The sequence below is a fragment of the Rhinatrema bivittatum genome, chromosome 7 (genome assembly GCF_901001135.1).
Source record: "Rhinatrema bivittatum chromosome 7, aRhiBiv1.1, whole genome shotgun sequence".
Classification (NCBI taxonomy): domain Eukaryota; kingdom Metazoa; phylum Chordata; class Amphibia; order Gymnophiona; family Rhinatrematidae; genus Rhinatrema; species Rhinatrema bivittatum.
The window spans coordinates 36,249,550-36,752,735 of NC_042621.1; the positions used below are offsets into that span (position 1 = coordinate 36,249,550).

Genomic DNA, 503,186 nt, shown 5'->3' on the forward strand with positions numbered 1-503,186 from the left:
GATGGAAGAGGCTGAGGCTAAGGTGAAGAAGAGAGTTAGGTAAGGAGGAAGCTCAACTAAGGGTCGAGGGGGTATACAACTGGAGAGAGGGTAAGGGCTTTGAGGGGTTGAGGAGGCTTAGCTGCAGTTTGGAGGGGATCGGTTGTGGGAGAAAGAGAAGGCAAAAGCATGTGAGGGAGGAGAAGGGCGTGGCTCCGCCGCAGGTGGAACGGGAGGACTGAAGGAGGAGGAGGCTCGGCCGCCGGTAGATGAAGGGTTGGGGGGGGGGAGGAGGCTCAGCCGTGGCTAGGGGAGAAGAAGGAGTTGGGGGAAGAGAAGCTCATTGCAAGTAAGGGGAGGAGCGTGGAGGAGAAGCCTTTAGCCGGCCCGCGGGTGGAAGGAAAGAAGAGGAGTTAGGGGAGAGGAGGAGGCTCTGCCGCGTGTGGGAAGGAAGAAGAGGGTTTGGGGGAGGCTCAGCCGTGGATGGGTGAGGGGAAGGCTTAAGGCGGGGTACTTAGTTGCGGGGAGGGGCGTGGCTCAGCAGCCTTTGCTCTGGAGATGTGCGAGTTACCCCGCCCTCCAGAAAGGTGTGGTGTGGCCGGGAACGCGCACGCCCGCTGCCTAGGTGGATTCTGAGGTCCGGGGGCGCGCACGCTTAGGTAGGATTCGGAGTTTCTTTTCAGAGAAAGAGCGAGAAGAAAGAAGCGCAGGTAAAGGGGGAAGTAAAGGAAGAAGAGAAAAGGTATAGAGGACGAGGAGGTAAAGGAAGGAGAAAAAGAAAGGGCGTGGGGAGGGAGACAGCAAAATGAGAAGTGCGCCAGTGAAGGGGGAGGGAGTGAATAAGAAGTAAAGTGAGAGGCAGGGGGTAAAAGAAATTCCTGTGGTAATTCTGATATTTGCCTCCATATTTCCTCTGCTCCCACTCTACTATGCACTTCTCTCCTGCTCTTGGGCTTTTAATTCAGTCAGAGCCAGAGATTTTACCCCCCTCTTCTATCCCATTCCACTTTAGTGGTAATAGTCTGCTGGGAATCACACGCCATGAGGTTTTCCCCTCTAGCCTATATCCCATTTTAGTTTAGTGACTGTACACTACGGCGACCACGCACTATGGATCCTAGGATTTAGCCATTAGTTTAGTTTGTTGCCCTGAGTTCGGACTTAGCTTGAGAAATGGCAGGATTTGAAAATCTTGCTGCTCTGACCAGCGCTGAGGTAGCTGGATAATGTTTATCTGGCTAAAAAATTATCCTCCTAACTCTGGGGTGGGGTGGGCATTCCAGAGCAGAGTCAGCTATCCACTTACATTAGCTGGATAAACGCTAATTTTTAGTCTTATCTGGCTAACATAGCTGGATAATTTTAGGATAGATAGAGAGCAATCCTGAAGTTAGATAAACTTATCCAGTTAACTTTGACATAACCCAGTGTATTCAGTGGCAAGGTGTGTTACCCTGAATATTACAGCAGAGTTAGCAGGATAAATTAGTTAAATTTGCTAGCCAACCAGCCAGCATCCAAATATGGACCTCTAGTTATTTGCATAGGGCTTTGAAAATCTACTCTGCTGCTCAGTTGAGGCAAGTGTTGTTTTTTCCATTGGTGAAATTTTCTGCCCTGATTGAGGCCTTGGAGGAAGTGGTAGCACAGGCTTTTTTTTTTTTTTTTTTTTTGCATGCTTGGGTTTGGGAGGAGGAGGAAGAATCTTTAATTCCCTTGAAGGGGGGGTGGAGAAGGCCTGGGAGGACAGTGCAAGGGCTGCAGCAGAAGTAGGGAGAGTAGAGTGAGTGGGGTTAAAGGAGTGAGCAGGGTTCAATGACAGACTGAGTGAGGAAGAGAGGACTGAACAGTGTTAGGGGTAGAGAATGGAGATGTGTGTACTGTATGGGGAGAATTATAAATATGTAAGAACTACTATGCTGGGTCAGACCAAGGTCTATCATGTCCAGCATCCTGTCTTAAGACAGTGGCCAGTCCAGGTACATAGCAGATCTCAAAATAAATCTAATTCCTGTTAACCACTCTCAGTAGTTTCTTTCCTGAACATACCCAGATCAGTCCAGGCAAGCGGGTTTTATTCATCCCTACCAGCAGATGGAGGTAGAGAACAAAACTTTGGGCATTGCCACATATACGAGAGCGCCACCTGCAGTCCCTCAGTATTTCTCTACCTCCAGCAGATGGTAAAGGTACTAACCCTGCAGCCCTGACTGACTGGATATATTAAGGAAAATTGCTTCCCGAGGTGACAGGCTCCTGCAGAAGGGTCATCCCTCGGGTTGAGCTGGGCGAACGGGGGGGGGGGGGGGGGGGGTTGGATGCCCCTGGCCAGCTTCAGCTCGCGACTCTGAGACCACTGAAAGCCAGTAGTCTGGTTCCCTCGGTGGGTCCGAAGTCCCTCCACCGGCCCAGGGGCAGGGAAGTACCCTTTTGTGCTTTCCTGTGTATCTGGGCCTTTTAAGTTTTTGATGTGAAAAAAAAAAGTCACCAGCAACTGTGTGCTTTTGTGTGAGCAGTCTGAGTGGCCTAGCAGGTAGACACCTCGGCGGGATCATCGGGTGCAGGCTGAGCAGTCAGTGGGTGGATCGGGGATCATTCGAAGGAGGGTGGTCCCAGTAGGGACAGTTTCACTGTGGTGTGGGCTGGCTGCACTCCCAATCGCGCTGCGTGATTTTCAGTCACGGCAATGGCCTGTTCAGCGCGCTGGCGTGAAATTCTTGGGGCAGTGTGCCTTCTTCAGAGTTTGACAGCTGCCGCTTAGTGCGCCCCTCCCCCTTGCGATCCGGGCCGCATGGAAGCGCGGCAAGCATAGGATTTGCCTCTTGGTTTTTTCTTTCTGCCTTTATTTATTTTTTTGGTGCCTGCTATGGACAAGCAGCTCAGGGAGACCTGCAGGGCCTGTGGCAGCCTGTCAGACTGCCTGAATGACCACCTCCTCTGCATGGAGTGTGCTTGGGGGGGGGGGGGGGGGGGGGGGGAAGGGGATTTGAAAGGCAATCAAAGCCGCAGAGGCATCTACGGACCGCTGCGGTGGCGCTTGGGTCATAGGAGGGAGTGGCTATGGCCACAGAAGCGGAGCCGGATAGGGGGGCTTCTCCCCGAGGTTCTGAGGGGTCTCTGCCGCTCCTGCCTCTCAAGATTTGACCAAGGGAAAGGTCTGGATGTCTCGGGCCCTAGCAGCCCCAAGCGCCCTTCGGGGACCCCGGGGGGGGGGGGTTTCGCCAGAATTTGTACTTTTGCTGCACAGAGCCTTCCTGGCTAAGTAGGCAGGTAAGTGCAATGTCACAGAAGGCCTAGCGGGATCGGCAAAGTGGGGGAAGGTCCCCTCTAAAGGCTCCATGGGCCCACAAACTCTACCTCCCAAGGGACGGCTAGCGCGATTGGAATCGGACTTGGAAGACTCGGACGAGTCTAAGGAGGAGGATGAGGACTCCTCTGAGGTCGATCAGGAGGGGAACCTGATTGGGGAGTCTCCCTCTGGACCCAGGGGACTCTAAAACGGAACAGGGGATCTCGGAGGGTCCAGAGGCTAAAGGCGATGATCCGCAGGTGATCCATCTTTTCAAGTAAGAGGAGCTTCACCCGCTTATACCTCTGGTGTTAGAGGAGTTGGGGATTAAGCTCACCTTGGAGGATTCAGAAGCTGAAGGGGTTAATCCGGTTCTGGATGGCCTACGGAGACCCCCCAGCACTTTCCCTATTCCAAAGAAAATCCAGAAGTTGATCAACCGGGAGTGGGATTCCCCCGACTCGCGCCTGCGAGTTGGCAGGGCGATGTCCAAGCTTTATCTGCTTCTACAGGACCATTTGGATGTTCTCAAGGTCACGAAGGTGGATGTGGTAGTGTCGGCAGTCACGAAGAAGACCACTATCCTGGTTGATGGAGCTTCCGTCCTGAAGGATGTTCAGGATTGGAAGTTGGAAGTGCATCTCAAGTGAGCCTTTGAGGTCCTGGGACTCGGCTTGCGAGCGGTGATCTGTGCAAGCCTGATGCAGCGGGCCTGTTTGTGTTGGATCCAGAAGCGGCAGGAGCAGTCGGCCTTTGGGACTCTTTCCCCAGTCCAGGTGGCCTGCCTGGAGGCGGGGGATGCCTATGGTGCGGATGCCTTGTATGATCTGGTGAGAACCATGGCCCGTGCTATGGTGTCGGTGGTGGCGGCCAGACGACATTTGTGGCTACGTAACTGGTCAGTGGACCAGTCGTCAAAATCGCAGCTCTGTAATCCGCCCTTTCAGGGGAAACTACTGTTTGGTGAGGATCTCTATCGTCTGATGAAGTCGCTGGGAGAAATGAAGGGCAATAGGCTGCCAGAGGATCAAAAGTCTGGCCAGAAACCTCTTGGCCTCGCTTCCGGGAGTCGAGGCGTTTTCGTCAGACAAGGTCCTTGGGGGGCCTCAGTCCCATGACAGTCCTCGCACAGGCAACAGTCCTTTCGGGGGTCTGGAAGGACATCTAGAGGCGGATCCACCCAGGGAGCGGGTGGCATTAAATTCTCACAATGAGATCCAGCAGGTCCACTCCTCATCTCTGGTAATTGGGGGCAGGCTGGCCCGGTTCTACAGGGAGTGGGCCAAGATAACCACCGACTGGTGGGTCTTCAGCGTGGTGAGAGACGGCTATGCCTTAGAATTTTCTCGCCCTCTGCGGTCGATGTTTCTGGAGTTGCGTTGTCTTTCCCGAAGCAAGCAGACAGCAGTCCAGGAGATGCTTCAACGTCTGTGAAGTCTGGAGGCGGTTGTGCCGGTACCAATGTCCGAACAGAGGCAAGGCAGATATTCCATCTACTTCGTGGTGCCCAAGAAGGAAGGCACGTTCAGCCCTATCTTAGACCTGAAGAAAGTTAACCAGAGTTTGAAGGTACCATGTTTTCGGTTGGAGACGTTGCGCACTGTAATTGCAGTGGTACGGGGAGGAGAGTTTTTGGATAAGCCTCTGGATCTCACAGAGGCTTATCTGCATATCCCCATCTGTCAGGAGCACCAGAAATTTCTCAGATTTATGGTTCTGGGACAGCACTTTCAGTTTCAAGTGCTTCCTTTTGGACTGGCTACCGCCCCGCAGACCTTTACGAAGGTGATGGTAGTAGTGGCGGCGGCTCTGTGACAGGAGGGATTTCTGGTACGCCCGTACTTGGACGACTGGCTGATCCAGGCGAAGTCACTAGAGGAGTGTGTGCGGTCCGTGGACCGAGTTCGGTCACTTCTGGAATCTCTGGGCTGGGTCATAAATGTGCAGAAGAGTCATCTGGTCCCCTCCCATTCCCTCGAATATTTGGGAGCTCGTTTCAACACCCAGCGGAGCAGAGTGTTTCTCACAGACAACAGGGTGAACAAGATTCAGGGACAGATAGCGCGTCTGCTTCGTCTACAGGTGCCGAAGGTCTGGGATTACTTACAGGTCCTGGGCTCGATGGCTTCCACATTCGAATTGGTGCCCTGGGCATTTGCCCACTTGAGGCCCCTGCAGAGAGCGCTATTGACCCATTGGAATCCTCTGTCGCAACAATATTTTCTGCGACTGTCTCTGATGGAGCCGGCCAGGTCCAGTCTGGCCTGGTGGATGACGTGGAGCAATCTGGAGAAGGGGATGCCTCTTGAGGTCCCGGATTGGGTGATGGTCACCATGGATGCCAGTCTTCGGGGCCGGGGAGCAGTTTATCTGGGAAAGTCTGCTCAGGGCCTTTGGTCGACGTCGGAGCAGATGTGGTTCCATCAATCGCCTGGAGACTAGAGCGGTACGCAGAGCTCTGGAGCAGTTTCTACCCTTGGTCCATGATCGGATGGTGCTAGTTTTCTCAGACAACTCGACCATGGTAGCTTACATCAACCGTCAGTGGGGAACCAAGAGTCCAGCGGTGGCATAGGAGGCTCAGCTGCTATTCGAGTAGGCAGAGCTTCATCTCGAGGGAATTGCTGCGTCGCACGTCACAGGAGTCGACAACATCCAAGCGGATTGCCTCAGCCGACAACAGTTGGATCCGGGAGAGTGGAAACTCTCTGAGGGCCTGGGAGCTCCTCTGCGAGCGGTGGGGGACTCCGCAGTTCGATTTCATGGCAACGAGTCTCAATACCAAGACGCAAAGGTTCTTCAGCTGCCGGAGAGTCCAGGGCGATGGGACTCGATGCTTTGGTATGTCCATGGCCGACCAGGGTCCTCCTGTATGTCTTCCCTCTGTGGCTGCTGATAGCAAAGGTGTTCAGGTGAGTAGAGGGCCACGCGAAGTCAGTGATAATGGTGGCTTCAGAGTGGCCTCGCCGCCCATAGTTCGTGGATCTGGTGCGTCTGGCAGTGGACGGTCCGCTACACCTGACCCACCTACCGGATCTCCTTTGTCAGGGTCCTATATTTTCCGATTGGGAGGATCGCTTCTGTCTCGCGGCCTGGCTTTTGAGAGGAGGCAATAGCATGTGAGAGGGCATTCAGAACCTGTAATTGCCACACTTCTCCAAGCGTGACTCACTTCTGCCTCGTTGGCCTATTCCAGGGTATGGAAGGTATTTGAGGTCTGGTGTGGACAACAGGGATTGGACCCTCTTCAGGTTTCAGTTTCCCATATTTTGTCCTTTTTGCAGGAGGGTTTATCCAAAGGATTAGCCCATAGTTCCCTTCGAGTCCAGGTTTCCACTTTCGGCTTTCTCAGAGGGAGAGTACAAGGGAAGGCCTTGGCTTCTCATCTGGATGTGGTGCGTTTTCTATGGGGAGTCAAACATCTCCGTCCACCTCTGCGTCACATTTGTCCTGCATGGAACCTCCTTTGCGAGGAGCCTTTCGAGCCTCTGAGCCGGCCATCTTTGAAGATCCTTACTCTGAAGATGGTCTTTTTGGTAGCTATCTGTTTGGCTGGAAGGATTTCGGAATTGCAGGCGCTTTCGTGCCATGATCCGTTCCTCTGGATATCATCGGATAAGGTGTCCTTGCGAACGGTGCCTTCACTTCTTCCTAAGGTGGTGTCTGTTTTTCATTTGAACCAATCAGTGGAGTTGCCGGGTTTCCGGATTGGGCTTGGGATCCCTCGATTGGTCGGGAGCCTCATCTTTTGGATGTCAGATGAGTGGTATTGCGTTACTTGAAAGTCACTAACACTTTCCGTCGTTCGGATCATTTGTTCGTCCTGTTTGGGGGAGCAAAAAAGGGCGAAAAGGCGTCTAAGGCATCTTTGTCTCATTCGTTGAAAGAGATGATCTCTGCAGCTTATGTATCCAAAGGAAGAGCTGTTCCAGTGGGGCTCAGAGCACATTCGACTTGAGCTCAGGCAACGTCTTGGGCTGAGTGTCATCTGGTGTCTCCACAGGAGATCTGTAGATCTGCGGTGTGGTCCTCTTTATACATTTTTACCAAGCATTATCGTTTGGATGTGCGGGCCCCGGAGACGGCCCCTTTTGGGAAGAGTGTTCTTCGAGCCGGTCTTTTGGATTCCTGCCCGGTATAAGAGGGCTTTGGTACATCCCGCTTGTCTGGACTGATCTAGGTATGTTCAGGAAAGGAAAATTGGTTCTTACCTGCTAATTTTTGTTCCTGTAATACCACAGATCGGTCCATAGGCCCACCCTGAGGATCTCTGCCGAAAGACTGCTTTGTCTACTGCTGTATTTATTTGCAAAGCAGATTTGCCATTTTTTGGCTTCGATTTCTTGGTTTAATGTTTTCTGCATTGTTATCTAGTTGGTCAGGGGTATCCATGTTGGGAGCCTCGTTCGCTCTTTATTTTTACTTATCTTGGCTTGGGTATCGATTAAGGAAGGTCAGTGTTTAGCCCCCTCGCCCGAGCGGACTCAGCACCGAGAACGGGCCGGAGAGAAAAACAAAAGCAAAAATTACAGCAGCAGTTAGAACGGCAAAAAAAAAAATTTGAAAAAATCGCGCCAAACCCGCCGAGACATGCCCACGACGCCGCTCACACCAATCAGAGCAGGCCCTGCTGCCCTTTAAATCGAGCTGTTTCGGCGCCATTTCCTCCTCTTCTCTTCACTGCTCCATCGCCGGGGAAGGCCTGCGCTATCGGCGCCGAGCCCCGCCGGGGGAAGGTCAGTGTTTAGCCCCCTCGCCCGAGCGGACTCAGCACCGAGAACGGGCCGGAGAGAAAAACAAAAGCAAAAATTACAGCAGCAGCTAGAACAGCAAAAAAATTGAAAAAATCGCGCCGAACCCGCCGAGACACGCCCACGACGCCGCTCACGCCGCCCAGCGCAGACAGCGAGGCAAAAACTAAATCTATTTAAAGCTTTTAAAAACAACTCACATCCGCGCCAAAAATCGCCGCGATACGAAGCCCCGCCCGCCGAAGCCAGCCTCCAATAGGAGCCAGCCCAGAGGGGCTTTAAATTCGATTAAGCTCAGCGCCGCGCGACACAAGGCGCGCGCCTAAGGAGCGCAACAAAGGGGCCTGCCCCTTTGTCTCGCCCCTTCATCTCAGCCCCGAGGAAGCCACGATCACCATCCTCAGATGAAACTATAACTTATACAAATGCCAACGACCACGGACAAACGGATTTTTCGGACCGGATAAAGCCATCACTCACCAACCCCTTCCAAACATCTCAACCAATCCTTTCCAGCCAAAATACAGCACCCTTTACAATCTCGCCAACGACAATCAAGGCAAATCAGCATGCTATCCAGCCCTCACAGCATCCACTCCAGCAGTTCCAGCATCCACTCCAGCAGTTCCAGCATCCACTCCAGCATCCACTCCAGCATCCACTCCAGTAGTTCCAGCATCCACTCCAGCATCCACTCCAGTAGTTCCAGCATCCACTCCAGCATCCACTCCAGTAGTTCCAGCATCCACTCCAGCATCCACTCCAGCAGTCCAGCATCCACTCCAGCAGTCCAGCATCCACTCAAGTAGTTCCAGCATCCACTCCAGCATCCACTCCAGCATCCACTCCAGCAGTTCCAGCATCCACTCCAGTAGTTCCAGCATCCACTCCAGCAGTCCAGCATCCACTCCAGTAGTTCCAGCATCCACTCCAGCAGTTCCAGCATCCACTCCAGCAGTTCCAGCATCCACTCCAGCATCCACTCCAGCAGTCCAGCATCCACTCCAGCAGTCCAGCATCCACTCCAGCAGTTCCAGCATCCACTCCAGCAGTCCAGCATCCACTCCAGCATCCACTCCAGCAGTTCCAGCATCCAGTTCACAAGTTCCAGCATCCATCCTAGAAGATTCGGCCTGCGCTATCGGCCGAATGTAACCGGTTACAGACCTACCCCTATTCATAACCCCAGCAAATCAGCATACAATGATACACCGACACTCCATCCCCATACTCAAGAGAAAACCCAGAAATAACTCTCCACCAGACCCCATTCAGACACCCAGACAACAAAGACTCATCAACATCATGACATCTCCCATTACACAACTTCTAGGCCTCTCATTATTCACTTTAACCTTATTCAATGCACAGTCACTTTCCAAAAAAATGCACCTTCTCAATGATTACCTCATTGACAACAACCCTGACATATGTGCAATAACAGAAACCTGGTTAAAACCCACGGACATATCATTAACAAACCAATTACCTACACAATCCTTCGACATCTTCTCAATACCTAGACCAAAAAAGAAAGGAGGAGGAATTCATCTTGCTGCAAAAAAACAACTGGGCATAACCCTACAACTATCATACGCCACTTCAAAACTTGAATGCTCCATATTCAAATCTCAACATCTACAAATATTCCTCATCTACGCCACACCAGGAACTCTAGAGCAGGGGTGGGCAATTAATTTTCCCATGGGGCCACATGAGAAATTGGGATGGTTTTAGAGGGCCGGACTAATATAATTAACTCAGTTCTCAATAGCCCTACTTATGAAAAGACAGCAGTTTACCACCAATGCATGTCCTCTGAGAAAACACAACAAATAAGACCGATACAAATGCTTATATGCTAGCAAAATATCTCATCTCGGTAACAGACACAGAACCGACCTAACATACTCCCAGGATCTGTAGTAATGCACATAAACTAATCCACACACAGTTACACCTGTATTATGGAATACAAAACAGGAGCAACCCTATCTATGAAAAGGCAACACCACAAATATTAAATCAGGTCCTAAAAACCAATACACCTCTTATTAGGAAAACAGAATAGCAAGCAGCTATAGATCCCCACACAGAAATAATTGTAAAACTATACCAATAAGCAGAATAAATGTTTCAAAACAGCTATGAACAGAATAACATCCAACAATTAAAAACTCATAAAAACTATTAAACATTCTCCAAACACCAATAAAATATTTCAAAAAAGCAGACATCACACAATTAAAATGGCAGTCAAGAAAAATAAACTTTAAACCATCTTTACTTACCCCCTCCAGCAGCTCTCCTACTCCCCTTCCCTGCAGGCCGTGGCACACACCAGAAGCAGCAGTAGAAGCTAAGCTCTATACTTATGGTCCTCTTCCTTAGTGCCCATGTCTCTCACACACACACCATACCAGTCATGCCCCCATGACCAGTTTCTGTCTCTCACACACCAATCATCTCCCAAACAGTCTTTGGCACACACACCAGTCACCTTCCTGAACAGTTTCTCTCATGCCATACACACACACACACACACACACAGGCTTCCCACTCCCGTGTTCTTCTTACATATATGGGCTTCTCACTCTCATAATCACTTTCTCTGTCTCTCTTTCTCTCTCACACACACACACACCCACACACTCACTCACCAGTCTCTCACTCCCATGCTTGTTCTCTCCACATGCACAGGCTTCTCATTCCCATAATCACTTTCTCTCTCTCTCTCTCTCACACACACACACACACACACACACACTCACTCACCAGTCTCTCACTCCCATGTTCTCTTTCAGATATACAGGCTTCTCATTCCCATAATCACTTTATTTCTCTCTCTCTCTCACACACACACACACACACACCAGTCACCTGATCTCACTCATGCATACACACACACACAGGCTTCCCACTCCCAAGTTCTCTTTCAGATATACAGGCTTCTCCCTCCCATGATGTGTCTCACACACACCCAGGTTTCTCACTCCCATGCTCACTCTTCACATGCACAGGCTTCTCATTCCCATAATCACTTTCTCTCTGTTACTCACACACCAGTCTCTCTCTCATTTCCATGCTCACTCTCCATGTGCACAGGCTTCTCATTCCCTGAATCACATTCACACACACCAGTCTTTTTCTCTCACACACACAGTCACCTTACCAAGCAGTCTCTCTCTCTCATGCATGCACACTCACCCAGGTTTCTCACTCCCACAACTCCAGGCTTCTTACGCTCATGCTTTCCCACATACCCAGACTTCTCACTTCCATGCTTTTTCTCTCTCACGCACACACATCAGTCACCTCCCTGACTAATGTCTCACACTCTCACATACACATCAGTCATCTCCCTGAGCAATCACTTTCATTGTCTCTCACATACACACACACATCAGCTCTCTGACCAGTCAATCACACACAGGCTGGCTGGCTGCTTCTCACTCTCTCTCTTACTCACTTCCTTTCCCCCCCCCCCCCTGAGCACAAATGGGAGCTGCAGCAGCCCCTGCAGGCCAAGAAAGAAGAATCCCATCGGCCGCGGGAGGCTCATGCTGCTGACTCCTTTCTCGATTACCGGCTGCTTCAATTGCTCGGGGACCGCTGCAGCCGACGCGGCACGGCTCTTTCTCCTTCCCGCGCACCGCTCCGTGTATCACTTCCTGTTCCGGGTCACGGGAGGGGGGGTGCAGGCGCGGGAAGAAGAAAAGGCCAGCCGCGGGTACCACAGCTTCTAACACTGCTGCCGTTCCCACTGGGCTTGAACGTGCTGACAGCCCAGCGGCAGCGGGAGAGACCGGGAGCGCGCGCCGCGGACCTGCAAAAAACTCCCGCGGACCGGTGGTTGGGGACCCCTGAAAAAGACCACGAAAGGCGGAACTGGTAGGTAGGTAGGAAAGAAACTCGAGCGAAGACACGCTGCCCGATTGGCCGGTGCTGGGCAAGGCTTGCCCAGCACCGGCCAATCGGGCAGCGTGTCTTCGCTCGAGTCACTCCCCCCCCACCGAATGCTGTAAAAAAAACAGTTCATTCTCTCCTCCCTCCGTTCTTCCCTTGCAGAGGGAAGGCAGCGTGCCTCATTCTCCGTCTGCTCTCAGCAGTGGGCAGGCCGGTCACAGACCGTAGGCGGGCCGGATTCAGCCCACGGGCCGCCCCTTGCCCAGGTCTGCTCTAGAGGCTAACCCCTCCCCTCTAATAGAGATGATAGCCAAACACTTAAACTCAGACAAACCAACCATCATACTGGGAGACTTCAACATTCACGTGGACTCCATCCCACAATCCACTAACTGCGAAACCTTCCTTTCCTCCCTCAGTCACCTTGGATTCTCACAAATAATCAGCGGGCCCACCCACAAAGCAGGTCATACATTAGACCTCATATTTATCAACGATAGCTGGTCCATCCATACCAATCCCACCTGCACGCCAATCCCCTGGTCAGACCACCAGATCATAGAGACAACCCTCAAAATGAAAAACACACCACCTCCAAACATCTCCAAAACCACCATTCATTTCAGGAAACCATGCTCACTGGAGTTACTCACCGAACATTGCTCCAAAGATCTCAAACAAATAGACCTCTCAGACGCCAACACAGCCACCACTTCATGGATCAAACTCACGAACAAAATAGCGGATCAACTCTGCCCAACCTCCTCAAAAGTAATCCAACCGGCACGAGACAACAGAAAACCATGGTTCACCCCGGAACTCAAAGCCCTAAAACAAAAATTACGAAACAAAGAACAAAGCTGGAGAAACAACCCTACACCCACATCCAGACTGGACTACAAAGCCACCCTCAACACCTACAGAAACGCCATACACAAAACAAAAAAGGACTTCTATGCAAAAAGAATTCATAACTTCTTCTTCGACTCGAAAGCTTTATTCTCTTACGTATCATCTCTCACCAAACCAACACCACCATCCATTCCAGACCAACTAGCGCTCAGCAAGGCCAACGAATTAGCCACCTACTTCAAAACAAAAATCTCAAACCTCACTCGCTCCCTTACAACCCATCAAACTCTTCCAACACCTCATAGCACATACCAACCCAATCTGAATTCTAGACTAGAGTCATTTGAGCCCACATCCGCCATGGAGATTGAAAATTTACTTAAAAAAATTAAACCATCTGCACATCCCTCGGACCCACTCCCTACTAATCTGCTCACCGCCATCCCTAGCACCGTCGCAAAACCTATTGCAGAAATCATCAATACCTCTTTAGCCATGGGCACAGTTCCTAATCAACTAAAACTTGCAATCATCAAACCCCTACTGAAAAAACCAACTGCATCACTAACGGACCCAGCTAACTTCAGACCCATTGCAAACCTGCCCCTGATCTCCAAACTGATGGAAAAAGCCATAAATAAACAACTTTCCGAATATCTCGAGGAGCACAACATTCTTTCCCCTGCACAATATGGTTTTCGTAAATCACTAAGCACAGAGTCACTTTTACTTTCTCTCACTGATAATTTACTTTTGAACCTGGAGAAAAAACAGTCATTCTTACTGGTCCTATTAGACCTATCCTCAGCGTTCGACACGGTAAATCACTCACAACTCCTAGAACAACTATCAAACATAGGAATAAAAGGCACAGCCCTCAGTTGGTTCAAATCATTCCTATCAAACAGGTTTTACAAGGTCAGAATTAATAACAAGGAATCTGACCCCATCCTATCAGACCAAGGTGTACCTCAAGGTTCATCCCTCTCTCCCACCCTGTTCAACGTTTACCTCCTCCCCCTCTGCCATCTGCTATCACAACTCAAACTTACTCATTACCTCTATGCAGACGACATCCAGATCCTCATCCCCATCACAGAATCTATTCAAAAAACCTTCGCCTACTGGGAGAATTGTCTTCAACCAATTAAACAACTACTCTCCAGCCTGAACCTGATTCTAAACTCCAGCAAAACAGAGTTGCTACTGATTTCACACAACCCGAACACCCACCCACCTAGCCTGGCACAAACCACATCTTTAAACATGGAGCTCTCTGCTGACGTCAGGAATCTAGGAGCATGGCTTGACAACCAACTTAACCTAAAAAAATTCATAAACACAACCACCAGGGATTGCTTCTTTAAACTACAGGTCATAAAGAAACTAAAGCCACTCCTTCACTTCAATGACTTTCGCTTCGTTCTTCAATCCATTATTTTTTCGAAACTTGATTACTGCAACTCAATCTTACTTGGCCTCCCCTCCAACAGCATCAAACCCCTACAGATGGTACAAAATGCCGCAGCCAGAATCCTAACTAACACCAATAGAAGAGACCATATTACCCCCATCTTGAGCAACCTCCACTGGCTACCCATCAAACAGAGAATCCTATATAAAACCTTAACCATCATTCATAAAGCAATTCATAACGTCGCACCTATATCTCTACAAACTCAACTTCGTCCACACTTACCTTCCAGACCCATCAGAAGCGCCTACAAAGGCACATTAGTCGCAGCGCCTGCCAAATCAACACTAAGAAAAAGAGCACTCTCCACTGCGGGACCACACCAATGGAATGCGCTCCCACCAGACCTACGACTCGAACCCAATCTACCAGAGTTCAAAAAAAGGTTAAAAACTTGGCTCTTCAGGCAAGCGTTCCAATTCCCAGAGTGTAACTAGGCACCTCCTCCTGACTTTCAGATCCAACCATTGCAGGGTGTCACTAACACCTTGACACTTAATTTCATACCCGTACTTGCTTATTCGCATGTCTATTTAACAGTTATTATTCACCTTTATATAACCGCTTACTGCAGACCATATACGCTACTAAAGTTGCTTGAAAAAAGGTGAACACACACATACTATTCAATACACGAATAAGGTTATTTGTTATTTGGTTAAATATTATTGTTACTTTCAATGTTCCTTGTAATAATGTTCAATGGTTGATTGTTATTGTTCAATGTTCTATGTAAAAAAACCCCGGTCTAACCTCCCAGACCAGGGCAACCTTTTCGTTACTTGTAAACCGGATTGATTTGTATTGCATACAGGAATTCCGGTATATAAAAATTAAAAATAAATAAATAATACTGAGGGACTGCATGTGGCACTCTTGTATATGTGGTAGTGCTCAAAGTTTTGTTCTCTACCTCTCTCTGCTGGTAGGGATGAATAAAACCTGCTTGTCTGGACTGATCTGTGGTATTACAGGAACGAAAATTAGCAGGTCAGAACCAATTTTCCTTTACTTGGCTATTAATGTGTTACGGACTTTTCCTCCAAGAATTTATTCAAACTATTTTTAAACTCAGCTAGGCCAGGTTGCCCTGATCACATCCTCTGGCAACAGATTCTACAGCTTGATGGTGCACAGAGTGAAAAATTTGTTTCAAAGTCTGTTGTTTTTGGCCTACTGCGCATGCGAACAGCCATTCCCTGTACGTACCCGGATCAGCCCGGAATGCTGGGTTATGCCTCCTTCCCAGCAAATGGAGACAGAAAAAAATGTGAATGGCACTCCTTGTAAGTACGGTGCACCACCCTTCAGTATTTCTCTCTCTCCATCAGATCCTGGTTCCTTGGTTCTTTAAAAAAATATATATATATAGATATAGATATATAGATATATATAGATATATAACCCCAGAGGTTCAGGAATCCTTATTTTGTTGGCTAAAACAAAGTTACTGTAGCTTTAAAAAAACAAAAAAAAAAGACTGGCCTCCCGAGGGGATTTATTTATTCATTTATTTATTCAATCTTATATACCGGCTTTCAAGTTCATTTCAAGGCGGTTTACATTGATTGAAGTTGCAGTAGCAACCTTCAAACACATATATACTAAAAACAAAACATGGTACATGACTAAAATACATTAAAACCAAAAGCTAGCTCCCTCCTCGATGGTAGGCCTGCTGGGGGCTCCTCTTTGCTCCCGCGATCCCGGATCAGCTTACCGGTGAGTGTCTGAGGGGGATTTACCAGTGGGCCGGTCCTCCCCCCCCCCCCCCCCCCGACCCAGAGACAACCTCGCATCGGTTTGCTGATCTAAAAAAAAAAAAAGTAAACGAAGATAAAAGTGCTGCTCTCCTTTAGCCTCCCTGGCTCCGGTCTTCATTTTGGGTGGATTCCCCTCCTCTAGAGCATGGTGACGCCGTGCGCCTCTGTGGGTGGTGCCTGCCGGGAGCCGGCGACTCTGCTTTCCTGCGACAACCTTTGTTCCCGGTGTCTTCCTGGGGGCGACGGCCTGTCAGTGGAAGGGGGAAGCAGGCAGCTCAGTCCCGTGATGCAGGCAACCTGATGCTGCCTTGTGGCGCTCAGCCTGCCCCACTCCCGTGGGGCAGGCTGAACGTGGGAACGGCAGCCATTTTAAGAGTTGTGGATTCCGATGCAGCTAATTCGGCAAGGGGAGGGGATCTCCCTCCTCAGCTTTTTCCGCATGATCAATGTCCCGGGTCTTCCCGCGACTCCTTTACCACCTCTCCTGATCCTTTGGGAACCCCCCTGCGGGAGAATTTAAAGGGCCAGCCACCCTTTTCTGCAGGCTTTGTTTTACTGATGCATAAGGCATATTTAGCTAAGCTTATGCCCACAGGGGATCTGGAGCCTACTCTAGGTCAGCCAGGAGCTGGACCCTCCTCCCGCAAAGGTTCTTAGGCCAGATCCACCTAGATTCGGGTGGTCTGGGGAGGGTCTGGTTCTGGGGACCAGAGAAATACTGCACTGGCGGATCCGCTTTAGGCGGATGTGGATGAGGATTCAGAGCATGTGGCGCCGGTGGAAGGGGATGATCCTCAGGTACTTAGGCTCTTTCGTAGGGATGAATTGGAGCCGATGATTCCGCATGTCCTCGCGGAGTTGGGCATACTAGTCGGACAGGCGCCTCAGGTTCAGGGCACGGTAGATCCGGTACTGTCTGGTCTTCGCCCCCCCCCCCCCAGGACTTTTCCGTTTCATCCTATGTTGCTTCAGCTGATGTTTCGGGAGTGAGATACTCTGGAAGCTAGCCTTCACGTAGGCCGAGCTATGGACAAATTGTACCTGCTGCCGGACGACTCTCTCGATCTCCTTAAGGTTTCTAAGGCTGATGCGGCCATATCAATAGTCACAAAGCGTACGACTATTCAGGTGGTTGGGGCTGCTGGCCTTAAGGACCTCCAGGATCGTAAGAGAGAGGTTCTTCTCAAACGTATCTTCGAAGTGTCTGCTCTTGGGGTTAGAGTGGCTGTTTGCAGTAGTTTGATGCAGCGAATGAATCTCTGGGTACAGCAGCTCCTGAGTGCCAGGGATCTTTCCCCGGAAGAAGCAGAGCAGGCTGATCATTTGGAAGCGGCAGTGGTGTATGGGGAAGATGCCTTGTACGATTTCCTTCGTATGTCTTCACACACTATGGCTTCTGCGGTATCAGCCCGCAGGCTTTTGTGGCTCCATAATTGGTCAATAAAGAAAAAATCAGGGATTAACTAGTATATAATTGAAAACCCAGAAAAATCCACTAGTTAATATTTCTTGTATTGGCACCAAAATAAGTCCTTCAATTTCGAAGTTGTAACTTTTATAATTAAAATCTTTCTTTATTTAACTAATATTAAAATTACAGACTCCTATATATTTTTTTTATTTTTTCATCTTTTCAGTTATTTTCTTACTTTATTAAATCTTTATAAAACAGAAGATTAGACCTCAGCACCGGCATGTGATTCTGACAATGAGCAGAAACTTTTCGCCGAGTTGGTACAATCACCGGTCTATTATCTTCTCTTATATTTTTCTTTTTCTTAAAACAATTATTTTTATATTGAAACATGCAACCACACCATGTGTTAGTTGCACAACAACTCCAAGATATTGGACTTGAACTCAGAACCTGTACGGTCTCTGGTGGTGACAGTTGAAAATAAACTGCAGCAGTTTTATGCTGTGCCACCCGACTCCATAGTTAGAACAAACAAAAACTTGTTTCTTGTACTGGCAAGTAATGAAATTGTAATCCCAACAAACAATTACTTAGCTTAATCGACCACTTTTGTTTATAGCCCGAACATATACTTGGCTGAGGGAACTGCTTAAATTTCTTTGCAGAAGCCACCAAATTGCCGACGTTGTCAATGTTTTGAAACCTGCATCAGGGCGGGCTTTTCTATGGACTGTGCCGACCATTCCTGTGGCTGCACGTGGATTCCCGCACTGGAAAAAGCAGTCTGTTTTTCCCCCGCGCAGGAGCGCACGCAGAGCTTCAAATCTCCTCAGAAGTTTCGACAGATTTGAAGAATTCAGGTTAAAAAATAGAAAATGGAATCCAGTGTAGCGCATAAGAAGCCCAGGTCATCGGGGTTTAAACCCTGCACCTGTGGCAAGATTGTTGCTCACTGACGGTCATGAGGCCTGTTGTGTGTCTGGGACCAGACCACATACAAGAAACCTGCAAGTATTGTGGGAAAATGTCTCCTAGGGCCAGACGTCAAAGGGCCAAAAAAATAGACATATTGAGGTTGGCTAGGGGATCCTATGCCCCTCCGTCTGAGTCACACTCGTTGCTGGGACCGGCGACGCATCATCCAAAGAGGACTCAAAGAGCTGTGTCGATGGGGCCTACCTCCTCAGGCTCGAGTAGAAGTAAGGCAGACAATGCGTCGAGTACAACGCCTGTATTGAAGCCGACGCACCATGAGCCGCTAGTGCAGTCATCGGCGCCCATGAAGTCGGCGCGGACGCAAAACCGATGCCGACACAAACTCTGGCACCAATACCGCCATCGCCAGTGCATCCTTCCGTGCTGACGCTACCGATGCTGATACTTCCAATACGACCGCTCATTCACAAACGGTGTATATAAAATCGACACAAAAAAGCAAGAAACAACACTTACACGCCGCTTCAGACCAAGCATCAAGACCTGTGTCATCTCAGCACCACAAACACCAGGCACAGACTCCATTCTGCTGAAGATTTACGTGGCTTAAAACATTTGGAGCAGCTCATTAAGTCCTTGGGGGAGAATAAAGTGTACAAGCTCTTGGAGGATAGGCCAAAAGCCTCTAGGGGTTTCGGTCCTTCCTGTTCGCATTTTAGAGGACAGCACTGTTTCCGCCAGTCTAAACCAGCTCCTTTTGGCCAAAGGCAGACATCCGGGAGGTCTCAGCCTTGGTCTCATTCCTTTTGCAGCCATAGACCTGCCAGAGACGGCGGTACCCTGGATGTGGCAGGAGCCAAATCATCCCAATGAAATAGCACCGGTCCACTCCCCTGTTCCGGTCGTCGGGGAATGGCTGTTCCTATTTTACGAGCAGTGGGTCAAAATCATGTCTGACCACTGGGTTCACCTTAGATTTTGCTCACCACTTGCGCGATCTGTTTCTGGTGTCTCCCTGCGGGTTTCTGGAGAAAAGGCGCCATGTGTCTCTGACGCTTCGTCGGTTGATAGACCTAGGGGCGGTGGTCCCAGTTCCTTCGGACGAACTAAGGACCGGCAGATATTAGATTTATTTTCTAGTTCCAAAGAAGGAGGGGGTCCTTCTGTCCAATTTTGGATCTAAAGAAGGTCAACAGAGCTCTCTGAGTGCCCTGTTTTCGCATGGAGACGCTACATTCCATAATCGCCTCTGTCAGGGGGGGGGAGTTTTTAGCTTCCCTCGATTTGACGGAGGCATACCTGCACATTGCAATTCAGAAGGACCATCAGAGGTATCTCCGGTTCATGATCCTCGGCAAACATTACTAGTTTCAGGCCCTTCCCTTCAGACTGGCTACCGCTCCCTGCACCTTTACAAAGGTGATGGTGGTAGTGGCGGGGACTCTCTGCCACGAGGGGATCCTAGTCCATTCCTACTTGGACGATTGGCTCATTAGAGCGAAGTCGGAGGAACTATGCGAGGCAGCGGTTGCCAAGGTGGTGCAGACTCTTCACTCTCGGGGGTGGATCATCAATTCGGCCAAGAGCCAGTTGTCACCTGCCCAGGTACTGGATTTTTTGGGGGCGAGGTTCGATACTTGGATCGGGAAAGTCTTCCTTATGCAGGAACAAATTGACAAGCTCATGTCTCAAGTTTGGTGTCTATTGTCCCTACCAGTTCCCAAGCCATGGGACTACTTGCACATGCTTGGTTCTATGGCGTCTACTCTGGAGTTGGTCCTGTGGGCCTTCGCTCATATGAGGCCGTTGCAGAGAGCTTTGCTCTCACGTTGGGAATTCCAAATCGGAGGATTTTCAAGTTCCCTTACCGCTCCAGGAGCCAGCCAGGTCCAGTCTAGCTTGGTGGTTGAGCCCCAAACACTTGTCTTGGGGGGTGGATCTGGAAGTCCCTCAGTGGATCATTGTGACGACAGATGCTAGTCTTTCTGGTTGGGGGCAGTTTGCCAGTCTCAGGCGGCGCAAGGCCAATGGACGCAGCAGGAAGCGCAATGGTCCATCAATCGTCTGGAAACAAGGACCGTATGGTTGGCCTTGCATATGTTCCTGCCTCTAGTTCAAGGTCGGTGAGAGTGCTTTCTGACAATGCAACGACTGTGGCATACATCAACTGGCAAGGAGGAACAAAGAGCCATCCCATGGCTACGGAGCTGGATGAGCTCATGGCTTGGGCGGAGATACATCTGCTCAGGATAACGGCTTCTCATATTGCCGGGGTAGACAACGTTCAGGTGGATTTTCTGAGCCATCAGAGATTGGATCCTGGAGAATGGGAGCTGTCCGATGAGGTGTTCAAGTTGATAACTCATTGGTGAGGGACTCCCCATTTGGATTTAATGGTGACTCGGGGGAATGCCAAGGCGCCGCGCTTCTTCAGTCACAGAAGAGAGCATGGAGTGGAAAGAGTGGATGCCCTTGTCCTTCCATGGCCCCACGACATTCTGCTCTATGCATTCCCTCCTTGGCCTCTGGTAGGCAAGGTTTTTGGAAGAATAGAAGTCCATCCGGGGCAGTGGTGCTGGTGGCTCCGGAATGGCCACGGAGGCCGTGGTTTGCAGATCTCCTCAATCTTGCAGTGGATGGCCTGCTCCGTCTGGGTCATCTTCCGAATCATCTCCTGAGGCAAGGTCCAGTATTTTTCGACCAGGTGGATCACTTTCTAGGTCCCACCCCATGTAAGACAGCTTGGGTACGTGCCAGCAGTCTGGACTGATCCAGGTACGTACAGGTAAAGGAAAATTGGTTCTTACCTACTAATTTTCGTTCCTGTAGTACCATGGATCAGCCCAGACGCGTGCCCAGATTTGGATCTGCTCGAGATTTTTAATTTACTGTCATGCTATATAGCAGGATGAAGATTTCGCAAGTGCTCTTATTTTGTACATAGTTGATTCTCATAGGTTTGGTTTGACCATTTAAATTTGGATTTCTGTTCCCAGTTCGATTTCCTTTTTCTGCTTTGATACTGTTTATACTGAAGGGGGCTGCAGGTGGCGCACAGTACTTACAAGAGGTGCCCTTCAAGTTTTTTTCTGTCTCCATCTGGTGGAAGGCAGGCATAACCCAGCAGTCTGAGCTGATCTGTGGTTAGCAGGTAAGAACCAATTTTCCTTTCCAGAATTCTCCTTGGTCTGTTGCACAGATGCATGGATTTGTCTCTTCTTTCTAATTTAAATTTCTCCTCGCAACCTCACTTACAGCAAACCCACAAAAGCCCTTTCAGTGCTACCATGGCAGGATTCAGTGCTACCGACCAATTTTGAGATTCAAGAATTGGTCGTGTGAACACATTATGTCTGTAACAGATGGGCCTGACCATGATCAGGCAAATTGTCGTGACTGCGGCCACATGTCGCTGAGAGCACAATGTCAAGGGCCACTTTAAAGCAAAGGAAGTGCCAGCATGAAGGGTGAATTCGGATATGTGCATATGCATCCTTCAGGTTGAAAGAACACATCCAGTCATTGGGCTGATAAATAGTAGAATAATGCTGAGGGATGTCAGTTGGAACTTTTCTTGACACAAATGTTTGTTCAGGGATCTGAGATCCAAGATTGGATGGATTACTCCTGTCTTCCCGGGTATGAGAAAATAATGTGAGTAGTATACCTTGCTGCAATCTAGAGGGAGTATTTTTTGTATTGCGTTCTGGTGCAGTAATTTCTGTACCTCCTGATTTAGGAGGGGAAGATGTTCCAGGTTTGGTGTGGGGGAGCAGGGTCAGATGGGGAAGCTTCAGCTGGCTGGGGAAGTTAAGATGGTAAACTGCTTGGATTAACTTCAGTACCTGTTGATCTGTGTTCTCCAGGTGTTTAGAAATTGTTGGACCCTGCTCCTAATCTGTGACTGTGACCTTGGGCTCATCAAAACTCTGCTGTTTCACAGCAGGTTGAGGTTGTGACTTTTGTGTCTGCCGGTTAGGTTGTTGCCCCCTTTGCTATGGAGCCTGCTCTTGTTAGCGGGGTTCTTAGACAGTAGATACACAGAGAGAACATAACATGCCATACTGGGTCAGACCAAGGGTCCATCAAGCCCAGCATCCTGTTTCCAACAGTGGCCAATCCAGGCCATAAGAACCTGGCAAGTACCCAAAAACTAAGTCTATTCCATGTTACCGTTGCTAGTAATAGCAGTGGCTATTTTCTAAGTCAACTTAATCAATAGCAGGTAATAGACTTCTCTTTCAAGAACTTATCCAATCCAGTAGGGCTGGTATGACCTGTACTTCTTTCTTGGGTAGAAAGGATGTTTGTATTGAGGGTAATACTGCCTATTGTTGCCAGTCTGTTCACTCTGGGTTGATAGGGATTGTACTGCTACATTTTGTTCTTTTATCTGGGAGACTTTTTCTCTTAACTTTTCCTCAAATAAGTTGTCTCCCGGACATGGGAGTTCCGCCAGCTTTTCATGTATGTCTTCTCGTGTTCCGCTGGCATGTAGCAAGGCCATCTATTGGGCTCCTATTGATGCTGCTGATGTCCAGGCCATGCTGTCAAATACTTTGTATAAAGAGCATAGGAAGTGACATAAGCCCTCTTCCAAACATGGAGACTTTATGGTGTAATCTGTTCACTGGTTTCAAAACGTATGTGTGGCTTCAGGTTTTGTACTCATACATATTGGATCATATAGAATTGATGTTTGATCCTAGAGACCAGCATGGTTCCTTAAAATATTCTTACCCTAAGTCATTGAGGAGTTTGAGGTCCCTGGCCAGTGGTGTGTTTGAATGGAGCCTGATCTTTTTTGGCTTTCTTCATTGCTGATTTAATGACTACTGAAATGTGAGATAGTTGCACTAGTCCTTAACCTGGAGCTTTCTTTAATCTGAATTTTGTCTACCTTCCTTGTTACCATGGTGCCTGAGAAAGGGGTCTCCTATCTTTTCATGAGTACTTTGTTGAGCACATTATGAGACGGTAAAGCAGAAAGTTCCACTCGGGAATCTAGTATTTTTAGGATTCCCATCATCTCGGAGTATGGGTCTGGTTCCTTGCAGACTTCTACTTTAAGGATGCCCCATCCCATCTTTTCCATGAACCTAGAGTACAGTGAAGAGTGACCAAAATGGTAAAGGGCTTGGAACAGCTTCCTTAGGAAGAAAGGCTAAAGGTTAATGGCTATTCTGCTTGGAGAAGAACAGCTGAGAAAGGGATATGATAGAGTTCTTGAAAGGACTTGAATGGATAAATGTGAATCGGTTATTACTCTTTCAGATAATTCAAAGACTAAGAGGCACTCCATGAAATTAGCAGGTAGCACATTGAAAACAATTGGAGAAAATTATTTTTGACTCCATGCACAGTTAAGCTCTGGAATTCATTACCAGAGGATGTGGTTAAGGCAGTTAGTGTAGCTGAGTTTTTTTAAAAAGGTTTGGATAAGTTCCTGGAGGAGAAGTCCATAAACTGCTGTTAATCATGTTGATTTAGGGAATAGCCACTGCTTATTACCAGCCTCTGTAGCATGGGATTTATTTAATGTTTGGATACTTGCCAGGTACTTGTAACCTGGATTGGCAACTGTTGAAACAGGATGCTGGACTTGATGAATCCTTGGTCTGACTCAGTCAGGTAACTTCTTATGGTTTTATGAGTATGTTAGATCCTCTGGTGGGAAAGTATGTTCTGGTGGTTCCTCTGGAGGATCGGATGATAGCTCTGTGGAACTGTTCAGGGACTCACCTTGGGAGTGGTCAGAAGGTACGCTTTCAAACTGGATGACGACCTGTATTCAACACTGCTGTGCTAAGCACTCGCTACAACTTACGAATTCAGTAAAAGCACACCAGGTGCATGCAACAGCGGCTTCCATCATGCATCTTAAAGAAGTAGGCATAGAAGATACATGCAAAGGCTGCCAACTCGTTATCCATTCATACTTTCACATCACATTACTGCCTTATGAATCTGCAACATCTAACAACTCAGTGGGACAAGCAGTGCTGTGCCAGGCTCTTAAATTGGCTGTCCATGAAAGAGTGCAAGTTACAAAAAAAAAAGGAATCTATAATTACGTAAGACACAGATCTGCTAACTCTCTTCAGCCCTCAGCTTGGGATTCCCCATTGATGGAAAAAAGCTTATCGTAAACAGTGTTTTCCATAGAATGAATTAGTCATGTGAAACTTGCCCTTCCTCCCTGGATAGCAACTCCTACCATGTAGTTTACTAGCTTTGTAACAGACTGAAGAGAATTCTGGAAAGGCCGTTCACTTAGGAAACCCTGTGCATGCTCATTAAGTCAAAAAATTTACTGATTTTGCAAGACAGCTCTGCATCATGTGCTGCAGATGATATCGCCCATTGAGCATGGCTAACTCATCCTACCTGTGGAAAATACCATTTACTGAAGGCAAACTTGCTTTACCCATTCCGCCTTACTCATGATTTTATAAACTTCTATTATGTCTCCTCTTAGCCATCCCTTTTCCAAGTTGAAGAGCCCTAGCTTGCGTAGCCTCTCATCATAAGAAAGATGTTCTAATCCCTTTATTATTTTTGTTGCCTTCCTCTGCACCTTTTCTGGTTCCATTATGTTTTTCTTGAGGTGGGACAACCAGAACTGTATTCCTTTTTGGGTTATTCCTATTTGCTTTTTTGACTGCCACCATGTACTGAGCCAAGGATTTCAATGTATTTGTCTACAAGAACTCCAAGATCCTTTTCCTGGGTATTGACTTCTGATACAACATTATGTGGATATAGATGGGATTGTTTTTCCCTTATGTGCATCACTTTGCACTTTTTCAAATTACATTTCATCTACCATTCAGTTGCCTAGTCTTCTAGTCTCACAAGGTCCTTCTCCAGTTCTTTGTAATCTGCTTAGAGTGCTCAAAGTTGTAACTAGGAATACTAGAACATTACATTTGCAAGAAAATCCCCCACAAATTTCATAATTTGCAGTCTTCTCTGTAACTTTGAGTTTTCTGAAATTGTTTTGCAAATTTAAAATTCTTTGCAAGTTTACTTTGTGGACTTTGAACATCTGCAGGCTATTGAATCTATCAAGCCCAGCATCCTCTCTAACGGGCCGATACAGAAAATCCTGCGGGAGAGCCAGCGAGCGCCCACTCTCCCAACGCGCGCCCAGACCACTCTCCTGGGCGCGTGATTAAGTAAGGAAAAATATGTAAATGAGGGCCCGCGGTAAAAGGAGGCGCTAGGGACACTTTCACAGTGCCGGCCGAAATTAATGCCTGCCTTTTGGGCAGGCGTTAATTTCTGAAAGTAAAATGTGCGGCTTCACTGCACATCTTGCTTTCTGTATCGCGTGGGAATGACTAATAGGCCCAACAACATGCATTTGCATGTTGTGGGCGCTATTAGTTTCGGGGAGGTTGGCAGCGCGTTTTCGATGCGCTATTACCCCTTACTGTATAAGAGGTAAAAATAGCGAGTCGAAAACATGCGGCCAAACACGGGCTAACAGTGCGCTCCACTGGAGCGCACTTTACTGTATCGGCCCATAAGAGAATAGCTGATCTGAGTACTTGGAAGTACCTGGCAGCTCCTAATGGGGAGACTTATTCCCTGTTGTTCACTCCCAGAATTCACATTCTCCAAGCCTACTTGGCTATAGTTGTTACTGGACATGTTCTTCAGAAATGTATCAATACCTTTTTTAAAACTCAGCTAATCTATTCACTGACCATATCCTCCAGCAATAAATTCCCAAGCTTCATTGTTGACTGAAAGTACTTTTTCAATTTTTTAAATCTACTGCTAATTAATTCCATGGAGTGTTTCCTAGAGCTATTTGAAATGATAAATTGGTGGTAGGGTAGATGCAACCCCCTGTACAGAAGAGAATGTATGAGAAGAGCTAGGAAAACTGAAAGTGGACAAGGCCATGGGGCCAGATGAGATTTATTCCAGGATACTGAGGGAGTTCAGAGATGTGCTGGTGGGTCCACTGAAAGACTTGTTCAATAGATCCCTGGAAACGGATGTGGTGCTGCATGACTGGAGAAGAGCAGTGTTTGGTCCCGCTTCACAAGAGTGGTAGCAGAGAGGAGGCTGGAAACTACAGGCTGGTTAGCCTCACCTTGGTGGTGGGGAAATTACTGAAGATGCTGCTGAAGGAAAGGGATAGTGAACTATCTACAAACTTGTGGATTACTGGACCCGAGGCACCATGGATTCACCAGGGTAGAAATCTGATTGATTATTTTTGATTGGATGTCTAGAGCAGTGGTTCTCAAACTCTTTTTTTTCTGTCGGGACACACCTGATAGATGGTTCTCACATGTGTGACACAATGAACACATGACAGTCACAAACCTAAATATAAATGTACACTTTGCAACTACAGGAAACCCCCCTGCCTCCAATCCTCAGCAATTGGGTATAAAGCAGAACTAGAACATTCCCTGTACAACTCACCATACAAAAAAGATATTCAGGTGTTTTTCTCAATAATAGCAACACAGACTCCTCTACTACCAGGTGCAATAGCCCTACTTATAAAAAGACAGCAGTTCACCACCAATGCATGTCCTATTGAGAAAACACAAATAAGGTGAGGTATTTTACTAGCCATGCTAGTAAACTGGAATGGAAACCCAAAAAAGCCACTCTGCATGCAGTGCAAAACTGGGGGAATGGAAACAGAAATATAGCACCTAACATAGTGCCAGGGTCTGCAGTAATGCACACAAACTAACCCGCACAAAGTTACACCTGCATTATGGCATGCACTCAAACGGTAACAACCCTATCTATAAAAAGGTAACACTACAAATATTAAACTAGGCCCTAAACACCAATACACCTCCAATTAGGAAAACAAACATGCCAAACTGCTATAGATCCCCACAGAGAAATAATTGTAAAACTATACTAATGTTTCAAAACAGCTGATGAACAGAATAACATCCAGCAATTTAAACCTCTTAAAAATTAAAAATTCTCCAAACATCAATAATATTTCAAAATGTCAGTCAAACAAGAAAAATGAATTAAAAAGCCACTTTTACTTACCCTCTTCAACAACTCTCCTACTCCTTTCTCTTGCAGGCTAGTAGCACACACTAGAAGCAGCAATAGCTGCTGAAACTGTCCACACGGTCCCCTTCCTTACTGTATGTCTCACACACTAGTCACACCCTCAGGACCAGTTTCTGCCTCTCACCAGTCATCAACCTGACCTTGCACACACTTTTTTTTTTTTCTCTCTCTTTCACACCCACACACCAGTGACCTTCCTGAATAGTCTCATACACACATCACCTCTCTGACCAGTCTCTCTCAATCACACAATGCTCTCTCTCTCACACACAGGCTTTGTCATATACATGTTTTCTCTATCTCTTACAGGTTCTCAATCACACACATGCTGTCTCTCACTTATACAATGGCTGGCTGGCTGTCACTTCCTCTCCTTCCCTTCCCTGGAATGCAAATGGTAGCTGCAGCAACCTCCTCCAACTTCCCACGGCCCAAGAAAGCAGAAACCCATTGGCCATGGGGGCCTTGCTGATCCCTGGCTGCTTCTGATTTTGTTCCAGGCCTGCACTGCTGCTTGGGGCTGATGCTGCCGCTACTTTTCAATGCTGCATGGCCTTTTCTTCATGCATGCCCTGCTACACATCACTTCCTTTTCTTGGCCATGGGGGCGGGAAGAAGAAAAGGCCATGCTGCAGTTGCCGGCTTCAACGAACACTCCTTTCCCATCCGGGTTTGAATGTCCTGATAGCCTGGGCGGCAGTGGCAGCAGGGGAAGAATGTCTGCCTCTCGCTCAGTGGAGGAAAAGGAGAGGAGCATTGAGAGACTGGGTAGCATGTGACACACCTGCCAGTGCTTGGCGACACACCAGTTGAGAATTGCTGGACTAGAGAATAGAATTGAGGAAGAGCGCTCAATGTGATGTACTTGGATTTCAGCAATGCTTTTAATACGTTCCCACATAGGAGGCTTGAGAATAAAATGAGAGAAGCTTTGGAGTCGGCACCAAGGTGGTGGAGTGGATTACAAACTGGTTGACTGACAGGAAATAGTGTGTAAATGCAACCTGCTCAGAAAAGAGAATGGTGTCAAGTGGAGTGCCACAAGGATCAGTTTTGGGACCAGTTCTGTTTAGTATCTTTGTGAGCAACGTTGCGGAAGAGATAGAAGGTAAAGTTTGTCTATTTGTGGATGATAGATTTGCAACAGAGTGGACATGCCTGAAGTAGTAGAACGAAAAGTGATTTAAAAAAGGCTAACTTGAAGAGTGGTCTAAGGTTTGATAGCTGGGATTCAATGCCAAGAAGTGCAGTTATGCATCTGGGGTGTGGTAATCCAAAAGTGCTGTATCTGATGGGGCTTGAAAGATTAACATGCATGGCCTGGGAGAGAGATCATGGGGTGATAGTATCTGGTGATCTGAAGGCAGCGAAGCAATGTGACAAGGCAGCTATGGGCTGCATAGAGAGAGGAATAACCAGTAAGAAAAAGGTGATAATGCCCTTGTTCAGATCCTTGTTAAGGTCTCACATGTAGTAATATGTTCAGTTCTGGAGGCTATATCTCAAAAAGGATAAAGACTGGATGGAGGCGGTCCAGAGAAGGGCAACCAAAATTGTGTGGGGTCTGTATTGGAAGAATTGATGAGATGCTAAAGGATCTGAATAATGTATATCCTGGAAGAGAGGAGGGGAGATATGATACAGACCTTCAGATACCTGAAAAGTTTTAATGATGCATGATCCTCAAACCTTTTCCATCAGAAAGCAAGCAGTAGCTCACGAAATGAAACTCTAGGAGGGATGACTCAGAACAAACATCCGTAAATATTTCTTCATGGAGTGGGTGGTGGATTCCTGGAATGCCTTTCCAGAAGAGGTGATAAACACGAAAACAGTAAATGAATTAAAAAAAAAAAATGGCATGGGAGTGGAAGAATAGCCTACTGGTTAGAGCAGTGGGCATTGAACCAGGAGACCAGCATTTGAGTCCAGCTGCCGTTCCTTGTGACCTTGGGCAAGTCACTTTACCCTCCATTGCCTCAGGTACAAAACTTAGATTGTAAGCCCTCTGGGGATAGGGAAATACCTAGTACCTGAATGTAATCTGCTTTGAAGCACTGAAAAAGTGCATAAAGCAGAATATAAATAAATGAACATTGTTGATCCGTAAAGGCTAGAGGTGGAAATGAAAAAAAAGGGTGCATCATAGTAACCTGCATGGAGCGGCTGTTACTACCCCTAACAGAAGACATGGGGATTACTACCCATAACCAATTAGCTTTTATGATTTTGATGCAACTGCAGCATCGCTCTCTGCTTCGACAGGGGGGAAGAAGTCAGGGCCCTGGCTTTTATTGTCCAGCGTACTAATACACAGACATTAGGAAAAAGTGCAGGGTTTCTTCTATGGCCAAATTCAAAAGCATAGCATGTTCAAGCATCATTGTCTGAATTATTAAGAAGGCTGCTCACCCTGTAAAAATGTTGATAGTGATTTTGATATGGGTTTGACAGTACTTTGTTTTGTTATTACTACTCTTAACATAAGTCATGAGGGTAACCTGCATGGAGTGAGAGTTACTATACTTAAGAAATTTGCTGGGCAGACTGGATGGACCATTTGGTCTTTTTCTGCTGTCAGTACTATGTTATGTTATTATGTGTGTTACTATATTCCACACCACTCTTGGTTTTGTAAACCTTTTTTATTTACCCTTTCATATAAATACTAAAATCTGACAACTCCATGAAACTAACAGCTGATTCAAAATAAAATCATTAAAATAACTTTTTCACTCGGTCTGCTATCAAGCTGTGGAATCTGTTGCCAGAGGATGTGGTAAAGGCAACTATCACAGCAGGGATTTAAAAGAGATTTGAACAAGTTCCTGGAGGAAAAGTCCACAACACATTATTAGCCAAGTAGACTAAAAAAAAACAAACCCAATTGTTATCTCTGGGAGTGAGTAACAGGGATTTAGATCTACTTTATGGGATCTGCCAGGTACTTGTGACCTGGATTGACCACTGAGACTTGATGTTGGGCTCGATGGATCTTGGTCTGATCTAGCATGGCAATTCTTTTGTGCTTTAAGTTCTAACCTCTGAATTTTCAGAGGTTGTGACATACTGTTACTTTCTGACGTGAGCTTCACAAGTCTTTATCATTCTCTACTTTTCTATTTATCCAGGAAAAAAATATTTATAACCTAGCAAGAGGACATCAAATGGACCTGGCCTTGAGCAGTGTTACTAGGAATAAGGAGAACCAACATCCCAGAGACTATAGGCACAAAGAAGAAGGGGCAGACAAGCATAGGAGACGAGAGCAGCAGAAAAATGGACATGGAATCAGGACTGGACTGTCCCACGAAAGGGAGGCATATTGGTCTGAAGAGAACAGGCCCCGACACAACAGGAACCAGCAGTGGTCAGAAGGGAAAAGTGGCAGCTCCCGGGAGAGAGGGCCACAGGAGGGGCGCTCCCGGGAGAGAGGGCCGCAGGAGGGGCGCTCCCGGGAGAGAGGGCCGCAGGAGGGGCGCTCCCGGGAGAGAGGACCGCAGGAGGGGCGCTCCCGGGAGAGAGGGCCGCAGGAGGGGCGCTCCCGGGAGAGAGGGCCGCAGGAGGGGCGCTCCCGGGAAAGAGGAGATTGGAACATTGAGGATCATTACTGGAAGAAGGGAGAGTTATACCAAGATATAGACAGATCCCAAAGAATGAATCCAGATCGTTCATTCACTGACAACTTGAAGGAAGCTCATCAACAGAGGTCTGATTACTACTGGCATGAAACATTACAGGAGGAGGGGGTTTGTGAGGCTGTAGTACTGTGTCCTATAACAAATTCCAGCATCTGTCCACTGTAGGGCTGGGACCGGGGGTGGGGGGGTGTGGCAGCAGCAGCCCCGGGTATGAAGCCCAAAGATATTTCGTCACAGAGCTGCTTTTTCCCTATGGGCATAACAGGGGGCCCATTGCATGAATACCCAAGGCTCTACCCCAATGACTCTATTGGCTAGTGCCCTGAATTTCATGCAGTAGAGAACATCCCAATGTTTTCTGCTGCAGCCCCTCCTTTCCAGGTAACATGCAAGGAGCAGGAGCCTGGAGCAGACAGAGCCCAGTGCAAAGCAAAGAAGAATCTCCTGTTCCCTAATCCAGCCCCTCCCTTCCTGTCTGCAGAGAACAGGCTGGGAGGGGTACGAAACTGGATAGCAGAACAAACAAGAATTCAGTTTCCTAGCGAGTAGACAGATGGACCCAAGACCAGTGGGTTATGCTCTCCTACCAGCAGATGGAGACTGAGCAAGCTGATGTCACAGTATATATACTGCAGTGATCCCAGCCTGCTAGTATTTTCAGTCTCCAGCAAATGGTGGACGTGCATCTCCCTATGGGGATTGCTTCAAGTGTTCTGGAAGGAGAAATTTGTCGTAAGGAAAAGAGAGCCCCACTCCCCCACTTGAGAATTCCTGAGGTGATTTCTATGGTCCCTCAGAGGTGTTCCTTGGTCCGGTAGCTGGGTTTCCTGGTATGGACGTAGCTGCTTGTTAAGATGAAAGGCAGCGGGTGCAGGAGTCCGAGCATGGCAGTGAAGGCAGATGCCCTCTCCCCCCCACAGCCAGAGACCGTCTCTGTACTCAGCTGGTAATCGCTGAGCTCAGGTAAGGTTTAATAAAATGCTTGCTTTTTTTTTTTTTTTACCTTCAGAAACAGAGGGATTTTTAGGACTTCCTTCGGTCTCCGAGTTGGAGAATTGGGCAGCTTGGCGGGTTGAGCAGCCCCGATGGGCTAGGCCCTGCAGTTAGGCTTTTTGCTTGTGTGCCATATAGTAGGCCGCCTCGGTGTTTTTCCGCGCTCCGGTGCGTGCTTTGCTGCCCTCTACAGACTGTCAGTGTGCGCAATGCTTTCGATTTGTGCATGCCTTTTGCACACACAACTTTTGAACTGTTTTCAACTCTTTAGTTTGGCGCACAAGTTGTATGTGTACCTTGCCTTGCTTACTTCTCTGGTGCTTAATTTTTTGTGCACATAAATTTTATGAGTGCGAGCCATTCAGATGCACGTTTACCGCGATGGCACCGGTAAACAAGAAGCCTAAGCGTCTCTCTCTTTGTGTGGCCTGTCATATTAGGGCTTCTCAGCCTGACCTATCTTCTAATGTGTCAGTGCTGTTTGGATGCTTGGGGGAGAGTTGTCTTCCTCGGATTTTGCTAAGCCTGGCTCCTCCCATTCTGTTGTTGGGTTGGTTATGGCATTAGCTGGTGGATGCCAGACCTTGGTTTTCCCTTGACTGACTCTATTGCAGGAGAGGGCAGTTCTGTGGGCCCCGCTCCAGTTCCTTCTAGGCTTGGTCTGGATCTGGCTGCTTTTTCTTGGGTGGAATTTTATCAAGGCTTACAAACTTTCCTTCAGGCGCAATCCTCTGCTTCACCCAATCCTGTCAGGTAGGACTCTCAGCTGATGGCTCCTCCCTCTTCCAGTCCTATGCTAGAGCGCTGGAGCTTGCCTCAGCTCCCTGTGGGGTATTCCTGACAGGAACCCAGATGGCACTGATGATGAGGCAGATCCTGATTCCCTGGAAGATTGGGAAATTCCTTTGGGACTGGAACCATAATAAACCATGTTGTGGTTTTTTCAAAAAGATGAACTGCCAGCCCTGATTTCCCAGACTTTGAAACAGCTGGGTTTTCCTGGTTCACATGCCATGTCGGAGCCGAAGAAGAAACCCATTTTGGTTTCATTACTTAAAGCCTCTTTTCCCCCCCCCCCCTCCCTTTGTGATGGATGCCATTCCAGAATTGATTGATCTTGAATGGGGTGCCTCGGAGGCAAATTGTAAAGGGGGCGGGCATTGTAAGGCCTATACCCCCTGGATCCAGCTGTGAGAGAGCATTTGTGTTTTCCCAAAGTGGATGCATGGGTATATGCAGTCTCTAAGTGGACTATCCCTGTGGAAGGAGGAGTGGCCTTGAAGGATGTGAATGATAAGAGGATTGAGGCTATCCTTAAGCAAGCCTTTAAAGCAGTGGCGATGATGTTACAGATTACTTCCTGTTGTGCCCTAGTGGCATGATCTTGTCAGCTTCTCTCTCAGGAGGTTGATGATTCTAGAGGGAATTCCATAACGTTTATGGAGCCTGCTGCTGCCTTTTTAGCAGATGCAGGCTGTGATTTGGTCTGTACCTCGACCAGAGGAGTGACTTTGATAGCAGCCAGGCATCAATGCTGGTTGCAAAATTGGTCAGTTGACGCAGCCTCCAAAGCTAATCTTACAAAGATACCCTTTAAAGGCTTGCTCTTGTTTGGGAGCGAGTTGGAGAAACTGGCCAGTAAGTGGGGTGAATATACGGTTCCTCAGTTGCCGGAGGATAAGAAACAATTGCAGCACCCTTTTGGCATGAGGGGTTATCTCCGGGGTTCCAAACAATTTCGTCCCTACAGAGGGTTGATCTTTCAAAGGACTTGGCCTTTCGGTAGGTCTCAGTACTTTTGTCCCAGACAGCCCAAGAGAGGAGCAGGCTCGGGTGGTGGAGCTTCCCAATGATGGTTTTCTGACCCACCTTCGGGAATAAGAGAGAGGGGGATGCCTCTCTTTTATCAGAGGTGGGTCGAGATCACATCGGACTAGTGGGTCCTGGAGGTGATATGAGAAGGATATGTGCTGGAATTTTGCAGTATTCCTCGGGACGTGTTCATGGTGTCCCTTTGCCATTTCCCGCAAAAGAAGCAGGCAGTGGAGTTTATGCTTCAAACGCTATTCATGCTGAGGGCTGTGGTTCTGGTGCCCATGTTTCAGGAAAGTATGGGGCGATATTCCATTTATTTTGTTGTGCCTAAGAAGGAGGCTCCTTTCATTCCGTCCTGGATCTCAAAAGGGTAAAATATCATTTGAAGGTTTCACATGGAAACCTTACGCTCTGTGATAATGGCAGTGCAGTTGGGAATTTCTGACCTCCCTGGATCTGTCTGAGGTCTATCTTCATATTCCCATTCGTTTGGAACACCAACATTTTCTACATTTTGCAGTGTTGGGGCGCCATTATCAGTTTTGGGTGCTGCCCTTTGGTCTAGCCACTGCCCCAGAATGTTTTCCAAGGTTATGGTGGTAGTAGTGGTGGCCTTGAGAAGGGATCCTGGTGCATCCATACTTGGACGACTGGCTGATTTGAGCCAAGTTGCAGGAAGAGAGCTTCCTGATGACAAACAAGGTGGTGATCTTGTTGCATGAGCTTGGTTGGGTGGTGAACCTGGCCATCCCAGTCTTTGGAGTATCTGGGGGTTCGGTTTGACAAAGGGCAGGACAAAGTTTTCCTGCTGGAAGTTCGGATTTAGAAATTGATGTCTCGGGTGCGTCGGTTAGTGAACACTGTATGCCAGATGGTGTGGTCCTATCTACAGGTGTTCGGCTTGATGGCAGCCACTGTGGAAGTGGTGCCATGGGCGAGGGTGCATATGTATCCTCCTCAGTGTGCTCATTGGAACCCGCACTCTCTGGACTTTTTGGTTTGGCTCCACTTGCTGATGTAAATCTGCTCTTGCCTCCAGTGGTGGTTGTAGAAGGCGCATCTGAGAAAGGGAGTCTCCTTGTCCTCCCCAACCTGGTTGGTACTCATGACAGATGTGAGTCTCTGGGTTTGAGGGGCTCACTGTAAGGAGCTGATGGCCCAAGGGCGTTGGAATGCCGAAAAATCCCGCTGGACCATCAATCGCCTGGAAACCCAGGCAGTCCAGTTGGCATGCTTACAGTTCAGCCACAGGCTGCAGGGTCAAGCCAGCAGGTGAAATAGACCAGTCTATGGAATGGGCGGAAGGACGTCTACAGATGATCTCGGCCTCTCACATTGCAGGAAAAGACAACGTAAGAGCATACTTTCTCAGCAGGGAGAGTCTGGACCCAGGAGAATGGGTGTTGTCAGACGAGGCATTTCAGCTGATTGTGGATTGCTGGCGACTTGTTGCAATGCAAAAGTTCCTAAATTCTACAGTTGCAAGAGAGATCCGTGGTCCCTGGGCATAAATGCTCTCATACAGGTCTGGCCGGAAGACAGATTACTTTATGCTTTCCTCCATGGCCATTGCTGGGCATGATAATTCACAAAATCGAAGGCCACAGGGGACTAGTACTCCTGATGGCACCGGATTGGCCCGGCGTCCATGGTATGTACATTTGCGAAGACTCCTGGTGGAGACCCCTTTCGTCTTCCGCCGCATATGGATCTGTTACAGCAGGGTCCAGTGTTTCATGAGCATCTGACTCAGTTCTGTCTTAGGGTTTGGCCCTTGATAGGGCTTGCCTGTTGAAGCATAGTTATTCCTCCGTGGTGATTGCCACCTTACTCCACGCTCTCAAGTTCTCCACTTCCTTAGCTTATGTGTGGGTTTGGAGAGTTTTTGAGACCTGGTATGAGGAGCATGTTCTTCCTCGTTCAGTTCAGATCCCACTCATTCTTGATTTTTTTGCAGGATGGTTTGAATAAAGGATTGGCCCTTAATTCCTTGAAGGTACAAGTTGTGGCTTTTGCCTGTTTGAGAGGCCCGGTAAATGGTGATTCCTTGTTGTCTGATCATAAGAAATTGCCATGCTGGGTCAGACCAAGGGTCCATCAAGCCCAGCATCCTGTTTCTAACAGAGGCCAAACCAGGCCACAAGAACCTGCAATTACCCAAACTCTAAGAAGATCCCATGTTACTGATGCAATTGATAGCAGTGGCTATTCCCTAAGTAAACTTGATTAATAGCTGTTAAGGGACTTCTCCTCCAAGAACTTATCCAAACCTTTTTTGAACCCAGCTACGCTAACTGCACTAACCACATCCTCTGGCAACAAATTCCAGAGCTTTATTGTGTGTTGAGTGAAAAAGAATTTTCTCTGATTAGTCTTAAATGTGCTACTTGATAACTTCATGGAATACCCCCTAGTCCTTCCATTATTTGAAAGTGTAAATAACCGATTCACATCTACTTGTTCAAGACCTCTCATGATCTTAAAGACCTCTATCATATCCCCCCCTCAGCCGTCTCTTCTCCAAGCTGAAATGCCCTAACCTCTTCAGCCGTTCCTCATAAGGGAGCTGTTCCATCCCCTTTATCACATTGGTTGCCCTTCTCTGAACCTTCTCCATCGCAATTATATTTATTTATTTATTATTTTTATTATACCGAATTTCATGACTGGAATCACATCAACCCGGTTTACAATTAACAATGTGTGTAAGGCAGAGAGTAACATAATAAACAATATTCCCCATTCAAACTTCAAATACAGAAAACAATATTATGGATGTGAGAAAGTTACAGTAAAACAGGGAAAATTAACTAGGATCTGGAAAGGGGAGAAACTGAACAAAGAAATATTTACATTTCTTTGTTCAGTTATATTCTTTGTTCTTGTTATATCTTTTTTGAGATGCGGCGACCAGAATTGTACACAGTATTCAAGGTGCGGTCTCACCATGGAGCGATGTAGAGGCATTATGACATTTTCCGTTTTATTAACCATTCCCTTCCTAATAATTCCTAACATTCTGTTTGCTTTTTTGACTGCTGCAGCACACTGAGCCGACGATTTTAAAGTATTATTCACTATGATGCCTAGATCTTTTTCCTGGGTGGTAGTTCCTAATATGGAACCTAACATCATGTAACTACAGCAAGGGTTATTTTTCCCTATGTGCAACACCTTGCACTTGTCCACATTAAATTTCATCTGATGCCCATTCTTCCAGTCTTGCAAGGTCCTCCTGTAATGTATTACAATCCGCTTGTGATTTAACTACTCGGAATAATTTTGTATCCACAAATTTGATAACATCACTCGTCGTATTCCTTTCCAGATCATATATATATATATATATATTTATTGAAAAGCACCGGTCCAAGTACAGATCCCTGAGGCACTCCACTGTTTACATTTTTCCACTGAGAAAATTGACCATTTAATCCTACTCTCTGTTTCCTGTCTTTAACCAGTTTGTAATCCACAAAAGGACATCGCTTCCTATCCCATGACTTTTTCGTTTTCTTAGAAGCCTCTCATAGGGGGCGGTTCCAAGATGGCTGCTTAGTAGAGCTGTGCTTTTGGTGAGCTCCGGAGTTTGAAGTACTTTCTTGCTGTTATTATTATCTAAATGGGGAGAAAGCGTAAACCGCAAGGGGAACCCTTCCCTGCAATCTCCTCAGCATCAACGTCGATCTCTGGACCCATGGACGCTTACATCGTGCACAGGGACATTAACGCGGGGAGTTTTCAGCTGTTGGAGATACGGAGAGGGGAAGAGGAGCTCCCCTCTCTCCCAGGCTCGATGTCACCCTTGAGCCCCGCAACGAGGACACCGCCGAGGAATCCAGCGGATGAGCGAGATGCCCCAGAAGCGACGGAAACTCCAATCGACCGAAGCGTTGAAGGGAGTGACCCAGCAGGGATTGGGGGGGGCAATGGCTCTCACCAACCCCAAGCAACATCGAGGGAGGGACCGGAGTTGTAGCAGGAATATCTCTGTTGGAACCTACTGGAGAGGCCATAGGGAGTTCTTCATTGAACATTCCATTGGTGGTAAGACCTTCCACTTTTACTTTAGAGACTATATGGGAAACCATAATCGAAATGTGATCCTCTATCTTCCAGCTAGTTCACCCATTAAGTCAAAAAATGAGCCAATTTGAAGTAAAAGTACTGGCTCACGCTACAGGGGAACTGGCGAGCCAAATAGTAACGAACAGACAACAGATAAATGAAATAAAAATAACTCAAGCTTTATTGATTGAGGATAAAAACAGCACAGCTAGAAAATTAGAGAATCTGGAGAACCTGAGTAAAAATCGAAATGTAACATTTATAAACTTTCCACAGGTTCCTTTGAGTCCCCCAAGAGATCTATTTAAACGGTATCTATTGGATATACTAAAAATTGATGAGGCTGCAATACCACCGATTACAAAAATTTACTATGTATCCAAATTAAGAAGACCAGGGATGCAACTGCAAAGTGGAATACCAACAGAACCGGTCCCAAATCAACCATTGGATATTTCTAAACTTCTGGAGAGTTTTGACACTGAATTGGCATCACCAGCAACATTGATAGTGTCTTTAGCATTGGATCATGATAAAGTGGATTTTGCGGTTATGTTTGCGTAAGAGAAATTAAGTTTTTCTTAGCTGCAATATTAGAGCGTTTCCAGATGTGTCTCATGAGACACAGAAAAGACGGAAAGCCTTTCTACTATTAAAGACCAGTGTTGCACATGGGGGGGACATTTTTCTTAAAATTTCCGTGCAAATGCATTGTTAAATATAGTAATAGTACGTATGTATTTTTTTATTCCCCCCCCCCCCCAATTGACTCAATTCTTGGTTGGGAAAGTAGTGGCAACCCCAGTAGGCACTAATATTGAATCTTCAGGTCCTCTATAGCTATATGGTCTTTGTGTCTATTAAGCATATATTGGTTATTTATAAGGTTATCCTTATAATTCTTTGAGGTTGAGTAAATTCCTCCCCCCTAGTTTGAGGACTGTTTATTATACAGAAGTTGACATTTTTTTTCTTTCTTCTCACTATTATTTCTTAGGTTTTCTTAACTGTAAAAACTGTAATTGTAACCTCTCTATATTTCAATATCAAGATGTATTCTTGTTATAAATATGTAAAATGCACAAAGAGAAAATAATAATAAAAAGCCTCTCATGAGGGACTTTGTCAAACGCCTTCTGAAAATCCAAATACACTACATCTATCGGTTCACCTTTATCCACATGTTTATTAACCCCTTCAAAAAAATGAATCAGATTTGTTAGGCAAGACTTCCTTTGGGTAAATCCATGTTGACTGTGTTCCATTAAACCATGTCTTTCTATATGGTCTACAATTTTGATCTTGAGAATTGTTGCCACTATTTTTCCCGGCACTGAAGTCAGGCTCACTGGTCTATAGTTACCCGGATCGCCCCTGGAGCCTTATTTAAATATTGGGATTACATTGGCCTCCCTCCAGTCTTCAGGTACAATGGATGATTTTAATGATAGGTTACAAATTTTAACTAATAGATCACAAATTTCATTTTTGAGTTCCTTCAGTACCCTAGGATGCATACCATCTGGTCCAGGTGATTTGCTACTCTTTAGTTTGTCAATCTGGCCTACTACATCTTCCAGGTTCACAGTAATTTCGTTCAGTTCGTCTGACTCATCACCCCTGAAAACCATCTCTGGAACTGGTATCTCCCCAACATCCTCATTAGAAAACATGGAAGCAAAGAATTCATTTAGTCTTTCTGCAATGGCCTTATCTTCCCTAAGAGCCCCTTTAACCCCTCGGTCATCTAATGGTCCAACAGACACCCTCACAAGTTTCTTGCTTCAGATATATTTAAAAAAGATTTTATTATGAGTTTTTGCCTCTATGGCACACTTCATTTCAAATTCCCTCTTCACCTGTCTTATCAATGTTTTACACTTAACTTTACAATGCTTATGTTCTATCCTATTTTCTTCAGATGGATCCTTCTTCCAATTTTAGAAGGATTTTTTTTGGCTAAAATAGCCTCTTTCACCTCACCTTTTAACCATGACGGTAATAGTTTTGCCTTCCTTACACCTTAATGTGTGGAATACATATGGACTGCACCTCTAGGATTGTTTTTTTAATCAATGTCCATGCCTGTTGAACACTTTTAACCTTTGCAGCTGCACCTTTCAGTTTTTTCTAACTATTTTCCTCATTTTATCAAAGTTTCCCTTTTGAAAGTTTAGTGTTAGAGCTGCAGATTTACTTATTGTCCCCCTTCCAGTTATTAGTTTAAATTTAATCATGTTATGATCACTGTTGCCAAGTGGCCCCACCACAGTTACCTCTCTCACCAAATCCTGCGTTCCACTAAGAATTAAATCTAAAATAGCTCCCCCTCTTGTTGGTTCCTGAACCAATTGCTCCATGAAGCAGTCATTTATTACATCCAGGAACTTTGTCTCTAGCAAGTCCTGATGTTACATTTACCCAGTCAATATTGGGGTAATTGAAATTTAAATCCAAAAAGTGCAGAGTATAGACTTTTGTATGTCCTGATCAAAGGAGAATTCCAAACAATTGATGTGAATGCAATTTATAATTTTATTGCGGCAACTCCACTGCATAATACTATCACGGCAAAATAATTTTCAAGGTGCCCCAACACGGTCCCGTGTTTCGCTGGTGGCTGCATCGGGGGGACCAACAAGGAATTCATACAAGCTGTAATTTAAAAGAATTAAAAATCAGGACAATAAGCAATGGACTGACGCCGATGTACAATTTTCAAGACAGTAAACAATACACATACCTTGGTACAGAAGATTCAAAAAATGGCAGGGAGTGCGTTTTCCCTCAATACAACCAGGTATTTTAAAGCAGAATTTGGGCGCCAAACTACAGGTGAGTTGATCACCTTTCTCGAGGGAACCAATCGGCGGTTCCCAAGATGCTCAGCGCCCCGCAGGTACACAGACGGACAACAATGACAGTGTAATCAGTGAGCAAGGCTAAGAGAACAAGTGCCATTCAATCTCGCGATTTAAACCTGTAGGGGAGACTGTGTCCAAAGTGAAAATCCATTTTTGCTCTTGTCTGCCCAAATGTTCTAAATAGTTACCTCCCCGGAATGGCTTGGGAACTACCTCAATCACAGCAAACCATAAGTCAGCAATGTTATGAGACGAACTTATCCAGTGCGAGACCAGAGGTTCTTGGTCACGAGATGTGCGAATATTTGAACAATGCTCAAAAATTCTGGTTTTAATTTTCCGGGAGGTTTTACCAACATATAACATAGGGCAGGGACATTTGATGACATAAATGACCCCCTGTGACGTACAATCAGAATTAGATTTTAAATAAAAAGTTTTGTGAGAGATAGGATGTTGAAAGAATGAAAGGGACTCTGTATGGTGGCACGCAGTACAATGACCACAAGGCTGATGTAGGTATTCTCCAGTAGAGGTCGCATCAACCCGACCTTGGAATGCATGTACCAATCTATCTCTAAGGTTGCGCCCTCTGCGGAAAGTGAACCGCAGGGAACCCTGGAACAGCTGATGTAGGGATAAGGAGTTCCAGTGTGTACGGATAATTTTAGTAACTTCCCGACTCAAAGGCGAGAAGGGAAGAATACAATTGTTAGACGGCTCAGATGAGGATGACTGGGGTAAAAAGAGTAAGTCACGGTTAATATAAAATGCTCGTTTAAAGGCATTCCGGATGACTTTGTTGGGGTACCCTCTAGCCAAAAAACGAGCTGTCATCAATTGTGCCTGATTTAAAAATTCTTCACGAGTTGAACATAAACGGCGTAATCTTAGGAATTGACCGGTTGGAATATTTCTGCGAAGATTTCTCGGATGGCAGCTGTCAAAAGCTAATAGGGTATTACGGTCAGTGTCTTTTCGAAAAATTGTAGTGTGAAATGTATTATTTTGAACTGAAACCATAATATCCAGAAAAGGAAGTGACAACGAGTTTATAGAAAAATTAAACTGAAGGTGTGAATTGAGAGAGTTTAACCAGTCAAAAAACATCAAAAATTGGACATCGGTGCCCCGCCATATAATAAAGATGTCATCAATAAAACGTACCCATAATGCTATGTGATTTGACCAGTGTGAAGGATAAATATGAACCTCTTCAAATTGTGCCACATAAAGGCACGCGAGGCTGGGGGCCATAGTGGCCCCCATCGCCGTGCCCTTTATTTGACATTGGTAAAATTGGCCCTCAAAACAGAAGAAATTTCTTGTAAGTGCAATTTCGGCTAGTTTTAAGATAAAAGCTGTTGAGATACGGCAAGGGGCAGGTCGAGAGTCCAGGGCTGCTTCAATGACTGTTAGCGCTTCAGTCTGGGGGATGTTCGAGTAAAGAGATACTACATCCAATGTTGCAAGAAAAAACTGATCCGGGGGTAAAGATAAAGATTCCAAAATAGAGATGAAATGGGATGAGTCTCGAATGTATGATTTAATATGGGGTACCAGTGGTTTGAGAAAAAGGTCCACGAATTTTGAAAGTGGCTCAAGTATGGAGCCGATCCCGGCAACTATTGGGCGACCAGGAGGGCTCTCTGTATTTTTGTGGATTTTGGGAAGAGTATACAGGGTTGGAATGATAGGGTGAAGCGCTTCATGCAGCCACTTTAATTGAGTACTGCAGGGTTCGTCGGATCCCAAGAGGCTTACGTATCCAAAAGGAGCCGCGGTTACACACCGAGAACCCAGCTTTTCTTACCCGCTGGACTCAGATTTTAAACAAATGCTCATTTGACTTAATGGTATTGATCATTGAAACTACCAAGCAGACACAAGTAGTTTTGCAGGAGGAACTTACAAACCAGTTAGATATTATTAAGAGTTCTACTGTAGTAGAAGAATTTGATCAACAATATCGTGAATTTCAGGATAATCTGTCTAAGTTTAAAACCGATTTAAAAACTGGAAAATATAAGAAGTTTTTAAGAGACGAGACAGATTACCGGTCGGGCTTTGTTTACCAATGGATGTCAAAATCCCGTCAAACTTACCCAAAGAAAGTATCATTTGCTCACGACTCGTCTGGCGATTCATCAGGGGAAGAAGCAAATCAACAACGCTCCAGACATCAACCCTCCGTTCCTACTACGTCAGATTTACCACCGCCTGCCTCTACACGTTATGCTTCAGTCTCTGCCTCTTTTTTGGATTCAGGCCAAAAACCTCCAGACCCTATCCAACCGCCTCGAGCAGAGTATACCACCAGACCTCGCACGCGAGGTCAGACGCAATCACAGCGACCAGTCAAGACCGCACGGACCCCTGCGGACCTCTGGCAGTAGAACCTGCAGTGTTCAATTTATCGTCGCATATATTGTCAGATACTGAGTTAGAAATTTTGCGTAAAGGTTTGTCTTTTGTGCCTACAGTAAAATGTAATTCATTTGATTTGCAAGTTCACTTACAACGTTTTTACAGGTCACTTCGTTTGAAATCTTTTTTTTCTGAATACCCCCCCAGCCGTGATGAATCCTTGGTTTATGTAAAATCTCGTTGGACCCCTCCTGGCCCGATTGATCCCCTGATTCTGGCCTTTGAAAAGTTAGTGAACCAGGATGTGAAAACACTTGTTACAACTAATCGTTTCACATACTTTAACCTATCGAAGGATGAATCACGGGCTGTGAAAAGTTTAGAAGGTGATTCCAACATTGTTATAAAACCAGCGGATAAGGGTGGGGGCATTGTTATTCAGAATAAACATCAGTATGACTTTGAGGTATACCGTCAACTTAGTGACACTGAATTCTATCTACCTCTCGTTGGTGATCCAACTACTGATCTAAGGTCAGTGATTGAACCTGTCGTTCAACAAGCTTTGGACATGAAAATGTTAACACCACGAGAAGGCAAATTTTTGCTAGTGGAGTATCCTATCATTCCAACCCTGTATACTCTTCCCAAAATCCACAAAAATACAGAGAGCCCTCCTGGTCGCCCAATAGTTGCCGGGATCGGCTCCATACTTGAGCCTCTTTCAAAATTCGTGGACCTTTTTCTCAAACCACTGGTACCCCATATTAAATCATACATTCGAGACTCATCCCATTTCATCTCTATTTTGGAATCTTTATCTTTACCCCCGGATCAGTTTTTTCTTGCAACATTGGATGTAGTATCTCTTTACTCGAACATCCCCCAGACTGAAGCGCTAACAGCCATTGAAGCAGCCCTGGACTCTCGACCTGCCCCTTGCCGTATCTCAACAGCTTTTATCTTAAAACTAGCCGAAATTGCACTTACAAGAAATTTCTTCTGTTTTGAGGGCCAATTTTACCAACAAATAAAGGGCACGGCGATGGGGGCCACTATGGCCCCCAGCCTCGCGTGCCTTTATGTGGCACAATTTGAAGAGGTTCATATTTATCCTTCACACTGGTCAAATCACATAGCATTATGGGTACGTTTTATTGATGACATCTTTATTATATGGCGGGGCACCGATGTCCAATTTTTGATGTTTTTTGACTGGTTAAACTCTCTCAATTCACACCTTCAGTTTAATTTTTCTATAAACTCGTTGTCACTTCCTTTTCTGGATATTATGGTTTCAGTTCAAAATAATACATTTCACACTACAATTTTTCAAAAAGACACTGACCGTAATACCCTATTAGCTTTTGACAGCTGCCATCCGAGAAATCTTCGCAGAAATATTCCAACCGGTCAATTCCTAAGATTACGCCGTTTATGTTCAACTCGTGAAGAATTTTTAAATCAGGCACAATTGATGACAGCTCGTTTTTTGGCTAGAGGGTACCCCAACAAAGTCATCCGGAATGCCTTTAAACGAGCATTTTATATTAACCGTGACTTACTCTTTTTACCCCAGTCATCCTCATCTGAGCCGTCTAACAATTGTATTCTTCCCTTCTCGCCTTTGAGTCGGGAAGTTACTAAAATTATCCGTACACACTGGAACTCCTTATCCCTACATCAGCTGTTCCAGGGTTCCCTGCGGTTCACTTTCCGCAGAGGGCGCAACCTTAGAGATAGATTGGTACATGCATTCCAAGGTCGGGTTGATGCGACCTCTACTGGAGAATACCTACATCAGCCTTGTGGTCATTGTACTGCGTGCCACCATACAGAGTCCCTTTCATTCTTTCAACATCCTATCTCTCACAAAACTTTTTATTTAAAATCTAATTCTGATTGTACGTCACAGGGGGTCATTTATGTCATCAAATGTCCCTGCCCTATGTTATATGTTGGTAAAACCTCCCGGAAAATTAAAACCAGAATTTTTGAGCATTGTTCAAATATTCGCACATCTCGTGACCAAGAACCTCTGGTCTCGCACTGGATAAGTTCGTCTCATAACATTGCTGACTTATGGTTTGCTGTGATTGAGGTAGTTCCCAAGCCATTCCGGGGAGGTAACTATTTAGAACATTTGGGCAGACAAGAGCAAAAATGGATTTTCACTTTGGACACAGTCTCCCCTACAGGTTTAAATCGCGAGATTGAATGGCACTTGTTCTCTTAGCCTTGCTCACTGATTACACTGTCATTGTTGTCCGTCTGTGTACCTGCGGGGCGCTGAGCATCTTGGGAACCGCCGATTGGTTCCCTCGAGAAAGGTGATCAACTCACCTGTAGTTTGGCGCCCAAATTCTGCTTTAAAATACCTGGTTGTATTGAGGGAAAACGCACTCCCTGCCATTTTTTGAATCTTCTGTACCAAGGTATGTGTATTGTTTACTGTCTTGAAAATTGTACATCGGCGTCAGTCCATTGCTTATTGTCCTGATTTTTAATTCTTTTAAATTACAGCTTGTATGAATTCCTTGTTGGTCGCCCCGATGCAGCCACCAGCGAAACACGGGACCGTGTTGGGGCACCTTGAAAATTATTTTGCCGTGATAGTATTATGCAGTGGAGTTGCCGCAATAAAATTATAAATTGCATTCACATCAATTGTTTGGAATTCTCCTTTGATCAGGACATACAAAAGTCTATACTCTGCACTTTTTGGATTTGGATTTCTCTGTAGTGCAGAACCCTGCTTCTGGTTTTTTGGGTAATTGAAATTTCCCATTATTATTGCACTGCCAAATTGGTTAGCTTCCCTGATTTCTCTTAGCATTTCATCATCTGTCTGACCATTTTGTCCAGGTGGACGGTAGTATACTCCTATCACTGTACTCTTATCCAACACACATGGGATTTCTACCCATATAGATTCTACTGAGCATTTAGTCTCTTATATGATCTTTATTCTGTTGGACTCTATACCCTGCTGGACATAAAGTGCCACACCCCCACCAAGTTGATCCTCCCTATCATTGCGATATAATTTGTACCTTGATATAGCACTGTCCCATTGGTTATCCTCCTTACACCAAGTCTCTGTGATACCAATTATGTAAATCTCATCATTTGCTGCTATACACTCTAACTCTCCCATCTTACTTCTTAGACTTCTGGCATTGGCATACAGACATTTCAGTGTGTGTTTTGTTTGTATTAACCTGCTTTTCAGATGTTAGGGATAATTCGGAAATCATTAGCTTTGGTGATTTTTTACATATAGGCACATGGACTATGTTTGCTTTTAATGGAATCTCTCTGTTGGGATGCCCTAACTCTCCTGTTTCATTAGTATCCTTCAAGGATACATTTCTCCGAACCATGCCCTGCTGAGTGACTGTCTGCTTTCCCCCTTGTTCTAGTTTAAAAGCTGCTTTATCTCCTTTTTGAAAGTTAGTGCCAGCAGCTTGGTTCCACTCTGGTTAAGGTGGAGCCCATCCTTTCGGAAAAGTCTCCCCTTTCCCCAAATGTTTCCCCAGTTCCTTACAAAGCTGAATCCCTCTTCCCTGCACAATGGTCTCATCCAGGCATTGAAACACTGGAGCTCTGCCTGCCTCTGGGGACCTGCACGTGGAACAGGAAGCATTTCAGAGAATGCCACCCTGGAGGTTCTGGATTTCAGCTTCCTACCTAAAATCCTAAATTTGGCTTCCAGAACCTCTCTCCCACATTTTCCTATGTCGGTGCCCACATGTACCACGACAGCCGGCTCCTCCCCAGCACTGTCTATAATCCTATCTAGGCGACGTGTGAGGTCTGCCACCTTCGCACCAGGCAGACAAGTTACTAGGCGGTCCTTACTGTTATGATATTGAGGTGTTTGGATTCTCAGAGACTACAGCGATGGTATTCTCCCATGGGGAGGAGCCCCTTAGGGAACTGTAGTACCGGGCTAGACCCAGATGCACAAACACAGAGAATAGATCTTTTATTATACAGCTATTGAGATCCACCAGAGGTGGCAGTAGAGAGTAGCTTGGTTGGAAGCAGTCTGATCCTTGGCGTAGGAGACCCGTCTCATAATGGTGGTGTAAGGTCCCGAAGCAGACGTCCAGCAAGGCACTATAGGAGAGACAGACTGGCAGATGTTAGTACATTCCCTGATAGCTGAGTAGATAGAGTTCCCAGTGGGCAGCAGAGAGAGGATAAGTAATAACAGTCTGTGATCCTCAGCAGAGGAGACCCGTTCCACAATGGTGGTGTAGGGCCTGATGCAGATGAGCAGCAAGGAGCTGTAGATAGACAGACAGATTGGGAGAAGTTGTACTCACTCTCTATAGTTGATAGGTAGTGTTCCAGCAGGTTGAAAAAGTGGTAGCAGGCACCAGGATAGACACACAGGCCCTCGAGGAGCGAGTACCTGTAAATAGGAAAGGCACCTGGAAATAGGGCCCCCAAGGAGTGGGTACCCAGGTTAGTAGACCCCGAAGGGTGACAGTAGCTTCCAGCAGGCAGTAGAAGCAGCAGAGCGGCTTCAGACCGGAGTGAATCCAATCTGTTGCTAACTTGGCGAGAGTCAGCAAATGGGCAACCTTTTGAATACGGAAGCAGTGACATCACTCGAGGGGGACGCCCCGAGGTTCGCATCAACACTGCTACAAGACTAGAGGCATGCGCGCGCGCTCTAGGAGGCCTCAGGTCAACATGGCGGGACGCTGCGCCAGAGCTGCTCCGGGGAAGCCAGAGGGTGCGCCAAGGAGACACTACGGATGCCATTCTCCCGAGGCTGATGGAGAAGGCTGAAATAGAGGTGAGGCATGTCGGGCAAAGCAGTCTGACACCGGACACAATACTCACGTGCACCAGCCACCCTGCTATCTACATTTCTAATAATCGAATTACCAGCTATGATGGCCGGCCTAACCCTTCCCTCCTGGGCAGTAGCCCTGGGAGACTTGTCCTCAGTGCGAGAGGACAATACATCACCTGGAGAGCAGGTCCTTGCTACAGGATCACTTCCTGCTACACCAGGGTGATGTTCTCCTACTGGGAGACCTTTCTGATCCAAGGCAGCTCTGGGGCTGCCAGACTGGATTTGGGACTTGGCTACTATGTCCCTGAAGTTCTCATCAATGTACCTCTCTGTCTGCCTCAGCTCCTCCAAGTCTGCTACTCTAGCCTCCAGAGATCGGACTCGTTCCCTGAAAGCCAGGAGCTCTTTGCACCGAGTGTACACATACAGTCTCTCACCAGCGGGTAAAAAATCATACATGTGAAACTCAATGCAAAAGACTGGAAAGCCCTTCTCTTGCTGCTGGACTGCTGCCTTCATCTTAGTTTTATTGAGTTCCTAGTTAAGTTTAGGATACTAAGGGAGTTGGAATGAGAGTACTTTAAATTTACAGGTGAATTTACTAATTAATCAGCTAGTGACCTACAAGGGGATGATTAAACTTTCAATAAGGGCTGGTACAATAGTATGATTTAGATAAGACCCTGATTGATTTTTAATGAGAAAGTGTCTCATGCGTAAAAATTAAGGGTTGAGTGGGTGGGAAAGACAGATACTAGCATTAACTATCTCTGGCTTGCTTATTACCTCAGACACACACAAACTCTAAAGAATATATCCTTTAATTTCATCTTTCAACAAACTTTTATAAGCCCAAAAGTTTCTGAAAGCTATACTTACCAATCCTCTTTAACCACTGTTAAATTAATCTTCACTCAGTTATTATTTATTTATTTATTTATTTATTTAACAGTTTTATATACCGACCTTCATAGTAAATAACCATATCGGATCAGTTTACAATTAACAAGAATAAAAAACTGGGGTAACTATTCAAGTAAACGAAAGATAAACAGTAAGTAGGAATGAGTCAAAGTTACAATCAACAGGGAAGAGAACTTGGAAGCTTGCAACAAGCTGGAAAGAAGATAAGGCGGGAAATAAATATGAAGTGATGCCATAGGGCGTACGGGTTAAAGCATTAATGGTGCCTTAACCTGGGAGAGTCAGAGTCCATTCGTGAGTATAATCATCATAACGGGTAAGCGTGAAGGACAACTAGTGATTGTCTGGTGGGTCGGTGAAGGCTTGGTGAAAGAGCCAGGTCTTAAGTCTTTTTCTAAAAGTTAACAGGCAAGGCTCCACTCTGAGACTTGAAGGGATGCTATTCCAGATAGATGGGCCAGCTATCGAAAAAGCTCTGTCTTTGGTCATCGAGAGGCGTGAAGCTTTAGTAGGGGGAAATTTCAGGGTGCCTTTGAGAGTATCTCTAGTTGGTCTGTTAGAGGAGTGGAGTTTGAATGGGATTTCCAGGTCGAGTTGAAGATGATGATGGATAGTTTTATGAAATACGGTGATTGATTTGTATAGAATTCTGAAATTAACTGGTAACCAGTGTAGGTTAATGAAAGGCTTTGAGATTCGGCTCGTGCTTCCGGTCCTCCTCTACTGCAAAGAGTGCGGGGCCTCTGGAAGCTGGGGCTGTGGAAGTCAATCCCTGGATCGCTTGCGGTGACCTCTGGTCTCCTCTCCCGGGGGATGCTGGCAGCAGTATGCAGATGAGCCTTCTGGTCCTCCTCTACTGATGTGGTCCATTTTTTGAAGAGAGTGAAGCATCTTAGGCCTCCCTTGAGTTTACCGGTTCCATTGTGGAGTCTTAACATGGTGCTGGATTTTTTGGCGGGTCCTACATTTTGACCACTGCGTAGCCTTTTCTTGTAGTTGTTGACCTTGAAGACAGTGTACCTGGTGGTCATATGTTCAGCACACTGAATTTTCCCGTCAATAGCAGGGCTGAATTAGCCATGCTGTCTTTGAAGCGTCGTGACCCCTGCCGGCGGAGCTTTCAAAGTTAGTCACAAAGCTTTGACTCTGTGCACATGTGGTTCAGCCCAGAGACAGCAGTCTTACTCTGGACAGGGTAGTGTCCTGGAAATTCGAGCACCAATGGAACAGAGGCAGATAGGGGGTGCTCGAGCAAGAGCAGGCCGAAGCCTGAGTAAACCACGTCCAGGGAGTAAGTTGGAGAAGCATCAAAGAGCAGGCTTGAGTCTGGGCTGGTGGCAATCCGAAGGCAGTGGCAAGCAAGGCTAAGGTCTGATCACGGAGATAGTCAATGGCATAGTCAAGCAAAGCAGATGTCTGGGTCTGGAGATAGGCAATAGCGTAGTCGGGCGAAGCAGAGGGCTGGGTCTGGACATAGGCAATAGCGTAGTCGGGCGAAGCAAAGTCAAAGTCCGTGTAGTCAATCCGAGGAATAAAGCAAGGTAGGAACAAGGAGACAGGAACAATGAGGAACAGGAACGCAGAGATGAGACGAATGGCCCTTCACCAACAGCCCACCACTGCTTTTTTTTTTTTAATTTATCATTTTTATTGAAATTTTTCAACAATACATTTATATAACCACTCCTAGAACCATCTGGAGGTAATAGATAACAATAACAGAAATAAGGAATGGAATAATTCCCACTCAGTAAAATATCGGGGTTGAACCCCTCTATCTTTTCTTCCCTTCCCGTCCCTCCCCCTTCCTATAAATCATGCATTTTTGCTATTATTTTCTATGCAAGTTCTTAAAGTACGCCATGTTAGCATCAAATTAGTGGGTAGAGTATTTATGCGAAAACCTCATCATTGCCATCACACAAAGGAAGGGCCTAGAAATAGTGTGATTGATAGTAGTTCACTATTAATATCAATAGTAGTGCTTTGTAGGGAAAATGATTAAGAATAAGTATGTTAAAGATTGACTTTAAAGCTCTTAAATATCTTGTGTGTGTCCTACCATATTTTGGATCTGTGTGTCTAGGTGCCCCTAAGCTACCTTATCAGTACTCCAGGCTATGGGAAGGATAAGAATGATATGTTTTACATCGGACATGGTTCCCTAGCTGGTTACTAGTATGGTAGATCAGATGTTAGATTAGAGGGAGACTCTGCGTAGATTCTGAAGGAAGAGAGTTTAGGAAGGGATGCCAGAGTAGTCTCGTTTCCTCTCTGCGCTTAGCATTGGTTTTGTGCAGCTGACAGATATTCCATCGTTGCTAGTTTGAGCATTTTCCTTTCCCAAAGTGAGTATATAGGAGGGTGAGGACCAATCCAGCACGCCAGGATGGATTGTTTTGCTGTCAGTCTGGCCTTGTCTATTAACAGTTTGGTTTCTCTGGGCCATGTGTATGTGTCTGTTAAGGTCCTCCCAAATAGCCAGAAATGCAAATCCAAAGGGATTACCAATGATAAGATAATGGAAATTTTCTGGTTCACAGATTGCCAAAAAGCTTGCACATGGGGGCAGTCCCAGAAACTGTGCAAATAATAATCATTGATGGAGGTTTTGCATTTGTCGCGTATCGGGGATATGCAAACTTTCCTTTTGAACGCTAGCGCTTGTGGAATGTAGAGTTGCCATATAAATTTATATTGTAGTTCCCGCAGCATTGTATTCTCAGATGTAATCGGGATTTCGGAGAAGAACTCTTTAGTCTGCAAGAAAAGATCACACAGGATGGTTTTTGAGAAGGAAGAAGAAGAAGAGAGTATAGGGTCCCCTGGTTACCTTGAAATGGGTTCTCGAGACGTAAAGTAGTGACGTAGTGGCGAACTTGTAAATAAGCAAAAAAATCAGTGCGGGGGATATGGTACTGGGTTTGCAATGTTGTAAAGTTGGACACAAAGGCTGTATTGGGTTCAAAGAATTGGTGAAGAAATTCAAGACCAGAGTGTTGACAACACAGAAAGACCCCCTGTGTGTGTAGCCCAGGGCAAAGTCAGGGTTAGCGCAGATTTCCACATCATAGGATTATTAAGATGTTCTAATTGCTGTAGGGTGATGCGAGGAATAGTCAGTTTATGGAAGAAGGAATCCTCGTCCTCAGAGGTTCCTGTTCTGTCTTCCCTGTAGAGATTAGTGTAGAAATCTTTGAGTGTTACAGATATCTTTGGGCTGGGTAGCCCAGTTGTTCCTATTTGTTTTGAGTTTCTCTATGTAGGATTTCCCCTTAGCAATTCTGACTGCGTTTGCTAAAAATTTGCCGGCTTTGTTTCCAAATTAAAAAATTTATGCTCATAATTACGTAGATTAAGTTGGGCTCTTTGGTGAAGATAGGTGTTTAATGAAGTGAGAATAGTAAAGTAGGCCGATTGCGTGTCGGAGGTTAGGTCACTAATCATTTTAAGTTTAGCGTCCTTCAATTTAAGTTCCAGGTCTAGAATGGATTTGTTTAGTTTTGTGTTACAGGCTTTAACATATGCTATAATGATAACCCCTGAGGACCTCCTTGCTCGTTTCCCAGAATAAAGAGTGGTTAGAGACATGTTCGTTATTGTGATGAGCATACGCATCCCATTTGTCTAATAGAAACTGTTTAAGCAGCTTATCCGCATGTAGGGAGGCAGGAAATCGCCATTGTTTAAATAATTTGGTGCTATCTGTAAGGATAAGATCGACCCAAACAAGGGAGTGATCTGAGATGGCGGTGGGACCGATCTCCGCCTTAGTGACGTGCGGAAAGAAGCATCTGGAACCCAATATGTAATCTATTCGTGATAGCGAGTTGTGGGCCCTTGACAAATGAGTAAAATCCTGGGATGTGGGATACAGGCTCCTCCAGTAATCCAGAACCTGTAGCTGATCACAAATAAACATTATACCTTTGGATGGGCTCTGAGAATTTGGTGGGACCTGTGCCGGGAGTCTCTCTAGTGCTGGATCTGCAACACAGTCACCTAGCATAAGTAGCCATCCTTGTTGGTGGGTTAAAACCATTTGAGTTAGTGCCTGTAGTTGTTTGGCCCATATACATTGCACAGTGTAATCAGACGTCCCTTGATGGACCCAATTAGAATTATGAAGCTTCCCATTGGGTCTTTGATTTCTTTGATAACTCTGAACGCGATAGATTTATGCAGTAGGATAGCTACGCCCACTTTTTTACCTTGCGCGTTAGAATAATAACAAGACCCAATCCACTCTCTTTTTAATTTTTTATGCTCCAATTCGGAAAGGTGTGTTTCCTGTAGGCATGCAATTTGAACTTTTTGTCTGTTCAGAAACTGCAAAATGTTTGCCCTTTTGATGGGTGACCCCCAACCATTAACATTTAAGGATGCCACCCGAGTGAGATCACTCATTACCACCAATCAATCTTGATGGACCAAACAAATGATTTAAACATATCATGCCCTGTGTTCCCCAGCCTGAACTCAAGGGAGTATGTGAGATAAAGCTGAGAAAATGGGGTCTCTGAAATTTGCGTCCGACCAATATATGATACCATAGTGAGGGGAAACATTTTAAGCAAAACCGTAGTAGCAGAGCAGAGTGACATGAACTATACTGACCCCCCTCCCCTCCCCATCCAGCCCCCTCATCCTTTACGCATAACCACTCCATGGGCTGAAAGACCCATAGCTGTGGAGGTACGATCTCAATGTGTGAGCACCAGCACACCTTAAGGATTTGAAAGAGTTTGCCTTTTTTTTTTTTTCTTTGAAGTAGTTCGCTTGATTATATGTCCTCAGATAGCAAGGTATAGGCAGACTTCGGGATGACCTCAGACAAGCAAAGAGTGTGAGAAGCAAACACTCGGGGGGGGGGGGGATCAGCCCAAGTTGTGGAACCCACGCGGGCACGGGCGATCCGGCCACTGCTGTTGGACCCTCGCTACTCATCGAGAAGAAGGTGACTGTCCGTGAGGGGATAGTAAGTAAGCGGGTGTGCCTGGTAACGGGTGTAGCCTGTGGCAAAAAGTACTCCACTGTCTCTCTGGTTGCCAGGTGGTGTTTGGCTTCTAATGAGGCCTTACGTGTGCCATTCCTTGTGGAATGAGGAGATGAGTCACCACCGAATATGTAAAGTAGATGACGATATGGCATTGTTCCCCTTAATTCGTGTCTGTTCTATAAGATTTTAGAGAAGGACGTCTGCGACCCGACTGCTAGAAATAGTGACTGGACCATCCCTCGCCACTCTGTTTACATCCTCTGTAATGTCAGTCAGTGTGTGTAATGGAGATACGTAAGTGACGTCAGTCCTGGGCGAGCAAACTTTATTTCGAGCCTCTGAACAAACAAAATGACACATTGTAATCAGCCAAGACTTTAAAACAGGTTTCCAAACGATGACTGTCAAACTAACTATTACGATGAATATTATTGATGAATACTTGCATCCTAGTCTGCCAACCTGTCCTTTGTGCTGCCCATCATGCCAAGCCTTCCAGGAAAGATTGCGCTAGTGCAGGCTCTTCAAAGAGATGGGTAGTATTCGCGTGCATATTTTTAGTTTTGTGAGGAATTGAAGTGAGAATTTGATTTTTGCCGCCAGCGCCGAGCATATCGGGGAAAATAGCTTGCGACTTTGAGAAACGGATGCCGAATAGTCCTGAAAAAGTCGGACAGGGTTCCCCTGAAAGTTGAGCTGCTGGCGTTGTCGCTAGAACTTGAGGATATCTTGTTTATGGGCCCCATTTAGGAAACGAGCAATAGTAATCCTGGGTCTCGGATCTCCGGGTCGTTTTGTGCTTAGCCGATGAGCTCCCTCAAATCTGCAGGGACGGATGCAGTTCTGCCAGTTCTAAAGCTTCCAGAAGCCAATTTTCAAGCTCCACAGCAAGGTTTGTCTCAGCGATAGATTCTGGCAGGCCCGTGATTCTTAAATTGTTGCGCCTCAATCTGTTCTCCAGATCCTCCAACTTTTCACGGTGTGCTTTAAGTTGATTTTCCAGCACTATTATTTGTCTGGGTGCCGAGTTTGTCGTCTTCCAGGAGGGAGACCCTTCAAGTGCATCCATTCTTGGCTGTAATTCGTTCAGCGAACTTTGTAAAGTAGCAATCTGAGATGAGAGGTTGTCAAATTTTATATTTAGAGCCGCCACCACTGCTGCTGTGACTTTTTCCATGAGAGATTCGAGAACAGCTGCTGAGGGGCCTGCTTCCCCCGAGTCCCCATGGTCCAGCGTTTGTTTTTCCGGTGCAGGCCTCAATTTTTCTGTCCTTTTTCCATCCTTTAAGGGCCATGGTCGATGGCGATTTCTGCATGTATTTGTCTTTGGACATAGGCAGAGTAGGTTCTTGAAGAAATCAGTGTTTTAGAATCACAGATGGCTGTAATTAAAGCAGATTAAAGGTGGCTGGTGCTTGGAGCTGAGAGAGGTACGTCTGCTCAGCTCACCACATCACGTGACCTCCCCGCCGCTGCTTTTAACACCTCGCAGCACTTCTGAGGGTGATGGCATCGTTAATATTGTGGTGGGTGGAGTTACCCAGCTCCTATTCACTGCAAGGGTTGAGAGGTAAAAAGCAGCCTGTAAATCCAATAAAGTGCTTAGTGCAATTCATAAACTACTGTAGCTAGCAGCAATAGAGAAGGATCAGCCAGGTCTCAGCTGGACTGCTGCTTTTAGCACCCCACGACACTTCTGAGGGTGCCAAAATATCAGATCCTTCAGGAAAGCATCTGTGTTTGGTAGAGAAACTGTGTGTAAGAGCCCTCAAGAGGATGATCTGTCCTGGTCTGGCACAGTTCATAAACTGGGTCCTATCTTCCTGTGATGCAGCAATAATTGCCACAGAATTTGCCCCTCACCATGTAATCATGGCAATTGCATGTCTGCTTTTCCTTTCCACGTTGTCTTGTCCAGCATTGACTGGCTTCCAGGGCCTCCTGTTGCTGCCATCAGCTGACTTTCTCTTTTTTCTCCCATAGCTGGATTATTTCCTCCTCCCTGTAGCCACATTTATTTTATTTATTTATTTATTTGTTAACATTTCTATACGTGTATTTGGTGGGGATTGTCATATTGGTTTACATAATTTCATTAGGGATGGTCCAAGAAAACAAACCGGCAACCGATCCAAGATGGTTGATGGCAACAAACACAAGGAGTTGAATCGGTATAAAAATGGACTTTATTGAATCTTGCCCGACACAAAATGGTATACCTTATACCATTTTGTGTTGAGCAGCGAGTAGTACTGAACCGCCATTGCGCTTACAGCGGTGTTGTTAAAAGTGGCTGTTTTGAAAAAGAGATTCCATTGGTAAAAGCAGTTTGTATAGTTTTTGCTGATGTTTCTCTAAAGTATGATATGAGAGATCCATGCTAATCTGAGCCAACTCAAGTGGCTCTCAAGCCCCTGAGGCAGCTCGAATGAGTGAAACTCTGCCAGAGTCGGGCAAGATTCAATAATGTCCATTTTTATACCGATTCAACTCCTTGTGTGTGTTTATTTATTTATTTATTTATTTATTTAACAATTTTTATATACCGGCATTCGTAGGACACATCATGTCGGTTCACAATTAACTGAGAAAGGAAATTACAATGAACGAGGATAGAGAGAGTTAACGATATTACAATGAACTAGGAACAAGGATAGAGAGAGTCAACGAGCAGGGATACAACTTTGTAAAAGAACTGGATGAAGATTATCCATGTTAAGAGTAGATATGCATCAGAATGTTAAGGATGCATGTACACTTAAGAACTTAACATATGAACTTATTTACAATATTAATGTTAAATGCAGGGGCAGGGAGAGGGGAGAGGGGGAGCGAGGAGGGGAAAGGAGAGGAGGGGGTAGGGGTAGGGGTATAGGAGATCGTTAAGGCAATGGCACTTTCAAGGAAAGGCTGTTCGTAGGAAGGGAGGGGGGGTAGGGGAGAGGCAGAAGGGTGCTGGGGAAGGGAGCAGAAGGGTGCTGGGGAAGGGAGCAGAAGAGAGGCAGAAGGGTGCTGGGGAAGGGAGCAGGGAGGGAGCTGGGAGGGTGAGGGAGCTAAAATGGTAAGGGAGAAGGGGGAGCTGGGAAGGTAGGGGAGCAGGGGGAGTTGGGATGGCGAAGGGGAGGTTGAGGAGGGGGTGTGTAGGCTGAGCGGGAGCTGAGTAATTTCGAGACATGACAATGACTAGGATTGGGAGGAGTTGGGGTATGCCTGTTTAAAGAGCCATGTCTTGATTCCTTTTTTGAAGTGGCTCAGGGACGGTTCTAGGCGGAGTTTAGCAGGAAGGGAGTTCCAGAGGGTAGGACCCGCAATGGAGAAGGCTCTGTCCCGGGTAGTGGTAAGGTGCCCAATTTTGAGTGAAGGGGTTTGAAGGGTGCCAGCGAGGGTGTTTCTGGTGGGGCGATTAGTTTGACGGAAATGTGGCATATCCTCAAGCCAGGGGGAGTTGTTTTTGTATAATGTATTATGGAGGATAGTAAGTGTTTTGTATTGGGAACGGTAGGAAATGGGGAGCCAGTGGAGATCCTGTAGTATGGGAGTGATGTGGTCAGTTTTCCTGGTGTTTGTTAAGATTCTGGCCATAGCATTTTGGAGGATTTGGAGGGGTTTAATAGTGGAGGCAGGGAGACCTATGAGAAGGGAGTTGCAATAGTCGATTTTAGATAGTATGGTGGTTTGCATAACAGTGCGGAAGTCGTGGGCGTGGAGGAGGGGCTTCAGTTTTTTGAGGGTTTGAAGTTTAAAGAAGCCCCCTTTTAGTAGTGATTTAATGTGAGATTAAATCATTAGAACATTTATGACAAAATGTTCTAATGATTTAATCTCACAAAATCTCACAAAATCATGATTACAAATAATATAACGGCAATGCTAAAAAGTTAAAAGCTTCGTTACAATTTTTTCATAAAAATGGCCTAACAACAAGACTAATAGACAACAACATTTAACACATGGTTGATAGTGGATGAGTGCACCAGGCCAGAGCAGGAAAGAGATTGGAGGGGGATTGAAAGGTAGTGTGTGCTTTTAAAAGAAATTAAATCCAATGAGAGGGGAGGATGAATGAAGTATTGGAAGGGATAAGAGAAGAAATTGAAGGAAAGGGAGAAAAAAGCTGATGGGACAGGGGATTAGGAGAATGGAGGAGAACCAAGGGGGAGGAAAAGGACTGGATTAAATGGAAATGTGGTGACTGTACAGAAGAAAACCAGAACATTTTGAGAGGGGATGAAAGAGGAAAGAAAAGAAGAGGGAGTGGGAGAAAATAAGTAGGAAAGGAGACAGGCAATATTTAAAACCAGGTAGCTTAGGGGCCATTGGGCCAAAAAATCTGAAAACATTTTGTGAGAAAAAGATTCCTCTCAGGGAGAGAAAAAAACTCCGCATGCGGCCGGCTCGCGGGAGAAAAAAAAAAGACTGAGCTGAGGAGAGCTGGGCAGTGCGGGAAGAGGACTGCAGACAGTTTGAAAACTTTATTAAATCTAAAAAAATATTTATAATGTGTGCATTTAGTAAATGCGTGCAAGTTTATGCAAATGTGCTGCAGAATCTTTAAAACTGTCTCAAATAATTTTCTAACTTGCTGCAGAATCTACCCTTAGGCTGCCCAAGGAGACAACTGGCCTTGATTATAAGCTTTTTAAATTAACTTGACACTTTTACCAAAATCTAAGGCCAGCTATAGTAATCTATATCTTTTTTGTTTGACAGAGCACCCCCATCAGCGTACATAAACCACCAAACTGACTGGAGCATAGAGGAGACTGGATACCTTGAGGCAGAACGGGAGGGTGGGCTCTTAGAGTGTAACAAGTGCAGATATTTGTGCACGGGAAGAGGTAAGTGATGGTGGTAGATGTGGGGATTGTAAATTGCCTGCAGATGTGATGTGATCTCACTTCAGCACATCTGTGGAATACTTTAAGTATTTCAATACAGCCTATTCCCAGAACACTAGGATCTGACTACTTCTGTTCCTGCCTTATAAAATGCAGAAATTCTGGTTTATCAAGATGGGCAACAAGCTTCACTGGCAGCAGCAGCACAAGCTACACACACTCTACTCCACCACAGCTCAAATGCAACACTTGTAGCAGCAGTTGCACACACACTCTCATGCACTCTGCTCCACCACAGCCCAAGTACAACACTGGAAGCAGCAGTGCAAGCTTCCATTTTAATGCCTTGCTAATATGGTTCAAGTGTCCATGCCCATGCAGGACCTGGGCTCTGCAGTGATTGTCCTTTAGGGTATCACTTACCAGTTATGATGGTAATTAAGATGTGGGTATCTATTTTGGAAACTTGTTTTTCATTGCAGTTTTGATACCGAGAATTGTGTGGTGCAGTCATAAGTATTAGCTGCTGCTAACTCACAATGGGAAATTGTATTTGTTAAACATATCTAACTGGGGAACAATGAGGATTTTTACTCAAGGACTTCATGACCTTACACAGAGAACAGTCTTGTGGCTACATCAGTTTTGATCACAAACAGGCCCAAGGTTGGATTAAACATCCCTATGCGCAGGAATAGGGCAGGTACCACCTTCTCCAAGGATACAGGAGCAGTGGAGCATCTTCCTCCAACCATGCCCTGTGGTGAATGAGGCATTGCTGCCTCTGTCCGGCAGCACTCAGCCTGAGTGGCAGTGATCCATCAGGTCTGCCTTTTTAAAGGTATGAGGCGGGCTGATGGAGATTGTTTTACAGTGTTCTGAAGTCCTGCTGTGAGACCTGCATTTTTTAAGGGGATATGTTTGATGGGACTTTTGTGCCACCGGGACAGAGAAGGAAGTGAACCCTAGATAGTTGCTTACTAGAAATTCATGCCTGATAAGGCTCCAAGCTAGGCAGCTATTCCATTATATCCGTGCTTCCTAACTTCTGTGCCTTCTTCACAGAATGAATTCAACTAAGAATATTTTGTCTTTACTTTCCCTTTGTCTACAAAAGAAATATGAGGACAGATAGGAGCAGGGTAGAGACAGACTGACTGCTGAAAACCTTAATGTGTGAATGGGAACCCTGATGGTGAGGAAGGAAGTGTTTTCTGTCAATTCTACCTGACAGTTCAAACCATTATGATTTCATCCTTCAACTAGGAGATGGAGGCAGAACTTCAACTCATGCCCATGTCTTCCCTTTGTGTAGGAAACTGTGGCTGATTGTTTGCTGTGTTGGTAAATAGATGCCATTCTTCAGCAGCTCAACATCAGGAGTGGATCTGGGGGCACAAAGTCCATTTAGACCTGCTGTTATCCCACAGTATCTGGACCAGAGAATGCAGGCATAAGTATCAGTAAAGGTTTCACGGTAGTGGGATCTGAATATTTGACTCTTAGAAGAACCAGGATAGTCCTCAAATGTTCAGAGTATAGTGATCCACCAACAAACACAAGTCACCCAGTGGTATCTAAATTAGTCATACCTAAATTATTACACTTTTTGGTGTGTTTTTTTCTTTTCTTTTCTTTTTGTGGGACCTCCAAGTACCCAGAATGTATAATTAACATCCTGCTTTTACTCATAAGTCCAACTTTATTTTATTATGTTATTACTTTTCAATTAAAAAACTTTGCCCAAACCCCAGGAACTCAAACTTCTTTCAGTTTTTACTTTTTTACTTTTTTTTTTTATTTTTTTGTCAAAGATAAGTGTGGTTTTCATTTTTAGACTCTGTGAACATTGTTTTCTGGAAAGACTGCTCTAGTAGGGACCTTCGAGAAAAAGTAAAAACTGAAAAGTTGGAGTTCCTGAGGTTTGGGCAAAGTTTTTTTTTAATTGAAAAGTCATAACAAAATAAAGTTGGACTTATGAGTAAAAGTAGGATGTGAATTATACATTCTGGGTACTTGGAGGTCCCACAAAAAGAAAAGAAAAAAAAAGAACAAAAAGTGTAATAATTTAGGCATGACTAATTAATTTAGATACTACTGGGTGACCTGTGTTTGGTGGATTGCTCGTATTAGTCCCCACAATACATTACGTATTGGGCTTGGGGTTCTTGATTTATCAGAGTATAGTAATCCCAGGACCTGGTGTAGGTTGGCTGTATTGAGATCAAGGTAAATACCCAGGTAAGCCAACGAAGCTACTACAAATTGTCTGCAATCTCGTACATTAGTGTGGCAGTCCAGAAGAAACAGCAAAACTAGACACTGTGCTAGGAGCAAAGATTGAAGACTGCAAGGTGGACAATATTTCAATTTCTTAAGAGCTTCGGGAGTGATCTGGAAACTGTAAACTAGTGAGCCTGATGTTGATGCCAGGAAAAATAATAGAAGCTATTCTTAAAAACAAAATTACTGACCATATGGTTAGATATAGCTTAATGGTAAAGAGCCAACACAGATTCAGTAAATGGAAATCTCTCTTTATTAATCTATAAACATTTTTTGAAGGTGTAAATAAATATGTAGATAAGGGCATCCAGTCAATTTATAATATGTCTGGATTTTCAGAAGGCATTTGACTGTCCCTCTAGAAAGTTGTCAGGAAATTAAAGTGTCATGGAATAGGAGGTGATGTCATAGTGGGTTGGTAACGGTTAAAAGACCAGAAACCGAGAGATGAATTCATCCCAGTCATTGCCGCAGCAGTCCTAAATCGGGGGCCATACAATCACATAAGCTTTAAATCCAGTCACTAGGTATCTCTATTACATGATGAATGGGACTCCCTTTTCCTCTCCCCAAGGGCTGTGAGCATTACCTCCATAGCACTAGACACATTTTTAAGAGCAACCTGAAAATAATAGCAAGTGATTGGAAGAAAAGCATGATTGGCTTTTCATCACAAAATAATTATGGGTCTAATTTTTTCAGAATGGGAGAGACTAGAGAAAAGTATTGTCTATGCTATACTTAGTCAATCATGTAGTCATAGATGCAGCAATTTTGGGAATTAAGAACACAGTTTTCTTGGCTCTGCTTTCTTTTTGAGATACAATGGATAAGACAGAAAATATTTGAATTTTCAGAAGCTTGTATGTATTTAGTTTGCTTCCAGGGTGTTGATAAAAGTGTACAGTCAGTTCAAGGGGAGATGTTTCCAGCATTTATGTTGGCTGCTTATGATAAGAGGTGCTGTATATGATCTGTTATCTTTTTCTCAATAAAGATGCCAGAATACTACACCGCCTCTTTGTTTCCCTGCCCCCAACCCTTCCTGGGGCTGACTACCAGGGCATCTGGGAAATGTAGTTTCCTTTTACTTCCTGCCAAGTAACCTTCACCTCTTAAGGAAAAGACCCAAAGTTTTGAAGCACAGAGACTCACCTCTGGCTCAAATCACCACATTTATTAGTTTTTTGTAATTGTATCCATGTAATGGGCAGGTACACTGATAGTAAGTTATGTGGGGAAGGAGATAACATAGGAGAGATACAGATTAGTAGAAAAGTTTACTTTATAAAACCTTATCATACTACAATTGTGTTCTGGCAAAAATATATCAGTATGGAGGAAATTACAGTAATAAGTGACACAAGTAATATATGTAGCATATGTGCATATAAGACATGAGTAAAAATGAAACTATATATGCAGAACAGCAAAAATATATATTTATTTATTTATTTCAAATTTTTATATACCGGCATTCGAGACAGCAGTCACATCATGCTGGTTCACATAAAACAGGGGTGCATAGAAAACATAACTATAACAAAGGTGCTGAAAAGGCAGTTACATATAACAGGGTGATAAGAACTTGGATGAGAAGGAAGAGAAAGGATAGGTTATTAAATTACATATGTAAAACAATAGAATGGATAACCAAGGTGTAGTTGGAGATTAGTTGACTATGTTGGCGTCCGGGAAGGCTTGTAAGAATATCCAGGTCTTTAGTCTTTTTTTGAAGGTTGAGATGCAAGGTTCTGTTCTGAGATTTGAGGGGATGGAGTTCCATAACGGAGGGATGGCTGTAGAGAAAGCCCGGTCTCTTAGTGTGCAGTGTCTGGTAGATTTGGACGGTGGTACCTGTAGCGATCCCTTGTATGCATCTCTTGTCGGTCTTGATGAGTTGTGTAGTCGGAGGGGGATCTGTAGGTTGATGGGAGCCAGTTGGTGGGTGATTTTGTATGTGGTGAGAATGGCCTTGTATATTATTCTAAAGTGTATAGGTAGCCAATGGAGGCTCTTTAGTATGGGGGTTATGTGGTCCCTTCTCCTGGTATTTGTCAGAATTCGTGCAGCTGCATTTTGCACCATCTGGAGCGGTTTAGTGTATGAAGCGGGAAGGCCGAGTAGGATGGTGTTACAATAGTCTAATTTTGAAAAAATAATTGCTTGTAGAATGGTTCTAAAATCTTGGGCATGGAAAAGAGGTCTAATTCTTTTCAGCACTTGTAGTTTGTAGAAACAGTCTTTGGTGGTTTTGTTAATAGTGGCTTTGAAATTCAGGCGATTATCAATTAGGACTCCTAGGTCTCTCACTTGTGTGATTTTTGGCGTGGCTTGTTGTGCAGAGGTGATGGTGTTATTTTCTGAGGCGATGAGCAGGAGTTCAGTTTTGCCGGAGTTTAATACCAAATTTAAGCTGGTGAGGAGGAGTTTAATTTTTTGAAGGCATGTATCCCAGTAAGCCAGAGTTTTTGCGAAGGAATCCTTAATGGGTATCAGGACCTGGATATCGTCCGCGTAAAGGTAGTGTTTGAGGTTGAGGTCGGTGAGAAGTTGGCATAATGGTATAAGGTAAATGTTAAATAAAGTAGGAGACAGGGAGGACCCCTGTGGGACTCCTACTGACGACGGATGTTGAGAGGATTCTTTGTTCTGTATCTTGACCTTGTATCCTCTATTGCTGAGAAATGATATGAACCAAGATAGTGCTGTGCCTGAGATGCCTATGGAGGCTAACTGGTTAATGAGTAAGGCATGATTGACGGTGTCAAAGGCTGAAGAAAGGTCCAGTAGGATCAGTAAGAAGGCTTGCCCTTTATCGAGGCCCAGGATGAGGTGATCCGTTAAGGAAATGAGGAGGGACTCCGTGCTTAGTGTTTTGCGGAAACCGTATTGTGATGGGAATAGGAGGTTGTTTTCTTCAATGTAGTTTGAGAGTCGGGTGTTCACCAGTTTCTCCATAATCTTAGCTATGAAGGGGAGGTTGGCAATAGGTCTGTAGTTGTTTGGGTCATTAGGATCTAGATTAGGTTTCTTCAGTAATGGTTTGAGAGAGGCCAATTTTAGGTCATCTGGGTAAGAACCTTGTGTTATTGAGCAATTTATGATGTCTGACAGGGATTTGGAGATGGAGTCAGGAATTGATAGAAGCAATTTCGAGGGGATGTGGTCCGAAGGGTGAGAAGATGGTTTCATTTTCCGTAGAATACCTTGGATCTCGATGGAAGAAGTTAGTTCCAGTTCTTCTAAGCGGGAATTTTTGAAGGTAGTCTGAGGTGGTATAGAAGTAGATACGGTGTTAGAGGGCAGCTGAGTTAGAAGTTTGCTGATTTTGTTATTGAAAAATAGCGCTAGTTCTTCCGCTTTAGATTTGGCTTGGTTGAGAGCGATTTCTGATGAGTTTATTTGAGTGAGGTTGGAGACGTAGCTAAAGAGGGCTTTAGCGTCGAAGATTAGGTGGTGGATCTTGGATGCGTAGTGGTTCCTTTTGGATCTTAATGTATTGGATTTGTATTGGTGAAGAGTAGATTTAAAGGTAGATAGAGTGATGGTGCATGGGTTTTTACGCCATTTAGCCTCATTTTGTCTTAGCAATAATTTAAGCTTTCTTAGCTCTAGAGTAAACCATGGTTGTCTTTTGGACGAGTTGGGGTGAGGTTTTTTTGTTGTTAGGGGTATATATATAGAGATACTTACAATACAACATACTTGTAGGTCTCGTGTCCCTTATCTTGCTCCCAAAAGATAAGCAGCAAAACCTGATGTTGTTCCCGTAAGGAGTTAGCATACGGCTCAAGCAATTCCCTTCCAAGATATGAAAGCAGCTACCCAGGAGAATAGATCTGCATTCAGTGTCTTAATTGTTCTGAATAATTGGGGTTGGGAACAGGAATGTATAGTGTGCAGAGCACAGAGATGCACCGCTGGAGTTTTTGTTCAAGCAGTCCTAAGCTACAGTCATTTGGTTCAGATTTTTTCATGCCAAGCAATCCTAGGCATTTTCTTTCATTGGAGCTATTCTATCCCTGTACGTACCATCTAGATTTCTTCTGGTCCACTCTCCCTAATCACAACACAGCCCCCCCATCCTTCCCTTCACCAAATCTTCTGCTGTCAGTTGCAATTTCACAGATCTTAAAACAACCTTGTATATCTTGTTATTTAAACATACAAGATCAATGGAAGCTTACAACAACCAACTGGTGTAATCCTCTTATTCCCTATCCCCAAGCAGATCCTATAGCCACCTTGAACCCCTGGGTAGTCTATATAAAAAGAAGTCATAGATAGCCAGGTTCATCAACAGTTTAAAATCAGTTTCCTGGAATGCATGGGAAGGAAGTATATAATTCTTCCAAATGATAAAGAATAGTCTGCTTTGTACAAAATTAGTTTTAGACATATTCTTCATTTGCAACGTCATGCAATGAAGTGTTTCCTCACCTGGTCTTTAGATTTCTTATCCATAAGAAAGGCTTTCCTGGCCAAGAGCACCTCCCCCTCTCCTCTGAATAGAGTGGGAGGAGTTTTTAAAAAAAAAAAGTGCAAGTTTCAGGGTAAGAGGAATAGAATGTTTTCCACATCCTTTCCCAAAAAGATATGATTCATGGACAAGACCAGAAGGCATGTGTGTTAGATCCTATCCCCTCCTGATATTTCATGAATGTCGCTGTGTCTGAGATGCTAGCTCTAAATGCATTAACTTGGGATACATAAGCTCTTCTCAGAAACTTATATTTCAAATACACATTTAAGACCTTAAAACAACTCTTCATATCTCCTGTGATAGGGAAAGGTTTCTCTCTAAGCCATCTGTCCAGTGTTGAAGAGCTTTATGTAGCTTTGAAAGTGAAATCCTCTCTCATCTCCTCTATTTTGAAAAATGTGTACATACTACCAGATCTTCCTTCTTTATTGAGAAGACAAAATGGCTTAATTACAAATAAGAGAAAAAAAAATCACCATCTCAAGGTCTTTAAAAATTTGGTAAGGTAACATTTCCCCATTTCTATTGTCTAATTCCCTTAGTCGCCCAATACTGAAAATTAGAAGTTTGGGAGCCCAGCAAGAAGTCAAGGTAACGCCGAACAGGCAGTAATAGTGAACATGTCATGGAGCATCTAAATAATTTTGTCAACTGCTGCCATTCTCATCGTATAGGAGAGATGAGAATGTTCTTTGAGAGACTTTTGAGAAATTTGTTTGCGACATGTAAAACGTAAATCTAGTGGTTCTATCATAGCCTCCCCACCCCCTCAAATTGATATAATTAGACCCATCATAAGACTTGCCAAATTGTTGTCTTCTAAGACGAGAAACTGCAACATGAGGCTTCCCTCCCTTTCATCTAAAGATCAACATCAGCCTGTCCAATTGCTGTATATCGTTCTTCCGTATTCGACTTGAGTAAACTCTGAAGGATATATAACCATTAAGGGAAAAGCACCATTTTAAAAAGACTAATGCATCCCTTTAAAGATAATTGCAAATTTTGCCATGCTTGTAATTTACCTTTAGTATCTACAAATAGCTAAGAGATATTCAGAGTATAATTTCCACAAGTCAATCGACACATTCAACCCTATGTACCTAAATGCCCCCTCTACTCATCTTAAAGGGAATTGTCCTCTAGTGAGCTTTGGCAGAATCAGAAAAAACCAAAGCCTCAGACTTAGCAACATTGAATCTAAACCCAGAAAATTCTCCAAAGCATTCACTCAATATGTAAGAGCTCTGGTTTACTTAGAAAGAACAGTATATCGGCAAATGCAGCATATTTAAACATTTGAGGCCCTATTTGGTACCTACGATTTCATCTGCTAACTGAATCAACCTCAATATTGCCTTTAAGTCAAAAATAGCAGTGGTGACAGAGGCAATCCTTATGTATCTCTACCTATGGCAAAGGTATTAGATTGTACATTATTCACTGAAATAATTGCCAAAGGATTATTGCACAATAATTGTATCACCTTCTTGAAAAACCCTCTAGGCCCATGTCATGGCGCATGATCTGAAATCAATATTTCCCTGATCCCAGAATCTAAAGCTTTGGAGAAAAGACTCCTAGAAGTTAAAATATAAACAATTCTAGAGAAAGTGGAGTGTACTCTTAAATGGGTATAATTCTTTTCAAAAGGGTAAAGAGCTTGTGATGAGTCTACTAGCTCCCCTATGAGGAAAGACTAAAGAGGTTAGGACTGTTCAGCTTGGAGAAGAGAAGGCTGAGGGGGGATATGATAAGAGGTGTTTAAAATCATGGGTAAATGTGAATCTGTTATTTACTCTTTCGGATAATAGAAGGACTAGGGGGCACTCTATGAAGTTGGCATGTAGCACATTTAAAACTAATCGGAGAAAGTTCTTTTCACTCAATGCACAATTAAACTCTGAAATTTGTTGCCAGGTGATGTGGTTAGTGTAGTTAGTGTAGCTGGGTTTAAAAAAGGATTGGATAAGTTCTTGGAGGAGAAGTCCATTACCTGCTATTAATTGAGTTGACTTAGAAAATAGCCACTGCTATTACTAGCAATGGTAACATGGAATAGACTTAGTTTTTGGGTACTTGCCAGGTTCTTGTGGCCTGGATTGGATCCTGTTGGAAACAGGATGCTGGGCTTGATGGACCCTTGGTCTGACCCAGTATGGCATTTTCTTACCAAATCAACTTTGCATTCAAAAAGGAAATATCTTTCCCCTGAAACATCCTCTCCCTGGACATGTGGTTAGGTTTATTTAAGTCTGCATTGTATACCAAATTTAAAGCTTCACCCTCCCCTATTATTAAACAATCATCTACATATATTTAGTAATTTCCATAAAAAAGGAATGTTCGCAATTGTTGGGGGCATAGGTTACAAATTACCATCTGTTTCCTATATAGTTCCATTACCAGAATCTCCTAATGGCCCAGTGGATCTTAATCCAGTGGCGTAGCTAAAGTATTTGGCCCCTCCCCCCCAAATATCATTTTAAAATTTCCTAAACATAGATAAAATATTTCAAAACAGCAGTCACATAAAATAACACCCAATAATTAAAACTAATAATTTAAAAAATCTCCCACTCTCCATATTTGTTATCCTAAGATTTTCGTAGATTGGAGACACACATGCACACACACACTAATATGCTCCCTCTCTCTCACACACACATACATGCTTGGTGAGAGACAGAGGGAATGTGAGTGTAAGAGTGTTAGAGGAAGCATGTGTTTGAGCCCCACCCACACGACAAAAACTGAACTGGAAGCTACAACAAACCAGATTCTATATGCAGTGCAATAATGGAAAAGGAGAACATCACTATTCCTCAAAACAATATAATCAAGATATATAAATCAATCAGAATAGTAAAACCAAACTAAAAAAGTATGCATATCAAAACAGCTGATGAATAGAATTACCAAACACTAATAATGGCTGAATGCAAGTCCTCTTTTCCACATTTTCTCTTGCTGTTGAAGCATAGAGCAATGTTGGAGTCACACTAATCGTGTGAACATTTATTGAATAAAGGTATTAATCACTAGATTGTAGTCGTCATTCCCGCAAGCCACCCCCATGCCTCTTCTCTTCATTCCTATCCTCTAGGCTTTATGGATCCACAGTGTTATCCCACACCCCATTGAAATCCTTCAAAGTTTTGGCACCACTTCCTCCAGAAGAGGGTTCCAAGCATCCACCACCCTCTCCGTGAAGAAATACTTCCTGACATTGGTTCTGAGTCTTCCTCTCTGGAGTTTTAAATCGTGACCCCTGATTCTGCTGATTTTTTTTTCCAACAGAAAAGGTTTGTCATTGACTTTAGATCATTAAAACCTTTCAAGTATCTGAACGTCCGTATCATAATCACCCTTCTCCTCCTTTCCTCAGGGTATACATATTTAAATTCTTCAATCTCTCCTCATAAGTCATTCGTTGAAGACCATCCACCTTTTTGGTCGCCCTTCTCTGGACCGCCTCCATCCTATCTCTGTCCCTTTGAAGATACGGTCTCCAGAACTGAGCACAGTACTCCAGGTGAGACCTCACTAACGACCTGTACAAGGGGATAATCACTTTCCTTTTCTTACTCTATATTCCTCTCTCTATGCAGCCCAGCATTCTTCTGGCTTTAGTTATCGCCTTGTCATTGTTTCGCCGACTTCAAATCGTTAGACACTATCATCCCAAGGTCTCTCTCCTGCTCCGTGCACAACAGCCCTTCACCCCCATCAAATTACATTTCTTTCGGGTTTCCACACCCCATATGCATGACTCTGCACTTCTTGGCATTGAATCTCAGCTGCCATATCTTCGACCAGTCTTTCAGCTTCCTTAAATCCCGTCTCATTCTCTCCACTCCTTCCGGTGTGTCCACTCTGTTACAGTTCTTAGTATCATCCGCAAATAGACAAAACCTTACCTTCTAACCCGTCCGCGATGTCGTTCACAAAGATATTGAACAGGACCGATCCCAACACCGACACTTGCAGCACTCCGCTCATCACCGCTCTCTCTTTAGAGTAAGTTCCATTTACAATCACACATTGCTTCTGTCCTTCAACCAGTTTGCTATCCAGGCCACCACCTTGGCATTCACTCCCAAGCTTCTCATTTTATTCACAAGCCTCCTGTGCGGGACCGTATCAAAAGCTTTGTTAAAATCCAAGTAGATGACATCGAGCGCTCTTCCTCGATCCAATTCCTTAGTCACCCAATCAAAAAAGCAGATCAGATTCGTCTGACAGGACCTTCCCTTGGTGAAACCATGCTGCCTCTGATCCATCAATTCTACTGCTTGTAGATAGTTCACTATTCTTTCCTTCAGCAGCGACTCCAATACTTTTCCCACCACCAAGGTGAGGCTAACTGGCCTGTAATTTCCAGCCTTCTCTCTGCTCCCACTCTTGTGAAGCGGGTCCACCGTCTCTCTTCTCCAATCACTCGGCACCACTCCCGTTTCCAGGGATCTATTGAACAGGTCACCCAGAGGAGCCGCCAGCACATCTCTGAGCTCTCTCGGTATCCTGGGATGAATCTCATCAGGCCCCATGGCTTTGTCCACTTTCAGTTTTCCTAGCTCTTCCCATATATTCTCTACTGTAAATGGAGTTTCATCCATTCCACTCCCCTCCAGTTTCTTGTTAACTAGCGACGGTCCTTCTCCGGGGTCTTCTTTAGTGAACACCGAACTGAAGTATTTGTTTAATATTTCTGCCATTTCTTCATCTGTCTCCATCTATTGATCCTTTTCACCTTTCAATTTCAGTATACCACTTTGGATGTTTCTTCTTTCACTGATGTATCTGAAAAATGTTTTGCCACCTTGCTTTATCTCTTTGGCAATCCTTTCTTCTGCTTGACTTTTCACTTTCTTGATTACTTTCTTCATCTCCCTCAGTTCCACCAGATATTCTTCCTTGTGATCCTCCCTTTGGGATCCTTTATATTTCTTAAATGCTGTTCTTTTATCTTTTATTTTATCAGCCACCTCCTTTGTGAACCAGATAGGCTTCATTCTTTTCTTGCTTTTCTTTATTTTTCTAGCATATATATTAGTCGCTTTGGTAATTGCTCCTTTTAGTTTCGCCCACTGTTGTTCCACATCTCTCGTTTTCTCCCAGCCTTCTAGTTCTTCCTCCAGGTACTTTCCCATTTCAGCAAAGACCATGTCTTTGAAACACAAAACCCGGGTCTTCATGCGACTTCTCCATATCCTATTAGTGGTATGAAACCATACCGTTTGTTGATCGCTGGTGCTGAGGTAGGTGCTCACCCGGACATTAGAGTCATTATCTCCATTAGTGAGCACTAAATCGAGTATAGCTCCCTCCCTCGTAGGCTCCATTACCATTTGTTTGAACAGAGCCTCTTGCAGGGTATCCACTATTTACCTTCTGTGGAACCTAACAGCAATAGAGATTCTCCAGTCTACATCCAGCAGATTAAAATCTCCAACAATCACCACTTCTCCCTTCTTCCCCATCTTTTGGATATCTTCAACCAGATCTCTGTCTAGTATTTCTATTTGATTTGGAGGTCTGTAAACCACTCCACTAAAAACGGATGCCCCATTATCCTTTTTTAGGACGGCCCATAAAGCCGCTTCTTTGCCCTATCCTCCTTGCAGCTCGGATGCTTGGATATTGTTTTTGACATAAAGAACCATCCCCTTTTCTGTCCTCTCTGTCCTTCCTTACTAAGTTATATTCCAGTATGGCCGTATCCCAGTCATGTGAATCTGTGAACCACGTCTCCGAGACAGCAACATCATTAGGGCTTAAATTGCACCATTCATATTATACCCATATTCAATATCGATACTAATGTAGATATGAACTACTGTATACAAAAGTCACAAAAATACAGTCCAGTAGGTGTCTGGTTGTTATAGATTATGCACACCCAGTGACTATATATTTTCCAAATACCCCAGACCTCTGAGTTAAACCACTGATAGTAAAAGAGGTGTTATTTGGGAATGAAAAGGCTCCCATATCATGGGTACGTTAGGATATAAATCCCATATTTGAAAGGTGATGAATTCCTTTGTATATAGTTGTCAAAGCTGATCTCCAGTGACGAATAACGATTCACCTGGCTGCAACTATCAAATGATTAGACTAATACCCCCCTTCTTAATTGGAGGAAAATTCTCCTACAGTTCATCCAACATTATAACTAAAGGATCTAAGGGGAAACTAATACCTGTAAAATGATACATCCACAAGAGAATCTCAGACCAATAAACTCGTATTTTAAGGCATGTCCACCAAATATGGAAAAAGTTGTCAATTATCGTAACTCATAAGATCCATCTTTTTAAATTTATTTGGGGTGAAATAAAATTGTACAGAATTTTGTACTAATTTTGCTGTCTACTGACACACATGGAATTATCCTTCTTAATTCATAAGAACATAAGATTTGTCATACTGGGTCAGACCAAAGGTCCATCAAGCCCAGTATCCTCTTTCCAACAGTGGCCTATGCAGGATACCAAGGGGTAAACAGATTCCCTGCTGCTTATTCAAGGAGTATACTATAGGCCACCTAGCCAAAATAAGACGGCTGATGAACTGCTAAGAGAAATAAGGGAAACTAACCAATTTGGCAATGCAGTAATAATGGGAGATTTCAATTATCTCAATAAAGTTCCTGGATGGAATAAATGACTGCTTCATGGAGAGACTGTTTCAAGGACAGAGGAGAGCACTATTTTAGATCTAAGTCTTTGTGGAACGCAGGATTTGGTGAGAGAGGTATCGGTGGTGGGGCCACTTGGTAGTAGTGATCATAACTTAATCCAATCTGAATTGATGACTGGAAGGGGGACAATAAGCAAATCTACAGCTCTAGCACCAAACTTTCAAATGGGAGATTTTGATAAAATGAGAAAGACAGAAAAAAACTGAAAGATATAGCTACAAAGGTTAAGAAAGTATAACAGGTGTGGACATTGTTTAAAAATACAATGTTCGAAGCACAGTCCAGATGTATTCCACGCAATAAGAAAGGTGGAAGGCCGAATGCCTGCTGGCTTGGTGAAGTGAAGAAGGTGAAGTGAAGGAGGCTATTTTAATAAAAAAAAAAACTTCCTTCAAAAATTGGAAGGATCCATATGAAAAAAATAGGAAAAAGCATAAGCATTGGCAAGTTAAATGTAAAACACTGATAAGACAGGCTAAGAGAATTTGAAAAGAAGTTGGCCATAGAGGCAAAAATTCATATTAAAAACTTTTTAAAATATCTGAAGCAGGCAGCCTGCGAGGGAGTCAGCTGGACATTTGATGATCAAGGGATTAAAGGGGCACTTAGAGAAGATAAGTCCATTACAGAAAAACTAAATTAATATTTTGCTTTGGTGTTTACTAATGAAGATGTTGAGAAGATACCCGTTTCAAAGATGGCTTTCAAGGTTAATGATTCAGATGAACTGAACCAAATCATGGTGAACCTGGAAGATATAGTAGGGAAGCTAACCAAATTGGTAGTGCGATAATATTGGGAGATTTCAATTACCCCAATATTGACTTGGGTAAATGTATCATCGGGACATGCTAGAGAGATAAAGTTCCTGGATGGAATAAATGACAGCTTTATGGAGCAATTGGTGCAGGAACCGACAAGAGAGGGAGCAATTTTAGATCTAATTCTCAGTGGAGCACAGGATTTGGTGAGAGAGGTAACAGTGGTGGGGCCGCTTGGTGGAAGGGAGACAGTAAGCTCTCGTATTAAACTTTCAAAAGGGAAAACTTTAATAAAATGAGAAAAATAGTTTAAAAAAAAACTGAAAGGAGCAGCTACAAAGGTAAAAAGTGTGCAAGAGGCGTGGTCATTGTTAAAAATACCATCCTAGAAGCACAGTCCAGATGTATTCCATACATTAAGAAAGGTGGAAAGAAGGCAAAACTATCACCAGCATAGTTAAAAGGGGAGGTGAAAGAAGCTATTTTAGCCAAAAGATCTTCATTCAAAAATTGGAAGAAGGATCCAACAGAAGAAAATAGGATAAAGCATAAACATTGGCAAGTTAAATGTAAGACATTGACAAGACAGGCTAAGAGAGAATTTGAAAAGAAGTTGGCTGTAGAGGCAAAAACTCACAGTAAAAACTTTTTAAAAATATATCCGAAGCCGAAAGCCTGTGAGGGAGTCAGTTGGACCGTTAGATGATCGAGGGGTTAAAGGGGCACTTAGAGAAGATAAGGCCATCGCGGAAAGATTAAATGATTTCTTTGCTTCGGTGTTTACTGAAGAGGATGTTGGGGAGGTACCCGTAATGGAGAAGGTTTTCATGGGTAATGATTCAGATGGACTGAATCAAATCACGGTGAACCTAGAAGATGTGGTAGGCCTGATTGACAAACTGAAGAGTAGTAAATCACCTGGACCGGATCGTATACACCCCAGAGTTCTGAAGGAACTAAAAAATGAAATTTCAGACCTATTAGTAAAAATTTGTAACTTATCATTAAAATCATCCATTGTACCTGAAGACTGGAGGATAGCAAATGTAACCCCAATATTTAAAAAGGGCTCCAGGGGCGATCCGGGAAACTACAGACCGGTTAGCCTGACTTCAGTGCCAGGAAAAATAGTGGAAAGTGTTCTAAACATCAAAATCACAGAACATATAGAAAGACATGGTTTAATGGAACAAAGTCAGCATGGCTTTACCCAGGGCAAGTCTTGCCTCACAAATCTGCTTCACTTTTTTGAAGGAGTTAATAAACATGTGGATAAAGGTGAACCGGTAGATATAGTATACTTGGATTTTCAGAAGGCGTTTGACAAAGTTCCTCATGAGAGGCTTCTAGGAAAAGTAAAAAGTCATGGGATAGGTGGCGATGTCTTTTCGTGGATTGCAAACTGGCTAAAAGACAGGAAACAGAGAGTAGGATTAAATGGGCAATTTTCTCAGTGGAAGGGAGTGGACAGTGGAGTGCCTCAGGGATCTGTATTGGGACCCTTACTGTTCAATATATTTCTAAATGATCTGGAAAGAAATACGACGAGTGAGATAATCAAATTTGCAGATGACACAAAATTGTTCAGAGTAGTTAAATCACAAGCAGATTGTGATAAATTGCAGGAAGACCTTGTGAGACTGGAAAATTGGGCATCCAAATGGCAGATGAAATTTAATGTGGATAAGTGCAAGGTAATGCATATAGGGAAAAATAACCCATGCTATAATTACACAATGTTGGGTTCCATATTAGGTGCTACAACCCAAGAAAGAGATCTAGGTGTCATAGTGGATAACACATTGAAATCGTCGGTGCAGTGTGCTGCGGCAGTCAAAAAAGCAAACAGAATGTTGGGAATTATTAGAAAAGGAATGATGAATAAAACGGAAAATGTCATAATGCCTCTGTATCGCTCCATGGTGAGACCGCACCTTGAATACTGTGTACAATTCTGGTCGCCGCATTTCAAAAAAGATATAATTGCGATGGAGAAGGTACAGAGAAGGGCTACCAAAATGATAAAGGGAATGGAACAACTTCCCTATGAGGAAAGACTAAAGAGGTTAGGACTTTTCAGCTTGGAGAAGAGACGACTGAGGGGGGATATGATAGAGGTGTTTAAAATCATGAGAGGTCTAGAACGGGTAGATGTGAATCGGTTATTTACTCTTTCGGATAGTAGAAAGACTAGGGGGCACTCCATGAAGTTAGCATGGGGCACATTTAAAACTAATCGGAGAAAGTTCTTTTTTACTCAACGCACAATTAAACTCTGGAATTTGTTGCCAGAGAATGTGGTTCGTGCAGTTAGTATAGCTGTGTTTAAAAAAGGATTGGATAAGTTCTTGGAGGAGAAGTCCATTACCTGCTATTAAGTTCACTTAGAGAATAGCCACTGCCATTAGCAGTGGTTACATGGAATAGACTTAGTTTTTGGGTACTTGCCAGGTTCTTGTGGCCTGGATTGGCCACTGTTGGAGACGGGATGCTGGGCTTGATGGACCCTTGGTCTGACCCAGTATGGCATTTTCTTACGTTCTTATGTTCTTATCTCCTTTTTAAAGGTTAGTGCCAGCAGCTTGGTTCCATCCTGGTTTCGGAAAAGACTCCCCCCTTCCCCAAAAGGTTCCCCAGTTCCTTACAAAATTGAAACCCTCTTCCCTGCACCATTGTCTCATTCATGCATTAAGTCTCTGGAGCTCTGCCTGTACCTGGAACAGGGAACATTTTAGAGAATGCTATCTTGGAGGTTCTGGATTTCAGTTTTCTACCTAAAAGCCTAAATTTGGCTTCCAGAACTTACCTTAGACTTGGTTTTTATTGTAGGCATGAACACACACACTGAAAGAAATTACTTTTCCTGGCTTTTACTCAAGAGACATACTTGAAGATTATTTACCCCACAATTTAACCTCTCCCCAAACTTTTAAGTCCCAAAATTGCCCAGCTAGCAATACTTACCAATCCTCTTCCGCCATCAGTAAAATCTTCTTCTCCTATTTATTTATTTATTTATTTATTTATTTAACATTTTTATATACCGGCATTCGTAGGACACATCATGTCGGTTCACAATTAACTGAGAAAGGAAATTACATTGAACAAGGGGGGGTTTAACTGGGAGAATTGGATAATAATTGGATAAAAGGAACAAGGTAAAAGGGAAGAACGAGAGAAAAGAGAAAGCAAGCATGGATAACTTAATTGGAAAGATATGGGTTTAAAATTACATATTACATATGTGAACTTATTTACAACGTTGGGGGGAGGGGTGAGGGGAGAGGGAAAGGGGGGGAGAAAATATGCGAGAGGGGAGGTAAAGGAGAGATTGATATGGTAAAGAAGGCGGGGGGGGGGAGGCTGAAGAGGCTAAGAGGCGGGGGGGGGTGGGGAGTGGGGGGGGGGGGAGTTAGGGGGAGCATGGGGTGTGCTGGAAATGTCTTAAATGTATTACCTACGGTAGTAACTTAAGTGTGTCCCCCCTAGTCTTTGTACTTTTTGAAAGAGTAAACAGCCAATTCATGTTTACCCATTCCACTCCACTCATTATTTTATATGTCTGTATCATCTCTCCCCTCAGCCCTCTCTTCTCTAAACTGAAGAGTCTGTATCCTTTCCTCATAGGGGAATCATTCCATTCCCTTTATCATTTTGATTGCCCTTCTAATTCCACTATATCTTTTTTGAGATGTGGTGACCAGAAATGCACACAATAATCAAGGTGCAGTCTCATCATGGAGCAATACAGAAGCATTATAAGAACATAACATAAGAACATAAGATATGCCATACTGGGTCAGACCAGGGGTCCCATCAAGCCCAGTATCCAGTCCCAACAGTGGCCAATCCAAGTCTCAAGTACCTGACAAGTACCCAAATATTAAGTAGATCCCATGCAACAAGCAGTGGCTATTCCCTATTGATTAATAGCAGTTTATTGGCTGCTTCTTCAGGAAATTATTCAAATCTTTTTTTAAACCCAGCTACACTAGCTGCCTTAACCACATCCACTCACAATGAATTCCAGAGCTCAATTGTGCATTGAGTGAAATAATTTTCTCTGATTTGTTTTAAATGTACTACTTGCAAACTTCATGTATTATCCGAAAGGGTAAATAACCATTTCATATTTACCCGTTCAAGACTTTCATGATTTTGTAGACTTCTATTATATCCCCGATCAGCCATATCTTCTCCAAGCTAAACAGCCCTAACCTCTTTAACCTTTCCTCATAGGGGAGCCATTCCATGCCCTTTATCATTTTGGTTGTCGTCCTGTGTACTTTCTCCAGTGCAACTTTATCTTTTTTTTTATGGAGACCATTTTCAATGAAATAGTACCCTTGGCAGTACATTCATTGTAATACAGGCAACTCTACCCAGGGAAGAAATTGAATAAGGATACCACACTGCGAAGTCAGCTTCTTCAAGAGCGGTGCAAAGTACAGAGAAAACAAACTGTTCGAATTGCTAGATATTCCTGCTTGCACACTCAACCATTATTCCAAAATGTAGCTGCATGTGCACTATCTGGTACTGGTATGCAACAGTTCACTCCTATTTTGCAGTCACTACACTGGCTATCCTTTGCAATTGAGAGTTCAATTCAAGATTCATTCCATATCTGTTCTGAATGCCAGTTTAAAGATATACTGTATCATCTATCTAGAGCATTTAGCTAATTGTGGCTTGCTAGAAGTACCCTCATTGAAAGCAGCCCACCTAGGCAAGATTCAAGAGAGGGCCTTCTCGATCACCAGACCCATTTTGTCAAAAATAGATTAGAAAACAGCTGAAGGCATATTTGTTTAAACAGTCCTTCGAGTGTGCATAAGATACTACTAACCATAGTTTTTGAATGCTACACTGTTAATTGTTGGATTTGGTATCGTACCATGTTTGTATCTCATTTTTATCTATATTTGGTTGTAGTCCACCACGAACTATGGATGCATCGGATATAAATTAAAGAAAAAAAAATTTATTTTGGCTACGATACCCTTTTCCCCTCAGTTTTAACTTTGCCAGCAGTCATTTGGCCTTCCACCTTTTTTAATACATGGAATACATCTGATGGACTTCCAAGATGGTATTTTTAAACAATGTCCTTGCTTGATGTAACACTTCAGACGGTAACTTTCAAAGCGGTGCATGGGCACACACGGTGTGTGTGCATCGGCACGCACCCAGGGACGCAGCAGTTTTATATCTTGTTATAAAATAGCCTGAGCACATCCATGTGTGTGCCTAATTTTAAGTGGGCGTGTGTCTAGGTTCGCAAATCCCAATTCTGCTGCTTAAGACAGGGTATTTTATAAATGATGCGCATCCAGTTTCACCAGTTCATCCACAAATTCACCCAGTTAAGAGCTAAGTCCTCCACACTCCCCTGGTTTGATAGTCTGCACTCCCCTCTAGTTACCCCAGATCCTTTAAATCATCATAGCAGAAGTAAGCTTACATGGCAGTGGATTTAGGCTGGGGCGCATAAGTATTTACATGCACATCTCTTGGTCATGCCACTTTTTGAAATCAAGTGAGATGTGCGCACAGCAGGAGATACGTGCACATCTGGGCGTCTTTTAAAATTTGGTGGGCATGCGTGAGCCCGACTTGTGCACACATCTCCCGATTTTTGGCATGCGCTGTGCTTTTAAAATTCACCTTTTAATCTTTGCAATTCTTTCAATTTTTCCTTAACCATTTTTCTCATTTTCTCATAGTCTCTCTTTTGAAAGTTAAATGCTACTGCAATAGACGTCCTTCGTGTCTTCCCTCCAGTTATCAAGTCAAATTTGATCGTTATCTCTCTTGCTAAGTGGCTCCAACACCATTATCTCTTACATCAAATCATGCATTCTAAGGGTTTTTGTATCCAGCTCCTCCTTAGCATGTCATGATGTGACTGGAATAATTGAAATCACCCATTTATTACTGTGTTGCTAATTGTGTTAGCTTCCCTAATTTCTGATAGCATTTCATCCTCTCTTCATTCTTGTCTGGTGGCTGCTATTCTATTCTTCTTCTCACATGGAACTTCTATCCATATACAGTACATTTTGTTTCCTGCAGAAGTTTTATCTTGTTTGACTCTATGCCCTTTTTAACATATAGTGCCGTCCCTCTACCAATTTGATCCATCCTATATTGCGATATTTGTACCCTGGCATCACAGCGTCTTATTGGTTATCCTTCTTCAACCAGGTCTCTGAGATGCCAGTAATGTCCACCTCTTCATTCAGTGCTATACCTTCTATCTCTCCCATTTTAATATTTTAGACTTCTAGCATTTGTATACAGACTTTTCAAAGTATGTTTTTTGTTTATATTTACCCCTGTCAACTGATAAGCAGGTTGTTATTTGGAATCTTTCTGCTATGTCTGCTCTTTACTTAAAGGAAACTTGACTTCTTTAGCATTTATTGCAACCTCTCTTTTGGGATGCCCTAACATCCCTGTTTTGTTAGCACTGTATCCTTCAAAGATACATCATTCTGAACCATGAGCTTCTGAGCGACTGCTTTCCCCTGTTATATAGTTTAAAAGCTGTTTAGAAGATTATTTAAAAATATTTACCTGCTCTTCTTACGTTCAAAGTGGGGTACATCAGAAATACACAATAAAATGATAATATTCAATTAAATACAATTGGACAATAATAATAAGACAATAACATAGATGTGCTCTCAGATGGAGCTCGGGCATAGAGCTGGGAAACTGAAAAATTTGGGAAGTTTAAACAGAATAGGCTTTTTGGAATAGATTGGTTTTCAGGTCTTTCTTGAAAAATGTGGGCTCTTTAATTTGATTTCCTTTGGAAGAGCATTCCAGAGGAGGGGGCCGGCAGAGGAAAAAGGTATGTCCCCTTATCTCATTGAGGTGGACTACTTTTGGTGAAGGGACATCTAGAAATCACTGACTCAAAGATCGTAATATTCTGGCTGGAGTGTGAATTTTCAAAGATGCTGTGATGCATGAAGAGTGAATGTTATGAAGAAAAGTGTGAACAATGGCAGCCAATTTGTATTTGATCTGGTATGAAATTGGACGCCAATGAAGAGATTGTAAAACTGGAGTTATATGTCTACACATAGGTACTCCTATTAACAGGCTAGCTGCAGAATTTTGAATAATTTGAAGAGGAAGAGTTATGTAAGCTGGGAGACCAAGAAAAAGAAACTTGCAGTAGTCAATGCTGTTAAAGAGAAGGGATTGTAGAACTGTGCAAAAATCATTGGGATCTAATAAAGGCTTCAAATGGTGTAGTAACTATTTTGTGAAAAGATTAAGTTTTAATACGATCCTTCACTGAAAGAGGGATCTATATGGACACAAAGGTTGCAGATAGATCATGAGGTAGGGTGAGGCGGGGGCCTCAGTCAGCAGAATTTTGGAGTGGCAAAATGTGCCCCTCCAAAACACCTCTACCACAGCCGCTGCCTCCAAAGTCAAACATCAGATAGGGCAAGGGATAAAACAAACCTTTGCCTGATCCACTCAGTGTCAACACACATCCCTAACTCCGGGCAGCAGGAATCTCGTTTATCCCAACGTCATCTGAGCAGATCGGGCAGGGTTTGGTTTATCCCTGCCCAATCCGATGTTTGACATGTTTATCCTGATGTCATCTCCTGCTGCCATGAGACTGGCCCCGCGGCAGCAGGAGATGATATCGGGATAAACGCAACTCGTGCTGCCGCCCACCCCACAACTGGCGACCTAAAAGAGGAGGAGATCGCAGTGGCTGACAGCAGACTTCATTCTCCTGGCAGCTGAAAAAGCCTAGACCCTATGGGTGTGTGTGTGGGTGACTGCCTGTGAGTGTGTGTGTGTGCAGGTGAGTGACTGCCTGCCCTGGGTAGATGGGTGACTGCGTGTGTTGGAGGGGGTTGAAAGCCTGTGTGTAGGTGAGAGGCGGTGTGGGTGTGTCTGTGAGGGGTGAGAACCTGGGTGAAAGGTATGTATGTGGTAACTGCTTGGGTGTGGGTGGGTGAATGAATGGGTACCTTCCTGGGATCTGTCTGTGAGAATGGGTACTTGCCTGGGTGTGTGTCTATGTGAAAATGAATTGGTGCCTCTGTCTAGGGTCTTTGTGTGTGTGTTTGAGAATGAATGTGTGCATGCCTGGGGGGTGGGGGGGGGGAGTGGTATGAAAATGAATGGGAACTTGCCTGGGTGTATGTGTGTGTATGTGAGGGAGCCAGTGAGAGTGATAGCATGTGGGGGGAGAGAGGGTCTTAGAGACTGAGAGTGTCAGTGTCCTGAGAGAGGTTATGGATGTGTGTGTATGTGACAGTGTATGTGTGAGAGAATGGACATGCGAGTATGTGTGTGAGAGAGAGAGAGAGGCTAAAGTTTGTGTGCCCCCTAATCCACAACAATTTTAGGGTGACTGGAAATCAAAAGATCAGTTATGGAGAGTGGGGAATTATTTTATTCTTATATTTAACTGATGAATGTTATTTGATGTCTTGTTTTGAAATATTTTGGGCTTTTTTTTTTTTTTAGAACATTTCAAAACTTTTTTGAAGTCCTGTTCAGGCATTTTGAAACATTTATTCTTTCTATTAGCATAGTTTTACTATTATGATTGTTATATTTCTTGATTTTATTATTGTTTTATGAGGCATGATGGTGTTTCTGTTTTTCCATTGTTCAACTGCATACAGGTCTGGCTTCATACAGTTTCCAGTTCAGTTTTTGTTTGCACATTTCTGTTTATATTTTTATTCTGTATTTGGTGTCTATCAGTGTTCTACATGTGTGATCGAAGGGATGTATTCTGCTGGCATGTAGTTTGTGTAGAGATACAGCAGCTTGGCTTATTTTGCTTTCCTAATAGGAGGTGAATTGGTGTGTTACAATCTGGTATCATATTTGTAGTGTTGTATTTTCAAAGATAGGGTTGTTACTGCTTGAGTGCTGGCATTTAGTGCTGTTTTGGTATGGGAAGCTTATTTGTTTAAAATATTTCTAGGCCACTATAGCAAACATATTGTATTAAGCAGGTTACAGTATAAACATGAAATACATCATAATAGGTTTATGATATAATCATTGTTCTGTTTATATTCATGGCTTTCTGAGGGCCAAGCCCACATCAAATATATTTTACAATAAGCCTAAAAACTAATGTCTTTTATGCAGAGTTTTCTGGTTGACACCAATGTAATACATGTAAAAATATACATGCTGTTGTGATATTTTTACCTTGGAAAACTATGAATATCTATTTTATGTACAACCTGTTATAAATGTACAGTATTTAATTGTGTGTGGTGAGGGCTAGTGTGTAAAGTTTGCCTAGTGTGCCTGATATCCTTGCACCGATCTGAAGAGAGTGTGCCACACACTGACACCTCTCCCCCCCCCCCCCCCCCCCCCCCCACTATTCACCCATTTCGCATTTCTCCAGGGGACAAATGCTGTGGAAATTTGGGAGGCAGGTTCCTGGGAGCGTAGCAGGGTTGCTAGCTTCCAAGAAATATCAGTGATACACTGTCTGCCATTTCTTTGGGGATTCTGACCCTTCCTTTCCCCCTTCTGTAAGATTTCCAGTCGCTGGAAGGGCCAGACTCCAAGGGGACTCTCTGCCCCCAGTGATCCTCTCAGTGATTTGACCTGTGCTTTGCCTTTGGAGCGGGGGTCATCCCATCCCATCCCTCGTCTCAGGCAGCAGCAGATTGCCTTGAACCCCCCCCCCCCCCCCCCCCCCCCCCCGACAGCAGTCTGGTTTCCCTCTAGTTAAGGTGGAGACCATCCTGTAGGAATAGGCTTACCCTTTCCTAGAATGTTCCACAGTTTCTAACAAATCTGAAACCTTTTCCCATCGATAGCAGGGCTGAATTAGCCATGCTGTCAATGGGAACTGTCAATCAGGCTCGGGAGGCGGAGCTTCAAATTAGGTTTCAGAGCGTTGGTCTCTGAGGCTGCGTGTGAGTTCCTGCACAGGAAAACAGAATCTCCTCAGTCTTTTTTTCCACGCACGGGAACACACACGGAGCTTTAGTCTCCTCAAGACTTTGATTTTATGGTCAGAGTTTTCAGCGTTTTTCTTCTTCAAATTTTTTGGTAAGAGTTAGAAAATGCTAAGGCCTTCTGGATTTAAACCCTGCTTCTGCAGGAAAATAATGTCCATAACCGATTGAACACTAGCATTGCTACCGGTGTCTGGGCCCAGATCACCAGCAAGATTCCTGTCAGCACTGCGGGCGGATGTTCCTGAGGGCCAGCTGACAAAATTCAAGCTTTAAGAGCTGCAACAGGAGGCTCTTATGCCCCTCCCTCAGAGGCTCACTTTTCCCCAGGGCCTGTAAAATCAGTTCCGTACGTAGGGCAACATCGATGGAACCGGCCACCTCCAGGCCTGGAGGTGCAGAGCAATATAAAGTTAAAAAACACCACGCCAAGAAGCAGCAGGGGAAGGATGTGTCTGAGCCATGTCATTACACCGCTCATGCGTCGTCGAGTCACGCGGAACCATTGACGCACAAAAAGGCCCATATTAAAACTAAAAAACCGGCGCATGAAGCGCCGTACCAAAGCTGCTCCAGATCGACGCACGAAGAACTGTCGTCGACACATAGTGAGCCTGCGTTGAAGGCGCATACATCAACATCGAAGCCATCGATGCAATCGAAGCAGGGCCCAACTCCAATGCAAAAGGCGTTGACATTGACACATTTAGCATCCACTCTGACGCCCATCGGCACAATCCACGCTCGCCTTGAAGCAAAGATCAGCTTCTTTGATGCATCTGTCGACGCAGGCGACACAGTCCCTTAAGAGGTCGACACAACCAGAGACAAACGGGGCAAAACGAAAAAAGTCTGCCTCCCATCACAGTTCCTCGACACAGGGGTCCCTGCAATGAGGAAAGCACAAATCAACATAATCGACTCGTCCACAATGGAGCCCCCATAACTCTGAATTCTCAGCCTCTTCGTTAGAGCGTGACCGGTAATCGGATGTTGAGTGGGTTAGGGTGACTTCCTACTCGTCTGCTTCATCAGTTTCCTCTGGACAGGTCTTTTCAGATCTATCCTCCTCAACTAATATTATACAGGAACCGTTGGTAAGGAAAAAGAGAGTTACAGCAGACCTACATTCTCAAAAAGAGCAACATCCAGCACCGGATTCTGACATTTTGTTGGCAGCATTGCCACTACAAAGGAAGTCGGGCACTGTAAAGCAAGTTATGCCTCCTCAAACCCAAAAAGCTTTCTCACAGCTTTCGGAGGCTCTATCGGGGTTTTTCAAAAGTATGCAATCCACTTTCGTTCTACCACCATCGTCAACGAGCACGGGAGCTCAGTCACCAGAGCCCGCAGAGGTTCCATCTCCTGATAGGCCAATATCCCCGGTAACCAGACTGCTTTCCCCGCAACCAAGACAAGAGCGGGAATCACGAGAGGTCCATCATTGACCACTTACTCCAGCATCACCGCCAACATCTCACGATACTTCCACGGGTTATCCTTCGGACCCACAGGCACAGCCTCCAGAATCATACTCCCCACCGGAGGATTTGACATATCCAAAGTTTTTAGAAAAATTTGGATCCATTCTTCACCTTGAAGTGCAAAAACTTCTGGATCCTAGAGCAGAGAATTTAGATCTCTTAAAGATATTTGATCTTTCTTTGGAGCCCATGTCTTTTCCCGCTCATAGAGTGTTAGCGTGCTAGATAGAAAAGTCCTGGGAGACCCCATTTACAATCCCGGTGGTCTCCAGGAAGACAGATCTCAAGTTTAAGATGAAACAGTCTTCCTATTATTCCTTGCCTCAGTTACCGCACATGTCTATCGTTGTTGAGTCGGCGATGCACCAGGCAAAAAAGACGTGATTGCACTCTGCTACTCCTCCAGGGAAGGAACATCGCTACTTTTATTTATTTATTTTTAATTTTTATATACCGGAATTCCTGTATACAATACAAATCAATCCGGTTTACAATAAACAATAAGTTACCCTGGTTGGGGCGGTCCGACCTGGGCTTATTACAAGGAACATTGAAAGTAACAATAACATTTAACAATTTACATTTGACATTATTCGTGTTTTGAAACAGTATGTGTGTTCAACTTTTTACAAGGAACTTTAGTAGCATATACAGTATACAGTTATATAGTCTATGATTAATGACTGTTAAGTACAAATTGCGAATAAGAAAGTATATAAATTAAGTGTCTATGGTGTTAGTGACACGCTGCCATGATTGGATCTGAAAGTCAGAAAGTACTTGGATGAGTTCTCAAAAAGATTGTTTCAGGCGACTATGTTAACTGCAAGAATTAACCATCATCAGTTCTACATAGTCCAGTACCTACATGAGTGGTTACAGATGCTTAAACAACAACTTCCAGCAGCTGACCTGTCCACTTCGCTTCCTCAGCCTTTTCAGGATATGGAGGAGGGAATTTGCCACCTGTTGCGCACTGTATATGAGGCGTTTGAAACATCTTAGTGGGCTTCCGCCTCTGCAATTGCGACACGTCGGATGTCATGGCTAATAGCCAGTGCCATAAGGGAAGACGTGCATGATAAACTGGCAAATTTACCGGGTAAAGGAGATAACTTCTTTGGTAGCCACTTCCAGGAGACAGTGGCTCAGTTGAAGGAGCAATCAGTTGCGCTACAATCTCTTATGCACCCACAATCCTATTTGGCTTCCTCGAGACGTTATGCTCTGCCTCGTAGACAGCCATTCCACCGATGGCCTTACCGCCCGTATGCTTCCTACAGACCATCAGCATACCAACTGCCACAAAGATTGCTACAGCAACAGCCGCAGAACCGAAGAGGTCACTCTAGAGCTCAGATTTCTCAGGGCCAACAACCGGTTTCTGCCCCCAAAACTCCTTCCTCTTTTTAGTTGTAGAGCCATCACCTTTAACAGCGGGAAGAATCACATCACATATCCAAGAGTGGGAAAAGATAACCACTGATTGTTGGGTTCTGGATATAGTCCAATACAATTACCAACTTCATTTTACAACATTGCCCCGCTCCCGTCCATATTCACGAGCAGATTACGATCCAATCAAGACCAACTGGGAATGGAGATAAAATCCCTCTTATGACAGCGGGCGATACATCTAATATCCCCTTCCTCCCAGAATGTGGGATTCTACTCTCCGTATTTCCTAATTCCCAAGAAGTCAGGAATTCTCCGCCCCATCCTGGATCTCCGAGAACTGAACAAGTATATAGTCAAAAGTTCAAAATGATCTCCCTCAAATCCATTCATTCTTCCTCTGTTACAACACAACGATTGGATGTGTTCGATAGATCTGAAGGATGCGTAGGTGCATATTCCAATATACCACTCTTCCTGGTGTTACCTATCCTTCGAATTCAAAGAACAACACTACCAAATCAAGATTCTCCCATTCGGTCTCTCAGCAGTGCCCAGAGTTTTTACGAAGTACATGGTGGTGGTGGTGGTGTTTTTTCGACAGAAATATCTTGATACATTTCTGTACCTAGGCGACTGACTCATAATGGCCTCCAACCCAGAGATGCTATGTGTTCATCTACAGGACACGATATATTGTCTGAACAACTTGGAACTAGTTATCAACTACGAGAAGTCCAACCTCAACCCCACCAACTGATACAGTTCAAAGGGGCCTGTCTGGATGTGACCCGAAACAGAGCTTTTCTTCCGGAAGAAAGGAAACTCAATATAAGACAACTCTTTCAATCGCTCCAAGTCACTCCGTCCTCGTCAGCATGACAAGTACTGACAGACTTGGGCCACATGGCCGCGGCTATTCACACAGTACCAAATACCAGGCTGCACATGCACCGCCTACAGTGGGGGCTAAAATGGCAATGGTGACAACATTCTCAATCGTTAACATGGAAGTTATCTTTAACTCAAGAGATGTTAAAAGACATAAGATGGTGGTTGAGCAGGACCACGCTCAACAAAGGTGCTCCTTTCAACCTATTTCCACACAACATGGTACTCACCACGGACGCATCCCGCAAGGGGTGGGGCGCTCACCTCGACCACATAGAGACACAGGGCCTCTGGTCCGTGGACTAACAACATTTCCAGATCAATCTCCTGGAACTCAGAGCAATCTGATACGCATTGCAGACCTTTGTTTCCCACCTGGAAACAACCAGGTGGCCATGTTTTATATAAACAAGCAAGGAGGGTCCAGTTCCTGGACCTTGTGCAGGGAGCAGTCGTCATTCTGGAATGGGCAGCCCGTCAATACATTCAACTACAAGCAACTTACCTACCCGGAGTGGCCAACACTCGGACGGACAAACTGAGTCGAATTTTTCATCCTCACGAATGGTCGCTCCATCCACAAGTGACGCAAAAGATATTTGCTACATGGGGAATTCCAACCCTGGACCTCTTCGCCACAGAATTCAACAAAGGTCAACCGCTTCTGTTCCATGTGGCCCAGCAAACAAAGAATAGCACAGGATGCTTTCCTCATTCCTTGGACGGAGAAGCTCCTATACACTTTTCCCCCAATTCCACTCATAACCAGAACAATACAGAAATGTATATGGGATGGAGAGCAACTACTTCTCATTTCACCCGCATGGCCAAGACAACGGTGGTACACACATCTTCTGCAACTGTCCATAGACACACCAATCCGACTGTGGTTAGTGCAGTTAGTATAGTTGTGTCTAAAAAAGGATTGGATAAGTTCTTGGAGGAGAAGGCCATTACCTGCTATTAATTAAGTTGACTTAGAAAATAGCCACTGCTATTACTAGCAACGGTAACATGGAATAGACTTAGTTTTTTGGTACTTGCCAGGTTCTTATGGCCTAGATTGGCCACTGTTGAAAACAGAATGCTGGGCTTGATGGACCCTTGATCTGACCCAGCATGACATGTTCTTGTGTTCTTATGCCTGACCAAGAGGATCTCCTCTTCCAGGAGGGCGGGAGTCGTCCTCCATCCGATGCATTCCTCCCTCCACCTTACAGCATGGAGATTGAGCAGGTCCTCCTAGCTGAGCAAGGGTTATCGGTCAAAGTACAGGAGGTCATTCTGGCATTGAGGAAACCCTTGACCAGGAAGAATTACTCCTTCAAGTGGAGGAGGTACACTGACTGGTGCAAGACACGCAGTATCGACCCGTTAGAATGTACCCCTACAGATTTATTGGACTACCTTCACAAATTATACGCAGCGGGATTAGCCACAGCTTCCGTCTGAGTCCACCACAGTGCCATCGCAGAATTCCACAGACCGCATCGAAGTAAACCGATTTCCGTACACCCAATGATATCTCGTTTCATTAGAGGCCTCACACATTTATGACCTCCTGTCTCCAAGCCACCAGTGGCATGGAATCCTAACCTGGTCTTAGAACAGCTTATGCTTCCACCTTTTGAACCCATAGACTCCGCTCACATTAAATACTTCACGTGGAAGGTCATCTTCCTGGTAGTGGTCACATCAGCTCGCAGAGTCAGTGAGTTGCAGGCTCTAGTTCACTCTAGCCCTACCTTCAGTTCTACCATCACAAAGTAATCCTTTGGACTCATCCGTCCTTCTTACCGAAAGTTGTCTCACAATTTCACCTGAATCAATCCATAGAACTTCCTACTTTCTGTCCTAAACCACATCATAACGACCGAGAGAAACATTTGCACTCACTAGACTGCAAAAGAACATTGGCCTATTACAAGCAGCGGACCAATGCGCAATCCAGAGCATCGCAACTGTTTGTTTGTTTCCTGCAATCTAAAGACCCCTGGATTACCAGTTACTAAACGTACCATTTCCAGCTGGATAGTTCAATGTATCCAATTCTGTCATCAGAAACGAAATTCTCACCTCTCTGATCCTCCCAAAGCTTACCAGGTGAGAGCAGTGGCCACCTCCATAGCAAACCTCAGAAATGTCCAACTTTCAGACATATGTGTCCTATAGGGATGTTTGGTTTAAAGTGTCAGCAGAGGTGTCAGTATGAGAACCTGTGTCCCTGCCATTGAGAGACCGGCAGCTGCAATGTGATCTATGAAGCTGAAGTGAATAATACTTTATATAAAGCTGATCAGTGTTTGGCCTCCATATTTACTTCCTTCAAAGAACAGAATCGGATTCTAGGACACAAGTTTTTGACAGAGCAATCCTGGATATTACTGAGCACTGGCCTATTTCTGCTACTTGTGATCAGTGCCATGGGAAATGTAATGATGATGCAGTACAGCAGGAAGGAAAAACACAGGCATAAGTATGCTTATCATCGCTTAGAAGAACTGAACGAGAATTCTGAATCCTTGGACCAGCAGCTGTTTGTTTCTCCAAAGCAGCTGCTTTCTGAGTCAGAGAGATTTCCAATCAGGGAGGAGGAACTCTATGACCTCAAAAAACAATGTAACAAACTGAAAAACTCAGGAAATATTTTTAGCTGGACACCAGCAAACCAAATTGAATTCCCAAATGAATTGTATTTAGTTTTCTACTGCACAACTTTGTAAGTTGGTATGTTTTTAACTGGCTGTTTAGTTGTCAGAAACAAATCTCATACATTATATTATTTGTGGGAAAATTCTGTGCAAAAAAACTTAAAATTCCTCATACTTAAAAATACTGCATACTACATACATAACCGGTGAGAACAGCCTACAGGAATACCCTCCTTGCTCCAGCCATCAAATCCTCTTTAAATAAACGAACTTTATCCAAAGCGGGCCCAGAGCAATGGAACTCGTTACCCCCTGAACTCAGACAGGAACAATGCCCAAACACAGTCAAAAAGAGACTCAAAACCTGGCTGTTCGAGCAAGCTTTTAATCTATGCCAATAACCTCCCTCTATTCACGCCTTCCATCTTACAATTGCTCTCTCAGATTTTACCCATATTGTCATTCCAGATAGCACTCCTACATGCAGCTTATCAATCCGTAATTTAATCCAGTTTGAACCATGTTAAGCTATTGCTACAAAAAAGTATCATATTATTTATTGTTCATGGTGATACCACACTCCCAGTTCAATTGATCCAAGTTAATCTTCCTTGTTCAATGTAATCGCATTCCTACATGCCTGTTAATGTTAAAATGTAAACCGAACTGATTTGTAACTTTGCTACATGAATTTCGGTATATAAAAATGCTAAATAATAATAATAATAATATGCAAGGTGGCCACGTGGTCTTCTCTTCACATATTCACGTCACACTACTGCCTAGACCAGCTCACAGCTGAAGATGCCACGTTGGGACAAGCGATTCTACATTCGCTAAAACACTAAGGAACACAGTTGACTGCCCCTTACGAAGATCACGCTTTTAGGACACTATGCATTCAACACTATAGTGTGATCAGGAGCTTAGGACTCCCATTGGCAGCATGGCTAATTCAGCCCTGCTATCAATGGGAGAAAAAGCAAGTTTGCTTACCGTAAACGGTGTTTCCGTAGATAGGATGAATTAGTTATGCTGACCCACCCACCTCCCGGAGCAGTCGACACCACTCTGTATCCTGTTCTACGCTTGCTTTATTACAGACTGAGGAGAATCTGCTTTCCTGCTCGGGAACTCACACGCAGCCTCAGAGACCAAAGCTCTGAAACCTACTTTGAAGCTCCGCCTCCCAGGCCTGATTGACAGTTCCCATTGACAGCATGGCTAATTCATCCTGCTATCTACGGAAACACCGTTTACGGTAAGCAAACTTGCTTTTCTCTGCACCATCATTTCATTCATGTATTGATAATCTAGAGCTCAGCCTGCCTCTGGTGTCCTGTGCATGGAATGGGTAGCATTTCTGAGAATGCAACCCTAGAGATTCCAGATTTCAGTGTCCTACCTAAGATCCTATATTTAGCCTCCAGAATCTTCCTCTTGCACCTTCCTGTGTCATTGGTACCCACATGTACCATGACAGTCTGCTTCTCTCCAGAATTCTCAAAAAATCCTATCTAGGTGGCACTTGAGGTCCACTACCTTCACAGCAGGCAGGCAAGTAACCAAGCAATCCTCATGCCCACCAGCCACCCAGCTATCTACATTTGTAATAATAGAATCACCCACTATAACAGCCGTCCTAACCCTTCCCTTATGGGCACACAGCTCGGAGAGACATCTTTGGTGCGAGAGGATAAGGCATCACCTGGAGTGCAGGTTGTAGCTACAGGATAATTTCTTGCCACACTTCTGCCAGGTAACCTTTCTCCTCCAAAGCAGAACAAGGGCTTCTTGACTGGAGTTGAGACCATTCTGTTATGACCTTGAACATCTCCTCTATATACCTCTGCCTCAGCTTTTCCAGGTCTGCCAGTCTGGCCTTCAGACATCTGACTCATTCTCTGAGAGCCAGGAGCTCTTTGCACTGGGTGTACACACAACATGACACCAACAGCTAAATAATCATACATGTGGCACTCTGTACAAAAGACTAGATATCCCTCAACTCGCTGCTGGATTTCTGTCTGCATCTTAATTTTATTAAGTTGCTAAAATTTTAAAGATGATTATGGAGTAGGTATGTCCTTCAATTTAAGGGGGTTTAAAATTATTTGGAGTGTTAAAATCTGAGGGCTTGATTTTCAAAAGCATTTACATGCTTAAAACTGTGTTTTATGTGTATAAATACATTTTACCCATGTAAGTGAATTTTTGAAAATTGCTACAATATATGCTATTGAATTGTCCATAGGATTATTCCTGAGGGAATTCTGCACACAAAATGTTGAAATTCTGCATACTTTATATTGGTCGAAATAACACAATATACATCACCATCTTTGAGTAATTAAATTAATGTAATACAGAAAAATTATTATTCAAAGATGCAGCGTTTTAAATATTTTGAGCAGAATTCCCTTAGCAGTACACTGTAGGAGTGTCCCTTCCACCCTCTTTCCCTACTCTACTGGCCAGACTGCTTTCACTCTACCCTCTCAGGCTCTAACTTCTCCACTCTCCATTATCTCTCCCCTCCCTCTCTAGGCTCAACTGCTTCCACTCACACAGGCTTCCTCTGTCCTCACACAGGCTCCCTCTCTTGCGTGCACACATACACCCTCACAGACTCCCTTGCTGTATTGCACACACCTATCCCCCCCTCACCTAGGCTCTATCTCTCTCTGGCAAACACATACACAGATTCCTCTCTCTTGCACACTCATACACCCCTGCACATAGGCTCCCTCATTCACATCTCTTCACATGGGCTCCCTGTTGCACACAACCACACACCCTCACAAAATCCCTTGCTCACACACAGGCTCCAAATCTTATCCACATCATCCTGTGCCTATCGTTCTGCACACAAGCACATGTACAGGCTGCGTCTGTCATCATCAGTTCACCATGCCTTGTTTGCAACCCAATTGGGCCCACCAGCGCCTCCCTCTACTTCAGCCATGAGCAGGATGGGCTCCACTTGTAGCACATTGGGGCCTTCCTCAACTTCGTCTGCAAGCGAGATGGGCTGTGCTCGTGTCCCACCGGTCCCTTCCTTGTGTTCAACCATGAGTGGGATGGGCACCACTCGTGGCCCCCTGAGGGTCTTCAGCTGCAAGCAGAATGGGCTCCTCTTGCAGCCTGCCGGAGCCTCCTTCCACTTCAGCCATAAACTGGATGGGCTCCACTCGCGGCCCACAGGGCAGTTTAAAATTCTGCACAGGAAAGGAATTTTGCACAAAATCTCTGCCCTGCGGTAGCATAGAATTCCCCCAGGAGTAATAGGATTTATTTGTATTAAGTGCTCTTACATGAGTAAATGGCTTTTGAAAATTGCTACAGTAGTATTTTACATTTAGATGTATAACTCCGTTGAAAATTCACTTGTTAATTTTCTAATTAGGTACATGTTTGTGACTTTAGTTAGTTTTCTAGGAATCAGTACTCTCAAATTTGCAAACTCAAAATTCTAATACTTACAAATAATTTATACTAACTCACAAAATTAGCTCAAAGCCTATTATCTCTAAACTCTCATAATTCCTAACTGTGGCAAACAAATCGACTCTGTCATCCCCTTCCCTAAAATACCGTCCCATTTCCTCTTTATTTTCTTAATTGCGTCCTCTTCCTTAGATAGCAGAAAGTAATATATTTTAGAAATGAGACCTTTACTTGGAAAGGGTCCAAGTGCTACTTGTTCAAAAATAGACAATTCCCTGTTGCAAAAGTTTCTAATGGGTACCTTAGTTAGGAAGCCTTTAAGTTGCAGGCATTGGAACACCAATAACTTATCAACATTTCCTAATCTTTGCAGTTGATGAATATTCCTTTTATTGAACATTTGACTGCCTGTTAAATTATAGTATCCTCCACCTGTTACTCGTGTTAAATTGCTCTGAAAAATACAGGTTGTCCCAGAGAGGAGATAACTGGAAAGGAATTGATGAAATCTAGTTAGCATGTGTTCAAAATAGTCAATAAAGAGAAGATTCCGCCCATTGTTAATAAAGCCCTTAAGTGATACCCAGAGACGGTGCTTTTGCTCTGAATAGACATGCCATGCAAGTATGTTTTTCAAATGTATCATTTTTTGATGCCGCTCAAAATCTGGAAGACCTAGACCCCTTGAATCTTTGGGTGCAGATAATACTTTCCGAGATATTCTGGACCTTTTCCCTTGCCATATAAAGTTAGATGTCATTAAGTTCAAGATGCAGAATAAAGTATCCAGAATTTTAATGGAGACCATTTCCAAAGAAATAGTACCCTTGGCAGTACATTCACTGTAATACAGGCAACTTTACCCAGGGAAGAATTTGAACAAGAGTACACACTGCTAAGTCTTCTTTCAGCTTTTTCAAGAGATGTGCAAAGTACAGAGAAAACAAACTGTTCAAATTGCTGGAAATATTTACCTCCAAATACTTCATGAAAGCATTTATGTAGATCTATGCTTTCCATCTTATAACCCAAAATTTGCCAGAACTCTCAATGGTGGCCATAATGGCCTGCAATGACGAATATGGATCACAAATGTATAATAAGATGATGTCATGGACTGGCAGGCTAGAGTCAGGGAGCACTTCCACAGAGGCAGTGCATGGCTGCAGGACAAGGCTGGAGCTGGTCTTCTGCCTAACCAATCCCCTTCTCTGCAGGATGAGCCCTTGGGTTCTGGGGGCTGGTAGGACTTATCTTCTGTGGAACATCAGACATGGATTGGGAGCTGAGGTCAGGAATAGAATGGACAAGGCATGGCATGCTGGAAGCTGAGCAGGAACAGTCTGTGAGCTGGATATGGAGACTGGCCGAGGGCTTGATATGGGTACAAGCTGGGGCTGGATCTGAAGCAAAGAACACTGCCTGGGAAATAGACAAGGGACTGAATTGGACTGATAGAACTAGACTAGACAGGTAATAGGGAACAAGAAAGCCCAACAGGGCACGAGACTGGGCAAGCTAATCCTAGTAGGGCTGGAGGCCGAAAGGTAAGACAGAAAAGCCCAGGAGGGCACAGAGCTTGGCAGGGAGGCTGTGAGAGGCCAAGAGAAGACTACAAGGTAAGAGGAGACCCAGGGCGAGGCAGAAGGCCCAGAGGCCACAAAGCTAAACAAGGTAGAATAGCGAGATGAGTTGCCAGGTCAGAAAGCCGAGTTGATTCAATGAAGAGGCATAGAGGCATTTTGCAGGCTGGGTTAAGTAGGGCTAAAGCTATGGCATAGTGTAACCAGTGAGGAGGTAACTAGCAGAGCTAGGAGCAAGGCTCGCTTGAAGACCCCTGGTGGAAGGAAGGTTGCACAGCAGGCAAAACCTTGGCACGGTGAACCTGCATAACAGGAGAAACTGTGACAGATATTGGCAAATGTTATTTTATGATCCATTCCTGAGTTAATACAAAACCCCTTGCTATCTTTGTGCTCTAATTCTGGCTGCTAAAGATTCAAGAGCTAGTGCAAAAATAAGTGGAGAAAGCGGACAGCCTTGTCTCTAGTGCCTTTCCTCAAAGAAAAAGGATTTGGAAACATGTTCAAAAAGGATTTGAACTTGTCTTTCAAAATGAGAATACATACACTTAATCCTTGTTAAGAAGTGATCCCCAAATCTAGTTAAAATATAGAAGAGATGATTCCACTCAACATGGTTGAAGGTCTTTGCATCAAGGGCCATGAGAATTGTATCTAAGGGTGGTTGTTTAGCCATATAGTTAAGATTAATAGTCCTCCTCAAGTTATTAATCCTTACAAAACCCCTCTGATTAGGGTGTATCAATTGGGGCAAGATATTTTTAAGTCTGTTTACCAACACCTAAGCCAAAATCTTAATATCATTGTTATGAAATAGTTCTATAAGAAGAACAGACCATTGGGTGTTTCCCTTCCTTAGGAAGTACCACAATAGTCGCATATCTCATGGATTCCGGCAGTGGAGATATCTGCTAATTTGAGGAGCTAGAAGAGATGCATAGCATCCTCATCAGGTCTTGTCCCTGAACTTAGTGTTTTAAAGTCACATTCTATTTCCTGACTGGAACTGTAGACCGCGTTCTTTTCTAATTGCTGTCATGGTTGTTCTCTGACATAAGTTGGCTTATTTGTGACTACCATAGAGGACCCTCTTATTTGCTGTTTCTAATTCCTTTAATTCTCTCCTCAGGTTAATCTCCAATCATAGGCAGAAGTCCCATGCAGGCTTCAAAGAGCGATACATTTGCCGCTGATAACCATGGTGTCCCAAATAAAATTCTGCAGATATTGTTCAAACTGGCATGCTAGTGCCCCGTAGTAACACACATAGTTGATTATAAAGATGGTATATGGACATGACCTAAATGTGCTTTTTAAGGTGTTCCTATCTAAAAGAGAGATTCATATAGGTGAGTTGAAATTCTATCTCCATCTGCTGGTGGAAGGATGAAATCCCATTAGTCTGGGCTACTTATGGTGGAATGTCAAAAAACCTAATTAGCAGTTAGGAAATTCTTTATTGTGTGTTTGAAAACCCTGACTGGGGGAAACAAAAAAGGCTGGTTATAGTATGTGTATGAGAACCCTGACCAGGAAAGGAAGACAATATGATTATTGTGTATGGGGAATCTGACTTGGTTGGGAAGAAGCCTGGTTCTTTTCTATACACAGGCAGGGGTGGGGGAATGACTCAATAGCTTGTTGTGTTTTGGTACACAGGCAGAGCCAACAGCACATCATAGCTCAGGCTCTGGCCCTAACTAATGGGCTCCTCACTCTTTTGATCTTTGCAGCTTGCTGCCAGCTGGTTGAAGTCCTCCTGAATATGCTGATCCTCATCTGTGGCTCTGTGTCCTATAACTCCACAGGGGGCTATACTGGCATCACTAGCTTGGGAGGTATTTACTATTACCAGTTTGGAGGTGCCTACAATGGTTTTGATGGCAGTGATGGGGAGAAAGCCAAACAACTGGACACTCAGTTCTACCAGCTAAAACTTCCAACTGTTCTGGCCACCATGGCCTTTGGAGGTGCTCTCATGGGCTACTCTTGTCTCCTGATACTCATCGGTGTACTGCGACTTCCATGGCGATTTCCAATATGGCTGCTAGTAGAATTTATATTGGATTTATTGATTGCAGGTGGTTACTTTCCAGCTTTGTACTTCTATTTTCGTAAGCTCCTGGATGCCTATGAGTCGCAGATCTGCAAGAACAGGGATGATCTCTACAGTAGCAAAGGATATAGCGGCTTCAGTTGTAACCTCCATGGGGCAGATATTGCTGTCGGCATTTTTGGATGTATGGCCATTGTGGCCTTCTTAGTAAGTGCTGTCCTTGCTATCCAAGGTTATCGCAGAGTTCACCTGATGAAAAAGAAGCCAGCACAGATGTTTGTCACCTTTAAGTAAATGAGAGGCTACTATATAAACTCCCTTGTTTCTAGATTTTGAGTAAAGAAATGTCCTGAGGCAACTCTACAATACCTTGTGGATTATTCTTGACCTGGGTTGGATTCATGCTTCTTGTGCAAAACCTGTCTTGAGCAGACTAGAGCCTTGTATGACCTGTGTTAGACATAATCTTGCCTGTCGCTTCTGCTTACACACATTTTTAACAAACAATTGCTAAAATTACTTGTCTCCTACCCCTTTGGGAACTGCTCAGTAGGGCCAATGCAATATTGGCACGCAAAAAAAAGGCGCTAATAGCCTCATCTACATGGAATTTACATCTGATGAGAGCTATTAGCTATGTGCTGGTTTGGATGCGCATTTTGGCTGTGCTGATCCCCAGTATTGCATCAGGCGCAAGTCTAGTGCGTCCAATCACGAGTTAAGCATGCTGACCTGAGCGCCCAATATTATTTCGGCCTGAGAATGCTGGTGTAGTGATGGGGGAAACAAGGGGGGGGGCTGTTTGCTAACAGTTTAGGGGGGCTAGAAGTTTCCATGGGTTTGAGGAAAAAGTATGTGATAGTTATGTAGCTGTTGCATCTGCTCACAACTATCCAATGGGCTAGGGCAGCCTACTTTCAAAGGTTATTTTGCAGGATATTTTGGGACACATTGGGTTGGTGTGAAGAACATAACATTAAAGCCCCAGTGAATTGCACTGGACTACATGATTTCTTTTGTTGGAAAGGGAAAACACCTCTGTCTGTGGTAGCATAGTGTGGGAGATCTATATTCACTCCTCATATGTGACTCCATGGGTTGTAAGATAGGTGCTGTGGCTATATGATATATACATCTTACATATATATATATATATATATATATATACACACACACACACATACTGTATATGCATGTTGGGGTGCAGTGGGTGTAGTTGGTGGATAGGATGCATGAAACATGTATGCTTGTTGGGGGGGTGGTTTGATGTCCATTTTGTGTTCTTGATGTATTGCAGATGCTGTTGAGGTGTACCGTTTAGTTACTGGGTGATAGAATGCATGAAACATACATGTAGGTTGGGGAATTACTGTGTAATTAGAGTGGGATGCATAAAACATGCATGCATGTTGGGATGTAATTACTGATGAGGTGCATGAGACGGTTGTGGTGGTATGGCTGTAGTTAGTGGGTGATGGGATGAATGACATGTAGGAGGTATATGTGCTGTTGGGTTGTGATATGCATGTTAGGGTGTAGGTACTGAGTGATAAGATACAAGAAACATATGTGTTGGGCTGTAGATATTGTGTAATGGGATTCATGAGATGGATGTGCTGTTAAGGTATAGTGGATGCCAAGAGCTTAAAAGATTAAAATGATGGTTGGAAAAGAAGTGTTAGAACTGTTATCTGTGGGAGAAGAAAAATCACCAGCAGGTGTATAGTAAGTCATTCAATTTTTTTTACCCAAAAACCAAAGGTTTTATTTCTGCTTCCTTCATAGACCTGGCTCTTCAAACAAGCCTACACATAATCCATCCCCCCCTGTTCTTGCCAACCACAAAGCTGTATTTACTGATACTGTAAATTCCATATTTATAATGTTACTATGTTATAATGTTTATCTATTTTCTCCTTACCCAGTTTCACCCTATTAGTTTGCCTTGTTTTCTGTACTGCACAGTTTCCATTTTATGTTTTGCTTCTACACCTGTTACATGTAAACCAATGTGATGTCCTTCAAAGACCGGTATGAAAAAAGCCGTAAATAAATATCCCTGCTACATTAGTACTGCATTACACTCAGAAAGAGAATATGAGAGTAGATGAGGATGGTAAGGCCAAGTTTCATTCCTTAGAAATGCCATAGACCAACCCTCTCCTGGAAGCACACTTTGCCAGTCAGGGTTTAAGGATAGTTATAGTAAATACACATGAGATAGATTTGCATACAGTGGAGACCCAGTGTATGCAAATCTCTCTCATGCATATTCATTATGGATATCCTGCAAATCTGACTGGTTAGGTGTGCCTCCAGGCGAGGGTTGATCTCTGACCTTCCTGTCACGTCTTCATAACCAGTAGGAAAAGGGTGGTGATGATGTCTTTGTACAGGGAATTGGTGAGACCTTATCTAGTAGAGAAAAAAAAATCTGGGAATAACTAGTATACAATCACTATGAAAAAATTAACTAGTTATGTCTAGAGTCTTTGCTGCAAGGAAACACTGTATTTGCTTTATATTGATTTACCTATTAAAATCTAATGAACCTTTATTAATCTTAATTGAAATATTGACTCAAGACCTTATCTAGAACATACTTAAAGTTATGTTGTAAGGAACATAGTATATGAGTCCATTTGAAAGCATAGAATGAGAAATTTTCTTACCTGTTAATTTCTTTTCCATTAGTCCTGCTATACTAGTCCAGTTCCTGATAAGTGCATTGTTTCCCCCCTACCAGCAGCTGGAGGCAGACAACACGGTTTTCTTCATGTGCCATCACAGCCACTTGTTAGGGGTGGTGCCATGCAGCAGGAATCCAGTATCTTTCTGACAAAGCTTTGGATCACATACAACAATTTGGAAAAACAACACTATCCAAAGAAAACCTGAGAAGGCTTCCCAACTTATGGTTGCAAGCTACAAGGAAGCTTCAATGGTAAAATAAGAAAAGAAAATAGAAAGATATTCAACCAGCCATGCCCTGTTATGGGCAACAGCCAGCCCAAATTCTAATTTTGAGATCATAGAGCCTTGCTTCCAGGGAGGGTCCAGGACTAATGGAAAGGAAATTAACAGGTAAGAAATTTTCTTCTTCCATCTCATCCTGCTATACCAGTCCAGTACCTGAGACGTGGGAAGTACCAAAGCTTTACATAGGTGAGTGGGTGGAAGCAAGAGCTGCCTGGAGAACCCTGGCACCATAGGCCAAATCCTTCCTAGCCAGAACATCCAGCTGATAATGTTTCACAAAGGAATGCAACAACGAGCAAGTGGCCACTCTAAAAATGTCCACTAGTGCCAGTGCCTGCATTTCTGCCCAAGACACCGACAGCGCCCTGGTGGCATTTGCTTGAACCAAATCTGGGGGCATTTCCCCTGCACATAAGCCAAGACAATACTGTCCTTTATCCAGTGAGCCAGAGTAGCCTTGGAAGCCGCTTCATCTTTATGCAAACCCCTAAAAAGCACAGTCTGTCTGACTTGCAAAAGGCATTAGTCACCTTCAAATACCAAAGGAGAAGTCATCGACCATCCAAGCATCTGAGAGACTGATATTCAGCTCCGCATTCCTTCGATAAAAGGCCTGGAGAGAAATAGTCTGATTAATATGAAACACAGAGTTTACCTTTGGGGAAAAAAGACAGCACCAGGAAAACCACTGCGTTAGATGAAATAACTGAAAAGGATCCTCAGAAGACAAGGCTTGAAGCTCCGAGATTTGCTCGTGGAAAGGATTGCTACCACAAATGCCACTTTCAAAGACAGAACCTTTAAGCAAACCTGCCCCAAAGGCTCAAAAAGAGAGGCTCGTAAGGGTTCTCAAGACCAAATTGAAGTCCCAAGGAGAAACAATGTGCCAAAAAGAAGGCTGTAACCTCTTAACCCCCCTCAAAAACCGAGAAACAGCCCGGTGAGCTGCCATGGCTACACCACCCAGTTTTCCTGCTAACATGAAATAGCCACCACCTGTACCTTCAAGGAATTCAAGACGAGTCCCTTAGCCAATCGTCCTTGGAGGAAAGCCAGAATACATGGAATTGTGGCCTGACAGGGAGACTTCTGGTCTCATAAAACACTTCAAACAGATGCCAAACATGAATTTAAGCCAAGGAGGTGGACCATTTTCGCAATTTGAACAGAGTAGAAATCACAAAAGAAGAATATCCGTTCCTATGCAGCCATCACCACTCAAGAGTCAGGCTGTAAGACAAATGGAGTTGGATCATCCATAACCCCCAGCCCCTAAATCAACAACTCTGGCGATTCCAGGTTACACAAGAGCCAGTCCACTTGCAGATGCATGAGATCCATTTACCAGGACCTGCATGGCCAATCTGGGACAACCAGAATGATCGGGTTGCATTCCACCTCGATGCAGTAACTTGCCTATGAGATCCCACGGTAGTTCCCTCCGCCAGCCAAGGCTGCACTAGACTGTCAATTCCTATAGGTCACTGCTCTCTCTGCTAGCTGAAAAAGCAAGTTAGCTTTGTGTTCCGACGGGCAACCCCACCAGCAGCTGATCATTTAAAAAGCCTATGGACTCAGCTCCCATTTCCTGGGATCCAATAGACTGAGAATGTCCACCTGCACGTTCTCCAGCCCAGCAATATGCGCCATTGACGGTATTTGAAGATTCCCCTGTGCCAAGGGGAAAAGCAGAAATATCACTGTAGACAGCCCCCCCCCCCCCCGGCTCCTGATTTCTCCCTGATGATTCACATGCGCCACTACTGTCACATTGTCCGAGAAAACCCAAACGGTCCTCCCCTGAAGCAACAGGAGGAAATCTATTGTCACGTGGATAGCCCTGGTCTCCAACTAGTTTATGGACCAAGAAGCATCGTGTGGAGTCCTGCAATCCTGAGCCATATTATTCTGACAATGACCCCCCCCCCCCCCAACCAAAGAGACTCACATCCATTGTCACCAGGACTCAGGAAAGAGTGACCGGACTGACCCTCACCCCCCCCCCTCTTTACCAGATGCAAGGGCAGTAGCCACCAGCAGAGAGACTCACATACCAACGGTCTTAGGGGGAACTGGGCTGTGTAGTCCTAGGTTAGTGAAGTGATGCATGTGAGATCTGGCCCAAGGAAACAAATCCAGTATTACCACCCTCATCTTGAGGACCTGCAAATAATCCCAAGAGGTGGGAACCAGGAGATCTAGCAATCTCTGAACCTTCAGTACCAGGTTGTCTACTCTTTCACCCATAAGGAAAGTCTGTCCCAAGAACTCCAGGGAATGATACGGGTTAAAGCTTGCTTTTCACAAAATTGACCACCCCGCTTTTAGCAGTCTAACACTTGAACTACCCGGTGGAACATGCCAAACCTCCTCCTGATATGCCCTTGCCTGGATCAACCAATTGTCCAGGTATGGGTGGACTATAATGCCTTCATGCCTGAAAACTATAGCCACTATGTATGTATGGCAAATACAGGTGGTGCTGTCGCCAGGCCCAAAGACAAGGCACAGAACTGGAATTGCTTCCACAGCACACACAACTGCAGGTACCTCTGATCTTGCACTCAAATGGGAATGTGCAGGTAGGCCTCTGCCAAATCAAGGGAACACAGAAACGAATGCAGAGCTTCTATACGAAAATGGGCAACTCACAGACTGGTTCCCTCTTTTGAGATCCAGCGTAGGACAAAAGGACTTGTTTTTGTTGTGCACCACAAAATAAATGGAATAGCAACCCCATCCCTGTTCAGGCAGAAGCACCAGTATCACTGGCTGTAGGATCTGTAATTTTAGCAAGGTTTTGCTGTCTGCTCACTGTTTGGCTGGAGAAGAATAAGGGAATACCATGAAAACTTCTCAGACAGGCTGTCGTAGGTCTAGCATATACCTGGAGCAGATAATCTCTAATACCTACTTATTTGATGTTATGTGGGGTCCACACTCTGTCGAACTCCTACAAGCGTTTAGGAGCGAGAGGACCTGCTGCTCTTCATGAGGTGGGCCTGCTGGCCCCTGAAGAAGGCCCAGAATCAGTACTCTGCTTTCTGGAGCCATGGAAGGACTGACTCTGTTCTCTTGGGCCGGGAAAGCAGATGAGGTAGTACCAAAAAACTGCCTACCGCACCTGTAATGCTTGGAGACCCAAAACTGCCCCTGACCTCGTCCACCCCTGATCCTCTGGGAGTTGGCAGGGCTTAGGATCCCCTAGGTTCTTCACCAACTGATCAAGATCCTCACCAAACAACAACCTACCTAATTGAGTTTTGGACCAAGAATCCCCTGCCCCGTTAAGCAGCAGCAATAATGATGAACAGCAACTGAAAGGGTCACTGACCAAGAACAACTCCAAAGCAAATCATAAAGAGGATCAGCCACAAGGATGGTGGTGAACTCCATTCTTGCTATTTGTTTACTCTCTGAATCCAGCGAAGAAGCACCCGCACTACTAGCACAGAACAAATGGAGATCTGAACAGCCATTACTGAAGAAACAAGAAAGCTCTTGATGGGTGACTCCATTTTATGATCTTGAGGATCTTTCAACAATGCATCACCTTCCATAATGATAGTGGTGTGCCATGTTACTGCTGTGACAACTGCATCCATTGTTTGGTATCTGAAAAAAGCACTGCAACGTATGTGGTGGGAGAGGGTACAACCTCTGCAGGAGTCTCACTCGCTTCAGTTCTAACTCGGGGGCCTCCCAGTGCACTACTGTCCACTCCTCCCCCTATGCTTGCAGGGGAAAGGCAGTAGTGGACTTCCTTTTCCCCTTAATAATATGGCACCCAAACCATGCTCTTTTGAGGCTCTGCTTTAGCCAGCCATAGGTAAGAGAGCACTTGTTCTATTAAACCGCCTTTCTCATCGCTGTGCAACAACCCGATCTGACTCATCCTCCGGACTCAGGGGAACCTTCCCTTCCTCCAGGGAAGCTGAGTAATCTGCATGATCCTCTGATCCCCTAGAGTTTTCCCACAACGGCTCTTGTGCTGCAGTAGTCCCATGTGCTTTTTTGGGGGCAGCTGGGGACATAAAGGTGGGAAAACCTCTGCTGAGTTGCCCCCAGCCCCATGTGGACTGTGCCTACACCTGGAGAGAGCCCAAAAAGCCTGGTGTAATAAAATGGGGAAACAAAAAACTCTGGTTGAAAAAACTCCACTTGGTCCCCTAGGACTGCCAATATCGATGGTCCCAATGGAAAAATAGCAAAGGGTGGGAGGGGGGCAGTGGCCTCCCCACTGCTCCTGACAACTCTGAGGACTGCCCGCATGGGAACTTGACCTAAAATGGCTGCCAGAGCTGAAGGAGTCTCAAGTGGTCACATGTCAGGCCATTCCGACAATAATGGAATTTGCTGGGTGCTGCAAGTTGGAGAGGAAAGAGCCAGCCTAGTTAAAGAGCACTCCCCAGGAACCTCCTCTTACATACCAGACACAGTGGGCCTTTCTTAGCCACCGCTGAGGCCTGTTCATCCAGTAGGCCTCACCCTGGCACATACCATGGGCAGCCCTCTACTGCTGCTAGCAAACAACTGCTGCTAGCAAACAGAAGTACCTGAAAGAACAAATGCAGTATTTGCTGCTCTTGGAGCATCCCTCTGAACCAACCTGCCTCCTCTGTGCCTGCAGCTGTTCAGCCAGTACTGAAAATGGGCTATCTCAAAAACATTTAGATGTGAGGACAGCCAGAGCAGCAAAGAGAGAGGAGGAGATGGGTGGGAGGAAGAACAAGCACAACAGCAAAAAACTTAGAAAAGGCTTCTTTTTTTTTTTTTTTTAATGTTTCTCCCTCAGCCAACCTCACTTAGATACCCTGCTGAGACCAGAAGTGTACTAGCGGGCATATAGTGCCAGGGTCTGATCCCAGATCCAATGTCAAGCAGCTGCACCACCTCCCATCTGCTAGAGACAGAAAATTCTGGAATCTTCTTGTATGGCACCACCCCTAAGTAGTGGCTGTAACAGGGGTGGCCCACTCTTGTTCTTGAGAGCTGCAGCCAGGCCTGGTTTTCAGGATATCCACAATGCATAGGCATGAGATAGTTTGCATGTACTGCCTCCACTGTGCACAAATCTAACTTGTTTACCTGCTCCATGCCACTCATGATTTTATAAACGTCTATCATATGCCCTTATAGTTGTCTCTTCCCCAAGCTGTGTAACCCTTTTTTGGGGAATGTATCTGATTTCAATGGGCCATAAAAGAATTTCTTACTCTGGGCTAGTTCCTCGGCTATTTCTTTTGTAGGTGGGGTAGGCTAACCTTCTGGTTCCAGGCACTGGAAAGGTTCTGTGGCTGTATGCAATCATAGCTCTTTGGGACAGGCTGGACTTGCTGGATGAGTGTTCAAAGTAGGTTACTTTGAAAAGTATTAATATGAGCAAATTAGGTACTTCCAGATTCTTTATCCTTAAGGGAGCCTACGCTTAAGTTGTATCTCCTCTGTGGAAGTGGCCCTTTGCACTGAAACTTGGAACATTTATTTCAGTGTTGGTATGGAATGACTTTGTGTCCTATCCAGGTCTGCTGTCCCCTTCCCTCCAGTATTTGTCCAGAGGGCACGCCTGAGCTCCACCCTGCCTGTCTCCTGGGGTGGAAACTCTGATTGGGGGGTCTCCAACTGTTCTCTTTGAGGGATAGACCCTTCTGGGGGAAAGGCCTATACTGGAACAGTTCTTAAACTCTAGCTGTGGGTAAGGAATAGGGCAGAAAAAATACTTCCTTCTCACTAATGATAGACAAATACAGCTTGGAAAACACAATACTTGATCTTCATTGGCTGGTCTCTGCAACCTCCTCTTGATTTAGCAAAGGGGCATGCAGATCCCTCCTCCACTTCTGGAGAGGGGATTGCTGCTTCCCTGAAAGCACAAGTCTCCAGACAAAAATCTCACAGTTAATAAAAATATTAAAAACCACTCTCTAATCCTTTCTTCCCTCCAGTCTCACCAAGATCTGGCAGGGCAGTATCCCTCTGTTCTATATCTAAGCTGGGGCCCTAAACTTGGAGAGCACATTGTACACGTCCTCTCTCAAAAGAAAATCTACACTGCCTCACTATTCTCACTCCTAACCCCTCTCCCGGAATCAGGGCTACACATTCTAGCAAGCCTTTAGCAGAGGTGCTATTGGGAAGGGTATAGCCTTCTAGCTGACTAACCATGGCTGGGAGCAAAGGCCATCTAGTGGAAACCAAGATGTTTCTGGACCTGATTAACCTTTCTTCATAAGATGATCAAACACTTGAACCAAAAACAAAAGGCTTTAATAGATAAGAAAGCTAATGTCCCTATTATTGGATGTAGACACTCTAGAAATATAAAATGCTATTTCTATCATATCTATCAGCCCTCTCCTTTCTGTAGTCCCTTTACTGAGCTGTGGTGGTATATGCATATAGTATTATGTCCTTGTATTTTAACCCAGTGTAACTGTGATGGCTCTTCACTGTCCTTAGGAAGAGAGCAGAGCTCTTAGATGTTTTGAGTTAGTCCAATAAAATGGTATCACCTGTTACTTAGCGGTTGACCCATTATTTTGACTCTTATTTCTACATAAAAGGGAATCATATTCTCAGTGAAAGATCAGTAGCTGAACATGAGAGTAGAAATGTCCTGACTGGTGGGGAGAGCTTGTAAGGCAAGTTCAGGGTACACACCTAATCGGGCACTGCAGCTATTGTTCCTCCAAGAGAGAGTTTGGTTTCAAACCACTGTGTCATGCAGGACTGTACACACATTAGACACCTTTAACAACAAAGCAGTCAGCGTGTACATTGTTCTGTTATGATTGTTTGGTAGTTATGTAATCAATGATTGGGACAATGTTTCTAAGGGCTGATTCTTTCTTCTCTCAGGTGTGCTGCAGATTCTTGAGGTCGTGCTGAATGCCCTGGTTCTGCTCTGTATCATCTCCTCCTATTTTGTTCTTTCTGGAGTCAGCTCTGCCTTTGGCAGTAACAACTTTAACTTCCCATTTGAGGGGCAGGAGCTGCAGCAGGTGCAACAGCTGGATCAACAGTTTACTGTGCTTCGGGCTCCCCTTCTTTACGGTGGTTTGGCTTTCTCCTTGGGCCTTGGTGCACTTACTCTGGGGGTTCTGGCAGCAGGGTCCAAGCACCTACAGCAGCTCTCTAGGAAATGGCTGCTGCTGGAAGCCATATTCAGCCTTTCAGCTTCTTTGTCATATGCAGCAGCAGTGGCTATCTTTCTGCACTTTGCCTTGCAGATAAATTCAACTGATGTGTGCAAAAGACGAGAGAGACTATATGCTAGAAATGGGCTCACCTGGATGAATTGTGAGCTTGCTGGAACAGATGGTGCAGCTGCAACCTTTGGTGTTCTTCTGGTACTGTTTTATGGGGCTAGCATTGTTCTTGCTATACGAGCTTATAGAGAAAAGAGCTACTGTAGAGACCATGCACAGCAAGAGCGGCCTTCCAGAAACTGAGCAGCATCAGGCAGGAGTTATGGAGGAACAGAAAATGAGCTTATCTTTGGAAAGACGTTGCAAGAACACTGCTTGCCGCTGAGTGCTTCAAGTACATACAAACTTTAGGAGGCCAACATGATATCCAACTCTAAGTGCTACCATACAGAAGACCCAACCCTGGCTTCTGTTCATCAGGACCGTAGGGGCTTGGGCCATTGTGGAGGTAGCAGTCTTAGGCCTTGGGGGGAGCCCCCATTGAGAGATGGGTGACCCAAGGAATTTGATAGGGTTAAGCCAGACCTAAACGTGAGCTCAGCTGCATTTTTTGGCACAGAATCAGCTTACTCCATCTTGGCCATATATTGTACACTACACTAAAGTTTCTGTTTTGAGTGTCCTGTGAGACAAAGCTAGTGAAGCTTGGGCATGTTATGGAGGTACTGAACTGAAGGGTGTGGGAGAGGCGGGTGGGGAAGGGTAGGGCTGCTGCTATTGAGTCCTGGCAGAAGAGCCAGGGTCTCCAGTCACAGAAGATTCTTTTTCGATCCTCAGCAGGGCAGAAGGACCCTCAGGCACCTGGGCAGGCCATGTTTAAAATTAGGAAAATAGCACAGAGAAAAAGTAAGCCAGAATATTCAGGAAAATTAAATTATCTAACCTTTGGTGTCTGTGGTACAATTTATTCTCTAATTTTGCTTGTTCCTGTTTGGACTTTTTCATCTCAGTTCTTGCTCCCATAAGAACATAAGATATACACCATTCTCGGTCAGACCAAGGGTCCATCAAGCCCAAGATCCTGTTTCCAACAATGGCCAATCCAAGTAACAACTACCTGACAAGTACCCAAATATGAAAGATCAAGCTACTATTGCTTATTAATAGCAGTTTATGGGTTTTTGCTCTAGGAACTTATCCAAACTTTTAAAAATCCAGTTACACTAACTGCTCTAACCACATCTTCTGGCAATAAATCCCAGAGCTTAACAATGAGCTGAGTGAAAAATAATTTTCTTTGATTTGTTTTAAATGAGCTACTTGCTAACTGCATGGAGTGCCCTCTACTCCTATTATCCGAGAGAGTAAATAACAGATTTACATTAACTTCAAGTCATTTTGGGGTAGATTTTTTTTTAAAAAGCGTGTTCGCGTACTTTTGTTTGCGCACCAGGCGCAAACAAAAGTACGCTGGATTTTATAAGATATGCGCGTAGCCGCGCTTATCTTCTAAAATCCTGGATCGGCGCGCGCAAGGCTGCTGATTTTGGGCAGCCGGCACGCGCCGAGCCGCGCAGCCTGTCACCGTTCCCTCCGAGGCCGCTCCGAAATCGGAGTGGCCTCGGAGGGAACTTTCTTTCGCCCTCCCCTCACCTTCCCCTCCCTTCCCTTACCTAACCCACCCCCCTGGCCCTATCTACCTACCTTTATCCACGGATTTACGCCTCCCGGAGGGAGACGTAAATCCTACTGGTCACCCTACTGGTGACCAACTAACGGATGAGTATTAGAGCTCCTGTTATATCTGTGGATAATGTGCATGTTTTGAAAAATTAATAAGAGTACATTGAGACTTTTAGTACATTGAGACTTTTGGTAGATTTTATTATAAAACGAAAAACAAAAAAATGAGGTTATAAATTAAAGCAAGGTGACCCTGGACCATAACAGAGTCTGTGATGCTATACAGACCCTTGGAATAAGGGGCCTACAAATATCTGGTGAAAGATTTAGATACTAGTTATAGATTTACTGGACTCTATACCATCCCAGATTTAAGCACCACCCGACCACAAAGATGCTCCTCTCTGTCATTGCAATATAATTTGTACCTCAGTATAGCACTATCCCATTGGTTATCTTCTTTCCACCATGTCTCTGAGATGCCAATTAAGTCTATGTCATCATTCACTGCTATACATTCTAATTCTCCCATCTTACTTCTTAGACTTCTGCCATTAGTATGCAACATTTCAAAGTGAGTTTTTTGTTTGTATTTACATTCTGCTTTTCAGTTGACAGGGATAAATTGGAATCTTTTAGCTCAGGTGAGTTTTTAATTATAGACACCTGGACTACTTTTCCTATTATTGGAACCTCTCAAGCTCTCCAATTGGTTTTTTTTCCCCCAGAGATTTGTTTTTTTAATAATTTTTTTCTTTATTAAATTTTCCATTATTTTAACAATGTAAAAATACAAAGGCAAATGAAATGCAGAGTTACAGATCAAGGCACATGACCCACCAGGAAAAATAACACTGCATACAAAACCCATAATCATGGGGGAAAAAGGAAAATACATGCAAACTTACACATAGTATACAACTGATTATATGCAAATAATAATGAAATAGGTGAGAGGAGTTACAATTTTTTTCCCCAGAGATTTGTCTTCCTCATGTTCCATCCATCTGGGTGTGTCTTTCCCTATATTCAAAACTTTTAAGAAAAATTTAAAAACATGGCTCTTTAAAAAAGCCTTCACTAAAGAGTGTGAAGGGTAGAGAATGAAAGTACAGGGTAATGCAGATGAGAATGAATTTACTCAATCCTACATTTAAGAAGTAATATCTCAAAGAGATAGTAACTCAATAATATACCTGGACTTGACCAACATTACTCAAATAATTATTTTATTTATGAAATTGTAACCGAACTTTATTGGCACCCGTTAGAATGTATGATATCCTACATTTACTTACCTTAGTCTATGTGCCTATTTGTAAACCGTTGCGATGGTATATAACTTAGCGACGGTATAGAAACGTTTTTAAAAAAATTAAATAAATAAATATTCTCTCCACAACTGTATAGTGCCAATTTGTCCCCTTGCCCTCCCTAGCTCAACTTTTTCTGACTTACTTATGCCTCCACCTGGGTGCTGAAACTTGTGCTGCATGGTGGTAGGAGTCCTGCACTGTTGCCATGGGACTGATTTACTTCGTACAGCTCATGGGGCTGCATAAATCAAGTTTCTTCATCTAAGCATATGATGGGCCCTAGTAGAGGGGCCAATAAAGAAAGACCTGAAAGGATGTTTGGGAGACTGACTGGTGTGGCTAATTATTTAGGATGCAGTCAAGCCAGGGCCTAGGCTCAAGCTTTTGAAGACACACAACAGTGCTTGCTATAGGTAAGTGTCAGGGTCCATGTGTACCAGGTTTGCAAGAGACCTGTGAGCTGTGGCCTCCTAGCAAGAACAGATTACTGCTCCTTTGCAAAATCTGCAATTAGGGAAAGGCCCATAGTGCCTCCTTTTGGAAGCTCCCCTATTCACTACACCAGGATAAATGGTAATGTTATATTGGAGCAGGTTTCAACTGTGGATTGCATGAGCAGGTGTTGAGAAAGGTGGGCAAAACACTGTAACATCATTACCTTAAACAGAAGAATAACATTTTTACAGCTTCTTCACTAGATAATTTCAGGTTATTACTCCTTAGAGTAGGTTTTTAAGTGAGCTGGCCTTGTGTGACCAGATACTGAACTTATCTTCAAAAGATAAGAGTTATAAAGGAGATCCCAAGTGAGGGACAGTATAAGGCAGATTTTCAGGTGAGCAAACACATCCATCTCAGCACCTTAAAAGTTATAATAGTTTTCTTTAGGATGGCACAAGCAAGAAAAATTGGCAGAGGTACAATGTAAACAAACTAGTCCTGTACCAACAGAGAAGTGAAATGAACTAAAAAGTAATCTCTTAAGCAAAGCCAGGAATTGAAAAATTACTACTTATCTGATAATTTCCTTTTCTTTAAGACAGTCAGATGAATCAAGAACAAGTGGGTTATGCACTTCTACTAGCAGATGGAGATGGAGCAAACCGATATCACAGTTTATATACCCCTGCAGTGACATCAGCCTGCCAGTATTCTCTTCAAAAGTGTGGACAGACTAGCAAAATTTGATTAAAAATAGATAAACATTTTAATACTCAGCCAACAAGCAACAATGAGCTCAGACAAGAATGTATTAACACTAGTCTAAGGACTGGACTAACACCTATAATCCCTGTAATACGTGGCCACTCAGGCAGACCACACTACAATCATTCAGCAGCCAAGGCAGGGAAGCTGGACTCGTGACTGTCCAAAAGAAAAGGAAATTATCAGGTAAGTAGTAATTTCTCAGCATCCAGTTAGATGAATCCAGAATAGGGGATATACCCAAGCTACTCCCGAATAGGGCGGGAGGCTGCTCGTGGTCCAGTCAAACTGCACTTGCAAAGGCTGCATCCTCCCCGGCTTGCACATCCAGACGATAAATCTTGGAAAAGGTGTATAATGAAGGCCACATCGCAGCTCGGCAAATGTCGACAGGAGACAATTTCACTTACACGCACAACACCACCTGAGCCCTAAACTGACTAAGTAACTGCTTCCCTGCATCAAGGTATGTAGCTGTAACCTCCTCCTTAATTCAGCGAGCTATGGTAACCCGCAAAGGTGGCTCTCCCTGCCTAGTACCACCACCGTGAAGGACAAACAGGTGATCTGTCTTCTGTAAGGCTTAGTGACCTCCAGATACCTGACATGTCTCTTAACATCCAAGAATCGCAACAGACTATACACCTCTACATCTCTGTCCAGAGACGGCAGAGAGATGGACTAATTCAAGTGAAAGTGACTACCTTTGGAAATAAAGGAACAATACGTACCTGTACTGCCCCTGGAGTCACCCAGAAGCCGACAAGTTCAGAAACCCCATGCACAGAGCAAATTGCCCCAAGTAAAAACAATTGTCAAGGACAATAACCACAAGGACAGGGTATGCAGCGGACTAAATGTAGGGCCCGCCCTGAAATCCAACACCATAAGGGCACCAGAAACTGCAAAGGAGGACAAAGATATTTCATTCATGCATTTGCATTTCTATGCATTTCTATTAATTGTTATACTCTCTTCTTCTTCTTCTTCCCACTCTCCCAGTTGTATAATTCCTTGTTCATTGTAACTGTATTTTCTGCACCAGTTAGTTGTTCCAGTTCTATGTTTTAATGCACAAACTGTTCAATGTAAACCGGTTTGATGTGACCCCTGGTCGTGAAAGCCGGTATAGAAAATAGCTAAATAAATAAATAAATAAATAAATAAATTCCCAGGAAACAGGCCACATCAGGATGAGTCAACAAGGAACCTCCATTCACCTAACCCCTGAATGCAGGCGAAGGCTGCTACTCGTACCTTTAAGCAATTGAGGGCCAAGGCTTTATTCAAACTGCAAAATGAATGGTATTTTAGCCGAACCAGGAAGAGCACCTCGATCTTCACACCAGGCCTCAACACCTGCCAAACCCGCACACAGGCCAAGAAAGTGGATAACTTTCTAGCTCTTAGCACTACTGCCGAGTATCCACATTTCAGCAAGCAAGCCCTTTCAAGGGACATACTGGAAGACAAAATAGAGTCAGATCTTCATGAAGAACCAATCCCTGTCGCAACAGATTCCTATGCACCAGACGTCAAAGGGGCAAGTCCACCAGGAGCTGCCGCAGATCCGCATACCACAATGTCCTAGGCCAATCCGGAGCAACCAAGAGCACCATCCCTCTGTGGCATTTGATTAAAAAAAAAAAAAATCAATCTGCCCAACATTGGCCATGGAGGAAAGGCACACAGCAACTTGTCTTCCGGCCACTTCTGCACTAGGGCATCGATCCCCAATGACTTCAGACCTTTCCTGTGACTGAAGAATCGCAGAACTTTCGAATTTCGAGAAATCGCCAACAAGTCTAGGAAGAGGAGACCCCAATGATCCAGAATCAGTTGAAACACCTCGTGTGACAATACCCATTCTCCTGGGTCCAGACTCTCCCCACTGAGAAGTTTGCTCTTAAATTATCTTTTCCTGCTATGTGTGAGGCTAAGATCATCTGTAGATGCACTTCTGCCCACTTCATAAGTTGATCTAATTCCTGCCACACTCTATGGCTCTCAATTCCTCCTTGCTGATTGATGCAAGCCACAGTCGTAGCATTTTCAGACATTATCCGGACCGCTCGACCCTGCAGTCTGTCGCCGAACTGTAAACATGCCAGCCGGACTGCCCTAGCTTCCAAATGATTCATATTCCAGAGAGACTCTTCTGTATCCCAGTGCCCTTGTGCCATCAGCTCCTGACAGTGAGCTTCCCAACCATGCAGGCTCACATCTGTTTTCAGTACTAGCCAGTCCGGTGGTGCTAGAGAATTCCCTTCCTTAGATGATCTGGCTGTAGCCACCACTGCAGTCGGGAGGAGACCTTCATCAGCAGGTGGAGACAAATAGAATAATCCAGAGACTGTGAATGCCACTGAGACAACAAGGAGCACTGAAGAGGATGCATATTTGCTCTCGCCCAAGGTGCCACTTCTAGGGTTGCTGCCATTAAATGAAGTAGCTGCAGGTAGGACCATTCGGTCAGGCGCAGAGTGTTTATCAATAGACGTGGCTGTGCCATCAACCTCTGAATATGAGCTTCCGGTATGAAAACAGTGCCCTGCTTCGTATTGTACCAAACCCCAAGGTATTCCAAAGACTGAGCAGGTTGAAGACTGCTAAGAAATTGCCATACTGGGTCAGACCAACGGTCCATCAAGCCCAGCATCCTGTTTCCAACAGTGGCCAATTCAGGCCACAGGTACCTGGCACGCACATCCCATGCTACTGATGCTAGTAATAGCAGTGGCTATTTTCTAAGTCAACTTGATTAATAGCAGGTAATGCATTTCTCCTCCAAGAAGTTATCCAAACCTTTTTTAAACCCAGCTACACTAACTGCAGTACCCACATCCCCTGGCAACAAATTCCAGAGTTTAATTGTTCATTGAGTGAAAAAATAATTTTCTCTGATTAGTTTTAAATGTGCTACATGCTAACTTCATGGAGTGCCCCCTAGTCCTTCTATTATCCGAAAGAGTAAATAACCAATTCACATTTACCCATTCTAGACCTCTCATGATTTTAAAAACCTCTATCATATCCCCCCTCAGCTTTCTCTTTTCCAAGCTGAACAGCCCTAACCTCAAAGTACAATTTCAGAAAACGCTCTTACTACTGGATACAAGGGCTATAGGCCTTCCAAAATCCAATCCCCTTTGAAACTAGCCTCTGGGCACCCCACTCAAGAATGATTCTTAAATGGCCTCCATCACTGCTTTACGCAAGGGAACCAAAATGGAATTTCTCTTTGGCTTAGACACAGAATCTGCCCCAGGAACCCCGAGCATTTTCAAGGTCTGGGAAAACAGAGCTGGTAATTCATCTCTATGAAAGAACCATCACATAGTCCTATACCGTTCTAGTCCAGGAGGAATTTCACCATCCTCAAAAGAGGATCAGCATCACCATTCATGCCATCCAGATCTCCTGCTCTACGAGGACTCTGGCACTTAACAGCAGGTCCAGGCAAGGTTCCTATTTGCAACTCTGCTCTGGGAACATTAATCAGGGCTGAGGACTGTGCCTGAAGAAGAGATTGCTATCCCTGGAAAATTCTACCAGGAGGTAACCTGAAGCGCACTCACTGAGCCACTGTCCCCTGCTGATGAATATGGGGAGGTCCAAAATCAGGCGCCCACCTGAATAGTTTTTACCCAGACCTACATCTGGCTGGGAAGAACCAGGCTTAATGAAATCAGAGGAAAATAAATCTCTGAGCCTCCAAATAGCACCGGCACATGTCAGCCCGAATATGATATGCATTACAAAGAGAAAAGTGCTCAAGTTTCTTAGATATAAGCACCATTAGGCTGGCAGTGTGCTGACTGGCGACCAAAGGCTTGCGGGTTTTTTTTGTTTTGTTTTGTTTTTTAAGACATCCAAAATTCTAGATGTCCACCTTAGACTCCAAAAATTAGACATCTCATATCTAGGTGTCCAAGACTTAGGAGTCCCTAGGATAGGCGCCATAAAAAAAAAAAGCGCACAGTAAAGCTCAACTTGTGTGCACAGATAAGTGGACAGCCACTTAAGGCGCCGCTTAACTTGGATGTACAGACTACTAGGCCCGCCTAAGCATCCAAAAACTGGATGCACAATTTGGACGCATATCTAGACACACTCACACCAAACCATCAATCCTGTAGAGGGCAGCCTATGAAAACGTACAAAACACCATTGAGGCCTATTTCATGTTGTGCAGCGAAAAAGCATCAGAGTGGGGCCTAGTCTACAGAGGCTGCTGAACCCGCCAGGCTGCCCACGTCCCTCAATCTCCCACAGAGCAGGATGAACATCAGAATGGTGCACTGAGCACGGAGACCAGGGGAAGGAGGAAGCCCTATACAAAAAATATCCTCCTCTGTATTATTTTTTTTAAACTTAGCTAAGCTCAGCCTTACCTGGCTGAGTTCAGAGAAGGTCTCCAGCTGCGGGGGGAGAGGGCATGTGCAGTCACCGCTGTGTTCAGCTTCCTGCACCCACTGTCTTTCAGCTGTTTAAACAGCTAAGTCCTTGCCGGCTGAAAACAAGCTACCAGACCAAGGCACACTGAGGGACCATGGAAATCACCTCAGGGGAGGGATCATTTGGTATCACCACAGGAGAGTGGGCCAAATTAATTTTCCTCATTTCTCCTTTTCAAATCGAAGCAATCCCTAGTGGGGAGATGCACATCCACCATCTGCTGGAGATGGAGAATACTGGCAGTCTGTCACTGCAGGGGTATATATACTGTGATGTCAGTTTGCTCTGTCTCTATCTGCTAGTAGAGGTGCATAACCCACTTGTTCTGATTCATTTAACTGGATGCTAAGAAATGGCTGGATTTAGGTTTCATCATTTATTCATCCAGGGCGCTAGAAGCTCTAGCTCTGTGTGGCAACTGGCATGAGTGCAGCCCAAACTGGTACTAAATGTTATGGCAGGAAATGTACTCATCAGGCATTCTTAAAAGCTGTGACTACCCCACCACACATGCAGAGGAGGAACTGCTGGCCACTGTACTAAATTCTTACCAGGTCCAGGAGTAGCTGCAGATCACTGCTGCCTCTACAGCTGCACTGCCCAAGGACAGCATTACTACATAGTAGAACCCTTCATGTAAGTTTGGAGGAGTCGCTACACAAATGGATAAAATACTAGGGAAGAGGAACAGCATAACCAGCTAGCTTCATTTAGACAAGACATACAGATCCAGTTCTGGTTTTACCTCACTATTGGGGAAATCAGAACAATTGTACACATGCAGATCCCATTGTAACAAGGCGTGTATATTAACATATTTTTCTGCATATAACTTTACTCTCGATTCAATATGGAATGTACTGGACAAATTAACACTCTTCCATTCAAAGCCCATGCGAATCAGGGTATTAGCTGTTACTCCCTAATACAGATAAGTTTAAGAACCTTGCAAGTTTTGATAATGCTGAAAATTTAACGCCTGATCAGAAGTGGAGTAACGTTTCTGGCATTCATTGTATAGGGGTCTTGAACATGGGATTTATGCACAAATCATGTTTTACACCTGCCTACATATTTTTAGGTTAACATGCTTTATTTTTCTGAATCGTTAGTATATTGCATCACACAAACGTAAGACCAAACATGCCATAATGGGCCAAACCAAGGTCCACTGAGCCCAGCATTTGATCTCTGATAGTGGCCAGTCCAGGTCACAAGTACCCATCAGATCTCAAATAGTTGATCTATTTCTTATATCTTACTCCCAGGGGATAAGCACTGGCTTTCCCCAGTCTGCCTGGTTAATAACTGTTTATGGACTTTTTCTTCCGGAACTTGGCTAGCAAAATCAGTAGCACAGTAATACAGGGAAATTTAAATTACCCCAATATAAATTGGGCAAATGTTACATGAAAATATACGAGAGAGGTAAAAGTTCTTGGATGAAATAAATGACAGCTTTATGGAGCAGGTGGTACAAGAACCAATAAGAGTGGAAACTATTTTAGACCTGGTCCTTAGTGGAACACAGGATTTGGTGTTAGAGGTATGAGTGGTGGAGGCACTTGGCAATAGTGATCACAATGTTAACAAATTTGACATAACTGGAGGGAGGATATTAAAGAAATCTGCAACAGCATTTAATTTAAAAAGGTGACTATGATAAAATGAGGAAAATGGTTAGGAAAAAACTGAAACAAGTTTAAATCAAGCATGGCCATTGTTTAAAAATACCATCTAGGAAGCCCAGACCAGATGTATTCCATGCATTAGAAAAGGTGGAAGGAAGGCTAAACAACTACCAACATAGTTAAAAGGTGAGGTGAGAGAGGCTACAATAGCTAAAAGAACATCTGTCAAGAAAAGCAAAGGGATCCAAATGAAGAAAACAGGAAAACCTCATAAGCATTGGCAAGTTAGATGTAAAGCATTGATAAGGAAGGCAAAGAAAATTTGGAAAGAAACTTGCCATCAAAGCAAAAACTCATAATAAAGACTTCTACAGGTACATTTGAAGTAAAAAGCCTGTGAAGGAGGCAGTTGGACCATTAGATGATAAAGGGCTAAAAGGGGCACTTAGGGATGACAAAGCCATAGCAGAGAGACTAAATTAATTCTTTGCTTTGGTCTTCACTTAGGAAGATGTAAAACCCATGCCAGAAATGATATGTAAAGGTGATGATTCAGCAGAACTGAGAAATCTCAGTGAACCTGGAAGATATACTAGGGAAAATTGACAAAGTAAAGAATAGCAAATCACCTGGACCAGATGGCATACAACCTAGAGTACTGAAAGAACTGAAAACTGCAGACCTGCTATTGAAAATTTGTAAACCATCATTAAAATCATCTATGGTACCTGAAGATTGGAGGGTTGCTAATGTAATGCCAATTTTTAAATAGGGATCAAGGGGTGATCCAAAAAACTACAGACCAGTGACTGATATCTGTGCCAGGCAAAATGGTAGAAATTATCATAAAGAATACAACTGTTGAACATATAGATAGGCATAGTTTAATGGGACAAAGCCAACATGGATTTAATCAAGAGAAATCTTGCCTCACAAATCTGTTACTTTTTTTGTGGGCATAAACAAACATGCATAAAGGTGAGCTAGCTGATATAGTATACATGGATTTCTAGAAATCTTTTGACAAAATCCCTCAAAGACGTCTTAGGGAAAAAAAAAATCATGGGATAGGAGAATAAGTCTCAGCCGTATCCTATTGTGGATTGCAAACTGGTTAAAAGACAGAAAACAGAATAGGACTAACTGGTAAATTTTCCCAATGGAAAAAGGTGAATAGTGGAGTGGCCCAGGGATCTGTTTCTGGGCCCAATGCTTTTTAACATATTTATAAACGACCTGGAAATGGGAACAAATGGTAATCATATTTGTTGATGACACCAAATTATTCAAAGTTGTTAAATCACAAGAGGGTTGTGAGAAATTGCAAGAGGACCTTTTAAAACCAGGAGACTGTACATGCAAATGGAAAATGAAATTTAATGTGGATAAATGTAAAGTAATGCACTTAGGGAAGGGTAGACCAAATTATAGCTACACAATGCAAGGTTCCACATTAGGAGTCACCATTCAGTAAAAGGATCTATGTATCAACAGTTGATAATACATTGAAATCTTCTGCTCAGTGTGCAGCAGCAGCAACCAAGAAAGCAAATAGAATGCTAGAAATTATCAGGAAAGGAATAGAGAATAAAACAGAGAATATCATGATGACTCTGTATCGCTCCATGGTGTGACCTCAAATATTGTGTACAGTTCTGGTCACATCATCTCAAAAAAGATATAACAGAATAGAAATGGGACAAAGAAGGGCGACCGAAATTATAAAGGGGATGGAACGATCCCCCTTTGCAGGGAATCATTCCATCCACTTCAGGTTGGAGAAGAGATGGCTGAGGGGAGATATGATAGAGGATTATAAAATAATGAGTGGAATGGAAGAACTAAACGTTAATCAGTTGTTTTACTCTTTCAAAAAGGTGGAGACTAGTGGCCACAAAATGAAGTTGCTAGGTGATACATTTAAAGTTAATAAGAGAAAATATATTTTTACTCAACACATAAGCTCTGGAATGCGTTGCCAGAGGATGTGGTAAAAGCTATTAGTGTAGCTGCATTTAATAAAGGTTTGGACAAGTTGCTGGAGGAAAAGTCCATAAACCATAAGCCATAATAAACCATAAGCTGGAGTTGCAGAAATTCACTTCTTTTCCCTGGGATAAGCAGCTTGGAATCTTCTCTACCCCTTGGGAACCCGCCAGGTACTTGTGTAACCTGGATTTTCCGTTGATGGAAACAGGATACTGGGCTTGATGGACCTTTGACCGGACCCAGTATGGCAAATCTTGTTCTTGTTTGACAAATCCTCTTGCCTAGACCACATTGTCTGGCAACAGATTCCACAACTTCATTGTGCACTACATGAAAAGGCTGTGTCGGGAGGGACAGTAATACAGAAGTATCAAATCTTAAATATCATTGACATTGGTATACACTGTATGCATCTGTATAACTGTCCCTCCCAATGCAGCCTTTCGCCGAAATACAGGGTCTGCATCGGGGGACCCACTCAAAGTAGTATTTGTTCTATGAGACAGTGGAGTTGCCATACCAAGTGAAAATTTGGTGTAAACACATGGTGATAAGTTTTGGATTCTTAATTTCTCTGCACTTCTTCTATTTGATGCTTGATTACTGAGTGCAGTATTGTTCTCCACTTTTGACTGTGGATTACTTTGCACTTGGCCACATTGAATCTTATTTTTGCACTGGTTACTAATCTAGTGGCAAATTCAATTTAGACTAGTGGCACTAATAGATTCATTGTGGATCAACTTGCGTATCACCAGGTTTAATGTAATGTTGCCCACCTATAAATTGAGCCCTACCCAATAAGAATGTACTGGAAGTTGTCTATAAAATTGGCACATCTAAATGTGACATGAGTAAGGGCCTTCTCTGGAATGACCTCCCAGACCATCTTCGGTCAATAGCATGCGGAAAACTATTCAAGAAAGCCCTAGAGTCCTATTTCTTTGCACAGGCCTTTTGTGATGAAGCCACTAGTTGAGTAACTGCATTTATATATATGTAACATCAGAGGTTTCTTTCTTGTTTTGCAATATATCATCTTTGATGTTTGACTTTGCATACGATTTGATTGTTTTAATATAAGTTATTTAACATTTGTATAGTTATTTTTAATTGGGCATCAATGAGTGTGGAAAATAACTTCCTTTAAATAAATCACATCTGCCATTTATCCCCATGACCACGCAGATTGACTTTTGTTAAATGCTTTCTAAAAATCTAAATACGCTAACTATATCAACTGGCTCACCCTTCCAAAAACATATTTTCACCTTCAAACAAATCTATTAAATTAGTAAGACAGAACTTCTCTTTTCAAAAACTTTTTTAGCTCTCTCCTATTAAACCATGTTTATCTATGTGGTCAATTTTGTTTTTAAGAATGGCTTCTACCATTTTCCCCAGCACAGATTTCAAGCTTACTGGTAAGTGGTTTCCCAAATCACCCCTGGAGCCCTTTATAAAATTTGGCATCACATCGACCACCCTTCAGTCTTCAGGTACTTTTTTTTTTTTAATGATTTGTTAATCTCACATTATTGTGAGACTCACAATAATGTGGTACAATAGACAACCTTATAACAATACATAGAACAAACACAGAACATAATGTACTCAACATCAGTAATACAAAAGGAAGTAGAAGTAGACAATTATTATTTCAATTATCCGCATAAATGCATACTCACGTTAACTTGCAAACCATACACTCATACATTCATAGTCAATCACTGCAAAATCAGAGCAGTTGTGACAAAGTTATCATGACAGGAATCATGTTATTGGAAAAGAAAAGATGAAGGCATCACACCTGCCGAATTCATCACCATATCTGGAAGTAAGGCCTCAAAGTCAATACACGTCTGGGGTCAGAAACTCGACTCTCAGTAATGGACTCCATCAAAGCCATATTCTGCATGGATGCCAACCACAAGTAGAATGATGGGGGTTTTAATCCAGATTCCATACTTGTAATATAGTCTTTTTTGCTAACAAGAGGGATATAGCCAAAAATCTGCAAACCCCCCTTGGCAAGGAACAGCCCCTGTCAATCAAATATAAGTAAATCATTTTGCCCAATCATGGAATAGAAATGGTCAATACCCTTTCCAGCTACATGCAAACGCAGGATTGTAATTTATGATACTCAGTAAACATATGACATAGGGTTCCTTCTTGGATACCACATTTCAAACAAAGCATCATCCCATAATTTGATTCTCACACCCCTGGACCTGGTGAGATAGTATCTGTGTATAACTTTGAATTGGATTTCTCTCAAATTAGCAGCCATTAGTTACTTATACAACAATGAAAAGTTACTGGAAACCTCCCCCGCATCCAAGGCAAAACCCAAATCCTTGCCCCAGTCCATACTGATGGACTGATGATCCTTGAAATGGTCGCGGAGCATTAAAACCCAAGTCGAGACTTTATTGAACTTAGGAGTAGTGTCCAAAAAGGAATCATCATCTGAAAAATATAAGTGTACCATCAAACCCTTGTTTAATGATCGACAATAATGCCAGGCTTGAAAATATGCACAAAATATGAGACAGGGAGTGCCTATTGATCCCAAAGCTGTGAAAGGAATAAATACAATGTGACTCTGGGTCAATCATCTGTCCAATGCAATAAAGCCCACAGTCCTTTCAGTCCCGGAATATAGATGAAGATGATCCAACTGGAAAATTTAGGTTGCCAAAGAAAAAAAAAAATAGTGACATATCTGTGTGTCATTTTTCTGAAGACCTGCACCATTTCCAGACTACACAAAGAACAAAGCCAAAAGGCATTACGCTTGAAAATATTCCATCTGTTCCCATGTCATATGAAGATAAAGGTGTACCCATTCCAGCAATAATTGTTCCAAATCATATTATCCCAAGACATCAAGTCTTGAAGAAACTGCATGAAGCAGGCCATGTTATATACACATATTAGGCAAAGCCAATCCCCCATTGCCTTTGGGATAAAAAAAGGGATTGAAAATGTATAAGCTCTTTTCCCCTGCCAGACAAAAGAAGACATTAAAGAATGCATGTATTGAATATCAGATTGCATGATCCAGATGGGAGCATTTGCATAGTGTAAAGAACCTTGGATAAAGCAGAGTTGCTTACCTGTAACAGGTTTTCTCACAGGACAGCAGGATGTTAGTCCTCACATATGGGTGACATCATCAGGATGGAGCCCAATCACGGAACACTTTTGTCAACGTTTCTAGAACTTTGACACCTACTGGGCATGCCCAGCATAGCACCAACCCTGCATCCAGCAGGAGACCCCCTTCAGTCTCATAATATAGCAAAAGTACATGCAAAAATAAAATAAGAATATGTAAACGAACCCAACTCTGCGGGGTGGCGGGCGGGTTTCGTGAGGACTAACATCCTGCTGTCCTGTGAGAACACCTGTTACAAGTAAGCAACTCTGCTTTCTCACAGGACAAGAAGGATGGTAGTCCTCACATATGGGTGAGTACCGAGCTGAGGATGCCCGAGCAATGCACCCAAAGACGTGCAACAGGCTCAACAACAGGGATGGAATTTGGTTAGGAGGGCATCCTGAACCCTAACGGGTCGGTGGAAGGATGTTGGCAAGTCAAACTGAAAATAAGTTGCATAGAACAGACTGGCCGAAGATGGAATCTTGTCTGCCAGCCTTATCTAAGCAATAATGGGCTGCAAATGTATGGAGAGAACTCCAGGTAGCAGCCTTGCATATGTCAGGAAGCAGCACCGAACGAAGGTGCGCTACTGATGTCGCCATGGCCCTTATAGAGTGTGCTTTCACACGGTCTTGGAGTGGAATACCTGCTTGCTGGTAGCAAAAAGAGATACAGTCCGCCAGTCAGGAGGAGAGGGTCTGCTTTCCCACAGGATTTCCAAGTTTAATGGTATCAAACGAAACAAACAATTGAGTGGATTTCCTGTGGGCTGACGTGCGGTCCAGATAGAAGGCTAGAGCACGCAGTCTCTAGCCTTCTATCTGGACCGCACGCAGAGCCTGTTCTCCTGGATTGGAATGGGGCCTGGGAAAAAAGGTAGGTAGGATAATGGATTGATTAATGTGAAATTCCGATACTACCTTTGGTAAAAATTTAGGGTGGGTGCAGAGCACCACCCTGTCATGCAGAATTTTAGTGTAAGGCAGATAGGTAACTAATGCCTGTAATTCACTAACTCTGCGAGCGTATGTGATTGCAAGAAGAAAAACTACTTTCCAGGTGAGATAACTGAGATCACAGGAGTGGAGAGCTCAAATGGAGGTTGCATAAGCCGTCCCAACACTACGTTAAGGTCCCAAGCAGGGGCCGGAGGGAGTTTCCTCACTCCGAAGGCCAGCTAATCTTCACAAGAGACCACTGTTCTGTTCGTACGTCTCATGTAGAATGTGACAGTGGCCCCTAACCCCCTACACCCTTATCTAATCCCCACCTCGAGTTACTAGGTGGGCCTATCCTAGGGATATAAAAACTTATGCATGGGACATGCTATCATGGCCAGTCTCTCTCTCTCTCTCTCTCTCTCGTCTCTCCTCTCTCTCTCTCTCTCTCTTCCTCTCTCTCTCTCTCTCTCTCTCTCTCTCTCTCTCTCTCTCTCTCTCTCTCTCTCTCTCTCTCTCTCTCTCTCCCTCCCTCCCTCCCTCCCGGCTCTGGAGCCTTTCAATTGTCTGAACTCAGCCTTACGGAATGCATTGCAAATGCGAAGGTACATCATTGCATGGTCCTGACTGCTATCGCACAGCCTAACGCATCTGAAAGAGGTGTTGTTAAAATTGGCGTTATGGCTGTGCGATACCACTTTGCAGGCAGGCTAACCCAGCCCACTCTCCACCCAGGTTTTGCATTTGCATCCTCTCTCCGCCCCGACTCCTCCCTGTTTCGGCATTGCATCGCACCATACGATATGGTGCGATCGCATGCGGTAAACACGTTTTCGCATGTCTAAAAGGCCTATCGCATGCGAAAACGGGGCTTTTTCGCATGCGATAAGCCCTTAATGCATGCGAAAACGCCTTACCGCATTTTGATAAATGACCCCCTTTGTGAGCCGGCTAGAATAATACAGACTGCTTGTGGTACAGCCCAGGAGAGGAATCAACTGTTTCCAGTGCAGATAAGCCACAAAGTGTTTAAACTTTAAAATTATTGTATTGTGGAAGCTTCTGTATATAAATACTACCCTGTGCTTTCATTATCCCTCCTCTTCTAGTGCTCTTTACTTTCACTATCTCTGTGCTCTCTGTGTATAAATATTGCTCTTTGCTTTCATTATCCATTTTTCTAGTTCTGGTTATTGTATATTATTTTGTTTAGTTCCTTGCTACTGGTTTGCTTTAAGATTCAGAAAACCTGCATTTCTCTTATTATATAGCTGTCTTTAATAATCTGTTTAATATTGGCACATAAGTGCTGTGGGATCATTTAATAGCTAAAGGACTAGTAAACTTCCAGGAAGTGTACTGCTCTAACCAGCTTGACCTAGGTTTAAACACTGAAAAAGTTCTTGAGAAAAACATTGAAGTGTTACCTGAAAAGAGTATAAAAAACCCAATGCATGCAGAAATTCCAGATCCATAACCAAAGGAAAAAGCTCATTGTGATGGATGACTCTGTCATCAGTGGCACAACTGCAAAGGGAAAGAATGAAGTGAATAACAAAACTCAACTAAAGTCTCAAAAGGAGTCCAGGAAAAGCAGTAACCTTAACGAGAAAAGCTGGAAAGCTATGACCACAAATGCTCATAGTTTGGGCAATAAAATCCCAGATCTGCAAGCCCTAATGGTGGAGGCGGACTTGGACGTTGTTGCTATCACAGAGACATGGTTCACGGAATCTCATGATTGGGATACAGCAATATCAGGCTATAACTTGTTAAGGAAGGACAGAGTGGATAGGAAAGGGGGAGGAGTGGCTGTTTATGTCAGAAACAATATACAAGCATCTGAGCTGAAAGGAAGATGGGGAAATGAAGAAGCACTATGGGCCGACCTAAAAAAAGATGATGGGGCATCCATCTATATTGGAGTGGTTTACAGGCCTCCAAACCAAAAAGAAGAGCTGGACAGAGATCTGGTTGAAGACATCCAAAAGATAGGAAAGAAGGGAGAAGTGGTGATCGTTGGAGACTTTAATATGCCAGATGTAGACTGAAGAATCCCATCTGCAGAATCTAATAATAGTAGAGAGATAGTGGATGCCATGCAAGTAGCTTTATTCAAACAAATGGTAATAGAACCCACGAGAGAAGGAACTATACTCGACTTAGTGCTCACTAATGGAGATAATGTCTCTGATGTCCAGGTGGGCGCCCACCTCAGCACCAGTGATCATCAAACAGTATGGTTTAATATCACAAAAAGGATACAGAAAAGAAACACAAAGACCCAAGTTTTGCAGTTCAAAAACACGGACTTTGATGAAATGGGGAAATACCTGGAGGAAGAACTAAAAGGCTGGGAGAACGAGAGAGATGTGGATCAGCAGCAAAGGAGCAATTACTAAGGCAACTAATCTATATGTTAGAAAAGTAAAGAAAAGCAAAAGAAAAATGAAACCTATCTGGTTCTCAAAGGAGGTGGCTGATAAAATAAAGGCTAAAAGAACAGCGTTCAAGAAATATAAAAGATCCCAAAGGGAGGAGCACAAAGAAGAATATTTGGTAGAACTGAGGGAGACAAAGAAATTAATCAAGATGGCAAAAAGTCAAGCGGAAGAGAGGATTGCCAAGGAGATAAAGAATGGTGAAAAAACATTTTTCAGATACATCAGTGAAAAGAGAAAAGTTCAAAGTGGTATAGTGAAATTGAAAGGTGGAAAGGATCAATGTGTGGAGAAAGACGAGGAAATGGCAGAAATATTAAACGATTACTTCAGTTCTGTGTTCACTAAAGAAGACCCTGGAGAAGGACCATTTCTACACAACAAGAAACTGGAGGGGAGTGGAGTGGAGTAGATGAAACTTCATTTACAGTAGAATAGGTATGGGAAGAGCTGAAGAATCTGAAAGTGGACAAAGCCATGGGGCCTGATGAGGTTCATCCCAGGATACTGAGGGAACTCAGAGATGTGCTGGTGGGTCCGCTGTGTGACCTGTTCAATAGATCCCTAGAAATGGGAGTGGTGCCGAGTGATTGGAGAAGAGCGGTGGTGGTCCCACTTCACAAGAGTGGGAACAGAGAAGAGGCTGGTAACTACAGACCAGTTAGCCTCACTTCGGTGGTGGGAAAAGTAATGGAGTCACTGTTGAAAGAGAGAATAGTGAACTATCTACAGTCGGGAGAATTGATGGACCAGAGGCAGCATGGATTCACCAGGGGAAGATCTTGTCAGACAAATCTGACTTTTTTGACTGGGTAACCAAGGAATTGGATCAAGGAATAGCACTCAATGTCATCTACTTGGATTTCAGCAAAGCTTTTGATACAGTTCCGCACAGGAGACTGGTGAATAAAATGAGAAGCTTAGAAGTGAGTGCCGAGGTGGTGGCCTGGATTGCAAACTGGTTGACGGACAGAAGACAATGTGTGATGGTAAATGGAACTCTCTCTGAAGAGAGAGCGGTTTTAAGCGGTGTACCTCAAGGATCAGTGTTGGGACCGATCCTGTTCAATATCTTTGTGAGCGACATTGCGGATGGGATAGAAGGTAAAATTTGTCTTTTTGCGGCGACACTAAGATCTGCAATAGAGTGGACATGCTGGAAGGAGTGGAGAGAATGAGACGGGATTTAAGGAAGCTGGAAGAGTGGTCGAAGATATGGCAGCTGAGATTCAATGCCAAGAAGTGCCAGGTCATGCATATGGGAAGAGGAAATCCGAATGAACTATATTCGATGGGGGGAGGGGGGGGAGGCTGATGTGCACGGAGCAGGAGAGAGACCTTGGGGTGATGGTGTCTAATGATCTGAAGTCAGCGAAAGAATGTGACAAGGTGATAGCAAAAGCCAGAAGAATGCTGGGCTGCATTGAGAGAGAAATATAGAGTAAGAAAAGGGAAGTGATTATCCCCTTGTACAGGTCCTTGGTGAGGCCTCACCTGGAGTACTGTGTTCAGTTCTGGAGACTGTATCACCAAAGAGACAGAGACAAGATGGAGGCGGTCCAGAGAAGGGTGACCAGAAAGGTGGAGGGTCTTCATCGAATGACTTATGAGGAGAGATTGAAGAATCTAAATATGTACACCCTGGAAGAAAGGAGGAGCAGGGGTGATATGATTCAAACTTTCAGATACTTGAAAGGTTTTAATGATCCAAAGACTATGACAAACCTTTTCTGTCGGAAAAAAATCAGCAGAACCAGGGGTCACGAGTTGAAGCTCCAAGGAGGAAGACTCAGAACCAATGTCAGGAAGTATTTCTTCACGGAGAGGGTGGTGGATGCCTGGAATGCCCTTCCGGAGGAAGTGGTGAAGAACAGAACTGTGAAGGACTTCAAAGGGGCGTGGGATAAACACTGTGGATCCATCAAGTCTAGAGGTCATGAATGAAGAGTGGGTGACTCACGGGAATGACGGCTACTGCCTGGAGATTATACCCTTATTCAATAAACATACACACAGTTAATGCGACTCCAACATTGCTCTAAGCTTCAACGGCAAGAGGAAGTGTGGAAAAAAAGGATTTGCATTCACAAAAAGCGGGGAGTAGCTTGCTTGTTACAGCGGTTACTACCTCAAACTAAATAAGCCAGATACTTTACTTTCAATGCATATCCAGCATAGCTCTCTGCTTCAACGGCAGGGGAGAAGTCTGATACTTCAAGCAAATCCAACATAGCTCTCTTCTACGGCAGGGGAGAAAGTCTGTTACTTCACGCATATCCAACATAGCTCTCTGCTTCTTCGACAGGGGAGAAAGTCTGATACTTCACTTTCAACACACATCCAGCATAGCTCTCTGCTTCAATGGCAGGGGGAACGTAGAAAGGTGGATCTATATACAGACAATAACCAACAAGGACTAAGTTACATAGTCTGGGTAAACAAAGGCATGGGTGTAGCTTGCTTATTGCGGCAGTTACTACCCCTATGGTAGATATTCATTTGGATGCAGTTCCAACACTGCTCTCTACATTAATGGTGCGGGTGGAAGGGAAATAGAACCAAAAGATTACTAAGAGCCAAGAGTAACAGAAGTATGAGAGAAATAATAATAAAAAAAAAAAGTGCATAGCTTGCTGGGCAGACTGGATGGGCTGTTTGGTCTTCTTCTGCCATCATTTCTATGTTTCAGACCTTTTTGAGCCAGGGCACAAAGCTGACTTTGGAGTTAAGAATATAAGAACATAAGAAATTGCCATGCTGGGTCAGACCAAGGGTCCATCAAGCCCAGCATCCTGTTTCCAACAGAGGCCAAAACCAGGCCACAAGAACCTGGCAATTACCCAAACACTAAGAAGATCCCATGCTATTGATGCAATTAATAGCAGTGGCTATTCCCTAAGTAAAATTGATTAATAGCCATTAATGGACTTCTCCTCCAAGAATTTATCCAAACCTTTTTTGGACCCAGCTACACTAACTGCACTAACCACATCCTCTGGTACTAACCACATCCTCTGGTAAAGATTCAGAAAAATCCTGGATCCTCTTAAAACGGTCTCTGTTATACTGAGTCATGTATAACTGGTAAGAGGCAATGCGAGATATGAGCATTGAGCCATGGAAGACACGTCTACCAAAAGCATCCAGGGATTTTTGTTCCATCCCTGGAGGTATGGAGGAATGTGGTTTTGAACATCGTGCCTTTTTCTGGGCTGATTGAACAACAGAGTGATGATCCAGCTGTGACTTTTGAAATCCTGGAGCTGACTGTACGAGGTAAGTTGCATCTGTCTTACGGTTGACAGGTGGGACTGAACCTGGGTGTTCCCAGTTTCTCTTGAGGAGGTCAATCAGGATTTCATGAATAGGTATAGACATTATCTTCTTAGGAGCATCAAGAAACTGCAGTACTTCCAGTATCTTGTGCCTAGAGTCCTCTTCTGACTGAAGTTGAAATGGAATGGTTTCAGACATTTCTTTGATGAAATTAATGAGAGAGAGATCTTCTGGTGGAGAACATAGTCTTTCATCTGGAGAAGAGGGCTCTGAAGGCAGATCATTGGTATCCTGGGAAGTATCATCAGTCCAAGGATCATAAGGCTGGTCACCAACTCCTATAGGATCTCCAGAAGGGAGGAATGGTGTTAATCATTAAGGAACGGGCCTAGGCATCGATGGCATCGGAAGTGGAATAGAGGGCATCGATGGAGGCACCGAAGGAACCGGTGACATCGATGGACGAGTCGGTGGTAAGATCCCAGACGGTGGAATGGGTATCTGTGTTTCCTCTTCATCCAATGATAATGGAATCGGAGTAGAAGGTACTGGATCCGCCGGTGCTCTCAGTTCTAGCGGTGGAAGGGCTCCGATCAACACATCTAGTCTACCCAGTAGCGGTGCAAGCGCTACGGGAATCGGATCGGTGACCGGCTCGGGAACTGGCACCGGCGTCAATGGAGGTTGGAAGCCCTGAAGTGCTTTTCCGATGGCCTCTTGGATCATCCGATCCAATTCCTCTCGGAGACCTGGGACGAGTAATCCCGGCTCCGTAGTAGGAGGCAGCACTGGCGTAGCCAGCGGGTCCACCGGTGAAGGTGGAATCGTGGATCCCTGCACCACTGAAGGTGGGGAACGCCTTGGTGACCCAGTCACAGAAGAGGATGGGGCCTTTTCTGGACGGGGCTTCTTTATTGGTGGTTCTGTCGACATCGATGCCGAAGACATGCCTGGATCGACTGAGCCTTCCGATGCCGGTGTCGATGCTTTTCACGATGATCTCCTCGGTCCTTTTCTTGAGGAGGCAAGGAGGTGATCGACACCCTTGAAATTGTTGACGCCAGTTGGGCAGCAGCGGTGTCCCGGTGCTGACAAGAGGTCGATGGAACAGGCTCAGACGAGGTCGAAGCTATCGATGGAGCCGGGTTTTTTGACTGAAAGAGAAAGTCCATTTTCTCTAAACGAGCCCTGCGGTCCTTCGGTGTCATTTGGGCACATTTGGCGCAAGTTTGGACATCATGGTTGGACCCCAAACATAAAACACAGAGCCTATGCGGATCAGTCAGGGACATTGTCCTAGAACAGTCGGGGCACCGACAAAAACCCAACGCCATGGCTTCGACAAAAATTTAGCTGCGGTGCGGTCGATGGCCAGTAGGCCCTGAAGGAATAACTTGATGGGAATCTACCACAAGTAGGGTAAAGCCTTACCTTTCAACTGCAGAGTATAGATATCGATAGGGGGACCCCTATGGGGTAAAACCTTTTGAAAATTTTGAGAGAAGTTCCATGAGGAAAATTCCTGTCAGGAATCTGAAGAGAGCTCCTTAAGCCGCGTGGCTACTGCTGCATGGAAAAAAGACTGAAGGGGGACCCCTGCTGGATGCAGGGTTGGTGTTATGCTGGGCATGCCCAGTAGGTGCCAGTCAAAGTTCTAGAAACTTTGACAAAAGTGTTCCATAATTGGGCTGCATCCTGATGATGTCACCCATATGTGAGGACTACCATCCTGCTTGTCATGTGAGAAAAAAAGAGGGTATCATCTTAAGGGATACCCCTGAATCAGAAAAATTTAGAAAAGGTTCCCTGTACGACAACGCTTGGAGCTCTGAGACTCTTCTGGCTGAACAAATGGACACCAAAAAGACAGTTTTGAGAGTCAAATCCTTAAGCGTAGCCCTCCTTAAAGGTTCAAAAGGAGCTTCACAGAGAACCCGGAGAACCAAGTTAAGACTCCACGAGGGACAAGTAACTTGGACCAGAGGATTCAAGTGTTTGGCTCCCTTGAGAAAACGGATGACATCTGGATGAGCCGCCACTGAGTAACTGTCAATAGTACCTAAGAGGGAACCGAGAGCGGAGATTTGCACTCACAAGGAACTGAAAGACAAGCCCTTGGAGAGACCGTTCTGGAGAAAGGAAAGGACCAGGGAAACTGGAGCCTTATGAGCCGATACACCCGAGGCGGCACACGCACTTTCGAAAACCTTCCTTACTCTGACATAAGCAAGCGAAGTAGTTGGCTTCCTGACCCGCAACAGAGTGGATATAACTTCTTCCTTATATCCCTTCTTTCTCAATCTCCGCCATTTAAAAGCCAGGCCGCTAGACAGAAGCTATCCGCCTGGTTGAAAAATACGGGACCCTGTTGAAGAAGATGGGGAAGATGACAGAGGCGGAGAGGACCATCCATGGTGAGATTCACGAGGTACACAAACCATGGTCTGCTGGCCATTCTGGAGCCACTAGAATGATGGGCCAGGGAAGTACCAGGGCATCTAACCCTTCTGCGCAATGTTCCCGTCTGCATCTGAAGAACTGAGGAGCTTTCGCATTGCTCATGGTGGCCATCAGATCCAAATGAGGGGGACCCCACCTGCGGATGATCAGGTTCATCGCTGCATCTGACAACTCCCACTCGCTGAAGTCTAACCGCCGGCAACTGAGGAAATCCACATGAATGTTCTCCTTCCCTGCAATATGGGACGTAGCTAAGTGCTCTAGATAACGTTCCGCCCATGCGAAGAGCTTGCTGGCTTCCAGAGCGACTAGGCGATTCATGGTGCCCCCCTGTCGATTGATGTAGGCTACCGTGGTGGAGTTGTCTGATAGGACCTGCACTGCCTTGTGATGGAGTAGGGGAAGGAAAGCCTTGAGAGCCAGGCGAACCACTCAAACTTCCAATTGACTGATGTGCCAGCGAGATTGGACCGGAGACCAATACCCCTGAATAGACTGGGTCTGGCACACAGCTCCCCAGCCGGAGAGGCTGGTGTCCGTTGTTACCACTATCCACTGCGGCGTCTGAAGGGACACCCCCTTCCGAAGATGGGCAGGCGATAGCCACCACTGCAGTTCGACGACAGTAGACTCGGAGAGCGGAAGGGGTGTCCGGAACTGTTCCGATACAGGTTTCCAGCGGGATAGCAAGGTTTTCTGTAACAGACGCATATGCGCAAAAGCCCAAGGGACCAGATCGATAGTGGAAGTCATGGATCCCAGAACTTGAAGATAGTCCCAGGTCATTGGCAAGGCAAGAGAAAGAAAATTGCGCACTTGGCCCCTGAGTTTGAGCGATCAGTCCTCCGGAAGAAACACCTTGCCGACCTGAGTGTTAAATCGCCCCCAGAAATTCCAAAGTCTGGGATGGTTGAAGTTTGCTCTTGGGAAAGTTGATGACCCACCCCAGAGAGGTCAGACAAGACAGGACCTTGCGCACCGCCAGCTTGCAAAGAGACTTCGATTTGGCCAATCGTCCAGTAAGAGTGCAGCACTAGGACTCCGTCTTGACACAGGGTGGCCGCCACCACCACCATTACCTTGGTGAAAGTACGCGGCGCCGTGGCGAGGCCGAAGGGGAGCACTCGAAACTGAAAATGTTGGCCCAGTATCTCGAACCGAAGATACCGCTGATGATCACAGCGAATCGGGATGTGTAAGTAGGCCTCCGTCAGATAGAGTGACACCAGGAATTCTCCGGAGTGAACTGCTGCTATCACCACTCTCAAGGTTTCCATCCGAAAATGGGGAACCTTGAGAGCCCCGGTTGAACGTGTTGAATCCAAAATTGGATGAAAGGAGCAATCCTTTTTAGGAACGACAAAGTAGATGGAATATTGGCTGGACCCTTGTTCTTCCACTGGGACTGGGATTATGACACCCAGGTCCAGCAGCCTGCTCAGGGTCTGTTCGACCGCAGGACTCTTTTGGCTTCTACAGGGGGATATTAGGTGAAGATCCGGTAGGTATCGAGCAAATTCTAATGCATAGCCTTTTTCTAGCACCTCTAGGACCCACTGATCAGTTGTTACGGTGGCCCATTCCTCGAGAAACTGGGACAGTCATCCACCTAAGTTTCGAATGTAGGAATGAGCCGGCCCCATTTCATTGGGAGGAGGACTTGGTGGCCGAGTGTTGCTGGCTACTATCCCTGAAAGGTCGGCGTCCCCGAAAGGAATGAGACCAGGATTGAGATTGGAGAGCATTACCCCTTGGGAAAGAACCCCACGCTCTGGTGTTAAAACGACGTTGCCCCCTAAATAGAGTGTGAGAGGGTAAGAAAGGCTTAGACTGGAGGGGGGCGTGGCCACTGCGGAAGATGGCTGCTTGAACGTGGAGCTCCATTCTCCCCCGAACTGCAATTAAGACAGACAGCTTGCCTAACCCCGCGAAACTCCACAAAAAATAGTGATCTGTAATTCGGATGCCATCTTGTCTCAGATTGCTAAAAAAAAGACTCCCGATCTCAGGCATTCTCCTACAAACCCGGGGAGGACGATCCAGGGCCTAGTGCAGCAGTGAGCCGGGGGAGTGGAGCACATGGCGTCTGGTGTAGCTGTGGAGGCCCCGGAGTTGGAGGTGGGTGGCATTCCCTCTCGGGAGGAGTTTAGAACATGGTTTAGAGAAATAAGAACTGAAATGTCTGCTTTTAAACAAGAAATGTGAGAATTAATAACAGACATGAAAGAAGAAATCTCTAGCCTTGGCAGGAGAGTGGATGAGTGCGATATGAGACAGGATGCACAGGATGCTAAATTTGATCAAGTGGATAGCCACCTGGCTGAACTACAACAGGAAAATTCTGCTCTCCTCCTAAAAGTGGAGGATCTAGAGAATAGGGGGTGCAGAAACAATTTAAGAATCAGAGGAGTGCCAGAAACAGAGGAATATAAAGAAGCAGTAGAAGTGGTAAAAAAAACATATGTGGCTTCATATTGTTACAGGCAGATACAACTAGTCCGGGACAGAGCTCACAGGAAATTTTGCTGGAGAGGGCGCACCACACCTTGGGCCCCAGAATCGGTGATCGCCCTCGGGATATATTAGCCTGTTTTCATAGATTTCCAGTTAAGGAGCAAGTGCTTGCAATTGCCCATAAGCAACAAAGCTGGTTGTGGGAAAATCACTCCATCTCCATATTATCAGATCTTTCCCCCATGACACTGAAAAAAAGAGCAGAATTTAAAGACGCCACTGCTGTAATGCGGAAGGAGGGGATCAGATATAGATGGCTGTTTCCTTTTGGTCTAGCGCTGACCATACAGGGAGTTACATCCACGGTTCAAAAGGCAGAGGAAGCAGAACGTATATTGATAGAAGCCGGCTTTATGATCCAGAAGCCTAGACAGCCGACCAGGGCACCTACTGCGGGACGGTTGGTGACGCCGCGATGGTAGCGAGTGGGGAAAAACAGCAAGCGGCTTCAGCGTCAATCCGGTGACTTTACAGTGGGCAAAGCCAACAGCTGAGGATGTGTGAAGTCCTTAATTTGTTCTTCAGGACTGAGATTGGTGGCACATTGTGCTGGTGACCTCTTTGTCTGCAGGGAGGATGTTTTTTGTGCTGTGACAGTTCTTTTTGTTTCAGGTCACAGAACTTGGTTTCCATGGGAACAGCACTTGTTTCGCAGTTCTACTAGGGGTTATAAAATGTTTTTCATATGCATTAAGAGTGGTTGTGAGGCTCAGGGGGGGAGGGGAGAGGGAGGGGGACATGTTTCAGTGCTTTCATAGCTCTCCCCTCTGGCTGCGTGGGCAGCTTGGCTATGGCAACAAAGCGCACATATTAGGGTTTGGGGAAATGGGCTGAGATCAGTACTAACTAATTTTGCTCCACAGAATATGCGAGCTGGCAGGTTCTTTTATGAAAGTCTCCATGTATTTTTGACCTTCTTTCAATCCCTTTTTAATTTATGTTTAAATTATGATTGAGCAATTATCTATGCTGTTCCTGAATGTTAAAGGGCTTAATAGCCCGAGGAAACGCCAGTTTCTGCGCGCTGATATTCTCCGCTCAGGGGCAGCTATTATATTATTACAAGAGACACATTTGCGGAAACGCTATGAATCCCTTTTACAGTGGTCCCGGTACCCTACACAATATTTTGCAGCGGCCACCAGTCAGGATAAATATACAGGTGTGGCTATTCTGCTGCAGAAGGATTTTCAGGGTGTTATACAACAACATTTTTCTGATCCAGAGGGGCGATATGTCATGGTACAATTTCAGCTTGAAGGTGTTACGTATACCCTGGTTAATGTCTATGCACCAGTGCAGGGTCAACCTATTTTTTACACTGCATTGAGTCACTACCTACAGCAGGCAGTTGAAGGCCATTTGGTATTAGTTGGTTACTTTAATTTGAAGCTGGATCCCAGGGTAGACAACACTAAGGGTAGTAGCTCGGGCGCAGGTACAGCCAGAGCGTGGGTAAAGAAACTACCGTATTTTTCGCTCCATAAGACGCACCTGACCGTAAGACGCACCTAGGATTCAGAGGGGGAAAATTTAAAAAAAAAAAAAATTGTGCTAAACCGGCTCTGCGTCTGGGCGTCTTATGGAGCAAATTAGGGGAGTGCATAGTTTTTTTTTTTCTCCCCATTTTGTTTTCGGGTCTGGGGAGGGCCATTTCGGTCCACTCCCCAGATCAGAAAATTTTTCTTTCTGTGGGAACCCCCAAACCCCCCCCCCCCCCATCCCAACCCTTTAAATTAACAACCTCCACCCCCCTGACCCCCCCAAGACCTGCCGAATTAATTTCCTGCAACCCCCCACCCTCCTGACCCCCCCCAAGACCTGCCAAACATCCCTGGTGGTCCAGCGGGGGTCCAGGAGCGGTCCGGGAACGATCTCCTGGGCGTGAGCCGTCGGCTGCCAGTAAACAAAATGGCGCCGACGGCCCTATGCCCTCACTATGTCACTGAGACCGACCGCTGCTATTGGTCGGTCTCAGTGACATAGTGAGGGCATAGGGCCGTCAGCGCCATTTTGTTTACTGGCAGCCGACGGCCCTATGCCCTCACTATGTCACTGAGACCGACCAATAGCAGCGATCGGTCTCAGTGACATAGTGAGGGCATAGGGCCGTCGGCTGCCAGTAAACAAAATGGCGCCGACGGCCCACGCCCAGGAGATCATTCCCGGACCCCCGCTGGACCACCAGGGACGTTTGGCAGGTCTTGGGGGGGTCAGGAGGGTGGGGGGTTGCAGGAAATTAATTTGTCAGGTCTTGGGGGGGGGGTTGTAGGAAATTAAGTCAGCAGGTCTTGGGGGAGTCGGGGGGGGGGGGGGTGTTTGTTAGATTTTTGTTTGGTTTTTTTTTTATATTCGCTCCATAAGACGCACATACATTTTCCCCCCACCTTTGGGGGGAAAAAAGTGCGTCTTATGGAGCGAAAAAATACGGTAATGAAAAAATGGAATCTTATAGATGTCTGGAGGTTCCAGTACCCCCATAGCTGAAATTATACCTTTTTTTCTAAACCCCACCAGTCCTATTCTAGGTTGGACTTTTTCCTTTTTAGATAAATGTTTGTTACCACAATATTGCAAGGCTGATATTCATTCGATCACATGGTCGGATCATGCCCCAGTCGAGCTTATCTTGTATGGTTCTACCAAAACAAGAGCTTCTGGACTCTCAATAACTCGTTATTGGGAGACGAACATTACTGTTCGCAACTGGAAGGGGAAATTAAAGAATATATTAATTTTAATGTACAGGATGATATTAACCCTTCAATGGTTTGGGAAGGCCTTAAAGCAGTAATTAGGGGTCGATTAATAGCAAGGGCGTCCTATGTGAAAATGATTAGGCTACACAAACAACAGCAGCTCCGGTGAGAGATCCTGGATCTGGAATGAATCCATAAACAAACCTTGGATAAGGCCTGTTATGCTAAGCTCCTGCGGGCTAGATCTGAACTCTCATCTCTTGAGTTAGAAACTATAGCTTTCCAACTGCAGAGGCTACAACAGGAACGATTTGAAGGTGGGAATAAGGCGGGTCGCTGTTTGGCTCGATACTTGCACAAACGAGTAGCCCAGCGGCAAATTACACAAATTAAATCAGAAAGGGGCACTTTGCTCACTAAGCCGGAGGATATGCGGAAAAGATTCATGGAATTCTACAGGGCCCTTTATACCGCAGATCCCCTGATTCTAACTGATCGTATTGACCAGTGTCTGCAGGACATAACTCTCCCTGGAATATCTGATCTTGAAAGGCAGTTTTTTGATAAAGATATTACGGAACAGGAAATAGTACAGGTGATTAAGGGGTTAAAAGTCAACAAGGCACCCGGGCTTGACGGGTACACAGCCCTATTCTACAAAAATTTGCCACCCTAATCATTCCCTTATTGCAGGAATGGTTCAACTCATTGAAGTCTGGAAATCCTCTTACGATTAGTGCCAATGTAGCTGGGATTTCTATACTGGCCAAGCCGGGATGGGACCCGGCTGTGTGTGGATCATACAGACCTATCTCCTTGATCAATATTGACCTAAAGATTTTTGCTAAAATCCTTGCAAATAGACTAAAGAGGGTCATGACCAAACTAGTACATCTGGACCAGACAGGGTTTATACCAGGCCACATGACAGCAGGCAATGTCAGGAAGGTAGTGAACCCCATCTGGTCAGTACAGAGGCAGGGGACCCCAGCAGTATTATTGTCTATAGATGCTGAGAAGGCCTTTGATATGGTCCACTGGCCATATCTTTTCAGTGTCTTGAGGAAAATGAACTTTGGTGACTCTTTTTGGCATGGTTGCACAATGTATATGCCCAACCCCAAGCGAGGGTAAAGGTTAATGATATATACTCGGAACCTCTGCCCATCCAGCGACGTACATGGCAGGGGTGTCCCCTTTCGCCACTTCTTTTTGCCCTTTTTTAGAACCCTTAGCTCATCATATACGTGCCTCAGGTGATATTCATGGGGTTCACTTGGGATCGTCAGAGCACAAAATAGCTATGTTTGCGGATGATGTCCTATTTACCCTCACTAAATCAGTTCTTTCACTCCCGGGGACAATTGCAGTGCTGCAAGACTTTAGTAAAGTCTCCGGGTTCAGATTAAACCTCAAAAAATCTGAAGTGCTCAATTTAACTTTAGGAGACGAACAGAGGGTGCGTTTGCAGTCCAAACTTCCCTTTAAGTGGGTGGCACATCATATTAAATACTTGGGTATACATATTGGCAAGAATTATGGGGACCTCCTGGAATTGAACTATAAACCCCTCTGGCAAACACTCTCTAAGGAATTGGACATTTGGTCTGGCCTCTCCCTCTCATGGTTGGGGCGGATAGCTGCGGTAAAAATGAATCTCTTACCATGGCTTTTGTATCTATTCCAGTCACTTCCTATATCTATCCCCAATAACATGCTGAAGTGTTGGCAAAGACGTGTTTTTAACTATATTTGGAAGCGGAAGCCACCTCGGATTCGAAGGGCAGTAATGTTTCAACCTACTAGTAGGGGGGGCTTGGGAGTCCCCAACCTACAGTGGTATTGGGCAGTCGCTCAGTTAAGGGCCATAATTATCTGGCATAAAATGTATGACCAGCCCCTTTGGGTAAATCTTGAACAGGATATAGTGGGGCGTATGCCATTGCGGGCCATGCTTTGGCAGCCTAGGGCCACCTGGCTAAGAGATGGTGAAATTGCCCCTACCACAAAGACGACTTTAAATACATGGGAGAAATGGAGGGTGCATTTTGTTGGCACGCGCCATTATTTCTATAGTTCCGCCCTTAACTATAATATAAAATTTGCAGCGGGACAAGCACTTTCACACTATCACTCATTGCTCAGTAGGGGAATTGCTCAATTTGAGCATGTCTGGGGCTCTCAGGGATTTCTCACCTTTCCAGAGCTTCGGGAGAAGTGGCAGTTACATGAGCAAGATATATTCTTGTATTTGCAATTCCGACATTTTCTACTGTCAGAGAATATGGGGGTTGAGCTTCAGAAGGGGAAAACAATACTGGAACATTGGTGTAATAAAGCAGACAGTCAGTCTGGCATTATTTCTAATCTTTATGGCTTCCTGGGTAATGCTGTGAGGCTCCCAGCCCCATATGAGAAGGCTTGGCAACGTGACTTGGGCAAACATATCTCACCAGAGACCTGGGAATTAATCTTTCAAAACACAAAATGCAGCTTGATTTCAGCCACATTAAAAGAAAATGGGTATAAAGTATTAATGCGATGGTACTTGATGCCTGTTCGGATACAGAAGATTGTACCAACGTTTAGTGCCTATTGTTGGAAAAAGTGTGGGGGGACTGGCACTTACTTCCATATGTGGTGGACGTGTCGAAAGGTGAACATGTTTTGGGAAGACACTCAAAAATTGATTGCAGGTATTCTAGGCTTAGAGGTTCCCCTAGCTCCTGAGCATGTTTTACTGAATGTGTCTCCACCAGTCCCTCACTATCAATGGTTACTCACACACCAAATCATCCTTGCAGCCAGGTGTGAGCTAGCTCTGTTTTGGAAGCAACCAGACCTCCCTACTAGGGAAGCAGTGGTAGCCCGACTTGACCATAACTGCTATCTTTATAAGCTAACTGCAATTAAAAATCGACTTTGCCTAAATATTATAGAATATGGGATCCTTATCTCACATGGAGGAATCAACTGTCATAGTCTATGTGCATGTATTTTATATGAGAGAACACTTGTTAATGTATAACCTGCTCGCTACAGTGGTCTAAGAATAAGACTGTATTATATGTACTCCAGTTTATATATTCTTGATTGCAGTACTCTCAGTCGGGGGGGGGGGGGGTGTTTAATATTGCATTGATAACTTGTTGGTTGTCTAATGTCTCACTGTTTGTATATTTTACATGTGAAGACCAATAAAAATTGTCAATCAAAAAAAAAAAGAAAGGCTTAGACTGTTTTGGGTGGTCCTCCGGCAACTTATGAACATTATTTTCTCCCAGAGATTTGATAAGTTGCTCTAGGTCCTCACCAAAAAGCAACTGGCCCTTGGAGGGAAGGGTTCCCACCTGCACTTTGGAAGAGGCGTCTGCAGACCAATTTCTCAGCCAGAGGAGGCGCCTGACCAAGACCGCGAAGACCGTTGCCTTGGCTTGCACTCGCAGAAGATCGTAAAGGGCGTCGCCTCACGCAATCGCTCCCTCCAAGCGATCCGCCTGCTCTGCCTCTGCAGACGGGAGGTCTTGGGTGCTGAGTAATTGCTGAACCCACCTAAGGCTTACCCGCTGCTTGAGACTGCCACAGATTGTCGCCCGAACTCCCAAGGACAGGACCACAAATATGCGTTTGAGGTAAAATTCCAATTTGTGGTCCTGGACATCCTTCAGAGCTGTAGCCCCAACTACCGGGATGGTGGTGTGTTTGGTAACCGCTGTGACCGAGGAATCCACCTTGGGCGTCTTAAGTAGATTCAAGCAGTCCTCAGAGAGGGGGTAGAGCTTATCCATAGCCCTCCGGGGACTCCCATTCCCTAAGGAGCATAAGCTTATGCATAAGGTGAAAAGTACATGGAAGAGCCCTAAGTCCTGCCAGGACCGGCACCATGTTAGCAGTCATAGCGGTTGTAACTGTATTCGCCGGGGGCAGCTCAATTCCCAGTTCCTGCAAAATAAAGGGAATGAGCGGTTCTAGTTCCTCCTTCTGAAAAAAGCATAGAACCCAGGGATCATCTCCCTCGAGTGGGCGGGGAGGGGGGGGGTTAGGAAGCAAGGGATCAACATCCGGATCTGGAGTTGGGACCGGCTGCGGAAGATCCGGAGGCGGCAGGACCCCCAGGACCACCCTAACCGAGCCCTGTCTCTCCGGCACCTTTGGAGGTTGCAGAGGGGAAATTCGCGGGGTTTTGGTGGGGGGGGGGGGGGGGGGGGAGGGTGGTCCAGGGATGAACCTTCCTCCTGCTGTACGCTGGCTAAATAGGACGTGCAAAAGAAGCACAAACTCCGCAGAGAAACAAGACTTAGACTTCCCGGGGGGGGAGGGAAAAGTCAGGCACTCCCTCCGGGGCACGAGGGGGGCTCAAATCGGGAGGAGAAACTAAAGAATCGGGCTCACCTTCTTCCTGCACATCTGATTCTGCATTGGAGCCTGCTTCTAAGATGGCCACCGTTCCTGCGGTTTTTCGGGCCGGGAACGGCCTGGCCATACGGCGGGGAACTTGCCCGCAGGTCGCTGGGGGTAAGAGGACCGATGAGGGACCTTCCCCACCCAGTAGGCACACTGACAGAGGCCTTTGCGGGAAAGCCGCGTGGCAGGCTCTCCACATGCTTTACAGGCGCTGGAATGCGGCATCAGTGCTGAAGAAAAAAAATCGCTAAAAGAGTAAAAACAGCTGAGATGTGCAGGGCTGAAGCCAGTCAGCGGAGACAGCGACTGAACTCTGCACGCTGCCGGAGCTGTCCACAGTTCTTAAAAGGTAAAAAAGACAAACAACTTACAAAAATACAGCCCTGCCTGTACCTTTTTTGTTTTTAATTGCTCAAAGGGGAAAAACACTCCCTAAAGGGTACTGTTCTACCTTGGACAGCTAGACAATAGGGGAGTGACTGTATCACCAGTATCACCCCAGATGGTCACCGGAAAAAAGGGGGCCTACGATAAAAAAAGGGGAGGGCAAGTTCCCCCTAGGCTCCCAGCAAAGCGAAGAGGCTGCACTGTCTCAGTGAGAAGAAAAAAGAAAACTTTCAAAGTCCTCTTTTTTTTTTTTTTTAAACAAGAATTAAATACTTGGTTGATCCAGACCCAAAAGGAAAGAAGATCTCCTCAGGGAAACGAAGGGAAGAAGAAGGGGAACCGTAGGTTCAGCTGCCTGCATCTGATGGAGACAGACAAATACTGAAGGGGTGTAGGGTAGGCTCTGTCCTGATATAGGATACCCTTACAGTTTTGGTCTGTCTCCATCTGCTGGACAGGAGGCTCAACCCACAGTCTGGACTGATCCGGGTACATACAGGGAACTGGTGATTACTACCCTTACTCAATAAGCCTTCACACGGTTAATGCAACTCCAAAATTGCTCTCTGCAAATGTGGAAAAGAGGATTTGCATTCAGACTACAACCACCAAGGACTGAACTACACAGTCTGGGTAAACAAATAAGCATGGGGGTAGCTTGCTTATTGCAGCAGTTACTACCCTAAACCAATTAAGCCTGATACTTCACTTTGAATGCATAAACAGCATTGCTGTCTGCTTTAACGGCAGGGGGAAATGTGGAAAAGAGGATTTACATTCAGACAACATCCAAAGGCATTGATCTGTGCAGTCTGGGTAAACAAGCATCAGGGTAACTTGCTTGATGCGGAGGTTACTACCCTTAATCATTAAGCCTTATGCTTCATCTTGGATGCAACTCCAACATTTCTCTCTACATCAACGGCAGGGGGTGGCAGGAAACTCGAATCAAACAGTTAACAAAGGGCCCTGAACTTGGAGGTCGGTGAAACAGATAAGTATGGGAAAATAAGTGTGGGAGCTTGCTGGGCAGACTGGGTGGGCCATTTGGTCTTTTTCTGCTGTCATTTCTATGTTTACCACCCTTTCATGTCAATATAATTTATACCCTGGTATCAGTCTCCCCCATGTGGTTATCCTCTTTCCAGCAGGGTTCTGAGATGCTTATTATACATGCTAAGTCTTCAGTCTTATTTTTCAGATTTCTAGCATTCACATAGACATTTTAAAGTATGTTTATTTGTGTTCCTATTTGTATGCGTACCCAGAAAAAATAGATATAGGCAGTTTAGTCATTTTCATTTCATGCTCTATATTTAAATAATCTGGGCTTTTTCAGTTTTTACAACCACCTCTTTATCATGCCATTCTAATTTACTTGGTTTACCAGTACCCTTTGAAAATACCTCAGTTTTCCCCCATGTTCTAGTTTAAAAGCTGTGCCATTTCCTTTTTAAAAGTTAGCACCAGCAGCTTGGTTCCACTCTGGTTGTGCTATCCTGTCGGATTAGTCTCTCCCTTCCCCAGAATATTCCCCAGTTCCTAACAAACCTAAAACCCTCTTCCCTGCACCATCATCTCATCCATGGATTGATACTCTAGAGCTCAGCCTGCCTCTGGGATCCTGCTGTCGGAAAGAGGAGCATTTCCGAGACTGCAACCCTGGAGGTTCTGGGTTTCAATTTCCTACCTAAATTTAGGGTCCAGAACCTTCACATTCCTATTTCATTGGTACTCACATGCACAACTGCCAGCTCCTCCCCAGCACCCTCTAAAATTTTATCTACTTGATGCATGACCTTTGTACCATACACACAAGTGATCCTCATACCTACCAGCCACCCCGCTATCTACTTTTCTAATGGCAAAAATGAACAATTAACAGCCATCCTAACCCTTTCCTCTTGGGCAGGGGTGGGCAATTCCGGTCCTCGAGGTCTGCAAACCAGTCGGGTTTTCAGGATATCCTTAATGAATATGCATGAGTGAGACCTGCATACACACTGCCTCAGTTGTATGCAAATCTATTTCATGCATATTCATTAGGGGTATCCTGAAAACCCGACTGGTTTGCAGCCCTCGAGGACCAGACTTGCCCACCCCTGCTCTTGGGCATAGAACACTTTTGAGAATCTCAGTGTGAGATGATAAAACATCATCTGGAGGGAGATGCTAGCTACAGGATCATTTCCTGCCACACCATGGGATGAAGTGATCCTGGCAGGTGACCTTGTTCCTCCAAAGCTGCACAAGAGTTGCTTGACTGGAGTTAGGACTGCTTTATTATGTACATGAAAGTCTCTTCTATATATCTCTGTCTGCCTCAGCTCCTCCATATCTGCTGGTCCAGCCTGCAGAGATTGGGGCTCATTCCTTGAGAACTGGGAGTTCTTTGCATCGGCTGCATACATACAAACTTTCACAAGTAGTAGATCATCTTACATGTAGTACTTTTTTAAAATTTTAAGCACAAGTAAAGATATGAGTAAAAATAGTGTGCTAAACCTTTGTGCATATCTTATTACACTGGGCCTGCAGTGAGGTAAAACCAAGACTGAAACATAGAAATGACAGTAGACAAGGACCAAGGGGTCCATCCAGTCTGCCCAGCAAGCTTATGGTAGTAACTGCTGGCCATACAAGCTACCTTTATAATTATCAGTTTCCCAGACTGTCAAAGTCGGGGCCTTTGTTGGTAGCTGTTTGAGTCCAATTCCCCGTTACCTCTTGCCATTGAAGCAGAGAGCAATGTTGGAGTTCCATCAACAGCTGGCTCTATCAATCCTGACAAAACTGATCCAGCTTTTCAGGCAAGTAAAGAAATATAGAAAAGGGGGAAAAATGGGGGGAAAGTATGACAGAAAGATGCAAAAAATAAAAATTAAGAATGGATATAGTGAAATTTAGGTGGTAAAAACTCAAGAAAGCAGAACTGCTTACCTGTACCAGGTGTTCTCAGAGGACAGCAGGATGTCAGTCCTCACACATGGGTGACATCCAATGGAGCCTGATGCAGAAAACTTGTGTCAAAGTTTCTCTGACACTGACTGAGCCTCTCTGAACATGCTCACACATGTAATATATCACACATCCACATGGGGTCCCCTTGGTATTATAAAACAGAATTCAATAAAATATTAATACCCACAAAGTGGAAACAACTTTGCAGAGAGGCAGGTGGGTTTTGTGAAGACTGACATCCTGCTGTCTGTGGAGAACACCTGTTACAGGTAACAACTCTGCTTTCTCCGAGGACAAGCAGGATGGTAGTCCTTACACATGGGGGAAGCCAGGAAGGCCCCCCCCCCCCCCTTTAAAACAAAAAAGAGAACTGCAACAGCCTTTGTTGGTAACAGGAGGGGGGCAACCTGAACAGAAAGAACAGGCCCTAGGAGGGAACAGAGTTGTGTTTTACACCTCAAACAGGTTCCAAAGGACAGATTAGCCAAACCTGTTGTCGCATCAGCCATCCCTATCAAGATAGTAATGAGATGTGAATGAGTGAATGGAACTCCACAATGCAACTCTGCAGATCCCCTCCATGCAAAATGCTCATAAGAGGGCCACCAACGCTGCCATAGCTCAAACAGAGTGAGCCTCAACATGGCTCCCAAGATGCAATCTCATCTGGGCATAACAGAAGGAGATGCAGTCTGTTAGCTAATTGGAAAGCATCTACTTGGCAACCGTGATCCCCAACTTGCTCTGGTCAAAAAACAAAAAGCTGGATGGAGTGTCTATGCGCCTATGTCCACTCCAGAAGGCCAAAGCTCTCTTGCAGTCCAAACTGTTCAGGGCTTGTTTGCCTTGGTGCAAATGGGGCCTGGAAAGAATGTTGGCAGGACTAGTTAAGATAGAAGTCCATCACCACCTTAGGCAGGAATTTAGGGTGCCTACACAAGATCACCCTATGAAAAAACTTAGTGTAAGGGGGATACGTCATTAAGGTCTGGAGCTCACTGACCCTGTGTGACTAAGTGTTGTCCACCAAAAATATGACCTTCCAGGTCAGGAGAACACCGGTCATAGGAGCACAGTGGCTCAAAAGGAACTTTCATCAGCTGAGCCAACACCATATTGAGGTCCCAAGGTACAGTGTGAGGCCTTAGGGGAGGCTTCAATTGAAGGAGACCTCACATACAGCAGAGTTGCTTACCTGTAACAGGTGTTCTCCCAGGACAGCAGGATGTTAGTCCTCACACGTGGGTGACATCATCAGGATGGAGCCCAATCACGGAAAACTTCTGTCAAAGTTTCTAGAACTTTGACTGGCATACTGAGCATGCCCCGCATCCAGCAGGGGTCCCCCTTCAGTCTCATTTGTAGTAAAAAGTACAAGCGAAAATAAAATAAAGTGTAAGTGAACCCAACTCTGCGAGGTGGCGGGCGGGGACTAACATCCTGCTGTCCTGGGAGAACACCTGTTACAGGTAAGCAACTCTGCTTTCTCCCAGGACAAGCAGGATGGTAGTCCTCACATATGGGTGATTAGCAAGCTACAGGATGCCCGAATATAATGATGCCAAAACACCTAATGACATACAACAGGTACAACAACTGTGGTAGTTTTGGCTAGTAGGGCAGCCTGATCATCTTCCTGGGGTGCAGGAAGGAGTTGGGTTTTTTAGATTGGAAACAAATTACGCAGGACCGACTGGCCAAAGATGGAATCCTATCTGCCAGCCTTGTCGAGACAATAATGAGCTGAAAATGTATGGAGAGAACTCTACGTGGCAGCTTTGCAGATGTCAGTCAGTGTTACGGAACGGAGATGAGCCACTGACGCTGCATTGCTCTTACTGAATGTGCTTTTATGCGTTCCGGTAGAGGAAGTCCTGTTTGTTGATAAAAAAAAAAAATGCAATCTGCTATCCAGGTGGATAAGAGTCTGTTTGAGTACCGGAGCACCCAATCTGGTTTTATCGAAAGAGACAAATAATTGGAGAAGGTACAGAGAAGGGCTACCAAAAGGAATGGAACAGCTACCCTATGAGGAAAGACTAAAGAGGTTAGGACTTTTCAGCTTGGAGAAGGGACGGCTGAGGGGGGATATAATAGAGATGTTTAAAATCATGAGAGGTCTAGAACGGGTAGATGTGAATCGGTTATTTACTCTTTCGGATAGTAGAAAGACTAGGGAGCACTCCATGAAGTTAGCATTGGGCACATTTAAAACTAATCGGAGAAGGTTCTTTTTTACTCAACGCACAATTAAACTCTGGAATTTGTTGCCAGAGGATGTGGTTAGTGCAGTTAGTATAGCGGTGTTTAAAAAAGGATTGGATAAGTTCTTGGAGAAGTCCATTACCTGCTATTAAGTTCATTTAGAGAATAGCCACTGCCATTAGCAATGGTAACATGGAATAGACTTAATTTTTGGGTACTTGCCAGGTACTTATGGCCTGGATTGGCCACTGTTGGAAACAGTGGCCAATCCAGACCCTTGGTCTGACCCAGTATGGCATTTTCTTATGTTCTTATGTTCCCCCTTTTAACCCCATCTTATGTTCTTATGTTCCCCCTTTTAACACCATCCCCCTTTTAACATAGCCCCTTGCCAGCCTCAATACATGTTATCCTTTGCAATCACCCGTAATTTATTTTATTTATACTGACATTTGATCAGAGATTTCTCACAGGACAAGCAGGATGGTTGTCCTCACAAATGGGTGACATCGAGGATGGAGCCCACCACGGAAAACTTCTGTCAAAGTTTAAACAGAACTTTGACTGGCCCCCACTGGGCATGCCCAGCAAGGCACTGACCCTGCAGCCAGCAGGGGTCTCCCTTCAGTCTTCTTTTTTCCGCGCAGCAGTTGCCACGCGGTGAAAGGAGCTCTCTTACCACGTTCCTGACAGGAATTCGGTATTTTTCTTTCCGAAGAAAATTTGCCCCTCAGGGGTCTCCCTTCGACAAATTTTTGTCACCTCCGCGGAAACCGGTAAGTTTTTTGCCTTTTTTCTTCGACTACCGTCGAATTTGGCCCTTGAGGCCTGTTGGCAATTACCGAGCCCGCGACTAAATTTGGCCTTAAGCCATGGCGACGGGGTTCCGTCGATGCCCGGATTGTACCCGGACTATGTCAATCACAGACCCCCATAGAGTTTGTGTTTTGTGTTTGGGTAGTGAGCATGATGTCCTGACTTGCACCAAATGTGCCCTAATGACACCTAAGGGTCGCAAGGCCAGGATGGAGAAGATGGGGCTCCTCTTCCATGCACCCACCCCAACGCCATCGATAGCATCGACGTCATCGGAACCGGCACCGTCGAAGTTGCACCACCATCGTCAACCCTCCGGTGACCGTCCACCATCGATGACTTCTCGGCCGTCGACTCCTGTCCCCTCCCCGGATGGGCGAGGAGACCGGAAGGACAAGCATCGCCATCGACGGCACAAGTCTCGGCCTGTCGAGGATCCACAGTCATCGACCTCTGAACAAGCCGAGCCACCGACTAAGAGGCCTCGATCAGACTTGGCACCGTCCACGTCTCGTTCGCAGGCATCGAGGAAACCCTCACCCTCTAGGGGTGTGGGAGCCGTGATCCCACCGGTTACGGTGGTCCCTCCGGCTCTGCCTCAGCCTCCCTCTCCCGTCGAGCTGGGTATTGTTACCCCTGGTCTCCGGGCAGAACTGGACCGGCTGGTCCAGGAGGCCATCGAGAAAGCGATGCAAAGATTCCAACCTCCATTGGCACCGTCTCCGGCACCGATTCCGGCACCGCCACCGGCATCGACCCCGGCACCGACTCCGCCACCGAGGAAGGAACCGACCACCGAACCTTTGGTGGAAGCGCTGGCACCGCTACTACAACGTATGGAGGCACTTGTACATGCCCTTCCATCGATGATTCCAGTAGCACCGACAGCGCCATCGTCTCAGACTGGATTTTCATCGGCGGGAGAAACACCGTTCCTGATTCCCCCTTCCGGGGTGGTCCCATCGGTGCCTTCTCGAATATCTCCACCGATTTATCCTTTGGCTCCATCGGTTCCAAGACCGGCACCGACTCCATCGGCAGCACCGAAACCCTCGATGCCTTTCCCAGTACCGATTGTACCGCCGGTTCCTCCAAGGTTTCCGTCGATGCCTTTGGATCCTCAACCAGGTCCATCGGGGCTTCAACCCCCAAGTGATCCCTATGATACCTGGGGTGATGATACATCTTCTGACACAGATTTACCATCACCGCCTTCTCCTACAGAGAGTAGAAAAAGATCTCCTCCAGAGGATCTCTCCTTTATTAAATTTGTAAAGGAGATGTCCGAAATTGTACCTTTTCAGCTGCAATCTGAGACCGATGACAGACACCAGATGATGGAACTGCTTCAATTTTTGGATGCTCCAAAAATCATCGCTTCCATCCCCATTCACCAGGTGTTTCTCGATCTCTTAAAGAAAAACTGGGAATCTCCTTCATCTGTATCACCAGTTAACAAGAAGGCTGACTCCACATACCTCGTCCAGTCAGCACCAGGCTTTCAAAAGCCTCAACTGGATCATCGCTCTGTTGTGGTTGAGTCCGCACAACGAAAGGCCAGGCGTCTAAAGCCACACTCCTCCGCTCCACCGGTCAAGGACAATAAATTCCTGGACAGTGTGGGACGGAAAGTGTACCATGGAGCTATGCTGATTTCTCGCATAGCCTCATATCAACTCTACATGACGCAATATAACAGAGCCATCCTAAAACAGATGCAAGATTTTGCTGACACATTACCTGACCAATACCAGCCACAGCTTCAAGCCCTTCTTAACAAAGGGTTTGAAGCGGGGAAGCACGAGATCAGAACGGCTTATGACATCTTCGATGCCTCCACAAAGGTTTCAGCTACTGCCATCTCGGCCAGACGTTGGGCTTGGTTAAAGTCATCCAACCTTCGCCCAGAGGTCCAGGATCGTTTAGCGGATTTACCCTGCTTAGGGGACAATTTGTTTGGAGAACAAATTCAGCAAATAGTACCTGAATTGAAAGATCACCACGAAACGTTGAAACAACTTTCTTCTGTTCCGTCTGAGGTTTCCTCCAAACAACCACTTAAGAAGGACTCTAAGAAGTCGTTCTTTCGGCCACGCCGTTACTACCCTCCATCGGCCAGGCCTCGTCCAGCTCGATCCTCTACTAGGCCTCAGCCGCGTCAGCCTAGGAAACAAAGGCCTACTGTAGCCCCTCCTCCTGGGCCTGCGGCTGGCCTTTGACTCCCTTGTAGGGAACACATGCCAAACCCCTCTTCCAGACATTCCTGTAGGAGGTCGACTGTACCATTTTCTACAACCTTGGTTGCAGATCACCTCAGATCAGTGGGTGCTAACAATTATCGCACAGGGTTACCACCTCAACTTCATAACTCTTCCGGCAGACTCCCCGCCTCTTCAAGCGTGGAGTCTATCCACCCATTTGGCTCAATTACAACAGGAAGTGTCTCTTCTTCTGAAATCAAATGCTATAGAACCCGTTCCTCCCTCTCAACGAGGCAAGGGATTCTATTCCAGATACTTCCTAATACCAAAGAAATCAGGGGGACTACGTCCCATTTTGGACCTTCGAGCCCTCAACAAATACCTTCAAAAAGAGAAGTTCAAAATGGTAACCCTAGGCGCGCTGCTCCCTCTGCTACAAAGAGGGGATTGGCTGTGCTCTCTCGACCTCAAGGACGCTTATACCCACATTGCGATCACACAATCCCATCGCAAATATCTGCGGTTTCTCGTAGGCCACGACCATTATCAATACCGTGTCCTACCTTTCGGTCTGGCTTCTGCCCCACGAGTCTTACCAAATGCCTCGTAGTGGTAGCAGCATTCTTAAGGAAGGAAGGTGTCCACGTCTACCCCTACCTGGACGATTGGCTAATCAGGGCCTCCACCCAACAGATAGCTCAATCCTCCCTAAAATTGACAATTCAAACACTCCTTTCCTTAGGGTTTCTTGTCAATTACGAGAAATCTTGCTTAGTCCCGTCTCAAACCTTATCCTTCATTGGAGCAGACTTGGACACCTTACAGGCAAAGGCTTACCTTCCTCTTCAAAGGGTCCACACCCTAATATCCCTGGCTCGCCAGCTCCAGTCTCAGAACACTGCCACGGCTCGCCAGTTCCTTATTCTCCTAGGACACATGGCATCCTCGGTTCAAGTCACTCCCATGACCCGACTAGCCATGAGAGTAACACAATGGACTCTACGACACCAATGGATTCAAGCTTTTCAGCCTCTGTCCTCCATAGTCACAGTCACACAAGCGCTGCGCCTATCCTTAACCTGGTGGACGACTCAGGTCAACCTCCTTCAGGGCTTACCTTTTCTTCCACCGGATCCGCAAGTAATCCTAACCACCGACGCTTCTCACATCGGTTGGGGAGCCCATGTGGACGACTTTCAAACCCAAGGGTTATGGTCCAAACAGGAAGCCGAACACCAGATCAATTTCCTGGAACTTCGAGCAATCCGCTATGCGCTCCGAACGTTCAAACATCATCTATTTCATCAGATAATCTTAATCCAGACGGACAACCAAGTGGCCATGTGGTACATAAACAAGCAGGGAGGCACAGGCTCCTTCCTTCTGTGTCAGGAAGCTGCGCAGATCTGGGCGGAAGCCCTCTCCCACTCCATGTACCTCAGGGCCACTTACCTGCCGGGAGTAGACAATGTATTGGCAGACCAGCTGAGCCGTGTCTTCCAACCACACGAGTGGTCACTCGATCCTCTGGTAGCGACCTCTCTGTTTCACAAGTGGGGTTCTCCCCGCATAGACCTCTTTGCGTCCCCTCAGAACCACAAAGTGGACGATTACTGCTCTCTCATTCAGAGCCAGCACTCTCGGCCGAGAGATGCATTCTCCCTCAAGTGGACAACCGGTCTGCTCTATGCATTCCCTCCACTCCCTCTTGTGTCAAAGACTCTCGTGAAGCTACGCCAGGACGGAGGAACCATGATCCTGATAGCACCTTACTGGCCACGCCAAGTATGGTTTCCAATACTCCAGGATCTCTCCATCCGCAGGCACATTCCTCTGGGAAAGGACCCGCATCTGCTCACTCAAAACGACGGATGCCTCCTCCATCCCAACCTCCAAGCCTTGTCCCTGACGGCATGGATGTTGAAAGGTTAGTCCTTCAACCATTTAACCTTTCAGATTCCGTTTCTCGGGTCCTGATAGCTTCACGAAAGCCTTCCACAAGAAAGTCTTACTCATACAAATGGAAAAGGTACACATCATGGTGCACTTCTCAGTCCCTTGATCCCCTTTCCTGTCCAATCTCCAAATTCTTGGACTATTTATGGCATCTCTCTGAATCAGGTCTTAAAACCTCTTCTATCAGAATGCATGTCAGTGCGGTAGCCGCCTTCCATAAGGGTATTGGGGGTAATCCTATTTCAGTACAACCCCTAGTAACACGCTTTCTTAAGGGCTTACTCCATCTGAAGCCACCCTTGCGTCCTCCGGCCCCATCCTGGGACCTTAACCTGGTTCTTGGTCGTCTAATGAAACCTCCTTTCGAACCTCTGCACTCCTGTGACTTGAAATATCTCACTTGGAAAGTGTTATTCCTTTTGGCTGTTACTTCAGCTCGCAGGGTTAGTGAATTACAGGCCCTAGTTACCTATCCGCCTTACACTAAGCTCCTGCAGGACCGGGCGGTACTTCGCACTCACCCTAAATTTTTACCTAAGGTAGTTTCGGAGTTTCATATTAATCAATCCATCATACTACCTATCTTTTTTCCCAGGCCCCACTCCAACTCTGGAGAACAGACCCTGCACACCCTAGACTGTAAACGGGCTCTAGCTTTTTACCTAGACCGTACAGTTTCTCACAGGAAGAGCACTCAATTGTTCGTCTCTTTCCATCCTAACAAGTTAGGACAACCGGTGGGTAAGCAGGCTCTTTCCTCCTGGTTGGCGGACTGCATTGCTTTCTGCTATGAGCAAGCTGGCATCCCCTTTCAAGACCGTGTTAAAGCACACTCTGTGAGGGCCATGGCGACGTCAGTGGCACACCTTCGTTCGGTGCCGCTTCCTGACATCTGCAAAGCTGCAACCTGGAGTTCTCTCCATACTTTTGCAGCCCATTATTGTTTGGACAAGGCTGGAAGACAGGACTCCATCTTCGGCCAGTCTGTCTTGCGTAACCTTTTTCCAACCTGATGTACCAACACCCTTCCACCTACCCGGTAGGGTGCGGATGCCCTTCCCAAATTTCTCCTCAGTTGTTGTGCCTGCTGCACACCGTTGGGTACATTTGGTGCAAGTCGGGACATCCTCAGCTCGGTACTCACCCATTTGTGAGGACAACCATCCTGCTTGTCCTGTGAGAAAGCAAATGTTGCTTACCTGATGTAACAGGTGTTCTCACAGGACAGCAGGATGTTAGTCCTCACGAAACCCGCCCGCCTCCCCGCGGTGTTGGGTTCGTTTTATTTTTACTTTCTAGGCACTGCCTGTAGCTTTGAAAATCAGACTGAAGGGAGACCCCTGCTGGCTGCAGGGTCAGTGCCTTGCTGGGCATGCCCAGTGGGGGCCAGTCAAAGTTCTGTTTAAACTTTGACAGAAGTTTTCCGTGGTGGGCTCCATCCTCGATGTCACCCATTTGTGAGGACTAACATCCTGCTGTCCTGTGAGAACACCTGTTACATCAGGTAAGCAACATTTGCTATCACATTGGTTTACATTCAGGTACTGGAGGTATTTCCCTATCCCCATAGGGCTTACAATCTAAGTTTTGTACCTGAGGCAATAGAGGGTAAAGTGACTTGCCCAAGGTCACAAGGAGCAACAGTGGACAGACTTGAAACCAGTGGGACTTGAACCCTGGTCTCTTGGTTTGTAGCCCCCTGCTCTAACCACTAGGCTATTCCTCCTCCCAATTACACTTTATAATACACTCGTAATTCAAACCGGTTTCATACTAAACAGTTGAGTCAGCTTTGCATAAGATCCATATCTGTTACTTTATAAACTGAATATTTAATTACGTTTCACAATATATTATCCTAAACTAATTTGCACTTTTTTATAATCTTGGTCACTTTGTTGTTTTGCATATATTGAAAGTCTCCCTATATTAGTTAATGATTTTTAAAATTGTATTTTGTGTTATTTTAGTATTCCCTTCAATAGACCAGAATTCACATCTAGCAAAATTGAATTATATAAATACTTTTGGTAAAGGTACACCAGTTTTGCCTTCTCTCCGTTTATTGCTCTATTACATTTTTCACTATATGTATATTTTTTATGTGCATACTTAATTTATACTTTTATATGGATAATTATGTATTTAAATGTATGAATTAATTTTATCTGGTTATATATATTTTTTATACATTTTGAGCCCTTACTATTTTCCATGTGAGTTTTCTGTATTTATTCATACACACATCCTGTGGTCTATGTCTAAGAAACATAAGAACATAAGAAAATGCCATACTGGGTCAGACCAAGGGTCCATCAAGCCCAGCATCCTGTTTCCAACAGTGGCCAGGTAATGGACTTCTCCTCCAAGAACTTATCCAATCCTTTTTTGAACACCGCTATACTAACTGTACTAACTATTCGGAACCGGAATTGGTTCGGTTCCGATTCAAATCTTACAATTTTTATAGTCCGGCACGACTGGTTTTTTGTTTATCGGTTGCGCCCGAGCCGATAAACAAAAAACCCACCCCGATCCTTTAAAAATTACCCCTTTGCTTCCCAACCCCCCCCCCCCCCCCCAAAACCGTTTTAAAATTACTTGGTGGTCCAGTGGGGGCACAGGGAGCGATCTCCCGCTCTCAGGCCATCGGCGCTAATAAAAATGGCGCCGATGGCCCTTTGCCCTTACCATGTGACAGGGTATCCGTGCCATTGGCCGGCCCCTGTCACATGGTAGGAGCACTGGATTCACATCCCTAGCACTAACCACATCCTCTGGCAACAAATTCCAGAGTTTAATTGTGCGTTGAGTAAAAAAGAACTTTCTCAGATTAGTTTTAAATGTGCCCCATGCTAACTTCATGGAGTGCCCCCTAGTCTTTCTACTATCCGAAAGAGTAAATAACCGATTCACATCTACCTTTCTACACCTCTCATAATTTTAAACATCTCTATCATATCCCCCCTCAGCCGTCTCTTCTCCAAGCTGAAAAGTCCTAACCTCTTTAGTCTTTCCTCATAGGGGAGCTGTTCCATTCCCCTTATCATTTTGGTAGCCCTTCTCTGTACCTTCTCCATCGCAAGTATATCTTTTTTGAGATGCGGCAAGCAGAACTGTACACAGTATTCAAGGATGAAAAGAAAAGAATAGATGCCTGTAGTCTAAAATTAATCCTTTATTGAAGTGGAGACACAAGGGTAGCCCGACTCTGGCCGAGTTTCGCCGTCACAAAACGGCTGCCTCAGGGGCTAAAACATAAATAAAAAACTTTAAGAATAAATTTACATTACTGAAAGTAACATCATATATGAATATCTAAAATATTATAACCACTTTGTTGATCAAAAAACTTGATGAATAAATAAACAAAAAATTCAAGGTGACATATAGAGGACTCAAGATAACATATATAGTGTATGAATCATACGAGAACTAGTATATTAAAAAGTTATCTAATAAATAAAAACAAAAAAAACAAAAAAAATCTTAGTGGATAATCAAAAGACCCCACGGTTGAATAGACAAATAATGATACTAAATAAGTCCACAATATAAGTAAAATGTGAGCATTACCTTACATCAATCTTCTTGGGTTCATCAATCATATAAACATTAAAAGAAAGATGATCGTATAGATAACTATATGATCTTTTATGCTGCTCCGTCTGTGGGGATGCAGAAATAGATGGCAAAGTATCATAAAGTGTAAATCACTAGACATGAATCTACGTAACAAATGCACATATCCATAGACACCTACTCATTAATTTTAAAATTCAATTATAAATTAGTGTTTCTATAGTCTAAATGTAAAATGTTAAACTTAAGTTGCAAAAGTAATAACCATTTGTTGTATGGGAATATATAATAAATGTATTTGTGTAATTTTATTTGGAAGTGTAAGAGTGATATTTATGTTCTGTGTGAGAATACAAAGTGTAAAAGTGATTGTATATGTGAGTATGAGTGCTGAATGTTCTCCTCTTGTAATGAGACACTTAACATCAATGTGTGAATGTGACAAAGTGAGACATGTGCACCAGATTGATGTAAGGTAATGCTCACATTTTACTTATATTGTGGACTTATTTAGTATCATTATTTGTCTATTCAACCGTGGGGTCTTTTGATTATCCACTAAGATTTTTTTTTGTTTTTTTGTTTTTATTTATTAGATAACTTTTTAATATACTAGTTCTCGTATGATTCATACACTATATATGTTATCTTGAGTCCTCTATATGTCACCTTGAATTTTTTATTTATTCATCAAGTTTTTTGATCAACAAAGTGGTTATAATATTTTAGATATTCATATATGATGTTACTTTCAGTAATGTAAATTTATTCTTAAAGTTTTTTATTTATGTTTTAGCCCCTGAGGCAGCCGTTTTGTGATGGCGAAACTCGGCCAGAGTCGGGCTACCCTTGTGTCTCCACTTCAATAAAGGATTAATTTTAGACTACAGGCATTTATTCTTTTCTTTTCATCCTGACGGCTATCATAGATTGCCTTCCTTTGTGTTTTTTGGGTCCACAGTATTCAAGGTGCAGTCTCACCATGGAGCAATACAGAGGTGTTATGACATTTTCCGTTTTATTCACCATTCCCTTTCTAATAATTCCCAACATTCTGTTTGCTTTTTTGACTGCCGCAGCACACTGAACAGACAATTTCAATGTGTTATTCACTATGACGCCTACATCTCTTTCTTGGGTTGTAGCACCTAATATGGAACCCAACATTGTGTAATTATAGCATGGGTTATTTTTCCCTATATGCATCACCTTGCACTTATCCACATTAAATTTCATCTGCCACTTGGATGCCCAATTTTCCAGTCTCACAAGGTCTTCCTGCAATTTATCACAATCTGCTTGTGCTTTAACTACTCTGAACAATTTTGTGTCATCTGCAAATTTGATTATCTCACTTGTCGTATTTCTTTCCAGATCATTTATAAATATATTGAAAAGTAAGGGTCCCAATACAGATCCCTGAGGCACTCCACTGTCCACTCCCTTCCACTGAGAAAATTGTCCATTTAATCCTACTCTCTGTTTCCTGTCTTTTATTTATTTTATTTATTTATTTTGAACTTTTTTATACCGACCTTCATGTAGAAAGAAAACATATAACAGGATTGCACAAGGCATTACATAAATCAATGTTGCACAGGGCATTACATAGAACAAGAACAAGAGGTTACATAGAACTGGGAGAACAGGGCGAACTGAACGGAGAATTTGCAACGGCAAATGTGAGAATTAACAAATTGAAAAAGGAAGCAAGCATTTGAGGACCTTTGTCTATTTAGAACAAAGGAGGAGAACCTGCAATCAACATGAACGCAGATTAATGAAATAAATAAAAAAGTAACAGGACCGTTATAAAGTCTGGAAGCAATTAATGCAGTAAATATAAGTCCAGATAAAAGGTTTGAGATGGGTAGAAGGAAGGTATGACTACCAGCCCCACCTGGGGGAAATCCAGGGTTATCGAGGAGAGAATCTGTTGGGTGAGTAACAGGATCTAGTGCGTGACGAGATAGGGCATACCCGAGTTGATGGAAGATTCGTAATGTTATGGAAAGGCCTGTTTGAATAGCCAGGTTTTAAGTTTTTTTTTAAAGTGAGTGGGCAACGTTCTTGCCGGAGATTAGAGGGAAGGGCGTTCCATTGTGATGGCCCCGAGGTGGATAATGTGCGCTTCCTTAGGGCTGTCTTAACTGGGGGGGGGGGGGGGCCATAGAGGGTGCCTTTGTAAGCAGATCTGATCGGTCTGGAGGATTCATGAAGACTTTGAAAATTATCATAAGGACTTTGTAGAGAATTCTAAATTTGATGGGAAGCCAATGTAAGTTGAGAAGTATGGGAGTGATGTGCTCTCTTCTGTTAGCGTTAGAGAGGATCCTCGCGGCGGAGTTCTGGACCATCTGCAGGGGTCTAATAGTGTTAGCTGGAAGACCTAGAAGAAGCGAGTTGCAGTAGTCGATTTTTGAAAAAATGATTGATTGTAGAACCGTCCGGTAGTCATGGAAATGGAGAAGGGGTTTCAATCTTTTCAGGACTTGTAGCTTGAAGAAACAGTCTTTTGTAGTAGTATTGATACATTTTTTTAGGTTGAACTGGTTATCAAGCATAACGCAGAGGTCTCTGACATGCAGAGAAGTATTTACCTGAGACGAGTTTGGGGGATTGTTTAGACCATGGACGTCGTCGTGAGAGATGAAAAGGATCTCCGTCTTGTTAGTGTTTAGGACTAGATTAAGGCTGGTAAGAAGGTGATTGATTGATTGAAGGCAATCGTTCCAGAAGCTGAGGGTTTTGGATAGAGAGTCTTTGATGGGGATTAGAACCTGCACGTCGTCGGCTTAGATATAAGTAGGTTAGTTTGAGATTGGAAAGGAGTTGGCATAGCGGGAGGAGGTAAATGTTGAAGAGCGTGGGGGAGAGAGAGGAGCCTTGTGGTACTCCCATGGAGGAGCTGACAAGATGTGATTCTTTATTGTTAATTTTTACCTTATAACATCTATTATTGAGGAAAGACTTGAACCATCTGTGTACCGTACCAGTGATACCAATGTCCGTGAGACGATCTAAAAGTATGGCGTGGTTCACTGTGTCGAAAGCTGTGGATAAATCAAGAAGGGCGAGAAGGTAGGATTGTTTTTTTTCAAGGCTGAGGATGATACAGTTGGAGAGTGAGATTAGAAGTGATTCTGTGTTTACTGATTTTCGGAATCCGAATTGAGCTGGTGCTAGAATCTTGTGCAATTCCAGGTATTCTGATAGTAGTTTGTTGACTATTTTTCCCAGTAGTTTTGCAATAAATGGTAGATTGGCTATCGGACGCAAGTTAGCAGGATCCGCAGGTGACAAGTTTGGGTTTTTTTTTAGCAGTGGTTTGAGATCCTTACATTTAACTTGTCTTACATTTAACTTGCCAACGTTTATGCTAAATCCTATTTTCTTCTGTTGGATCCTTCTTCCAATTTTTGAATGAAGATCTTTTGGCTAAAATAGCTTCTTTCACCTCCTCTTTTAACCATGCCGGTAATCGTTTTGCCTTCTTTCCACCTTTCTTAATGTGTGGAATACATCTAGACTGTGCTTCTAGAATGATTTTTTTTTTTTTAACAATGACCACGCCTCTTGGACATTTTTTTTTTTACTTTTGTAGCTGCTCCTTTCATTTTTCTAACAATTTTTCTCATTTTATCAAAGTTTCCCTTTTGAAAGTTTAGCACGAGAGCCTTGGATTTGCACACTGTTCATTTTATTACCATTTGTAATGAATATAATGAGGTACAACCTGACAGGAGGCATAAAAAGCAGACACATACTAAGAAGAAGAAAAGCAACCTCAGGGTTGAACAACAGGGGGCCATCCAAGTACAAAATAAAGACTACAACTCCCAGGATCATTGAGCAGCTAAGGGAAGTAAGGGCCCAGAAGGAAGTGGAGTTCAGCAGCTGAATCGAATGATAATGAATCCGATTCAGCTGAGTCAATACTGGTGGAGGAAGAGGGTTGTGCAAACTCCTTAAACAGGGCGGTTATATGGGTTGTTCAGGCCTGGTCAAGCACTGTTGTATGAAGGGGAGTTTTTTTTCCAAAACTAGAGACTATAATTGAGAATTTGAATAAATAGACTGACCTGAAATATCATTGAACTGTTATTCTGTTTATACCTGGGGGAACCTGCTGGGACATTCAGCCACCTAGTTCCTCTGGGTAAGGCCAGAGCACTGAGCCATTTGAGGAACCTTAAAAGAAATAAGGTCTGGAAGTTAAAGGATACCAGGATCGTATCAGACTGTCAGAACCGGACAAGCTGCATCCAGAGGAGGTTTGCAGCTGGAATAACCTCTTCAGTAAGGACAGCGGAGGTGAACCGTGACACATTATGTTTATCTTTGCTCTTATTTGTTTTTATGTTTGGTTATTTTTTAGCCCCTGACCCAGTCATTGTGCGAAACGTGGCCAGAGTTGGGCTCTATCACGTTATATGTGCGAATAAATATATCCAATCTAAGGCGACTGGTCTGTCTTGCTTCTGTTTTGCCTCTCTCTGTTGACATTCCACATTGCCACTTGGTTGTCTGTTTATATCTTCACAATTTTGTTGGACAGCTGATCTCCAAAAGCCCCCAGAGCCTACCTGATTGCCCAGCGCTCCAGGAAACTGATTTGACACAGTTGTTCGTGGGTGGACCACAGACCTGGTGCAGAGCCCATCGACATGAACCCTCCAGCCCAGGGTGGATGCATCCATTGTTAGCACAATTGGACTTGAGCACTTTGGAAGGATAGCCCCTGTTCCAGATTGGAATTTACCTGCCACCAGGACAAAGAATCCTGAAGGGACAGGGTGACTTCTGTTGTGAACCCATAGATCCTACATGGCTTGTCACCATTGGTATCTTCATATGTGTACATGTGCCACGAGAGTGACACATACTGTTGTGGCCATATGGCCCAACAGTATCAATATGTAGCATGGTGAAACCTGCTGGCTCACTTGAATCTCTGTTGCAATGGTTAACAAATTGATGGCCTGTTGCCAGTGGAGGAAGGCCTTGGCCTGAGCCATGTCTAGCAGGGCTCCAATTAAGTCCAATTATGGTGACAGGCTAAAATGGGACTTGGTAGTTGATGACGAACCCATGACTCCAATACCCATATGGTCAAGCCAGGGGCTAAAGAGTCTACCCAGATGGACTCTTTAGCCCCTGGCTGGGTCAAGAGCACTGTTATGGTTTTGAAGTGTTGGAGTGGATTCTTGGATACTGCGGTGATGGCCACTCCCACAGGAAGGAGCCCTGTGAGGAACGGCAGTACTAGACTACACTCTATACATGCAGACACAGAGAATTTGTATTTATTATACAGCTTGATGGTACTGCCCAGGGAGCGGGCAGCAGTGAGGTACCCCAGTAGAAGTAGTCCAGGGGTCCTCAGCAGAGGAGACCAGTCCCACACTCAAGTAGATGGTAGGCAGCGCAGGGTAGTAAAGGAAGGTCCCGGATGCAGACTCCGAGCACTGAAGCTGAGACAGACTGACAGGGTTAGTTACTCACTGAAGTAGATGGTTGTATTGATGAAGATCCTGGCAGACAGAAGTAGGTCAGTAGTAGGCACCAGAGTAGGAAGCGCAGGCCCTCAAGGAGCAAGTACCTAATATCCCAGATAGGTACCTGTAAGAAAGCATAAGGGCCCCCTAGGAGCGGGTGCCCAGGTTAGCAATGAATTACCCCAAAGGGCAGAGAGAGCTTCCTGCAGCAGCTAGGAAGCGGCAGAGCAGCTTAGACTGGAGGCAGTCCAATCCTTGGTAACGCTGTTAGCAAATGTAGGGCAGGCTAAATACCAGGATGTGTTGACATCACTCGGAGGGGACGCCCCCCGAGGTTCTCGCCATGACATGGATAAAGACTTGGGTAGCGTGCGCACACCCTAGGAGGCCCTCAGGAAATCATGGCAAACACCATCATCGTTGCTGTTCCGGGGACGCTGGAGAGAGCGGCATGAAGACACGGCCACAGCCATCTGCCCAAGGCTTGATGAGAGAGAAGGAAGAAAGGTGAGGCACAGAGGTCGAAGCCATCTGAGACTGACGGATGCAAGCAGCGCCTCTCAGGCAATCATCCAAATAAGGGAAAACATGGACTCCCAGCCTGCAAAGGCACACTGCCACCACAGCTAAACATTTTATAAAGACACGTGGGGCTGACGCTAGCCCAAACAGCAGAATGCGGTATTGAAGCGCTGTTTTCCCAGCAAGAAATGGAGATACTTCCAGTGGCTGGAGATTTTGATGCAATTGTAGATGTCCTTCAGATAGAGGAAGCATAGCCAGTCCCCTTTTCACAAGAAAAGGATCAAGGTGCCTAGGGAAACCATCTTGTACTTTTGTCTCACAAACTTGTTCAAGGGCCTTACATCTAGAATGGGATGAGTACCCCTGTTTTCTTTGAAATCAGGAAGTAGCAGGAGTAGAATTCCCACCTTCTTTGCATTGGTAGGATGGACTTGACTAGTCTGGCCATTGAGAGAGAACTTCCAGAGAAGTACCTCCTGAATCGCTACAAGTCCCCAAAAAGGACTTGGGGGGGGGGGGGGGGCAAATTTGGCAGGGTACTTGTTAGGTTTAGGTTGTACCCTCTGGCAAGAATCCACTGGTCCGAGGTTACACTGAGCTCACACAGAACAGCAGCCTTTCCCTGACCATTGTCCCAGGGTGGAACCAGACTGCTGGCGCTAACCTTTAAAAAGGAGATAGAGCAGCTTTTAAACTAGAACAAAGGGGAAAGCCGACAGTCGCTCAGCAGCGCATGGTTCAGAGAGATGTATCTTTAAAAGATACTAATGATGCATTAGAATTAGGGCATCCCGACAGTGAGGTTCCAATAATTAGAAAAGTAGTCCAAGTGCCTGTAACTAAAAACTCACCTGAGCTAAAAAATTCTAACTTATCCCTATCAATTAAAAAGCAGAATAAAAATACAAACAAAAAACAAACTTTGAAATGTTTGTATGCTAATGCCAGAAGTCTAAGAAGTAAGATGGGAGAATTAGAATGTATAGCAGTAAATGATGACATAGACTTAATTGGCATCTCAGAGACATGGTGGAAAGAGGATAACCAATGGGACAGTGCTATACCGGGGTACAAATTATATCGCAATGACAGAGAGGAGCAGTCGGGAGGAGGTGTGGCGCTTTATGTCCGGGATGGCATAGAGTCCAACAGGATAAACATCCTGCATGAGACTAAATGCAAAATTGAATCTTTATGGGTAGAAATCCCTTGTGTATCAGGAAAGACTACAGTGATAGGTGTATACCACCGTCCACCTGGTCAAGATGATGAGATGGACAGTGAAATGCTAAGAGAAATTAGGGAAGCTAACCAAATTGGTAGTGCAGTAATAATGGGAGACTTCAATTACCCCAATAAAGACTGGGTAAATGTATCATCGGATCACGCTAGAGAGATAACGTTCCTGGATGGAATAAATGATAGCTTTATGGAGCAATTGGTTCAGGAACCGACGAGAGAGGGAGCAATTTTAGATCTAATTCTCAGTGGAGCACAGGACTTGGTGAGAGAGGTAACGGTGGTGGGGCCGCTTGGCAAAAGTGATCATAATATGATCAAATTTGATTTAATGACTGGAAAAGGAACAGTGTGAAAATCCAAGGCTCTCGTGCTAAACTTTCAAAAGGGAAACTTTGATAAAATGAGAAAAATTGTTAGAAAAAAACTGAAAGGAGCAGCTACAAAAGTAAAAAATGTCCAAGAGGCGTGGTCATTGTTAAAAAATACCATTCTAGAAGCACAGTCCAGATGTATTCCACACATTAAGAAAGGTGGAAAGAAGGCAAAACGATTACCGGCATGGTTAAAAGGGGAGGTGAAAGAAGCTATTTTAGCCAAAAGATCTTCATTCAAAAATTGGAAGAAGGATCCAACAGAAGAAAATAGGATAAAGCATAAACATTGGCAAGTTAAATGTAAGACATTGACAAGACAGGCTAAGAGAGAATTTGAAAAGAAGTTGGCTGTAGAGGCAAAAACTCACAGTAAAAACTTTTTTAAATATATCCAAAGCAGAAAGCCTGTGAGGGAGTCAGTTGGACCATTAGATGATCGAGGGGTTAAAGGGGCACTTAGAGAAGATAAGGCCATCGCGGAAAGATTAAATGATTTCTTTGCTTCGGTGTTTACTGAAGAGGATGTTGGGGAGGTACCCGTAATGGAGAAGGTTTTCATGGGTAATGATTCAGATGGACTGAATCAAATCACGGTGAACCTAGAAGATGTGGTAGGCCTGATTGACAAACTGAAGAGTAGTAAATCACCTGGACCGGATGGTATACACCCCAGAGTTCTGAAGGAACTAAAAAATGAAATTTCAGACCTATTAGTAAAAATTTGTAACTTATCATTAAAATCATCCATTGTACCTGAAGACTGGAGGATAGCAAATGTAACCCCAATATTTAAAAAGGGCTCCAGGGGCGATCTGGGAAACTACAGACCGGTTTAGCCTGACTTCAGTGCCAGGAAAAATAGTGGAAAGTGTTCTAAACATCAAAATCACAGAACATATAGAAAGACATGGTTTAATGGAACAAAGTCAGCATGGCTTTACCCAGGGCAAGTGTTTGCCTCACAAATCTGCTTCACTTTTTTGAAGGAGTTAATAAACATGTGGATAAAGGTGAACCGGTAGTAGATATAGTATACTTGGATTTTCAGAAGGCGTTTGACAAAGTTCCTCATGAGAGGCTTCTAGGAAAAGTAAAAAGTCATGGGATAGGTGGCGATGTCCTTTCGTGGATTGCAAACTGGCTAAAAGACAGGAAACAGAGAGTAGGATTAAATGGGCAATTTTCTCAGTGGAAGGGAGTGGACAGTGGAGTGCCTCAGGGATCTGTATTGGGACCCTTACTGTTCAATATATTTATAAATGATCTGGAAAGAAATACGACGAGTGAGATAATCAAATTTGCAGATGACACAAAATTGTTCAGAGTAGTTAAATCACAAGCAGATTGTGATAAATTGCAGGAAGACCTTGTGAGACTGGAAAATTGGGCATCCAAATGGCAGATGAAATTTAATGTGGATAAGTGCAAGGTGATGCATATAGGGAAAAATAACCCATGCTATAATTACACGATGTTGGGTTCCATATTAGGTGCTACAACCCAAGAAAGAGATCTAGGTGTCATAGTGGATAACACATTGAAATCGTCGGTTCAGTGTGCTGCGGCAGTCAAAAAAGCAAACAGAATGTTGGGAATTATTAGAAAAGGAATGATGAATAAAACGGAAATGTCATAATGCCTCTGTATCGCTCCATGGTGAGACCGCACCTTGAATACTGTGTACAATTCTGGTCGCCGCATCTCAAAAAGATATAATTGCGATGGAGAAGGTACAGAGAAGGGCTACCAAAATGATAAGGGGAATGGAACAACTCCCCTATGAGGGAAGACTAAGAGGTTAGGACTTTTCAGCTTGGAGAAGAGACGACTGAGGGGGGATATGATAGAGGTGTTTAAAATCATGAGAGGTCTAGAACGGGTAGATGTGAATCGGTTATTTACTCTTTCGGATAGTAGAAAGACTAGGGGACACTCCATGAAGTTAGCATGGGGCACATTTAAAACTAATCGGAGAAAGTTCTTTTTTACTCAACGCACAATTAAACTCTGGAATTTGTTGCCAGAGAATGTGGTTCGTGCAGTTAGTATAGCTGTGTTTAAAAAAGGATTGGATAAGTTCTTGGAGGAGAAGTCCATTACCTGCTATTAAGTTCACTTAGAGAATAGCCACTGCCATTAGCAATGGTTACATGGAATAGACTTAGTTTTTGGGTACTTGCCAGGTTCTTATGGCCTGGATTGGCCACTGTTGGAAACAGGATGTTGGGCTTGATGGACCCTTGGTCTGACCCAGTATGGCATTTTCTTATGTTCTTATGTATGGCAGACATGGGTATGTAGCTCCCTGCGATCCAGTCAAAACCCTGTCCCCTGAGTTGACTGAGGCTTTGGGGCCCTCTGTTGCCTGGGACAGCTATGAGGGGCTTGTTGTTGCTGATGGGGTTGAAGAGGCAGAGGACAGTATCTCCTCAGGCGGAAGAAAGACTTCCTGTGTCCAGACCTTGAAGACTTCCTAGCAGAGAAGGATGGGTCCTGGGTGCCAGAAGAGTTGCTGGAGTGTCACGTAGTGATTCCGCTTTTGCGCCGCGTCCTTCACTTTCTCCAAAGAGATTCTCTCCTGTGCATGGCATGTAGTGAGTCGCTCCTGCACTTTTTGATTGAGATCCAAGGCTTACAGCCATGCAAGTCTACAGGCGCCAATCTCTGTGGCAGAGATCCTCGATGTAGTCTCAAAAATATCGTAGGTTGACCAGAGCCCATTTTCCGCTCCCCTGACCCTTATGTACCAGTAACTAGAGAGTGTCCTGTTGCTGTTGAGACAGGGGTACTCCATCCCATCCTAGATCTAAGGCCCTTGAACAAGTTTCTAAGACAAAAGTACAAGATGGTTTTCCTGGCACCTTGATCCTTTTCTTGTGAAAAGGGGACTGGCTATGCTTCCTCTACAATTGCATCAAAATCTTTTCCAGCCACAGGAAGTATCTCCATATAGCCCTAATAGAGCTGGTAGGCTGCTATGTGGGAGATTAGCATAGCACCCTGAAACACTTTCCTACCAAGAGCATCCAGGTCCTCCCATCCTTCCCCACGGGGTGCCAAGGAATGGGTCCAAATGTGCTTGGCCTTCTTGAGAGCGGATTCGACCACCACCAATTGGTGTGGCAGCTGAAGCTTGTCGAATCTGAGAGCCTTCTGGACAAGATATGACTCAGATGCAGACCCACAGATCCTGCATGGCTTGTCACCATTAGGATCTCTGTATATGTAAATGTGCCACAGGAATGATATGTACTATTGCGGCCTTACTATTAAAAGGGAGGCACTGAGAAGGGATGTTCCTGCATCCTCATCAGTAACTCCATTGGGACTGCCACAATCTTCTTAGGAGGCTCCACATATTGTAGAATATCCAGCATCTTATGCTGGGTATCCTCCATCTGAAACTGAAATGGGATGGCTTCAAGCTATCACCTGACAAAATCTGCTAAAGAGTTGTCTTCCAGTGGAGACTTCTTTCTGTCATTGGGAGGAGTCATTTCTGAGGGGATACCATCTAACACGTTGTCAGAAACAGAGGAGTCATCCCCCCAGGGGTCATAAGGGCCTTTATCCTCATTGTCGTATATAGGGAACGAGTCCCTAGGTGCTTGGCCCCCGGCCAATGGTATAGAATTGAGTCCACTGGCCGTGGGTGCTCAGGTCCCAGTGTTGCCCCACCAGGGACGAGCAACGGATTGGACTGTAGTGGCCCCATTGCCCCACTGGGCATCAATGCCACCCCGGGTACTAAATCAGGGGATGGAGTCTGTAACAAGCCGAAAGCATATAGGTATTCCAGCAGCGGCTTGAAGGATGGTGCCAGTCCTGGGGCAGAGGCCCCACACAGCTTTCTTCATGGCCAGCTGTTCATGCCTCTACAGCTCCTCCTCAAAGAATGCAGATGCCAAGACCAACTGGGACCCAGGAGGTGTGTCCTAATTCTCTTTGGAACAGAGAGGAGGATTAGTGGCAGGCATCGGTACCGATGGAGACCATAGCGAACCCCTATTATTGATGGAGGACTGGTACTTATTCACTGGGATGCTAAAGCTGGTGCATCAACAGGGACTGATGCCGATGCTTCTTCGGCTTCCCTCTTTGCTCAGATCGGCCCTTTCCCGGTGCTAAGGCTGAAGACAACAAACCCGATGACTTCAACCTGGGAAGAGGCAGACGATGGTCTGTCCCTGGTGTCCCTAGAAGCCATTGAAACAGATGGAACCAACAGCCCTGCTGATGTCAATGACTCGGTGTGGCTCCTAAAGTCTCTCAATGCCCAATGCCTCCAATGCTGATGGATCGATCTTGGCTGGCCTGAAGAGTTCCATTTTTTCAAGCCAGATTTTATGCTTTTTAGGATCATCTGGGCATACTTGCCGTGACCCCAGATATTGTGCAATGCTCCCACACAGGGGACACATTTTTCATGGGGATATGTGATAGACATTGTCCTCATGCACCAAGGGCACTGCTTAAAACCAGACGCAGACATGTCACGAAATAAGAAGGTTGCAATATAAAAACTGATGGTGGTGGCACTCAACGGCCTGCGGGCACTAAGCGCACCACTACCCCGTGGATTGACTATGAAATGAAACTTACCCAAAAAATGTTGAAATACCTGGCTAATAAGGGGAGAACCAGGGGGGACCCCATGTGCATCATATGAGCCTGTTTAAAAAGCACTGAAAAACAGTGAAAACAAATTTCAGAAAACTTTGGGATAGAAAGACTCAATTTGCTGCGATACACAAGGCTCACAGAAGAGAAGAGACTGAGTGAGCCCCTGCGTGGATGCATGGTATATTGCATGTGTGAACATGTTCAGAAAGGCTCAGTCAAAGTTCTAGAAACTTTGTCATGTTCTCCGTGCTGGCCTCCATCAGATGTCACCACCCATGTGTGAGGACTGCCATCTTGCTTGTCCTCAGAGAAAATACAAAAATAAATTCAGAGATGAAAGGAAAGGAGATAGAAACAAGAAAAACAAAGTAAATATTACCCAATCACAAAGATCAGTATAACAAACAAGAAATAGAGATCTGAAAATATTTTTATTATAAATGGTAAATTACAGTTACATAATTGCTTAAGTTGAAAGACCATGTAAGGTTCATCGAGTTCAGTCTTCTGATAACCCAAAGACTTCTTGCTACATGATGATCCGGAAGGTGAAAACAGCTCCCAACCCGCAGCAATAAAACAATTCCTTACTGACCCTGAAAGGTGGCAATCAGCTCAGAACTATGTTAGCACTTTCCCTAGCACATTCCTATATTATATCCACCCATCTTTTCCTCTAAAGAAAAATCAAAGAAAAACAAACATCTCAGTTGTCAAGTTCACTTTTGAATGGTTTTATTGTTGTAACTACTTCTGCTGGTAAAATGTACCATATTTTCACCTCTCAGTAAAAAAAATTTTTTTTTTTTATTTTTTTTTTAACTGTGGTAAAATGTGTGACCCATTACAGTAGCAGTTTCTGGGATTCCATGCAGGAGGACAGCAGTGCAGTTGTTTTTTGTAACACATGGATTTCAGAGTTTAAAATAGGAAACAGATCAAGTGCAGTATTAGATCTTGCTCAAACTGTATGTAACATTGTTTATGAAATTTCTATTATTTAAAAAGTGATTGCGGTATCTAAATTCATAAAGATTCAAGTCAGAAAAATTTGCATTTTGAGATTAATATTACTGCCCCAGAAGTACTACAATTTTCTCAAACATTTTATTAAATACACCAAAATCCCAGCATTGTGGCTATGCAAATCAGTCCTGAATTTACAGCTATCCCAATAATCAAGACATGCACACAGCTCTGCCAATGCATCTCAATCTTTCTCTGCAGTACACCTTGCTATTCCAGAACTGAACAAGTGAGGTCAGTCATACTAACAGCCCACCAAGTCCCTACCTGAGTCAGAGTTCACATGACTGGCCTACACATTTCTTGCTAATCAGGCACCAATACGTAGCAAGGTCAGGTGTCAGCTTTGCCCTCCAGCCGGTGTCACCCCTGCAGGTTCACTTGCCAGTTTCCTCTTCTAGCTGGTGTCACGGTACAATAATTCAGCGAGTTTAAGCATCTCAGCACAGTTTTTCCTTCGCGCTTGTTCTGATGCAGCTTGTGACTGCTCATGACAGATGTTTCGTCTCTGGCTTCATAACCTGTTACTACTGAGAGGATGGCAGGGAAATGACAGCTGATGAAAAGTTGGAGAAATATAATTCAGAGACATTTCAGTGGAAGAACCCAAGAAGATGTAGTAATGAGGCAGTTTTACAGCATTAAATATTGACTTTTTATTAGTCAATGTTCATAATTTGTTGCAGCCAAAAGAGAATACACACAGCAGATTCTAAGAGTCCCAATGGAAGGCTTACATCCTTTGTGCTGCCAATTCAACTCTAAGACTCACTTAACTTTTTTTTTTTTTACATCTCAAAACGTGTCTGCAATATTTAGAACTCCAGCCTCTCTGATCAGAAACAATATTTCAATATTTTTTTTTTACACTCAAGACTATGGGGGCAGGGCATGAAGCAAAATATAAAACTTGCAACAAGTAAAAGACTTTACAGGAACAAACTAAATATCACAGAGGAGTAAATGTGAACCTGCCTTTCCTTGCTGTCCCACAACCATGAAAGAGAACACACAAAGAGGTGTAACATACACCAGCATGTACAACTGCACACAATGAAGAAAACCAGGCCAATCCTGTACATCTTGTAGCTACAGCACCTTCATTTTGTTCTGCTCACTATTTCGTTGACAGTCTAATTCCTGCAGCAAAGTGTAATATCCAATTTTCAAAGCTAAAAAAAAAAATTCACCTTATTTTGCAAATATCCCCTCCCAACTTCTGGTTCTTATTTTCTCTTCCCAGCGGTAAGACATGACTGTACAACCTTTCCATCCCAAAACTAACAGAGCATTCTCTGGAGCAGTAAAATTCCCACAAGTTCTGGCTGAAATTAATCCTATCAGTGGATTGTCTTAATATGACACTTATGATAAAAGCTCTCTATTAAAAAATGACTGTTTCTTCTCTAACTTCCAGCTTGTCTTGGCTCTCAGTTACTGCAGAGGGCAAAGATGTGTACAGGACAACAGCAGTTTCAGCACACTTTTTTAAAATATCAATTTCCCTGTTTCTTGGCCCCACCTGGTCCTCTTTTGGTCTTATTCCCAGGTCTCTATTTTTAATCACAAATTTTATTTTATATATTTTAACAATTCTGGAACAAAAAGTGTGCATCACTTCTCTTTTTATATTGCCCAAGTCCATTCATGGGCTGTACTCATGTTTTGCTTGCATTAGTGCGAGGCTTGCATGAAGACCTGATGGCAATCAGCACTGTATTTTTATAGTGGTGGGTGCGGCCAAGGAGGCAACATATGACAAACTTCAAACACTAGTATTTTCTAGGAAATGAAATATAATTACACAAATGATGGTAATGATTTTGTCTTATTATAGAGGCATAATGGATGGGCAGATTTGGTGTTTCTACTAACCAAAGCATGCCGCATCTCTCCCACCCCACCACTCCTCTCTCGTCCCTCCCCTCCTTCTCCAGAGAGAAATTCAGAAGAGGCATGATGAACCTACTGACCAAAAAGCATGTTGCATCTTTCCCACCCTATCCCCTCCTCCTCCCGAGAGAACCGCAGAAGAAGAATAGCGGAATCTACTAACCAAAGCATGCCGCATCTCTCCCACCCCAGCATAGGAACATTGCTCTACTGACCCTTTCCCCCCTCTTTCTCTGGGGAAGGAAGGATGGAGGGCACTCCTCCGACACTCATCTCTCCCCCGCTTCTCTAATAAGTTGGATCCTTCAACTCCATTCTACTTTTCTGGACAGGGAAAGCCTGCATTTGTCACTGTCTCACTATGGGGAGTAGGACCTTCCCCCTCTGGGGAGGATAAGCCAACCCTATCTATAGGTGGTGGTAGCATTGAAGAGTGGGGGTGGGGTGGGGAACAATACTGTTTAATGTCCAATAATGCTCCTGAAAAAAGAAAAACAATGAACACTGGATGGAAGAATCAGTTTGAGTCAGGAGGGGAAAAAAAATAAAAGGGAGCATTTGCAAGGGTGGGCTTATGCATGAGCCCTGGCACTGCACACAGTTAGCTATGAAGCAATCCTTCATTCACTCCGTCAGGTAAAGGCTCAAAACTACCATTGGCCAAATGTCTGACATATACAGGAACTTCTTCCTACATACCCACACTAGCTAGAAGCTCAGTGACTATTAAAACCTGTATAAAGTCTTGGCTCTCTGACCACCATCAAAAGTCGTTTCTGTGAGTCACAAGTGCCAAGAGCAAAAGGGCAACTTCAGTCAGGCACAATAAAGGCACCTTCACTATTGCACTCCACTCTCAGAGGCTATAGAGAGGATCCAGCACCAAATAAAAGGGGGAGAGGAGGACAAGCAGTGTCAAGAAGAGTGGAGATGGAAGAAGTGTGCAGAAAAAGAGAGGCAGAGATTCCACTACACAGAAATGCAGAAAACGGTTAGGCGCACAAGACCCTCTTTTTTTTAAATAAAGTGGGAACAAAATTAAGGGAAAGCACTGGGAGAGGAAGAGAAGAAAAACCACAGTGACAACACCCCCAACCCCATGCCTGTCCCTCACCCCCACTGATGTTACAACTAGAAAAACACGCCTGAAGGCCCCCACCCCTGGTGCAGTTACAGCTGGAAAACACTGCTAAAAATGCAAGAAGGTATAATTCTTCTTGAAATGTACAGGCCTCTTGCTCTGCATTCTGACTTTGTTTCCTGCTTTGTGTTAAGAATGTGGGGGAGTACGGGGGCTTCTCACACAGCAGTGGGGAAAAGTCCAGCAGATGTGGACAGATTCTTTCACTCAGTTACAGAAAGGCTTCAGATTTCAGTTCTGCTCACTATGACCCAAGATGCAGTTTGGGGATTCCCAAGGGTCACAGCCCATTGTTCCTTTAGTCTGAGTGGAGTGAGTATGCAGATGGTCCTTCAGCCTCACTGCCAGGATTGAGGGGGGAAGTTATTCACCTCTGCTAGATCCTGCATTGCTGCAGTCCTGTGATTATAGGTCAGCTTGATCCTCATACGCAGCTGTTGCTGAGAGAAGAAAAGAAACAACCAGTTAGGAAAAGTACTAACATTAAAATGGAAGCATCAAAACACATCCAATCTCAACTATGCCTGACTGTGGGGGAAATGAAGCAGATACCAACTTTCCAATCCAACAATACCTGATTTAGGGTAGAGGAATGGGGGAGTGAGATTAATTCAGCTATGACTGATCCCAGGGTGGAGGAGAAGATGGGGCCGAGATCCACTTTTATGGATGGAAGTTTAACCATGATGCCCCGCATACCAGCTTCTCACCTTCTGTGGGTTTAGTACTTTGATGACCTGTGTGACTGCACCCGAATTAAAGGCTGGAACAACATTACTGCTGGGAGACAGAAGCTGCAGCTGGAATGTCTGAAAGATAAATGCAGCTGCCATTAATCAGATAAAAAGAGCAGAATAGGTACTTCTGACATATGCCCTGTTCAGGTTTCCAAACTTACTGAAGTCAGATTGAATGTTAAAATTTACCAAATGTTACAATACTATGCTTAATTTTTCTTTTTTTTAAATTGCCATCTTCATACCATGCTATTATATATAAACTTAAACTCTTTATCAGCTGGACAGCAAATATTAGGTAGGATTAAAATTCTGATCTCTTGTAAGGTCACATTCCTCCTATGAGAAATGAACAAATTCTCATTCTCCTAGGACAAGCAGGATGTTAGTCCTCATAGATGGGTGACATCATCAGATAGAGCCCGGCACAGAAAATTTTTGTTAAAGTTTCTAGAACTTTGACTGGTACACTGAGCATGCCCAGCATGCAACTACCCACATGTCCACGTGGGGTCCCTCTTCAGTCTTTTTTTTCCGCGAAGTAGTTGCCTCGCGGTTCTGGAGCTTAGCTCTTCGTAATTTTTCAGAAAGTGCTCCCGGTCGTTTCCGACTTTTCTGAGCTGGGTCCCTCTTCTCCGGTCGGTGCCAGTCCAGTGCCGTGGTAATGTTTTTTCGCTTCATTGGGGTCGATTCCCGGCATGTTGCTTCTTGGTGGCCACCAGCCATCGAATGCTCGGCAGCTACTTTTCATGGCGTCTGGTTTTCAAAGGTGCCCCTAGTATCCGCGGATCATGTCCATTACAGATCTACATGAGGTCTGTATCCTCTGCTTGGGGGCATCACACGACGTCCGTGGGTGTCATTGTGTGCGTTCAGATGACCCCCAAAGGATATTGTGCCTGTCTGGATAAGATGGAAAAGCTTTTTAGGTCCAAAACATCTGATCCCTCTACTCCGGCATTGAGAGTGTTGACGCTGAGGGGCTGTTGGATACACTGCCCCTTTCTTCTCCTCCACTGGACCCATCGAGAGAGAGAGAGAGAGAGAGAGATCGAGAGAGATCGAGAGATCGAGGAGCCGGAGATAGGCAGTCTCCGATGCTGTCGCATTCCAAGATGACGAGAACTTCAACATCCTCGGCGCCGGGGAAAGACTGGGCTGAGCACCACCGTAAGCACCTTCACCAATTACTGTCAGGCACACGGCCCTGGAACCAGTGCGGCATCAGCAGCCACTGTGCCACCACCGAAGTGACCCCATGGGGAAGAGGCATCGTCTTCTATCAAACCCGGCAGTCCCAGGCATTCCCCACTGATATTGGTGCCGGGCACCGAGCCTCCTCGGGACTCTGAGGAAGCTCTGGTGACGCCTCCTCCTTCCATCCTAACTCACCGGACTTTCAGGAGGAGTTGCTCCACAGGGTTCAGATAGCAGTACTCCAAACCCTAAGGGGTATCGAACTGCCGCCAGCACCAGTCTCTATGCCAGTGCCGGAGCCTGTGTAATCTCTTTTGGCACTCCTGCTGGACATCTGGACATCCTTTTAGGCGTCCTTCCAAAGCAGCTGGTGCTGGGAGGACCATGGATTCCCCAGCAGCCCCTGATGCCCCCACTCTGGATTGATACCCATTATTGGATCCTCCGAGGAGGAAGACTTGCCGCAGCCGGCGGCGACTACAGATCCACTAGGCTCACAGCCGGAATTTCCTGGTCCCATTGCTGGGCTGGGGATTTTGGTGCACTCAGTGCCCAAACAGAAAGGTCTGGGTGGGGACCATCCATGCTGACCCTCAGGGGACATTAGCAAGGAAGAGGCTCCATATGACCCCTGGGGGGATAATATCTCCAATTTCTCTTCGGAGGACTTGGGAGATGTTCTTTCAGAGCCTTCTCCGCCAGATGAAAGGCGTAAATCTCCCCCAGAGGATCTTTACTTTGCAGGCTTTGTCTGGGCCATGACTGAAGCCATCCCGTTTCAGCTCCTCACTGAGGATGCCCATTACAAAATGCTGGAGGTCCTCCAGTTTGTGGATGCTCCAGAGAAAATAGTGGCTGTCCCAGTCCATGATATTTTTAAGGAATTTCTCCTTAGGATCTGGGAACACACTGTCTCCATCCCTCCAATTAATCGGAAGGCAGATGCCATCTAACTGGTCCAACAGGTGTTGGGCTTTGAGAGGCACCATCTCCCACACCAATTGGTCATGGTGAAGTTTGCCCTTAAAAAGGCCAAGTGCTCCGCACCCACGCCTCTGCCCTTCCAGGGAGGGAGCACAGGGCGTTCAATGCCCTGAGCAGAAAGGTGTATCAGGGCGCGATGCTCATCACCTGTATTGCCTCCTACCAACAATATATGACCCAGTATAACCGGAACCTGTGGAAGCAGGTCCAGGAGCTGTCAGAGCACCTGCCTCAACAGCAGCAAAATTTGTTCTCAGCAGTAGTGCAGCACGGACTGGCAGCAGGCAAACACGAAGTTAAGATCCACTTACGATGTTTTTGAGACAGCGAGAGTAGCTGCAGCGGGTACTGGCACCCACAGGATGGCCTAGCTCCATGCCTCGGATTTTTGGCTGGAGGTCCAAAGAAAAGCTAGCAGATCTACCCTGTACGGGTGAGAATCTTTTCAGAGATAAGGTCAAGGACGTGGTGGCTCAATTGAAGGATCACCATGAGACCCTTCAACACCTGTCAGCTAGTTCTTCTGACCCACCATCCTCGGTTAGGAAGTCCTCGAGACAAAGCTCGAGGAAATCCTATCGCCAGAGAAAAAGCTATCCTCCTGCCTCGCAGTCCTGCACACTATGAGCTGGTTCCAGAGGTCGTTCCCGTCAGCAGTGGACCCCCAGGCCTCAGCCAGCCCCCCTTCCACAGGGTTTTTACTGGGAGCGAGGGAGCATGAGTCAGATTGCTGTACCCTTGTCATCCTGCCCTCCAGTCGGAGCCAGGCTGTGCCACTGCATACTGCTGGCCCCACATTATGTTGGACCGGTGGGTTCTCACCATCGTTCGCCAAGGGTACTGGCTGAACTTCAGGAACATCCCTGCAGACTCTCCCCCATGTCCATCGTGGACTTCATCCGCTTCTCAGGAAATACTTCTCACAGAACTCTCCTCCCTTTTAATGGCCAGAGCTGTGGAACCAGTCCCCCTCCACCAGCGGGGCAAGGGATTCTATTCTCGGTATTTTCCGATACTAAAAAGAACTGGGGGCCTACGCCCTATTCTTGAACTGAGAGCCTTGAATAAATTCCTTCAAAGAGAAAGGAGCGGCACTCTGATCCCGCTCCTAAAAAAAAAAAAAAAAAAAAAAAGACTGGCTCTGCTCCCTTGACCAGAAAGATGCCTACACCCACATTGTGATCTTCCCGAGTCACAGGAAGTATCTTCGCTTTGTGGTGAGAAACACCAAGTGTGGTGGTCTTCACCAAGTGCCTGGCCGTGGTAGGGACACACCTCTGGTGTCAAGGGGTGCGCACATGTTCACTCTACTTGGACTGGCTGGTCAAAAGTGCTCTCCTAGTGGAATCTGCATTTGCAGCAAGACTGCACTTGTCATTGGACGTGAGTATCCAGTTACAGAGGTGGTTACAAGCAGATCAAAACAGGAAGAGGGTTTCCTTAGAGACACCGGACTGGCTAGTGCTCATGACATGGGTTGGGAGGCCCACTGTCAAGAGTTTGTGGTGAAAGGTCGATAGAAAACCAAGGAGCAGCAATGGACCATCAATCGGTTGGATATGCGTGCAGTTCAACTGGCATGCTTGTGGTTCGCCGATCAGCTAGAAGCTTGACAGTGGCCTACAAAGGCGGAACAGGAAGAAAACAGGTGTTTGTGGAGGTAGATACACTCATGGTGTGGGCAGATCATCATCTACAGGAAAAATCCGCTTCCCACAGTTCTGGGAAGGACAATGTACAGGCCGACTTCCTCAGCAGGCAGGTCTTGGATCCAGGACAGTGGGAGTTGACAAACGAAGCCTTTTAACTCATAGTTGGATTTACTGGTGAGCTCCAGCAAAGATACTTCGCAGTCGCAGAAAGGATCTGAGAACGCAGGACAACGATGCTCGCGTTCAGGTTTGACCGCAGAGTGTTGTATTTATTTAACATTTTTATATACCAACGTTCGTTCAGAAACATCACATCGGTTTCCAATGAACTAGATATGCAGCTAACAGAGCTTTACAGGGAACGGTTTTAGATCAATTTTTAAACAATATGGATATATAGAATCTAAAGGAGCTTTACAGAGAACGATTTTAGAACAGTATTTAATCAATGAATCTACAATAATAGTTAACAGGGGCTGAGAAGAAACATAAATACCAAGATCATTATAGTTGTAGGATATGTAATTACAAGCACGATTAAAATTGTGTGAATAAAGATATCATGATTGATGGGTAGGGGATTAAAAGTCATTGATTAATAGGGGCTGAAGGCAGTAGAGCGTAGTAGGGAGAAAATTAAAGGAGGCTGAAGGAATAAGGAAAGTTGGTGTAATAGGAAAGGGGAGCTAAGCGGGCTTGGAGAAGAGAGAATCACAGAGTATGGGAGGGAGATTACAGAGGCCTTCCAGGAGGGAGATTACATATTTACAGGATATTGAAGGGAAGGTTAGTGGGTGTTGGGGCGAATAAAGGAAAAGGAGGTGAGAGATAGTGGGTGCGGAAGGCGATTATAGAGAAGAGAATCATTGATTAGAGACTGGGGGGGTAATTACTGGGGAATTTCTAGAAAAGTATTTAAAGGAATTTACAGAACATAAGAAAATGCCATACTGGGTCAGACCAAGGGTCCATCAAGCCCAGCATCCTGTTTCCAACAGTGGCCAATCCAGGCCATAAGAACCTGGCAAGTACCCAAAAACTAAGTCTATTCCATGTTACCATTGCTAATGGCAGTGGCTATTCTCTAAGGGGCGGATTTTAAGAGCCCTGCTCGCCTAAATCCGCCCAAATCCGGGCGGATTTAGGTGAGCAGGGCCCTGCGCGCCGGTGAGCCTATTTTACATAGGCCTACCGGCGCGCGCAGAGCCCCAGGACTCGCGTAAGTCCCGAGGTTTTCGGAGGGGGGCGTGTCGGGAGCATGTCGGGGGGCGGGACCGAGAGCAGCGCCGTTTTGGGGGCGTGTCGGGAGCGGGTCCGGGGGCGTGGCCGCGCCCTCCGGACCCGCCCCAGATCGCGGGATTTACGCTTCCCTCTGGGAGGCGTAAATCCCCCGACAAAGGTAAGGATGGGGTTTAGACAGGGCCGGGCGGGTGGGTTAGGTAGGGGAAGGGAGGGGAAGGTGAGGGGAGGGCAAAAGAAAGTTCCCTCCGAGGCCGCTCCGATTTCGGAGCAGCCTCGGAGGGAACGGAGGTAGGCTGCGCGGCTTGGCGCGCACCGGCTTATACAGAATCCATAGCCTTGCGCGCACCGATCCCGGATTTTAGCGGATACGCGCGCCTCCGCACGTATCTACTAAAATCCAGCGTACTTTTGCTTGCGCCTGATGCGCCAGCAAAAGTAGGCCAAATCGCGCGGTTTGAAAATCTACCCCAAAGTGAACTTAATAGCAGGTAATGGACTTCTCCTCCAAGAACTTATCCAATCCTTTTTTAAACACAGCTATACTATCTGCACTAACCACATCCTCTGGCAACAAATTCCAGAGTTTAATTGTGCGCTGAGTAAAAAAGAACTTTCTCCGATTAGTTTTAAATGTGCCCCATGCTAAGAGGAGGTTGGTGGGGAATTGTGGAATAGGGAGGTGGGGGGAGAGGTGGAATATCTGAAATAGGTCGAAAGTCAATAATTATCTCACATGGGTCAGGGGTTCACTTGTTACAGTGGGGACGACTTAAGCTTGTGCCTGGAGAGGGGGAAAGGAAGAGGGTTGCGTATTGTTTCTGTAGGATTGTATGAACAGCCATGTTTTGAGTTTTTCTTTGAACTTTTTGGGGCATGCTTCTTGTCGAAGGTCAGGTGGCATGAAGTTCCATAAGGTGGGTCCAGCAATGGATAAGGAGCGTTCTTTGGTTGTCGTATAGTGTATATATGTATACCTTCCTGCCATGATCGATGATAGGCAGGATTATTTGGAAGATTGCAAGTCAGACCAAAACTGTACTTCTGGTGGCTCTGGATTGGCCCCAGATCTTCAGAGGCTACTGGTTGATAGTCTTCTCAGACTACTACTCAAGAAGGATCTATTGCATCAGGGCCCCATACTGGGTCAGATTTGTCTTACGGTTTGGCCCTTGAGAGGGCTTAGTAGTTGAAATGTGATTCTTTTTCTGTAGTGATTTCCACTTTGTTCCAGGCTAGGAAATTTTCTACATCTCTAACTTATGTTAGGATATGGAGCATATTCAAGAGCTGGTGTGAAGAGTGAAGAGTAGTCCTCTCAAAGTTGAAATTCCACTAATATTGGAAGTTTTGCAGGAAGGTTTGGTTAAAGGCTTGGCCTTAAACACTCTGAAGGGGCAGGTAGCAGCTCTCGCTTGCTGTAGGGGGTGAGTCAATGGTGGAACCTTGACTTCCCCCATCCAGATGTCTCCAGGTTGTTGAAGGGAGTTAAGCATCCATGTCCTCCCTTGTGGCTACCGGTGCCTCTTTGGGTCTACAATCTGATTTTACATTTTTTTGGCGGGTCCTACATTTCAGCCACTGCGTAGTCTCTTTGCGGCTGCTCACCTTGAAAAAACAGTTTTTCTCATAGCAGTCTGTTCAGCATGATAGGTCTCCGAGCTGCAAGCTCTTTCTTGCCGTGAGCCATCTCAAGAATGACTCTGGGGGCGGTACAGCTTAGGACTATATTTTCTTTTTTTGCCAAAAGTGGTTTCAGAGTTTCATTTGACTCAGTCTATTTAACTGCCCAAGCTGGACAGTGATAGAAACGAGCGTGATTATTGTCTGTTGCATGCCTTGGATGTCAAGCGGCATCTGATGCAGTACTTGAAGATTACTTGCTTTTTCAGAAAGGCTGATTTACCGGATATGTTCCATGGTGGAGGTAAACAAGGAGAAACTGTGACACAGGTGACTATAGCTCACTGGGTGAAAGAAGTCATCACAGCTGCCTATGTGGATGCAGATGTCCCATTACCTAGACAGGTCAGGGCACATTCCACTAGAGCTCAGGTTGTTTCGTGGGCATCATTGTCTCCAAGGAGATTTGCCAAGCAGCAACATGGTCCTCCTTACACACTTTCTTGAAGCATTACCACTTGGTCGTTAAGTGTTCAGGATGACACAGCTTTCGCGTGTGTGGTGTTGACGGGACCGCAGATAGTCTCCTGCCCTTTTCGGGAGTAGTTTTGGTACATCACACTAATGTGGTCTGGCCTAGCTGAGTGAAGAGAAGGAGAAATTACAACTTCCTGATAATTTCCTTTCCTCTAAAGAAGGCAGGCCACTCCACAATTCACCCTGGGCTTGCCTACTTGCTATTAGTTTGTCCTTTATATATGGATGATGAAAAGTGTTACTGTCAGTTCATTTGAAGGACTCTAAGTGACATAACTAGCCTTAAGATTAGTTAACTTTTTTTTAAGCTCAGTGTTTCCCAGTTGGCTGGAAGCATGAAAGGTTGACTGTTTATAGTCATGTTCAAGTATAATCAGTTTGTCCACGGTTTGGCTTTTCTACAGATACTGGCGGGCTGATGTCTAGGCAGGGCTATATTTCAGTGATGTGGGCGAGTCAGCTTTACTCAGTCTCCATCTGCTGGTAGGAGTGCTTAACCCATTGGTGTGGATTGTACTACCTTTCTTAGAGGAAAGGAAATTATCAGGTAATTATTAATTTCTCCTTCTCCATCGACACACAGGCATGAACTTTATCTAGCTAGATACCCTTTAAATGTTATCCCAAGGACCCTGGATGTGGAAGTAATACCTATTAATATTTCTGAAGTAGTAAGAAATGTAGGTATAATTATGTATATGAGATTAACCCTCCTTCTGCAAATTAAAAAAGTAGTCCAAAATTCATACTTCAAGTTGCAAATATTAAGAATACAACTTTATCTTAATATTGTAGACTTGAAAACAGTCATTCATTCTTTAGTGATGTCAGCAATGGACTACTGTAATTCACTCTACTTAGGCTTACCGCAAAATACCAGGCGAGCTCTGCAATATATTCAGAACTCAGCAATGAAAATAACTGAGCAAATTCCAATCTTCCACCACATTACATCCTATCTGGCTAAACATCACTGGTTACCTATTTCCTCAAAAATAAAATGTAAGATTCTGACACTAGTGTTTAAAGGAAATCAAAGATCTTGCCCCTCATAACGTAAATGCGGCTTTGAAACTATATTGCCCAGTGCGAACCCAGCACTCAGCCTCTCAAATGTTACTAGTCATCCCTTCATTTAAGCAAGTTCACTTGGATGAGTCAAGAGAATGTCTATTTTACATACAGGGGCTAACCTTTTGGGATACTCTTCCTTTTCATGTAAAGAGTGAAGTAGCAGTAACAACTTACAGGAAAATGGTGAAGACATTCCTATTTGAGCAAGTTTTTAGTTCATACATTTAACAGCAAGCCCTCAGTAGGTCACAATTTTTCTTAGCATCAATAAAGAGAGTCAGTTGAACTGTTTTATTATTTTTTTATGTTTATGTTCTTATTGTTTGCGATTTGATTGATTTTGATATTTAATGATTTGTAATCTGTTAATCCTGTTACCCTCTTCCTCCTCTCTTATCTTGTTCAGGTTTCCGTTGTTCTCGGACCTCTATCAGTTGTCCCTCTTCCCCCCTTCCCCTGTTATTTGTAATTTCCACCTATTGTTATTATGTAAACCGATATGATGTGTACTTTAATGTCGGTATAGAAAACCTGCTAAATAAATAAAATAAATAATGTCTGTTTACTAATTTATGAATGTACTTTGTAAATCGCTTAGAAACATTAATAAGTGATACATACATTTATAAATAAATATCACATGTGAGGATTGCATTGCAGAAGAACTTAAAGGCAACCCAGCTCCACAGATGAACTACTGAATGATCAGATTGCAGAGAATTGCTTTCCCAAAACTTGTCTCCTTGGGCCGCACTGTCCAAACAACCAAGTAGCAGCTTTGCAAAATGTCTACAATAGAAGTGACCCTGAGATGAGACAGTGAAGTCACCATGGCACTCACTTGATAAGCCTTAACAGAGTTTGCAATCTCTAGCCAATTGGACAGAAGTTTGTTTGGCAACGGTGATTCCCAATCTATTGGGCTCAAAAATATGAATATTTGAGAAGCTTGATGGTAAAGATGAGTCCTCTAACATGTCAGGGTTTGCTTACAGTCCAAAGATTTGAAGAGCCCATTCTCCTTTGTGCTCATGAAACTGTGGAAAGAATGTAGGTAGCACAATAACTTGATTAATGCAGAACGCAGACTCCATTTTTGAAAGGAACTTGGGGGAGAGTCCATAGAATCACCCTATTTTGAAATAATTTCAGGTATGGTGAATATGAAATCAAAACCTGAAGTTTTCTTATTCTTTTGTGCCAAAGTGACAGCCACAAAAAAAAAAACAAAAAACTTTCCAGGAAAGAAACTTCAAGTCCACTGACTCAAGAGCTTCCAAAGGAGGTTTCATGAGTTGAGCTAGGACAGGGGTCGGGAACCCATGGCTTGCGAGCCAGATATGGCTCTTGAGGGCTGCATCTGGCTCGCAGACAAGTGTCACCACACTTTTCCGCTGACCCAGCTGCTCCCCCGGTCCTCCTCCGCCCGGGCTTAAAATGCTGTCAGCCCGGGCGGAACGCGGCAGGACAGCTGGAGTCAGCGGCACCGGCGTGCTCTCTTCTTCCTGCCCCCCCCCCCCCCCCCGTGGCCCGGAAGAGGAAGTGGAGAGTATCGGGTGCGTGCGCGGCAAGAAGAGGCCACGCTAGTGCGCTCTGCATCGGCCCGAAGAAAAGAAGACTGCAGCGCGGCTCAGAGGAAAATGAAGAGGTTCAGCCGCGGCCGATGGGACTCCACCTCCGCGAGGGCTGAAAATGAAGGAGGTTAGCGTTGGGAGGAGGCTGCTGCTGCAAGTTCCCGGGGTGGGGGTGGGGGAGAGAGAGAGTGAATGAGCGAGCAAGCATATGTGTTTGCTCGCTCATTCACTCTCTCTCCCCCACCCCGGGAACTCGCGGCAGCAGCAGCCTCCTCCCAACGCTAACCTCCTTCATTTTCAGCCCTCGCGGAGGCGGAGTCCCATCGGCCGCAGTTGAAGCTCTTCTTCATTTTCCTCCAAGCCGCGCTGCAGTCTTCTTTTCTTCGGGCCGATGCTGAGCGCACTAGCGTGGCCTCGTCTTGCCGCGCAGGCACCCGATACTCTCCACTTCCGGGCTGCGGGGGGGGGGGGGGGGGGGGCGGCTTTGTGTGTGTGTGTGTGTGAGAGATTGAGATTGCATGTATGTGAATGATTGAGAGCCTGTACATGTGAAAGAGAGTATGTCTGTGATTAAGAGCCTGCCTGTGAGAGAGAGAGCATGAATGTAAGTTTACGATTGGGAACCTGTATGTGTAAGATTGTGTTTGAAAACCTGTTTGTGTGAAAGAGTATGTGTGTATGATTGAGATCCTTTGTGTGTGAGAGAGATCATGTGTATGTATGATTAAGAGCCTGTGTGTATAAGTAAGAGAGAGATCATGTGTGTCTGTGTGTGATTGAGAGATGGTTTAGGTGATGGAGCATGTGAGTATGTGATTGAGAGCCTGTGTGTAAATGAGAGAGAGCATGTTTGTAAGCATGTGAATGAGTCTGTGTGTGAGAAAGACAGCATGTATTTGTGATTGAAAGCCTGTGTGTGTGTGTAAGTGTGAAAAGATAGACAGCATGTGTGTAAATGTGTAATTAAGAGCCTATATAAGTGAGAGAGAAAAAACATGTGTATATGTGAGTGACTGAGAGCATGTGTGTATAGGTGTGTCATTGAGAGCCAGTGTGAGAGAGAGCGCTGGTATGTGACTGAGAGAGGAGAAAGTTCCAAGCAAACCACCCCACCTCCTGCTAATTCAGAACAATCTCAGGACACCTGGATATCAAACGTTCCCAGGTATGCAGAGCAAAAAAATTTTTGTATCCTTATTATTTTTCATTACTGGGTCTTTGTGTCTGCTATTTTGAAATATTTTGTTGGTATCTGGAAATGTTTTATATGAGTTTTTAATTATTGGATATTCCACTCATCAGCTGTTTCGAAATATGTTCTTTTTGTTAGTACAGTTCTACTGCTGATGATTTTATATTTCTTGATTTGTTTTATAAGGATGGGTGATGTTTCTTTTTCCTTTGTTACACTGCATACAGAGACTCTGGCTTGTTGCAGTTTCCAATTCAGTTTTTTCTGCATGCTTCTTGTTATGCGTTTTGGTCTCTTTATTCTATGTTAGGTGAGGGACAGCATGTGATTCAGGTGAGGTTTTCTGCTGGCGTGTAGTTTCTGTGTAGGACTCTATAGCAGCCTGACTTGGTCCGTTTTCCTAATAGGAGATGTATTGGTGTCTTAAGGCCTGGTGTAATATTTTCAGAGACTTATTGTACTTTAAAAGTGTGATCTTACATAAAATGCACACATTTACTTGTATTTAGTTTTAAACATATTGTATGGCTCTCATGGAATTACATTTTAAAATATGTGGCGTTTATGGCTCTCTCAGCCAAAAAGGTTCCTGACCCCTGAGCTAGGATCACATTGAAGTCCCAAGGCATTGGAGGTCTACTGACTGGAGGTTTAGAATGGCAGAGAAATTTCATAAATTTCGATAACAAGGGGTGGAGAGATATCAGAGCCACTTCTTCCTGTTGGCGAAATACCACAGAGGTAATGAAATAGTCAGGGATAGGTGAACAAAATCATAAGGTAAATAAAACATTAAATATTTGTATAGAAATGGGAAAAACAAGCAACATCTGGAAAGTTATGTTCACCAATGCTCCCAGTATGGGAAATCAAGTCCTGGATCTAGAGGCAGTCATGGAAGATGACTTGGATGCAGTGGTTGTTATGGAGATGTGGTACATAAAAAAAAGCATGACTGGGATACAGTTAAACCGGGTTTACAGTCCATTCCAGAAGGACCAGGTAGAAAAGAAGAAAAGCTTGGCAGTATATATATATATATATATATATATATATATATATATATATATATATATATATATATATATATATATCTCCAACCCTCTTCAACATTTATCTTCTCCCCCTCTGCCAACTGTTATCGGATCTCAACTTAATTCATTATCTGTATGCAGACGACGTGCAGATTCTAATCCCTATAACAGAATCTATCTCAAAAGCTCTTACCCATTGGAATAACTGCCTTCTTTCCATCACCAATCTACTTAACAGCTTAAACCTGGTCCTCAATGCCTCAAAGACAGAGCTACTCCTCATCTCCTCAAATGAAAACAATTTTCCGCCACCATCACCTCACAATTCTCACATTACCTGTAAGCATGTTAGAGACCTTGGGGCAATACTAGACAATCGACTAAACTTAAAGAAAATGGTCAACACAACCTCCAAGGATTGCTTCTACAGACTACAGGTTCTAAAACGTCTTAAACCATTACTATTTTTCCAGGACTTCAGGACAGTCCTACAAGCGCTACTATTCGCCAAAATAGACTACTGCAGTGCACTCTTCCTAGGCCTCCCCAAATCTACCACCAAACCACTGCAGATGTTACAAAATGCGGCAGCGAGACTGCTGACCAGCACCAGCCGCGGTGAACACATCTCACCCATCCTCAGTAACCTACATTGGTTACCAGTAAATTTTAGAATCCTATACAAATCAATCACCCTAATTCACAAAACCATCCATCATCAACTTCAACTCGACTTGGAAATCCCATTCAAACTCCACTCCTCTAACAGACCAACTAGAGAGGTTCTCAAAGGCTCTCTACAATTTCCTCCGACTAAGGCCACACGTCTCTCCACGACCAAAGACAGAGCTTTTTCGATAGCAGGCCCATCTATTTGGAATAACATCCCTGCAAACCTCAGATTGGAACCCTGCCTCTTAACTTTCAGAAAAAGACTCAAGACGTGGCTCTTCCACCAAGCCTTCTCCGATCCTCCAGACAATCACTAATGGCTTCCACTCTCATCCGGCCTTGGCATTTATTTTCATGAACTATGGACTCTGGTACCTCCAGGTTAAAGCACTTTCAAGCTTTAACCCGTTCTCTCTATTGTATCTTTCATAATTAATACTTGCCTTTATCTTCCTTCCAGCTTGTTTTTAAGCTTCCAAGTTCTTGACTCCCGTTGATTGTAACTTTGACTTATTCCTATCTATGGTTATTTATTGTTTACCTGAATTGTTCCTTCAGTTATACCCTCTGTTAAATGTAAACCGATCCGATATGGTTATTTACTATGAAGGTCGGTATAAAAAACTGTTAAATAAATAAAAGATATATATAAAAGATATTTAAGCAACAGAATTGCAGGACTTATGAGGTAAGGAGGTGGCACTGTGAGTTAATCTGGAATGAGGGAATGGAACATCTATTTATATTGGTATAATGTGCAGACCTGTATCACAGACAGAAGAAATGGATAAAGATTTAATGGAGGATATTCACAAAATTGTTATGAAAGGGGAGGTGCTATTGCTAGGAGATTTCAATCTGCCGGATGTTGACTGGGACATCCCGTCTGTTGGGTCTTCTAGAAATAGGGATATCATGGATTTTCTGCAGGGAGAACTGTTCCATCAATTGGTAACGAAACTAATACAGGAGAGGGCGATACTGGTCCTAGTGCTTACCCACGAGGACAGCGTTTCTGTTGTTGTAGTGGACGATCATCTGGAATTCAGTGATAACCAGATGGTGTGGTTCAGTATTAGAGTGCAGGAGATGAATATTCATTCAAAGGCAAGGGTCCTAGACTTGCAAACTTTATTAAAATGGGAGAGTGCCTCAAGAAGTCATTAGCTGGATGGGAAAATCTAGGGGAAGTGGAAGGGCAATGGGCAAAACTAAAAAGGCAATATAAGGATAACTTTTTTTTAGGAAAATAAAGGATTGAGGGAAAAAAAAAAGAAGCAAGGCCACTGTAGTTTTCTAAAAGTAGCTGAAAAGTAAAGGAAAAAAGGTTAGCACTTAAATTACAAGAGATCATAGAAAGGAAGACAGATGACAGTATCTGGAAAATCTATGAGAAGCTGGGAAAGTAATTAGGAATGCAAACATTCATTTGGAATAAAATATAGCAAATTCAGTTAAATGGGGGATGGGAAAAGATTTTTTTTCAAATATGTTAGTGATAGAATGTGCAAAAGTAGAGGTAAAGGGAAGGAATATGTAGAGGCTAACAAGAAAAAGTGAAATTTCTTAAATATTTCTGTCTGGTGTTCACTGTGGAAGGGCCAGGAGCAGGACCACATAAAATGAACATAAATAAGATTGAAGTGAGGCAAGCCTCAATCTATTTTCAGAAAAGTTAGCTCTGAGGAGATAAAGCAATGGGGCTGGATGGGATACATCAAAGCTTGTTAAGAGAACAGAGTAGTTCTGGCAGCTCCACTGGCTGGCCTTTTTAATGCTTCTTTAGAATTGGGAATAGTTCCGGAGGACTGGCGACAGACAGATGTGGTTCCTATTTATAAAAGTGGAAATTTAAAGAGGAGGCTAGGAACTACAGGCTGGTTAGTCTGACTTCTGTGGTAAGCAAATTAATGGAATTGCTGCTTAAATATAAGTTGTATAGTTTCTGGAACAATGGATTGCAAGATCTGAGGCAGCATGGTTTTACTAGCGGTAGGACTTAGGTGAATCTGATCGATTTCTTTGATTGGGTAACCAGACTGTTGGATCAGGGGAAGCGCTAGATGTAGTATACTTGGATTTCAATAAGGGCTTTGATAAGGTTCTGCATAGGAATAGCCTAGTGGTTAGAGCAGTGGGCTACGAACCAGGAGACCAGGGTTCAAGTCCTGCTGTCGCTCCTTGTGACCTTGGGCAAGTCACTTTACCTTCCATTGCTTCAGGTACAAACTTAGATTGTAAGCCCTCTGGGGATAGGGAAATACCTACAGTACCTGAATGTAAACAGATGTGATATCTCAGATTGAATGTCGGTATATAAAAAAATAATAAATAAAATTTAAATCTTATTTATTTAAATAAAGGTAACAAATTAATTGAGCACCCTTGGTATGGACCATAAAGTAAGTGACTAAGTAAGAAATTGGTTGAATGGTAGATGACAAAGGGTACTGCTCATGGAGTTCACTCCAAGGAAGAGGACATTATTAAGCGGTGTGTCACAGGGGTCAGTTCTTTTCAATATTTTTACAAGCAACACTGCAGAAGCATCGTTGGAAAAAGTTTGTCTTTTTGCTGATAACAAAATCTACAACAGGGTAGATGGTCAGGAAAATGGTCGGGAAAATGGATCTAATGAAGCTCAAGGAATGGTTTAGGGTATGACAGCTAAGATTTAATGCTAAAAATGGCTGCAAAAAAACCCAAGGGAGAAGGGGTGAAATTTTTTTAAGCACAAAAAAGCAGGATGTGAAGACAATTATATCTGATGATCTTAAGGTGGCAAATCAGGCTGATAGGCAACAGCAAAAGATGCTTGGCTGCATAGGGAGAGGAATAGTCAGCAGAAAAAGGGAGGTGATATTACCCTTGTATAGGTCTCTGGTGACATCTCATTTGGAATATTGTGTATAATTCTGGAGACCATACCTTCAAAAGGATATAAACCACCAGAGGGTAGCTACTAAAATGATGAGAGGTCTTCATTCTAAAGCATATGGGGACAGACAAAGATCTAAACATGTATACCCTAGAGGAAAGATGAGATAAAGGATATGTGATAGGGATATTTAAATACCCCCAATAATTTTATGCAGAGGATGTGGGCCTCTTTCAAAGGAAAGGAGGTTCTAGAATAATAGTTTATGGAATAAGGGTGAAAGGAGGTAGATTCAGGAGTAATCTAAGGAATTTATTTATTTATTTATTAAACAGAACAGCTTCCTTGTAGAAGTGGTGGAGACAAGAACAGTATGTGACTAGGATAAACACACGGAATTTCTGAGGGAGTGGTATGAGCTCTAAAGCTGGATGGGCCATATGGTCTTTTTCTGCTGATAATTTTTGTTTCTATGAGATGATCTTCAACTGAAGAGTGACTCATCCTTGAGAGGCAGACAGGTACTGTCTGCCTCTCAAGGATGGCAGACAGGTACTGAAATAAGTCTCTCAGGTCACAGGAGCAGGGATAAGGCTGACTGGACCTTCACTAAGAAGAGAACCTCTTCATTTGAATCAGAATATTCTGGTTGAAGATTTTCTGACAAAAATCTGAATATCTTCCACCTCTCTTGGATGGATCAAGGAAAAGACTACTGGAGAAATTACTTACCTGATAATTTCGTTTTCCTTAGTGTAGACAGATGGACTCAGGACCAATGGGTATAGTGTACTCCTGCTAGCAGTTGGAGACGGATCAGATTTCAATCTGACATCAGCCCTTAGTACATATACCCCTGCAGGAAGTGCAGCCCTTCAGTATTCTCCTCGAAAAGCATTGTGGATATATGTGTGACTGACTGATTAACTTAATAATATGAGTAACTTCATAACTTGGTTAAACGTTAAAACTTGATTAACTTGAACTGGTTGGTTGACTATAGCTGGAGACTGCCAGAGTACTCAACCGGCAAGCGTAGACACCCGGCAGGGTGGATGCCCTAGGTAAATGAAAACGTGGCTTACCCTTGAATCATTTAAAAGACCACGCGTAACGGCAGCCAAGGGTGGGATGCTGAGTCCATCTGTCTACACTAAGGAAAACGAAATTATCAGGTAAGTAATTTTTCCATTTCCTAGTGTGTAGCAGATGGACTTAGGACCAATGGGATGTACAAAAGCTACTCCCGAACCGTATGGGAGGCTGTCCGTGGCCCACTTAGGATTGTCCTTGCAAATGCTGTGTCCTCCCGGGCCTGAACATCCAGACGGTAGAATCTGGAGAAGGTATGTATGGAGGACCATGTCGCCGCCCTGCAGATCTCGGCAGGCGACAGCATTCTAGTTTCTGCCCAGGATACTTACAGGGCTCTCGTAGAATGGGCCTTGACCTGTAGAGGAGGTGGCTTGCCTGCTTCTGCGAAGGCCACCTTGATGACTTCCTTGATCCAGCGGGCTATGGTTGCCTGCGAGGCCGCTTCCCCTTGTCTCTTTCCGCTGTGCAGGACGAAAAGGTGGTCCGTTTTTCGTACGGGTTCCGACATTCCCAGGTATCTGGATAGGAGTCTGCTGATGTTGAGGTGGCGTAGACTATGGGCTTCTTCCGAATTCTTCAGGCCATCCTTTGTTGGTAGCAAGATGGTCTGGTTAAGGTGGAAGTGTGAGACCACTTTGGGGAGGAAGGAGGGAGCCGTGCGTAGTTGGATGGCTCCCGGGGTGAGCCTGAGGAATGGCTCACGGCAGACAGTGCTTGTAGTTCTGAGATGCGGCGGGCTGAACAAACTGCCAGCAAGAACACCGTCTTTAAGGTTAACAGGCGGAGCGACAGCCCTCGGAGGGGTCTGAAGGCGGTTCCCGCTAGGAAATCCAAAACGAGATTGAGATTCCACAGAGGTACCGGCCAGTTGAGTGGTGGACGAATGTGTTTGACTCCTCTAAGGAAGCGTGACACGTCCGGGTGAGAGGCTATGCTGTCGCCCTCGCTCTTGGAGCCGTAGCATGACAATGCGGCCACCTGTACCTTGATGGAGTTGAGAGACAGTCCCTTCTGTAGTCCGTTCTGTAAGAATTCCAGGATCACGGGAACTTTAAACTAGCGTGGCTTGATGTTGTGTTCTTCGCACCAGGCTTCAAATACTCTCCAAATCCTTATGTATGTTAGCGATGTGGAGAACTTGCGTGCTTGTCGGAGGGTGTTGATTACAGCCCCCAAGTATCCGCTCTTTCTCAGGCGGGCCCTCTCAATGGCCAGACCGTAAGAGAGAATTGAGTTGGGTCCTCGTGGAGAATGGGACCTTGTTGTATTAGGTCCCTGTGTGGAGGCAGGGGTAGGGGGGTTCCCTGTCAGCAGTCTTCTCATGTATGCGTAGCAGGGTCTTCTTGGCCAATCTGGAGCCACCAGAAGAATTAGTCCTCTGTGTAGTTTTATCTTCTGAATGATTGCGCCCAATAGAGGCCACGGCGGGAAGGCGTACAGCAGGGTCCCCGGTGGCCAGGTCTGTACCAGGGCATCGATCCCTTGGGACTGTGGTTCCCGCCTGTGGCTGAAGTATCTGGACCTGTTTGCCAGAAGGTCCATGTCCGGTGTCCCCCACCGTTTCACTATCATTTGGAAGGCTGCGGACGACAGCTTCCATTCTCCTGGGTCTAGACTTTCCCAGCTGAGGAAGTCCGCCGTGATGTTGTCTTTCCCGGCGATGTGGACGGTGGAGATCTCCTGGAGATTTGCTTCCGCCCATGACATCAGGGGGTCTATTTCCAGGGACATTTGTTGGCTTCTGGTTCCCCCTTGTCTGTTGATTTAGGCCACAGTTGTGGCATTGTCTGACATTACTCGGACCGCTTTGTCTCTGAGTCTGTGAGCGAACCGCAGGCAGGCTAGTCTGACTGCTCGCGCTTCTAGGCGATTGATGTTCCATCCCGCCTCTTCTGCGTTCCACTGCCCTTGGGCGATTTAACTCCTCGCAGTGTGCTCCCCCATCCTCGTAGACTGGCATCTGTGGTGAGTAGGGTCCAGGTTGGGGAAGATAGTCTTGATCCTCGGCTCATATGGTTGGTCTGCAGCCACCACCGTAGCTGGTTCCAGACTCTGCCCGGGAGTGATAGACGTATGGTGTAGTTCTGGGAACGTAGGCTCCACCGTGATAGAAGTGAGCGCTGTAGGGGCCTCATGTGGGCTCGCACCCATGGCACAACTTCCAGTGTGAATGCCATCAGCCCGAGGACTTGCAGGTAATCCCATGCTGTGGGACGAGGATCTTTCAGAAAGGTATGTAGCCGGTTCCACAGTTTTAATCTCCTTGTGGGGGTCAGGCTGACCTTGTCTTCTTTGGTGTCGAATCGGACTCCTAGGTATTCCAGTGACTGTGAGGGTTGTAGGAAACTTTTGCTTATGTTGACCACCCATCCTAGGCTTTCCAGTAGAGTTATGACTCTGCTGGTTGCTTGGTGGCTTTCCTCCGGTGACTTTGCCCTGATCAGCTAATTGTCTAGGTAAGGGTGGACGAGGATTCCTTCCTTCCTCAGTGTTGCCGCAACCACTACTATTACCTTGGTGAACGTCCGGGGTGCTGTGGCTAACCCGAAAGGTAGTGCCCGGAACTGGTAGTGACGGTTCAGAACTTTGAAGCGTAAGTAGCGCTGGTGTTCCTGATGAATTGGGATGTGTAGGTAGGCCTCCGAAAGATCCAGGGATGTGAGAAACTCTCCCGGTTGTATCGCTCTTATTACGGATTGCAGGGTTTCCATGCGGAAACGGGGGATCCTCAGGTGGCAGTTGACTGACTTGAGGTCCAGGATGGGCCTGAATGTTCCCTCTTTCTTGGGGACGATAAAATAGATGGAATAATGTCCAGTATTTATCTCTTGTGGAGGCACTGGGGTAATGACCTCAAGGGCCAGTAGTCATAAGAACATAAGAAAATGCCATACTGGGTCAGACCAAGGGTCCATGAAGCCCAGCATCTTGTTTCCAACAGTGGCCAATCCAGGCCATAAGAACCTGGCAAGTACCCAAAAACTAAGTCTATTCCATGTTACCATTGCTAATGGCAGTGGCTATTCTCTAAGTGAACTTAATAGCAGGTAATCGACTTCTCCTCCAAGAACTTATCCAATCCTTTTTTAAACACAGCTATACTAACTGCACTAACCACATCCTCTGGCAACAAATTCCAGAGTTTAATTGTGCGTTGAGTAAAAAAGAACTTTCTCCGATTAGTTTTAAATGTATCCCCAAGCTAACTTCATAGAGTGCCCCCTAGTCTTTCTACTATCCGAAAGAGTAAATAACCGATTCACATCTACCCGTTCTAGACCTCTCATGATTTTAAACACCTCTATCATATCCCCCCCTCAGTCTCTTCTCCAAGCTGAAAATTCCTAACCTCTTTAGTCTTTCCTCATAGGGGAGTTGTTCCATTCCCCTTATCATTTTGGTAGCCCTTCTCTGTACCTTCTCCATCGCAATTATATCTTTTTTGAGATGCGGCGACCAGAACTGTACACAGTATTCAAGGTGCGGTCTCACCATGGAGCGATACAGAGGCATTATGACATTTTCCGTTTTATTCACCATGCCCTTTCACCATTCCCTTTCTAATAATTCCCAACATTCTGTTTGCTTTTTTGACTGCCGCAGCACACTGAACCGACGATTTCAATGTGTTATCCACTATGACACCTAGATCTCTTTCTTGGGTTGTAGCACCTAATATGAAACCCAACATTGTGTAATTATAGCATGGTTATTTTTCCTTATATGCATCACCTTGCACTTATCCACATTAAATTTCATGCCCAATTTTCCAGTCTCACAAGATCTTCCTGCAATTTATCACAATCTGCTTGTGATTTAACTACTATGAACAATTTTGATTCATCTGCAAATTTGATTATCTCACTCGTCGTATTTCTTTCCAGATCATTTATAAATATATTGAAAAGTAAGGGTCCCAATACAGATCCCTGAGGCACTCCACTGTCCACTCCCTTCCACTGAGAAAATTGTCCATTTAATCCTACTCTGTTTCCTGTCTTTTAGCCAGTTTGCAATCCATGAATGCACATCGCCACCACCATGACTTTTTACTTTTCCTAGAAGCCTCTCATGAGGAACTTTGTCAAATGCCTTCTGAAAATCCAAGTCTGGACAGTGTAGCTTCCACTGCCGCCCTCTTGGAAGGATCGTGGCAGGGGGACTCCACAAACTTGTCCAGAGGGGTACGTAGGAAATCCAGGTAGTACCCCTCCCGAATGATGGCTAGGACCCACTTGTCCGAAGTTATCTCGACCCATCTGTGGTATTATTTATAGATTTTTCTATACCGGGGTACGTAAGTAACATCACCTCGGTTTACATTCAAACAGTAAGTCAGCATTGCGCTTTACAATATAACGTAGTAACTGAGCGAATACAATACAATATATAACTTTGTATTAATAGAATATAAGCAATATATGAGAGACTGTGGAAATTAGGAAGAGTAGTTGAGGATTCAATTCATTAATAGTAGGCTTTTTTAAATAACCAGGTTTTAAGGTTTTGTTTTAAATTTTTTGTGACAAAGTTCCTGGCGTAATTCAGAGGGCATGGTGTTCCATATTGTTGATCCAGCAATAATGAAAGATCGTTCTTTTGTACTAGAGAGTTTAGTCAGATTGGGTGCTGGGATCTTTAGTTTGGCTAAATTCTGGAATCTCGTTGGGCGGGAAGACGTTTTGAATTGTAGTTGATCTGTGAACCAGTGCATATCTCTATTTTGAATGGCTTTATGTATCAGCGTCATAGATTTATAAATTATCCTGTAAGCCACGGGTAGCCAGTGCAAAGACTGAAGAGCTGGAGTGATGTGATCATGGCGGCTTGTGTCGGTGATAATGCGGGCAGCTGCATTTTGCAGCATTTGCAAAGGTTGAATGGTGGCTTTAGGTAGACCCAGTAGCAGAGCATTGCAGTAATCAATCTTTGATAAAATAGTTGCTTGTAAGACTGTGCGGAAATCATATTGGTGTAAAAGAGATTTAATACGTTTAAGCATGTGTAGCTTAAAGAAACCATTTTTTACCGTATCCGCGATGAATTTTTTAAACGTGAGATTGCTGTCAATGATGATACCAAGGCTGCGGTAGAATAGGGTTAAGTCTGCCCCCTATGGCTTCTTCCCTTGGACGGGTCGGCTGAATCTCATTGTGGGGTGCGGCTGGGGCCTGTACCCTAGCTGGTACCCCTCTTGTTGTGCTTGTTCCAAAAGGACTGGTTCCTGCTTGTAGGGCGGGGCGCTTGATAGTTGCTCCTGTAAGGGTTGAAGCGCTGTGAACTTCTGCCCCTGGAGGACCTGGGAAAGGGTCGCTGGTTTCTCTTCGTCTTATCCTCCGGCAGGCGCGGCACTGGGGACTCACCCCATTTGTCGGCTAATTTCTCTAGTTCACTGCCAAACAGGAGGGATCCTTTGAAGGGCATCCTTGTGAGGCGCGTTTTGGAAGATGCGTCTGCCAACCAGCTCCGGAGCCAGAGTTGCCTTTTGGCCGCCACCGCAGATGAGACTCCTCTGGCTGCTGTACGCACTAGGTCGGAGGCAGCATCCGCGAGGAATGATACTGCTGGTTGAACTTTTGTATATAATTATTCTCCTCTATCTCTTTCTATTTCTTACATTCCCAGTTCATTAGCCCTTGTTAATTGTAACTGCTTCTCTTCATCACGTTATTTATGTTTTTTGGTTGTATTATCCGCACCCCTGTTTTCTGTAAACCGACATGATGTGAACGAGTTCATGAATGCCGGTATAAAAAAACCTTAAATAAAATAAATAAAATAAATGTCTTCTCCCGGGGTGTTGTTCCTGGTTTGGGATAAGCAGGCACGTGTCACCACTGTGCAGCAGGCCGCAATTTGTAGAGACATAGCGGCTACGTCAAATGACTGTTTGAGGATGGATTCCAGACGCCGGTCATGTGCATCTTTGAGCACTGCTCCTCCCTCTACTGGGATAGTGGTGTGCTAAGAGACCGCGCAGACCATGGCATCAACTCTTAGGCATGCAAGAAGATCTTTGGTCGCCGGGTCCAGGGGGTACATTGCTGCCAAGGCTCGGCCCCCTTTGAATGTGGACTCCGCGGCATTCCATTCTAGGTCAATCAGCTGTTGTGCCACTTGTAACAGAGGGAAATGGCGAGAGGTTTGACGAAGACCCTCCAGCAGGGGGTTCGGTTTAGGTTCCCCTGATGTACCTGGGCCCGGGATAGCGAGCTCCGTCAGACATTGGGTGACCAGGTCCGGGAGCTCGTCCTTTGTGAAGAAGCGTCTCATGGTTCAGTGAGGCTCTGTCCCCGGGGGGAGCTCCCCCTCTTCTAGGGGCTCGGCTTCCATTTCAGAGATGTCCATGTCCCCATAGGTGGGGCTTCTGGGTAGTGGACGCCTGTGCCTAGGTCTTGAAGGTCCTGGGGCCTGAGGGTCCTCCAGCTGAGCATGTGGCTGGCCAGCCGGAGGTTCAGTTTGCATTTGAACAAAGGCGTGAATCCCCTTGAAGAACTCCACCCATGAGATAGATGCTGGGTCCAAGCTGAGGGGCGCTGGTTCCCTGGGGGTCCCCGTCTGTGGGGAGGTATTCCCTGAGGAGCTAGCACTCTGCCCTGGGTGGGACTGGCCCTGAACTGGATCTCCCAGGGCCTCCTCACACTGCGTGCACAGAGCATTGGCCTCCTCGCTTTGTGCGGCTCTGATGTGGCATGCTGGGCAGAGGCCTTGAGCTTTTATCCCTGTTTCTGGTGGTGCCATGCTTTCAGCGCGTAAACTCTGAGTTGTGCGCGTGGCTGTGCATCCGGCTGTAGATACACGCGCAGCTCCGTGCATGCAACTTATGCGCACAAGTTTTTATGTGCATGTAAATCTATGTACACAAGAGTTCTGTGTGCCTAACTGGGTTTTGTGCACTCGGGGCGAACGGCGCGGCGACGGCGAGCACGCGGGCAATATGGCGACCCCTTCAGAGGGTCTCCATGTGGGTAGACCCTTAAAAATAACTGGGGCCTGGCCCTGCTAGGGCGGATCAACCCGGTGGCACTGGACCCGGCCGGTGGCTTGTGCTTCTCCTTGATCCTCGGAGACCGGATTAAAGCAGAAGATTTCTACCTTACCTTGTCTTCGGCGCTTCCCGGTTTCGTCCCGGGTGGTCTCCGGCTGCGGGGGGAGAGGGCAAATACCTTCACTGCCGCGCTTGAGGGTGCACCCACTGCCTCTCAGCCGCGCCCGAGGATCGGGGGCTAGGTCCTCACCGCGATTCGGCTGCCGGACCGAGGCTTACCTCCGAGGGACCACGGAAATCACCTCGGGAATCTCATTTGGGGGAGGGACCCGAGGGTATCACCGCAGGAGAGCAGGGCTCGTCTTCAGGTAGGTTTCTCCTGTAAAATTTGGTTTTCTTCTTTGAATTTGGTTCTAACGCTGTGAGAGCGTGCAGATAGTCCCTAACTGCTATGGAGACGGAAAATACTGAAGAGCTGCACTTCCTGCAGGGGTATATGTACTAGGGGCTGACGTCAGATTGAAATCTGATCAGTCTCCAACTGCTAGCAGGAGTACACTATACCCATTAGTCCCGAGTCCATCTGCTACACACTAGGAAATGTTCATTTAACATCCATGATGTAAGAGCCAATGATGGCAGAGCTTGCCTCACACCTGTGTAAGGAGTGAGATATTCCCATAGGAATTTGTGACTAAATTGACTTAAAAAATATGGGTACCATACTTTTCTTCTGCAGGCTAGTGCTACAAGGATTACCCTTGCCTTGTCTTGAAGGATCTTATGGACTGTCCTGATTAGAGGAATCAGCAGGGATGCATACAGCAGACAGATGCTTCAGTCTAGCTATCCTGTAACTTATGTGCAACAAGTAGACCTTTTCAACCTGTTTTCTGGGACGAAGAAGTTGATCAAAGGTACCACTTGTGTGGATTTAACACTTTGCTGAGGCGGTCTGCCAACATGTTCTGGATTCCCAATGGGTAGGTCACCTGAAGACGTGTATTGTGATATCCTGCCTATGACTAGATTCAGAGGGCCTCCTGGCAGAGGGTGTTAAAGCCCTTAATCTCCCTGCTTGTTTAGAATATGGCCACTTGGTTGTCCACCTGAATCAAGATTCTCTTTTCCAAAAGGAGGTGAGAGAAGTCCTTAGAGCATAGTGGATGGCTTGCAGTTCCAGATGATTCATTTGTAGAAAACTCTCCACTGGGGATCACAATCCTTGGATCTATGCTGCTGTGGTGTGTTCCCCATATCTGTTATTAGAGGCATCAGTGTACAGGATCACTTGATGCGGCGGATCATGGAATGAAACAGGCTTTTAGAATTTCTGGATTCAACCATCACCGAGTCACTTAGATTTGTGGGATAATGGCTGATCAAAGCCAATGGGATCAGCTTTGAGGCTCCACTGAAGACCCCGCCTATGTAAATGAATCAGAGCAACCATATATACTGCAGCTGCCATGTGTCTGAGAATGACCAGGACTGACCTTGCTGACACACTGTCCTAGTAAAGGAGATATCTCACTAGGCCTATCAGCAATGCAAATCCTATAAACTGAATCTTTGAGCCGGGACCAGGTTTGGCTTGGTAAAGTTGACCAGGAAGCCCAGAAGGAGCCATTAGGACTGAGGAACTCCAGAAATATTGATGGGAATGGATTTATAACCAACCAATTATCCATGTATGGGAACACACAGATTCCCTGAAGACAAAGCAGTGTTGCTATTACTACACAGCATGTTGTGGACATCTTTAGGGCCACTGAAAGGCCAAAAGGAATTTCCAAACGGCAGGGTGAATAGGGATGTACACATAAGTATCTTTCAAATCCAGAGCACATATCCGATCCCTCAGTTGTATGAAGGGGAAAACCGTCTAGAGGCATTTAAATTCTAAATTTCTCCCATACATCCAAAAAATAGGTGTTAATCCCAACTTCTTAAGGATCAGGAAATACTTGGAATAGAAACCCTGGTCATACTCCTGAGGAGGGTCAGGCTCAATCGCTCTCTGCCGAAAGAGCAATTCCATATCCAGTTGCAGTTGGGCAGACTGAAAAAAGTCTGAGATGAAGTCTGATAGTTCAGAGGAGAGTGAGAGAAGTGTAAATGGTAGCTAGACACTGACAGAAAACAGGGATTTCAAAGTATCAAATGCAAAAATCCATACACATGCACAAAAGCAATTGACATTTCTTGCTCTATAGTTCATGCTGTATCTAAACAGATCTCTTTAAATAACATTTTTAAATAAGGACCTTCATATCACCCAAGCTTAATTAATCCTTAATTAATGAAAACACACACTGGCTCAAACAACCTTTCCAATTCCACACCTCCAACAGACCGACATGCACCATCCACCAAGGTACCTTACACCTCCCCTCCCTTAGACTCACAAAACTTGCTTCTACAATGAAAAGAGCATTCTCTCTAGCTGGTCCAACCTTATGGAACTCCATGCCCCACGACCTCTGAACAGAAACCTTCACACCCAAATTAAAAAAAAAACTAAACACATGGCTTTTTCAACAGGCCTTTACCTAAACTGTCCCCTCCGTACATTCCACTCACGAATTTTTTCCAACCCCCCCTGGAGCTCCCCCCCAAATCTCCCTAAGCCTGAACCAACCCTAGCAGTCCACCCCAGCTTGCACGTAAGTCGAATTTCCCGTTCCCCGCCTCCCCGTACTCCTCTTAATACCCTCCTTAAATCTCTCTCCTCTTCCCATCATTAGAACGTTATACTTATCCCTTCTACCGTGGTAATACAAGGCCAAGTTAAATACATTCTTATGTTATTTTAATGTTTTGCTCCTTTGCTGTCAAATATCTCTCCTATGTCCAGTCAAATGCGTTCAAATGTTACTCTTATGCGTTCCATGTAACGGTTGTGCCTTGTTCCTGGTCTTCCGCCTGTTCCTTGTAAACCGGTACGATGTGCATATGGCTATCGGTATATTAAAAAATGTTAAATAAATAAAAATAGATAAATAAGCTGAGATTACTAATGTCTTTTCAGCTTTCAGCACAACTGGGTCATAAATAATAATTGGTTCATACAGTTCTTTTTGTGAATACAAACAATTCCCTTTTTTTTTTTTTACTTGACGAGAAGTGAAAACACATTCTAGAAGCATTGTCTGAATTATCAGGAAGGCTGCTCGCTCTGTAAAAATTGTTGCTAACAGTAATTTTGTTATGGGTTTCACAGTTGCTTGTTTTGATTGTAAAGCCTCCCTTATCCAACGATCAGAGTAGCTTTTGAAGTCGACTCACCCTTTCATGGACCCCAGAACAGAACAGTCTATCCAACTTTCAGAAAGCATTAGTTATCTTCAAGTAATAGAGAAGAAGCCTTTGCACATCCAAATATCTGAATGTACGATATTCATACCCACACTCCTCCTGGGAGAAGGCCAGAAGGGAAATCATCTGATTGATCTGAGATGCAGAATTCACCTTAGGGAGAAAGAATGGCACTGGATGGAAAGCCACTGCATGTGACGAAATCATTGGAAATGGATCTCGACAAAACAAAGCTTGGAGCTCTGAGACGACACGTGGAGCAAATAGCAACAGAAAAAAAGCTTCCAATGACAGATCCTTCAAAGAAATCTGACTCAGTTTGTAAGGAGCCCCTGTCAAGACCCGCAGGACCAAATTAAGGTTCCAAGAGGGCACAATGAGCTAAAAAGATGGTCACAACCACTTCAACCCCATTCTAAAACCAGGATACATCGACCCTGGAGCACAAACTTACAGGCCAATACAGTACAGTGCGCTCCAGTGGAGCGCACTGTTAACCAGCATTTGGACGCGCGTTTTCGAACCGCTAGCTTTACCCCTTATTCAGTAAGGGGTAATAGCGCTTCGAAAACGCGTGTCCAAACCCCCCCCCCCCCCCCCCCCCCCCCCGAGACTAATAGCGCCCGCAACATGCAAATGCATGTTGATGGCCCTATCAGTCATTCCCGCGCGATACAGTAAGTAAAATGTGCAGCCAAGCCGCACATTTTACTTTAAGAAATTAGTGCCTACCCAAAAGGTAGGCGTTAATTTCTGCTGGCGCTGGGGAAGTGCACAGAAAAGCAGTAAAAACTGCTTTTCTGTGCACCCTCCGACTTAATATCATGGCGATATTAAGTCGGAGGTCCCAAAAGTTAAAAAAAAAAATTAAAATGGGCCCATGGCTCGAAAACCGGACGCTTGATTTTGCCGGCGTCTGGTTTCCGAACCTGTGGCTGTCAGCGGGTTTGAGAACAGACGCCGGCAAAATTGAGCGTCGGCTGTCAAACTCGCTGACAGCCGCTGCTCCTGTCCAAAAAGAGGCGCTAGGGACACGCTAGTGTCCCTAGCGCCTCTTTTTACCGTGGGCCCTAATTTAAATAAATTAACACTGAATCACATGCACAGGAGAGTGGCCTGTGCGCGCACCGGGAGAGCGGGCGCTTGCCCGCTCTCTCGTGATTTTTACTGTATTGGCCCGTTAGATTGTAAGCCCTCTGGGGATAGGGAAATACCTACAGTACCTGAATGTAATCCACTTTGAAGTGGTGAAAAAAAGTGCGAAGTGTGGAATATAAATCTAAATAAATAAATGAAATAGCTGCCACCAGCTTCAAGGAATTTAAGGCTAGTACCTTATCCAAACCGCCTTGAACAAATACCAAAATACATGGCAAAGCTGCCCACTAGTGGGACTCCTAACCTGGACTCGCAAAACAGCTCAAACAACCTCCAGATGCAAATGTAAGCCAAAGAAGTGGATTATATTCATGATTTCAATAATGTTGAAATCATGGAAGAGGAATATCCCCTTCTTGAGGAGATGTCACTGCTAAAGACTCAAGGTGTAAAACAAAATGGAACTGGATCCTCCATAAGCAATAGACCCCATGACCCTGGGAACCGCACGCCCTGGGGTCCACTCATAGGCACATGAGATCTGCGTACCATGGTCTGGGCAGCCAATCCAGCACCACCAGAATGACCAAGTTGTACTCCTAAGCAGCCTATCTATGAGGGCCCACGGGGGAAAATCATACTCTAGCTCCCCTGCCAGCCACGGCTGTACTAAGGCGTTGATTCCCCATCGATCCCTGCTCCCTTCACCATCTGAAAAAGTGGTCTAATTTCACATTTCGATAGGTTGCCATCAAATTCAGCTGTAGGCGACCCCCACCTGCAACAAATCCGGAGAAAGGCTTCCGAGCTTAAATCCCATTCCCCAGGGTCTAAGATTTCGACTGAGGAAATTAGCCTACACATTTTCTTGCCCGGCAATATATGCTGCTAACAGCAATGTCTATTCTGAGACACCCCAGCTCCTGGTTACACCCTGACTATTCACATGTGCTACTGCAGTTGCGTTGTCTGAGAGGAACAGCCCTCTCCTGAAGCAACAGAAGGAAGTGGAGAAGAGCCAAACATATGGCACTGGTCTCCAACTGATTGATGGACAACAAAGCCTCCTCTGGCCTGGGTTACCTGATTCTGACAATGAGCCCCCCCACCCTGAGATACTCATATTTGTCATTACCAAGACCCAGAATGGTGTGTTCACACCGACTCTACTCAACAGATGCAATGGAATCAACCACCAGCACAGCGACTCATGCACCAACTGACTCAGAGGAAGCCATACCCCATAGTCCTGGGACTGCAGAGACCACTATGTCAGAAGACACCTGGAGAGGATGTATGTGAGCTCTGGCTCATGGAACCAAGTCCAGGATCGCTGCCACCAGCCCGAACACATGCAAATAATCCCACGCGGAAGAAACCAGCAGAGCCAAATTCTGCATCTGTATCTTGCGCACTCTCTCATCTGTGAGAAACACTTGCTCTAATTGAGTATCTAATCACGCTCCCAAATACTCCAGGGACTGAGTGGGTTGAAGAGTGATTTTTGCAAAATTGACTACCGAGACCAAGTCTTCTAAGACTTGAACCACCGACGAGTCACACACATCACCACCTGATAGGACAACACCTGGATTAACCAATCATTGAGATATGGGTAAACCATGATCCCCTTATGCTTGAAAGCTGCAGCTACCATGACAATTGCTTTAGTGAATACTCATGGTGCCGTTCCTAGCCCAAAGGGTAATGCCTGGAACTGAAAATGTTCCCGCAGGGGACAAAATCGCAAATACTTCTGATCTTGCTCCTGAATGGGAATGCAGATAGGCCTCAGATAGATCCAGGGAACACAAAGGTGATATAGTGAAACTGAAAGGTGTCAAGGAGAAATGTCTGGAGAAAGACGAAGAAAAAAGAAATATTAAGCAAATTCTTCAGTTCGGTGTTCACTAAAGATGACCCTGGAGATGGACCGTTGCTGGTTGACAAGAACATGGACGGAAGAGGGGTAGATGCAACCCCATTTACAGAAGAGAATATATGGGTTGAGTTATTACAACAAAGTGGACGAGGACATGGGGCTGGGTGAGTTCAGAGATGTGCTGATGGGACTGCTGACAGACTAGTTCAACAGATCCCTGGAAACGAGGGTGGTGCTGCAGGACTGGAGAAGAGCGATTGTGGTCCCTCTTTATAAGAGTGGTAGCAGAGAGGAGGCTGAAAAACTATAGGCCTGTCAGCCTCACCTCAGTAGTGGGAAAATTAATGGGGACTTTACTGAACAAAAAGGATTTTTGGACCCATGGCAGCAAGGATTTACCAAGGGAAGGTCCTGTCAGACAAATCTGAGTGGACACGCCTGAAGGAGTAGAATAAATGAAAAGTGATTTAAGAAAGCATGAAGAGTGGTCAAAGATTTGGCATTCAATGCCAAGAAGTGCAGAGTCATGCATCTGGGATGCAGTAATCCAAAAGATCAGTATGTGATGGGCGAAAGATTAATGTGTATGGACTGGGAGAGGGACTTTGGGGTAATATTTTCTGGTGAACTGAAGGCAGCAAAATAAAGTGATAAGGTGATAGCTAAAGTTAGAAGGATGCTAGGCTGCATAGAGAGAGGAATAACCAGTAAGAAAAAAAGTGATAATGCCATTGTACAGGTCCCTTGGTGAGGTTTCTCCTGGAGTACTCTGTTCAGTTCTGGAGACTGTACCTAAAAAATGACAGAGACAGGTTGGAGTTGGTCCAGAGAAGAGCGACCAAAAATGGTGTGGGATCTCTATTGGAAGACTTAAGAGGAGAAACTATAGACCAGTGAGCCTGACTTCAGTGCCGGGAAAAATCATGGAAACTATAATAAAGAATAAAAATCACAAAACATTTAGATAGACATGGTTTGATGGGACACAGCCAACATGGATTTACCCAAGGGAAGTCCTGTCTCACAAATTTCCATTTTTTTTGAAGGGGTAAATAAACATGTGGACAAAGGTGAACCAGTAGATGTGGTGTATTTGGATTTTCAGAAGGTATTTGAAAAAGTCCTGCATGAGAGGCTTCTAAGAAAACTAAAAAGTCATGGGATAGGAGGTGATGTCCTTTTGTGGATTGTATGTTGGTTAAAAAAGACAGTAAACAGAGTAGGATTAAATGGTCAGTTTTCACAGTGGAAAAACGTAAACAGAGGAGTGCCTCAGGACCGGTGCTTTTTAATATATTTATAAATGATCTGGAAAGGGATGAGTGAGGTGATCAAATTTGAGGATGACACAAATTATGCAGAGTAGTTAATCTCAAGCTGTTTGTGATGAATTGCAGGAGGACCTTGTGAGACTGAAAGACTGGGCTTCCAAATGACAGATGAAATTTAATAAGTTGTTGTATATGTAACATATGTAAGTTGTTCCAAATGACAGATGAAATTTAATAAGTTGTTGTATATGTAAACCGGAGTGAAGGCATCTAGCTATACTTCGGTATTAAAAAAAACAAACCTTACATAAATAAATAAATAAAGAAACAAACAAACAAACATGGACAAGTGCAAAGTGATGCATATAGGGAAAAATAACCCTTGATAACCCTTGCTGTAGTTACACAATGTTAGGTTCTATCTTAGGAGTTACCACCCAGGAAAGAGATCTAGGTGTCATAGTGGTTAAGCTGCACAATACCCTCAAATTTCTGGAATTATGCTCATCAATGATAAAGAGATGGTTAACACACAATAAATTAAGTTTAAATTTATCAAAAACAAATTCTCATCCTAGGCACCCCCCCATTCAACAACATTCCTACCCATACTCAACATGACAACTGCACCATTAATATCGTGAAAGAAGTACCTAACCAAGGTATCATACTAGACTCCAAACTAAGCTTAACCACACATATCAAAACTCTGTAGAAATCGTTTCACAAAATCAAATTACTAAAACACATAAAACCTATATTAGACTCGACTCACTTTTGTACTATTCTCCAATCCCTTATTCTCACTAGCTTGGACTACTGCAATTCGCTCTTCTTAGGCCTCCCACAACCCACTATCAAACCACTACAACTCATACAAAATTCAGCCAGACTGCTCTCTAATAACAGGATCTATGATCACATAACTCCCCACTCTTTGTAAACTCCATTGGCTCCCCATAAAATGGCGTATCCAATATAAAACCTCAACTATTATTCATAGCCTTATCTACAGCAACACCACCTCCTGGCTCTCCGCATCACTACACATTTATACACCGTGCAGAAATCTCAGGTCGAAAAATAAATTACTTTTGCAAATTCCTTCTCCTTTATCCACATGTTTATTAACCCCTTCAAAAAAATGAAGCAGATTTGTTAGACAAGACTTCCCTTGGGTAAATCCATGTTAACTGTGTTCCATTAAACCATGTCTTTCTATATGCTCTACGATTTTGATCTTGAGAATAGTTTCCACTATTTTTCCCGGCACTGAAGTCAGGCTCACTGGTCTATAGTTACCCGGATCGCCCCTGGAGCCTTTTTTAAATATTGGGGTTACATTGGCCACCCTCCAGTCTTCAGGTACAATGGATGATTTTAATGATAGGTTACAAATTTTAACTAATAGATCAGAAATTTCATTTTTTAGTTCCGTCAGTACCCTAGGATGAATACCATCCGGTCCAGGTGATTTGCTACTCTTTAGTTTGTCAATCTGGCCTACTACATCTTCCAGGTTCACAGTGATTTCGTTCAGTTCGTCTGACTCATCACCCCTGAAAACCATCTCTGGAACTGGTATCTCCCCAACATCCTCATTAGTAAACATGGAAGCAAAGAATTAATTTAGTCTTTCTGCAATGGCCTTATCTTCCCTAAGAGCCCCTTTAACCCCTCGGTCATCTAATGGTCCAATCGACTCCCTCACAGGTTTCTTGCTTCGGATATATTTTAAAAAGTTTTTATTATGAGTTTCTGCCTCTATGGCCAACTTCATTTCAAATTCTCTTTTCGCCTGTCTTATCAATGTTTTATACTTAACTTGACAATGCTTATGCTTTATCCTATTTTCTTCAGATGGATCCTTCTTCCAATTTTTGAAGGATGTTTTTTTTTGGCTAAAATAGCCTCTTTCACCTCACCTTTTAACCATGATGGTAATCGTTTTGCCTTCCTTCCACCTTTCTTAATGTGTGGAATACATATGGATTGCGCCTCTAGGCATAATGTAAACTGCCCCATGACTAATATGCCCATTTTGTTATTTAAAGCCATTAAAGACATTCTTGTTTCATCTCTTACTTACATTGTGAATATGTCTCTGAACACTGGATTTGTTCCCAATAGGTTAAAAAAAGCATTAGTTAAGCCATTACTCAAAAAACCTCATTTAAACGCTATGGAGGCATCTAATTATAGCCCCATTTCTTCTTTGCCTTTTATAGCAAAGATTATCGAATGTGTAGTTCTACAACAATTTACCGATTTTCTTGAAGATAATGAAATCCTAAACCCTCATCAGTTTGGTTTTCACCCTTCAATGAGCACTGAACTACTTCTTATTTCCCTTATTGACACAATTAAACGTGGTCTTGACAGCGGTCATCAATATCTTTTGGTATCCTTGGATATATCATCACCTTTGATACGGTTGATTATGACATATTGCTTTTTTGCCTTTGTGACTGCGGCATTGTGGGTCCGGTCCTTTCATGGTTTTCTGATTATTTAAAAGATCGCACTCAATCGTTTAAATTTAATAACCAGCAATCAGAAGTTCAATACTTAAAACTGGGCATTCCACAAGGCTCTGCCTTATGCGCCATGCTTTTTAATGTATACCTTGCCCCATTACTAAGTTCCTGGCTAGCATCACTGACAGATTCAAAATTTACGCTGACATACAGTTTTTTTTTTTTATCAAAGTACAAACCTCTTGGCAAAAAACTTTAGACCATCTTCACATTTGTTTGTCAACTATAAAACACTGGCTGCACCAAAACAAATTATCACTGAATACAGATAAAACTGAATTCCTGTTGTTACATCGACCTCATTCTGTTTCTCAAAATGACACAATTTAACTTTTTCACTTAAAAATCTCATCAAACGTCTTGGCATCTTTCTTGATGCAACTCTATCATTCCAGGCTCAAATTAAATCAATTCTTAAAATGGGTTTTTATAAACTACGTCTAATTTCCAGATTACGTCATCTGTTTCATAACGCTGACTTTCACACCATTGTACATGCTATTATTTTCCCTCATGTAGATTATTGTAACCATCTACTTTCAGGCTTGCCCAAGACTTCTTTGCAACCGCTACAATTATTAAATTCAGCTGCCAGACTCATTCAAGTACAAAATGCTTTGATCATATTACACCCATTTTGAATAAGCTAAAATGGTTACCAATGCTTGAACGCATTTGGTATAAAATTGCTATGACCACCTTTAAACTGCTTAGTCCTGATTCCCCTTCATGGTCCAATGCTCTGTTAAGGATTTACAAGCCAATTCGTGACTTAAGATCCTCTCAATGTGGATTACTAGACATACCTTCTGTTAGTCTTGCTCATTTGACCTCAACTCAAGAAACCTCTTTTTCAGTAGTAGCCCCATCTTTATGGAACTCATTACCTTATGATTTCCATATCCAAGATAACTTAAAAAAAATTCAGACCTCAATTGAAGCTTTCCCTCTTACAACAGGCCTACGGCTAGCCTAAAGTTAATAGAGGCTTGTTCAGGTGTAATACAAACTCCCTCTGAAGAACTCTTTGTAATATCTGTATGTTTACCTTGTGCTGTTATTGGTGGATCTTTAGTTATTATGTTTTTATTGTATGTGATGTCATTAATATTAATTTTATGTATGTTTTAATGTAAATTGCTTAGGCCTGTTTTGTGTTAAGAGATTAATAAATTTTAATAAATACAAATACTACTTACCTGATGATTTCCTTTCCTCTAGGACAGGCAGGCCAGTCCACACAAGTGGGTTATGCACACCAACCAGCAGATGGAGATCAACTGACTCACTGATGTCACCCTCATATAGCACTACATTGACATCAGCCTGCCAGTATTCCTGGAAAAGCCAACAACTGTGGGCAACTGAACAACTTTTGAACTTTAACTTCAAATCTATACATTTCCTCCCCCAACCATTTCCTTTTTTTAAATTATTTCTTCCAGTGAGTAAAAGTACTGGATCCAGAAGATAAGGAAATGCAATAAACATAACAGTTAAAGAAGGCACACACTTACCAAGTCTGCAACGGCCTTCTATTTCTGCCTCTGAGAATGTCCCTGAGAAGGACAAAGGCAATACAGTACAGGCAGCCCAGGGCAGGCATGTGGATTGGCCTGCCTGTCCTAGAGAAAAGGAAATTATCATGTAAGTAGTAATTTCACCTTCCTCTGCATTCAGGCAGGCCAGTCCACACAAATGAGATGTACCAAAGCTACTTCCTTGCTGGGTGGAAGACTGCCTGCGCTTCCTGCAACACTGCTCTGGCAGAAGAAGCGTCTTCCTGAACCCTAAAATCCAAATGCTAATGCTTGGAGAAGGTATGCAGCAAAGACCACGTCACCGCTCTACAGATTTCTGACAGAGATAGCAACTGTAACTTGTCCATGACACCGCCTGCGCTCTGGTCAAATGAGCCCTAATTTGTCTGGGCAACAGCTTATCCGCATCTACACAGGCAGCCATGACCACATCCTTAACCCAATGTGCCACTGTGGCATGAGAAGCTGCTTCTCCTTTCTTTACTCTCCCATGAAGTACAAAGAGACGATCTGGTTTCCAAAAGGTCTTGGTAACCTTAAGATAACACAACAGACGTCTTCTCACATCCAAAGGATGCAACCTCTGAAATTTGTCTTCATCCGCTAATGATGTAAATATTACTACCTTTAACATAAGGCTTGGGGGTAACCAGCACAGAGCGGCAGTTTCTACCCATAAGGAACTTGCTGGGCAAACTGGATGGACCATTTGGTCTTTTTCTGCTGTCATTACTATATTACTGAATTTCTGATGATGCCTTACTCCTAGATGAGGAGTGGTTCCACTGTCTAGCCTTGTGTCGAGGGTTTGGACTCTTACCCATTGGTGTCTTCCATAGGGCCTCTATCTTCCAGGCATGGTATTGCTGTGCCCTGAGGGACATCTAACCACAGCTGTAACAGTTGGAGGAGTTAACATCCAGGCAGCGATAGACTGCATGCATTTGTGATGGACATCCAGAAGCCTTACACTTTTCCCAAACTTATCTTATTTTTTAACCTAGGGACTACTAAGGCAGCAGCAAAATCTTAAAGAAGTAACGAGGCAAGCAAAAGGTTCACAAAGCCAAATGTTGAAAAAATAAGGCAAACTGGGACACATTCATGTGATAGGTTGGTTGAAGAAAGACTGAGGAGCTCATGAAGCAGCATGTGCATGCAGGAACTCCGCGCATGTTCAGTAAAGTCTTTTCTGAGCTATAAGAACTGAGTACATATCAGCACTGTCAGATGATGTCACCCACACATTATGGGTAATTTATGCGTGTTCATTCATGGAGAGAGGGAAGGGAGTGAATGACAGGGGTGAGTGAAGAGAGGGAAAGGTGGTGAATGGGATTAGGGAAAAGAATCAAGGGGAGGGTGAAAAAGGGGAGAAGCGTGAAGAAGAGTGAGTGAGAAAGAAGGAACTAGAGGGAACAGAAAAGAAGGGAGAAAATGAGAGGGGTGAGTGGATAAGAGAGAAGGTGGTGCACCATATACACACTTACCTAACTACCTCAGGGGGCAGATGCAGTGGAAGGGAAAGGCAGGGAGCAGGGTTGAGGCAGGGTTGCCAACTTTCAAGAAATCCAGAAGTACGGTAATACTGGCACCCCTGCCCCCATCCCCTCACTTTCTCAGCATTTCAAATCCTCCAAAGTGCTGGATATGCCTTACTCTTCACCTCCCACTCCAGCTCTCTTGGAGATCTAATGTCCTGTGTGGCCCTTCCCTTGAGAGGTTTGGGGATCCCAGTTTTAGATGCTAATTTTAGCAGTTGCCAGTTTGGGAACAGGAAGACAACCCTTCTTGTTCCTATACTTCCTGCTTGTAGTTTGTCACTGCAAATAGGAAAGCTGCAGTGGCAAACTACATTTCATTTTGCAGATAACTCAACATAATGGACTTTTGGACACTATTCTGCTGATATTGCATATGTGAAAAGGAAGTTCCTAAGCCCACCTTTGGAACTGCAGCCTGGAATACAAAGTCCGTCATTTCCATCTCAGTGCTGTTGGAAGCATGTATAGTTATGACAGTCACACTGGGGTTTGTGTTGGATCTCTCAAAGGTGAACTCTATTTTCAGGCCATTCTTGCTGTATGCTGTGATTGGGGGGATACCTGAAAAGAAAAGACAACACACATGAAAGCAGTAGCACTGCAGATAAAGGCAATGTGTATTTTGGTCTATCATTTCACTTGTGAGGGCTCCATCATCTGTCTGCTGAGCATCCTACCACAATTACCAATTATCTGTTTCTAGTTCCTGCCCTGGTTGTCATCCCATGGCTATACCTCTACCCCAAATGTCTTCTGCCACCACATCCAGCATGTTATGGATTACCTGCAGAACTGTCATTGAAGAGAGGCTGTGATGTAAGACCATCCAACAGGAATTGCGGCTGTGACATCTGTGGGGCTGTGCCTGGTCCACCTTCAAACCATACAGGAAACAGCAGTTAGTTCCAGCTGCTAACCACAGATAGCTACATATATACTGGCACAGAACAACAACAAAGAGGACACAGATGCCTCACACTGACGTGTTACTGCCTTGCTTACCAGTTAGATTAAGGTCTCCCAGCAAGTCCAGAAGCTCCCCACCTACAGATGATGGCTTACTTATGGTTGCAGTTGGAATAACTGGAGTTATATCATTTCCACCCAACAAGTCCAACAAATCATTAGCCTAAAATACCACCACCAAAGCAAACAAAGTTATGTTAATACCTAAAAATTGTTCATTTCATGTGAGGAAAATATAATTTCTAGTCATCATTTAGCCTCTGCAGGGCCCACTTGTACAAAGGACAGTGCTACCTGCCTTAAGAAAATAGACGTTGGAAAGAGCATTATCTGCTCTAAAGGGGGGGGAGCAGTGAAGCACTACCAGCCCTGCCCAAGGGAAGGGGGGAGGGATCTCTTCCTGTCCTCCTCAAAGAGGAAGAAAATTGGGAGTAAGGTGGAAGGAGAGAGCTACTTGCCCAAAATGGGGTGAGGATGGGGAGAGCAGCTATTTGCCCTGTCCATAGAGGGCAAAGGGAGGGGGGGGGTGGTGCAAGAAGAATTAGCTGCCCAAGGTACTGCCAGTTTCACTAACCTGTCTGAATTGTATCCTATCTCACCTGGCTGGTGTGTTGGGGGCCTGACAGTACTTGTTTATTCTCCATTACTGCAGGTTCTGTTTCTCCATTGGTCTGCATAATCTCTGTAGGGCCATTTGTGATGGTCTTTTCCATGAGGGGCATTCTTTCCAGCAAGGCTGACCTACAACAGTAAAAAATGATTCTGTCTGGACTTTTTAGCTAGATTGCCGTTTGCTATAAGGTTTGATGTGAAAGGGATATCAGGAAGTTGGCATGCACTAATAATCAGGGAACTGATTTACAAGTCTGGATTTGTTCTGGAACAAAAAATTCTAATACCAGCTCTGCCATGCTGCATTATCTCCCTGGCCTTCAGCTTTCTCAGTTATAATTGTTAACATTGTTTGCTTTTTTTTTTTAATTTAATTTTTTTTTTTTACAGAAGCTTTTACGTAGCTCTGGCACTTGAAATGTGTTTTTAGACCATCTTCCCTAGAGGCGGCTTCTTGTATCTAACATTCACTCTATATATGACTTCCCAAGCAATGTATACTGAAATGTCAGCAAATTCAGAATGTTGCTGCCCACAACTTGATAGAATTCAGCTGCAATATCACATTAAATCAGCTCTTAAAAAGTTGAAAAATCCCTTAACATGGACCAAATGGTCCATCCAGTCCATTTGCAGTACTGGCTAAACTATAAACATGCGTGGTTCCTAGCATGTGGAATACACTCCCTAAAGCATGGATAGACGATTACCATACTTTTTGTAAACTAATTAAGACCCAGCTTTTTTTTTTTAATCTGCTTTTTATTAAAGCTTTTTAAATTATCATCAAGCTGGATGGTTCTGATTCACTTAAGGGCTGTTAAGATTATTATTTCATTGTTATATTTTAACATACACCATCTATTATTCTAACTGGTTTTTATTGAATCAACCTGGGTTCTTTTTGTTTCTATAGATGGGATTGTCTTGTATCAATGCTTTTATGTTCGTTGATTCATATATTTTTAAATCTGACCTATAAGAAGTATTCACCAAGCAAAATTAGCTGTCCATCCTCAAAAACACATCAAACTCATTTCTACCAGAGACCGCTCCTTCTCCATCGCTGGTATCAATATCTGGAACAACATGCTGCTGGACCTGCGTACTGAATCCTGTCACAAAACTTTCAAACAAAACCTTAAAACATGGTTGTTTGAACAAGCATTCACACTATGAATCTTTATCATACAGCTAATCCATACCCCCCTTCTGTCCATCTATACTGTATTTCGACCATAATATGACTTTAGTTTTGCCCTTACAGTTAATTTGCTCCCGTGTTATACCTAAATATTATTAATTAATAGTTTTATTGTTAATGAAGTTAGCATTTTATGTTAAGACCTTTCTGTTTATCGTTTACTGTGTTTAAACTGTTATATGTAAAGCTTGTTGCTAATTTATTGTTTCACTGTAAACCGAGGTGATGTATTGCTATACGTACCTCGGTATAAAAGAATCCATAAATAAATAAATAAATAAATAAATAAAATAACGTGTTTTAGATTGTCTGTAGGGACTGCTATTGTATATTGTTCTGTATTTCAATTACCTGTATGATACTGTATTTTAAAGCTTTGTTCCATTTGTAAGCTACCTGGGGCATGCTTCTGAAAAGGCAGCAATAAATTAAAATAAAGCAAACACACTGAATAATGAAGTGCATTGGTATGCTGTCTGAATCGCCATGCTGGTCACCACTACAGGGAATGGGGTCATGTGTCCAACATTGCTACCAGGGAGAAACAGAGATGTAGAAATGCAAACTCACCGCATGTGATCATATTTTTTGAAGAGTGCATTGTATTCCACGGCTCGCTGCTGCAGCTCCACATCAATGCTGCTGCCATAGATTGACACCACTTTCTTAATTCGGCTGTGGAGTTACAAACCACCAATGAAAAGAAGAAAGAAGCCAGCACCAGTGCCCTCGTTTTTCATAAACTTGCAACTGTTCTAAAGCCTGGGAAAACTCCTTCCAGTGGGGCACATGATGGGTCAATTGAGACTTGTTTGTTCCTCAAATGTATCTGCTTTTCTCTAGAGAAATTCCAGCACACCATGAGCAGAGGATCTAGCTCACATATACCAGCAGAGCAAGAGTTAGAACAGAACAATGGCTTCAGCAACACAGCAAAACCAAATTATACCTTTATTATGGAAATTATTCCTTTTCCAGTTGGAAAAGACTGTTTCTTTAAAACCTGGTCTTCAGTCACACACAGATAGGCTCCTACAGGCTGCCACTCCCCTTACAGTTAGTTGCTCTACTCCTGAAAGGCACACATCCATCATACATGTTGAACACACATACCCAAAGACATCCTATACTGAGCAGACACATTCAAAGCCTCTCTGACTAGCAGGCATGTACACACATAAAAGTAATCAGTTCTCATCCTGTTAACCCTGAATAGCCAAGACCAAATCAATAGCATTGTTCAGCTATGTAATACACCAGTTCCTCAGCTTCTCCTCTTTCCCTTTTATCTGCAGTACAAGCTTCCTTCCCTCCAATACACTTCCATAGTTCAACATGTGAGATACAAAGGATAAAATGCATCACCCTTGAGAGCAGGTCCTTGCTACAGGATCACTTCCTGCTACACCAAGTTGATGTTCTCCAACCAGGAGACCTTTCTGATCCAAGGCAGCACCAAGGCTGCCAGACTGGATTTGGGATTTGGCTACTATGTCTCTGAAGGTCTCATCAATGTACCTCTCTGTCTGCCTCAGCTCCTCCAGGTCTACCACTTTAGCCTTCGGAGATCGGACTCATTCTCTGAGAGCCAGGAGCTCCTTGCACCAGGTGCACACATACAATCTCTCACCGGCAGGTAAAATATCATACTGTGACAGTCAATGCAAAAGATTGGAAAGCCCCCCTGTAGTTTCCAATCTTCCCAAGCTTTCAAAAATGACTGAGAAGGTGGTATTTAACCAGCTAAATAACTATCTGCAAGACCAATGTGCTGCACCCATGTCAGGCTTTTGTAAAGCATACAGACTCAAACATTTCTTCTCACAATAGAATTAATTCAGACACTTCAAATATTGCATTAAAAAAAAAGTTAAGATATGAATACAACGTTCGACACCATAAACCATCAGACTAAGGGAGATTGGTCTTGGGGATAAAGCCTTCGCTTGGTTTTCTTCATTTCTTTCAGACTTTTTTTTTTCCCCAAGTAGACTGGAATATTCAAATTTCTAGAATGTGAAATTACCATTTGGAGTCCTACAAGGCTCCTCCTTGTCACTGCTTTTATTCAAAATATTTGTCTCATCATTAGCTACACTCATTCAGGACTTGAGATTTCGCCCATCATTCTATACTGATTATGTACAAATTACTGTATTTTTCAATGCAAAAGATCCTATTAATGTATCTAATTTTAATAACTGTTTGGTTAGGATTGCTAATTGGCTTATAAATCACAATTTACAAGTGATTCCATCTAAATCAGAAGCAATCTGGTTCAGTGTTAGATCCACTGTTCTAGATATGGCTTCTATAATGTTGGGTATTCCCATTTCTTTAAAGCCGGAAGTTACTTCATTAAGCATGCAGTTAGATTCAGCCTTGACTATGACAACTTTAATTTCAGCTACTGTCTAGAAATAGTTTCTCATTCATATATATCAGATAAATTTGTTTGTTGGACAAAGGATCTTAATTCGCTAGTATGCGCTTTTGTGATCTCCAAACTAGATTAATGTAAGTCATTATTACTGGATTATCTCAAATTCAGTTGAAACATTTACAGTTATTACAAAATACGAACAGGCTGAGTTTTGGCCTTCAAAAATATGACCATATTCTCCAGCCCTGAAACAGTTACACTGGTCGCCGGTTAGTTACATAATTAGATTTAAAATTATGTATTTTTTCATATCTTTACAGTTGGTTTACTTCTTTGTTTAAATTCTTAGTACCCTACATTCCTTCTCGTTCATTATGTTCATCTCAGGCCAGACTTCTTGTACCACTATCATCAGTAATTCGTTTAGACTCTACCAGAGAGACTGCATTCAGTTATCAGGCACCCTTATTTTGGAATTAGATATTTGCTCCATTTCAAATTATTTGAGTTTCAGAAAAGCAATGAAGACATGTTTTGTTTAGCAAAGCATATGAGAATATTTAGCAATCTGTAGAAGTGCTTTTCAGTTTGGTAAGGTGGCATATAAATTTATGAATTGTTGATATGAGGGTATCTGTTATATAAGTTTGGTTGTTATCTGTATGCTTGCTGTAATTTTATGTCTATTAGGTTCTATTATTATTTTAATACTTATTGCTGGATTTTTATGTATGTATTTAAAACTTACACTGCTTGGATATCACACTTAACAAGCAGGATAATAAGAACAATAAATGAAAATGAAAGTAAATCTTTTGAATACTGACCACTCAACCTCCCCCACTTTCACTAAGTATGCACACAAATTCTCTCGTCCCCACCCCCTTCATTTTTAATTACACACAGATAAAGCTTCACCCAACCCTTTACTGAGCACATATGTATGCCCTTCAGTACTTACTTCACTGTACTATTAAACCTTGTAGAGCTCTTCATGATGGCAGTGAGGGCGTAGCCGCGTGTCACCGATGTGGACATATTTGATATCAGAACACTCTCCAATATATCAAGGACCTCATCCTCTGTCACCTGAACATACAAAAACAACAAATTTACCAATAGATTCTTCTATCACAAACCCAGGTGCAGTGGGACGGGGGTGGTTTGATCACCCTATTACAAGCAGGGTGAAAATCTCTCAACACAAAAGAAAATTGGTTCCCACCTGCTAATTTTTGTTCCTGTAGAACCACGGATCAGTCCAGATTCCTGGGTTTATGCATCCATGCCAGCAGATGGAGACTGAGAAAGTTTCACTGACACTGCTGCATAATCCCTATTGCCACCTACAGTTCTTCAGTACTGACCTGTACCCAAACACTTGCAAAAACTCATAAAAAAAAACTTGAAAACAAAAACTGTATTAACAAGTGTGTATTCTACACACTGAAAAATTCACAGATTGTACCAAAAACTCACAGCCGAGCGGACGCTTCTTCCCTTCCAAGATTGGAACCTCGGGACTTTTAGTGCCACATTCACCCATTTTAAATCCAGAATGAGGCAAAGAGCCTTCTTTCTTTGGATCTACGGAATACCGACCTTTGGCCCGTTCGCTCCGAGGAACCGGAACCACCATTCCTAAAGTCCCGTCACCTAATATCGCCCGAACCTCCCTACGCTTTCTCAACGACCCGCAGGGGGAAACTAGAAACAAGTAACAAACAGGTCCAGCAAATTCTAATGCGTAACCATCTCTCATTACGCTGAGGACCCACTGATCCTGAGTGATCTTGGCCCACTCCCTGGCGCTAGACGACCCCCTATAAAAGGCACGGCGGAGTGGACCGGCCTTACCTCATTGCAAGGATTTGGCTTATGCGGCCCCGCTTCCTGAAGAAGCCCTGAATGGCCTTAGACCGCTTCGAAAGGACTGCCCCCCCAAGATTGACCTCGAGAAGAGAACTGATTTTGCGAGGTTGGATCTCTCCTCACCTCATGTGACCTCCTAACATCACGAAAACGCAATAGAGACTTAAAAGGCCACTTGCCCTTAGCCTTAACTTCCGGCAACTTATGCATCTTTTTCTCACCCAGATCCTTCATCAAGTGCTCCAGATCCTCTCCAAACAAGAGGCGTCCCTTAAAAAGCAGAGACCCCAACCAAGACTTAGATGAAACATCTGCCGACCAGTTACATAGCCACAATAACTGCCTAGCTGACACCACGGATCCCATAATACAGGATGAAGTTCTCACCAAGTCATATAAGGCATCTGCTATGTAAGTAACTGATGCCTCCAAGTGCTCTGCTTTATCTGCCTTGACACCAGATTTTGCCTACCTGTCCTGAAGCTGTTGAACCCAGCGCAGGCAAGCCCTTTGCATGAAGCTGGAGCAGATAGCCCACAGACTTAGGGCCGATACCTCAAAGATCCTTTTGAGGTGAATCTCCAACTTCTGATCTTGAACATCCTTCAACACCGCGGAACCTGCAACGGGGATAGTCATTTTCTTTAGGACCGCCAAAACCGCAGCGTCCACCTTTGGAAGGGAAAAGAGCTCTGTTTGTTCCAGCAAAGGATAGAGCTTAGCCATTGCCCTTCCCACTCTCAAGCCAGAGTTGGGTGCTCCCCATTCTCGATCCACCATCTTTTTCACAGATTTATGATAGGGAAAAGCTCTCGGGGGGGATCCCAAAGCCGATCCAGAACAGGATCCGCTCCTTCCATATCTGAGTCTTCCTGTGGGACTTTCCGCCCATGTTCCTCCATGACCTGAGGAATCAAAGGGTTCAACTCCTCCTTCCGGAACAAGCGGAGCACTTTGGGGTCATCACCCTCTGAGACTGGATCATCTCCTAGATCATCTCCCTGAGACAAGCTGGTGTCATTTGGACCAATAACCTGGTCCTGCGACAAGAGCTCCTGCATCCTGAGGTCCTCCTGTGACCCAACCGAGTCATCCAAGTCCTCACCAGAAAACCCAGGAAGCCGCAAATGCTGTCCCAGCGGAGGCTTCTTACCACAGGACAGCTCAGGCCCAGGAGTGGCGCCCAGACCCCCTAGAGGGTGAAACTGGCTACCCAGACCTGCTTGTTGAGTTAAATAAGCTTCATGCAGCAGGAGAAGAAAATCTGCACAGAAAGTGCGGGAAGCCTTTGGGAACTGTGAGGATGCAGCAGCAGATGCAGGTACAGGCAGATCTAAGCAAACTTTATCTGCCCCCACTCCCCCCCCCCCCAGCTCTTCTACTGTGATTAGGTGGGCCGGAGAAAGACGCGGAAGCAAATCTTCCTCCTTCTTCCATCTGAACAGACAGCACTGCCAGGGCACCCAAAATGGCTGTCATTCTCGCATCGGAGGAAGATGGAGGCCTGCTGTGGTCCGCACTTCAAAAAACCTCTTGGGGGAGTGCCCAAATGACATTTCCTACCTCTTATGGTCACTGAGGGCTCCGCAGGTCCCTCTCCCCCCGAAACGCAGACTGCACATAAACTTAAGCAACTCAGCTGCGCAGACACTGCTCCACACACGGAGCCGCGAATCATGCTTCCACCGGCAGGAAAACCCCCCTGCCGAGCCCTGAGCAAACCCGTGAACAGGAGCAACAAAAGGAGCCTGTCCACCCGCTACTAGCAGGGATCGGAGGGAGAGAGCCACCCAGGAGACAGCCTTACTTTTTTTTTTCAAAACAGCTTTATAATTCTGGTCAGCCTCTCCTCAGCAGAGAACACAGCTGTCTAAGCTCAGGTTCAGCAAAAAGCAAAAAATAAGGAGACTGACACCAGAATTTTAAAGGAAGAAAGGCAAGCTGATCAAAAGAAAAAAAAATTACCAGTTGCCCTGAGCCTACAGCTGCCTGAGCAGCCTCATGAAGGGGAGGGATCTGGATCACCAGCTTTGCACCCCCACGGATTAATGGAGCGAGCATACAAAAAGGTCACCGAGCTCCAGCTCGTCCACCTCAACCAAACAAGTAAGGATTCAGCAGGATCCAAACATACAGGCCGATACAGTATGGTGCACTCCGGCGGAGCGCACTGTTAACCAGCAATTGGACACGCCTTTTGGACGCGCTAGCTTTACCCCTTATTCAGTAAGGGGTAATAGCGCGTCCAACCCCCCCGAACCCAATAGCGCCCGCAACTTGCAAATGCATGTTGATGGCCCTATTAGGTATTCCCGCATGATACAGAAAGTAAAATGAGCAGCCAAGCCGCACATTTTACGTTCAGAAATTAGCGCCTACCCAAAGGTAGGCGCTAATTTCTCCGGGCACCGGGAAAGTGCACAGAAAAGCAGTAAAAACTGCTTTTCTGTGCACCCTCCGACTTAATATCATGGCAATATTAAGTCGGAGGTCCCGAAATTTAAAAAAAAGTAAAAAAAATTGGAAAAAAAAATTTTGAAGTAGGCCTGCGGCTCGAAAACCGGACGCTCAATTTTGCCGGCGTCCGATTTCCGAACCTGTGGCTGTCAGTAGGCTCGAGAACAGACACCAGCAAAATTGAGCATCGGCTGTCAAACCCACTGACAACTGCCGCTCTTGACAAAAAAGAGGCGCTAGGGATGCGCTAGTGTCCCTAGCGCCTCTTTTTACCGCTGGCCCTAATTTTAATAAATTAAAATGATATATTGTAATCGAACCTTTGACAGCACCTGTTAGAATGTACTATAGTACACTTTTACTTACATTAAATATGTGCCTACATGTAAACCGTTGCGACGGTATTTAACTTAGCAACGGTATAGAAAAGTTTTTAAATAAAAATAAATAAATAAAATACTGAATCGCGCGCACAGGAGAGTGGCCTGTGCATGATTTTACTGTATCGGCCCGATTCTTGGGAGGAAAGGGTTACAACAAACAACAAACGTTTGCCAGACTGCAGAACTGCAAGTTTATGCACCAGCTACCATTTGCTGGAGACAAGAGAAATACTGAGGAACTGCAGGTGGCACCAGGGATTATGAAGCAGTGTCAGTGAAATTTTCTCTGTATCCATCTGCTGGAAGGGATGCATACAACCCAGGAGTCTGGACTGATCCGGGAACGTACCCGGAACAGAACCTGATGAGTTAAGAATACCTTCCATGAACACATTCACAGAGCTGCTACTCACATACCCTTAGAATATACAATACCTGGATTGGTTCTTCCTCTTCACATTGGCCCGATATTAGCAAGTCACCATATTCTCCCATGCACCAGGATGACACTTGTACTAGAGGTTGCTGCAGAAGCAAAGTTATAATATCTGATATGATTTGAACATCCAATATACAAAACAGTTGCTTCCTCTCAGTTTCTGCACTCTTAAAAAGCATACCCTTTCATTTTAGCCAACCTCTTCTATTTAACTAGCACAAAATGGGACAACCAAAAGAATGACAATGCAAAACAAAAAAGCCTTAAGATTTCTCTCAGTCAAGATGCAGTACTGGCTTAATATATATAGTTTCTATGAACAATGCAAACTTTTCAATAGAGGAAAGGTGGCACTGAAGAGAAATATTTAGAGAATGATTGTAATTGAGAATGCAAAGGTCAATTCTGTCACTGCCCTCTTTCCCTACCTACTGCAGGCCCAACTTGATTTTTGGCTCTATCCTCACCTTACCAGGACTAAGATATTCTATTTTTATCCCAAATCTTTTTGAATTCTGAAACTTTTTTCCCTTTTCATCTAAGTTTGTTACCTGTTCAATGTTTTACAGGAGGTGAATATTTCTCTGCCCTCTCAGCAGGTAAGGGACCATGGAGAGGGGATGATGAATGTCATGTGGAGACAGTACCTGAGAGATATCATCCAGAATGGCTTTGTAGAGCTTCTGTACAGTGTATGCATGCATTTCAGTGCTGTTAGTGATGAGCTGGATCAGATTGGGGACAGCGTCATCTCGGACATAACTACCAGCCTAAAAGGGGGGAATACATTATCAGATGACAATGGGTGTTACTAGCTCTTCCCCTCAATAGGGAGGAGACTACCACCACCTATTTCTACACCTCAGCAATAAGTCATGTAAGCCACACTACACCACCACCTGCTTTGAATTGTCATGATTTCAGAAGCTAAGCTGGCCAGGCTCTGCTCAATACATGAATGGGAAACCATGAAGGAACACATGGGATATTCAAACGGAAGTGGATTGTTTGGGTGCAGACGACACTTCCCTCTGAGCAAGAACTATCCCAAAGTCCTAGCACAGTTTTAGGAAATGCTCACCCCTTTGAGCCAATGTATAGCCCCAATGCCCCAGTATATTGTATGGGGATACTCTCCCCTCTGAGCCTGCATGAAGCCCCAGTGCCTCTGCAGAATGTTAAGAGATTACATTTCTTTGAGCATGCATGGACCCAATACCCTTGGAGATTCAAGGAGCATGCTCACATCTTACCGTTGTTAAGACTCTCATTATTGTGTCTATGTGCCATCGTTTGGAAGGCGCATACCTGGTGAGAAAAAAAAACCCCATGACAACATGAACCACCCACAGATGTGCGGATTTTCTAAATTTTTGGTAAAAGGGAAAACAGAAAAGCTTTCCAGGATATATAAAACTCATACATTTGTTTGGCCTTCTCTGAAGCACCACTATATATGCCATGCCTGGCTATGTCTCAGTTTCTCCAGCTTGAAGACCACTGTACATGACATTACTATTTTAGCTTAACTCTCACAAACCCTGTTCTATTAATTGTCCACATCAATCTAGATCAGTGTTTCTCAGCCAGTACTTGGGGCACACCTAGCCATTCAGGGTTTCAGGATATCCACAATGAATATGCATGAGATAGATTTGCATGCACTGCTTCCATTTTATGCACATCTCTCTCATGCATATTCATTGTGGAAATCCTGAAAACCTGACTGGTTAAGTGTGCCCAGAGGACTGGATTGAGAAGCACTGATTTAGACCATAGGTAGGGACTTTCATTTTCAGTTTTTATATTATTTTGCCACTAATCAGTGTTTATTACATCAAAGGCAAAGGAATCAGTGAAAAAAATTACTACCCATTTTTCAGGGTAAATATAATTTCTGTTATTACAAACACTGATATATTCCCAGGAAACATTTAAAAAAAAAAAATAGAAAATGAAAGTCCCTAACAATAGGTTATTTATTCTCTTCCCACTTCAAGCTCCAAACCTACAGGAAATATCACATCTCTTGAAATTTTCAACAGGCTCCCTCTTGTGGGCCCTCATTTCCAGTTATCTCCCCATATCTTATCCTGATCAATTAAGAGAAACTACTAACAACAATGTTTACAAATCCAAAACCACAAAATTCCCCAGAAATTCCATCATCAGAATCAGGTGGGTTGAGGGATGAAAAGAAGGGAATTAATAAGGTAAGACAAAATTCCCATTCTACAGCAAGCTCTCCATCAATCAGAACCACGGGGACGTATAAAACCATCACCTTTACTGGATTAAAAGTAGTGGGTCCCACAATGCCATTCTTTAATAAACTGCCCTTGTATTAAGGAAGGAAGACCTTTTAGTTCACTACCAGGGCAAAAGAGGAGGAGAGCATAACGGCCACCAGGAGAGTGGTGCAGTTTTTGAAGGAATTAGGGTGGAGAGTCAACTTTGTCAAGAGCAGTTTGGGACCTTTGCAAGCTCTGGAGTACTTAGGAGTGCAATTCAACATGAAGGAAAGTCATGTGCATCTGATGGATCAGAAGTTTCAGAAAAATCAATACCAAATTCTTTACTGGTTATCGGAAAGAAGGCCAACACCATGGCGTTATCTGCAGCTTCTGGGGTCCATGGCAGTGGCTTTGGAGATGCTTTCTTAAGTGAGAGCCCACTTGAGAACTTTGCAGAGGGCCTTATTGTCCAGTCTCAAGAGTACTTCATTTGGCTGCTGGTGCCTCAGAGGAATAGATTAAGCCTATGACAGTGGTTGAAGCTCAAAGATTTGAAGATAGGTATGGACCTAAAGCCCACTGCATGGGTATCTATAACAACAGGTCTGAGTTGTCCCCCCCTGAAGTTTCATAATGTGACCCCTAGTTCTACTGTTTGCTTTCCTCCGAAAAAGGTTTGAGGAACACAATAAACCATTCAGGTATCTGACGGTCTGCATCAATTCTCCATTGTACCTCCTCTCTTCCAGGACATACATATTCAGATCCTTCAAGCTCTCATCATAAGTCTTCCGATACAGACCCCACACCATTTTGGTCGCACTTTTCTGGACCACATCCATTCTGTCTATATCCTTTTTGATCTACAGTCCCCACAACTGAACACAGTAGTCTAGGTGAGGACTCACTAAGGACCTGTATAAGGGCATTATCACCTCTTTTTTTCTTATTGGTTATTCCTCTCTCTATGCAGCCTAGCATTCTTCTGGCTTTAGCTATTACCTTGTCACATTGCTTCACCGCTTTCAGAAACTATCACCCCAAGATCCCTCTCTCAGTCCATGACATTAGTCTTTCATGCCTCATCACATACAGCTCTTTCGGATTAATGCACCCCAGATGCATGACTCTAAAATCATAAGAGGTCTAGAACAGGAAAATGTGAACTGGTTATTTACTTTTTCAGATAATAGAAGGACTAGGAGGCACTCCATGAAGTTAGCATGTAGCACATTTAAAACTAATTGAAGAAAATTCTCTCTCACTCAACTCACAATTAAAGACTGGAATTTGTTGCCAGGGGATGTGGTTAGTGTAGTTAGTATAGCTGGGACTCGGATTGAGGTAGTCTGTAGCACAGATTTCAAGAGGGACAACAAATAGTCCAAGAGTTGCGGAGTGGGGCACTAGAAAGGGTCTAGGCCTTTCGCCTCACACCAGATGGAGAACCTCCTCCACTTCAACTAGTAAGACTTCCTGGTGGAAGGCTTTCAGGAAGCCACCAGTACCTGCAACATTATCAGAGACATCCAGGCAGTGAGGGCCAGCGACCGGAGGTTCGGATGGCGCAATCTGCCCTGGTCCTGTGTGATTAGGTCAGGGAAGATCCCCAGGTGTATGGGCTCCTGATTCGAGAGGTTGCACGGGATTGGGAACCACACTTGTCACGGCCAATATGAGGCAACCAGGATCATGGTGCCCTTGTCCTGCTAGAGCTTCACGAGAGTCTTCTCGACCAGTGGGAGTGGAGGATACGCGTACAGTAGGCCCTTGCCCCAAAACTGGGCAAAGGCATCAGAGGTTGGTTCCCCGCCCTCCCTGTACAGGAAGCAAAAGTAGGTAACTTTGTAATTTTGAGGGGAGGCAGAGATCCATGTCCGGACTGCCCCAGCGGCAGAAGATCCTGTCCACAACTGCTGGGTTGAACAACCACTCGTGGGGGTGGAATGTCCGATTCAGGCGGTCCACCACCACATTCTCTGTCCCTGCAAGGTAAACTGCTCACGAGGGCATGTTCCTGGACAGGGCCCCAGGCCCAAATCTGTATCATCTCCTGGAAGAGCAGGAAGCAGCCTGTGCCTCCCTACTTGTTTATGCACCACATTGAGACTTGGTTGTTGGTCTGGATCAGAACTACTTTGTGGGCCAGGTGATCCTGGAACACCGAGAGGGCATACTGGATTGCTCGCAGCTCCAGGAAGTTGATTTGACAACTTGCTTTCTGCTCCGACCACATGCCCTGCGTGCGGAGACTGTCAACATGTGCTCCCCAACCCATGGTGGAGGCATCTGTGGTCAACACCACTTGGGGGGGGGGGGGGGGGGGAGATGGCATTTGGAAGGGAAGACCTCTTTCCAAGTTGGGAAGACTCTCCCCACCAGGAGGCCCGAAGTTGTGAGGTAACTTGGCCTGGTGCTGAGAGGGCTTGGAGCCATTGAAAGCGGAGTGTCCACTGTGTAACTCGTATGGCCAGCTGGGCGAGCAGAGTGATATGCACTGCTGCTGCCCTGTGGCCCAGTAAGTGGAGAAGAACCCTGGCAGAGACCATCTGATGGTGGCAGACGGAGTCCGCCAGCGACACCAGGGTCTGGACAAGGTCCCAGGGAACGCTCTGGCCAGGACCCCCAATGAATGCTAGCCGTTTGGACAGACTCAGATGGGATTTGGGGAAATTGATCACGAATCCCAGTGACTGCAGCAGCGCAGAGCACCCTCCCTGTGTGGTGCTCCTGATGAGCCAATTGTCCAGGTAGGGGAATACGTGTACCCCAGTGCGGTGCAGTTGTGCCCCTACCACTGCCAGACATTTCGTAAAGACCCAAGAGGCTGAGGTGAGGCCGAATGGCAGCACACAGTATTGAAAATGTCGTGGCTCCACCAAGAAGCGGAGCTATTTTCTGTGAAGCGGGAATATCGCTGTGTGTGCGACGTGTCCTTCTGATCAAGAGAGCAGAGCCAATCTCCTTTTTGAAGGAGAGGGATCAGGGTGCCCAATGAAACCATTTTGATACATTCTCATAGCAAGAACCTATTTTAGGTTCTGAGGTCGAGAATGAGCCAAAGGGCCGCCTGTTTTCTTTGGTATCAGAAAATATCTCAAGTAGAAACCTTGGCCCTGCTGGGAGCAGGGTACAGTTCTACTGCGCCTGCTTTCAATGAGGCTGAGAGCTCTAGCTCGAGCATTTCCTGATGGTCCGATAGGTCCTGTTCCAGAGAAGGCGGAGAATCCACCGGAACTGTCTGGAAATTCAGGCAGTAGCCATATTGTACAATGGCCAGAACCCAGCGGTCAGTGGTAATAGGGGGCCAGTGGTCTGCGAACATGCACAGATGGCTCCCGTCTGGTGGGCAGAGATCTGTGGGCACTGCAAGATGGTCTTCAATCTCTTGCTGCCAGTTAAAAACCCGCAGCTGGACTGGGCTGCGGCGCAGGCTGGGGACTGGAGGCGCGCTGTTGGCAAGGCTGGCCCCTGGTTGGAGGACATGATGCCCTGGTGCGGGAAGTTGGAGGATAGTATCTCCTCTGGCGGTAGAAGAATTTGTGAGGTCCCTGCTGCAGGATCTACATACAAAGTCAGCAGGTCTGAATTGCTGGTGGAGAGCTGCTGCAAGGTCTCATGATGGTCCTTGAGCTGTGTGAATGCGTCTCTGAAGAGATTCTCTCCGGTGCAGGGCAGGCCTGCCAGCCTCTCTTAGACCTCTGGACGGAAGCTCGAAGCCAGGCCATGCAGCAGACACTAATTCCCCAAGCAGAAATCCTGGCCGCCATCTCAAAAAATCATAAGTGGACCTCACCTATGCTTGCTGGCCTTCAGGCCCTTTTGGACTATTGCCTCCAGCACAACTTGCTGTTGCTGAGGCAGATGCTCTGCCAGGTCCTGAACTTGTTTCCACAAGTTCCTATTGTACTGGGCCATGTACAACTGGTAGGAGGCGATGCTGGCAATGAGCATTGCCCTTTGAAATACTCTCCTGCCTAGAGCAGCCAGGGCCCTATTTTCTTGGCCTGGGGTGGGGGGGGGGGGGGGGGGGGGGGGGGGGGGGGGGGGGGGGGATGTGAGTGAGACCTCTTGGCCTTTTTAAGGGCAGACTCCATGACCACAGATTGGTGGGGGAGCTGACACTTCTGAAAACCCAGGGCCTGTTGAACTAGATAAAGGGCATCAGTCTTCCAGTTAACCAGGGGGCCAGAGCCTGGGTGCTCCCAGATCCTGTGGAGGAGTTCCAAAAGGATCTCCTGGACTGGTATGGCTACCACCTCCTTCGGTACATCCACAAACTGGAGAACCTCCAGCATTTTGTGGCGGGCGTCCTCCTCTGTGAGGAGTTGGAAGGGGATGGCTTCCGCCATGGCTCTAATGAAGCCCACGAAGGAGAGGTCTTCTGGGGGAGAGTGACGCCTTTCATCCGACGGAGAAAGCTCAGATGGTAGGTTGCCAGAGTCCTCAGAAAAGGAGTCAGAGGAATCATCACCCCAGGGATCATAAGGCACATCCTCCTCGTTGACGTACACTGGGGGACGGCGAGGGGGTCCAGTACCCATGCTCCTTGGCAGCAGCACCGAGGGTGGTCTTGGTGTCAGAGGCCATACTGGCACTGAAGGCCCTGGAGCTCCAGATGGCCCGGGGATGGGCTCGGGTAGTGGAGGCACTGCCGAGGGCTTCGGGCACAGCACCGAATCTTCTTCCTCTGAGGAACCGGGGATTGGTATTGCTCTGGGGGGGGACCTCGGTAGTTGGTGGGGAACTGAGGAAGCCCCGGGTACAGGTTGCATCAGCAGAATGGTCAAGAGGACCAGGAGACACTCTAGCAGGGGCACTAACAGCGCAGGTGCTGGTTCTGGCGCCGGTATGGTAGCCAGCGCTCGGGGGCGGTTCAAAGCTCCGGAGAGCTTGGAGCACTACCTGCTGCACCCTGCGGTCTAACTCCTCCTGAAAGTCCGGTGAAGAGAATGCAGAAGATGGGGGAGGAGGTTGAGGCGTCACTGGAGCCTCCACAGGGGGCTGAGGAGGCTCGGTGCCCAGCACCGCACTCAGTGGAAATGCTTGGGACTCTCGGGTTTGGAAGAGGATGGGGCCTCTTCACCATGGTGTAGCTTCGGAGGAGACTCTAAATGGGCCAGTGCTCCTCCGGAATCTGCACTGGTGTCGTGCAAGAATGACTGCCGGTGTCTGTGCTTCCCTCACTGCTCAGCCCAGTCTTTCTCCAGCACCGAGGTTGACGACAATCTGGATGCCTTGGATCAATCCATTGATGGAGAGGACTGGTCCCCAAGCCCCTTCTCTTCACGAGGAGAAACCAAACGGGATGTGGAGGGTGACTGTGCGTCGCAAGGGTCTCTGTGGCCCTTTGGTGTCGAGACTCCCGATGATGGAGTCGATGGAACTGACTTTTTGGTGCCAAAAAGCTGCTCCATCTTTTCCAGCCAGGAACAACGGCCCTTAGGGGTCATCTGAGCGCAGTCGGGGCACCTGCAGAAGTAGTGGGAAACTCCCAAGTAAAGGATGCAGACCTTGTGTGGATCTGTGAGAGACATGGTCTACGGGCACTGGGGGCATTTGCAAAAACTGGACGACGCCATAAAAACAAGCCGGCAAGCAGTCAATGGCTGGCAGCCACCAGGGCGTGACATGCTCAGGAATCGACTACAAAGAATGAGGGAAACACTTATCGAGAAGCCGGGGGAATAGACAGTGAAGGGGGACCCCATGCGTAGAAAAAGGGAGGAAAAAAATCCTTGAAGGAATAAGTTTTTGAAAATTTTGGAGAACACTCCAAGGACCGTGAGGCAATTGCTTCGTGGAAAAAAACAAGACTGAAGAGGGACCCTGCATGACTGCTCAGTGTGCCAGTCAAAAGTTTTCCATGCCGGGTTCCATCTGATGATGTCACCCATCTGTGAGGACCTACCATCCTGCTTGTCCTAGGAGAAATAAACTTCTCCCCACAGAAGATGCCGTCCAACAGTAGCTCGGCCACTGCTTTTCTTTTTATTAAAGGAGCCACAGCACGAGAAATAAACTACCCCAGAAAAGAAAAGGGTATACTTTCTTGCTGTTGGCCTTCAGCATGAAGAAGTCCTTTGAGGGAATGAGGGAGCCAGGAGTCCTATCAGGCCCCCGGGATGATGCGGGCAGAGCCAGTCCAGGGATTACCAACCTTCCCCCACTTGCCCAGCTCCACGAAGGCACATAATATCTCAGGAAGCACTCCAAGCTGATTTCTAACTTTGGTAGACGGAATAATGGCCTAACCCTTGTTCAGTCTGTGGCAACGGGAGGATGGCCCCTAAGTCCAGGAGCCGGTCGAACATCAGACATACTATATATTGTTTCTTCACCAGGCCGCAGGGAGAGAAGAGAAACCTGTCCCTTAGGGAGTCGAGCAAATTCTAAAGCGTAGCCGTGCTGTAGAATATCCAGAACCCATCGGTGTGAGGTAATTTTGACCCACTCCTCGTAGAAGAGGGAGAGACGTCCCCCTATCCTGGGGGTCAAAGAGTGGGCCAGCAATTATTCATTGGGAAAACTTGGAAGGGGCCCCCTGAGTGAGGCTGTCTCGAGCTGGTCTTTGACCGCAAAAGGAATGAGACCAGGACTGCAACCGTGAGGAAGGCGGTCTTTGAGAGGCTGGTCTTGACTGTCGAAAATGCCACTGACCCTGGAATCGGCTTCTAGTAGAATTAAACGTACTGGAAGTCAGAGGACGATCCTCTGGCAGCTTATGCACCTTGTTCTCCCCCCAGGGATTTGATGAGTTGTTCAGGATCCTCACCAAACAGTAATTTGCCTTTGAAGGGGAGAGATCCCAGCTGAGTCTTAGACTAGGAATCCGCCGACCAATTATGAAGCCAGAGGAGACGCCTGGCAGGAACTGCTGATACCATTGATCTGGCCAGAACGCGGAGTAAGTCATATAGCGTATCCACTCCATAAGATATTACCGCTTCTAGGCATTCCGCCTGTTGTGCCTCCTTTTGTGGCAGGTCTTGAGCCCTGAGCAGCTGTTGAATCCATCTGAGACCTGTGCGATGCATTAGAGAGCTGCACACTGTGGCTCTTATCCCCCAAGGCTGATTCAAAAATCCTTTTGAGCTATACTTCGAGCTTCCGATCCTGAAGGTCTCAGAGGGCGGCTCCATCCGTCACTGGGATGGTAGTCCTTTTAGTGACTGCCAATACAGACATGTCGACCTTGGGGACTTTGAGTTCTAGGAATTCCTCCGGGAGAGGATAGAGCTTGTCCATAGCCCTTCCCACTCTCAGACTAGACTCTGGCAAATCCCATTCTCTGGATAGCAATTGGAGCATAGGATGAAACGGAAATGTTGCAGCTGGTGGACGCATTCTAGCAAGGACGGGGTCCCCTTTCGTGGCCCCCGCACTGGTGCCAGGTGGATCCTGTGGACCCTCAATAACCAGCTCTGCTAGGACATGGGGGATGAGAGGATCAAGCTCATCCCTCTGAAACAGGCATAAGACCCTAGAGTCATCCCTTTCCATGTGCATGTGAGAAGTAAGATCATCGTGGTCCTGGTCAGGTACCAGAGCACCCTGAGCAGAAGAATCCAGATGGGGAACCACCCTGACTCGGGAGGAACCCTGAGGAGTTGCCGTGGATCCCTGAGGAACTGCAGTGGCCTGCAAAGGATCTGGCAATCTAATCACCTTAGGAGGAGGGGGGCCTGAAGATGCATCCTGGCGCTGTTCCAAACTGGCCAAATAAGCATTGTACAAAAAGAAAGCACAAAATCTGTTGAAAATAGACTGGGGGGTGGAGGTCCCGATGGAGGTACCGAGTGAGGAATGGCAGGGAAAGTCCTCTGGCGTTGCCCCCTGGTCCGGGGGGTTAACCGGAATTAAAACCGGTGGGGAAGGAGAAAAACCGCCATCAGAATCCTCATTTTGCTGCCCGGCTCCGAAAACAAAATGACTGCCTTTCCCGCACTAGGCGGGGTCGACCCCCCACCAAGTGAGCTGTCGTGTTTGGGAGTGCAGAGTCGAATGTCTGGCCAGCCTTGAGGGATCCTCCCCACCAGGGAGGCACCTCGAACAAATGCCTTCGCGGGAGAGCCGTGTCCCGGGCTCTCCGTAGGCAGCACATCGCGCTGAGCGCGGCATGGGGGAAGGGAAAGTCTGGCAATAAATGAGACACCCCCAGAGCCTGGTAGGAGCGGGTAAGAGAACCTCCGCTCTGAAAACGACTTGGCCCTTCACCCCCCTCCCCCCCCTGAAAAGCAGACGAATGTCGCCTCTCTGCTAGCGCTGCCCCGAGGAAGGCGGCGTCTCAGGGCAGCAGGCCGTCATGGGGGGGGGGGAGGGGGTTTGGACCACCAACATTCACCCCTGGAAGTCAGAGAAGCCTGAGAAGGAAAGTACAAAAACTTACCAAGTCTACTCTGAAAAATGTTAGGGAACACTGCTACCAGTTCTGCCTGCAAGTTTGGAAGCCAGAAACTAGAAAACCCGTTTTTGGGGGTTTTTTTGTTTTCTTTTTAAACTGGATCCATCCAGACAGAGAAAGAAATTTAAGAAGGAATGAAAGAAATCTAAACTTTTATCCTCCTGTAGTTGAAATGGGGAACCACAGGTTCTTAACCCTCATCTGCTGGAGTCAGAAAAAATACTGAAGGGACTCAGTAAGGTGTGCCCTCTTATAGCTCCAGGCTATAAGAGGGCACACCTTCAAGCTTTTCTCTGACTCCATCTACTGGAAGGGAGATACAACCCACTGCCTGGACTGATCCGGGTATGTACAGGGAACTGCTGCCTGCCCTAACCTTGGCTCACCTCCTGATTTCGCTTGCCCACTCTCTGGGACTGTTAAGTTCTGCCGGCAAACAAACCCATGGGCTCAACCTGCAGGGAATAAGGTTGGAATAGGTGAAAGCTTGTCCTTGCCCCAGCCCAAGCGGGTTTGCCAGCTGTCAACATGGGCCTAGCAAGTTCGCCTGTGAGGTTGTGTTAATCACACCCCAGCCAGAAGGGCTCATACACTATGACATTATGAAAGGCTAACCAGGGCTCTTCAGCTTGGAGAGGAGACGACAGAGGAAGAAAGATAAGAGTTTTATAAAATCATGAGTAGGGTGGAACAGGTAAAAAGAGAAGTTATTTACCTTTTCAAATAGCTTCAAGGAGTGTCCCCTAGTCCTAGGTAGTAGATTTAAAACAAACTGGAGAAAATATTTTTTCATAATCAAACTGTAGAATTTGTTGCCTTAGGATGTTGTCATGGCAACTAGCACAGCTGGTTTTAACAAAAATATTTGAACAGGTTCCTGGAGGAAATTACCATAAATAGTTATTAAGCAGGAGACTCTGGAAGACCCACCATTTACCCCCTGGGAATCAGCAACAAGAAATTGGATTTACTTTTTTGGACTGGCCACTGTAGGAGACAGGATGCTGGGTTTGATGGAACTTTGGTCTGAGCCAAAGTGGCACCTCCCACATTATGATGTTCTTAACAGTAATCACACTTTTGTCTCTTCCATATTAGATTACTGTAACTCTTGCTTGGACTACCTATAGTGGATTGAAAAATTGCACATCATAAGAACATGGCAGCCTGTTTACTATTGGGGGTAAACAGACAAACCATACATCTCCCATTTTGAAGAATTTACATTTGATGCCAATATAGTGCCTGATTTAAAGTGTTGGCAAATCTACTGCTTTAATGCAAATGTCTTTTTTTTGGGGGGGGGGGGGGGGGGGGAGGGATGACTATTCAAAGCCCTGAGCATCATTTGAAAAGGTGGGTTGAAGATTATTAAAAACAAAAACAGATTGGGAGAACTCCTAAAATAGCTGATTACATCAAGGTCATTTGGTTTGCATCTCAGAAAAGTCACAAAGTCCCTACAATAAAAGGATATTCACTCCTACTGGGGAAAAAGGAGCAAAGCAGAGATGCTTACCTGTAATAGGTATTATCCTAGGACAGCAGGTTGTTAGTCCTCACTCAAGGGTGACATCATCGGATGGAGCCCGGAACGGAACTTTGATCTCAAAGATTCTAGAGCTTTCAGCATGCCCTACTGAGCATGTGCAGCTGTAGTTATCACCCTGCCCTCTAGGCAGAGTCCCTCAATCCATAACATAGCTAAAACATGGAGAAATCAACTCCCAGGGGAGGTGGGAGGGTTTCATAAGGACTAACATCCTGCTGTCCTAGGAGAACATCTGTTACAGGTAAGCAACTCTGCTTTCTCCTAGGACAAGCAGGATGGTAGTCCTCACCCATGGGTGAATACCAAGCTACAGGCTGCCCCAGCAGGACAAAGCACTAAACCACACAGTGCTGGAGCACTACCTCCATCCTTTGCCTGTGAGGCAGCCAACCCAACAGGCTGGAGAAGAGTTGGGTTCTCCAAAGAAAGCCAAGACAGACACAAATTCCCATGCGTAGTAGGGATGCCTGAAGCAGGGGAGTGATGTGAGTGCAAACAGAAGCAACTGAGCATCACAGAAGACAGTACAAGCAGGGTTTCTGACAAAAACAGTGGATCTAGATACTCCTGGATACAGGATGGACCCAGAGAAGTAGACAAGAGAGACCCTAGGACGAAAACTGCACAGTTTCCCTTTGATATGAACAAAAAACCAATCGAAAACAAACTGGGGTCCGAGAGCCCTCCAGAAGAGACTGTCAACCACTGACAACCAAAGGTCTGGAGAAGAGTGCCCAGGATTGGCTGGTAGGCCGAATGTGCAGAAGAAACCCATGCCATGTTTGAAAGAACAAGCAGCAAACCACGGCAGGGCCTGGGACAGACACTGTGTGCCGAAACATCAGATGTAGCTGAATGAGCAGATCAGCATCAAGGGTTTCAGGGGATGAGAGACAATCCCCCAAACCGACCTGTAGCCCAAAAACTCCTGAGCAGGGAGATAAGTGCTCTTGAGTGAACTTCAGGCCTATCAGAACAGGTTCATCTATCCTATCACAGGATCGTGAGGGGAGCAGGAAGGCCCTTTTGGTAACCTAGAGAATGAGGAAAAAAAAAGGCAGTATTGGTTAGAGAATGGCGAAAATAAGTGGAAAAATGTGGTGTATCCTTCCCTGCAGGTATACAGAGGTATACCATGGGCGCCTTAGCTTTATCTCCTCTCCCCTAGACAATTCAATCGGATGTCAGAAGGTGTGAAGAGTACAAGAAGTCAGACCAGAGGACTGCCGGGGCAAGCACGAGTCACCCGGGTGTCTATCAACCACAAGCAAACAACTCCCTGCCAAAACCAGCAGGGAGTAACCCACTGAGATGGAGCACTCAGTCTTATTGAAATAGTGGAAATTGAAAGATTACCCCAGGGGAGAAACTTCCCCTCCTAAGGGAGCATGTGGCCCAGCAATGGACAACATTGCATGACCCAGGACTCCTCTGTCCACAGACGGGGTGAAAAAGGGGAAAAACAGCTTGCACACTACTGCGAGCAAAGGGCAGTGCCTCTGCTGTGGGGTATTCAGCCCCCAACTCCCTCAGCCATGGACGTGGCAAAAGAATGAAAGGCACAATCACCCAGCTGATGCCTGCGGAACCCTCCTCTGTGAAGAGAATTTCAGTCCAAGAATGACTGACAATAACGATCCTTAAGGAAGACGCTCACCAACTCCAGCAAATTCCAAAGTGACTCCCTATCAGGGGGAAACCTGGAGGGTCACCGGGGAGCAACACTGGACAGGCTCCCTCATGGACAGACCTGCTGCATCTTAGAGCACCTAAGGGAGATTGGAATTCTTGACTATTCTCGGGGCTGGTGCCAGTCAGAGCGGTGCCATCCCTTGTCCGGGAATCTAACTAGATAAATGAAGCTTGACCGACGTGCCGCAAATGCGCAGTAGAGAGCAGCTCTACTGCGCATGTGCGGCACAGAGAACTCTGAGCGACAGAGGGGAGGAGGAAACGGCAGGGAGCTGCCGCTGCGATATGTTAAGAGCCTGAGCCCGTCCCTCCTCCACCGCCGGGGGGGGTGGGGGGTGGTGGAGGAGTAGGGAGGGACGGCCGGACCGTCAGGAACAGGGACAGGAGGAGGAAAGAAGAGTCGCCAGCAAATGCAGTAGAGACCCACGTGCTGCAAAGGGGCCTTGCTCCTTACCTCCAGCTGAACAGATTAGAAGCAGCAGGAGCACAGCGAAGACAATGGAACGGAGAAAATTTGAGTCAGCCCGCCCCCTGAGTCCCGCGGATAAGGAGAAGCCAAGTAAACATTCAGCAACTGCAGCAGGGGGGAGGGGGGAGCAGTGCTATCAACCCATGGGGGGGTCTCAGCCACCAGGGGAAGAGTTTACTTGGGCATTCCTCCACCCCCACTCCCCACAAAGCAGAGCAACAAAAGTGAAAGCCAGAGCCCTGATCCCTGCTCCCTCCTCCCTCTCAAATCCCTGAGCAGATTTCTTAAAGGCACAGGTCTCCCAGAAAGAGAGCAAAGCAAGCCTTTACTTTGATGGAGCTCCAGCACTGCTTTCTGCATCAGTGGCAGAAGGGAAGAAAATTAGAAACAAAAGGTTTCCAATAAGGGCCAAGAGTAACAGACTGCTGTGCCACAAGGGAAGGAGTGAGTCACATAGCGTAGTGACTGAGAGGGGACAGGAGGGGATGAGAGTGAGGGTGGGGAGTGACTGAGGAGGGGAAGGAGTGAGAATGAGGGAAGGGGAGGTGAGAGTGAAGGAAAGGGGGTTTCAGTGAGAGGGGAGGGAGGCAGTGGGAGAAAGAGGGTGAATAAGACTGAGGGAAAGGAGTTTGAGTGGGGGCAGGGGAGGGAAGGGAGGTGAGTGGAGGAAGGGGGTGAGTGACCAAGGTAAATGAGAGAGGGGAAGGGGGAGTGAGGGAGAAGAAATGAGGAAGAGTGCCGTTTCCGAAAACCAAACCGAAAAAAAATGTTTTAATGTAGCCCGTTGTTACGGGCTTAACGGCTTGTATAAAATAAGGGATACCCCTTGAAGGGGTGCAGAGTCAGGCATTGAGAGGGGAACCCAGTCAAGTCTTCCCTTCCAGAGGGGAGAGGGAAGCAACGGGATCGGGGCCTAGCAATGCCCAAAAGGAGAGTTGAGGCACAATCACCGATCGCTGAGGCGCCGACGCGACAAACCCACCACAGGCAGGCAGCCTTGGATAAGAGAGAGAACCACTGCAATCCACAGAGGGCCCCCAACTGAAGATGGTCCAATGACTGCTGATGCCACTCCCTGGCCCTGTCCCCCAAAGAGTTGCACCGCTTCAGAGGCTCAGGCCTCCAGATCAGAGAAAAAACATTTATCAGAGACAGAGCCCCAGGGACTGTTCCACAAGAACATGGTAGAGGACGAAAGACATATGCTTCTGCTGAGAAAGGAAAAGACGCTGGAGCCACTCTCACGATGTCCACTCACCTCAGAGTCAGACAGGAGTGCAGTCCTAGGCCAGCCCTGCAGCTGTGGAACACACCCTGCTGTGACTGCCCGGAAGGAACAATCCACCCACACACACACCCACCCCCCAACACCCAGGCGACAGAGGGTAATTGGAAGCCCTCCACTGAGAAAGCTCGCTGGGTGGACTCATGCCATGGTGACCCATCCATGGTTGGTGGCACACCCATGATCCTGAGTGCCGAGCTTGTGGGAGAAAACCCACACTCCAGCGAGGACCGAGAACCATGTGCCCGAGTCTGTGGCTACACATCACCCCAGCCCACGATCAAGCTGTGTATGTAATGACCCCTCTCCCGCCAGTGCTCCTCAGCACTATGTATTTGTATTTATTAAAATTTATTAATCGCTTAACACAAAATAGGCCTAAGCGATTTACAGTAAAACAAGCATAAAATTAAAAACTGGTGACATAATATACACAATAAAAAGACAAAAATAAGGACCAACCAACAGCAGCACAGAATAAACATGGGCGTAGTACAATGGAGGGTTCTTCAGAAGGAGTCTGTGATTTTTTAGAATTGTCATATAGACAAACTTCACCTTATCAGGCCACTGTCAGCATGGGCTAGCCATAGGCCTGCTGCAAAAGGAAGAACTTCAATTAGGGTCTAGACTGACGTGGAGGCTGAGATCATGCCGAAAGATGGCAGAACTCTAGTGTGGCTGAGGACTGCACAGCCAGGGAGAATACCGCCTGGCAGCAATCAAGGCCCTTGGAACAGATGCCTAATCTGTTCCAACCATGCAAGCTGTGCGTCAACACCACAATAACTCCAGCAGAGTGGAGAGGACAGTGTGACGAGGGCATCGCCAGCACCACTGGGTGAGGCATGGTGGAGGGTGGAGGTCTATGGCATCGCCCCCTTCAGTACCAAAGAACGGGCCATCAAAACTGATGGAAAACCAGCTCACCTGTGAGTCCAACAGGGAATGAATGCAGTGAAGCCCCTGGCAAGCGCAGGTGCTAAGGGAGGACTGGACATTTCCTGTGATTTATAAGTAATTTGCCAGTAAATAGTACCATTCCTGGCACCACAGGTGCCAATAGACTTTGACCGCCCAGGTCCCCGAAGCCCAAAGGTATAGACAAAAGAAGCCATGGGCATCTGCAGGGAGAGGCCCTGCAGCCCCCTGACAGGTCATCAATATCAAAAGGAAGAGACGACCGCTAGTGCCAACAGCAATTTCCCTCGGCTCACCGATTCATCCGGAGATGGCCTTGCAAGCATTATGGCTGACTAGAGCCTCGCTAGGGCCCATTAATATTGATGCTGCGAGCATTTTGGTGAGCCTCCAACACTGGGATTGTTGGCTGAAGTGGCAGTTCTGCGCTTCCCAGTGCTCTGTAGTGGGCCACGCATACAAATGCCCCAGCGCACCAGGGTACCTCAAGTACATGGCAGTCCCTCCTCTCGATCTATAAGAAGCCAAGAACATCTGCCCCTGAGGAGTGCAGGGCCATCGGGGGCTTCAGAGAGTCCCGGAGGTTGACAGCCACAGGTGCGACAAGGGCATTCAATGGTGAATCCAGTGCCTGGTTGGTGGGGCTCGATGTAGTCGAGGCGGTAATAAGAGGCACTGGGGTTCCAAAGGCCTCTCTGGTGGCCCCACACCTTGATGGCCTCGAGGGCATCAATGGTGTTGGGGCAGCTCTGCATCATGGTGCCACTGAGGTCATGTTGGCACCGAGATCGCACACCTTGATGACTTACTGGGGTCAACAGCCATTGAGGGCTTGCCACTGCTGCAACCTCACCAACCCCTAGGATGTCCATGCACATACCTTGATAGATCAAGGGCCCCATGGGCATAGAGAGTACCATGGGCATCAAGAGCACAGCAGTATCAATGGTACTGCGGTCACCACAGCACTGAGTATAGAGAGGGTACAGAGGCAACAGGGAACCAAAGGGTTGAGTGCACCGAAGGCACCGCGCCATTCAGTGCATCAAAGGCACTGTGTCATTGAGTGTGCTGCATCACGGCACCGTAGACTGAGGGCATCGAGGCCTCAATGCTCCAACTGGTGCAGCAAGACTCCAGTTCCACCGATGCCGACCGCACCAAAGGCCACCGTGGCATCATGGACGGTCACGCATCTCGATGCATCGAGGGTGACCCTGGACCTTAACGGCGGTCAAGCAGACCATGGTACCCAAAGATGGGCCCCATCCCAGACGTTGTCCCGACATCGATGTGTCAGACAAACGGTGGACTGGTCACAGCTGTGCACAGACAACCGTTCATGGGCAAGGCACTGAAGTGTGGCAGCAAGCTGCTAGCCCAGGCTCTGCTCACCCTCTCTCTCTCAGGGAGATTGCATTGCCAAGGCAAACAAGCAGGAGAGGAGGTAATGTCATCCAGGGCTCCAGTCCGTGGAGACTATTTCCTCGTGAAGTGGGGAGGATGAACTCTCCTCTCCCCAGGAACAGCATGGTCTTCAATCCTTCCACTGTCTGAATCCATTGATGCAGAGCGATCGTGAGCCGCCATGGAACTCCAGCCCAGGCAGAACTCTGGCGAGTCCCCAGGCTAAGTGGCCTACAGGGAACACCGGACTGCATAGTCCAGTCCTGTCAGCACTGAGGAAAAAAAGAAAAACAAAGAGCAAAAGAGGACACAAATACAGAAACCTGCAGGAGCAGTTTGTTTTTGGTTTTTTTTAACAAACTGTCAGGCTACACAGGGGAGAACCCACCATGTGGCTGGCAAACAATTGGAAAAAGAATAAACTACAAGAAAGAAAAGCTGCAGCTCTAGAAAAAAAAGAATAACTTACAACAGCAAAGCTGAATACCATGAAAAACATTTTCTAATAAAAGAGCTCTAGCTCGACAACTGCGAGACCACGGCTCCTCGGAAAAGAAGAAACTCAGGGACTCTGCCTTGGGTGGGGAGGGTGATGACTACAGCTGCACGTGCTCAGTAGGGCATGCTGAAAGCGCTAGAATTTTTTAGATCAAAGTTCCATGCCAGGCTCCATCCGATGATGTCACCCATGTGTGAGGACTAACATCCTGCTTGCTTAAGAGAAAACTATGATCAGGTAACATAGGTGTAATCACGCTTGATAAAATAAACCAATCAACAATGCAAGCACTATGTAAATTTGACAATATACAGATAATTGCTTTTGCCACTTCAGAGATGAGCTCATGAGAGAGGAGGCCTAACTTGGGGTTAAGGAAATGTAACTAGCCATTAGCTGCAAGTCTGGAAATCTGAGTGGAGCTTTCATCTTTGTGATTAAAAGTGCATACATATGAGACTGAGTGAATTCAGAATGAAATGGAACAAAAGCACTTATCTCTCAGGACAGAAGTCCTATTTAGATCATATGACGGTCTCCATTCATTGCAAAGACCCAGGCTCCCTCTTAAGCAGCGAGCCAGGAAACCTCTTTTGGAGTTGTTTCAGCTGAAAAGTTACCACTAAACCTACATTTGCTAGCACAAATCAGCTAATGTCGCTACTAAAGTCTGCAACTATCCAGAGATTGGTGAACTACATCCTCACCCATGGTACAAATAGCACCTATAATCCTATTGCAGGGTCCCAATCTAAGAGAGACCAGGAAACTAGGCTTTTGGGTGCTACTATACATTTTCTCTGGTTCCCAACTGGCAAACATGCAGCAAACAAGAGAAAACATTATAAATAAAAATCAGTACAAGGTTTGATGGGGAGCATGGGAAACATTTCAACCCTAAAGAGAACAACAGAGAACTGATGGCTCCAAGGGAAGCCTAGTGAAAATTTAAAAAATTGCAGGATTTCCTGTTCTTGAGCCCAAGGTTTCCAATAGCTCACACTGGTGGAAAGAATGCTTGTTATACTCACATTCTCCTCCACTGTGTCATCCTTGCTATGTTCCATCGCTACTCCCCACAAATTGTGACCACAGGTGCCATGCATTGCTATGCTTTCTTCCCCCACCAAAAAATACCATTATAGATGCCATGCTGGATTACACACAGATATAGATCAAGCGTTCTCACTTCTCTGCAGCAAGGAAGATCCCTGAAGCACAATCTGCCTTGAATTCCGGCTCACAGGAGTCCAGGAAATACAAAAGCTCTTTCATCATTCCACGGATATTGTTCCCATTCACCAGGGCAAAACTCAATTCCATTGCACGCCTAGCACAAAATGAACAGAGACATAATATTAACTATTTTTCTCATTTTACAATCTGCAAGTACGTTACAGAGTCCTTGGGACAGAAGGTCCCATAGGCCCTAATTCCTAGAGCCTAAGGAAGGGTCAAATCTGATCCCCTTGCACAAGCAGCAATTTAAATATACCACCACCTGTTGATAAAGTTTAGGCGTTGTCAGCAGTGAGTCTCAGCAGAGTGATGGGATCACAAAACTTTCATCACTCAAGTCACATCACAGCTTCTGAATCTCACATGAGTACAGGAGGGCAAAGCATGATGTGAGAAGATTCGTCAAGCAACTGGTGATAGGGGTAATACTGATTGCGGACAGTGTTTCTAGTGGCACAGATCGCCTAGTGTTTGTTAATCACCATACAATGTGTTTTAGTAAAACAGCAAAGGCAGAATAGGATCCATAAAAGTGAGGGTCCTGGATTTCGAGAGTTCCAACTTTGTTAAAATCACAGAGGTCCATAAGGGGATTACTGGCAGGATGAGGGAATTTAAGTGTAGTAGAACAACTTGAGAAAAAGGGGATCCCAGAAGACTCTTGAGGCCATGCCTTTCTCACAATGATCCCATGAGCATATGAGGTCCTCATGAGAATTAGGTAGTACAGTGGATACAGTGATAGGCATGGAATCAGAAAACCAGGGTTCACATTTGGCTTCTCCCACTGATACTCCTTGTAATTTTGGGCAGTTCACTTCTTTTACTGCCTCAGGTGATTAACTTTTTGGGACAGAGTTTCATATCTATTTGTAATCTATTGTTCAAAGCCCTGGCATAGGGCCGTACAAATACCAGGCCTACTTCTCCCCATGATTCTCATTACAAGGATGCTCATGCCTTGTCCTCCCACAAGATACTTCCTTAAGTGTGTCATGCCCTCCTTTCCCCAATGTAGATTAAACAATTGTGCAAAACTGCTATAAAACTTCTCATCTTAAGAAGTATTTTACAGTCAGTTTCTTTTATATTAATTCCAATAACAGTCAAGACTAATAAGCACTGATATTCAGGCAGTACAACAGACCATGAAATTGTATTATTCACAATCTATATTCCTCTTCTTGTTTCCTTCCCCATTTAGAGTGCTTCTCCAGCTAAAAATAGTGTGAAAATATGAACAGACTCCTTAAGCATTTTCATATATATTAACATGCTTAACAAGTTAATTCCTCTTTTTCTGGGCAGCCAATCCAGACTGTTGTAGGCATAATACTCCCACAACCATTAATACTGATGTGATGTATCTAAGCTGTACTTTACAGGCTGAGAAAAGAAGAAATTACTTACCTAATCATTTCCTCTACCGAAAGTAGACCAAACCACACCAGTGGGTTATGCATTCCTACCAGCAGATGGAGACTGAGTAAATTAGACTTACTGATGTCACTGACATATAGCCCTGCTCTGACATCAGCCTGCCAGTATCTCTGGAAAAGCCAAATTGTGGACAAACTGATTCTACTTGAACATGAACGTTAACAGTTAACCACTCATGGTTCCAATCAATTGGACAACACTGAAGTCAGCCAAAAGAATTAACATGCACTAATGTTAGGGGCTGGTTATATCACTTTCATCCTTCAAAAGAATTAACAGAAATAACACTCTTGATAGTCTGCATATAAAGGACGAACTAAAAGCAAGTAGGCAGCCAAGGATGAGTTGTGGATTGGTCTGCCTTCCCTTAGACTTAGAGGAAAAGAAATTATCAAGCAAGTAGTAATTTCTCCTTCCTCTGCACTCAGGAAGGCCAATTCATACCAGTGGGATGTACCAAAGCTACTCCCAAACAGGGCGGAGGCTGCTGGTAGCTCAGAGACCCACAGAGCTGAACAGATTGGTATGAGAAAAACTGTTGTCAAGGGGAGCAACCGCAAAGACAGACCACGCAGCAGCCAAAATATAGGACCCGCCAAAAAGCGCAAGACCAGATTAAGATCCCAGAGAGGCACCAGTAGCCACAGGGGAGGACGTAGAAGCTTCACTCTCTTAAAAAAAAAACCTGGGCACATCTTGATGGCAAAACAAGGTTCCACCATTGACTTGCCCATTATCTGCACCTTCAAAGTGTTAAGGGTCAAGCCTTTAATCAAGCCTTCCTGTAAAAATTCCAATATCAGTGGAAATCCAACTTTAAGAGGTTGAGAACCTCACCCCTCATACCAGTTCTCAAACACTCTCCAAACTCTAACCTAAGCTAGAAATGTAGAAAATTTCAAACGCCTGGAGCAAAATGGACATCGCTGCAGAATAACCATCACACCTCAGCAACCAAGCCCTCTCAAGGGCCAAACTGTAAGGCAAAATTGGCCCAGACTATAGTGCAGAATGGGCTCGATGCAATAGATCCTTCCTAAGTGGTAGGTTGAGAGGACTGTCCACCAGTAGCCTCTGAAGACTGGCATACCATGGCCTCCAAGACCAATCTGGAGTCATTAGAAGTATAATGTCGTTCTGACTTGCACACTACCAAATGACCCTGCCTATTATCAGCTATAGTGGGAAGGTATACCACATTCCGGTCTGCAGCCAAACTTGAACGAGAGCATCGATGCCTAGCGCTCTTGGACCCCTTCTGCAACTGAAGAATCATGGTAGCTTCACATTGCTGGAGGTCACCAGTAAGGCCAGTACAGGTGACCCCACCCAGCACATCACTATGAGTCAAAAGGCTTTGTCCGCCAACTCCTACTTTCCTGGGTCCAAAACCTGCCTGCTGAGGAAGTCTGCCCTTACATTTTCCTTTCCAGCAATGTGGTAGGCAGATGTGTCTTGGAGATGTAACTCTGTCCACACCATGAGCACATCTACCTCCACTGATGCCTGTTGGCTTCTTGTTCCGCCTTGAACGATGTAGGCCACTGTCGTGGTATTGTCTGACATTACCCTCTCCTTTTTTTTTTTTTTTTTTAAATCACAGGCACTCCCCACAAGGGAGATTCATGTTCACCATCTGCTGGAGATGGAGAATACTGGTGGGCTGATATCAGGGCAGGGCTATGTGTCAGTGACAACACCGAGTCTGATTTACTCCATCTATTGACAGGCGTGTATAACCCACTGGCGTGGATTGGCCTGCCTGAGTGCAGAAGAAGCAATGGCTTATCTCCCAGAAGTCATACCTACTGAAGTTCGTATGTCCACACAGGTCTTTTGCACATAAATAAGCAAACATAAATAAGCAAACATTTCTTCTATGAAAAACATATGCTTTTCCCACATAAAAGTCAGACTGCTTTAGTCAAATGGGCTCTGATAAGACTTGGTGGGTGAAAGAGGAGACTGCCTTATGACTCTTCTTGTAAGACACAAATAGGCAAACAGCAACAAATCTGTAAATGGATGTAGCAGATCTCAGAAACCTTCTACTAGTTCAAGACTTGCTGAAAATCTTTGTTTATTCTCACAAAAACAAGGCTCTCAAGTTTAGATCCTGACACACACAAAGCATTTCAAATTGCTAAGACGTCTAGGTTGGCTCTCCCCCTCTTCCCTCCATCCTTGCTGATAAATTCTGAGGTGGCAAAGACCACTTTCTCCCTCCGGTCTCCCCTCAGATTATTTTTTCTCACACTGACAGTTCTAACAGTGTAAATATTATTTCCTGGAAGTTTCTCTCTATAACATTGCCAAAATCTATCCCTTCCTTTCTGAGCACAATACCAGAACCCTTTATCCACTCTCACATCTCCTCCTGCTTAGACTATTGCAACCTGCTCCTTACAGGACTCCCAGCAAGCCATCTCTCTCCTCTGCGATCTGTCTTAAATTCAGATGTGCGACATTTCGCCAAAGTTGCTACGCTCACATTACTCCTCTTTTGAAGTCGTTGAATTGGCTCCCTGTCTGCTTCCACATACAGTTCAAGCTCCTCTTTCTCACCTACAAATCCCAAGCTTCTTATTTATTTCACAAGCCTCCTCTGCGGTACCGTATCAAAAGCTTTGCTGAAATCCAAGTAAATCACATTGAGTGCTCTTCCTTGATCCAATTCTCTAGTCACCCAATCAAAAAAAAAAAAATTAAAAATTCAGATTTGTATGACAGGACCTTCCCCCTGGTGAATCTATACTCCTCGGGTCCAGCAGCCCACCAGATTATAGCTAATTCACTATCCTTTCCTTCAACAGCATCTCTATTAATTTTCTCACCGCAGAGGTGAGGCTAACCAACCTGTAGTTTCCAGCCTCCTCTCTGCTACTACTTTTGTGGAGTGGGACCAACACAGCTCTTCTCCAGTCTCATGGCACCAACTCCAGTGATATTTACTGAAACAGGTCTTTCAGTGGACCCACCAGCTCATCTCTGAGCTCCCTCAGTATCCTGGGATGTACCTCATCCAGTCCCATGGTCTTGTCAACTTTCAATTTTCCTAGCTCGTCTCATACATTCTCTTCTGTAAACGGAGTTTTGTCTACCCTACCCCCATCTTTGGTCTTCTCAACCAGCAATGGTCCTTCTCCAGGGTCTTATTTAGTGAAAACTGAACTGAAGTATTTAATATTTCTTCATTTCTCTTTGTCACCTTTCAATTTCACTATACCACATTGGGTCTCCCTTCTTTCGCTGATATATCTGAAAAATGTTTTGTTACCTCACTTTAATCTTTTGCAATAATTTTCTCCACTTCAATTTGTTTTTTTCTTCATCTTCCCTCAGTTTCACCAGGTATTCTTCCCTGTGTTCCTTCATTTATACTTCCTGAACACTATTCTTTTGCCTTTATTATTTCTGTGACCTCCTTTGAGAACCAGATCAGTTCCTTTTTTTTTAACATATAGATTTGTCTTTGTAATAGCTCCTTTTAATTTGGCTCACTGTTCCACCTCACCCATTTTCTGTCTTCTAGTTCTTCCTCCAAGAACATCCCCACTGACAAAGTCTGTATTTTTGAAATTCAAAACTCAGGCCTTCATGTGACTTCTCTGAATCTTATTTGCAATATCAAACCATAATGTCTGATGAACACTGCTGCTCACTCAGGTGGGCACCTATGAGGACATTAGAGACATTATCCCCATTTGTAAACACTAAGTCAGGTATCACACCCTCCCCTTGTGCATTCTATTACCATTTCTTTGAGCAGAGCCCCTTGAAGCACATCCACTCTCTCTACTTCTTGTAGATTCTGCAGAAGGGATACTCCAATCTATATCCAGCAGTTTAAAATCTCTTAACGAGCAACAATTCTCCCTTCTTGCCCACCTTTTAGATGTCTTTGATCAGATCCCTGTCCAGCTATTCTGTCTGAGTCGGAGACCTGAAGAGCACACCCATGTAAATGGAAGCACCATCAAATTTTATTTTTTTTTTAGGACTACCCATAATGCTTTTTCCAGTGTTGCCAACCTTGCTTATTTCCTGCGAGATTGGGCTTTTTTTTTCTAGTCATTCATGTTTTTTTTTCGATTCGCGGTTGCTTGTAATTGGGTGTTTTTTCCTGCCAATCGCGGGGTTTTTTTTGGGCTTGGTGGGTGGGACTTGTGCTCTGATGTTGCAGTGATTGGCTGCTGCTGCCGGTGATGCCTGTCCATAGCAGGCGCACCCTAACCTATTGCACCAGTAAGCCAACCAGAGCTGCAAACATTCACAGGAGCACGTGGGCAGACCCGGCATGGTATTGCAGCAAGCAACAAGCGTCGTGGGTGACCAAGAAGCTTCTGTGTAGCTGCAGACCTGAAATGTGAAAGGTGCGTAGCACTCAGCTGACTAAAACCAGGTATCGGGAAGGGAGGAATGAGTATGTTGGGAGGGGAGAATGAGTGTGGGGGGATTGAAGACGTGTTTGTAGGGAGTGGGGAGGGGGAAATGAGTGTATCAGTGTGTGTGGGGCTGGTGTTTTTTAAATTTGTTCTACACCACTTAATTTCATCTAATTTTTTTTCTCATTTCTTTTTTTTCTCATTTCTTCTCCCTGCAGCAGATCACCTTTGTAAGAAATCATTTTGACAAAAAGAAAGCTTGTCCATAACTGCTGACTACAGATAAAAAATAATATGACATGGAAACTTGTAATGCTTTTTTTTTTTTTTTTAATTTGTTCTACAACCACTTGATTTTATCTAATTTTGGGGTTTTTTTCTCATTTCTTCTCCCTGCAGCAGATCACCTTTGTAAGAAAGACTGTCCATACCTACTGTTTCAGTCATTGGCTGCTACTCTACTAAATGGATTTGATCTATTATAGCTAAAGTAAGGAATTAAAAGATACTGCTAAGCGTGGGAAGAGGAATGTGAACTAAAAGCACGGATTCAGTCTGTTGTCAGCAATGAGTGTAAGGCTATGTGCAAATTTTGTAAGTGTGACGTTCGTGCACATCATGCAGACCTTCTGCAACATGCAAAAAGTTAAGCTCCTTTGTCATCTATGCGACTCACAGACATTGGTGCTTCAATTTCACATGTTTTGGGCTTTTTTTTGGACTTGTTTTTTTGGAAAAAGGTGCTTGTTCTTTCATGAAAACCTGGCAACCCTGGCTTTTTCCCTACTCCACTTCCCTTGCATTTCAGCTGTTTGGATATTGTTCTTGACATAAAGGGTACTCCTCCCCATTTCCTATCCTCTCTGTCCTTCCTTGACTTATAGCCAGAGATGACTCAGCGAACCATGTCTGTAACAGCAACGATGTCCAAGTTCGCCTCCACCATTAGGGCCTGCAGGTCTGGGATTTTATTGCCCAGACTACAAGCATTTGTGGTCATAGTTTTCTGACTTTTGTCCCTTAGTTTGCTACTCTTCCTAGTCATCTTTTCTGCTTTTTTAAGCTGATTGTTATTTTCTCCTCCTACTTCCTGTATCACTATGGGCTGACATGCCAACTTCATTGACCACCTCCTGCCACTTCCGCCCTCTAGTTTAAATGCCTGATAATGTATGATCTGAATGTCTCGTTTAGCATCCTCTTTCCTTCCAAGGACAAATGTAAACCATCCTTACCATATAATCTTCTATTGCTCCATACATGCCCCCATATTCCAATGTATCAAAACCACTTTCTTTACACCATTTTTTGAGCCAGGCATTGAAGTTATCTATATAGCAGAGCCTTTCCCTACCCCTTTCCATGAATACCTTTCTGCAAAACTTCCAAAAATGCAATGGTCTTTGCAATGTGTCTAATTTTCTTCCCTAGATTTTGGAAATCCTTCCGTGCTTCGAGGATACCATTTCTAGCATGGTCATTGGTTCCCAGATGGATAACATCGATATTGGAGTCTGTACTTTCTTCTGTAAATTGAATTGACTATCTGGATGGTATTTCTATTGGCTGAGGATCCTGGAAGGTATTTAACTCTTGCATCCCCATTAAAATTATTTCCAAAATTGGTTCCTCTGATGCAGTCTCCCAGGAAAAGCAGCTTCCTTTTATGATATTTAATAATGTTAAGGGATTTCTGGCTATGCTGGGTAACTACATTAACTAACATTCTTTTCTTTTTTAACCAGTCTTGTCTTATGAAATACCCCAAGTCTCTTATCCTGTATGTTTGTCTAATTAGATTGTAAGCTCTACTGAGCAGGGATGGTGTTTTTTTGTGTGTTTGTTCAGCCCTAGTGTATGTCTTGTAGCGCTATAGAAACGTGAAGTAGAAGTAGTAGTGATAAGTTAGCAACTCACACCCCCAGCATCAACTCCCTGCCTTCCAACCACTGCCGAGAGCTCTGAAAATAATTGTACTGGCAACGGGAACCAGTTGAAAACTGGGGAGCTGGCACACTCTCCTCACTGCTAATCTTGTACATCACAAGATCAGAAGAAAGGAAGTGCCAGTCTGTAAGATTCAAAGAGCAGTTATTTTCAGAGAACTTGCAGAGGCTGAATGTGCTCACACTGCTCCTCAAGCCGCAGCCAGGTTGAATGAAATTCAGCCATGAGCCTAAGTTTGGAGCAGGGGACCCTCGGAGAATACCTGTTACAGGTAAGCAACTGTGCATTCTCAGAGGATGAGCAGGATGGCAGTCCTCATGCATGGGCAAATCCCTAGCTACAGGTGGCCCCCTCCAAACAAGAAAGGGGACCAACAAAACTGGTGTCAACAGGTACAACAATAAATTTTTGTTGGTAACAGGAGGGGGTGCCTGAACAGAAAGAATGGGCCCTAGGAGGGAATAGAGTTGGGTTCTACACCTCAAACAGGTTCTGAAGGACAGACTGACCAAAACTGCTGTCGCGTTGGCCATTCCTATCCAGACAGTAATGAGACTGAATGAGTGGATGGAACTCCATATTGCAGCTCTGCAGATCTCCTCCATGGGGACTGCTTGCAAGTGAGCCATCAACGCTGCCATGGCTCGAATAGAGTGAGCTTTGACATGGCCCCCATGATGCAATCCCTCCTGGGCATAACAGAAGGAGATGCAATCTGTTAGCCAATTGAAAAGCATCTGCTTGGCGATGGCAATCCCAAACTTGCTCTGGTCAAAAGAAACAAAAAGCTGGGTGGACTGTCTATGGGCTTCTGTCTGCTCCAGACAGAAGGCCAAGGCACTCTTGCAGTCCAAACGGTGTTGGTCTTGTTTGCTTTGGTGGGAATGGGATCTAGGAAAGAATATTGGTAGGATGATGGACTGGTTAAGATAGAAGTCTATCACCACCTTGCGTAGGCACCCTAATGCCTATGCAAGGTGGAAAAAAAATAATCTAAGGTGGTTAAAGGCCTGCAGATCACTGACCCAGAGTACTGAAGTGACCACCACCAAAATTATGACCTTCCAAGCCAGGTCACAGGAATGCAATGGCTCAAAAGGAGCTTTCATCAGCTGAGCCACCACCACGTTGAGGTCCCAAGATACAGTGTGAGTCCTTAGGAGAAGCTTCGAAGGAAGCAGACCTCACATAAAACATATACCCATAGGCTGTATAGAGATGGGCTTATTCTCTACACCATGGTGATATGTGCCAACTGCACTCAGATGAACCCTAAGTTGGTCTTCAGACTAGTGTCCAAAAAGTGTAGAAGGTAGTCAAACAATTTTTGTGGTGAGCAAGAGAAAAGATCTAGGGCCTTTTGCTCAAACCACACAGAAAACCTCCTCCACTTCAGTCCACAGAAATTTTTAATGGAAGGCTTTCTTGAAGCTACAAGGACCTAAGATACTTCCAAGAGATGGAGTGGTTGCAGAATCAGCCTCTCAACATTCAGGCTATGAGTGACAGGGCCTGAAGGTTGGGATGGCGCAATCTCTCTCGATCCTGGGTGATATGATCTGGAGAAATCCCCAGACTGATCGGTTTTTGCAATGACATCTGCCAGAGCGGTGTAAACCTAAACTGTCTCAGCCAATAAGTGGCTATGAGGATCATAGTCCCTTTGTCTTCATGAAGTTTCAACAACATTTCTTCACCACCAGTGGAGCTGGAGGATATGCATACAGGAGACCAGCACCCCAATGGCAGGGGAAGGCATCTGAGCTGGTCTACCATGTGCCCTGTACAGGGAGCATAACTAAAGAATTCGGCTGTTCCAAGGCGCAGTGAACAGATCTACCTCTGGGCTTCCCCAGGGGCGGAAGTTCTGATTTGCAACCCCTTAGTTCCAGAGATCATTCATGGGATCTGAAGGAGTAACTCAGTCTGTCCGCAATTGCAATCTCCATGCCAGCCAGATACATGGCCTTCAGCACCATCCCATGGAAGAGGGCTCATGAACATATCTGGTCCGCTTCCTGACACAGGAGGTACGATGCCAAACCTCCCTGCTTGTTGACATACCACATTGCCACTTGGTTGTTGGTCTGTATCAGCAAATGTTGTTGAACAACTGATCTCTGAAAGCCCACAGAGCATATCTGATTGCTCGGAACTCCAGGAAATTGATTTGACACAGTGTTTCCTGGGCAGACCACAGTCCCTAGTTGTGGAGCTCATTGACATGAGACCCCCAGCCCAGGGTGGATACATACATTGTTAGCACAATTTGGACCCGAGAACTTTGGAAGGATACCCCCCATTCCAGATTGGAATTTATCTGTCACCAAGACAAAGAGTTCTAGAGGAATAGGGTGACTTGGATGCGTCCTGTGTTTCCTGCATGGCCTGTCGCCACAGTGACCTTAGGGTCCATTGGGCTCTCAACGTGTAAATATGCCAAGGGAGTGATATGTATTGTTGTGGCCATGTGGCCCAAGAGCTTCAACACGTGCCACGCTGAAACTTGCTGGCTCACTAGAATCTCTGCCACAATGGTCAAATTGATGGCTTGTTGCCAGGGTAGGAAGACCTTCGCCTGAGCCATGTCTAGCAGGGCTCCAATGAAATCCAATTGTGGTGATGGGCTGAGATGAGACTTGAGGTAGTTAATGACGAACCCAGACTCCAGCACATGGACTTATCGGCCCCTGCCCGAGAGGTGCTCTTGACCAGCTAATCATCCAGATAGGAAAAACATGGACTTCCAGCCTGCAAGGCTGTGCCGCCACCAAGGCTAAGCATTTTGTGAAGACACGTGGGGTTGACACTAGCCCAAATGGCAGATTGTGGTACTGGAAGATAATGCTGGTGGCTGGGAAAGATCTTGATGCTAGTGAAGGCATCCTTCAAGTCTAGCTAGCATAGTCAGTCCCCCTTTTCGCAAGAAGGGGATCAAGGTGCCCAGGGAAGTTATCTTGAACTTTTCATAGAATCTTGTTCATAGCCCTTAGGTTTAGGGTGGGACAGAGTTCTCCTGTTTTCTTTGGAATCAGGAAGTACCGAAGTAGAATCCCCACCCTCTCTGCCCTGGTAGGACGGGCTCAACCACTCTGACCAATAAAAGGGAGGAGAGCTCCTCAAGAAATACCTCCTGAAGTGCTACCAGTCCCAAAAAAGGATTCAGGGGACAATTTGGCGGGGTACTCATTAGGTTTAATTTCTACCCTCTGTGGATGATGGCGAGAACCCACTGGCCCAAGGTTACACTGGGCTGCCGGCTCACATAGAGCCACAGCCTTCCCCCAACCAGAGGGTCCATCTCCCCGGGTATGGCAGACATGTCTATGCTTCCTGCGATCCCATCAAAACCCCATCCCTGTAGTTGACTGAGGTGCTGGCTGAGGCTCTGGAGTCATCCGTTGCCTGGGACGGCTATGAGGGACTTGCTGTTGCTGACAGAGTCAAGGAGGTGGAGGATAGTATTCTCCTTGGGCAGAAGAAAGACTTCCTGTGGCCAGACATCAAGGACCTCCATAGTAGAGGACAGCTCCTGGGTAGCAGCGGAGAGCTGCTAAGTGTCACATGGTGGTCCCGCATTTGGGCCACTGCATTATTTACTATCTCCAAAGAGATTCTCTCCTATGCATGGCACGTCAGCAAGTCACTCCTGCACTTCTTGACGGAGATCAGAGGCCTGCAACCATGAGAGCTTATGAGTGCCAATCTCTGTGGCACAGATCCTCGAATCTGTCTCGAAAACATCATAGGTCAACCGCAGCACATGTTTTCCCTGTTCCAGACTCTTATACACCATCGACTGGAGAATGTCCTGCTGCTATTGAGGCGGCTGCATGGCCACCTCCTGCACCTGTTTCAGGATGTTCCGCATATATGTAGGCAATGAGCATAGTACCCTGAAACACTTTCCTCCCAAGAGCATCCCTGGCCTTCCCCAGGAGTGCCAAGGAATGGGTCAGAGTATGCTTCGCTTTCTTGAGAGCAGAATCGACCCCCACTGACTAGTATGGCAGCTGAAGCTTGTCAAATCTGAGAGCTTTCTGGATGAGAAATTGTATCTGCTTTCCTATTAATGGGAAGCATTGAGAGATGGTATTTCCATATCCTCAACAGTAACTCCACAAGGATCTCATGTACTGGGACTGCCACAATCTCCTTAGGAGACTCCATGTATTGGAGAATATCCAGCATCTTGTGCTAGGTATCCTCCTCAGTCTGCAACTGAAATGGGCTGGCTTCTGCTGATAAAACCTGCGAAGAAGAAGAAGTCTTCCAGTGGAGACTTCCTTCTGTTGTTGGGAAGAGATGGCTCTGAGGGGAGACTAGCTGATGTGTCATCAGAAACATCGGAGTCGTCACCCCCCCCCCCCCCAAGGGTCATAAGAGCCTTCGTCCTCACTGTCGTATACAGGGGATGGGGCACTAGGTGTTTGGCCCCCAGTATAGGAACCAACAACTGGCCGTGGGGGCTGGGGCCTTGGTGTCACCCTCATCACTGGGGGAGCTTCCTCTGAGGAATTTGGCACGAGCACCAGATTGGCCGTGGCAACCCTGAAAGGTGTCACTGCTGTCCTGAGCACCAACACTGGGGATGGAGTCAGTAATATGCCAATGAGCATATGTAGGGATTCTAGCAGTGGCTTGAGGAGGGATGGTGCCGGCCCCATGCCAGTGCCTCGACACCAAGATCCCACACAGTCTTCTCCATGGCCAGCTGCATGTACCTCTCCAGCTTCTCCCTCCAAGAGCATCGATGCCAAGACCAACTAGGACCCAGGAGGTGTGATTACATCCTCTTCGGAACAGAGAGGAGGAACGGTGGTGGACATCTGTACCGGTGGAGTCCGTGGCGAACCCCTGGTAGCAATGGAAGACTTGCGCTTCCCACCATGGGGATGCTTCAGGATATCACAGCTAAAGCTGGTGCATCCCCATGCCCGGCACCATGCATTGACTTGGACAGATGCCAATGCTTCTTCGGCTTCCCTCAATCCTCAGATCAATCCTTTCCCAATACTGAAGCCTAAGACGATGAACCTGATGTCATCAACCTGTAAGAGACAAACAAGAGTCTGTCCCCGGTGTCCCTGGAAGCCGTTGACACCAACAGACGGCCCCGCCAATGTCAATGGCTCAGTGTCCATCGGAGTGGCTCTGAGGTCCCTCAATGGCAATGCCTCTGATACAGATAGATTGGTCTTGGCTGGCCTGAAGAGTTGTTCCATCTTGTTGGGTCAGATTTTGTGCCCTTTTGGGGTCATCTGGGTGCACTTGCTGCAACCTCAGACATTGTGTGGGGATCGGTGATAGACATGGTCCTCCTGCACCAAGAGCATTGCTTAAACCCAGACGTGGATATGTCTCGAAATTAGAGAGATGCAATATCAAAATCGATGGCGGCAGTAAGCACCAAGCACATCGTTGGCTGCAAAAAGGAACTAGCCCTTAAAATATTGAGAAACCTGGCTAATGGAGAAATTACTTACCTGATAATTTTGTTTTCCTTTGTGTAGACAGATGGACACAGGAGCAATGGGTATTGTGCTCTTCTGCTAGCAGATGGGAGACAGAGTCACATTTCAAAGCTGACATCACTCTAGATATACCCCTGCAGTAACCTCAGCTCTTTAGCATTCTCTTCGAAAGGCCATTGTGGATATATCTTTGCTTAAATAACTTGATTAAACTTGAGTAAAACTTGAACTGGTTCAACTAATTTCCAAACTGGAGACCGCCAGTGCACTCAACCAATTAACGCCAACACTGGACAAACTGTGGGTGTCTTGAAGTAGGGGTAGGCCGCGGCTTACCCGTATTTGCTTAGTCTCAAGGTTTGTTATCCGAGGTTCTCCTTTTCCCAGGTAGCCGTGGGCGGGATGCTGAGTCCATCTGTCTACACTAAGGAAAACAATTATCAGGTAAGTAATTTCTCTATTTCCTAGCGCGTAGCCAGATGGACTCAGGACCAATGGGATATACAAAAGCTACTCCCGGACAGGGCGGGAGGCTGCCCGTGGCCCACTGAATACTGCCCTTGCGAAGGCTGCGTCTTCCCGGGCCTGAACATCTAGGCGATACAACCTGGAGAAGGTGTGTATGGTGGACCACGTCTCCGCCCGACAGATCTCGGCGGGCGACAGCAGCTTGGTTTCTGCCCAGGAGACTGCCTGGGCCCTCGTAGAATGAGCCGTAACCTATAGAGGTAAGGGCTTTCCTGCCTCACTTTAGGCTGCCTTGATTACTTCTTTGATCCAGCAGGCTATGGTCGCCCGCGAGTTCGCTTCTCCTTGTTTCTTCCCACTGTGAAGAATAAGTGATCCGTTTTGCGCACCGGTTCCGATCTTTCCAGGTATCGCACCAGGAGTCTGCCGACATTCAGGTGGCGAAGAAGGCTTAAGTCTTCCGACCTTATGTTCATCCAGAACTGGTAGCGAGATGGTTTGGTTCAAGAGAAACTCTGAAACCACTTTCGGAAGGAAGGAGGGGACAGTGCGCAGTTCTATGGTTCCAGGTGTGAACCTGAGGAACGGTTCCCGATAGGATAGAGCCTGTAGTTCGGAGATGCGACAAGCTGAACATATTGCCACCAGGAATGCAGTCTTCAATGTTGAGGCGTAGTGACAGACCACGTCTGTCACTACGCCTCAACATTGGTCTGAAGGAAGCCCCAGCTAGGATTCAAGGATGCGTGGAGTGGATGGAGAAGTGAACTCTTTTGTTGGCTTGCAGATTGATAGTTGGAGTAGGTAAGAGTACCATGGTTGATGTGGCCATGCGGGCGAAATCAGAATTAGGCTCGCTTTGTCCTTGATGCACCTCTGTATTGTGCAAGAGATCAGGGGGATTGGTGGAAATGCGTACAGCAGATCTTGAGACCAATCCGGTAGGAATGCGTCCTGTATCAACCGGTGAGCACTGGGGTAAACTGAGCAAAAGAGGGGAACCGTTCTGTTGCAAAAAGATCTATGCGGGGGGGAGATCCCACGTTGAAAATATTCGGTCGGCTACACGATGGTCCAGTTCCCATTCGTGTGGGTGAAAAATTCTGCTCAACTTGTCTGCTTTGGAATTGTTGATTCCCGGAATATATGTGGCTTGTAGGGAGATTCCCCTTGTGAGACCAGTCCAGAATCTCTACCGTTTCTTTGCAGAGGTTCCATGAACCGGACCCTCCTTGCTTGTTTACGTAAAACATTGCCACTTGGTTGTTGTTATGGATCATGACAACATGTCGTAGCTTGCGTCTGAAAGCTCGAAGAGCATATATGATGGCTCGTAGTTCCAGGAGATTGATGTGATAAGTGCGTTCCTGGAACGACCACAACCCTTGAGTTTATAGGTTGGCAAGATGGGCTTCCCCATCCTGTGGGGGAGGCATCTGTGGTAAGAATCAATTGATGTCGAGGAGGCCTTAGTGGTGAGCCTTCTGTCAATGCTGGTGGGCGAATCCACCAGTGAAGGTCCGTTTTCATACTGTTCGTTAATATTACTTGGGTGGACAAAGGACTTCGGAACTGAGACGATGGATCTTCGTGGAGAATCAGGCCCTGCCTGAAAAGGTCCCTGTGTGGAGGTAGGCACAGAGGGTTCCCCGCAAGGAGTCTTTGCATGTCTGCGTACTATGGTAATCTTGGCCAATCTGGGGCCACTAGCAGAACTATTCCCCTGTAATGTTCTATCTTGTGGATGACCCTGCCCAGTAGTGGCCATGGTTGATGGCCAGGGTTGATGCCATGAGGCCGAGGACTTGAAGATAGCCCCATACCTTGGGGCGTGCATTGATCATCAATCATTGAAATTGTTCCATCAGTTTCCTTCTCCTTGGGGAAGACTGTTCTGTTTTGTGTCGAAACGGGCCCCCAGGTACTCTAGCAATTGAGAGGGCTGCAAATTGCTCTTGCTCATGTTCACGACCCAACTGAGTTCCTGCAGTAGGCTCTTGACTCTGCTGGTCACCTGCCGGCTCTCTTCCGAAGACTTTGCCCTTAGCCAATCGTCCAGGTAAGGGTGTACTAAGATCCCTTCCTTCCTTGGTGTTGCTGCCACGACCACGATTTTGGTTAAGGTTCTGGGGGCGGTTGCTAGGCCGAAGGGTAGTGCTTGGAACTGGTAATGGTGACCCAGTATCACAAAGCGCAGGAAGCACTGGTGATCCTGATGGACTGGGATGTGAAGGTAGGCTTCGGAAAGGTCCAGGGAGGTTAGAAACTCTCCAGGTTGTACTGCCATTAATACGGAGCGAAGAGTTTCCATGCGGAAGTGTAGAACCCGCAGATGACTGTTGACATTCTTGAGGTCCAAGATGGGTCGGAAAGATCCTTCCTTCTTGGGAAAGTTAAAATAGATGAAACAGCACCCCGTATTTTGTTGGAGTTATTCCCTTCAGACTGAGTAGTCTTGTTAGAGTTTCTACTGCCAGTCTCTTGGAATGGGAGTGGCAGGGTGGCATCAAAAATTTGTCTCGAGGGATGCTGCGGAACTCCAGAGAGTAACCTTCTCAAATGATGTTTAGAACCCATTTGTCCAACGTTATCTCGACCCATCTTTGGTAGAAGAGGACAAGTCGACCCCCTATATCCTCTTCCTGTGGATGGGTCGGCCCATTCTCATTGTGGAGCACAGCTGGAGCCTGCCCCCGGGCCTGCTCCCCTTTTGGTCTGTCTGTTCCGAAAGGGCTGGGACCTTCCAGAGGGACGAGGTGCCTGGAACTGCGAGTTCCTGTAGGGTCTAAAGCACTGCGATCCTCTGCCCTTGGTTCTTCTGGGGAAGGGGTGCTGAGATCTTTTACTCCTATCTTCTGGGATTTTAAGAGTCTAAGTTCCTATACTCGCATTTCAGAAGTGCAGACCGGTGAACTGAATTGCCCAAAATTGGCAGCTGTGAGCCATTCATTACACAGGCCTTAAGATAAAAATATCAATCACTAGGGAGCTCTACAAATGCTAGCAATGAAGCACATCTCAGAAGAGCTTTAAGATTAACTGCTAACTCAGAGCCACTGCCTGCTGCTGCAATTGCATTGTAATAGACAATTCATCTGTTTATTTAAAGTAGCAACAGCAAATCCTAACTTCTGTCAAAGCTGCACAGTCCTTTTCAGAGGTAGACCAGTTAATCTGGGGGAAATAAAGAGGAGGATGCTAAGCATGACATAGTATCTCTTTCTAGGCTTTGTTTTTCTTTAAAGGTTTTTTTTTACACTCAATATATTATGTTTTCATCTGTAGCTTATCTAAAGTACTGTGAGCATAAGGCAAGAAAAAATGTGAATAAAATGAATAAATGAAACCAGTATATATTCACTCTAGAGTCTATGCTTCACATTAACAACAATCATGCCTTCCATTTGTATTGCTGGGTCTATTTTATTCCCAGAATATCAATACCTATTAGTATTGACTGTTGGGCATGGAACAAAGTCAATCCTTCTGAAACATTTTGTAGAAAGCATTGTAAGGGCCAGATTACAATGGTATGTTTAACCTCAAGCCTAGTAATGTCAAAGTACAAACTAGATAAGTGATTTACGCAACTTTTCAGATTTTATGAGTTTTCCTAATTTACCGTTTAATTGAAACGTCCAAATCCTTAAGACAGTCCACGATAGTGCTGCGGTGTCTCTGCACTGCATTGTGATCTGTCTGCACAGTCTTCAACAAGGACGTCAAAGCCACGTACCTGACAAGAACAACTAATTAATTTTTCCTTTCTATACAGCCTTTCAAATCAAAGCAATTTATATCAACAATGCATAAAAAGAAAGGGTTGATAAAAATTCAATTAAGTCAAAAACAAAGCGCATACCATAATATAATACAGAAAAAATGTTACAAATGCAGTAAAACAAAATTGTCATCAATTAAAAACAAAAGTAATATAAAAAGCCAATAAAAGAACAGGGACTCCGCTAGAGAGTGCATTTAAATCTAATCAGTAAAAGCCTGCTTGAAAAAACAAGTTTTAATCTGTTTTCTAAAATTTCAGATAGTTCCCAGATAGATCTTTAAACGAAGGGAATTACAGAGAACAGACACCTAAGTAGCTAAAAGCTGAATATCTTGTATTTTCTAAATTGATTTTTTTAAATGTATATTCTACTTTTTGACACGTCAAAGCGGTTTTCCCTATCACCAGAGGAGATCCACAAAGAAAAAGGGGTGGGGCAAAAGTATGCAGCCCGCCGCAGTTACAGCCACGCCGCACTATCACCCCCATAGCGCCAATAGAAAAGGTGGTGTTAAATCTGACACTACTGTCAGCGATAATGTCCAAACCATTATCACCCACAGCGGGTGTCTAACCCCACCCAAACCCCTCCCTAACTCCACCCATTTCCCTCATTTTAATTTTACCATCACGATGATGTAGTTATTGCGTGCGATAAGGCCACATCGCGATTTGATGAATGACACCTTTAGTTTGTACCCGAGACAACAGAGGGGATTGCTAGCAGAGAGGGGATCCTAAGCAGATACTGCTCTGATAAAGAGCTATCATAGGATTGGTAAGGAGTTAAAAGATAGGATATATATTTAGGTTGGCCCCTATAAAGAGATCAAAAAAGAAGACATACAGTTTTGAATTTACTCCTGCACAGAACTAGTAAAAGAAAATTATTCCTCACCTGCTAATTTTCATTCCTTTAGTACCAAGGATCAGTCCAGACAGTGGGTTATGTCCCCTGTCCAGCAGATGGAGTCAGAACAAAAACTCTAGGGGGCGGTCCTATATGACCTCATCCCCTGAGCCTCAATCCTCAGTAACTAGACTTACAAAGCCAAGAAGAGAAGAGACAGAGGGATCAAGAACTGAGCATACACAATAACAAACTGCAAATTCAGAACTTTGAGTAACTTTTAATGTAAAACAAAAAACGGAACTTGCAAACCTAAACTGTTCAAGCAAGAACCCTGGAGCCCCAAGGTAGCTTGAAATATACAGACAAGTAGAGACAAAAGAGCAGAGGCCTATCCCAACAACCATTCACAACAACAGGGAGGGCGTCTGGACTGATCCTTGGTACTACAGGAACGAAAATTAGCAGGTGAGGAATAATTTTCTTTTCCCTGTACGTACCAGGATCAGTCCAGACAGTGGGATGTACCAAAGCTTCCCTACACTGGGTGGGCCGATGAAAGCCCTGCTCTAAGAACACTATCCCCGAAGGACCCAAAAACAGGGGCCTGAACATCCAAACGATAGTGCCTAGAGAAAGTGTGAAGAGACTTCCAGGTGGCCGCCCTGCAAATCTCCTGTGTCGAAACAGCAGAGTTTTCCACCCACGAAGCGGCCTGCGCCCAAAGGGAGTGTGCCTTAACTCCCATCGGTGGTTGGCATCCAACCCCAAGATATGCTAAGGAAATTGCAGATTTCAGCCATCTGGCAATGGTGGCCTTGGACGCCATGTGACCTTTTCTGGGTCCCGACCAAAGAACGAAGAGATGATCGGAGAGGCGAAACTCATTGGTGACCGTCAAATATTGCATCAGACATCTCCTGACGTCCAGAACCCGGAGGTGTCTTGGCTCTGTCACCGCGAAAGAGGGAAGTTCTACCAATTGATTTAGATGAAAAGAAGATACCACCTTCGGTAGAAAGGAGGGTACCGTTCGTAAGGAAACTCCGTCTTCAGAGAATCGTAGAAAAGGTTCTCGGCAGGAAAGTGCTTGAAGTTCTGAGATACGGTGGGCTGAGCTAATTGCCACCAGGAAAATGGACTTAAGCGTGAGATCCTTAAGGGTGGCCGCCCGTAAGGGCTCGAAAGGTGCCTCGCCCAGAGCCCTGAGAACCCCTCTGTCATCTAATGGTCCAACCAACTCCCTCACAGGTTTCTTGCTTCGGATATATTTTAAAAAGTTTTTTTTTTTTAATGAGTTTTTGCCTCTATGGCCATCTTCATTTCAAATTCCCTCTTCACCTGTCTTATCAATGTTTTACACTTAACTTGACAATGCTTATATTTTATCCTATTTTCTGCGCCGATACAGCTGCTACCATGGACTGAGATAGGACCCAGAGGAGGTCGTACAGAGCGTCCGCCCCATAAGCCATGACAGACTCCAACCTGTCTGCCTGTTGAACCTCGGTGTCTGGGAGATCTTGCGAGGTGAGCAATTGTTAAACCCACCAGAGACCCGCTCTCTGTGCCAGAGCGCTACAGATGGCAGCTCGTACCCCAAGCGCCGAAACCTCGAAGATACGCTTGAGGTGAACTTCCAGCTTCCGGTCCTGTAGGTCCTTTAGGACCGTACCGCCCGTTACCGGGATGGTCGTACTCTTAGTGACTGCCGAGACCGCCGAATCCACCGCCGGGACTTTGAGAAGTTCTAGGAAGTCCACTGGAAGAGGATAAAGCTTCTCCATAGCTCTGCTAACCCTGAGAGAAGCTTCCGGCTTATCCCATTCACCTGAGATTAACTGTAAAAAGCTGGGATGCGTCGGGAAAGCTTTGGCCTGAGGCCTGAGTCCAGCTAAGAGAGGGTCTCTCCCTTTCTTATCTTGGGATCCGCGGGCGTTGGGTCCGGAGGAGGGTCAATGTCCATCTCCTGCAGAATATGCAGGATGAGACCTTCCAACTCTTCAGCCTGGAATATACGGAGAACCCTGGGATCATCACCTTCCATTTGAGTCGATAAGGCGGGGTCATCCCCGGCAGGGTCCTGAAGCGTGTCCCCTTGCGGGAGTGCCGGAAGGTCCCGCGGCGGCCCCATGGAAACTCTAGTCGGAGTCTGGGCTAATCTAATGGGCTGTCCGCTCCCTCATGCCGGAGAGCCCCCCAAAGAGGTATCTAAACGCGGTAATTTGGTGGGAGGGGGACCCAGACCCACTCCCATAGACTGACTAGAACTTTGTAAAAAAGCTCGGTGCATCAAAACCACGAACTCGGGAGAGAACGCGGGTAATCCCAGAGGGGAAGCCCCTGGGACCTCTGCAGCTGGCAGCCTGCCATCCGTCTGGGTCAGAGGCGGTAAAATTGCAGGTTGCCTCGGAATCAGAACTCCCGTTTCTTCTCCGTCTGAAGTGTCAGCTTCTCCTCCTGACAACAAAGCGGGAACGGGGCCTGCCGCTGACTGAAACCAGCGTCATCTGTTTGGTCTCCTATGCCTTCCCTCTGCGGTGTACTGACCTCCCCAGCGGGGAGGCAGCTCGAGCACCTGCCCTCAACTGAAAGGCGGCTTCCTTGACTACCGCAGTCTGCGCAGCTCTGTGGTCGCGGCATGAGGAGAAATTCACCCCCTCACGGCAAGGCAGGAAAACGGACAGAGCGGCAGACAGAGGAAAAACCCTGGCGATTCGCGTCCTCTACGCTCGAGTCGCCTTCCCTCCCTCTCACCGACCCGAAGAACCCTGGCGGAAAACCTTCCAGCGGTTAGCTGCCCCGGGGAATGCGCTTCGCGGGGCCGCGGGTCGGTGTCGAATCGACGCAGACGGAGGGAGGGGGTCAGAGGAGCTAAGTCAGGAGTCCTGACAGAACCTCTAAAAAGTCAGCGTAGCCCTCCAGTGCCGAAAACGGCAAGAGGGTGAAGTAAATAAATAACCTGTAAGTAAATACACAAAACTTAACCACAAAAGAAGAAAAGAGAGGGAAAGAAAGACTCAGATACAGCTAGCCAGCAAGTTCCTGTAAGCTCCCCGGTCTCAGACACTCCAGAGTGAAACCTGAGCTCCTATAGCAGGCTAACTAATTATCTTAAATCTTTTTTTTTTTTTTTTTTTTTTAATTCTTGATCCCTCAAGAAAACAGGAAAGGCCTAAAACCTGAAATCCTGCACTGGGGACTAGCTAGTCCCCTGCTCAATCTGCTGGAGTCAGAAAATACTGAGGATTGAGGCTCAGGGGATAGGTCATATAGGACCGCCCCCTAGAGTTTTTGTTCTGACTCCATCTGCTGGACAGGGGACATAACCCACTGTCTGGACTGATCCTGGTACGTACAGGGAATCAACGTAGATTTACTAATATTGCCATTACATGATCATATTTCTTTAGTCCAAAAATAAATTTGGCTGCAGTAAATGAATTTGTTTTAAGGGAGTCACTGGTAAACTCTAATAAAGGACATTATAGGAGATAAAGTGGATTGAAACCAAGAATATACCAACATTTGAAGATTGTACCATTCTTCCAAAGATAGGAAGATGAGGTTTGACCAAAGCTGCCAGTTGACAGAACATTGGAAGACCACAGTCCCGTTTATTTTCTAATGAGGCCTATATTCAGTCACTGTCCGGATGGCAAAGTTAGCCAGATAAACTTATCCAGCTAACTTTGATGATATATTCAATAACGCAGTACACTACTGAATTTATCCAGCTTTCTTTAGGACAGCTCTTTGGCCCAAACAGACTTAGCCAGCTACGTTAACAGGCTTTGAATATCTGAGTCAGCTGGATAACTCAGTATGCTAACTCAATTCCTCCCAGTTACACTCCTGGAATGCCTCAAACTTAGACAGTTAAATTCTAGCCACATAACTTATTAGCTGGCTAAGTGCCCAAATCTTCATTTAGCCAGATAAATGCCAGGTTTCTGTAAGTGATTAATTAATAAATAAAAAATAACTTCTGTCTAAATGCTTCTGAATATGGACCTCAATATTGATACCTCCTCCTCCTTGGAAGAGATCAAACCCTGCCACCTGGGGAGTATTAGCAAGAGAGTTGTTCTTCCTGCTAATCCAGAGAGATTCTGATTTTTGTGGTTTAGCCTTCAATTTCAGAGACCAGATTTAAGCACTGGTTGAATTTGGCTTGTTCCTCCAGATGCCTAGTATGTACATATACAACTTAAATGCTTAAATGTTGTCTGCAAGTAAAAAGCAACTAAAGCCACAATCCTGGATTACTATAGCTAGAGGAGTCAAATATACATTAAAAAATATTGGTGTCAAGACAAAAACCTGTGACATGTCACAAGACAAGGGCTTTGTTTCAGAGTGTAAAACCCCAGTTTATTAGATAGGAATGATTTAAAAGATAAGATTTAAACCAAGCATCTTCAAACCCATGCTCAATAAAACTTTGGATAAGAAGTTGATGATCAATATTACTGAATGCTATCAATTAGCATAGTGAGTGCATCTTTCCCTTCATCTGCTTTAAGAATATAAGAAGTGCTATGCTATGCCAGACCAATATCCATCGAGGCCAGCATCCTATCTTCAACAGTGGCCATTCTGGATCACAAATACCCATCAGATCTCCAATAATTAATCCATTTCATTTATCTCACTCCCAGGGACAAGCACTCCCTTTCTCAAGTCTGCCTGGCTAACAACTTCCTTCAGGAACTGTCCAACTCCCTTTTGAATCCCACTATAATCCTGAATTTAATTTATCAAGGCCATGAAGACAGACTCTGTACTATGACCTTATCTAAAACCTGACCATCTGGGATGAAAAGCAAGGATGCTGTCTAAATATTTTTGGAGTTTTTCAGCCACTGCTTTCTCAATAACCTTTGCAATGAAAGGAATGTTAGATATTGTAACTACAGCAAGGGTTATTTTTCCCTATATGCATCACCTTGCACTTGTCCACATTAAATTTCATCTGCCATTTGGATGCCTAATCTTCCAATCTTGCAAGGTCCTCCTGTAATGTATCACAATCCGCTTGTGATTTAACTACTCTGAATAATTTTGTATCATCCGCAAATTTGATAACTTCACTCGTCATATTCTTTTCCAGAAAAGCACAGGTCTGAGGCACTCCACAGTTTACCCTTTCCACTGAGAAAATTGACCATTTAATCCTACTCTCCGTTTCCTGTCTTTTAACCAGTTTGTAATCCCATGACTTTTTAGTTTTCTTAGAAGCCTCTCATGAGGGACTTTGTCAAACACCTTCTGAAAATCCAAATACACTACATCTATTGGTTCACCTTTATCCACATGTTTATTAACCCCTTCAAAAAAATGAAGCAGATTTGTTAGACAAGACTTCCCTTGGGTAAATCCATGTTGACTGTGTTCCATTAAACCATGTCTTTCTATATGCTCTACGATTTTGATCTTGAGAATAGTTTCCACTATTTTTCCCAGCACTGAAGTCAGGCTCACTGGCCTATAGTTACCCGGATCGCCCCTGGAGCCTTTTTTAAATATTGGGATTACATTGGCCACCCTCCAGTCTTCAGGTACAATGGATGATTTTAATGATAGGTTACAAATTTTAACTAACAGATCAGAAATTTCATTTTTTAGTTCCTTCAGTATCCTAGGATGCATACCATCCGGTCTAGGTGATTTGCTCCTCTTTAGTTTGTCAATCTGGCCTACTACATCTTCCAGGTTCACAGTGATTTCGTTCAGTTCGTCTGACTCATCACCCCGAAAACCATCTCCGGAACTGGTATCTCCCCAACATCCTCATTAGTAAATATGGAAGCAAAGAATTCATTTAGTCTTTCTGCAATGGCCTTATCTTCCCTAAGAGCCCCTTTAACCCCTCGGTCATCTAATGGTCCAACCAACTCCCTCACAGGTTTCTTGCTTCGGATATATTTTAAAAAGGTTTTTTTTAATGAGTTTTTGCCTCTATGGCCAACTTCATTTCAAATTCCCTCTTCACCTGTCTTATCAATGTTTTACACTTAACTTGACAATGCTTATGTTTTATCCTATTTTCCGCAGATGGATCTTTCTTCCAATTTTTGAAGGATTTTTTTTTTGGCTAAAATAGCCTCTTTCACCTCACCTTTTAACCAAGATGGTATTCGTTTTGCCTTCTTTCCACCTTTCTTAATGTGAGGAATACATATGGACTGTGCACCTAGAATTGTATTTTTAAACAATGTCCATGCCTACTGAACACTTAACCTTTGCAGCTGCACCTTTCAGCTTTTTTCTAACTATTTTCCTCATTTTATCAAGGTTTCCCTTTTGAAAGTTTAGTGTTAGAGCTCAGATTTGCTTATTGTCCCCTTTCCAGTTATTAGTTTAAATTTGATCATGTTATGATCACTGTTGCCAAGTGGCCCCCACCACCGTTACCTCTCTCACCAAATCCTGCGTTCCACTAAGAATTAAATCTAAAATAGCTCCCTCTCTTGTTGGTTCCTGAACCAACTGCTCCATGAAGCAGTCATTTATTACATCCAGGAACTTTGTGTCTCTAGCAAGTCCTGATGTTACATTTACCCAGTCAATATTGGGGTAATTGAAATCTAAACGTTATGCAATTCAATTTTTCTTTCAATGTGCAATGTAGTTATTACTTTTAAAGGACCATCATAACACCCGTGGGCATACTGAGTCATTTGCCATCATGTATTGCCACCTCGGGTCATGCTTAATCATGGGTCCATGTCCTTTATTATTAAACACTTTTTTCTTATTTTTATGTTGTTTTTTTTCAAACGAAACTTTCTTGTGACAAGAAGTAACTGTTCCTTTCCTTGGTAATTGAAATCTCCCATTATTATTGCACTGCCAAATTGGTTAGCTTCCCTGTTTTCTCTTAGCATTTCATCATCTGTCTGACCATTTTGCCCAGGTGGACGGTAGTATACTCCTATCACTATACTCTTACCCAACACACATGGGATATCTACCCATATAGATTCTCTGAGCATTTAGTCTCTTGTATGATCTTTATCCTGTTGGACTCTATACCCTCCCGGACATAAAGTGTCACACCCCCACCAAGTTGATCCTCCCTATCATTGCAATATAATTTGTTCCCTGATGTAGCACTGTCCCATTGGTTATCCTCCTTTCATCAAGTCTCTGTGTTGCCAATTTCTTTCAATCTCATCATTTGCTGCTATACACTAACTCTCCCATCATACTTCTTAGACTTCTGGCATTGGCATACAGACATTTCAAAGTGTGTTTTTTGTTTGCATTAACAACCTGCTTTTCAGTTGTTAGGGATAATTCAGAATTCATTAGCTTTGGTGATTTTTTACACATAGGCCCATGGACTACGTTTGCTTTTATTGAAACCTCTCTGTTGGGATGCCCTAACTCTCCTGTTTCATTAGTATCCTTCAAGGATACATTTCTCCGAACCATGCACTGCTCAGTGACTGTCTGCTTTCCCCCTTGTTCTAGTTTAAAAGCTGCTCTAGCTCCTTTTTGAAAGTTAGTGCTAACAGCTTGGTTCCACTCTGGTTAAGGTGGAGCCCATCCTTTCGGAAAAGTCTCCCCCTTCCACAAAAGTTTCCCCAGTTCCTTATAAAACTGAATCCCTCTTCCCTGCACCATCGTCTCATCCACGCATTGAAAATCTGGAGCTCTGCCTGCCTCTGGGGACCTGCACGTGGAACAGGAAGCATTTCAGAGAATGCCACCCTGGAGGTTCTGGATTTCATCTTCCTACCTAAAATCCTAAATTTGGCTTCCGGAATCTCTATCCCACTTTTTCCTATGTCGTTGGTGCCCACATGTACCACGACAGCCGGCTCCTCCCTAGCACTGTCTATAATCCTAACTATGTGAGGCGTGAGGTCTGCCACCTTTGCAGCAGGCAAGTTACCAGGCGGTCCTCACGTCCACCAGCCACCCTATCTCCGCAAAGTCTTGGACCTGTTTCCACAGATTGCTGTTGTATTGGATCATGTATAGCTGATAGGCCACAATGCGGGCCACCAGCATGGCCTCTTGAAACTTTTTCCTTCCTATCCCATTGAGCTCCCTTTGTTCGCACCCCAGAGGGCAGAAGCGTGTGTCCGGGAGCGTCTAGCCTTCTTGAGCGCGGACTCTACAACCGCCGACTGGTGGGGGAGGTGCCACCATTCAAAGCCCATGGCCTGATGCACCAGATAGGTAGCATCGGCCTTCCTGTTAACAGAGGACACCAACACCGGGTTTTCCCACATACGGAGGAAGAGATCCTTAAAGATGTCGTGGACTGGCACCGCCACGATTTCCTTGGGAGCATCGATAAACTGGAGGACCTCCAGCATCTTGTAACGGGTATCCTCCTCTGACCAAAACATCGCCCTTACAAAGCTGGCAAATGACAGGTCTCCGGGTGGAGACTGACGCCGTTTCTCCAGCGGGGAAGGCTCTGAGAGAGTATTGTCTGAGAACTCCAAGGATGAGTCCAAAGAGTCATCGCCCCCACGGGTCATAAGGACCCTCCTCCTTGCTGGGGCCCGGGTACCTAGGGCGGGGATGGGAGGAGCAGCGGGCCTGGGCCCAAGGGCACCGGAGGCCGGGGGCACAGACAGCATCAATGGAATCCACAGCATTGAGGGGGGCATCGGCCTCTGTACGCCAGGGAGGAACCGGTGGCGGCCCATGGAACTGCGGGCAAGGGTGCCCAGTCCCCGAGGCCTCATCCTCCTCGGAGGACCCGGGAATCAGGATTGCTCCGGTGGAGGGAGTCTGTGGCCGAGGAGGCATCGAAGCCCTCTCGGGCACCAGTTGCGTTGGTAGGGCGCCAAGAAGGACATCCAAATGCTGCAACAGGGATGTAAGCATCGATGGCGGAGGCTCGGGCTCCAGTATGGAGGCCAGTGGCACCAGCAGCTCAATGCTCTGTAGTGCTTTGAGCACCGCCGACTGCACCCTACAGTCCAGCTCCTCCTGAAATTCCTCAATGCCCTTTGGGGTCATTTGGTCACACAAACACCACCCTCGAATGTTGTGCGAGGCCCCCAGGCAGAGGATACACACCTCATGCAGATCAGTTATGGACATGGTCTGCAGGTACTGGGGGCATCATCGAAAACCTGACGCCATCAAAAAGAGAGGCCGGTGCACGTTCGATGACAGATGGGCACTACGGTGCAGAAGTCTGGACTCTACCACGAAGAACAAAAAAAAGGGCAGAAACATGGGTACCTACTGAATGGAGGAACCGAATGTGAAGGGGGACCCGACGCAGAAAACCCCCGAAAAAGTTAAAAATTTCAAGGAGTTGGAACTCCACCACGGAAAAGAAAAGACTAAAGGGGGAACTCGCGTGGACGCGCGGATAGCAGCAGGCTGGGCATATTTAGTCTGCCAGTCAAGTTTCTGGAAACTATGACAAAAGGTTTCCGGGCCGGGCTCCATTAGATGACGTCAACCAATATGAGGACTACTATCCTGCTTGTCCTAGGAGAAATGGTCAGTTTTCACAGTGGAAAAAGGTAAACAGTGGTGTGCCTCAGGGATCTGTTCTTAGACCAGTGCTTTTTATTATATTTATAAATGATCTGGAAAGAGGTCAGACGAGTGATGTGTTCAAATTTGCAGATGACAAAAAATTATGCAGAGTAGTTACATTTCAAGCAGATTGTGATGAATTGCAAGAGGACCTTGTGAGACTGGAAGACTGGGCTTCCAAATGGAAGATGAAATTTAACGGGGACAAGTGCAAAGTGATGCATATAGGGAAAGATAACCCTTGCTGTAGTTACACAATGTTAGGTTCTATCTTAGGAGTTATCACCCAGGAAAGATAGCTAACGGTCATAATGGATAACACATTGAAATCGTCGGCCCAGTGTGCTGTGGCGATCAAAAAAGCAAACAGAATGTTAGGAATTATTAGGAAGGGAATGGAAAATAAAACAGAGGATGTCATAATTTCTCTGTATCGATCCATGGTGAGACCGCACCTTGAATACTGTGTGCAATTCTGATCCCCGCATCTCAAAAAGGATATAGCTGCACTGGAAAAAGTACAGAGAAGGGTGACCAAAATGATAAGGGGCATGCAATGGCTGCCCTATGAGGAAAGGCTAAAGAAGTTATGGCTGTTCAGTTTGGAGAAGAGATGACTGAGAGGGGATATAATAGAAGTCTACAAAATCATGAAAGGAACAAGTTAATGTAAATTTATTTACTCTCTCAGATAATAGAAGGACCAAGGGGCACTCCATGAAGTTAGCAAGTAGCTCATTTAAAACAAATTGAAGAAAATTATTTTTCACTCAGCACATAGTTAAGCTCTGGAATTCATTGCCAGAGGATGTGGTTTCAGCAGTTAGTATAACTGGGTTTAAAAAAGGTTTGGATAAGTTCCTTGAGGATAAATCCATAAACTGCTATTATGGTAATTAATAAGCAATAGTAGCTTTGGGTTCTTGCAAGGTACTTGTGACTTGGATTGGGCACTGTTGGAAACAGGATACTGGACTTGATAGTCTGACCCAGGATGGCATTTATGCTCTTATGAGAGGAACCTGAGATAGGTGAATTTACACGAAAACCCGAAAAGGACAGTGAAAAGTTCTCTTAGGCAATTTCCAACAAGAAAAGTCATGAACTGTGAGGCAAAAGCTCTGCAGGGGAAAAAAAAAAAAAAAAGACTGAAAAGGGACCCCGCGTGGATGCATGGATTCAAGCATGCTGGGCATGCTGAAAGTTCCAGAAACTTTGTCATAAGTTTTCCATGCCGGGCTCCATCTGTTGTCGTCACCCATGTGTGAGGACTACCATATTGCTTTCCTAGGAGAAACACTAAGATTGCTATCCTTGAAACTCGCACTGCTCTAAGGATGATAGTGCTCACTCACCGTCATATATACTGGTTCTTGTTGGGGGTGGGGAAGGGGAAGACGGATAGGAATGATTGTCTAAAATCAAGTTCTGTGTGATAAAGATTTCACAACTATGTGATTGTTTTGTTTTATATGCACATCAGTGCTATAAAAGAATAGAATTTCAATATAAAAATACTCTCAATCCCAACTGGCGACATTTTAATGAAAGCAGAAAATGTATCATAGAAAAGGAGAGAGCAGAATCCTACTCAGTTTTTTTTTTTTTTTTTTATTCATCCTGCATGGTGAAGCTATCAGAACATATCTTGGCAAATACTAAAACATTTTTGCTTCAGAAAAAGTTGCAAATGGATCTACTGTAAAGGGTAAATTCTACCCTTTGGTCTGTTTAGAAAATCAAGTAATTACGTAGAAGTTTTTTTGGATTATTCTCTAAACTGTGGTGCGGAGGGCCAGAAGGGTTCCATCTCAGTGGTAAGTCCAAAGCATAGCAGTGGACTGCGGAAATAGAATACGGAGGTTGAGCAGGTTGTGACTGGGACCCAAATTAAAGCTGTGGAATGAGGATGTGGAGAATAGGAAGAAGTCTAAACAGCAGATGTGGAGTGAGACAGTTGGGGATTGAAACCAGTTTAACGAGAATAAGTCCAAAGCAGAGGTGTAAAAGTAAAAAGGTTGAGGACTGGAGCCTGCCAGTTATTGCCCCTCCTCTCACCAGAATTTCAAAAGTTTTTTATCAGTGAAATCAGTGGTACAGGAAGCTTCCAGACCTCCAAAATCTAGCAGCAAGACAGTACTTTTCTGGACTAGTAAGTTACACCGTGGATTTATCATAATTAAAATTGTTGGAACCAAATTATTTAAGCATGGGCATACATGCCTATGGGTAAACTTAAATAACTTGGTTCTTACAGATTTAATTTTGCTAAATCCATGGTGTTAATGACTATTTTTAGAGCTAGGCGAAATTATTGGGTTTTGCAGTTGGATTGATTCATTCTTTATTTTTCTGGAATAAACAGCAAATCCAATCCTTTATCACCAAGCTCCAAAACCTATGAAAGAGTACTTATCCGTGTAGATGTTGAAAGATCAACGTCTACCATATTACCTGCCTCCAAATCTGATGCAGCAGCACTAAAAAGGGTAACCAATCCTCATTTGGAGCATTTAGAAGCATTAATTAGTGCCAAACTCCTTAAGATATTCATACAGGGACTTATGAATGGCATCCACGTCAACAAGTATGTGGACAGACTATGATAGTACAAGACTAGATTCAAAGTGCAGTAAAAAAAACAAAAAACAAAACTGGAAACCCTCTGTAGCAAACAGGTTAGCAAGACTGAGTCTATCAGTGAACTGTTGCAATGGAAAGAAAAATAGACCAGATCACTAAAGTAAGAGGAGGAAATTAGGTTTTTGAGGGGAGGGGGCATGCAATGTGTTGACAATATGTTGATGTATACAATCTAATCTATAACATTTCTGTCACTCAAAAAAGTTAAAGACCTGAAGGAAAATACCAGTTGGTGGCATGGCCAGAATGGTTGTCTATAGACACAAGAAAGAGTAGCCAAGGAGTCTACTCACTAGTCCTGGGGGAATTTTGCGCTACTGCGGAGCGCAGAATTCCTCCCCTGCACAGAATGGAGAAATTACTTACCTGATAATTTCGTTTTCCTTAGTGTAGACGGACTCAGGACCAATGGGTATAGTGTACTCGTGCCAGCAGTTGGAGACGGATCAGATTTCAATCTGACGTCAGCCCCTAGTACATATACCCCTGCAGGAAGTGCAGATCCTCAATATTCTTCCTTGCAAAGCATTGTGGATATATGTTTGACTGACCAATTGGTTAATTTGATTAACTTGTATAACTTCGTAACTATATACACGTTATAACTTGATTAACTGGATTAATTTGAACTGGTCGATTGAGTATAGCTAGAAACTGCCAGGGAGCTCAACCGGAAAGCGTCGACACCCAGTCTCCACCAGACCTAGGTAAACGAAAAGGAGGCTTACCCTTGAATCATTTGCAATACCATGCGTGACGGCAGCCAAGGGAGGGGGCATGCTGCTGAGTCCATCTGTCTACACTAAGGAAAACGAAATTATCAGGTAAGTAATTTCTCCATTTCCTAGCGTGTAGCAGATGGACTCAAGACCAATGGGATGTATAAAAGCTACTTCCGAACCGGGTGGGAGGCTGCCTGTGACCCACTCAGTATTGCCCTTGCAAATGCCGTGTCCTCCCGGGCCTGAACATCCAGACGGTAGAATCTGGAGAAGGTATGGATAGAGGACCATGTCGCCGCCCTGCAAATCTCGGCGGGTGACATCATTCTTGTTTCTGCCCAGGATGCTGCCTGGGCTCTGGTCAAATGGGCCTTGATCTGTAGAGGCGGAGGTTTCCCTGCTTCTATGTAGGCCGCCTTGATGACTTCCTTAATCCATCGGGCTATGGTTGCCCACGAGGCTGCTTCCCCTAGTCTTTTTCCGCTGTGAAGGACGAAAAGGTGGTCCGTCTTCCGTACGGGTTCTGACATTTCCAGGTATCTGGAAAGGATTCTGCCCACGTTGAGGTGACGCAGACTACGGGCTTCTTCCGAATTCTTCAGGGCTTCCGCCGACGGGAGCGAGATGGTCTGGTTCAGATGGAAGTGGGAGACCACTTTGGGAAGGAATGATGGTACCGTGCGCAGCTGGATGGATCCCGGGGTGAACCTAAGGAAGGGTTCACGGCAAGACAGCGCTTGTAGTTCAGATATGCGTCGCGCTGAACAAACTGCCAGTAGGAAGACAATCTTCAGGGTCAGCTGATGGAATGATAGCCCTCGAAGAGGCCTGAAGGTGGTTCCCGATAGGAAGTCCAAGACGAGGTTGAGATTCCACAGAGGTACCGGCCACTTCAGAGGTGGGCAAATGTGTTTGACCACTTTCAGGAAACGTGACACATCCGGGTGAGAGGCTAGGCTATCTTTCTCGCCCCTGGTGCCGAAGCATGCCAGTGCTGCCACCTGCACCTTGATGGAGTTGAGGGACAGTCCTTTTTGGAGTCTGCTCTGTAGGAACTCCAGCATCACGGGAACTTTAAGTGAACATGTCTTGATGTCGTGATCTTCGCACCAGGCTTCAAATATTCTCCAGATCCTTATGTATGTTAACGATGTGGAGAACTTGCGTGCTCAGAGGAGGGTGTTTATTACCGCCCCCGAGTATCCGCTCTTCTTCAGGCGAGCCCTCTCAATGGCCAGACCGTAAGAGAGAATTGAGCTGGGTCCTCGTGGAAGATCGGACCCTGTTGTAGCAGGTCCCTGAGAGGGGGCAGGGGTAGAGGATTCCCTGCCAGCAGTCTTCTCATGTCTGCGTACCACGGTCTTCTTGGCCAATCCGGGGCCACCAGAAGAACTAGTCCCTTGTGTAGCTGTATCTTGTGAATCATTGTGCCCAAAAGGGGCCACGGCGGGAAGGCGTACAGGAGGGTCCCCCGTGGCCAGGCCTGCACCAGGGCATCGATCCCTTGGGATTGTAGATCCCATTTGAGGCTGAAATATCTGGGTACTTGGGCGTTGGTTCTGTTCGCCAGAAGGTCCATTTCCGGTGTTCCCCACCGGTTTACTATCATCCAGAAGGCTGCGGGAGACAGCTTCCATTCTCCTGGGTCTAGACTTTCTCTGCTGAAGAAGTCCGCCGTGATGTTGTCCTTCCTGGCGATGTGGGTGGCGGAGATCTCCTGTAGATTTGCTTCCGCCCATGCCATCAGTGGGTTTATCTCCAGTGACACCTGTTGGCTTCTGGTTCCCCCTGGACGGTTGATGTAGGCAACCGTTGTGGCGTTGTCGGACATCACCCTGACCGCTTTGTCTCGGAGTCTTTGGGCGAACCGCAGGCAGGCGAGTCTGACTGCCCGCGCCTCTAGGCGATTGATGTTCCATCCTGCCTCTTCTGTGTTCCACTGCCCTTGGGCGGTTAATTCCTCGCAGTGTGCTCCCCATCCCCGTAGGCTGGCATCTGTAGTTAGCAGAGTCCAGGTTGGGGATGATAGTCTTGAGCCTCTGTTCATGTGGCTGGGCTGCAGCCACCAGTGTAGTTTGGTCCGAACTGTGCCCGGGAGGGCTAAGAGTACGGTGTAGCTGTGTGACCGTGGGTTCCAACGGGACAGCAGTGAGTGTTGTAGAGGCCTCATGTGGGCCCTCGCCCAGGGGACCACTTCCAGTGTGGATGCCATCAGCCCTAGGGCCTGCAGGTAATCCAATGCCGAGGGGCGAGGGTCGCTCATCAAGGATTGCAACCGGTTCCACAGTTTTGATCTCCTTGTGGGAGTCAGGCTGACTTTGTCTTCCTTGGTGTTGAAATGGACCCCCAGGTACTCCAACGATTGTGAGGGCTGCAGGGAACTCTTGTTCATGTTGACCACCCATCCGAGGCTCTCCAATAGAGACTTGACTCTGTTGGTTGATTGGATGCTTTCCTCTGGTGACTTTGCCCTGATCAGCCAGTCGTCCAAGGAAGGATGTACGAGGACTCCTTCCTTCCGCAGTATTGCCGCCACTACCACTATCACCTTGGTGAATGTCCGTGGTGCTGTGGCTAGCCCGAAGGGTAGGGCCCAGAACTGGTAGTGATGGCCCAGGATCTTGAAACGTAGGTAACCCTGGTGTTCCTGATTGGTCGGAACGTTCCCTCTTTCTTGGGAACGAGAAAATATATGGAATAATGACCAGAGTTTATCTCCTGAGGAGGTACTGGAGTTATGGCCTCCAGGTTCAGTAGCTTGGCCAGTGTAACTTCCACTGCCGCCTTTTTGGTGGGGTCGTGGCAGGGAGACTCCACAAACTTGTCCGGGGGGTGCGTATGAAGTCCAGGTAGTACCCTTCCCGGATGATGGCTAGGGCCCACTTGTCCGACGTTATCTCGACCCATCTTTGGTAGAATAGGGCCAGTCTGCCCCCTATGGCTTCCCTTGGATGGGTCGGCTGATTCTCATTGCGGAGCGCGGCCGGGCCCTGAGCCCGAGCTGTTTCCCCTCTTGTTGTGCTTGCTCTGAAAGGACTGGTTCCTGCCCAGAGGGCGGGGCGCCTAGTAGCTGCTCCTGTATGGGTTGAAGCGCTGCGAGCTTCTGCCCCTGGAGGTCCTGGAAGGCTGTCGCTGGACTCTCCTTGACTTGTCTTCCGGAAGGCGCGGTACTGGGGATTCGCCCCATTTGCCCGCCATCTTTTCTAAATCGCTGCCGAACAGAAGTGATCCTTTGAATGGCATTCTTGTGAGGCGTGTTTTGGAAGATGGGTCGGCTGACCAGCTTCTGAGCCAGAGCTGTCTCCTGGCCACCACTGCCGATGATACTCCTCTGGCCGCTGTGCGTACGAGGTCTGAGGCTGCGTCCGTTAGAAAGGATAGCGCTGGGTCAAGGATATCTCCCAGGGTGCCGATCCTGGCCTGGGATAAGCAGGCACGTGTCACCACGGTGCAGCAGGCCGCAATCTGAAGAGACATAGCGGCCACGTCAAATGACTGTTTAAACATGGCTTCTAGCCACCGGTCATGCGTGTCCTTGAGTGCTGCTCCTCCCTCTACCGGAATGGTGGTGCGCTTGGAGACTGCGCAGACCATGGCATCCACTCTAGGGCAAGCGAGCATGTCTTTGGTTGCTGGATCCAGGGGGTACAAGCTGGCCAAGGCCCGCCCCCCTTTAAAGGCAGACTCTGGGGTGTTACATTCCAGGTCAATTAGCTGTTGAGCGGCTCGCAAGAGCGGGAAATGACGGGAGGTCAGTCGAAGGCCTTCCAGAAATGGGTTCTCCTCAGGATCCCCCTGGGTTTCTGACTCCGGAATCGCCAGTTCCGCCCGGCATTGGGAGACCAGATCCGGGAGCTCCTCCCTTGTGAAGAATCGTCTCATGGTTCGGTGGGGTTCTGTCCCCGGGGGGAGTTCTCCTTCTTCTACGGGTTTGACTTCTTCTTCTGAGATGTCCGTACCCCCGAAGGTGGGACTACTTGGTGGTAAAAGCCTATGCCTAGGTCTTGAGGGGCCTGGGGCATAGGGGTCCTCCTGCGACGTATGTGGTTGGTCCGCCCGGGGATCCGTTTGCATTCGGACAAAGGCGTGAATCCCCTTGAAGAGTTCCACCCAAGAAATAGACAAGGGATCCACATTGAGTGGCTCTGCTTCCCTGGGAGCCTCCGGCTGAGAGGGAGTCCCGCTGGGGGTTGCTAGCTCCAGGGAGCCCCCTGAAGAGCTAGTCCCCGGCCCTGGGTGAGACTGAGCCTGTGGTGGAGCTCCCAGGGCCTCCTCGCATTGGGCGCATAAGGCATCGGCTTCCTGGCTCTGGGCGGCCCTGAGGTGGCATGCTGAGCAGAGGCCTAGGGATTTTACTCCCGTTATTGGAGGTGTCGAGGTTGCCTGCGCGTACATGTTTCGACGCGTATCTGTGCGCTTAGCCGGGGTTTGTGCGCGTATCTGAGCGCTTAACCCGGGATGTGCGCACGGGTAGTCGAGTGCGCGTAGTCCGTGCGACCGGGACTTGCGCGCGCCACTTATGCATCCAAGGGTTCTTGTGCGTATAACTTACGCGTAGAAGTAGGTTTGTGCGCACAGGTAAATTTTGTGCGCTCGGCCGGGCGGCGATGTGAACGGCGAGAATAGGGCCAAGATGGCGACTGCGACCATGTGGGCAAGATGGTGACTACCTCGGAGGGTCCCCATGTGGGGAGGCCCTTGGAAATGCCGGGGCGCCGGTGGCGCTGGCTTCACCGATGGCCTGCGCTCGTCCTCAATCCTCGGAGACTGGCAGAAGTAAAGATTGCTACCTTACCTTATCTTCGGCGCTTCCCGGACTCGACCCGGGCGGTCTCAGGCTGCGGGGGGAGCGGGCAACTACCTTGACCGCCACTTTTGAGGGTGCACCCGCTGCCTCTAAGCCGCGCCCGAACTCGTCTTGCTCGGGGGCTAAGTCCTCGCCGTGAATGGCTCCGGACCGAGGCTGCCTCTATGCTGCGCCCGAGCCCTTCTCACTCGGGGGCTAGGTCCCTGCCGCGATTCGGCCACCAGACCGAGGCTCTTACCTCCGAGGGACCACGGAAATCACCTCGGGAAACTCAACTGGGGGAGGGACCCGAGGGTATCACCGCAGGAGTGCGGGGCTCGTCTTCAGGTAGGAATTTTCTTTAAAATTTGGTAGAACACTCAGCGAGTGTGAGATAGCTCCTAACTGCTTTGGAGACGGAAAATACTGAGGATCTGCACTTCCTGCAGGGGTATATGTACTAGGGGCTGACGTCAGATTGAAATCTGATCCGTCTCCAACTGCTAGCACGAGTACACTATACCCATTGGTCCTGAGTCCATCTGCTACACGCTAGGAAATTGCCATTTTCTGCGCAGAACTTGGTGAAGATGGAGGCAGCCTCGGTGTGCTGCGAGCAGAGCCTGTCCCGCTCGCAGCGAAGGTGAAGGCCACCAGTGAGAGTGAGTGTGTGTAAGACTGTGAGCCTGGGGGTGGTGAGAGAGAGCATGTGTGAAGGTGTGTGAGTGTGGGTGTCAGAGAGAGGGAGTCTATGTGAGGAGATTGTGATGGAGTATGTATATGAGGGTGCTTGTTCGTTTGTGAGAGAGGGAGCCTGTGTGAAGAGGTGTGTGAGAGAGAGAGACCTGGGTAGCCTGTGTGAGTGTGTATGTGAGAGAGAGAGAAAGGGAGCTTGTATGAGGAGATGTGTGTGCAAGAGAGAGAGGGAGCCTGAATGAGGGTGTGTGAAAGACAGTGAAGGAGCCTGTATGAGGGACTGTGTATATGCAATAGAGAGGGAGCCTGTGTGTGAGAGAGAGGGACAGAAGGAGCCTGTGTGAGGGGCAGAACTGAGAGAGGGGTCAAACTCTGGGAGATAGAGTGGAAGGGGTTGAGCTTAGAGGGTCAGGGGCGAGATACCGGCAGGTGGAAGAGTTGGGGCCTGAGAAAGCAAAGTGACCAGGGGAGTAGGGAGAGAGAATGGAAGGGATACTCTTATAGTGAACTTCTAGGGGATTTCTGCATTAAGTAGTAACTTTTTTCTGTATTACATTTTAAATTACTTACTTAAAGACTGTCATGTATATGGTGTTATTTTGACCAATATAAAGTATGCAGATTTTGCAGAATTTTAAATTTTTTTGCACGGAATTTTAAATTATTTTGTGCAGAATTTTATTTTATTATTTTTGCACAGAATTCCCCCAGAAGTAACTCACCCATGTCAACATTTCAGGAATGAGAGATGAACTAAAGATACTGAGAGTTATAATGGCCAAACAACATAGTTCTGTTGTAATTAAACCACTATACTTCATATTACTACCTGGACTGAGAGGTTTGTGCACAATATCTAATATAAAGAGTCTAAAAGGAGTGCAAAATCAAACAGTGGAAATCAACAGGCTGAGTTGTCCAAGAGAAGGAAATAATCAGAAGTTAGTGTATGGATTTTAATTGCAATGTGTAAGAATACTTGCTTATTTTGTGGCTTGCCTACTGCAGCAAGTGGGGGATCTAGTGTTCACCACTGAAGACAAGTTGCAGAGACAAATGTGGAAAACTGAGCAGATGTTGTATGAACAGGACCATAAGGTTACCCCTCAAGGGTTTTGCTGAAACACCCAGTTCAATTGATATACATCCTAGAAATTGTTAATTAGGATAAACCCCTAGCAGTATTCATTGGATGGCAGGAGGGGAGGAAGAGGATGTTGAATTTGTAAATATATATTGGCAGAATTGATCACTGTACCCTTACATGTCTTTAGCAGGAAGTGCAAGTAGAGCTGGGTAAGGAAAGAAAAGCAGGTCTTTCCTGTTGTACTCCTCCCACTATCTGTACCTTCATACTTACCATCACAGCCCAACTCCTGAGCTTATGGTCCCTCTCTCACAATTCCCCTTCCCTCCAGTCAGTTACTGCCCCACTTCTTATAACTATTCATCCCCATCCCTGCTTCAAAAGTCGGGTCCTCCGCCTCACTTTGTGTACACACACACACACACACACACACCCCTAACCCCACTCACTCAGCTTCAAACTCCTCTTCCATGCACTCTCTCAAACCCCTGTTTCCTACTAAGTAAATCTGCCCACAGCTATAGTCCCTTCATCATACCCTCCCTAACCTTACTCACAATACGTTTCCTCCCCTACCTATATATACTCACTCATCCCACCCTATATTCAGCTTTCTAAACCATGCTCAAAAGAATTTTCAGGAAACTCAGAGCCTAAATTCATAACCCCATAAAGGGCAATCTGACATGAGATTTCATACAGGACTTTAACAAAAGAAAAAAAAAAGGAACCAAAAAGATGAAATGTGCAGATTATCTAGTGAAAATATCTGTGGAAGCAGACATTTCATGAATTTTTCCATACAATTAAAAAAAACTTGGATTTTGCCATTGTTACTTTAACTGTGACTTTCACACATCCTTTTTTTTTTTTTTTTTTTTACTTACCTAATATTTTTGTCATTATTTAATAAGAAGCGCCCCAGGATATTAATGGCTAAGACCTGTGGAGACAGAGTTGGGGGAGGGGGATTAGTTTATTTATTTTAAAATGTCTAAATGCTTTCCTGGCTCATAAAAGTAGTTTCGGCTCTCAGCAAGTATTGGATGCTTCCTCGAGACCAGCACTACTAGCTTTGAATAGATATTACCAAAGAATTACAACAAAAGCCTGCAGTTCAGCAGAAGAGAATCTGCACCCCCTGATAATCAACGAGCCACGCTGCCACAGATTCCATTTTGGTGTCATTTCTAACATCTGCCGAGTAGTATTCAGGGATCTGTGCAAGCAGCAGAGCAGGATGCAGGCAGGCCTGAGGTCCCACAGAAGGGCTTTCCTGAGCAGTAGCTGGAAAGAGCTGCAGAAAACAAAGTAGCACACTTCCTACAGGTTCCCGTGAGCATACCCCAGATAGTGGCGAGGAGAGGGGAATGGAGCCAGTGAGCAGCAGCCACAGATGGTACAAATGTGGAAAACAGAAGATGTGATTAGAGGGTGGGGGGGGGGGGGGGATGGAGGGAGACAAAATCATGAGTAAAAAATGAAGGCTCCTGGGGCCAGATCCCAGTCTGGATCCATCTGAGACGGAAGAAAAAGGAGCAAGAGAAAACTGATTCAAAAAGGAGTAATGAGGGGCATGATCTTTTCCCATTAAGACCAGCAAGAAAACAATAAAAAAGAACCCGCGGGGAGGACCATGCCTCACAGCAGGGAACGGGCTAAGAAAGAAAACTTTGAAAAAAAGAGTGCTCTAGCATGCACTCCTGGAACAGAGTATTTATTGGTCTAGACTTGGGGGCTAAAATAAAACAAAATTAACATCTGACTGGTTTTTATATATTTATTAGCTCTTATATTCAGCAATTTCCAATACCATTTTAGCTGGTTACAGATTCTGTAAGCAGTCACATTCATAAACATGTGCAGAATGGGATCTCGTATGTGTCATCCGTGACATGGTTCTCTATTTCTAAAGGACTTTAATCCCAACCTTATGGAACTCAATGGCAATGCCCAAAGTGGCTTGCAAGCATTAAAAATACAGTAGAATAAGTCCAATAAATAAATTCACAATAAAAGATAAATACATTAATTGCAAAATATTAAATACAATTCATAAACCAGTCTAAGTAACTAGATCTTACTTACCAGGGAATGGATCCAATTAGAATATAACATAATAAAATTAATAATTTGGATAAAATTACTACTACCCCCCCAACAACAACTCAAAAACACATGGAGGTAGATATTCAAAAGCCATTTAGATGGATAAAGTTATATTTAGCAGACTAAAATCTAGTCAGAGAAAAAAAAAAAGAGGCGTTCTGGGGGTATAACTGGGAGGAGGAGTTATTTATCCAGCTAAGTAGCAATATTCAAACTTATCCAGTTAAGGTATCTGGCTAACATTTCTTTATTTAAACAATTTATATCCCTCTGATCTGCCAATCTCAGCGGGTTACAACTGCCGTACACAATCACATTAACATATACAGTTTGTTAAAAACAGAAACAAGAAAACAGACAAAACATATCAAAATTAAAACAATCCTATAGTAACAATATCAATTTGGAAATGCAGTTTCAAAAAGGTGTGTTTTTAGGAGTTTTCTAATTTCAGCTAACTTTAAACTTATCTGGGTATATTCAGCCCCATCACTGACTATCCCAGCAGGGTAAGTCTTATCCAGCTAATTATATTGTAACTCTAAAGGGCTAGAAGTACAACAGACCACTGAAGATTTAAATCAAGAGAATTCACAGGTATACGATGGCAGAAAAAGATTTTATGGCTTATCTAATCTGACCGGCCACACCAATTAGAAAGCTTTACAATTCCTACCACTCCAAAGATTCGCTGTGTTTATCTCATGCTTTCTTGAATTCAGACACTGTCCTTGATCCATCACTTCTACAAGGATGTTCCATGCATGTTCCATGCATCTACTACCCTCTATGAAGAAATTTCCTTAGATTACTCCTGGATCTATCCCCTTTTACCCTCATCTCAGAACCCTTCAGTTTATAGAGTCTCCTTTCCCTTGAAACAGGCCAGCCTCCAAGTGCATGGAAACCTTGGTGGTATTTACATGTCTCTATTATATCTCACCTATCTCTCCTTTTTTCTAGGGTATACATATTTACATGTATACGTCTGTTCCCATATGCTTTAGAATGAAGACTACTGACCTTTTTAGTAGCCACTCTCTGGACAGACTAACTGGGTTATATATTTTTGAAAGTGTAATCTCCTGAACTGTACATAGTATTCCAAATGAGGTCTCACCAAAGGACACACAGGAATAATAATGCACCCAAGCAGCTTTCTGGCTTTTGCCGACACCTTATTCATCTGCAGGGCCACCTTAAGTTCATCAGATACTATTATCCACAGATCACGCTCCTCTTTCGTGCTTAGAATTTCACCCCCTATACTTTACCTCTCCCTTGGATTTTTGCAGCATAGATGTATAATTAAATTTTTTTTAGCATTAAATCTTAGCTGTCAGATTCTACATCATTTTTTGAGCTTCACTATATCCCTTCCTTATGTTTTCCATACTTTCCTGGCTATCTATCCTGTTGCAGATTTCTTTCAATATTTTTTGGGGGGAGGGGAGGGGGGTAACAACTTTTCCAGACAATCTTTCCATAATGCCACTCATTAAAATGTTGAAAAGAACCAGTCCAAGGACCAATCCCAGTGCACACACAGATAGTAACAATTCCCTCTTCAAAGTGTGCTCCATTTATCACTACCATTTGTCTCCTCCCACTCAGTTTCTAACTCATTCGGTTATTTTAGGGCTCATACCAAGGGCTCTCAATTTATAAAAGTCTCCTATGTGGAACTGTGTCATAGACCTTACTGAAATCCAAGTACACTACATCTAGCACTCTCCCCTGATCCAATGTTCTGATCACCCAATTAAAGAAATTGATCACATTTGTCTGACACGACCTACTTCTGGTAAAGCCATGCTTCATCGGATCATGAAATCTACTGGATTCCAGAAACTGCCTTAATGGAATTGCTGCTAAAACAGAGGATAATTTGCTCACCACAAAGATCAGACTAATTGGCCTGCAATTTCTAGCCTCTTTCTTACTTCTACTTTTGTGAACAGGAAACACATTCACCAGTCTCCAATCCTCTGGCACTACTCCCAACTCTAAAGAAGCAATGAAAAGGTCAGCTAGTGGAGCTGCCAGAAATACTTGGTTTTCTTAACCTTGGATGTATACCATTTGGCCCCATCACTTTCTACTTTTAGTTTAGCTAGCTCGTGAGGAACACACTTTTCTAAAAATCAATTCAGATTTACCTCACTTCCAGTCCTAATTATGTTCATTTTATATGAACATAATATATATTAATATATTATATGAACATGCTGAGGTAGATCTTCAAAACATACGTGCGTGCTTTTGTTCGCGCCACTGGCGCAAACAAAAATGTACACCAGATTTTATAAGATACACGCGTAGCCATGCGTATCTTATAAAATCCGGGGTCGGCGCGCGCAAGGCTGCGCAAAAATCGGCAGCCTGTGCACCCCGAGCCGCGCAGCTTGCCTCCGTTCCCTCCAAGGCCGCTCCGAAATTGGAGCAGCCTCGGAGGGAACTTTCCTTCCGTGTCCCCCCCACCTTCCCCTCCCCTCCCTTATCTACCCCATCCCCCAGCCCTACCTAAATCCCCCCCCCCCCTACCTTTGTTGGGCAAGTTACGCCTGCTTGAAGCAGGCGTAACTTGCGCGTGCCACCCCGGCATCCCCCGGCACAGGCCGCAGTGCCCGGGGACTCGGGACTGCCCTCCCAGCCCGGCCCCGAACCGTCGCCACGCCCCTCCCGCCCCTTTTAGGAAGCCCCGGGACTTACGCGCGTCGGCGGCCTATGCAAAATTGGCGCACCGGTGTGCGAGTGCCCTGCATGCGTAAATCCGGGAGGATTTACGCGCGCAGGGGTTTTAAAATTTACCCCAATATGAATATGTTCATAATATGAATACAATCCTATTACCACAAACCAATTTCAACAAGAGACAATATCATAGACAATTGCTCAAAAATTTTAATCTACTGATAATAGTTTCTTATCTCCAAAATCCTAATTATCTTATGTTGTAATTCCTAGATAAAATACACTGAATGTTAATATAAATTTGTGGAGATATAATTGCTATTTGAATATTCTGTATATCATTTGCGTATTGTATCTTAAGATATGTAAAAAATTTTAATAAAAATAAAATTAAAAAAAAAAAATTGTAATCTACTGTCTCTCGCCCGCAATGGGCCTCGGGCAGTCAGCCTTCTGAGCAGTTTTTTTTGTAATCATTTATTGTCTCTTGTACATCTGCTACTAAGAAATGTGTTATTCAATTTTTTAACAAAACTTTATTGACGCATCTGTTAAAATAGTATCGACCTAATGTCTTTATCTTGTAACCAGAATACTTAGCCAATTCAAGACGCTCATCAGCCACTAGTTTTTGACTGGAACGAGTTTTCAAATTTTTCACCCAATTCTTGAATATTCACCCGACATGGGCCATGTTTCAACTATTACAGTCTTCTTCAGGGGAAAATTATTATCCACCATCGGCACAATATTCTCTTAACCCGGACACTCAAATAACGTCTCTTCAAAGTCAATGCCGCAACATGGCGTCTCGGCCATGTTGCGGCATTGACTTTGAAGAGATGCCATGTTGCGGCATTGTCTTTGAAGAGACGTTATTTGAGTGTCTGGGTTAAGAGAAGCAAATGTTGCTTACCTGTAACAGGTGTTCTCTCAGGACAGCAGGATGTTAGTCCTCACATATGGGTGACATCACAGGATGGAGCCCAATCACGGAAAACTTCTGTCAAAGTTTCCAGAACTTTGACTGGCCCCTACTGGGCATGCCCAGCATGGCACTAACCCTGCAGTCAGCAGGGTACACCCTTAGTCTTGTTACAAAGCTACAGGCAGTGCCGAAAAATATAATAAGAAAACTAACCCAACACCGCGGGGTGGCGGGCGGGTTTCGTGAGGACTAACATCCTGCTGTCTTGTGAGAACACCTGTTACAGGTAAGCAACATTTGCTTACTCACAGGACAAGCAGGATGGTAGTCCTCACATATGGGTGAGTACCGAGCTCAGGATGTCTGAACATGCACCAAATGTACCCCAAAGGCATGCAAGAGGCACAACAACTGGGGTGGAATTTGGGAGAGGGAATCCTGAACCCCACCGGGCAGGCAGAAGGGTGTTGGTACATCACATCATAAATAGGTTACGCAATACAGACTGGCCGAAGATGGAATCTTGTCTTCCAGCTTTGTCTAAGCAATAGTGGGCTGTAAAAGTATGGAGAGAACTCCAGGTGGCAGCCCTGCAAGTGTCAGGAAGCGGCACCGATCGTAGGTGTGCTACTGAAGTCGCCACGGCCCTTTACAGAGTGTGCTTTAACACGGTCGTGAAGTGGAATGCCCGCTTGCTGATAGTAAAAGGATATGCAGTCCACTAGCCAGGAGGAGAGAGTCTGCTTACCCACAGGCTGTCCCAATTTGAGAGAATGGAAAGAGACAAACAACTGAGTGCTCTTCCTGTGGGCAGCTGTACGGTCTAGGTAGAATGCTAGAGCCCGTTTACAGTCAAGGGTATGCAGAGCCTGCTCTCCTGGATTGGAATGGGGCCTGGGAAAAAAGGTAGGTATTATGATGGGTTGATTGAGATGATACTCCGAAACTACCTTAGGTAGGAATTTAGGGTGAGTGCGGAGTACTGCCCGGTCCTGCAGAAGTTTAGTGTAAGGCGGATAGGTAACTAGTGCCTGTAACTCACTAATTCTGCGATTGGAAGTGATTGCCACGAGGAAAATCACTTTCCATGTTAGATAGCGAAGATCGCAGGAATGAAGAGGCTTGAATGGTGGTTTCATGAGCCGACCCAAAACCAGGTTGAGGTCCCAAGAAGGGGCCGGGGGATGCAGTGGAGGCAAGCCCTTCAGAAATCGTGTGACATGGGGTTGTACTGATATAGGGACATCCCCAACACCTTTATGGAAGGCAGCTACCGCACTGACATGCATTCTGTTGGAGGAAGTTTTTAGCCCTGACTCTGACAAGTGCCAGAGATAATCTAGAAACTTCGGTATTGGACAGGTAAAGAGATCAAGGGCCTGAGAAGAGCACCAGGACACGAACCTGTTCCATTTGTAAGATTAAGATAGTCTCGTGGAAGGCTTCCGTGAAGCAATCAAGACACGGGAAACTGGATCAGAAAGTTTAAGAGGTTGAAGGATTAACTTGTCAACATCCATGCCGTCAGGGACAAGGCTTGAAGATTGGGGTGGCGAAGGAACCCGTCATTTTGAGTGATTAGAAGCGGGTCTGTTCCCAAAGGAATGTGCCTGCAAATGGAGAGATCCTGAAGTATTGGAAACCACACTTGTCGAGGCCAGTGGGGAGCTATCAGGATCATGGTTCCCTTGTCCTGACGTAACTTCATGAGAGTCTTCGAGAGAAGTGGAAATGGGGGGAATGCGTATAGGAGACCGGTTACCCATGATAGGGAGAATGCGTCTCTTGGTGGACGATGTTGGCTGCAAGTGAGAGAGCAGAAATTGCCTACTTTGCGATTCTGGGGTGATGCACAGAGGTCTAATTTGAGGATAACCCCATTTTTGGAAGATGGTGTTCGCTACTGAGGGGTTTAGAGACCACTCGTGCGGTTGGAAAGTGCGACTCAACTTGTCTGCCAACACGTTGTCCACTCCCGGCAAGTAGGTGGCCTTGAGGTACATCGAGTGGGAGAGGGCCTCTGCCAATATCTGTGCAGCTTCCTGACACAGAAGGTAGGAGCCTGTTCCTCCCTGCTTGTTGATGTACCACATGGCCACCTGGTTGTCAGTCTGGATCAGGAAGACTTGATTGGACAGGCGATCCTGAAATACTCTGAGAGCATATCGGATTGCTCGCAGCTCCAGGAAATTTATCTGGTGTTTGGCTTCCTCTGGAGACCAAGAACCTTGTGTCTGCAGATTGGCCACGTGGGCTCCCCATCCAAAGTTGGAAGCATCGGTGGTGAGAATTATTTGAGGGTCTGGCGCCTGAAAGGGCAAGCCCTATAGAAGATTGGTCTGATTTGTCCACCAGGCGAGAGAGAGACGGAGTGAGTCGGTTACGCGGACAATGGTCAACAGGGGCTGAAGAGATTGAGTCCATTGCGACCTTAGAGTCCACTGCATGACTCTCATAGCCAAGCGGGCCATTGGGGTGACCTGAACTGAGGACGCCATGTGTCCCAGGAGGATGAGAAAACAATGTGCAGTGGATGAATATTGAAACTGCAACTAATTCGCCAGAGACACGAGAGTGAGAGCTCGTTGTCGAGGCAGGAAAGCCTTTGCCTGCAAGGGGTCCAAGTCTGTCCCAATGAACGATAAGGTTTGAGATGGGACTAAGCAGGATTTGTCGTAATTGACGAGAAATCCAAGTGAAATTAGTGTTTAAGGTGAGATGTAGGGATGACAGAGCGGCTTGCTGAGTCGGAGCCCTGATTAACCAATCGTCCAGATAGGGGTAGACGTGAACACCGTGAGTCCTGAGGAAGGCTGCAACCACGACGAGGCATTTTGTGAAGGCTCGTGGTGCAGATGCAAGGCCGAATGGAAGCACTCGGTACTGATAGTGCTTGGGGCCTACGAGAAACCTCAGGTATTTGCGATGAGATGGAATTATCTCAATATGAGTGTATGCGTCCTGGAGGTCTAGAGAGCAGAGCCAGTCTCTTCTTTGTAGAAGAGGAAGAAGTGAGCCCAAGGTTACCATCTTGAACTTTTCTCTCTGGAGGTACTTGTTTAGGGCTCGAGGATCCAGAATTGGATGAACGCCTCCCGATCTTTTGGGAATTAGAAAGTACCGGGAATAGAACCCAAGACCTTGCTGAGAGGATGGCACTGGTTCTATTGCTCTGGACTGGAGAAGGAGACCTCCTGCTCCAGGAGCAATGAATGGTCGGATGTTTTCCACGTCCTTAGAGATGGGGAATCCGGTGAGATAGAGAGAAAATTGAAATGATATCCTTGGGCAATTATCGCTAGGACCCACTGGTCTGAGGTGATTGAGTGCCACAACCGACCTCCCACTGGTATGTGGGGTAATGGAAGCTGGCTCTCTATGCGAGAGTCAAAAGCCAGAAGCAGGGCCCGGCTGGGGGGCTGTTTGTGGCTTTTGTTTTCGGGTCTGACGAGACTGTGTTTTTAGAAATGGTCTCTTAGAACGGGATCTGGTTGGTGGTGGGTAGGACTTCTTTGGACGGAAAAAAGACTTTTTAGAGTCCTTCCGGAAGGGCTGTTTGGAAGAGTAGTCCGAAGGTATCAGAGAGAGCTGTCTTAAGGTCTCGTGATGGTTCTTTAATTCAGCCACTGTCTTTTGAATCTGCTTTCCAAACAGATTGTCTCCAACACAGGGGAGGTCGGACAGTCTGTCCTGGACTTCAGGTCGAAGGTCTGAAGATTTGAGCCAGGTCCATCGTCTTGCTGAAATAGCAGCTGCAGATACCCTGGTTGCAGTGACAAATATATCATAAGATGATCTGATCTCATGTTTGACTGCCTCAAAACCCTTATTAAGTAGGATTTGTAGCTGTTCTTGAAGTGGCTGAGGCATGGAGTCTGTCAGGTCCTGTATCTGTTTAAAAATGACCCTATTATATTGGGTCATATAAAGTTGGTAAGCGGCTATTCAAGAGATGAGTATTGATCCTTGGAAGACTCGGCGACCAATGGCATCTAAAAACTTCTGCTCCTTTCCAGGGGGAAAAGAAGTATGAGGTTTTGATCTTTTTGCTCTCTTCTGTGCAGATTCAACTACCACAAATTGGTGATCCAATTGAGGTTTTTGAAAACCTGGAGCTGACTGCACTAAATAGGTAGTGTCAGCTTTTCTGTGGACTGGTGCAATGGAGCCAGGATGTTCCCAGTTCTTCTGGAGGAGGTCCAGAAGAACTTGGTGGACAGGGATGGAGGTTATTTCCTTGGGAGCATCAAGGAATTGGAGCAACTCCATCATCTGATGTCTATCGTCCTGTTCAGTTTGTAATTGGAAGGGAACCAATTCAGACATTTCCTTCACAAAATTTATGAAAGAAAGGTCCTCTGGAGGAGAACACTTTCTACTCTCAGTGGGTGAAGGTGGTGATGGCAAATCATCGGTGTCTGGTGAGGAGTCATCAGTCCAGGTATCGTAAGGATCAGCACCCGTCCTTCTAGGAACTAGAGGGGGACAGGGTAGTTGGATAACTGAAGGCCCCAGTCCAGGCTCCGAAGGAATCCAAGGAATTACCGGAGGCACCAATGACGTCATCGAAGGTTTCGGCGCAGGCATAGAGGGCATCGATGGATGGCTCGATGGCGCCGATGGACATATCGGCACCAATAGAATCGGTGGCGATGGCTGAGGCAGAACTCTCGATGGAGGGATGTGGAACGGTGTTTCTCCTCCCGATGACGAAGCAAGCGGGGAGGGCACCGGAGCCATCGGTGATCCGGGGTCCATCGGTGGATAAGTGGCGATAAATGCTTCCATCCTGGATAGCAGCGGTGCCAACGCTGCCGGAATCGGGTCAGTGGTCGGTTCCTCTATCAGTACCGGGGGAACCTGGAGTCATTGCATCACCTTGTCGATGGCCTCCTGAACCATCCGGTCCAGTTTTTCCTCAGAGACCTGTAGCAAGCAGCCCCGGCTCCGAACAGAAGAAGGAGGCAGAGGCATAGCCGGAGGGACCACCGTTAAAAGACGGAGTTGCGGCTCCCGATGTCCCATCAGGGGAGGGTTGCCTCGGTGACCTGGTCGCCGAAAAGGTCGGTGCCTTTTCTGGATGGGGTTTCTTCGACGGCAGCTCAGACGATGGCGAGGTCGATGATTTCACTCCCTCGATGGTCCACGTCTTTCGGTGCCGTTGGCGATGTTCCTCCCTACGATCCCCTCGGTCTTGAGGGGGAGTACAGGGTGTCGATGGCCGAGAAGTCGTCGATGCCAGGCGGTCAACGGTCGGTCAATGCTGGTGCCGGTTCGGATGACGTCGATGCAATGGATGGAGTCGGGATTTGAGCACAGAAGAGAAGTTCCATCTTCTCCATTCTGGCCTTGCGACCTTTTGGTGTCATTAGGGCACATTTGGTGCAGGTCAAGACATCGTGCTCTCGTCCAAGACACATTACACAGACTTTATGGGGGTCTGTAATGGACATGGTACGAGTACAGTGGGTACAGACGGAACCCCGACGCCATGGCCATAGAAAAAAATCGAGCCGCGGTACAGTCAACGGCCAGTAGGCCGCGAGGGCCAAACTCGACGCTAATCGACGGAAAACGGGTAGAAACTTACTGGAGTACCACGGCTTGAAAAAAGTTAATAGGGGGGCCCCTGTGGGACAAATTAACTTTTAATAATTCCGTGAGGAAAATTCTGTCAGGAATCTCTACAGAGCTCCTTAACCGCGAGGCTACTGCTACGCGGAAAAAAGAAGACTGAAGGGGGACCCCTGCAGGGTTAGTGCCATGCTGGGCATGCTCAGTAGGGGCCAGTCAAAGTTCTGGAAACTTTGACAGAAGTTTTCCGTGATTGGGCTCCATCCTGTGATGTCACCCATATGTGAGGGCTACCATCCCTGCTTGTCCTGTGAGAAATATTGTGCAGATGGTAGATAATAATTATTTCCCCTGAAGAAGACTGTAATAGTCGAAACATGGTCCATGTCGGGTGAATATTCAAGAATTGGGTGAAAACTTTGAGAACTCGTTCCAGTCAAAAACTAGTGGCTGATGAGCGTCTGAATTGGCTAAGTATTCCGGTTACAAGATAGAGACATTAGGTCGATACTATTTTAACAGATGCATCAAAGTTTTGTTAAAAAATTGAATAACATTTCTTAGTAGCAGAAGTACAAGAGACAATAAATGATTACAAAAAAAATGCTCAGAAGGCTGACGACTGCTTGAGGCCCATTGCGGGCGAGACACAGTAGATTACAATTTTTGAGCAATTGTCTATGATATTGTCTCTTGTTGAAATAGATTCGTGGTAATAGGATTGTATTCTATTTCCCTCTCTTTGGTGCTTTTTGACTGTTAATATGGAGAGGAGTTAGCTTCTGTTTTTTGTGATATAATATTATATGAACATAATATTATGAACATAGATCCTTTGCACTCTTAACACTTGCTGCGCCAGTACTTAACTTTATACAAGGTTTCAGGTTATGTTACAATGGTTTGTTTTTTTTGTTACTTCAAGCAGCCTGTTGCTCTTGTTTGCCAGTTCCTTGCTTTATCTCTGTTCCTATGTAATCCCATCCCTGGTACCTGTTTAATGTAATTTCAAACTTCAATTCTGCTGTAAACCGATATGATATAGCTACTAATATCGGTATAAAAAAAAAAGCTTTAAATAAATAAATAAATATATGGTCCTGCTCCTGGTACTTTCCACAGTGAATACTGAAAATAAATATTTACTAAGCAATTTCACTTTTTCCTCATCAGCCTCTACATATTCCTCCTCTACACCTTTGAGTCACACAATGCAGCTTTTCAATTTTCTCCTATCACTATCTAAACAAATTGTGTTCCCCTTTTACTGAATTTGCTATTTTTGCTTCCATTTACATTTTTGCATTCCTGACTACTTTCCCAGCTTCTCTTAGCTATTCCTTATATTGTTGCCTGTCTTCCTTTTTCTGCAATCTCTTCTAGTTTATGAACGCTAACCTTTTTTCTTTAGTTTTTCTGCTGCTTTAGAAAACCATAGCAACTTCTTTTTCCTCTCTTACAAAAAAAGTTAGTTGCCCTTATATCTTCTTTTAGATATGCCCACTGCTTTTCTACTTCCTTTAGATTTTTCTATCCAGCTAACAACAACTCTTTCAGGTACTCACCCATTTTAACAAATTTAGTTTTCCTATAGTCTAGGACCCTTTGAATAAACCTTCATTCCCTGTACTCTAACAGTGAACCACACCATCCCATGATCACTGGGTTCTAGATTGTCCACTTCTTCAGAAACATTGCCCTTATTGGTAAGCATAAGGTTCAGTATCACCCCCTCTAATGTGGGTTCCATTACCAGTTGTCAGAACAGTTACAGAAGGGAAACTATCACAGTAGTCAGGAAATAAGCATAATGCTATTTCACTGCCTCACTTCCTGATGGACTGATTTTTCTTAATCTGGAATCATATTACTAGCCCTGCCCTAGACTCACTGCATTTTGATTTTTGACATCAAAGCTAAGGAACAAACTCAGTCTGTGTGAAGTAATCTAATGTGTCTCTCCTACAGGGTGCGGGGAAGCCATTTTAAAGAAATTTAGCTGCTGAAAGTTTTTTGTTTTTATAAAGGATGCACATTTCTACCTACCTTGCACTTTAGAAGTAATGTAAAATCTTATCATTCTACACCAAGCCCAATTAAAAAGCTTTAGAGTGAACACATGGGGCCATTACTGAACTGAATTTCTACCTTCTGTTCACCCAGGAACCAATATGCACTTACAGCACACACCTTGCCACAATCTGTGGAATAGGATGGAAGCCAACAGTACATTTAACGGTGTTTTTGTGATTTTACAAAGGTTAAATATCTACTCACTCGCAGACCGCTCTCAGACTTGATGTCCATAATAGTCAGAACAGTTTCATAGAGAATCGCATTTCCTACATTTTTACTGGTTTCTGTATTAGTTGCAACCTGTAATGTTTAAAAATTGTGTGTGTATATATATATATATATATATAAAACCAGATGCAAACATTTTTTTTTAATCAAAGGACATAACTAGATCAAGACACAAACCTAATCAGAAAAAAAGAGAAAGCCCAGTGATCCATAATGTATATATAATTACCTCAAACAATATAAACTTAAATAACACTAACCATACTACAAAGGTTGAATATTTAAACAAGTGAAAAAGATGCCTTCATACTCAAACCCACCACCGAACCAAGAATACTGTCAGGCCAATGCAATACAGTGTGCTCGGCTGAGCACGCGACTTTACCGGCGCTCCAACACGCATTCTGGACGCAGATCCAAAATCACTCATGTAATAAGGGGTTAGCACGTCCAAACAAGTGCAAAGCTAATAGCGCTCATCACATGTAAATTCATGTTGATGAGGCTATTAGTTATTACCCCCAATGCAAAAAAAAAAAAAATTGTGTGCCTGACCAGCATATTTTTACTCTCAACACCTGCCCCAAAGTAGGCGTTGATTCTTCCGTACTGTTCTTTATATTTGCAAAGAACAGGACTGAATTATTTTTGAAAGCGCTCCGCTAATTAAATCTTACTTACATTAAGTCATTGATCTAGTTCCTCCTGATACAGTTTTTCTAAACACGGTCCGTGTCTGAGAACCGCTAATCAACTCTTTACATTTTAGACTGCCCTACTATGAAACTATAAGAAAGCCTTTTGTGAACAGCATATACTGGTGGATTTTGTATTTTGCTTCCTGACATTTTGTGCCTCGATTCCATATTGTGGTTCGGGCTTCTCCACCTATTTTGTGTGCATGTACATAATGTACACAAGTGTTTTTTTAGTATCTCCAAAATATTTGCTATTCCTCCAAAACACCTGGACAGTTGGCTGTTTTTGTGTCCTCCTCCTCCTCCACCTAGACAGCCTGCCACTACACCCTCCAGGACATCCCACAGTAACTCCCCCCCATCTCCTCTTAGCCTGGAGACCCTGCTGCTTTCCCCCTCCTCCTCCCTTCCTGGATAGCCTACAGCTGCTCCTATCTCCCTGGTCTTTGTCCTTTGGACACAACCTGAATTCCACAAACCATTTCTGTTAGCTGGCACTCAGATCAAGTTCTTCATACGCTATGTTCCACAAGAGTCTTACCTGTGCTAGGATGTCATTCATTGCTTCACTTGAATCATCATCATTTCGGCCCAGGATTCGTAGTAACCGCAGTATTCGCACCTGCAACAAGCAAAAATATGAAAACCTCCATATGGAGTGTGTGTGGCATCTGCCAATTGCACCCTTCCTACAAACTGATGAAAAAAAGCAGCCTATGCATTTCCAGTCAACCCGGACCCATAAAAAAATAAATAAATAAATAGAGAGGTGCTGACCTTCATCATCAGTCCTTACCTGCAAAAAAGGGTCACTGATCCCAGACACATCATGCTCCGGAGAATACCCAGACATGATAAGATTCTTTAGAATACGAACTAGTTGTGGGACGAGCTGCAGAAAGAAAATAAATGGATGAATCAGAATATTTGTATCAGGAAACCCTCTTTTTACAGAACCTAATTCTGATCTTCTTTACACCTCTCTAGGTCTTTATAACAGTCCTTCCACCCCCACAAAAAATATCAACATCTTTTTCCAGGGAACAAGTTCCGTGGGGATGTCCCACAACAGGCACAGGACACATTGCAGAGCTAGGTGCTAGATGGATTCAAATAACCTTTTCCTGAAATGGCAGCCCAAGTGGCAATCCAAAGGATCAAACTGAGGCAGAAAGGGCAAGATAAAATATTCCCGGTTATTTCTGGCAAGCTCAAAGTTTTCCTTTGTGACAATAACACAAAAGAGGACCTGGCAAGGAAGAAAGTGATGCCACAAATGCGTTTTATGCTCGGCACTGCTCTTCTGAAGCTTGAAAGGATGGCCCATGCAAAGTATGAGCGCTTATCACATCAGTGCTAGATTTTCAGCGAGAAGGAAAAAAGGGAAAATGCTCCCTATGTCATCTCTACCCAATCCCAAAAAAACGTCTACCAGCAAAACTGCTCAGGTCCAAGTCCTGAACATGACACTCACTGTTTTGTGGACAGCAGGAAATAAATGAGCGGATATGGGAGGGTGGGGAAGAGAGGGAAGTGGGGAGCTAGTATACTGCTTAGATAGACATCAAAATGTTTACAACTGAATTGGGGGTCCAAATTAGGTATTTCATCTTCATAAATAAGTAGCAGCAGGTTAACAATAAAATGCTTCTCAAGGCAGTTTAGTGCAATATATGCTTGGCGAGAATTAACATTTTAACATTTTTCTAATAGTATTTGGGATGTTTTCAATTGCCATACACAGCTGTAGTACCATGTGGTTCTCCAATAGGCTCTTCAGAAGGTTGGAAGAAACATGAATTCTCCAGGCACACCATGTCTATACCACAAAGGCTATATATTAAGAACATAGGAATTTGCCATACTGGGTCAGACTGAGGGTCCATCAAGCACAGTATCCTGTTTCCAACAGTGACCAATCCAGGTCACAAGTACCTGGCAAGTTCTCGGCTATACATCCATCATAACACGAGAACAATCTAGTGAGTTAAGACCAGAAAGCTCAATACTGTTTCCAGTAATGACAAACAGGTACTTCTAGGAAGTGTTTAAGAACAGGGTCCATTTCTGCATTATGTCCTGCTGGTTCCCAGCCGTCATGCGTGCATTTCAGTTCTGATCTTTTTCAACTGAACAAAAGAACAAAAATTGAAGCATGATGAACCATGACTTAATTGTTAAAATAAAAATACTGTACATCTAACATACTAAAAATTGAACTAAAGCAAGGCAAGGACTGGTTACTGCAGTTGGATTCTAGGGTGTATAGGAAGTATGCACATGATAATCTAATGCAAACATGCAGGAAAAAGTGCAGGAAGCTGGAGATAAACACTTACCTTTTCATTCTAACACAGCAGGATTCCACAACAGACAGAAGACAAAACAGACGAAGCAAGCATTAGACACACCAAAAGATCTGAATCACATCAGACAGAGCAGTAATATCAGAACCACCAAAGAATAGCCATAGTACCAGTTAACAGAAAAGGGGTACTTATGTGCACACTGGTCACTGGGGAGGCAGAGGGTGACTACCCTGTTGCTCTACTGGAAGCAGGGAGCTTCAAAAGGTAAAATTACAGGATGTTTTTGGAAGGTTCTACAAAAGTTCTCTGGATCTAAAATGGAGAAATTACTTACCTGATAATTTTGTTTTCCTTAGTATAGACAGATGGACTCAGGACCATCAGGTTTATATGCTCCCCTGCCAGCAGATGGAGACTGAGTACGTTTATATAACCCTGCAGTGACCTCAGCCTGCCAGTATTCAAAAGCAACTGTGGACAGACTAGCAAAAAACTTAATTAAAAACATGATTAAAAACAAATAATTAGAACTGTACTCACCCAACCATAAACACTGAACTCACATAAGATTATAGGTACCTCAAGCTAGGGACTGGATGAACACTTACCAGTAATCCCTTGGGACCCAGAGTCCCACAAGAGGGCTATTGACACACTCATGCAGCAGCAGAGGGTGGGAAGTGTCATGGCTTAGCATCTACACTAAGGAAAACTAAATTATCAGGTAAGTAATTTCTCCATTTCCTAGCGTGTAACCAGATGGACTCAGGACCAATGGGATGTACCAAAGCTACTCCCCAACAGGGTGGGAGGCTGCACATGGTCCAGTAAACACCACACATGCAAAGGCTGAATTCTCCCAGGCCTGCACATCCAGACGATAAAACCTGGAAAAATTGTGTACGGAGGACCACATCGCAGCTCGGCAGATATCGACAGGAGACAAGAGACTAATCTCCGCCCATGACACTGCCTGAGCCCTAGTGGAATAAGCCCTAACCTGAGTAGGTAGCAGCTTTCCAGCATCCACATACACAGCCGTGACCACCTCCTTAATCCAACGAGCTACGGTAGCCTGCGAAGCTAGAGCACCCTGCTAATTCCCACCATGGAGAACAAACAGGCGATCTTGTCTTTCAAAAAAAACTTAGAGACCTCCAAATACTGCACAACAAGACGCTTATCATCCAAGAAATGCAAAAGTTGAAACTCCTCTGCATCCCTGACCTTATCTAGGGATGGCAAGAAGATGAACTGATTCAAATGAGTCCGAGTTTACCTCGGGCAAGAAGGATGGAACAGTACGCAGTTGTAACACCCCCAGTTACCCAAAGGAACAGCTCCCAGAAAGAAAAGGCCTGCAGTGCAGAACTCAGACGAGCAGAACATATAGGCACAAGGAACACAGTCTTCAAAGTCAACAACCATAAGGAAAGTCTCTGCAGTGGTCGGAATGTAGGGCCTGCCAAAAAGTCCAGCACCAAATTAAGACTCCACAATGGAACCAGCACCTTAGGCATCCCTTGAGGTTTCCTCAAGGGATGCCTAAGGTGCTTCACTCCTTTCAAAAAAAAAAAAAAAAAAAAAACAGACCACATCAGGATGAGGAAATACCATTCACCAGGCCTCTGAAACAGGCAAGAGCCACAACCTGCACCTTCAAGGAATTAAGGACTAAGCCTTTTTTCAATCCATCCTGCAAAAAATCCAGAATGAGAGGGATCTTAACTGAAAAAGGAAGAACACCTCGCTCCTCACACCAGGCCTCAAAAACTCTCCAAACCAGCACATAAGCCAAGGAAGTAGAGAACTTGCAAGCTCAGTGTAACGTGGCAACCAGCACACAGGAATAACCACGCTTTAACAGGCAAGCCCTCTCAAGGGCCAAACCATAAGACAGAATAGAGTCAGATCCTTGTGAAGAACCGGTCACTGCTGAAGCAGATCATTGTGCGGCGGAAGATGAAGGGGGCCTCCACCAGGAGTCGTCGCAAATCTGCATACCACGGATGCCTGGGCCAGTCCGGCACCACTATGAGTACTAGCCCCCTGTGGCCTTCAAGCTTGCGAATTAACCTGCCCAGCAAGGGCCACTGAGGAAAGGCATAAAGCAATCTGTCTTCCAGCCAGACCTGTACAAGAGCGTCTATTCCAAGGGACCACGGATCTCTCTTGCGACTGTAAAAACGAGGAACCTTTGCATTTCAAGAAGTCGCCAGCAGGTCTAGGAACGGAAGGTCCGAGCAATCCACAATCAGCTGAAATGCCTTGCTTGACAACACCCACTCTCCTGGATCCAGACTCTCCCTGCTGAGAAAGTCCGCTCTTACGTTGTCTCTTCCTGCAATGTGAAAGGCTGAGATCATCTGCAGATGTCCATCTGCCCATTCCATCAGCTGGTCTATTTCCTGTGACACTTGCTGGCTCTTGGTTCCTTCCTGGCAATTGATATAGGCCATCGTCATTGCATTGTTTGACATCACGTGAACTGCTTGATTCTGCAGCCTGTGACTGAACTGCAAGAATACCATCTGTACCGCCAAGGCCTCTAGGTGATTGATGTTTCAGCAGGACTCTTTGGCAGTCCAGCAGCCCTGGGCCGTTAACACCAGCAGTAAGCCCCCCAACCGTGGAAACTCGCACCTGTCGTACCAACCAGGCCAGAGAGGACAAGGGAATTCCCTTTCTCAGATGATCCTCCTGCAACCACCACTGGAGGAGCAGATTTCCATTGGCAAGTGGAGCTAAGCCGCATAACCAAAACGCAGCAGCCCGTCTACTGACAAACACTAAGAAAAGAGACCATATCTCCCCAGTGCTACAAGACCTCCACTGGTTACCAATTCATTTCAGAGTCATTTATAAATCCATCACCTTGATATACAAAATCATTCACCAACATACCACAATCGATCTACAAATTCCTCCCCGCTTCCACAAATCCACAAGACCGACCAGGGAAGCCTACAGAGGATGCCTCATTGTTCCACCCACGAAAACCACTAATCACAGCACCTTAAGAGACCGAGCTCTTTCCACCGCAGGCCCACAGTTATGGAACTCCATCCCTCCAGAACTCAGAAACGAACCATGTCTCCTAACCTTTAGGAAAAGACTCAAGACATGGCTTTTCAGGCAAGCCTTCTCGAACTCTACCTAAGATGCACCATAAACAAACTCTCTACTCAGAGACTGTACATATGAGACACCATATTTATATTGAACTTTTGTATATAATTATTCTCCTCTATCTCTTTCTATTTCTTACATTCCCAGTTCATTAGCCCTTGTTAATTGTAACTGCTTCTCTTCATCACGTTATTTATGTTTTTTGGTTGTATTATCCGCACCCCTGTTTTCTGTAAACCGACATGATGTGAACGAGTTCATGAATGCCGGTATAAAAAAACCTTAAATAAATAAATAAATAATACGGAGACTGCAGGTTCCAATGAGATAGCAGAAAGGGCTGAAGATGACGCATATGCACCCTTGCCCATAGCACCACTTCCAGGGTAGCTGCCCTCAAGCCGAAAACCTGTAGGTAGGACCACACCTTCAGGCGTATGGTGTTCATCAATTGATGCACTTGAAACATCAATCTCTGGATCCGAACATCTGGTAGGAAAACTGTCGTGTTCCGTGTCGAACCGGATCCCAAGATTCTCCAACGACTGGGATGGTTGAAGATTGCTTTTGGTCATGTTCACCACCCAACCGAGCTCCTGCAATAAGGAGATCACCTTGTGTGTCACCAGGTGGCTCTGTTCCTGAGACTTGGCTCAAATCAGCCAGTTGTCCAAATACAGGTGCACCAGGATTCCTTCTTTTCGCAAGGCCGCCACTACAATCACCATAATCTCGGAAAATGTTCTGGTAGCGGTGGTTCCCAAAATGCAGCACCCGAAACTGATAAGGGCATCTCAACACCGCAAAGCGTAGAAAGCACTGGTGTTCCAAATGGATGGAATATGAAGGTAAGCCTCTGACAGATACAAGGTGGTCAGAAATTCCCCTGACTGTACTGCCATTATTATAGAGCGTAAGGTTTCCATCCAAAAATGAGTCACCTTCAAGTGACTGTTGACCCTCTTGAAATCCAAGATGGGATGAAAGGAGCCCTCCTTTTTGGGCACAACAAAATAAATGGAATATCACCCCATACTTTCTTGAGATGTGGACACCGGAACCACAGCCCTCAGTTTGAGGAGCCTTTGAGGCATGAACTCCACTGCCTGCTTCTTCTGTGGGGAGTGACAAGGGGATACCATGAATATGTCTCGACGAATACTGCAAAATTCCAGTGCATACCCTTTGCACATCACCTCCAGGACCCACTGGCCAACATGATCTCTATCCACCTCCAATAAGAGAGAGAAAAAGGTCCCCCTAATTCTTGTTCCAGAAGGTGGGTCAGCAAACCTTCATTGGGAAGCTCGGGAAGGTCCAGTACCCGAGCCCGCTCCTCTCATGGGGTTGCTGGGGAGGAAAGGACAGAGACCTACCAAAAGGCCAAGTCACTGAAAGGTCATCCCTCTGTAGGGATGAAAACGTCTGGAACCCCGGAAACGACCCCTCATACCAACAGGAAGCAATCTGTAAATTCATCACCACTGCCTCAAAGACTTGCTTAAGAATAGTCTCAATCCTCTTATGTTCGTCCTTCAAGGTTGCTCCTCCCTCTATGGGGATAGTCATCCGCTTAGACACGGCACATACCAGAGCATCCACTTTGGGAAAAGTAAACATTCTCTCACTGCCAGATCCAGGGGGATACAGGATTCCAATGCCCAACCCCCTTTAAAATTTGCCTCTGGGGCATCCCATTCCAGATCAATCAATTCCTGGATGGCATCCATCACAGGGAAAAAACAAGAGGCTTTATGTAAGAAAGCCAAAATGGGATTCTTCCTCAGCTCTGCCATAGTATCTGAAGCAGAACACCCAACTGTTTCAAGGTCTGGGAAATCAGGCCAGCAGTTCATCTCTATGAAGGAACTGCAACATGGTTCAGTACGGTTCCAGCCTTGGAGGAATTTCCCCATCTTCCAGGGATCAACCTCATCATCAGTATCAACCGAACTCCTGTCAGGAACCCCTGCAGGAGCAGAGGCAAGCCCTGGCACTTAAGCATAGGACTGGAAGAGGAAGGAGCCACCAGCTAAGGGTCCAACCGGACAGAAATGGGTGAAGCCTGAAAAAGAGGCTTGTAAGCCTTGAAAAAATTCTACCCAAGAAAAAGCATCTGGGTCCAGACCAGGCCCAGATGGAACTGCAGCTGGTCCCACCGAATTGCCCTCTCCAGCGGAGGAGCCAGTCAAGGAAGCACCAAGATCTGGCATCCCCCCCAGTCAAGGTCACGACCAACTCATCATCAGAATGGGAAGAGCCAGGCTTAATAAAATATGAAGACGGCAGCTCTCCCTGAGCGTCTGAGCAGCGTTGACACAGGTTAGAAACCAGGTCAGGTTGAGAAGCCCTAATATGACAGGCAACAAAAATAGGAAGATGCTTAGGCTTCTTGCTTACCAGCGCTATTATAGCGGAAAACGTGAGTCAGAACATCTCATGCTCAAAAATGAAATGCACTTAAAAAATAAGCGCCTAGAAGAAAGCACAGCAAGGCACACGCACAACCTGTGCGCCAAGTTAAGAACGTAAAAAAAGTCTGTGTGCATAAAAAGCGTGCTCAAAAACCAAGCACACAACGTGTGTGCAGAGCTAACACACTGTGCACACCGATGGCCTATAGAGGACAGCAGAACATGCACAAGATTGCACAAAAATGGCCACTGCAGTGTTCCACGCGGTGTGCAAGAAAAAAGCCTAAGTGTGGGGTCTGCTCAACCCACCAGGTTGCCCAAGTCCCCAGCAAGAACGGAACAAACGTGGACCCAGTACGCCGAGAACGGAAACCGGAGGAAGACCTGAAACCCTTCTGTTTCTGATTCAGGTAAAACTTTCTTTTTTTTTTTTAAACCTTACCTGAGCTCAGCGCTTACTGAGTACAGAGATGGTTTATGGCTGCACAGGGAGATGGCATCTGCCGTCACCATCGCGCTCAGCCTCCTGCACCCGCTGCCTTTCAGCTGAACTAGCAGCTAAGTCCATGCTGAGAAACCCAGCTACCGGACCAAGGTATACCTCTGAGGGACTATGGAAATCGCCTCAGGAATTCTCAACTGAGGAAGGGACCTTTGTATATCACCACAGAAGAGCAGGTCTTTCTTTTCCTGAATTTAGAATTTCAAATTTCTCCTTTCAAAAAGCTCAAAGCAATCCCCATAAGGAGATCCACATCCACCATCTGCTGGAGACTGAGAATACTGGCAGGTTGGGGACCCTGCAGGATTATTTATATTGTTACATCAGCTTGCTCCATCTCCATCTGCTGGCAGGAGAGCATAAACCAATTCCATTTGTCTGCACACTAGGAAAACAATTTACCAAGATCCCTTCCCTTCTTACAGGAACAGTAAACGTCTTAAAGAGTTTGCCATTCCTCTCCTCCCAGGTTCCCAATCTGAGCAAACCTTTATCCAAATGCATTATCCTTGTGGGCCTATTAGCCTTTGCTTGCTCTTAAGCTGGAGAGAAGGATGTACTCCCTTCAGCAGGGGCCCAGATTAAGGAAGGATACTGTCAACAGGAGCCCAGTTGTGAGAGAGACAGGGGTACTTTAGTAAGGGCCAACTGTGATGTTAAAGTGTGAGTTGGGGGGGGGGAGGGGGGAGAGAAGACTGCTGCCATTGGGGGCCCAAGCTATAAAAGGGAGGGGTTAGTTGCTGCTGGGCACAGCCATGAGGTAGGGGGTGCCAAGTGATCTACTGAAACAGGTCTAATTTTTGTAGCACTCTAGATCAACAGTATGGTTTTGGTTTTTTTTTAATTTGACGTACTTTAGCATTTTTCAGGCTACTTTGTAAAACTCCTTGCTCTAGACTGGTATTAATAATCTCTGCTATATAGTTTAGATTACTTGGCACCCCCTACCTCATGGCTAGGTACCTTTTCCCTTGTGGACACACACAGATACATATTTCTTACCTTTCTGAAATGTGACAGCATGTCTGGACTTCTCTCACACATCTCTGTCAAAAGAACAACTGATGTGTGAAGAACACCTGGAAAAGAGAAACAGGATGAGGAGAAGAAATCTCACCTTGTCCTCTAGGCAAGATAGCCAAACAGAGGAAAGGACTCAATGCAAAGTCCTTCACTTCCAGCCTAGAGGTTCTGTCACAAAACTAGTGTGTCATCTGTTCATAACAGTTGATTTTATTTAGAAGCAAGGAATCATACTAAAAGCATCAAAGGGTGTAGCACTTTAGGGTAAAGAGGAAATGTTTATTTACACAAAGGTTGGTGGATTAAATAGAACACTCTCCTACTAGAGGCAAAAAATAGTAGTGGATTTCAAATGGGATTTATAGTCATATTCTATGTTGATACTGTACCAAAGAGATGAAATTTTAAGAAAAAGTTAGTTTATTTATTTATTTAATTTAAAATCTTTTCTATGCCGTCGTTAAGCTAGTTGCCGTCACAACGGTTCACAATAAGGCACATAATTTCAAACTTAAATGTGTTGAGTTATATTAACTAAACAGGTGCCATCAAATACTGTAACAGTTTCATATTAAATATTACTTAGTGGTTGTGATAAGTCATTTCTACTTTAAGTATATCGGCTATAAGATAAATTAACACTTAAGTCTTGTCCTCTGTTGTTGCAATCTAATAGAGGTAGAGTAATATAAAATATACACACACACACACCATTCGAGTAAGCTGATGTGTGTGTGTGGGAGTTCTTCGGACTGCATCATACAATTCCCTGGATTCTACTCTTCATTCCCTTTGTGGTATGCTTGCTTAAATAGTTAAACATAATGGCCAAAATGTGATCAGTTGGGTATAGTTAATTGTATTTGATGTGTCACTTTTCTTACATAAATTAAAGCAATGTACAATAAAAAGTACCTACAATCATAAATACAATCAATACAATAAAAAAATATATAACCATAAAAAAGCGTCAAAGATCAAGTAGATAATAACTATAAGCAAAACATGGAGTTGAGATTGTAGTATACACGTGGGGTAGGCAGGGAGAGGGCAGAGCTGAGGGGAGTAGGGGTGGAGAAATGAACATTTTTAGGGGTTCAACAATTGTAGTTAATACACAAGTAGATATATCTTTGTGGGTAGACTATACACGTACAGAGGCCAGCTAAGGCTACTGGCAAGGAGGGAGGGGGTAAGGGTGAGAGGTGGAGGAGAGCATGGGCAGGGGTGGTGGGGTAATCTTGTTATTCCGGGAAGGCTTGTTTGAAAAGCCAAGTTTTAAGCTTTTTTTTTTTTTAATTGTTGAGTGCTTATTTCTAGTCGAATGTCTGGTGGCATAGTGTTCCAGTGAGTGAGACCTGCTATAGAGAATGCACGCACTTTAGTGGATGTTAATCGATAGGTCTTGTGTTGGGGGATGTGAAAAGTGCCTTTGTATACTGATCTGGTAAGGCGCTTAGAGGCATATAGGCGAATTTTTGTTGTTGGTCTACTTAATGTTACTGTTGTGGATGGATTTATGTATAATGGATAAGTTTTTGTAGAGGATGCGGGATGCAACTGGGAGCCAGTGTAACTCCTTAAGGATTGGTGTGATGTGTTCGTTTTTACATGTGTTGGTTAGTATTCTGGCTGCAGCGTTTTGAAGTATTTGCAGAGATTTGGTGTAGGAGGCGGGAAGGCCTAGGAGGATAGAATTGCAATAGTCAATTTGTCAGGATGGTAGCTTGTAGGACGGTGCAGAAGTTGTTGAAGTGTAGGAGGGGTTTAATTTTCTTAAGGATGTGAAGCTTGAAGAACGATTCCTTTATCGTGGTGTTAATGAATTTTTTTAAGTTGAGTTGGCTATCGATGGTGACTCCCAGGCTACGTGCGTGTGGTTGGAAGGGGATGGCGGTTGTGTGTTGGTTATTGTCTGTCATGTGCTTGGGGGTGTTTTGTTGCGAGATGAGGATGAGTTCTGTTTTCGTTGTGTTCAGAGCAAGGTGAAGGTTGGTATGTAGGTGGTTTATTTAGCCAAGGCAGTTCTCCCATGTTTTGATGGCTTTGGCTTTGGATGGGAATGAGAATTTGGACATCGTCCACATATAGGAAATGAGGGAGGCCTAGGTCTGTAAGAAGCTGGCATAGGGAGGAGGAAGATGTTAAACAGTGTGGATGAGAGAGAAGAGCCGTGGGGGACCCCTTGGGTGAGTTGGGTGGGTGATGATTCGGAGTTTCCAATTTTGACCACATAGCGCCTATTGTTAAGGTAGGAGGTGAACCAGAGGAGGGCTGCACCAGTAACACCGATTTCGGAGAGGCGCCTGATTAGGATGTCATGGTTGACGATGTCAAAGGCTGCTGAGATGTCAAGTAATGCCAGAATGTAGGAGTGACCTTGGTCAATTCCTTTTAGTATGGTGTCTGTAAGGGAGAGCTGGAGGGTTTCAGTGTTAAGGAATTTTCGGAATCCGAATCGGCCGTTAGCAAGTGTATCATGTGTTTCAAGGTAGGCTGAGAGTTGGGCATTGACGATTTTTTTCCATGACTTTTGCCAGGAAAGGGAGGTTGGAGATGGGACGGTAGTTGGCAAGGTCTGAGGTGTCAAGGTTGGGTTTTACCACAGCAAGTTTGTTCCGGAGGTGAGTGAACAATTGATTATTTGTGCTAAGGGCTTGGCGATTATGTTTGGGATGTCTAATAGGGCTTTGGAGGGTAATGTGTCATAGGGGTGTGAGGAGGGTTTGAGCTTTTTTAGTACAGTTTCAATTTCTAGCGCCGAGGCTGTGTCTAGAATTCTCATCAGTCTGCTTCTACGGGTTCATCACCTTTCAAACTAATCTACGGTTCTCAGTCATTGCCTCCACTACCTCTGCCACTATCCCCAGGAAGGGGACAATAAGTAAATCTGCAGCTCTAACACTAAACTTTCAAAAGGGAAACTTTGATAAAATGAGGAAAATAGAAAAAAACTGAAAGGTGCAGCTGCAAAGGTTAAAAGTGTTCAACAGGCATGGACATTGTTTAAAAATACAATCCTAGAGGGCAGTCCATATGTATTCCACACATTAAGAAAGGTGGAAGGAAAGCAAAACGATTTCAGTCATGGTTAAAAGCTGAGGTGAAAGAGGCTATTTTATCCAAAAAAAATCCTTCAAAAATTGGAAGGATCCATATGAAGAAAATAGGATAAAACATAAGCATTGTCAAGTTAAGTGCAAAACATTGATAAGACAGGCGAAGAGAGAATTTGAATTGAAGTTGGCCATAGAGGCAAAAACTCATAATAAAAACTTTTTAAAATATATCCGAAGCAAGAAACCTGTGAGGGAGTCAGTTGGACCATTAGATGACAGAGGGGTTAAAGGGGCTCTTAGGGAAGATAAGGCCATTGCAGAAAGACTAAATGAATTCTTTGCTTCCGTGTTTACTAATGAGGATGTTGGGGAGATACCAGTTCCGGAGGTGATTTTCAGGGGTGATGAGTCAGACGAACTGAACGAAATCACTGTCAATCTGGAAGATGTAGTAGGCCAGAGTAGCAAATCACCTGGACCGGATGGTATGCATCCTAGGGTACTGAAGGAACTAAAAAATGAAATTTCTGATCTATTAGTTAAAATCTGTAACCTATCATTAAAATCATCCATTGTACCTGAAGACTGGAGGGTGGCCAATGTAACCCCAAAAAGGCTCCAGGGGCGATCCTGGTAACAATAGACCAGTGAACCTGACTTCAATGCTGGGAAAAATAGTGGAAACTATTCTCAAGATCAAAATCGTAGAGCTTATAGAAAGACGTGGTTTAATGGAACACAGCAACATGGATTTACCCAAGGGAAGTCTTGCCTAACAAATCTTCATTTTTTTGAAGGGGTTAATAAACATGTGGATAAAGGTGAACCGGTAGATGTGGTGTATTTGGATTTTCAGAAGGCGTTTGACAAAGTCCCTCATGAGAGGCTTCTAAGAAAACTAAAAGGTCATGGGATAGGAGGTGATGTCCTTTTTGTGGATTACAAACTGGTTAAAAGACAGGAAACAGAGGGATTAAATGGTCAATTTTCTCAGTGGAAAAGGGTAAACTGTGGAGTGCCTCAGGGATCTGTACTTGGACTGGTGCTTTTCAATATATTTATAAATGATCTGGAAAGGAATACAGTGAGTGAGGTAATCAAATTTGCAGATGATACAAAATTATTCAGAGTAGTTAAATCACAAGCGGGAGGACCTTGCGAGACTGGAAGATTGGCCATCCAAATGGCAGATGAAATTTAATGTAGACAAGTGCAAGGTTTTGCATATAGGGAAAAATAACCCTTGCTGTAATTACACGATGTTAGATTCCATATTAGGAGCTACCACCCAGGAAAAAGATCTAAACATTTTAGTGAATAATACTTTGAAATCATCGGCTCAGTGTGCTGCAGCAGTCAAAAAAGCAAACAATGTTAGGAATTATTAGGAAGGGAATGGTTTATAAAATGGAAAATGTCATAATGCCTCTATATCGCTCCATGGTGAGACCACACCTGGAATACTATGTACAATTCTGGTCGCTGCATCTCAAAAAAGATATAGTTGCGATGGAGAAGGTACAGAGAAGGGCAACCAAAATGATAAAGGGGATGGAACAGCTCCCCCGTGAGGAAAGGCTTAAGAGATTAGGGCTGTTCAGCTTGGAAAAGAGACGGCTGAGGGGGGATATGATAAGAGGTCTTTAATGAGTAGTTGTGAATCTGTTATTTACGCTTTCGAATAATAGAAGGACTAGGGGGCATTCCATGAAGATAGTAAGTAGCACATTTAAGACTAATTGGAGAAAATTCTTTCACTCAATGCACAATAAAGCTCTGGAATTTGTTGCCAGAGGATGTGGTTAGTGCAGTTAGTGTAGCTGGGTTCAAAAAAAAGGTTTGGATAAGTTCTTGGAGGAGAAGATCATTAACATCTATTAATCAAATTTACTTAGGGAATAGCCACTGATATTAATTGCATCAGGGAAATGGTATCTTCTTAGTTTGGGTAATTGCCAGGTTCTTGTGGCCTGGTTCGGCATCTATTGGAAACAGGATGCTGGGCTTGATGGACCCTTGGTCTGATACAGCATGGCAATTTCTTATGTTCTTATGTCCAAGGGAGGGTAGTTGTTGCTACGTATAGGGAATGCTGCAGGGGAGGGGGTGGGGAATCGTAGCAAGAGATTCTTTATCTTGTTGTGAAAGAATTGTGCGAGTTCTTCGCATTTGTCTTTGGCATCGATGTCTGGGATGGGGGAGGGTATGGTTTTGGTGAGTTCGGTTACAAAGGTGAATAGAACCTTGGGATTGTATTGGTAGTCGTGTATTTTTGCTGCATAATGGTCACGTTTTGTTTTGAGGATAGTTGTACTGTAGGTTTGTAGAGTGCATCTGTATCGGGCAAGTAAGGTGGGGGAGGGGTTCTTGCGCCATTTTCTTTAAAGTAATCTAAGGTCACGTTTAAGGCTTTTTAGGAGAGGGGTGTACCAGGGTTTTTTTTTTTGCATGTTGTGCATTGTTAATTTCCTTGGAAGTAAGCGGGCAAATATTATTAGCAATGTTTGTTGTGAGATTGGTCCAGGATGCAAGGGTTAGGTCAGGGTTGGAGAGATGTATGTTGTGGAGGGAATCAATGAGGGCTGTTGCTGAGTCCTCTTTGTTGCAGGGTTTTCTAAATTGGAAGCTTTTGTTGTGTGTGTGTGTGTGGGGGGGTTGTGATGGGCAAGTTTATGCATAGGTGGGTTTTTATGAGGGAGTGATCAGACCAGGGGACTGGTGTACATGAGGGGGTTTGGGATGCATGGAAGGGGGATGCCTGGAGGCTCAGCGGGAATAACGGCAGAGTGAGAGGCGACAGCTGGAACTAGTGGAGGCGAGCCAAGAGCAGCGAGAGAAGCAAAAGGCAAGGGCACGAAAAGGAAGAGAAAAGCAAGCGGCTCCACCGCTGGCTCGTTGGAGAACTGATGGGAGCGAGGCATCGGTAGTTACTCCTGTTAAGCCTGTGCGAGAAGCAGGGATGGCGAAAGCACTGACAGCACTGCCCACTTTAGCTGAGCTATGGGAGAACGTCCCTAAGGCACTGCGAAGTAAAATAAGGAAGAGAGAGTATATTGATATTTTCTCAATATTAGAAGGCAGGAAAGGTGCAGAGGAGAAAAAGAAAAGGGGAGGAAGTGAGGTGCCAAAAAATATAATTAATTGGACGAGCTTATTTGAGAATGATTAGTGTCCTGGGGAGGGAGGACCCATCCCAGTACGCCCCCATGCTTAGCTATGCAGACATGATACTAGAAGCATACAAAGAATACCAAGGCTGGTGTTGGTTAAACTATGATGAAAAGTTTAGAGATAAGATGGAGGAAAACAGAAACATGTCTTGGGGACACAGGATGTGGGATTATGGTTGCGGCAGATGACCAGCAAGGTTATGGATATCAGAATAACACAAAGCAGGGAGGACAGGCAATGGACAGCCAATGCCAGGGAGTAATCAATGGGGGGAAAATGGAAGCAACAAGGTTTGCTGGAGATTTAATAAGTCGGGATGCACATTTCAGGAATGTAAATTTAAACATAATCTGTTCCATGTGCGCCGCACCACACCCAGCAAGTGTACAAAAAGATGTCCGGGGCACACGGGGGGGGGGGGGGGGGGTGTTAATGGAAAAGGAAAATAGCGCATTTGGCAAGGCACCTTTACCGGTTCAATTGGCAGCTATCAATAAATGGCTGGCAGCATATCCTAGACGAACAGATGCAGGCAAACTAAGAGAGGGTTTCCAATATGGTTTCATCATACTGTTTCAGGGAAAAATTAAGAGCGCAAGCTCGGGGAATTCCTTTTCTGTAGTTCGACATGCAGATATAGTATAACAGAAGGTCAGCAAGGAAATTGAAATGGGTAGAATGGCAGGTCCATTCGTGAACCCTCTATTCAAGAAAATGGTGTTGTCACCCTTGGCGGTAGTGCCAAAGAAGGATCAGGGAGAGTTCAGGTTAATACAAAACTTGTCCTATCCTCCGGGGGAAATCGGTAAATGACAAACTGCCGGAAGAGGCATGTACGGTGCAAGGCGCGTCTTTCAACGCGGCGGTCACACTGATGAGGCAATGCGGAAAAGGGGCGTTAATGGCAAAGGCAGACATAAAATCGGCATTTAGATTGCTCCCAGAACACCACGACAGTTTCCCAATCTTAGGTTTCCAGTTTAATGGTCTTTATTATTTCGACAAATGTATGCCAATGGGATATGTCATATCTTGTGCATATTTCGAGATGTTCAGCACATTCCTACATTGGGCCTTACAAAAAAGGGCCAAGAATGGCAACGTGGTCCATTATTTAGATAATTTTTTATTCGTGGGACCAGCCAACACAAACACCTGTGCGCGAAACCATGTTAACATTCCAGGAGATGGCAGAAGAGTTCGGGATTCCGTTAGCACAGGAGAAAACAGAGGGCCCATCGACTACTTTGTCATTTTTGGGAATAGAGCTACACAGGCCATGACATCGAGATTGCCGATCGAGAAATTGCACAAGTTGTGGAACATGCTCAGGCAGATGTTAGCGACCAGAAAGGTCACATTAGTTACTATGCAATCAATAATGGGAAGTTTGAATTTTGCGTGCCAGGTAATTCCCATGGGGGAGGGCTTTTTTGAGGCGGTTAGCGGATGCGACAAGGGGAGTGAGACACCCTCACCATCATATTAAAATATCCCGACCGAGGAGAAAGGACATATTAATGTGGTTGGAGTTTTTGGACAGCTTTAATAGCGTATCAATGTGGCAGGAGGAGACTTTCAAATAGGGACTTGGACATATACGGATGCGTCAGGAGGGTGGGGATTCAGGGCATATTGTCAAGGCGCCTGATGCACAGCCCCATGGCCGAAGGAATGGAAGGAAAGTGGTTTGGTAAAGAACATTACTTTTCTCGAACTATTCCCGATACTGGTAGCGATTACAGTGTGGGCCCATAAGTTACACAAACGGATAGTTTTTTGGTGTGACAACCAGGCAGTGGTGACGATCATAAATAAGCAGGCAGCATGGTATTCTCAGGTGGCGGAACTGCTGAGGGAAGTGGCAATTCAAAGTTTGCGTTTAAATGTGACTATAAAGGCTAAGCACGTACCTGGTACCCATAATCAAGTAGCAGATTCACTCTCTAGGGCTCTTCTGCCTCTGGCGCCAACAGGTGCCAGAGGCAGAAGAGGAAGGTGTCCAATACCGGACCTCTTATGGCGGATTGGAACGATACCGAATGGGTACTGCTGAGGGCATCTGTCGCTCCTATGACATTGAAAGTCTACAGTAGGGGCTATGCGAGAGTGCAGGAATTTGTACAGGGGCAAGGAGGGAAATCAGGGGAAAGCTTCGGGCTGTCTACGGGAGCCACAGTAAATCTATTAACAGGTTTTGCCTTCTTTACAAAAGTGCAAGGGCTAGGGGATCCACTTAACTTCATGGTCAAGAAATTACTAGCAGGTTGGGCAAGGGATGCGGTATGGGAAGGTGATAAGAGAAGACCAACCCCACGAGGTACTGGTGCGTTTATGGTATACAGTGGCACAAGTATGTACGGAGGGATTTGAGATAGTATTGTTCAGAACGCCATTCTGCACAGCATTTTTTTGCAGTATTAAGGGTAAGCAAACTAGTGGTGGCATCCAAAAAGGACATGGGAAGGAACGGATTACTATGCAGCAACGTGCAAGGGCAGCACATTAGCATAAGAGTCCACAAATCTAAGACAGATCAAAGGGCAAAAGGGGTGGAAATATGATTCGCACAAGTGGTGTTGCAGGTAACTTGCCCAGTAAAAAATATAAAGAACTTTTTGCAAGTGAGGCCCAAAGGCGGGACTCACCTGCTAGTCCATAAAGATGGGGTACCACTGACAAAATTTCAGTTTGCAGCAGTTCTATGCAAAGTATTGGATAGCATAGGGCTAGACCCGAATGAATATGGAACACATTCGTTCAGGATCGGTGCTGCTATAAGTGCAGCGCAAGTGAGCTTGCCCGTGGAAACCATCCGTAAGATAGGTAGATGGCAATCGGCAGTAGCCAGCCAGTATGTGAGGCCGGGATTCGCGCAGATTGGTAACTGACTAAATCCATTTCACCCACAGGTCCGTGGAGGCAAAGGAAGATAGTATGGTTAATAGGACATTCCTTCGTACATTGGGCTGCCAGGAGGGTGCAGGAAAGACCATATGGCGTGCATTTGGGCTTGGCACCGTGGGGTGTCAGCCTGAAACAGATGGGAAGGCAAGAAATGAGATGGGAGCAATTGCTAATGGATCTGCAGAGCAGACTGAGCACATTGCAGTGGCCAGATGCTATAGTCATATATTTAGGGGGTAACGATCTAGGCGAGAATTCGTCCAAACAGTTGATCGAGATGATAAAGCGAGATCTGGAAACCATAAGGGATATGACCCTGGGAACAACGATAATATGGTCAGATATTATACCCCGGATAAAATGGCAGGGTGACAAATTGTGGGGCAGGGGCAGAAAAAAGATACAGGCAGATTGATTTATGGGCCCAGAAGATGGGGGTGTACTAAATAAGACACGAGTGGGCGGATGAGCCATGTTTAGGCCTGTACCGGCCGGATTTGATACATCTATCCGGAGTGGGATATGATCTATTCAACAACTCCATACAGGAAGCGCTAGAGCGGGTATTTAGGGAAGTTAGGCCGCAGTAGTTGTGGTGGGGGGCCTGGGAAAAGTGAGGCACTATCCCAGGCTGGTCGAGGGGGTACCCGAGTTGGGAGGCAAATAGGAACCTTAAGGATACGGTATGGACAAACCGGAAGTCCTAGAGGATGGAAGAGTGCATATAGTTGGGCGTGGGCTGCCCGGAGGGATGGCCCCATGGTTTGGACTCGGCAGGGGGCCAGGAAGATGTTTTGGCGGACTGGCTTAACATGGCGGCCACTGGTAAGAAGCCTGGGAATACAATATGGTAAAACGCACCAACAACTCGGGTACCAGTAATATGTTTATGTTAATGAGTTAAGAAAAGCTGCGAGTGGGAGCGGACACGAAGGTGCAAGCTGCCAATGTTAAGTAACAAGAAAATTCCAAATTGGACAAGTGAAGTGTGTGGAGCCAAATAAAGATTAAAGAGAATTAGGAACAAAATGGATCTTTGGGACACCCCAATCAAGTGTGAAGTAGATCGATTTGAGTTCTACGCCACCGAAAAGTCCTGTATGACAAATAAGAGAGGAAACATTTTAATGGTATGTCACCCAACCCTATTTCCATCAAGCAGAAGATCAGATGAGAACAGTGAATAGCATCAAAAGCTGCACTCATGTCCAGGAGGACCATGAGAACAGCTTTACTTTTATCAATACCTAGACTAATGTCATTTAGTATGGAGCTCAAAACTGTTTCCACACTATAACCCTTCTGGAAGCCAGACTGTCTAGGATGAATGGAGATAACCAAAGAAAAACTGTCTTTTCAATGATTTTTGATAGAAAAGGGAGATTAGAAACAGGTCTAATTTTTGTAGCACTCCGGATCAAAAGTATGTTTTTTTGTTTTTTTTAATAGAAAGGGAATGGTGGACAAAACAGAAAATGTCATAATGCCTCTAACGCTCCATGGTGAGACCGCACCTTGAATACTGTGTACAATTCTGATCGCCGCATCTCAAAAAAGATATAATTGCGATGGAGAAGGTACAGAGAAGGGCGACCAAAATGATAAAGGGAATGGAACAGTTCCCCTATGAGGAAAGACTAAAGAGGTTAGGACTTTTCAGCTTGGAGAAGAGACGGCTGAGGGGGGATATGATAGAGGTGTTTAAAATCATGAGAGTTCTAGGACGGGTAGATGTGAATCAGTTTTTTACTCTTTCGGATAATAGAAAGACTAGGGGGCACTCCATGAAGTTAGCATGTGGCACATTTAAAACTAATCGGAGAAAGTTCTTTTTCACTCAACGCACATTTAAACTCGAACTTGTTGCTAAAGGATGTGGTTAGTGCAGTTAGTATAGCTGTGTTTAAAAAGGATTGGATAAGTTCTTGGAGGAGAAGTCCATTACCTATTACTTAAGTTGACTTAGATAATAACCACCGCTATTACTAGCACCGGTAACATGGAATAGACTTAGTTTTTGGGTACTTGCCAGGTTCTTATGGCCTGGATTGGCCACTGTTGGAAACAGGATGCTGGGCTTGATGGACCCTTGCTCTGACCCAGTATGTTCTTATGTTCTTACATGGTTCCTTTGCATCCACACAGATTAGCATATCAGAACTTTCAAAGTTATCAACATATTCATTCCATATCCCTCTCCCAGAGCCCTCTCCCCTTCCACCCCCCCCCCACTCCTTCCCCCCCTCTCTACCCCATCTCTTTTGTCCCCCTTCCCCCCCGACCCCAATCAGGGGAAGTTACCAAAACCGAAACAATGACACAAGAGGGCATCAACACCTTAGGAGAGTCTTGTAGGGCCTGCCCTCAGTTATTTAAGATCAAACTCCTGGATCTATGCGGCAAGGATTGGATATAAGAGTCCCATATCTGCAGGAATCGCCATCAAAGAGCAGGGGATTCTTCCAAAGTCATACTGTTCATCTGCATCATCCGATGTAGGTTTCTTTCCTACATAGCATGCTTTTTTGACAAAGGTGCGCAGGCCCGGAGGGTAAAATACAGTCAAACAACAATAACTGTGGTGTCGGGGTTAGGGCTATGTCCAAAAGTTCCGTCAGGTAATGTACAATATTATTCCAAAACTGTTTAATGTGCCAACATCCCCAAAACAAATGTGAAAGCAAACCCTCCACTCGCCTGCACTTCCCGCACAAAGACGAAGGAACTAAATGAGAATGAAAGGCAAGCGTGGTGGAGATGTATGCCCTCCATAGAAATTTAAACTGCATTTCATGAAAATACATATTAGGAGATACTAAAGACATTGAAAAGAAACTGGATCTAATCATGATATCAGAGACTTTAAATATCCCCTCAGCATTCCATCTTTCTGCTACTAGTGAACTCAGGTCTAGTCTCATCCAGGATCGTAACTGCTTGTAATAGCATGATAAAAAAAAAAACAAAAAACAAACGCCTTAATTATCTAGCAACATAAAGGTCTCTAGGCTTTGAAAGCCGGCAGATTTCAGAGAGGGTTGCGGTAAAGAATTGACAGTGTCGGAGCTGCAGGTAAGGGAAGGTCTGTACGCCAGATAGACCATACAGATCTCGTAGTTCCTGCAAGTGTAACAGATTACCAGTTTCATCTAATACGTGACCCAACTGTATAGTGCCTTGACGATTCCAGTATTGAAACAATGCTGACTGGGAACCCGGATGGAACTCTGCATTACCCCGAATAGGCAGCAAGTAGGCACACAGCGAAGGCAGCTCTAATACTTTGGTAATGGATGGCCATGCATGTCGGATTGGAGTGATTAAGAGGTGAAGAGAGGCTGGGAAAGACAATTCCTTCCACGCTGCTTGGAGCACATATCGCAAATCCAGGGGAGCAACCAGAGTTTTCTCCGCCTTTAGATTCACATATGCAGCATTGTCTAGTAACCAGTCTCGGGCCAGCCTTAAGTTACTGGCTAAGTTGTAGAGCCCTCAAGTCTGGGATCCCCATGCCACCCTTCCCCCATTGGACCTTTAAGCGGCTGAACGGGATGCGTGCTTTTTTTCCATGCCAAATATAGACCCTCACCGTTCTCCAGGCACAACAAATCTCAACGTTTTAGCATCAAAGTAAATTCTGGAAGATGTCAAGCCACTGAGAGAGCAGCACCATTTTAAACAGGTTAATTCGGCCTCCCAGCAACAGAGGGAGGGGTTGCCAGGTGTGTAGTTGGGCTTGCGAGTCTACTAGCAATCAGGTTATATTTAAAGAGTAGAGTTGGGACAGTTGGGTAGATAGCCAGACTTCTAGGTATTTAAGCTTTCCCTGTGCCCACATCAAAGGGGAAGGATCTTCCCAGATCTCTCTCACTGGAGGGGAGGGGGGAATGCTAAAACTTATGACTTGTCAGTGTTAAGTTTGAGGTCAGAGAAGAAGGCAAACTCCTGAAATACCTGCAGTAGGGGTGAGAGAGATGTCAGAGGTTTTTTTTTTTTAGGAACACTAATATATCATCTGCAAATGAGGCATATTTAAATGTTTCCGATTGGAACCGCACTCCCCTCACCTCTCGGGTTGTCTGAATCATATGCAGGAGAGGCTCAAGTTGGAGAAGAAATAGTAAGGGAGATGGGGGCAGCCCTGCCTCAAGCCTCTCCTGATCTGGAAGGCCTCTGATTGCAAACCATTAGCCTCTATCACCGCGGTCAGGTGTTGGTACAGAAGGCGAATAGCAGTCATAAAGGGCCCCTCGAACCCCTTATAATGAAGAATATGGAATAGGTAATCCCATTCGACTGTCAAATGCTTTTTCGGCGTCGAAACTCACTGCTAGGAAAGGTTCCTCTGCTTGAACACAAAGGGCTATGGCTGTCAATACTTCCCTGATATTAGTTAAGGCATAACATTTCCTCACAAAACCGATCTGGCAAGGGTCAATTAAGGAAGGAAGTAGGGTTGCTAATCTATCAGCTAAAATTTTTGCCAGGAACTTTTGATCTTGATTTAACAGGGAGATGGGCCGGTATGAGGTGGGAAGTTGGTGATCTTTCCCCAGATTAGGTATGAGGGTGATATATGCCTATTTAGAATGTATGGGGAAGGAGCCATCAGCTATGAGGGCATTAAACGTTTGGGTGGGCGGAGAAACTATTAAATCTATCAGCGGCTTGTAGAATTCCGCTGTAAAGCCATCCGGACCAGGGGCTTTAAAGCGCTTTGCTTGCCTAATGATGTGCCGAACTTCCTCCTTGGAGACCGGTTGATTTAACCCATGCATTTGTGCCAGGGTTAATCGCAGCAGGCTGAGCGTGGAAAAGAAGCATTCACAGGCCACAGGGTCCCAGGATTCCGACTGGTAGAGGCTTGTGTAATGGTAAAGGCTTGTCCAATAATAATTTCGAAATGTTGTCAAAATGGTAGGGATGTCAGAAGTGATTTTGCCAGTTGGGGTTCGGATGGCAGCGATAAAGCGAGAACTTTTGTGTCCGAATCAGATTGGACAATAGCTTTCCAGATTTATTACTAAATTGAAATAGTTTATGTTGGTAATAGACTAGGCTTTTCTTTGCTCTTTGGTGTAGCAAGGAATTAATAGTGCCCTGCAAAGTTTGTTGTCACGGGTATTAGCATGGATCAGAGCAAGCTTCGCCTTTTGAAGTTGAGCACCAAGGGATAGTAACTGTTTGTCTAACATTTTCCTCCGTCTCACTGTGTATAAAATGTTGTGTCCCATCCCCCCGTCCCGCCCCCCCCCCCCCCTCCATAGAACTGCCTTCACTGTGTACCAAAAGAGGATTGGGTTTTCTAAATGATCTTGATTGAGTTGCATATTTCCACTTGCTTCTCTTTGTGTTACTGCTCTGCAAGCCAGGATTCAGGGCTTGGATTGAGCTTTCTCCTGTACCCAGCCCTCCATTGGACCCTCTCCTCCTCCTCCACCTCGTGGCTGGTAACCCCTCCCCCAGCTGGAAGACGGCCCTGCAACTAACGAATCCACCTTTAAATCTCTGTGCTGGATGTTATATATTGATGACATCACTGATGCGCGACAAAGAAAAGAGTCAACTATAAAAGTCAAACTAGGCTAGGCGCCACGCGCCGAGCGTCACGCGCCGAAGGAGCGCGACAAAGGGGCCTGCCCCTTTGAGCGCCCCTTCGAGCAGCCCTTTCGGACAGTCCAGAAGGTCTTCGTGGATTCTCCCCTTATTATCGGACATTTACAAGCGAACTGTCCAAAACCTCCTGCACCACTTTGAACAAGGCAGTAAGTTGCAACACACGTTATACCTCAGACCTTATAGTACTGTAGTATCCGGCCTAACCCCCGGTAGCTCTTCATTGTAGCTTAGTACCATTGCTCTCTAAACTGCTCTGCTCTATACTCATTGAAATGTGATACACGCTGCCGTCACAGTATAAGCTGCTGTATACTTTGTCTAATATTTTTATGCATATTTTTAGCATTATTGTTTATCCTTTCAGCATTATCTCCATCATACGTGGGCTCCTCACACATAACTTGTTTTGCTGTCCAGCCCGTGTCCAGCATAACATTACAGTACAACCATGCCTCCATTAATTGCTGACTGCCCCTTATCTTATCAGTATAGGACAATCACAGGTTAAAGCACATTATGCTCTAACCTAAATTCCTTTTGTATTATGTTATAATTCCTCCTGCCTTTCTTTCTTCCAGCTTTAAGCTTCCCAAGTTTTTACTCCTTGTTAAATGTAACTTTGCCTTATTCTCCTCTCTTGTTAATTACTATTTTATTTATTGCTTCAGTTATACCCTTGTTCTATGTAAACCGATCCGATATGGTTATTACTATGAAGGTCGGTATAAAAAAGTGTTAAATAAATAAAATAATAAATAAAATAGTCCCCACCCAAATATTCTCTCTCCATCATCACTCCAGAACACACACCACAAGTCCACTCACAACAAAAGGAGACTCATCCCAATACACACCCTCACACGCACTCAAGCCATCAGTCTCTCACTCATCTCAATCATTTTGTTCAACGCACCATCACTCCCGAAGAAAACCCATATCCTACATGACTTTCTTACGGATTCTAAACCAGAAATATGCGCTGTCACTGAAACCTGGTTCAAACAACATGACACCCCTCTCATCAACCAACTACCCCTAGATAACTACGATGTTTTCTCAATACCTCGGAAAAAGAAGAGAGGAAGCGGTATACTTCTGGCTGTTAAAAAAGACCTACAACTCTTGACCCAGAAATGTGATATCCCAAACCAGTACGAAATTGGCTTTTTCAAATCTAAGTCACTCCAACTGTGTCTCATTTATACTCCCCCAGGTCTGCTAGAAAAGGATTCATCCCCCCTTATTGAATTCTTTGAAAACTCCCTATCTCCTAACATACCCACGATTCTCCTAGGAGACTAACTTACATGTGGATACAACACCGCAATCCCCCGCATGTGAAGCTTTCCTTTCCTCCCTTGAAGCTATGGGTTTCCAACAAATTGTGAACTCTCCCACACACAAAGCTGGCCATACCCTAGATCTTATTTTTATCAACTCCTCCATTAACATAAGCAATCCCCCCTCATGCATTGCAGTACCCTGGTCTGACCACTCCCTGATTCAGACTAAACTCACCCTTCCTCAATGTTCCCCCATCTTGCCCTGTCAGCCCATATCTTTCAAATATCGCCAAACCTGTTCTGTAGATACCATTACGCAAGCTTGCTCTGATATAGATAATCAAATTGACCTCTCGTCCACCGATAACGCCTTCTCCTCCTGGGTCAATCTTACACATAGCATTGCCAATAAACATTGCCCACTAATAACGAAAAATGTCAACCCCAACCGTAGAAATAGAAAACCCTGGTACACACCTGACCTAAGAACCCTCAAAATTCAGCTTAGAGCTACTGAAAGGTCCTGGCGTAAACACCAATCCCCTGCAACTAAAACTGTCTATTACCAACGTATGCACGAATATAGAAATTCCATCCTTCAAACTAAACGTGAATACTACGCCAAAAAAATACATGGCCTCCAACATAACCCTAAGGCCCTCTTCTCCTTGGTTGCTGACCTTACCTCTCCCTCTCTCACACAACAACCAGCTATTTTCTCAAAAAATCGTTGCAATGACTTAGCACATTTCTTTGAAAACAAAGTCGCCTCCATCACAGCACAGTTCTCTCATAATAAGTTCAACTTCTCTATGCCTACTTTAAACTCTGCAGTCTCCCTCTCCTCGTTTGACGCCTCTTCCTCCTTGGAAGTAGAGAACATCCTAAAAAAAATGAAACCCTCATCCCATCCCTCCGAAACTATCCCTTCTAAACTCCTTCTATCCATACCTAAAGTGATCGCCAAACCACTATCGAACATTCTTAACTGCTCCCTCGAGCATGGCATTGTTCCCAACTTTCTCAAGCAAGCAGTAGTGAAACCGCTACTTTAAAAACCCAATCTTGACCCCGCCACGTTGTCCAATTTCAGACCTGTTTCCAACTTACCCCTCCTAGCCAAAGTCCTTGAAAAATTAGTGAATGCTCGCCTGTCCGAACACCTTGAACAAAACAATATCCTCCCTTCCACCAAACATGGTTTCAGGAAGCATTTAAGTACTGAAACATTATTGCTCTCCCTATACGACACACTCATTAGAGGAACAGACGCAGGTTCCTCCTATCTGATTGCCATGCTCGACATCTCTGCTGCGTTCGACACAGTTAATCATGATACCCTCCTCAACATCCTCAGGAGTATTGGAATCACTGGCAATGCTCTGGCCTGGATACAATCGTACCTCCAGAATCGCTCTTACACTGTCTTAGTGGATAACAACGAATCTGACCCTATCAGTCTCCCACAAGGTGTGCCCCAAGGTTCTTCTCTATCCTCTACCCTTTTTAATATCTACATGTTACCCCTCACCACCCTTCTCACCAAACTCCACATCAAGCATTTCATGTATGCTGACGATGTGCAAATCATCTTCCCCTTCTCTGACTCCCTCCAAACTGCTTTACGAAATTGGGAATCCTGTCTCTCCTCCATCAACCAGCTTCTCACTGATATGCACCTTGCACTAAATCCCAACAAAACCGAACTAAAAATCATCTCCAATAAGCAACCGCTCCCTACCATCCCCCCAACATACTCATCCACTATTTTCCCCACGCACATTCGCAATTTAGGCGTCCTTATTGATAATCAGCTCACTTTTAAACCATTCATCAAATCTATCATAAAGGAATGCTATTTTAAGCTGCAAACGATAAAAAAACTCAGACCCCTGCTACATTACTCGGATTTCCGTACAGTGCTCCAGTCTATTATATTGTCTAAAATGGACTACTGTAATGCTCTACTCCTTGGCATCCCCACAACACACATCAAACCATTACAGCTATTACAAAACGCCGCCGCTCGTATTCTGACTAATGCTAAAAAAAGAGACCATATTACCCCCACCCTTATCGAACTACACTGGCTCCCAATACGCTCAAGAATTCTTTATAAAGTGCTCTCCCTCATCCACAAAAGTATGTTAAACTCCAACCTCAATTGGATCAACCCCCCCCCCCTCCTCCCACGTACCTCTAACAGACCCACTCGCCCTGCCCTTCAAGGAACCCTACGTACCACCCAACCTATCAAATCTTTCAAACTCTCCTCCACCATAAGCAGAGCCTTCTCTCTCGCCGGCCCCACTGTATGGAACTCCTTGCCCCATGACATACGCATGGAGACTTTCACGCCCAAATTCAAGAAAAAATTGAAAACCTGGCTTTTCCAGCAAGCCTACCCCTTGACACCGCCCAATTCATTAAACCCCTCTCTAATTGATTCAACGAACTATGATTAAGTATGTGCTACGACTAAGAATGCCTTTTGACCACCAATGTATGCCTTGTGCTCTTATGACTACTGATGCCATGTATATATGTATATAGTTTTATATATGTTTATATTTACAGTTTTCAATATTTATTGATCAATTAATTTGCATCGCCTAATCCCCCTGTTATTCTATACTATTATTTCGGTTTTATGTAAGGGCGCCGCCCAAAAGTTTTTGTTCTTTGTGAACCGATACGATGTGCGAACGGATATTGGTATATAAGAGACCTTAAATAAATAAATATAATCTTTCCACTTTTCATGGAGATATTCCACAAACTGGGTGTTATCAGCCAAATACGGAAATTTCCAAAAAAAGACCTGTGGAACTGTGTGAGGACCTGTTAGTGTTATCCACACTGGGGCATGGTCTGAGATTACCATATTGTCAATGTGGGCCTCTTGCAATTTAGGGAAGGCGTGATCACTGATAAGGATATAATCTAATCTGGATTGGGTGGGATGGGCCAGCGAAACATGGGTGAAATCTTTTTCCAGGGAATGCAATGTCTGCCAGGCATCCACTAACTGCAGTGATCTTTCAAGAAAACAAAGCCCATTGCTAGAGTGGGGGGCAGCTTTGTGGATTGTATATCTATCCAACTGTGGGTCCCGTACAGAATTAAAATCCCCGCCTACTACAAGCACATGTTCTGTGTAGAGAAGTAAATGTCTATAAATTTCTCAGAAAAAGTCTAGACTGGGGTTATTAGAAGCATATAAATTACAAAGAACGTATGTGCTTTGCTGGAATTCAGTATCTACCTCAGGGATCTTTTATTTCGGTATGAACCTTAATGGGGATGTTTCCCAATTAATATTGCAACCCCTGCTGATCAGGTCGTGGTGGAAGCAAAATGAACAGCACCCACCCAGCTTTTATGCAGCTTTGTATGTTCCAGGTCATTCAAATGTGTTTCTTCTAAGAAAATTAAATCCGCCGACTTTCTCCGCAGATCTACTATAATTTTAGAATGTTTAACGGGAGAATTAATGCCACATACATTCCAGGAGAAAACTTTACTGTTATTTCTAGCCATCCGGGAGGGTGTTAGCCTGTTCTATTAAAGAGTGCAAGATTTTTTGCATAATGGAGACCCTCCCAGCTAAGGCCTCCATTTTCGGACTCTCTGCCCATAGCCAAAGTGAGGGATTGACAGCGTGCCCTCGGACCCATGCTATCCAATCTAAAAAAAATAACTGGTGGATTCCCCCCTGCACCGTTAAAATAAGAACAAAAATTGAATTCCTGAGAGGTAGTGACAGAAAATGAATAAACTAATTTGAATAAAAGATGAGGTCTATTTTCAGCCTTATTCACGAGTTTACTAAAAATAGTCTCTCTTGGATTTCTTAATTTCTCCTTGATAAAATGAGATGAGGATCTTTCAATTTATATTCAACAGGTTGTTTTACATTTGCACCATTTCCCTTCCAACTGGTGGAGTTGACAATCAATTTGAGACCAGAATGAAGCCAGCCTGGGTCACCACTAGTACTGTAAAGCAATTCTCAACCTTTTTCCAGTCAGAATGCCCCTGACAGATGGTTCTCACATGCGTGACACACTGAACACATGATCATCATGGGGCTAAATATAAACATACTCTGCATCTATTGGAACCTGTTCCCCCCCCTCCCCCCTCCCCCAAACACTGGGTACAGATGAGATTTCCCCATACAACTCACCATATAAAAATATATTCTGATTCTGGTACTATCTTAGAACCAGAAACACAAACTCCTTTACTACTAGGTGCATTGTAAAATATAAAACCTGAAAACAAAACCCAGCATATGTGTAGCATACCTGCCATACCATAGCAATACTAACTCCAAGAACTCAGACAGCAATACCCCTACCTTTGATAAGGCAACAGTGCACCATCAGTGCATGTCCTATTGAGAATGAGAAAATGCAACAAATAAGATGGATACAAATCCTTACCTACTAGTATAATACCTCATTCACTCACACATACAGTTTCGACCTTCACCAAATACAGAATAAAAGACCACAAATTACAAATGAGGAGACAAAAACTGGAATAGAAACCTCAAAAAGCCATTCTGCATGCAGTGAAAACGAGAACAAGAAACAGAAATACATTTCCTCCTATTCAAAGCAAAGTAGAAAGAGAAATGCACATTCCTCAAACTGATAATATTATGGCTCTTGCACCCCTTGTCACTCTCCCTCCATGTCTCCATCATCCTTCACTTCTCCTTATTACTCCCTTTCAATCATCCGCTCACACATCCCTGCCCAGCATTCCTGAACCCCCACATCCTCTTTCCTGTACTCCCTCTCTCCCCTGCTTGACTCTCCCTAATCCCCTCCCTGCCCAGTTACCCCGACCTCCTATTTCTCATCCCTTTCTGCTCAGCAGCCCCCACACTCCCTCTCCCTTCCACCTCTATATGCCCAGAATTTCCAACCCCCTTTTTCCTCACCCTCCACAAAGTGAAGAGATCAGCAGCATCACTCCCAGTCTCAGCAGGGGAAGAAAGTTTGTGTCCCATCGGGGCCCAGAACAGCAGGAGTTGGCAATGTCTCACTCTGATCTGGGAGAAGGTAGAAACAGCCTCCCTCTGGGTCAGAGAGAGGAGAAGGAAGTGAGAGTAGCCTCTCATCAGGCCCAATGTAAGAAGTCAACCAACTCCCACTCGGGCTGATAAGGAGGCAGACATCTGCTGGCCCTGCAACACACCAGTGTGTCCCGACACACCTGTTGAGAACCACTCCTGTAGAGCGATAGAAAGAGGGAAAAAATCTGGTCATAGACATTGCAGAGAGTTATTCCCAAGAATATGTTTCATCTTCTAAAGAAGAATCATGAAAATAAGGAGGAACATGTGATAGATCAGATGGAGGTGGTGGCCTAACTAAAAAGTTTCTTTTACTAGCTAGGGGAGTTAAGGCAGAAGGCACGCCATAGAAAACAATCAAAACTGATCAATCAAATAAAGGAGTTACATAAAACTTTTTTTTTTTAATTTTTTTTAAGAGATCTTAATAGAAACAGAGAAAAAAAATTAGATCAGTGATATGACTAGTTCTATGAGTTGGTTAATCAAGTGATAGGTCTGCCATTGCTGCAAAATATTTAGATTCCAGAGGTCTATCAGATTCATCAGCATGTAGATTGAAGTCTCCTAATACTAAAAGTTTAGAACTATTTAGAAAGCAGTCATTAATAGAATTAATTTTAAGACTAGATTAGTAACAGGAGAAGGAAAGTAAATATGAATCCCTAAAGACTAGAGAATGGAAATGAAGAAATGAGTGCATGGGGGTAACTTGCTGGTGTGGTGGTTTCTACCCTAAACCAATAAGCCTTCGATGCAACTCATTATTGCTCTCTGCTTTAACAGCAGGGGGAAAAGAGGAAAAGGGGAATTAGACTGAGACAGCAAACAAGAACATTTCATTTTGTGGTCAGGGAAAACAAATAAGTATAGGGGTAACTTGCTGATACAGCTGTACTACCCTTAACCAATGATGCAACTCCAACATTGATCTCTGCTTCAATGGCAGGAGGTAACGAGGAATTGTACTCAAACAGAAACCAAAGGCCCCGACTTTGATGGTCTGGGAACTGGTAAGTGCTGAACCTACCATAAGCTTGCTGGGCAGACTGGATGGACTGCTGGTCCTTTTCTGCCATTGTTTCTATGTTTCTATATAAGAAGCAAGCAGTTGAAGTGTTAAGCTTTATTAAATTGAAAAAGTAATCCTTCAATTTTTGATGTGGAAGGAAAAGAAAGAACTTTCAACTGAAGTGACTGATGAAAGATAATTGCCAAGCCACCTTTTTTTTTTTGGTAGCAGGATTGATTTTTTTTTTTAATTTTTTTTTTTTTTAAAGAAAGGAGAAATCGGGGGGGGGGGGGGGGGGGGGGGAGCTAGCCTGCTGTCTCTGTGATAAATAGGATATCCAAATCATGTAAGTGTTGCTAGGTGAAAAGTATTTAAATGAAGCGATGGATATTTTTCTCTTTTAAAATCCAATTTTAAAATCTATCTATAATAAAGAGGAAAAGTTGCCACACACCTGCATCAGCACAATGCAAATTGCCGGTATGGAAATTGAGCTCCACCCCTCTCCCTTTACTCTTCAGTTCTGCCCCTCTCTTCTTTGTATTACCCAATTCACTGTCTACCACCACATGTAGAAATTGAGTTCTACCCCTCTATCTGGCTATACTGTCCGCTCTGCTGCCCTCTCTAAGTTGTCTTCTCTACCTCCACCAGGTATACCCAAGCTCAGCCTGCACTCTCTACCACAGTGGTTCTCAACCTTTTTTCGGTCGGGACACACCTGATAGATAGTTGTCACATGCGTGACACACTGAACACATGATCGTCACAGGGCTAAATGTAAACATATACTTTGTATCTACGGGATCCACCCTGACCCCCCCAGAACTAGGCCATTCCCCTTTCAATTTACCATGCAAAAAAGATTTCTGGTGTCATCTCAGTAACAGCAACATAAACACTCTCTCCTACCAGGTGCAATAGCCCTCCTTATGAAAAAACAATAATTTACCACCAATACATGTCCTATTGAGAAAACACAACAAATAATATTGATACAAATGCCTACATGCTAGTAAAATACTTCACATCGGTCACACACATAGAATCGACCTTCACCAAGTACAGAAAGACCGCAAATTACAAATATGGAGACAAACTGGAATGGAGATCCAAAAAAGCCACTCTGCATGCAGTGCAAAACTGAAGAAATGGAAACAGAAATATAGCACCTAATAGACTCCCAGGTTCTGCAATAATGTGCACAAACTAATGCGCAAAAAGTTACACCTGCATTATGGAACTCATTCAAACAGTAACAATCCTATCTATGAAAAGACAACATTACAAATATTTAACCAGGCCCTAAACACCAATACACCTCCTATGAGGAAAACCAGAACAAGCCAAGCTGTTAGAGATCCCTACACAGAAACTACAAGCTTGCAGAATACCTTTACCTGGGTCACACACACAGAACACAGATAGACCATCACCAAATATAGAATAAAGTGACCATCAAGTTAATGATTTTGTTTTCCCATTGTTGCACTGCATACACTCAGTCTGGCTTCTTGCTGTTTCCAATTCAGTTTTTGTCTCCACATTTCTATTTATACATTTCTCAAGTAATATAAAATAATAATTCTAAAACTAGAATAATAAATATAAAACAGCTGATAAATAGAATAATATCTGATCATTAAAAACTTACAAAATTATTTTAAAAATTCCCTAAACACCAATAAAATATTTCAAACAGCAGACAAATCACATAATACCCAATAATTAAAATGGCAGTCAATCAAGAAAGATAAACTTAAAAATCCACCTTTACTTACCCTCACTGGCAACTCTCCTACTCCTTTCCCTTGTAGGCCTTAGCACACACCAGAAGCAGCAATGGCTGGTGAAGCTCTGTTCTGACGTTCCTCTTCCTTAAGGTCCATGACTTGTCTGTCTCACACACACATACACACTTTGTCACACACACACCAGTCACCTCCCTAACCAATCTTTCTCTCTCACACACACACACACCAGTCACACCCCTGACTGATCTCATTCACTCATATACACCAGTCACCTACCTTACCAATCTCTCTCTCACACACACACCAGTCACCTCCCTGAGCAGACTCTTGCTTTCACACATTTTTTTTTTCTTACACACACAGTGTCAATCACACACATTCTCTCACATACTTACACACATGCAGGCACTCTCTGTCTCTCTCACTCACCCCCACCCCACATGGCAGCTATTGCACAAGGCAGCTGGTATTCTGCTATTAAAGCAGTTGTGACAAGTTGAGAACTGCAGCAGGGGTGACTCCTCCGGCCCCGCAGCGGTAAGAAGGCAGCACTCAGCTGTTTGTCTGTGCTGTGATCATCGCAGCACAGAGTAGTCAGCTGAGAATGTGGCCGCAGGGATTTCCTGCCATGCGGCTATTTGGGAAATCCGTCGAGTAGCCATGATGTGCAAGGGCTGCGGGAGTCAGTGACCGTCTCTCTATGTGGGCCATTGTTGGTTGCACGGGTGAGTGACTGGCCAAGAGCAGGAAGGCCGCGATTCTTGCTACAGGAGCCAGGGGAAGTTCACGTGGTACGGAGGGTGCAGGGAGGAGGGGCTGAGAATAGCGGCTGTAGGCTGTGGATGTGCAGAGCCTCGGGAAGCCAATGACAGGCTCCCCACGGTATGAAGAGGCTGCGTTTTGATCGGCAGGAGCCAGTTGATCGCAGCCTGAAGAGAGGCAGGAAGTGTTCCCGAGGGGAAGGGCTGGAGCGGCCATGAGTCTCTGAGCCTAGTGCTACTACGATGAGGGAGGAGAACTGCAGAAAGCATTGGGGGGGCTTACGATTTAGGCCCTAAACCTGCTGACATCAGCGGGACCATATATATAAAAAAAAAAAGTTAAACGCCGCAGACCCGAGGCAGCTAATCGACGGATTTCTCAATCAGCTGCGCGGCAGGAAATTGCCACGACCACATTCTCAGCTGACTGTACTGCGTCGCGATGATCGCAGCACAGACAAACAGCTGATTGCTACCTTTTACCGTGGGGGGGGGGGGGGAGAGACTTGGGACATTAATTTGACAGCGGCAGCATGGCTCTTTCTTCTTCCCGCGTGCCTGGTAAATATCATTTCCTCTTCCGAGCCGCAGGGGCGGGACAAAGAAAAGGCCATGCTGCTGCTGTTGGCTTCCACAAACACTGCTGCCGTTCCACTCTGAGCTTGAAAGTGCCGATAGCACGGGCAGGAACAGCAGCAGTGTTCGTTGAAGAACTGTGCGCGTCTCTCCGGGGTGAGTAGAGGGAGGGAAGAGCAGGAGGACAGGAAGTGCGTGACACACCTGCCGGTGCTTGGCGACACACTGGTGTGCCGCGACACACCGGTTGAGAACCGCTGCTCTACCACACATCTCAGTTATGCACTTCCTACACTTTACAGTATTTCTTTGTCCTTGGATGAGCTTTTCCTACTAGTATTTTATAATACATTTGAATTTAGACAGGTTTGTGTCATAATTATTTTTTTTTTAAAGTTAGACAACCATCAATTATAGCCATTAAGAGACCACTGCCTTGTGCATGTCAAAATATTTTTCCAATCAGTAAATGACCATTATCTTTAAATTTCTAATCGATGTTTTATGAAAATAATCACATTTTCAGAAAAAGATCAATCTATGACAAATCAGAAATATATAAATTTGATGATGAACATGGATAAAGAGAATAATGAGTTTGCTTATCATAAATAGGGTTCTCCATAGACAGTAGGGCTAGATTAGCCATGACACATAGGTGACACTATCTGATGGTGCCAAATGTACTCCTGGGAGAATTCTGCGCAAAAAAATGTAAAATTCTGCGCACAAAACTGAAAATTCTGCAAACTTTATATTGGTCAAAATAACACAATTTACATGACACAGTCTTAAGTAATTACATTTTAAATTATTACAGAAAAAAGTTATTATATTTTGAGCAGAATTTCCCTAGAAATTCACTATAAGAGTGTCCCTTCCACATACACACATCCTCATACAGGCTCCCTCACTCACACACATCCCCTCATACAGGACCCTTTCTCTTGCATACATCCCACACAAGCTCCCTTTCTCTTTCACACATACATCCTCACACAGGCTGTGTCTCTCTCTCACGCAGCCCTTCACACAGGCTCTGTCTCACACATACACAATCCCTTCACACAGACTAGCACCCTCACATACACATAATCCCTTTTTCATACACATGAGCTCCCAATCTCTCTCTCTCACACACACTCCTTCACAATCTCCTCATATAGGCTCCCTCTCTCTGAAACCCACACAAGCATCCCCCCCACCCACCCTCTCTTACATCTCATGCTCTCACACCCTCCCCTCATATAGGCTCCCTCTCTGAAACCCGCACTGAAGCATCCCCTCCACTCCCCCTCTTACCAACCAAGCTGTCTCTCACCCTCCCCTTCAACCTCTCTCCTCTCTCACACATTCTCTCTCACCGGCACCCCCCCCCCCATATAGGCTCCCTCTCTCTGAAACCCACACTCAAGCATCCCCCCCACCCACCCTCTCTTACCTCCCATGCTCTCACACCCTCCTGCTCTCTCTCACCCCCCCCTTACCAACCATGCTCTCTGTCACCCTCCCCTCACACACATTCTCTCTCACCAGCATGCAACGGGACGCGCTCCATTCGCAGCGAAGATGAAGGCCCAGCGCGCTGTTCGCGGCAAAAAGGGAAGGCCCCCGTGTGCTGCGAACGGCGCGCTGGGCCTTCATCTTCACCGCAAACGGAGCGCGGCACGCGGGGGCCTTCCCTTTTCACCGCGAACGGCACACCAGGCCTTCATCTTCGCCGTGAACGGAGCGTGTGCCGTGGGACGTGCTCCATTCATGGCATGCCGGGGTCGTCTCTGCTATTTTCTGCGCAGAATTTGGCAATTCTCATTTTGATATATCAGAATACATCACAAGGAAACCTTAGATAGAATTTGGCTCCTCTTGAAACCACTTTATTCTTCATTGGAAGAAAAGCTTTTTTTTCCTGCATTCTCTTTATGTCTGGGAAGACTCTAATTTGGTATCCATAAAAAGACAGACTACTTCCGAAAGGATAACCTCAATATATTGTCTCTATCTGACAATTGCAAAATGATAAATATATTTTCACTGAGTTAGAGCAACTACGAGTATATCTGGACTCACACTCCCAATAGGATCCAAGTGGTATTGGTTAAAATTAAAACTGCATAGCACAGTGTTTGCAGCGATATTTAAATATTATTGATATTTTGCCTTTTGAAACCGCTATGTATTTGGTTCTCCCACTTTACTTATAATTTAGGAAAAAAATGTCATATATATTTCTTTATGTAATGAATAAAAGATGTAATATTTCAGTTTTATTTTTCTTTTTTTTTTTAATGCATTGGATTTTTCAAAGTATTAAAATGGAAACTTTAATAAATAAAAAATTTAAAAAAAAAAAAGAATTTGGCAATTCTGTGCAGGGGGGGGGGGGGGGGAATTCTGTGCAAATTCTGCTTTCTGCAGTAGCACAGAATTCCCCCAGGAGTACAAATGGACCCACCCCTCTAGGTCAGTAGAGCTTTTACTACTGAGCAGGCATAAGAGTTCCTATACACATGCTGCCACATGTCAATTGAAGAGCTTAGCTTTAGCAAGGTTGTCAACTTTCCAGGAAAACAGGCAGATATTAAACATAGCTAATTAATCTTGCTGTTTACAGAGAACCTCGTTTATGGTAAACAAACTTTTCTGTCTACAAGCAGGGCTGAATTAGCCATAATACATGGGGAGTCCTAAGTTGACAGTTGTGTAGCAGAGCACTTACTGAATAAAGAAACCCTGCTAACCTGTGGAGTGTGGACTACTAGGTGAACAGGCTGCGCAAAACTGCTTGTCAAAATTTACTGACTTCTGGCTACTGTCCAGCTACTGTCCAGATAGTAAAGGGACATGAAGTGAAGACAGCTCTTAGGAATACAAATGAAAAATAATTCATGGCTCAGACTTGATAAGTCTTAACAGAGTCTAATCAGGTGGTCAGCCAGCACACAGCAATGCACAGTACAAACTTTTGGCAAGCTGGACAAGGAACGGTTAACAACTGTTACTCCCAGACTGTTGGGATTGTAGGATACAGCTGAGAAGCCTCACAATGTAGTTGATTTCTCCTTTTGTAATGAGCCATGGATCTCTCACAGTCTAGCAGATGAAAGGCCTTCTCTCTTCTAGGACATGGTCCAATTCCAGTGAGAAAAAAAAAAGACCGCCACAGGAGAAATTCAGGATGGATGTGGTGCACCTCCCTGTTGTGAAACAGCAATCGCTGATGCTTCTATCCAAAGAGATAGAGACTAGAAACACTATCTTCCAGATAAGAGAATTCAAGGAGGCCAACTCCAACAGCATGACATTGAGATCCCATGACTCAGATGGTTTCAAAATCCGAGACTTTACATGCCAAAACCCCTCCATAAATTTTGATTCCCAAGAATGCAAGGAGATTTTTTTTTTCCTTTACTTGGAAAAGATAAGCCGCAATGACACTAAGATGCACTCTCACTGATAACGCATTAAGACCAGATGACTATAAGGGAAATAAGTACTGATGCAGATCCTTCGGCGAACAGGCAAACTCCTCTGAACTCAATCTGAACTCCTCTGGCTCAGCTGCCAAGATCACCCTTAAAATCATAGGTGCATCCTTGTATCCTAAAGAATCCTATGAAGCCTAGGAGTTCGACTGAACTAAAACCTTATGATGAAAACTCACATCGTTAAGGTGGATAAGGTCTTACATGTATCTGCACCAGATCCGCTAACGCTGCAATTTTCTTGAAAAAATGCAATCTGGCTATGGTAATCCATGTGTTAAATCACCAACCAAATTAACTATAGCAATCCTCTATCAATAACATTTCACAATACGGAACAGTAGTGCCGCTAGACTTTTGGTAAGTGCCAAAGCAACCAACCACATCAACCTATTCTACATCAACTGCACTGGCTCCCAATTAGAAGCACAATAAAATTCATAAAATCTCTTTGCTTTGTCTTCAAATGCTGGAATAAACAGGCCCCTGCATACCTCTCCCAACTCCTCACCTTGTACACACACACCCTCAAGAGAACTCTAATCTTCTCAAATGGCTCTTTCTTTCTCTGGCATCTTTCTAAATTATCCTGCAGTAGTAGCTTAGTGGTTAGAGCAGTGGGCTATGAACCAGGGAGACCAGAGGTCAAATTTCACTGCTGCTCCTTGTGACCCTTTCAAGTCAATTTATCCTCCATTGCCTCAAGTACAAACTTGGGGGTAGATTTTAAAAAAGTGCACCTTCGCGTACTTTTGTTGGCGCACCAGGCGCAAACAAAAGTATGCTGGATTTTAGTAGATACGCGCGTAGCCGCGCGTATCTGCTAAAATCCAGGATCGGCGTGCGCAAGGCTGCCGATTTTGTGCAGCCGGCGCGCGCCAAGCCGCGCAGCCTGCCTCCATTCCCTCCAAGGCCGCTCCGAAATCGAAGCGGCCTCGGAGGGAACTCGCTTTCGCCCTCCCCTCACCTTCCTCTATCTAACCCACCCCCCGGCCCTATCTAAAAAAAAACCCCCTACCTTTGTCGGGGGATTTACGCCTCCCGGAGGGAGAAGTAAATCCCGCGCGCCAGCGGGCCGCTAGCGCGCCGAGACGCAACCTGGGGGCGGTTCCGGAGGGCACGGCCACACCCCCGGACCGCCCCGGGCCAAAACCACGCCCCCTGGGCCCGCCCCGAAACGCCGCGTCCCGCCCCCAAAACGCCACGCCGATCGGCCCCGCCCCGACACGCCCCCCTCGAAAAACCCCAGGACTTACGCGAGTCCCGGGGCTCTGCGCGCGCCGGCAGGCCTATGGAAAATAGGCGCGCCGGGCCCTGCTCACATAAATCCGGGTGGATTTACGCGAGCAGGGCTCTTAAAATCCGCCCCTTAGATTGTAAGCCCTCTGGGAACAGGGAAATACCAAAAAGCAGAATAAAAATATATATATATAAGACTGATATTTTGGCTGTTGAGCTCCAAAAATGTAGAACAAAAGTACCACTAATGCTATGCCTTGAGCCATACTACCTTTATATGAAAATGCCATGGCATGGATTTCAGCCAGGCCTTCTCCACAGAGAACCTCAATCTGACCTAACCACCTGAACTCCCAATTAGAGACCCTAAGTTATACTCAAATGGGTTCCCATTGCTGATTCCTAATAGAGATGTGAATCGAAACCGGTTCGGATTCCGGTTCCAATTCACATGTGGGTTTTTTTTCCCATCGGGCCGATCGCAGTTTTGTTTATCGGCTGCGCCCGAGCCGATAAACAAAAAACCCACCCAGACCCTTTAAAACTAATCCCTTTGCTCCCCCCCCCCAAAACATTTTACAGGTACCTGGTGGTCCAGGGAGCACTGGATGGCCGGCGCCATCTTTAAAAATGGCGCCGGCCATCCAGTGCTCCTACCATGTGACAGGGGCCGGCCAATGGCACGGATATCCTGTCACATGGTAAGGGCAAAGGGCCATCAGCACCATTTTGATTAGTGGCAGCCGACGGCCCGGGAGCGGGAGATCGCTCCCGGGACCCCCACTGGACCACCAGGTACCTGTAAAATGTTTTTGGGGTGGGGGGGGGGGGGGGTCGGGAGGGTGGAGGAAGCAGAGGGATTAGTTTTAAAGGGTCGGGGTGGGTTTAGGGGTTATTTTTGTGTGCCTTTTTCCCGCCCTCCCCCAAAACAATAAGAGAACCTCCACGATCAATATCGTGGGGTTTTCCTCTTGTTTCGGGGGAGCCCCTGATTTGACGATATTTTCAATCGTCCGAAGCCCGATTCACATCCCTAGTTCCTAATGCTACTCTAAATTGTAGATTCCGTGTGTAAGTTGCTCAAATGCATCTGTTGATTTAAAATGTAATCTGCCTTTTGGCCATTCTTGGAAAAAGGCAGAATATCAAAGGTCTATAAATAAAATAAACAACCAGACAGCCCACTTGCTGCCAGGATGAAAATATCTTTCATTTAAACCCATATAACCCTCCATTGTGGATATCACTGTGATAAGCTTCTCCTGTGGGAGGAAGGGAAGGGTTTTGCCCGAGTTGTGTCTAGCAGTGCTCCAATAAATTCCAATTGAGATGACAGGCTCAAATGAGGCCGAAGACTGTTTATGTTGAACTCTAGTAACCCCAACACCCAGATAGTCATGCTCATTGATTCTGCAGCACTGACTTGAGATGTGCTCTTGACCAGCTAATTATCCAGGTAGGGAAACACATGCACCCTTAATTTGCAAAGATGCGCCGCTGCCACCACTACCAGACATTTTGTGAACACACATAGCGCACCAGAACAAAGGGAAATATGTAATATTGGCGGTAATATTTTCCTACTACAAATCTGAGATATTTCTTGTGACCTGGAAATCTATATGAGTGTCGGCATCCTTTAAATCTAGAAGGCATAGCCCATCACCCATGAAAGAGATCTAGGCGTCATAGTGGATAACACATTGAAATCATCGGTTCAGTGTGCTGCGGCAGTCAAAAAAGCAAACAGAATGTTGGGAATTATTAGAAAGGGAATGGTGAATAAAACAGAAAATGTCATGATGCCTCTGTATCGCTCCTTGGTGAGACTGCACCTTGAATACTGTGTACAATTCTGGTCACCACATCTCAAAAAAGATATAGATGCAATGGAGAAGGTATAGAGAAGGGCGACCAAAATGATAAGGGGAATGACTAAAGAGGTTAGGACTTTTCAGCTTGGAGAAGAGACGGCTGAGGGGGGGATATGATAGAGGTGTTTAAAAACATGAGAGGTCTAGAAGGGGTTAATGTGAATCGGTTATTTACTCTTTCAGATAATAGAAAGTCTAGGGGGCACTCCTTGAAGTTAGCATGTGGCACATTTAAAACTAACTGGAGAAAATTCTTTTTCACTCAATGCACAATTAAACTCTGGAACTTGTTGCCAGAGGATGTGGTTAGTGCAGTTAGTGTAGCTGTGTTTAAAAAAGGATTGGATAAGTTCTTGGAGGAGAAGTCCATTACCTGCTATTAATTAAGATGACTTAGAAAATAGCTACTGCTATTACTAGCAACAGTAGCATGGAATAGACTTGTTTTTTGGGTACTTGCCAGGTTCTTGTGGCCTGGATCGGCCATTGTTGGAAACAGGATGCTAGGCTTGATGGACCCTTGGTCTGACCCAGTGTGGCATGTTCTTATGTTTTACCTCTGAAAGCAGCAAATATGAATCATAATCGCCAAAGAAAGATGCAGGCAATACTGACAGGCCCCAAAAGCACTGTCACAGCAAGAGAAAGACCTTTTGCCCAGATGAACTTTAAAACAGCACTGTCTCAGTGTAAAAACAAGAGACTTGCCCCTATACACTGAAGGATACTTCATCAAGATGTGCCTATTTAAATAAAAAGCAGACAGAGACAATACTGCAACTTAAGCTCATAAGCCAGGAGTCAATCTTCAGCCGCTGGCAGTCCAAGGCATCTTTTTCTCTTTTCTTCTGTCATGCCACTGGTGATCTTTGGCTACAGGTGGTATGGGATCTGACAGTAGACCTAAGGTCTCTTGCGATCTTTGGGAGCTGCTGTTGCCATACCTCCTTCAGGAAGCAGACTCCCTGTGCATTTACATGGTTTGCACAGAATCGCACCGGCCCTGCACGGAAGAGCAGATCTTCTCATCATGGGAGCGTTTTAGTCGATGTTACCAGAATGTCCCCACTGCTAACACATCAACAGAGACCAAGGGATTGAAATACAAACAATGCTGATTCTTCTTAGCCTTTACCTGATGCTTGTTATCAAAGCTCCATGATGCTGGAGCCAAAGAGACTGAACCAAGTGCTCTTTTCGGACAGGAGGAAACAGATGATGGTCTCTCCTTTTGGACCTAGCACTTGATGGGGGGGGGGGGGGGGGAGAGAATCAACGCCCTCCCAATGTCGATGCACCACCAGCAATCGATACAGCTCCTGGGTCCCTTGATGTCAACAATGTTGGACCAGATTTATAAATCCCAAAATCTTTTCTAGGAGGTCATAGTCACGCAAAAGGGACACTCCTGGACATCATGGTCAGCCCCCAGGCAAAGAACACATCTCATGAGAGTTCACGACAAACTCTCATATAGGGGACACTTGTCAAAGCTGCTGGCTTCTCTTTCAGGGTTATTAGATGGAAAATTAACATAGCAACATCAACTGGCTTGATGCTTGAAAGAAACGTGACCGGTGATGCTTTGATGCACTGATGCCATTGAACACATGGCCATCGACAAAGGAAAAAAACAAAAAACTTACAACCAAAACTATAAACAGATGAATAAAGGTAGAATAAAAAAAAAAAAAAGACTGGATCCCTCAGACTCCTTCAAGTTTTAGGAAGCCAACATTATCTTTGAGGGACACACTGTGGAAGGGACAGAAGGTAAAGACGACAAGCCTGAAGGTGTAGAGAGAATGAAAAGTGATTTAAGAAAGCTTGAAGAGTGGTTGAAGACTTGGTAGCTGGGATTCAGTGCCAAGAAGTGCAGAGTCATACACTTGGGGTGTGGCAAATCAAAAGAGCTGTATTTGATGGTGGGTGTAAAACTAAATGTTCACAGACTGGGAGATGGGGTGATCTGAAAGCGGCGAAGCACTGTGACAAGGTGATAGCTAAAGCCAGAAGAATGCTGGGCTGCATACAGAGAGGAATAACCAGGAGGATAAAGGAGGTGATAATGTCTTAGTACAGGTCCTTGGTGAGATCTCACCTGGAGTACTGTGTTAAGCTCTGGAGCCTGTATCTCAAAAAGGATGGACAGGACAGAGACAGTCCAGAGAAGGGTGACCAAAATGGTGTGGGGTCTGTATCAGAAGATTTATGATGAGAGGCTGAATCTGGAAGGAAGGAGGTGCAGGAGAGATATGATGCAGACCTTCAGATACCTGAATGGTTTTAATGAAGCATGTTCCTCAAACGTTTTCCCAGAGGAAAAAAAAACAGTAGAACTAGGGATCATGATATGAAACTTCAGGGGAATGACTCAGAACCAACGTGAGGAAATATTTCTTCATGGAAAGGGTGGTAGATGCCCAGAAAGCCCTTCCGGAAGAGGTGGTGAAGACAAGAACAGTAAATGAATCGAAAAAGGCATAGGATAAACAGTGTGTATCCCTGAAAGCTAGAGTTGTAAATTAAGAAACGGGTGCATGGGAGGTAACCAGCATGGAGCACCAGCTACCACCCCTAACAGAAGGCATGGGGAATTACTACCCTTAACCAATTAGCTTACATGATTTTTACACAACCGTAGCATTGCTCTCTGCTTCGATGGTGGAGGGAAAAAAGGGGAATTGGATTTAGATGACAACCAACACTGGGCCCTGACTTTTACGGTCCAGATATGCAGACATTAGGGGAAAAGCACAAGACTGCTTCTATGGCCAAGTCCAAAAGCAAACCACATTCAAGCAGCATTGTATAAATTATTAGGAAAGCTGCTCACCCTGTAAAAATGTTGCTAGTAGTAATTTTGTTATGGGTTTGACTGTTGCTTTGTTATGATTGTTAATATTACTACCCTTAACATAAGGCTTGGGGTAACCTGCACCGAGCAGCAGTTACTACCATTAGAAGCTTGCTGGCAGACTGGATGGACCAATAGGTCTTTTTTCTGCTGTCATTACTATGCTACTATATAAGAGGGACAAAGAATCACAACTGGTGGTTTCTGTGGAAAAGATGAGACTGAAGGGGGTCCCCGTGTGGACGCATGGTAGTATAGGATGCTGCACATGTCCAGCAGGGGCATGTTCAAGGTTTCTAAAACTCTGAAATTAAATTTCCATACCGGACTTCACTTGATGTCACCCATCCTGCTTGTCCTCAGAGAAATGCTTCATTCAGGCTCTTCCATCACTGACCTCAAAAGCTAGTCACAGATGTAGTGAGTTTGTCCAATAAAAAGGTATTACCTACAACTCATTTGTTGATTCTGAAGTGAATATTTTTTTTTTAAAAGTCACCCCTCAAAATGTGCTATCAGCAATGACTAAGTTGTTTCTAACATATATTAGAATATTCCATATCAGGAAGTGAGTTTTAATGTATATGACTTAGCTCTAGATGGGTAACCAAACTATTACAAGCCCTGGGAAACAGACAAATAAGGATCTTTATTCTCATCCCACATACAAAAATAACTTCCCTCCCCATTCAACAAATGTCCCAGTAAATTAACTCTAGAGATCCAGCCTGCTGGGGATACCATCACAGAAACTGAAGGCAGTAGAACTGCTCCAGCCATCAGCACAATTACAGCTTATAAACTGCGTGTGGGGTAAATGAGCTTTAGGAATCAGAAAAATCCGGTATTGGCGCATGACACATACCATGATTCTTTTCATTCAACAGGTTTTTTGTGGCTGGAAGGAACATCTCCATGAGTTCTGGCACTTTCCTGATGACATGCACAGCACACAATGCAGCCTGCAAAGAGGAAAGGACACAGGATAAGCTCGTGTTTCAACTCTATCTCCCAGCATCTTTGTGGAATCAGCTCATGTTCTACCGGGCATTTCGTTCACCTACCGACAGAAAGCAGCCCCCAAGACTCCCCCCCCATGGAGTCAACTCATTCTCCCATGGCACCCTGCTCAGCTGCCTCAATAGCATTATAACAGCATTTGCCTCCAAATACAGGATCAACTCACACTGTCACAGTTCCAACCACCAACAATGCTGCAGGATAAAATCATACACCCAAAGCACACAACTCCAGCACTTACATGAGATCAGTTCATGTTCTGCAACTGAGCTCCCAGACCTCCACTACTATAGTGTTAAGTATGGAATATGTTATGCCAATATTTTTGCCTTGCACTTACTGCCACCCAAGAATCGTGAGTAGTATAAAGAACAAATCATGTAGAAATTTTTTAAATAAGAATGATTTCATATACATTTTCCCACTTTTCTGAATCATGCCCTTTTTTCTGATCGCCATCTTTTTGTGCTTTTATTCCCTTTTGCTTGAAAATCATTTTGCTCTTTTATTACTGTCATCACCATCTTACTGCATCTCTTCCTTCATTCCCTTGCTCTACAACTCCGTTTCCTCCCCATTCCCCCAAGTCTTTTACCCTCTCCCTTCGTCCCCCCTCTCCATCAAGTCATGATTTCTTAATCACTATTGCTAACAATTAGAAGCAGTGTTTTCACCACCAAACAGACTTGGTGAGTAATGAAATACCTCACAGATCAGGGAACAATTCTCTAATATCTTCAAGAGCAATATTGTGCAAGATTAGTAGTAACAGTTTGTATTTTTGCTCATACTAGACCTGTAGCCACTAGGGGTGTGCATTCGGATTGACCGCATTAGTAAAACGCAACTCATATTTTTTTTTTACTTAAAAAATTGATTCGACATAAACGATCGGATTTCCCACATATCGAACATAGATATGTTCGATATGTGGGAAATCGCGATTGTTGAGCCAAAATAAAAATATAAACCCCCTCACCCCCCTTAACCCCCCCCCCCCCCCCGACTTACCACAACTCCCTGGTGATGGAGCGAGGAGTGAGGACGCCATTTCTGCAATCCTTGGCGAGAAGCATGTGACGTCGGCGGCACGTCGAGTGACGCCGGCGTCACGTGATTCCCGGCTCGTTCGCGCCGGACGGCTCGTTCGGCCCAAAAAGAACTTTTGGCCAGCTTGGGGGGGTCAGGAGGCCCCCCCAAGCTGGCCAAAAGTTCTTTTTGGGCCGAACGAGCCGTCCGGCGTGAACTTGCCGGGAATCACGTGACGTCGCGTCTGAGTGACGCGGCGCCACGTGATTCCCGGCTCGTTCGCGCCGGACGGCTCGTTCGGCCCAAAAAGAACTTTTGGCCAGCTTGGGGGGGTCAGGAGGCCCCCCCAAGCTGGCCAAAATTTCTTTTGGGCCGAACGAGCCGTCAGGCGCGAACGAGCCGGGAATCACGTGGCGCCGCGTCACTCGACGTGCCACCGACGTCACATGCTTCTCGCCAAGGATTGCAGAAATGACGTCCTCACTCCTCGCTCGATCACCAGGGAGTTGTGGTAAGTCTGGGGGGGGGATTAAGGAGGGTGAGGGGGTTTAATTTTTTTTTTTGCACATATGTACATATACCCAACTCATTGGATTTTTTTTATGTCCATATTGGCCGCAAGTGGGACCCCCTTTCGGACATAAAAAATATGAACATAAAATTTTGCTCTGCACATCCCTAGTAGCCACAGACAACCCTGAGAAAGTAGACAGAACGAAGCACAATCTAAGAAAGCTTGAGGAGTGGCTAAGTGCTTGGCAGCCAGGCTTCAAAGCAAATAAATACAGGATTACCCATTTGAGAGAAGTCACACAACAGATGGGCAGCAAGCAGGAGATACCTCAGAACAATTATATTTGATCTTCTCAAGGTAGCAAAGCAATGTGAAAAACCGATGGCCAAAGGACCTGTACTAAGACATTATCACCTCCTTTATCCTCCTGGTTATTCCTCTCTGTATGCAGCCCAGCATTCTTCTGGCTTTAGCTATCACCTTGTCACATTGCATAAGGAGAAGTATAAGCAACAGCAAAAGGAGATAATGTGTCTGTACAAGTCAATGGCGAGAACTCACCTGGGAGCAGATGTAATAAGCTGTGGTAGACCTGCTGCGGCTTTGTGCGTGTGGCATTATGTGTGTTTTCCACACTAATCTTACGCTTGTATGTAATAACACGGATAACATGGAAAAACGTGCGCACATGCCCACTCAAAAAGTTGTGGCTGATTTAGCGTGAGTCCATGCCAATACCAAGCAAAGGAAGCAAGTAACTATTCATGGGCAATGCAGAGAGCTGCGCTGGTGTTAGTGTGGTTTTTTTAGTGATCAGTGTAGGAGTTATGTAAAAGCACCTGTCTGGAGGTTGAAAAATTAAGCAGCAGAAGCCAGGTCGGCAGAAATGCTGAATGTTTTTATAGCCCCTTCCAAATCTCTGCTACATTTTCCCCACTCGCCGGCATTAACCATTATAGTTCCCATGTGGTAAGTGACAGATCATGAAGGGGTTAGACATTGCTCTACCCACCTTCAGTCCCACTCCTGGACCACTCACTCACTACTGTCTTAAAAGGCTTTCAACTGAGAATGAATCATGGCTCGCCACATTAATGCGGGTTTATGTGCAGTTTATTGCATGCGCTAAAACAAAAACAAAAAAAAAAAAATACACAGTGTCGATTACATTGTCCCCCTAGAGTCCAAGTCCTATTTTGGAGGCTCTACCTCCTAAGAGATAAATGGAGTAGAGGTGGTCCAGAGAAGGGCCTGTACCATGTATGAGAATTAAGAACCTAAATATATCCAAAGCGTACCCCACTATTTTTCATCCAAGAAAAAAAGATGGTGGGATATGATAGACATTCAAATATCTAAGGTATAAATAATGCAAAAGTAGCAAACCTTTTTCACTGTCACACAATTTCTAGAACAAGAGGATAAATTATACAGCTCCAAAAGCAGTAGGGCTTAGGAGTAACATCAGAAAATATTTTGTCAATATTTTGTCAATATTGGGCATTAATGATCTCTTTAGATTAAACTTTCCAGGGCCTATTCAAAAGCTAAAGTCATATTTGGCTCAAATGACAATGCTTTATCTTTATTGGGGAGGGTATATGTTGAAAAAATGATGGTTCTTCCACACCTTCTTTATTTAAGAACATAAGAAGTTGCCATACTGGGTCAGACCAAAGGTCCATCAAGCCCAGCATCCTGTTTCCAACAGTGACTGATCTAGGATACAAGTACCCAAGCAGTAAATAGATCCCGTGCTACTAAAGCCAGTAATGAACAATAGCTATTTCCTAAGTCAAATTGACTAACAGCATTTTATGGTCTTCTTCTCCAGGAACTTGTCCAACTGGTTTTTAAACCCAGCTAAGCTGTCTTAAGCACATCCTCAGACAACAAATTCCAGAGCTTAAAAGAAAATTATTCCTTACCTGCTAATTTTCGTTCCTGTAGTACCATGGATCAGTCCAGACGGTGGGTTATGTCTCCCGTCCAGCAGATGGAGTCAGAACAGACTTCGAGGGGCGTCACTGCTCAGTATAAAGTATATCAAAGCCCGATTAGACAAAGAACAGTCTGGATCAAGTTTGCTTAACCATGAATTAAACTGAGGAGTTAACAGTCAACTCTCGGCAAAAACGGCCAACTTGTAGGGAGCTGTGAACATAGATAAGAAAATTGAAAACGAGAGATACAGTAGACAGCTACAATAACTACCTGAGCAGGAGCAAGAATCCCAGAGTGGCGGGCGTCTGGACTGATCCATGGTACTACAGGAACGAAAATTAGCAGGTAAGGAATAATTTTCTTTTCCCTGTACGTACCAGGATCAGTCCAGACAGTGGGATATACCCAAGCTTCCCTAAATCGGGTGGGTCCCTGAGAGACCTGCTCGGAGAACCTGGTCGCCAAAATGCCCAGAGGCTGAAGACGCCAGGTGTAGTCGATAATGTTTAGAGAAAGTGTGCAGCGATTTCCATGTTGCTGCCCGGCAAATTTCCTGAGAGAAGACGGAGCGAACTTCCGCCCAGGACGCCGCCTGTGAGCAGGTAGAGTGAGCTATGACGCCACGAGGAGGAACCCGTCCCGCTCCAATGTAGGATGCAGAAATGGCGTCCTTTAGCCAACGCGCAATTAGTCGTCTTCAAGGCCTGTGACCCTTTCTTCGGACCCGACCAGAGCACGAAGAGATGATCGGAGACCCGGAAGTCATTAGTAGCCTCCAAGTAGTGAAGCAACGCGCGCTTGACGTCCAAATGACGGAGAGACCTTGGCTCGTCTGAGGCAAAGGAAGGAAGTTCCACCGTCCGATTCAAGTGGAAAGACGATACCACCTTCGGGAGGAACGAAGGGACGGTGTGAAGAGAGACCCCCGAGTCCGTGAATCAGAGATAGGGCTCCCTGCAGGACAATGCTTGTAGCTCCGAAATGCGTCGCGCGGAACAGATGGCAACGAGGAATACCGTCTTGAGAGTAAGATCTTTAAGAGTCGCTCCGCGGAGCGGTTCGAAAGGCGGCCCGGACAAGGCCCGAAGCACAAGATTAAGACTCCAGGAGGGACAAGGATCCCTTACCGGGGGTCGTAGGTGCTTGACACCCTTGAGGAAACGTGCGATGTCCGGCTGGAGGAGGAGAGAGCCATCCTTCTGTACAAGGGAGTTCAGGGCCGCCACCTGGACCCGAAGTGAATTCCAGGCCATCCTGAAGGAACTGTAGTATCTGCAGTACTGACGCCTGCATGGACCGAGCCCCTTGGTTGGAGCACCACATCTCGAAGACCTTCCAGACTCGAACGTACGCTACTGATGTAGACGGCTTGCGGGCCCGCAGCATAGTGGAAATTACCGCCTCCGGGTAGCCTCTGCGTTGGAGGCGACGCCGTTCAAAAACCATGCCGCAAGACAGAAGAGTTCTGCCTGCTCGAAAAATACCGGGCCCTGGTGGAGCAGACGAGGGAGATGTCCTAGTCGAATCGGACCGTCTATTGCCAGATGTAGAAGGTCTGAAAACCAGGGCCGACGAGGCCACTCCGGGGCAACGAAGATCACGGCTCCCTGATGGTTTTCTATTCTGCAAAGGATTTTGCCCACCAAAGGCCAGGGCGGGAAGGCATAGAGCAGCCGGTTTGTCGGCCACGGAAGGACTAGGGCATCCACCCCTTCCACGCCGCGCTCTCTCCTGCGACTGAAGCAGGGGGCCTTGGTGATGAGGGAAGTCACCATCAGGTCCAAGTGTGGTGCACCCCATCGGCAGACCAGAAGCTGCATCGCGTCGGAGAGGGACCATTCTCCGGGGTCCAGCTGCTGCCGACTCAGGTAGTCCGCCTGAATGTTGTCCACCCCGGCGATGTGTGAAGCCGCGATCCGGATCAGGTGCATTTCCGCCCAGTCCATCAGAAGTGTCGACTCGAGCGAGACATGCCGGCTCCTCGTCCCTCCTTGCCGATTGATGTAGGCCACGGTGGTGGCGTTGTCTGAGAGAATCCTTACCTCTCTGTTCCGCACCAGCGGGAGGAAACGATGGAGCGCCAGACATACTGCTCTGGTTTCCAGGCGGTTGATCGGCCACTTTGACTCTACTGGCGACCACGTCCCCTGCGTGGCGCTTCGATCGCAGACTGCGCCCCATCCCATGAGACTGGCATCGGTGGTGACTACCACCCAATTGGGAACCTCGAGAGAAATGCCGCGAGCCAGGTGCGACGGATCCAACCACCAACCCAGACTGTCCCTGGCGGTCGGTGGAAGGGGTAGAATCACTTGATAATCCTGAGAGATTGGTTTCCATCTGGAAAGGAGAGCAGCCTGAAGGGGACGCAGATGCGCAAATGCCCAAGGTACCAGATCGATGGTGGACGCCATCATGCCCAACAGCTGAAGATAAACCAAGGAGGTGGGTTTTGACAATGCAGAAAATCGACGTATGTGTTCCCGCAAGGCTTGAGCCTTGTCCGGTCGCAAGAACACCTTGCCCTGACGCGTGTCAAAGCTCGCCCCCAAGAAATCCAAGCGTTGCGAGGGGACGAGGGAGCTCTTGGAGAGGTTCACCACCCAGTCCAGCGAGCGGAGGACCTGGATGACCCTGGCTACCGAGGACTGTCCGTGCGAGAAGGACTTCACCCGAATCAGCCAGTCGTCCAGATAGGGATGAACCAGGATACCCTCCCTCCATAGGGCCGCCGCCACCACAACCATAATCTTGGTGAAGGTACGCGGGGCGGTCGCCAAGCCGAAGGGGAGTGCCTTGAACTGGAAGTGCTAACCCAGGATCTTGAAACGGACAAAGCGACGGTGGGCTGGGAGGATGGGAATGTGCAGGTAAGCTTCCGTCAGATCTAGGGAGGCAAGAAACTCTCCCTGGTGTACTGCTGCAATCACCAAGCGTAGCGTCTCCATGCGGAACCGGCTGACTCGTAGTGATTTGTTGACCTCCTTCAAATCTAGGATGGGTCGAAAGGAACCGTCCTTTTTGGGCACGACGAAGTAGATGGAATAATGGCCCAAGCCCACCTCGCCGAAGGGGACGGGAGAGATGGCTCCTATCATCTGCAACCGATCTAGGGTTTGCTTCACCGCTATCCTCTTGAGGTCCGAGCCACAGGGGGAGAAGAGGAACCTGTCCCTCGGAGGGCGGACAAACTCCAAGGCGTAGCCGTTCTTTACAGTGTCCAAGACCCTCTGGTCTGTGGAGATATGCACCCACTCCTCATAGAAATCCATAAGCCGACCCCCGATTCTGGGACTGGAGGAGTGGGAGACTCTGGCATCATTGGGTGAGCTTTGGTGGGGGATTCCCCTGTCCCGATCCGTCGCGCGTGGATCTACGCCCACGAAAGGACCGCGGCCAGGACTGGGATTCTGGAGGAGGTTGTCCGGGGCCCAGATTGCCTGTAAGACCTGTAGTGCCGCTGCGCTCTAGCCCTGGTTCTGGAAGAGGCAAAGGCCCGCGTAGGACGTTGTCTATCCTCGGGCAGCCGGTGAACTGCATTCTCCCCCAGGGACTTGATGATTTGGTCCAAATCCTCTCCAAAGAGAAACTTGCCCCGGAAAGGCAGAGAGCCTAGGCTCGACTTGGAGGAGGCATCCGCCGCCCAGTTACGAAGCCATAGCAACCGCAGAGCCGCTACTACCGACACCATGGATCTCGCCAGCACCCGGAAGAGGTCATACAGAGCATCAGCCCCATAGGCTATGGCAGACTCCAGGCGGTCCACCTGGGCGGTCTCTTCGGGCGGCAGATCCTGAGAAGTAAGAAGTTGCTGAACCCAGCGAAGACTGGCCCTTTGCGCGAGCGAGCTACACATGACCGCTCGCATCCCCAGGGCGGAGACTTCAAAAACCCGTTTGAGAAAGATTTCCAGCTTGCGGTCCTGGGTGTCACACAGGGCCTCTCCGCCCGTGACCGAAATAGTCGCCCTCTTCGTGACCGCCGAAACTGCCGAGTCCACCTTGGAAACCTTAAGCTCAAGGAAATCCTCCGGCAGCGGGTACAGTTTCTCCATGGCACGCGTGACCTTTAAAGATGCTTTAGGAGCGTCCCACTCCCTGGTGAGGAGCTGCAGAAAGGAATCATGGATGGGAAAAGCCCGAGCCCTCGGCCGGCGAGGACTGGATCCCCCTTCTTGGAAGAGGTAGCGACTGCGGGAGCAATTGGAGCTGGCGGGTCTGGCGGAGGATCAAGATCCAGCTCCAGGAGGATCTGAGGTATGAGGTCATCCAGCTCCTCTCTCTGGAAGATCCGGAGAGCACGCGGGTCGTCTCCCCCAGCCTGAGCGTCCGGCTGCGCAGGACCCGGTGGGCCCGGGAGGTCACCCCCTGAGGGTGCCGCCGCCCCTGCCCCACCCAGGGTAGTACGTATCCGAGGTGGCAAACCCGGGGCCCCCGACACAGATCCCACCAGGTCAGGGGAAGAACCATGGGGAGCAGCAGGAACCCTAGGCATCTTGGGGGGAGGGGGGCCCGAGGGCAGACCCCCGGGGGCCTCCAGGCCCTGTAAATAAGCACTATGCATCAACAGAATAAATTCTGGTGAAAATCTCGGCATGCTGGGAGGGGGCCCTGGGAAGGGACCTTCTGTGGGCCCCTGGTCGGGCAAACCCCCCCTCCGGGGATAATGTGGCAGCATCGCGCTGCAAATTCAAAATGTCCGCCGTTCCCGCCAATAGCAGCGAAGTGGCCGGCCCGCGCCGCGGGGAGGGGAGAAAGGAGAACGTGTTGAGGGGCTGCGAGGTGCCTCCCCCCCCACCCCTCGGGGAGGCACCGAGCACAAATCCCCTGCCGCGAAATTCTCGACCCCGGCTCTCCGCAGGCCGCACACCAAGACGGCCGCGGCATGAAAATCGCTGGGGGAGAAAAAAGAAATGCCGCGGGGGGGGGGGGGGGCCTGGAACGCAAAAGAGTGCCGTGGGGGGGGGCCCGAAACGGCCTGCGCTACCCGCCGAAAATGTCCCTGGGTGCAGGGGAATCACCCTCCCTGCAGCGGCGGCCCCGGAGAAAACTCGCCTCGGGGCTGCGGGACGGAGCCGACAGCGCGGAGAGGCCAGCACCACCGGCTTTCCACGAGGCACCAGCGCTCAAAACCCTACAAATCAAAAGACAAACACTGCAAAAAGAATACCCCGTCACTTACCCCAGCCAGGGAAGGAAGAGAGATCAAGAGAGAAGGAGGCAGAACAGACTTGAGCCATGCCTCCCCAAAAATTGAACACTTTTTTTTTTAACTTTTAAAACTTGATCCAAAATGTGAGGGAGTGACAGGAAAGAAGAAAAGAAGAGAAGAATCTAAGACCCTGCCACCCTGGGGAAGCTGCTGGTTCCCCAACTCTCATCTGCTGGAGTCAGAAAGATACTGAGCTCCTGCAGAGGGTGTACTGGCTTATGTAGTGACGCCCCTCGAAGTCTGTTCTGACTCCATCTGCTGGACGGGGGACATAACCCACCGTCTGGACTGATCCTGGTACGTACAGGGAATTGTGAATTGAGTGAAAAAGAAGTATTTCTTGTTTCAACATTTACCAAGTACTCTACCAGCAGGCATTTTTACTTCTATCAAGGAAGCCATTATCTCCTTTTTGTGGCAAGGTAAGACTCTGTGCATTAAATATGCTACTTTAGGAATGACAAAGGAATGTTTTGGCCTTGAAATTACAGATTTATATTTATGTCATCTATCTGCACGATTAATGAGGATTAGGAGATGGCTAATAAACTATTCTAATGTTTACCATTGATGAGAGAGGTATTAAAGGCTCAGGGACATAGTTTAGTCTCTTTATTGTATTATCCATTGAATTCTATGACTTTAGCTAAGGTTGGTAGAGCTAGCTTCATTTTATCCCATACTCTAAAAATCTGGTCATTGGTGCATAAACATTTTAAGCTTGAGTTTCCCTTTCAAACAATTCTTGGCTGTCTCCAATTAATTTTCCCCCCAGATATTAAGGGTTGGGAGTTATGGGGTTGACATTCTCAGGGCTCATCTGGAAGAGTGTTTTATTTAAGTCTTTTGATGATCTTATGGGGGAATTCCACATTCCACCTCACATACCAACTATAATTGGTATAGATTACAAATTAAACATGTGCCAACATAGAACGGTAACATTTTTAATAAGATAAACTATGTGTTAATTAGAACTTATATGTCGGTTAGGAAACTGTTAAGTGGTTCAAGTCTACATTTAATATGCATTTGGAGATATAACTGAAAAAAACTGATTGCTTGGTGCGTCCTTATCTATTGATTGTTTTCCTCTCTCTTTGTCTTTATAAAAGGCTTGTTTAAAAAGCCAGGTTTTCAGATTAGTTTTAAATAGTTTCAGATTCCTCTGAACAACCGCAACTTATAGAATCCTGCTCTGACAACTGCTTTAATTTGTGGGATGAAAGACAGCTTTGAACCTATAGAAACGCTGAGGACTTCTTGCTTGAGAAAATTTTTACGACATTGCCATCAATTGTCACAGGCATTGAACTTTTAATACACTCCGAATGTTGTAACAGCTTAATTTCAGTTTTTGCTAAATTAAGTGCTAGTCTACTGACAGCCAGCCAAGATTTAATTGCACTCATATAAGAAGAGATTCTATTTGAGGTCTCTTTCCACGATGTATATCATCCACATTAATCTGGAAGCCCTCACAGAGGTGGCTGAATGTTAGGGCAATAGCCTCTAGTTTTGATAGCTAATTAGATTATTAGAAATGTCAGTGGTAGGAATCAAGGAGTGGGAAGGCCAGGATGTTAGATTAAGAACAGGAACTTGTATGCTTATATACCAAGGACGGTAAAGAAAACAAAGAAATATTCTCAGCAGTGTATAAAAGAACAAACCGGTCATCTGGAGGTGTCGGCTTAAGGGGCCTGCAGCGACCTTTGCCTGCTTTCGTCTCCATCTGCTCTGACTGCAACCCACTCCTAGTTTCCAGTGCAGGAGCATTTCTCTGCCACTGACTTCTCTGACTCAGCTGCCTGACATCGCAGCTCCCCAAAAGCTGCATGGGCTAGTCCCACCCTACTTTTGACGACATCTGGAGGCGTCAGCTTAAGGGCCTGCAGGGACGCCAGAGGCGCTGCACACCGAAGGAGCACAACAAAGGGGATCGCCCCTTTGTGTGCACCTTAGATTTTCTCTCATTAACTTTAGTATCTACTAACAACATTTCCTTTCCACAGACTTTCCTTATGCCTGCCTTCAGAATGCATATATTGACTGTTATAGGTAATGGTAGATAAGGTCCACTTCCTCCCCCTTCCCCTGCATACATCTGTTGAAACCTCAATACTTCTGTTTACATCTATTTAATTTATGTTATTTAATGTTCAATCTTTCAGAAAGAAAACCCCAATAATTTATGATTCGCTTACTACTCATACGCTGGATATTATGCTTATAATTGAGACATGGCTATATGAACATGACACTGTAATCTTAAACTTTATCCTGATGGCTATACCTATTTTTCTCAACCACAACATAATTGAAGAGGAGGAGGTCTGCTTCTATTTACCAAATCTGCTTTATTGCCTATCAAAAAAGACATTCAAATACATGACTATAACATGGAAATAATGTTACTACATCCATTGTAAACATGTTTGGTCTACTGTCCTCCTGGTTACTTGATTCATAACCTATCCCCTTTCCTTGAAACATTAGTTACTTTACCAATTGAGCTTTCCAAAACTATTTTCGCAGGTGACTTTAATCTTCATTTTAATAGCCAACTTACTCACTCCTCAGTCATTAACATAACTGTTGCTCTCCATGGTTTAGGCCTCACTACATTAATTAAAGACTCTACTCACAAACATGGCAATACTTTATATCAAGTCCTCTACAACCCTGCCTAGTACAATTTATCTGCTTCAACTAGACCCGTAGCCTGGAGCGATCATTTCCTGATTCATATAACCGGAAATACTAACCAGTGCCTCCAAAATAACTGCAATTCAAATTGTAACAAAAAAGTGTCATTAAGACATAAAAGGATTTATTTAGAATCATTTACCGATTCTTTACTGCCACATAATTCCAATCCGTATGCAGATCCTGACTTTGACCCACTACTGGAATTCCACAATTGAAAATAGTTTAAACAATTTAGCTCCGTTAACACCTCAAAGTAAGTCCTCAAAACCAAATTCACCCTGGTAGACACCTTACATGAGATGAAACGTAAATTAAGGAAATTAGAACGCAGATGGCGTAAGAACCCTCTACCGATGCACAAACAGGCCTATTATACCTATTTACTTGCATATAAAAGAGAAATTGTTTCAAAAAAAAAAAAAAAGATTTTATGCCTCATAAATACAAGCAGCAAACGGCAATCCACATACTGTTCAGTATGGTAAAAAATCTCATAACTGTACTCCAAAATTTATCTAATCACTATACCAATGATTTTTGCAATAATATTGCTCAATATTTCAGAGAAAAAAAAAAGAGAAAATCTCCTCAAACTTCACATCACTACCTGTTCCAGTCCCCAATCTTCCACAAGCCATTTGCTCTTTTTCTGAATTTGATCCTATTAATTCTGATATAATAATCCACATATTAACTAAATCTAAAGTCTCAAACAGTCCTTTCAACCCCTGCCCTAGTCAGTTAATAAAAGACATTAAAGAACACATTTCACTCAATGCACAATAAAGCTCTGGAATTTGTTGCCAGAGGATGTGGTTAGTGCAGTTAGTGTAGCTGGGTTCAAAAAAGGTTTGGATAAGTTCTTGGAGGAGAAGTCCATTAATGGCCATTAATCAATTATACTTAGGGAATAGCCACTGCTATTAATTGCATCAGTAGTATGGGATCTTCTTAGTGTTTGGGTAATTGCCAGGTTCTTGTGGCCTGCTTTGGCCTCTGTTGGAAACAGGATGCTGGGCTTGATGGACCCTTGGTCTGACCCAGCATGGCAATTTCTTATGTTCTTATGTTCACCATCAATAGCCAATATAGTCAATGCCTCGCTCTCCTCAGGATCATTTCCATCAATCCTGAAACAAACATCAATTCTTCCAGTTCCCAAAAAGAAAAATACAGATCCGCTTGAAATTACCAATTACTGTCCTATTGCCTCCCTTCCATCTCTAGCCAAGATTTATTTATTTATTTAAGGATTTTTATATACCGCGGTTCGTTAGCAAACATCACCTCGGTTCACAGAGAACATTAAATTAGCAACGAGCTTTACAGTCAAAATTAAGTTAAGGTGAAACAAGTTTGTAAACAATAAAAACGTAACTAATACTTTAGGATAATACACAATAAAACTCAACAATACTTCCAAGGGGGGGTAGGGTACAAGGAGATCAAGAATATCAGTATAGACATAGCAGATCAATTATGACAGAATGTGAGGGTAACTCATACTAATTAATGATTTCTTAAAAAACAAGATTAATAGACTGATAATTACTATTATAGTAAGAATAATTTGAAATAAATATTACCAATGAGTGTTAAAAGAGGATGGCAAAAACTGAAAGAAAGAATGGGGAAATTCTATACAATGTTTTGTTTTTTTTTGTTCAATACTCTGTTTATTGTTTAATGTAACGCCTTACCGGCGACAGTTATGTTCTTTGGAAACCGACTTGATATGTATATCAAGAACGTCGGTATATAAAAACCCTAAATAAATAAATAAATAAATAAATAAATGTCATGAAATGATATAAAAAAACAGAATGGATATAGTTCACAAATTGTATGCTTTTTTGAAGAGCCATGTTTTAAAATTCTGTTTAAATTTTTTGTGGCATGCTTCTTGGCGTAGATCTGTAGGTAGTTTATTCCAGTGATTAATTCCTGCTATCGAAAATGCTCGTTCTCTCGTTGCGACATGTTTTATTTGTTTATGTTTGGGTGTAGTAAGTTTCGCCAGGTGCATTTTTCTAATAGGTCTGACTGAAGTGTGGAATATAAAACATTCAGAGAACCAATTCATGTCTGAATTGTATAATGATTTATGTATAAGGGTGAGGACTTTGAAGATTATTCTAAATCCAATTGGAAGCCAGTGTAGGAATTGAAGAGCTGGAGTAATGTGTTCGTGGCGGTGTGTATTCGTGAGGAGTCGTGCAGCTGCATTCTGTAGCATCTGCAGTGGCTGTATTGCATTTTTTGGTAGACCCAGTAGAATAGAGTTACAGTAGTCTAGTTTAGTTAATATAGTCGCTTGCAGTACAGTCCGAAAGTCATTTGGGTGTAGAAGTGGTTTTATCCTTTCTAGTGTATGAAACTTATAGAAACCATTTTTTTATTGTGGAGGTGATAAATTTTTTCAATGTAAAATTACTGTCAATTATAACACCAAGGCTGCGTACTTGTTGTATAGAGTGTGAGACCGATAGCGGTTGTTGCGTAGAGTTAGTAAAATTGTTGTTTTGAGGTGATATGATGAGAAGTTCAGTTTTGTTGGTATTTATTGCCAATGAGTTTTCCGTTAGAAGATTCTCAATTTCCATCAGTGCAGACTTCCATGTCTTGAGTGCGTTGGGAAGAGAGTCCTTGATAGGTATAAGGATCTGCACATCATCTGCATAAATGAAGTGCGGTAGACCCAGTTTCATCAATAGTTGGCAGAGGGGAGTGAGATAGATATTAAAAAGCGTGGAAGAAAGAGAAGAGCCTTGTGGTACTCCCTGCAATAGATTTTTGGGTTTGGATTCATGATGTCCAATTTTTACACTGTATTTTCTGTCATTAAGAAAAGATTTGAGCCAACATAGAGCAGTGTCGGTGATGCCAATTTGAGAGAGGCGGTTTAAAAGGATACTGTGGTTGACAGTGTCAAATGCTGACGAAATATCAAGAAGGGCAAGTATATATGAATGACCAGTGTCCAAAGCTTTCAGAATAGTATCTGTTGTATCATTGAATCTGTTGTATTTAAACAACTCTCAACTACATACATGTTAACAATCTGTTACATCCAAACCAACATGGATTTAAAAAAATGATATAGTACTGAATCCCTTCTCATCATTTGACACTATACTCAGAGGATTCGACTCAAATACTAATTTCATACTAGTACTTTTGGATATTTCTGCAACATTCAACATTCTAAACCATGAAATTCTACTATAAAACCTCAAAAACATAGGCATTTCAGGTCTTAGCAATGATTCAAATCATTCCTTGAAAATTGACCACAAAAAATTACCCTCTGTGATTCAAAATCAAACTGGTACTTTACTAATACGGGCATGCCACAGGTTCATCAATATCAGCCACTCTCTTCAACATTTACCTCTTTCTACTTTGTCACCTCCTTTCTGGTCTCAATCTGAACTTTAAAATCTATGCTGGGGCGATCACGTGATGCAGTGAGGGGATCAGACGCAGGATTTCCCTCGCTGGCCCGGCCGCCTCCATCCTGGCCCATCTAGTCTCCCCAAACTTGCTTTACCATACCTAAAATAGCTTCGTTCACATCGGTGGACTCCTTTGGCTAGAAATTTGGGCATAATGACTTCCCGGGCTGCGAAGAAAGACAAAGACAAGGAGAAGTCTCGACCACCCGACCAGGCCCCGGAGGAGGAGCAATCGATTCCGGAGCCCGCTCCCCATGTAGCGTTTGCTGAAATTAAGTCGGCTGTGCGGGAGGCTACTTACTATTTCTAACCAGTGACACGAGTTGCAAATGTCCATCGCAGGGTTTGAGTCGTGATTCATGGGAATCGAGCAACGGGTCTCTAACCTCCATGATGATCAAATTGAGACCCGGCGGGAGCTGGACGCGCTGAAAGTCGTGGTGAAACAACAAACAGATCGTCTAGAGGACTTGGAAAACCGAGCAAGACGCTCAAATTTGAGATTCGTCGGGCTCTCAGAAAGCATAGCTGAGAAGGACTTAGCGTCCTTCCTGGAGGAGTGGCTGCCGCGTGCTTTGGAGATCTCACGGGCACATGGGCCTCTAAGAGTTGAAAGGGTGCACCGTCTGGGGCCTAAACGGCAGGGCGACTTGAGACCCAGGGTCACTATCGCAAAAATTTTGAACTTCCAGCATAAATCAGCGATCCTGAGGGCTGCGAGATCCGGATCTGGGCTGCACCACGAAAATTGCAAAATATTGGTATTTCAAGATTTTTCCACCAGCCTTAGTCAGCAGCGGAAAGCCTTGACGCCATTTTGCGCGCGCCTGTTTGCGCTGAAGCTCAGGGCCACTATTGTTTATCCGGCCCAACTCAGAGTACCAACAATGAATGGGGTCCGATGGCTTAACTCACCGGAGGAAACGCGGCAGTTTTTGGCCACCATCGAGCGATCTCCTACGCGGGAGGAAGACTGTCCCGGATCCGAGCCGTGAACTTCTTAGAGACAGCAGCGATGAATCGTTTGGGGAGGATTTGTGAGTCCTCGTGGTCAGAGTCTGCGGAGGCTTTTCCTTTATTTTTTAGCTCGCGAACGTTTGAGGGCTCCCGAGGTTACCCCTGACCAGCAGAAGCTCTGGGGGTACGGACATGTCTGGACTGTTGCTCAAGGGCCACATTGTAGGTCCCTTTATATCCTTCTAAATACCCAGGTAGTGGGGAGACCGATTTAGTGTATGATAATTGCTAACCCTGGGTTTATTGTTTTCTTTTGCTGGCATTGGGTTAATTTTTTGGCCCTAGGTGACCAGACCCCAGTGGAACAGAATGCCGTCTGGGATTCTTGATAGCTTTGGGAGGGGGCTCTGTGTTTACTGGTAGAGGTGGGATAACAAGTTGTGTTCTATTTAATACTGCATTTCTAAAGGGCAATGTTTGGCTCAAAATTCTGGATTTCTACAGGTAGGAGGGTTGGATGGGCTGGGGGAGGTGGGAGGCTGGTATGTGTCTGAGTGATCTCTTTGGTTGAGGGGCTGAGTTTGGTATTCGTGGTGGGGGACGGGGTGGGGAAACCAGAGGGGGGAGAGCGGGGGTTCAGTTTGCGTGTTTGTGGATTTGTATACTGTGATGTGAGTGCGAACATGTATTTTGTTGTTTTTCATGCGGCCCAGGAGTACTTATTGGGTGGTACGGGGATCTCGGCAGGGAGGATTCCCGTTTCAACTGGTTACAGTCATTTTTCCTTTAAAATGTTTGGAGTTTTTGACAATGGTTAGGCAGCAAGCTCGTCTGGTTTCATGGAATGTTTGTGGTATAAATTCTCCCATTAAGAGGACGAAAATTCTTTCAATACTGAAGAAAAAAATCGGCGGATGTGGTGTTCCTCCAGGAAACACATCTCACAGATGTAGAACATCAGAAACTGTGTCGGGACTGGGTGGGATCGGTGTACTTCTCTTCGGCCACTTCCAAGGCAGCAGGGGTAGCTATTCTCATCCATAAGTGCTTGCCCCTCTCTGTCACACTGGAGATTAAGGACCCACTGGGACGCTATATTTTAGTTGCGGAACTCTCACCGCCCGCTAGTGCTATGCAATTTATTCGCACCTAATAATCCCCCCGTGACCTTCTTTCAGACTATACATGATCTTTTAGTACCCCACATGGATATGGGTCTCATAGTTGGGGGGGGGGGGACTTCAACACTGTCAGAGACCCCCAGCTGGACAGGGGAGGAACGGGGAGTAGGGGGCGGAGCCACTGGGGTAAGCCCTTTGCCATGTTTGAGCAAGATTTAAATCTGCTGGACGCTTGGCGCACCCTGAATCCTACGGCCGTTGACTTCACGCATATCTCCAGGGCACATGGTTCTCATTCGTGCCTTGACTATATATATATTTTTTTATTTATAATTTATTGGATTTCTTACATACATTTATATGAAATAAGAAAAGGAAAATAATATGTTACAACATAAATCATAGTTTACCTTACAATGCAGGAAAAAGGTTTTCTGTAACTAACATATACAGACCCCTTTATTTGGGTGAGCCTTTTACTTTACTAAAATAATATAAAGGAAATTATGACCCCTTCATAAAGCAGAGAGAAACTTTTCACTTTTACCAAACTTAATAAGGGCTATAACCCACTCAGCCACTTTTATCTTGAAGAAAAACTTCCAAATGCCCTGGATCAACAAAAACAAACTTATTTTTTTGATACGAAATCATACACTTACAAGGGTATTTTAAAAAGAAGGTGGCTCCAAGAGCCAATACCCTCTGTTTCAATACCAGAAATTGTTTCCTTCTGTGTTGAGTTGCCCTTCTGTGTTGAGTTGTACTGGAGAACCAGATTTTTCTGGTTCTCCAGTGCAAATACCACAACCAAAGTCGATCTTATCTGGATATTATCCACCGAAGCCTCCAAGAAAGATGTCAAATTGGGGCTTTCTGGTTGGAGTATATCCATATCACCATCATTCTTCGCAAGATTTTTTTTAACATTTGATACATAGTACAAATTAGAAATAATTATTTCCTCAGAAATACCCAAAATTTCTTTTGAGTATTTCTTAAATAATTCATTAGCAGACAAAAGTCTAGTTATAGGAAAATTCAATATACGTAGATTTTTTTTTCTTAGCACTTTTTCCATATTCTCTAATTGCCTATAAATCATTAAAGTGTCTTTCCTAAATGCAGATCCTGATGCCTGAATGGAGGCTACTTGTACAGCAGTAGCCACATTAGTTGCTTCTAAATCTTTCAGTCTCTTTTCGTGATCCCCTAGGGCTTTCTTAGTGTCTGTGGTAAAGACAGTGGCCTGATTCATGGATTGGACTAATCTCCTATCCATGTTGGTTACTGCCCACCATACGTCAATTAAGGAAATATTTTCAGGTTCAGGTATGCTTGGTCCCAAATTCGGGAGGGGTCCTTCAATACCCTCTTCTGCAGTACTCTCTCCTCCAACTGCTCCCGTAGCCATATCCTGAACTTTATCAATTACCCCTGGTACATTGGCCGGTTTTGTTGCCAATTGGGGGGATCCCACAGTAACATCATTGGGCCCCCCCTCCTACCAGGGTTGAAATGGAAGTTTGGTTCTGGGGCGGACTCCCGGAATCCCCTGATGAAAAGGATATTTCAGTAGCCAGTTCTCTTAGATTGTAACTCACCCTCCGTTGAAGGTGAGCGTCCATGGGGCCTCGAACTTCCTTTGCCGTCGGCGTTGAAGTCTTAACCTTCCTCTTTCTCCCCATCGGCTAGTAACTTGCTACTGAAGAAAAAAAACCGCCCAGGGGTGCGCCCCTTTGGCGCGCGGCTTCGGCTGCGCGCCACTGTGGGGCTCCAGATATACCCACAGCAACTCCTGCTGACCGGCGGAGCTCGGGTCTCGTGCGGCTCCTTCTGGTGTTCCTCGTCCTTCAGCCCTGTATCCTCCTCTCTCTCTCAAACCGACGGCTCCCAGGTAAGCGCCGCTGTGGGGCTCCAGATATACCCACAGCAACTCCTGCTGACGTCGGGGGGGGCGGAGCTCGGGTCTCGTGCGGCTCCTTCCGGTGTTCCTCGTCCTTCAGCCCCGTATCCTCCTCTCTCTCTCAAACCAACGGCTCCCAGGTAAGCGCCGCTGTGGGGCTCCAGATATACCCACAGCAACTCCTGCTGATGTCGGGGGGGGGGGGGGGGGGGCGGAGCTCGGGTCTCGTGCGGCTCCTTCCGGTGTTCCTCGTCCTTCAGCCCCGTATCCTCCTCTCTCTCTCAAACCGACGGCTCCCAGGTAAGCGCCGCTGTGGAGCTCCAGATATACCCACAGCAACTCCTGCTGACGTCGGGGGGGGGGGGGGGGGGGGGGGGGCGGAGCTCGGGTCTCGTGCGGCTCCTTCCGGTGTTCCTCGTCCTTCAGCCCCGTATCCTCCTCTCTCTCTCTCAAACAGACGGCTCCCCCGCCTTGACTATATTTTGTTAAGTAGCAACTTGTTCCCCCAACTCACTGATACAGGCATAGATGACATCATACTCTCTGACCATGCCCCCACCTGGGTGGAGCTTACCTGGGCTGGAGATAAAACTGCACAATATCATTGGAGATACCTGTATTATTTACACGGACACTGAGTTTAGGGCACACCTTCAGTCTAAATGGAACGAATGTGCTCTTCAGAATACACAACATTTAGGGGACCCCGTGCTATATTGGTACGCTTCCAAGGCTGTCATGAGAGGGGAAGAAATTTCTTACGTGGCTCATTGGAAGAAAATGCTTAACAAACGGCTTTTGGCCCTCGGCAAGCAGCTTGCGGGGGCCAAATGGAAATTGCTTAGTGTAAATAACACAGAGAACAGAGCGCACTATTTTTCGATACAGAGTGCCCCTAACTCCTTATTGCATCAGAGGGCAAAGAAAAGTGTCTTATTCTTTCAACATAAGTTATTTCAAATGGGGAATAAACCCGGGAAACTTATGTCCAATTTGCTTCGGGCTCGGCGAGCCTCGGCTTTTGTGGCTTCACTGAAATCTCCCATGGGGCAGGTGGTTACGGACACTCCTACGATTTTACAGATTTTTAAAGATTATTATGCCAATCTGTATTCCGCTGGCCCCAAGGACTTAGAGCAGTGTCGACAATTTTCTAATAACATAGAGTTGCCCCGGCTGACTCTGGAACAGCAGGATCAGCTTAATAGACCAATCTCTGAGGCTGAGACCCGGGCGGTTATATGGCAGGCTAAAGGTTTCAGGGCCCCGGGACCCGATGGGTTTACTTCTGAGTATTATAAGGTTTTGATGGATTCCTTGACAGGCCCCCTGACTAGCACATTCAATACTTTAGTGGCTAGTTGTGTGTACCCGACAGGTAGTAACGAAGCCCATATCACCTTGATTCCCAAGTCGGGGAAGGACCCACAATCCCCATCGGCCTATCGGCCTATTTCCCTTTTAAATGTTGACCACAAGTTTCTGGCAAAAATTTTAGCTGATAGGCTGGCTTTGCTGATCCCCTCTCTCATTCAACCTGGCCAGGTGGGTTTCGTCCGGAGACGTTATGCCTCCACGAATATTCACCGAGTACTGATTGCAATGACACTCTGTACCCAATTTCAAGCCCCTTATTTGGCTATCAGCTTTGACGCGGAAAAAGCCTTCGACAGGGTGGAGTAGGACTATTTATTTTACGTGTTGGATGCCATGCATATTACTGGCTGGTTCCAGAATGCGATTCACCTTCTCTACCGGGATCCGGTGGCGAGCATGGTGGTTAACCAGTCCCACTCGGACACCTTTCCCATTTCTCGCCTCACCCGCCAGGGTTGCCCCTTGTCCCCCTTGCTGTATGTCCTTCAATTTGAGCCGCTGCTTTTAGCTATACAAGCTGCTGGGACTGTAAAGGGGATTCGGTTTCAGAATCAGACCTTTAAATACGCGGCTTTTGCCGATGACCTCTTAGTCTTCCTCACCAATCCGGCTGGGTCCCTGCTCCCCTTGTTGTCCATCCTGAGTGGGTTTGGGTCCTTCTCCGGCTTTAAGTTGAATAGGGATAAGTCTGAGGCATTGGCATTTCCGCCTGCTCTGCGCAGTGGCTGGAGAGGCCAATTTCCGTTGCTTTGGGCTGAAGGAGGCATGCGCTACTTGGGCATTTACTTAACTGTGGATTTGTCTCAACTTTATACTTTAAATATAGGCCCCTTGGTTACCTCCACCTTAGATTGTATGCAACGCTGGGGCTCCCTGCCCCTGTCTGGTCGTGTTAACTTGTTTAAAATGACCATCCTGCCTAGGTGGTTATATGTATTCCAAACTTAGTTATCTGGCTTAAGGTTCGGGATATTAAAAAACTTGACAGTGGCATGCGGAGGTTTTTCTGGCGGGGAAAAAGGTCTAGGATCCCCTTGAAACGACTCCAGAGCAGATGGGGTGAGGGTGGATTGAGCGTACCGGACCAGGGTCTCTATAACTGGGCTAATAATTTACGATTGGCTCGGGAGTGGTTACTTGGAGAAGGATGTTTTGTTAATTTAGATTCTGAACGGGAAATGTGTGGGGCTAAAGACCTGCGGTATGTCTTACAGGCTGCCTGGGATAGGTTGACCATCCCTGAACCCTTGGCTGCCTTGATACGATCAATACGAGGCGCTTGGCTCAGGCTGCTAAAAATATTGCAAATCCCTCAGGGATGTGCTTTTTTGCTCCCCCTGCAAGGCAACCCAGATTTTTCTCCGGGGTCGACCTCTGTGGTGTTTCGACGCTGGGCAGCCCGTGGGATTACTCAGGTGGGACATGTTTTGGATAGCGAAGGGCACTTGTTGCAACCTACTCAACTGTCATCCCTTTATGGATTTGGAAATATTTCATTGTTTTCATACTTACAAGTTGCTCATTACATACGCTCCCTTCCGGAGGCTAGTTTTCAGCTGACTGGTTTTCAAGCTCTGGTGGCATGTTTCTTACTGGACAGGCCCACTGTGCCCTCCCTCTCCCATTATTATGATCATTTGAGGAAGCTCGCTTACCAGAATCCCTGCTCTGATTTAGCAGACCGGTGGCAGAGAGACAGGGTTTTTCAAGTCTCGGCCACACAATTGGGCATTTGTTTTCGACGCATAGCGAAAGTTTCTCCTAACTCCTACTATCGAGAAATGCAATTTAAGTTTCTTTGGAGGGCATATGTATCCACTTCAGTAGCGTTTCACTCTGGATTGGTTTCTACGGCCATTTGTGGGAGGTGCAGCAGGGAGGAGGGCACTCTCTCGCACCTTTTTTGGGGTTGCCCCATAATCCAGCAGTTTTGGAGCCGGGTGGTTGCTTACCTGGCACGGCTATTGGGCACGGTCCTGCGAGCTTCCCCACTTTTGATTCTTTTTGAATCTATCCCCTTGGCACGTTTACGGCCAGCAGGACAGCATATGTTCTCTATGAAAGCTTGCTTTGTGGGTAAACGGATGATTCTTCTTCAGTGGCGAGATACTGCGGCTCCTTCCTTATGGGCATGGCGGAACCACTTCCACAGACTTATGCAGATGGAACATTTGACAGCACGCGCCTCTCCTCGGCAACTCCGACTCTTCCTGGACATCTGGGAGCCGTAATATTCAAGCATTGCCACGTCGAGCACGTAGCTTGATTTTGAATAATTGACAATTTTGCTTGGAACTCTGATAGCCTGGGTCGCTATATTTTTATTCCTTGCATCACAGTATGATTGATGGGGTTGTTTGTTGGGGGGAAGGGGGGGGGGAGGGTGATTTGAGATTATTAGTCTTGTTCTGCTAAGTAATGGCGACTTACCTGTTCTATTGCCTGTCGGACACTGAAGTGTACCTTTGTCTGACAGACTAGTTTTTGCTTTGTAATGTTTAAAACGCAATAAAAATTGTTTAATCTAAAATCTATGCTGATGACATTCAGTTCATTCCTTTTTCAACCTCTTAGTCCAAAACTCTATCACTCCTGCTTCTTTATCTAAAAACAAACACCTGGCTTTTACATAATCGTTTAAAACTGAATACATCTAAAACAGAACTGATCTTTCTATCCACAGTTCCGGATTCTTCTCGGCAGTGTAGTAATTGATTCAAAGCTCTCAATGACCGATAACATCTCTGCAATTGTAAAAAAAAATTTTCAAATTACATTTACTTAAAAAACTAAAACCTCTACTATCTCCTGATTTTCGTGCTGTGGTCCAAGCACTAATACTATCAGGACTTGATTACTGTAATTCAGGACTCTCTGCCTCAATACGCCCTCTTCAGCTTATTCAAAATTCAACTCTTGCATAATATGTAACATTTCCCGTAAATAACATCACTCTGGCTCTACAATTCTTATACTGGCTTCCCTTATCTTACTGTATACAATATTAAGTACTTGTCATTATACACAATCTAATACATAACCAATCTGCAGTCTGGCTTGGTTCAATGTTGAGGCTATACCAACCATCCCGTCAACTAAGATCTATGGAAAAATGTATTCTTGAAATTCCTACTATAAAAGATGGCAAGACTTGAGTTAACTCACAAATGTGCATTCTCAGTCGCTGGTCCAACTTTGTGGAATTCACTTCCAGAACACATCTGTCTTATATCAAACACCAAAGAATTAAAAAAAAAGTTCTCAAATACATTTTTGCACCCTCACTTACAATATTATATAACAAATTCATTATTTCATCAACTACCTACCATAAAGCAGAGTTGCTTACCTGTAACAGGTGTTCTCCCAGGACAACAGGATGTAGTCCTCACATGTGGGTGACATCACTGGACGGAGGCCTATCACAGAAAACTTTTCTGTCAAAATTTCTAGAACTTTTGACTGGCAAACTGAGCATGCCCAGCATGCCATGATCCCTGCAGCCACAAGGGTCTCCCTTCAGTCTCGTTTGTAGCAAAAGGTGCGAGCGAAAAAATAAAATAAAACGTTTTGGACCCAACTCTGCAGGGTGGCAGGTGGGTTTCGTGAGGACTACATCCTGCTGCTGTCCTGCTTGTCCTGGGAGAAAGCAGAGTTGCTTCCCTGTAACAGGTGTTCTCCCAGGACAGCAGGATGTAGTCCTCACAAGTGGATGATTAGCAAGCTACAGGCCGACTCATATTTGTGTGGACCAACAGCGTACAACTTGTGCAACAGGCACAACAACTGATGTACTGTTGGGAAAAATGAGGCAGCCTGAAAATCACAGCAGATTGGATGTGGAAGGAGTTGGGATTATACTGGAAATAAGTTCAAGACGGATTGGCGAAATGCAGAGTCTCGATGTCCTTCCTTGTCCAGGCAGTAATGTGCTGCAAATGTGTGAAGAGAGGTCCATGTTGCAGCTTTGCAGATGTCAGCAATCGGTACTGAACGATAGTGTGCTACTGAGGTTGCCATGGATCATACTGAGTGCACCTCCACTCGTCCCTGGAGAGGAAGGCCTGCTTTTTCATAGCAGAATTCGATATAGTCTGCTAGCCAGTGGGAGAGAGTTTGTTTACCCACTGCAACTCCTAGTCTGTTTTTGTGAAAAGAAACAAAGAGCTGGGTGGAGAAAGAGTCAGCTGGGATTTTTGGTAGTTGATGAGAAATCCCAGAGAGTGTAGCAAATTGTTAGTGAGCTTGAGAGCATCGAGAGTTCCTTGCTTGGACTGGCTCTTGATGAGCCAGTCGTCCAGGTAAGGAAAGACGTGTATGCTTTTCTTGCGTAGATGGGCCGCAGCCACTGCTAGGCACTTTGTAAATACACGGGGTGCCAAGGCAAGTCCGAAAGGCAGGACTCTGTACTGAAAGTGTTGATGTCCCACTAGGTACTTGCTGTGATGTCCACCTGAGCTGTAGTGCAGTCCAAATAAAAGGTGAGCGCACGTTTACAGTCCAAGGAATGCAGGGCCCGCTCACCTGTGGGTGAGTGAGGTTTTGGAAAAAAGGTAGAAAGTATTTTGGACTGATTCAAGTGGAAATCAGAGACTATCTTTGGCAGAAATTTAGGGTGAGTGCGGAGTACCACACGATCGTGGAGAAATTTGGTATAAGGTGGGTATGTTACAAGTGCATGTAACTCATTGACTCTGCGAGCCGACGTTACAGCAACTAGAAAGAGCACTTTCCAAATGAGATGACCGAGCTCGCAAGAGTACAGGGGCTCGAACGTAGGTCACATGAGCCGTGCTAGCACAACATAGATGTCCCATACCGGAACCGGATGACGCAGTGGAGGTTTCAGTTGTAGCAAGCCTCTCATAGAGCACCCTACAAGGGGTTGCGCTGAAATCGGGGCATCTCCTACACCTTTGTGGTAAGCAGCTATGGCGCTGACATGCAGACGGATGGAGGAAGTTTGTAGGCCAGATTCTGAGAAGTACCAGAGATAGCCCAGGAACCTTGTTGTGGGGCAGGAAAAGGGATATATTTCCTTTGTCGTGCACGACAAGGAGAATCTTTTCCATTTGGAACGATAAGATTTCCTAGTAGAAGGCTTCCATGAAGCTACGAGGACCTGGGACACATTGTCAGATAGGTTAAGGGATTGTAGTATCAACCTTTCAACATCCATGCTGTCAGAGACAGGGAGTGAAGGTTCGGATGACACAACAGTCCACTGTTCTGCGTAATTAGAGTTGGAACTGTGCCCAGGCGAATTGGTTGCGTAGGAAGGGAAACCAAACCTGCCACGGCCAGTAAGGGGCTATGAGGATCTTGTCACAACTTCACGAGAGTCTTGCTGATGAGTGGAAATGGAGGGTAGGCTATAGAAGACCCGTTGTCCACAAGTGGACGAAGACATCCCTTGGAGGTGTCTTGTGGCTGCGGTGTAGAGTAGAATTTGTCTACTTTGCAGTTGTGAATGGACACAAAGATCTATGTGCAGGCGGCCCCACTGGTGGAAAATCATGTTCTCTACAGTGGGATCTAGTGACGTGGGGATGAAAGGTCCAACTGAGGTTGTCTGCCATCACATTGTCCACGACTGCCAGGTAGGTTGCTCTCAGTAGCATGGAATGGGAGAGAGCCCAAGCCCAGATCTGCGCCACCTCCTGGCATAGCAGGTTAGAGCCTGTGCCCCCTTGCTTGTTGAGATACCACATTGCTACCTGGTTGTCTGTTTGAATTAGGATTACCTTGTTGGACAGGCAATCCTGAAAAGCAAATATGGCATACTGTATCGCCCGGAGCTCCAGAAAAATTATCTGGTGCTTTGCTTCCGCTGTGATTCAGGTTACCTGGGTTTGCAGTTTGACAACATGGGCTCCCCAACCCAGATTGGAGGCATCTGTGGTTAATGTAATCTGAAAGGGTAGTCCTGTCTGAAGATTGGACTCCTGTATCCACCAAGCTAGTGAGAGTCGAAGTTGGTTGGTGACATGGACAATGTGGGATAGATCTTGGTGTGATTGGGACCACTGGGACTTTAAAGTCCATTGTGTTACTCTCATGGCTAGTTTAGCCATTGGGGTAAAGTGAACCGTGGATGCCATGTGACCTAGCAAGGTTAGTAGGAGACGAGTTGTGGTGGTTCAGCAAGTCTGTACTGCTTTGGCCAAGGTTGACAATGTGCGTGCTCGGTCCTTTGGAAGGAAGCTCTGGCTTGAATGGCATTTAGATCTGCTCTGATAAATGAGAGGGTGCATGACTGAGTTAGATTTCACTTGGGATAGTTTATGAGAAAGCCCAAGGTAAGTAGCAGTTGTATAGTAAGACAGAGGGATTGAAGCACTTCCTCCTTGGATAGACCACTGAGTAGCCAATCTAGATACGGATAGATACGGAGTAGCCAATCTAGATACGGATAGATGCGCTGCTTTAAGTAAGCTTCTATTATTGCTAGGCATTTCGTAAACACACGGGCTGCTGATGCTAGGCCGAACGGTAGCACTCGGTATTGGAAATGCCTGTGACAGACTATGAATCTGAGGTATTTTCGATGAGGAGGGAATATGGCTATATGGGCATTCGCCTCCTGAAGATCTAGAGAGCAGAGCCAATCTCCCTGTTGCAGGAGAGGGAGAATGGTGTCCACGGTTATCATTCTGAATTTTTCCTTGCAGAGATGTTTGTTTAGGGCGCAAAGGTCCAGTACAGGATGAAATACCACATGACTTTTTGGAATTAGAAAATATCAAGAGTACAACTCTTTTCCTAGCTGCAGTCGGGGAACTGGTTCCACGGCATTGGACTGCAGGAGGGTCGAGAGTTTTGCCTCTAGAAGTGGAGTATGGTCGGTTAAACTCCACGCCAGATGTGGTGAAGAGTCCGGTGGTAGCGTAAGGAAGTTTAGATGGTAACTGTGGGCAACCACAGAAAGGACCCATTGGTCCGTTGTGATTGAGTGTCATATGTTGGCAAAGTGGCACACGCGGAAATTCTGTTGGAGGCAAGGATCGACTGCTGCTCTCTAGAAGGGAGTCAAAACCCCAATGCAGGACCAGTCTGAGGAGCTGGTTGGGCTTTTGGAGGCCTGTGCTGACGAGGCTGACCTCTTTGAAAGGGTCTGGTTGGTCGAGTCCGGGATGGAGGAGGGTAATACCTACAGGTTTTATAGGTTAGCCTCCTGGGTTCCCGTCTAAATGGCCTTTTGGTGGTAGACGAGAAGTCCGAGGGAACAGTGGATAGTTGGCGCAATGTCTCATGATGGTTTTTTTGAGTTACGCCACTGCTTCCTGAATTTTTTCTCCAAACAAATTGTCCCCTGTGTATGGAAGGTCTGCTAACCTGTCCTGGGACTTCTTGATGCAAGTCTGAAGATTTCAACCATGCCCAGCGTCTGGCACTCATACCTGCTGCTGACACTCTGAAGTCAGTCTCGAAGATATCATAGGCAGGTCTGACCTCATGTTTTCCAGCATCAAGGCCCTTCTGGAGGATGGAATTCAATCCCTCCTGAAACTCCTCAGGTAGGGACTCTGAGAAATCCTGAACTTGTTTCCAGAGGTTTCTAGAGTATTGTGCCATGTATAGCTGGTAGGTTGCTATACGTGCTATCAACATAGATCCCTGGAACACCCTGGGGCCACTCTCCCGGATCTAGGCTTTCTCTGCTGAGGAAGTCTGCCGCGGTGTTGTCCTTCCCGGCAATGTGGACGGCTGAGATGTCCTGAAGATTCGCCTCTGCCCAAGCCATCAGCGGGGCTATCTCCAGAGATACCTGTTGGCTTCTGGTTCCGCCCTGATGGTTGACGTATGCCACCGTGGTGGCGTTGTCGGACATCACTCTGACTGCTCTGTTCTTCAGTCTGTGAGCAAATCGTAGGCATGCCAATCGGACTGCCCGGGCCTCTAGACGGTTGATGTTCCACGCTGACTCTTCTCTGTTCCACCGCCCTTGTGCGGCGAGTTCTTTGCATTGTGCTCCCCAGCCACTCAGGCTGGCATCTGTGGTGAGCAGAGTCCACGTGGGGGAGGACATCTTCGACCCCCTGCTCGTGTGGTTGGACTGCAACCACCACCGTAACTGGGTCCGTACTCTGGCTGGCAGAGGAAAGTGCGTGGAATAGTTCCGAAAGCGGGGGCTCCAGCGAGAGAGCAGGGAGCGTTGCAGAGGTCTCATATGGGCCCTTGCCCAAGGTACCACTTCCAGGGTGGATGCCATGAGGCCGAGAACCTGCAGATAATCCCAAGCTGTGGGCCGACTGGCTCCCATCAAGTACCGGAGACGCGTCTGAAGTTTTAACCTTCTCTTGGCAGTGAGACTGACCGTGTCTGCCTGGGTGTCGAACTGGACTCCCAGGTATTCTAGTGACTGGGAAGGCTGTAGGCAACTCTTGCTGAGGTTGACAACCCAGCCCAAGCTTTCCAGAAGGGCGATCACCCTGTCGGTTACCCGATGGCTCTCCTCCCGTGATTTCGCCCTGATGAGCCAATCATCTAGGTAGGGATGGACAAGGATTCCTTCCCGTCTGAGTGCCGCTGCTACCACTACGACCACCTTGGTGAAGGTCCGCGGTGACGTGGCTAACCCGAAGGGCAGAGCCCGGAATTGGAAGTGGCGTCCTAGAACCTTGAAGCGTAGGTAGCACTGATGCTCCGGATGTATCGGGATATGCAGGTAGGCTTCTGACAAGTCTAGGGCCGTGAGGAATTCTCCTGGCTGTACTGCGTTCTTGACCGAACGCAGAGTTTCCATGCGAAACCTCGGGACCCTCAAGTATCGATTGACTGACTTGAGGTCCAGTACGGGCCGAAAGGTGCCCCCTTTCTTGGGTACCATGAAATAAATAGAATAGTGTCCAGAATTCACTTCCCATGCAGGTACTGGGATGATGGCTTTCAAGGACAGGAGCCTCGCCAGGGTAGCTTCCAATGCTGCCTTCTTGTGTATGGGACGAAGATTCCACAAACTTGTCCGGAGGAAGATGATGAAAGTCCAGATAATACCCCTCTCGGATGATGGCGAGGACCCACTGGTCCGACGTAATCTCGACCCATCTGGGGTAGAAGAGGGTTAACCTGCCCCCTATGGCTCCGTCCCCCAGATGAATCGGCGGATTCTCATTGTGAGGCGCGGCCGGGACCTGAGCCCGGGCCTGCTCCCCTCTTGCGCTGCTTGGTCCGAAAGGACTGATTCCGGGCCTGAGGACAAGGCACCTGGTAGCGACTCCTGTAGGGGGTGAAGCGCTGGGAGCTTCTACCCCTGAAGGGCCTTGGAAAGGCGCGCTGGTTCCTTCTGAACCACTGGAGAGGCGCCCCATGTGCTGGCCAATCTATCAAGGTCGCTGCCAAACAGGAAAGAGCCCTTAAAGGGCAATCTGGTGAGGTGTGTCTTCGAAGGAGCATCGGCTGACCATTTCCATATCCAGAGCTGCCTCCTGGCGGCTACCGAGGATGAGATCCCCTTGGCTGTTGTCCGGACTAGGTCTGATGCCGCATCCGTGAGGAACGAGAGAGCGGACTCCATGTCTGCTGCTGGAGCGTTGTTCCTGACCTGTGACAAACAGGAACGCGTCACCACTGTGCAGCAGGTTGCGATCCGCAAAGATAGAGCTGCCACCTCAAAAGTCTGTTTCAAAATGGCGTCCAGTCGCCGGTCATGAGGCTCCTTGAGGGCCGCCCCCCCCCCCTCAACTGGAATGGTAGTGCACTTGACCACAGCACTAATCAAGGCGTCCACCTGAGGGCACGCCAGCAGCTCCTGGATAGCTGGTGCCAGGGGGTACATGCTTGTCAGGGCCCGACCCCCTTTGAATGAGGCCGCTGGTGCAGCCCATTCTAAATCTATCAGTTGTTGTGCCGCTTGCAAGAATGGAAAATGGCGGGCTGTAGGACGAAGACCTTCCAGCAGGGGGTTCTGCGCAGAGGGTACCGTAGCGCTGGGACCTGTAATATCCAACTCCGCCAGGCACTGAGACACCAGGTCGGAGAGATCCTCTTTAGGGAAGAACCGCCTCATGGTTCTATATGGCTCAATCCCTGAGGGAAGTTCCCCCTCGTCCAGTGAACCATCCGGGTCCGACTGATCTGGACTGTCTGGAGGTGGGAGGTCCTGCTCACGATAAGGGCGTGAGGGTCCAGGAACAGGATCCGCTAGAGCCGCAACCGCAGCCGGAACATCAGAAACAGCAGGAACAGCAGGGCCTGGACGGGAAGCTGTTTGCATCTGTACAAAGGCATGAATCCCCTTAAAGAGATCCACCCAGGAAATGGAAGCGGTCTCTAATCGCCGGGGTACGAGATCCCCCGGGATTCCAGGTTGGTCGAGACTGCCCGCTAAATCCGGGGTAGCCCCTGGGGAACTGTCAGCGAATCGTGGCTGAGACTGGTCCTGGCCTGAGGGTCCCACGGCCTCCTCACATTGGGCACATAGGGAGTCTGGCTCTTCACTGTGCGTGGCTCTAAGCTGGCATGCAGAGCAGAGGCCGAGGGCTTTAATGCCAGAGGCAGGAGGCGCCCCTGCTGAAGACGCTGAGGCTTTCTGTTCCATTGAAAAATATGCGCTTAATGAGAAGCGGCAGCAATATACACTTAATATAACAGGCGCTTAATAATAATATGCGGCAGCAATATACGCCTAATCTAACAGGTGTTCAATACAACAGGCGCTCAATAATATGTGGCAGCAATATACACTTTATTTATTTATTTATTGGTTTTTATATACCGGCGTTCATCCAGGGATATCGCGTCGGTTTACAGTAAAAAACAAAACAAAACGCCAGAGCGTTGTACATAGAACATGGTAGTAATAATTATGAACTAATATAAAATAACTATGAAAATAGAAACGTAGTACATACAACAAGTTTATAATAATTTTGAACTAGTATATAATAATTAACAGGGAAAGACTAGGAAGTTTAAACGGTATAATATAGATTAAAGGGAAAGGGGGAGAGGGGAGGAGAAGGGAGGGAGAGTAGTGAGGGGGAAGAAGAGGGGGAGGAGGAAGCAAGGATAGGACAAGGAGAGGGACTTAGAAGAGTTGCATCATGGAAAAGGCAGAGCAACGTGGATAATGTTTAGAGTGCTTGTAAGGTGGGTGGAAGGTGTTGAGATGAAACAGGAGGGATCATGTGTAGGCTTTAGTAAATAGCCAAGTTTTCAGATTTTTTTTTAAAGATTTTCGGGGACTGTTCAAGTTCAGTGGGCATAGAGTTCCATAAGGTAGGGCCAGCTAGGGACAAGGCGCGGGCCTTAGAGGATGAATATTTATAGAGTTGGGGTGAAGGGGTTTGTAAGGTAGCCAGGTATGAATTTCTGATCGGCCTGTTAGAGGTATGAAATTGCAGAGAATTATTGAACCAATTCATTTCTGGTTTGTGAAGGGATTTGTGTATGAGGGTTAAACCCTTATATTGAATACGATAGTGAATGGGTAGCCAATGTAATCGTAATAAAATGCAATATGCTTAATACAACAGGCGCTCAATAATATGCGGCAGCAATATACGCTTAATACAACAGGCACTCAATAATATGCGGCAGCATTATACGCTTAATACAACAGGCGCTCAATAATAAGTGGCAGCAATATACGCCCAATGACATTCAATATGCTCTCAGCAATATGCGGCTGAGCAATGTACGCTTAATAAAATGCAATATGCTCTCAGCAATATGCGGCTAGCAATATACTCTCAATGTTATCCAATATGCTCTCATCAATAGGCGGCTTAGCAATGTACGCTGAACAATATGCAATATGCTCTCAGCAATATGCGGCTTAGCAATGTACGCTGAACAATATGCTCTCAGCAATATGCGGCTTAGCAAAGACAGGTGCCTATCATGGGCGCTCAATACCTGAGTAAGGCCAACAAAATGGCGCCCTTCCATGGCGTGCCGCCTACGGGCCACGCCGCCGATCCTCGTTCCTCGGAGACCAAAGAGTAAGAGATGTACACCTTACCTGATCCTCGGCGCTTCCCGGCTGGAACCCGGGCGGTCTCCGGCTGCGGGGGGAGAGGGCAAGTACCTTCACCGCCACGCTTTGAGGAAATGCACCCGGCTGCCTCGTCCACGCCGGGACCGAGGCACCTCGTTCGCCCCGCCCGAGCCTCGCCCGGGGGCTACGTCCCTGCCACGATTCAGCCACCGGACCGAGGACTTAGACCTCCGGGGAATCACGGAAATCACCCCGGGAAACTCAACTGGGGGAGAGACCTTAGGGTATCACCGCAGGAGTGCGGGGCTCGATGGTGCTGTAGACGTTTAGTAAGAAGAAAGTAGAAAGTAGATTGGAAACACGCTCAGCGAGCGTGCAGGCTCTCCAAACTGCTTTGGAGACGGAAATTACTAAGTTGCTACGCTTCCTGTGGGGGTATATTTACCCGTGCTGACGTCAGATCCGTCTCCAACTGCTAGCACGAGCATACTATACCCATTTGTTCTGAATCCATCTGGCTACACGACAGGAAACGGCTATTAATCAAGTTTACTTAGGGAATAGCCACTGCTATTAATTGCATCTGTAGCATGGGATCTTCTTAGTGTTTGGGTAATTGCCAGGTTCTTGTGGCCTGGTTTGGCCTCTGTTGGAAACAGGATGCTGGGCTTGATGGACCCTTGGTCTGACCCAGCATGGCAATTTCTTATGGTCTTATGTGGTACAGACTGCACCATAAGCCCTGTGAAACAAGCCTTAAGGATCTAAATATGGAAAACTATAACAAAAGCAGGAAGAAGGTGAGAGAGAGATGATTAGACATTCAAATACCTAAAAGTAGTAATTTTTAAAAGTAGTAAGCATTTTTCACTGGAAAGGAAGTTTCTACAAGCAGCATGAAATAAAGCTCAAAAGAGACTCAGCAGTTACATATGGAAATGCTTCACAGAGAGAACGACAGGGTACATGAACATCCTTCCAGGAGAAGTAATGAAGACCAAAATAGAAACAGAATCCTTCTGAGGGAGGATTTGGCAATAGTTATACACTCTGGTCACAAGATTAGACTACTGCAACTTGCAGTACTACAAGACACACAGATCTGCTACCTTCAACTTGTCAAAAACACTAGTACATCCTTGCTAATGGGTTTCTGCAGCTAGGGTCTTGACCAACTCTAATAAGAGAGACCACATCACGCCCATCCTTTACAATCTCCACTGGCTTCCAATTAAATACAGAGTCCTCTACAAAGTCCTGACCTTCATACACAAATACTTAAACAATTTAGCTCCAATCGATCTTACCCATCAGCTACGTACCATTAAATCAACAAGACCAATCAGAAAAGCCTACCAAGGCACCCTGTTCATCCCCCAAGCCAAAAATCCGCTAAGGAATAGGGCATTTTCCACCGCAAGTCCTTCTCTTTGGAACTCTCTTCCACCAAACCTCAGATAAGACCCCTGCCACCAGTCTTTCAAGAAAAAACTGAAAACTTGGCTTTTCAGCCAAGCATTTCCCTGATCTCTCATAAGCCACTTTCAACTTACAATTATGTTCTGCTTCGCTCTAATTGTACTACCCCCCTCCCCCCATTAAACTCCACCCCCTTAAAGCTTTTAAACCTCCCTCCCCTATAAACACCACCCCCTTTCCCTCCCCTTTAAACCCTCCCTCTTCCTAGACCCCCTGCGTATCCCTCTCCTCCCTCCTTCCCCCTTGTCCTCCCTTTGCCTATCGTCCATGCACCCAGCACAATTTAGTTTCGATTCATCCACATGTAAGTTAACCATTTAAGGTTGCTTCATCAGCCTCTTGCCAGGCATCTGTTTAATTTAGGAATATCTTCAAATTCCATGTTATTTATTGTTCTTATATGTTTCTTTTATTTTTGTTATTTAATAGTTCCTCTGTTTTATGTAATGCTACCAAGCAAGTTTTAATTTGTTCTCTGTAAACCGATTTGATTTGCATACAATGTAAGAAGATCGGTATATAAAAAACCAAAAATAAATAAATAAATAAATAGATTGTATTCCACCTAGCTTACACGGACTGTTACCAGCAGGGTAGAGTTCAAAATTATCAAGGTATTAACTAATAAAGGTCCATTATTCCTCAGAGACTGGCTGACCCTATATGTACCAGTCAAAAAGCTCCACATCCACAGCCCAAGCCAAATTGTCTGAAACCACCAACAAAAAAACCCTTTCACCTGCCTGGGACCCAAATGGTGAAATACTGTATCAAAAGTGAGAGCCATCAGGATGATCTTGGTTTCAGGATCATGGTTATGCCAAATATTACTCAATTTCCAATAACTCATCCTCCTCACGCAAATGACTAAATGTAACTCAACATTCCAGAATGTGCTGAAACTACTTAAGATAAACCTTCCCCTCCACTCACCTAATTGCTTTGAACACAAACGTCTTATAATGTCTCTCCTCAATACCATCCCTCGTACCTTGCAATACAGTGTACTGATTTCTTTATTTTTCAATATTTGATATTTTGCCTTTTCCCAAAGTTGGTCTTAAGGCAGATTACAATAAATTTAAATGAACAGAGGCAATAGAACAGTTTACAATTGAATCAGAATTTGCAATTTGCTTAGCTTTAGGATCCAGCATAGGAAAACTCATTTCTGTAGTTACTTAAAAGTATTTCCTGCACCTGCCAAAAGTTCAGGGCGGGGTACATTCAAACAATATGCATAATTTAAAATGGATTATTACATGACTCTGTAAAAAGACACAAACATACAATGCTGCTTCATCAGCTGACTATAACAAGGAATAGTTTCAGGACTCAGTTGCATCCCTATTGCATATAGCACAGACCCTCAGTGGGCCGAAGAAGTGGATCTTAGGGGAAGGCCTGGCTGAAAAGCTATTATGACATTTGTCTTGCCACTATCATACTGATCTATTACCGATATATTGTAATTTGTTACCACCATTATAATGGTCCATATTGTATAAATACTGAAGTACGCTATACACTACCCTGAGCACCAGTTTGAGGTGGTAGTTCACAGAAAAATAGAGCACGGGATAAGTACAAAGGATCCTTACATGTGAGGGTAAAGCCTGAGTTTGGGCAGGCTTTGCACTATCGCATTAGAATGGGCAGTTTACAGGAGCCTAAGTACCAGCCCACTCCTATGACTTCCATTCCCATAAGCATCTTGCTGCAGTCACAAAACACATCTGACTTTACCTTTTTCCTCAAGTAAGAATTAGACGTTTTCAAAAGCTTCTCAACCTCTCCTGCGAGGTCTCTACACATCTCTGAAGAGCCCATGCAGCCAAGTGTGCAGAGAGCCAGTCCTTGAACATATTGAGTGCTGTGATTCAGGTCACTGTAAAGGAAAGCCATAAAATAAGTCAGCAGGCAACAAAAGAAGAATGCATGAGAAGACAGACCAGGAAGCACAAATAGGGCCCAAGAAGAATTTGTTTACCATAAAATCTCAAAAGCCACGAACGTTGCATACTGTTTCAGGGAACAGTCATACCAATGGTACATGATAGAAAATTTAAAATCTACATGGATCTGACCACTAAATGCCGAATAGAAATAAAACACAATCAAATCCAGTGAGAAAAAATAAACTCTAAGTAGTAACAATAATACTACTACTTTGTGTGTGTAAATGAAGTCAACTACATAACATATCAAAAAATATCATAAAATTATATAAAGGTGGATAGAGGTGGTTTCATATACATTTTAACAGTACCTCCACAGGTTACCTAAAATGATTTATTTATAATTAACCGACCTATTTTTTTTTTTTCTATAAACCAATTTAGTGCCTCAAAAATATGTACGATTTCTTTTGAGTTAACAACCATGAAAAATTGTGATTAAAAATCACTCATTGAGCGAATCCATTATGGAGAATAATGTACTTAACTCCTCTTATATAGCTCCCAGCATCGCCAAGTTTCAGAAAGGACTCCTCCTTCAGGGGAACCCGACAGCACCAATTTTCTCGGGTTTTTTGTCAAGAATTTTATTTTCAAGTATCTAAAGATCAATGTCCACCATTCTCAGACTGAACTTAGTTTTCAACTGATTCAATCCAGCATCTTAAGAAGTTTGATGAAACTACGGTGGATATTGAATCATTTGAAAACAAAGTTCAACTGGAGAATGGTGGACATTGATCTTTAGATACTTAATAATAAATTCCTGACAAAAAGCCCGTGAAGATTAGTGCCGAGTCGGGTCCCCTGAAGGAGGAGTCCTTTCCAAAACTCGGTGATGCTGGGAGTCATATAAGAGGAGTTAAGTAAATACATTATTCTCTATAATGGATTCGCTCAATGAGTGATTTTTAAACACTGTTTTTCATGGTTGTTTACTTTTGAGTTCTCACATATTTTTGAGGCATTACATTGGTTTATAAAAAAAAAATAGGAAGTTGGAGGAACAGAAGTAAAAAAAACAGAACAGAGGCAATTGGCGTCCAATAGTTGTAAAACAACTTACACAGTTTTCATATACAAAATCTTCTGCTAATGGATTAGTTATTCTGGCATCCAATTTTGGATTAATCTATCTTCATGTCCTAGTTCACTGATAACATGGAACTACTTCAGAATTAAATATAGAATAAGTGTCTTATGTTGAAACTTAATCCAGGTATGAACTCTAATTACAGAGCCATCTGATCTACCTTTTTTTTTTTTTTTTTTTAAAGCAAAAACTGTCAAAGCAGTTTAAAAACTCCTTTCGCGAGTCGGGAGGAGAGCCGCAGCGTTTTCACATTACCTGAAGCGAATCCCGGGGTAAGCGGTGACTTGCCCCGACGGTCTGGTTTTTTACATCTCTCGCTAGCATTTCCTGTCTGAGGTGGGCGTTTCCAGGAGGCGGCGGGACCTGGACTTGGATTTTAACTTACAGCATTGCTGCGGTGCGCAGCAGAGCCGGCGCGCCTCTAAAGCCGCGCACGCTTAAGGGGCACACGGCTAGCAGGGCTTTGCCGGGCTTCACTGGGATTTATATATTTTCTTAGTACTATCTTATGTATTTTCTCTCTCTCTCGGCCCCTTAGAAGTGATAATTTTCTTTACTTATTAATTTACTAAAGTCATAGTATTATAATCTTAAATACTGGTGTTATATATAAATTTCCTGGAATGCCACACACAAAAAGGAAGGCCAAATTAAGGCCTCCTAGTGAGGTGGTAGTAGCAGAAGCTAGACAAAAAACAGTATTAGATTGGCTAGAACCCCAAAATTCCCCAGTAGGGCAGACCGCCGAAGGAGAGCCACTAGAACGAGGTGCCTCCCCTCAGGTCAATGAAATATCTTTGAGCCCAGGGGCACCGGCTCCACCAGCTCCCCCTGGGAAAGAAGGCCTTGAGGCCCAAGAAAAATCAGGGGCAAGTCAGGAGGGTGAATACAGCCTTTTGGAGATACAAGGAGAAAAAGGAAATCATCTTAACGATTTGCATATAATAGATAAGTCAAATGAGAATAAGCATTTGAGTTTATTACAAAGTCCAATTGTTTTTCCTATTGAGTCAAGTACACCAAAGATGTGCAACTCATCAAAAGATAATCAACCGAATAAGAAGTGGTTATAAAATCTAATATTTTGATGCCTAAACCAAATAATATAACTATGGAAAGTTTATGGAATGGTTTGGTGAAATTAGACTTGTCTATAAACAAATTGACTGAGGTAGTAATAAAAACCTTTAATTCCTCGGTAATAAATGCAGCTGAATTAGAAAAGCAAAGAGAGGTAGTAGATAAAATAGAGAAGAAAATTACTCAGGTAGAAAAAATTCAAAGTGAACAGATTCTCGAAGGGGAAGAAGTAAAAGATTGGAAAAGTTGGAAAATTTGGTAAGATCATTAAATATTAGAGTTAATAATTTTCCAGTCATAAAGAAATTAAATCCTATTGAATTATTTAGGACTTATTTACTACAAATATTAAAAATGTCTACCTGTTATAATAAGAGCATTCTACTTAGGAGATAAGAAATATGAGAAAGATCAGGTACGAAAAGAATCAAGTGATAAAGAATTGGAGAATGTTAGTAGATCTATAGATATATCGGAATTACTCCAGAAATCTCAAGATGAGTGGGATGTAAATATAAGGGGAACTCTATTCGTCCAATTAGCCTTCTCAACGGATAAAGATAACATCATGAGGTCCTTTTTCCGGAATAGAACAAGTACTTTCTATGGCCAGAAGGTTTGGATTTTTCCTGACCTCATTAAAATTACACAGGTTCGTAGAAAAAATGTCCTCAGATATAAAGAGAAAGTACTAGAAAAAGGAGGCTGTTTTAAGTTGATGTATCCATGCAAATGTAGTATAAATTAAATGGTTGCAATTACCTAATTTTAGATCCAATAGATTTGAAGAACCTTCTTGAAAATTAATGACCGGTATAGAAAAAGTATTAGAGAGGATCTAGATAATGCCATTTTACTTGTTAATATTGTTCAATTATATAAGAATGTTCACTTCTCTTTTTCCTTATGATATAATTGAAGATAGGAAGGTATCTGAGTATGTAATTGTCTTGGTACAATTTGACACAGTTAATCCTGATAATCTTGTGTTAATTTATTTGTTGTAACAATTTGAAACAAATAAAAAATTGAAAAAAAAAACAAAAACCTCCTTTCGTTGTTTTAAGACTATCACGAGCTTCTTGATCAGTTCCAATTTGAGTTTCGAAAAGGGCAAAACACAAACATCATCCAGCTTGGATAAATTTCAGACATTGGATATCTTCATAACATTTGATACCATAAATCAAGAAATTTTGTTACTGAGGCTCTGAATTGAGGATAAAGGATTCTGTTATAAACTGGTTTAAATCTTATCTCAAGGATCATTTTCAGCATGTCATTCTGAGGCTAGAGTTCCCCAGGGCTCAGTGCTGTCATACCAATGTGTCACTATTAGCTGATCTGGATCATGATAAGCTCTATTCAGAAAATATTCAGTTTGCTTTTCCTATCGGTCCATCATTATTGCAATATCCAAAATAAAAAATGTTAATACTATCAGACAGTGGCTACAAGTAAACAGATTGTCTATGAATATTAGTAAAACCAAAATTTTGCTGTTGGCAAGGTGTCCTTTCGACAATGTACCTAAGTCAATTGACCTTAATGGTCGGTACATTCCCATTGCCACAAGTCAGAAATCTGGAGGTTATTTTGATATCTCCCTTTCCTTGTGTAGCCTCTTGTTAAAATAGTACAAAACATTTTATAAAATCCAGATATTATGCAGATCAAAACCACTGTTGGCTCTGGAAGATCTTTATACAGTAATACAGTTAGCAGTGATCAGATGGATGGATTACTCTAATTCTATATTTTTGGGCCTTCCAACTTAACTATAGTAACATAGTAAAGATGGCAGATAAAAGACCAAATGGTCCATCCAGTCTGCCCAGCAAGTTGGTCATGATAATAACTGCCACTTCTTGCAGGTTACCACCATGCCTTCTGTTAAACGCTGTGGGTGCTACAGACAGCATGGAATGCTGTAGCATGCATTACAGTAAGACCCTCACAATATTAACATGAGATGCCAATGATTCAAAAAACATTACACTGGCTCCTGGACATTTGGCACATTAAATGAGAAATTACTACTTATCTGATAATTTCCTTTTCTTTAGTGGAGATAGAGGTTCATAACCCACTGGTGTGGATTAACCTACCAGCAGATGGAGACAAAGCAAAATTGACATGGTATATATATATATCCCTGCACTGACATTAGCCTGCCAGTATTCTCTGCAAAAGCCAACTGTGGACAGATTAACAATATCTGACTATAACTATCAACAGACAACCAATCAAGCAGTCAGATAACAGGGAATACTGAGCTCTGACAGAGTGTAACATCACTGATCTAGGGATTGAAAACTGATTATTTACCAATCATCCCTGGAAACTCAGCCACTCAGGACAACAAAAGGACTACCAGATTAAAGTTCCATAAGAATACCGGCAACCGTAAGGGAGAACGAAGATGCTTCACCTCCTTCAAAAACCAGACCATATCTGAATGGGCTGAGAAGGGTCTACCATTCATCTGACCCTGGAACTGGGCAAGATCTGCCACTTGCACCTTTAAGGAGTTAAGGGCCAAGCCCTTAAGGAACCCATCCTATAAGAACTGCAAAATGAGCGAAATCTTCATTGGATGAGGAAGCATGCCTTGTTCCTCACACCAAGCATCAAATACAGTCCAAACTTTAACATAAGCTAAAGAAGTAGAAAAACTTCCACACTCGAAGCAAAGTGGAAAATCCATGCTTCAGCAACAAAGCCCTTTCAAGGCCCATAACGTAAGACAAAATCAAGCAGGATCTTGTGAAGAACAGATCCCTGTCATAGCAGGTCTCTGTAGATCGTGAACCAAAAGAAAGGTTCACCAGGAACCTCCACAATTGTGTATACCATGGCCTCCTGGGCCAACGTGGAGACACCAGAAGCACCAATCCAGAGTGTCTTTTGATCTATCAAATCATTCTGACCAACATGAGCCACAGGAAAAAGGCATATAGAAACTTGCCTTCTGACCAGTCCTGCCTTTGCACTGTGAGATATCGCCAGAAGTCTAAAAACAGTAGACCCCAGAGGGCTATTATGAACTGGCATGCATCATCTGCCATCTCCCAGTCTCTCGATCCAGACTCTGCCTGCTGAGAAAAATCGGCTCTTAAATATACCGTTTCCACCATGGGGATGGCAGAGATATCCTGAAGATATACCTCCACCCAATCCCTGAGCTGGGCTATGTCCTGCAACATTTGCTTGCCCTTAGCGCTTCCTTGGCAATTGACAAACCACTGTTGTCATATAGTCTGACCTTACTTGGTCCACTTAATCCTGCAAGCATCAGACGAACCGCAAGCATGCCAGCCGAAAGCCATGAGCTTCCAGCCAAGTGATTCCTCAGAGTCCTCTGCACTGCAGAGCCCCTGCACTATCAACTCCTGTCAGTGAGCCCCTTAACTCCGGAGGTTCACATCAGTCGTATCAGCCAGTCTGGAGTCTGTAGGGAACACCATTCCTTAGATCATCCGCTTTCAACTACTACTGCAGTTGGATGCTGACCTACAAAAGTAACTGAAGCCACATCGAGTAGTCCTGACACTTCGTGCAAACGGTATGCTCTCAGGAGGTTGCATATGCATCCTTGCCCATGGAACCATCTCCAGGGTGGCTGACATCAAAAACTAGCAGCTGTAGGCAAGACCACACCATTGGGAGGAATATCTGTCAATAGCCACACCTGTGCCAACAGTTTCTGAATGTGGCCTTCCGGCAGGAACATTCTGCCTTACTTAGTGTCAAAATGAACACCAAGATAGTTCAATGTCTGCTCTTGGCCAGGAGATCCCCTTACACAAGGCCTGAAGACTCTTCCAGGCTCTTGGCCAGAATTAACCAAGCTTGGTATGGGAGAACCAGAATGCCATTCTCTCTCAGCCTTGCCTCTATCACCACCCTGACCTTGGCAAAAGTTCTGGATGCGGCAGCTAGACCAAAAGGTAGCACTCAAAAATTGATAATGCTACTCAAAAACAGTGAAACTGAAAACCACCAATGCTCTAGCCAAATGGGCATATGTAGATATCCCTCCGACAGACCCAGAAACGTAGAATTCCCCCAACTGTATTGCCGTTATCACCGAGCTTAAGTTTTCCATGTGGAATTGAGTCACTCGCCAATGACAATTGACCCTTTTTTTGGTCCAGGATGAGGCAAGAGGAATCGTCCTTCTTGGGAATAATGAAATAAATTAGAATAACTGCCTGTATCTTCTTGTGACCTGGGCACTGGAATCACAGCCCGAGAGTTCAGGATCCTTGACTTCAAACTCTACTGCCTGCCTCTTCTGCGGAGAGATGCAGAGATATACCATGAAGAAGTCTCTAGGGACGGAGAGAAGGCTGCAGAGCATAGTCTTCCCTTATCACTCCAGAACCCACTGGTCTGATGTGAATTTGAACTCCTTCCAATTAAAAGGAAATAGGCAATTAAAAGGAAATAGCCTGCCCCTTAGTGCGCCCCTTCGTGCGTCCAATTGTCGGGAATATTCACTGCCTACTCCATCTACAACTCAACTGATCTCGCCGGACTGATTCCATCTTAGGAAGGCTCACCACAGGTCTCCCACACACCATACCTCTCATCTATTCCAAGAACAACGCCTGCCTTCTACGCCCCTGCAAAGGACGCTATTCAGATCAACTGACTCTAACCTTAAGTATTTCTGTTTTATCTATGCTTTAGATTTGTATGTTTTAGATTTGTTCCTCATAAGTTTTGGGTATTTTTTTTTTCTTCCCTCTTACCCTGTGTCACCTGGCACTATATTCTCAACCTCAACCGCCAACCTGCTTTTTAACTGCCGCCTATTGCCTTTAAAATAATCTATTCATCATGCACACCTTCCTTATCCCAACCATTAAACATTATACGAGAAGTCCCCCCCCTAAAGCCACACTGGTAAGACACAGAAACCTCTTACCCATCATGACCACCCCATTTACGCAACTCATTGGTATCACTACTTCGCAATCCTTCTACTTAACGCACAGTCCATCTCTAAAAAAAACACCTCTAATTCATGACATACTCACCGATGACAAACCCGACATTCTCGCCATCACAGAAACTTGGTTAAAAGATTCTGACACCGCCCTTATCAACCAACTTCCTGTGCAAACATATGACATATTCTCAATTCCCCGACCTAAAAAAAAAAAAAAAAAAAAAAAAAGGAGGCGGCTTGCTACTAGCTGCCAAAAAGGCATTTAAATTTGCTCACAAACCCTTGACCTCGCCACACAAACTGGAAATCAGCCTTTTCACTACCTCTAATCTCCAACTCTGCCTTGCCTATGCCCCACCTGGCCTTCTTGAAAAAAAAACCTCCATCCTAATTGAATTTATTTCAAAGCACATAAACATCCACCTCCCAGCAATTATACTTGGTGACTTTAACATCCATGTTGATGCGATAAAGCTCACACCCTCCTGTGAAGCAATACTGTCTGCTTTAGATGCCCTAGGCTTCAAACAACTTGTTTCTAACCCCACACACAAAGCAGGCCATACCCTGGACCTTATATTCACCAATTCCCTCATCAATTCTACCTCACCGTTATGCACCGCTATCCCTTGGTCCGACCACCTTCATGTTGACATATCCTGCTCCATAAGCAACTCATCTACACCCACACCACACAAAAAACCCATCCAATTCTGACGCAATTGCAAGCAAGAAGATTTAGTCTCAGCCCTCAAACAAGAGCTCGATAAACTCGACCTTACAGACGCAGACACTGCCCTCAACTCCTGGTATTCTCTCACTAATACTATTGCTGATGAACTATGCCCCTTACAATCACGCCTGATAGACCCAATCAGAAATAAAAAACAACCTTGGTACTCCAGTGAGCTAAAAGACAGGAAAATGCAGCCTAAAAAAACTGGAGAGAAAATGGCAAAAAAAACCCACCCCTACTCTACATGCCACCTACAAAACTCACCTCCATGCATACAGAGCAGCCATTAATAAAGCAAAAAGAGACTTCGATGCGCTCAAAATTCATCACCTGCAATTCAACCCTCGAGCCCTCTTTGAATTAGTGAACTCCCTAACCAAGTCCAGTCCCAACAGCCTCCAGGTTGCTGATGAACAGGGCAAATGTGATTTATTTATTTATTTATTTTTATTTATTTATTAATTTCTATACCGGCTTTCACGACCAAAGGTTGCATCAAGTCGGTTTACATTTAACAAGTCGTGTAATAAACATAGAACTAGGGTAATTGAACTGGTGCAGAAAATAATGGTTACAATGAACAAGGAAATTACCAACTGGGATAGGAGGAAAAAAGAGAAAAGGGACAGGAATATTTACATAGTAAAACGCATTTACAGTGAATATTTACATAGTATGCAATAAAGGATCTGTGTCAAGAGGATGACCTTGCCACTTTTTTTTTAACACAAAGATTAGCAATATAATGTCACGATTCCCTCCTACCCAAGCCTCCTCTGCCTGTCACTCTGTTAGCAATACTGCAAGGCTCCCTGCCCTTGATACCGTATCCACTATGGAAATTGAATCTATCTTAAAAAAAAAAAAAAGAGGCCATGCACACACCCGTCAGACACCATTCCGACAAAAACCCTCCTTGCAATCCCTAGCATCATCACCAAACCCATTGCAAATATTAACAGCTCCATCTCTCTTGGTTTCGTCCCCCAAACACTTAAACATGCCATTATTAAACCTATCTTAAAAAAAACCTTCACTGAACCCCTCAGACCTTACCAACTATCGCCCGATTTCAAATCTGCCATTTATTGCTAAAATCCTGGAAAAAACAATCGACAGTTATCTGATTACCTGGTCGAACATGACATTCTCTCACATTCGCAATATGGATTCCGGCGGCACCACAGTACGGAAACCCTACTTATTACCATGTCTGACTACATGCACAAATGCCTTGACACAGGCATTTCTCATATCCTGATCCTCCTGGACATTTCTGCTGCCTTTGACACTGTCAATCATAAAATAATGATCCAACGCCTTACAGATATTGGAAGTAACTTTGGCTCAGAAATGGAATCAACACCCAGCACTCCCAACATCTTCTGCATCAGGGTGAGAAGAGCCAACAACTTTTCTATGACACAACGCTCTATAAGGATTGCTTTCTTCATCTATGATACCTGGGTCCCCTTCAGAGTGACCCTCAGCAGGCTAAGGCTACCCGCGTCACCAGGCTTGCGGAATTCTGCAGCCTGCGATTTTATTTTTTTTTTTTGTTTAGTTTGGCCAGCTCTGCCGAACATACCTGTCCAAGTGAAAAACTGATAGATCCCCGTCTGGACCCATTCCTGCATCCTGCTGGGAAGGGCTGGGCTCGGCTCAGCAAAAACCAGCAGGAGACAACTCTCCCTGAACCTCAACAGCACTGACAAAATCAGAGGGAACCCCAGGCTGAAAAGCAGCAGGGTAAAATATATATATATATATATATATATATATATATATATATATATATATATATATATATATATATATATATAGCGCCATGGATAAAAACGTCCACTAGCAGCACGCTTACAACATGTGACTGACAACTATGTGTCCAACTGTGCATCTATACAAAGCAAATCCATATAGTACGCCCAAAATTTAGGAAGTCAAAAGAATGGAACGTTCAAGCATGGGGCACCCCAGTACGGGACATTTACATGTATAAGCATGTACTACTGATGGTCAAAACTTGTAATCCCAACCACGAGGCTCAGACGGATGCCCAGCCTGGACGCATAGGCGCAAACCGAGCTTGGGCACCATTTCATGGCAGGCCAGGGCAGCAAAAGTGCGCTAACACAAAGCCTAAAAGTGGAGCCTAACCCAAAAGGCAGCTCAACCCACCAAAACAGCCGCAACTCCCCATCTCCTCACGGAGGCGGAGGCAAATGGATTGGCCCACTGAGGCTCAGAGACCAGAATAGAAGAAAGGGTGAGAGGAATCTCTAACATCATCTCTCTCATTTCCTCCTTAACTCCTTACCTGAACTCAGCCCATACTGGCTGAATACAGAGTCAGTCTCCGGCTCTAGGGGGAGAGGGCTAATGCCTTCACCGACCCTGCATCCACTAGCCTTTCAGCTGTTCTCTCCTGGCAGCTAAATTCACACCGGAAAACTGGCTGCCGGACCAAGGCACTGGACTGAGGGAGAGATCATGTGATATCACCTCAGAAGAACTTGAATGAGGGAGAAACCATAAAATATCACCTCAGGAGAAGCAGTGCGTAAATATTCTCCCTGTTTTTTTTTTTGTTTTTGTTTTTTTAAAACAAGCAATCCCCTATAGGGAAATGCCCATCCATCTGATGGAGATGGAGAATTATGGTGGGCTGATGTCAGTGCAGAGGTATATATACAGCGACATCAGCTTTGCTCAGTCTCCATCTGCTAGTAGAGGTGCATAATCCACTGGTGTGGATTAACCCATCTGAATGCTAAGAAATTAAAAATTTTGGTTTAAACATTTCAAGGTACTACACTATGTAGTACCTTCCTGCATAATGCATCTTTGAAAATGTATGTCCCAATTTATTTGTTATGGTCCCAAGGTAAGAACGTTTTGAACATACCATCAATTAAGCATCTACATTTATATAAAATGAGAGAATGGATGTTTGCTGTTGCAGGCCCATTAGTTTGGAAATCATTACTCAAAGATCTCCATTCTGAAGCTTGTGTATAAAGACCTTCAGAAAAAATGCTAAAGGATTCCTAATTAAGCAAGCATTTGAGGGAGGAGTTGTTCAAACTGCCTCATTGAATCAGCAGCTGTTTTGTCAGTTAACTATGTATTAATTGTTTTATTCCTATTTGCTAGATTTTACTGGCTGTTTAGTGCTGCTGATAGACATTTTGGGGCATATTTTCAAAGGGTTACGCACCTAACCCTCGAAAAGCTGCCCCAAGCTGCCCCTGCGCACGCCGAGCCTATCTTGCTTAGGCTTGGCGGCGCGCATGTCCCAGGGCTTCGAAAAAGGGGCGGTCCATGGGTGGGGCAGTGGGCGGGGCCGTGGTGCAGGGGCATGGTGTGCCGGCAGGCGTAACTTTTGGAACAAAGGTATGGGGGGGTGGGGTGGAGGGAACGGAGGAAGGCTGCGCGGCTCAGTGTGCGCAAGTTGCACGATTGTGCAGCCCCTTGCGCTCGCCGACCCTGGATTTTATAACATGCGCGCGGCTGCGTGCAAATGTTATAAAATTGGGCATAGGTTTGTTTGCGCCAGGTTGCGCGAACATAAGAACGTAAGAAATTGCTATACAGGGTCAGACCAAGGATCCATCAAGCCCAGCATCCTATATCCAACAGAGGCCAAACCAGGCCACAAGAACCTGGCAATTACCCAAACACTAAGAAGACCCCATGCTACTGATGTAATTAATAGCAGTGATTATTCCCTAAGTAAACTTGATTAATAGCCGTTAATGGACTTCTCCAAGAACTTATCCAAACCTTTTTTGAACCCAGCTTAACTAACTGCACTAACCACATCCTCTGGCAACAAATTCCAGAGCTTTACTGTGCATTGAGTGAAAAAGAATTTTCTCAGATTACTCTTAAATGTGTTACTTGCTAACTTCATGGAATGCCCCCTATTCCTTCTATTATTCAAAAGTGTAAATAACCGATTCACATCTACTCGTTCAAGACCTCCATCATATCCCCCCCTCAGCCGTCTCTTCTCCAAGCTGAACAGCCCTAACCTCTACGCCCACGTGCAAGTTTTAAGATCTGCCCCTTTACGTTCATCTAATGTGTGTGTATGTGTTACCTGCTTAGGATTTATGGATAGGCAGGATAAAATATTTTAAATAAATAAAATAACATTCTTGTACATAATTCAATATTAATAGTTCTGGAATTAATTGAGCGAAAATACCTCCAGGAATGGGATTAGTTGCTTAAGAATTAATATGGAACTTGTTCTCTGATCCCCAAGCATAAACACAAGCATCAAGTATACAGCAAATATGCATTCATTACTATATTGGGTGTAGTGTGGTGCACACTACAGATTTTTAAGATATCCACCATGAATATACATGAGCAGTGCATGGAACTCTCTCTCATGTGGATATCCTGAAAAACTGATTGGCTAGTTGTGCCCCAAGGACTGACTTGAGAACTAAGCATTGGTGTAGTAAGAACTTTTTGAAAATTCTACAGACTGGAAGTAGTAGTCTGGGTTCAGCACAGGCTGATCACACAACCCAGTGTAACTTAACAATGCCAATCTTTGGAGAAGAGAAATTTATGTTCTGTATCTGTAATTTTTTTTTTTTTTTAATTAACTTAAACCCCGCCCCCCCCCCCCCCAAATCTCATTACTTCAGATATAGGCTTTAGAAGATGTTGACAATTCTTTATTACCAATCTAAACGCAAAACAAATAGCTGTTCAGATTTCCCAAAAAAAACAACTGTCTTTTGAAAACTTAAATGCTCTCAATGTTCAGAGAGAAATTTTGCTTTCTTTGGGTTTTCAAGCAAAAATGTAGTCAAGACAAATTTTCAGTAATAATGAAAACTATTGGGTTTAAAAGAGACTTGAAGAAAAATCTATAAAACATTATTAGTCAAGAAAACTAGAAAAGGCTTTCACTATTCCTGGGGGTGAATAACAAGAAACAGATCTACTTTTTGGGATCTGCCAGGTACATGTGACTCAGACTGGCCGTTGTCAGAGAAACAGGAAACTGGGCTCGATAGACTTTTGGGCCTGATCCAGCATGGCATTATGTTCTTAAAACTCAAGTTACTTTTTGAAACAATGCATGACAATTGTCAGCAAAGAACAGAAGAAAGGCACGATGGATAACAGGGCCTTTAATCTACTTGCCCTTCTGGCTGAGCAAACGACCAGAGCCGTAGCTAGCCTATGGCCAATATGGCCTGGGCCACAGGTGCATTTGTTCAAGGGCGCCACCGGCCCATCACATGAATATCTGATCTATAGCAGTGCAGGAAGAATATGAGCTCCTTTCACATTCCAATCTGGTCTGGCAGTGCCTCTTTCTTCTGGCCTTGTAACTGAAACCTGAGCTCTGCTATTACAACCACAGGGCTTTGGATCTCCAGAGCCCTGTGAGGTTCAAACATTAGCTGTTTGTATGTGCTATTCAAACAGGAGTTATTTGAACCACATGGGGGCTCCATAAAGACAGATCCTTATGATTCAAACAGCTGAGATCCAGTTTCAGCCAGAAGGCTCAAAGAGGAAAGAGGCAAAGTGCAGGATGCAGAAGCAGCCAGCCAGGAAGATTCTTGGAAATGTGGGAGCAAGATAAGGAGGACATGGGGATTTTGGGGATGAGCAGGAAAAGAACAGGGACTAAGTAGGAGAGCAGGGGAAGAATGTGGGCTCAGCAATTTGGGAGGGGAGAGATCAGGTGAAGAACGAAGACTAGTGGGGATAGAGCAGGGGAAGAACAGAGCTATTACTAGGGGATGGGGGAGAGCAAGAAAAGAACGAAACCTGGGACGGACGGCACTGGCAGGGGAAGAATATCATCACTTGATGTGGAAGAGCAGGGAGACCTGGATATTTGGTGTGGGAGATCAAGGAAAGAACAGGAATTTGGTGACTGACAAGGGAGCTCAGCAATTAGGGATAAGTGGGTACTCAGGAGGGCAGGGAATCTGGAGCTCAGAATGGGGATGCAAAGAGCAGGGACTTGGGGCAGACAGTACAGAATCTGCAATTGGGTTTGAGTAGGAGTGTATTACATGGGCTAGGGAAGGCATGAGTGAGGGTGTGAATGACCTGGAGTACTTGCTGGAAAGGGAACGGAGCTTGGAAGGCAGTGCAAGAGGGTTATAGTAGCAGGCTCAGTAGGAGTTAAAGAGGCAGAAGAAAGGGGTCAGGGCAGGAATGAGTGACAAGGAAAGAGCAGGGGCTGGTGAGGGGATTAGAGGCTGAGGACGGTAGATGAGGGTGCAAGTACAGAAGGCGGAAATGGGGAACTAGGGAGTGAGTAAAAAGCAGGGAATAAGAGGCTGAGGAAGGCATGAGACAACGCAATGGGAAGAGGTGAGAATGGGAGATGAAAGCTAGTAGGAGAGAAATGAGAAGAGGGAGACTGAAGACTGGAGAGATGAAATTTAACTATGAGTGGATAGAAAGACAGAGAAATGAGAAATGGAGAAAAAGATGAAAGGGAAAGATCAATGTAAGAGACAGATGTAGGAAAGGAAGAAGAGGAGAAAGAAGACATAGAAAATAGAAAGGAGATCCTGAAAAGAATTTAGGAGAAGACCAAAAAGAGAGACCAGGCGCAAATAAAATGCCCACACAACAAAAAGGTAGAAACCCCCCTCCCCCCCCCACTATTTTCATTTTATTTTTTTTTGAGAGAGGAATAAGACGAGTAATGTTATCAAATTTGCGGATGATACAAAATTATTCAGAGTAGTTAAATCACAAGCGGATTGTGATACATTACAGGAGGACCTTGCAAGACTGGAAGATTGGGCATCCAAATGGCAGATGAAATTTAATGTGGACAAGTGCAAGGAGATGCATATAGGGAAAAATAACTCTTGCAGTAGTTACACGATGTTAGGTTCCATATTAGGAGCTACCACCCAGGAAAAAGATCTAGGCATCATAGTGGATAATACTTTAAAATCATCAGCTCAGTGTGCTGCAGCAGTCAAAAAAGCAAACAGAATTTTAGGAATTATTAGGAAGGGAATGGTTAATAAAACTGAAAATGTCATAATGCCTCTGTATCGCTCCATGGTGAGACTGCACCTTGAATACTGTGTACAATTCTGGTCACCGCAACTCAAAAACGATATAGTTGTGATGGAGAAGGTACAGAGAAGGGCAACCAAAATGATAAAGGGGATGGAACAGCTCCCCTATGAGGAGAGGCTGAAGAGGTTAGGGCTGTTCAGCTTGGAGAAGAGACGGCTGAGGGGGGATATGATAGAGGTCTTTAAGATCATGAAAGGTCTTGAACGAGTAGATGTGAATCGGTTATTTACACTTTTGAATAATAGGACTAGGGGGCATTCCATGAAGTTATAGCAAGAAGCACATTTAAGACTAATCGGAGAAAATTCTTTTTCACTCAATGCACAATAAAGCTCTGGAATTTGTTGCCAGAGGATGTGGTTAGTGCAGTTGGGTTCAAAAAAGGTTTGGATAAGTTCTTGGAGGAGAAGTCCATTAATGGCTATTAATCAAGTTTACTTAGGGAATAGCCACTGCTATTAATTGCATCAGTAGCATGGGATCTTCTTAGTGTTTGGGTAATTGCCAGGTTCTTGTGGCCTGGTTTGGCCTCTGTTGGAAACAGGATGCTGGGCTTGATGGACCCTTGGTCTGACCCAGCATGGCAACTTCTTATGTTCTTATTGTGTTTAGTAGGGATTGAAAAAGGAGTGTGTGCCTTTTAAAAACAATGTTGTGCTTTCTTCTCTTCTACTGAATTATAGGAATTGATTATATTAAACTAATTGGGTTCTAGAATTGATTAACAACAAAACAAACTCTCCACCACCACCAGGCCATTGTGATGCACCACAAAATCCTGCCAAAAATATACTCAGAACCTTTTAGCAAACCTGATATACCAACACTAACACTCAGGACTCACACAGCAACAACCTTACCTATGAAAGAGCAACACTAAAATATTACTACAGGCTCTGGAACACCATTGTGCACCTCTTAGATCTTTTTTTTTTTTTAATTTTATTTTTTTTTAAACAAGCAGTATATCACATTGAATATATAAATAACTAATCAGTTGGGTAAAGGATAAAGGACTCATCCATACAAACGCGAGTCCCACTAATTATGCCTATTTATAGATTATAAACTAATAAGTTATGTATTAATTTAAAAAAACCAAAACCCAGAGTCTCCAAACTCATGTGTACAGGGCAAGGGCGTACTTTTTTTTTTTAACTTGATCATAGGTGCCAAATTGCCTGGCTACGGCTCTGCAAACGACTACCAAGAACACCATTTTAAAGATTAAGAAAGCCTTCTCTAAAATACCAAAGGGACGTTCCATTAAATTGTCAAGAACCAAATTCAACTTTCAGGTTGACAACTGTCTTAGAAACCTGGACTATTGGAGTTGTGTGTAGTATAAAAATCTGTGTCTGGATGTGACAGTAATTTAATCCTTTGCAGGTCCACGTATCACTTACATAACATCAAGAGGAATTCTGTGTCCTCTGATTGCATTCCAGATCCAGACTGCTGAACACAAACTCCAGCATGTAATGACATATAGCTTACATGCTAGTAGAACCCCTTTCTTGTTCCAGATTGTAAAGTGCTTCAGCAACATGAATTGGGTCTTGCTGGAATGTCTTCTTGCCCTCCAGACATTACTATTATTTCCAAGTAACTTTCGTTCCTCTGAGCGTGCTGTTAAACTTTCAAGCTGTCAATTTAAGGAAATTTGGGTCTAGATATAAAAAAAGGATCAGCAAGTATCTAAAGAGAATAAAGGTTGTAACACTGTCGGCACACCAACAAACCAAGGTCTCCTGGGCCAGTGTGGGTCTCTAAGATAACCAGTGCTTTGGCTGCTCTTATTTTGGTTAGTACCAATCTAACCATCTCTCCCAGAAAATAAAAGAAAAAATTATTTCCAGGCTTGAGCCATTATGTCCAAATCATACTTGTGCTGACTAAAATATTTCAGAAGTGTCTTGTTGGTTCTAGAGACCATTAAGTCTTGAAAACAAGGGACTTTAAATCCCTTCTTCTGGCCTGACTACTGCTCAGCTTAGCCAGTTTGCTGAGACATGGACCCCTAGCTAAATGAACCACTGACCATCTCTTCTGGTACCAAGTCACCTAGTATAAGGCTCTGGACATTGCTGTCAAAGCCTGTATTACTTCTTGCCTACCTAAGCAAGCAGGATGGTACAGTCATAAATTCACTGGCTGACAAAGTGCAGTAGGACAGTCTGGAAGGTTTGAAAAATCATTAATGCTGCTCTTATCTTAAAAATGTTGGTAAAGGCACAATTCTGGCCTGAATCAGTGTGTCATTTATTGGTACCAAGAAATGAATGTAGATTGTACCCCAACTGTACAGATTAGCATCCGCTATCAAGTGAAGCCAGTCTGGGACTTGCAGGCTCACTCCCCGCAGGACCCCAGACGCAGGCAAAGCTTCAGAGTTTCAATGCATGAACTAGATGATAATGCAGAGGTTTATTAGGAACTGGGCATCATTTTGGGGAAGGGAGGGCCTTTTCTAAAATGATGGGCTCCACCTTAACCACAGTGGAACCAGACTGCTGGCACTAACTGTTAAAAAGGAGATACGGCAGCTTTTAAACTAGACGATGAGGGAACACTGACAGTGGCTCAGAAGCGCAAGATCCGAAATGATGTATCTTTGAAGGATACCAAGGGAACAGGGAAATCAGGGCGTCCCAGTAGAGAGATTGCAATAAATGACAAAGTGACTAAGAACAGAAATATTTTAAATTACCCTTGTTAACTGATAAGCAGTTTAATACAAGCAAAACAGACTTTGAAATGTCTGTAAACAAATGCTAGAAGTGTTAAAAAAAAAAATAAAAAATGGGAGAGTATTTTTTTATATTCCACTTTTCAGCACTTCATAGCAGATTACATTCAGGTTTTATAAATATTTCCCTATCCCCAAAGGGCTTACAATAAAGTTTTACCTGAGGCAATGGAGGATTAAGTGACTTGCCCAAGGTAGCAAGAAGCAGCAATGGAGTTGAATCCTGGTTTCCCTGGCTCATACCCTGCTGCTCTAACCACTAGGCTACACCTCCACTCATCCAGTGTATAGCACTGAATAAAGAGGTAGATATAATTAGCATCTTTGAGATATGGTGGAAGGAGGATAACCAATGGGACACTGTGATATCAGGGTACAATTTATATCAAAATGATCAAATGGGTGGAGGGGTGCCACTATATATTAAAGAGGGCATTGAGTCAAACAGGATAAACGTTGTGCAGGAATCAAAATACAATGTTTAATCTTTATGGAATAGAAATTCCAGGTGAAAAGGGGAATAAAATAGCAGTGGGGAGTGTATTACCATACACCATTGCCAGAATGAACAGGCAATGAAATGCTAAAAGAAACTGGAAAAGCTAACAAAATCAACAGCACAGTAATAATGGGTGATTTCAATTTTCCCAGTATTGACTGGGTGAATGTCACATCAAGACATGATAGAGAGGTAAAGTTCCTAGATTAAAAAATTGACTGCTTCATGGAGCAGTTGGTACAAGAACCAAAAAGAAGGGAAACTATTTTATACCTAGTCCTTAGTGAAACACAGGATTTGGTGCAAGTGGTAACAGTGTTGGAGCCACTTGGCAATAGTGATCACAACATTATCGAAATTTGACTTAACTGGAGGAAGGACAGCATTAACTTTCAAAAAGGTGACTGATAAAAAATAGGAAAAAACTGAAAGGAGCAGCTACAAAGGTTAAGAGTTTACATCAGGCATGAACCATCTTGGAAGCCTAGACCACACATTAGAAAAGGTGGAAGGAAAGCTAAACCACTACCAGCAGGTGAAGTGAGAGAGGCTATAATAGCTAAAAACAAACTTTCATGAAATGGAATAAGGATGCAAATGAAGAAAAGGAAACAGCCCAAGCACTGACAAGTAGCAAATACTCTGGACCAGATGGTATACATCCAGAATGCTGAAAGAACTGAAAAATGAAATTGCGGACCTGCAATAAGTAATTTATAAACCATCAATAAGACAGTACCTGAAGACTTGCCAATGTAATGCCAATTTTTTTTTTTTTTTTTTTTTTTTTTAAAGGCTCAAGGGGTGATCCAAGAAACTACAGACCAGCGAGTCTGACATCTGTGCCATGTAAAATGGTAGAAATCATAAAGGAGAAAATTGCTGAACATATAGATAAACATAGTTTAATTCAGTGGTTCTCAGTGTGTCGCCACATTTCCCGATCCCCTGCTGGCCCAACTGCTCCCCCTGCCCCAGCGAAAATAGGAACTTTTCTTCTGCCCAGACTTAAAATGCTGATAGCCCGGGCTGTACATGTTAGGAGAGCTGGAGTCAGCGGCACCAGCATGATCTCTTCTTCCCACCCCCACCCCCCCCGACCCAGAAGAGGAAGTGGAGTGCGGCAGCCGTGCGCGCGGAAAGAAGAGGCCATGCTAGTGCGAGTAGCGCAGCACGAAGAGAGGTGCGGCCTCAGGAATGAGCAGCGCGGCACAGAGCACAAGAGGAGCAGCATTAGCCCCCACGGCCGATGGGAGTCCTTTCTCGAGGCCGCAAGGGCTGGAAGTGGAGGAGGCTGCTGCTAGTTCGGTGGGGAGAGAGAGAGTGAGTGAATGAGCAAACGTGTGTTTGAGATCCTGAGTATGTGAGAGAGAGCGAGAATGTATGTAAGTGAATGATTGAGAGCCTGTAAGTCTAAGTATGTAAATGAAAACCTGTTTTTGTGAAAGATAGTAGGTGTGTGAGATTGTCTTGTGTGATTGAGATACCATGAATGTAAGTGTATTACTGAGAACCTATATGTGTGAGAGAGATGAGTATGTATGATTAAGAGCCTGTGTGTAAGAGAGAGAGCATGTGTGTGTGCGTGACAGATCCGGTGTAGGTGAGAAAGCATGTGAGTAATGTGATTGAGAGCCTGTGTGCGAGTGAAAGAGCCTGTGTATGTGAGAGACAGCATATATGTAAGTATGTGATTGAAAGTGTGTGTGTGTGTGTGTGTGTGTGTGTGTGTGTGTGTGTGTGTGTGTGTGTGAGAAAAACTGCATGTGTGTAAATGTGTGATTTGTTTTGAGGACTGGTGATGTTTTTTTTCCTTTTTACACTGAATATAGTCTCTCTGGCTTCTTGCGATTTCCAGCTCAGTTTTTGTCTGCATGTTTCTATTTATGCTTTATGGTCTTTTTATTCTTTATTAGGTGAGGGTCTGCACATATGACTGAGGTTAGGTATTCTACTGGCATGTAATTTCTGTGTAAGGCTCTACAGCAGCCTGGCTTGGTCTGTTTTCCTAATAGGAGGCATATTGGAGTTTTAAGGCCTGGTGTAATATTTTCAGTTTTTCCTCTTAAGGTGGTTACTGTTTGAGTGCTGGAAAGTGGGGCTATTTTGGTATGGAATGTTTACTATTTATGCAATTTCTGTTCACAGAGTACTTATCTTTCCCTTGTGTCATTTTTAACAATAAAAATAATACTGGGCTTTTTTTTTATTATTATTATTTCCACTGTGAATTATAATGAGTAGTGTCTCACAGATGTAAGCGTGGTCTGTCAGGTGTGTCATGATGGGAAAAAGGTTGAGAACCATTTATTTAATGGGTCAAAGTCAACATGGATTTAGCCAAGGGAAGTCCTGCCTCAATCTGCTACATTTTTTTGAGGACAAATAAACATGTGGATAAAGGTGAACTAGTTGATATAGTGTATCTGGATTTCCAGAAAGCATTTGACAAAGTCCCTCATGAGAGACTTTGCAGGAGATTTTAAAAAGTCATGGGATAGGAGGCAATGTCCTATTGTGAATTGCCAACTGGTTAAAAGATAGAAAACAGAGAGTAGGGCTAAATGGTAAATTTTCCCAATGGAGAAAGGTGAATAGTGGCATGCCCCAGGGATCTGTTCTGAGACCATTTCTTTTAAATATATTTATAAACAACCTGGAAATGGAAACAAGTGAGGTGATCAAATTTGCTGACGACACAAAATTGTTGTGTTCAAAGGTCTGCGGGCCCATCCCGTTGACTGCCACTCTCACTTCCATCCCCATACTCTCAAACGCCTCTGACGTCGGGGCAGGCTCCTGAATGGCTGCGTGGCGGACTTCCATATCTGAGAGGCCAACGCAGTGGATGGGAGAGACATGCTGATGCAGACTCTGGACTGTCTTAGGCGCTCACCCTAATTCCTATAATTTAAAAAGCCTGCAGCAGGAACTTCCCCATGGCATCCACTGATGATAGGACTCCCCTACAGTACCTGAATGTAAACCAATGTGATATCTCAGATCGAATGTCGGCATATATTAAAAAAATTAATAAATAAATAAATAAAGGCTCGCCCCCTTTACACGCACCAACAATACATAGACTCTGTTGGAGAAGTGCTTTGCCTCTGTATTCCTGGTTCTGATTCTGCTGTGTGTTCCTCCTGAGTTCTCATGTCCTAATCTTGGTTCTTTGGCAGTCTCGTTTATCTTCTGACTTCTTGTCTTCATGGTCAGTCTGTCTTTCTCTGTCTTCAGTGCCTCTTCTTGCTCCAGTGTTCCCTCATCCTCCAGATGAGGGCTCAACCTAAGGGGAACAAAGGCTGGTGTATTGGTGATGCTCCAGTTGAGCCTCTGCTTCAGGTAGCTCCTGCTGCCGACAGTTGAGACCTGTAGGGCTCCTCCCTGCAGGTAGCGCTAACTCCCTCTCAGCTTAAGGGTCCACTTTTGCAACAAGCTGCCAAGGCCATGGACCTGGCGGATGCCTAGGGCCTTCAGGCCAATCCAGTTCTAGCACAGAAAATCCAGCACCAGCAGCAATTTCTTGACCTCCTAGTGGGCTCTATGGAGTGACTCAGTGCCTGCCTAGATGGAAAGGCAGCTTCGGCTGCTTCCTCGCCTCCTGTAGCTTCCGCCACATCACCAGCTGGTTCCACACCACCCATGATTCGGCTGCTGGCTCTGCCCAGTACGCTGGGGCTCTGAAGCAGTGCTGAGGGTTCTTGAACCAATGCTTTAATGCACTTTCCTCTTCAGCTGGCACGGATACAGTCAAGGCTACCTTCGTGCTCCCTAATGGATGGGAGGGTACTGGCCTGGGCCTCCCCCCTTGTAGCAACAAAAAAGACCCCCCGTCTGCAGGATCTGCAACAGTCTGGGCCTTCAAACTGTCTTTGATGAACCACGCAGTGTCACCACGGTGGGTTTGGACCTACCTCCATACCTATGCCATGGACTTTGTAATAGAGTTCCGAACCATGACCACAGAGCTGAACTAGGGAGAGGACAGCCTCAGCAGTATTCTCATGGAGTAGCTGTCTTTGTGGATCAAGGACTAGCTAGCCACTTGTGAGTTCCCTGAATCTTTGGACAGTCTGATAGACTTGGCCAAGGGATCGATAGTCACCTCTAGCAACAGGCCTGGGAACTCTGCCAGCCACACAGACCACTTTTCAGCACCCTGTCTCTGCCACTGATGCCAGCTCCTACCCAAACATGTTTAGAGGAACCAATGCAACTTGATCAAGGGCACCTGACCCCCGAAGAGAGGCCCTGACTACATCAGTTGGAACTCTACCTTTACTGTACTGGGACCAGGCATCAACTTGCACAGTGCCCACAGAGGCCAAGAAACTACCAAGCCCTGATGATCTAGCAGAGAGGTGATCCTAGGCTTCACAAAACTCCCACTCCTCAACTGACACTCCCAGTGACCATTAAAATGCACAACCAGGAGTTTTCCAAATTACAGCTGCACAATGCAAAGTTTCACATTAGGAGTCACCATTCAGGAAAAGGATCTAGGTATCATCTCTGATAATACGTTGAAATCTTCTGCTCGGTGTGCTACAGCAGGCAAGAAAGAAAGTCAAATGCTACTTGCTAACTTCATGGGGCAAATCAAATGCTACTTGCTAACTTCATGGGGCATTCCATGAAGTTAGCAAGTAGCACATTTAAGACTAATCAGAGAAAATTATTTTTCACTCAACACACAGGTTTGGATAAGTTCTTGGAGGAGAAGTCCATTAATAGCTATTAATCAATTATACTTAGGGAATAGCCACTGCTATTAATTGCATCAGTAGCATGGGTTCTTCTTAGTGTTTGGGTAATTGCCAGGTTCTTGTAGCCTGGTTTTGGCCTCTATTGGAAACAGGATGCTGGGCTTGATGGACCCTTGGTCTGACCCAGCATGGCAATTTCTTATGTTCTTATTATTAAAGGAAAGGAATGGACAATAAAAAAAAAAATGAATATCATAATGCCTCTGTATGCTCCATAGTGCGACTTCATCTTGAGTATTATGTGCAGTTCTCGTCACCACATCTCATAAAAGATATAGCAGAATTAGAAAAAAGTATAGAGAAAGGCAACCAAAATGATAAAGGAAATGGAATTATTTCCCTTATGAAGAAAGGCTAAAGAGGTTAGGACTCTTCAGCTTGGAGAAGAGACAGCTGAAGGAAAATATGATAAGAGGTCTATAAAATAATGAGTGGAAGGAGTAAATGTTAATGGGTTATTTACTCTTTCAAAGAGTACAAAGACTAGGGGACACACTGAAGTTACAAAATTATACATTTAAAACCAATAAGAGAAAACGCATAATTAGAATTGTTGCCAGAAGATGTGGTGAAAGCTATTAATGTAGCTGCATTTAAAATAGGTTTGGTCAAGTTTCTGAAATCCATAAACAATTAAAGTGGAGTTGCAGAAATCCATTGCTTATCCCTGGAATAAGCAGCATGGAATCTCTCTACCCTTTGGGATTTTGCCATGTATTTGTAACCTGGATTGGCCACTGTTGGAAACAGGATACTAGGCTTGATGGACGTTTGGTCTGACCCATTATGGCAAGTCTTATGTTCTTTTGAAGGTTCCTTGGGGCAAATGTCCAGCAAGGGTGCTGCAAGAATCTGGTTGCCTTAGACAGCTTCAGAATTTGGTAAACTCACATCCCTGCCAGCGATACTACTGCAACATCCTTCCATGTGCTAGCCTCACACCTACTCAGTTCTTACAATGGACATGTAGGTGCCTGAATGCAGGGCCTAAGCCACCAAAATCATGAGCATACTTCCTTTGTAAACACTCCCAAGGTAGAGGAGTAGACCACACCACAGAAACTGAGAATGCAGTGGCTCACAGTTCCTATATTCAAGCACTACCAATCTCTGATGCAAAGCTGACTAACATACCAGTGTGATTTGAGGGGTGGGGTAGGAACGAACTTCACAAGGCAGGCACTAAGAGGTTTCTAGTGACATTTGTCAGAAGCAACTGCCTATACTGTCTTGCATCAAATGGGCCTTGAACACAAAGACAATGTTTCACTGACCTCTAGGGTCGTTTATAGGGGATACGTTGTATTTTCCCTTGGCACTAGCCATCTACCGATCAACCAATTCTGGAGAGTTCCAAGATAAAATCTGCCAGGAAACTCTATAGTGCAGCAACCATGAGGTTCCAGGAATCAGGAAGCACCATTTCTTAATCAACAGCTGCTGCACCTCTTGTCATGAGCAGAAATGCTGGTCTTCTGGTAGGATTCCCAGCTAGTTAAGGAAGTGGATCCCTAGATGGAAACAATCCCAAAGCAGTTGAAGAAATGCTGCCTGCCAATTACCCAGATGTATTCCTTCAACAAGGTGACCACTACTTCAGGATACACAATGGACCTGATACAGCCAGACTCAGAGTAAAATATCATCCATTACCTTTGCAAACACCCTGTGAACCACTGCAAGCCTGAAAGAGAGAAATGGGTATTGGTAGCAAAAGGTCCCATCAAGAAAAGCAAAGGAAGTTGTCGACCACACTTGGCATTGGGAATGTAAAGGTGTGCATGCATTCTGCCAATTTCAGTGATCTACAATACTCATTATTCCTAAGTGGTATTGCATTCATGCACTAAAGTCTCTACTCTGCTTAGCTTCAGAGGCCAGAGGAGATTGGGCACCCTCAGAGTGTTGCAGTTATAAGCAGGAAATCTCCCTAAGATTGTTTGGACTTCATAATCTAGGGAATTCCATCCAGAAGTTTCTGACAGTTACATAATTCCTACTTGTGTTCTATAAGACATATCCTGATCTTACGTTTAGTCCGACCTGCTCTTAAGCCAATCAAGGCACGGTCTGGCATAATCCCATCACTGGATACAAAGTCAAACTCAGTGATGTCAACTGTAATACTGACTATGTTGTTTATGCTCTGCAATGCCCATGTCCAAAAATATATATGTCGGACTAAACGCAAGATCAGGATACGTCTTATAGAACACAAGTGCCGGATTAATAACAAGGACCTCAAGGCACCTATAGTCCAGCACTATATTGATAATGGACACATATTCAGCGATTTCAAATGGGCAATCATTGAGCATATACAAGCGTTCTGGAGAAGAGGGGACAGAGCCAACATTTTGAACTACAAAGAAGACGCATGGATTCATCGCCTCAATACTCTGGAACCGTTTGGCCTTAATGATAAAATAGAGTGGCTTTCTCTTATTTAATACAGCGTCTCGTATCAAACTTTTGTCAGTGACGTCATTTCACATCATTTCCGCTTGTCATTCAGAACCCACGAAGGAATTTCCTTTAAAAATGGCACTTCCTTCAGCGTTCTCGTGCCGATTAAAGGTGTAGCACCTCCTCACTGTTGAGAGCCGTCAATACTTTTTTCACAGCGAGTACCTCCACACATCAACAGTTCAGTCTTTTTCTGTTTAGCCAGACCGAAACTTTGGTATACATTTATGTATTTATTTAGTATCTTGCAGCGATAGCCCGCAGCATCACTCAGACCATCCGTGAAGTAGTGCAGCTCGAGGTGACAGTTCACTGCCCGCAGCCTTGCAGAGTCGAAATCGCTGTCAGTAAACAGCATTCTGACTTCACAACTTACACGTATAAGTGACAGCTCTGTGCATCGCCAAGCCCACTGTGAAGCAGACCAGCCCGCAGTGACAGTTCATCGCCTGCAGCCGCGCCAAAATTGTTGTCATTGAACAAGTTTTCTGACGACAACTTACAAGTATGTATCGCTTTCCAACCCCGGTATCCGATGTTTAAGTATTTACAATAAACTAAGGAGATTTCTTATTTTCTGTGCAGATTGAAAGAGTGTTTTGCAGTCCACCTCCGCCAATGTTAAGCCCTTGAAGAAGGAGCCCTTTCGCTCCAAAACATTGAGATGTCGGCTTCACAGAATTGGCTACACCAAATCTAACTGCAACAAGATAAGTGTTACTGTATAAATTCAAACAGTTCACCAAAATTTCATTTGGGAAGTGGACTTTAACATAAAACACCTGGATAAGTGCAAACAGATATACAGATCAAGTTACCTAATGATTAATGAAACCTCATAACTTTTGAGCTTACAGACACGATAGCTATTTCATTAATGGCATCGTATGAAGGTATACTTGATTTCTCAATGAATTTCCTTATATAGCAGGTTTTGTATTTATAGTGGTCTCTAGCTTTGATGCATATCCCATGCCAAGGGTAGATGAGCTGGTAGAACAATTAGGGCAGCACAGTATCTTACTACACTTGATCTAACCAAAGGGTACTGGCAAATCCCTTTAGAGAGGAGCTCTAGAGAGAAAACAGCTTTTGCCACACCAAGGGGGCTCTATCAGTTTGTGTGCATGCCATTTGGCTTACATGGGACCGCGGCAAGTTGTCAGCGCCTCCTAAACATAGTGCTTCGCCACATATGAGCTATGTGGCAGTTTACATTGACAATGTGGTAATTTACTCATCAGATTGGGAATCCCATCTCCCCAAGGTAAAAGCAGTGTTAAAGTCCTTATGGGCAGCGGGACTGACAGCTAACCCAGCCAAGTACAAATTGGCCCAAAGGGAGGTGAAATACTTGGGTAACCAGGTGGGAAGAGGGGTGGTATGCCCTCTCATCAATAAAGTACACTGATTTAGGGAATACCCACAACCTGAGACACAAAAACAGCTAAGAGCTTTTCTAGGTCTGGTGGGGTACTATAGGAAATTTATCCCCTTCTTTGCAGACCTGGCTAGTCCTCTGAGGTATTGAGGAAAGGGGCACCTAGCAGACTGAAAAGGAGAACTATAGCGAACCAGGCATTTGAGAACCTCAGGACAGCTCTTTGCAGGGACCCTGTACTGAAGGCAGTAGACTTTTCTCTGCCATTCATCCTGCAGACAGATGCATCAGGGGGGGACTAGGGGCTGTTATCTCCCAAGTGGATCAAGGAGAGATGCTCCTGTGTAGGAAGTTACACCCCCATGAGATGAAATATGCTACCATAGAAAAGGAATGTCTAGTAGCCAAGTGGGCCATAGAAACTCTAAAGTATTATTTGTGGGAAAGACATTTCATTTTGGTAACAGATCATGCTCCTTTGCGGTGGCTGAATGTCATGAAGGATTCCAACACACGCTTAATGCGCTGGTATCTAGCCTTATAAACCTACAGCTTTGAGGTGCGCCATAGAGCAGGAAAGGAGCACGTAAATGCGGGCTTCTTCTCAAGGTTAAGAGAAGATGCTGGAACCCCTTACTCAGGAGGTTCCAGGATTTTTAAAAGTGTGTAAGTGTGCGTGTGTGTAAGTGCGTGTGTGTTGGTGTGTGTGTATTCGTGTGGAGGCTGTTTTAAAGCAGGAAAACCCAGGCCGGATCACTGCTGGAAGAGCCCTGAGCCAAGTTAGGCTGCAAAACTCCCAAGTTCTTAAAGGCACAGCTCAGCCAGTGGGAGAGAGAGCAGGCTGATTCTGCAGCTGAGCAAAGCATTGGTGGCTCACACACAGCTGAGCCCATGATTATAAAGTAGGAGGGCATGCCAGAATGGTTCGACTGGTCACAAAAGCTAAGCTCCTCCTCAGAGGAGGAGGAAATGGAGACAGAAGTCCCTACTATGGAAACCGCGTGAATGGCACTATATAAAGAGGATTTCTGGGGCTTCTTGTGGGGGTATTGCTGTCGTGTTTTGTTTTATTGTTAAAGGAATAGGAAGACCATGACCTGCTGCAGAACTGAGGGGAGTTGGGGCGTGTTGTGCAACTTCCAAGCAGGGTGGTTGCAGCTGGCTGAGAAGCCAAGCTGGTGTTTTGTTTCTGTGTCCCTGCGAAAGGGAAGTGTTTTGAAACCCATATGGAGGGAATTGGAAGAGAACTGTTTTTCTTGCTAATACAGACTATTTTGTCAAAATAATTTTGTACTGGTTTTGGGAGAATTTGCTACTGGCACATTTCTAAGGTATGCACAAGCACTGCTGGGGCAGCGGAGGCCTAGGGTGTGGCATGCTGCCGAGGGGACCTAAGGCCAGGAGAAAAGGAACTGAGGCCGAGGGGAAGGCTGGACCAGAGCGAGAGTGTCGCCCAGACCAGTCAAACCATGTATGATGTCATATGGAACCTTTGTAGTAGTTGTAGATAATTTAAATAAATCCCTATGCCTCAAGACATGTTACCTCACTTTCCGGAAAAAAGTAAAGGCCAAGATTCCTCTAGATGCCTCAGCACAGACTTTCCCTTCTATGACCTGATTACCAGAAACTTTAATCAAAGACCACAACTAGGCTTTTGTATTCATGAGTCTGCACTAGGTTAAAACTGCATTATAAAGGCATCTCTGCTCTTGCACCCATCTCTATATTCTTGCTCTCCACCCACCAAAAATTTGTTTTGTATTTTAGCATATTATGGGTGTTCAAATTGTTAACCGCTTAGAAATGCTGATAGGCGGTATTATAAATGCTTTAAATAAATAGATAATAGATTATCTACTATCAAGGCTAGATTTAGTCACAGGCAACATAGGCATGTGCCTAGGACGCCAAATTCTGAAGATGCCTATAGATTTGCCCTCATAATCAAAGAGCATCAGGAAACCCAAACACCCTGCCCCTAGATCTCTGCCTATGGGTTTCATACTCTTAGTTCTGGCCCTGTCTACTATATTTGGGTAGTTATCTGGCAATCTCCCTCACCTCCTTAGCTATTTGCTTTGCAGCAACTCTGAACTATTCACAATCTACCTCAGTTTTATCTAATCAAATGCCCTACCTTCATGTTCAAATCATCGTTCCAACTGAAAATTGTGCTACTGTAATTGATTGTTTTTATTGTAATTCACCTTGAAATTAATGCTACTGTAGTCAAGTTTGATTGTAATCCACTTTAAGACCATCTTGGGAAAAAGCAGAAAATGAAATGCTTATAAATACATGTGCTGGATCTGAGCCAAAACCATCATTTTCTACAAACTTGTATTTATAAAAAAGATTAACAGAATGCATAGTAAGGCAGGCAAACGCCAACCAACTGGGTTTAAAATGTAGAATAACCATATCCCTTTTGTTATCCATCATTTATGATATGTTCTATATTTATGAATTGTATTAATTTATATATTTTTTAAATGTGTTATGATATTGTATTTCTAATGTTTATTATTTAGTACTATGTAGTATATTATTCTTATGTTTTGCAAACCATTTTGGATTGAAATTTTTCTAAAGCAGGTGCTATACAACTATAACACAACATATAATGAATGGTACAAGGCAGACGTCACCAACTGCTAAAAAGCTATGGCCAGCTGAAATTTCTATGCTATCCTAGGAAAACCTGGTATAACATCTTCAATATTTCATGTTTAGTTTAAAAGGATTCTTTCCACATTAGCTAGAAGGAAAAATGTCATTATAGTGGTTCTTAAAAATGTTCCAGCTATACCCACCATCAATAGTATGAATGGCAACACACACAGCCATTCACCCTATCAGCCATTCACTTCTGTAGAAAAGGCAGAGAAGTTACTACTTATACAGGACATAAGCAATATGCATTCTTACTTCTTAATGCAGTTGGTCATGAGCAAGTGGACATCCTGCCTCTCATCCAGCAGCAGCATGGCACCCAGGTACCCAATCCGTTTATCTGTGAACTTCTGAGAGGCAATAAGTTTCAAGCACTCCAACTGAAAAAAAGGGAAAAAAAAAACAAACCACCAAGGATGCATTTCTTTTATTTCTTTCTATTAAATAAGTAGCGCTCTAGGGTACAGGGTCTAACATATTGCATTTCCTATAAGCTCACTGCTGATCACCACCAGCAGAAAATGGATCAGGTTTCTTGAACAACACTGAAGTGCCAAAAAGCAGAATATAAATCAAATAAAATTAATGCTATTGCTCCCTGCTAAGCAGCTGTAACATGCTTGCTTTGTTACTGCCTTCCCTTAAATGAGGACTACAAGGGTTTTTTTTTGTTTTGTTTGTTTTTAAAGATTCTACTGTAAATTAGCCCTACAGTCACTTACCATGATCAGGTTCATTCTATCCTGATCTGAGGAAGAGTGTATTATAGCTTTCAAAAGCTAGTCAAAGAATGTTAAATTAGTCCAATAAAGAAGAGGTATAATCACCTTATACAATGTTAACTTTTATTTCTGTGCATTCAAATGTACTAACATGGTAGCCACGCTATCCAAGATCAGGCTGATTTTGAAAACAGCATTCATTAGTTTAAAAAAAATTTTCATCTTTATATCTGTATGCAGTACTGTGATAGTGGGGAAATTGGCAATTACTACTGTAGATTTGGCAGCAATTGGCATCTGCAGCCTGGGTTCAACTGTCATAACACTATTGGAATCCATTACAAGCGCTATGCTGAATACTAAAATATGAAACAACCAATTTCAAGCAGATGCAGTTTCTAACTCGCCAGTCTTCCCTCATATGTAGTTATAGGATTCATTTTCAGAAACATTCCTTTGTGTATTTATATATTTTCATTGAATTCACAAAAACTGTATACAATTTCATGAACAAATAAGGATTTAAATTACAGCACCTAATATATATAATGATCTACAGGTTTCCATATTTCAGAAATTTCTAAGTATTGTATTTTTTGGCTGCAACAATTTCCTATTTGTATGTTAGAACATATGATATTCTACCAAGGGTATATTTTTAGGAAAGAAATAATCTTCCAGTTAATAAGGGTATTTAAAGAACAAAGATAGTAAAATATCAGAAATATCTTTTGTATAGGCAGAAATATGTTCTGTAACTGCAATCAATTTCCAAATAATAATTTGAACCGAAAGCTCACACTGGATATTCCTGATCCATCCATACAATTCTAGCCAAAATGTCTGTTACAAAAACAGATGAGAATCCATCTGTGTGTAGCAGAAACCTATTATCTTTCTGAGTTTAGAGGTTTTTGACAGTGTCCGGACTGCCTTATGAATAAATTATTTCTGAGTGAGAAACTGCGGACACAAACCCACAATGCTTTGCTCCATTGAGCAGGGTCCGTACAGGCTTCTAAATCTTTTTCCCATACTTTTCTCTCTCTGCAAATTGCAGACGTCCTTTACTACAAGTTTTAAAAATCTGTTACATCTTGTAACAAACTTTTCCTGCTAATATATATTCTCTCAGCTGACGCCACTGAAATTTTTCAGCTCTGGCCAAGTTAAAATGTCATCCTTTTCTCAGAAAGTCAAACTCTCTTCCTTATCTGATTCAATGTCTGTATGTCCCATCTTTGCCATCCAGGCCAATTAAAGCAAGACTTGTTAATTTTGAACACTGGGTTGTACAATAGGAGCATTCTATAGTATCTTTCCATTAATTTTCAATAAATCATCCCAACTTTTGAAATGCTTTACAGATTAAAATTAGTGGGGTGGAAAAATATTTAGAAACCCTGGCACCCGCCATTAATTTTTAGGTTAATGTCAAGTTATTCTTCCTTGACCTTTTTGTGTGTATATCATTTTTTGTATTGCTGTCTATGGGGAGGAAGATTTTTTTTTTCCTGCTTTTGATTCTTTAGTCTCACTCCTCCTGGTGATTTTCCTGTTCTTCCCTCCTCCTTATCCCTGGGTGGGGGCCCAGTTGCAGTAGCAGCAGTTCTGTCAGGCTTAGCCACAGCTTGAGCAGGTGGAAAGTGCCATCGTTTCCCTCCAATTCTGCAGCCATACAATATCTTATGGCAATACATATTCATGGCAATTGAGAAGAAAGTTTGAGATTACCTCGGTTTTCTCTTTGCTCATTTTAAGTTTCTAGAGCGATGAGGAAAGCCTTTTGTTCTGAGGAAATCAGAAGGCATATAGTCCACTTTCATTGAGAGGGGGAATGAGTTGTGGTCATTGCTCAAGGGCAACACCTAGTGGCAAAATTCAGGGCAGACTGCAGGATTCTGGAGGGAGCCACCAGCCTAGGTCTATTGCTGCAATGACTAAACTAGATACACTGAGAGGAAGTTGGGTGTCTGAGTTATAATAACAGGGGGAAAAATCTCCATGTAGCTGCTAATGAAGGATTATTGCACCAGGATCCTAGCCCCATTTTTTGGTATTTATGTTTTTTTCCCCATAAGCTATTTTCTACCATACTTTCAATGACATTTTATTTTTATGAACCTAGTTTGCAAGTCACCCAGAATGGTAGATGGGTGGGAAACAGCTTTATATTAACTATGGAATAACAACCCTAACAAACAAAAATTCTGATCCATGTGGATTAATCCTTCCATGACTATGCTTAATCTTAGGGCCAATATCAATAATTGAGAAAGGCTTGTAATTCTGACTAAACAGGTCTCCACCTGGCTTCTCCAATATTATAATTATGGCTTCAGCAAAAGATATCAGCTTTATTCTAGGAAATAAAATATTTGTATAGTTGGTAAAATTTGGATGTCAGCTTGCTATTGAAGACTTGATTAAAATAGAACCATAAAACAATTCAGCCACAGCAACTTAAAAAAAAACAAAAAAAAACCAATCTTACCCATCATTGACTATTGTAATTCGATACATCTTGATCTTTGAGCAGCAACAGTTAAGCTATTATAATTATTACAAAACTCAGCCACACATCTTATTTCAGGGAACAGAGCACATCTTTCCTGTGCTCGTCAATTTAAACCGGCTTCCCGTGTCTCAATGCATTTAGTAAAGTTGGCATGGCAGTCTTTAAACTAGTTAATTCCATTTATTCTCCTTGGGGTAATGCTTTACTACACATTTATTGTCCCACACGTTCATTAAGATCCTCTCAAAGAGGACTATTAGACATACCTTTCATTCGACAGACATGCTTGGTGGAGACAAGAGACTGTACTTTTTCCGTTGTGGCCCCCATATTCTGGAATTCTTTACCTGAAGCGTTGCGTCTGGAGGATTGTGTCAAGATATTTAAAATAACTCTGAAAATGTTCCTGTTTAAACAGGCAATTTTTTTTTATCTAGTCCAGCATGTTCTCTCTTGAGATGGCATTAGTACTGGATTTGTTTTGGCACAACTTGTTTTGTTTGTAATTCTCAACCGTAATTTTATGCTCTTTTAATTGTACATCGCTTAGTGCGTTAATGTTTAAGCAGCTAACAAATTTTAAATAAAGATAAAGAGCAAAAATTCCCATACATTCCTCAAATTCCCACAATAGAGTTCCTGTAGCTCAAAAACATGAAACTCACCTTATTTACTATCTTTTACTAAAACATTCTTTGTATGTTGCATGCTCTGGCAATTAAACCAATGTAATAAAAGAAAATTATTCCTTACCTGCTAATTTTCGTTCCTGTAGTACCATGAATCAGTCCAGACAGTGGTTATGTCCCCCGTCCAGCAGATGGAGTCAGAACAGAGTTTGAGGGCGTCAGCATATAGAGCAGTGCACCCTCTGCTGGAGCTCAGTATTACGCATAGCAAAGCCCAAAAGAACAAGCAACATTTTGGATCCAGATCCGTAACCAGAAAGAAACAAAGATAGAAGTAAAAAACGGTCAACGAGACCACAAAACAGCCAACTTGTGAGGAGCTGTGAACAGCCATAATAACCAGAGAAAGACAGCTACATGGAAGAATCCGAGCAGGAACCGACGAAACCCCTAGCGGTGGGCGTCTGGACTGATCCATGGTACTACAGGAACGAAAATTAGCAGGTAAGGAATAATTTTCTTTTCCCTGTACATACCAGGATCAGTCCAGATAGTGGGATGTACCCAAGCTTCCCTAATTCGGGTGGGGTCCTGAGAGGCCTGCTCGGAGTACCTGATCGCCAAAATAACCCGTGGTTTGCGGCGCCAGGTGTAGCCTATAATGTCTGGAAAAAGTGTGCAACGACTTCCATGTCGCCGCACGGCAAATTTCCTGTGAAGACACGGAACGAGATTCCGCCCAGGACGTCGCTTGTGAGCGCGTGGAGTGAGCTGGAATGCCGCGAGGCGGCACCCGCCCCGCTGCAATGTAAGTCGAGGAAATGGCGTCCTTTATCCAGCGCGCAATGGTTGTCTTGGATGCCTGAGATCCTCTCTTCAGTCCTGACCAGCGGACAAACAAGTGATCGGATACCCGGAAGTCATTGGTAACCTCCAGGTAGCGGAGCAGAACACGCTTGACGTCCAAGAGCCGGAGAGACCGTGGTTCCTCTGGAGCGAACGCTGGGAGTTCCACCGTCTGATTTAAATGGAAGGACGATACCACCTTCGGTAGGAAGGATGGCACCGTATGAAGGGAAACTCCGGAGTCGGAAAAACGCAGATACGGATCCCTGCAGGACAACGCTTGAAGCTCTAATATACGGCGAGCAGACGAGATGGCTACCAGAAAGACCGTCTTGAGGGTCAGGTCCTTGATGGTGGACCCCCGCAGTGGTTCAAACGGGGAGCCCGACAGAGTCCGCAGCACCAAGTTGAGGCTCCAGGAAGGGAAAGGGTCCCTGACCGGTGGCCATAGGTGTTTGGCACCCTTCAGAAAACGTGCGATATCCGGCTGAAGAGGCAGAGAGCAGTCCTTCTGTACCAAGACATTCAAGGCTGCCACCTGGACACGGAGCGAATTATAGGCGAGACCCTTATCCAGACCATCCTGTAGGAAATGAAGGATCATCGGGACAGTCGCCTCCATGGTTTGCACCCCGCGGTCGGAACACCAAGCTTTGAAGACCTTCCAGACTCGAACATAAGCAACGGAGGTTGAAGTCTTACGGGAACGCAGCATAGTTGAGATCACTGTCTCCGGGTAGCCTCTGTGGCGGAGGCGGCGCCGTTCAAAAGCCAAGCCGCAAGACAGAAGAGTTCTGCCTGCTCGAAAAATACCGGCCCTTGGCGAAGAAGGTGTGGGAGATGAGCCAGGCGAAGTGGACCGTCCACCGTCATCTGAAGTAGGTCTGCGAACCATGGCCGACGGGGCCACTCCGGGGCAACGAGAATTACGGTCCCTCGATGATGTTCCAACCTGCAGAGAACCTTTCCTACCAGGGGCCAAGGAGGAAAAACATAGAGCAGTTGATCCGACGGCCACGGAAGGGCGAGGGCATCCACCCCCTCCGCGCCGCGCTCTCTCCTGCGGCTGAAGAAGCGCGGAGCCTTGGCGTTGAGAAAGGTCGCCATCAAGTCGAGGCGTGGAGTCCCCCAACAACGGACGATGAGATGCATTGCCTCGTCGGAGAGAGCCCACTCTCCGGGGTCCAGCTGTTGACGACTCAGGAAATCTGCCTGAACGTTGTCCAACCCCGGCGATGTGAGAGGCCGCGATCCGGACGAGATTGCTCTCTGCCCACTCCATCAAGGGAGTTGACTCGAGAGAGACATGCTTGCTTCTTGTCCCCCCTTGACGATTGATGTAGGCCACGGTGGTGGCGTTGTCCGAGAGAACCCTTACCTCTCTGTGTCGCACCAAGGGAAGAAACCGCTGGAGGGCTAAACGCACGGCCCTTGTTTCCAGTCGATTGATTGGCCACTTTGCCTCCTCTGGTGACCAGGTTCCCTGCGTGGCGCTTTGTTCGTAGACGGCGCCCCATCCCACGAGGCTGGCATCGGTGGTCACCACCACCCAATTGGGTACCTCGAGCGAGACTCCCCGAGCCAGATGCGAGGGGACAAGCCACCAATCCAGGCTTTCCCTGGCCAATGGCGGAAGAGGCAGGATCACCTGATACTCCTGGGAGACTGGTTTCCAATGGGATAGAAGAGACGCCTGTAATGGCCGCAGGTGTGCAAACGCCCAGGGTACCATGTCGATGGTGGAGGCCATCACTCCCAGGAGCTGCAGATAATTCCAGGCGGTGGGTTCTGCCAAAGCCGAAAACAGAGTCACGTGCTCCCTCAAGGCTTGAGCCTTGTCCGGGCGCAGAAACACCATGCCTAGCCGGGTATCGAAGCTCGCTCCCAAGAAATCCAGGTGTTGCGAGGGCACGAGGGAACTCTTTGGAAGGTTCACCACCCAGCCCAGAGAACGTAGGACTTGTACGACCCTGGCCACTGAGGTCTGACCATGTGTGAAGGACTTCGCACGAATCAGCCAGTCGTCCAGATAGGGATGTACTAGAATACCCTCCTTGCGAAGGGCCGCCGCCACCACCATGATCTTTGTGAAGGTCCGAGGCGCGGTCGCCAAGCCGAAGGGTAGCGCCTTGAATTGAAAGTGTTGCCCGAGAATCTTGAAGCGAAGATACCGCTGGTGAGCCGGCAGGATGGGAATGTGCAAGTACGTTTCCGATAGGTCCAGGGAAGCGAGGAATTCTCCCTTGTGCACTGCGGCAATCACTGACTGAAGCGTCTCCATGCGGAACCGGCTGACCCTCAGGGCTTTGTTTACCTCCTTCAAATCCAGGATGGGCCGAAAGGAACCGTCCTTTTTGGGAACGACGAAGTAAATGGAATAATGGCCCAAGCCCACCTCGCCGAAGGGGACGGGAACTATGGCCCCTATTTCCTGCAGCCGGTCTAGCGTTTGTTGAACCGCCATCCTCTTGAGATCCGAACCGCAGGGGGAGAAAATGAACCTGTCCCTCGGCGGGCGGACAAACTCCAAGGCGTAACCGTCCCTTATGGTGTCCAGCACCCACTGGTCTGTGGAAATATCTGCCCACTCCTCGTAGAATTCCATGAGTCGGCCTCCGATGCGGGGAGGCGAGGAGTGGGCTCCTTTGGCATCATTGGGCTGACTTTGCGGGCGGATTTCCTTGCCCCGAACCCTCTCGCGCGGGCCTCCGCCCACGAAAGGAACGAGACCAGGGCTGGGATCTGGCCGGCTGTGTCAGAGGACCAGGCTGCCGGTAAGACCTGTAGCGTCGCTGCGCCCTGGTTCTACCTGAAGAAAAGGACCGGAAGGAACGCTGTCTACCTTCCGGCAGCCGATGCACCGAATTCTCCCCCAATGACTTGATGATCTGATCCAGGTCCTCTCCAAATAGAAACTTGCCCCGAAAGGGGAGGGAGCCAAGGCTAGACTTGGAGGAAGCATCCGCCGCCCAGTTTTGAAGCCACAAGAGCCGTCGGGCTGCTACGACCAATACCATGGACCGCGCCATGAAGCGAAAGAGATCATACAAGGCATCTGCCCCGTATGCTATGGCAAATTCCAGGCGGTCCGCCTGGGCGGCCTCCTCGGGGGGCAACTCCTGAGAGGTGAGAAGTTGTTGTACCCAGAGCAAACTGGCCCTTTGTGCCAGTGAACTGCACATCACGGCCCGCATCCCTAGGGCGGAGACTTCAAAAACTCGCTTGAGGAAGGTTTCCAGTTTACGATCCTGCGTATCATGCAGGGCCGTTCCACCCGTGACCGGGATGTTCGTCCTCTTGGTCACTGCCGACACTGCTGAATCCACCTTGGGCACCTTGATAAGATCCAAGAAATCCTCAGGCAGCGGGTATAGCTTTTCCATGGCACGTGTGACCTTCAAGGACGCCTCAGGCGTGTCCCACTCCCATGTGAAGAGCTGGAGGAAGGACTCGTGGATAGGGAAAGCCCTCGCCCTAGGACGGAGCACAGCAAGCACTGGATCCCCTTTCTGAGAGGACGTAGCGACGGCCGGAGCCACAGGGATCGGAGGGTCCGGAGGCGGGTCGAGGTCTAGCTCCTGAATAATATGGTGGATGAGCTCATCCAGCTCTTCTTTTTGAAAAATCCGTAGGGCCCGAGGATCGTCCCCCTCTGTCTGTCCATCCGGGTGCGCCTCCGGTGGTTCCGGGGAGTCGCCTCCTGCTGGCGAAGCCGCCCCCGTGGTACGCCGGGGTGGCACGGGGGAGAGACCCGGCAGGGACCCAAGCGTAACAGGCGAACTGGTGGGAACACTAGCAAGTTTGGGAGCCTTGGGGGGAGGGGGCCCCAGGGGATCCCCCCCTCCCCGTCTCTCCCATACCCTGCAAATAAGCCCTGGGCATTGCCAGAATAAAATCAGGTGAGAAAAATGAAGAGCTGCCAGGAATCCCTGGGGGGGACCTTCCTGGGAGCCCCGGTCGGGCAAATTCTGTTGAGAGCCAGCACTAAAAATCCTTTCTCCATCTGGGAACGTGTCCGCCTCACGCTGCCCACCTAAAATGGCCGCCGTTCCCGCCAATGGCGGCGACGTGGCCGGCCCGCGCCGCCCGGGCTGAGGAGGAGGCAGGTCCGAAATCGCACCGGAAGGCTGCAGGGTGCCTTCCCCCTCGGGGAGGCACCGATCGCAGAGCCCCTCCCTCAAAAATTGATTCCCCGGCTTGCCGCAGGCCTCACACCTCGAGGACCGCGGCATGGCAGCTCCGGGTAAGAAAAGCCTCGGGGGGGGGGGGCCCCAAGAACGAGTTAGTGCCGCGGGGGGGCCTGGAATGGCCCACACAACCCGCCGACGGGGTCCAGGAACTCCGGGGGGGCTTCCCCGGTGCAGCCGTGCACACACCCGTGGACGGAGCCTACGGACCGCGGGACCCACAGACGACACGTGGAGCGGCCGGCACCACCGGCATCCACGGGGCACTACCAAACAGAAAGAAGAAGAAAACCTGTGGAGAGAAATATCAAAAAAAACTTCCACTTACCCCAACGGAAGAGGAAAGAAGCACAGCAGAGAGAAGGCAGAGCAACAGACACACGCCTCCTCAAAAATTGAAACCTTTTTTTTTTTTTCTTTAAACTTTATGGATCCAAAATGATAGAAGAAAAGACAGGGACATACTGTAGAAAAGTAGAACAGAAATTGAAAACAAATGAGAAAGCCCTGTCACTCTGGGGGAGCTATTGGATCCCCCCACTCACATCTGCTGGAGTCAGAAGAATACTGAGCTCCAGCAGAGGGTGCACTGCTCTATATGCTGACGCCCTCAAACTCTGTTCTGACTCCATCTGCTGGACGGGGGACATAACCACTGTCTGGACTGATCCTGGTACGTACAGGGAATTAGCTATTCTTACATATAATTAATATGCTACAAGCCTGAAAAGTATAACACACTGTTTCCATAAGAAAAAGATAAAAATAAACATGAAACTATGCATACAAATCCCACAGGTCAGATCATTAACTTTCCCTCAGCCTTTTCTATATACCTGCTTGAACAACCACGTCTTTATTTTTTTTTCCAATGACATAATTCAGCTAAAAAAAAAAAAACCCACACCTCCAACAGGATCACATTCCATAAGTTTGGGCATTGTTTAGTAATGAGTGATTTCTCTGCAAGGTGTTATGACTGCCAATGACGACTGCTGTGGGGAACATCCTGATGTAGTAGCAACCTAACCTTGCAGGAAGCATTTTAAAGACTCCAGAAAGCACTTTAAACTAGATGCTCTGCTCTACGGGGAGCCAGTGAAGTTTATAAAGGACTGAGAAATAGGATCCAAGGTTCTTTTCTTCCCTCTCAGTCAGAGGGGCAACTGTATTCTGAAGCAACATTTTATTATTTAACAATAATTACCCCCACATTCTAATGTTCAAGATCCGGTACATTCATAATCACAATACAAAAAATTTCCTATAAAGCCTAAGGCTTCCAGTCTGTATTCACAGTAGCCAGAAGTCCAAGCTGATTCTTGAGCATAATCCACATTCATACCCTCATCACATCCCAGAAGTCTGTTCAAAGAAAAACATTTTTAGCCGACTCCTAAATATTTGAGTACATCTAGAAAGAAGTATTCCAAAGGGATGGGCCAATCACTGAGAAGGTTCTGGTATGGGTTTTGAGGACATTAACTGTTTTCTTAGACTCTAAAATCGGTGTGTGACAGGATCAGCTGAATCCAATGGGTGACATGTAGTTTAGGGTTTTTCACCCCTCCCCCAAAAGTTTTTATTGGATATAAACAAAGTATAATCACAGCATAAAACTGTATATAGTGAACTCAGGAAAGTTATTATGCCATTTCCAAACTTACAGATAATGATAGAAATCCCTCCCCCTCCCTACCCACCCCAAAAGTTTATACATCTCTCTCTAATTGGGGGGGGGGGGGGGGGGAGCAGCAAAGGTTACAACATTAATCTCAACTGGAAGCATGCACCGCCAATTCACATCAGCAGAAGACTACAAGCCACCCAAGGCATCAAGACTTAAGGCCAACGTTCCTAAGCTTTCCATGCCAGGCGATATATTTAGAGCATAACTTTTCAAAACTGGCCACAGCCTTGTACTTGATCAAGGTTAGCTTATTCAATAAAAACAAACATTCTATCCAGACATCATTGCACTGCCTCCAACAAAAGGGGCCATACTTTTTTTCCAGCAAAAAGCTAATTCACACCTGGCAGCTAGCAAAAACCTGTGAAGTTAAATGTAAGAATGTCGGGACTTGCGTCATAGGTAAGCCTAGAAAAGCGCATTTCGGAAAACAGTCCCACTCCTCTCCAGTAATATCACTCGACCAAATCAAGACTGCTTCCCAGGGCTATCCCATCAAATGTGAAAAAAGGAGTCCTTCTCTCCACAGCCCCTCCAGCATTTCTCATTAAGCAGCAGATACATTTTGTAAAGTTTTTCGGGGGTAAAATACCAATGCAATGAGAGTTTATACATAAGACATTTTCAACAAGCGTGGCAGAAATAGAACACTTCCTAAGTGTAGTTTAATTTACTCAATTAAGTAATCTCAGTTATGAATACTCAGAACAGTTTGCTCTCTTCACTTTTTTGTGCTCCTCACTATTTCTTTGAAACTCCCTTTACTATTATGGGGGGGAGATTGTATTATTTTTTTTAAACAATGTTTAACCCAATTTATCTATTTCTTTGTTGTCCAGAGTGCCTTGATACAGGCTACAATTTTAAAAAAAGTTATATAAAAGTTAACAGTAGGAAATCCTTGATAAAAAGGCTCTGCAGTAGTCAAATTTCCCCCCAACATCACTCCAAGCACTATATTAATAAATTCTTCTGAGAGAGAAACATTCACATACAATGAATATATCTCAAGGTCACATATGACCACCTAACAACCTGTGATATCTGAGAGGCCAAATGGACACCCAGACTATATACAGTTTCCTTTAGCTTCAATGGACAATCCATAACTGAAAGTAAGCATACAAGTTCGCTCTTACACCTGCTGACCCACAGAAGCCCTGTCATTGACAGATTAAGCTTACGCCTAAATTGGTTCAGCCATACCACAACTGTCTGCAAGTATGTATTCAGATTAGCAATCATAAATGACTGGTCCTCATCCACAGTTATTCAATATGGTCCATTCTGTATTCCTGAATCAATTCCATTACAGGAGCTACATAGATGTTGAAAAGCAAGGGTGACAATGATCACTGGAGTACTTCAAATCTCAAGGGATATAGAGCAGAATGAATTTCTGAATTTCCTTGCTTAGATGATCCAGTTGTAACCATCCCTGTAGTTGAGAGCAGACCTCCATCGGCAGGTGGAGCCGAATTGAATAATCCTGAGAACGTGGGCTCCAACGAGACAGCAGGGAGCGCTGAAGAGGATACATATGCGCCGTTGGCCACCTCACCACTTCCAGGGTTGCCACCAGAGTACCTGCGAATAGGACCACACTGTCGGGCATATAGTGTTAATCAGACTCACCTGTGCCTTCAAATTCTGAATGCAAACATCCAGCAGGAAAACCCTGCCTTGATTCATGTTGAACTGAACACAGACTACAGAGAAGGCTGAAAACTGCTCTTGGCCAGGTTCACCACCCAGTCAAGCTCCTGCAACAGGATGATCACCTTTCAGGTCACCAGATGGTTCCCTTCCAGAGACTTGGCCCATATCAGCCAGTCATCCAAATACAAGTGTACCAGGATACCATCCTCTCTCAACTCTGTCGCGAAAACCACCATAACCTTGGAAAAAGGTCTGGGTGCGATGGCCAACCAAAAGGCAACACCCGAAACTGATAATGGCATTCCAAAACTGCTAATCGCAGAAAAGGTTTGTGCTCTAGTTGGATGGGAATATGCAGGTATGCCTCGGAGAGGTCCAAGGAGGTCAGAAATTCCTCCGACTGCACGGCCATTATCATTGAGCGCAATGTTTCCATTCGAAAATGAGTCACCCGCAAATGACGGTTGACCCCCTTTGAGGTCCAGGATGGGATGAAAGGAGCCCTCCTCCTTGGGCACAACAAAATAAATGGAATATAGACTCATATTTTCTTGAGAAGTGGACCCTGGAACCACAGCCCTCAGACTGAGGAGCCTTGACAATGTACACTCTACTGCCTGCTTCTTCTGAGGGGAGTGGCAGGGAAACAACATAAACATGTCCTGAGGATCACTGAGAAACTCCAGTGCACATTCCTCTCATATCACCTCCAAGACCCACTGGACCAATGTGATTTTGACCCACTTCTGATAAAAGAGAAAGAGGTGCCCCCGCTATCTCCTGTTCCCAGGGGTGGGTCTGCAAACCTTCATTGGGCAACTCGGGAGGTTCCACTACCTGAGCCTGTGCCTGTCTGGGACGAAAACTGAGATCTACCAAAAGGGAGAGTCCTCTGAAAGGTCACTCCTCTGAAGGGTCAAAAATGCGCGTTTGCTTCTTATCCTTTGGCAACCGAGGATTCGTCCTACTTACAGGCCAGTTTCTCCAACTCGCTCCCAAACAAGAGTGAGCCTTTAAAGGGCAGTTTCATAAGGTTAGCCTTGGAGGTTATATCAGCCAACCAATTTCTCAGCCATAACTGATATCTGGCTGCTATTACCAAAGCCACCCCTCTGGCCAAGGTGCGGACCAAATCGCAGCCTACATCTGCCAAAGAGGCGGCTGCTGGCTCCATAAGTGCCCTGGAATTCACTCCAGATTCATCAACCTCCTGAGAGAGAAGTAAACAAAAGTGAGCCACCAGGGAACAACAAGAAGCTATCTGCAAGGTCATTGCCACTGCTTCAAAATGCTTGCTAAAGGATGGCCTCAATCCCATCATGCACATCCTTCAAGGCCGCTCCTCCTTCCACAGGGATAGTCACCTGCTTGGAGATGGCACAGACAAGAATGTCCACTTTCAGAAAATGCAAATGCTCTCTCACCACTGGATCCAGGGGGTATAGACCTTCCAAAACCTGAACCCACTTTGAAATTGGCCTCCGAGGCATCAATCAATTCTTGAATGGCCTCCATAACAGGAAAACACAAGAGGCTTTACGCAAAGAAACCAAAATGGGATTTTTCTTTGGCTCAGATATATCTGCCCCAGGTACTCCCAGCATCTTTAATGTCTGGGAAATCAGAGCCAGTAGCTCATCTCTATAAAAGAACCGCAACATAAGTCCTCTAGGATTCCAGTCCCAGAGGAATTTCCCCATACTCCAGAGTCAGATCGGCCTCATCATCCATGCCATCTGATTCCTATCGGGAGGACTTGCTGCCGATCTAGGTATACTTCGGCACTTAACAAGTACTGGGCAAGTGAGACGTCACTACCTGTGACTCTGACCTGGCAGGATTGGACAGGGCTGAGGACTGTGCCTATAGAAAGGATTGCAATCCTTGAAAAAAAAAGTCTACCCAAGAAAAGGCAGAAGGAGTCATGCCAAAACCAGAAGGCACCTGTGCTCTGCCCACTGAGCTACCTTCCCCCACTGACGACCCAGTTAAGGGAGTTCCAAGGTCAGGCACCCGTCCTGACATGTTTTTACCCAGGTCATCAGACTGGGAAGAACCAGGCTTAGTAAAATCAGAGGAAGGTAATTCTCCCTGAGCCTCTAAGCAGCACTAGCATAAGTTAAAGGATACGCCTGGCTGAGATGCCCAAATATGAAAGATAGCACAGAGGGAAAGGTGCTTAGGTTTCTTAGCTACAGGCGCCAGTCTGTCAGTATGCTTAACATGTGACTGAAGGTGTGCGTCCAAGTGCATTTTCAAAGCAGCCCGGCCATGCACATATCTCTTGGGATTTCCGCACGTTGGTGTTTAAAAATTCCCCCATTAGTTGGATGCCTGCTTGGGCGTCCATGTGATAACTGTTTCTGTGTTAGGCGAGCACTTGCCTGTGCGCAGAATTTGGGCTGCATTGGTTGTGCTCTTAAGTTTGCGACACCTACATTCTGGATGCATATTTTACAGCGTGAATTCAGCACGTGCGCACAAGTACCAAACTTTGTAACATAAGTGTGTCAAAAACTGTGCACACCACCTGGACGCACAGCCAGATGCACTTGCATGAACCACCGGTCCTGAAGAGGGAAGCCTAATGCACAGGAAATGGCATGCGAAAACACCGTCACTGCCTACTACATGGCGCACAGAGAAAGGCCTAAGAGCAGGGCCTAGCCCAAATGGGCTGCTCAACCTGCCAGACTGCCCAAGGCCTTTAACCTCCCTTCAGTGGCAGGAATGAACATCAGAACGGCGCACTGAGAACAGAGACTGAAGGAAGGGGGAAGCCCTACAAAGAACCTTTCTAGTCTGTCCTTTTAAGTCTTACCTGAGCTCAGCCTTTCCCAGCTGAGTACAGAGATGGTCTCCTGCTGAGGGAGGAGAGAGCATATACCATCTACGCCGTGCTCAGCTTCTTGCACCTGCTGCCTTTCAGCTGTTTTAACAGCTAAGCCTACGCCAGCTGAGAAAACCAGCTGCAGGACCAAGGTACTCATCTGAAGGACCACAGAAAAAAGTCAGGAATTTTCAACTGGGGGAGGAAAAGTAAGTTTGCTTACCGTAAATGGTGTTTTCCGTAGTTAGCAGGGAATTTAGCCATGCAGCATGGGTGACGTTATCCATGATGTCATGAGGTGGAGCTTACTCTCTCAGCTCGAAGAGTTTTGAAGTGCAAATGCACCGGCATTCCCGCACTCCTCGAGATGTCTTCTCAGTTGGTGTTGAGAAGGAATGGCTGTCCAGGGAGGCGGGAGGGATTGCATGGCTAAATTCCCTGCTATCTACGGAAAACACCATTTACGGTAAGCAAACTTGCTTTTTTCCGTCGATAAGCAGGGCATTTAGCCATGCAGCGTGGGAGTCCCAAGCACATAGGTTGCACACAGAAGGTACTTGATTTTTTAGCAACCTATGGATTGCGGACAGCCATTATAAGTTTTTAACATTATGTAGAATTGCTGAGCCCAGCAAGGAGTCCGCTGCAGATTGTTGGTCTAGGCAATAATGCGACGTAAAAATGTGAATGGAAGACCAGGATGCTGCCTTGCAGATGTCTTGAATGGGCACTCCCTGGATATGTGCTATTGAAGTGGCTGTGGCTCTGATCTGGTGAGCTCTAACTGGAGTTGGTAGAGAAATTGCCTTTTGGGAGAAGCAGAAATGGATGCAAGCCATTAGCTAGTTTGAAAGAGTTCTTTTAGAGACTGGTTGTCCCGGGTTGTTCGGGTTAAACAAGACAAATAATTGAGATGTGCGCCTGATGGGTTGCATCCTGTTTTTGTAATAGGCTAAAGCTCTTACAGTCCAGCGTATGAAGAGTTTTTTGATGGTCGTCAGAGTGTGATTTTGGATAAAAGACCGGTAAGGAGATTGCTTCATTCAAATGAAAGTACGAGACAACTTTCATGATGAAACTGTAGATAAGGGAAGTTGACCACCAGTGCTTGAAGGTCACTTATTCTTCTCGCCGAGGTGATGGCCACCAAGAAGAGAACTTTCCAGGTCAGATATTTGAACAATGAGAATGACATGGGTTCAAATGGAGGTTTCATCAGAGTTTCTAGGTCCAGATTTACATCCCATGGGACTGGAGGTGTCTGAATCGGCAGGTGTGATTTAAACCATTCATGAATTTTGAAATCAAAGGATGAGAAGAAATGGAAGATCTGTTATTCGTTGAGTGGTAAGCTGCTATAGCGCTGAGGTGAACCCGGATGGATGTAACTGCTAGTCCTGAGAAGGATAAGGTGTGCAAGTAGGATAGTAGTGTTTGCGGAGGACAATGAAAAGGGTTAATCTTCTGTTGGTTGCACCAATTCGACTATATTTTCCATTTGAAAGCATAATTCCTTCTGGTGGAAGGCTTTCTGGCTGCTATCAAAACCTCTGATGTTGGGAGGGAGATTTAGTCCATTTAGCACTTCCCGTTCAATCTCCATGCCGTTAATTGAAGAGATGACTGCATGAGGTGTATGAGATTCCCCTTGCTCTGATAAAGTAGAAAGGGGTTGTTGATTAGTGGAATCAGTGGACTGATTGAGAGATGAAGATAAGCATACCACGGTTGTCTCGGCCAAGCAGGTGCAATAAGAATTAAATCTGCTCTGTCTGCTATACATTTCTGAATCGTGTGTGAAATCAACGGAATTGGCTGGAAGGCATATAGAAGGCTGTTTGTCCACGGAATCAAGAAAGCATCCTGAGATGTCTTGTGTATGCTGGGAAGAAGCGAGCAGAACTGCCTTACTTTTCTGCTGTCTTCTGAAGCGAACAGGTCCATCTCTGGAGTGCCCCAGTGTACGAAGATCCTGTCCGCTTCTGATTGCTTCAGTGACCATTCGTGAGGGTGGATAGCCCTGCTTTTGTGTTCACAAGACGTGGCAGGTAGGACTCGAAGTAGAAGTCTGTTGGGTTCTGCCCATTCCCATATTTGAATTGCTTCCTTGCAAAGAATCAAGGAACCTGATCCTCCCCTTGTTTGTTTACAAAGAACATTGCTACTTGGTTGTCCGTGTGAATCAAATATTTTCCCTGTATCCACGACTGGAATGCTAGTAGAGAGGTTTTTTTTATTGCTCTGAGTTCTAGCAAGTTTATCTGAAAACCTTGCTCACTTTTGGACCAGACTCCCTGGGTTTCTGTGTGAAGGAGATGGCTCCCCAGCCCTTTATTGATGCATCTATTATGATAAATTGATGAGGAGGCTTCCGCAGCGGACTCCCCTCAGTTAAGGCTGAAGGACTTAGCCACCAAAGGATGTCTCTGCGCATGGATTTTGAAATTTGTATTCTTTGGGACATTTGTTGAATAATCTGGCTCCATTGAGTTTTTAGACCCTATTGGAGACGTCTTATGTGTAGACGTGTGTTTTGAACCACATGAATGGCTGCGGCCATGTGGCCCAACAGGACCAGTATTTGACAAATGGAAGTGAATTTCTGACGATGGAAAGATTGACAAAGGGACCTCAAAGTCTGAATTCTGTCCAGTGACAGAACGGCTCTGGAAATGGGAGTCTGAATTTTCACTCTGATGAATTGTATGCCTTGAGAGGGATGGAGCTGGGATTTTTCGTAGTTTACGATCCAACCCAGACTCTCTAGACAGAGAACTGTTTCCTCCACATGAGTCTCTAGGATTTGGGCATTGGAGGAGACTATTAGCCAATCGTCTAAGTATGGAAAAATCTTTATCCCCTTTTTGCGTAAGTGTGCCACAACAGCAGCAAGACATTTCGTGAAGACTCTTGGGGCAGAGGAGAGACCAAAAGGGAGTACATTGTATTGATAGTGCTGATTTCCCACTTGGAAACAGAGGTAACGCCCACATTTCTTGTGAATCGGAATGTGCGTGTGTACGCATCCTTTAGGTCTAGTGAACACATCCAGTCGTTGGTTTGTAGAAAAGGAAGGACTGTTTTGAGAGAAGTCACCTTGAACTTTTCTTTCTTGAGATGCTTGTTGAGAGCTTGGAGGTCCAGGATGGAATGAAGACCTCCTGATTTTTTGGGGATGAGGACGTATTGGGAATAGTAACCTTTCCCCCTTTGTGAGAAAGAGTGTCTCGGCGGATTGCTTTTTGATGAAGCAGTAATTTTACTTCCCGCATTCTGAGGGAATTTATACCTGTGACATCCTAGGTCGAAGAGGACAGGGAAGTCTTGGGATATAGTTGAATTGTACTTTGTAACTGTATGAAATTATATCCAGTACCCCACTGGTCTGTGGTGATTGTGGACCAATTCGAATGAAACTGGGAGAGTCAGCCCCCTACATGTTTTGTTGCTATTGTGGCAAGAGCATTTAAAAAGGTTGTTTGGGAGGGGTGGTTGAGACTATTGTGGTTTCTGTTGTCTTTGGGATCTTTGCCGGAGCCTTTGTCCTTAAAGCTGAAATTGAGGTCTTTGCTGCTGGTAAGTTTGCTGTCTAATTTTGGAGGTACAGTTGGTAGTTAACGGTACATTCTTCTATAGTAGTATCCCCTTTTGTTCTGGCTGTAGTAACACTTAGATGTTGATGGTGTGTCTGAGGGAGATGTTAATGATTGGACTGCAATGATCTGTTCCTTTATTTGGGAAACAGTTTCTCTAAGCTTTTCCCCAAAGAGATTATTAGGCCTACATGGCAAGTTCGCCAACCTGTCATGAACATCCTCCCTTATGCTACTTGCACGCAGCCACACTAGACATCTAGCCGAGATTGAAGTGGCCGAAGACCTGGCATATGTATCAAAAGCTTCATATGCTGTTCTTAGTAAATGTCGCAAGCTTTCTTGTAAGTCTTGAAAAGGTTGCGGAAGGGAGGCATCCCCGTGAGATGTCGCAAGGAAAGGTTGAAGTTGTTGAATACAGTTGAACAAATACTGGATTATACAGAACTGGTGTTGATGATTTCGGGATCCGAGCATGGAAGTTTGGTAAATTTTACGACCAAAGTCATCCAAAATTTTATCATCTTTGCCTGGTGGTGCGTTGAAATATAGCCTGTTCTTCTAATCTCTTCTCATTGCTGATTCCACAACAACTGAGTTATGAGGAATCTGGATGTTAGAATAATAAGAAGACTTCTGCATCCTATATTTGAGGTCCAGTTTCCTGAAAGTAAGAGAAACAAGATGCGGAGTATCCCAAGTCTTTTCCATAAGGGATTCCAAAACTTGGTGGGAAGGAAGAGCAGTTAGTTCGGCTGGCATTTCTAAAATATAAAGGATCCCCATAACTTCAGATCTGGCAGTTTCCGAGTCTCTATATTACGGGCTAAACCCAACTTTTCCAAAAACTTAGCATAAGTGAGATCTTCTGGCGGTGAAGAAGGCTGGGGTTGATCTTGTGGAGAGTCCAATGGAATTCCCGTAGAACTGTTGGGAGATGAAAGTGGCAAGAGCTCTGAGGGCATTACATGAGGGAAAGATGGATGAGAATTCGAATCCCGTGGGAATGTTCCTCTTTGTGGAGAAGGAGAAACATGCAACGATGTAATTTTATGTGATTTCATTGGTGCTGGAGGATTATTTGATGGTAGGCCCTGGAAGAAGTTCTGAAGGGTAGAAACTTGAGACATTGTTTCCTGGGCCAATGGTCATTGAGGTGGAATAGTACTCATGTCACCCTCTCCATGACCATTTTAAACAATCCTTAGTGAGGAGTTAATGCGGAGAGCTTGACCTCTTCTGCGAGTGGCGAGGAAGGAATTGGATATCTGGTGATGAGTCCCAACTACCCGCTGGCTCCTCTATGGCTATATCAGAAAAAAATCGAGGGGGAGTGATAACTCCCTTGTGGAGATATGGGATGCGGAGCAGCGGATCTTGATGAAGGTGGCACAATATGTTTTGGAAGACTTATGGGGTTGTCTTAGTTGGTTTTTCTTTTGAAACTTGTGTCACTTTATGCTGCTAAGAAGATTTCTTGCTTTTATGCATCACGTGGTCCTTGGATGCATTGGAGTGCGTCGTAGGCATCAACGCCTTTACGGCTGCCGATGCATGCATTGGGTGCGTCGGGTGAGGCAAAATGGATAGGGCCGACGAAGGGTCTGATGGAGCGTGCGCCATATGAGTCAGGTTTGGTGCGGAGCTCGATGCACAAGGTGTCGGAGCAGTTTTCGGCACACAGCCTTCCAAAGCTGAATGTGCGCATCGTGGAGTCTGGGATCGGGTTTTTTTTTGTTTTTTTATTTCCCAGAGAGGATTTTGTCGATCTTTTGTTGGTTGGAGAGGGGGCATATGAAGATGAGTGCCTCAACCTCTCCATTTTTTTGGCCCATTGGCACCTAGCCCATGGGGACATCCTGCCGTAATCTTTACATGCGACCTGGTCGTGGTTTGGACCAAGACATAAATAGCAATAATTATGTCCATCGGTCACCGACATTATCTTCCCACAAGAGCAGTACTTAAAACCTGGGCTCTTCAGCATGATGACTGAGTCTTTTCTTCATTTTTTTTTTTTTTCGTGAGGAGATCAAGAGAGTGTGCTATACCTTCCGTGAGGTACCGCGGAAAAACTAAAACTGAGGAGTTGGCTCGAGGAGCGCGGGAACGCCGGTGCATGCGCACTTCAAAGCTCTTCGAGCTGAGAGAGTAAGCTCTGCCTCGTGACATCACGGATGACGTCACCCACACTGCACGACTAAATGCTCTGCTAATCGATGGAAAAAACATTTGGTATCACTGCAGGAGAGCAGGGCAAATTAAATTTCCTTTTATTTTTCCTTCTAAAAACTGAAGCAATCCCCAGTAGGGAGATGCATGTCCACCATCTGCTGGAGACAGAGAATACTAGCAGGCTGCCCACTGTGACATCAGCTTTGCTCAGTCTCCATCTACTGATAGAGGTGCTTTTTCTCTCACTCACACATATACACATGCTCTCTCTCTCTCTCGTTTACATAGGCTCTCAATCATGCACATATACACATGCTTTTTCTCTCACTTATATACGCTCTTAATCACATTTACAAACATACTGTCTTTTCATACAAACACAGCCTTTCAATCACACACATACATGCTGTCTCTCACACAGACATTCACACACGCTCTCAATCACATACTTGTATACTCTTTCACCTACACAGACTCTCTCACACACACGCTCTCTCTCGCTTATACACACAGGCTCTTAATCATACATACACGATATCTCTCACACATACAGGTTTTCAGTCATACACTTACATTCATGCTATCTCTCTCACACACACAGGCTCTCAATCGCTCACTCACATACATGCTGTATATCTCTCACACAAACACACGGGATCTCAAACATATGCTTGCTTGCTCAATCACTCATTCTCTCCACCACCACCAGCCCCCCACCCGCCCAATGGAACTAGCAACAGCAGCAGTCTCTATTTCCTGCCTTAGCGGCAGAAGCAGCCTCCTCCACTTCCAACCCTCGCGGCCTCGAGAAAGGAGTCCCATCGGCCATGGGAACTGAGGTTGCTCCTCTTGTGCTCCTTGCCATGCTGCTCATTCTTCAGGCCGCGCTGTTCGCACTAGCACGGTCTCTTCTTCCTGTACGCATGGCCGCTGCACACACTTCCTCTCCCTAGCCGAGGGAAGATAAGACCATGCCAGTGCTGCTGACTCCAGCTCTCCTGCCATGTTCCACCTGGGCTATCAGCATTTTAAGCCCAGGCAGAGAATGAGTTCCTATTTTTGCTGGGGCAGGGGGAGCAGCTGGGCCAGCGGGGGACTGGGAAGTGTGGTAACACACTGATGTGTTGCGACACACCAGTTGAGAACCGCTGGACTAGACACTAAGAAAAGAAATATTTTCAAAGATACTCCCGAGTCTACCCCCTTTCACCCTCATCCCATGGGCCTCTTGTTCTACAGTCTCCTTTCCGTTAAAAGAGGCTCGCCTCCTGTGCATGGAAACATTTGAGATATTTAAATGTCTCTATCATATCTCCCCTTTCTCTAGAGCGTATATGTTTAGATGTTTAAGTTTATTCCCATATGATTTAGACCAAAGACCACTGACCATTTTAGTAGCCACCTTCTGACAGACTCCATCCAGTTTATATTCTTTTGAAGGTGCAGTCTCCAGAATTGAACACAATATTCCAAGTGAGATCCCACCAGGGACCTATACAGGGGCAATATCACCTCCCTTTTTCTGCTGACCATTCCTCTCCCTATGCAGGCAAGCATCTTTCTGGCTTTTGCTGTCACTTTGTATCTCTTAAGGTGGCCAAACAGATGGATAACCACGCCCAGACCCTGCCCTTCCTTCATGCTTAGAAGAATTTCACCTCCAATATTGTACACTTCCCTTGGGTTTTTGCATCATAAATGCATTACACTGCATTTTTTAGCATTAAATCTTAGCTGCCAAACACTAAACCATTCCTTGAGTTTAACTAGATACTTCCTCAGGTTTTCCACACCTTCCTGGATATCCACCCTGTTGCAGATTTTAATATCAACAGAAAAAAAAGAACAAATCTTCAGCTCTGTTTCTCATGAAAATGTTGAAAAGAAATGGTGCAAGGACTGATCCCTGAGAAAATCGTTTGTTACACCCCCTATTTCCTCTTGTCGTGAAGGAGGTGTTGACAGAAAATCAGTCAGAATATTTGATCTCTTAAATTCTTATAAAACCAAAAAGATGATTTTGATAACAATCCTGAATGGAGATGTGTCCCTATACAAGAATTTCATCTTTATAGAATGGTCATTTGCAGGTGCAAGAACCTATCATAAACCATTTATAAAGACCTGGATGTGTCTTTGGAAGTCTGCAACTGTTGGTATCCTACAGATGACAGAGAGGGTATTAAATTCAATTCATAGAAGCCTTGATAAGTTTCAACTTGTACCAATTCAATTCTGTATTCTTTACCATGTATAAGAACATAAGAATTGCCATACTGGGTCAGACCAAATATCCATCAAGCCCAGTATCCTGTTTCCAACAGTGGCCAATCCAGGTCAAAAGTACCTGGCAAGATCCCAAACAGTAAATAGATCCCATGCTGCTATAGCACAGTAATAAGTAATGGCTGCTTCTTAAGTTTACTTGGTTAATAACAGCTTATTGACTTCTCCAAGAATTTGTTCAAACTTTTTTTTTTAAACCTAGTTACACTAACTGCCTTAACTACATTCCCTAATAATGAATTCCAGAGCTTAATTCTGCACCGAGTGAAAAAATTCTCTGATTTGAATGTTCTACTTACTAATTTCATGGAGTGTCCCCTAGACCAGTGATTGTCAACCTTTTTTCTATCAGGACACACTTGAGAGATGACACTGAATACAAAGCCCTGACTAGAGAGCACATGCTTGACATTCTGAAACTAAATAAACATATACTCTGCATCCACAGGAATCTCCTGCTTCCTAACAAATCAGGCCGATACAGTAAAGAGCCCTCCGCCAAGCACACTATTTAACACGCAGCTGGTTGCGCTTTTGACGCACATCCACTATCCCTTGTACTATAAGGGGTTTAGCGCATCGAAACGCGTGTCCAACCCCCCTCCCCCCCAAAACTAAAAGCACTCATCACATGCAAATGCATGTTGATGAGGTTATTATGCACCGGGATACGCTCATTTTACACTCAGAAAAATACTGCTTTTCTGTACACCCTCCGATTTAATATCCTAGTGATATTAAGAACATAAGAACATGCCATACTGGGTCAGACCAAGGGTCCATCAAGCCCAGCATCCTGTGTCCAACAGTGGCCAATCCAGGCCATAAGAACCTGGCAAGTACCCAAACACTAAGTCTTTTCCATGTTACCATTGCTAATGGCAGTAGCTATTCTCTAAGTGAACTTAATAGCAGGTAATGGACTTCTCCTCCAAGAACTTATCCAATCCTTTTTTTAAACACAGCTATACTAACTGCACTAACCACATCCTATGGCAACAAATTCCAAAGTTTAATTGTGCGTTGAGTAAAAAACAACTTTCTCCGATTAGTTTTAAATGTGCCACATGCTAACTTCCTGGAGTGCCCCCTAGTCCTTTTATTATCCGAAAGAGTAAATAATCGATTCACATTTACCCGTTCTAGACCTCTCATGATTTTAAACACCTCTATCAAATCCCCCCCTCAGCCGTCTCTTCACCAAGCTGAAAAGTCCTAACCTCTTTAGTCTTTCCTCATAGGGGAGCTGTTCCATTCCCCTTATCATTTTGGTAGCCCTTCTCTGTACCCTTCTCCATCGCAATTATATCTTTTTTGAGATGCAGCGACCAGAATTGTACACAGTATTCAAGGTGCGGTCTCACCATGGAGCGATACAGAGGCATTATGACATTTTCCGTTTTATTCACCATTCCCTTTCTAATAATTCCCAACATTGTTTGCTTTTTTGACTGCTGCAGCACACTGAGCAGACGATTTCAATGTGTTATCCACTATGATGCCTAGATCTCTTTCTTGGGTGGTAGCACCTAATATGGAACCCAACATTGTGTAACTATGGCATGGGTTATTTTTCCCTATATGCATTCCCTTGCACTTATTCACATTAAATTTCATCTGCCATTTGGATGCCCAATTTTCCAGTCTCACAAGGTCTTCCTGCAATTTATCACAATCTGCTTGTGATTTAACTACTCTGAACAATTTTGTATCATCTGCAAATTTGATTATCTCACTCGTCGTATTTCTTTCCAGATCATTTATAAATATACTAGCCGTTAAGCCTGTAACAACGGGCTCGGTCCGTTTCCTTCCCACTCCCTCCCCCTTCACTCTCTCCCCCCTCCCTCTCTCTCACCTTCCCCCTCCCCCCCTCCCACTTCCCCCCCTCTCTCTCAATCTCCTCCCCTTTAAGATCATCCACAACCGGCAGATCTCGGGGGGGGGGGGGGGGCTGTCACTCCCGCGCGCGGCAGCGCCGCTGGTTCTTCTCCCGCTTCGCGGCCGCCGCCGCTCCTGCTTTTCACCGCCGCTCCTGCGACCCCACCGCCATTTTTTCGTCGCTGCTGCTGCCGCCGCTACTGCTCCTCCCACTCCTGCTTCGCAGCTGCCGCCGCTCCTGCTTTTCACCGCCGCTCCTGCAGCCCCACCGCCATTTTTTTGTCGCTGCTGCTGCCGCCGCTACTGCTCCTCCCACTCCTGCTTCGCGGCCGCACCGCCATTTTTTTTTTTTCGGGCACGCACGGCTCTGACCGACGTGCTCGCCCGCACATGCGCGGTAGAGCTGCTCTCTACTGCGCATTTGCGGGCCGGTCAGAGCCCATTTATAAGGTAGATTGAAAAGTAAGGATCCCAATACAGATCTCTGAGGCACTCCACTGCCCAATCCCTTCCACTGAGAAAATTGTCCATTTAATCCTACTCTCTGTTTCCTGTCTTTTAGCCAGTTTGTAATCCACAAAAGGACATTGCCACCTATCCCATGACTTTTTACTTTTCCTAGAAGCCTCTCATGAGGAACTTTGTCTGAGGAACCAAAAATGTAAAAAAAAAAAAATGTGCCAGTCGGTCAGGTTAGGAGAAAGAATGCTCAGTTTTCCTAGCATCCGTTTCTCTAACCCAGTGGTTCTCAACCTTTTTCCCATCGTGACACACCTGACAGGCCACACTCACATGTGTGACACACTGCTCATTACAATTCACGGCGGAAATAAAAAGTAAAGGTCCGGTAATTATTTTTGTTTAAAATGACACAAGGAAAAGATACGTATTCTGTCTGAACAGAAATTGCATAAATAGTAAACATCCCACATCAAAACAGCACCAATTTCCAGCACTTAAACAGTATCCACCTTACCTAAGAAAAGGCAACACTGAAAATATTACACCAGGCCTTAAGACATCAAGACACCTCCTATTAGGAAAACGGACCAAGTCAGGCTGCTATAGAGCCCTACACAGAAACTACACGCCAGCAGAAAACCTCACCTAAATCACATGTGCTGATCCTCACCTAACAAAGAATAAAGAGACCAAAACGCATAGCTAGAAGCATGCAGAAAAAACTGAAATGGAAACTGCAACAAGCCAGAGTCTCTGTGTTCAGTGTAATAAAGGAAAAAAGAAACATCACCCATCCTTATAAAACAAATCAAAAATATAAAATCAGTAGCAGTAAAACCATACTAACAAAAAGAACAGATTATTTTGAAACAGCTGATGAGTGGAATATCCAATAATTAAAAACTCATAAAAAATTTCTAGATACCAATAAAATATTTCAAAATAGCAGACACAAAGACCCAGTAATGAAAAATAAGGATACAAAAATGTTTTTGCTCTGCATACCTGGGAACGTTTGATATCCAGGTGTCCTGAGATTGTTTTGAATTAGCAGGAGGAGAGGTGGTTTGCTTGGAACTTTCTCCTCTCTCTCAGTCACATACCAGCGCTCTCTCTCACACACTGGCTCTCAATGACACACCTATACACACATGCTCTCAGTCACACATATACACATGTTTTTTCTCTCACTTATATAGGTTCTTAATTACACATTTACACACATGCTGTCTATCTTTTCACACTTACATAGGTTTTCAATCACACACATACATGCTGTCTTTTTCTCTCACACAGACTCATTCACATGCTTACAAACATGCTCTCTCTCATTTACACACAGGCTCTCAATCACATACTCACACGCTCTCTCACCTAAACCAGCTCTCAATCACACAGACACACATGCTCTCTCTCTTTCGCTCATTTACACACTGGCTCTCAATCACATACTCACATGATTTATTTATTTTATTTAGGGTTTTTATATACCGACATTCTCGATATACATATCAAATCAGATCTCTCACCTAAACCAGCTCTCAATCACACACAGACACACATGCTCTCTCTCTTACTTATACACACAGGCTCCTAATCATACATACACATGATCTCTCTCACACACAAAGGATCTCAATCATACACACATACTCTTTCACACAAACAGGTTTTCAATCACAAACTTACACATACAGGTTCCCAATCGTAAACTTGCATTCATGCTCTCTCTCACACGCAGGCTCTCAATCACAGACATACGCTCTTTCACATATACAGGCTCTCAATCATTCACATACATGCTGTCTCACTCACGCACACGCACACAGGATCTCGAACACACATGCTTGCTTGCTCATTCACTCTCTCTCCTTCCCTCCCCGGAACTAGCGGCAGCAGCAGCCTCCTCCCAACCCTAACCTCCTTCATTTACAGCACTCTCGTGGAGAAAGGAGTCCCATCGGCCGCGGGGGTTGACGTTCTTCTTCACTTTTCTGCGCGCCGCGCTGCTCTTCTGTTCTTCGGGCCGACGCTGACCACACTAGCATGGTCTCTTCTTCCCGCGCATGCACCCGCTGCTCACCACTTCCTCTTCCGGGCCGCGGGGGGGGCGGGAAGAAGAGAGCATGCCAGGACTGCTGACTCCAGCTGTTCTGTCGCGTTCCGCCCGGGCTATCAGCATTTTAAGCCCGGGCGGAGGAACTGGGCGGAGGAGGACCGGGGAGCAGCTGGGTCAGCGGGGGACCGGGAAGTGTGGCGACACACCTGCGTGTTCTTGGCGACACACTGGTTGAGAACCAGTGCTCTAACCTATGGCTGTCAGAGGGTTCGGAAAACAGACGCTCAAAATTGAGCATCTGTTTCCTGAACCTGCTGACAGCCACCTTTCCTGGGTTTCCGCTAATAAAGGTGCTAGGGACACGCTACTGTCCCTAGCGCGACCCCCTCATTTAAATACAGGAAAGGTGGCTGGGCGCTACCTTAGAAGAGCGGGTGCTCAATACGGAGCACCTGTTCTTCCATGCTTCTTATTGTATTGGCCTGACTGAGTGCAGAGCATAATTAAGACATTTCTCTGTACAACTCACCATACAAAAAAGATATTCTGAGTCTGGTGTTATCTCAATATCATCACAAAAATTCCCTCTACTACCCAGGTGCATTGTAAAATATTACAAAACCTGGAAAAAACTCAAACCCCACTCTGCACATGTTTATCAAACCTGCCATGCCAAAGCAGCACTAACTCCAAGAAATGAAACTTTAATAGCCCCACCCATTAAAAGGCAGCAGTTCACCACCAGTGCAATATAATATTGAGAAGATACAACAAATGAGACTGATACAGATCCCTACATGCTACATCTCAGTCACACACATATGGAATACAGACAAATCTACCTTCACCTAATATGGAATAAAATGCCACAAATTACAAATGCGGAAACAAAAACTGGAATGGAAACACCAAGACCTTCTGTGTGCAGTGCAAAATGGGAGAACTAGAAACAGAAATATATTTCCTCCTACACTAAGCAAAGGTCAAAGACAGAACAAATGCATATTCTCAAAACTGACAGATTAAGGCTCTTGAACTCTGTCACTCCCCTCCATGCCCCCATCACCCCTTACTTCTTCCAACTACTCAATCATCCCTTCACATGCTCATATCCCTGCCCAACATTTCTGACACTCCCATCCCGTGCCACCTCTCTCCGCTGCTCCCTCAGCCCTTCCCCTACCCAGCATACCTCTGATCACCTCTTTCCCACCCCTTCCTATTCAGCATCCCCTGACCTCCCCTCCTCCAACCCAGCAGCCCCCAGCCCCTCTTTCCTCCACCTCTCCCTACCCAATTCCAACCTCCTTTCCTCACCCCTTCCTGCCCACCACATTTTCCCCTCCTCCTGGTTCCCAGCCAGTAAAAGCCTTCAGTCCAGTCTCCCTCCCCCTTTACCAGCAGCAGATGAGAGCAAGAAGCATTGAGGGGAGGAAGAAGATGAGGTAGCAGCAGCGGAAGTGGATCTACAGAGCATGCGCCTCTCTTCCTCAAGCTCCTGCTTTCATATCCAGGCCCCATGTGGTCAAGAGAGCATCAGCAGCCTCACTGCCAGACCAGGCAGAGGAAGATAAAGTTGGTGTCCTGCCGGGCCCATATGAACAGGAGTTGGTGATATCTCACTCTGATCTGGGTGAAAGAGAAGGGAATAATCTCCCCCCTGGGCCAGGAAGAGGAGAAGGAAGGATGCAAGAGCAGCTTCCTCTCATTCCCAATAAAGGAGAAATCAGCCAACTCCTGTCCAGTCTGATGAGGAAAGAGCAGCCTTCTGCTGGGTCTGCGACACACTTCCGTGACCTTGTGACATACTAGTATTTCCCGACACACCTGTTGAGAACCACTGCCCTAGTCTATAGTTTTTGACAATGTAAACAGATATACAAGTCAAAATGTGCATGTGATAATACTCCAAGCACTCCATAAATCTGGCCTATATGATAGGCTGGCAAGAACAAAGACATTTACTTATGAAAGTCCACTGTGAAAGTAACACACTGGGGATATTGCAGTCACATGGCAAACCTTTTGTGGACCAACAAAACTAGAATAGAATTTTTTGGCCTGAATGCAAAGCATTGTGTTTTGTGCAAACTCAACACAAGCACACTATCTAGTGGACACCTTATTGTGAAGCATGGTGGTGGTGGTAGCATCATGTTTATGGGAATACTTCTCATCAGTACAGCCTTAGGCATTGTTAGGATAGAAGGGACAATGAATGGAGAAAGTACAGAAAAGTCCTGGAGAATAACCTGCTGCCTTCTGCAGGAAAGCTGAAACTGGGATGGAAGCTCAAGACAATGACCCTAAGTACACAGCCAAAAGCTGCACCAGACTGGTTAAACAACACAGAAACAGAAAGTGACAGCAGAAAAGGACCCTATAGCCCATCCAGTCTGCCTAGCAAGCTCCCATAGTTATTTTCCCATACCTATCAGTTATTCAGATACCAAGATCAGGGCTCTTGTTGGTTACTGTTTGAGACCAATTTCCCTCCCCCCCTGCTGTTGAATCAGAGAGCAAAGTGCAATGTTTGAGTTGCATCAGAAGTGTAGTTTCAGGCTTTTGATTAAGGGTAGTAACCACTGCAAGCAGCAAGTTACCCCATGCTCATGTGTTTTCCTAGGCCATACAGTTCAATGTCATTGTTGGTTGTTGTCTGAATCCAATTCCTCCTTTCCTCTTTTTCCTCTGCCATTGAAGCAGCGAGCAATGATAGACTTCAAAATGTGATACTACCCTTCACAAATGGAGTTGCATCTGCCACACCAGTAAGTTACCCCCATGTGTCTGCTTCTGATTGGTCGACTCCAGGTAAATGTCCTGGAGTCGACCAATCAGAAGCCCAACCTCAATCCAATTAAAAATCTGTGACATGACTTGAGCATTGCCATTCATTAATGATCTAAAGAACTTGACAGATCTTGAACAATTTTGAAAAGAAGAATGCTTTAATATTGACAAATCCAGTTGTGCTAAGTTGGTGGAGACAACCTAGAGAGTCTCTCAGCTATAACTGATGCCAAAAAGTGCTTCTACCAAGTTTGACTCAGGGGGTAGAGACTTGTTTGTCTGGATTTCAGTTTTGTTTTTTGGATATGTATATGCTTTGTCCTCCAATAAAACATTTTTCACTATGAAAGGTGTGGCATATGATGTGTGTTGAATGGGGGGGGAAAAAATCTCATTTAAATGCATGTAAGTCTGGCGCACTGACAAAAACAATGTAAAAAATGTTCAAAGGCGTGTAGACTTTCTATAGACATTTCTCACACTCTCGTCCCTGAATTGATTCTAATTCATTCTTCAGAAGGAACATTGAAACCACAGCAAACTTAATATTAGCATGTCTCACTTACTACATTCAATGTAACCCTATTCACACTATTTTATTGCCCACCTTTTTGAAAGAAATTCACCCAAAGTAGGGTACAAACATACAAAAGGTGCAACAGCAGAACTCAGAACAAACAAAAACAGGAATTAAAAAAACATGAAAATCCATGGAATAGTGCAACAGTACATCTGAAATAAGCAAATACTGATCTTTTCTCCAACATGGATTTACTGTATCTCTGGAATTCTGACTGCCTCCTTTTCCTGTGCATATCTAACCCCAAGTCTCCAGAATGGTTTATTCCCATTAAATCTGTCACTTTTAATCAGTCACTCTTCTTAAAATGTAAAAGACACACTCCATAGACCATCTCCATTACTCCATGTGTTCTTACATCTTCACCTCTATATTTATTAAAGCCATGGTTTATTGGTAAAACTCATTGGTTGACATTTAAAAGTTAAATGATTTATCAGAAAGATTTATCAGCAGCAAGATTTCCATACAAACCTGGCTTACTATGATGTATGTCTATTACATTTCACAGAAAATCTCTGGAAGTTTTTCACACTGTATCGATGCAACACAGAATTCCATTTTGTTTCTGTGTAACTTCTCACAGTCAAAAGAAGATGCAAACAAAGGCTTCCAAAAAACCTCACTCATAATTTATATTCATATAATTCATATTCATATAATTTAACATACAAAAATTCTACTCTACACCAAATTCAAAATACACAATTATAAATCTACCTAACAAAGTATACCAGATAGCTAGGGCCCACAACATTTAAACACCAATAAAATAAAAAAAAATTACAGACATAATAAAAATACATAAAGTGATTCCACTGGCTTTGAGAATTGTAAAGAGGCCCATTGGTTTTTAGAAAATGAAGTATTCATTTCTTCTTGGAATGCAATATTGAATATGTGTAGTATGGATTTAATAATTTTGAAAGTGGAGACCACTCAATCATCAGCGGTGGCGATTCGGCAAGATGTAGAATCCAAAGATGACGCATTGAAAAATGAAATGGTTCTAGATATATGGTGAGTTTACTCAATCCATCAATTCTTTTAGGACTAAAGAACGACGTTCAGTATGTTGGCGGTTTTTCTTCAGAATCGTGAAGCCACTGTGAAGTTGTCTAAAACGTCCTAGGTGATCATGACTTCCACAGTTCAGTAACTGAGCTTTTGGGTCCACACTGCATTGAATCCATGAGGAAGCAGACTATTAGCAAAACATGTTGTGTTGCTTTGTATACTTTAATGATCAGGACAACTGACAATGAAAGGCTAGAGACTACTACTATTCAAGTACTTTTAACATGTAAGACGACTTATTGAACATCTGTCAGATGAAAGTTATTTGTTGGTGTTAAGGGACTACATGAAATGTTTCTTTATAAGGAGTTTATTTTTTATGTGGATGTGATACCGGAAATCCTCAAACCAGGACAGGCCACAGAGTTCTAGCCATGTCTTCCTTAAGGATCAGCCCTACAAGGGATTCTGGGTCCAGGGAGGATCCCATCAGCCTAACATAAGTTGGCAGGGGCCAGAAGGGTTAAAGAGGCCCCAGAGAGCAGGCAGAGACCTACCATATGCTAAGAACTGTGTATTATCTGAAGCTAGAGTGAGCCAAATTGTTGGTTTTGAGTTGACTTTTCAGGACTGAAATGCCTCCCCCCCCCACTGTAAATAAAGTGCACTTAAGGAACAGCCAGAGTCTGCCTCCTTTTTCCTCTGGCTGTGTCCAAGCCACTACACTCGAGTTACCACAGTGGCTTGTGATACGAGATTAGTATTTGAAAGATTTTTGGATATGTATACTTGAATTGTTATGGCTGTGTGTTTAATTTGTTCTGTGTGATTTTGGTCCTTGTCTTTTTTTTTTTTTTTTAGCTTATGTTGATATATGTTGTGGGCTCTAGCTATTTGGTGTACTTTGGTAGGTTGGTCTTGATATATTTATCAACTGGTGTATTGAAAATAATTTTTTGTATGCTGTCAAAAATTATATGCACATAATATTTTAGATGTTTTTGAAGTATTTGTTTTGCATCTTCCCTGGTTAGGTGACATTGCTTATTTGCTATAAGAAAATAATTGTAACCAATTTTATATACAACCTTTTGCAGTAACAAATCTGTCTACAGACCTGAAAAACAAACTATACAAGCTTTGCATAAAACTCTCTCATAGTAACTAAAGTCTCTTAGTTACTCATGGATATATATGGATATAACCTCTAACTATGCAAAAATAAAAAAGCCAGGATACAGTTTCTTAGCCAGGAAGATTTCACAAAGCTCATTTTGACCCTTCAGTACATACACAGATCAGTCTCCATTTTGTTTTCTGAAAGAGAACCAATATAACTTCATAGTTCTTCAGGATCCTCAAAAATGATTTGTCTCATTCAGTAACACTCATCCTTGTTTTCATGTGTTAGTTGCTCTGGCATTGCCAGAAACTCTCTCCTTCTACAGTGCAGGTGTTCATACCTTGATTTTGTTTTTAACTCACAATTGCAGGCATCTCATGATACAAATGACCACTGGTCTTGGGCATTTTTTGTTGCTGGAGTGCATGCTCAGACTTGAAGTCCTTTATAAACAATTTCCAATAGCTTTGCCAGAAATAATTCCATAAATTTCACTGGATTACCACCTTTCATTCTCCCTGGAAGCCCAACATTTTCAGTTTATTTCTTAGACTATTATAATTTGCATCTTCAAAGTCCCATTTCAGTTCAGAAATGATGCGATTTTGTCCTGCACTAATGTCACAATATCTTCCAACAAGGAAGTCCTTTCTTCCGATTCATCCACTCTTTTGAAATAAAGAGAATTGTACTGTAAGAGAAGTCACTTCCATGTTAATGTATTTAGCTGCACCATGAGTCTCTCTCATTAATACCTTTAGGAACATGGATGTTTTAGTGTCTTGTTTCCTTGCCAGCGGCCTTTTTCAGTCCTGTTTGGACTTCTTGACACCAGGTGACACCAAGAAAGCTGCTTCTGTGTTGCTCAATTTACCACCAGCCATGACAGTTCTCTCTTAGGATAACTATTTGAAAGAGACAGCAATTTTACTTGCAGAGTTCGATTTTTAGCCCGTTCCTCAGAAAGCAGATTTCTCACACATCCTTCCTGCAGGAAGCTAACACTTAACAAAAACATGTATGGTGGCTCCATTTTAATAAAAAAGGTCTCAAAAGAAAAAGAGCTAGAAGTAGGACTATCACATTTGCTTCTTGTCTGACTTTTTAAACAAGCACACATTCTTGTAGTTTCCAACGAATATCCAACTAGATAAAATACAAGTCAAAATAAAATGTCAAAATCATGCATGAATTTTGTAGTACTTTTCAATTTTTTACTTTCATCTAATACAGGGAAGCATAAAAAGCATCAAAAAAGTACTTTATTTTCCACCTCAGTTCAGGTTCTCAAATTTTAATAGGGTAAATTCTAAGTGTATGCTGTTGGCCTTCACCTGATTGGTCCACATGAATGAACATTATCGTGTCTCCAGCCATAAAGGATTGACCCACTGCATAAATTCTTTCCAGATATGGTGAAAAATATTCATGAACAAAAGGGATACTCTAAATCAGGGCTCAACAAACACCGAGCACAAGATCACCATATCAACCAAAAATTTATATGTGGCATCTATGGCCCATGAGGGCCAAAGAGGATCAGCAGTTCACACAAGTGAAAAGGATCAGGCAATGCCAGCAGGCCAATGTGACAACTTGGCAGTGACAACTGGTCCATGAGTGCTGAAGAGAAGTAAGCAGCCAGTGGGCCAATGTGAGGAAGCAGCAGCAGGGGCACTACTGGAGGCCAGCATGGGCCAAAGAGCAGTGCTTAGCTTTATTAAGCCAGAGAGCTGCTGCATGATGATTAAGACACCTGCTTGGAGGTGGGGGCTTACAGAGTAGAGATACTGAAGACAATGTAGAGGGGGATAAGAGGCCCATTCCTCCCCGGGGACGGCGCTGCCACAGGCCCCCTCACAGAAGCAAGCAGCCTTGCTGGAACCCAGCACCTCAAAATCAGGTCAGGTAAAATCCAAGGGCAAGCACCGCGACGCATCACAGCACAAGAGCCATAATTTGGGCCAAAAAAAACCTGATGCGATCGCCGAACCTTGGAGGAGTCTGCACCGGCGGCACCACAGAGGCCTTCAAAATCAAAGAGCGTCGATTCGGCCTCAACCACGCCGATGCACTCATCAATGCACATCCCAGCAGGGCAACCTTCGGCACCCTTGACGCATTCAACGGCGCAGCCACCAACGCAACCATCGACGCAGATATCAGCGAAGGGCCCATCGAAGCATATGCCGTCGAAACCAGCATTGAGGCATCCCATATCGGAATGTCCTCCAACACATGCTACTCAGACTCAGCCTACCACTTCCAAACGACGTTCAGACCATAACTCCTCTAGGCATACAACGCAAGTATCAATGACACATGTATCAAGACCACGGTCACAAGATCTTCAAGAACCACCTTCCCTGGGGAGCCACACTCCACCTTTGGGCTCAGGCACAGCCAAACAAGTGCAGACCGGAATCCCCTCCCGAGTCAGATGAGGATTGGTTGGCAGTTTCGTCATCTTTCTCCTCAGTACAAGTCTTCTCAGACCTCTCCTTGGTTTCTAGAAGATGACGTTCTTCTCTGCAGTTGCAAGAACCCTTAGGCTAAAAGAAAACGGTTCAGGAAGACTTGGGGATTCAAACAAACACCCACAGGCCCCAGTCTCTGATATTCTCCTGGTGGCCGTTCCATACCTCCGACCACGAGCTAAACCACAACATACACAACCACCATTACCAGACATGGCACAGCAGGCCATCAACCAAATCTCAACAGCCCTATCTGGATTCTTTGCCTCTCTGCAATCAAGCTTCTCTTACCTGCAGCCTGTTCCAACCAGCCCTCGTATGTCTTCCCCACAATCGCCAAGACCTTCGCTGGACAAGTCACCAAGGATACCCTCACCTACACCTAGAAAGGTATCCTCGCCTATCTCAGAAAAGTCACCAGAGCATATGGTTCATGTGCCTGTGCCCCGAACCTCACCACAATTGCCTCTGCAGCCTGACCTCACCACCGTCACCTGGCTCCTCTACGGGGTACCCCTCTGACCCTCCAAAGGGTACACAGTGTTGGCTCCGCCCTCAACATCGAGGTACGCAAGATGCCAGACCCCAGGTCAGAGACCCTGGAGATATTGAAGATTTTTGCTCTTCCATCCGAGCCAACAGCACTCCCATCACATCGTGTACTGGATGCAGTCCTGGAAAAATCCTGGGAAACACCATTCACTATAACCCCAGTATCCAGGAAGACAGACCTAAAATTTTGTATGCAGCAATCCCCTTTCTATTCACCACAACTTCCACACACCTCTATTGTGGTGGAATCTGAAATGCAACATGCGAAAAAAACAAGGTTGCACTCCAGTACACCTCCTGGTAAGAACCATAGGTACCTAGACGAGTTTGCCCAAAAATCTTTTCAATCAGCCATGCTGGGAGCTCAAATTCACCAGCACCAATTTTATATAGTTCAGTCCATTACAAATCCCTCCAGCAACTCAAGGGGCTCCTGCCAGATGCAGATTCCACAATTCCCCCATCGGAACCAGTCCAGGACATGGAGGAAGGCATACAGCATCTCCTCCGTACAGTTTATGAGGGATTTGAGATGTCTTCCAGGGCCTCTGTGTCAGCTATTGCCGCCAGACACTTGGCCTGGCTATGTGCTAATGCCATACGGGAAGACATCCACGAGAAACTTGCCAACCTCCCTTGCAGAGGAGATAATTTCTTCAGCAACTGTCTACAAGAGACAGGTGCCCAACTAAGAGAGCAAAGCGTAGCAGTGCAATCCTTAAACCCTCAAACGTACGGTGCTTTCTCTCGCCATTATTTTGCACTTCGTCGTGCACCATACCGCTGAGCGGAATGGGAGTGCGACTGATAAGTGGAGAAGGTAAGCATACTCCAAAGTCATGGAGTAGGAGGCAGTGTTATGTTGATTGGTAACATTAAAAGGCCAAGAACAAATGGAGATATGTCAGAGTACCACAGAGATTAGTACTGGGACCTGTGCCGTTTAACATTCATAAATGATCTAGAAAAAAAGGAGTGTGTGAGGTGAGCAAATTTGTAGATGACTTTATTCAAACTTGTTAAAATGACGGGAAATTGCAAGGCACTGCAGAAGGACTTTATGAGACTAGGAGACTGGGCAACTGAATAGTACATGAAATTGAATGTGAATGTGGAAAAGTGCAAAGTGATGCACATAGGAAAAAATAATCCCATCTAGAGGTAAACAATGCACGGTTATGTACTGTGTGTCACTACCCAAGGAAAGCACCTTTGAGTCCTTTTGGATAATACATTTGAAAACCTCTGCCCAGTGTGCAAGGGCGGTCAAAGTAGTAAACAGAATGTTAGCAATGATCTGAAAAGGAATAGGGAATAAAATGGAAAATATATTGCTTCTGTATCAAGCCATGATGCGACCATGTGCAGTTCTGGTTGACCCATCTCATGAAATAAATAGTCGAACTAAAAAGGTGCAGTGAGGTGGAACAGATAAAAGATAGTTATTTAACCTTTCAAATACTAAAACAAGGGGACCTCCATGAAACTAACCACCAGATTCAAAACAGATCGTAGAAAATACTTTTTAACTCAGCACAATGTCAAGCTGTGGAAACTGTTGCCAGAGGACAGGCTTAAGGCCAGTGAGGTTTAAAAGGTTTGGACAGGTTCCTGGAGGAAAAGTTCATAACACATTATTAACTAAGCAAATTAGAGAAAGCTATTACTATCCCTAGAAGTGAACAGGAATTAGATCTACTTTATGGGATCTGCCAGGTACTTGCGACCTGAATTGGCCACTATCAGAGACAGGATGATGGGCTTGATGGTCTGACCCAGAATGGCAATTCTTAAGTTCTTAATGCATAAGTGTAGGAGGCATAGAGGGAAGATAGATGAAAAAAAGCAAGAGGGAGGAGAAAGACAGTCCCAACCCAGAAATGGGTGGAACAAGTTTATAGGCCTACATTTCACAAAAGGGCTGAGTGCAAGGAAACTGTGGACCAAAGTTAGGACAATCAAGGTTCTATTTAAAGAACAAAGGATCTTCCCTTAATGAGCTCTCTGGGGAGTCCAGTCACTACTGGGGGGGGGGGGGGGGGGGGCAGGCCTTCTGAACTTCCCTCGGGCTTCAAAACAAATTAAAATTGTGGTGATCAGTGAACAAACATCAGGAAACAAATTTTTACAAATTGTTTCCACTCTACAAGTTAGCAATTTGGACCAAGTCAGGAGGGGTGATTTGTTACATAAGGTTCTCCTCTCCCACTAACAAAATTGCATAAAATGCAGTGGAGATGATGAAAAGAAAAGATGGAAGATATAGAAAGGGTGGGGGGGCAGTACAGTGGGGTAAAGCTTAAACACAAGGTCATCTTTCATTTCTGAAAATTAAAGATGACCCAGGAAAGCAATCAGAAAGAGATGCAAACAGAAGAACAAATAGCTAAGCGATAAGTAAGATGACAATATTTTAGAAATCTTAACAAAAGAACACAGTAGGTAGGGCCAGTGAAAGGATGAGGGGCCACAGATAAGTGAGAGGTGCAGAAATGAAGACGTTAAACCCTTTCCATTTACAATAAGAACCTGGATTAAACCAGGAAAATTAAAAGTGGACAAAGCAATGGGGCCAGATGGGATATGTATTGACATATTAAGCAAGCTTAGAAAGGTGTTGGTACCACCACAGACAGCCTTATTCAAACACTTACCAGAAATAGGCTGTTGTATACCTTCTTAAAGTGGAGGAAATAAGGAGGTTGCAGTTACAGGCCAGCTAGCTTGACCTCTATAGTAAGGGTTCCAAAGCTGCCTACTGAACTGTTGCTGGTGTTTAATACCTCAGTTTCAGAGTAAGGAGAGTGGGAATTAATTGGTAAAAAAAACCAAAAAAAAAACCCACAACCCCTCTAGTATCCACAGATGAAAATTGCAGATCTCAGCTTCATACCCTCTGCCAGAAATAGCAACAAGAGGAGTTATGGTAGACCCCAACTGGTCTGAAGATCAGGTGTTGAGGAAAGTGAACTAGGATGTAAAGGGTAGGGTTGGAATCATCAGTCATCAGTTCTGTCTTTCAATGCATACATTGTCTTTATTAATTGCTATTTAAATTATATTTTATGCAATGGCATATGCTGTTATTTACTCATCAAAAAGATTCCAGTAATTAAAATCCAAAGCAAAGCTGCTTTATCAAAGCATGAAGCAACTGCTAGCAAACACCCCCATCATTCTGAAAGACTTTGAACACTTCCCCTGCCCCAACATCTTGCCCAGAGGCCTCCTGCAAGCATGCCAGCAGCACTTTTCGGAAAAGATGCCGTAGACACCTGCCAGCACCTATCCCTCCCCCACCAGACACTACCTCTTCGACAGACATCTGACAAAATCTCCACCTGGTTTTCCAAGAAACCAGAGCAATCCTCCCACCCAGAGACCCCCTTTAGTAAACAGCTTAAGGCCTTGCGACTTGACAAACTTATGCCTCACAGGCATGGCTGATTTCTCAATTACAAAATCTGCTGCTGCTGACAGAGTTGTGTTGGTAACAAAATACCTGTAATATATGCAATGTAAGCTGCATGCAGTTGTCAGCTCTATATTGTGGGCTATCCAGCAACCTGACTTACCTGTCCAAAGTGTGCAGGGTAGCCCAACATATGCATGTATAACAACTTTGCCACATTGCGGCATCGGTATGTGTTATCTTCTTCCCGGAAGGATGACCTAATGGCAGCACATTCTTTCTGGATCATTTCTCGCTCCTCTGCTTGGGTCCTCGCTGTCCGGATGGTCCGAATCAGCTCCCGTAGTCTGATGGGGGCTGGCATTTTCTGAAAAGAAAAAAAAAAAAACACACACAAAAAAGCATGAATTTTCTTGAAGGAAAATGGTAAACTTCCTCTGATGTTCTCCACAAGTAGTATGCTCTTGGCAGTCCCATCAATATATAAGCAACTTGTTACATGCTGCAAAGATTTACAAGCTTGCAGTTACATCTATCTAGAAAACAGACTGTGCAAATGCTCTTGAAAAGGTGGACGAGTTGTGAGGATCAATGGAGATACTATCCTAAAGGAAAATTTACAGACAAGCAACTCTGTTTTCTCTATAGGCATTAATTTCCATGGAATTCACAATAATGGGGGAAACAGCAACAGAAAGTCTCAGAAGAGAACACTACTTTGGAGCCAATAAAGTAGAAAAAGCAAGCTTGCTTACCATAAACAGTGTTTTCTGTAGATAGCAGGATGAATTAGCCATGCTGCATGGGTGATGTCATCAGGTGGCACTAGGCAGAGCAGTCTCACAAAGCTTGTACAGCTTTTGGTTCTACTAAGCATGCATGATTCTTCCTATGCAAATTGGCATTCTATATCCAGGCAATTAGTTGTCGAAGGAAGAGGGCAGGAATGCACGGCTAATTCATCCTGCCCTCTACAGAAAATACCGTTTACCTTAAGAAAACTTACTGTCGATAAGCAGTATGAATTAACCGTGCTGCATGGGAGGCCCAAGCTGACAGTTGCTACTGTAGAGATGTTTTTTTGTTGGGTTTTTTTGCAACTCTGATTCCTCTGTGACAGCAGTCTACTTAGGTTTGAAATGGTACTGTCTGACTCACTGCACTATCCAAACTTGCCATTTCATCCAAGCAGTAGCGCAACGTGAAGATGTGAATGGATGACTAGGTAGCTGCTTTACAGATGTCCTCAATGGGCATGTTGCACAAGTGGGCTATTGAAGATGCTGTGGTACATATTTGATGTGCTCTTATCAGATGAGACAGAGGCAGGGCACTGGAAACATGAGAATGCTGTATGCAGGATATAATCCAGTTTGACAGAGTTCTTTTCGCAACTGGAGTTCCAAGCCTATTAGGATCGTATTATATGAAAAGCTATGAGGAACGCCAATGTTCTTGTGTCCTGCATTTGTAATAGGTCAAGGCCCTCTCGCAATCCAGAGTATGAAGTCGTTTTTCTCTGTCTTGTTTGTGTGGTCTTGGAAAATATACAGGAAACATGATCCCTTGATTCATATGAAAAACCGACACTACTTTCAGTAGAAACATTGGATGCGTACGTAGGACTACTTTGTCATGTGTAGGTAGGTGGGGAGGGAAGTGGACTAAGGCTTATAGCTCACTCACCCTTCATGTGGATGTAATTGCAACTATAAATACCACTTTTCAAGTCAAGTATGTTAATTCAGCTGTGTCCAAGGGCTCATTTGGGACTTCCATTAGAGCTGCTAGGACTACATTGATGTCCAGGGAACTAGAGGCTTCCAGGTAGGGGTACAAAGATGTAGAAGGTTCTTAATGAATTTAGAGATCAGTGGATGCATGGATATCAGGGACCCTTCCTCTTTTTGGTGATAGCCCGCAATGGCACTATGTACTCCGAGGATGTTGCGAGACCCATTTTGACTAGGTGATGTAAGTATAACAGCAGCTGCTGTGGTCCACAGGGGAGGGGGTTAAATGAATGCTCTCTACACCATTTTAAAGCTCTCTACACCATTTTAAAGCTCTCTACACCATTTTAAAGCATAATTCCTTCATGTGGAAAGCTTTCAGGACAAAAATATTTCCTCAGTATCGGTTGGTAGGTTCCAGTGCGCTATAGCCACACATCCATGTTGTGAGGTTGAGGGAAAGCTGGAGTGAATGCAGGAGGCAGCCCTCTTCTTGGGTTAGGAGGGTCAGGCTGCATCCTAGTTTCTGCAGAGGGCTGGTTGAAAATTGTACAAGATATGCATACCATGGTTGTCTCTACCATACCTGAGCTATCAAGATCATCTTGGCTTGATCTTGCAGGAATTTCTGAATCATTTTGTAGAGTAATGGAATTGAGGAAAAAGCATAGTCCTTGCTCCTTGAAATTTAAAAGGCATCTGGCGCTTGCTTCTCTGTACAGGCTGAGACAAGTGTAGCAGAAATGTTTCACTTTTCTGTTCTCTGTCACAAAGAGGTCTAACCATGGCTTCCCTCATCAGTAGAAGAGAATGAGACCTCCTGTGCTAAGGCCCATTCGTGTAGACATAAGACTCTACTCAGCCTGTCTGCTTCTGTGTTTCCTATTCTCGGAAGATTCGCTGCTTGCAGTTCGCCCAATCCCATATCTGAAGGGTTTCTTGATGCAGGGTCCCGGTCCCCTCCGTTTGTATGCCCTGTATGGCTACTCAGTTGTCCATATGAATTATACGTTTTCCTTTAAGCAAGTGTTGAAAACGTGTATAGCACATTACTCTCAACTCCAGAAGGTTTAATTGATATGCCCTCTCTCTGTAAGTCCATAAATTCTGTTTTGAACTGATGAATATGCACTCTCCATCCCTGAGGCAGTGCATCTGGGGTTAGGATTATCTGGTGGAAGATTGGCTGAAGCCACAGAGTGTCCGATTTCATTTGATCAGTCATTTGAACTGGGGATGTCAGGGAAAATCGATCCCAATGAGATCATAACCCCCACTGAAGGCATCTCATGTGAAACCTTATAAAGGGGCCCACATGTACCACCGCAGCTATATGCCAGAGGAGCACCAATATATGTCAAACTGTTGTGGAGTTCCAGCAATGTAACTGTCGCCAAGTTACAGAGGATTCTGGCCCTGTCATCTGGGAAAAAAAGCTCTGGCTTGAACTGTTTTTATTTGGGCTCCTATGAATTGAACAATTTAAGACAGTTGCAGGTTCAATTTTTCATGTTATTATGAAAAATAGTTGCTCCAGATATGTGGTCATTACTGTGTTTGACTGGAAGGCTTCCATGGAGGGGGCTGTGATTAACCAGTCATCTAAGTACATGAATATCCATATTCCCAATCATTGTAAGGTGTGTCACCGCCACAGCGAAGCATTTCGTGAAGACTCTGGGGACATATGAGAGTCCAAATGGAAGAACTATATACTCATAGTGCTTCTCCCCTACTCTGAAACATAGGTATCGCCAACAAGGTGGGTATATGGGGATGTGTACATATGCATCCTTGATGTCAAGAGAGCACATCCAGTGGCAAGGTTGGATGAATGGCAGTACTGACCCCAGAGATGTCATCTTGAATTTCTTCTCAGTGAAAATGTTGTTGAGCTCCCTAAGATTTAGGATGAGTCAAAAGCCCCCAATTTCTTGGGAATGAGGAAGTATTTGGATTAATACACCTGACTTTAAAGGGGAGGAGTTAGCTCTCTAATGGCATTCTGTTGAAGTAAGCATTAGACTTCCTGGGACAGGATGGCTCAGTGGGACTGATCCATTGAGAAAGACGGATTGTGAGGTATGTTTGGGCGACTGAGAAAGTTTATATGATATCCTTGTGGATTATGTAGTCAAGACCCACTGGTCCATGGTTATATTGAATCACTCCTTGTAATAAAACTGGATCCTGTCCTCTACCGGCGTGCTGTGCAGTGGCAGTATTTTGTTTATAAACCCTGCTTTGGCTTGGCTGCTGGCTAGGTCTGTGATTTTTGTTGACATCAGTCTCTTTGCCATTGAGGCTGTTGATATGGCGGGTAAGACCTCCTCCGACGGCATTCTGGTCAAAGTACCGGGTGCCTCCCCTGGAGAAGGGATGACTGGACTGACCGATGTTGGCGCCAGCAAAGAGTCCCTTGAAAGGACAAATAATGGCATGAATTCTACCTCTTATCCTCCAAAGGTGATAAAGGAGGTAGTGGTGACACACCCAGCATTACCGTTTCCATAGTCCCTGGCGAGAAAGTGTATGGTGATATCTGCGGATCACAACTGCTTGTTTGGTTTGAGACCAGGAGACTCTGGCGGAATGTTTCTGCTCTGTTGCTGCTGTGGTTCCCCAGAGGCAGAAGGGAACAGACTGGTTGTGGCATTTGGAGTCGGAGTCTCTGATGCCACAAGCTAGAACCTAAAAATGAATTGGGACCTCCCCCGCTGGATGATGAAAGGATCTCTCGTATGAGGAATAAATTCCTGGAAGAATCTCGGAGGCAGAATTGCTGTCCACAATGTTGTAGGCAGGGTGATCTGAAGGTCCCAGCGTAGGTATTAGGCAGTCCACACCCCTCCCCCACACAGTTGCAGCAGTGTTCCTTTCTCCCATAAATGGGTCAGATATGGAAGATGTTCGTTGGTTCTGGAAGATTGCAATGGAGTTCTGGATCTGTGTACCATCTCAAGTGTATCTCGATCATGAGGACGTTTAGCTTTTTCTGTGGAAGCAGTATCTTTAGCAAGTCTAGGTCACATGATCTTTCTTTTTCTTTGCTTGCATCGTTGTGTCGGGCGTTATTCTCTTTTTTTACACCTTTTTTTATTCCTCTTTTACACCTTAAGACGTGGAGCAGTGTGGCTCTTGCGCCATGTGCGCTGGCTATGTCGCACCATGCATCAACTGGGGTGTGTCACGTACCATGCATGATGGTGTGTCGTGCAGAGCAGTTTCCTTTGCATGCAGTGTGGACAGTATGCATCGGCTGTTTTTGCTTCAGTATGGTTTTAGATTACGCCAAAAGGGATTTTAAGCAATGCTTTAGACACATGCGCTGTCTCCAAGGGGCAAGCCAGCTCTCCGGGTTCTTCCTTTCTCCATCTGGGGGAGGAGGTGGGAGGATCTCCTACCTTCACAGCCTGCATCAGAGGAAGTATTGCCTGAAGCTGAGGAGACTCCCATAGGCGATGAAGACATGTCTGGAGGCATGCTCTCTTTTCAGCCCATTGTCTTTGAGCCCTAGGCGACAGTCATGGCAATTCGCCTGGTCATTGTCTGGGCCCAGACACAAGTAACAATAATTGTGGCTGGTCACATACATGATGTGGCCACAAGGGCAATATTTGAACCAAGAGATGATCTTCTGGGCCATGGTAGCACTGAAAAGCATTGTTCTGCGTTGTTTACTTCATATTTTTTTTTTCAGGTGAGGAGACGAGTCTTAAGAGTCAGTGTTAACTGCCCGTGCTGTGCGTGGACAAAAAAGTTAGACCGAGAAGACTTCTGGAACACTGATTCGCATGGTAAGAACTGCACATGCCCAGTAGAGCTAAAAGCTCTATAAGCTTTGAGAAACAGCTCCACTTAATGCTGCCTTATGATATCACCCATGCAGCATGGCTAATTCATACTACTTATTAATGGAAAACCTGAACTATCCATGTCATTCATTACATTTACTGGCCGAAGATTCCCTACTATTGCAAATCACTGCCCCCCCCCCCCCCCCCAAACTCCACTTAAGAATGTGTACAGAACTCCATACCCTCTTGAAATCTGGACACTAATACCTTGAAAAATGTGAACAGATCAATTTCCTAACGTCCACTCCAGCAGGCTGCTGCTTGTGTCCATCCACCAAAGTCCTGTTTCTTTGAACTAATGAGCACATTTCAGCACATCCTGCAATGGGCAGTCTCTCACAACTGCAGTTCTCAGTAGTGGTACAGTTATCACCATTTTGCCCTGTTGAATGCTGATCTGCTGACTTAGATCCTCCCAAGGTGGTTCACTCTACTTCTGCCTCTGTAGGAAGCGGCTCATTTGCTCATATACTCAACATAGAAACATATAGAAATGATGGCAGAAGACGACCAAATGGCCCATCCAGTCTGCCCAGCAAGTTTCACACTTTTTTTTTTCTCATACTTATCTGTTACTCTTGGCTCTTAGTAACCTTTTGGTTCTATTTCCCTTCCACCCCCACCATTAGAGAGCAGTGTTGGAACTGCATCTAAGTGAAATATCTAGCTTAGTTAGGGGTAGTAACCGCCACAATAAACAAGCTACATCCATGCTTATTTGTTTTCCCAGAAAATCACAGGTGTTGTCATAACTTCATGCATGTGCACTGTACCCGGAGTTTCTAGCTTCCTCACTTTTCTGCTTTTCTTCTTCTCTAGGAACTGACTCTTCAAATGTCTGTTGCTACTTCAGCAAGGATATACAAACTGTTGAGATTAGTTGGTTTAAGGCATCTGTCCCGTAGCTGCATTGATTTGTTACATAGGCAGAGGTTTCCTTATTGGAAGAGTGTACTCTGTACTTGGATTAACATAGGGCAAACACAGTGGTTCTGATTATTATCTATTTTCAGTTTGCACAGATGGAAGAGGCTGATTTGCGTCTTTAGATTTGGTTGCAGTTGATTAATAGTAGTCTATCTAGTCTAGTGCAACTGACCGTGTACTTGATCTGGGTGAAGTCTCCTGCTTTTGTGCCACAGTTGCCAGGCCATCTGCATAAATAAAGCTGGGTATGTATGGATGAGTTGGTTGGTCATTTGTGTGGATATTAAGAAAGGAACAGTACTTCCTTGTGGTAAGCTCCATCAGCTTCTTGCACATCCTTTCTATCAGAGTACTTCCCCAAATCCTCACGTTAATGATATCCTTTTGTTACCACCGTGCTGAGAACCATGTGCTTCTCAGTAACCTTTGGATTTCCCCAAGTTCAGAATGCTGAGATTTATAAGCAGGCAAGAAGAGTACCAAGAAGGATGGGATGTCAAAAGGAGTCATTAAAAGTACTCTGGGTTTAGAAAAACTGTATGCTGGAAGACTGCAAGCACTGGAGGCAGCAGCCAAGGTGGAAGCAGACCCTAAAGCAGAAGCAGTAAACAAAATGTCCAACAGAGAAGAGAGCACGGCAGAGCAGGATGCAACAAAGGCCACAATGAAAAAATAATAATTTTGGAAGCTAGAAGGCAAGTACTATATGCAAAATTAACCTTATGCAGGATAATGCAGTTTTAAAAGGAAGATAGAAAGCAACACTGCAAGCATCATGGAGGCAGAAAAATAAGCAACAGAGAGCAAAAGCAAGAAACAGTTGCAATTAAATAATCATTGCTAAGAGGTTAAAGTGCATTAGGAAGAGAATATGATTGTCCCCTGTCCTAATAAAGCGGATGCTCTTGGACCAGAACTCTGACCTGTGTGTGACCCCCATCTTTTCCTCTCCCTTTAAAGTAGTAGTAATTGATGATCACTAGACTTCAGTGACACTGGTAATGCAAAACTACTATTCAATGTTAACAGTTTTTCTACTGATGCAGCATCAGATTTCTTAAAAGATAAGACCATATCACTGACAGCGTCCGAAACTAAAAAGATATACATTGGAACCAGAAAGCAGAATGTGTCTACAATCACCGAATTTCATTCCAATTCAGAGGGATACAGAAAAAAAAAAAAAAAAAAAAAAAAAAAAAAGAGGTTCCAGGACTGACCTCTCTTGGAATTGGTTAAAAAGCAAGAGGTGCTGTAAGGATGTGCCTTTCCAAGACTGGCATCTCAATGAAGCCTTCTCTATAATACATTTTTTAAAAAGTCCAACATGTTAGATTTCCAGAATCAAGCAACACACTCCAGGGCATGTAAGGATCTTCTCGGTCACTACAGATCCTTATCAGCTGTCTGAGTTAATCTGCTCCCCTGACAAGAATATTCATTTTTCAGAAAGAGGCAAAAACAAATTCGCAAAGAAAAATCTAATCAGATTATTATAGTTCAGTACAAATCTAAAAGAAGTGAAGTGCAATTTAAATACATTACCTAAGAAGGTATTACAAAGATTTGAATAAGATTATGTAAAGCAGAATTGAATGCATGCATGTATCATATTTTATGTTCTTGTAATGCTAGTTTTAAATTATGGATGTAACAGTGTAAACTGCTATAAACACTGATGGAAATACAGTATATAAAATTTGTAAATAAATATGAGAATTTGCATATGAGAAAGTCTTCCACCAAATGAATATTGTTTCCAGCATGTCACATCTGTCACCCCAGGTAATGAAATGAGAATTAGCACAAAAACTATTAAATACATATAGTAACAATTATTCCCACAACATGATACTTACTAAAAGCAGAAAAAGCAAGTTTGCTTTCCATAAATGGTGTTTTCCATAGACAGCAGGTTAAATTAGCCATGCTCCATGGGATGACATCAGGCGGCACGTTGCAGTTGTCTCTCAAGACAGTTAAAGTTTTTGCATACTGAGTATGCACAGGTATTCCCACGTTAACAATTCAAGAATTCTCTTCAGTTGATAATAAAGCTAGTTGAAGTAGTTGCAGAGGTTGCTGTCCAGGGAGGAGGGTGGGGTTTTGCATGGCTAATTCATCCTGCTGTCCATGGAAAACACCATTTACGGTAAGCAAAATTGCTTTTCTCCGTTGATAAGCAGGCTGAATTAGCCATGCTCCATGGGGAGTCCCAAGCTGAGTTGCTATTAAAAACAGTTGTTCCTTGTAGCAATTTTTTGATTCTTCTGAGAGTGATATTTTTGCAACGCAGTGTCCCCCATGGACAGCCAACTAAGAGGAGATGGCATGCCTGAGGACGGCAGTTCCTACCGCACTGTCAGCAGAGGTAGCCGATTCAAGGCAGAATTGCGATATGCAAGGTATGTAGTGACAACTAGGTTGCCACTTTGCATATGTCCTCAATCGAAATATAGCAAAATTGCTTACCTTGTAATAGGTGTTATCCCAGGTCAGCAGGATGTAGTCCTCACATATGGGTGACATCATTGATGGAGCCCTATTGCGGAAAACTGTCAAAGTTTCTAGAAACTTCTGACTGGCCCTGTGAGGCCACTGAGCATGCCATGATATTCTCTGCCACAGGGGTCTCTCTTCAGTCTCGTATGTAGCAATAAGCTTTAGCAAAAATAAAATAAACCTATCGGACCCAACTCCGCGGGGTGGCGGGTGGGTTTCATGAGGACTACATCCTGCTGTCCTGGGATAACACCTATTACAAGGTAAGCAATTTTGCTTTATCCCAGGACAAGCAGGATGCTAGTCCTCAGATATGGGTGATTAGCAAGCTAGAGGCTGAATCATTTTGTAGTGAAGCAACAGAATGTATTGTTGATGAAAACGAGGCAGCCGAAAATCACAGCAATTTGGATGTAGAAGAAGTTGGGATTAAACTGGAAACAAGTTCTTTAAGACAGAATGTCCATAAGCTGAATCTTGTCGTCCCTGCTTGTCCAAACAGTAATGAGCTGCAAAGCTGTGAAGCGAACTCCATGTTGCTGCTTTACATATGTCAAGAATTGGCACTGAACGACAGTGTGCTACTGAAGTTGACATTGCCCTTACTGAATGTGCTTTTACTCGCCCTTGGAGAGGAAGGCCAGCTTTTTCATAGCAAAACTGTATGCAATCTGCTAGCCAGTTGGGTAGAGTATGTTTACCCACTGCTTTACCCAGTTTGTTTGGATCATAAGATACAAAGAGTTGAGTGGATTTCCTGTGGACTGCAGTGCTGTCTAAGTAAAATGCTAGCGCACGTTTACAGTCCAAGGTATGTAAGGCTCGTTCCCCTTGGTGTGAATGAGGCCTTGGGAAGAATGTGGGTAAAACTATGGATTGATTCAAGTGGAATTCCGTAACTACTTTGGGAAGGAATTTTGGATGTGTACAGAGAACCACTCTGTCATGTAGGAATTTTGTATAGGGTGAGTATGTGACAAGTACCTGAAGACTGGAGGATAGCAAATATAACCCCAATATTTAAAAAGGGCTCCAGGGGCGATCTGGGAAACTACAGACCGGATAGTCTGACTTCAGTGCCAGGAAAAATAATGGAAAGTGTTCTAAACATCAAAATCACAGAACATATAGAAAGACATGGTTTAATGGAACAAAGTCAGCATGGCTTTACCCAAGGCAAGTCTTGCCTCACAAATCTGCTTCACTTTTTTGAAGGAGTTAATAAACATGTGGATGAACCGGTAGATGTAGTATACTTGGATTTTCAGAAGGCGTTTGACAAAGTTCCTCATGAGAGGCTTCTAGGAAAAGTAAAAAGTCATGGGATAGGTGGCGATGTCATGGATTGCAAACTGGCTAAAAGACAGGAAACAGAGAGTAGGATTAAATGGGCAATTTTCTCAGTGGAAGGGAGTGGTCAGTGGAGTGCCTCAGGGATCTGTATTGGGACCCTTAATTTTTAATATATTTATAAATGATCTGGAAAGAAATACGACGAGTGAGAATCAAATTTTCAGATGACACAAAATTGTTCAGAGTAGTTAAATCACAAGCAGATTGTGATAAATTGCAGGAAGACCTTGTGAGACTGGAAAATTGGGCATCCAAATGGCAGATGAAATTTAATGTGGATAAGTGCAAGGTGATGTATATAGGGAAAAATAACCAATGCTATAATTCCACAATGTTGGGTTCCATATTAGGTGCTACAACCCAAGAAAGAGATCTAGGTGTCATAGTGGATAACACATTGAAATAGTCGGTTCAGTGTGCTGGGCAGTCAAAAAAGCAAACAGAATGTTGGGAATTATTAGAAAGGGAATGGTGAACAAAACAGAAAATGTCATAATGCCTCTGTATCGCTCCATGTTGAGACCACAACTCGAATACTGTGTACAATTCTGGTCGTCGCACCTCAAAAAAGATATAATTGCGATGGAGAAGGTACAGAGAAGGGCTACCACAATGATAAGGGGAATGGAACAGCTCCCCTATGAGGAAAGACTACAGAGGTTAGGACTTTTCAGCTTGGAGAAGAGACGGCTGAGGGGGGATATGATAGAGGTGTTTAAAATCATGAGAGGTCTAGAACAGGTAGATGTGAATAGGTTATTTACTCTTTCGGATAATAGAAAGACTAGGGGGCAGTCCATGAAGTTAGCATGGGGCACATTTAAAACTAATCGGAGAAAGTTCTTTTTTACTCGACGCACAATTAAACTCTGCACTAACCACATCCTCTGGCAACAAATTCCAGTTAGTATAGCTGTGTTTAAAAAAGGATTGGACAAGTTCTTGGAGGAGAAGTCCATTACCTGCTATTAAGTTCACCTAGAGATTAGCCACTGCCATTAGCAACGGTAATATGGAATAGACTTAGTTTTGGGGTACTTGCCAGGTTCTTATGGCGTGGATTGGCCACTGTTGGAAACAGGATGCTGGGCTTGATGGACCCTTGGTCTGACCCAGTATGGCATATTCTTATGTTCTTATGTTTGTAACTCACTAACCCTTCTAGCCGATGTAATGGCTATGAGGAATATAGTCTTCCATGTGAGAAATTTAGGATCACATGAAGTCATGGGTTCAAAAGGAGAACGCATGAGTCTTGTTAAAACCAAATTCAGGTCCCACTCTGTGACAGGGGGTCGAATTGGTGGTTTAAGGTGAATTAAACCTCTCATAAACCTACTGACTAGAGGTTGTATGGATATTGATGCATCTCCCATTTTGTTATGGTAAGCTGAGATTGCACTTAAATGTATTCTGACAGATGATTTCTGAAGACCAGAATCTGAAAGATGCCATAAGTAGTCTAGCAGAGAAGTTGTGGGGCAAGAGAAAAGGATGAATACTCTTGCCTGCACCACAAAGTGAATCTTTTCCATTTCAAAGAATAGTTCTTTTGTGTGGAAGGTTTATGTGAAGCTATAAGCACTTGAGATACATTGTTTGAAAGACTGAATGGTTGTAAAGTCAAGCTTTCAACATCCAAGCTGTCAGAGATAGGGATTGAAGGTTGGGATGATGCAACCGACCCTGAGTTATGAGAGTGGGAGCTACACCCAGGCGAATTGGATCCCTGATCGAGAGGTCTAGAAGTGTGGGAAACCATACTTGTCAAGGCCAATACGGGGCTATGAGTATCATGGAGCCCTTGTCCTGTTGTAGCTTCACCAGAGTTTTGGTTATGAGTGGTATCGGAGGATATGCGTATGGAAGGCCTGAGTTCCAAGGGCGTCATCGAGGGGTATCCCTTCAGGCTGTTCTTTTCGGGGCTTGGGAGGAAGAGCACCAACTACTTAATCAAATCTCTTCATTATGAGTTGCTAGAATGCTAGTTCTGGATACCCTGGGTCCCCAGGTGTCATTGGCATCGATGGCATCGGGTCCGGCATCGGAGATGGCGTCAGTGTCATCGATGGTCGTGCCGGTATCACCTTAGGCTGTGGTGTCTGCATCATGGTAGGCACCGGCGGACTTGTCGGCATCGGAGTAGTCACCGGCTTCAGTGGAATCACCGGCATCGGTGAATGTACCCAGCAGCGAAGGCGCCAGAATCGGCATCTGCTCCTTAAGCGCCTGGAGCACCGCTTGCCGGATGAAATCTGACAATTCCTGCGGAACAGCTGGTGCAGGCGGAGCAGCTGAACGCGGTGGAGGAGTCTATGCTCCTTCCACAGAGCCCTGTGGAGGTTCGCCCACTGGTGTCTCTTCGCAAAGTGAAGGCCCTGCGTCGAGGATGGCGGTGTTTCCTGAAGTTTTGGCCGCTTAGTGGTCGGTTCCCCTGGGGAGAGAAGTGCCGCCGGTGTCGATGTCTATAACGATGTTTCGATCGGTGTTCGGCTACTGACCTCGTCAGTCATTGGCGATGGTCTCCCGACATCTCCGGACGACGTTTTTTCAATATTATTCTTTTTGAGACTCCAGCCGGAGACGATTTTGTCGATGTCGAGGGGAAAGGCAAAAGCTGTAGATAGAATAGATGCTCCGCCTTCTCTTGGTGAAGTTTTCTTCCCTTGGGAGTCATTTCTGCACATTTAGGGCAGGTTGTGACATCATGTTTGTCCCCCAAACAAAGGACACACTCTAGGTATGGGTCTGTAATGGACATTGTCCGATTACAGACAGGACATTTTTTAAATCCGGTAGCCATTTTTAATCGACAGTCGATGAAATGAGGGAAAATTTATGAGAGGAAAAGTTTTTACTCAAGGAGTAAAAACGAGACTACGATTACTCACCAGCCGGTGGAAATCTGAGAGATCCCTTGTGGGAGAAAATGAATGAGAAAAATAAGTGACTTTTAGTCAGCAATACACTGTGAGAAAACTCACAAGGCTCCTGCTCCGTGATGCCTACAGCAGTGCGGAAAAACGAAGACTGAAGAGAGACCCCTGTGGCAGAGAATATCATGGCATGCTGGGCATGCTCAGTGGCCTCACAGGGCCAGTCAAAAGTTTCTAGAAACTTTGACAGAAAGTTTTCCGCAATAGGGCTCCATCAATGATGTCACCCATATGTGAGGACTAGCATCCTGCTTGTCCTGGGATAATAAATGTGCTAATGACTTAGCTGTTGCCTGAACTTTGTGTGCTTTCACCTTATGTGGCAGATGTAGTGATTGTGCAGCGTAACAATGTCTGATGAATGCAGTTACCAATTAGAAAGCATCTGCTTAGATACAAAAGTACCCAGTCTATTTGGATCATAGGAAATGAATAGTTGTAAACTTTTCCTATGAACCTGTGTCCATCGTTTGTAATATGCTAGGGCATGTTTGCAATCTAAAGGTATGTAGTAGTTTCTCCCTTTCAAGCCTGTGTGGCTTTGGGAAGAATTTTGGCAACGAGATATTCTAGTTCAAATGGAATGGCAATGCAATGTTTGGTAAGAACTTAGAGTGGGGACAGAGGGAAACTTTGTCACGGAAAAATTGGAGGTGAGGTGGGCTATGCACCAGGGCCTGGATCTCACATATTCTTCGAGCTGAGGTAATCGCCACTAAGAGGACTTTTCAGGTGAGGAATTTTAAAGATGCCGACTCCAAAGGTTTGAAGGGCGGTTTCATTAATGACGCCTGAGCTATATTTATGTCTCATGGAAATGGGGGGGGGGGGGGGGCCCCTTTCCTGGTGGACATAGGTGATGACGACTTTGCATGAATCTGGAAGTTAAAGGTTATGTAGAGATAGATGCTCCATCTTCTTGGCTATGATATGCTACTATGGCACTTAGATACATTCTAACCGATGTGGTTGTGAGTCCCGTGTTGGAGAAGTAATGTAGGTACGAAAGCAAGTGTTGAGGGTAGCATGTAAAGGGTCCAAGGCATGCTGAGCACACCAAGCGAAGTAGCAATGCCACTTGAAGTTGTAATTTCGTCTAGTGGAAAGTTTTCGTGCCAAGCTAAGGATATCTTGAATTTGCTCAGAGATTCCAGTGCACTATATAGTCACACGTTCAACATCCATGGTGTCAGATTCAGAGTGGCGTGCAAAGGATGAAGGAGGCGCCCTTCATCTTGTGTCAGAGGCTTGGGTTGACTCAGAGTTTTTGTAGAAGGGAGTGAGAGCGCAGCATGAGATACACAGACCATGGCTGTCTGGGCCACGCTGAGGCAATTAGAATCATCCTGGCTTTATCTTGTATGCATTTTTTTTAATTGTCTTGGAGATTAATGGTATTGGTAAAAATACATAAAGTAGTCCTCTGCTCCATGAAGTAGGAACACATCTGGAGCTTCTCGGTGAGAAGTTGAATAGATGGAGCAGAATTTGAAAACCTTTATGTTCTGTTCCATCACAAAAAGGTCTATCCATGATTGGTCCCAGTTACGGAAAAGTGTGTTTGCCATTCATTGGGAAAGGGACCATTTGTGTGGCTGGAATATCCTGCTGAGAATATCTGCTCCCACATTTGTGATCCACAGCAGGTATGTGGCTTGAAGAGTGATGTTGGCTTTGGAGGCCCAGTCCCAGATAGCCAGGGCTTCTTCCATAGGGTTTGCGATCCCTTTGTTCAGATAGAACATTGCTACTTAGTTGTCCATGTGGATCATTAAGGATGTCCCCTGCTGGAAGGCTCTGATGGAATTTTGTATAGTCCGGAGCTTGAGAAGATTTATAGAATGGTTTTGCTCTTCTTGATTTCAAAGACCCCGAGTCTTGTATTGCAGAAGGTGAAATCCCCATCCCTTTGTGGACGCATCGGTAGTCGGTATCAGCTGGTGCAGATGCGGACATAAGAGGGAACCGGTTTTCAATATACAGCTGGCTGTAGCCACCATTTTATTTCCCAAGTCATAGCCTGCTACAAGGGGAGGAGCATAGATTTCTCATAAATCAATTAGAAATTCTAACGTTTCCAGGCATCATATGGTTTGCCCTGTGTGAGATTGAAGAGTTCCCTCATTCGGTGCCACTATCAGCTAGTCTTTGAGGTATGGGAACAGATGTATTCCTGAATAGATGCACTACAGCTAAACATTTTGTTAAGATTCTTGGAGCAGAGGATAGCCAAAAGGGAGGACTTTGTACTAGTAATGGAGATGTCCCTCTCAGAAACAAAGGAAACATCAACATGAAGGGTGAATTGGAATGTGAGCACATGCATCTTTTAGATCAAGAAAGCGCATCTAGTCACTGGGCTGGATGAAGGGTACCCAAGCATATTAGCTTGAATTTCTCTCGACACAGGTGTTTGTTCAGGGACCGGAGGTCTAGAATGGATTAAAGATCTCCCGTCTTTTTGGGAATGAGGAAGTAATGGAAGTAATATGCTGCAATCCTGAGTCAGGATGGATTGGTTCACTTCTTGGAGGAGTAATTTTAGCATCTCCTGGTTTAGGAGAGACAAGTGGTTGGAATTTGTAGGTTGTAATAGATGAGGCAACGTAGGTTGGCATTGGAAGTTGAGATGTTATTCACATTGGATTAATTTGAGGACCCACTGGTCTGTGGTGGTGTTTTTCCAAGCTTGCACTCTGCCTCCAACAGGTGTTAGTGGTTGTGGCAATGGTGTAATTAAAAATCCTGTTGAGGCTTTATGGGGGATTGTGTCTGCAGTTTTGGCATACGTTGGGTTGTAGGATATCCGGATTGAGGGGGTTGTGTTTGCTGCCAGCTTTGTTGGTAGTAAGTCAGGCAGTAGGGTTGGTAGGAGCGAAGTTGCCTTCAGAGGTAAGATGGGCATCTATATTTAGTAGAATCGGCGGCTGATAGAGTCCTGCTCACTTTCAGCTCGATACAGTAAAGTGGGGCCGCAGTTACCCTGCTCCTAACCCGCTTTCTACTCACTTTTCGGCCACGTTAGTCCAACCCGCGATACACTATCCCCTTTAACCCATCCTTACCGCCTCTTTAAATCCCCGGGTAACCCCTTCCGCACGCGGCATGTATATCAGATGTAAACGATGAAATTAGCTATTCCCTCCCATACAGTAACGCGCGCCCCGACTATCACTATTTTACCCTGCCATTTTGCCGCGCGTTTAACCTGCTAACTTACCGCCTACCCTTACCCCTGCGTTAGAGGCAGGGGTAATGGTAGACGGCAAACTTTCCCCCAAAAGAAACCGAAAATCCCCTCCTCCCGAAGCGGCTCGACATGTGCCAACTTACCTTTTGTTGCTTTTCAGCCCCTTCCCTTCTCTGCTGCCCTCTAATAGGTCTGAAATTTCATTTTTTAGTTCCTTCAGAACTCTAGGGTGTATACCATCCAGTCCAGGTGATTTACTACTCTTCAATTTGTCAATCAGGTCTACCACATCTTCTAGGTTCACCATGATTTGATTCAGTCCATCTGAATCATTACCCATGAAAACCTTCTCCAGTACGGGTACCTCCCCAACATCTTCAGTAAAGACCGAAGCAAAGAAATCATTTAATCTTTCCGCGATGGCCTTATCTTTTCTAAGTGCCCCTTTAACCCCTCGATCATCTAACTGTCCAACTGACTCCCTCACAGGCTTTCTGCTTCGGATATATTTTAAAAAGTTTTTACTGTGCGTTTTTGCCTCTCGGCTAACTTCTTTTCAAATTCTCTCTTAGCCTGTCTTATCAATGTCTTACATTTAACTTGCCAACGTTAATGCATTATCCTATTTTCCTCTGTTGGATTCTTCTTCCAATTTTTGAATGAAGATCTTTTGGCTAAAATAGCTTCTTTCACCTCCCCTTTTAACTATGCCGGTAATCATTTTGCCTTCTTTCCACCTTTCTTAATGTGTGGAATACATCTGGATTGTGCTTCTAGAATGGTATTTTTTTAACAATGGCCATGCCTCTTGCACATTTTTTTTTACTTTTGTAGCTGCTCCTTTCAGTTTTTTTCTAACAATTTTTCTCATTTTATCAAAGTTTCCCTTTTGAAACTTTAGCACGAGAGCCGTGGATTTGCTTACTGTCCCCCTTCCATCCACCAAAAGAGGGAGAGGCCAAAGCCTAAGGGACTGACCCAACAGGATTGGATGGGGCTGAGGACTGCGCCTGAAGAAAAGATTGCAAGCCCTGAAAAAAAAAAAAAAAAAAAAGAAGTTCTACCCAAGAAAAGGCAGAAGGATCCATGTCAAAAGCAGGAGGCACCTGTGCTGTGCCCACTGATCTGCCATCCCCTACTGAGGAACCAGTCAAGAGAGTTCCAACGTCAGGTTTTGTTTTTTTTTTAATTAAAAAAAATTTTTTTAAAAACCCCACTGGTCTTGAATCCATCTATCCACATGCTAGGAAATGCTGACTTTTATGTTGCATTTTATTTTTATTGCTTATATGTATTGTCAAAACTATTATGGCAAGTGCAAGTAACGCAGTGGGACAAGCGGTATTACATCATTTCAAACCTAGACTAGACTGCTGCCCACAGGTGAGTGGGCAGCAGGTTTGGTCTTCACCACAGGTGAGTGGTGAAGACCAAAACTGTAAAGGACTTCAAAGGGGCGTGGGATAAACACTGTGGATCCATAAAGTATAGAGGATGAGAAATGAAGAGTGGGTGGCTCATGGGAACGACTACTACCTGGTGAGAATACCCTTATTCAATAAACATACACACTGTTAAAGCAACTCCAACATTGCTCTAAGCTTCAGCGGCAAAGAGGAAATGTGGAAAAAAAGGATTTGCATTCACAAGAAAGCAGGGAGTAGCTTGCTTGTTACGGCGGTTACTACCCCAAACCAAATAAGCCTGATACTTCACTTTCAATGCATATAAAGCATAGCTCTCTGCTTCAACGGCAGGGGGGAATGAAGAAACGTGGATCTATCTTCAGGCAACAACCAACAAGGACTGAATTACATAGTCTGGATAAACAGATAAGCATGGGTGTAGCTTGCTTATTGCGGTGGTTAATACCCCTAACTAATTAAGCTATTTCACTTAGATGCAGTTCCATCACTGCTCTCTACATTAATGGCGGGGGTGGAAGAGAAATAGAATAAAACAGGTTACTAAGGTTACTAAGAGCCAAGAGAAACAGATAAGTATGTGAAAGAAAAAAGTGCAAAAACTTGCTGGGCAGACTGGATGGGCCATTTGGTCTTCTTCTGCCGTCATTTCTATGTTTCTATATAAGTTGCAAAAAAACAAACAAACAAACAAACAAAAAAAGAGGGAAGAAGATTCACTATTGTAGCAACCCTCAGCCTGGGACTCCCCATGCAGCATGGCTAGTTCAGAATGCTTATAGACAGAAAAAAAAAAAAAGCTAAATTTGCTTACCGTAAACTGTATGAAGGGTGAGCGGAACAGTACAGTGCATGATCCTGCCTGGAAGGGGTTTTCCCATAGACAGAGGAAATAATAAGTGGTTGTTCAAGAGAAAGTGTAGGTGTCTGGTAATGTTTCACCAGGGTTTGATCTATAAAGTTTCCTCTGTGTTTTTCCATAGACGGCAGGATGAATTAGCCACACATTCCTGCCCTCCTCCCTGGACAGCAAGCCTTCTATGTACTTCAACAACTATTTGCTTGGATATGGACTAAGGAGACTTCTAGAACACTGATTCGTGCATGCACAGAATTGCTGAAAGCTTTACAAGCTTAGAGAGACAGTTCTGCCTAGTGCGGCCTGACAACATCACCCATGCAGCATGACTAATTCAGCCTATCGCAGAAAACACCATTTACCATAAACAAACATGCTGGTCATTTAATTTTATTTAAAATTATTTATATCCCTCACCCTCTCTTTTCCAAGCTTCACCAATCTCAGCCACATCTGAGATTTGTAGTGACAGAACAGGAAATGAAATCTGGTCACAAACCAGACCAACTTCCTGAGCAGATAGTGATTTAGAACTGCTACCTTCAAATAAACAAGTTGGGAAAGAGATGTCACCCAAAATGGGTTGATCTACCTGACCTTGAAAAGGTGGCGGACTAATAACCCCACAATAAAAGAGTCAGCCAACAGGGGAGGACTGGACATCTTCTTAATCTCGTGGAACAGAGTTCTTCTCTATGCTTTCAGAACTTATCCAGCTACCTGGACAATCTTTGCCTTCGCCTGTCCCTTGGTTTTAAATGCCAGAACACCACCACTGACCAGGAGTAAAAATGTAGGTTATGTCAGCACACCTCTCTGCATCAGAAGGTACTGCTTACTGTCCTTATTTGCATGGAATTTCCATGTAAGGGGAGTTGAGCAGTACAAAAAATGTTTAAAAATTTGAGTAAGTGTAAATCTCCTTATTGCATTAGTAGTAAGGTTTACGTTCACAAAATGTGCATTTAAAATGCAAGAAAAGCTGTGTTTGGCTGAATGCAACTTTCTGCATCAGCTTGTAAATGAGGCATAGAGGCTATTAAAAATACTGTTTTGGAAGCCCAGACAAAATGCATTCCAAAAATTAAGAAAGATCAAAAGAAAAAGAAATACACCCTCCAGCATGGCTAAATGGTGGTATAAAAAGAGGCAAAAGACAGAAAAGCATCCTTTAAAAAAAAAAAAGGAAAACAAGACCCAATGAGGAAGACAGAAAGGCACATAAGCACTGCCAAATTAATTGTAACACACTAATAAAGCAGGCCAAGAGGGAATTTAAGGGAAAACTTGCCAAAAAGGCAAAAACTAATAAAAACCTTTTCAAATACATAAGAAAGAAAAAACTTGCAAGGAGTCAGATGGGATGTTAGATGACCAGGGGAGAAGGGAATAGTAAACGGAGTGCTTAGGGAGCATAAGGCCATAGCTGAACTATAAACAGGTAATTCAACTGCTGGTCTCTTATTTTAAAGAGGGCTGTTTTTTCTTAATTGCTTTTGTTCTTTTTATTTTTGAAAAAGGAATATTTTACATTGCTTTTTTGTTTGTTTGTTGGGTATTATTACTGCTTTGGTTTAGAAATCAAGAGTAGAAGGGAAATGGTTGCCTCCCACCCACTCCTATCTTTCATTTTAGCTTTACAGTCTAACTCACTAGGGCGGGGGGCTTAGTCTACACAGAATAACTTGACATTAGTTGGCAGAGAAATACAAGGAAATAATTTACAGTAGATAAAATTTAATCAATTATGAAATCAGAACACCTAAGTAGAGTTCAGGGGGAGTTTAATTACTAATACTATAGTAAATCTTTCAAGTAATTATTTTTAGTTGGTCTGATCTTTAGTAGCTAAGGCAACAAGTTTCTTTATAGAATTCACACTTAGTAGATACAAGAACATTTTATAAACTGAAAAGGGGTTTTGGAAAATTGAATATGTAACCTATGGGCTAGTTATTTCCAGACAGAGATTCCAGAAGCTCATATCTCAAACAGTCACTGATGGTATACTTCTCTTGACATCAAGTTACATTACTCTCCAGGATTTCCAGCAAAGGGGGAAAGACAAATCTTCTACACCCTGAGCATTGTAGTTACTTAAATCCCAATTAGAAGCAGGAAACCTGAGAGGGAGTCTGTTGGACTGGTAAATGATGGAGGGGTTAAAGGGGTTCTTAGGGAAGATAAGGCCATTGTGGAAGACTAAATGAATTCTTTGCTTCCGCATTTACTAAGGAGGATGTTAGGGAGATACCAGTTCTGGAGACAGCTTTCAAGGGTGATTAGTCAGATGACCTGAACCAAATCACAGTGAACCTGGAACATATAGTTGGTCAGACTGACAAACTAAAAAGTAGCAAATCACCTGGACCAGATGGCATGCACCCCAGGGTTCTGAAGAACTCAAAAATGAAATTTCAGATCCATTAGTAAAAATTTGTAACCTACCTTTAAAATCATCCATTGTATGTGAAGACTTGTGTGACCAATGTAACCCAGATATGATAAAATAAAAAAAAAATTTAAAAAAAAGGCTCCAGGGGTGATCAGGAAACTATAGACTGATGAGCTTGACTTCAGTGCCGGGAAAAATAGTGGAAACTATTCTAAAGAACAAAAAATAAATAAAAAAATCATAGAACATATAGAAAGACATGGTTTACTGGAACACAGCAGGCATTAATTTACCCAAGGGAAGCTTTGCCTTATAAATCTGCTACATTTGTTTTTCAAGGGGTTAATAGACATGTGGATAAAGGTGAACTAGTAGATGTGGTGTATTTGGATTTTCAGAAGGCATTTGACAAAGTCCCTCATGAGAGGCGTCTAAGAAAACTAAAAAGTCATGGGATAGGAGGCGATGTCCTTATGTGGATTGGAAACAGTTTAAAGTCAGGAAACAGAGAGTAGGCTTGTGGTCAGTTTTCTCAGTGGAAAAAGGTAAACAGTGGAGTGCCTCAGGGATCTGTTCTTGGACCAGTGCTTTAATATATTTATAACTCATCAGGAAAGGGATATAACAAGTGAGGTGAACAAATTTGCAGATGACAAAATTATTCAGAGTAGTTAAATCACCTGCGGATTGGATAAATTGCAGGAGGACCTTGTGAGACTGGAAGATTGGGTGTCCAAATGGCAGATGAAATTTAATGTGGACAAGTGCAAGGTGATGCATATAGAGAAAAATAACCCATGCTGTAGGTATACGATGTCAGGTTAAATATTAGGAGTCACCACCCAGGAAAAAGATCTAGGCATCATAGTGGATAATACATTGAAATCATCAGCTCAGTGTGCTACAGTGGTAAAAAAAGCAAACAGAATGTTAGGAATTATTAGGAAGGGAATGGTGCATAGAACGAGGAATGTCATAATGCCTCCATATCATTCTTCACAGAGAGGGTGGTGGATGCCTGGAATGCCCTTCCGGAGGAAGTGTTGAAAAGTAAAACTGTAAAGGATTTCAAAGGGGCATGGGATAAACACTGTGGATCCATAAAAACTAGAAGATGGGAATGAAGAGAAAAGCCATGGGGGTGGCTTGCTGGAATAAAGGCTACTATCTGGTAATTACTACCCTTACTCAAAAAGCCTTCACATGGTTAATGCAACACCAACATTACTCTCGGCATCAATGTCAGGGGGTGGCAGGAAATTGGAATCAAAGTTACCAACAAGGGCCATGAACTTGGTGGTCAGTGAAACAGATAAGTATGGGAAAATAAGTGTGGGAGCTTGCTGGGCTGACTGGATGGGCCGACTGGTCTTTTTCTGCCGTCATTTCTATGTTTCTATTCCATGGTAAGACCTCACCATAAGTACTGTGTTCAGTTCTGGTTGACACATCTAAAAAAAAAATATATATATATATATACACACACACACACACACACTTGCACTGTAGAAGTTACAGAGAAGGGCGACCAAAAAGATAAAGGGGATGGAATGGCTTCCCTATGAGGAAAAGCTAAAAAGAGGTTAGGACTGTTCAGCTTGGAGAAGAGACAGCTGAGGGGGGGATATGATAGAGGTCTATAAAATCATGAGAAGACTAGAATGGGTAAATGTGAATCTGTTATTTACTTTTTTAGTTAATTGAAGGACTAGGGAGCACACCATGAAGTTACCAAGTAGCACATTTAAAACAAATCAGAGAAAATTATTTTTCACTCAATGAACAATTAAGCGCTGGAATTCACTGCCTGAGAATATGGTTAGGGCATTAGTGTACCTGGGTTTAAAAAAGATTTAGATAAGTTCCTGGAGAAGACCATAAACTATTAATCAAGTTGACATAGGGAACATCCACTGCTATTATTAGCATTGGTAGCATGGGATCTATTTAACATTTGGGTACTTGCCAAGTAATCATAACATGGATTGGTCATTGTTGGAAACAGGACGCTGGGTTTGATGGACTCTCATCTGACACAGTATGGCAACTTATGTTCAATTTATTCAGGAAGGACTGGGTAGAAGGAAGGGAGGGGGCATATATAAAAAAAAAATAGGGCTACAACAAAATTACAGTGTTTATGAGGTAAGGAGAGGTATTGTGGGTTAATCCACAAAGAGGGAATGAAATATTATTTATATTAGTACATTATAGAATTCCATTACATACTGAAGAAATTAATAGAAATTTAATGGAGGCTATTCACAAAATTGCTATGAAAGGAGAGGTGTTATTGCTAGAGGATTTCAATCTGTTGGATGTTGATTGGAACATCTTGACTGTAGCATCTTCTGAAAGAAGCATATCTTGGACACTCTGCAAGGAAAACTGTTTTTAATTAAAGTGAGGAAACCTCATAGAAATGGCGGGCTTCTATATGTGGTGGCCCGTAGATTACCAACTCTGAAGCTTTACAGTCACTAGAAGAACTACGACTGTATTTTTCAGCTTTTAATCATCGGTTTCCCCACTTAAATAGTCCATTCATTAAGGAGCGTTTTTTAGAACACTTTTTTTGGTTTCTTATTTTTTAGGCAGTAATGTAAACCTACCATTAAAATTATCCTAGCAGGACTTGAACACCATCTGAAACCGCACGGCCCGACACGGCTCGTGTTTCTTTAGGCTTCATCAGGGGCAGTGAAGTTAAATTCAGTGTCTACAATGAAAGAGCAAATAATGCCATTGTCATACATATTGATTTCAAAAATTACCTTGTATCGCTGCCTAGATAATACATACGTTCCTGGTGTCTGCCAAGCTACATATTCTGCTACTCTGTCTCAGCTTTTAGCGAACGACAAGATCTGCCATTTTTTTGACCATTTAAACCATTTGCTGATTTGAAAGAGAACCAATCAGAAAGCAGGACTAGAAAGTCAGAGGACCAGTCAAATCAGCAAATGGTTTAAATGGTCAAAAAAATGGCAGATCTTGTCGTTCGCTAAAAGCTGAGACCGAGTAGCAGAATATGTAGCTTGGCAGACACCAGGAACGTATGTATTATCTAGGCAGCGATACAAGGTAATTTTTGAAATCAATATGTATGACAATGGCATTATTTGCTCTTTCATTGTAGACACTGAATTTAACTTCACTGCCCCTGATGAAGCCTAAAGAAACACGAGCCGTGTCGGGCCGTGCGGTTTCAGATGGTGTTCAAGTCCTGCTAGGATAATTTTAATGGTAGGTTTACATTACTGCCTAAAAAATAAGAAACCAAAAAAAAGTGTTCTAAAAAACGCTCCTTAATGAATGGACTATTTAAGTGGGGAAACCGATGATTAAAAGCTGAAAAATACAGTCGTAGTTCTTCTAGTGACTGTAAAGCTTCAGAGTTGGTAATCTACGGGCCACCACATATAGAAGCCCGCCATTTCTATGAGGTTTCCTCACTTTATTTAATATAGACTACACGGTGGTAGTTATATTCAGTTCTAAATATGATGTGTTTGGTTTTTTTTTTATTATTAACAAGAGTTGATCATACATCGTATGTACACAGTTTTATTGAGTTAGCGGGAAAACTGTTTTGTCAATTTAACGGAACCCACACAGGAGGGGGAGATACGGGACCTAGTACATTTCTAGGAGGTGAGAAACTCCATCCCTTCCTGTCCAACTTTTTTTTTTCAGTCATTTTTCCTAGTTTTCAATTTTTGTACTTTTCTTAGTTTGCTCATCTTTTTTATTTTCTCATGTTTTGATGTGATTAAATATAACTTTTTCTTTTTTTAAACACTATTTGCTTTATTCTCCCTTCTCCACCTCCTCTCTCTCTCATTGTCTCTGCCTCTTTGCCCATTCACCTCCCAAACCTCAATTCTTTTCCCCCGGTGGACAACAGCTATAACCTTTCTCCCTGGGTAAGGAGTCAACAGCAGGAAGAACTCCTCCTCCTGAGCTGAGGCCAGAGGGCAGTGGATCTTCCCGATTTGTGCAACATCAGTATTTCGGATGTTGTAGTGGACAATCTACAATCACTGTTCCCTCTAAGCTGCCTATGTGTGCACGTATAAACAGATTGTGAAGCCTGCACACACACAGCAAAGCATAGTGTGCACAGAAATCCCAATATTATTTGCATTGTAGTAGCTTGTGGTGCACAAATTTGAACTTGGCTTATAAAAAGTTGCACAAAAAGAAAATATTTGCATATAAAGTCTTTCTAAAATTTGAGGGAACGTTGTCTGGGATCCAGTGATCACTAGATGGTGTGGTTCAGTATTAGAGCACAGAAAATGAGGATTCATTCTAAGCCAAGTATCCTAAACTACAGGAAAACTAACTTTGTTAAAATGGAGGAAGTACCTCAAGGAGTTGGTTAGCTAGATAGGAAAATCTAGAAGTAGAAGAGCAGTGGGCAAAATCTAAAAAGATATTATAAGGGTAAACTACCATTTTTGTTAGGAAAGTAAATAAAGGAAAGAGGCAAAGAGACCATTATGGTTTTCTAAAGCAGCTAAAAAGGTAAGGGAGAAAAGGTTAGCATTTATAAACTACAAGAGATCGCAAAAGAGGAAGACAGGCGATAATATCTAGAGAAATTGAGAAGCTGGGATAGTCAGGAATGCAAATATTCAAATGGAATTAAAAAAATAGCAGATACAGTTAAACAAGGGGACAAAAATTGTTTTAGATATGCTTGTAAAAAAAGGAAATGCAAAAGTGGCATTGGGAGGCTCAGAAGTGAAGAGGAGGAATACGTAGAAGCTGATGAGGAAAAAGAAGCTTCAAAAATTTCTGTTCAGTGTTCAATGTGGAAGGGCCAAGAACAGGACCACAAAAAACAAACAGAAATAAGATTAGAAGTGAGATAAACCTCAGTTTTCCAAGGAGCTAACCAAACAAAGTAGATAAAGCGAGGGGGCTGGTTGGAATATATTCAAGGGAACTCGGGGAAGTTCTGGCAATTCCACTGGCTGACTTTTTCAATGCTTCTTTAGAGTAAGGAGTATTTCCAGAGGACTGCAGACAGGTGGATGTAATTCCTATTCATTGAAAGTAAGGAGGAAGCCGAGTACTACAGGCTGGGTAATCTGAACTCTGTGGTGCACAAATTAATGGAATCTCTGCTAAAACAGAGTATAGTGCAGTTTTCGGAATCCAATGGACTACAAAACCCAAAGCAGCATAGTTTTACTAGCAGAGGATCTTGACAGATGATCTGATCAATTTCTCCGACTGGATGACCAGAGAGTTGAATCAAGGGATGGCAGATGTAGTATACTTGGATTTCAGTAAGGCCTTTAACATGGTTCCGCATAGGTGAATTAAAAAATAAATAAATAAATAATGGAGCACTCTAGGTAGGGACCCTACAGTCAAAGGTAGTGTTAAATAGAATTCACTCTGAGGAGTGGGGTTTATTTGTGGTATGTCTCATGGATGGGTCCTTTGATCAGTTTTTTCTTTTCAACATTTTTATAAACAACACTGAAGAAGGATTGTCAGGAAATGTTTGTCTTTTTGCCAATGATACCGAAATCTACAAAGGGGAAAAAAATCCAAGAAGGTGTAGAAAACATGAGGAAGGATCTAGCGAAGCACAAGGAATGGTCTAGGGTCTGGCAGCTAAGATTTTATGCTAAAAAAAAAAAAAGCAGAATTATGCATTTAGGATGCACAAATCCTAGAAAGTTCATGCTTCAATAAATTGGTTATTCTAGAAGGTGTCACCCGACTCCTGTCATTTTTTGCTACACCAGACTAACATGGCTATTCCTCTGAAGATGTGTCTATCAGTATATGATAAACCTGTTTCTGTCTGTCTGGGTATAGGATGTCTACCTTTCTGTGTCCATGTGTGTGCTTATTCCTTTCAGCAACTTGGAGAAAAAATAGGAGCTTTGAGAGAGTAATTGCCTGATGGATACACTTCACATGTGCGCGCATGAATAAAATCACACCCAAATGCAGAAACACTTCACAAGCCAGTACCGCCACCTCCCACCCAAAAAAAAAAAAAGAAGGAAGGGGAAGGGAAAAAGTGTGAGCACCCCAACTCACACCTCCTGCACACAACCTACATGCCACAACATTACACACATTCACATCATCCCCTCCCCCATACACATCTGGGGTAAGGAGAGAGGGAAAAGTGCCGCCACCCATTCATGCACCTCCCGCCTACACTTCAATACCCACCCACGCAGGAGAGCAGGGGTAAGAGTGCTCCCATACATACTGGGAAGTGGGGCAAAGTGAAGTGCACAAGGGGGAAGGGGGACACACCCCCCCACCCACAGGAGGTGGGGAGGATGCAGCTACCAAGTCAAGAACTTGAGGAGAAACAGAAACACACATAGAAACATGGAAAATGACAGCAGAAAAGGACCAAGTGGTCCATCCAGTCTGCCCAACAACCTTATGGTAGCAACTGCCGCACCATACAAGTCACTTAGTTTCCTAAACCGTCAAACACAGGGCCCTTGTTGGTTGCTGCCTGAGTCCAATTCTCTGTTACCTCTTGCTGTTGAAGCAGAGTGCAATGTTGGAGTTGCATCCAAAATATCAGGCATGTTGGTTAAGAGTAGTAACCGCCACACCAGCAAGTTACCCCGATGTGCTCTTTTCATCTCCATCCTCTAGCCTTTAGTGATCCACAGTGTTTATCCCATGCCCCCTTTGAATTCTTTCACCTGTTTTGACTTCACCACCTCCTCCGGAAGGGTATTCCAGGCATCCACCACACTTTCCATGAAGAAATATTTCCTGATGTTGGTTCTGAGTCGTCCCACCCTGGAGTTTCATTTTGTGACCCCTAGTTTTACTGATTTCTTTCCAACGGAAAATGTTTGTTGATTGTGCATCATTAAAAACTTTCAGCAATCTGAAGGTCTCTCATATCTCCCCTGCACCTACTCTCCTCCAGGGTAAACATATTTAGGTCCTTCAACCGCTCCTCATAAGTCATTTGATGGAGATCCCCCACCATTTTTGTCACCCTTCTCTGGACTGCCTCCATCCTGTCTCTGTCCCTTTTGAGATAGGATCTCCAGAACTGAATATAATACTCCAAGTGAGGCCTCACCAAGGACCTGTACAAGGGGATTATCACTTCCTTTTTCTTACTGGTTATTCCTCTCTCTCTCTATGCAGCCCAACATTCTTCTGGCTTTAGCTATCGCCTTGTCACATTGCTTCGCCATCTTCAGATTGCTAGACACCATCACCCCAAGGTCCCTCTCTTGCTCCATGCACAACAGCCCTTCACCCCTCACACTGCACACACATTGCCCCTTCACCACCTGCTTCCCCCTTCTCCCCACACACATCCCACCTACACCTTCAACTGCCCATCCCCCTTAACCCCCCCCCCCCCACACACACACACACACACACACACACACACGTGAGAAAGTGGGACTAAGTGGAGAATTAAGAAGTGGAAAAATGGATAATTTTGTTTTCCTTAGTTTAGACAGATGGACTCAAGACCAGTGGGTTTATGCTCCCCTGCCAGCCGATGGAGATGAGGCCAGCTGACGTCACAGTATATATAACCCTGCAGTGAAGTCAGCCTGCCAGCATTTTCTTCAAAAGTAACTATGGGCAGACTAGCAAAAAAATTAACTAAAAACCATTAATACTGAACTCACGTAAGATTCTAAGTACCCCAAGCTAGGGCTTGGATGAACACTTACCAGTAATCCCTGGACCCAGAGCCACACAGGAGGACTATTGACACATTCATGCGGCAGCCGAGGGCAGGAAGCTGAGTCCATCTGTCTACACTAAGGAAAATTAAATTATCAGGTAAGTAATTTCTCCATTTCCTAGCGTGTAGACAGATGGACTCAGGACCAGTGGGATGTACCAAAGCTACTCCCCAACAGGGTGGAAGGCTGCCCACGGTCCAGCAAACACCACATGTGAAAAGGCTGCATCCTCCCGGGCCTGCACATCCAGACAATAAAACCTGGAAAAAGGGTGTAAGGTGGACCATGTCGCAGCTCGGCAGATGTCGATGGGAGACAACAGACTAACCTCCAACCATGACACTGCCTGAGCCCTAGTGTAATGAACCCTAATCTGAGTATGCAACAGCTTTCCAGCATCCACATACAGGGCCATGACCACCTCCTTAATCCAGCCTGCGAAGCCAGAGCACCCTGCTTACTCGCTCCATGGAGAATAAACAGGCGATAAGTCTTTCAAAAAGACTCAGAGACCTCCAGATACCGCAAGACAAGATGCTTAACATCCAAGGAGCACAAAGTTGAAACTCCTCCGCATCCCTCACCTTATCCAGGGATGGCAAGGAGATGGACTAAATCAAAGTAAAGTCCGAGACTGCTTTGGGCAAGAAGGATGGAACAGTAAGCAGCTGTAACATGCCCAGAGTCACCCACAAGAACGGCTCATGGCAAGGCAAGGCCTGCAGCTCAGAAATCTGACACGCAGAACATATAGTCACCTTTCAAAAAGCTCAAAGCAATCTCCATAGGGAAATGCACATCCACCATCTGCTGGAGACAGAATACTGGTAGGCTGTGGTCACTGCAGGCTTATATATACTGTGACATCAGGTTGCTCCTTTCTCCATCTGCTTGCAGTAGAGCATAAACCCACTGGTCTGAGTACATGCTAGGAAAAGGCCCTCATCCATAAACACGCACCCCTCTCCCCCCCCCCCAATTCACACCCTTCATCTAAACCATTTCCCCCATCTACAAACGCATACGGGGTGTTACAAAGTGATGAGTGTGAGGGGGAAAGAATGTGCACATACCCTGACACGATTACCAACAGCTGTCTATTTCATACCTTCCCAAAAACACACACACACATATATACATGAACAGAGGGAGAAAGACCATATACACACACCGGGGGGGGGGGGGATAAAGAGTAAGGATAGGGCTACAAAGTGGAGATTGCAAGGGGGAAATGGAGACCATATGTATAGTGCAAGGGGGAATGTGTGCAAATACACACACACCACGGGGGGGGGGGGGGGGGGGGGTGTGTGAGGAATTCAAGGGGGGGGGGGGAAATGGTGCCCCCTGCCATACATACACAATTCACCCACTCATCCTCATTCACATCACATACACACCATCCCAACACCCTTTACCACACCCCTTCTATGTACATTCCTCCACCAGCAGGGTTGACGAGTGAAGCAAGCAGCTCCTAGTGAGGATTTATGTATGATATAGACATATCTATAGGTATATATAGCTAGAAAGAGTGATCTACAAGTAATATACTAAAAAGAACAAGTGAACACTGAGTAGAATTAACTTACAAAAACAAAAAAAATCAAAGAATTATTTTTAAAAAATTTGCCATCCTAAAAAAAAAATTTTTTTTTATTAAACAATCACTTTTACAGAAGAAAAACTGTTTACACTCAACAATAGGTATTAAAACATATAGAACAATTCCTCACATAGTATGTTTATATGTCCATAAAACAAATAATTCTGAAACCAGCAAATGATCCAATTAACAACTTATGAATTTTGATGATATCCTACTGTGAACACAGCAGCATTCCCACAGTGTATTTTCCAAAAAGTAAGTAACAACTCATCACCAATGATAGCCCCACTAGTTCTTCAGTACCATGAAAGCTAATATCTAGACATCCCCTCTCGACAAAGGTTCCCTTGTTTCGCCTGAAACGGGGTCATTTTTTGCAGCTTTTTAAGAACTTTTAAGTCTCAGCGAAACTGTCACATAGTGGCATATCCAGAGTCTTAATATTTAAATGGAAAGCTTTAAACAAGCCTTCCTTCATGCAGCATATCAGTTACAAAACCAATAGCATATATATATTTGTCCTTAGTACAGGAGTATTAAAGTTGTAAGTTATGCAAGGATCTGGTTGAGCAGCACGACACATATAATACTGGTAAATGGTGTTCATTCTGGTGAAGGTAAAGTGATCAGTGAGCACAGTAAATTAAATTGGTTCTTTTTAAAATATTAGAAATATTGCTGAGGAAATGATAGAAAAATAAGCTTGTTTGTAGTTCACACAAACATTTCCATCTGTAGAGAAGCCAGAAGGAATTTAAAAAAGCATGGTCAAGGGCTTGGAAAATGAACCTTAGTGCTAAAATTGGTAAAAACTTCCACATGGGATGCATACATTTATTAGCCACATACGAATTAGGATAAGAACTGGAAACTGTCAAACATGAAAGATCATCTGAGATAATTACTTTTAGATCTTTCATATTTGACAGTTTCTAGTTCTGGTGAAAAGGTGGGGAGGAATATGTTAAAACATTCAAAGTATTTTACAGGCTTCAATAAAATATAGGAAGGTGAATGTGTTCATAGAAAAGGAAATTCAAGGAAAGGGAATCACAATATGAAGATGCAGCAAAGAATGTTCAGAGGAACATGAAAATTTTTTTTTACTAAATGGTAACTGATGCCTAGAACAGGCTACCAGCAAAGGTACTGGCGACCACACTGACATAATTTAAATCTGCCTGGGACAGACACAGAGCACAGCAATAAAGGCAGGTGATGGGACAGTGTGACATGGTTGGGCTTCCAAATACACTGGGGTAACCTGTATGGAGTGACCATGGTTATATTCTTAACTGCAGTGGTAAACCGCAGCAGGATTTCAAAAAGGCCGGACTAACTGCACAAAACAATTAAGGTTATAACACCAATATCAACAGCATGACAATCCAGCTCCCAAGAGGGCTGCAGTAACCTTGATTACACCCTAACATTGGCGAGTAAGGAGCAACTGAACGTTCAGACAGTATCCTCACTACTTTGAGCAGCTATTTGGATTTTTACCTAGTTTGGTAGTAAAGATATGGGAGAAGCCAGGTGTTGATTTAAGTATGAGAATTTATATACTCATCTATCCAAAAAAAGGTACAGAACAAGAGAGAAAAACTGGATAGGCCAAGAAGGCCCAACTGGTCCTTATCTGCTATCTACTATATATTTTGGTGGCTGCTGCTCAACTCAAATCATCAGCCTGGGAAAGAGTTTTGCCTCACTACTACTACTGCTCATTTCTACAGCTACAACCCTGCACACATACGAAACAGTCGAACTCTATGCATAAATAAGACGCTTCAAGAAATGCATTATTATAGTACACATGGTCAAGAAGAGGCAGAGTTTAAAATTTAAAAACAACCTAAAACAAAGATTGGTTTCTAAGTGAAACCTGAATATGGGCAGAGAGAGGGTCTGATGCACCAGCCTGAAGGCTATTCAAATACAGCACAGCAGGGTAGAAGGTATAAAGTTGGGAGGTGGCAATGACAGTGGAAGAGAAGGGCACGAACGTCACGTCTCACTGCAGCGTTCGCGCTCTCACCAGCGCTCATTACCTCCCTGAGCTTCCGTCTCTGCAGAACTGACACTAAGTATTAGACAGCGGGGAGCCGCATTCACAGGCCTTACGAGGAAGAGAGCCCCTGCCCCCTCACCAGCCTGCCGGCCCCGGCCTCAGTTTCCAGCCCCAGAAGCGATACTACTTCGCCCCCTTTCCGTACTCACCTGCCGGGATCCACCAGCAAAAACGGAAACTCTGCAGCTGAACGGCGGCAGCGGCCTAACATCCAAAATGGCGGCTGCCCGGCCTCAGCACTTCTACAGCAAGCGGAAGAATACGCAAACCCCGGTGTCTGGACACAATAGCCGGACAGAACCCAAACCTGCTGCAAAAACTCCGCCACTGTTTTTAATTGCGCTCCCGGGTCGCGAAGGCCAAGCAAACTCCGTCCTTTCAACAGTGCCCGACCTTCAGGAACTATTTCTTCCTCCCGCGGCGGATGCGCCCTGAGTTTCGCATCCTCCCTGCGTCGCCGTGGCAGGCAGTGATGACGTCATACCTAGACACCACTGCCGTGAGTTGCAACCATTACAGCCCCTCCGGATCGCTAACTATAGCTCTTGGTTCCGGAGGGACTTAGTTACCGTTTAGAAAATAAGGGACAGTTTTCCTATTGAATGGAAAGAAAATCAAGTTTTGATTAAAAGCTCCTTAAAAGTTTTAACTTTGGCAATCTTTCTTACCTTAACAATAATACATGATTTCATTTGCTCAGATGTCTGAGAGTTGTCACTCACATACTGAAATGTGTTTGAGGCGGGGATTCCCTGTATATGCCTCCCAGTACCCACTGATTTTTAAATCTTTATAAATGAGCTAGAGATGGGATGATACAAAATTATTCACAGTTGTTAAATCACAAGAGAACTGTGAAAAATTGCAAGAGGACCTTGCAAGATTGGGCATTTAACTGGCAGATGACATGTGGAGGCTAGAGTGGAAGACCTGGGAATCAGAAAGGTATAAAGAGGAGATCTTCAGGGACATAATAGAGCAGGCCCACCTCCAAAGTAACCCCTGTGCTGCTTTGGAAGAGAAAGGTCACCTAGAAGGAGAGCATCTCCTTGATGAGGCAGGAAGCAATCCTGTAGCTAGAACATGTACTCAAGGAGATGGAGCATCCTCTTGCACCAAGGATAGGTCTCCAGGAGGATGTGCCAAGGAGGGAAGGGTTAGGACAGCTGTTATAGCTGGTGATTCGATAATTAGAAAGGTTGATAGCTGGATGGCTGGTGGACATGAGGATTGTTTGGTAATTTGTCTGCCTGGTGCGAAAGTGGTGTACTCCGTGCATCACATAGATAGGATTTTAGAAAGTGCTGAGGAGGAGCTGGCGATCTTGATACACTTGGGTACCAATGACATAGAAAAGTGCAGAGGTTCTGGAAGCCACATTTAGGGTTTCCAGAGGTTCTGGAAGCCACATTTAGGGTTTTAGGTAGAAAGCTGAAATCCAGAACTTCCAGGGTGGCATTCTCAGAAATGCTCCCCATTCCATGTATAGGACTCCAGAGGCAGGCAGAGCTCCAGTCTCAATGCATGGATGAGATGATGGTGTAGGGAATAGGGTTTTAGGTTTGTTAGGAACTGGTCTTCATTTTGGGGAATGGGAGTGGGGGGTGGGGTGGGCTTTTTCAAAAGGACGGGCTTCACCTTAACCAGCTTTAAAAAGATAGCACAGCTTTTAAAATAGATAATGGGGGGAAGCTAACAATCACACAGAAGCGCATGGTTCGGAATGATGTATCTTTAGATACTTAGAGAACAGGGAAAATAGGGCATCCCAGAAGAGAGGTTGCAATAAATGCCAAAGTGGATCAGGTGTCCTTAAGTAAAGTACAGAAAGATTCCAAATTATCCCTTGTATTACGTAGTAAGAGACCTGATCCCTTTAAACTACCCACAGCTGTTCCCTATGAACCAGAGCAGAGGAAATATAAAAGGAGGCTTCCTCTGCTCATTCCTTGACTTGGCAACGTCCCACGTAGTCAGGTCTGCTTGCTTCGGTGAGTTCTTCTACTTTGGATCCTTGTTCCTGTCTTGTCTCGGGGTTCCTGGTTCCTGACTTCCGATTGGCTAGCGGTGATTCCTGGTGTGTGACTTCGGATTGGCTAGCGGTGATTCCTGGTGTGTGACTTCGGCCTGGCAAGCGGTGATGTCTGGTGTGTGACTTCGGACTGGCAAGCGGTGATTCCTGGTGTGTGACTTCGGACTGGCGAGCGACGATCCCTTGGTGTGTGACCTCGGACTGGTAAGCGACGACCCTCTGGCACTTGACCTTGGACTTCTTCTGGACCATCGTCTCCAAGGGCCCACCTAAGTCCCAGCGGCCTGGGTCCCTACGGGCTCCTCCCGGGGGGACCGCGGGCTTCCAGGGGTGAAGCTCCAGTTAGCCCTTGCACCAAACTCCTTGACCTCTCAAAGGTCCACCTAAGTCCCAGCGGTCTGGGTCCCTAAGGGCTCCTCCTGGGGGGACCGCGGGCTTCCAGTGGCGAAGACACAGTTCCTCTCCTTGACGTCACGACTCTTCGTCTGCCTCCACAATCGCCTCAGTCTCCAGTGCCGAGGGTCAGCTGGTCACATCTTTTGTTCTGCCTCGCCTCTCGACGGGTGAACCTACGGATCTTCCTCCTAGGTATTCCATCCTCCCGTCGGCCCAAGGGTTCACAAGCCTGAGCATAACAGTCAGCACATACACACAGCCCATGGCTCACTTCGCAGTCCCATCCCCCCCCCCCCCCCCCCGCTCCTCCTTTGCTACAGCTTACACAGCCCTCCCTTCCTCTAACTTGAAGTCTGCAAGCTTCAAGGTCACAAGCAGATTAGACAAAATGAAAACAGGACTTAATTAAAGCATAAGGACATTGTTTACTTGAAGCCAGCTAGCAGACAGAAACGGTAACTTTCAGACTGACACTCGTGTGCAAATGTGCATGCGTTTGCCAGCGAACGCACATGAACGCGCCAGTTTTATAACATGCACACATTTATGCACGCATGTTATAGAATTGGCTACCCGTGCGCAAGTGCGTGCGAATCCCGTCTCAAGCACATAAGGGGAGGAATTTTAGTCCCAGTCACGTGTGTATCTCTCGGGGTGAAGCTCGGGGGTGAAGCTCGGGGGGACCGCGAGCTTCACCCCTGGAAGCCCGCGGTCCCCCCGGGAGGAGCCCGTAGGGACCCAGGCCGCTGGGACTTAGGTGGGCCCTTGGAGACGATGGTCCAGAAGAAGTCCAAGGTCAAGTGCCAGAGGGTCGTCGCATAGGGCTTTTAAAATTTGCCCTTAAGAGTTAAGCAAAGCACAAGTAGTTTGCAAAAAATCTGAGAGTTGAAACACCTAGCAACTGCACAGAATTAGAGAGCTAGTGGTCACACATATGTGAGAGAGAATGTCAGGACAATATGGTGATTAGAAGCAGTGGGCAAAGATAAGAAGTCTACTATTTTTAGAAACACATGCAGTAAGCTTTTCTTATCAGTAGCTTGCCAATATTTCAGGAAAGTTAGTAGACAAAGAGATCCCTTCTGAGCACGATTCAGCCAAGAATATAATATATAGATGCAAGTTGGGATGGGTGGGACTGCTGACCAGAGCTGAACAGAGAAAGAAAAAAGATTCAGAGTCTCCAGTATTGTACATCTGTTTGTTTGTTATTTGTTCCCAAGCGTTCTCATAAGCATTTGATTTTGTGCATATATTATACAGAAAATATAGATTATCATAGTTTCTCATAAGCAGTAGTCTATGTTATTATTTTTCTTAGTTTGTTTTGTGTGATCCAAACTGAAAGGCAACTACCATATTCCAAAACCCATTACACCCCTGTCAACTGATGCTCAGTTTGTTAGTACAAACAAAAAACGTACTTTCAAATGTCTATAAACAAATGCTAGAAGTATAAAAGATAAGCTGGGCGAGTTAGCATGTATAGCACTGGATGAAGAGGTAGATATAATTGACATCTCAGATACGTAGTGGAAGGAGGATAATCAATGAGACATTGTAATATCAGGGTACAAATTTTATCGAAATGATAGGATGGATCAAATTGGTGAAGGGGTGGCATTATATGTTACAGAGAGCATTGAGTCAAACAGAATAAAAGTTCTGCAGGAAACAAAATGCAATATTGAATCTTTATGGATAGAAATTCCAGGTGAAAAGGGAAATAAGAGTAGTGGGGGTGTATTACCATCCATCTGGCTAGAATGAACTAATAGACAATGAAATGCTAAAAGAAATTAGGGAAGCTAACAAAATCAACAGCACAGTAATAATAGATGATTTTAATTACCCCAGTATTGACTAGGTGAATGTTACATGAGGACATTCTAGAGAGGTAAAGTTCCTAGATGAAATAAAAGACTGTTTCATGGAGCAGCTGGTACAAGAACCAACAAGAAGAGAAACTATTTTAGACCTAGTCCTTAGTGGAACTCAGGATTTGGTGCGAGAGGTAACAGTGTTGGAGCCTCTTGGCAATTGTGATCACATTATCAAATTCGGCTTAATAACTGAAGGGAGTGCTCTAAAGAAATCGACTGCGACAGCATTCAACTTTCAAAAAGGTGACTGTGAAAAATGATAAAAATGGTCAGAAAAAAATGAAAGGAGCAACTGCAAAGGTTAAGAATTTAGCTCAGGAATGGATGTTGTTTAAAAATACCATCTTGGAAGCTCAGACCAAATGTATTCCACACAATAGAAAAGGTTAAAAATTGAGGTGAGAGAGGCTATGATACTAAAAGAACATCTTTCAAGAAATGGAAAAGGGATCTACATGAAGAAAATAGGAAACAGCATAAGCACTGGCAAATCAGATGCAAAGCATTGATAAGGAAGGCAAAGAGAGAATTTGAAAAGAAGCTTGCCATGGAAGCAAAAACACATAATAAAAACCTTTTCTGCTACATTTGAGGTAGAAAGCCTGTGAGGGAGTCAGTTGGACCATTAGATGATCAAGGGGTAAAAGGGGCACTTAGAGATGACAAAGCCATAGCAGGAGACTAAATGAATTCTTTGCTTTGGTATTGTTACGCCTGTCGATCACAGACGGCTGCGACCTCTCATGCTCACCTCTTTTTTCCCCGCTCCATTAAGTCTGGGAAGAATGGCAGTCTCTACCAGTCCACGCCGACCTCTCCGGTGTTCCTGGGACAGCGTGGGTGCTGCCGATCGCCATCTTAGACCCAGAGTTACCTAGACGCGCGCAAGGGCCTTATTTAAACACGTCATGTTGGGAACCTCGGGGGCGTCCCCGCCCGATGACGTCATCTCGCCAGTGTATTTAATCTGACCTGCCTTTGCCTTCCTCGAGTTAGCAAGAAGTTCCGTCTTGCTGAATTCTCCACTTCAAGGACTTCCTGTTCCTGACACGGTCTTGGCATATGGATGCTCTGAGTACCCGCTCCTCAGGGACTCCCCTGCATTCCTGGTTATCCACTCCTCGGAGGGCCTTCCTGCCTGACTGCTACTGGACCTGCTTCTCTGGTCTCTATCTCACTCCAGGAATCACCTACTGTGAGTACCTCTACTGAATTCTACTATACTGCATTGAAGATTCCACGCGGCGTTCCCTGATCCTCGGGCCACTACCACCTTCCTTCTGTGGGAGTCTTTCACCTTTCTACTCTACAGAATACCTACATACCATCTACAGGAGCCACTTCCTGGTTCCGGCATTGCTATCAGTTCTTCAACATCTATTGTACAAACATCCTCGGCATACCCCACTCCACGGGCCACTACCGGATCTGTATTCCTGAAGCTGCCTATGCTATGCTCATCAGAGGGGATTCCCAGCGTACCCCATTCCGCGGGCCATTACCGGATCTTCTCAGCTGTGTCTCACTCTGGGTAATTCCCTTTGCCCAGGACTGTACGAACATTTTCCATTTCTGTGGAGACTAATTCTTCCTTCCTATTTAATAAAGTCTTCATTTCTAGCTGTGTCCCACATCACTGAGACTGTGCCTGCTGACGGTGAGGCTCACAGGGCTCCTCCCTGTGGGCGGAGACATCACTCATCTCAGCCCAGGGGTTCACATCCTTCCTTAAACATAACAGGTATTCACTGCGGAAGATGTAAGAGATATACCCGTGCCAGAAATTATATTCAAAGGTGATGATTCAGAGGAACTAAAACAAATCTCAGTGAACCTGGAAGATGTACTAGGGAAAACTGACAAACTAAAGAATAGCAAATCACCTGGACCAGTTGTATACATCCCAGAGTGCAGAAAAAAAATGAGAAATGAAATTATGAACCTGCTATTGGAAATTTGTAAAATATCATTAACATTATCTATGGTACCTGAAGACTGGAGGGTGGCCAACGTAACGCCAGTTTTTAAAAAGGAACAGGCAGCCCCCCTGAGGAATTATGCCGTCTCAGGGTGCAAGGGGGAGGGACCTGCCCACCAGTTAATCCCCTTACTCACCGGCAGAAGAAGCGGCTCCAGGAAAACGGCTAACGGGGTATCTAACCCCAGCCGTGCCTCAACCAAGGCAGCAGCCTCGGGAGGACTGACTCTGTCACCTCCAGAAAGAAAGCTAACTACTGCTTTTTTTTTTTTTTAAAAAGCTTGATTTAGCCACTGGTAGAAAGCAAAGTCCCCTAGGTCTTACTATTCCTGGCTTGCTTTGCTTTCCCTATTTGTTTGTTTTTTTGTTTGTTTGTTTGTTTTTTTTAAATGGATCAGGACCACAGGTTCTGTCACCCTCATCTGCTGGTGTCAGAGAAATACTGAAGGATCACAGGTGGCACACCAGGGTAAGAGGGGGTGCCTTTCAGTTTTCTCTCTGACTCCATCTGCTGGAAGGGAGACAGAACCCAGCAGTCTGGACTGATCCTGGTATGTACAGGGAATGGAACAATTCTATGAAAAAAGGCTAAAAAGGTTAGGTCTCTTCAGCTTGGAGATGGCTGAGGAGAGATACGATAGAGGTCTATAAAATAATGAGTGGAATGGGACGAGTAAATGTTAATCAGTTGTTTACTCTTTCAAGAAGTACAGAGACCAAGTGACACGCAATGAATTTACTAGGTAATACATTTAAAACAAATAAGAGAAAATTATTTTTTTTTACTCAGAACATAATTAAGCATTGGAATTTGTTGCCAGAAGATATGGTGAAAGCTATTAGTGTAGCTGCGTTTAAAAAAGGTTTGGACAAGTTCCTGGAAGAAAAGTCCGTAAATCATTATTAAGGTAGACTTGGGGAAATACACTACTTATCCCTGGGATAAGTAGCATGGAATCTATCTACCTTTTAGGATCTATTACGCGCCCCGCCCACAGCAGTCCCACGCACAGGCCTGCTCGCCTTCATGGTTCCACAGCGGGTCCCAGGACGACCTCCCTTGCGGTAGTTGCCAACCCTGCCAGGCCCCGGCATCCCGCAGCGGCGGTCGCTGGACATTCCGCTGTGCATCAGGCTTACGCCGAGGCTCAGCGTCCTCTGCCATGTTAGCCACGCCCCTACACGCGCTCAGACCGCCCGGACTCATGTGGGGCCAAGGGCAGGTCTTAGCTCCGCGGCGCACCCTGATTGATCCCTTGATATAAGGAAGTTCCTGTCTATGCTTCCTTGCCTTGGCAATCGGGTCGGTTTATTCTAAGATTGCCTCTGCATTTGTTCCCGCTCTTGCCTGTCCCTAGTCTCGTTCCAGGATCCTTCTATTCCTGACTTGTTCCTGCATCCTAGTTCCTGTGTCCTGCTTGTTCCTGTGTTCGTCTGTCTGTCTACCCAGGTAGTACCCTCAGACTGTCTTACTGGTACTGACCTCAGCTCGTTCCTGACCTGCCTGCCTGCCTGCCGCCTGCCTCAAAGACCTCAGCCTGTTCCTGACCTGCCTGCCTGCCTGCCGCCTGCCTCTAAGACCTCAGCTTGTTCCTGACCTGCCTGCCTGCCTGTCGCCTGCCTGTAAGACCTCAGCTTGTTCCTGACCTGCCTACCTGCCTGCCGCCTGCCTCAAAGACCTCAGCTTGCTCCTGACCTGCCTGCCTGCCTACCACCTGCCTCAAGACCTCAGCCTGCCTTTGACCTCCGGTACCTGACCCCTGCTTTACTAACCATTCTTCAGACTGACCTCTGGATTTTGACCTTTGCCTGCCTGACCTTGTTTCCAGATTCTGGCTCTGTTCTTCGCCTTGTCATCACCAACTCTGTTCTGGTTCTCCGTGTTCCAACCAGCCTCCAACTTTGAACCCGATCGCGCTCCCCCTGTGTCCGTGGGCACACCGGATTTCCATTCTCTCAGGAGACCCTGCGAGGCCCACCTAAGTCCAAGTGGCCCAGGTCCCTATGGATTCCTCCCAGGGGGACCTCGGGCTTCCAGTGGTGAAGCTCTTCACAGCCTCTGTCTCTTCCAGTGCTCTGCTCCCTGGGGGCAGTTACCTCCTGTTCCCTTTCAGGAGGCGTTCCTTCACTGTCCCAGGACAAGAATCCACCCCCGAGCGTAACAGGATCCTGCCAGGTACTTGTGACTTGGATTGACGACTGTTGGAAACAGGTTACTGAGCTTGATGAACCTTTGGTCTAATCCAGATTGGCAAATCTCATGTTCTTATGAGTCTATTCCAATGGGATGATCCACCTTAATCAGAGTGGAATCTTGCTGCTGACACTAATATTTAAAACAGCTTTTAAACTAGACCACGGGGGAAAGCCAATAGTCACACAGAAGCGCATACTTCAGAGGGCGGTATCTTCGAAGGTTACATGCAAACAGGAAATATTTCAATTGAGAGGCTATGGTTAAGGCTGAAGTAGCTCAAATGGATTTAAATAAAGAGCACACTGTTAGAGTTGTGGACCCTTGTGTTACAGTGAATCTGACACCACCTACTGGGAAGGCCCAGTAGGTCCTCATTGTCAACTGGCGGTAGACGATGCAGAGACTAACTGGAGCTTCACTTATACCAGCTCCTTTCCCTGTGGGTTGAGCCTTTGGGTTATGGGGTGTGGCAAGTCTTGGGTGAGTGTCAATGGTGAGGAGTAAGAGAGCTTTCATAGTAGGGCTGATGTTGAGGCAGGCGGCAGACAAGGGTGGTCAAGTCACAGGCTAAGGTCAAGACAGGCGGCAGACAAGGATGGTCAGGTCACAGGCTATGGTCAAGGCAGGCGGCAGACAAGGATGGTGTTGTGCCCGTCGGTCGCAGACGGCTGCGACTTCTGTTGCTCACCTCCTTTTTTCCTGTACCAGTAATTTTCGGACAATTGGCAACCTCTGCCTCTGAATGCCGCTCTCCTCAGCGTTCCTGGGACGGCGTGGGCAATCCCGTCCACCATCTTGAATCAGGGATTACCTAAAGCACGCACCAGGCCCCATCTTATACACATCATGGCGGGAACTTCGGGGGCATCCCCTCCGCATGACGACATCTGCCTGCATGTATTTGAGCCAGCTGGTCTGAGCTACCTACGAGTTAGCAAGGACTTCCTTCCTGCTGAATTACACTCCTTCGGAGACGCTTTACTTCGCTACACTGAACTCATTCCTGACCCAGAGACTCGAACGCTTTAGGTACCCGCTGCTCGGGGGCCTTGTCATGTTCTGGCTATCTGCTCCTGAAGGGCCTTCCTGCCTGGAGTCACTCCTCATTCACTCTAGGCTTGTCTGATTCAGCCTTGTGACGTCACTACCTTCAGCTGACGGAACCTCCGGCATACCCCGTGCTTCGGGCCACTACCGTGTTCATCTCAGCTACCTTCCTTGCACACTTCAGAGTGAGTACCATCTGCTATTCAGCTCTGCTGACCTCCTGCTCTACTCTCAACATTCTCCTGTGATTCTCGGCACATCCCGCGCTGAGGGCCACTACCAGATCAATTCAGAGAAGTTCCATCAAAGGAGGGATTCCCCAGTGTACCCCGCTCCACGGACCACTACCGGGGATACCATCATTGAGCTACCCATTCCTCTGGACTATGTCTCTCTTCTTCCCACTTAGTGGGTATTTCTACATTCCAGTACAATAAAGTCTCTTTGCTGTTGTGTCCGTCTCAGCTAAGGCCATGCCTATCGTGGTGAGTCCCCACAGGGCTCTTCCCTGTGGGTGGAGTCAGCTCTCACCCCGATCCAGGGTCTACAAACATATCAGATTATAACAGATGGTCAGGTTGCAGGCTATGGTTGAGGCAGAAGATGAAGAGGCAAGGCAAGGCTAAACAGGGCTGATGACAAAGGCAGGGCAAGGCTGAAGACACAGAAGCAGCAACCAACACTCTAGGCAAAGTTGACCTGTTGCTGAGGTGTTTTATGAGTGCCGAGGAAGGCCCTTTATAGCGCAATGGGCCTGACATCATCGGAAGGAGTGGGTGAGTTTTCCCACTGTAGGCCTTGTAGAAGGGCTGCATCCTGTGTGCGCACCTAAAGGTGCACTGGAGGAAAGCTGGAGTGGCAGCATCAGACTGCAATGAATTCCGTTGGTGGCATTCTGCTGCGTGGCCTGGCAGCAGCATCCTGCCACAGTATGGCAGTGGAGGGTGAGTGAGCCAGCTCATGGGAGCAGCTCGCGAGCAAGCAAACGTAACAGTACCCCACTCTTAATCCCCCTCCTTGGGGGTTCGAGGCTTGGGTTTAGAGGGGAGCTGTCTATGGAAGTCCCTTATCAGGCATGGTGCTTGAAAGTTGGTGGCAGGTTCCCAAGAGTTTTATTCTGGGCCAAAATGCTTCTAGGCAATGAGGTATTCAAGTTTGCCCCAGAATTTCTTCCACTTCAAACTGTGTGTCTTCTTTCACAGTTATGTCCATGGCAATGGGAGGCTTTCTGGAAGGCAAGGAGAGAATTAATGGTTTTAACAAGGACACATGGAACACGTTGTGAATTCTGAGTGTTCTGGGAAGCTTTAATTGAAAGGTGATGTCACTGAATGGGGTAAAGTACAATAAAATGTGGTGCCAGGTAGAGGGAGGGAACTCTGAGATATAGGTTTTGAATGTTTAGCCATATCATGTCACCCTCCTTAAGTTGGGTGACTTAAGAAGGGCATTTGATGTCAGCATATTTTTTAGGTCGTACAGCAGCCTGGGATATTAGTTGAGTGGTTTGAGTCCAAAGGGCACGGAGTTCCTGAGCAGTGAGACGAGCTGCCAGGCAATCGATAGTGAGAGGTAGCGGAAGTGGTACCCATAGATGCTTCCCATACATGATCTTAAAGGGTTAAGAGCTGGTAGTGCTATTTATGTGATTGCTATGGGAGAATTTTGCCCAAAGCAGTAAGTAGGCCCAGTCTACTTATGTTGATGTATGATGGGAGGAAGGTTTTGAGAATCTAATTAGTTCTTTCAAACTGCCCTTTGCCTTGGGAGTGATAGGCCATGGTGAAAACCAGAGTGATGCCGAACTTATGGCAGAGAGCCTTCCAATCACGGGCAACCTTCAGTTGTTTTAAAGTGTCTCTCGCCAGAGTTAATTCCTTCAGAGTTTTAGAAGAGCCCGTGGATTAATGCCTCTGTTCTAAAATTTTAATTTGGCTCTCCAGCTCCTTATATTTCTGCTTTCACTGGCGATTGATGAAACTGGCATGGGAAATAATGACCCTTCTCACAACTGCCTTGAGAGCCTCCCATTTCAGAGTAGGGGTACATGTTTCGGTTGTCTTGAATTGCTGTCTTTACTTTTTGCATAAAATTTTTAACCCCTAGCAACGACGTATTAAATTTCCACGGTTTGAATCTCCCAGGAGATTTGTACATATCGAACTCCACCCCCACTGCATGATGATCTGAGATTGTGCAGGATAAACTTTCTGTATTTGAGACAGAGGCTACAAATAACCCATTACAGAGAAAATAATCTATATGGCTGTAAGTGTGGTATCTGGGGGATTCAAAGATGTAATCTCGACTGTTAGTATGATGCTCCCTCCAGACATCTGCCAATTGAAAAAACTGCATGAAATTCCCAAGGCCCCCACCAAGCTCATAACTTTACTTTGTATTCCCTGATCGATCCACCGACGGAATACACACCAGTTCCAATCTCCTCTAATACACAAATTTTTAGTATTGTATCCCAGCAAAGTGTGTTGCAATGCCTTGTAAAATTTAAGTTGACCACTATTTGGTCCATAGACCACTACCAATGTCATGGTTTTTTCCATATAGACTCCCCTCTAAAATGATATAACAATCTTCAGGGTCACACTGGAGCGATGTATCTGTAAAGGGGTATCCTTATAAATTAAAATGCAAACCCACTATGGACTTTAGGATCCATTGCTGACCATTTCTCTTGTATCAAGGGGGTACTCTGGTGCTTATTTGACTTGATAGAAGGCATTATTGACTTCTAAGGCAGATTCGAGGGCAAGTTTTGAATGCTGGTGTACCCTCTATAAACTACTCCAGAAGGATGAATTTGATCATTTTCGTGCAAGTCTTTCTTTCATGTTACAAGTTTGGAACTGGGGAGGGGTAGCAGACACCACCTCCAGGGTGACACAGGACAGCAGGACAGATTAGAGTTAGATTGGGCAGTCTGGTAAGGCTGGAGCAAGGGATGATGTGCAAGCAGGGCTGAAGCTCAAGAATGGAGTGCAGACTGGACTAGAGCTCAGGAACAGAGCATAGGCTGAGCTGAGCTGTGTGGAGGAATAGACTGGAGCTGAGTGAAGGAAAGAGTGAACTGGAACAGATTGGAGCTGAGTGGAAGTAAGAGAGGAAATCAGGGAAAGACTGGCACATGGGACTCACATAGGATAGGACAAGGACAATACAGATCAAGAAACATAAAGCCCGAAGGCAGCAAAGGCAAGAAGGCCCCAAGGGGCAAGACAGACAGAGGTCTAGTAACAGGAAGAGACCTAGGGAGGCCTCAGGGCTAGGCCAGAGTTCAGAGAGATAGAGAAAAGCCTAGAATCAGGAAGAGACCTAGGGTGGCATCAGGGCTAGGCCAGAGGTCAGGAGAACAGAGAGAGGTCTAGAACCAGGAAGAGGCTAAGGAAACCTCAGGGCTAGGCCTGAACAGAGCAGAAGGCCGGCAATGCCACAAAGCAGACTTGGCTCAGAGGGTCCAGAGGCCTCAAGGCAAAATGATGCAAGGCTGTAGACAGAAGGTCCAAAGGCCACAAGTCAAACAAAGGAAAGGCTGCAAGGCAGACATGGCAAGAGCAAGGGGCTGAGAAGAACTCAATACCAAAGCATTGAAGCAGAGGCTAGACTAGGTTAAATAGGACTGGGGTCTGGGTGTGGTGCAGGCAGGTAAGAGAGGCTTGGCCAGCCTGAGCAGTGAGCTCATGGAGGTCCCCTGGTAGCGTGGAGGCTGTAGGACTGGCTGAAGCAAGAAACCAAGGATGTATAGGAGAGATTTAATGACTGGAAAAGGAACAGTGTGCAAATCCAAGGCTCTCGTGCTAAACTTTCAAAAGGGAAACTTTGATAAAATGAGAAAAATTGTTAGAAAAAAACTGAAAGGAGCAGCTACAAAAGTAAAAAATGTCCAAGAGGCGTGGTCATTGTTAAAAAATACCATTCTAGAAGCACAGTCCAGATGTATTCCACACATTAAGAAAGGTGGAAAGAAGGCAAAACGATTACCGGCATGGTTAAAAGGGGAGGTGAAAGAAGCTATTTTAGCCAAAAGATCTTCATTCAAAAATTGGAAGAAGGATCCAACAGAAGAAAATAGGATAAAGCATAAACATTGGCAAGTTAAATGTAAGACATTGATAAGACAGGCTAAGAGAGAATTTGAAAAGAAGTTGGCTGTAGAGGCAAAAACTCACAGCAAAAACTTTTTAAAATATATCCGAAGCAGAAAGCCTGTGAGGGAGTCAGTTGGACCGTTAGATGATCGAGGGGTTAAAGGGGCACTTAGAGAAGATATGGCCATCGCGGAAAGATTAAATGATTTCTTTGCTTCGGTGGTTACTGAAGAGGATGTTGGGTAATGGAGAAGGTTTTCATGGGTAATGATTCAGATGGACTGAATCAAATCACGGTGAACCTAGAAGATGTGGTAGGCCTGATTGACAAACTGAAGAGTAGTAAATCACCTGGACCGGATGGTATACACCCCAGAGTTCTGAAGGAACTAAAAAATGAAATTTCAGACCTATTAGTAAAAATTTGTAACTTATCATTAAAATCATCCATTGTACCTGAAGACTGGAGGATAAGTAAATGTAACCCCAATATTTAAAAAGGGCTCCGGGGCGATCCGGGAAACTACAGACCGGTTAGCCTGACTTCAGTTACAGAAAAAATAGTGGAAAGTGTTCTAAACATCAAAATCACAGAACATATAGAAAGACATGGTTTAATGGAACAAAGTCAGCATGGCTTTACCCAGGGCAAGTCTTGCCTCACAAATCTGCTTCACTTTTTTGAAGGAGTTAATAAACATGTGGATAAAGGTGAACCGGTAGATATAGTATACTTGGATTTTCAGAAGGCGTTTGACAAAGTTCCTCATGAGAGGCTTCTAGGAAAAGTAAAAAGTCATGGGATAGGTGGCGATGTCCTTTCGTGGATTGCAAACTGGCTAAAAGACAGGAAACAGAGAGTAGGATTAAATGGGCAATTTTCTCAGTGGAAGGGAGTGGACAGTGGAGTGCCTCAGGGATCTGTATTGGGACCCTTACTGTTCAATATATTTATAAATGATCTGGAAAGAAAAACGACGAGTGAGATAATCAAATTTGCAGATGACACAAAATTGTTCAGAGTAGTTAAATCACAAGCAGATTGTGATAAATTGCAGGAAGACCTTGTGAGACTGGAAAATTGGGCATCCAAATGGCAGATGAAATTTAATGTGGATAAGTGCAAGGTGATGCATATAGGGAAAAATAACCCATGCTATAATTACACAATATTGGGTTCCATATTAGGTGCTACAACCCAAGAAAGAGATCTAGGTGTCATAGTGGATAACACATTGAAATCGTCGGTGCAGTGTGCTGCGGCAGTCAAAAAAGCAAACAGAATGTTGGGAATTATTAGAAAAGGAATGATGAATAAAACGGAAAATGTCATAATGCCTCTGTATCGCTCCATTGTGAGACCGCACCTTGAATACTGTGTACAATTCTGGTCGCCGCATCTCAAAAAAGATATAATTGCGATGGAGAAGGTACAGAGAAGGGCTACCAAAATGATAAGGGGAATGGAACAACTCCCCTATGAGGAAAGACTAAAGAGGTTAGGACTTTTCAGCTTGGAGAAGAGACGACTGAGTGGGGATATGATAGAGGTGTTTAAAATCATGAGAGGTCTAGAACGGGTAGATGTGAATCGGTTATTTACTCTTTCGGATAGTAGAAAGACTAGGGGGCACTCCATGAAGTTAGCATGGGGCACATTTAAAACTAATCGGAGAAATTTCTTTTTTACTCAACACACAATTAAACTCTGGAATTTGTTGCCAGAGAATGTGGTTAGTGCAGTTAGTATAGCTGTGTTTAAAAAAGGATTGGATAAGTTCTTGGAGGAGAAGTCCATTACCTGCTATTAAGTTCACTTAGAGAATAGCCACTGCCATTAGCAATGGTTACATGGAATAGACTTAGTTTTTGGGTACTTGCCAGGTTCTTATGGCTTGGATTGGCCACTGTTGGAAACAGGATGCTGGGCTTGATGGACCCTTGGTCTGACCCAGTATGGCATTTTCTTATGTTCTTATGTTCTTATGTACAATTCGGAGCTGGGCTCACCAGAGTCATCTCGTGGATGGGAGGTTGTGCAGTGGCCGGAAACTCAACAGTACCCCCCTTTAAGACCCCTCCTCCTGATTCCCATTTCTTCTGGAGGTCCTGGCTGAAGGAGGTTTGACCCGGGCAGATATCTCTTGCTAGACAGACTGATTGTTAATTGACATCTCTTACTGGGTGGACTAGCTGAGATGAAGTACCCCTGTGGGACAAAATTGCTGTGAGCAAGTTTCTGCTGCTGGACGAAGTTGCTGTGAGCAGGCACCCCCTGCTGGATAAAGTGGCTGTGAGCAAGCACCTCCTGCTGGACGAAATGGCTGGGGCTCCTCCCGGTGTGGCAGAGCTGGCATGAATGTCTGCTGGAGTGACACAACTGATGTAGCTGACTAGGGCTCCTCCCAGAGCTCATTGACTGACTTGGGCAACTTCTGGAGCAGTACAATTGGCATGGGTTCCTCCTGGAGCAGCACAGCTGATGTAGCTGACTGGGGCTTCTCCTGGAGCTGCATAGTTTGACTGGGCCCCTCCTGGAGCAGCTTAACTTGATTGGACCCCTCCTGGGGAAGCTTGACATGATCAGCCCCTTCCTGGGGCAGCCAGATTGGACTGAACCCCTCCTGGGGCTATGTAACTTGACCAGACCCCTCCTAGGGCAGCTGGGCAGGACTGGACCCCTCCTGGGGTAACATGGCTGGATTGGACCCCCATGGAGAAATATGGCTGGACTAGACCCTCCTGGGGTAGCATGGCTGGATTGGTCTTGGTCAAATGGCTAGACTGGACCCCTCAGGGTCGCATGGCTGGAATGGACCTCTCCTGGGGGTCACATGGCTGGATTGGGCCCCTCCTCTGGGTGTTGAGTGGCTGGGCTTACTGCACCCTCCTGCTGTAGGTGCTGAGCTAGAGAACTGCAGCATCTTAGGCATGGGTTGCCTGGAACCGCTAAAATGGGAGCTTCCTGCATTGAGACATCTGGACAGGGCTTTACTGAACGAGGATCCTGTGCTGGCCTCATTGCAGAAAAACAAGAGTTTGGTGTAGAACTGATAGTAGCTAGATTTAGACTGAAACTCTTCTGGGCCTGAGTTACTGAATCTGGTATTTGTAATTTCATATTAGAAAAAATACACACTATTCTTAGCCATTTCCCAGAGGAGCTCATTAGCTGCTGCTGGATTCCAGGTGGGAAAGACCAAGTTTTGCCTGACCTAATTAATCCCTGCTGCTTCTTGTAATCAGAAGTCTGAGTAGGCAGCGTGAAAGCCATTGGAACTCAGCAAGCAAGGATAGTAACAGTTTTTTCTGCTGAAGTTTTTGCAGGTTTTACAATAGTGATTAGTTCTGTCTCTCCTGGCTTTACTGGTGCAGATTTAAAAGTATTTTAAGCAATAAGCTTCACTGTATTTGTATTGGAAGTGGAAACCCAAGGTTTTAACTTAGGAGCAGATTTTCTCTCTTCATAAACATAGTTTGCCTGGCTAGGGGTAGTACAGAAAGGTTTTGCAGCAGGCTGCAGGCAAATATCCTTATTCATTTTCCCTCTAGCCCAAGTTCAGGTTTTAACAGTGCTATGGTCTTGGAGACTGGCTTGGGGGCCCCACAAATGGAGCAGGGCTCCTCTGGGGGTATAAGGCTGGGAATGCAGGGGCAATTAAGAACATAAGAACATAAGAAATTGCCATGCTGGGTCAGACCAAGGGTCCATCAAGCCCAGCATCCTGTTTCCAACAGAGGCCAAAACCAGGCCACAAGAACCTGGCAATTACCCAAACACTAAGAAGATCCCATGCTACTGATGCAATTAATAGCAGTGGCTATTCCCTAAGTAAACTTGATTAATAGCCATTAATGGACTTCTCCTCCAAGAACTTATCCAAACCTTTTTTGAACCCAGCTACACTAACTGCACTAACCACATCCTCTGGCAACAAATTCCAGAGCTTTATTGTGCGTTGAGTGAAAAAGAATTTTCTCCAATTAGTCTTAAATGTGCTACTTTCTAACTTCATGGAATGCCCCCTAGTCCTTCTATTATTCGAAAGTGAAAATAATCGAGTCACAACTACTCGTTCAAGACCTCTCATGATCTTAAAGACCTCTATCATATCCCCCCTCAGCCGTCTCTTCTCCAAGCTGAACAGCCCTAATCTCTTCAGCCTATCCTCATAGGGAAGCTGTTCCATCCCCTTTATCATTTTGGTTGCCCTTCTCTGTACCTTCTCCATTGCAACTATATCTTTTTTGAGATGCGGCGACCAGAATTGTACACAGTATTCAAGGTGTGGTCTCACCATGGAGCGATATAGAGGCATTATGACATTTTCCGTTCTATTAACCATTCCCTTCCTAATAATTCCTAACATTCTATTTGCTTTTTTGACTGCTGCAGCACACTGACCTGACGATTTTAAAGTATTATCCACTATGATGCCTAGATCTTTTTCCTGGGTGGTAGCTCCTAATATGGAACCTAACATCGTGTAACTACAGCATCGGTTATTTTTCCCTATATGCAACACCTTGCACTTGTCCACATTAAATTTCATCTGCCATTTGGATGCCCAATCTTCAAGTCTTGCAAGGTCCTCCTGCAATGTATCATAGTCTGCTTGTGATTTAACAACTCTAAATAATTTTGTATCATCTGCAAATTTGATATCCTCACTCGTCGTATTCCTTTCCAGATCATTTATATATATATTGAAAAGCACCGGTCCAAGTACAGATCCTTGAGGCACTCCACTGTTTACCCTTTTCCACTGAGAAAATTGACCATTTAATCCTACTCTCTGTTTCCTGTCTTTTAACCAGCTTGTAATCCACGAAAGGATATCGCCTCCTATCCCATGACTTTTTAGTTTACATAGAAGCCTCTCATGAGGGACTTTGTCAAATGCCTTCTGAAAATCCAAATACACTACATCTACCGGTTCACCTTTATCCACATGTTTATTAACCCCTTCAAAAAAATGAAGCAGATTTGTTAGGCAAGACTTCCCTTGGGTAAATCCATGTTGACTATGTTCCATTAAATCATGTCTTTCTATATGCTTTACAATTTTGTTCTTGAGAATAGTTTCAACTATTTTTCCCGGCACTGAAGTCAAGCTCACTGGTCTATAGTTACCCGGATCACCCCTGGAGCCTTTTTTAAATATTGGGGTTACATTGGCCACCCTCCAGTCTTCAGGTACAATGGATGATTTTAATGATAGGTTACAAATTTTAACTAATAGATCAGAAATTTCATTTTTTAGTTCCTTCAGAACCCTAGGATGCATACCATCCAGTCCAGGTGATTTGCTACTCTTTAGTTTGTCAATCTGGCCTACTACATCTTCCATGTTCACAGTGATTTCGTTCAGTTCGTCTGACTCATCACCCCTGAAAAACATCTCTGGAACTGGTATCTCCCCAACATCCTCATTAGAAACCATGGAAGCAAAGAATTCATTTAGTCTTTCTGCAATGGCCTTATCTTCCTTAAGAGCCCCTTTAACCCCTCTGTCATCTAATGGTCCAACCGACTCCCTCACAGGTTTCTTGCTTTGGATATATTTAAAAAAGTTTTTATTATGTGTTTTTTGCCTCTATGGCCAATTTCATTTCAAATTCTCTCTTCGCCTGTCTTATCAATGTTTTACACTTAGCTTGACAATGCTTATGTTTTATCCTATTTTCTTCAGATGGATCCTTCTTCCAGTTTTTGAAGGATGTTTTTTTGGCTAAAATAGCCTCTTTCACCTCACCTTTTAACCATGACAGTAATCGTTTTTCCTTCCTTCCACCTTTCTTAATGTGTGGAATACACGTGGACTGTGCCTCTAGGATTGTATTTTTAAACAATGTCCATGCCTGTTGAACACTTTTAACCTTTGCAGCTGCACCTTTCAGTTTTTTTCTATTTTTCTCATTTTATCAAAGTTTCCCTTTTTAAAATTTAGTGTTAGAGCTGCAGATTTACTTATTGTCCCCCTTCCAGTTATTAGTTTAAATTTGATCATGTTATGATCACTGTTGCCAAGTGGCCCCACCACCATTACTTCTCTCACCAGATCTTGCGTTCCACTAAGAATTAAATCTAAAATAGCTCCCTCTCTTGTTGGTTCCTGAACCAATTGCTCCATGAAGCAATCATTTATTACATCCAGGAACTTTATGTCTCCAGCAAGTCCTGATGTTACATTTACCCAGTCAATATTGGGGTAATTGAAATCTGGTGCAAGCTGAGACTTATAACCAGACTGTTGAAAGTTGTTACGATTCACGGAGTTGCCATTTCAAGTTTCTTGTCACATTCAATGTGTTTGGAATAATAAAAAAGTCTTTATTTCAAACTTCTGGTGGTTATAAGTCTCAGCTTGCACCAGTGTTCTCTGTTACTTGCGGATGTGCAAGGGTTTGCTTCTTCTTTGTTTGGTAATTGAAATCTCCCATTATTATTGCACTGCCAAATTGGTTTGCTTCCCTGATTTCTCTTAGCATTTCATCATCTGTCTGACCATTTTGTCCAGGTGGACGGTAGTATACTCCTATCACTATACTCTTACCCAACACACATGGGATTTCTACCCATATAGATTCTACTGAGCATTTAGTCTCTTGTATGATCTTTATCCTTTTGGACTCTATACCCTCCCGGACATAAAGTGCCACACCCCCACCAAGTTGATCCTCCCTATCATTGCGATATAATTTGTACCCTGATATAGCACTGTCCCATTGGTTATCCTCCTTCCACCAAGTCTCTGTGATGCCAATTATGTCAATCTCATCATTTGCTGCTATACACTCTAACTCTCCCATCTTACTACTTAGACTTCTGGCATTGGCATACAGACATTTCAAAGTGTGTTTTTTGCTTGTTTTAACAACCTGCTTTTCAGTTGTTTGGGATAATTCGGAAATAATTAGCTTTGGTGATTTTTTACATATAGGTATATGAACTATGTTTGCATTTAATGGAACCTCTCTGTTGGGATGCCCTAACGCTCCTGTTTCATTAGTATCCTTCAAGGATACATTTCTCCAAACCATGCACTGCTGAGTGACTGTCGGCTTTCCCCCTTGTTCTAGTTTAAAAGCTGCTCTATCTCCTTTTTGAAAGTTAGTGCCAGCAGCTTGGTTCCACTCTGGTTAAGGTGGAGCCCATCCTTTCGGAAAAGTCTCCCCTTTCCCCAAAAGTTTCCCCAGTTCCTTACAAAACTGAATCCCTCTTCCCTGCACCATCGTCTCATCCACGCATTGAAACTCTGGAGCTCTGCCTGCCTCTGGGGACCTGCACGTGGAACAGGAAGCATTTCAGAGAATGCCACCCTGGAGGTTCTGGATTTCAGCTTCCTACCTAAAATCCTAAATTTGGCTTCCAGAATCTCTCTCCCACATTTTCCTATGTTGTTGGTGTCCACATGTACCACGACAACCGGCTCCTCCCCAGCACTGTCTATAATCCTATCTAGGTGACGTGTGAGGTCTGCCACCTTCGCACCAGGCAGACAAGTTACCAGGCGGTCTTCACGTTACCAGGCGGTCTTCACGTCCACCAGCCACCCTGCTATCTACATTTCTAATAATTTAATCACCAACTATGATGGCCGGCCTAACCCTTCCCTCCTGGGCAGTAGCCCTGGGAGATTTGTCCTCAGTGCGAGAGGACAATACATCACCTGGAGAGCAGGTCCTTGCTACAGGATCACTTCCTGCTACTCCAGGGTGATGTTCTCCTATTTGAAGACCTTTCTGATCGAGCCTGGCTGAGAGCAATTACAGTTCAAGCAGTTATGGTATAAAAAATATTTTTCTCCCCATATCTACTGCATGCCCATGATTGATGATCTGGAAACTGACATGCTAAGCACTCTCAGTAGTGCAGATGGTTTAACATCTGGCAGGTATTGCAGGAATAATACTGCTTAGTAGCAAAGATGTTAATCTGAACAGAATTAAAGGTAGATTTACTGGGCTGGTTCAGGATCCTGCCCCCACTCCTGGAAATGATGGTTGGTTTCAGCATCCTGTTGCAGATTCAGAGCTTGTGAAGGGTGATGGACATAATTTCCAGGGTGGCAAAGGATAGAAGTTCAGATTAGAGTTAGATTGGGCAGTCTGGTGAGGCTGGAGCAAGGGATGATGTGAAGGCAGGGTTGAAGCTCAGGAACAGATACAGGCAGGGCTGAAGCTCAGGAATGGAGTGCAGACTGCACTGGAGCTCAGGGATGTAGTGCAGACTAGACTGGAGCTGCATGGAGGTAAGAGTGAACTGGAATACAGGAATAGACTGGAGCTGAGTGGAGGGGAGAGTGAACTGGAACAGACTGGAGCTGAGTGGAGATAAAAGTGAACTGGAACACAGGAGCTGAGTGGAGATAAGAGTGAACTGGAACACTGGAACAAACTGGAGCTGAGTGGAGATAAGAGTGAACTCAGGGACAGACTGGAACACTGGACTCAGACAGGACAGGACAGGACAAAGACAACATAGATCATGAAATATAAAGCCTGAAGACAGCGTAGGCAAGAAGGCTTCAAGAAGCAAGACAGCAGAGGCCTAGTAACAGGAAGAGACCTAGGGAGGCCTCATGGCTAGGCCAGAGGTCAGGAGAACAGAAAGAGATCTAGAATCAGGAAGAGGCAAAGGAAGCCTCAGGGCTAGGCCTGAACAGAGCAGAAGGCTGGGTAGCCACAGGACAGGGACAAAGGCAGAAGGCCGGAAGGCCACAAAGCAGACTAGGATCAGAGGGCCCAGAGTCCTCAAGGTAAAATGAGGCAAGGCTGTAAACAGAAGGCCCAAAGGCCACAAGACAAACAAAGGAAAGGCTGCAAGGCAAACATGCCTAGAGCAACGGGATGAGAAGAACTCGATGCCGAAGAACTGAGGCAGAGCCTAGACAAGGTTAATTGGACTGGGGTCTGGATGTGGTGCAGGCAGGTAAAAATCTTGGCCAGCCAGGGGATTGAGCTCATGGAGGACCCCAGGTGGCACAGAGGCTATAGGACAGGCTGAGGAAAGAAATCAGGGTCATGTAAGAGAGTACAATTTGGAACTGGGCTTACCGGAGTCCTCTGGTGGAGTGGAGGCTGCAAAGCTGCCAGAAACGCAACACTTCAGACTGAAGCCACATCCATTCTGTATTTTTTAGTCAATCTAGAATGCCTGCCTGAACCATTGCCGGTATGCAGCTTTAACTGTTGCGCTGCGGTGAGAAAGAGCACCAGGGGGCGCTCCCCAGCGCAGGACGAGTGTTGTGTGCCCCTGCGGAGAGACGACCTAAGTCTGGGAATGGAGCAACCCAAGCCCCTACCAGCCTGCGCAGCCTCAGTGAGACCAACCACGCAAAGTTTGTTCTCTGAGTGGTCCTCCGACCACTCCAAGCCCTTTCGGACCCGCCACTGGGTAACGGCAAGAAGTGGCAGGCTGGACAGAGGTCAAGAGCAGAAGGAGACATCTGGCACCGGACGGATGTGGAACTGAAGATCAGACGAAGACAAGAACTAGGAACTGAAGATCAGGTGAGACTGAAGATGATGAAGATGATGATGATGATGAAGACTGAAGATCAGACTTGGATGAGACGAGGTTAAAAGTAGGCTAAAACTCAACATGAGAAGGAATCCGGGCGACGCCTGTAGCAACCTCCATCTTGGACTGAGCTTTGTAGGCCTGGCGAAACAGGCCAGAGAAGTTGGACTGAGGACGGAAGGAAGCTAGGAGCCGAATCCGGAACCAAAGCATCTGGAATATGTTAAAACATCAAGCCTCCTTGGCAAAGGCTCCGGACATCCTATATGGACTCCCAGGACACTCAGTTAAGGGCAGCGAGGAAGAGCAAGCAAGACATCTTGAAAACTCCGGACTTCGATGGTGATGAAGGACAAGGAGATCTTCGGCTCCACTCAATGGAGAAGACCCACTAGTGCCCTACACACCCCAATGGGAGTGGTCACGGACCACTGGGCCGCAGCAAGCCCTACACAACCCAGCCGGACTGGTCATGGATCATGCTAGGAAGGATCATGGTGGAGCTTGAAGACATCTGGTCAGGACGAACATCAGAACATGAAGACGAGACCGAGGATCATCAGGACTGGAACGAAACATCAAGAAGAGATCAGGAATGGATTGGGATCACAAGAGGAAGTGCCAAGCTGGAGCAGAAGACAAGGAATCCTGGAGAAGGACTGGCTCCTTTCGAAGGCAAGTGACGAAGAAGCCCTTTTGTAGGGCTTAAAGGACAATGCCCAGGGAGGAGCTCACAGGAGGAGCCAGAGGGACCACTCCCTACTGGCCCTATAACTCAGGTAGGAACTCGCGGGCCCGCCCCTAGTAGGAGCAGGAAGAGGAAGTCTGCAGGACCCTGGACAGCGGCCCTGCAGATGCTGACGCTGAAGCAGGGAAGAGCTGGAGCTGGGCCGTGCAGGCCCCGACGTGGGAGGCGAATCAAGGCGGCATCCCTGCTGCTGCGGAGCAGGCCTCAGGCCTGTCGAGGACGGCTTAAGCGGCGGCTCCATGCCGCAGAAGACGGTGTTGGCGGCCTCCTGCCGCAACGGAGCACGGTAGGCGGCTCTTGCCACTGAAGAGCAGGCCTCAGGCCTGCAGGAGGATGGCGGCCTCCGGTCCGCGGAGGAAAGACCAACGTGGCTCTGTGCCATGAGGGAGAGCCTGGTGCGTCTCCTGCGCGCCAGCACGATGGCGGCCTCCTTCCGCGATAGGGAACCCCGGCACGGCTCCTGCCGTGCCGGCAAGATAACGTCGGGAGTCGGGCCGGCTGGCCGAAGAAGGTAGGAGGCGGCTCGTGGCTCTGGCCATGAGCCGAATCACAACATTAACCTCTGCACATCTATCCCTTGCATCCGGGTTAGCAGCTTGAAAGGCTGCTTGTCATTAAATTTCCCATATAGGTGGTCCAATTAGACTCTGGCAAGTTCACAAGCTGGGTGGTTCATTCAAAGTTCACTAAGAAATAGACTGGGTCTTCTCCTGGTACTATTTTTTATATCATGGGGTTCAGGGGGTAGGCTGGGCTATAACTGCTTGCAGGATCTCTACCAACTGTATCAAGGAAGCCTGTTGATTGCTAGGTTGCTCTGCAGGACTTGCTACTGGGCATCCTGGGCCCATACAACAGTTTGTAACTGAACTTGCAAGGCTTCTTTAATTTGTCTCAAAGAAGCCTGTTGCTTGTTCAAATTATCTTGTAGGACTTGTTGTTGTGCACACTTTTCTTGTACCACTGTCTGTAGATGCCGGCCCAGTGACCCAGCACCTAAAAGACTGGCCCAGCTACCCAGTGCCCGAGAGACTCTGTTTCAGCCCTTCAACTTCCAAAAGACACAGGCCCAGCCACCCAGCTCCTGAGATATGCCGATCCACCAGTCCAGGCTCAGAGAGACTCTGGCCCAGTACCTTAGCACCCATGGGACATTAACACAGTATGTCAGTGCCAGAGAGACTCTGGTCTCATGCTTCAGCACCAGAGAGAACCTGATCTAGCACTTCAGTTTCAACAAAACTCTGGCCCACATAATCCTTCTCCCCTGCTCTTTGCCCTGGCCAACCTCAAAGCCGTAACTATTTGACACTGTAAATTCCACGTTTATAATGGTATTTTGTTATAATGTTATTTATCTACAGTGGTCCCTTGATTTACGAACTCAATTGGTTCCAGAGGGCTGGTTGTAACCCAAGTTGGTTGTAAGTCAAGACTATTTTTCCATAGGAAATAATGGGAAAACCAATAATGCATTCCGAACCTCCCAAAAGCACCCCTTACCTAATCATTTCTATAATAAAAAAATGGTTGTATAAGGTCATTAATTACCAGAAACACCAATACTTCCCTAGTGTACTCACCAAAAGGTTATAAAATGTGCCTAGCCTACCAGAAACAACAATTTCACCTCATCCACCAGTTCCTTTCAATATCTGCATATGGACTCTCTACCTGAGTAACATCAAGCTAGGCTGAGAGAACATTGCACAAATCTCATCTTTGGTTGAGTTTCCTCACTCCGAAGGTCATCAAATCTTCACAAGAGAGCACTGTTCTGTTTGTACTCCACACTCTGAATGTCAAAGTGGCCCCTAACCCCTTCACTAATACCTAAACCTCACCTCGAGTTACTAGATGGGCCTCCCATAGACATATAAATACCTATCTAGTGTGAGGGCATCATGGTAAGGTTCTTTCTCTCTCTCTCTCTCTCTCTCTCTGTACCTCAACTTTGGCAAAACTCTGACCCAAAACCTGCTGACCAGACATTTAAAATTCCTATCTTTATCTTGAATAATCAACCTACTGACCACAGCCCCCATGGCAAATGGGACCCAGGAGGAGGGAAGACCTAAGGGTGGGGTACTGTCACCTGCGATGCAGCCTCCCCGTGCCATGGTTCCGCCTGCTGTGCAACCTTCCCTTCACCAGGAGTCCTTAGTAAGCCCAGCTATATAATTTACCTCCTTCCTGATCACCTGATGCCTCAGCTACAGTCTTACTTAACCCAGTTTTTCCAGTCCCTCAGTGCATCTTCATGGAGTCACTTCAGTTCTTTGACCTGGCCAGCCTTGTCATGCTTTACTTTGCCTTGTGGCCTACTCAGTCCTGCTGTGCTTTGTAGCTTACCTGGGCTCCGTCTTGCTCTATAGCCTTCCAGGCTTCATTGTCTTGTTCTGCAACCTGGTAGGCTCTCCTGTCTTGCTCACTAGCCTTCTGGGCCTACCTATCCTGCTTTGCAGCATCTGAATCTACTAGGATTACCTTGCCCAGTCATGCCCTGTTAGGTTTTCTTGTTTCTTGATTTCTATTGCCTGTCTAGTCCTGTCCTTATCAAGTCCTTGTTCAGTCCCCCTGTCTTTTTTTAGTCTTGTCCTTGTTCAGTCCTGAACTTGTCTGGTCCTTGCCCTGCCCAGTCCAGTCCAGTCTCTTGTCTATTTCCCAGGCCTTGCTCATGCCCTTGGTTTTAGCCCAGCCAGTGCCTGGATCCAGCTCTCAATCAGTATCTGGATATAGCTCCCATCCAGTATTGGACCCAGCTCCTAGCCAGTTCCTGGTTCCAATGCTCAGCCAGTACCTGGACCCAGCTCCCAGCCTATGCCTGTACCTAGCTCCCAGCCATGATATTCACCAGAAGGAAATCTCCCAGCTTCCAGTCATGATGTTTGCCAGGAGGAAAGGCCCCCAGAAGTCAAGGGCTCAACCTGTAGGAGAGGGAGCTAGTTAGGCAGAAGACCAGCCCTAGTCTTGTCTTGCACCCTTGAGTTGATTCTGCAGGGGTGCTCCCTGAGCCCAGCCTGCCAGACTGTGACATGTATACTGTAAATCTATGATGCGACTGCACCTTATTATGGTTGCCCCATCTCAAAAAAAAGATATAGCATAACTAGAAACTGATAAAGGAGATGGAAAGATTCCGTTATAAAGAAATTTACAGATTCATATGTTGGGAGGGTTTGGGGTATTTGCAGGGGAGTCCCTCCTATCTGAGGTAGGTGGAAATTGGTAAAGCCATGGTAGATGCCCACTGCTGTGCCATTAAAATTCTTCTAAAAAAGGAAAATCAGAGAAACCAGAACATAAAGCACAATTCCCCTAGTCTATAAACCCTTCTCCCTTCATGAAGATATCAGCTAAGAACACCTTCTCTAGCCGTAAGACTCTCACTCATCAGCTCTGTGCATAGCATATCAGCACACTTGCCTTGGACTAGGTATTCACAAAGTCCATAAAGATCAAAGACCCATCCTATAGGACAGCTATTATGCTATCTTGGCCACACGTAATGGCAGCCAAAGGGAAGGGCCTCAAACCTAAGACCTGAAAGGTTGAAAGTCTGTTTGGAAAATGACTATTCTGCAAGCTTGTCTCCCCTGGAGTTCTCAGCCTAGGTGCTTTAAGGGTGGCCATAGATAGGATAAGGACAGTAACAGTTACTAACAATCAGACAGTAACAGTTACTAACTATGCCCCAGTTCTGGCTTTACCCTCTTTGGAAAAGCCTTTTCACCTGTTTGTAACAGTAGATGATGGAGCAGCACTGGGAGTGCTCTCACAGACATGGGAGGGAAGAAACCCGGGGGGAGGGGATTTCTGCTCATATGCAACTAAGCTAGTTTCTTAGCAATTTGCAGTTTTTCTCGTTAACTCTATTTTATAAGAAGCAAATAAAAAGAAAGGAAATATAACTCTATCCTTATCTTAACCACTGAAGAAGCAACATCTATGAGCCTTTGCTCACACCTTTATATACTATTAGGCCTTTACAACTATTACAAAATGCCACTGCAAGGGAGTAAATTTGACCACATCACTCCAACATTAATTTCCTTACACTACCAGTGAAATTTTGGATTCAGTACAAAATTCTACGTTTGCTACATAAATCTATTAATAAGGACAACACTGAATGGTTAAATGCATCCCTTCATCTATAATTCCACAAAGAAACTTGAGATCCTCAAACAAAGGTTAGCTACACTAACTGCACTAACCACATCCTCTGGCAACAAATTCCAGAGCTTTATTGTGTGTTGAGTGAAAAAGAATTTTCTCTGATTAGTCTTAAATGTGCTACTTGCTAACTTCATGGAATGCCCCCTAGTCCTTCTATTATTCGAAAGTGTAAATAACCGATTCACATCTACTCGTTCAAGACCTCTCATGATCTTAAAGACCTCTATCATATCACCCCTCAGCCGTCTCTTCTCCAAGCTGAACAGCCCTAACCTCTTCAGCCTTTCCTCATAGGGGAGCTGTTTCATCCCCTATATCATTTTGATTGCCCTTCTCTGTACCTTCTCCATCGCAACTATATCTTTTTTGAGATGCGGCGACCAGAATTGTACACAGTATTCAAGGTGCGGTCTCACCTTGTACTCAGCTTGTAAGTCCTACTGGCTTGTAGGACTTGCGGGCTCAACCCAAGGGGGAGATGGATGGTCAGGCAGAAGACCTTGTCCAATGGAGAGTCAGCTGCCACCTGTTAAGGACTATCTTGTGTTCACACAAGATAGGCTGTGACTACTTAACAGCGGTCCAAGGGCTCACTAACCACTCAGCATGACAATAAGAACAGTGATCTCTCCATACAGAAATCTTAACATACTATTTCAGTTTAATTCATAAAATTAAATGTCTAGATTAGCTAAATGCCTGCATAAAAGCCATTCACTTCTGACTGGATATCATTTGGCAGTGCATTCCATAGTCTTGGGCCTTGTACATTCCAATATGATCTTTGAGGATATTACCAAAAGATTATTTTTAAAGGATTTCAATACTCTTGAATATTAGTAACTGGTCACCAAATTAGAAAGGTGCTGAGACTGATCTCTATGGAGCATTTTAAAAAACAAGCATCTTAAATTTCAGCTGATATAAAACTGGAAGCCAGTGCAATTTTTCCAATGTAAAAAGCATCTGGATTCTTCCAAGGCTGTGGCAGCTTTTATTGGAACAGCATAAAATGATTTAAAAATGATGTTTTGTATGAGCTTTTGAGATTGCACGGTCCCTTCTTCAGATGAGATGAGAAGAAAGAAATTCAGAAAAAGGCAAATCCTCTGAAACATCATCCAAAGTGGGTGGAGATTGCATTAAGGAATGTGAGTGAGTCACAGCATGAATGAGGTAGATGTTCACCTGAAACCAGCAGAACAGGTATATAACTTCAGGCACAAACTTTGTTTCCTGGTACATATCTCCCACCTACAGGAAAGTTATCTGCTGAAAAAGAAGCCACATTCCCATCCAAAGGGGAAATAAATACTAGGAAACACAGTATAGTTTACGAAGAATTTCCTCCAACATAATGTAATACCAAAGCAATCAAAGCAAAATCTAATTAGACTATCTATTTGTACAAGATAACTCACAAGATTATAATGCCACTGCTCCAGGCACTCTGAGCACACAGAAAGTAACAATTGCTGAAGATAATTCAGGGTTTAAGTGTTGTAAGAACCATTCTATCCTGAAGATAGTTTATCCATATGACTAACAAGAAAAAGGGGGGAGAGGAAAACAGATACACGAGACAAAGAAAAAGGGGAGAGGTGAGGAAGGGCAATGATGAGTTTGAAGCATATTTATTTATTTATTTTATTTAAAAATGTTTACATACCACTTTTACAATATAAAATTAATCAAAACGGTTTACACACAGAACATTCATAATAGTAACATTAATTCTCAAACAATTTGGTATAAAAACTAATTTAACAAACAAAAACATAAGACTATACCAATATCTAAGAGCTATAACCAGGAAGAATTCA

The 503,186-nt window shown here is 44.9% G+C and overlaps 2 protein-coding genes across 5 annotated transcripts; one reads left to right on the forward strand and one right to left on the reverse strand.

Moving 5' to 3' along the window:
• Positions 1-674: 674 nt before the first annotated feature.
• Positions 675-107,752, forward strand: MARVELD3 (MARVEL domain containing 3). Its single transcript, XM_029608249.1, has 5 exons — positions 675-721; positions 30,568-31,145; positions 58,631-58,758; positions 96,162-96,266; positions 106,322-107,752. The coding sequence occupies exons 2-5, from the start codon at positions 30,604-30,606 to the stop codon at positions 106,912-106,914; spliced, it is 1,368 nt and encodes a 455-aa protein (XP_029464109.1). The 5' UTR covers positions 675-721; positions 30,568-30,603; the 3' UTR covers positions 106,915-107,752.
• A 60,173-nt stretch (positions 107,753-167,925) lies between these two features.
• On the reverse strand, positions 167,926-473,736 carry AP1G1 (adaptor related protein complex 1 subunit gamma 1). 4 transcript variants are annotated; one of them, XM_029608250.1, is made up of 25 exons: positions 473,421-473,736; positions 440,858-441,061; positions 401,459-401,583; positions 371,497-371,638; positions 335,950-336,046; positions 300,378-300,454; positions 293,361-293,369; positions 291,818-291,913; positions 291,563-291,643; positions 290,297-290,395; positions 277,602-277,657; positions 256,247-256,360; positions 238,861-239,001; positions 220,462-220,516; positions 219,856-219,978; positions 219,205-219,294; positions 215,019-215,146; positions 212,245-212,349; positions 210,458-210,599; positions 209,895-210,021; positions 209,677-209,766; positions 209,293-209,453; positions 171,936-172,034; positions 171,597-171,665; positions 167,926-168,747 (listed from the first exon to the last, which is right to left on the reverse strand). In XM_029608250.1, the coding sequence occupies exons 2-25, from the start codon at positions 441,056-441,058 to the stop codon at positions 168,706-168,708; spliced, it is 2,469 nt and encodes an 822-aa protein (XP_029464110.1). In that variant the 5' UTR covers positions 441,059-441,061; positions 473,421-473,736; the 3' UTR covers positions 167,926-168,705. The 4 variants fall into 4 exon arrangements, with proteins under 4 accessions (XP_029464110.1, XP_029464112.1, XP_029464111.1 ...); XM_029608252.1 differs by having other exon boundaries at positions 167,926-168,721; positions 473,421-473,735; XM_029608251.1 differs by lacking the exon at positions 293,361-293,369 and having other exon boundaries at positions 473,421-473,735.
• Positions 473,737-503,186: the final 29,450 nt, after the last annotated feature.

What these genes read in the sequence shown, in the direction of transcription:
- MARVELD3 (XM_029608249.1), top strand. Translation starts at nt 30,604, where the DNA reads ATGGACCTGGCCTTGAGCAGTGTTACTAGGAATAAGGAGAACCAACAT. An exon ending in AAGGAAGCTCATCAACAGAG is followed by an intron (nt 31,146 to 58,630) that starts GTCTGATTACTA and finishes TTTGTTTGACAG; the next exon opens with AGCACCCCCATCAGCGTACA. An exon ending in TGGCATCACTAGCTTGGGAG is followed by an intron (nt 96,267 to 106,321) that starts GTATTTACTATT and finishes TTCTTCTCTCAG; the next exon opens with GTGTGCTGCAGATTCTTGAG.
- AP1G1 (XM_029608250.1), bottom strand. Translation starts at nt 441,058, where the DNA reads ATGCCAGCCCCCATCAGACTACGGGAGCTGATTCGGACCATCCGGACA. An exon ending in TCAGTGACCCTTTTTTGCAG is followed by an intron (nt 291,644 to 291,817) that starts GTAAGGACTGAT and finishes TGCTTGTTGCAG; the next exon opens with GTGCGAATACTGCGGTTACT. An exon ending in AATAATGACAAAAATATTAG is followed by an intron (nt 256,361 to 277,601) that starts GTAAGTAAAAAA and finishes TGTTCTTGTCAG; the next exon opens with GTACGTGGCTTTGACGTCCT.